Source organism: Talpa europaea (assembly GCF_964194135.1).
Source record: "Talpa europaea genome assembly, chromosome: X".
NCBI lineage: Eukaryota > Metazoa > Chordata > Mammalia > Eulipotyphla > Talpidae > Talpa > Talpa europaea.
Window position 1 is genome coordinate 43234043 of NC_140081.1, and position 576716 is coordinate 43810758.

At 38.5% G+C, this 576716-nt stretch overlaps 1 protein-coding gene across 1 annotated transcript; it reads left to right on the forward strand.

The window, feature by feature from the left end:
- Positions 1–17577: 17577 nt before the first annotated feature.
- AR (androgen receptor) lies at positions 17578–294081 on the forward strand (the record flags this gene model as incomplete). Its single annotated transcript, XM_084258481.1, has 8 exons — positions 17578–19391; positions 166897–167048; positions 250458–250574; positions 281247–281534; positions 288000–288144; positions 291944–292074; positions 293143–293300; positions 293926–294081. The coding sequence occupies exons 1-8, from the start codon at positions 17839–17841 to the stop codon at positions 294079–294081; spliced, it is 2700 nt and encodes an 899-aa protein (XP_084114607.1). The 5' UTR covers positions 17578–17838.
- Between the last annotated feature and the right edge of the window lie 282635 nt (positions 294082–576716).

The window sequence follows — 576716 nt, forward strand, 5'->3', positions numbered from 1 at the left end:
AGCAAAGGCGACGGGGTAGAATGTTGCTTAAACTCCTGACTTTTAGCTGTATCTGGCTGCTTGCCATCTGTTAAGATTCAGCTGTCAGCCTTATCTTAACCAAAATCTATTGATTCTCTTAAAATGGTCAGATTTCAGAAACTCCTCAGGCATGACTTGAGGTCCAATTTTGACTTCAGCCTTTGGCTCTGAAGCAATGGAGACCTAAATTGATTTCAGTGTCATGGGAATCTAGATAGGCTACTGAAGGCTTCTAATTGGCTAACTCTCTGTCCAGTTTGACATGCATTTATGGAATCAATTGCTTTGTGCCAGGCAGGTACAAAAAACTGATTGATGCCTACTACCTGCCCCTGAATGTGTTGAAGGCCTGTTTATAAGGCCAGATGAGTAAAAAGATGTTTTTTTTTTAATATTTATTTATTTATTTGTTTATATAAGCACTGGGTACAGTCAGAAGCACGGGAGTGTGACAGAATTCACCAGAGTCAGAGCGGAGAGCAGAGCAGGCAGACTGATGAAGTGCACTGCTGAGGGGAGCAGCAGGTGGCAGGAGAGGTCTGCGTACCATGTGGGACCCTCACCCGGCAGATGGAGATGGAACCAGCGCTGCAGAGACTGCGGGCAGCTTCGTAACCCAGCGCTCAACCACTGCGCCACCGGGGAGGCCCAAAATATGATTTTAATATAATGCAATTAATGATAGAGAAAAGATGAAAACTCAGTATCTTCTATGTGCTATGGCGGAACCCGCAACCCAAACTCAGGAGCACCAGGGAAGATTTCTTGGAGGTAGGGTTCAAATTAATTAGGGGGAAATTAGTGAAAAATAAATGTAAAAGAATGAACGGTAAGAGCAAAGGCAGAGATGTATCTGACAAAACTCTTTGCTCAGGAACTATGAAGAGTCAGGATAATTAAAATTTTAAGTACAAGTAGTGTTGGAATGGTAAGACATGAGAGCGGTGAGGGAGGTGGATGTGGAAGTAGCCTTGGATGTCACCTTAAGGAGTTTAGCTTATAATCCATAGACAGTGTGAGCCAGTTAGGAGTTTTATGTAGGATAGAGTTGTCAATTGAAAGATCACTTAGAGAGGGCCTCCCCTGGTGGCGCAGGCGGTTGAGCGCCGCTCTGTGAAGCTGTCCACAGCCTCTGCAGCGCTGGTTCGATCCTGACCGGCTGGCAATGGTTCCACATGGCAAGGCAGACCACTGCTGTCGAGCCTGCTGCTCCCCTCAGCAGAATATTTCGTCAATCTGCCTGTTCTGTTTCCCACGCTGTCTCTCGTGAATCCTCCACCCTCCTGCAAATCTGGACTGTACCCCGGTTCTCATATAAATAAATAAATAAATAAATAAATAACTTTCTCTTTGAAAAAAAAAAAAGAACGATCACTTGGAGAGCATTGAATGTATGAATTAATTAACACTGGGAAAAGTATATCAGAAATATACTTTCAGAATTCTTCACTCAATATACAAACTCTATCTCATATCTATAAAAATGGGTCTCAGTGGCATTTAGAATTGAGTTGCCTTGACTTTGCCTAGTTTAATCCAGTAGCCCATGAAAGCCCATAGAAATGTTTCCACATGTGCCTCTTTAGTTAATTTCTACAGGGTACATATTCACTTATTTTTAGTTTTCATACCCCCAAGATACCTAATGTTTGATATTCAATCATCTAAAAGATGTATGTGTTTACCTGGCTTTTGTTAAACCAAAGTCACAATGGCACAGGTAAGAAAAAAGAAAAAAAAGAATTAAGCATATTAACAGGATATTTCCTACATGTCTGGGAACAAAGGGGAAAAGCTTAACAACATTTACAAATGATAATTAATAGAATGTGTCAGTGAGCAATTTGCCATGTTTTTCATTTCATGTGAAAATAGAGCCCTTATTCGTTTCTGACTCCTTTATCACTACTTCCAAAGTTCTAGAGCCCTGCCAGTTTGTTCTTCCAAGGTTGGACAATATTGAAATGGTTGAATACAGAGGAATGAGATTCAGAGGATTCAGTTTCAGGACAGAAAGCAAAATAAATAATAATGACAATTTAAAATTATAAGATTTCCATAGTGCTTTATAATCCACTTGCATAAAAATTGATTGTTTTAATTGGTTCTTATAGTAATCATGCTATAGTGAGCCTTAAGGCCTTTGCATATGACTTTCTCTTTGTTTATACAGTACTTGCCACTATGCAAATTCTACTAATGCTTTGGATCTCAGCTTAGTGATCACTTTATCAGAGTAAATTTTTCTGACTGTCCATGTCAGGTCTTTTTGTTACACACTGGTGGCACTGGTATCTTTGTTTCTTTTATCACAATTGCACTTTTACATGAGCGGGCATTAGTATTTGATTATAACAGCTCTATAACACTAAGGGGTTGCTGAAGAACGGATTCCTGGCCAGAGATTATATCTCTTAGCCTTCCTAACATCTCATTGAGGGGAGATGTGACATAGGGCCAGCTCGTTCTAATGCAATAGGAAAAGAAGTGGTGAGTGTTATTTTTTTAGAGATTTGTTTATTTATGTATACAAGATCTAGAGTACAGGCCAGAGGTGCAGGAGTGAGAGGATTCACCAGAGGCAGAGTGGGGAACAGAACAGGTAGAGAGAATGAAATACACTGCTGAGGGGAGCAGCGGGCGAGCAAGGAGAGGTCTGCTGCACAATGTGGGTAGCTCCCTGGCGAGTTGGGGGATTGAACTTGTGCTGCAGAGTTTATGGACAACTTCACAGCACTGCACACAACCCCTTGTGCCACCAGGGAGGCCTGATGAGTGTTATTTCTGCACAACATTTTAAAAGAAGGTACAACTTTATTCCTTGATCATCCTCTTTATAGTTCTGAGTGTATAGACTTCTGAGGCCTTAGCACTTGAGTGCATATTAGAATTACCCAAGAATTTAAAAATAGCTCTGATACCTTTCCTGTGTGCCAGAACAATTAAATCTCTGCACGTGAACACCCAGGCACTAGAACTTTTTTTTTTTAATATATATATTTTTTATTTTTATATTCCCCATAAAATTGCGACCCCCTTATTTGGACCCCAATCCCTCACCTCTCCGCCCCCCGCCCCCCACCCCCCCATAGAGTGTCTCTGTTTGTTGATTTTGATTTTTACTTTCTTATAGTTATTCTTTTTCCTGGTCCCTTATTTAAGTTTTCTAGATTCCTGCTATGAGTGAGACCATCCGGTATTTTTCTTTTTCTTTCTGGCTTATTTCGCTGAGCATAATCCCTTCCAGCTCCATCCATGTTGCTGCAAATTGCATGTGTTTATCTTTTTTGAACGCTGAGTAATATTCTATGGTATATATGTACCACATATTCTTGATCCAGTCATCTATTTTTGGGCATTTGGGCTGTTTCCAAAGCTTAGCTATTGTAAATAGTGCTGCTATAAACACAAGGGTGCAGGTGCTCTTTGGAATTGATGTTTCTGTGTCCTTTGGTAAATACCTAGGAGTGGAATTGCTGGATCATATGGAAGCTCTATGTTTAGTAGTTTTAAGATCCTTAGGAGATGCTAGTGGGTTGTCAAAGTTAAGAACCACTGCCTTGGGATGGCTGCTGGATCTCTGAAACAGTGTGCGGAGAAACGACTAGGAATAAATGTATGGGGCTCTTGCTTGCAAGGAAAAAAACAAAACAAAACAAAACACAAAACCAATATTCAGTCACAGAAATTTAGGGAGTTTGTTATATCAGCTTTTTAACCCTAACTTATATATTCCTCATTGTATCTCCCAGCAACTAGAGCAGGGACTGGCACATATTAGGTGCATAATTACCATTCATTAAAAAAAGGTGTTATTTTCCTTATCTTTATAGTTGAAGATCAAGGAGATTAAATAACTTACCCAAAGTTGAACAGCTAGAAAGAAGCAGTCGGAATCTGAACCAGGGTTTTTTCTTGATTATAAAGTGGGTGTTCTTTTAAGTTCTATGACACTCCATTTTGCAGATTAGGAAACAATAAGATTTCAGAAACACAGGCTCACACTATAAGTAAATGATCTTGTCAACTCATTCATATTATGTGTTAATGACTGAAAATGCTTTATGGATGAACACTCTATAGCTTATGATATGCAGACTACTAAATCATATTTGCACATTATCTGCATTGTCTTTTTCTTACTGACAAATTGTTAAAATCTTTCAATGAGTAACTGACCATTTCTTAGCACATATTATGTAATAGGCATACCTTCAAGAAGAACACAAAAGTAAAAAAAAAAAGCCCATTATTTTTAACATTAGTAAATATTTAACATTTGCTTTGTTAAAAAAATAAACCATCAGATGTTCAAAATTTTAGATTCCCAAGCCCTTCTTTCTCCCATCTAATCCAAACAATAACTTTATGAATTCAGTTAGCATAGTATTTTATTCTCATTTTAGAGATGAGAAAACTGAGGCTCAGAGTTTAATTTATTTGCCCAAGCCCTCACAGTTTGAAAATTAAAAAGACAATATTAAAACATCTTCTGACTCACAACTTGTGCTCTGATAACTATGCTGTACCATACTGTCTCAACCACCTTGGACAAATAATGGCTATGCTCAAATGCTATAACAGTGGTTTTAGGAAACATTTTGACTTTTTCAAATTGTCATCTCCATCAGTTAGAATCACTAGTGCAAAGCCGAAGCTCCTCATCTTGGACTGATGCAACAAAGTTCACCTTAATATGTGTTCATCCATAAACTTACTAGCTGTATGACTTCAGACAGGTTGCTGTATTTCACTGAGCTTCTCTTTCCTCATCTATAAAAGTAATAAGAGTACTTTACTCATAAGATTGTTGTGAAGATTAAATGAGCTAATTTGCATAAAACAATTGGAATACTGGCTGAGCACTGAGTAACTGTTCTTGTATTAAATGAGCTAGTTCCTGTGAGGCTCTTAAAAGGATAGCTAACGTATAATAACTGTGCAAAAATATTAGCTGTTATTATAGTTCACTGCATAGACTGGTTATAATAGAATCACAATCTAATTTTTCCCAAATGAAACTTTTTCTTTTCAACCTGCTCGCGCATTCCAAAAGTGTTTGCAATACTGTATTACTTTTGTTTACATATCCTTGTTCTAGTTTGTTATCTGTGACAGGTATGATTTTAACTGCTCTGCAGACAAGTTTTCCGAACGTGCAATTGTATTTAACTAGCACATGCAATTGCATTTTGTTCAGTGTTGGTCACTAAGGAATGGTGATGTTGAAGACCAATAGGATATTTCTAATAAATTAATGTCTAAATTAATATCTGACCATTGTATTTGATCTGTTTTAGTCCCAGATTTAGGTTGATTCATGAGGGAAAACACTTAGAGTTTATATTCTTTTCCATCTTGTGAGAATGTAATCAGTTTTGGTCTGTTGGAAAATACTGTTTGCTTTTCTCTGTGGCTTGATTATAATAATGCACAATTCCAGTACACACAAGCTTGAATCATCTATCTAAATAAAGTGTAACAGATTTTCAATTGACAAATATCAAAGTATTATTTGTGATACATTTGGTGAAGTACAAGAATTCCTACTAATAACACTATTTTAAAAGGTATGAGACAATTATGCCCTTACCTTTCATTGTTTTACAGTTCAACTCAGCCAGAAATAAATTAAGTTTTGATGTCCATAGCTTGATTCATGATATTATGACTAGTTAGCTGTCCTCGGCCTGAATGGAACTTAAGATGCGGGATATTTTTACAAGGAATTTGATATTACAATTCTCTGAGAGGCAGGTAGAAGGAGGAAGTAGCAAAAGATTGTAGGATTCAAACTGTAACACGTCCTCAACACTACCCCCTTGTGGCTTCACTGTCATCCATGCACAGGAGCAGCTGTCAGGAAACCAGACACCTGAGGACTTACCCCAGTTTCAAGTAGAGCTAGTCTAGCCCTAACCAAAATTTTCAGTTGGCTGTAAATAATATGTGTCTGTGAAGACAGAGAGTCGAGGGGGACTAATCGAGGGAGACTGAAAATGTTTTTGTGAAAGAAGGAATTCCAACAAACGAGAATACTGGTCCTATATCTTTGTGCCTGAACTACATTGGGCAAATCACCTCAGGTCTCAGTGGTTCAGAGAGGGTCCTCTTGTGTGTAATAGTTAATCATGCATAGTTTGCTTAACTCTTAAAGTGCCATTAAAACTGACTGAGGTATTCTAAGCAAATATTCTTTGTGAACCACATTGTCCTATGTAAAGGTCACTGTTGTCACCACCAAAAGCTTCAGAGACACCATAGAGAAAAGGTAAAGACACCATTCCTTTGTTACTCCAGAGAAAAAGCATGAATATGAAGGCAGTTAATCAGTGGTAAACCTCTCCTTGCTTTGAACTCTATAGGGAGTCTCTGCTACGCTGAAAAGTAATAGTAATATTTAGTGCATCTTTCGCCTCAGTCTGATTTCCCAAAAACACTCTATCTTAAAGGTCCAAAGTGACATATCTTCTTTGATTAATGGTCATTTACCTTTGTCAGTTATTGTTTCCCTCCTCAGACAGCATCTTACAGAGCTGAAGAGAACATGCATTAAGATTCCCTGTATTTTGTTATCTATAAATAGGTTTTTTAGCAACAATTGTTGCCAAGGACTAGAGTACAACTGGATAGGGTTTTTTTTGCAGGGTAAGGATGGGTAGGGAGCAACTGGAGTCTTGCTGAAATGATTTCCAGCTATCGACTTTTGCTTCACATGTTTTGAAACCTTTTGAAAGTGGAGTTTAAACTTTGAATCCCAAACCTTATCCCTGGCATCTCAACTTGAGGTCAAATATCTTTAGGCATTTTGAAAAGTAAATAGCACTATACAGACAATACCAGTAATTAACTGTTGCTGGTGCTTAAGAGGCAGTATGACACACTGTTTTGGTAAAAAAAAAAAAAAGGCAGACTTCAAGTTCTAGTTCTACCTCAACTTTGTCATCTTTAAAATGGGAATAATAAAAACAATAATAGTTCCCTTGGTAATCTCTTGTAAGTATTACAAATAATATACATATTGGCACAAATATTTATGGAAAATCTTATTACACTTATTATACATTTCATTTGCATTCATTTGTTTTTTGTTTTATAACAATTGGTCAAGAAGGAAATTGTTAACAACATTTTACAAAAAGAATTGTAAAAGGAGGTCCACATTGAGAATTCAGCCAGAGGTCATGCAGAACATAAATATGAGTGGAAAACATTTGTATTCTTCATCAAATGTAACTGTAAAACCTGTTATTAAAATAATTTGTTCTACTATAGATTTACTACTCCTGCTTATCTAATGTTTTGTCTGCATGTTATACATGGACAGGGCTCCCTATCAGAGCATCAGACAGGTAATTGAGGCATGGTGGTAAAGGGTCAGCAGCTTTGTGATAGAACATCTAGGTTCATAGCATTTGTCCTGCCTCCCATCATCTGTTTGACCTTAGAAAAATTACTTACTATTTCTAAGCTTCAGCTCACCCTGTACAAAATAAAGATAATTCTTATTCACCTCGTTTATTAAAAAAAATGCATGTAATTACCAGTATCTTGTGAGCCAGTGTATCACAGTGAACTCCTAGTGAATTATCATTGTTAGCAGTCAAGTAACAGTTGTGGAAAACATCTGCCTCATAACATTTTTATAATCAGCTTGCATTTAACATTTTATACCCTATATTTTGGTTAAATGGTATGCAAGTTTCAGTGGCAGGCACATAGTAGAGGTCCCATGTATTTGTTAAACAAAGTGAAAGAATGGCAATGCACAAAGTGGGGGACACTGCATAGTGATGAAGGAAGATTTAAATAAGATGCATGTAACATGTTCGCTTGTGTTAAGTGCTTTAAAAGCAGTAAGAATAAAGTGTTAATAAATTAATTATTATTAATTCATCCAGGAGTTCTTCCTAAAGAACTCAACATTTGAGCTGTGTTATGAATGATAAGCTGAATTTGGTAATGAAAGAAAGGAGAAATAACACTTCAGTGAAAGCAAGCAGCATGACCCAAATGTAGGCAGGTCTGAGAGTGCAGGGTATTTTCAGAGGCAGCCAAGCAGTCTGATGTGGCTGAAGAGATAGGCATTTGTCAGATGAATGAGATCAGAGAGGGGGCTGCAGAGAAAGTTTAGATCCTAACTATGATAGATTTTAAAAACTAAGCTATGGAACTTGGACTTGGACCTTCAGATCAGAGTTGCATATTGGCAGGCCACAAACTAAGTTTTGCCCACAAACATGGTTTGTTTGGTCTGAAAAGTATTGACCTGCATGATGTTTTTAAACCAACTGAATTAGCTGACTTTTTTTTTTTAATCAGGAAATTATATATCATATTCTGAAGTATTGATCTTAAATATAATGGACCATCTGAAACAATGAAGTCACATTTCTGTGTGGCAAAAACCATTTCAAGTTGTGTGGTTGTTGCCCCCGTTAGGTGAGATATCTGTTCCCTAGTTGCCTATACCCTCCACTAGCGTACCCTTTTGTTTCTCTAATACCAGGTTCTCCTCACTCACTTCTGTCACTTAAGAGGAATTTGGATTTGAAACCCCTGGTATAAATGATTGAAGACTGTAGAGCAGAGGAGTGATATCAGAATTATTTGTTTAGAAAGAAACTTATGATTCTGATTTTGTTGAATATAGCTTGGAAAAGTGTTGTCAGTGGAGAGGTTAGGATTGGAACTGTGAGAAAGTATAAAATGGAATGGCACCACTAACATTGTGGGGCAGAAAGAAAATATGAATTATATAAGTAGGCTTTTATAAACCTCTAAGTGCAGGAAATAGCAAACATATACAAATAAGGAGAAGAAAGAACTCTGATGATTCCTTCATAAACCCCATTCCTCATTTCCAGCGAAACTCAGATGTGGTTACTTAAGTGGTTCTTCAGTCTCCTCAGATTGTGAGTGAATTTGCCTCAAAGACAAAGTCTTTGTTATCCTATTAATCAGAGAATCCCTGGTTCCTAGCACAGAGCCTGACACACATTAAGTACATAATAATCACTTTTTCATTGCGTAAATTGGAGGGATTCTCTATTTTGCCTGTGGAAGGAAGAGCGGTTTATTACATCCTTAAGTGAGGTGAAATCACAGGAGTTTTGCAAATGCCCAAATTACCAGTTTTGAAGTAAATTTTAATTCTGTGGAATAGACTCCATGTATTTGTTCAACAGATAGTTTTTGATCACTAATCTTCTATCATACCAGGCTGAGTCTTAAGGATTCAATGATCACCAAAACTACCATGGTCCCTGCTCTCTGGAAACAAGTTTCCAGTGTAATGAGGAGAACAGATATCAAACAACTAAATAAACAATATTAATTGAATTTGTCAGGAGAAATAATTCTAACTATTAAAATATATTAAAAGGTGGATGAGGGCCTCCCCTGGTGGCACAGACCATTGAGTGCTGCGCTGTGAAGCGGTCTGCAGCTTCTGCAGCGCTGGTTCTATCCCCGGGCACCAGCGAGGGTCCCACATGGCCTGGCAGACCTCTCCTGTCTCACCTGCTGCTCCTCTCAGCAGTGTATTTCGTCAGTCTGCCTGTTCTGTTCCCAACTCTGTCTCTGGTGAATCCTCTCACCCTCTGGGCATCTGGCTGTGCCCCAGTTTTTCTATAAATAAATAAATAAATCTCTTTTTTTAAAAAAGGTGGATGAGTGGTTGACTTGAGTGGTGACAAGCAACTCAGTTAAAAATATGCAAATACTTGAGCATAGTCTTCATTAAAATAAACATACAAAAGCAAATAAGCATATGAAAAGAGCTCCATATCATCATCTAAGAACTGCAAATTAAATGAGAAATGTGTACACATCAAATTAAAATGATAAATTTAAAGAGTAGCCAAATGAAATGCTGGTGAGTGTCTAGAGGAACTGCTAGTGGAAATGTAAAATGATACAACCAGTTTGGAAGACAGATTGTCAGTTTCTGTAAATTTAAAATTGTAAAGAACCCAAGTGCTATCAGCAAGTGAATAGATTTTAAAAAAATACAAAAAACTGCAATATATCCATGCAATGGAATACTACATAGCAATAAAAAAGAACAAAGCTGATACATGTAAGAGCTTGGATGGTCATCAAGGTTATTATACTGAGTGAAAGATGTCAGCTTGCAGAATTGAGACTAACAGAGAGGGGGAAGGAGGCCTGGGGAGCAAAGGGGAATGGGCCCAATGGAACTTGATGGAGGGTTATGGGTGCTTTAGTGGTGGATGTGGGTGGTAACATTCATCTGAGGAAGTGAGGACCTATAACTCTGAATCATATACAGTGTTGTAAAACAATGTTACTACAACAAAAATGTAATAAAATAATAATATAAATATAAAAGAAAAAAATGATATCATTGATATAATATTTTAGAAAATTATATTTAATGGGCCTCCCTAGTGGCCCAGTGGGTTGAGCGTCATGCTGTGAAGCTGTCCACAGCCTCTGTAGTGCAGGTTCGATTCCTGGCCAGCCAGGGAGAAACCCACATGGTGCAGCAGACCTCTCCTGACTCGCCCTCTGCTCCCCTCAGCAGTGTACTTTCGTCAGTCTGCCTGTTCTGTTCCCCACTCTGTCTCTGGTGAATTCTCTCACCCTACTGGGCCTCTGACCTGTACCCCAGTTCTTGTAAAAATAAATAAAATCTTTAAAAAAAAAGTTAAAAATAAAATTAAATCTAATTTATATTGCCAAAAAAAGATATTTAATTAACAGCAGGGGTTGTGGGATAAGGAGAGAAAGTTAAAAAGGTCACAAAAGAAAATTTTGGGGAGATAGATATTTTTACTATTTTGAGTGGGTGATAGTTTTGTGAGTATATGTGTATGCCCAACTTTATCAATTTGTGCAACTTTAAATATGTTTAATTTATTTTGTGTCAGTAATACCTCAATAGGACTATTTTAAAAATTCCTCATAATAGAGAACCCATAAGTAGATACACAAATATATTACCAAATGATCTTTGACAAAATATCAAAGGTAATAAAATGGGAAAAAAGATAGTCTTTTCCACCAATGGTGCTAGAAGAACTGGATAGCCACATGCAAAATATATATATATATATATATATATATATATATATAAATAAATAAATTTAGACACAGACCTCACACCTATCACAAAAAAAAGATAACAGAGGAGAAAACCTGGGAGACGACACTGGGTGTGTTCATAACATTTTAGATCCAACACCAAAAGAATGATCTGTGAAAGAAACAGTTGATAAAGAGGATTTAATTAAAATTAAATATTTCGATGCTGTGATGACAATGTCAAGAGAATTAGGAGACAAAACACAATGGTAGAAATATTTATAAAACACATCTGATAAAAGACAATTATCCAAAATATACAAATAACTCTTAAAACTACAAGAAAACACATCTTCTTGATCCAGTCATCTATTTTTGGGCATTAGGGTTTTTCCAAAGCTTAGCTATTGTAAATTGTGCTGCTATAAACATAGGGGTGCAGGTGCTCTTTGGAATTAATGTTTCTGTGTCCTTTCGGTAAATACCTAGGAGTGGAATTGCTGGATCATATGGAAGCTCTATCTTTAGTAGGTTCAGGAATCTCCACACTGCTTTCCATAGATGTGGTACATATACACCATGGAATGTTACTCAGCATTCAAAAAAGATAAACACATGCAATTTGCAGCAACATGGATGGCGCTGGAAGGGATCATGCTCAGCAAAATAAGCCAGAAAGAAAAGGAAAAATACTGGATGGTCTCGCTCATAACAGGAATCTAGAAAACCTAAATAAGGGACCAGGAAAAATAATAACTATACGAAAGAAAAAAATCAAAATCAACAAACAACTATGAACCGGAGACACACTTTGGGGGTGGGGTGGGGAAAGGAGGGGATTGGGGTCAAAATCAGGGGGTTGCAATTGTATGGGGAATATAAAAATAAAAAAAAAAAAACCTCAATATTCTCTTAAGGAAGAAAATAAAAGCCTTTCCTTCAAAAAAAAAAAATACAAGAAAACAACGCAATTCAAAAGTGGGCCAAAGACTAACAGACAACTCACCAAAGAAGATGTACAGATGACAAGTAAACATATGAAAAACTAATAGAGTAATTTTTTAAAAAAGATGTATTTATTTATTTATACAAGTGCTGGGTATAGTCAGAAGTGCCGGAGTGTGAGAGAATTCACCAGAGCCAGAGCAGCGAGCAGAACAGGCAGACAGACGGAGGACACTGCTGAGGGGAGCAGTGGGAGCAGCAGGAGAGTTCTGCACGCCATGTGGGACCCTTGCAGGCGGCTGTGGATCAGACCTGCGCTTAGCAGCCCAGCACTCAACTGCTGCACCACCTAGGAGGCCCAATAGAGTAAATCTTAAAAATCCTCATTATAGGAAAAGAAATAGTAATTATGTATGGGGGTGAATATTAACTAAACGTAATTGTGGTGTTTACTTGGGAATATATACAAATATCAAACCAGCATGTTAAACACCTGAAGGTAATTTAATGTATATGCCAATTATATGTCAATATTAAAAATTAAAACCTGGAACACTGACTTACCCATGTGCTGATAACAATGAGGACTAGTGGGACTCTCATTAATTGTTGGTGGGAATGGAAAATGGCATAGGTACTATGGAAAAACTGTTTGGTGGTTTCTTATAAAACCAAGCATAATTTTACTATACAATCCAGCAATTCTGGTCTGTGATTTTTACACAAAGGGCTTGAAAACTTATGTCCGCACAAAGACTTGCGCATGATGCTTATATCAGCTTTATTCATAATTGCCAAAACTTGGAAGAAACCAAATGTCCTTCAAGAGATGTATAAATAGGGCCTCCCCGGTGGTGCAGCGGTTGAGCGCTGGCTTGCGAAGCTGCCCGCGGCCTCTGCGGCGCCGGTTTGATCCCCAGCTGCTCCCCTGCCACCGGAGGAGGGTCCCACATGGCGCGCAGACCTCTCCTGCCGCCCGCTGCTCCCCTCAGCAGTATACTTTGGTCCTTCTGCCTGCTCTGCTCCCCGCTCTGGCTCTGGTGAATTTTCTCACCCTCCTGTGCTTCTGACTGTACCCAGTGCATGTATAAACAAAACAAACAAACAAATAAATAAATAAATAAACCACCTCTGTAATAAAAAAGAGATGTATAAATAACTTGTGGCACTTCTAGACAGTGTGATATCATTCAGTACTACAAAGAAATGAGCTATCAAGTCATGAAAAGCCATGGAGGAAACTTAAATACATTTACTGAGTAAAAGAAGCCAATCTGAAAGCTTGCCTATTGTCTGATTCCCAGTACATGGCATTTTAGAAAATTCTTTATACTTATGACAGTATAAAGATCCAGTATTGCCAGGGGGCAACAGGTGACTATGAAGAATACAGAGGATTTTTAGGGCAATGAAAATCAGTACTCTGTATGATGCCATAAAGTGAATGTATGTGATTATACATTTGTTCAAACCCACAGAATGCACAATACCAAGGGTGAACCATAATGTCTATTATGGACTTTGGGTGATTATGATATAAAGTGCAGGCTGATCAATTGTTAATACAGCATTCTGGTGGGGGATGTTGACAATGGCAGAGAGGCTATGCATGTGTGGCAGACGAGGTTATATGAAATACTTTTATTGTGAAACTGCTCTACAAATTAAATTTTAATTTTAAAGAAAGTTTTCTGGCTCGCAATACAGAACTGACTCTAAGAAAGTAACAGTGGAAAGAGGGGGTCCATTTACAATGGTCCATGTGCTAAAGGGCAATGGCTTGGAACTGTGTGGTCGCAAAGACAAAGAGAATTAAGCAAGTTTGTGATATATTTAGCAATAAAACCACCAAGAATTGAAGATTTTGCACTATTTTCCAAAGGTCAACTCGTCTCAGCTTTCCACTAACAAAATCCCCTTGAAACTGTATAGGAAGCCCATGGCAAAAACTTACCTTCAACTCATGTTCTGAACAGACACCATTGATTGCTTATTTGATTGTTAAAAAAATTGCAAAGGGCCTCCCTGGTGGTGCAAGGGGTTAATTAAGTCTCAGCACTATCATGTAATTGGCAGCCACTGTAGTATGAGTTGAATCCCCGGCCAGAGAGCTACCCACATGACACAGCAGACCTCTCCTGTCTCGCCCACTGCTCCCCTCAGCAGTGTATTTCAGTAGATCTGCCTGTTCTGCTCCCCACTCTGTCTCTGGTGAGTCCTCTCACACCCCCCAGGAGCTTTGGCCTGCACCCCAGTTCCTCCATGCATAAGTAAATAAAAATAAATCTTAAAAAAATTGCAAAGAAGGAAGAGGAGGAAGGGGGTGGGAGGGAGAAGAGAGAGGGAAAAAGAATGAGAGGGATAAGAGAAGGAGGGCAAGAAACAAGATGGTACAAGCACCTAATCCATGTAATATACCTCTACAGTATCACTTGTTCTTAAAAGCAATGAGAGGAAAATAAGATTTGAGATGGGAGATCAGAGTTCAACAGCAGTAGCCTTCCCTGACAATGATATGTTGGTATACCACCTTTAAAAATAAGAAAACTGGGGGCCTTCCTGGTGGCACAAGGAGTTAATCACCACACTATGAAAAAATCCTCAGCCTCTGCAGGATGAGTTTGATCCCAGTCCTGCCGGCCAGGGAGCAACCCACATGGTGCAGCAGACCTCTCCTGACTTGCCTGCTGCTCTCCTCAGCAGTATACTTACGTCAATCTGCCTGTTTTGTCCCCCACTCTGTCTCTGGTGAATCCTCTCACCCCCCGCATCTCTGGCCTGTACCCCAGCTCTTGTATGTATAAATAAATAAATCTTAAAAAATAAGAAAATAAAAATAAGAAAACTGAAGCTGAAGGAGAGGAAGAGGTTCACTGTTAATCCTGGTTGAGACCTGTGTTATTTCCACTCTACATACCTGCTAGCCCAGCCTACACATTTCCCTCTGAGTAACCCTAGCTAAAAGCTTTGGTGGAACTAGAGGTTGTGATGATTCAAATAAGGTTGTCTACATACTGTACCGTTGTGTTTCAATTATATATTCCTGTTTCCCCTTAAATAGGGAATTTAGAATTAGCCTTATTATAATTTGACACTCTATGAATAAGGCTGCTTCCTTACCAAAAGAAGTGAAATTCCCCACCAACCAAGGGAATGTATTTGAGATATGTCCAAGCAGAGCTGAAACCTTCAAGTCCTAGAGGATAATTTTTCACCTTGGGTAAAAAGCTTCTCAGGCCTTTGTGTTCTGGAAAGTTACATTTATAGCCCTTTCCCAAGTGTCCTTGACATTGATGAGTCTGACTAAAATAACAATGAATGAGATGGAAGACTAGCTTATGTTCTACAAATGTGGATCATAGAATAGACTATGCCACTGCTTCAATATCTTCATCTGGAAACTAGAGTTGATCATGCCCACTCTTCCCTGCCTTTAAGATTAAGTCATTTCCTTCTATCAGGGTAAGTAAATTTCCCTGGTGCTTGGCTGTGAACAAGACAAGACTCTATCAGTGCTTGTTGAAAAATTAGAAGAGGTACAGGCAAAAATCTCCACTAGCCTTTTGGGAGAGATTAACCCTGCTCAGATTCAGAGAGCTAAGGAATTTAAAAGGCAGGGGCGGGGTTAGTGGTCCCACTTCTTTATAGGTCTGTGTATCAATTTCCTCTACTCTTCAATTCCATCTTTACACGGGAACTTCCTTCAAAAAAGAGCAATTTGCATTACTGCTTGTCACAGCCACTCCTGGCTGTACATCAAAAAGAAAAACAGGCCCATGTAAATCCTAATCCTTGAACAGTGCAAACAGTGAAGTTTGCAAGCTTAAAATTTTCAAAGGCAACCTGGAAAAACAAGGGCCTGTACACAAGAAAACTTCTGCAAAACCCGGGCAAGATCAAGATCCTTGTATATATGAGAAGTATTTTTAGTGTTTGTCTACTTGTCTGGGCGATTGTGACTTTGCATGTCTTACTAGGTGAGGGACATGTAGTTGTAGGCTATTTTACACAGGAAAAAAGGGAAAGAAGAAGGTAGATACGACTTCTGGTTCCCAGGGAGAAGATTCCTACAACTGGCACCATGCCAAGAGACCCAATCTACCGCTATAGAGATATCTGAGAGGTTTCAACAAGTATAGGCTGATTTGGCCATACATTATTCCTCAGTTTGTAGGAGATCCTGCCATCACCCTGCACAAAGTCCCTCACAGCTGAAGGAGCAGATAATCCTATCGCCCCTTCCCTCTCCCTCCTTTTCCCCCATGCGACCAGTGTCTGTTTTGAATTTGGACTTCGGAACCAAATCTGGTAAGTGGTAGCGTGCAGAAGTTCTCGTAGCCTTGAACCCAAAGTAAAGCTTTGGGTTAAAAAAAAAAAAAATGGGCCCTGGCGCCTAAATCCTGGTCAAAAGGACCAGGCGATATTCAGGGATCTGGGGTCTTCAGCGCTACAGCAATCCTTTTCTGAGCTCACCCACCGGGCGACAGCACTAGTTTCTCCAAAACCACCCAGGGTTTGCGCGCGGTGAGGGGAGGAGAGAAAAGGAAAGGGGAGGGGAGAAGGGAGGGGAGGAGAGGGAGAAAGGAGGTGGGAAGGAGAGGAGGCCGGCCCAGCGGGGGCGGGATCTAACTCGCAAACTGTTGCATTTGCTCCTCACTTCCCTGCGCCCCCTCGGAGATCCCAGGGAGCCGGCGTGCTGGGAGAGCCCGTGCGTCCCGAAGCAACGTGGAGCAGAGGAGGCGACGGAGGTAAGGCGACCGAGCTAGCTGCTCCCGTGCATGACTAGAGCCTAAGGAACACATCGCGTCAACCCCAGCCAGGCTCGGGCAAGGGCCGACGCCTCTTGCGGCGCAGCAGCTCGAAGCCGCCGCCCCGGAGCTGCCCTTTCCTCTTTGGTGAAGTTTTTGAAAGCTGCCAGAGAGACTCGGAGAAAGCAAGGAAAGTGCCTGGTAGGACTGACGACTGCCTTTGTCCTTCCTCCAACCCTCTTTCCCTCTCGGGTCTCCTCTCCTGCAGCTGCCTCAGATTGCTCCTCTGTACCCGCCCACTCCCCCTCCCCCAAGTCTGCCCTGTAAGACCAGCTGGAGTTTGCAGAGAGGTAACTCCCTTTGGCTGCGGGCTGGCGAGCTAGCTGCACGTTGCAAAGCCGGCTCTGGGAAGACGTCTCTGGGGAGAAGGTCGACCTGGGAGCGGCTTCAGCACTACAGCCAAGACCTGGCCGGTTAGGCGGGGCGCGGGGCTGCCCGCAGGTTCCCCCTCTACCACCCACTGCATGCACCTCCTCAGCCAGTTTGTGGGGCAAGAGATCGCTGGGTGAAAAGGCAGGGCTTCAGTAGCCAAAAGCAAAACAAAAGCAAGCAAGCAAGCAAGCAAAGAAACAAACAAGAAAAACCAAGACAAGCAAACAACGACAACAACAAATCGACCCAAAACAAAACAAAACATCCAAAGCAAAAAGAAAATAACCCGGTTCCTATTTGCACCTGCTTCAGTGGACACTGAATTTGGAAAGCGGAGGAGTCTCCTTTTTTTTTTTTTTTCCTTCAAGGTTTGAGCTGCTTTTGAATTAACTCTTCAAGTATTCAGAAACAGACTGCTGGCTTAGCAGAGCAGATCTTGTGCAGCACGTGTTTTCCTCTGCGCGAGACTTTTAGACTGTCAGAGCGCGTTTCTGAGGTTATTCCCTCAAGTTTCCGTCTTAGAGCTTCCCGCAGGTGGGCGCTAGCTGCAGCGACTACCGCATCGCAGCCTGTTGAACTCTTTTTAGCAAGAGAGGGGACGCGAGGTAAAGGGGTTGGGTGGAAGATTCAACCAAGCTCAAGGATGGAGGTGCAGTTAGGACTGGGGAGGGTCTACCCCAGGCCGCCTTCCAAGACCTACAGGGGAGCTTTCCAGAATTTATTCCAGAGTGTGCGTGAAGTGATCCAGAACCCTGGGCCCCGGCACCCTGAGGCCTCCAGCGCAGCACCTTCCGGCGCCCGTCTGCAGCAGCGGCAGGAGACCAGTTCCCGGCAGCAGCAGCAGCAGCAGTGTGAGGATGGTTCTTCCCAAACCCAGAGCAGAGGGCCCACGGGCTACCTGGCCTTGGATGAGGAACGGCAGCCTTCACAACATCAGTCAGTTCCCGAGGGCCACCCTGAGAGCAGCCGTGTCCCTGAGCACAGAGCAACCGTGGCCGCCGGCAAGGGGCTGCAGCAGCAGCCACCAGCACCTCCGGATGAGGATGACTCAGCTGCCCCATCCACATTGTCCCTGCTGGCCCCCACTTTCCCGGCCTTAAGCAGCTGCTCTGCTGATCTCAAAGACATCCTGAGTGAGGCCGGCACCATGCAACTCCTGCAGCAGCAGCAGCAGCAGCAGCAGCAGCAGCAGCAGCAGCAGCAGCAGCAGCAGCAGCAGCAGCAGCAGGAGGCTGTGTCTGAAGGTAGCAGCAGCGGGAGAGCCAGGGAAGCCCCTGGGGCTCCCTTGTCCTCCAAGGACAGTTACCCAGGGGGCACCTCAACCATCTCAGACAGCGCCAAGGAATTGTGTAAGGCAGTGTCCGTGTCCATGGGCTTGGGTGTGGAGACATTGGAACATCTGAGTCCTGGGGAACAGCTTCGGGGAGATTGCATGTATGCCCCGCTCCTGGGAGGTCCACCTGCTGTGCGTTCCACTCCTTGTGCCCCCCTAGCTGAATGCAAAGGTTCTTTGCTGGATGATGGCCCAGGCAAGGGCACCGAAGAGACTGCTGAGTATTCCCCTTACAAGGCAGGTTATGCCAAAGGACTGGAAGGTGAGAGCCTTGGTTGCACTGGCAATAGTGAAGCAGGGTGCTCTGGAACACTTGAGCTGCCACCCACCCTGTCTCTCTACAAGTCTGGAGCACTGGAGGAGGCAGCAGCTTATCAGAGTCGCGACTACTACAACTTTCCACTAGCCCTGGCTGGGCCACCGCCCCCTGCACCACCTCCTGGACATCCTCATGCCCGCATCAAGCTAGAGAACCCCTTGGAGTATGGTAGTGCCTGGGCAGCTGCGGCAGCACAATGCCGCTATGGGGATTTAGGGAGCCTTCACACCGGAGGTGCTGCAGGGCCAGGCACAGGCTCACCCTCAGCTGCCACCTCCTCCTCCTGGCACACTCTCTTCACAGCTGAAGAAGGCCAGCTCTATGGGCCCTGTGGGAGCAGCACAGGCGAGGCAGGGTCTGTAGCCACCTTTGGTTACACTAGGCCACCTCAGGGGCTGGCAAGCCAGGAAGGAGACTTTAACTCACCTGATGTGTGGTATCCCGGTGGAATGGTGAGCAGAGTGCCCTATCCAAGTCCCAGTTGTGTCAAAAGTGAGATGGGCCCCTGGATGGAGAGCTACTCTGGACCTTATGGGGATATGCGGTAAGTTTCTCCTTCTAGCAATGTTTTTTAGTCTAGAGTCAATCTGTGCTCTGCCGTATTTATTTTCTTCCTCCTCCCCAACACTCTGCCTTGGGGAGATCTCAGTAAGGTTCAACAGAAAGGGCAGCCTTAATCTGGAGCCTTCCCTTGACTCCTGGCCTGATTCAACCTGTGCATTCCAAAACCTCACTGTGAACCAATCCCCACTGCTGCTAGCCCCGGGTGCTGGTTTGTGCCCTTCCCTTTTTCTTGATAACCCCTCACCCCAGCGTTTTAAAGTCCTAGCTTTTTCATGGTATTCCGTGTACTGCAGGGTCCAAACTTAAATCCAATTGCAGGGGCTACCTTCAGAAATAAAGCCCTTAAGCCCCACCCCTATTACTTTTTCTCCTGCCTTCCCCCAAATTGAGAACCTGGACAAGAAATGTGGGTAGTTTCTCCTCTTGGAGTCTTAAGGTTTTGCCATCCAGACTGTGGGTTGGTGTTACTAGGTTAGAGGCAAAAGACCTAGCCCAAGCCTTTCACAGCCTACCTTCTCCAAAGCCATAAAATGGAGTGCCACATTAGGCAAAGAAGGTGGTCTCTGGGTTCTGGGGGCTGCTAGCTGAAGAAGGGGTGAACTCCCCTTCTTTACAACAACTGTGGACTTGCCACACAGGTGGAAGTCAGCAGAGAGAATAGAAGAAGGCACCAGTAGAGCAAGCAAAAGACAACTTTCTTAGTAGACTCTGGGAAGGATTTGCAATCACAGGTTGACTGTTGGAAGTAGCTGTTTGAGATGGATGGTTTTCTCCCCTGAAGTATTTGTTTGTGCTGTGAATTGCAACAGTCACAGTTCCCTATTTCAACTCTGCATCAGATCTATAAAGAAAATGTTATTTTAGTGAACAATTTAACCAGACTTGAGTCTGACTTATAAAAATGTCGGAAAAAAATTAAAGGATTCCCTGCTATTCTAGTGTGCTCAGAAATCTGTTTTGGGGAAGGAAGAGTGAGGCTTTTCAATATATTTCTTCATTTTAAGGGCATACTTGCATTTTAAAACATGAGCTGTTAGCTTTAATAAATTGAGAAAGAGTGTTAGTGACCTATGACCATGATCTTGCCCAAGAGTTTTAATTAGGACTTGAGAAAAATGATAATTTCATCTTGCTTATTTAAAATTCTTCCTTACTGCAATTGTTGAGTTTCCCAGAGACCATCTTGATGATTTTCACCCAGCAAGCTATTTTATCCCAGTGAGGGAGGGCATATTAACTAGGGAATAACTCCTCAGGGTCGCTGAACACTGATGTCCCGATGAACTTGTTTCTTCTTCTGTGTTTCTGTATTTTATCTGTGACTTTTCAAAAATTTGTATTAACATTAGCATCTTTAGTGACTTAAATCCAGCAATTCGCCTTCTTTCACTGATGTTTCTGTACTTGCAGGGTTGATGGCACAGTGTTAGAAAAGAAAAAAGGGGGAAGGATTTTATAAAATGTTATTTTATTGGGGATATTGAAGGAACAGCTAATTGTAAGACTGCATTCTACTGGCTTTTTAAGGTTTGGCTTAGAGGATTTTCAAAGGGTTCATTTATATCAACAGTCATTTGCAGTTTATTTTAAGGCTTTATATATGTGTATGTATGTGTGTGTATATATATATATGTGTGTGTGTGTGTATATATATATATATATATATATATATATATATATTGCTATGTGATTAAACCTTGGGATAAAATGTCTTCATTTTATGAGAACAGATTCATTCAGTAGGGATATTTCCCTCTCTGCTCCCCCCCAACAAGGTCAATAGTGGAGCCCTCTTCTACTGTTAACTTTTCTAAGGGAGAGGGTAATATCTAAGATGTTTTTTGACCTATATGATGCTTAACCCAGTCACTGGAAGCATTCTTTAGTCTTCTGCATGCCCCCCACTTCCCTACTAACTCAGTTAACCAGGAGAAAATGAATGATTCCACGTGTTTATTAAGGGATGTGTGTTTTTGAAGGCATTATCTGAAATTTTCTGGGAGTAGCTATAGAGAACAAAAAGTTTTCTTCATTAGGTGTGCAGTAATCTAGGTGGTTTAATCCCAGATCTTAATGGAAAAGCTTCTCTAAGATGTGCTTAAATTAGTGACCTCAACCGCTGAAATTATCAGATTCAAATAAAATACACAATTATTTAATGTTTCTACTCTGTGAATGCTGTGCCAGTTAAGGGGATTCTAGGGGGGAAAATGGCATTCCTGTTTTACGGGTTGACAAAGAATTTTCATTTGTAGAATTTAGAAAATTTTTGAGTCTGTTTTTTGAAATGTATCAATTTCATGAGAATACAACCAATCTGAATTAAAAAAAAAAAAGCTATCAATTTCTTACTTTCTCTTTCTTTCCTTCACTTTGTATGGGCACAATTTGGTAAAAAGCAAAAAAAAAAAAAAAGCAAAAAAAAAAAAAAGAAATTAGCCTTTCCACCCTTTCTGTATCGCATGCATTATATGCCAACTTTGAGTTAATAAAGAAAAAAAAAAAAAAACCTCTCAACATTCTAGAGATTTCCAATAACCTGTTAGATTCTCCAGTGGTATGGGTTTTTAAAAACATCAGTTTTTGTTTTTGTATTGTTTTTGTTTTTGTTTTTTGAGGGCAGGATAAGGATACACTTTACTAACTTTTGGAATAGCTATGCTCTTATATATCTACAAGTTTCTGCCTAAAGGAGAAAGGTGAAGGTGATTTCCCTTTCTGGGTTTGAAAAGTGATTTAGACAGAATGAATAATGAAAAATAATGAAGCTTGTGTGAAGTCCTGATGAAATTTAATGGAGCTTTTATTTTTTGAGAGCTCAAAAAGACTACAACTTTGTTAATTGGCCCTGTCTCACTTGACGGAAGTAGGACCCTTTATATCGCAGCTAGTTACACAGTAATAGGACAAATATTAATTCTTGTGAGTTGAGGCCCAGGGAAGTCTGTGGAGGAATTTAGAGTTGGGGTTTAGATAAAATATCCAGATGCAAAAATAACACTTTAATTTTTCTTTTGGTAATTTGTTGTGGTCTTCATAGCTAGTTTTTTAGGAGAGCTTTGAGATTGGCAAATCCTGGTATTCTCTGTTATTTTTTTAAAGACATTTTATTAATTTTCCATTCCTCCTTCTTCCTTAGATATCAACCGGCTTTTTTATGACTATCTTGCAAGGAGCAGTTTCCCTATTTTATAAAACTAAATTGTGCTTTGGTAATAAAATAGACTGATGCTCTCTGTTAGTAGCCTTTGAGGTTTAGTGTATTGGAAAGACACATCCTCTTTCCATGATCAGGAAATAATCAGTGAGTTCTGTCTGAATACCAGTAATCAGAACTCAAAGCAAATAACCATTCTGGGTGGAACTCCATTTCAAAATATGTGTAGTATGTAGCTATGGAAGGCTCTTCTTGCTTTTCCAGAGTATTTTTCTCTCAACTTGGCCAAAGATTAGCATCAGTGTGAGATTTTTTCAAAGAAGCTTGCAGTCTTCCAATTGTAAGGTGACTTTGGAGTACTTTCTTGATAGTGCTAATTTAACCACATCCGACTTCCATTCTTTTAGCTATGAACCTTGATATAATATACTCAATTTGTTGGTGCTACTTAATTTTAATTTGTAAAATGTTTTCCCTTCCTATAGTAATTTTTTCATATGTTGCACATATATGCATTTAAAGAGAATAATTCTTGCTTCTTCTAACTCTTAAAAAATATTGTGGTTGCTCTTGGTGGGGTTTTGTGAATTGGAGTTAAAAGAGTATGGCCAATTTTATCATTATTATTACTATTATTATTCATGGTGGTAACCAAAACTACCAGTTTTATTCAGAACACAGCTGAGGCAGGCAGCAGAATGCTTACTGGGTGTGGCAGGCAAGGGTCTTATTCTGTAACCAAGCTGAAACTATAATTCTGGACAATAAAAAGCAAACAAAAAATCAGGTTTTGTGAGATTAGTCGGGGAGGGAAAAGGAAACCTCTCCCCAGTCCCTACTCCACCATTTTCTCTTTGTCTGCAGCTTCTTCAAGTGCTGCCTGTCACCGATTTTCTTTTATTCCACTCCTTTAATGCTTTTCACAATGAAATACAGATTTTTCTGACAAATTTTTAAATTGTACCTGTAGCTGACACACACACACGCACACGTAAGTATAAATTAAAATCTGGAAAGTAACAGATCAGATCAATCCCAGCACCTCTCTCTTTTGAGGCTAGATGACTTTAAGGGGTTGCAAAATGAATAGCTTTTTTTTTTTTTTTTTTTTAAACCTATCAGTTACAGCCTTATTCAGTAACTGCAGAGGGAGCTGAACTGGATGGTTTAAGGATTTGTTGATTCAGTGAAGTATTTTGCCAGCTGCTGTCTCTGTCCCTCTCTGTTCACTGACCATTTGGCAACTTTTTCTCAAAGCCTGAGATCACAGTACCCTCTCCCCTCTGAGAGCTCTGTTTCGGTCAGAATTCTGAAGCACTTTTGAAAGCAGTATTTAATCTGCCTGTGAGGGTATTTGCAAAAGGTGTCTGGGCTAATATGCTGTGGTTATGTGTAAATAAATTATTTGAAAACCAAGAAAAATATTAATTAAATTATTTACTTCAGACTTCCCCTGTCAGAATTCCATCTAGTATTAAGACACTGAATTCATAGTAAATTATCATCCTAAACACAAAGCTGACTTTTTTTCCTTTGTATGTAAAGTACTATACAGTTACTGGTTTTGGTGGACATTTGTCATACTGAAGAGAATTATGAAATTTTGGATTTATATAGCACTTTTTTCAATAAAAAGACCCAGTGTTTTCCAGTTTATTCACTAACACTCATGCAAATTTGAGTAGGTTGGAAGGGTGCTTAGTAAACATCCCTTTACTAGTTGAGGCACTAGAAGTAATTGTATTTTCTATAACATGTGTTTACCATATGAGGAAACCTCTAAGAGTAGCATTTCCAGGCTTTTTTTCCTTAAAGCTTCTTACCTGATGAATGATGTTTTAAATTGTTGTTCAGTAAGGGCTGCTTTTCCATGGCTGCTACATAGAGATGATAGACTGTGAATTATGCACAATTCCTTGCACTTCATGGGTGCCACCACCCCTTCTTTCTCACACAGATTTCTGCTGCCAACCTGCAGGCCACAGCAAGGTTGAGGGAGGTTCCTTTACATAATCTTACAGTTTTGAAGTTCTGGTTACTTTAGAATGTTGCCAATTTAGATCAGGCAGTACCTTTTGTAAATAGCTTTATTTAGACATAATTCACAATATGTATAATTTACCTATTTAAAGTATACATTCAGTAGGTTTTAGTACACTCACAGGTGAGCAACTATTGCCACAATCAATTTTAGAGCATTTAATCACTTTACAGTCAAACCTCCTCCCCAACCCCGAGCAACTATCAACCACCAATCTACTTTCGGTTTCTATGAGAATCATGCAATATGCAATCTTTTGTGACTAACTTCTTTCATGTAGAATAATATTTTCAATGTTTATGCATATTAATGTACGTTTCAGTACTTCATTTTTTTTGTAACCATATAATGGAACATTATATGGGTGTACCATTTTGTATCTATTCATTCACCAATTGATAGACATTGAAGTGCTGCTGCTTTTTAGCTATTATGAATAATACTGCTATGAACATTCATTTACCAGTTTTCTGGTAAACATATGTTTTCAATTATTTTGGGTACATAACTTGGAGTGCAATATATGGGTCAAATGGTAACTCTGTTTAACCTTTTGAGGAACTCCCAAACTGTTTTCAAAAGTAAATGCACCATTTTAGAACCACCAGCAGTGTGAAGGTCCGAATTTCTCTATATGCTGACAATTGTTATTGGTTACCCTTTTGATTATAGCTACCGAGTGGGTACGAAGTGATGTCTCAAAGTGGTTTTGATATGTATCTCTCTAATGCCTAATATTTTTAGGCATTCTTCAGTGTTCTCATTTATTGACTATCATCTGTGGAAAAATGTCTCTTCAGGTCTTTTGCTCGCTTTTTAATTTAGGTTATTTGCCTTCATAAATTGTAAGTTTTTTTTTAATATTCTGGTTATTAATCCTGTAACAAATTATGATTTGTACATATTTTATCACAGTCCAAAGTAGCCTTTTCACTTTCTTTATGCTATCCACTGAAGCACAAAAGTTTTTAATTTTGAGGAAGACAAATGACCATTATTTTTCTTTTGTGGTTTGTGATATTGGGCTATATTTAAGAAGGCTTTGCCTAATTTGAGGTTACAGCTATTTACACTTGTGTTTTCTTCAATAATTTTATAGTTTTAGCTATCAAATTTAGGTTCTTGATCAATTTAAGATATTTTTATATAATTTAAAATGTGATTAGGGATTTAACTTCACTCTTTTGCATATAGCTATCCAGTCATTACAGAATCATTAGCTGAATGTTTTCCCCATTGAATTCTTCTCATTCTGTGTAAAATCAATTGACTATAAATGTGAGAGTTTATTTATGGACTCAAGTATATTCCATCATCTATATGCCTATCCTTATACCAATACCACACTGTAATTTTAGTATATTTTGAAATGAAAAAGAGTGAGTTCTCCAACTTTGTTCTGTTTTTTTCAACATTTCCACAAAGAAACCATTTCGGATTCTGAGAGATTGCATTGAATCTATAGATCAGCTTGGGGAGTGTTGCCATCTTAACAATGTTAATCCTTCTGATCCTGACCATAGGGTGTTTTTTTTTTTCATTTTTTCAGTCTTTTTCACTTTTTCAACAACGGTATGTTGATTTAAGAGTACAAATTTTATATTTTCTATGTGTTAAATTATTGTTAAATGTTTTATATATTATGCTATTATGATTAGGATTGTTTTTTGCTGTCCTTTTTAGATTGTTCATTCCCAGTATATAGAAATATAATTTTTTTTTGTATATTGACCTTGTAGCCTATAACATTGCTTGAAAGTACCTGAGTTTTGGGCATCTCTAGGACATAAAAACTACAAATGTGTAGTTTAGGAAAAAAAAATGACCTGCCTGAAAATTTCAGAAGAACTGTCTTCTATTTACCCTAGTAAGGGTCTGATTTTGCCAGTTCCAATATATAGCTGAGGAAAATAAGAACAGCAGCCCTATGTAGCATTCAAAATATGCTTTAACTTTCAACACATCAGGTCTGTTTTAAAAAAGACTACACTTTTTAAAAAAAATTTATTTATTTATACAAGAACCAGGGTACAGGCCAGATGTGCAGGAGGGTGAGAGGTTTCACCAGAGACAGAATGGGAAACAGAACAGGCAGACTGATGAAATACACTGCTGAGGGGAACAGTGGGTGCAGCAGGAGAGGTCTGTGTGACCTCTTGGACCCTCGCTGGTGGCTGGGGATCGAACCTGTGATGCAGAGGCTGCGGGTAGCTTCACAGCCCAGCGCTCAACCGCTGCGCCAACAGGGGAGGCCCCCCTTTTTTTAAGATTTTTATTTATTTTTATACAAGCACTGGGTACAGTCAGAAGCAGGGGAGGTTGAGAGGATTCACCAGAGCCAGAGCGGGGAACAGAACAGAACAGGTGGACTGTCTAAGTACACTGCTGAGGGGAGCAGCAGACGCAGCACGAGAGGTCTGTGCTCCATGTGGGACCCTCGCCAGGCCAGCGGTCGGGGATCAAACCGGTGCTGCAGAGACTGTGGGCAGCTTCACAGCCCAGTGCTCAACCGTTGTGCCACCGGAGAGGCCCCCCACATGTTTGTTTTTTTAAAGATTTATTTATGCATACAAGAACTGGGGGTGCCAGAGGTGCGGAGTGGGAGTGAGAGGATTCAACAGAGACAAGAGTGGGGAACAGTACAGGCAGCCTGACTGAAATTCACTGCTGAGGGGAGCAGTGGGTGAGACAGGAGAGGTCTGCTGTGCCAGGTGGGTAGCTCCCTGGCAGGCTGGGTTGGGTATAGAACTCTTGCTGCAGAGGCTGTGGATAGCTTCACACTGCTGTGCTTAACCCCTTGTGCCACCAGGGAGGCCCAGGCAGGTCTTTAGAAAACATTTGGAGAGAAACATAAGTTTTACATAGTTAATAGTCCCCATTTTAGTATTTGAATTGGGTAACTAATGGCACATGGATGAGAAGTAATAATCATTTCTGTACAGAAAATTAACATGAAGCAAATGAAAACTAGGCTAAAGATATCACTAGCTGCATTTGACTTACATTTAAGTTTGTATAAACAGCTGGAGTGGTAATTTTATGTTTTAATATGTTGTCCTTTGAGTAAAGTAAATACCACCTTTAATCTGGTGTGTATTTCTACAGATGAGTAAATGGCTCATTTACTGTTACATAATTTGGACTTATTTTCAGGAATGCACTACATAACATGAGCATGGATAAAATTCACCTATAAAGGCACTGAGCTTTGGCCTCATTAACACTCTAGTTTAAGGGTCATTATCTAATCAGTTACAGCTCTTGTGTCTTCATTAATGGTAAGTGAATTTCAGGGCACCCAACAAAAGGCCTTATTGTGATCTAGCTGTCTTTAGAAATGAACCTACTAAAGTGATTTTTAAAAGAGTATCCCTCACTGAATAACTTTTCATTAAGTACCTGTTATATGCCCAGCTGTGTACTAAGCAATCAGGGTAAATATGACATGATTCAGGGAAAATACTGAAGTCACTGCCCTCCAGGAATTTACAGCTATTAACAAAACAAAGGCAAAAACAAAACAGAACAGCAATCTAATATTGCCATTATGAAGAGATGTTGGATTTTATGATACAGATATTTTTAATGTAGTGATTTAAGAAATGGATCAATGTAGGCTGAAGTAGTCAACAATATTTCCTATGGCTTCCTCTAATCCTTTGTGGATTACGTGGAATGTGACTAAACTGAAGTGCTAGGATATAGCTTCTTACGGATATTTCAAACACTAGATGTGGTACCTCTGGGAAAACAGTGAATAGTAAACTCCAGCAAGGGGTTGAAATCTATTTTTGTATTGTCAAATTTGCTTTGTCAGTTAAGTTAGTTACTATTTTCTTTCCAGTTCTTTTGGTTATACTATTCATTGCACTTATAGGGAACATGTTTTGAGGTTTTTAAGTTAGACACACCTGCAGTAAAATGAGGACATAATTAAAATTGAGAGTCATTAATGGATCTAAGTTTGGTGTGAGAGCCAATTAAGATGATCAGTGTAGTGGCCAGGTCAAAATTATTATTCTGGGGCCTCCCCGGTGGCGCAGCGGTTGAGCGCTGGGTTGCGAAGCTGCCCGCGGCCTCTGCGGCTCCGGTTCTATCCCAGGCTGCTCCCCGGCCACCGGAGGAGGGTCCCACATGGTGTGCAGACCTCTCCTGCCGCCCGCTGCTCCCCTCAGCAGTGTACTTCGGTCCTTCTGCCTGCTCTGCTCCCTGCTCTGGCTCTGGTGAATTCTCTCACCCTCCCATGCTTCTGACTGTACCCAGTGCATGTATAAACAAAAAACAAATAAATAAAATAAAAAAAGGCCTCTATAAAAAAAAAAAAAGAAGAGAGATAAGTTTCTCTCCAGCAAAAAAAAAAAAAAAACAAATTATTCTGTTTACAAACTTTACATTGATCATGGAGGGTTACTCTGAGGTTCTATTTAAGTGGAGTTGTAGGGTGTTATTTAAGAAAGGGAAGTGAGACATGCAAATAAAACAATTATTTGAGTAAGAGTCACTTTTTTTCTAAAATGAAAACTTTGCTAAATTGGTTGATGTAGCTTTCTAAAATGACCCACCCCTTAAACATGGATTCTTTTCCTCAGGTTGATTAGGGTCACTTGTGGAGGTGTAGTACCACTATATGACCACTAGGGGGGCTGCAAGTGTCCCGCTGCAGGATTTCCCTGGGAATTGTTGGCCTCCTTTAGAACTTGAGTCAGAACCACCACTTGGCACCAGACAATAAATAAGTCACTATAGCCACTATAGTACTTTATCTGGTATGTTCTTTCCCAAAGTGCAAAATACTTTTAGTAACACCATTTGACTTCTTGTTATAATTTTCTGAATGTGGAACAGGGAACTGTGGGCATAATCCAGTAGAATTTACAGTTCAGAGAGTAGTTTCATATTTCATAATTGCATTTCATACTTATTTCTATCCTATAGAAGTATCCAGGTTTTATGGTATTATTATACTATTAATTACAATACTGCTATTTCCATTGTAAATATGTTCAGAGAAGTTAGGTAACATACCTAAGTAAAATCAAACACCTTCAAAGTGGCAGATCTACTCCTGTCCTTTCTTCCTCACATGAAGTGTTCCTTTTGTATCACATAGCTCTCTCATCTCATAGATAGGAAATAGGAGATTCAAATAGGCAAAGGAACCTTAACTGATATTGATAATAGAAACTGGTAAATCTCAGGCCTCCCCGGTGGCGCAGCGGTTGAGTGCTGGGTTGAAAAGCTGCCTGCAGCCTCTGCAGCTCCAGTTCGATCCTCGGCCACTGCGCGAGGGTCCCTCATGGCATGCAGACCTCTCCTGCTGCCCGCTGCTCCCCTCAGCAGTGTACTTCGTCAGTCTGCCTGTTCTGCTCTCCGCTCTGGTGAATTCTCTCACCCTCCCGCGCCTCTGACTATACCCAGTGCTTGTATAAATAAATAAATCTTAAAAAAAAATATTAAAAAAAGAAAAATTGGCAAATCTCTTTAGGATTCTGTGTCTCTTAACCACTCACCAGACTGATGGATTGGATCATATGGGAGTTCTGGATGCAATAACCTTGTGTAAAGGCAGGCATACACATGGTGCTGGTTTTCTGATCCCATGCAGACCGGGTAAAGGAGGAATCAGAGTCCTCAGTGGTTTTTTGCAGGTCTTTTAATGGGGTTCACCAGGCATATGGCAGGCAGTGGTGCTGGCTGGGGGGGCTGGGAGGCTGGCAGGGCTGGCAGCCTCCCAGCCCCCTGCAAGTCTTCATTCTATCTGGGCTCTCTGGCATTCTCTGCTTCTGCTTCGGGCTTCTTCTCTTTTGGCTTCTCTTTTGGCTTCTGCTGCTTCTACTGGTGTCCCCATGACGCCGCCCTTAAAAAAAAAAAAAGCACAGTCTTAGCGCAGGTGTACCCACTTCAGGTGCCTGCCATCAGGCATGCATTCAGGATCACAGGGTTCCCTCATCTATCCTGATGGCGGGAGGGCAGAAAAGCCTGATTTTTTACCTTACCCTACACCTTGTCATCCTACTTTATAAACGGAATTTATTCAACAATACTTATTGAGCATTTACTATATTCCAAATTCTGTACTAGGCACCACCAATGGTACAGAAATAGCAAGTGTAAAGGGCTGGACTGGACACGGTGCAGGTTTTCTGATCCCATGCAGACCGGGTAAAGGAGTAGTAAGAGTCCTCAGTGATTTTGCAGGTTTTTATTGGGGTTCAGCGGGTACGTGGCAGGCAGGGGTGCTGGGGGGCCGAGAGGCTGTCAGCCTCCCAGCCCCCAGCAAATCCTCACTCTATCTGGGCTCTCTGGTGTTCGTTCTGCTGCTTCTCAGCTTCTCTTTCAGCTTCTTGGCTTCTACTGGCGTCCCTGTGACGCCGCCCTTAAAAAAAGCACAGTCTTAGCCCAGGTGAATCCTATCTGCATCTGCCCACACCCTACTCCAGGTGCCCACCATCAGGCATGCATTCAGGACAAGGATCCATCATCATCTATCCTGATGGCGGGAGGGCAGAAAAGCCTGACATTTTCTTTACCCTACGGTCCACCCCCTCAGGGTTTTCTGCAATATAGTCTCTATATATATATATACAATTTTCTTATCAAACAAACAATGCAGCCATGGCCCACAAAAGCAAATGCATCACTATATAACAAAAATACAACAGAACACAAATAAGTCCAGGCAGGGCCCCAACCTAGCACAAAAGACGATTATTGGTACCAGCAGATGAGCCACCAAATCTGTTGTCGAAGGCACCACTCATATGAGGGAGGGGAATCACTCACAAAAATCTACTATAACACACCAGGAGCCGTCAGGCTTCCTGGCCTTCTCTGGCTGTAGTCTCGGCTACAAGCCACACACTGCATCCACCCCCAGGATGCACTCACTCTGGGATTGGCGATTCTATTCTGTTGGGGGTAATCGCCAACCCTCAGGGTTTCTGTCTGCAGTCGCTCCAACACTCGGCTTTCTTAGCCACCAATGCGACTCGCAGGCCCCTGCACTCTGGCCAACCCACTGCACAAGCACATGCGTCGGGGATCCTAACTCTACATTCGGCTTGTGCTCCACCCCAAGCCACGTTCCCCACCCGTCCCCCAAGGACGGGTTCCTCAGTTTCTCACCCTCACTCAGGAATGAGCAGGGCATCACCCACAGGTGATTTTACGAGACTCACAGTTCTTCAGCATACTCAGGCTGCTTAACAGCCACTCAGGGCTTCTCAACTTAGCATCAGCACCAGCTTTTGCCTTCTCAGTTGGCTTTTCTCCTCCGCCTGGCTGCTGGGCATACACAGGCTGCTTTTGGCCATCTAGGCCCACTGGCCACCCCCAAAACATATCAACCTGCAAGGTCCTCCGCCTTCTGGCGGGATTGTCAGTCCAAGTTCATCAGTCCATGTCCATCAGTCGAAGTCCGTTGGCCTCTCCCTGCATCAGCATTGGCGAGCTCTGAATCATGGCCCTCTCCTCCCCGACGATTCTGCTGCCTCAGGGGTCATTGGCTGGTCCTTTCGGGTGTCATTGGCCGGTTCTCTCGGGCGTCTCCTTCACGCCAGGTCTCATCCTGTAGTTCGTGGACATTGTCCACCTTCTGTGCCGCCATGGCGCCTCCAGCGTTATCACAGGCAAACGGTCTATTCTCCTTAGTCCCTCCAGGTCTTCGGAGGGCTCCAATACCCGTCTACATGGATCCTGCCGACTTACGCCAATTGTAAAGGGCTGGAGTGGACAAGGTGCAGGTTTTCTGATCCCATGCAGACCGGGTAAAGGAGTAGTCAGAGTCCTCAGTGATTTTGCAGGTTTTTATTGGGGTTCAGCGGGTACGTGGCAGGCAGGGGTGCTGGGGGGCCGGGAGGCTGGCAGCCTCCCGGCCCCCAGCAAATCCTCACTCTATCTGGGCTCTCTGGCATTCGTTCTGCTGCTTCTCGGCTTCTTTCTCGGCTTCTTGGCTTCTACTGGCATTCCTGTGACACCGCCCTTAAAAAGCACAGTCTTAGCCCAGGTGAATCCTATCTACATCTGCCCACACCCTATTCCAGGTGCCCGCCATCAGGCATGCATTCAGGACAAGGATCCATCATCTATCCTGATGGCGGGAGGGCAGAAAAGCCTGACATTTTCTTTACCCTACAGCAAGGTAGAAAAAAGCCCCCCTTTCAATGGAGTTTAGTGAGAGGGGACATGTAGAATATATCAGGGGGTGATAAGTGTCATGAAGAATAACTAAGGAGATTGTAAGACATAGAGATTTATAGTGGGAAGGCCTATTTTATATTTTTTGGTCAGGGAAGGCCTTCTAAGATGATGTCATTTGCACAGGGACTTGAGGGAAACAAGGAAGTGAACCATAAAAATATCTGAGGGTAACCTATACTCCTAAAGTGAAACCGGAACAAGGGGTCAGACAAAAGACAAAACTTGCAGGAAAACTATGGATCTGAGGCATACAGCAGGAGAGTTGGGGGTGACAGGTGAAAACAGGGGAGGAAAGAGAACAAAGGATTATGCTGATGGTTCACAGGTGCTTTGGTGGTAGGATAACTACGGGGTCTACACCTGAGGGAAGAAATCAAGTATTGCACAAAAATGAACAAGGATGTAAGGAAATAAAAAAAAAAAGTTCTTAGAAAATGTCTGGAGTTAGAATATTCAGATACAAGCAACCACAAGTGCAAAATGTACACTTGGTCAGATGGAAGACAGCAGGGAGTCCTATGTGCCTGGTTCAAGTAAATGGGGTAGTGAAAATAGATGAGAACAGAGTTAAATGAAGGAGATCCTGAATCTTGTTAGAATTTTAGTTGTTACTCTGATATGAGAAACCATAGGAGGGTTTTGAATAGAGAAGTAGTAACATGATATGACATTTTAACAGGATCCGCAGTCTTTATAATATCTACCACACCAATATTTTATACATTTATTTATTTATTGTGTGTGTGGGAAAGAAACTGTAGGAGTGAGGGAGAAGCAGGGAGATGAGACTATTGCAGTGACTCAGAGATGGTTGTAGTAGAGAAAATGAGAAGTAGCTGGGTTCTGGATGTGTTGTGTTGGTAAAATCAACCTTTAATCACAGATTAGATACCATTGTGAGAAAAAGGGAAGACAAGACTGATAGACAAACATTTTATTTGAGCAGTTTGAAAAATGGGATTAAGAGCCTCCCTGGTGGCCTGGGGGTTGGGTCTCAGTGCTGTCACTGAGAAGGCCTGGATTCAATCCTGGGCCAGGGAGCTATGGCATGCCAGGCCTCTCCTTTCTCGTCCACTGCTCCCTTACCAGTGCATTTCAGTGGATCCACCAGATCTGCTTCCCACGCTGTCTCTGGTGAATCCTCTTAACATGCCCCCACCCCCGAACCTCTGGCCTACACCCCGATTCTTCTAAGCAAAAATATGTAAATCTTTAAAAAATGAAAAAAAATGGGATTAATCTTTACGGAGAGGGTGAAGATTATAGGTAGAACAGGCGTATGTGTGGAGTGGAGGTGTAGGAATCAAGAATTTTATCTTGGATATATAAAGTTTGAGTCATCTGATGGCTTCTTTTCAGATCTTTTTCATGAAGTACCCTCAGTTTTTCTGTTCTTCAAGATTAACAGACCTTAAAGATCACTGAGATCCTTTTTGCTCTCTTCATTTTTTTTTTTATAGAGGCCTAAAGAAGGGTAAAATCTTGTCTAGGGTGTGCATAGCCTGCCAATTTGTTGAATTGGCTTATCATTTTAATTAGTTTTTCTTGGGGGTCTTCAAAGTTCTCCATGTATGATATCATGTCACCTGTAAATAATGATTGCTTTCCCTCTTCTTTCCCGGTCTGGATTCCTTTTATATCTTTTATAGAACTTCTAATACTCTGTTGAATAGTAATGGTGAGAATGGATATCCTTGTCTTGTACCCGATCTGAGTGGAATAGCTTTCAATGTTTCACCACTGAAAATATACTATCTGTGAATCTGTCATATATGGCTTTTATTATGTTAAGATATTCTCCATTTACCCCCAATTTTTCGAGGATTTTCATGATAAATGTATGTTGAGCCTCATAGAATGTGTTTGGACGTAATCAGTCTCAGTTGTTGTTGTTGTTTTTTTTTTCCCTAAAAGAGCTGGGGTACAGGCCAGAGGTGTGGGAGGGTGAGAGGATTCACCAGAGAGAGTGAGGAGCAGAACAGGAAGACAAACTGAAGACACTGCTGAGGGAAGCAGCGGGTGAGGCAGGAGAGGTCTGCCACACCATGTGGGATTCTCCCTGGCTGGCCGGGAATTGAACCCGTGCTGCAGAGGCTGTGGACAGCTTCACAGCAAGGTGCTCAACCCACTGTGCCACCGGGGAGGCCCTCTCAGTTTTTTTAAAGAGTTTGAGCAGCACAGGTATTAGTTCATCTTGGAGAGTTTGGTAGAACTCAATTATGAAGCCATCTGATCCTGGGCTTCTATTTTTTGGAAGAGTTTTGATTACCAATTCTATTGGATTACTGTTTCAATTTGATTACTGTTTCTTTGCTTTTGATTTTTTTTTCCTCAGGTTTCCTATCTTTTCCCTATTTAGTCTAGGATGACTGTATGATTCTAAAAACTTGTCCATATCATCTGGGTTGTTGAACATGTTTGCTTATAAATGTTAGTAATAATCTCTTATTATCCTCTGAATAGAAAGTGTCTGTTGCAACTTCTCTTTCATTTTTGAACCTATTTGAGTTTACTTCCTTTTTTTCTTAGTGAGTCTTCCTATAGTTTTGTCTACTTTGATTATTTTTCCAAGGAACCAGCTTTTGGTTTCATTAATCTTTGGAACTTTTTGGTTTCTATTTCATTTATTTTTGCTCTAATTTTTATTATTTCCTTCTGTTTACCAGTTTTTGGATTTTTTTGTTCTTTTTCTAGTTCCTTGGGATGAGATACAAGATTGTTTATTGGGGCTATTTCTTGTTTCTTGGTGTGACCCTCTGTTTACTACCCTTCTGCTTATGCTGTGTCCCATATGTTTTGGAAGATTGTGTCCTTATTGTCTTTTGTCTTGAGTATGTTTTGATTTATTCTTTGATTTCCTTATTAACCCAATAATCTTCCAGTAGTGTGTTGTTCATTCTCCGTGTAATAAAGGATTTCTGAGAGATAATATTGTTCAGCTTTATCATTTCATGGACTATGTGCCTGAGACACAAACATGGATAAGAACTTAACTAAATTCAGCACACCAGTACCTTTTAGTCATAGCCTCTTCTGAGTACTAAACTGTCTGTTACTTTCTTTTTTATTTAGTTTCATTTATTTATGTATATAAGAACTGGGGTACAGGCCAGAGGTGTGGGGGATGAGATGATTCACCAGAGACAGAATGGGGAGCAGAACAGGCAGACTGACAGAAATACACCGCTGAGGGGAGCAGCAGTTGAGTCAGGAGAGATCTGCTGCACCATGTGGGTTGCTCCCTGGCCGGCCAGGGATCGAACTCCAGCAGCAGTGGTTTCATCTTAACCCTTTGCACCATCAGGGAGGCCCTGTCTGTTACTTTCTTGAAAACATTTATATTAGAAAAAATTATAGTAGTATCAATGATAATGATAACATTCCATGAAAATGTGTTTTGTGCCAAATATAATACCTTACTTGGATTAATGAATTTAATTCTTACAACTACCTTGTGAAATAGTCTCAGAGAGGTTAAGTAACTTCCTTAAAGGTCATACAGAGATTGCATGTACACCAAGGAAATACTGCTTGTAACCATGTGGTTGTAACTACTGTGTAATACCAGCAGCTTCTCAGAATAGCCAGACATTTACTTCTGTGATATCAAAAGAGTGGTGAATGCCCCTGTTATAGCAACAATTATGCAGCCCCTAATATAGTCCACTGAGCCTCACCTAAAGCTGACTACCTGTGGATTAAAGTGGAGATGAAGAGACAGAAAGACAGTGGTGGAAAGAATTTCCAGCAGGGATAAAATAACTATAGAACTTATTGAAATAAACATAGAGATACCAAGGTTGAAAATCTCAAAACCCACTACAAACTTGGGCAATTTAATACCTGCTCAATTAAGAGAAATACAAGGTATAAAAAATGAATTATTGATTTTTTTTGGAGTCAGGAACTATTTTATATGCTTTACATGGGTTAATTCATTTAATTCTGAAATAATTTTCCTGAAGTAGGTACTATTAGCATTCCCATGTTACTGGCAAGGAAGCCATCACAGAACAATTAAGCAATTTTGGGCCTCCCTGGTGGCACAAGGGCTTAAGACAATCTATGAAGTTAGCCACATCCACTGCAGCACAAGTTCAATCCCTGGCCAGGGAGCTACCCACATGGTGCAGCAGACCTCTCCTGACTCACTTGCTGCTCCCCTCAGCAGTGTACTTCAGTCAGTCTGCCTATTCTGCTCCCTACTCTGTCTCTGGTGAATCCTCTCACCCGCCCATACCTCTGACCTGTACCCCAGCTCCTGTGTTCATAAATAAATAAATCTTTAAAGAAAACACACACACATGCAAAAAAAACAAACAAACAAGCATTTCCATAGTTATAGAACAGGTATATTGAATAACCTATATTAGAATCCAGGCAGTCCATTTCCACAACTTACATTTTTTCCACTTCATATAAGGGAAAAGAATGCTTCTCATATGGAAACTCCATCCATAGTGTTTGGACCAGTTTGCATTCCCACCAGCAGTGTATGAGAGTTCCTTTTTCTCCACATCCTTGCCAACACTTGTTGTGGCTAGTTTTTTTTTTGTTGTTGTTGTTGTTGTTGTTTTGTTTTAGATTATTTATTTATATAAGCACTTGGTACAGTCAGAAGCATGGGAGGGTGAGAGAATTCACCAGAGCTAGAACGGGGAGCAGAACAGGCAGACTCACAAAGTACACTGCTGAGAGGAGCAGCAGGCACAGCAGGAGAGGTCTGTGCGCCATGTGGGACCCTCGCTGGCAGCCGGGGATCAGCGCTACAGAGGCTGTGGGCAGCTTTGCAGCCCAGCGCTCAACCGCTGTGCCACCAGGGAGGCCTGTTGCTAGTTTTTTTTTTTTTTTAAGGATTGATTTATGTATGCATACAAGACCTTGGGTGCAGGCCATAGAAGCAATGGGTGGAGGATTCACCAGAGACAGAGTGGGGAGCAGAACAGACAGTTGTACTGAAACACACTGCTGAGGGGAGCAGCGGACAAGCAGGAGAGGTCTGCTGTGCCATGTGGGTTACCTCCCTGTCGAGGAATGGACTGAACTCGTGCTGCTATGGCTGCGGATAGCTTCATAGTGCTGCATCCTAAACCCTTGTGCCATCAGGGATGCCTGTTGCTAGTTTTTTTAAGTATGTGTCATTAACATTGGTATAAGGTGATACCTCATTATGGTTTTGATTTGCATTTCCTTGATTATAAGTGATGTTGAACATTTTCCCATAAGTCTGTTGGCCATCTGCATTTCCTCTTTGGAGAAGTATCTTTTTAGATCTTCTGCCCCATTTTTTTTAATTTTTAATTTTTTTTTTACATTTTTAAACAATATTTGCCCCATTTTTGACTGGATTGTTTGCTTTTGTTGAGTCTCCTCAGCTCTTTGTAGATCTTTGTGATCAGTCCCATATCATTAGTATTGTGTGCAAAAATTTTCTCCCAATCAATGGGATTTCTCTTTGTTTTGGTTACTGTCTCTTTTGCTGTACAGAAACTCTTTAATTTGATGTAGTCCCTGCTGTTTATCTTTTCCTTCACTTTATTTGCTTTAGCTGATGTGTTGTTAAAGATGTTACAGAGATGTATGTCATGTAGTGTTTTGCTTATGTTTTCTTCTATATATTTTATGGTTTCAATTCTTATGTCTAATTCTTTAGTCCATTTTGAGCTGGCTTTTTTACATGGTGTGAGGTAGTAGTCAAGCTTCATTTTTTTTTTCCATGTAGCAGCCCAGTTTTCCCAGCACCATTTATTGAACAAACTCTCTTTGTTCCAATGCATAATCATTGCTTCTTTGTCAAAGATTAGTTGTCCATAAATCTGTGGGTTTATTTTTGGGTTTTCTATTCTATTCCTTTGGTTTGTGTATCTGTTTTTGTTCCAGTGCCATATAGTTTTAATTATTAGGCTTTGTAGTATAGTTTGAAGTCTGGGAGTGTGATACCTCTATTCACCTTATTTTTAGCCAGGAGAGTTTTGGCTATTCATGGTTCTTTGTGGCTGCATATGAATTTCAACAATATTTGTTCTATTTCTTTGAAGAATGTCATTGAAAATTTTATTGGAATAGCATTGAGTCTGTAAATTGCCTTTGGGAGGATGGCCATTTTGATAATGTTATTCTTCCAGTACATGAGCAGGGGATGTGTTTCACAACCCAAATTCCCAAAAATAGATGACTGGATCAAGAAGATGTATACACACACACACACACACACACACCATATATATATACATATACACACACACACACCATATACACACACAAAATGAAATATTACTCAGCTTCATAAAAATAATCTCATGTCATTTGCAGCAACATGGATGGAGCTGGAAGCTCAGTGAAATAAGCTAGAATGAAAAAGAAAAATATCAGATGGTTTCACTTACAGGAGGAATGTAGAGGAATCAAATAAGGGATCAAGAAGAAAAAAGTAATAATAAAAATCAAAATCAACAGACGACTATGAATCAGGGATATTCTGGAAGGGAGAAGGAGGGAATAAGATCAAAACAGGGATAGGAAGAGCATAAAGGTCTATGGTGATAGTGCATGGGTGAATTAGTGGTGGGAATTTCACAGGGAGTACACTGAGAGGAGAAAGCATATAGTACAAAAATGAAGAATGATGTAAAAAATATATAAAATTAAAAATAAATAAAATACTACAACAACAACAAAGAATGCTACTTATGTTACAACATACATACAAAAATATTGTGCCTGAGCTTTAAACATTGAGCACCGTTTATCTTTAAAATATGCTATCACCTTGGGCCTTCTTGGTGGCTCAGGAATTAAAGTCTCAGCTCTATCAAACTATCGTCAGACACTGTAGCATGTGTTCGATCCCTGGCCAGGGAGTTAACCCAAATGGCGCAGCAGACCTCTCCTGTCTTCCCTGCTGCTTCCCTCGGCAGTGTACTTCAGTAGATTGCTGTGTTCTGCTCCCCCATCTGTCTCTGGTGAATCCTCTCATTCCCTGCACCTCTGGCCTACACCCCAATTTTTTAATGTTTTTAAGAAGTGGGGTATAGGTCAGAGTTGTGGGGCCGAGAAGATCCACCAGAGAGAGTGCACCCCAATTTTTGTATGCATAAATAAATGAAAATAAATCTTATTATATATTAATATATGTATTATATGTATATTATACACACACACGCCATTATCTTTTTTTTTAAGATTTATTTATTTATGCATACAAGAACTGAGGTACAGGCCAGAGGTGCAGGGGGTGAGAGGACTCACCAGAGACATAGTGGGGAACAGAACAGGCAGACTGACTGAAATACACTGCCGAGGGAAGCAGTGGGCAAGGCAGGAGAGGTCTGTTGTGCCATATGTGTAGCTCCCCAGCCTACCGGAGATCGAACTCGTGCTGCAGAGGCTGCGAATAGCTTCATAGTGCTGTGCTTAACCCCTTGCACCACCAGGGAGGCCCCCCCCATAATCTTTTAAGGGTTCTTAGAAGGTAAGATATTTACCCAAGGTCACATGGTGAACAATTTAGCAGAACCAGAATTTGAACTTGAGATTCCACTCCTAATACCTTTCAGCATTCTGTCACTTTAGTGTCCTTCTTACACTGATATGTCTCCCTCTTTTCCTCCTTCTGTATCAGCCTCTGTGCCTCAGTTTTTTTTTTTTTTTTTAAGATTTATTTTGTTATTTATATAAGTGCTGGGGTACAGGCCAGATGCGTAGGAGGGTGAGAGGATTCACCAGAGACAGAGCGGAGAACAGAACAGGCAGACTGACAAAACACACTGCTGAGGGGAGCAGCGGGCGAGACACAAGAGGTCTGCCCCTCCATGTGGGATTCTTGCTGGCCAGCGGGAATGGAACCAACACTACAGAGGCTGCAGACAGCTTCACAGTGCAGCACTCAACCTCCTGCGCCACCAGGGAGGCCCCACTGTTTTTTTTTTTGTTTTTTTTTAATTACCTTTCTTCAACAGCAAGACAAGGAATAGAGAAAATTGTTAGAATCAATTTCCTTCCGGACATCAGACAAAGGAACAACAATGTCAATGTATGAGAATTACCCTCAATAAGAAGAGGAACTTCACAGTATAAGATGCTGCCCCTGTCTTTCTATGCCCAAAGGAGTTGTTCAGTGTCCGAAGGGAAGTCATGAATGGGGATGTCAGATATCTTTTCTTGTTACTCTCTATATGGAAGCAGGCTACTATGAAAATATGTTCTTTAATAATTTTTTTAAAGAAAATGAAATTTTGTCACTCATGTAAGTAATAACTCAGGCTTATCTTTTGAAAATTAGTAGTGAATAAATGAAACCATCTTTCCAAGTCATCATATAGGGTCACCTCTCTGGGGTATTTTTCAACCTCTAATTAGATGAAGAGGTTGCATAAACCAAGAGTTGGGGATAAATATGGCCACACTTGCCACTGTCTTTGGACACTTGCTGAACCTAGCTGAGGTACTGGATTGACTCAAAATACCAAGTTAGATTTGAAATTGAATACTCTTTTCTGAGAACATCCCTAGTCTTCTAGATTCAGAGTGCCTATCAGAGATCACCTCACAGTGTCCAGGAAAGCAACGTTGGATGTTTTGGGCATTATCATAATGAAAGATTGTGTTGTCTCTCAAAGCCTTTTTGTTCATTCTCTCTACCCAAATTCAGATCCTTTTTGCTGCTTGCCTGGATTAGTGTAGTGGTCTCACGTGTGTTCTCTAGTCCTTTTTACTGTTCTGTGATTCATATTGCATTCACCCCACTATATTACCCTTTCCAAAATTTAGCGACAGTATTAATATCCCACCTTAAACATCTATTACTCTATGTTCTCCTTGAGAATTGATTTTTTTTCCTAATTTATGCCTCTATTCTCAATGCTTAGTACAGAGCAAACCTTGCTGAACAGTTGTGTAAAGCATGTTTGAAATAGACGCTTCTCCCATGTGTTAATAGGTTAAAGTTCACATTCTTTAAGATTGGTGTTAGAGGTGCTTCATGGTTTGGCTTACTTTTCAACCTCAATTTCTGTAATCCCCTCATAAGAATCTTATCTCCAGCCAAGTGAATCTAGTCACTGGCAACTTAAAACACCCTTAACCTTTTGTTCTTTGAATTTGTTTTTTTTCTTCCTATTCCTTTGGCCTTGAAGGCTATCCTAATTTTAATACTCTCTATTCTTCTAAGCTTGTCTCAAATATAGTGACCTGCAAGTTGAAATGTCTCATATTCTAACACTTTCTGAAATGATCTCTTGACATGATATGGTTTGAAGAATGTAAGCGTCAGTTTCCTCTTTTGTAAATCATAACTAGAAATATCTAGCTCTTAAGATTTTGGGGGTAAAGGAGAGGATTAGATGACATGATGGATATTAGATACAAATCAATTCTCAGTGCTTAATAACATCTACATTCATCCCTTCTCCCCTTTTTAGTTAATATGGTACTTAGTTCCTTAAATTGTAATTGTTTGTGTTCATGACTCATATCGATATCTTTCAAAATCTTTGCTTTTTTTCTGACAATGTTTATTTTATAGATACCTTCTGTAAGATCAGAAAACATATGACTTTTAACTTGGCAGATAGTGGGTTTTCCATAAGTGTCTCTGAATTAAGTGATTCTGAGTCAATAGTATTAAGTAACTGATAAAATCAACTTATGGATCATGAGTTCCATTAGTGAAATTATAAAATTCAGAATAAAGGAAGTGATAGCCTTGCTGTGTTTAATTCTGGTCAGACCATATTTACAATGTGGTGTTCAAACTTAGTATTCAAGGAACATTTCCATTTGCAAAGTGTGGAGAAACTGAGATGTTGAGTTGGGTTTGGAAGAGAAGTAAGAAGTAGTGGCCATAAATATGGCCCCAATATATTGAACAGTCCATAAGGGAATAAAGGAATTAGATGCTTTCCTTTATTTTATTTGTGCCCCCACCCCCACACCTCATGTAAAAGTAGTTGCTAACATTTGACAGAAAATTTCAGATTTCCAATTTTGGGAATGAAGAATATGTGTTACTCAGAAACATCAATTCCAAAGAACACCTGCACCCCTATGTTTATAGCAGCACTGTTTACAATAGCTAAGCTTTGGAAACAACCCAAATGCCCAAAAATAGATGACTGGATCAAGAAGATGTGGTACATATATACCATGGAATATTACTCAGCATTCAAAAAAGATAAACACATGCAATTTGCTGCAACATGGATGGCGCTGGAAGGGATCATGCTCAGCGAAATAAGCCAAAAAGAAAAAGAAAAATACCGGATGGTCTCACTCATAGCAGGAATATAGAAAACTTAAATAAGGGACCAGGAAAATGAATAACTATAAGAAAGTGAAAATCAAAATCAACAAAAAACTATGAACCAGAGACACTTTTAGGGGGGCGGGGGTGGGAGGGGAGGGATTGGGGTCAGAATGGGGGGCTGCAATTGTATGGGGAATATAACAATAAAATTTATAAAAAAAAAAAAAGAATATGTGTTACTGGGCGGGGGGTATATTCTTGCATGGCAATGGTCAGCTAGAAGTGAGGAAGAAGAATAACATATGGCGCATGTACTTTCTAGGTAGGTTGACCAGACACCAATGCCCTGCTTTACTCACTTAAGTTACTTAGTTCACTCTTTCAGGCATCTGAATTTGCCAACTCTGTCAGATCAGGGACCTAGGCACATCTTAGCCTTGGCCTTCTGTACGCCAAAGGCTTTTTGATCCTTATATAGGAAGGACTAAAGAAAAGTACAAGATATTGTGCAATCATATTGGATCAGATTGGACCTGTCTTGCAGTTCTAGCATCAACCATTTACCAGCTGTATGGCCTTTGGGTGAGGAACTTAACTTCTCTGAATCTCAACCTTACTTCATCAACAGAATGCTGTCATCACAGTTTTTTTTTTTTTTTGGAAGACTAAATAAAGCAACTTTATAGATGCTAAAATAGTAGTTCCCTTCTTATTCATCCCTTTCTGTCCACTACACTGTCACATAAGTAGTAAATTCACCTTCATTGAAATCATTGTTGGGAACCACATATATAGTAGAGCTTTGGAGTCACAGTAGATGATTTCCACAGTGCTTCTTAACAATACCAAATCCTATGAAAGACCCCCCAACACCCCGCAAATGCCCATCTGGATGACTCAGGCATACCTCGCAGAGTTAGAGATTATTAATAACTGTAGAGTGACTTATAGCTCTTGGGAAAGAAGTTGTGATCAGGGCTAAAGTATAATGTTGAGGTTTCGTCATAAGCTTTGGGATCTTAGAGACTTTGGTTTAAGAACTGGTTCTGATAATTAACTAACTCCTTGTTCTGGGTCAGTTAATCTTTGCTAGTTTCAGTTTCCTCATTTCTAAAATGAAGATACTGATATTTCCTTCACTGAATTCTATGAGGATATGTTAGATAAGGAATGTAAAACATTTGGACCAATGCCTAGCTCCCAAAAAAGAAGTTTGATAAACTACTTATTGTTGTTACCGTTAGATCAGACAAGTCGGGAATCTAGACTCTGACTAAAGTACACGGGCTCTTTCCTGGCCACTGTTGCCTGCCTTCCCCTCCACAAATTTCCAAGTCTCCAAGATGCTTTAGCTGGAATGTAAGCATGAGGTCATTACAGATAACAGGGAGCTCATTTGCTTTGGTAATGGGGGTTATTAAATTACTTCCCTCTGTCCAGCTGAAATCCTTTAGTAGTTGATATATGTTTCAAAGTGTAACACTGAGTTGGTCTGAGAAAAGAGGGAGAATGAGAAGAACTCTCCTTTCAATCAGAGGTCATGGACTTAAACAAGGAGTAGAATGACCCAGCACAAACACTTACTTTGGTAAATTGGGGCTCCTGCTTTTAAACTAGTCACTCCACTGCACACATTAGCACCTCCCCCCCTCCACAGAATTACTAGACAGGATCTTCCTTGACTCCTTCCATGGCCTGGAGCCATCCTCCTTCCCAGCCTTGTGCTCCACACAGCTGATAAATGGCAGACAGCAGAACAAAAACAGGTTTCTTTAACATAGAAAGATAACTTCACAGCACTGCTGAATTTGCTTGGGAACCTCATGTTAACAAAGGACCTCTCTGACTTCCTCTCAATATCCCTAACAAATTAAAACATTTTTTTTTTTTTACTGCATCTTATGGCAGTTTCTTGCCTGGGTATATTTAAAGATCTGCTGAGTCATTTAAGAGCAAGCTGGCAGATTGCAAGAGGAAAGGACTATCATCCAGTCTATGGGGGAGTAAATTGTGTGGTAAAATCTATTTGACTTCCTCCCATAGGGACTGACAAGGTAATCCACTTATAGCTCTCACATTAGAGGACATGTATTAAGACATTTTACTCTATCACTTTTGTGTGTCTTCTCTGTTTATAAAAGAGTAAGGGTGAGAGGGAGCGATAACTTTTACCAGTGGGTCAGCTGTCTGCAATTGTAATGAACTGCTTTTGGTAGCTGACAGTTGCATGAAAGTGTCAGTTTGATGTGTTCATTTCTCTTTTTCCTTTTCACTTTCCCCTCTTGTGTAGTAAGCATTACCATGGGACATGACAGTTACTAGAAATTGAGATGTATTTCTTACTATGTTATTACTCAGTGTTTCTGAATTTATCAATGAGGCAGTTAGCAGTTGGTAAGTGTTCATTGTAGGTATTGATTGGGACTTCTTTAGAGCTAATTGTCCCGCTGGTTTTGACAAAGCCCTGAGGTTTTCCTTGGACCTGGTCTTCAGAGCCCTGTTCTACACTGTTCTCAAGACCTTTTCTTTTTCTTTTTCTTTTTTTTTTTTTAATGCAACTGTTCTCTGCTTTGTTTCTCTGTTGCCTCCATTCCTACTTCATCTACTTTTGCCATCTCTAGTTCCTCAGTCTGTCTCTCATGACAGGCAACACCTCTTATTCCACTTCTACCATATCATCTCCCTTCCATCAAAATCTTCTTCATAGTCCCTCACTTTGCCGAAACCATCACTGGGCAGAGGAGCTAGATTGTTTCCACAAAGTTTGCTTCTTAGATGACTTTAAAAGTTTGGCATTAGGCTATTTTACCAGTGACAATGGTGGCTTGTTTAGGCAGCCATACACATGGAACTAGAAAAAATTGGGTAGTCCAAAAGTTGCTTGAAGCTGGCAGGAGTCTTCTGCCTCCTTCCCCTTTTGCACTCAGTTTTTAAATGGTTTTTAAAAGATATAGTGGCTGACTTGTTATAGCCGGTTGATACAAGAAATGCTGCAGGATTGCAAAATGGGAATGGGACCACGGTACATATTTGCGACCAAATGATTACAAATCCTGAAAAGTATAAAGTGCTTGAAATTTCACCAAGTACTTTCAAGCACGTTATCTCTTTTTCTTCTCAAAACCAACTTGGAGATAGGCACAACATGGATCAACACTTTCATTTTACAAGTGGAGAAACTGAGGCTGGGGGCAATGACGTGTTTTTCCATGATAATTGAAATAGTAAGTGGTGGAGCCAGGATTTGGACCATGAATTTCTTATTAGAGGTCTACTTTTTTCAAGCTCACTGCACAGTATTACTATTGAATAAATTAATGAATATGTATTTGATTTGGAGACATCATTTCCAACTTTGATTTAAATATTTGCTCCATCCTTTGTAGATAATTAGTTTAATTTTCAGCAATATAAATCTGGTTATATGATAAACTGCATTAATTAACTCCCCAATTCAATCTTTTGTTCAGTGATACATTTCCTGATTGCTAACTTTGCACCAGACCCTGTGGTACAAAGAGAAAGAAGACATCATTCAAGTGTCAAAAGATCTTATAGACTGGGGACTGGCATCTCAATAGTAAAATTAAGAGTAGTTGCTTAGGAAATGCCATTATCAAAATCTCAAGTCAATCTCTTATGTACAGTATGATCCTCTCAAAAATGGGGATGCCTTTATTTTGGTACATGGATATGAAACCTTATGAGTAACTGCCTTTTAACCTAGCCCTGTCTTCCTAAGAAGAGACCAGAAACAAAATTGTGTGTGTGTGTGTGTATGAGTGTGTTTGGTGTGTGTGTGTGTGTGTGTGTGTGATGGGAGCTGGTGGATTGCTAAATAGAAAGATTTATCTTGTCCTGGTGAATTCCAAGCATATGTGTATGTGTTATATAGAACATTGGAATGATAAGAATTGTTGTATAAGAGCAGCACTTAGATTTTTTCCCAAGTAAAGGGTCAACAGAACTGGAGTGTTGTTATTTCCTTGCTTTTGAAAACCTAACACTTAAGGCCCTTTCCTAGCCTGGAAAAAAACTGATTATGATAATTACAGTTTTTTAATGGAGGCCAGTAAATATACCCTCCATTAGCCAGAACCTTTTGCCTATTCTTCTCTATCATGTTCTTAAGTAATCCTCAAAAAAGATTCTACAACTTTCATAGGTACTGTGACCCAGAGCTTTAATCCAGACTCTTAAGTGCCTTGGTTCACTGTAAAATGGAAAATCAAAGTCACAGCCAATTCAGGAAAAATGAGTTTTGGAAGTGCATATCCTGGACATCTTCTCATTTATTTTTACTTCCTTTGCTTCAAAACTTACCCACAATGTTCCATGAGGATAATGGGAAAAGTTTTCCTTTCTTTTTTTTTTTTTTTTTTTTTTTTGTTTTCAAGAGCCCAACTGTCAAGTCCCTCTGCCAATGCCACTGTATCCCTGTTTTCTGTGCAGGCATAGAGGTAGGAACTAGATGTGTGTTCTTTTTAGCCCCGAGTTCATCCAGGGTTTTCTTTCCCTTTTACTGGATCAATGTGGGAGGAGAGGTTGAATGACTACCAGGAGACCATGAATAAAGAAGACTAGGGTACATGAAAGAACAATGAATGTATGCTTAAAATACCAGAGTTTATTTCCAGATTTTGTTGGTTAATATCTGTGTAACGTTGGACAAGTTTAACAGTTCTGAGTCGGAATTTCATTATCTGTAAATTGGAACGTAAATTCTAATTTTATTGATGAAAGGATAAGTCTAAAAGTGTTTTTGTAAACTCAGAAAGGGCTTATAGATTTAAAGTGTTGCTTTGTTATCATCACAAAGTAAATTCTATGCTTCAGTAATGAAACCTTGTCCTATTTTTCCTAAAAGCCTGAACATGCATGGCTTAAAGGAGGTGGGTCTTTGCCCCTGTACCAACTGCATTACAATTGTAGTAACTATGGACTGAGGGCACTGGGTTATTTATGGATTAAGCAAGTATGAAAAGAGGGTCACACGTTTAGTGGTCAGCAGATGGAAGGAAGGGCAGATCTTCCATGCCCCCTGTTTTCCATCTCCCAAAACCCCTTTTATTTTTTCAGACTAAACAGTTGAGTCTCTTTTCAAGGCTTATTAATATGCCTGTATCTGGGCTTTTTTGCTTTTTATATAGACTAGACATCCTCCCCCCTTCCCACCGCCAATCTGTGGAGGCTGTATTCTAATATCCTAGTGATGACTGAAACCTCAAATAGTGCCAAACCGTGTGTGTGTGTGTGTGTGTGTGTGTTTTCCTACACATATATACCTATGATAAAGTCCAATTTATAAATTAGGCACAGTAAGAGATTAACAACAATAATAAAATAGAACAGCTATAATAATATACTGTAATAAAAGTTAAATCAATGTGGTATCGCTCTTAAAATATCCTATTGTATGTATTATTTCGATTTCAGTAAGTGAAACTGTGGATAAGGGGGAATACTCTAACACTCATTTGTTGACTTGGTGAAAAACAACATTCTCATTGCTATTTCCAAGGACAAATTATGATTCTCCTCTAGACATGAATTCAAAACATTAAGATGAAAGGAGGCAAGATTTATACCAAGCAATCAGAGTTGGTCACAATTTAGAGGGGACCCTGGCTATACAAAAGGGGACCATTTTGTATGAATTGGGCAGCTGAACACAAACAGGGAAGGGATTAGACCAAGCTTACAAAGCTTGTCATGGTACATTCAAATTGGAAATCCAGGGCTTCTACTCTAGGTCAATGCTAGATGCTTTTTAAGACCCATTTTATCTCAGATGTCCTGTGATTTCCATGAATTTGACCTTTTCTGCTATACATATTGGGATAACTGTGTATGGGAACAATGGGATCTGAGGTCCTAGCTCAGGCTAAAGTGGGAATACATACCTTCCTGTCCCCTTTGTTTTTTGTTTTTGTTTTTTTTTTCAGTGATCTAACAGATGGAGTTAGTGTGATTATCACATTTATTAGTTTCATGACAGTATTCTCCCTAAAATCACACTTGTGGATTCTAATTAGCAAAACAAATATTAGCATAGGGAAGGTTTATTTGTTTTTCTGCCTCCTCCCACTCTCACCCACACTGTGCATAGCAGTAGGGTACAGCTGCTCTGATTTCCCTAGTTGCACTCTTCTACTCTAGGTGCTGAGAGCAGAGAAGGATTCTTCAGATACCATCTTTCATCTTCCTGGCTATGCAAAAACCTGTGCCCAAGGTGCTGAAGCACCAGGAAAATGAATGCAGAGTACTCCTGACATTTCTTATTACTTTTATTCATGATACTGTGATTTCACAGGTGGGAGATGCTTTGGTTGGAAACTTACAACTCAGCCGTGATTGTTGTAAGGTTTGGACTGTGACCTATAGGATATAGCTACAGCATTATTAAGTGTGTTAATCAGTTTGTTTATTAATCCATCCGTTTTAGACTTCAATGGTTTGGGGAAGACTACAATGTTGGTAAAGAATTGTGCTGGGGGACTTGAGCAATTCATTATTAACATGAAAAGAGCACTTAATTCTGTAAACCAGGGCTGTTTTTATCATGTTTATTGGCTTGCCTGCAGGACTCCTAATAACAATAATCAACATAATTGGTATCCTCCAGTTTTTAGTCTTTATGAATAGGACAGATGTGTTTTTTTGCTTTGTTATCCCAGCTTGATGCTTGTATGTAACTGTGTGCCAAACTATGTATGCCTGTTATGTGAATCCATTTCTAAACATTTGTGACACAGAGACCTAGAATCTCTGTGGGTCTTGTTAGTGGGACCATGTTTCTTTTTGTTCCTATGTCTCTAAATATTTGTGATTCTTATTGGGTCACTGTGTCTCTGTCTCTTTTTATCCATTCTTCTGTCCTTGTGTCTCTATCTTCATGTAATTTCCCCCGTGGATTGGGCAAGTTTCTGTCTTTATGGCAAGTTCTCTCTCCAAACCCATGTGCCATTATATACACATGTTATCTGTGTATATAACACATATACTCATGTATCTGTGTATATAATTCTTTCTATCAATATGTGGATTTCTGTGTCCGCTTGCCTATTTACTTGTGTGACTATGCAAACCTATTTGGAGTAGACTATTTGTGTGTGTGTGTTCACCCTTCTCTGTGTATCTTCTCTATGTATCTTTTTATTTGCCCAAGGTATATGTATCTGCATGTGTGTCTTTGTGCATACATACTGACACATCTATCCACTTAGTTTATGTTTCTTTGACCATGTATCCCTGTTTTACTCTGGGATTCTTAAATTTTTTGACTTATTTATTCCTCTGTAGATATTCACTGGAATTGACCTCTTCATCATTTTTATGCATATGTCTACCTTTTAATTATGTGCATCACCTTCAGGAAGGAGAATTATCTATGCTTGTAAATCATTTTTATTGGTTGGCTGTCTCTGTAGGTATGTCTCACTGTATGTGTACCTGTCCATGTATCTTTCTGCTTCTCAAGTCTTTTCTTCTGTGCTTCTTTGTGACCATGTAGTTATTCCTGTATATCTTCTGCTATCTATTTCTGTCTTGGTGGATGTATGCCTGTGCATGTTTCCATTGTTCTCACAAGAAGCCCATCTATATTGGTTTATTGTTAAATGTCACTGTACCTGTGGTCCAGTTTAAGTCACTAATATAGAAAGGTGTCCTTTATGTCAGTTCTGTACTCTTCCCAGGGTATTGTAGTACTTTGTGAGGACAGCCATGATTTTTCTGATAACACCTTTTGGTCAGTTGTCTAGTGTCTATGCAGAATCCCAAAGAGTGCTGTTCCTTCTCAGTAATGATAGACTCTGAGAAGAAAATGGTCACTAATAGATTGCTAAACTCAGCGGAAATATTTATCTAGGTATAGGAAATCAATTTTACAGTTTGCTAAAGAAATATCTCTCTGGAATCAATAAAGTGTTTTAGTTGAGCATTTTAATTTAATCCTCCTATAAGGTTATAGAATATATATTTTTTTAAAAAAGTAAAAATTGTCAAACATGCCACATATATTGTTCACATACAACTGACATGATGATTAAAATTTGTATCTTATTTTTAATAGCAGAATCTTCTAGTTTGAATCACTAAGTGTAAAATGATGCAAATAATAAAACTGGGGGTAAAATATTTTATAATTCTGTTTTTTTTTATATTTTGTTACTTTAACTTGAATATAGATGAATCTGTGGTACTGGAATCCATCCGGAAGTTAGAGTTTTGCATGTGAGTTCCATATTCTAGCTAGCATTGATAAATTCAAACTTCAGTTTCCTCATTTATATAGTAAGCATAGTATAAGCTGTCTCTGTATTTTCCAAACAATTACATATTATAGCTTGCTGCATTTTTATAGAAAAAATAAGAAGAATAAGTTCAGGGGATGGATTTTTCATATAACAAAATTAATAAATTAAAACAATATTTTGAGATATTTTGTAACAACCCAAGCCATTGTATTTTGTTTGGGAAAGTATTGTCCAATGTCATTAATCAACGGATTTTCAATGGAAGCTGTTACCACATCAGTTATATAGGGACTGCATTTATTTTAATGATTAATTTATTTATGCATACAAGAGCTGGAGTGTAGACCAGAGATACAGGGGTTGAGAGGATTAACCAGAGACAGAGTCAGGAGCAGAACAGGCAGATTGACTGAAATATACTGCTGAGGGGGAGCAGTGGGTAAGACAGGAGAGGTCTGCTGTGCCATATGGGTCACCATCATGGCCAGAGTTCAAACTTGTGCTGCAGTAGCTATGGATTGCTCCATAGTGCTGATGCTTAATCCCTTGCACCACCAGGGAGGTCCTGGTACTGCCTTAATTAAAAAATTGTAAAGGAAAAATTCAAGCCAGAATATTAGATAAAATTTCATTACAATGAATATTATCATAAAGATACTTCTTACATCTTATAAAAGAATGGAGGTCCCAGTTGTTAGCCCATTTTTTTGCCAGAACATTACATTTTAAAATCCCAATATGTAAAATAAAAAGGAGTGTGTGCTTTTCTTTGAAACATAAATCCAAATTTATTTTTTCTGTTTACTAGATTAATAGAAGCTCTATTTCAGGATCGTTACAATAAGAAAGCCTTGAGTCTTGATGAACAAAGGTAATGAAAAGCCTATCAGGGCCTCCCTGGTGGTGCAGGGGGTTAAGACAAAACCTATGAAGCTATCTGCAGCCACTGCAGCACAAGTTCAATCCCTGGCCAGGGAGCTACCCACATGACACAGCAGACGTCTCCTGACTTGCCTGCTGCTCCCCTCAGCAGTGTATTTCAGTCAATCTACCTGTTCTGTTCCCCAGTCTGTCTCTTGTGAATCCTCTCACCACCACCCCCACTTCTGGCCTGTTCCGCAGTTCTTGTATGCATAAATAAATAAATCTTTAAATAAAAGAAAATCTATCAAATGACTTTTTTTAATATTTATGCATCAAGAACTGGGGTACAGGCCAGATGTGCAGGTAGACCAGACATACGGGGGTTGAGAATATTCACCAGAGCCAGAGTGGGGAGCAAAACAGGCAGACTGAATAAAATACACTGCTGAGGGGAACAGCGGGCGAGACAGGAGAGGTCTGCTGCACCATGTGGGTAGCTCCCTTGCCCGGGGAGCCAACTCGTGCTTCAGTGGCTGCGGATAGCTTCATAGGTTGTGTCTTTTTTTTTTTTTAACAAGGTGTTTCCATTTTTTTTTTTTTAAGATTTATTTATTTATTTATACAAGTGCTGGGTACAGTCAGAAGTGCGGGAGGGTGAGAGAATTCACCAGAGCCAGAACAGGGAACAGAACAGGCAGACTGACGAAGGAGCACACTGCTGAGGGGAGCAGCGGGCCACAGGAGAGGTCTGCACGCCATGTGGGACTGGGGCAGGGGATAGAACCGGTGGCGCTGCAGAGGCTGCAGGCAGCTTCGCAACCCAGTGCTCTGCCGCTGCTCCACCAGGGAGGCCCAGGTTGTGTCTTAACCCCTTGCACCACCAGGGAGTCCCATTGAAATGAGATCGGTTTACAGCACTATACATGATTGAGGGAATCTGTTCACACCTCCTCAAATGTATGATACAATACTGCCCCTGCCATCAAAGCAGCCACCATCCTTTACCCTGGGCCATTGGGCTCCCTTTCCCCTTAGCTTCAGTTCTATAGTCAGAATTCTAGGGTTTGTTTTGGTTTGGATTCGTCAGCAACTTTGCATTGCTTTTATGTTCCGTGTATGAGTGAAGTCAGCTGGAACTCGTCTTTTAAATTCTGATCTATATCACTTAGTATATTCCCCTCCATTTCCATCTATGTTATTGCAGATGCCAGGTATTTCATATTTCTTTTATAGCTAAGTGATAGTAAATTGTGTATATATTTACGCTTTCTTTATCGACACATCTGTTGGTGGACCCTTAAGTTGTTTACATAGCTTACATATTGTAAATAGTACTGCAGTGAACATAAAGGGTGCACATATCCCTTTGAATTTGTTTTTGTATTCTTGGTGTAGATACCTAGGAATGGAATTGCTGAATCAGATGGTAGATCTATATTTTAATGTTTTGAGAAACCTCCGTACTATTTCCATAGAGGCTAGACCAGTCTACATTCCCATCAGCAGTGTATCAGGGTTTCTTTTTCTCCACATCCTAACAAACACTTGAATCTGAACTTTTTGATATGTACCCACCTCACAGTTGTGAGGTGATATCTCATTATGGTTTTGGTTTGCATTTCCCTGATGATAAGTAGTGATGAGAGTTTTTTCATATGCCTATTGGCCATGTTTATGTCTTATTTGGAGAGAAGTGTCTATTTACCTCTTCTGCCCATTTTTGTTTGGGTTGTTTTCTTTTTGTTTATGAGTATGAGTTCTTTGAAAATTTTGGATATCAGTGCCTTGTCATATGTACAAAAATGTTCTCACATTTGGTAAGGTATTTTTTTTTTTTAATGATAGTTTCCTTCACTTTGCAGAAGCATTTTAGTCTAGTGTAGTTCCATTTGTTTATTTTTGTTTTGGTTTCCTTTGCCACAATAGTTGAGGTACTGAAGTCATCCCTGAAGCCAATGTTTTGATTTATGAACTTTATGATTTATTTTATGTTTTATTTTATGAACTTTATGATTTCTGGTCTTACATTCAAACCTTTGGTCCAGTTTATAGTTAATTTTTTTGTGTGTTTTGTGATAGTAGTCTAATTTCACTCTTATTTATGTGGCTATCCAGTTTTCCCAACACCATTTGTTGAAGAAATATTCTCTGTTTGTCATAGATTATTTGTCCATTTAAGCATTAATTTGTTTCTGAGCTCCCTATTCTGTTCTATTGATCCCTGTGTCTGTTTTTATTCCAATACTACACCATTTTGATTACTATTTCTTTGTAGTATAATTTAAGCCTGTGAGTGTATCACCTACATTCATTTTTCCTCCTCAAAATTCCTTTTGTTATCTGAGACCTTTCGTTTTTACATACAAATTTTAGTAATTGTTCTCCATTTTCTTGAACAAAGCTATTGGGATTCTGATAGGGATTGCATTAAATCTGTTTGCTGTTTTGGGTAAAATGACCATTTTAACAATGTTTACTCTAATTTATTTCTATTGTACTTGAGTACTTTCCAGGATGAACCTATCTTATTTATTACAAAGTGATGTATGTGTAAAATGCTCTGACATTTTTATCTTCACAATAGCCCTGCGAGGTGGGTAGGAATCTTATTGCATATTTTACAGAAGAAAGTGTAATTCAGTGACATAAATTAACTGTACTATGGTTCTACCATTAAAATGTGATTTTTACTTAAGCACACAAAATCATCTCCTTATAAATATTTGTTTTATTATAATGTGAAAGTCTGTTCAACAACCATGGTTTCTCAGAGATTAATCATTCTGCAAAGCAAAGGCTGAAAGGCCACTCCAGTGAAGTGTCTACACTTTTAGAGAGGTCATTAGCAGTGCTCAAGTTTGGACTTGCAAACAGTGATAACTGGAATAGTGACACTTTATGAAAGCACTTGTGAAACATTTAACCTTAGAAAATTTGGCTTTGAGTAAAAAAGGTAGAGTAAGATGGAGCAGCAACCAATTCTTCCCTGGATCAGTATTTATTTATCTAGCTCTCTCAAGTCTGGGCCAACAGTCTTTTTATTATTATTTTTTCAATAGCATTGTAATGTTTCTCCATTTGAGGACAACGGATTTGGCACAAATGGATTGGTTTTCTGAGGTGTCATATAGAGGACAGCATCAACTGACTTGTAAAGTCCCTACCAATTATTTAAATCTGTGACATTTTCTCAGGATCATCTGGTTCCAAGCCTTCATTTGTGATACTATCTTTATTTCCTTTGTGACTAACAACATAAAACTGCCAGCTGACCCACTGGGTATGTGGACTGAGGCTCCTGCCCCACCTCACCACCCTTTGACCTAGTATATTGCAGGATGTTATTAACACCCCCTCGTTGTACATAGAGAGGCATTGACATTCAGAGTGAGAAAGATACTTTCCCAGGGTCTCATAGCTACTTATTGCCAGATTAAATATCTGTTTTGAATTTGTAAATAGGTGATTTTATACCTGGCACTTCAATTTATTGTGTTTTAGAATGGATAATTAGAAGTAGCATTTAAAATATAATTGCTGTAATTAATGACTGAAGATCCAGTTAAAGTTATTGTCATCTAGGAGCAATTTGAGAAATTTTCCATAGTACTTGTCAGTAATAATTTCTTGTTTCATATTTCTCTTAAACTGTTGATCTAGGGCAGCGTTTGCTAAACTTCAGTCATTCTCAGTGAACTTCATCTTCACAATTTTTGACACTGCACCTGTACTTAGCAGTTTTGATACTGCTCTGTACTTAACAGTTTTCTTTATATTGACTTGCTTTTGCATATAATACAATTATTTTAAAAAGAAGCTTTCACATCAGTATTGTACATAGGGGACCACATCTTCTTTCTCTGTTTTCAAAATGATTGTTGAACATTTCAGAATTACACAAAATTAGAACATAGCAGAACCCATATACGTCATCTAGACTTGACGTTAATAAACATTTTGCAATTCTTGTTTTATCTAGTCCCCACTCACTTTTTTCTTTTTGCCACAGTATTTTAAACCAATCCCAGATATATTTCACCTTTAAATATTTCAGTGTGTGTCTCAAACAAGTAAGTAAATAATTTCTCTTTTTAACATAACCATAAATCATCACATGTAGAAAACACAATATCCAAATAATGCCTAATATTTAGTGTGTAAATGAAAGTTAGAGGCACATTTTTTTTTCTTCTTAGAATTAGGTAAAGACTAAAAACTTATATTTCTGATTTTCTGGTGGCATCAAACACGATTAAGCAAAGAAAGGAATCCATACTGATAAAATCAAATTAAAAAAAACTGATTTTCTTTATTTCTTTGGAGATGACTTCCCACTGGTGACATTGGGAAAAGTAAAGGAAATATTTATTTTTTGTAATGGTAAAAAAAATATGGACAGCACATATTTTATTTGTTAATTGCACTCACAGGTCCTTAAGGGATCTGAGTGTAGACAGATCTGAGAGTATGAGAATTGAAACAAGAATTAACACAGTTTTGAAGCTACATAAAGTAACCTACTGGACAGTGGATGGGAACAGGGTGGGGGTAGTGAGGAGGTATTTGCAATTTTTTTTAAAGGAGAAGTAGTGAGAAAATGAAAAACTGAGCCATACCTCCATTGAAAGGAAACCTTGAAAGAGACCCAAAAATCCTTAGAAATCCTTGACTTCTTAAAAGTGATAAGTGTTTGTTTGTTTTTTCCCTCAACAATTGTAGAGGTCAGAGAGTTCTGTTTTCTATTGCAAAATATTCAGGGGATGTAGAAATAATTGTAGGTATCTTAGCTATGACTGAGGTCAGAATGTTTGCACTGTGCCTTTAGGATCTGTTTGGTGTTACATAATATGTGGCTATACTGTATACTCCATGACTTACCAAAAATGGAATAGCATTGCAAATAATAGTGCTTTTGTTTAAAGAAAAAAATAAATGCTTATTGCCCTTAAAAGAAGGGCAAAAGGACTTTCAGAAACTCAACCTAAGTGCTTTCACTGAGATATTGAGGAGGATTGATGACAGATGGAGAAAAGGTATGAAAGAGCCGCCATCCCCTCTCTCTCTTTAAGTCAGATAGAAAATAACATGAAGATTCCTATGAGCATCTCAGAAAAGTAATTGCCAATATCTTAGCTTTCTAGTAAATTCAGTCTTCTCTCTTTTGCCCCTCATATTTAGAGTGTCTCTTTGGTGTGGGCTGTGGTACTATCCATTCTGTTTAGGTGATTTGCTTTTGTTTTCAAAAGAAATTGTTGTTTGTTTTATTTTGGTAAATATAATTTTGTCTTTCAAATAAAGCTTTACCGGCTTAAGTTTCACATGAGGAGACAAAGAAAAACACACCTTGTCAGAAAAACTTGAAAAAAAAGAGAATGGGAGAAACATTTGAAATGTCTACAAAACTGTGAATATTTATGAGTATTATACAAGAAAGATTTTTTTTTTTTTATCATCTGGTTACCAGGATGTGAAGTCTGGGAGAATTAGAATGCTCTTTTTTCACAAGGAGAAATGGTTGTGTTTCCATGTCAGTAACAGCTGCAGACCATGAAGTTTCATGGGAAGCTGGAATATGGATAATTTGGAATCTCAAGTTAGAGCAGGGTTATAATTCAGGCCCTCTTATCCCCCAATTTTCCTTTTATCCTTTGACTATTGGTACTAAGAGCAGTGAAGACAACCATGCCCATATTTTGTTCCATCATAGAATTGACAAATATAATTCACTGTTAATTAAATTCAGCCTCGACTTTCTTCACTTTATACACATACTTTGCTTTGCCTGTGGATAAGCTGCATATTGTATGACTATCTAGGCAACAGGACAGGAAATTGTGTTCATAAATTAAATACTGAGCTGGTGCTTCAGGAACTACATTTTTAAACAGTTGTTAATTCCCTCACTTTATGAAAATTCCCTTTGAAAAGAAAAAACACATAAAGATAGATAGGCTGGCGGGCAACCTCCTCACAATATTTACCTAATTTAGGATACTCTGGTTTCAGTCTCAGAGGTCATGTTTTCAGAAAAATGGCCCCCATCAGTGGAGGTTTTCAAGAGTTTGATTTTTGGAGTCCTTTCCGCAGTTCTCTCTAACACTTGACTGCATAAGCCTTATTTTCTTACCTATTTGTGTTCTCTCTAGGAAAATTTGATGGTAGATTTTAATTTGAGGCAACATACTTTGTAATAGCTTTGTTGATAAAAAATTAATATAACATAATGTTCACCTGTTTAAAGTGCACAAATTTAGTACTGTTTTTTCTTATTTCCATAGAGTTGTGCACACGTTACCAAAATCAGTTTTGTAATATTTTCATCATCGTAAAAAGTCATTTCCGTTTCTTTCTACCCCAGCAAGCCCTAGATAATTTCTATATATTTGCCTATTCTGGGCATTTTATATAAATGGAGTAATGCAATATGTAGTCATTTGCATATAGCTTATTTCACTTACCATGTTTTTGAGGATTATTTACATTGTAGAAAGTATCATTTCTATGACTGACAAGTATTCCATTGTAGGAAATGTTCCACATTTGTTTATCCATTCATCAATTAATTAATGGGCATTTGGTTTGTTCCCACATTTTTCCTGTTACAAATAACTGTTTTGATGAACATCCAGGTACAAGTTTCTGTGTGGACATACATTCTCATTTCTCTTAGGTATATACCTGGAAATTTGTTTAGCCTTCTGAAGAACTTTCAGATTTTTCCAAAGCAGGTACACCATTTTAATTCCCACCAGCAGCATATGAGAGTTTTAGTTTATTTACATCATAGATAAGACTTGGCTATTGTCCTTTTTAGTGTTGGTTTTTTTTTTTTTTTTAGAATAGCTATTCTAGCTATTCTAATGGGTGTGAAGTGGTATCTCATTGTGCTTTTGATTTCCATTTCCTTGATAGCTAATGATATTCAACATCTTTTCATGTGCTGTACTTACCGACTATATATCTTTTTTGAAGAAATGTCTTCAGATCTCTTGCCCATTTTTCATTGGGTTATAAGTCTCTTTATGTAACGAGTTATATGGTTTTAAAATAAAATTTGCATAGGTTTGTCTTTTTAAGGATGATACTTTACAGTTATATGATTTCTAGCAAGAATTTTGTTGTTCTACCCGGTGTTCCATATTTTAGCTACATTAGCTGCTTTGCTGGCTAGCAATGCCAGCAGAATCTCAATGACCTTGGCTTCCCTGCTGAGAATGCAGTTTAGGAGCAGAAATTTATCAAAAATGTATCAGAAATTTACCATTTAAACCCCACACCCGGCACACCCGGCCTTTATCTGGGACAAGGAGAATCTACATTTAAAGGTTTATACTTTTGCTGTTGTGTTTTGCTTTTTACTTTAGCTTTGGCTGGGATTGGGACCTTTCCTATTTCTGTTTTTTTTTTTTTTCCCAGATGAAGGGCACATGAAATTGTGATAGAAAAGTGAGTAAGCTTTATTCAAATCATATTCATGATGGCCTGTGTGATGGGTCAGTTGGCTAAGGAATTTCTCATTTTAAGCTCTGTGATGCTTTAAAGTACTAACACGACTTACCCAAAAGTGTATTTGTTTTATATGTGGGCACTATATACTTGTGTATGAAACAATAGAATTGAAAAATAACCTCTCCCTTTTGTTTTAGCAATTTATATAGGTGATTCAAAAATAAAATAACCTGATAACCTGGGGCCTCCCTGGTGGCGGGGGGGGGGGGGTTTGAAGGCAGTACTATTAAGCTATTGTCAGCCACTTTAGCATAAATTCAATCCCTGGTCAGCCAGGGAGCAACCCACATGGTGCAGCAGACCTCTCCTGTCTCCCCAATGTTTCCCTCAGCAGTGTATTTCAATAGATCTGCCTGTTCTGCTTCCCACTCTCTGGTGAATCCTCTCACCCCCTGCACCTCTGGTCTACACCCCAGTTCTTGTAGGCATAAATAAATAAATCTTTTAAAAAATACAAAATAACAACCCAAAGTGGGAATCCATGGAACTCCATCTAAGAAGAAAAACCTTTAAAATCTCACAAACCTGAGTTTCAAGTATTGGCTTTTCTATTTCTCAGCTGTGTGCCCTTTTGAAAATTACTTTGTTCCTTTTTTTTAAAAAAATTAATGAGGTATGTATGTACGTAAAAACCTACTCATTCAGATTGTCATGAGGATAAATTAAATTATGTACGTAAAGTGGGTGGCACATAAGTGCTCCATACGATAGCTACTATTTTTGTATTTGAGGGCAGGAACAAGTGGGTTTTTAAAAGGCAATTGCACATTAATGGCATAGTTCAATCTGGGATGGTAGCAGAGAATCTATAGACTGAGTGGGCTAGAAAAATAGAAGGACTTTGAAAATTTATTTTGTACTTTATCTAAGTGCTAGTAGCTATTGATTATTTCTCCTCCTGGATATATGTTTTTTTTTTTTGACCAGACTATTGTCCAGCAGAAATATCTTGTAATAATCTCTTCCACTTAAAGATAGTTTTGTGTCTTTAAAAGTACTAAAGTCCCTCCCTCTCTCCCTCCCTCCCTCCTCTGAAGCAGTTATGCAGTTAGTATCAATTCCGTTTTTCAGACCAGACATTGAGAACCAGAAACATTTAGTGACTTATCTAAATTTGCACAGCATTTTTTTTTTTTGTGAGTCTGTACCAGAGCATAGATCTTATTTCATAATGAAGCTTTTTTTTCTCTCAATTACTTCATATATAGTGGGGCTGTTTGTTTTACCTTCTTATTATTTTGAAAGTCTTTTCAGTGGTTTACCTTGGTCAATATTTTTTTGTTTCCATTTGTTAATATGTCTATAACATTGTCATTGAATATATTAATACTGCAGGTGGTTCTGGTGAACAGCTTTGCTTTCAGAAGGACAAGGACATTGAAATATCTAGGAAGGCCTACAGAAGATTATGTATGCTGATGGCATTTTAAAGGGTGGTAGACATTCTACAGAATTTGTTTGCAAATTGTATTACCTAAGAAGACTACTCTATGAGAGTGCTGTGTGATCAAAATACACACTTTGGATCAAGGAAGGACTAGAATCATAGGTGGAAAGTGTGGTAGATGATTGTGTGGCATTGCTTTCTTTAATGTCCAGCATGTAGTCCTTGGAATGTTATTTCAACAGACCTTGTATAATGTAGAAGATACTGTTACAGATTCCCAACACAAAGCTCATAAATCTGTCCTCTTAGGTACATGAAAGAAAATTTATGAGCTTCAACTTCTGTGTAGCTATTAAGCAAAGCATATTTAATCTGGTTAGAGCTCACACTCACTTTTGCTTACATGCTCGTGTTTCTCTGTCTCTTTTCCACCCTCCTCTCATTAAAAGTGGAAATCCATTTGTTTACTTTCAGATGCCATCCAACATGTAATTTTCAGCTGTTAGTTCAGTTCTTGCAAAACAAAATGGTAGCACCTAGGAGGTTAGTTCCTTCTGTAAATATTACCTTAGATTGTCAGTTTGCTCTTCTTTCTTCTAGTTGGGATATAACCTTGACACTAATAGTGGGTGGCATAGCCATTTTTTTTTGACCTTCTCCTGTCACCACACAGAAGTTCTCACACATATTTTCAGAACCGGCTCCTCCAACTCCACAGGAGTTCTTAATTCATCTTACCCAGATGACTCTCTTTTTCCTAATGATCTCCAAGGAAGTAAGTTTTCTCCAGGAGAAATTTAGTGCCTCATAGCCCTTGACAGAAATTTTTTTTCAGAAACAGTAACCAACATTTTTCATTTGTCTTTTATTGTATTTATAGGGGAGATTTATAACATAATAACAATGACTATACTGCACACAGTAACGGCTTTCAAGAAATAATAACTTTTGTCAAAAATATTCAGTATGTAGGTAAATGATATTTAAAAAAATATAGAAAACTTTGTATTTTGGTATTATAAACTAATCAGCTATAGTTTAAAAACAGTTACAAGTACTAATTTGGTAATCATTTTACCACATAATATTGAAATATATGAGATAGTCTTTAAAGTTTTACTGTTTTTCTGGTCAAGGACTGAAGGCTTGTTGCTATATTACTAATCTCTAAACTGAATATTCAGTATACCTTTTGCAGAATCTAAATATATCTTTGTCTGACTATGCTGATGGTTGATCTTATGACTTTAGGTTTCATCATTAAAACTTCCTTTTTTGAGGGGCATTCCCCAATCACTTTGTTTAAGGGTGGTTCTCTCATTAATTCCTGCCATAACACCCTGTTTCTTTTGAAGCACTTATTCCAATTTCCCTTTATGAATTAGTTTGTTCAGTTGCTTAATGTCCATCTTGTCCTGTAGACCGTCAACTCTATGAGGGCAGAGACCATGATATTTTCCTGACTGCTGCATACATTCCCAGAACTATCAGAGTGGTTGGTAAATAGTGTATGTTCAGTCAATATTTGTTGAGTAAAAGAATCACAAGAAAGAGTTCATATACTACTCCTCTATTGAATAAGTCTAAGCCTGGAATTCTCTACTTTATTTAGAGTATGTGAAAATCATTAATGTAATTTTAAAACTGTACCAAGATCACGCCGGCCTATTGATTTATAAACTCCAGGTCTGAATTTGATCATGTATATGTCTGAAAAGTATATACTATAAATGATTGAAGAACCACTGATTAAACAGTGTCAAATCAACTTACCTGGATGAAAGACTGCTCAAGTAATTCCATTGTTCTCACTTAAAATGGAAATGAGATTAGCTTAAATGATATTTTTGTTTTTTGGTCGATAGCAGGCACTCACAAGAGAGGTTAGTATATATGGAGAAGAGACTAAGCCTAGATTGGTGATGGTGACTGGGGTGAGAAGTTTTGAAAACTGCAGCCCCTATGAAGCTTTCCTCTTCTTACCCTGTGCAGAAACAAGTAATATAAATGATTTGTTAAAGACACAGTCCAATTTTACAAGATTTCTGGAAAGGTAAATGTGAAGGTTAGTATTCTCACCTACTGAAAAGAATGTGAAAGTACTAGTATCTAGTACCCGGTTTGCCTTGGGGTTTAGACTACTGACCTTTTGCTATATTAAGTCTAGATCTCATTTGTTTGTAAGATGCTCCCCTTAACATTGGAGTGCATTGCCTTTTTTTTAAAGATTTATTTATTTATGCATAAAGAGCTGGGGCACAGGCCAGAGATGCGGGGAAGTAAGAGGATTCATCAGAGACAGAGTGGGGGGCAGAATAGGCAGACTGACTGAGTACACTGCTAAAGGGAGCAGTGGGCGAGGCAGGAGAGGTCTGCTGCGCCATGTGGGTTGTTCCCTGGCCAGCCAGGGTTCGAACTCATGCTGCAGAAACTGCGGATTGCTTCATAGTGCAGTGATTAACCCCTTGCACCACCAGGGAGGCCCGGAAATGCATTTCTAATTTTGTAGTTTAAGTCAAGATAATATTCAGTTAAAATTTACTTTCCTTATAACATTTTAGTATCACATCTATTTTTTGAAAAGTTGCAGTGAAAAGAGTATACACACATTTACACAAATTGTGTCACTTTTCTTATTCTGACTATGTATTTTTTTTGGTTGAACAAATGAGTTACCTTTGATCTCTTCTTTTCCAAACATCTTCCTGATAGATGGACACATTAGAACTTAGTTTTGGGATATTTGCACAAAACTGAAAACACTGTTCTCAGTCAATAGGTTTCAAAATATTCTAGATAATCAAAAATAATTATATTAGTTCCTATATCTGAAAATCATGATTAGTTCAGTCTGGAATGAAGATCAGGACTCTATATGTTAAAAATTCAATCACTGATTTGATGCACAGCTTGTCTTTAAAATCCCATGGTTGAACTTGTCTACTCACACACCCACTGCAACTTTTCCCCAAGGTGACATTTAAGCTGGACCTTGAAGAATAAAGATCTGAATATGCAAAGATAAGTAGAAAGTGAAGGCCTTCCTCATGGAGGGAATTTGGAAGAAAAGCTTGCAAAAGTATGAAAGCAGTTAGAACTTAGAATTTTTCCCTAGGAGTAAAGTAGAAGCTTTATCTTTAAATTTAGCAAATATCAGTGTCCATGGATGGGTAAAGGAAAAAAAATGGTGCTCATTGTCTTTGAACTCCTTTGTGTGGAACCCTTTGAAATATGTGCTTAAGAAGAATGCCTTCACTACAAAGGTGATTTGCTTCTGAACCAGACACTGCTGTGGAATCTGTCTCCAGCTGATGACATTGAAGAAAAGAGTAAGCTGTTTATTTACTAGAAATATTTACTAGTTTTTTTTTTTATCTTGCAGATCCCTCCAAAAGAACCATATTTTGCTTTATGCTTAATTTAATTTTGATTTATTTATGTAAAAATTCCCTAATATCTCATGTTGCTCCTTTATAAGGCAGTGATTTCCAGTTTTAAGTTACAAAATTCAGGAATCAGAAAAAGAAAATGGTACTAGCTACAATAGCTCTGATATTTTTACAACCACTGTAAATCAAGAGGTTGGTTTTGAATGTTGTTTGCAGTGGTCATTCTGCTTCTCCTTTATATAGATAGAGACTTACTCAAATTCAAGTCTTTCTGTAATGTGTGGCATAATCATGGTACACATCAGATGTCGAACAACCACAGTGAAAACTGTGAAGACTCAGGTTAGTGTAAATATCCCAAAACTAAGGTCTAACGTGTCCATCTATCAGGGAGACCTTTGGAAAAGAAGAGATCAACTTTGTAGTGTCAGTGTGTAGTCAGCCTGTTGTAGTATATAATATAATTGGTCAATATCAATTAAGAATGAGGAACAGTATATTTTTCAGTAGCTGCATTCTACAACTCTGGAAGGTGACATTTAGAAATGTATATGTGACATGTACAGTCCTGTTGGGTTTTTTCTGATGTTACTTTTGTCTTAATATTTAGGGCATGATTACAGATTACTACTGATTTCTACCTATTTGTATAGCAACTGCAAGCTAATGAATCATTTGTATCCATGACTAAAGATAAATTAAATGAACAAATACATAAATATGAAAGTAATACAGATGTAAAAAGGGCTAGTTTTCTTGTCCAAGCACTTCATGAATATCTTCTGGATCAATAACTCTCTAGCATATACTACTTATTTGGGACTCTTGAAGAATACATAGTATCTATGCCCACTGCTCACCCAGGCTTCCTCCCTAATCTTAAACTCCTTTCTCCATCACTCTTCACATTCATAGATGCAGGGCGAATTGATGGATAAGGGACAATTTAAGCTAGATGCATATAAGAACTGGGGTACAGGCCAGAGGTGTGGGGGTTGAGAGGATTCATCAGAGACAGAGTGGGGAAAAGAATAGGCAGACTGACTGAAATACACTGCTGAGGGGAGCAGAGGGTGAGTCAGGAGAGGTCTGCTGTGCCATGTGGGTAGCTCCCTGGCCAGGGATCAAACTCATGTTGCAGTGGCTGCGGATAACTTCATAGGTTGAATCTTAACCCCTTGTGCCACCAGGGAGGCCCAGCTATACCCCTTTTTAAGATAGACAGTGAGCAGAAATATTTTCTAGTTCTCAACCAACTTTGAAGGGCATAAACTGATAATAACCTCACTGGTCACTTCAGCAGTGAGAAATAATCTCCTCCATGAAAAGTACAAGAATTGACAGCAAAATATTTATCTATATCATATAAAGCTGATCATATATCATATAATATAAAGCTGTATTATAAACTAGTATTTTGGCTTCCTTTACAAACTTTATTAATTACCTCAACTCTAACAATCAGTTGGCAATCCATGGTGAATAGTATTAATATTATACAAATGGCTGGCCCCATCTGGTCTGTTCACTGTCCACATAAATATATGTCCCTGAAGTAAGAAATCTGATGTTACTTAACACCAAGGATACAGTACAGTGATTAATGAGACCTGGTCATTCAAAGCTTTGAGTCTTGCCTTAGACACCTCCTCTTCCACTCTGTGACCACAGCCTACACCTGCTACGAGTCAGCAACTTCAGAAATCACAAACAATACTGGTCCTAAGTGTTTGGAGATGAAGAGAGGATGTGAATGGATCAAGGCAACCCGTGTGCAGTAATTACCCCATAATACAGGTTCCTGTACAACTCTGTTGCACCAAAAACACATGAATCACCACTTTTCTTTATTGATGACAGCAGACTCTTTATTTCTACACCAGAGCTTGTCTTCTATGAAAAACTGAGAATGCTAGTGAAGGACATCTTTAGAATCTACATACAGTCACATGAGATCTATAGATTTTCCTTTGTACTTTCTTGTAAATCCTCCTTGCCTTCACCTAACTATCCACTTCTCCCAAAGGTGCTTGCATTTTTTCAAAATTTATTTATGTATATTTTATGTCATTTTTCGTTTTTTACAATGTTTTCTTTCTTTTCTCAGGTGTAGTCCCCATCGCATTTTCCACCACCAGTTTACCTGTGCACCTTCACCATAGTCCCCTGTGCTCTTCCCTCCCTTGTTTTGAACCCGCTCTGTACCCCTCCCCTGCAGAATATCTCTGATTTATAGTTGTCTGTTTCTTTTTGTTTTGTTTTGTTATTTTTATTGTTATTATTTTTCCCTAATGCCTTATTTGGTTCCCCTATATTCCTCCTATAAGTGAAATCATCTGTTATTTTTCTTTTTCCTTCTGACTTATTTTGCTGAATATAATCACTTCTAGCTCCATCCATGTTGCTGTAAATGACATTAGTTTATCTTTTTTGATTGTTGATTAGAGGACTCTTGAGGATGAGAAAAAACTTGAGAGCCAAAAAATGAATTACTAAAGATGGAATTTTTGGAATTAGCAAGTATGTGAGGATAGATATTTGGGTGAGCAGAATCTTCCATGTTCTCTTCAAATCATGAATGAAGATAATAGTGTCTTTCACCTCCATATAAAAACATTTCATTTATTGTCAATTACTTCTCCCTCCCCTAAAACATACAAACATGCTTGCTTCAATCACACAGAAATTCTCACTATTTCCTTTCAGTCGTCAGTGGCTCTGCATGTTTTCTTTCTTCTGCTTATAACACTTTCCCCCCGCTTTTTTCACCTGGCCCCCCAAACAATCTTATTTCAATATAATTTTACTTATCTATACCAACTTTGTGTATACTTTTCTTGTATCATGCTGCCTCTTGTGTTGTCTGTTCACTTGTCTGTTACACCTCTAAGAGGGAAGAAGTTGCCTTCTTTACTTCTGGGCTTCATGCCCCTGGCACATAGTAGGCAGTCTATAAATGTTTGAAGGTTGAATGAATAAATTGTGGAAAGATCTTTTAGGCTTTCAGTTTTCCCTCAAAAAAGAGAGCCATATGAAAACTCATGGTTTTGGAGGATGAAATTCTATGGTAAATAGGTGCATGCAGAGAGCATTTATTTTTAAAGCATTATCAAATTACACAGTTCTTATTAGTTGAGTACAGTGCATGATTGGCCCCAAACATAGTAAAGCCCACTCCAGACCCAACTGTTATAGAGTTGAGTTCAGCTGTATTGGTTCTCTTTAAGAATGTGCTAAGAAAAGGGCAGTAATCTATTTTTATGCCTTGTTATATGGGTGGGGAATTCACTACTGTAAATTTCAGCTCATTTCTTGATTTCCTTGGCTTGCCTAATGAGAATATTAACACCTCAGCACTTCTCTATCATTTATAAGATCCTTCTTTACACACTATCCTATTTGATACTTAGAACAACCCTATAAAATAGGTATGTTGAGATAAGGAAATTGAAGCTCAGGTAAATGGAATTACTTGTTTAAGATAATGCAGCTAGAAGGTGGAAGAGCCAGGAGTTTAAACTAGGTCTTCTAAGCTCCCGTTCTTTTTCTCTTTCTACTGGACTGCATTGAATCATCCAGTAGTCAGTAAAATCAGGTGGGGAATGGAATGTCATGTGTGATGCTTGCCTTTAAATGTGTATATCCTTGCTGGAAGGCAGTCATGATTTATGCTGGATAAGTATTCAGTAATGTTCCTTTCATTTATTTGGCTGCTCATATACTTCCTGGGGCGGGTGGGGGGGCGGGGAAACAAGCTAGGGCAAGTGCAGACATACGACTATAAATTTTGGATGCTTTCCTTCCAAATGGGGTTGTCTGTTTCAAAAACACACTTTTTGGTAATAAGAGGTGGTTCTAGTATAGATATTATTCATTGCTGTATCTACATGGGTGGATTTTTCCAAAGAATTTATGAAAATACTTGTGATAATACGTAGTCTTGAGCACCATCACCATGTTGGGAATAATGGGAAATTCTACTAGAATGCTTTGGGATGCTAGTTGGTATAATAGGAAAAAGAATGGACGTTAAAACTAGCTTGATTTGAGTTATAGTCTCTCACAGTGTGACCCTAAGTAAATTTCTTAACTTTTCGTATATTTGAGGTAGAATTAAAAAAAAAAAAAAAAAAAACTCTTTCCTGGTTGTTGTGACAATGGAAATAAGATTCAGCACCAGGCACATAGAAATCACTTAGTATATATTACTTCTCTCCTTCCCCCACACCCCAGTCCTGCCCTCCCTATCATTAGTCTCCCATAGATATGCACTTAGAAGTCTGCCTACGCAAAGCTGAAATTTACATTTCTTGTAATGATTATCTATTTTTTCTTTCTCCCAAGACCTTCTTTATGCTGTGCCCCTTCCCAACTCTAGGGGCACCCAAAGTGGGCAGGTACAAGGTGTTCCATAAAGTATCAGAGGAAATTACTGAGTCTCCTGGCCAAAACTACCAATTTCTCTTTACATGCTCCATATGCTCTTTCCAGGTTTTAGAGCCCATGTACGTGTCATACATTGCACTGTCACTTATACTTAATTCCAACTCAAGGGTGAAAAGGCCAAGTTCAGACATGTCCAGAGAGTAGATTTCCCAAAATGGTCTTGTCCACACACAATTTGATTAAAGGGTGGTACTTTAAACTCAGATTTTATTTAAATAGACTAGAATGAGAGTGATTGGTAGTGTATTATTTCCTCAAGATATCCCATAGTACTTAAAAGGTAACATGGCAAGTATTGAGGCCAATCATGCAGGCTAGCACAGCCACTGCCACCCAACACTTCACAATTAGTCATGCCCAGCCTGAGATCATCAAGCCTGTTTTTATTGGAAGAGTAAGAGAGGGAGGGAATGCTAGCTGGCAGTCTCCCCATGTACCCTTTATGAAAGTGCCCTTGGCTCTTCAATTTCACCTGAATAACCAGCTTGAGCTAATTTTCCCCATCAAAAAGCAGAATGTGATGGTGCCAAGCTGATGTCATGGTGATGCCTCAGGATATTGACCAGATAGGCATGGCCTCACAATTGGTTTTTGTCCTCTACCTTCTTCTCCCTATACTATTATTTTTCCACTTTTTCTTTTCTTCCCCATACCCCATCCTTAATGTGCTCTAAGAAAGTGGTTAGCCAAGGAGTTGCGGACAGTGCCATTTTAAGGCAATCCCTAGTTTGTCCACATTTTACATTTCTTACCATCACACTAAACAGTGCCAAGGTGAGGGGCAGGTCACTCTTTGTGGGTTTCAGTCATGCGCTCACAATTGCAAGACACCATTCAGGCTCAGGGTGCAGTCAAAACAGGGTTTATTAATAAAGGGGAGACTAGGGAAAGGAAAGAGTTTCTAAGGCCACAAATTGGCCTGCTATCTTACCCCAGACAGTGTCCACAGTGTCCAGCAGTCCAAACAATTGGCTGTTTGTACAAGATGGCACTGTCCCTTCTATGAGAGCCTGGAGGGGATGATACACTAGTAAGTGGTGACTCGGGATCCAACTCACAATGGCATCTGGAGGTGATCACATGTGGGGCTTCTGAGGTGACACCACAGCAGCCAACTGTAGCAGTCTGAAGGCCAGGCTTGACAGCACCAGATATTCAGATACTGGACCAGACAGTAGCAGATGCAACATAACTAGGAGGTGGTGCCGGAGGATCAGAAGTGGTGGAGAGAACTCTCAGAGGTAGCCAGACACAGGTCAGCAATGTTGGTCAGCACTGGTCAGCAGTGCCAGTCGACAATGTTCAGCTGGGAGCAATGCCAGAGACGCTAGTGTTACAGCTCCTAGGGATACTGTGCATAAGCTGACAGCAAACAGCTCATTTGGAGACAACAGAAACAGGCTGATGGTGTTCTCTGCATACAATGTCAGAGGCAGGGTTGAGGCAGCAGTCAGACCTCTGCAAATGTTTATAAAGCTCCTGAAGTCTGTAGAGATCTCAGAGTACTTTTTTATTATTTTTTATTTTTTTAAACAATATTTTCTTCTCCCTGTCCCCTCAGGTTGAGTCCCCATAGAATTTCCTTCCCCAAGGCACATGTGCACCATCACCACAGTCTCCCATTCTCCTCCCTTCCTCCCTCTGATCCCTCTCCCTCCTCTTCCCCTGCAGTATGTCTCTGGTTTATAATTGTCTGTTTTTGCTTTGTTGTGTTTTGTACTGTTATTATTTTTTTTTACACTGATGTCTTATTTGGTTCCCCTATATTCCTGTTATAAGTGAAACCATCGGATATTTTTCTTTTCCCTCAGGCTTATTTCACTGAGCATAATTCCTTCTAGCTCCATCCATGTCACTGCAAATCACATGAGTTTATCTTTTTTGATTGCTGAATAATATTCCATTGCGTATAAATACCACATCTTCTTTTGGGCATCTATTTTTGGGCATCTGGGTTGTTTCCAGGTGTTACCTATTGTAAATAGTGCTGCAATAAACATTGGTGTACAGGGTCTCTTTTGAATCCATGTTATTGTGTCCTTTGGCTAGATCCCTAGTAGTGGAATTCTGGATCGTATGGTAGCTCCATTTTTAGTAGACTGAGGAACCTCCAGACAGCTTTCCATAGTGATTGGACCAGTTTGCACTCCCACCAGAGGAGTCTTGATGAATCTGTTCTGAAGCCATATAATGAATGGCTCAAGCTGGCTACTGCTCTGACTTATGTCCTCTTCAGGGTACCTGCCTTTCAAGCCTGAGTGGTCCATTTACAATCCCAGATATTTGATTGGTTTCATTCGAGCTCCAGTCAAATTAGTCAATTTATAATCCTGAATGGAATCAAAACATTGAATGGCACCAGTGAGAGCCTGAACTTGATTGGTCCAATAGGAGCTTGAACCTGGTTGGTCTGTTTACAATTCCAGTACCATATTCAAAAGTGACACCTCACTGGCTGTCCAGACTTGAATTATGCTGATGTCAGGCTGTCTCATTGGCTCATGGGCTCAGGTGAACTGCAGCTGGAGCCAGCTTCAGCAGGGCCAGACATTTGCTGCACCTGGCTTGCTTTTGTAGGGCTGGGTATGGCAGTGCAGTGGCCCCACATCAGAACTCAGACACAGATACAATGCAAGCAGCTGAAGAGCTGGCCACACTGGGAGCCTGCCAGGCTGGCCTGGCACCCTGTGGGCCTCTATCCACATGGCTCCTCGTGGGATGGAGCAGATTTCATCACTGGAGCCCCAGTCTAGCTCCCTCTGTGGTGGCACAAGGAAATTGACACCAATTATACTTTGGAGCCCACCAGTGTACCCTGGGGTCTGCCGCAGCTCAGCCCAGGTCAATGTCACTGGAGTTCAGGGTACCTGGCCCTTAAAAGCCTTTTTGTGCATGGGTCAGCCATCAAACCCAGCTTCCTGAGGCAGGCCTCAGAAAAACTAGTCTTTAGTTTTGCTAAAGTGTTCTTGAGGAGACAAGAGGATCCTGCTACAATTTCATTGTTTTTATGGCAAGCAAAGTTTTGGAAGTAAAGCTGAAATAGGATAGGGTCATCTTTCCTGTTAGTAGTATTGAACATATATATTACTGCTTGTTCATGTTTTCTTATTCCATTAAGGTTCATGAAGGCAGGGACTTTATGTCTGTTTTGCTCAACCATCTATCATTAGTTTCTGATAGTCACACATAATAAACACACACACAAAAACATGTTAACTATAAATAAATGTTTAAGATCTCCATTGCTAGTATACTATATTCTTCCTTGGTTATAATCAGCTTACCCCACAACCATTTGTATGTTACCTTGTTAATTTCCATATTCCCCAGAGCAAACATTATTAATGCAAGGACTTGCAAAAAGTATATTATTTTAAAATAAAATAAACTCCCTTCCTGTAGGTCTTATACTTGGTTTCAATTTCAGACTACATTGACTTTCGTTCTGACCACCAATAGAGTCTTTTTTTCCTATTCTATTAATTTCCCTGTCCCTTGCGAGTCCCATAGGGGAAGTTTCCCATTGATACAAAGTTTTACGGCAGACTCAACCTGAGTAGCTTTAGATTTTCCCATCTGCCTCCCAGAGATCACTGCATGCACCTTACAAAAAAAAGATAATTATCAAAGGGTTCTCAAGATAGAGGCCTAAAATTAGACATGGCAGCAGTGTCTTTGGTGTGCAGGCAGGTGTAATAAAGGCAGCTGGTTTCTCTTTTCATTTGCTTGTACAGCAAGGGGGTGGAGCTGAGCATTTGTGGGAGGAGCTGGATCCTGTAGCACTCCTGCTGTTTCCTGACTGGCTGGATGGCTAATTGATATTCCAATAGTGAAATTGCCAGCATCCTTTGAAGGTTCCTATTTCTATTTTTATTTTTTTAAGTTAGTTTTTTTTTTAATTTTTATTATTATTTATTTATACAAGCATTGGGTACAGTCAGAAGTGCAGGAGGGTGAGAGAATTCACCAGAGCCAGAGCGGGGAGCAGAGAAGGCAAAAGGACCAAAGTACACTGCTGAGGGGAGCAGCGGGCTTCAGGAGAGGTCTGCGCGCCATGTGGGACCCTCCTCCAGTGGCCGGGGAGCAGCCGGGGGTCGAACCAGCGCTGCAGAGGCTGTGGGCAGCTTCACAACCCAGCGCTCAACCGCTTTGCCACCGGGAAGGCCCAGTTTCCTATTTTTAAAAGAGAAACTTGAACCCTGAACGAACCTTTCCCCCTTCTCCAAGTTAATTCAAAAGCTATAACTTCAGAACTATCCATCTTTTTATTCTTTTCTTGTTTTGTTTCTTTCCACTTAATATGTATTTGATGACAACAAGAACTTCATAATTGCTTCCCTGCTCCTGGCCAGGTTTGGAATCAGGTGCTTGGTTTAGATCATAGAAGAATATGAGAGCTAAGACTAATTTGAGATAGGAGAGGTAAAGTTTTCATGGTAAAGCAGAAAGAAGAACTTAAAACTAGGAGTGAAAAACTTTAATGGTCCACATGCATAACAATTTTTCAGATTCTCTCATCTGAAGATCTGGGTTCCAGACCTAGATACATCATTTAATGTGATTAAGCATTTGATTTAACCTCTTTGAGTTTAATTTTCTTCATTTGTTAATTGGGAATTATTAAAATAATTTTTACCTTAAAAGGGTTGATGATAATAACTACCTCACTAGGGAGACAATTAAGCCAAATAAAGAATGGGAAAGATTTTTTGTAAATGATAAAATAGTGTTAACTGAAAAACTATTCTTATTTTTTCCTCATACTCTATTCTATCAGGTCTTTCATTTCTAGCTTTTTGTACAGCATAGATGATTTAAATGTGATTCTGGACAGAGGGATGGACTGGAATATTTTTTAAAGATTTATTTATTTATTTATACAAGCACTGGGTATAGTCAGAAGCATGGGAGAGTGAGAGAATTCACCAGAACCAGAGCAGGGAGCAGAACAGGCAGAGTGATGAAGTACACTGCTGAGGGGAGCAGCGGGTGAGGCAGGAGAGTTCTGCACGCTATGTGGGACTCTCCCGGCTGGTCATGGATGGAATCGGCGCTGCAGAGGCTGCAGGCAACTTCGCAGCGCAGCGCTCAACCCCTGTGCCACCAGGGAGGCCCTGGAAGATTTCTCAAGCTCTCTTATATTTTAGATATTTGTGAAGTATGCTTTTTCTTGCCCTTCCATATTATCCTAAGTAGAAAAATCATTTTTTAAGACAAAGTAGAAATCTAGAACTCATAACTCTTGACAATGTCTCTAAAAGTTCTGGTGTTCAACCAATATTCAAATAAATAGTAAAATAAAAATGACAGGAAATTGGGTTCTGAATCCTGTTTTGCTTGGAGTAACAATAAACTTAAAATGGTCACTGTGATCTTTGATTTTCTATTTCCACAAACATACACTTTTTTTTAATATATTTTTTTTAAAGATTATTTATTTATTTGTACAAGCACTGGGTCCAGTCAGAAGCACGGGAGGGTGAGAGAATTCACCAGAGGCAGAGCAGGGAGCAGAGCAGGCAGAAGGACCGAAGTACACTGCTGAGGGGAGCAGCGGGCGGCAGGAGAGGTCTGCGCACCATGTGGGACCCTCCTCCGGTGGCCGGGGAGCAGCCGGGGATCGAACCGGCGCTGCAGAGGCCGCGGGCAGCTTTGCAACCCAGCGCTCAACCGCTGCGCCACCAGGGAGGCCCTCCACAAACATACACTTAAATCCCAGGATTCTTCTTTCCATTTTTGCATTCTATGTTGGGAGTTTAAGCTAGCCATTTTTTATCTTCATAAGCTATTGGTCTGAAAAAAAAAAAGGTCTGAATGGGAAAGAAGTCAAAGCTTTGGCAACTAGCACGTATACTACAAAAACAGAATTTAGGGTCAGAGCTCTGGGCCTAGAAATGTTACCTGTCAGCTTGTCATAGCTGACACCAATATGTGTGGGATCAATTAGTGTAAAAAAAAAATCTTGGCTGTTTGAGTAGAAGAACATAAATAGAATAGGACTGGGATGTATGTCTCTGTAGAGCTGAGAAAGAAAGTGAAATAAAAGAAAGCAGAAGAATGTGCATGAGGTAGCAGGGTTATCACATACTAGAATTGGAGATTTTGACTTCTAAATGCATTTTTTAAAAATATTTATTTATTTATTTATACAAGTACTGGGTACAGTCAGAAGCGCAGGAGGGTGAGAGAATTCACCAGAGCCAGAGGGGAGAGCAGAACAGGCAGAGCGACGAAATTCACCGCTTAGGGTAGCAAGGGCGGCAGGAGAGTTCTGCGCACCATGTGGGACCCTCACCCGGCGGCCAGGAATCGAACCGGCACTGCAGAGGCTGCGAGCAGCTTCGCAACCCAGCGCTCAACCGCTGCGCCACCGGGGAGGCCCTAAATGCATTTTTGAATAAAGTATTTATTTTGACCCCAAGCACAGTAGACTTGATTCCCTTCACCAGTTCCCGTGGCAGATGAAAGTTTAGTCTTCAAGTTGGGCTTGACTGGGTAAGCTGTGACCCTCAATGAGCACTATACCCTCTCTGTAACCCCAGTAGGGCATAATGAACTAAGGTGATAGATTCTATATTGATAATTTGCTGATACAGAGTCCCCTGGAAATCCTACTGTTCTGTTTGGCTACAGGTTTATTAATAAGGAACTTATGGTTTGATTATTCTTTGAAATCAGCTGCTTCAGGTTTATGTGTAAGTATGATAATCTGTGTCCACCAACTGCAGCCTCCACTGGAGGTTTGAGTTGGCAGAGATCTGGGGTAAATAATAGGTAAGAATCAAAAAGGTATTTTTGATAATAAGCAAACACAATATAGGGAAATTCAGATTTATGGAAATGGTTAATTAGGGAAACATTATCCTTATTTTAATTTCCTTAAAAGATTTTGAATAAGATTCTTTTTACTAGGAAGCTCCCTGAATACATTTCAAATACAGCTTGATTTATATACCTTTGGCTATCTATAAATTGTATAAACAATACAATTCTGAAACTAATAGAGGAAATGTACTTCTCTCATACATTTGGCATTCTGAAGAAATTGTTAAATGAATTGATTAGGTGTTGTCTCATGCCGCCTGATGACTCACTGTTTTAGCAATATTCCTGGGAAAAACTTTTTTAAAAATCGACTAGATGTGATAGATAATACTGTAGGTAAATCTATTTAAATTATGCTGTATCAACTACAATTGGCTCTGTGTCTGCAGGCACTGCAACCCTGGCTTCAACCAACCACAGGTTGAAAATGTGTACTATATTGCACCTATTCTGAATATGTACATTTTTCTTGTTATCATTCCTTAAAAATATAGTATAACAACAGCTCACATACATTTACATTGTATTAGTTATAATAAGTAATCTAGAGATGATTTAAAATAGACAGGAGGATGTCTGTAGGTTATATGAAAATACCATGTCATTTTATATAGGGAATTGAGCATCTTCAGATTTTGGTATCTGTAGTAGGTAGTAAGGGTGCCTGGAACCAATCCCCAGTGGACAGCCATATTTACAGATATGACAATACCAATATTACAAATATTACAAATACCACTGTAGAGTTTTGAGCGTAACCTAAAAGAGACAATTACCTCTACAAACTATTTCATTGAGTCATTGCTGGCCATTGCATTTTGATGCCTTTTGCTAGCATAACTGTGAATAAGTGGAAAACTAAAAAAACCCTGAGGAAATGCCACTCTAGTAGTTCTATTTAAAAAAAAAATAATTAGGGCCTCCCTGGTGGCTCAAGGGGTTAAGATTCAACCTATGAAGCTATCCGCAGGCACTGCAGCACTAGTTGAATCCCCAGACAGGAAGCTACCCACTTGATACAGCAGACCTCTCCTGACCTGCCTGCTGCTCCCCTCAGCAGTGTATTTCACTCAGTCTGCCTGTTCTGTTCCCTACCATGCCTCTGGTGAACCTTTCACCACCCATACCTCTGGCCTGTACCCTAGTTCTTGTATGCATAAACAAATAAATCTTTAAAAAATTACAAAAAGTAAAAATAGAGCCAAAGAAAATTAACATAAATAACCGAAGAGTCACAATATAATTTTTACTTTGATAATGCTATGCAATCTACTTCTACTTCTGTTCATTCCCAGACAGTTTAGGAATCAAAGTTCCAGTGTTTTATCACTATGAAGACTATTGTGTTACTTCTCTCTTGATTTCTTAAAAGATATAGCATCTTAAATTCCATTAGTTTTGGGAAAATAATACTTTTTGAAGTCCAAATTGTCTTTTCTAAAATAGACCTTTTATCTTTAACTTAGTCACTGGAATCTCTATCCTTACTTGAATTTCTGACCTTTGAGTGGTGCCTTTGCCAGTGCCATAATTGGTCCCAGTAATGTTTTCTTTAAAGGATTTCTAGTAATCTGATTTTCTAAAAATAGATCCAGAGTGTTTTGTTGGATAAGCAACAGAATGTTAAACCATTTCATAAAATTGCCCAATACAGATGGATTTTTCTCCTGTTATATTTTTTTCCTTAAAATGTGAGCTAATATCTTTATTACTTGGAATATATTTCTGCAGTTCACTCTTGGATAATTTTAATTTTTAAAAGCTACATAATAGATTTAAGGCAGTAGTTTATTTCTTATTAATTTCTCAGAAAGGTGATGGTTTCTGCCTATTAATTAATGTCAGGTATCAAAAGTATTTAATCAGAAAAAACTGAGGAATGATTCTGTTGTTTTAGATATTTGTTAAGCTTTAGGAAGAGAACCATTCCTAATGTAATGGATGTATTATGGATCATTGGAGCTTTTTGCCAAAATATACATAGTAAGGAACATTTCCTTTCAATTAACAGGTCTTTATATTTTTATTTAATGAAAATGAAAAAAATATATATCTTATACAACAAACAAATGTCTTAGCAAGGCAAACATGTGTAGCTTAGCATTAACAAACCAAATCAAAGGAAAACTTTTTTTTTAAGAATTATTTATTTGTTTGTTTGTTTATTTATTTATTTATACAAGCACTGGGAACAGTCAGAAGCGTGGGAGGATGAGAGAATTCACCAGAGCCAGAGTGGAGCAGAACAGGCAGACTGATGAAGTACAATACTGAGGGGAGCAGTGGGCGTGGCAGGAGAGGTCTGCGCGCCATGTGGGACCCTCGCAGGTGGCCATGGATTGAATCGCCTGTCTGCCTGTTCTGTTCCCTGCTCTGTCTCTGGTGAATCCTCTCACCCTCCCGCACATCTGGCCTGTACCCCTGTTCTTGTATAAATAAATAAATAAATCTTTAAAAAAAGTTTTTGGAAGCACATTGTTAATGAATACTGTGCAACTGATGATACAATTTTAGTTTTATAAAGGTTTATTCATATATCAGTTTAACTCAGATGAAGATTATTTTATAACCTAAATGATCTGTTTCTTTATTTTTTTTTATTATAAGTTTCCTGTGGAATTAAAAAAAAATGTGAGAAGGACTCTGACTTCAATAGTTTGTAAAATTTCTGATTTGGTGATAGATTTCAAAGAAGTGACTGTTCCATCTAGTCATTTAAATTCAAACAGTGGAAGACTTGGTTTATTCTACTAGCTATGCATAAAATCCAGTATTATCTTATGAACTAAACTTGTTGTAGCAATCATTTCACATTATACCCATGTATCAAATCATAACTTTGAATGCCTTAAACATACTAAAAGCTATATGTCAATTTTATATCAATAAAGCTGGGGGTGGGGGGAAGCTTACTACTACCATAATGTAGCTTGGTGGTTCTCATTAAAGTCCCTTTTGCCCCACAACTTCCAAGATATTTGGCTGTACCTGGAGATACTTTGCTTATAACTGTGGTAGGAGCAGTATACCTGGCATTTAGTTAGTAGAGGTAAAACACCCTATAAAGCAGAAAACAACCCTCCGCAACAAAGAATTAACTGGTCCCAAATGTCATTGTGGAGATTAAGAAATCCTGGTATAGGGCCTCCCCGGTGGCGCAGCGGTTGAGCGCTGGGTTGCGAAGCTGCCCGCGGCCTCTGCGGCACCGGTTCGATCCCCGGCTGCTCCCCGGCCACCGGAGGAGGATCCCACATGGTGCGCAGACCTCTGCTGCCACCCGCTGCTCCCCTCAGCAGTGTACTTCAGTCCTTCTGCCTGCTCTGCTCCCCACTCTGGCTCTGGTGAATTCTCTCACCCTCCGGCGCTTCTGACTGTACCCAGTGCATGTATAAACAAAACAAACAAACAAATATAATAAATAAATAAATAAATAAATAAAAGCATGCCTCTATAAAAAAAAAATAAAAAAATAAATAAAAAAAAAAAGAAATCCTGGTATAATAGAATCTAGGACACTTGGGATCTTGTCTCAGCTCTACCTCTAACAACCAAGTCATTTAACATTTCTTTAGGCTATATTTTAACTGCAAAATGATAGATTGACTAATATAATTTTTTAGAGATTTATTGATTTATGCATACAAGAGCTGGGTTGCAGGCCAGAGGTGCCGGGGTGAGATTCACCAAAGACAGAGTGGGGAGCAGAACAGGCAGATCTACTGAAATATACTGCCGAGTGGTGCAGCGATGAGACAGGAGAGATCTGCTGTGTTATGTAGGTCACCTCCCTTGCCGGAGCTTAGTGGCTGCGGATAGCTTCATAATGCTGAGACTTAACACTTTGCATCACCAGGGAGGTCCCTGAATAGTATGATCTTTAAACAATGTTTTCCAGTTTCAAAAACTTATAAACCTATGAAGTTTCATGATGGTATCTTTCCGATAAGGGAGAAACTTTCCTTGGTGACTCCATTTTGTTTGTTTGTACAGCCTTACAAAATATGTATTCATTTACTTTGTTTTTTAAATTAATATGATGGCTTAAATGTATTTAAAAAGCTGGGTATCCCCATTGGTGCAGCAGTTGAGCGCTGGGCTGCAAAGCTGCCCACAACCTCTGCAGTGCCAGTTTGATCCCTGGCCACTGGCAAGGATCCCACATGGTACACAGAACTCTCCTGCTGCGCCCACTGCTCCCCTCAGCAGTGTATTTTGTCACTCTGACTGTTCTGTTCCCCGCTCTGGTTCTGGTGAATTCTGTCACCCTCCTGTGCTTCTGACTGTACCCAGTGCTTGTACAAATAAATAAATAAATAAATCTTTAAAAAATAAATAAATCTAAAAAAAAGTATTTAAAAATCTAATTTTACACAAAGCAGCTGAAATTAAAAGTCCCAGTTTTTAGATTATTTTGAATATCTGATTTTTAAAATGTACCTCAGCCTACATACGCAATTAAACAAAAAACACCTTTTACCCATATTGTTCTCTCTGAGGATTCCGCTGGTGTTTAGGCTGTGTGTGTTCAGTTCTTCCACACAATGCAGTAAGAAGCTAGTCAGATGGATAATTGGATTATCGCCACATGATCTTCACACACTCATTTTAAGCATACATAGATTAGTGAGCACCATGCATGACATGGCATTTCTCAAGAGAAATAGGTTGCATCATGCCTGCATATATCTTACTTGGAAAGTCATGTGTGGGGGTATTTTCTCAGGCAGATCACTTAAGTGGTCCCTAATTTGTACTGAAATGCAATGATTTGTTTAAGAGGAGTATTTGTTCTGGTTTTCCTCGGTAAACATTGTTAGGTGCACTGAAACAATCACTAGGTTTTACACTGTGATTTATAGCTACATCACACCCATTTACATAGCTAAAATGTAGTTTGCTTGGTGTGGAAACTTGCTCAAGAAGTTATTTCATTAAATTGTAGAAAGAACTTCTGGTACATCTCTTGAGCAGAGGTGTCAGCAGCATTTTGCTGCCATGGCCTAGAAAATAAATATTTTAGGCTTTGTCAGTTGTGCTGTCTCTCTCACAACTGCTCAAATTTGCTGTTGTATCACGAAAGCAGCTATAGACAAGACATAAGCAAATAGGTGTGGCTGTGTTGCAATACATTTAAAAAATGTAGCAGGCCCATCTCCACTCTTGAACATTCCCTAAGGTCCCATGACCTTAGTTATTATCTCCATCTGTCCTCCTTTTCACCCGTTAGGAGCACATTTAAGTTTAAAAAATGCATTATATACTTGTAGTAAGAGCACCATTATAACACTGGGATCTTTAGGTCATCAGAAATTACCTCCTAAACTCTTTGACCACACCTGGGCACTTATCTGATTTGTTATCTTCTAGCCCCACCTGTGGCTCCATTATAAAAGCTGATGTTGGGGCCTCCTTGGTGGCATAGGGGATAGTCTCAGCACTGTCATTGCTGGGGTTTGAGTTCAATCCTCGGCCGGGGAGCTACCCACATGGTGTAGCAGACCTCTCCTGTCTGGCCTGCTGCTCCCTTCAGCAGTGTATTTCAGTGAATACACCTGTTCTGCTCCCCACTCTGTCTCTGGTGAATCTTCTCACCCTCCCTGCATCCCGGGCCTATACCCCAGTTCTTGTGTGCTGTAATGCAACCATCCGAAACCGGGTAGGTTCATCACAGGTTCAGGCAGCCATGTTGCTGTTTCAGCTGTTTGCATGTTCTCCACTATATTCTGCCGTACTCTGCCATACTCTACACCACGCCACTCCATACCACGCCACTCCACACCACACCGTCCTCTGCCACCTTGGCCTTATATTCCCAGTCTCTTGCATGAGGTGTGCCCACCTATGCATGCCCACACCCAACTCCAGGCGCCTGCCATCAAGCATGCATTCAGGAACACAAGGATCCATCATCATTCCGAATGGCAGGAGGGCAGAGAAGCCTGACAATCATTTACCTACATGTGCATAAAATATATAAAAATAAATCTTAAAAAAAAGCTGACTTGCTGGCTTTCCAGATAGCTATTTGGTGCTGAATGTGGAACAGCTGGCTCATAGTGACTATAAGTATCTGTTCACTGTCCTGGTAAATATTTTCCAGGTGAGTGGGTGTCCCACCCTTTGTACACAGTGGTTTTTTTTTTTTTTTTTTGCTGGTCATGGCATACAAATTGTAGCTATCTCATTATTTTAGGATAAATGTATATATTCCAGCAGGACAGACTGAAAGAGGAAGAAAATTATCCAACTGCTGTTTTGTAATTGGACATGAATTCCTTTTGGATAAAAATCATCTTAATAGGCCAAACACACTTTTGATAAAAGGTGGTCTGTTGCAGAGACAGAGCACGTGGATAAAACTTCAAAGTCCTAGTTGCTTTTACTACCAACTGGGCCATAGTGTCCGCGGCCTTGGGCAAGTCAGTTCTCCTTAGGTTATACTTTTTTGAGGTGGAAATAATAACAGTAATTATCTGTGCCAGCAAGGCACAGGGCAGGTTTTCTGTGATCTGGGCAAATGGGTAAAGGAGAGTCCTGGAGCCCTTGGTGGACTTTTCAGGCTTTTAATGATCTTTCTACACTATTTTAGTGCGGCAACCAGGTGCAGGGCAGGCAGGGAGGCTTGTGGCTAGAAGACCGGGAGACCCCCTAGCCCCTGGCGAATCTTTACTCTTTCTTGGTTTTCTGCTGTTCTCTCCTGGTCTCTTCGCTGGTCTCTACTGCACTCTGCTGCATGGTCCCCTACCGCTTTGTCCTCTGCTCTCTGCACCTGTGTCACTGCCCCTATATGCTCAGCCTCCAGGCTCAGCTGTGCCCACTCACACACACCCACACCATACTCCAGGTGCTCACTATCAGGCACGCATGTAAGACCACATGTGTCAAGCATTAATCATAATGGCGGGAGAGTGGAAAAAACCTGATCACTTTCATTTACCCTACATTATCCCTCAGGCTTCTTTTGAGAGCTAAAGTCGGTGATGGTTGTGAAATTGTCCAGCACTCCCACATGTAAAGATGAGGAAAGAATTGAGATAAGTTGGTGTAGTGTAAGGAAAAAGTATCAGGCTTTTCTGCCCTCCCACCATTAGGATAGATGAGGGAACTCTGTAGTCCTGAATGCATGCCTGATGGTGGGCACCTCAAGTGGGAACACCTGGGCTGAGAGACTGAGTTTATAAGGTTGGCATCATGGGGATGTCAGCTGAAGCCAAGAATGAACAGAAGCTGAGAGAAGCAGAGAAGCAGAAAGAACACCAGAGAGTCCAGATAGAGTGAGGCTTTGCTGGGGGCTGGGAGGACTGCCAGCCTCCTGACCCCCTAGCACCCCTGCCTGCCATATGCCTGGTAAATCTAAACAAAAGACCTGCAAAAGCCACTGAGGGTTCCAGGACTCCTCCATTACCCGGTCTGCTGGATCAGAAAACCTGCTCTGTAGCCTTCCTGCCACTACAATTGGCATAAGTCGGCAGGATGATCCATGCTGTAGGGTATGGAAAAATGTCAGGCTTTTCTGCCCTCCTGCCATCAGGATAGATGATGGATTCTTGCGGTCCTGAATGCATGCCTGATGGCGGGCTCCTGGAATAGGGTGTGGGCATAGATAGATGGGATTCACCTGGGCTAGGACTGTGCTTTTAAGGGCGGCATCACGGGGATGCCAGCAGCAGCAGAAGCCAAAAGAGAAGCCGAGAGAGAAGCAAGAGAAGCAGTAGCTGAGAGAAGGCTGGAGAGCCCAGGCAGGCACCCCTGCCTGCCATGTACCTGGTAATCCCAATAAAAGACCTGCAAAAAAACCACTAAGGACTCTGACTCCTCCTTTACCCGGTCTGCTGGATTAGAAAACCTGCACTGTGGTCCATTCCTGACCTTTACACATGCAGACGGTATGGAACCCTCCGAAGACCTGGAGGGACAAAGGAGTAACAGACTGTGTTTGCCTGTGACAACACTGGAGGCATCATGGTGGCACAGGAGGTGAACAAGATCTGGGAGCTGTGGGACGAGACCTCAGGTGGAGGATGAGACACCTGAGAGGACCAGCCAACGACCCACAAGTAATCAAGAATCGTCAGGGAAGAGAGGACCACAATTTGCCAGTGCTGATGGCAGGGAAAGGCCTAATGGACTTGGACTCTTGGACTTGGACTGATGAACTTGGACTGACAATCCCGCCAGAAGGTGGAGGAACTTTGGCAGTTAAGTTTTTGGGAACCTGGAGAAAGATGCTATTGTTTGTACACCCCAGGAGATGGGGGTCTGGGGGTGGCCAGTAGGCCTTGATGGCCAAAAGCAGCCTGTGTATGCCCAGCAGCTAGGCAGAGAGAAAAGCCAACTGAGAAGGCAAAAGCTGGTACTGATGCTAAGTTTGGGAAGCCCTGAGTGGCTGTTAAGCACTAAGTAAGGTGAAGGCCAGTGAGTCTCATAAAATCACCTGTGGGTGATGCCCTGCTTGTTCTTTAGTGAGGGTGAGGAGCTGAGGAACTTGTCCTTAGGGGACTGGTGGGGAACGTGGCTTGGGTGGAACACAAGCTAAAGAGGGGACCCAAGAGAAGCCGCATGTAGAGTTTGGATCCCTGACCCATGTGCTTGTGCAGTGGGTTGGCCTGAGTGCAGGGGTCTGCGTGTTGCATTGGTGGATATGAAAGCCGAATGTTGGAGCGACCGCAGACAGAAACCCTGAGGCTTGGCGATTATCCCCAACAGTAGAATAAAATTGCCAATCCCAGAGTGAGTGCATCCTGGGGGTGGATATGGTGTGTGGCTTGTAGCCGAGAATACAGCCAGAGAAGGCCAGGAAGCCTGACGGCTCCTGGTGTGTTACAGTAGATGCTGTGAGTGGTTCCCCTCCCTTGTATGAGCAGTGCCTTCTGCAGATTTGGTGGCTCATCTGCTGGTGCCAATAATTATCTTTTGCCACTAGGTTGGTGCCCTGCCTGGAATTATTTGTGTTCTGTTGTATTTTATGTATTTTGTTCTATTGTATATATTATTTGTTTTTGTGGGCCATGGCTGCAGTGTTCTTTCTGTTGCCAAGAAAAACATATGTGACTTGTGTAGAGTGTATGGCAGAAAACCCTGAGGGGGTGGACTGTAGGGTAAGGAAAAAGTATCAGGCTTTTCTGCCCTCCCACCATTAGGATAGATGAGGGAATCCTGGGAACACCTGGGCTTAGAGACTGAGTTTATAAGGGCAGCATCACGGGGCCACCAACAGAAGCCAAGAGAAGCAGAGAGAATGCCAGAAAGCTCAGATAGAGTGAAGATTTGCTGGGGGCTGGGAGGACTGCCAGCCTCCCAGCCCTCCAGCACCCATGCCTACCATATGCCTGGTAAATCTAAATAAAAGATTTGCAAAAGCCACTGAGAACTCTGTCTCCATTACCCGGTCTGCTGGATCAGAAAACCTGCCCTGTGTCATTCCTGCCACTACATTTGGGCCTCCCTGGACGCAGCAGTTGAGCGCTGGATTTTGAAGCTGCCCTCACCCTCTGCAGCGCCGGTTCGATCCCTGGCCGCCAGTGAGGGTGGCACATAGCGCGCAGACCTCTCCTGCCACCCGCTGCTCCTCTCAGCAGTGTATGCCTGTTCTGCTCCCTGCTCTGGCCCTGGTGAATTCTCTCACCCTCCTCCACTTCTGACTGTACCCAGTGCTTGCATAAATAAATAAATCTTAAAAAAAAAGAAACATGGAGTAAATGAAGCTCTTTTTTGCCTTCCACCACTAGCCTCTGCAGCAGCCACCTGTGGCTTTGTTTTCCTCACATGTTTCATTATCCACACGTGGTATGTTATTGTAAGCAAGCACTTAGAAGTGTGAGCTCTGGTTGCCCCTGTGATTACAAACACCTAGGCCAAAGAGTGTGAGCACAAGGAATGCATTCCTATAAATACAGATACCTGGGGTAAAATCAGGGGGAGATTATAGGAGATTAGGAGAGATTGAAGAGAAGTCAGAGATAAAGGGAAAACATGGGATACTGTGGATATCATGGGGGACTAGGAGGCTTGGTTGCTGCCTGTCTGACTGCTGGTCTGTCTCTGTGCCCGGTCCCCGACTTGAGCATTAAAGTTGTTTCAGATGCACCTAAGGCTCCACGACCCTTTGCCAGCCCAAATCAACCATGAACTTGCCTGGCTTGGTACAGTTTGCCATACAGTGAGCCATTGGGGCAGCAGTATAATAAGTGCTGAAAGGCCTCCCTTAAATAAACACCTGTTTTGTTTTGCAGCACTTTGTAGCAGTTGGTTTTTATTATGATTAGAAAAGTAATCAAATTTAAGCAAAATGGCCTTGTTATTGTAGTCATACTTTAGGAAAAATAATATGAAGAAAAGAATGTTAATTAAAATAGAAAACAAGACAGCCTAAAAAATGAAAATCAATCTTTGACTTTGCTGAGTTTACCTATAATAATGGTAACAGTATCCTTGGAAAATTAAGTTCAAGTATTATTGATACAGAAGTATTTGACTTCAGCTGGAGAGATGGAGTCATAATCCTTTTCTTAACCATACCCTATTCCCTCCTGGTCCTCAATTTTTCTAATTCTTTTCAACTCAAGGCAAAGTATGTCCTCTTGTGATCTTAAGACAGAAATAATGGTATTTTATTCACTAGCCATTTTCTGAGTATGTCTGTGTAATGAACAGAATAGAACCCTGTCATAGATATTTTAGTCTAGGTCCATGTTGACCAATATGTGGCCACTAGCTTCATGTGAGGATGGAACACTTGAAATGTCACTAATTCAAAAGGAAATGTAAGGGAGGAAAGGGAGATGGAAGGAATTACCAAGAGCAAGCTACACAAATATCCCAGAAATAGGTACTTCTTAGAGAAGTGGACTATAAATAATTAAGGACTAGATTCACTACACCTGGCTCTACATCTATGCATATGTTTATATGTGTGTTGTGCCAGGAAGGCACAGTGCAGGTTTTCTATGATCTGAGCAGACAGGTGGAGGAGTCCTGCAGCACTCGGTGGTTTTTTCAGGCTTTTATTGGGATTACCAGGTACACAGCAGGCAGGGGTGCTAGGGGGCCAGGAGACTTGGTAGCTTTCAAGCCCCTAGCAAGTCTTCACTCTTTCTGGGCTGTAGCGGCAGGAAAACACAGAGCAGGTTTTCTACGATTCGAGCAGACGGGTGAAGGAAGAGTCCTGGAGCCCTCAGTGGCTTTTTCAGGCTTTTATTTAGATTTACCTGGTACACAGCAGGCAGGGGTACGGGGAGGGGGCTGGGAGGCTGACAGGCAAATTTTCACTCTTTCTGGCCTCTGTAGTGTTCTCTCATGGCCTCTGCTTCTCTCTCGCTCTTTTTCTCTCTGCTGGCATCCCCGTGACGGCACCCTTATAAGCCCAGTCTTAGACCAGGTTTATCCCACCTATGTATGCCCACACCTTACTCCAGGTGCCCGCCATTAGGCATGCATTCAGGACCTCAGGGATTCATCATCACTCCTAATGGCGGGAGGGCAGAACAGCCCGATAATTTTACTTACCGTACATGGGCTCTCCTGCATTCTCTCGTGGCTGCTGCTTCTTTGCTGGTGCTGCTCTCGTTCTATCTCTTCTGGTTGTTCTGTTCTGCTCTCCTGGCACCCCCATGATGCTGCTTGTATAAGCCCTGTCTCAGCCCAGGTGAATCCCACATACACATGTCCACACCCTAATACAGGTGTCCACCATTTGGCATGCATTTAATCAAATGGCAGGAGGGCAGAAAAGCCTGACATTCAATCATTTACCCAACAATGTGCCTAGAAAGAGCTGTGGCAGAACATATCCTTGGGTTGTTAAAAGTGGGTTCTCCTAAAGAATGAGCAAGATGGGCCTTAGTATTTACCTAAAAGACCCTGTATATTGTTTGAATTTATTTAAAGATAATTTTTGAGAAAAAATATTTTTAAATTCTAGTACTAAAAATAGAGCAGCAGGTCACTATAAATTTTAATTTTTTTGTTTGTTTATAGAGGCATGTTTTATTTATTTATTTTATTGGTTTGTTTTGTTTGTACATGCACTGGGTACAGTCAGAAGCACGGGAGGGTGAGAGAATTCACCAGAGCCAGAGAGGGGAGCAGAGCAGGCAGAAGGACCAAAGTACACTGCTGAGGGGAGCAGCGGGCGGCAGGAGAGGTCTGCGCGCCATGTGGGACCCTCCTCCGGTGGCCGGGGAGCAGCCGGGGATCGAACCGGTGCCGCAGAGGCCGCGGGCAGCTTCGCAACCCAGCGCTCAACCGCTGCACCACCGGGAAGGCCCGGTCACTATAAATTTTAAACAAAAGTGATTAGAAGGAAAACCAGTTCCAATAAAATTGGGATTTTGGGAGACATCTTTGTGTATTCTGCAGTGGTTCCCTGAAAAGATTCCTCAACAAACTGTGTTTACATCTTTCTGATACTTTTTCTAGCCGTACATATTTTTGTAAAAAAGATATTTTGTTTGTAGCTATTTAAGTTTCACATGTGAATTGTGAGTACTTTTATATTTAATTAAATGGATGATTTCAGCCAGATTATCATGAAAACACATGGGGTAAAGGGGTTATACAGCAGCTAACAATCTGTATTTTTTGTATTTTATTCATAAATTGTGCAATAAAATTCCTTATTACCTCCAAATAATCCCCTGTCTATCCAGTTGTAGTGCCAGCAAGACACAGAGCAAGTTCTCTATTGATTCAGGCAGACGGGTAAAGGAGGAGTCCTAGAGCCCTCAGTGGCTTTTTCAGGCTCTAAATTTTCTTTCTACACCTTTTGTAGTGTGGCAGCCAGGCGCAGGGCTGGCAGGGAGACCTGGGGACTGGGAGGCTGGCAGGCGTCCTAGCCCCTGGCGAATCATCACTCTTTCCGGGCTACTCTGCCACACGGCCCCTCTGCCTCCTTGCTCTGTCCTCTGTGACACCACCCTTGTATGCTTAGTCTCTTGGCTCTGGCATGCCCACTCATGCATGCCCACACCATGCTCCAGGTGCCACCATATTCCACCATTCTCAAGGCACGCATTTAAGACGGTAATTATCGAACATAGATCCTAATGGCGGAAGGGCAAATAAAACCTGATAACTTCCTTTACCCAACGCCACTACAGTTGAAAATTGATTAACCATAAAAGCTATGTGTCTTGTATGTTAGAATTTATAACTGAGAAATCCATGGTTGAAAGAAATTTTAAATGTCATTGCAGATAAGTTAAATAAATTGTCAGGCTTTTACGCCGCTGACCTCTGTTGCTATCACCTGTGGCCTTGAATGCAGGAGGCGCTTGGCAGCGTGGGCTAGGGCACAGATGCCTGATGATCAACACCATGAGTGTGGTATGGACACACCTGTGCTTAGGAGGGCAGGGGTAAAGGGGGGTGTTCATCAGGGAGGGTTACGAGAGAATGAGTGACTAGAGAGAGGCAGGACCATGAGGAGACACCAGAGAGATTTCAAAGAGAAAGAGTAAAGAATTGCTGGGGGGGTCTCCCCGGTGGCGCAGCGGTTGAGCTCTGGGTTGCGAAGCTGCCCGCAGCCTCTGCAGCCCTGGTTCGATCCCAGGCTGCTCCCCAGCCACTTGAGGAGGGTCCCGCATGGCACGCACACCTCTCCTGCCGCACTCTGCTCCCCTCAGCAGTGTGCCTCGGTCCTTCTGCCTGCTCTGCTCCCCTCTCTGGCTCTGGTGAATTCTCTCACCCACCCGTGCTTCTGACTGTACCCAGTGCTTGTATAAATAAATAAAATAAATAAATAAATAAAAATTAAAAAATAAATCTTAAAAAAAAAAATAATTGCTGGGGGCTGGGAGGCCTGGTTGCCTTACGTCAGTAACGTATTCAGTCCAACCTGTCTTCTGAAATACCCTGCCAGTAGGAAATACTGAATACAGAGTAGGCACACAGTAATGTGGTTATTGAATTATTCAGAAAGGAGACTTGTATGATCCTTACTGTATTGTAGTTTCTTTTAAATTTATTATTTTATTATTTATAGACCAGAAAAACTTTTTAAAAGTTTAAAATTTGAGTGTTACGTGACTCCATTATTGGTTTCTTTTTATCAGTTCCTATCAGTAAATATAGATTCTTGATGGGTTCACTTAATCCAGAAGAATAGTATAGGGAGATAAATAAAAGGTAGAACCATAGATGGTTTTATTTTTTAAATATTTTGTTACTTTTATTGATTAGAATTATATTCAGCATATTTTTTATTTAATAAAATTTTATGGACTTTGATTTTTCAATCCCGTACTACTGTTGGACATACAAATTCACCTTTATGTGTATATAAGCTTTACCTCACCTACCTCCAAAGTTCTAGTGACATATTCACTGTCAGGTTGATGTCCTCTACCAAAATAAGTCAGAAATAAATTAGTCATGGATGTTTTTTAGTGAATGAAAACTTATAGAAATTTCATTCCAACCACTCATTTTATATGGATGGGTAAACTGAGGTCTACAGAGCAAAAGAAACTAGTTCAAAGTCACACATCAAGTCAGTGGAGAAATAAATTAGGTCTCTTGCCTTCCATTTTAATGAGGTATTATGATGATTCACACCAGTGTCAAATAACTTTTGCAGTGTGGCTTGATAATGATATATCCTGAAAAATGTGTTAATAAATTAAGTCGGAGATTGGGTGATGATCTATGAAAAGTTTTTTGTAGACCTTTTACATGACCATAATTAACACTCCATTAGAAAGGATAATCCTTATTTCATATTTATCTTTCTGTTTTATAATAACACACTAATATCTACCCAACCTGTTTGAATACAAAAAATATTTTATATGCATTGAATACTTTACAATAACATTTAAATCTGCCCTGCCTATTTAAAACCCTTTACTACTACCTTAAATAGTTTCATTATTAACTTACTGTGGTAGGCAGAATTCTAAAATGAATTCAGTGTCCATTGTCCTCGTGTGATGCCCTTGTCTTTGACTGTGGATAGAACTTGTGTATATAATATTTCCATGATTAAGTTGTGTTATTCAGCTGTTGTATGGTTGACTTTAAGAGATATCTAATCACAAAAGCCCTTTATACTCAGAGCACTTTCTTCACCTGATAACAGAATAGAAAGAGATTTGCACCTTGAAAGGGATCTGATATACCAATATATGGAGGAGGTTACATGAGAGTAGCTTTTAGAGTGATCCCCAGCAAGAAAATGAAGATCTCAGACATAGAACTACAAAGAAATTATTTCTGTCAACAGCCAGTGAACTTAGAAGTGGATTCTTCCCCTGCATCTCCACATATGATATAAACCTGGTTGACACATTAATTTTGGCCTAATGAGACCTTAAACAAAGATCCCAGCTGACCCCACCTAGACTTCTAAGCCACAGAACTGAGATAAAAAGTGATTTTTTTGTTATTAAGTTTGTGATTTGTTATGTAGCAGGATAAAAATAATACACTTACCATGTGATCTAAGGCACACCTTTTATCAAGTCTTTTGTACCTCAGATACCTTTTGCCTGTTATAATGGAAATAGTCTATACTGTTTTGAAATTGTAGCTGTGAAATGTGGCTTTTACAGTAATATAATATGTGCCTTACTAATTTTGTTGGCATTATCAGTAATAATTCTGATTCTACAGGCTTATAAAATTATTTTCACACACAAATAAAAAGTAAAAGAATGTGATATGGCCCTAGGTAGATTTTTCCACAATGTGATCTTAGGATGCTCAAGTTTTATGTCTGCCATTCTATTATAGTAGTGAAAATATGGAGTCCTTGTATCATGTACTTATTGAGAATTCATTGTGTACCTGGACTGTAGAAAGCTCTGTAGAGGGTGGAAAGGGAAAATGAATCAGACTTAGTCTTTGCCTTCAAATAACATATAATGTAGTAGAAGAGAGATGATATGGAGTAACACTACCTACTTCAATAAAAGAAGAACTTGGTGCCTTGAGATAAATACCTTTTCATAAGACTTCATATGAGGTTACCTATTAAATGTTTCTTGAAGAATGGATAGGGTTTGAATAACAGGAGAAAGAAGGAAAGGCAAAATGGAAGAGTACAAACAAAAGCATCAATAACCTGTAAGGTCACATGGGGAAATAACAAGTAGTTCAGTATAACTGACGTGAAGGATGTACACGTTTAATAAGACATGAATTTGAAAGAATAGATTAGGACCTGATCATAGAAGGGCCTTGATTTCCAGGTAAATGAGTTTGAACATAATGTGTTTGTGAATAGAAGTGTGAACTGATCATATCTGTGACTTTAAAACAAAATGCTTGCAGTAATGTGAATAAGGTTGGTGCTGAAATGTGACAGGTGATGGGACTGACTGGATATAGGGTGATACTTTAGTAGGGAAAGAATGTCAGAGATGATAAATATATGACTAAGGAGACTGATTTTGTGAAAGGAGGATAGGGTGATTTTTGAGGGATGTCACAGAGGTAAAATGGACATAGCATGACAAGGAGATGAAGTTCAGAAGGTTTGTATGGTGCTGAGATAGGTAGAAGTCACACAGCCAGAAGTGTCAGGGTCAGTATTAAAATTAAGTCAGCCTGACAGTAACTCTATCTTATCCTAAGAGGGTGGGAAGCAGGAATGGTAATGGAAAAGAACCTTTTTGAGATGTGACTCCCATCTACCCTGTAACTGTTCTTTTATTAAAGGCTAGGAGTTGGGGTGGGATATTAGTGTGTGTATGTGTATCCCTGCACACTGCTTCTGGGAATGAAAATGGGGAGCTGATTAGACAAGACTGCTGCAATGGGGTTTGTGAGCCACCAGGACTCATTTCCACCAAGGGGAGATCTTTGATGCTTGGCCCAGTCAGTTCACTTGCATCACCATTGTCATTCTCAGAGAATGGCTTTCTCAATTCATTGCCATCTGAGAGCATAGGGTGAGTCCATTTCACAATTTGTGAAGGTTAGTTTTGGAATCCACATCTGTTTGTTCTGAGTCTGTTCTAAAAGTTTTCCAACACTCTGATTGTTACTCTGACTCCTGGAATATGTCCCTTGGGGTATATATAGCACTTAGAAGATAGGGATTTGAAAGGCTTCCTAGATAATTTGCGGTAGAATTTGTAACAAGTGATTCTAGGACCAACTGTATAGAATCCTCTGGAGTACCTGTTGAAAATGCAGATTCTGGGACCCCACTTCAGAAGTACTGAGGTTCAGGAATCAACATTTGTATCAAGCATGGGTCCTTTTACAATAATTAAGAAACTTACTTGTTTTATTTTAATTTGTTGCTTGAAATCCCCAAATAAATTAGTTGTTGTGCCAGAATAATCAAATAGTATTGAATAACTTTCTCTGAGTGATTTTTTTCTCTCAGAGATTCTAATATATATCCCCCTGCATCCACCCTATTTGATCATTACCAGGCTAGAACATTTATGTAAAGGTTGAGATAGCCCTATGATTTCCTTCCATCTTCAATTGTTGTTGAAATTTATCTCACGGCTCTCAACAACTTGAATGTGACTGTAGCAGGATCACATAAGTTAACATTAATATTAGCATATTCAATTACTGCCAAAATAAATTTTGTTCTGACATTGAAGGAAATTGAAAAAAATCCTGTGTTACTTTTATCTTCTGTGAACCTTTTATACTGGTGGTAGAATAATTTTCAATGCATGCCACCATTGTATGCCTTAGAGGAGGAGGGGGTTTGACCTGATGACAGTAACCATATAATGTTTTTTGAGCCATCTTTGCAGAGTTAACTATCCTTGCCTACTTGGAATAATATTCTTTACTTTAGTCCCTTGGTAATCAGTTTGAGAAAGGAAATTTTAGTGCCTCAATGACCAGTGTGTGAAAGGAAATTTTATGGTTGAGAAAACAATTATGACAGTACTACCTTCCTTGGGAATGAGTTTGGTAGGAATCTCAGTGCATTGAAAAGTACCAAGATCTCAGCCTCAGGCATTCCCCAATGATTCTCCAAGTGACCTGTGTTACAGAGGACACAGCTTGGAATTGGAATTGCCTGTTAGTTTTGGAATTGCCTGTTAGTTTTGAGAGGAATGAGTGTACATTTGTGGGATGACTCATCTTTTCTTGCTTGGATGCTTCCACTTTGATTGTGGACAGACTTTCTGTAGGGCCAGCTTGGCGTAAACATACACTCATTCCACCCTGGCACATTCTTTATGAGAAAGCATTTGTTGAGTGGTTTGTCATTTATTTTATAGCCACTCTCCAAGCTACTAAATGATCATCTGGATTTTTTTTTTTTGGTCTGAGAAAAGTAGTTTTTGTCCTTATCTTTATGGCTGCCAAGCAGCACAGGAGTAACTCATAGAAACCATATAATTTACTTCCATCAGTGTGTTTAGAGACTGTCAGAAACTGAACAAGAACTTTGAAATTGAGGTTCACTGACTCTTATATGCCCCAAACTGGACATGTGATACTGTGCTTTTCAGTCAACATAGTCATTAACATACATTCATTTAAGTAAGTTAATACATTAAATATGTGTCAATGCTTGCCATACACCAAGCACTGTGCTAGGCATTCTGTTAACAGAGATAAGACAAATTTCTGTCCTGTAGGCATTTGAAATGTTCAGGAAACTAAAAAATATAAGCAAATGCTACTTTAAAAAATGTCAGTAAGTGTGAATATAAAGTATTGACAATATAATTAATTCCAAATGGAAAATGATAAGGGAAGATTCTCAGAGGAGGTCAAGTTAAAGGAAGAAAGCCATTTCAGGCATTGGGGCTAGCACAAAAGCACGTTAGCTAGTACTTTGAGTTCAAGGGAATGGCAAATAGTCCAGTGTTGCTTAAGAAGAATTCAGATAGTTGGTTACAAAGGGCCTTAAATGGCATCCTGAATATTTTTAACTTTGTCATATTAACAGATGATTTTAGGAAATAATTTGCTATGTATTGAGCACTTCTTATGTATCAGACAGTATTCATGAAATGAGTATTGCTTTCCCTAACATTAGTTTTTCCTGTTGAGGCTTGGAAGTTATTAGTTTGGATGTCCTTAGAGGATTTGCATTTTATTTTATTTTTAGTAGTTTTTTTTTTTAATAGAGGCGTGTTTTATTTATTTGTTTGTTTGTTTGTTTGTTTGTTTTGTTTATACATGCCCTGGGTACAGTCAGAAGCGCAGGAGGGTGAGAGAATTCACCAGAGCCAGAGCGGGGAGCAGAGCAGGCAGAAGGACCGAAGTACACTGCAGAGGGGAACAATGGGCTATAGGAGAGGACTGTGCGCCATGTGGGACCCTCCTCCGGTGGCTGGGGAGCAGCCGGGGATCGAACTGGCGCCACAGAGGCCATGGGCAGCTTCGCAACCCAGCGCTCAACTGGTGCGCCACCGGGGAGGCCCAGGATTTGCATTTTAGAATGAGGACTCTGAGAGTTATATGCAAAGTGGTTGAACTAGAGATAATGAGGTTATTGTCTAAACTGGGCAATAGTTGGGTAGAAAAGATAGGCAATATGTTTATTGGATGGTTCTAGGGACAGTGAATACATAGAACTTGAGTGAAAGAACCCAGGCCTTCTATTGGTAGTTTGTGCATACCTTTAACATACATGAATACAAGGAGACCACGTTGAGTTTTTGAAAGAACTTGAAACTAGAACACTGAGGTACAGGCCCAGGGAATACTGCATAACTAATTGTGAATCTGTTGGAATCTTGCCTCTTTGGCCCTCAGTTTCCTTAATTATAAAATGAGAGATTGAAACTTGCTAGCTACTTCCTAGAGTTACAGGAAACAAGGGAAATAACACACATGAAAGGCAAACTGTTGTACAATCACTGGTTCTGGAGGCAACTGTTATTTAATATACTGAGTATTGTGCCTATCTTGCAGAGTTGTTAGGAACATAAAACGGAACAATGTATTTGAAAGCATTTTGTTAACTTTAAATGCAATTCAAATGTTTAGAATTAATGATAATAATAAAAGAGAGCAATTCATTGTATATCCAGATGTTCCATCTCCACTATGGTTCAAAAACTCATTGAGAATGGTGAAGATGAACCTCCATTTAATTTTCAAAGGTTGCTGTGTGAAGGTTCCTCAATCTGCTAAAAATGGAGTTTTCATAATATCCAGCAATTCCATTACTAGGGATCTACCTAAAGGACACAAAAACATTAATTCAAAAGGACACCTGCACCCCCAGTGTTTATTGAAGCACTATTTACAATAGGTAACCTATGGAAACAACCCAAATCCCCCAAAATAGATGACTGGATCAAGAAGATGCGGTATATATACACAATGGAATATTACTCAAATAAAAAAAGATAAACTCATGCCATTTGCAGCAACATGAATGGAGCTGGAAGGGATCATGCTGAGTAAAATAAGCCAGAAAAATAAATGAACATATCAGATGGTCTTACTTTTAGCAGGAATGTAGAGGATACAAATAAGGGATCAGTGGGAAAAACTAATTATAATAAAGTAAAAAGCAAAATGAACAGGCAACTATAAATCAGAGACATACTACAGGGGTGGGGGAGAAGGGAGTATCATCAAAATACAAGGTTGGGAAGAGCACAAGGGACCATGGTAATAGTTCGCGGGTGAATGGGTGGTGGGAATTTTACGGGGACAATAACCAAGATGAAAATGCACACATTGTACAAAAATGAAAAATGACATAAAAATTATATAAAATATTTAAAAAAAATAAAGGTTGGATTCCCACAGATAGCAGAATCAAATGGTGTGAAAAGATTTCATACACTGGCTTCTTCCCTGTCAAATTTTGACTCTGGAACTGACAGAATACCCATTTTATGTGAGTTGTCATCAGCTCTGTGCTCAAATCCATTTATTTTGTTAGCATACCTGCTGAAATTAAATACAGGCTCCAGATTCCACAGGAATCCAGCATCTCCTTCTGTTCAAATTGGCCAGACACACCAATCCACCAATCTAGCAGCTGTATGGCCAGCAGGACCACCAGTTTTTCACAGGTCAGCAATATCCATGAAACCTAGGCATGATCTATATATCTAGTTTCTTATTATTTATAGTCAGTGGAAATACCCCAGAAGGCAGACCCACCACAGTTTGTCGTTTCCAATAAGAATAATAGGGAAGGATGGGGCCTCCCTGGTGGCACAGGTGGTTGAGTGCCACACTGTGAAGCTGTCCACAGCCTCTGCAGCACTGGTTCTATCCCTGCCGGCATGGCGCGGCAGACCTCTCCTGTCTCACCCATTGCTCCCCTCAGCTGTGTATTTTGCCAGTCTGCCTATTCTGTTCCCTGCTCTGTCTCTGGTGAATCCTCTCACCCTCCCGTGCCTCTGGCCTGTACTCCGGTTCTTATATGAAAGTAAATAAATCTTTAAAAAACCAAAACAAAAAAAGAATGATAGGGAGGAGGGGGTCAAAACAGAGAAGGGAAGAACATAAGGGACTATGGTGATAGTTCATGGGTGAGGTGGTAGTGGAAGAATTATGGAACTACACCTGAGGGGAGAAATCAAATATTGTACAGAAATGAACAATGATGTAAGAAAAAAAAAAGAATAATAGCACATGGAAAGTTGTTGTATATGATATGCAGGCTAAAGGTGAGAAATCAGAGTAGCTCCCATTCTTTCTTTAGAAATTTAAGATAAAGTGTTCTTCAAACCCTTCTGTCCTATTGTTTATTTCATCAACAGATATATGCTGCTCCTGGCTACATAGTCATTTCCTCTTCATTCTCTTTCATTTTAATTTCAAGTGGAACCAGCTAAAAATGCCATGGGTTTTGGTATTCATAGATCAGGGTTTTTTTTTTGTTTTTTTGTTTTTTTTAGTCATAGTTGAGGATAAGACAGTGGAGAGGAGGCTAGTTTCTTGCCTCTGCTGTTGGCAAAAAAAAAAAAAATAGAATAAAGAAATGCTCAATTGACTGACTTGATGAAACAGTATTAGTGAATTAATGCATATTCAAGATTTTTATACCATAAGAGCTAAAATTCTGACCTGTATTGTAAATAGTTGCATATTCAACCTTTTTTATTGTCTATATTTATCCATATAGCTCTGTAATGCCTTCTTTAAAAAAAAAAAAAACACGGTTTTATGTCATGGCTTATTTCTTTCACATCTTATCTTTTTCTTTTTTTCCTTTTCACATACTATGTTAGAATATTTTTTCTTTAATTGCTTATAAATATGCCATAACATTGTGCTAGGATATGCAGTTGTACTTTCCAATAGAACTGTCTGTGTTGTGGAAATCAGTCATAAAGTAAATTACCATAATGTGCTAAATTATTTTTCTTTTATTAAATATCTAATTATTTGTCATTTTAAAATATTAAGGATAATTTCACAGTGACAATGTTTATTTATGTAGCTATTTGCTTTTGTTGAATTATTTCTTTAGGATCAATTTCAAAAATTGAATTATTGGGTCAAAGAATATGGACAGATTTCTTTTTGGAACTTGTAGCTTATTGCCGTAATACTTTGAAAAATGGTTATTTTTGTTTGTTTTCATCTTTTTTTGGTTTTCATTTTACTTTCTATTGTTAATTGAAGCTATATTAGGATACTCTTATCAGGTATTACCACTGTTTTGCACCTACCACCAAATAACTCATATTCCACCAATAACCATTGTAGTTCCTTCCCTGTTTGTTCTAAGAACTCCCCAAAGCTCTACTCACCTTAATGTTTCAGTTATCAAGTTATGCATTCAGTTATCAAGAGTTAGTTTTTTTTTTTTAATATTTATTTATACAAGCACTGGGCACAGTCAGAAACACAGGAGGATGAGAGAATTCCCCAGAGCCAGAGCAGGGAGCAGAACAGGCAGAAGGACCGAGGTACACTGCTGAGGGGAGCAGTGGGCCAGACAGGAGAGGTCTGTCGAGCCATGAGGGACCCTCGCCCAGCGGCCGGGGATCTAACCAGCACTACAGAGGCTGTGGGCAGCTTCCCAGACCAGCATTCAACTGCTGTGCCACTGGGGCGGCCCTATCAAGAGTTAGTTTTTAAGCTTGTCTGTATCTGACTCTTAGTTTAGTTGCTTTATATTTCACATATTAGTGACATTATCCAATAGTTACTGTCTTTCTCCTGACTTATTTCACGTAGCATTATCCTTTCAAACTCCATCCATGTTGTTGCAAGTGGCATGATTTTACCATTTCTGACTGTTGAGTAATATCCATTGTGTATATTTACCACATCTTCTTGATCCAGTCATCTTTTACAGGACACTTTGGTTGTTTCCATAGTTTAGCTACAGTAAATAGTGCTGCAATAAACATGGGAGAGCAAGTTTTCTTTTGAATTAGTGTTTTTGAATTTTTGGGTAGATGCCTAGGAGTGTAATTACTGGTTTGAATGGCAGATTCATTTTTGATGTTTTGAGACACCTCCATATTGCTTTGTGTAAGGGCTGGACCAATTTTGGATGGTTCCCTTTATTCCAAGTCCTTGCCAGAACTCATTGTTTCTGGTCTTTCTGATAGGGGCCATTCTCACAGATGTGAGGTGGTATCTCATTATGGTCTTGATTTGCATTTCTCCAATAATAAGTGATTGTGAACAATATTTCCTGTGCTTGTTGGCTGTTTTAAAGTCTGCTTTGGAAAAATGTCTGTTTAGTTCATTTGCCTTTTTTTTTTTTTTTTTAGTTTTATGAGTTCTTTGTATATCGTTGATATCAGTCCCTTGTCAGATGTACAGTATGTAAATATTTTCTCCCATTCAGTAAGGTGTCTTTGTTTTAGGTATGGTTTCCTTTGTTGTACAGAAGCTTTTTACTTTGATGTTGTCCCAGTTTTTTTATGTTCTCTTTCGTTTTCCTTGCTGTTGTGAATGAATCCCTAAAGGCATCACTAAAGCTTATCTCATGAAATGTTTTGCCTATGTTTTCTTTTATGTATTTTATGATTTCAGATTTTACATCCAAGCCTTTGACCCATTTTGAGTTGATTTTGTTGTATGGTGTGAGATCATGGTCTATTTTCATCCTTTTGTATGCTGCGTGCACTTTTCCCAACACCATTTTTTGAAGTGGTAATCCTTATTCCAGTGTATATTTTGGGCTATGTTGCCATAGATTAACTCTCCAAATATATGGGGGCTTACTTCTGAACTCTCAATTCTATTCCATTGGTCTGTTTCTGTTTTTGTTCCAGTACCATGCCATTTTAATTATTGAAAAAAATGTCATGGATATTTTTATTGGGCTTGCATTGAATTTGTATATTACTTTGGATAGGATGGATATGTTGACAATGTTGATTCTTCCAATCCATGAACAGGGAATATTTTTGTATTACCATGTGTCTTCTATTTCTTTCAACAATTTTTTAAAAAGATTTATTTATGCATTCAAGAACTGGGGTACAGGCCAGAGGTGCAGGGTGGTGAGATGATTCACCAGAGACAGAGTGGGGGAACAGAACAGGCAGACTGACAGAATTACACTGCTGAGGGGGGCAGTAGGCGAGATAGTAGAGGTCTGTTGCACCATGTGGGTAGCTTGCTGGCTGGCCCAGGGATTGAACTCATGCTGAAGAGGCTGCTGATAGCTTCATAGTGCTGTGCTTAACCCCCTGTGCCACCAGGAAGGCCCTCAATAATTTCTTACAGTTTTCTTTGTATAGATCTTTCACCTTCTTTTTAGATTTACTCTTAGGTATTTAATTATTTGTTGTAATTTTAAATAGAATCAATTTTGATTTTTGTGTCTTGAACTTATACCCTGCCACTTTAATAAGCTGAATGTTTCTTCTTCTTGCTCATTGTGTATAAAAGGCAACTGATTTTTGTTCTCTGCATTGATTTTTTTATCCTGCTACTTTGATGAACTGATTTATTGTTTCAGTAAGTTTTTCTGTGTAGTTTGGTGTTCTCTGTGTCATGTCATCTGCAAATAATGAAAGTTTTATTTCCTCTTTCCCAGTTTGGATTCCTTTTATAACTTTCTTTTTTCTATATATATATATATTTTTTTTTAATAGAGGCATGTATTTATTTATTTATTTATTTATTTTAGTTTTTGTTTGTTTATACAAGCACTGGGTACAGTCAGAAGCGCGGGAGGGTGAGAGAATTCACCAGAGCCAGAGCGGGGAGCAGAGCAGGCAGAAGGACCGAAGCACACTGCTGAGGGGAGCAGCGGGCGGCAGGAGAGGTCTGCGCGCCATGTGGGACCCTCCTTCAGTGGCCGGGGAGCAGCCGGGGATTGAACCGGCGCCACAGAGGCCGCGGGCAGCTTCGCAACCCAGCGCTCAACCGCTGCGCCACCTGGGAGGCCCTAACTTTCTTTTTTCTAATTGCTCTAGCTGGAACTTCTGATATTGTGATGAATAGCAGTGGTGAGTGTGGACACCCTTGTCTTATACCAGATCTTAGTGGAAAAACTTTCATTTTCACCATTGAGATTAATATTAGATAAAGGATTGTTGTGAATGGATTTTTAAAAGATTACTTATTAATACAAGAACCGGGGTATAGGTAGGCCAGATGTGCGGGAGGGTGAGAGGATCCACCAGAGACAGAGTGGAGAGCAGAACAGGCAAATGGACAGAAAACATTGCTAAGGGGAGAAGCAGGCGAGGCAGGAGAGGTCTGCCACACCATGTGTGTATCTTCCTGACTGGCCTGGATATAACCTGCACTGCAGAGGCTGCAGACAGCTTCATATTGCAGTGCTCAACTGCCTGTGCCGCCAGCGAGACCCCTGTTGTGAATGACTCATTATGTTAAGGTATGTTTTGTTTATTCCCATTTTTTGGAGATTTTTCATCATAAATGGATTTTCGATTTTATCGAAGGCTTTCTCAGCTTCTATTTATATAATCATATCGTTTTTATCTGTCTTTTTGTTGATGAGGTGATTGACTTTGATTTTCAGTTGTTGAGCCATTCTTGTGGTCATGATAAACTATCCTATTTATGTATTGTTGGATCCAGTTTGCTATGATTTTATTAAGGATTTTTGCATTTGTGTTCATTAGGGAAATTGGTCTGTAATTTTCTTATGTTGTCTTTTACTGGTTTTAGTATTAATGTTGGCCTCATAAAATGTATTAGGGAATATTCCTACTTTTTCAATTTTTTGGAAGTGTTTGAACAAGATAAGCATTAGTAAAACTCAGTTTTGTAGCCATCTGGTCTTGGAATCTTGTTTTTTGGGAGAATTTTGATTATTGTTCAATTTTCTTGCTTGTGATTGGTTTGTTCAGAGTTTCTACTTCTTCCCTGTTCAGTCTCAGATGATTATATATTTCTAAGAATTTGTCCATCTTTTCTAGCTTATTGAATTTGTTATGTAGATGTTCATAGTAGTCTCTAACCTCTGCATTTCTGTAGCATCTGTTGTGATTTAACCTCTTTAATTTTTGACTATTTGAGATTTCCCCCCTATTTACTTGGTAAGCCTTAGTAGAAGTTTGTCTATTTTGTTTATTTTTCAAAGAACCAACTTTTGGTTTTGTGAGTTTTTATGTTGTATTTCATTTATTCTGCTTCGAATTTTAATTCTGTTCTTCTGACTTTAGATTTGTTCTTCTCTTTCTAAATCCTCAGGTTAGAGAAAAAGTTATTTATTTGACCTCTTTCTTATTTCTGGAGTTGGGCCTGTTTTGCTGTTATTTACCTCTTAATCGTGATTTTTCTGCATCCCTTACGTTTTTGATAGTTGGGTGGTTGTTCTTATTTGTATCAATTTTTTATTTCATTTCTTCTTTGGTTTTCTCATTATCCCAGTGGTCTTTCAGTATTATGTTGTTTAGTCTCCATGTATTAAAAGATTTCCATGCTTCCTTTAAATAATTGTTTTCTAGCTTGATATATTTTTCATCTGAGTATATGGCAGGTATGGTTTCAGTCATCATGAACATGGTGACATTTGTTTTTTGTCCAATAACGTGGTCTAATCTGAAGAGATCCCCATGTTGGCTTAAGAGAAATCTGTATTCTTCTTGGATGCACAGTGCCATGTATTTGTGTGTGAGGGCCATGAGTTCTGATTCTGTACATTAGGCCATTGTATCCCTGTTTATTTTCTGTCTAGTTAATCTGTACTTTGGTGTTGAAGTCTCCTGACACCAATGTGTTTTTTTTTTTCAATGTTCATTTTCAGAGTAGATAACAGTTGGCTATTGTATTTTGGTGCTCCTTCATTTGGTGCATGTGCATTGATGAGTGTTAAGTCTTCTTGATGTATCATTCTCTTACATAATGTCCTTCCGTGTCTCTTGTTACCATTGTGAACTAGAAATCTATTTTCTCTGATACAGATATGACTGTCCTTTCCTTCTTTAGAGTCCCATTCACTTGTAGGATTGTTTTCCCGTCTTTTATTTTCAGCTTATGTTTTCTTTGGAGTTGAGGTGTATCTCCTAGAGACAGCAGAATATTGTATTCTGTTTCCTGATTCAACTAGATATTCCCTTTTCTTTTAATTGGTGAGTTCAGCCCATTAACCTTCAAAGTAGTTATTGATTTGTGATTGTCTGTTGCTGCCATTTTATCCTTAATTTTTGTGGGTTAGTCCATTCCCTTTTTCAGTTCTTTGTGTATGTCCCTCTTTTTTGTTTCCATGTGTACGTTTCACTCAAAATTTCTTGGAGGGGTGGTTTAGTGGTTGCAAACTCCTTGAATTTCACTATGTCTGAAAAAGGCCTTCATTCCTCCCTCAGATCTGAAGGAAAGTCTTGCATGATAGAGTATTCCCAGCTGGCAGTTTTTCTCTTTAAATATTTGGAACTTGGGGGCCTCCCTCATGGCACAAGGGGTTAAGATGCAGGACTGTGAAGCTATCTGCAGCCACTGTGGCACGAGTTCAATCCCTACCCAGGTAGATGACACACATGGTGCAGCAGAGTGCTCCTGACTCGCCCGCTGCTCCCCTCAGCAGTGTATTTCAGTACATCTCTGCCTGTTCTGTTCCCTACTCTGTCTCTGGTGAATCCTCTCATGTCCCCCACACCTCTAGTCTGTACCCCAGTTCTTATATGCATAAATAAATAAAATCTTTAAGACCTATTTATTTATACAAGCACTGGGCACAGTCAGAAGTGCTGGAGGGTGAGAGAATTCACCAGAGCCAGAGGGGAGAGCAGAGCAGGAAGACTGACAAAGTACACTGCTGAGGGGAGCAGCAGGTATCAGGAGAGGTCTGCGTGCCATGTGGGACCCTCGCCCCAAGGCCGGGGATAGAACTGGTGCTGCAGAGGCTGTGGGTAGCTTCGCAACCCAGCGCTCAACTGCTGTGCCACAGGGGAGACCCAATCTTTATAAAAATATTTGAAACATGCCATTCCATTCTCTTTTCACTCGTTTTGTTTCTTCAGAGAAGTCTGATGTTAGTCTTATGTTAATATTTACTATGTATATATATATATATATACACATATATATGCTGATGTCAGTCTCATGTTAACATTTTTAATATATATGCTTCTTCCTTCTTGCCAGCTTTAGTATTCTTTCTTTGTCCTGAACTCTTGGAAATGTCACTACTATATTTCTTGGTGTCAGTCTTGTCTTGGTATGCCAGGGTTCTTTTAGGTTCCTAGATATGCACATTTATTTCCTAGGTTCAGTGTGTTTTCCTCCATTATTTATTTAAATACATTTTCTATTTCTTTCTCTCTTCCCCCACTGGTATTCCCATTATTCTTATGTTGACTTTTCTCACAGAATTGTACAGTTCTCAGGATGTTTATTCATTTTATACTTCATTTCTCTCTTTCCTCTACCCCTGTTCATTGTACATCTGTATCTTCAGTTATACTGACTCATTGTTCCACTTGATCTATTCTACTTCCATGACTTTCTCCTGGATTTTTCATTGCTGTATTTCTCTTTTGAAATCCAGCACTCCATTTTTATCTTAATTAATGCCTCTTTTTGTCTTCTATTAATTGATTTAATTTCTAAGGACATTCATTTGTTTTTCTGAGTTTTGTTCTATTTCTTTGAATTTATTTATCATTGCCATTCCAAACTCTATCTGATAGGGAGAACATAGTTTCCATGTCTATGAACTGAGGTCCTGGATATTTGTTCTTTGTGTTGTACTATTCCCTTAAGGACTCATGATGCCATTTGTTGGGATTTTCCTTCAGCAATTGTTAGCTTTGGAATCCAGCTACTATCTGTGGGATTTTCTCTGGATGTGACTCCTTACCCCCACTGGTCAGGGATTTCACCTATCTGAACGAGCAGCAGGTGGTTTCTCAACAGAAGTTGTGAAGCCTCTGGACACTCTTGCTCACTCTTTAATGCAGGTTTAGAGTCTCACCAGTTTGTGCATGTGCTGGTAGGGATCAAGTGGTAGGTCACAAGGCCTGTGTAGGTCTAGGCAGGCACTGTCAGTGTGTTGAGGAAGGTCACAATAACTCTGCATGTCTGGGTTGGCAATGGCAGGGTCTTACAGGAGTTCATGAAGTCTCTGCTTGTTCTGGGGACTCATGAGGTTTCCTTAAAAAGGTTTATATCAAGTTGATATAAAATGATTTCAGCAGCATACAATTATATTTGTTTCTCTGCAATCTCAATAAAACTGATTTTAACTTTAAATTTTTGTTCTATTCTCTTTTTCATTAAAAGATAGCTTATGTTTCATTTATTTTACATCTACTTTTTTATTGATGCTGTTGTTTGCTACCTAGTTTTACTCTTTTTTTATTGCATAGAATTGTATACTTTGATTTTTTTTCATTTGTATTTTGATTTCTTACTATTTTCATTATCAGTTTCAATGACGAATTTACATGGAAAGCATAAAATTTGTCCCGCCAATATTATTTTTAAATATTTGGGTTTTGTATCTTAATGTATACTCCAAAATACTAGAAAAATTTAAATGAACACCAATAAGATGCAACCTATGAAGCTGTCTGCAGCCACTGCAGCATGAGTTCGATCCCCTGCCAGCCAGGGAGCTACCGACATGGTGCAGCAGACCTCTTATGACTTGCCCGCTGCTCCCCTTAGCATTGTTTTTCAGTCAATCTACCTATTCTGTTCCCCACTCTGTCTCTGGTGAATCCTCTCACCCCCACACTTCTGGCCTGTACCCCAGTTCTTATATGCATAAATAAATAAATATTTTAAAAAAGATTTTCTTATACCAATTTTGCATGTTAATATAAGGGCCATAAGGAGACAATGAAAATTAAATAATTTTTCAATAATGATTTTTAACCCTTTAGAAATATGTAGATTTCAACAGACCAGAAAGGAACTGGAGATTAATAATTTTGTAAGTTACCCCAGCTCCCTGATCTGTAATGAGATTTAGCAGCTTCAGGCTCTTAAATATGTTTAGACTTAACTGGTTGCTCCCTCTATCTAATGCACATTTAGAAACTCTGATGTGTGCACCCAAAAGAAAGTGTTTATATCAATCCATAGGGTGTAGTCCTTGTAGCATCCAGAATTATCTGATGTTCTGGACGAGGTATCTGAGGGACCCAAAGGGGAAGCCAGTGGAATTACAGCTTAATATCAGGAAATTTCATACACCACGCTAAATGTTGTAGATATTATCCTTTTCCTTGCCAAAAATGCAAACATTGAATTACTAAACTTTCTAATCTCTGTAAATACGATAGGCAAAATAAGTTTATCATTATTTTAAGTTACTTTAATTATAAGTTAATTTTAGCATTTTTGCACATGTTTATCGACTTTATTTCTTTTCTTTTGAACTCCCTGTTCTTGGCCTTTGCCCATTTGTTTCTCAAAGGCCTTTCTCCTAATTGGAAGAAAATCAGCAAAAAGGAACTTTTGGTACAGTGCTTAAAGTTGTCTTTATGTTCTTTATTAGATTTTAACAAATAAAATATATACATTTTCATATGTGTGATTAACTACATGATTAAAATGTACAAAGTGTATGAAATGGTGAAACTCAGTTTCTCTCTTTAGAGGTAAGCCCAGTGATTAGTTTCATGTGTATAATTCCAGATACTTCCTGTGCAAATAAAGATATATTTATATAGTTAAATACTTGCGTATTTTCCCACAGATACTATTGTACTAGTGTTTGTTCTACAAATTGATTTCTTCAGTTAATTGATAAACACTGCACATATTAACATATTTTAAAAATCTGTATTTGTGTTCTTAAAGATTTAAAGATTTTTGGTTATATGATGTGCTGTAATTTATTTTGTCATTCCCTACTACTGATATATTACCTTTCCCCCTAACTTTCTTGATACAAAAAGTACTCCTGCAATTAACTCAAGAAACAGACATACTTAAGGGGAATGACTCTGGGACCAAACTACTTTGATTCAAATATTGGTGCCACTACCTCCTTGCTTTATGACCTTGGAGACGTTACTTGAGTTCTCTGTTCCTCAGTGTCTTTCTGAGACCTTCAGATAATAATGATCTCTCTCTCATAGGACTGTTATGAAGATTTGATAAATTAACATTAAACATTAAAAATATAAATATTCAGGGATTCCCTGGTGGTGCAATGGTTAAGACACATCCTATGAAGCTATCCGTAGCCACAGCAGCATGAGTTCGATTCCCAGCCAGCCAGGGAGCAACCTACATGTTACAGCAGACCTCTCCTGACTCGCCCCGCTGCTCCCCGCAGCAGTGTGCTTTGGTACACTTTTTTCAGCCAGCCTGTTCTATTCCCCACTATGTCTCTGTTGAATCCTCTCACCCCCCCCACACACACCTCTGGCCTGTACCCCAGCTCTTGTATGCATAAATAAATAAAAATCTTAAAAAAATTAAATATATACTAAGAGCCAGACACACAGAAAAATATGTTCATATAACTTGTGAAAATATAAATTCGTTGGTGGTAAATAGTTGGATAAAAGAGAGTATATATTTTAAATGTTGTAGATATTACCACTTTCCTTGCCAAAAATGCAAACATTGGGTTACTTAAACTTTCTAATCTTTGTAAATATGATAGGCAAAATATGTTTATCATTATTTTAAGTTTCTTTAATTATAAGTGAATTTTAGCATTTTTTTAAATAGAGGCATGTTTTATTTATTTATTTGTTTGTTTGTTTGTTTTGTTTATACATGCACTGGGTACAGTCAGAAGCGCGGGAGGGTGAGAGAATTCACCAGAGCCATAGCGGGGAGCAGAGCAGGCAGAAGGACCAAAGTACACTGCTGAGGAGAGCAGCAGGCGACAGGAGAGGTCTGCGCGCCATGTGGGACCCTCCTCTGGTGGCCGGGGAGCAGCCGGGGATCGAACCGGCGCCACAGAGGCCGCGGGCAGCTTCGCAAGCCAGTGCTCAACCGCTGTGCCACTGGGGAGGCCCTGAATTTTAGCATTTTTGCACATGTTTACTGACTATTTCTTTTCTTGTGAACTGCCTTTTCTTGGCCTTTGTCCAATTGTTGTTTGACTTTTCATCTGTTTCTTATTAATTTATAGAGCTTTTTGTATATAAAGGAATTTGGCTTTTTGTCATATGTGTTACAAATAGTTTTCCCAATTTTTCTTTCAACTTTGTACATTTTTCTATTAGACTTATTTCCTTTATGGGTTTTGGGTTTGGAAGTCATGCTTCAAATATCTTCCCAGGTGGGACTGATTTAAATCATGTACTTTATTTTTTATTTATTTTTTTTTTTGCAAAAAAAGACTACATTTTGGATGTATGAGCTAGAGATGATATGAGATGGGGCATAATTCAACATAATTTGCATATTTTTAAAAACATATTCTTTGCACGGGAAAAGAAATTCAGTCCCAATGAAGGGAATGAACTCCAAAGTCTCCACAATAATCTCATGGTAAAAATGTAGAAAGGAATGCTGAACTTTTTATGTTTAATCCAGTGATCATTTAGTTCAGCTAGCTTGTTTCATAGAGTTTTCTTTTTTTTTTAAGATTTGTTTTTGTATTTATGCATACAAGAACTGGGGTATAGGCCAGAGGCGTGGGGCTTGAGAAGATTCACCAGAGACAGAGTGGGGAACAAAACAGGCAGACTGAATGAAATACACTGCTGAAGGGAGCAGTGGGCAAGACAGGAGAGGTCTGCTGTGCCATGTGGGTTGCTACCCGGCCCGCTGGGTCAAACTCTTGCTGCAGAACCTGCGGATAGCTTCATAATGCTGTACTTAACCCGCTGTGCCACCGAGGCCTGAGAGAGTTTTCTTACTTAAAAAATGCATCGTAAGCAACTCAGAGCCAGAATTATTGTATGAGAAAGCTCATAACACATTTTTAAAATAATTTATTTTATTTTATGTATTTTTACATCAATTTTTATTTTTGCACAATATATGCATTTTCATCTTGGTTATATTCCCCATACAATTCCCCCCCCCCCCTTTTGGCACTAATCTCTCCTTCCCTCCCCCATAATGTGTCTCTGGTTTGTAGTTACTTGTTGATTTTGATTTTTACTTCATAATAATTAGTCTTTTTCCTGGTCCCTTATTTAGGTTTTCTAAATTCCTGCTATGAGTGAGGACCATGTAGTATTTTTCATTATCTTTCTGGCTTATTTCACTTAGCAATATCATTTCCAGCTCCATCCATGTTGGTGCAAATTGCAGGAGTTCATCTTTTTTAGATTGCTAAGTAATATTCCATTGTGTATATGTACCACATCTTTTTTTTTAAAGATTTATTTATTTATTTATACAAGAACCCACATATAGGCCAGATGTGCAGGAGGGTGAGAGGATTCACCATAGACAGTGTGGGGAACAGAACAGGTAGGCTGACAAAATACACTGCAGAGGGGAGCAGCGGGCAAGACAGGAGAGGTTTGTCATGCCAAGTGTGACCCTCTCTAGCCGGCCGTGATCGGACTGGCTCTAAAGAGGTGGCGGACGCCTTTACAGTGCTGCACTCAACTGCCTGCGCCACCAAGGGATTTCCTGTACCACATTTTCTAGATCCAGTCATCTATTTTTGTGCATTTGGGTTGTTTCCATAGCTTAGCTATTTTAAATAGTGCTGTATAAACATAGGGCTGCAGGTGCCCTTTTGAATTAATGATTCTATGTCCTTTGGGTAAATACCTAGGAGTGGAATTGCTGGGTCATATGGAAGTGCCATCTTTAGCAGGTTGAGGAATCTCCACACACCTTTCCATAGTGGTTGGAACAGTTTGCACTCCCACCAGCAGTACAGGAGAGTTCGTTTTTCTCTGCAAACTCACCAATATTTGTTGTAGCTAGTTTTTTTTTTTTGTTGTTGTTGTTTGTTTGTTTGTTTTCTTTAAATATGTGCCATTCTCACTGGTGTAAGATGCATCTCATTGTAGTTTTGATTTACATTTCCCTGATTACAAGTGATGCTGAACATTTTTTCATATGCCTGTTGGCCATTTGCATTTCCTCTTTGGATAAGTTCCTTTTTAACCTCTTTGCCCATTTTTTGACTGGATAATTTACTTTACTTTTGTTGAATCTCTTCAGCTGTTTGTAGATTTTAATGATCATTCCTTTATCATTAGTGTTGTGTGCAAAAATTTTCTCCCAATCGGTGGGGTTTCTCTTTGTTTTGGTTACTGTCTCTTGCTATGCAGAAGCTCTTTAATTTGATGTAGTCCCACCCATTTATCTTTGCCTTTGCTATCACTGCTTTGGGTGATGTGTATTTAAAGATGTTGCTGGGTTTATGTCATGTAGTGTTTCACCTGTATCTCCTTCGATATATCATTCTATATATTTTATGGTTTCCTGTCTTATGTCTAGTTCTTTAATCTATTTTGAGTCGGTTTTTGTTCATGGTGTGAGGTTGTAGTCAAGCTTCATTCTTTTTTATGTAGTGACCCTGTTTTCCCAGCACCGTTTTTTTTTTTAAGGTGAAAGAATTTTTCTTTTTTTTTAATAAATTTTATTTTTATATTCCCCATACAATTGCAACCCCTTTATTTTTACCCCATTCCCTCCCTTACCCGCCCCCCAACCCTCATAGAGTGCCTCTGGTTCATAGATTTTTGTTGATTTTGATTTTCACTTTCTTATACTTATTCATTTTCCTGGTCCTTTATTTAAGTTTTCTAGATTCCTGCTATGAGTGAGACCATCCGGTATTTTTCTTTTTCTTTCTGGCTTATTTCACTGAGCATGATCCCTTCCAGCGCCATCCATGTTGCTGCAAATTGCATGTGTCTATCTTTTTTGAATGCTGAGTAATATTCCATGGTGTCTATGTACCACATCTTCTTGATCCATTCATCTATATTTTTGGCATTTGGTTTGTTTCCAAAGCTTAGCTATTATAAACAGTGCTGCTATAAACATAGGGGTGCAGGTGCCCAGCAGCATTTATTGAACAAGATTTCTTTGCTACATTGCATATTCTTTTCTTCTTTGTCAAATATTAGTTGACCATTAATCTGTGGGTTTATTTCTAGATTTTCTATTCAGTTGCATTCATCCATGTCTCTGTTCTTTTCCCATGCAGTTTTGATTATTAAGGCTTTGTAGTATAGTTTGAAATCTGGGAGTGTGATGCCTCTATTCCCCCCCTTTTTTTTTCTTTCAAGAGAGCTTTTGCTATTTGGGGTATTTGATGGCTCCATATGAATTTCATCAATATTTGTTTTATTTATTTAAAAATGACATTGAAATTTGTATTGGGATAACATTGAATCTGTAAATTGCTTTTGGTAGGATGGCCATTTTGGAAATGTTAATTCTTCCAATCCATGAAATGCACAACACATTTCAAAAGATTCATTAATGACTTTTTGATTAATTTTCACTTAAGGGAAATATCTGCATCTGTTATATTAACCTAAATCATGTATGTGTTCTAAGTAGGTAGTTGAACAAATATGCAAATATTCTAAACAAAAGAGTATATTTTAAAGACTTTAATTTAGTTATGAGCACAATATATAGGCTTATTTTACCAGACATTCACTTTTGGTTCAACAGAGATGAAAAGTGGAAAACATCGAATTGACTGCTAACTGCATTCTCATCTTACTTTTCCTGCCTTGGCAATGCCTAGGATTAAATCTAATTTATTTTAAATTGTTTGGGACCTTAGATATGAATACAGATCCAAATAAAGGTGTGAATGCAGAATTTTCCAGGTCATTCCAAATTCTAAAATCCCCTCATGTTTTCTCAATGACTTGTAGAGTAAGATCTAAGCTTCCTAGCTTAGCTTGTTCATCTCACATGTACATAACCTCTAGTATCAATCCATGGTCTTCCAGTCTTTTTTACCCTTATCTTTGTACATGATATTTCCCTGGTAAGTACAACTTTTTGCCATTTGGCTGCCTGAAGAAACAAATTTAAAAAGTATTATTTCTATAACTTTTCTGAAGTTTTTTGAGTCATTTCACTCTAAGACTAAGTTTTCCTATAGGCAGGAGTTACGGCGTTGCAATTCAAGGATCATGGTGGATCCTCTACTCAGGAAAACAGCCACTAGTAAAAATTTTAAGAACTAAAACAGTACCAAGTAGGTCATTGTTTATGAGTTTTCACACATGTACTGACAATTGTAAGACCACTTAGGCTCAGGGTGTAAAAGCAGCAAGGTTTATTAAAAAATTGGAAATTGAGGAAAAGGAAAGAGGTTATTTTTTCACATTTTAAAATTACAGATTTATTAGGAAAAGGAGAACGAAAAAGGGGAACTTGCATATTCAAGGGTGGGCAGGAGAGATGCTGCTTTGCAAAGGAAAAAGTCTTCTCTAAAGAAACACCTGCATAGTCACAAGTGGGCAGAAGAGCTGCCTTGTGCTAGTGCAGAAATTATACTGATATAGTGTTCAGGAAAGAGTTTCTCAGGCCAGAGTTGCCCAAATGTCTCACTCCAGATAGTGTCTTCAGTGTATAGCAGTACAAAATGAAGGCTGATCATGCAAGATGCTGCTGTCCCTTCAATGACTGCCTGGAGCTGGTGGCCCACCAGTAAGTGGTGGACCAGAATCCAACTCATAGCAGCAGCTGGAGGTGCTCACAAGTGGGGTTGCTGAAAGACACCATGACAGCTTACAGTAACACTATAAAGTCTGGGTTGGACAACTCTGGAAAACAAACCATATAGTGCCAGACTAAACAGCACCAGGATGCAGTGCCATATGTTCAGAAGAAGTGGACAGCTCTCTATGGTGACTAGACAGAGTGCTGGTTACAGATCAGCTGGGCTGTTCTACACTGGTCAGTAGTTTCAGTCACACTGGTCACCAGGAGGTGGTGCCAGAGACACCAGTATTACAGCTCTTTGTGAGCTGTGGATATAAACCAATTGAAACCAGTTCTTTTTTTAAACAGACAGTTGGCCCAGGGTGAGGGTGCTTTTTTCAGTTGATGTCAGAGGCAGGTGCAGTCCCCAGGCTTCTCTTAAGGTCTGTTGAGGTTTAGTAGTCTGTGGTCCCTACCCTGCTTATATCCACTTTAGGATTCCCACTGCACACACCTGTTGGGACCATTTTTCAATCCTAACTGCTTTATTTGTGTCACTTAAACATCAGTCATCTCACCCATTTTGGATTCCTATAATGAAATAAAAGGCTTGAATAGAGCTAGAGAGTTCTAACCTGATTGATCCATTCATAATCCTGGCACCAGATTCAAAAATAAAAATCCCAACAGCTGCCCAGACTGATCTGTACTACCTTTACAGAAGTAAGGGTAGGCTTATGGACCAGTGAGCTCTTGGGAGCCGCAGCTGGAGCTGGCCTCAGTGTGGCCAGAGGCTTTGTGAATCTGCCTCCACTCAGAGGCCAGGGTACAGTGATACAGGGGGCATGCAGCAGTGCTAGGACATGAGTCTCAGCAACTGCAGAGTGGGCTTCCACTCAGAGTCTACCATGTTGTCCCAGTGTGCCAAGGGCCTCTCTCCCTATTACTTCAGGGAGCTGTGGCATTGGAGTTGCCCCAGTGGGACCTAATGCTTCTAATGTTGGCACAGGATCAGCAGTTGCAGGTCTTGGGGGTTGCCCCCACTATTGGAGCCCCAGGGTTGGCCTGTTCTAGGGCTGGGAGACCACTGCAGACACTACTGCAAGAGCCTATGGACCAACGGGTGCTAGTAGCAGGCTGAGCCTTGTTGTTGCAGTAACAGTGTGGGCACTGCCCAAAAGCAGTGTGCTTAGGCTGTGGAGTGAGGAAATCCCTGCCACAGCTGCTTTGGGAACCCAGAACCTTCCTGTAGGTGGCATGTTGAGATGGAACAGCAACAACAAAGCCACCTTGCTAGCATGGCATGCGGGGGTCTTTGGCCCACAGTTTGTGCCATCCCGGGATAAACCTCATTGCTGCAGCCCTGGTGGGGCTGCTAACAGTGAAGTGGTATGGTGGTGAAATCTCCACCACCTACTGCTTTCAGAGTGGCGTAAGGGGTAAGGGACAGCTATAAGACAGCCATTTAAAATCTCTTTCGACAAAGTGCAACACCCATTCATGATAAAAGCCCTTGAAATTCTTGGGATACAAGGAACATACCTCAACATCATAAAGGCCATCTATGACAAGCCAACAGCCAGTATCATTCTCAATGGTGAAAAGCTGAAAGCATTTCCATTAAGATCTGGAACAAGACAAGGATTTCCACTCTCACCACTGCTTTTCAATATAATACTGTAAGTCCTATCCAGAGCAATAAGACAAGAGAAAGACATACCAGGAATCCAAATAGGAAAAGAAGAAGTCAAACTATAACTATTTGCAGATGATATGATAATATACATAGAGAACCCCAAAAACTCCATAGAAAAAATAATTAAACTCATCAATCAGTTCAGCAAAGTGGCAGGATACAAAATCAACATGCAAAAGTCAGAAGCCTTCCTATACACTAACAATAAATCTGAAGAAGAAGAAATGAAAAAAACCATCCCCTTTATTATCGAAACAAAAAAACATCAAATACTTGGGAATAAATCTAACAAAAGAGGTAAAGGAACTTTACACAGAAAACTAAAAAACACTGTTAAAAGAAATAGAAGAAGACACATAGAAATGGAAAGACATCCCCTGCTCATGGATTGGAAGAATAAACATTATTAAAATGGCCATCCTACCAAAAGCAATATAACGATTCAATGCTATTCCAATAAAAATTTCAATGTTATTCTTCAAACAAATAGAACAATTATTGATGAAATTCATATGAAATCACCAAAAACCCCAAATAGCCAAAGCTCTCCTGTAAAAAAAAGAAGGGAATGGAGGCATCACACTCCCAGATTTCAGGCTATACTACAAAGCCATAATCATCAAAACTGCATGGTATTGGAACAAGAACAGACACACAGACCAATGGAATCGAATAGAAAATCCAGAAATAAACCCACAGATTTATGGTCAACTAATCTTTGACAAAGGAGCAAAGAATATGCATTGGAGCAAAGAAAGTCTGTTCAATAAATGGTGCTGGGAAAACTGGGTCGCTACATGCAAACAAATGAAGCTTGACCACTACCTCACACCATGCACAAAAACCAACTCAAAATGGATTAAAGAACTAGACATAAAACCTGAAACCATAAAATACATAGAAGGAAATATAGGCGAAACACTACGGGATATGCACATCAAAGACATCTTTACAGACACATTACCCAAAGCAGTGATAGTGAAGGCAAAGATAAACAGCTGGGACTACATCAAATTAAAGAGCTTCTGCACAGCAAAAGAGACAATAACAAAAACAAAGCGAAACCCCACCAACTGGGAGAACATCTTTGCACACAACACTAATGATAAAGGACTGATCACAAAAATCTGCAAAGAGCTGATGAGACTCAACAACAACAAAGAAAATAATCCAGTCAAAAAATGGGCAGAAGAGCTAAAAAGAAACTTCTCTGAAAAGGAAATGCAAATGGCCAACAGGCATATGAAAAAATGTTCAACATCACTTGTAATCAGGGAAATGCAAATCAAAACTACCATGAGATACCATCTTACACCATTGAGAATGGCACATATTAAAAAAAAACTAGCAACAACAAATGTTGGTGAGGGTGTGGAGATAAAGGAAATCTTCTGCACTGTTGGTGGGAGTGCAAACTGGTCCAACCACTATGGAGAGCTGTGTGGAGATTTCTGGACCTACTAAACATAGAGCTTCCATAGGATCCAGCAATTCCACTCCTAGGTATTTACCCAAAGGACACAGAAACATCAATTCCAAAGAACACCTGCACCCCTATATTTATAGCAGCACTGTTCGTAATAGCTAAGCTTTGGAAAAAGCCCAAATGCCCAAAAATAGATGACTGGATCAAGAAGATGTGGTACATATATACCATGGAATATAATATTACTCAGCATTCAAAAATGATAAACACATGCAATTTGCAGCAACATGGATGGCGCTGGAAGGTATCATGCTCAGTGAAATAAGCCAGAAAGAAAAAGAAAAATACCGGATGGTCTCACTCATAGCAGGAATCTAGAAAACTTAAATAAGGGACCAGGAAAATGAATAACTATAAGAAAGTGAAAATCAAAATCAATAAAAATCTATGAACCAGAGACACTTTTGGGGGGGGGGTCGTGGGAGGTGAGGGATTGGGGTCAAAATGGGGGGGTTGAAATTGTATGGGGAATATAAAAATAAAATTTATTATTAAAAAATCAAATTGAAAAAATAAATCTTTAAAAAGAAGTTTAGAGAGTAAAAAAATCATGAAAAACAAAAGTTTAGTAGACATACATTCTTATCTCCAATGATTTAAGTAAATTCTCAAACACTTTCTGCCAGTTCTTAGAGCCTTATAAACTATTTCAACTTCTAAAGAAAACTAACACGCCTTGTTTATTGATTCTTGCACCACACGTGGTACGATAATCCTGCTGGGTGGCTTAAGTCATCCGCCAAACAAGGCCTCCTGAAGACGAAACGATCAAAAAAAAAATTAAATAAAATCTCTGGAAATTGTCCTAAGTGCTTATAGCAAAGAGAGATGTAATTATTCAAAAATATATATTGAATCTCAATAAGAACTGCAGACACCAGAACCTTCACAATGTGGGTGAAATATAATTCACAGAATTAGTTCAGCCAAATCATTTAATAAATGAACAAGCAGAAAAGAAAAACAAGCTCCAGAAAGGCAGGTTAGAACCCAGAGTGATTACAGAATAGTATCTAAAATACACAGTTTTTAGCGAAAAATTATGAGATCTGCAAAAAAAGAGGTAAATACGGCTGATACATAGGAAGAAAAAAGGCAGCAACATTGTTGATGAGGAAACTTAGATGTTAAACCTACAAGAGATAGTGATATATTTAAACCTATACCTTCAAGATATTTAATTAACTAAAGGAAATCATGTCTAAAATCTTAACAGAACATAAGATAACAATTTGCCACTACATACAGAGTATCAGTAAAGAAATGGAAATCTTAAAAAAATAACAAATGAAAAATCTGGAATTGAAATAAAAATTTAAATTGAGGACTCAACAGATTTGAGTTTACAGAGGGAAGAATCAGAAAATTTGAATATAGGTTATGCATTTTGAAGGACAGAAAGGAAAAAAAAAGTAATGAAGAAAAATGAAGTTACACAGAAATATATGATACCAAGTAGTGCACCAACATGTGCATAATAATGGGACCAACAGAAGTAAACAAGAAAGAGCAGAAAGAATATTGGAAAAAAAAATAATGGGAAATATCTTCTCAAATCTGATAAAACACGTTAATCTACATATCAAAGAAGGTCAGAAAAGTCCAATCAATAAAATACAGAGAGGGGCCTCCTCTGGTGGCGCACACAGTTGAACACAGTGCTGTGAAGCTGTCTGCAGTCTCTATAGTGCAGGTTTGATTCCGGCCAGCCAGTGAGAATCCCAAAGGGCGCGGCAGACTCGCCTGCTGCTCTCCTCAGCAGTGTATTTCACTCAGTCTGCCTATTCTGTTCCCCACTCTGTCTCTGGTGAATTCTCTCAGTCTCCCGCGTGTCTGACCTGTATCCCAGTTCTTGTATGTATGAATAAATAAATCTTTGGAAAAAAAAAAAGAGTACAGAGAGAGATGTCAAAATGTTGAGCTAAAAGTTATAGAGAAAATCTTAAAATCACCAAGAGGAAAATGGCAAAGAAACTACAATAATACTGGAATCTGACTTCTTGTCAGAAACAGCAGAGAATAGACGACAATGGCATATTTAAAGTGCTAAACGGGGCCTCCCCGGTGGTGCAGCGGTTGAGCTCTGGGTTGCGAAGCTGCCAGCAGCCTCTGCAGCACCAGTTCCATCCAGGGCTGCTCCTGGGCTGCTCCCCGGCTGCTCCCAAGCTGCTCCCCGGCCATTGAAGGAGGGTCCCGCATGGTGCACAGACCTCTCCTGCCTCCCGCTCCTCCCCTCAGCAGTGTACTTCGGTCTTTCTGCCTGCTCTGCTCCCCACTCTGGCTCTGGTGAATTCTCTCACCCTCCCGCGCTTCTGACTGTACCCAGTGCTTGTATAAATACATAAATAAATCTTGTATAAATAAATAAATAATTCTTTTAAAAAAACAGTGCTAAACGAAAAAAATGGTATTCCTAGATAACCAAATGTTGGGAGAATTTGTTGGTAGTTAACATACCTGAGAAGAAATTCTGAAAGAAAATGACATCAGATAATAAATTGAATCCATATGAAAAAACAAAGAGTTACAATAAAGGGAATTATGTAGATAATGATAAAATTATAATTACATATTTTTATTTTCTCTTAATGAAATTCAATTCCTAAAACAAGATCGGTAAAACTGTACTCTTGGGTCTATGACGTATACAAGAGTACTGCATTTGACAGTAAAATGCAAAACATGAGAGAGGGAATGAAGCTAAATTAAGTAAAGAAATGATAACAGAAATTAAAGGGGAAAAAGATAAATATGAAGATGAACATTCAAATCTGTATAATTTTTCTTTCCATTCTTCTTTAAAAGGTATAATTTCAAAACAATTATAAGCAGCCATTGCTTATTTAGTAATAGAAACATAGATTAATTTATAACAGCTATTGTACAAAGGGAGGGAATATATATGTAGATAAGTGAAGTTTCTGTAACCTGGGATTTAGTATAAATCTTAGGTATATTCTGTTCATTTAAGATGTGTGTTAGACATACCAAAAACACAAGCAACAACAAATGTTGGCGAGGATGCGGTGAAAAAGGAATTCTCCTACATTGCTGGTGGGAGTGCAAACTGGTCCAACCACTGTGGAAAGCTGTCTGGAGGTTCCTCAGTCTACTAAAAATGGAGCTACCATACGATCCGGCAATTCCACTACTAGGGATCTATCCAAAGTCACAATAAAAGTGATTCAAAAGAGCACCTGTACACCTATGTTTATTGCAGCACTATTTACAATAGGTGAAACCTGGAAACAACTCAAATGCCCAGAAATAGATGACTGGATCAAGAAGATGCGGTATATATACACAATGGAATATTACTCAGGAATCAAAAAAAAAGATAAACTCGTGCCATTCACAGCAACGTGGATGGAGCTAGAAATAATTATGCTCAGTGAAATAAACCAGAAGGAAAAGAAAGATAGCGGATGGTTTCACTTATAACAGGAATATAGGGAAACCAAATAAGACATTAGTGTAAAAAAAATAGTAACAGTAAAAAACACAACAAAGCAAAGACAGACAATTATAAACCAGACACATACTGCAGTGGAGGAGGAGGGAGAGGGGTGAGAGCGAGGGAGAGAGGAGCACAGGGGACTGTGGTGATGGTGCATGGGTGCCTTAGGGAAGGAATTTCTATGGGGACTCAATCTGAGGGTGTGGGGGGAAGCAAATATTGTCTAAAAATGTAAAAAAAAAAGATAAATGTTAAAATAAAAAAGACATTAAAATAACAATAAGATGTGTGTTAGAAACCCCAGGATAACCATTGAGAAACCCAAAATGCATAGTTTACAAAGGCTAAAAACATAATTAACATTGTTCATCAGAAAATATTTACTTCAAGAAAAAGATATTAAAGTAGGAACAGACTAGTAGTGAAAAATATAGGCAACAAAGATCAAGTGGAAGAGTTAACTAACTCTGCCAACAATAGCTTTAAATGGGAGTGGATTAAACAAAATAAAATGTAGATATTGTAAGCATGAATAAATAAAACAAGATTCAAGTATATGCTGTCTGGAGGAGGCTCACTTTGTAGATTCTATGTCATAAGTATGCTAAAAGTGAAAGGATGATAAAAGATATTCTGTACAAATAGCAATCCAAGGAGATGGAGTGTAGTAACTACAAATGGCATATGTGGGGGCCTCCTGCTGCTTCAGGTCTGCCTCCCAGTTCCATCCCCAACTTTGCTGAGGTCTGCTGTGATGCAGTGAAGTGAATCTCCTAGTTCTTGCTGACATCTGTGGGGTGCCTACTGCCAGTGGAGCTGATTGTAGGACCTGTCGTAGGGCGCACTGAAATCTGTAAAGGCCTACTGGTGGGTTGGCTTCTAGAATACTTGCTGGAATTCTGATGCCTTCAGAGGCGCTACATTGGTGAGTGCTTTCAGGTCCCTTCCTGGGCTTGATGAGATCTTCTGAGGGTTACTGTTCATGCTGCTTCCAATACCTTCCCTGGAGCTCACCAAGGTCTATGTCGATGTCTTTGGAGGCCTACTGTGGCAAGATGGCTTCCAGGTCCCATCATCAGTCTCAGTGAGGTTTGCCTGGGTTATCGTGTATTGCCCTTGTCAGTTTCATTGTGCTGCCTGCATGGCCTGCCTGGCCACGAGGGGTCACTTCACCTGCCTTGGTGACCCTTCTTTCTTGGCAAGTTCCACTTTTTCTGCCCCCTCCCCTCTTGTGGATGTTACTCCTAGCATCTGCTGTAAGCATATCAGAGAAGTTCATTTTCAGTGATCTAGTTATGCTTCTTGTGGAATGTTCCCTTCTCTCCATCAGATGTCAGCTCTCCCATCTCCTTCCTATGTGTGCTTGTTCCTAAGGAAAAGCAGCTACCATTTACTTGCGAGGAAATGTTGAAACTAGATTAGTTCCCTTGGCCAAGAATACATCAACATAGCTTTCGACAAGCTGTATTAATTTGTTGTCTCATTGGGCTGTTCATCCACCCACCTGTCCATCCATCTATCCATCCATCCATCCATCCATCCATCCATCCATCCATCCATCCATCCATCCATCCTTTCATTGATTCAATAAAAAAATTAACAAACAGTAATTAGAAGCCAAATTATGTGCTTGGCACTAGGAATAGAACCATTAACAAACAGAGTCACTGATACGCTCAAGCAATTAGCAAATATCCTAGTTCTATTTAACCTGGTTTTATTTAAAGGCTAGGTGTCTGATGATCCTGATCTCATTATCACAGAATCTCATCCTCTTTTAGAGACAGGAAATTACTGAATCAAGTACTCATTTGGAGAAGAAATCTTGGAATCCTAGAAAATTTTTACCAGGAGTGAGACAGCAGAATGGGATAAGAATGGAACAAATAATCAGAAGTTATCATATCTAGTCTTAGCTTTGTTGTTCACAGGCTGATTCACTTAGTATCTATGCCTCATTTTGCTTATCTGGAGGAGGGAGTTAATGAAGATTTCTACATAATACATATGTTGGGGATATTTATTTATTTGTTCGTTTATTTGTTTATTTATTTATAGGGTTTATTTATGCATACCAGAACTGGGGTACAGGCCAGAGGTGTGGGGGTGAGAGGATTCACCAGAGAGAGTGGGGAGCAGAATAGTCAGATGTATTGAAATACATTGCTGAGGGGAGCATGGGCGAATCAGGAGAGAGGTCTGCTGTGCCATGTGGGCTGCTTCCCTGCTGGGGATCGAACTCCTGCTGCAGTGGCTGCTGACACCTTCATAGGTTGTGTCTTAACCCCTTGGGCCACCAGGGAGGCCCTGTAGGGAATATTAATAAGTCACTGTGTATCCCCTAACCCTGATGTACTTCATAGTATCTGAAAGTATATTTCTGACTCTGTGTAACCTTCTTTTGTGGAACTCATTGCCAAATCGAAGCTTCTTAAAGGTAGTTTGGGAATTTGACTTATTTGTCGCTTTATTCCTGGTTCCTGATTTATAATAGGTACTAAAAACACTTTTATTAACAGAATGGATGATAATGAATGTGAAATTATTATTCAAGTAATGAGATGTTGTACATTTAACAACTGTCAAATTAAAAATCTCTAATATAATCCCCTTATTTTCTAAACATTGGGAGACAGTTTGGTGCATTAAAAAGAATGCTGCAGAGGCCTCCTTCGTGGTGCAGGTGGTTAAGATGCAACCTATGAAGTGTCTGCAGCCACTGTAGCATGAGTTCCATCCCCCGGCTGGCCAAGGAGCAACATATATTGTGCAGCAGACCTCTCCTGACTCGCGGCTGCTCCCCTCAGCAGTGTACTTCAGTCAATCTGCCTGTTCTTTTCCCCACAGTCTATAGTGAATCCTCTCACCACCACCCTCACACCTCTGGCCTGTGCCCCAGCTATTGTATGCATACATAAATAAATCTTTAAAAAAATAAAAATAAAGAGTGCTGCATTAGGGAAGTAACTTTGCTACTTTCTAGATTCCCTCTTTACATATAGATTACTTACACTCACCAAACTTCCCTTGACTCATCTGTCAGAATCACACTGTGATTATGAACATCCCATGACATCATGTCCTCGAAGTGCTCTGAAAATGTAGATGTGAAAACTGAAGGATAGGATAAAAGATGTGTCTGGTCCAAAATTGTGGAGTTAATTGCTGTCAAAATTTATTTTCTTTACTTTTCATTGAAGAAACTTTGATTTAAACACTGTATATGATTTAAGGATATAGATTCATGCTTCTTCAGATATGCATTACTATACTACTTCTACCACCAAAGCGCTTAGAATCCTCTACCACAGCCCAGTAGGCCCCCACCCCGCTTAGTTTCTAACCCCCCATTCACACATCTCATAGCCTCAATTCTACAGTCAAATATCTAGGGGGTGTTTTTATTTAGTTTTGGAAGTTCCTTTGTCTTGTTTCTCTGATTTCATTATGAGCAGTCATCAGATGTTTTTGTTTTTTTTTTGTCTCCTTAGGTTTTACTTAACTTAGCATAATCCCCTCCAGTTCCATCCATGTTATAACCAATGGCAAAATTTCATCTTTTTTAATAGCTAAGTAGTATTCCATTATGTATATATGCGAAACCTTCTTTATCCATTCATTTGCCATTGGTCACTTAGGTTGTTTCCATTACTTGACTATTGTAAATAGTACCACAGTGAACACTGAAATGCATATAACCATCTGAGTTAGGATTTTTTTTTTTATTTTCAGCAAAATACCTAGAAGTAGAATTGCTGGACTGTACAGTTATCTATTTTCATTACCTTGAGAAACTGTTTTCTATAGGAAAAACAGCCTATATTCCCAGTAGTGCACAAAGTTTCCGTTTTTCCATGTATTGCCATTGTTTCTGCTATTTTTGGTATGGACCATTCTCATGGGTGTGAGGTGGTATCTCATTTTCTTTTTTTTAAGATTTTTATTTATTTTTATTTTTATACAAGCACTGGGTATAGTCAGAAGCATGGGAGGTGAGAGAATTCACCAGAGTCAGAGCAGGGAGCAGAACAGACAGACTGACAAAATACACTGCTGAGGGGAGCAGCAGGCGTGGTAGGAGAGGTCTGTCACACCATATGGGACCCTCACCAGTGGCTGGGGATTGAACCGGCACTGCAGAGGCTGGGGGCAACTTTGCAGCCCAGCGCTCAACCATTGTGCCACTGGGGAGGCCCTCATTGTGGTTTTGATTTGCATTTCCTTGGTGATAAGTGATAGTGAACATTTTTTCATGTGCCCATTGGCCATCTGTATGTCTTTTTTGGAGAAGTATCTATTTAGCTTTTCTGACCATTTTTTTTTTGATTGGTTTATTTATTTTCCTGTTGTTGAGTTGCATGTGTGTTTTGTAAATCTTGGACTTTAGCCACTTCTCAGATATAAGATGTGTGAATATTTTCTGTCACTCCGTAGAAAGTATTTGCTTTAACAGCAGTCTCTTGTGCTATGCAGAAACTTTTCAGTTTTATGTGGTTCCATTTGCTTATTTTTGCTTTGGTTTTCAATATCATTGTAATTGGGATCTCCAAAGACATACCTGAGGTCAATGCCTCAGACTGTTTTGCCTATATTTTCTTCTATGTATTTAACCTTTCTACAGCTTACATACAAGGCTTTAGTTCCTTTTGAATTAAGTTTTGTGTATGTTGTGAGAAAGTCTAGTTTCATTCTTTTGCATGTAGCTCTATAGTTTTCCCAACATCATTTGTTGAAAAGACTTGTTTCTCCATTGTATATTATTGGCTCCTTTGTGATAGATTAACTGTCCATGTAAGTGTATTTATTTCCTGCATTCAATTCTATTTCATTGGTGTGTGTATCTTTTTACACCCAATGTCATACTGTTTTGATTATTATAGCTTTGCACTATATTTTTAAGTCTTAGAATGTGTTTTCTCCAATTTTGGGGGGAGGGGTAAAAATTGCTGGCAAAAGAAGGCATCTATTGGACCATATAATTTTCAGTAATGTTTGCTCTATTTCTTGAATTTCTTGGAAAATGCCATTGAAACATTTATAGAGATTGAACTGAATCTGTATATTGGGTTTTGTAATTTGGTCATTTGAACCATGTAAATTCTTACTATCTATGAACAGGTGTATCTTTGCATATCTTTTTTTTGTCTTCTAATTCATAAAAAATTTCCTAATTTACACACAGGCCTTTTACCAACTTTTTAAATTTTATTTATTATACAATTGTAAATAGGCTTATATTCTTGATTTCTTTCTCATTTAGTTCAATATTTGCATATTAGAACAGTGAAGATTTCTTTTAGATTTCTTTAATAAATTATTTTATTTTATATAATTCTTATATCATTTTTCATTTTTTCCACAATTATGCATTTTCATTTTGGTTATATTCCCCATACAATTCCCACCCCCTTTTTCTGACCATAATAACTCTTCTCCTCCCCCCGACCCCCACTGTAGTTTGTCTCTGGTCTATAGATGCTTGTTGATTTTTGTTTTTACTTTATTGTAATTAATCTTTTTTCCTGCTCCCTTATTTAGGTTTTCTAAATTCCTGCTATGAGTGAGACCATCCAGTATTTTTCTTTTTCTTTCTAGCTTATTTCGCTGAGCATGATACCTTCCAACTCCATCCATTTTGCTGCAAATTGCATGAGTTTATCTTTTTTTGATTGTTGAGCAATATTCCATCGTGTATACATACTACATCTTCTTGATCCAGTCATCCATTTTTGAGCATTTGGGTTATTTCCATAGCTTAGCTATTTTAAATAGTGCTGTATAAACATAGGGCTGCAGGTGCCCTTTTGAATTAATGTTTCTTTGTCCTTTGGGTAAATACCTAGGAGTGCAATTGCTGGATCATATGGAAGCTCTATATTTAGTAGGTCAAGAAATCTCCACACAGCATTCCATAGTGGTTGGACCAGTTTGTGCTCCAACCCGCAGTGCGGGAGAGTTCCTTTTTCTCCACATCCTCCCTAAAGTTTTTGTTGCTCGTTTTTTTAATATGTGTCATTCTCACTGGTGTAAGATGGTATCTCATTGTTGTTTTGATTTGCATTTCCCTGATTACAAGTGATGTTGAACATTTTTTCATATGCTTGTTGGCCATTTGCATTTCCTCTTTGGAGAAGTTTCTTTTTAGCTCTTCTGCCCATTTTTTTTAGATTAATTTATTTATACAAGCACTGGGTAAGTCAGAAGTATGGGAGGGTGAGAGAATTTACCAGAGCCAGAGTGGGGAACAGAACAGGTTGACTAACAAAATACACAGCTGAGGGGAGCAGTGGGTGTGGCAGGAGAGGTCTGAGAGCCATGTGGGACCCTCTCCTACAGCTGTAGATCGAACCGGTGCTGCAGAGGCTGTGGGCAGCTTTGCAACCCAGTGCTCAACCTCTGCGCCACCAGGGAGGTGCTCTTCTGCCAATTTTTTGACTGGATTATTTTCTTTGTTTTTGCCTAGTCTCATCAGCTCTTTGTAGATTTTTGTGATCAGTCCTTTATCATCAGTATTGTGTGCATAATTTTTCTCCCAGTCGGTGGTGTTTTTCTTTGTTTTGGTTACTATTTCTTTTGCTGTACAGAAGCTGTTAATTTTGATGTAGTCCCAGCTGTTTAACTTTGCCTTCACTATCACTGATGTGATATGATGTGTCTGCAAAGATGTTTTTGTAGTTTTTTGCCTATATTTCCTTCTATGTATTTTATGGTTTCAGGTGTTATGTCTAGTTTTTTAATCCATTTTGAGTTGGTTATTGTGCATGTTATGTGGTAGTGGCCAAGCTTCATTCTTTTGCATGTAGCAACCCAGTTTTCCCAGCACCATTTATTCAACAAACTTTCTTTGCTCCAATGCAAATTCTTTGCTAATTTGTCAAAGATTAGTTGACCATAAATCTGTGGGTTTATTTCTGGGTTTTCTATTTGGTTCCATTGGCCCATGTGTCAGTTATCGGTCCAATGACATGCAGTTTTGATTATTATGGATTGGAAGTATAGTTTTTTTTAACCTTTATTTATTAGTTGCATAATCCTAGGCAAGCTCTTTGTTTTACTTATTGGTAAATTGGTGAAAACAAAAGCAACCCCATCAGGGCTTGTAAGGAATAAATGAATGAGACAGTATTTGTAGAGAGCCTGCCATCCCAGGCATTAGACAAATGGTAGCCATTCTATTGATAGTAGTACCAAGGGGAACATCGTTTCAATTTAGAACACAGTTAGCTTTAAAATATGTAATGGTAGGTTAGTGATCATTTAAGTGACTCAGATAGGCTCCATTTTCTTGGATTTCCATGACAATGGCTTTCTAGCTGTATTTTTGTTTAAAAATCTAGACTATGGGATGGAAAATTCATAACTCTTTTCATAGCATTTCATATACTTCCATGGACTCTCTACATCCATAACTCTTCTTATTCTCTTATATACATTAACCATTCAGTAAAAGTAGCAGCATGTCCTCCAAATTCAAAGTTTTTCATAAGCCAACACAACCTTCTGTTATGTCTGTGACCACCGGAGAAGTTAGACTGATTTGCCTACCATGGTCTCTCTGAAAGGACTAGTGTAGAAAAAGCTGCGGATTTACATAGTCGCCCTTTTGTCTCCTCAGTAGAAATTTGCAGCGAACGCCCCCGAAGGTGGTAGTTCTGATGCTCCTTTCATTAACTTCGCTGCACACTTGTGGGTAGAAGACAGAATCCACAGGGTATCATTCCATCTCCATCCTTTCTCTTCTGTCTTCTGCCTCCTGTCCCTCTCCTCCTCCACCACTGTCTCACCATATCTCTACTTTTATACCTACTTTGCATTATATGATATTTTTAAAACAGGCCTGAAAACATCCCAGTATGCTAGGCAGCTGGACCTTTTTCAGGGGGCAGTAGGAATCAGGTGCTTTTCCATCTGTACTCCTTTAGTTTTTTTAAGCCTAAGTTGCTGGAACAATGATGCCTGCAAAAACGGTGATGCCATAATTAAGTGATTGAACACTTACCATGTGCCGGGAACAGTGTGCTTTTCATAAATACTCACATTTCTTATGGGACTAAATTATGTCCTCCTAAACTTCCTAAAGTTTCCAAGGTGACTGTGGCAGAAGATAGGGCATTTCCAGAAGTAATTAAATTTACATGAGTTTTACATGAGGCTATAGGGTGGGGCCTGGTATGATGACATTAGTGTCTTTATGAGAAGAGTTGTCAGAGATCTATCTTTTTTTTAATAAAAAATTTTATTTTTATATTCCCCATAAAATTGCAACCCCCCCATTCTGACCCCAATCCCTCACCTCCCGCCCCCCACCCCTCAAAAAGTGTCTCTGGTTCATAGTTTTTTGTTGATTTTGATTTTCATTTTCTTATAGTTATTCATTTTCCTGGTCCCTTATTTAAGTTTTCTAGATTCCTGCTATGAGTGAGACCATCCGGTATTTTTCTTTTTCTTTCTGGCTTATTTCACTGAGCATGATCCCTTCCAGCACCATCCATGTTGCTGCAAATTGCATGTGTTTATCTTTTTTGAATGCTGAGTAATATTCCATGGTGTATATGTACCACATCTTCTTGATCCAGTCATCTATTTTTGGGCATTTGGGCTGTTTCCAAAGCTTAGCTATTATAAACAGTGCTGCTATAAACATAGGGGTGCAGGTGTTCTTTGGAATTGATGTTTCTGTGTCCTTTGGGTAAATACCGAGGAGTGGAATTGCTGGATCATATGGAAGCTCTATGTTTAGTAGTTCCAGAAATCTCCACACAGCTCTCCATAGAGTTTGGACCATTTTGCATTCCCACCAAAAGTGCAGACGAGTTCGTTTTTCTCCACACCCTCGCCAACATTTGTGGTTGCTAGTTATTTAAATATGTGTCATTCTCACTGTTGTAAGATGGTATCTCATGGTAGTATTGATTTGCATTAACCTGATTACAAGTGATGTTGAACATTTTTTCATATGCCTGTTGGCCATTTGCATTTCCTCTTCAGAGAAGTTTCTTTTTAGCTCTTCTGCCCATTTTTTGACTGGATTATTTTCTTTGTTGTTGTTGAGTCTCATCAGCTCTTTGCAGATTTTTGTGATCAGTCCTTTATCATTAGTGTTGTGTGCAAAGATGTTCTCCCAGTTGGTGGGGTTTCTCTTTGTTTTTGTTATTGTCTCTTTTGCTGTGCAGAAGCTCTTTAATTTGATGTAGTCCCAGCTGTTTATCTTTGCCTTCACTATCACTGATTTGGGTGATGTGTCTGTAAAGATGTCTTTGATATGCATATCACGTAGTGTTTCGCCTATATTCCCTTCTATGTATTTTATGGTTTCAGGTCTTATGTCTAGTTCTTTAATCCATTTTGAGTTGTTTTTTGTGTATGGTGTGAGGTAGTGCTCAAGCTTCATTCTTTTGCATGTAGCGACCCAGTTTTCCCAGCACCATTTATTGAACAAACTTTCTTTGCTCCAATGCATAGTATTTGCTTCTTTGTCAAAGATTAGTTGACCATAAATCTGTGGCTTTATTTCTGGATTTTCTATTTGATTCCATTGGTCTGTATGTCTGTTCTTGTTCCAATACCATGCAGTTTTGATGATTATGGATTTGTAGTATAGTTTGAAGTCTGGGAGTGTGATGCCTCCAGTCCTTTCTTTTTTTTTTTTTTCAGGAGAGCTTTGGCTCTTCAGGGTTTTTTTGTGATTCCATATGAATTTCAACAATAATTGTTCTATTTCCTTGAAGAATGACATTGAAATTTTGATTGGAATAGCATTGAATCTGTATATTGTTTTTGGTTAGATGGCCATTTTAATAATGTTCATTGTTCCAATCCATGAGCAGGGGATATCTTTCCATTTCTTTGTGTCTTCTTCTATTTCTTTTAACAGTGTTGTATAGTTTTCTTTGTATAGGTCCTTTACCTGTTTTGTTAGATTTATTCCCAAATATATGATTTTTTTGTTTCGATAATAAAAGGGATAGTTTTTTTTTTTAATTTCTTCTTCTTCAGATTTATCGATTGTGTATAGGAAGGCTACTGACTTTTTTGAGTGTTGATTTTGTATCCTGCCACTTTACTGAACTGATTGATGAGTTGAATTAGTTTTTCTGTGGAGTTTTTGGGGTTCTCTATGTATATTATCATATCATCTGCAAATAGTGATAGTTTGACTTCTTCTTTTCCTATTTGGATTCCTTGGATGTCTTTCTCTTGTCTTATTGCTCTGGCTAGGCCTTCCATTATTATATTGAAAAGCAGTGGTGAGAGTGGACATCCTTGTCTTGTTCCAGATCTTAATGGAATTGCTTTCAGCTTTTCACCATTGAGAATGATACTGGCTGTTGTCTTGTCATATATGGCCTTTATGATGTTGAGATATGTTCCTTGTATACCAAGAATTTCAAGGGCTTTTATCATGAATGGGTGTTGCACTTTGTCAAAAGCTTTCTCAGCATCTATTGATATTATCATATGCTTTTTTTTATATATTTCTTTTTGTTGATGTGTTGGATAATGTTTATTGATTTTCAGATGCTGAACCATCCTTGTCTCCCTGGAATGAATCCTATTTGGTCGTGGTGAATTGTCTTATGGATACATTGTTGGATTCTGATAGCTAAAATTTTATTGAGGATTTTTGTATCAGTGTTCATTAGGGAGAAGATTGGTCTGTAGTTTTCCATTTTTGTGTTGACCTTGTTCAGTTTTGGTATTAGTGTAATGTTGGCTTCATAGAATGTATTTGTTATTGTCCCTTCCTTCTCAATTTTTTTGAAGTTTGTGAAGGATAGGCACTAATTCATCTCTGAATGTTTGGTAGAATTCATTTGTAAATCCATCAGGTCGTGGACTTTTGTTTTTGGGGAGGTTTTTGATTACCATTTCAGTTTTGCTGCTTGTAATTGGTCTGTTTAGGTGTTCTATTTCTTCTTATCTAGCTTTGGGTGATTATAGTGTTGTAGGAATTAGTCCATCTCCTCTAGATTGTTGAACTTGTTTCCATATAACTGTTCAGAGCAGTTACTGATTATTCTTTTGATTTCTGCTGTGTCCGTTGGGATTTCTCCTCTTTAATTTATGATCTTCTTTATTTGTGCTTTCTCCCTTTTTTCCTTTGTGAGCCTGGCTAGGGGTTTGTCTATTTTATTGATTTTTTTCGAAGAACCAGCTCTTTGTTTCATTGATCTTTTGGATTGTTTTTTTAGTTTCAATTTCATTTATTTCTGCTTTGGTTTTTATTATTTCTTTTCTTCTACTGGTTTTAGGTTTTTTTTGTTGTTCTTGTTCTAGATCTTTGAGCTTTGAGATTAGGTTGTTTCTTTGAATTCTTTCTTGTTTCTTGATGTGAGTTTCCATTGCTATATATTTTCTTCTTATTACTGCTTTTGCTGCATCCCATACATTTAGGATATCGGTGTCCTCCTTGTCATTCAATTCAAAGAATTTTTTAATTTCTTCTTTGATCTCCTCATTAGTCCAGTGGTCTTCCGTTAGCGTGGTTTTTAATCTCCATGAGGTAGGAAAGTTCCTTGCCTTCTTTTTATGGTTTATTTCTATTTTGATGCCTTCATGGTCAGAAAAGATGGTTGGTATGATTTCAATCTTGGTGTATCAGTTGATGTTTGTCTTGTGCCCCAGTATTTGATCTATCCTGGAGATTGATCCGTGTGCGCTTGAGAAAAATGTGTACTCCGATTTTTTGGGGTTTAGTGTTCTATAGATATCTGTTAAACCCAAATGCTCTAGGTCCTTATTTAGAGCTTTAGTTTCTTCACTTATTTTTTGTCTTGTTGATCTATCCATTGTTGATAGTGGTGTGTTGAAGTCTCCCACTACATATGTGTTTTCTCTGATGTCTGTTTTCAGAGAGGACAACAGTTGTCTGATATATTTTGGTGCTCCTTCGTTTGGTGAGTATATGTTAATGAGTTTTATTTCTTCTTGAAGTATTGTCTCCTTGATCATAATGTTGTGACCATTGGGGTCTCATTATTTTTTTGAGTTTGAAATCTGTTTTATCTGATATAAGTATAGCTGTCCCTGCTTTGCTTTTTGGTCCATTTGCTTGTAGGATTGTTTTCCATCCTTTAACTTTGAGTATATTTTTATCTTTTGTAGCTAAATGTGTTTCCTGGAGACAGCAAAAGGTTGGGTTTTGTTTCTTAATCCAGGCTGTAACTCTGTGTCTTTTTATTGAAGAGTTTAGTCCATTTACATTTAGAATTGATATTGATATGTTAGCATCTGTATTTGCCATTGTGTTTGTCTTTCCTTTGATTTTATTTATTTATTCTTTTGATAACTTTTATTTTTTGGCCTTCTTTCGTTGTTATTCGTCTCTCTGAGGTTCTGGCTTTAGGATTTCTTGTAGTATTTTTTGGAGTGGGGTTTAGTGGTAATGTAATTCCAGAGTTTCTGTTTGTCTGGGAAGGTCCTTATTCTTTCTTCATAAAGGCAGGAGAGCTTTGCGGGATAGAGTATTCTTGGTTGGCATCTGTGTTCTTGGAGTCTGTTGACTATGTCCCTCCACGCTCTCCTTGCCCGTAGTGTTTCTTCAGAGAAGTCTGATGTCAGCCGGATTGGTTTTCCTTTGAATGTTATCTGTTTCTTCCCTCTTGTCAGCTTCATTATTTTTTTCTTGTCCTGGATTCTTGTGAGCTTTACTATTATGTGTATTGCTGTATTTTTCCTTTCGTCATGGAAGTTTGGTGTTCTTCTTGCTTCTTGTATATCAATTTTCAGCTCCTTCTTCACATTTGGGAAGTTCTCTTCAATTATCTCCTGGAATATTTTCTCTGTTCCTACATCTCTCTCCTTTCCTTCTGGTATTCCTATGACTCTTATAATTCCTTTCCTCATGGAGTCAGATAGTTCCCGAAATCTTTCTTCGGTCGTTTTCCTTCGTACTTCTCTTTCCTTCAGTGTTTTGCTTCTTTTTATTTTTGTGTCTTCAAGAGTACTTATTCGTTCTTCCATTTCATCTATTCTGCTTTCATTGTTTTTCCCAGAGTTCTTTAGTTCTTCCATTAATTCTTTGATCTCCTCCGTTTCTTTTGCTTCCCCCTTTAGGGACTCAATTTCATTCTTCTGATCGTTGATTATTTTTCTCATATAATTGCTTTCCTTTATGAGTTCTGTCACTTTTTTAATCATGGCAATTTTAAATTCTCTTTCTGGAAGGCTCAGAAGTTCTTCCAAGTTACTGTCTTTGCAATCTGGGTTATGGTTTCTTTTTGTGGTGTGCTTTTTTCCTGAGGAGTTGTTAGGTTGCGTGTGGTTCTTCTACTCCCTACTGTCTGTTTTCTAATTTGTTTTATGCATTGGGACACTGTGTTGCTGGGACTGGCCTGCATCTTGGGTGAACTGCTCTGCTCCCTTCTTGCTCCTCCAGGAGCCATCTCTGGCTTCTGAGGGAGCTTTCTGCTGGTTTCAGGCAGTCTTTACTGAATAAATGTCCCTGTTCTAAAATGGCGATGCGGGATGCAGTCCCTGCTCATCTGATCTCAGGCACACTCTTCTGTGCGCCCGGTATGCCCTGGCCGTGGGTTCTCGCTCCCCCTGTGGGCTCAGACTGCTGGTCGGAAGGGGCCTGGTGTGGGCTAACTTCCCAGCTGGCCACTGGCTCCTCCGGGAGCCTTCTGCCCTTTTCAAGCATTCTTTTCTGAAGAAATTTCCCTGTTGTATGGGGTGTTAGTGACTTTTTTTTCTGGTCGCTAGGTGGCACCAGAGATCTCTCCTAGTGTCATTGGGGGGCTGTTTTTTCACCCCGTGGGACAGGGAATGGAGCTGGAATGGTAGGGTAAACCTCAACGGCTTTGGGGTGCTGTGTCTGCCTTGTGCCCCACTGTCGTGGAGAACCCACGCCCCGAATTCCGTGCCCCGGTTCTCAGTTCCAAAGCCCTCAGTTCCAGGACGCAGGCTGTAGCCCAGTTTAGTGGCCGCAGGAATGGCACCTTTTGCACCCTGTTCCCGTGCCTGGGTGCCTGGTTCCTGATTACTCAGTGAGGGACTTTCACCTCAGTGAGCGCCTCTGCACAACTCCCTGCAAGCCTAGGTTGCAGGCGTGGGGATCTGGGCAGCCGCGATCCGCGTTTGCTTTTCAAGCACGCTGCTTTTCCAGGCAAGCTTACCGGCAGTCCCGGGGCTCTGTGCAGGTCTCCAGAGTCTTTGTTGTTCTCTAATGGCGCCCCGGAGCCGTTTGCTCACCTCTGCAGCGAATCCTGCAGTGTTCTCCACAGCTCCAGGTCACAGGGTGTGGTGGCTGAAATAGTTCCTTTCCACTCACAGTCCCGCTTGATGCGTACTTTGTTCTTGTTGGTCGTTTTAGTTTGTTTTTTTTCCTCCTTTCTGTTGGTCGGAGAGTGCAGACTTTGTGGGTGGGGGAGGGTAGCAGGGTTCTGCGCTTTCCTCCCTTCTAGTCCTCTTTTATGGCAACTTTCTTCTTTGGGTAGTTTGCTGGAGTCTTCCGTTTATCTTCCCTGTTCCAGTTCTCACTGGGACCTGCCGCTTTTCCTCCCTATTAACTTTTTTTTTAATGGGAGATCTTACTCGCAGAGTCTCCTCACCGCCATGTTGCTCCGCCCCCTCCCAGAGCTGTAGTATAGTTTAAAATCTGGCAGTGTGATGTCTCCATTTCTTCTTTATTTTTTTTTTTTCCAGGAGATCTTTGGCTCTACAGTGTTTTGGGTGGTTCCATATGAATTTCATCAATTATTTATCTATGTCTTTGAAAAATGTCATTGAAATTTTTATTGGAATAACATTGAATCTGTTAATTGATTTGGGTAGGATGGCCATTTTAATAATGTTATTTATCCAATCCATGAGCAGGGGATTTCTTTCCATTTATTTGTGTCTTCTTCTATTTCTTTTAACAGTGTTTTATAGTTTTCATTGTATTATCCTTTACCGCTTTTATTTGGTTTATTCAAGTCTTTGATTTTTTTTTAATTTCTTCTGCTTTAGATTTATTGTTTGTATACTGCTGATTTTCGCATGTTGATTTGGTATCCTGCCACTTTACTAAATTGATTGATTAGTTGACTTAGTTTTTCTGTGGAGTTTTTGGGGTTCTCTATATATATTATCTTATAATCTGCAAATAGTGCTATTTCAACTTCTTCCTTCCCTATGTGGATTCCTTGTATGACTTTCTCTTGTCTTATTGCTCTGGCTGGACTTCCAGTATTATATTGTAAAGCAGTGGTGAGTGTGGACATCCTTGTCTCGTTCCAGATCTTAATGGAAATGCTTTCAGCTTTTCACCATTGAGGATGATACGGGCTATGGGCTTGTCATATATGGCCTTTATAAATCTCCTTGTATCCTGAGAATTTCAAGGGCAATTATCATAAATGTGTATTGTACTTTGTCAAAAGCTTTCTCAGCATCTATTGACATTATCATATGATTTTTATAATTCTTTTTGTTGATGTGTTGTATTACACTGATTGATTTTCGGGTGTTGAACCATCCTTGTATCCCTGGAATAAATCCTACTTGGTCGTGGTGGATTACCTTATGGATACATTGTCGGATTCTTTTTTATTTTTTTTAAAAGTATATATATTTTTTTTTATAGAGGCATGTTTTATTTATTTATTTGTTTGTTTGTTTTGTTTATACATGCACTGGGTACAGTCAGAAGCGTGGGAGGGTGAGAGAATTCACCAGAGCCAGAGCGGGGAGCAGAGCAGGCAGAAGGACCGAAGTACACTGCTGAGGGGAGCAGCGGGCGGCAGGAGAGGTCTGCGCGCCATGTGGGACCCTCCTCTGGTGGCCGGGGAGCGGCCGGGCAACGAACTGGCGCCGCAGAGGCCGCGGGCAGCTTCGCAACCCAGCGCTCAACCGCTGCGCCACCGGGGAGGCCCCATTGTCGGATTCTGATAGCAAAAATTTTATTTAGCGTTTTTGCATCCATGTTCATTAGACAGATTGGTCTATAGTTTTCTTTTTTTGTGTTGTCCTTGTTCGTTTTTGGTATTAGCGTAATGCTGGCTTCATACAATGTGTTTGGTATTATCCTTTTGTTCTCAATTTTTTGAAAGAGTTTGTGAAAGAAAGGCACTAATTTGTTTCTGAATGTTTGGTAAAACTCATTTATAAATCCATCTGTTTCTGGGCTTTTGTTTTTGGGGAGGTTTTTGATTACCATTTCTATTTTGTTGCTTGTAATTGGTCTGTTTAGGTTTTCTATTTATTCTTTATCTAGCTTTGGGTGATTGTAGAGTTGTAGGAATTTGTCCATCTCTTCTAGATTAATGAACTTGTTTGCATGTAACTGTTCATATTAGTTTCTGATTATTCTTTTGATTTCTGTTGTGTCTGTTGTGATTTCTCCTCTGTCATTTGTGATCCTATTATTTTTTAATAATAAATTTTATTTTTATATTCCCCATACAATTTCAACCCCCCCATTTTGACCCCAATCCCTCCCCTCCCGCCACCCACCCCCCAAAAGTGTCTCTGGTTCATAGATTTTTGTTGATTTTGTTTTTCACTTTCTTATAGTTATTCATTTTCCTGGTCCCTTATTTAAGTTTTCTAGATTCCTGCTATGAGTGAGACCATCTGGTATTTTTCTTTTTCTTTCTGGCTTATTTCGCTGAGCATGATCCCTTCCAGTGCCATCCATGTTGCTGCAAATTGCATGTGTTTATCTTTTTTGAATGCTGAGTAATATTCCATGGTATATATGTACCACATCTTCTTGATCCAGTCATCTATTTTTGGGCATTTGGGCTGTTTCCAAAGCTTAGCTATTGTAAACAGTGCTGCTATAAACATAGGAGTGCAGGTGTTCTTTGGAATTGATGTTTCTGTGTCCTTTGGGTGGAATTGCTGGATCATATGGAAGCTCTATGTTTAGTAGGTCCAGAAATCTCCACACAGCTCTCCATAGTAGTTGGACTCCCACCAACAGTGCAGAAGAGTTCCTTTTTCTCCACACCCTCGCCAACATTTGGTGTTGCTAGTTTTTTTTTTTTTTAATATGTGCCATTCTCACTGGTGTAAGATGGTATCTCATGGTAGTTTTGATTTGCATTAACCTGATGACAAGTGATGTTGAACATTTTTTCTTATGCCTGTTGGCCATTTGCATTTCCTCTTCAGAGAAGTTTCTTTTTAGCTCTTCTGCCCATTTTTTGACTGGATTATTTTCTTTGTTGTTGTTGAGTCTCATCAGCTCTTTGCAGATTTTTGTGATCAATCCTTTATCATTAGTGTTGTGTGCAAAAATGTTCTCCCAGTTGGTGGGGTTTCTCTTTGTTTTTGTTATTGTCTCTTTTGCTGTGTAGAAGCTCTTTATTTTGATGTAGTCCCAGCTGTTTATCTTTGCCTTCACTATCACTGCTTTGGGTGATGTTTCTGTAAAGATGTCTTTGATGTGCATATCCCGTAGGGTTTCGCCTATATTTCCTTCTATGTATTTTATGGTTTCAGTTTTTATGTCTAGTTCTTTAATCCATTTTGAGTTGGTTTTTGTGTATGGTGTGAGGTAGTAGTCAAGCTTCATTCTTTTGCATGTAGTGACCCAGTTTTCCCAGCACCATTTATTGAACAGACTTTCTTTGCTCCAATGCATAGTCTTTGCTTCTTTGTCAAAGATTAGTTGACCATAAATCTGTGGCTTTATTTCTGGATTTTCTATTCGATTGTGATCCTATTTATTTATGCTTTCTCCCGTTTTTCCTTTGTGAGCCTGTCTAGGAGTTTGTCTATTTTATTTATTTTTTCGAAGAACCAAATTTTGGTTTCATTGATCTTTTGGATTTTTTTTTTTAAGTTTCAATTTAATTTATTTCTGCTTTGATTTTTATTATTTATTTTCTTCTACTGTTTTGTTGTTTTTGTTCTTTTTCTAGTTCTTTGAGGTTTGAAATTATGTTGTTTCTTGGAGTTTTCTTCTTTCTTGATGCGAGCCTGTATTCCTCTTATTACTGCTTTTGCTGAGACACATATATTTAGAAATTGGTGTCCTCCTTGTCATTCATCTCAAAATATTTTTTAATTTCTTCTTTGTCTCCTCATAAGTCCAGTGGTCTTCCAGTAGTGTGATTTTAAGTCTCCATGAGGTAGGAAAGTTCCTTGCCTTCTTTTTATGGTTTATTTCTAGTTTGATGCCTTCATGGTCAGAAAAGATGGTTGGTATGATTTCATTCTTGGTATATCTATTGATATTTGTCTTGTGTCCCAGCATGTGATCGATCCTGGAGAATGATCCATGTGCGCTTTAGAAAAAATTTGTACTCATATTTTTTTGGGGGTTAGTGTTCTATAAATATCTGTTAAGCCCCTGAGTTCTAGATCCTTATTTAGAGCTTTAGCGTCCTTACTTGTTTTTTTTCTTGTTGATCTATCCATCATTGATAGTGTTGTGTTGAACTCTCCTATTACATATGTGTTTTCTCTGATGTCTGTTTTCCGAGATGATAATAGTTGTCTGATACATTTTGGCGTTCCTTCATTTGGTGAGTATATGTTAAATGAGTGTTATTTCTTCTTGAATTTTTGTCCCCTTGATCATAATGTAGTGACAGTCTGGGTCTCTTTTTACCTTTTTGAGTTTAAATCTGTTTTATCTGATATAAGTATAGCTGTTCCTGCCTACCTTTTTGGTCCATTTGCTTATAGGATTTTTTTCCATCCTCTTACTTTCAGTCTATTTTTATCTTTTGTAGTTAAAAGTGTTTCCTGGACACAGTAAAAGGTTGGGGTTTGTTTCTTAATCTAGCCTGCGACTCTGTGTCTTTTTATTGAAGAGTTTAGTCCATTTACATTTAGAGTTGTTAGTTACATTTAGAGTTGTTGATATGTTAGTGTCTGTATTTGCTGTTTTGTTTGTCTTTTTTCTGATTTAATTCATATTTTTAATATTTTTTTTCTTTTTTAACTTTTTTTTTTTGCCCTTGTTTTTTTATTATTCATCCCTCTATCGGTTCTGGCTTTAGGACTCCTTGTAGTATTTTTGAAATAGGGGTTTATTCTAATGAAATTACAATGTTTCTGTTTGTCTGGGAAGGTCCTTATTCTTTCTTCATAGAGGAAGGAAAGCTTTGTGGATAGAGCATTTTTGGTTGGCATTTGTTGTCTTGGCGTCTGTTGAGTATGTCCCTCCAATCTCTCCTTGCCTGCAGTGTTTCTTTGGAGAAGTCTGATATCAGCCTGATTTGTTTCCCTATGTATGTTATCTGTTTCTTCCCTCTTGTCAGCTTCATTATTTTTCCCTTGTCTTGGATTCTGGGAGCTTTACTATTATGTGTCTTGCTGTATTTTTCTTTCATCATGGAAGTTTGGTGTTTTTATTGCTTCTTGTATTTCTATTTCCACTTCCTTCACGTTTGGGAAGTTCTCTTCAATTATTTCATTGAATATTTTCTCTGTTCCTATGTCTCACTCCTCTATCCTCTCCTTCTGACATTTCTATAACTCTTATATTTCCTTTCCTCTTGGCTTCAGATAGTTCCCGAAGTCTTTCTTCATTCTTTTTTCATTCTTACTTCTCTTTCCTTTTCTGTTTTGGTTCTTTTTATTTCTGTTTCTCGAGAGTGCTTATTCATTCTCCCATTTCATCTATTCTGTTATCACTGCTTTTCACAGAGTTCTTTAGCTCTTCCATTAATCCTTTGATCTCCTGCATTTCCTTCACTTCCCTCTTTATGGGCTCAATTTCATTCTTCTGATCATTGTTTTCCTTAATGACTTCTGTCAGTTTTTTAATCACGACAATTTTAAATTCTATTTCTGGAAGGCAAAGAAGTTCTTCCAAGTCACTGTTGTTGCAATCTGGTGGGTAGTTTTCTTTTTGTTTGTGTCTTTTTCCTGAGGACTTACTTGGTTGCATATAGTTTTTCTTTTCCCTGTTGCTTGTTTCCTAATTTGTACTCTGTGTTGGGACACTGTATCCCTGATACTGGCCGGCATCTTTTTGGTGTTCTCTTTCTGGGCTGTTGGAAAGTAGTGGTTCAATCGATTCAAAAACTGTTATATCTGAATTCCTGTAGAGCAGTAGTGCTATGAATATATTAGTGGTCGCTGTCACAGAGAATCTCCTCCTTCTGTATTTGTTTAATTCCAAGGAGGGTCTTATGGTCCCACAGTCTACCCTGTGGTGGCAGGATTGCCCACTGGGCTCCAAATCGCTGGATGCCCCACTGAGCTCAGACTGGTGGCCAGAAGGGGCTGGCTTGTGGGGACTTTTCAGCTAACCTCTGGCTGTGGGTGCAGCCCTTTCCCAGCTCCACAAAGTCTAGGTGTGTTTTGAACAAGTCAAAGGTCCCTGACTGAAGATGGGGAGTTGGGAGTGCACTTCCATCTGCCTGCAGTCAGCTCAGGCACTGACTGGATCCCCCTCTGGTCTCTGGCAGCCAGATGGGGACTGGCTTGTGGGGGCTTTTCAGCTCACCTCTGGCTGTGGGTGCAGCCCTTTCCCAGCTCCATGTAGTCTAAGTGTGTTGCAGGCACACAAAAGGTCTCTGATCTAAAATGGCGAGTCAGGACGGCACTTCCGTGCACCCTCTGTTGGCCCCAGCACTGACTGGATCCCCCTCTGGGATCAGGCAGCCAGATGGGGACTGCCTTATGGGGGATTTTCAGCTATCCTCTGGCTGTGAGCACAGCCCTTTCCCAGCTCCATGCAGTCTAGGTGTGCTGTGAAAATGCCAAAGTTCCCTGACCTAAGATGGGGAGTCTGGAGGGCCCTTCTGTCTGTGCGTGGTCTCTTTAGATTGTTTTAATGGCCTGCTACTTCACTCTACTGCGTTATTGTTTCTAATAGGATTTTTCAGTAGTCTTTAAGCTTTTCTATGCATATTGTCATGCCATCTGCAAATAGTGATAAGTTAACTTCTTTCCCAATTTGGATTCCTTTTGCATGTTTTTGTTGCCTAATTGCTCTAGCTCTGACTTCCAACAGTATTGAAAAGTAATGGTAAAAGTGGACTTCCTTGCCTTGTAACTGATTTTAGAGAAATGTGTTTGTTTCTCCACTGAGTATGATGTAAGCTATAGGTTCATCATATAGAGGTATGTTCTTTCCATCCCCATTACATTTTCCTGAAGCAGTGTTAATTTTTCTCAAGTGTCGTTTCTGCATTTATTGATATGATCATATTATTTTTGTTTTTTTTTTCTCTTGTTGATGTGGTTAATTACATTGACTTATTTGTGGCTATAGAATAATACTTGCATCCCTAGAATAAATCTACTTTGGTCATGATGTAGGACCTATTTTGTGAATTGTTGAATTTAGTTTGCTAAGATTTTATTGAGGATTTTTATATCTATGTTCATCTTTCATGTGTTGTAGAGTGTAGTAGTCCTTATCTGCTTACGGTATCAGAGTAATGTTGAATTTATAAAATGTGTTTGGATGCATTATTTTCCTTAATTGTGGGAGATTGGATTATTCTGTGTCTGGACTCTTTTGTGCCTTTCACCCAGAGTATGAACAGGGAAAGTTTGAGATAAGGAACCACTCAGGACAAAAGTCCTGGTATGAGAATCTACACATGCTGAAAACAGAATGTACAGAAAACAGCAATAGATGTTATGCACAGAGTAGCAAAAACACTGAAGTTTCCCATGATTCTCTCCCTGATTTCCCAGCCGTGGCTGGGGCCAGATGGTTACACGTCCACCAAGCACTTATGCATTACCTTGCCTGTTTCTTTCTTTCTTTGATATTTCTTTTATCTTCTGTTTCATTCTAAATAAAAACAAGATTGCTCTAGGAGCAGTGTTGCACCTTGATTCACCCTCCCTAAGGAAGTTTTCTTGGTGAAGACCCTTGAGGTTTCTCATTGTTCCAACTCATTTGGATTCTGAGTAATATTTTCTTATTTCTCATTCTTTGCTACATGTTGTAATGAGATACTCATTTTGGGGAAGGAATTAGAGAAATGTTCGTATTAATTCCACTTTCAAGGTTTGGTAGAGGTCACTAGTGAAACTATCTGGTTCTGGAATTTTGTTTTATGGGAGACTTTAGATTATTGCATCAATTTTCTTGCTTGTAATAAACCTGTACAGATTTTCTATTTCTTCCCAATTTAGCCATGAAAAGCTGTATGTTTCTAAAAATGTGTCCATTTTTCAAATTTTATCCATTTTGTTGTAATAAAGGTATTTGCAGTAAGTTTTTATAATACTCTGTATATTTTTTGCAAATATTTATGTATGCACACAAGAACTGGGGTACAGGCCAGAGGTACAGGGGGTGGAGGATTCACCAGAGACAGATTGGGGAGCAGAACAGGCAGATTGACTGAAATACATTGCTGAGGAGAGCAGCGGGCAAGTCAGTAGAAGTCTGGTGTGCCATGTGGGTAACCTCCCTGGCTAAGATCTAACTCCTGTTGCAGTGTTTGCACATAGCGTCGTGTTGCTACATCTTAACCCCTTGCGTCACCAGGGAAGCCCCAATCCTCTATATTTTTAAGATGCCAGTTTAAACTTCTCCTCTTTTTGATTGCACTTGTTAAGGGTTTTCTCTCTCTCTTTCTCTCTCTCTCTCTTTTATTTTTCTTTTCGTGAGCCTTCATAGAGGTTTGCTTTTTTTTTTCCCCTTCTTTTCAGGGAATCAGCTGTTGGTTTCATTGATCTTTTGTGCTGACTTTTCCCCTGCCCTCTTTTATTATCCCTGTAATTTTATTATTTATTTTCTTCTTATGACATTTGGGTTCATTTGTTCTTCTGTTTCTAGTTCCTTAAATTGTAAAGTTAGCTTATTTATTTGAGATTTTTTTTGATTCATTATGTATGCTTGTATTTCTGCAACCCCCATTTTAGTACTGTTTTTGCTTTATCCTGTAGATTCTGCTAGCTCATGTCTTCATTTCTCTTTGTCTCCAGGTATTTTAAATTTCTCTTTTTATTTTCTCATCCCAGTAGTCATTCACTAGCATTTGGTTTAGGCTTCAGATGTTTGAGTTTTCCCTACTTTTTGGTGGTTTATTTCAATTTTGATACCATTGTAATCAAAGATACAATTTCTGTCTTCAAACATTTATTGACACTTGTGTTATGGACCAACATGTGATCTACCCTTAAGAATATTGCATATGCACTTGAAAAGAATGTGGACTCAGCCTTGGAGTAAAGGCCCCTGCAAGTGTTCATTTAGTCCATCCATTTTAATTCCTGATTATAGTCTCATGTTTCCTTGTTGGTTTTGGTTTTTCTGTCTGGTTGATCTATTCATTGATACAAGCAGGGGGTACTTAAGTCTCCTGTTACTGTTGTATTACTTTCTGTGTCTGTTTTTAGATTTGTTAATAGTAGTTACACACACACACACACACACAAGTTAAACACACACATGCACACACACACACACACATATGTGTGTGTGTGTGTATATATATATATATATATATATATTCCTTCAATTCATGCTTGTAAATTCTATAGAATAAATTGCAGAAGAAAATAGGCAGGGTTCAGGAGCAAGAGAAAGTAGTCTGTGTCTGGCTGTAACTTGCCTCTTCCTTATAATGACAAAGGATAACTGGGAAGGTACTGTGGCAGACACCATATGAACAGTTTGCAAAATGGAAGAAGGTTGTTCATCAGGTTCAACATTTTATCTATGTTTATCTAACAATGAACAGTCCACTGCTTTGATTTTGCCTAGTTCAAAATAATGCCAAGTATGACACATTTTTCCCTTATGTTTTATTCTGGATTACATTTTGCTCAACTGTTTCTTATATACATAAATAAATATTTTTAAAAATAAATATAATTTAGAAAAAGTTAAGAGTATACTAAGCAATTTTTTTTTCTTTTGAGGACAGAGGAAAAAATAATCTGAGGGATTTATGTTAGATTTGATGAAAAATCTGTGGCCAGGATGTGAGAGTAATGTAAGCAGATTAGTATCGTGACATCTTTGGTATTCTTTAAAGAGAAAGTTTCATTTATCTGATACAGCTTAACAGTGTCCTAATTTAGGTCTCAAAGATTTCTCAGGGTCCACCTTGGCTTTCAATTAAGACAGTATTTGAAGACAAGTCTATTTTGTTACTTAAGAGTAAAAGAAGAAGGAAAGTTGACTAGAAAGTGCTGAGGCTAAACATTGGAAATTTACAAATGAAGGCCATATCATGGATGGAACCAGACAGATACATGTTTTAAAAATTATAAACATATAAGCATTCTGGAAGAAGATTCTTCCATCTACCAATTCATGGCATGAATATGTCCTGTTTAGAGGATTCAAAGAATCATTTTATGGAACAGATTATACCTTCTTGGACTGAATCCTGAATTTTGAGATAATGTGTCAAACAGGACAGATAGTTGGGGCAGGTTGAATTTATTCCAGAAAAAGGAATGACAATATAAGTAGAATCACTGGAGAGTGAAACAGGGGGCTTAGACTGGAGAACTGAGACAGACTGATGCCACTTGAAGGAAAAAGTTGTGGAAGTGGTGAGATGAAGGTGTAGAAATAGGCCTTAAATTCCAAGCCAGTGCTGTGAATTGATATCTTGTAGGCCAAGTGATTTCAGTGCCTTCTCCAAAAGATCACTTGAACATTTAATAAAATAACATATCCTCAGGTATCACCTGTACCTTTATGTCCAGGTATTACCTGTATTTTTAGATTCAGAAGATTCTGGGTTAAGTAGGAGTGAGATCAGATCTCTGTATTGTGCATTAGTACCTTACATAATTCTGTTGCATCTATGAATTAGGCCACTTCTACAAAGATGGGAAGTTATTGAAAAACTCTTAAATAGAGGAGTTATAGAAACAGATGTTTTAAATAGTATTCCCCTGCAATCCACCATAATTTATGGATTGGAAAGGATCAGACAGGAAACAATTAGAACTATTATTTAATAGCTACATATATTTTGAAAGTAAAGGCTTGCATGTATGTGTGTGGGGGGTGAATCTTCAGGCAGTATAATTAACAGATATAAGTCACTGATAGTAGGTGGAATAAGTTAAAGAAGTGTGTTAGATTAAATCAAGGATAACTCTTGCTTTTCTGGGATGAGTCATTGAGAAGATTGTCAAACACTTTGAATAAGTGTACCTCAATAGTTTATCTTGGATTCAGGAATTCTTGAGTTCAAATCTTGGCAGCCATCAGTTACTATTAGTGGATCTTCAGCAGAATGGTTAAGGTTTCTGGACCTCAGTTCTTTCTTCCATAAAATGGTGATGATAGCAAATATATCCATCATTTGTTGTCAAGAATTAATAAGGATAAGGTATGCAGGGTGTAGTAAAGTAGTTGGGATATATAGTAACTGGAACAAATAAGTACTCAGTAAATATTAAGCATTATTATTGTGCTATATGTCATGATATGTATCACTTTGAGATGGGGTATGGGAATTTTATTCTCTACCAAGACCCCTCTAACCACAATCAAAAAAAAAAAATACTACGGAGCAGGGTACTTTTCCAAAGTGTCAAGTAAATATCTGGCTATGTTTTGCCTTGTGTCAGACCTCTCTTTTTGTATGTGTAAGAGAGCAGGGTAGTAAGATCTATTGCTGGTCAATATTTCAATGTGTTTTCCTCGCTCCCATACATCCTTTAGGAAAACATAAAATGTCTAATCTTGTAGAGTTATTTATTTTTTGGTCTGAACTGGGAAACTTATCAGCATTTCATTGCTACCCTTGTTGTGTCTGTTTACGTGGTGCTGTCTTTCTTCTTTGAGATTCTGAAGCCTTCACACTCTTTGGATGAACATTCCTCACATTTCTTTAATCTACTCTGTGCTTTTCTTCCCTCAAAAATCACAAAAGTGTTTTACAGATAAGGTTGAGGTATTTTTAGATAATTAATACGATTTTCATGAAAGATGATAGTGGTCGCAGCTTATCTGTTTAACTAGTAATATCTGACAGAAGTGGAGGTAGCATACTATGCTGTATGGTTCACTGGACTCAGATTTTTCTGGACTTTAGCCTCAAAGGGATTTTATGGGTAGAATGAGGAAAATGGCGAAAAGTGACCATTCATTCTAAGTGTGCCAAGTCTTTTCCCATGTGTTGTCAAATGCATTTTTATAAAGCTGCTTTGAGGCTTGTATATTATTTTCACCAATTTGTAGATAAGCAAGCTGTAGGGAGACTGTGTCTCATGGTTAGTGACAGTAGTAGTGAGATTCAGACCCAAGCCTCACTTCGCTCAAAGTCTTTGCTTTTTCCACTTGTGACAATGCAACTTACTAGAAAATGTCTTTAAATCTGAGCTTCAGGGGCCTCCCTGGTGGAGCAAGGCGTTAAACACCACACTGTGAAGCAATCCCCAGTCTCTGCAGCATGAGTTTGATCCCCAGGCTGCCAGGGAGAATGCCACATGGCACAGCAAGCCTCTCCTGTCTCGCCCGCTGCTCCACTCAGCAGTGTATTTCAGTCATTCTGCCTGTTCTGTTCCCCTCTCTCTCTTTGGTGAATCCGCTCACCCCACACCTCGGGCCTGTACCCGAGATCTTGTGTGCATGAATAAATAAATCTCTAAAAAATAAATAAATCGGAGCTTCATTTGCCTCATCTATATAATGCAATCAGTATACTTTGCTTCTTATGACAAGAAATCTCCTGAGACCACATTTAGAATAGCAGATGTTATTGCCTTCTTTGAGTTCATTTTTTTTATTTTTATTTATTTTTTTTAAATAATAAATTTTCTTTTTATATTCCCCATACAATTCCAGCCCCCCCATTCTGACCCCAATCCAACCCCTCCTGCCCCCGCACCCCTAAAAGTGTCTCTGGTTCATAGTTTTTTGTTGATTTTGATTTTCACATTCTTATAGTTATTCATTTTCCTGGTCCCTTAATTAAGTTTTCTAGATTCCTGCTATGAGTGAGACCATCCGGTATTTTTCTTTTTCTTTTTGGCTTATTTCGCTGAGCATGATCCCTTCCAGTGCCATCCGTGTTGCTGCAAATTGCATGTGTTTATCTTTTTTGAATGCTGAGTAATATTCCATGGTATATATGTACCACATCTTCTTGATCCAGTCATGTATTTTTGAGCATTTGGGTTTTTTCCAAAGCTTAGCTATTGTAAACAGTGCTGTTATAAACATAGGGGCACAGGTGTTCTTTGGAATTGATGTTTCTGTGTCCTTTGGGTAAATACCTAGGAGTGGAATTGCTGGATCCTATGGAAGCTCTATGTTTAGTAGGTCCAGAAATCTCCACACAGCTCTCCACAGTGGTTGGACCAGTTTGCACTCCCACCAACAGTGCAGAAGAGTTCCTTTTTCTCCACACCCTCGCCAACATTTGTTGTTGCTAGTTTTTTTAATATGTGCCATTCTCACTGGTGTAAGATGGTATCTCATGGTAGTTTTGATTTGCATTTCCCTGATGACAAGTGATGTTGAACATTTTTTCATATGCCTGTTGGCCATTTGCATTTCCTCTTCAGAGAAGTTTCTTTTTAGCTCTTCTGCCCATTTTTTGACTGGATTATTTTCTTTGATGTTGTTGAGTCTCATCAGCACTTTGCAGATTTCTGTGATCAGTCCTTTATCATTAGTGTTGGGTGCAAAAATGTTCTCCCAGTTGGTGGGGTTTCTCTTTGTTTTTGTTATTGTCTCTTTTGCTATGCAGAAGCTCTTTAATTTGATGTAGTCCCAGCTGTTTATCTTTGCATTCACTATCACTGCTTTGGGTGATGTGTCTGTAAAGATGTCTTTGATGTGCAAATCACATAGTGTTTCGCCTATATTTCCTTCTATATATTTTATGGTTTCAGGTCTTATGTCTAGTTCTTTAATCCATTTTGAGTTGTTTTTTCTGTATGGAGTGAGGTAGTGGTCAAGCTACATTCTTTTGCATGTAGCGACCCAGTTTTCCCAGCACCATTTATTGAACAAACGTTCTTTGCTCCAATGCATAGTCTTTGCTCCTTTGTCAAATATTAGTTGACCATAAATCTGTGGGTTTATTTCTGGATTTTCTATTCGATTCCATTGGTCTGTATGTCTGTTCTTGTTCCAATACCATGCAGTTTTGATGATTATGGCTTTCTAGTATAGTTTGAAGTCTGGGAGTGTGATGCCTCCATTCCCTTCTTTTTTTCTTCAGGAGAGCTTTGGCTATTCGGGGTTTTTTGTGATTCCATATGAATTTCATCAATAATTGTTCTATTTCTTTGAAGAATGACATTGAAATTTTGATTGGAATAGCATTGAATCTGTATATTGCTTTTGGAAGGATGGCCATTTTAATAATGTTTATTCTTCCAATCCATGAGCAGGGGATGTCTTTCCATTTCTTTGTGTCTTCTTCTATTTCTTTTAACAGTGTTTTATAGTTTTCTTTGTATAGGTCCTTTACCTCTTTTGTTAGATTTATTCCCAAATATTTGATTTTTTTTTGTTTCAATAAAAAAAAGGGATGATATTTTTGATTTCTTCTTCTTCAGATTTATTGTTTGTGTATAGGAAGGCTACTGACTTTTGCGTGTTGATTTTGTATCCTGCCACTTTACTGAACTGATTGATAAGTTGAATTAGTTTTTCTGTGTAGTTTTTGGGGTTCTCTATGTATATTATCATATCATCTGCAAATAGTGATAGTTTGACTTCTTCTTTTCCTATTTGGATTCCTTGGATGTCTTTCTCTTGTCTTATTGCTCTGGCTAGGACTTCCATTATTATATTGAAAAGCAGTGGTGAGAGTGGACATCCTTGTCTTGTTCCAGATCTTAATGGAATTGCTTTCAGCTTTTCACCATTGAGAATGATACTAGCTGTTGTCTTGTCATAGATGGCCTTTATGATGTTGAGGTATGTTCCTTGTATCCCCAGAATTTCAAGGGCTTTTATCATGAATGGGTGTTGCACTTTGTCAAAAGCTTTCTCAGCATCTATTGATATTATCATATGGTTTTTGTATTTCTTTTTGTTGATGTGTTGGATAACGTTGATTGAATTTCGGATGTTAAAACATCCTTGTGTCCCTGGAATGAATCCTACTTGGTCGTGGTGAATTATCTTATGGATACATTGTTGGATTCTGATAGCTAAAATTTTATTGAGGATTTTTGCATAAGTGTTCTTTAGGGAGATTGGCCTGTAGTTTTCCTTTTTTGTGTTGTCCTTGTTTGGTTTTGGTATTAGTGTAATGTTGGCTTCATAGAACGTGTTTGGTATTTTCCCTTCCTTCTCAATTTTTTGGAAGAGTTTGTGAAGTATAGGCACTAATTCGTCTCTGAATGTTTGGTAGAATTCATTTGTAAATCCATCAGGTCCTGGGCTTTTGTTTTTGGGGATGTTTTTGATTACCATTTCAATCTCGCTGCTTGTAATTGGTCTGTTTAGGTGTTCTATTTCTTCTTTATCTAGCTTTGGGTGATTGTAGAGTTGTAGGAATTTGTCCATCTCCTCTAGATTGTTAAACTTGTTTCCATACAACTGTTCATAGTAGTTACTGATTATTCTTTTGATTTCTGCTGTGTCCGTTGTGATTTCTCCTCTTTCATTGATGATCCAGTTTATTTGTGCTTTCTCCCTTTTTTCCTTTGTGAGCCTGGCTAGGGGTTTGTCTATTTTATTGATTTTTTCAAAGAACCAGCTCTTGGTTTCATTGATCATTTGGATTGTTTTTTTAGTTTCAATTTCATTTATTTCTGCTTTGGTTTTTATTATTTCTTTTCTTCTACTGGTTTTGGGGTTTTTTTTTGTTGTTCTTTTTCTAGGTCTTTGAGCTTCGAGATTAGGTTGTTTCTTTGAGTTCTTTCTTGTTTCTTGATGTGAGCTTCTATTGCTATATATTTTCCTCTTATTACTGCTTTTGCTGCATCCCATACATTTAGGCTATTGGTGTCCTCCTTGTCGTTCAATTCAACGGAATTTTTAATTTCTTCTTTGATCTCCTCATTAGTCCAGTGGTCTTCCAGTAGTGTGGTTTTTAATCTCCATGAGGTAGGAAAGTTCCTTGCCTTCTTTTTATGGTTTATTTCTAGTTTGATGCCTTCATGGTCAGAAAAGATGGTTGATATGATTTCAATCTTGGTGTATCTGTTGATGTTTGTCTTGTTCCCCAGTATGTAATCGATCCTGGAGAATGATCCGTGTGCGCTTGAGAAAAATGTGTACTCCTTTTTTTTTGAGGTTTAGTGTTCTATAGATGTCTGTTAAGCCCAATTGCTCTAGGTCCTTATTTAGAGCTTTGGTTTCTTTACTTATTTTTTGTCTTGTTGATCTATCCATTGTTGATAGTGGTGTGTTGAAGTCTCCCACTATGTATGTGTTTTCTCTGATGTGTGTTTTCAGAGAGGACAACAGTTGTCTGATATATTTTGGTGCTCCTTCGTTTGGTGAGTATATGTTAATGAGTGTTATTTCTTCTTGAAGTATTGTCCCCTTGATCATAATGTAGTGTCAGCCTGATTGGCTTTCCTTTGATTGTTATCTGTTTCTTCCCTCTTGCCAGCTTCATTATTTTTTCCTTGTCCTGGATTCTTGGGAGCTTTACTATTATGTGTCTTGCTGTATTTTTCCTTTCGTCGTGGAAGTTTGGTGTTCTTCTTGATTCTTGTATATCAATTTTCAGCTCCTTCTTCACATTTGGGAAGTTCTCTTCAATTATCTCTTTGAATATTTTCTCTGTTCCTACATCTCTCTCCTCTCCTTCTGGTATTCCTATAACTCTTATATTTGCTTTCCTCAAGGAGTCAGATAGTTCCCGAAGTCTTTCTTCGTTCTTTTTCCTTCGTACTTCTCTTTCCTTTTCTGTTTTGGTTCTTTTTATTTCTGTGTCTTCAAGAGTACTTATTTGTTCTTCCATTTCATCTTTTCTGCTTTCATTGCTTTTCCCAGAATTCTTTAGTTCTTCCATTAATTCTTTGATCTCCTGCATTTCTTTTACTTCCCTCTTTAGGGACTCAATTTCATTCTTCTGACCATTGTTTTCCCTCTTTAGGGACTCAATTTCATTCTTCTGATCGTTGATTATTTTTCCCTTATCATTGTTTTCCTTTATGATTTCTGTCAGTTTTTTAATCACGGCAATTTTAAATTCTCTTTCTGGAAGGCTCAGAAGTTCTTCCAAGTTACTGTCGTTGTAATCTGGGGGCTGGTTTTCTTTTTGTGGTGTGCTTTTTCCCTGGGGAGTTGCTAGGTTGCATGTGGTTCTTCTACTCCCTACTGTCTGTTTTCTAATTTGCCGTATGCGTTGGGACACTGTGTTGTTGGTACTGGCCGGCATCTTGGGTGAGCTTCTCTGCTCCCCTCTGGTTCCTCCAGGAGTCATCTGTCAGTTTCAAGCAGTCTTTACTGGAGAAAGGTTCCTGTTCTAAAATGCCGATGTGGGGACACACTCCCCTGTGCGCCTGGTCTGCCCTGGCGGTGGGTTCCTGCTCCCCCTCTGGGCTTGGACTGCAGGCCAGAGGGGGTCTGGCGTGGGAGAACTTCCCCTGCTCACCTCTGGCTCCCGAGGAAGCCTTCTGCAGGTAGTCTTTACTGAAGAAATGTCCCTGTTCTAAAATGGTGATGTGGGACACACTCCCTGCGCGTCCGGTCTCAGGCACACTCTTCTGCGTGCCTGTTCTGCCCCGGCTGTGGGTGCTCGTTCCCCCTTGGGCTCAGACTGCTGTTCGGAAGGGGCCCGGGGTGGGCTAACTCCCCAGCTGGCCACTGGCTCCTCCAGGAGCCTCTGCTGGTTTCAAGTCGCTAGGTGGCGCCAGAGATCTCTCCTAGAGCCCTTGGGGAGCTGATTTTCTACCCCGTGGGACAGGGAACAGAGCGGGAATGGAAGGGTAAACCTCAACGGCTTTGGGGTGCTGTGTCTGCGTTGTGCCCCAACGTCGTGGGGAACCCACGCCCCTCATTTCGTGCCCCAGGTCTCAGTTCCAAAGCCCTCAGTTCCAGGACACGGGCTGTAGCCCAGTTCAGTGGCGTGGGAATGGCGCCTTTTGAATCCCGCTCCTGTGCCTGGGCGCCTGGTTCCTGCTCACTCAGTGAGGGCCTCCGCGCGTCTCCCCGCAAGCCTAGGTCGCAGGCGCGGGGACCTGGGCAGCTGCGATCCGGATCCGCGTTTGCTTTTCAACCGCACTGCTTTTCTGCGTGATCCCGATCCCGATCCGCATTTGCTTTTTCAGTGCGCTGCTTTTCCGCGCAATCCCGATCCCGATCCGCGTTTGCTTTTCCAGCGTGTGACGCTTTTCCGAGCAAGCTTACCGGGCGGCCCAGGGCTGTTTGCTGGTGCTGGTCTCCTCCTGGGGGGGGGGGCTCTCTTTAATGGCGCCTGGAGCTCACCTCCGCGGCAAATCCTGCAGGATTCTCCACAGCTCCCGTTCACGGGGTGTGGTGGCTGAAATAGTTCCTTTCCACTCACAGTCCCGCTTGCTGCGTAGTTTGTTCTTGCTGGTTGTTTTAGTTTTTTGTTTTTTTTTTCCCTCCTCTCTGCTGGTCGGAGAGTGCCCACTCTGTGGGTGGGGGAGGGGAGCAGGGGTCTGTGCTTTCCTCCCTTCTGGTGCTCTTTTATGGCAACTTTCTTCTTCGGGCAGTTTGCTGGAGTCACCCGTTTATCTTCCGTGTCCCACTTCTCACTGTGACCTGCCGCTTTTCCTCCCTATTAACTTTTTTTAATGGGAGATCTTACTCACAGCATCTCCTCACCGCCATGTTGCTCCGCCCCCTTCCATCTTTGAGTTCTTAATTTGTTTTAAATGCCTCTCAAACTACCCATGATATAGTAGGGCATTCAATATTTCCTAATTTCTGTCTATCAAAATGGTAGTTGAATAGCGGTTAAGATTCATTTTTGGTGGCTGCTGTACCTTTTAATCACCATCTTTTCAAAGTATACTGGGGTATAGCTGAATGACTGATAATAGTCACTTTACAGATTTTCATTGCTGACTGTTGCCGATTCTAGGCTCTCAGACAACACAGTGTGACTAAAGGTATTGTTCTACAACAGAAGAAATATAACCAATGGGCTCTAGTCACAGGACTACTTCTGAAAACCTGCTTCTTCTGGTCAATTCTGTACCCTTCCTGAACCCAAAATGTTCTTCCAGGAGTGTAAGAGAGTTTGATTAGACAAATGGGTTTAGACTTGATTAGATATTAAAATTATATTGGAAACTTTGAAAAAAATGGATGCCCAGCTACCACCCTGTTTAAATTAAATTAGAATTGGGAGGATTAGAAAAGATATTCATATGCTAAGAAAACTCCCCAGTTGATTTTACTGTAATTGAAGCAGGGAAACACTGGAATAAATGATCTCTGAGGACTATCTAGCCATAAGAGTCAACAAGAGGCAATGCCATATAGAATAGTAGACAAAAAAAATAAGTTTTGGAGTTAGCACACATGCATTCAGATATTGACTCTGCTATTCCACTAGCTATGTAATCTTGAAAAAAAAAAAAAAAAAGGTCAATGTCCCTTTCCTCTGGCTCTTCACTGTAGAATGGCAATATACTACATACAGCACAATAATAGTTTTGGGGATTAAGCACCTTCAATAGTGCTTAGCACACAGTAAGTCATTTGTAGTTATTTTGGTATCAGTAAGTCAAATGGAAAATGTGAGGAAAATATCGGCCCAGTAAGATTTAACAGGTAAATTAAAAGTTTTCTCATTTCCTGTTTCCTTGGCATGGATTCCAGAAACAAAGAATGTGGAAACAACTCCACCCTCAGATTTGATGACACTGCACCAAGAAATCTGGCTAGTTCACTATGGTTGGCTAGACTGTGATAACTAGGGACCCATTGAAAAGATTTTGGCTCACAGAATATAGCAGATGCAGCTTGGGAAATTCACGGACATCGTTGTAATAAGGATTCATCTGTTCAGTTCCATTTCTGAAAATAATTCCAGGATAAAAGGATAGCTTTGTCATTTTGGTGCGGCACAATGATACAAACAATAGTGCTACCACCCCTCCAACTGTCTTGGCATGTTTGTCAGTGATGTAAACTATAAGAAAGTGGAAATCACCAGTAGGGCTTTAACTGCCTTATACACAGTGGCAAGTAAATTTTCTATTGAACTTTGTATATTATGTAAAACAGTCCTTCCATGTTAGGTTTAAGACTTGAGTATGCATTAGTCTTGGGAATTTCCATCTGATATATTTAAGAGTAAGTGTTTGACAAGTATATAAAACACTTAGTTTAGTATGGTTGGTGATAGTATTCAGTGCATGGTAAGCATTACTCCTTAGTCCTTCTAGGCAAAAATATAGTTTTCTTTTCCTATAATAATAGCTATCTTGGCTCCTCTTACAGCACTTCTCTTGCTATTCTTTGCATTAAATACTATTTCTCCACATGTATTAGCTCAAAATGATTTCATGAAAACTCCTTGAAGACAGCACTATATATTTTTTTATCTTTTTTTTAAAGATTTATTTGCTTATTCACACAAGAACCAGGGTACAGGCCAGATGTGCGGGAGGGTGAGAGGATTCACCAGAGATGGAGCGGGGAACATAACAGGCAGACTGACAAAGTACACTGCTGAGGGGAGCAGCGGACACAACAGGAGAGGTCTGCGGTGCCATGTGGGACCCTCACTGGCTGGCCGGGATCGAACCAGAGCTGTAGAGGCTGCGGACAGCTTCATAGCATGGCACTCAACCACCTGCGCCACCAGGGAAGGCCCTATATATATATTTTTTTATCTTTATATATCTGTAATTTGAAAGAACTGTCCTTTCATAATCTATGAATGGTATGAATTATTGAAAAAGTGAATGAATGAATGAATGAATGAATGAAGAATATGGAAGCTCCTTTTCCTCCCTTTTTGTTGCTTGGTATGCATTAGTGTGTGTGTGTGGGAGAGTGTGATTTTTGCATGAAGTAAATGTAACTTGACTTGGGAGGGAGGGCTTAAAGAATTGTAAAATAAAACTGCTATAAATCTACCATTCCATAATAAAAGGAACAAACACACTAGCAAACATTGTGGAAATCAACTTTTCCAAAACTCTGCGAAGAAAACAAATGTTTGCAAAAACCTGAAGAGAATTTTTTCAGGAAAAATGGCTGTATGTTTTCTGGCCACAATGGTAATAATTATAAATCAATAACAAGAAGTAAATTTGGGAAATTCACAAATATGTATAATTAGACAACATACCCCTAAATTGATAGTGAGTCTCAGTAGAAATGGCATAAGAGATGACAAAATATTTGAGATGCATTAAAGTGAAAATATAGCAAAAATACCTATGATATACAGATAAGCTAAAGTAGTACTTACAGGGGAATTCATACCTATAAATGCCTATTGCTATAGTCAAAATGTTTGTGTCCCCATTCCCTTAACATTCACATGTTGAAATCCTTATGCCTAATGTAATAGGTGGTGGGGCCTTCAGGAGGTACTTAGGTTATGAGGCTGACACCTTCATGATCAGATAGTGCTTTCATAAGAAAATCTGAGAGAGCTTGTTTTTCCTTCTACCAGTTACAATAAGAAGTCTGAAACACAAAAGGAATGAAGATGAATAAAGATTTGAGTGGGAGTAAATGAAAGAGAATATAAAAAAAAAATAGAATCCATGAACTCAAATGTTCTTTAAAGGATGACCAAAAGTGACAAACCATTAGAATCAGAGAAAAAGTTAGAAGACTTGCATTACAAAATTTTAAGAAAATATTAGCAGGGAACACTACAAACAAGTATACCAAAAAATTACTTAACCTAAATGACATGGAAAAATGCCCAGAAAGAAACTAACGACACTCAGTCAAGAAAAATTAGAAACAATGAAATGTCCCATAGTAGTAAAAGAGGTTTTTTTTTTTTTTTATAAATTTTATTGTTATATTCCCCATACAATTGCAGCCCCCCCATTCTGACCCCAATCTCCCACCCCCACCCCCCTAAAAGTGTCTCTGGTTCATAGTTTTTTGTTGATTTTGATTTTCACTTTCTTATAGTTATTCATTTTCCTGGTCCCTTATTTAAGTTTTCTAGATTCCTGCTATGAGTGAGACCATCCGGTATTTTTCTTTTTCTTTTTGGCTTATTTCGCTGAGCATGATCCCTTCCAGCGCCATCCATGTTGCTGCAAATTGCATGTGTTTATCTTTTTTGAATGCTGAGTAATATTCCATGGTATATATGTACCACATCTTCTTGATCCAGTCATCTATTTTTGGGCATTTGGGTTGTTTCCAAAGCTTAGCTATTGTAAACAGTGCTGCTATAAACATAGGGGTGCAGGTGTTCTTTGGAATTGATGTTTCTGTGTCCTTTGGGTAAATACCTAGGAGTGGAATTGCTGGATCATATGGAAGCTCTATGTTTAGTAGGTCCAGAAATCTCCATACAGCTTTCCACAGTGGTTGGACCAGTTTGCACTCCCACCAACAGTGCAGAAGAGTTCCTTTTTCTCCACACCCTCGCCAACATTTGTTGTTGCTAGCTTTTTTAATATGTGTCATTCTCACTGGTGTAAGATGGTATCTCATGGTAGTTTTGATTTGCATTTCCCTGATGACAAGTGATGTTGAACATTTTTTCATATGCCTGTTGGCCATTTGTATTTCCTCTTCAGAGAAGTTTCTTTTAAGCTCTTCTGCCCATTTTTTGACTGGATTATTTTCTTTGTTGTTGTTGAGTCTCATCAGCTCTTTGCAGATTTTTGTGGTCAGTCCTTTATCATTAGTGTTGGGTGCAAAAATGTTCTCCCAGTTGGTGGGGTTTCTCTTTGTTTTTGTTATTGTCTCTTTTGCTGTGCAAAAGCTCTTTAATTTGATGTAGTCCCAGCTGTTTATCTTTGCCTTCACTATCACTGCTTTGGGTGATGTGTCTGTAAAGATGTCTTTGATGTGCAAATCACGTAGTGTTTCGCCTATATTTCCTTCTATATATTTTATGGTTTCAGGTCTTATGTCTAGTTCTTTAATCCATTTTGAGTTGATTTTTGTGTATGGTGTGAGGTGGTGGTCAAGCTTCATTCTTTTGCATGTAGCGACCCAGTTTTCCCAGCACCATTTATTGAACAAACTTTCTTTGCTCCAATGCATATTCTTTGCTCCTTTGTCAAAGATTAGTTGACCATAAATCTGTGGGTTTATTTCTGGATTTTCTATTCGATTCCATTGGTCTGTATGTCTGTTCTTGTTCCAATACCATGCAGTTTTGATGATTATGGCTTTGTAGTATAGTTTGAAGTCTGGGAGTGTGATGCCTCCATTCCCTTCTTTTTTTTTCAGGAGAGCTTTGGCTATTCGGGGTTTTTTGTGATTCCATATGAATTTCATCAATAATTGTTCTATTTCTTTGAAGAATGACATTGAAATTTTGATTGGAATAGCATTGAATCTGTATATTGCTTTTGGAAGGATGGCCATTATCATAATGTTTATTCTTCCAATCCATGAGCAGGGGATGTCTCTCCATTTCTTTGTGTCTTCTTCTATTTCTTTTAACAGTGTTTTATAGTTTTCTTTGTATAGGTCCTTTACCTCTTTTGTTAGATTTATTCCCAAATATTTGATTTTTTTTTTGTTTCAATAACAAAAGGGATGGTCTTTTTGATTTCTTCTTCTTCAGATTTATTGTTTGTGTATAGGAAGGCTACTGACTTTTGCGTGTTGATTTTGTATCCTGCCACTTTACTGAACTGATTGATGAGTTGAATTAGCTTTTCTGTGGAGTTTTTGGGGTTCTCTATGTATAATATCATATCGTCTGCAAATAGTGATAGTTTGACTTCTTCTTTTCCTATTTGGATTCCTTGGATGTCTATCTCTTGTCTTATTGCCCTGGCTAGGACTTCCAGTATTATATTGAAAAGCAATGGTGAGAGTGGACATCCTTGTCTTGTTCCAGATCTTAATGGAATTGCTTTCAGCTTTTCACCATTGAGAATGATACTGGCTGTTGGCTTGTCATAGATGGCCTTTATGATGTTGAGGTATGTTCCTTGTATCCCAAGAATTTCAAGGGCTTTTATCATGAATGGGTGTTGCACTTTGTCGAAAGCTTTCTCAGCATCTATTTATATTATCATATGGTTTTTATATTTCTTTTTGTTGATGTGTTGGATAACGTTGATTGATTTTCGGATGTTAAAACATCCTTGTGCCCCTGGAATGAATCCAACTTGGTCGTGGTGAATTATCTTATGGATACATTGTTGGATTCTGATAGCTAAAATTTTATTGAGGATTTTTGCATCAGTGTTCATTAGGGAGATTGGCCTGTAGTTTTCCTTTTTTGTGTTGTCCTTGTTCGGTTTTGGTATTAGTGTAATGTTGGCTTCATAAAACGCGTTTGGTATTGTCCCTTCCTTCTCAATTTTTTGGAAGAGTTTGTGAAGGATAGGCACTAATTCGTCTCTGAATGTTTGGTCGAATTCATTTGTAAATCCATCAGGTCCTGGCCTTTTTTTTGGGGGGAGGTTTTTTATTACCATTTCAATTTCGCTAATTGTAATTGGTCTGTTTAGGTGTTCTATTTCTTCTTTATCTAGCTTTGGGTGATTGTAGAGTTGTAGGAATTTGTCCATCTCCTCTAGATTGTTAAACTTGTTTCCATATAACTGTTCATAGTAGTTACTGATTATTGTTTTGATTTCTGCTGTGTCCGTTGTGATTTCTCCTCTTTCATTGATGATCCTGTTTATTTGTGCTTTCTCCCTTTTTTCCTTTGTGAGCCTTGCTAGGGGTTTGTCTATTTTATTGATTTTTTCAAAGAAGCAGCTCTTGGTTTCATTGATCTTTTGGATTGTTTTTTTAGTTTCAATTTCATTTATTTCTGCTTTGGTTTTTATTATTTCTTTTCTTCTGCTGGTTTTGGGTTTTTTTTGTTGTTCTTTTTCTAGATCTTTGAGCTTCGAGATTAGGTTGTTTCTTTGCGTTCTTTCTTGTTTCTTGATGTGAGCTTCTATTGCTATATATTTTCCTCTTATTACTGCTTTTGCTGCATCCCATACATTTAGGATATTGGTGTCCTCCTTGTCGTTCAATTCAAAAATTTTTTTTAATTTCTTCTTTGATCTCCTCATTAGTCCAATGGTCTTCCAGTAGTGTGGTTTTTAATCTCCATGAGGTAGGAAAGTTCCTTGCCTTCTTTTTGTGGTTTATTTCTAGTTTGATGCCTTCATGGTCAGAAAAGATGGTTGGTATGATTTCAATCTTGGTGTATCTGTTGATGTTTGTCTTGTGCCCCAGTATGTGATCGATCCTGGAGAATGATCCGTGTGCGCTTGAGAAAAATGTGTACTCCGTTTTTTTGGGGTTTAGTGTTCTATAGATGTCTGTTAAGCCTAATTGCTCTAGGTCCTTATTTAGAGCTTTGGTTTCTTTACTTATTTTTTGTCTTGTTGATCTATCCATTGTTGATAGTGGTGTGTTGAAGTCTCCCACTACGTATGTGTTTTCTCTGATGTCTGTTTTCAGAGAGGACAACAGTTGTCTGATATATTTTGGTGCTCCTTCGTTTGGTGAGTATATGTTAATGAGTGTTATTTCTTCTTGAAGTATTGTCCCCTTGATCATAATGTAGTGACCATTGGGGTCTCTTTTTATCTTTTTGAGTTTGAAATCTGTTTTATCTGATATAAGTATAGCTGTTCCTGCTTTCTTTTTTGGTCCATTTGCTTGTAGGATTGTTTTCCATCCTTTAACTTTGAGCCTATTTTTATCTTTTGTAGCTAAATGTGTTTCCTGGAGACAGCAAAAGGTTGGGTTTTGTTTCTTAATCCAGGCTGCAACTCTGTGTCTTTTTATTGAAGAGTTTAGTCCATTTACATTTAGAGTTAATATTGATATGTTAACATCTGTATTTGCCATTGTGTTTGTCTTTCCTTTGATTTTATTTATTTATTCTTTTAATAACTTTTTTTTTTTGGCCTTCTTTCATTGTTATTCGTCCCTCTGAGGTTCTGGCTTTAGGACTCCTTGTAGTATTTTTTGGAGTGGGGGTTTAGTTGCAATGAAATTCCGGAGTTTCTGTTTGTCTGGGAAGGTCCATATTCTTTCTTCAAAGAGGAAGGAGAGCTTTGCGGGATAGAGTATTCTTGGTTGGCATCTGTTTTCTTGGAGTCTGTTGACTATGTCCCTCCACTCTCTCCTTGCCCGTAGTGTTTCTTTGGAGAAGTCTGATGTCAGCCTGATTGGTTTTCCTTTGAATGTTATCTGTTTCTTCCCTCTTGCCAGCTTCATTATTTTTTCCTTGTCCTGGATTCTTGGGAGCTTTACTATTATGTGTCTTGCTGTATTTTTCCTTTCGTCGTGGAAGTTTGGTGTTCTTCTTGCTTCTTGTATATCAATTTTCAGCTCCTTCTTCACATTTGGGAAGTTCTCTTCAATTATCTCTTTGAATATTTTCTCTGTTCCTACATCTCTCTCCTCTCCTTTTGGTATTCCTATAACTCTTATATTTCCTTTCCTCATGGAGTCAGATAGTTCCCGAAGTCTTTCTTCGTTCTTTTTCCTTCGTACTTCTCTTTCCTTTTCTGTTTTGGTTCTTTTTATTTCTGTGTCTTCAAGATTACTTATTCGTTCTTCCATTTCATCTATTCTGCTTTCATTGCTTTTCCCAGAATTCTTTAGTTCTTCCATTAATTCTTTGATCTCCTGCATTTCTTTTACTTCCCTCTTTAGGGACTCAATTTCTTTCTTCTGACCATTGTTTTCCCTCTCTAGGGACTCAATTGCATTCTTCTGATCGTTGATTATTTTTCCCTTATCATTGTTTTCCTTTATGACTTCTGTCAGTTTTTTAATCACGGCAATTTTAAATTCTCTTTCTGGAAGGCTCAGAAATTCTTCCAAGTTATTGTCTTTGCAATCTGGGGGCTGGCTTTCTTTTTGTGGTGTGCTTTTTCTCTGGAGAGTTGCTAGGTTGCGTGTGGTTCTTCTCCTCCCTACTGTCTGTTTTCTAATTTGCCGTATGCGTTGGGACACTGTGTTGTTGGGACTGGCCGGCATCTTGGGTGGGCTTCTCTGTTCCCCTCTGGTTCTTCCAGGAGTCATCTGTCAGTTTCAAGCAACCTTTACTGGAGAAGGGTCCCTGTTCTAAAATGCCGATTTGGGGACACACTCCCCTGTGCGCCTGGTCTGCCCCGGCGGTGGGTTCCTGCTCCCCCCTGGGCTTGGACTGCAGGCCAGAGGGGGTCTGGCGTGGGCGAACTTCCCCCGCTCACCTCTGGCTCCTGAGGAAGCCTTCTGCAGGTAGTCTTTACTGAAGAAATGTCCCTGTTCTAAAATGGTGATGTGGGACACACTCCCTGCGCGTCTGGTCTCAGGCACACTCTTTTGTGCGCCTGGTCTGCCCTGGCTGTGGGTGCTCGCTCTCCCTGTGGGCTCAGACTACTTGTTCGGAAGGGGCCCGGTGTGGGCTAACTCCCCAGCTGGCCACTAGCTCCTTCAGTAGCCTGTGCTGGGGTCAAGTCGCTAGGTGGCGCCAGAGATCTCTCCTAGAGCCCTTGGGGAGCTGATTTTCCACCCCGTGGGACAGGGAGCAGAGCGGGGATGGTAGGGTACACCTCAACGGCTTTGGGGTGCTGTGTCTGCCTTGTGCCCCACCGTCGTGGGGAACCCCCGCCCCTAATTTCGTGCCCCGGGTCTCAGTTCCAAAGCCCTCAGTTACAGGACACCGGCTGTAGCCCAGATCAGTGGCGCGGGAATGGCGCCTTTTGAATCCCGCTCCCCTGCCTGGGCGCCTTGTTCCTGCTCACTCAGGGAGGGCCTCCGCCGTCTCCCCGCAAGCCTAGGTCGCAGGCGCGGGGACCTGGGCAGCTGCGATCAGGTCCAGATCCGTGCCACTTTCCGCGCAAGCTTACCGGGCGGCCGGGGTTGTGTGCTGGTGCTGGTCTCCTCCTGGGGGGCGGGGCTCTCTTTAATGGCACCTGGAGCTCACCTCCGCGGTGGATCCTACAGGGTTCGCCTCAGCTCCCGTTCACGGGGTGTGGTGGCTGAAATAGTTCCTTTCCACTCACAGTCCCACTTGCTGTGTCCGTTTTTCTTGTTGGCCGTTTTGGTTTGTTGTTTCCCTCCTCTCTGCCGGTCGGAGAGTGCCGCCTCTGTGGGCGGGGGAGGGGAGCAGGGTTCTGCGCTTCCCTCCCTTCTGGTCCTCTTTTATGGCCACTTTCTTCTTCGGGCAGTTTGCTGGAGTCGTCCGTTTATCTTCCGTGTCCCAGTTCTCACTGGGACCTGCCGCTTTTCCTCCCTATTAACTTTTTTTAATGGGAGATCTTACTCGCAGCGTCTCCTCACCGCCATGTTGCTCCGCCCCTCTGTCAGGATCTAATAGAGGTTTTTTATGGAAATTTCTCCAAAGAAGATACATAACTGAAAAATGCTGAATACCATTAGTCATTAAAACATGCAAATCAAGACCAAAATTAATTATGATATCATACCTACTAAAATGACTGTATTTTTGGTAAAAATGGAAAATGTTGCAGCCACTTTAAAACAGACTGGAAATTTCTTAAAATGTCATTTGAACGCCACCCTGGTGGCACAAGGGGTTAAGCACTGCACTATGAAGCAATCCATAGCCTCTGCAGCAGGAGTTCGATCCCTGGCCAGGGAGCAACCTACATGGTGCAACAGATTTCTCCTGACTTGCTCGCTGCTCCCCTCAGCAGTGTACTTCAGTCAGTCTGCCTGCTCTGTTCCCCTCTCTGTCATTGGTGAATCCTCTCACCCCCCCCACACCTCTGGCCTGTACCCCAGCTCTTGTATGCATAAATAAATAAATCTTAAAAAAAGTTGTCATTTGACCTAACAATTCTATTCCAAGATACATAACCAAAAGAAATGAAAATGTGTGTCCACACAAAATACGTGTACACAAATATTTATTGCAGCATCATTCATAATGGCCAAAAAGTGGGAGCAACTCAAATACCATCGGTGAATAGATAAAGAAAATGCAGCATAGTCATGCAATGGAATATTACAGAAGAGTAACAGCAAATTGAGAAATTATGCAATGTGGATGAATCTTTAGAACATGCTAAGTGTAAGAAGCAAGTCACAAAAGATTGTATTGTGTGATTCCATTTATATTAAAGGTCCATAAAGAGCAAATCTTTAGAGACAGAAAGGGAACTCCTGTTGCCAGGGTCTGGAAGGAAGAGGAAATAGGAAGTCACTATAATGAGAATGGGGTTTCTTTTGGGGGTAATAAATATGTTCTAAAATTAGCTTATGGTAAAAATAAATAAATAAAATTAGTTTATGGCAATAGATGTGAACATGAAAAGTGGGTGAATTGGATGGTATGTTAATTAATTATCAATAAACCTGTTGAAAATAACCCAATTAAATTATAGCCAGGCTATAATATAAGTATTATATGACCTTGTTAATTTTAGAATAGTGGGAGACTATTTGGGGGGATGTGGGAAGATCTAAACCCAGATATGAATTCTGGCTTTGCTACTTTATACCTGTATGAACTCAAGACAGGTCATTTGCCTTATCTAAATCTCAGTTTGCATCTTCAAAGTGTGTGTAATAATACTGTCTTCAGAGTGATATTTAGAACTTTGTTCTCCTCCCATTGCTCCTTCTACCATTTTCTCAAGACATTAGTATAATTATGTCCAGTCACTAAGCACAGTGCCTGCAACTATGTGGACTGCTATACATCTTGTGAATTCTATATTCTACTCATTTTATACATGTAGAAAATGAAGGCAAGTTTTTATTCAAAGTCATTCTATTTGAAAATGATGGAGAAAACCAGGTCTTCTACATATACATATTTACCACTCAATGAAAAACATTATTAAAGAAAATTAGAGAGCTATGGTATCAGCTAATACTTTAAATAACAAAACATGACTGTCCTTTTTGGTGAACAGTCATCAAATTTGAAATCTAATGTTTGTAGCAGGGGAAAGAAACTACCTTTCTCATGCCATTGCTTTGCCCATTGCTCTACCAAACTCTCTTAGACCAACAAAGTAGGGATAAGAGATCTATGAGGAGAGAGTAACTTTGAACTTTCTGATTTTTATCTTAAAGATTCACATAGAGGGCCTCCCCAGTGGTGCAGCAGTTGAGTGCTGGGTTGCAAAGCTGCCTGCAGCCTCTGCACTGCTGGTTCTATCCCCGGCCACTGGGTGAGGTTTCCACATGGCGCGCAGACCTCTCCTACCACCCGCTGTTTCCCTCAGCAGTGTATTTTGTCAGTCTGCCTGTTCTGTTCCCTGCTCTGACTCTGGTGAATCCTCTCACCCTCCCGCACCTCTGACTGTACCCAGTTCTTATATAAATAAATAAATAAATAAATAAATAAATAAATAAATATTTTAAAAAAAAAAAACTAAACCCAAGGATACACTAGAAATCTGACTGCAGAATTGAGGCTACCAGAAGGGAAGACGGGGATGGTGAGTAAAAGGGGAAGGGAACCCAATGGACTGTGGTGGAGGATTATGGGTGCTTTTGGTGGTCGGTGTGATGTGTTAACATATATCTGAACAGGTGTGAAGCTATTCCACAAAATCAGACAGTGTTGTAAACCAATATTACCTCAATAAAAATGATAAAATAAAAAATAAGTTATTTCCAAAAAGATCTCTTGTTTACTCATCTATATTTATTTTGCAATCATTTATTAATACTGTCATTATCTTCATGATCTCACGTACCCATATGTATGTTTATACACTTCAAAAGTCATTCCTCTCTTTGAAGTACTTTCTCATCTATAGCAATTTACATTCTGATTTATCATTTTACAATTGATATATCATTTTACAGTTCTTTTTTTCCCTATATTTCTTTTCTACTTGACAATAAGTTGCTTAGGGGCAAGGATAATATACTGATCATCATTATATCCCCATCACCTAGCTCTGTGACTTATACATAAGGCCGTGTGCTGGAATTGAGTTGAATCAATCTATCTAATGTCAACCTTCAGTCTTATAACATGGTTAGTCATTGGTGATGAATCTACACTATGGAGTCAGACTTACTTAGGATGGAATCCTGATATTTCCACCCACTCGATGAGTAATCTTGAGTAAGTTTACTTAATTTTCTGAAGTATAAGTTTCCTCTCCTACAACATATATAATAAATAGCAGGGTCATTGGGAAGAATAAATGAGATGATGTATATGAAATGACCTGGCACATAGCATGCCTTAATACATGTTCTGATTTTATTTGAACTATTACTGTTAGTTTCAAATGTCAGAAAAGTGAGGAGAGGATGAAGACATTTGCAGAATACCCTGTCTACATCTTTTTGTCTCATGAATGAAGATGAGAACACAAATTTTACTCAAGAACATTTTCACCCACAACATTGATTTTCTTAGTCTTTGACCCATTTGTATATTGGAAGCAAGTTATTTTCCTGAGAAACTTGTCACCTTGCTAGTATTGGTTTGTGGACTCCTGTAAACTTAACAGTTAAGGCAAGAAAAGGAAAGATTGTAAGCAAAAAAGATACACCACTATAGCTAGCTCTACTAGGTTTGCTTGTTAGCAGCAATTTTTGAATATTTTCTGTTGTACTTGGGGCTTTAATGAAGGTTAATATTTGTGTCTTACAGATAAAGTTCTAGTTAGGTATAGCCTCAGTGAAAGTTTTCTTTTGCTCCTGCCCTCATGAATGATAACTAGGAGTTGAGGGAAGACTATACTTCTAAGCTTTTTTTTTTTCCCCAGATTCTGATGACTGGGCTAAGCATGATAACCAGAGCCATGGTAGAAAGTGGCAGGGAGAGAATAGAGTAACCGAAACTGCTGAATGTGTAGTGAGATAGTCTTGTTCTTGGTATCAAATAGTTATGGACTTCTCTCTGAGCTGACTTTCATTTAATATAATAATGTAAAAGCAAATTTGTTTCACAGAATAGTTTTGAAGTGCTGAAATTAACAAACACAGCAAACAGGTTACCATTTTGCTTTTCTTTTCTTTCCTTTCTTAATAAAGAAGTACTTATAAAATACTGTGGCACTCTGTCTTCTCTGCACTGGGAGCAGTTCTTTGGTACATCTCCTCATTCTCTGAAAATATATCCCTGTACCATGTTTGTCTCCATCTTCTCCTTGATCAGGAACACCTTTCAGCTTCTGAGTAGATCACTGTCTACTCTGTTGCTGAAATAAGCGGGCACTGACAGATGAGAGCTTTTGCAGCTTGGCAGCCCTTCATCTGCTGACCTCACTTATTCCTAGCCACAGTTTTCAAACCAGTGCCCTTCCAAGGGACATTGACACCACAGCCAAGTTCATTGGGACTGGAGCTGCCATAGTAGGGGTGGCTGGTTCTGGGGCTGGGATTGGGAGTGTGTTTTTTAGCCTCATCATTGGTTATGCCAGGAAACCTTCTATGAAGCACAGTTCTCCTATGACATACTGGGCTTTGCCCTCTAGGAGGCCTTGGGGCTCTTTTGCATGATGGTGTCTTTTCTCATCCCATGCACCATGTGAAGAAGCCGTCTCTGCCTCCCATTCTTTCTTGCATGTCTCCTCTGCTTTGTGCTTTTCCCTGTACCTCACAGGCAGCCTGGGGAATGTGGTTGGCTCAGTGTTTGACAGGGAAGACAAATACCATATTTTTAAGATATATATATGCATATATTTTATATCTATAGTATATATTATGTAACATATAAATGGCATCTTTCCTGTGGATGAGAGTGAATATTGTTTACCTGAGACAGATTAACTAAGGACATCACTTAAATTTTGTTTAATGCTTAGACATGGCATGTAGGTCAGAAAAAAAAAAAGTTGATCTTGGGTAGTAAGAACCATATTCCATTTGTTTAAACTTAATTTAATTAGAATGGAGAATGAGAATTGCTATTCCATTAAAGGTTTACGATTTACTTTCTAGCCTTTCTTCTTGAAATATACCTGGAAAGACTCAGGTGCAGAACTTCTTAGAGCTAGGCACTTAGACAATGTGATCTCTGAATTTCCATCCTAGACCAAAAAAACCTATGAATATTTTAATGGCCAGTTGTTGAAATGGTAGCCTGAGAAATGTCTAGCATCACTGTGAATCATTTTTTTCAACAACAGCATGGGGATTTGGCTACTTCTGCTACTACTTTATGTTTTAGAATGGTGGGGAGAATATCTTTGTGACTTATAGATACACCTAAGGAAAATGAGAGAATGGAAAAATACAGTTGAAGAAGACTAGTATGATAATACTAATCATGGTCCCTTACTTATGTATTCATTTCAGATGCTTTTTAATCCATTGGGCAGATTTATATTGCCACTTACAACAGTAGTAGCTCCTTAGATGGTTTACATTATCCTTATTTTCCAGATGATGTTGAGGCTCAGAAAACAAGAGCAAAGCACATCAAACTGCCTTGATATTTGGTCACTTTGATCATAGACCTCCCTTTGGGTAAGGTAAGATCATAGGTTTAGGTTCATTTAATTGCTCTGAATTTGTTACTTGACCACTACCTTATGATAGATACCTTAACTTCAAGTTTCTGCCTTTGCCCTTCCTTATGTAGACTTAGCATGTGAGATTGGCTGATCTCAGATAACTTTTATAATCACTTAACAGAACCCCAAAATGCTCTGTCTCTGTCCACATGACAGGAAATCTTGCAAACATCATCCCTAGAAGAATTTTGAGGAATATTTTACTTCACACTGACTCCATTAAGCAATGAATAATAGTGATTTACATATGTAGTTTACTCCTAAAAACCTCAAACTTCTACCTTCCTATTTCTGCCAACCACTGACATTTGTTGCATTGTTTCTCTTTTGTCTTTTCAGTTTGGAGACTGCCAGGGACCATGTTCTTCCTATTGACTACTACTTTCCACCTCAGAAAACCTGCCTGATTTGTGGGGATGAAGCTTCTGGCTGTCACTATGGAGCTCTCACTTGTGGAAGTTGCAAAGTCTTCTTTAAAAGAGCAGCTGAAGGTAAAGATTCAACTTCTGGTTTTCTTTCTTCTTTAATCTCCAGAGAGATACATCAGTCTTCTAAAGCCCAGAATTTTGACATATCAGGGACATGTTCACATGGAAATGCCCTCTCAAAGAACCTAAGAGCCTAAAGAAGGAAGTTTCCATGCTGGCTCGACCCATGCCTTAAGCAATATTCTTGTACAGGCAACACAGACAATGAAGGTGGTCCCAGCTGGTGCTTGGAGCTTGGCCAATCTTAGGAATGAAAGAAAAATTATTAATGATTTATAAAGATTTAATTTCCTTCTTGTTGTGTTCCACTCTGCTGCCTAGTGAGGAAAAAAAATTCCCTTATTACAGAGGTTTATAGTGGGTAAATCCCAACTAAGTCTTCAGTCTGTAATCTGTGGTAAATATAAGACTATTCATTAGTGAAGTATTCCTGGCCTCTGCCCCAAAAAGGAAGAGTTCTGGCTATTCGGCAGACCATTAGTCTATGCACCTGCTCCCTCCTGTTGCTGCTTTCTTGGGGCATCTTTGCATTAATAGCTGCTAGGTAGATGAGGACCCAAAGTGATGAAACACTTTTATACTCCTTTCCAGAGGCAAGTCCTTATGACTCATCTTTTGGATCAGAACCATAAGCTAAAATGTAGCTTATACTTTGATAAGTGTGCTCAAGAACAACTCAGGTTTCCTCAGCACCTCTCTCCTGAAGGGCTCAGCTTACATCCTGAAGCGGCACTCCCTTTTCCAGACCCCATATATATACTATTGCTTTTTTCCTTTGAAGACAGAACCATTGAATTAAGTCTCTTATTCATCCACTTCACTCCCTATACTATACTAAGAGCTTCAAGATGCTCTGCTCTGCTGGCAGACCCAGTTGCCACCCCTGCCCCCACTTTCCACTAAGTAAGTACTTCCTTTAACGAGTTTTTTCCTTTCATTTCACTGGTTTAGAGATGTTGAGTTCCAAATCAGAAACCAATCAGACTTTCTTTATGTTATATTCACAGACCCTGAGGACAGTCTTAAAGGTGTCAGGCTTTTACCGGGAATGTGATAACACCTAGAGAGGGAATGGCAGAGGCACTACAGCATTCTCAGCAACTTGCAAAAGGAAAACATGTCTGTCCTTTGATTGGTCTCTTCACTGATACCTAACTATAATTGTGATTTTTTTTCCATCATTTTGGCCAGATGGTAGGAAACCTATGAAACAGAAAACTGCTATTTCATTTTCTTCTTCTTCCCAAAGCAACAGGGAATACCCAGTATTTAGTACTACTGAAAACATGTTGAATATTCCACCTATACCACTGAATGGCTCATTGCTACTCTTATGTTTGGCTACTATGAGGTCCACAACCCCAAGTTTAGGCCTAGGAAGTTTGGAAAAAGACCCACAGAACAGTGACTTATTTTCTTAAGAGTACTAAAGGAGAATAGTTTAGGAAATTATATAAAGAACAGTTACAAGGACTTCAGATCATCCTAACTTCCCCAATGAGACACTGTGTTTTCCCCATACCTCATCATCCATTAGGTCCCACCTGTCGAACAAAGAATGAACCAGAGCATTAATTTAAAAGTACCATTGTGTCAGCAAGCCCAGGCACCATAGCAGTAGCAGCCGTATCAGATGGGACAAAGAGTCTGAGTAAACAAGCTTACAAGCAAATTCAAGAGATTATATTGTATTGGATGTTGTCTCTGGGTTTTATAAATCTCTGTCACAAAATTGTTGTTTTCAGAAACCAAGGAAAATGATCAATAGTACTGTATAAAGGAAGATTATTTGTTGTCATTACATATTCCACATGGGGACTTTCCGTAGAAGTTAGAACTGAAGGAGGAAGGTGGGTTGAAGGGGAATTTCGTGGGATTGTCTGGGAGGAGTGCTACTTTGATGTGTGTCTTTGGCTATTTGAGAACAAGGAAGAGAGGAGATCAGGAAGGTTAATCACTCATCTTATAGAACAACAAGATCTCAAATTACTCCAGATCCTAGTATCACTTAAGTTAAGGAAACTTGGTTCTGTGCTGTTTCCTTTGGGAAAAAAAAAAAAAAAAAAAACATGAGCATCAATGAACTCAAGGACCAAGTGTTCTTGACTGTTTAAAACAGGAAAAATTACCATTGAATTTCTTGCAAAGCCTCTTGGTTCCTTTGCAATATGGACCTCAAGTTCCAGTTCTGACCCATTTGAAGGACAGTGGAAGGTGGATTTCAAATAAAAGAACAAAAAATTTACTGGTGTGTTCTTTCCTCCATCTGTAAATCTTGGTGGTTGGAGTTTACTGCCATTATTATCTTTATTTACAGGTGGGGGAATGTCTTATTACCCACAGAGAACATTTATTGATTTTTTTTTCAATTTTTACAATGTGTATTTATCATCTAAATGTTGATTCTGAATCTGCCTTGTCAAAACCGAGAATTCTGCCAGTATTGGAGATACAGGTTTCTCATTGTTTGTCATTGCCAGTCAACTAAGACTGAGTATTCAGAGTGTTGATTACCACTTTATTCATGGTTTCTGAAATCTCTGGACTGGGCACAGGTACAAGATCTAAAAGCCTGGCACGTCAGACAGAAATCCACTTCTAGTTTTGGTAGATCATAAAGCATGAGATTTAAATGCTGACAGTGGTTCAGCACTCAGCACTGACAGTGGCTAAATTGTAATCTAGCGAGTTTTTCCTATTGAGGAGGAAGAAGAGAGAGCCCGGCATACTGGAAGGTTGGTGTGAGAGTGAAGCTAGTGAAGGAAGGAACTGCAGATTTTGAGATAAAAGATAATGGGGCCAAATCACTAAAATCAGTTTGATGAAAACTTTGTGAAAGTGTGTTTGTGTGTGTATGTGTGAATACAGTTGAGGGCATGATCTGTGGGTTAGAAACAGACATGAGATTGTTGGGTGGGCTAAGGAAGGACGTGACAGGAAGGCATGTTGAATACTAACGGGTCAGAAAGTCAAAGTAAGGTGATGGCCATAAGCAGGGGTAGGGACTCAAAGGGGTTTTTATTGTTAGTCTTGGATAAGAAATTTACCCCTTTAGAACTCAGTTTTCCCTGTCTGTAAAATATGGCAGTTAAACCAGATAATTTGAAAGTACCCTTATAGCTTAACACTTTTTGTAACAATTCTACAAATTACTAATGGCATTGCTACTTTTTCAGCAAACATGCACATCTTGATCTGTATACACTTATGGTTTTGCCTTCATACAAGGTGATGAATCATAGCTCCCATTCTCTTAAAAATCAGTGTTCAGCTGAGAGAATGCACTGTGGATGGCCTGGGTTAAAACTCAAGACTCTCCCTTCGGTATTGTCACCACAGCTGGATAACTTCCTTTTTTTCCCTTTTTCTCATCAGGATAATCAGGATATGAATCCATTCCCATCTCTATCTCATCATGTTTCAAAGAGGGTTAATTAATTCATCATGTGCGTTATGTACTCAAGAATTTACTATTTTCCAGACATTTTCTAGTAAAACATTGGAGATTGTACATCCATTTGTTTTGTACACATGGAGCGCTGTTTGGTACACATCATAAAATTGAAACTATAGTTTACATTCTGAACTCAAAGAATTACACCATTCTCACTGGATGTTTACAATATGTCCCAAGTTAGTATTCTTGGCAAGTTTTATATAAGTATGGCTTTGATTCTCTCTCTTGCCTCAGGTTTTTGTGAGGGAAGAAATGTAAGTGAACCCTCACTGAACTCTTTGTCCTTTAAATCCAGTCTTTCCCACCTCAGCTCATGTGGAACTGAATGTTACTTCTTGTTTGGAAACTTTCAGAGTTTTTGGTGCATATCAGTGTCCTCTTCACTCCCTGACTTTTTGAGTAACATTTCCCATGGGCAAGTTAACTATGCTAGGAGGATCTGCAAACAGTTTCAGCAGTCTTGCTCAGGTATCTTTTGCCAAGGTGTTAACCTGACTGCATGTTTCCTAGAGACATTTTCACAAAGCTCCTCTTGTCTTATTATCTGTCTCTAGTTTTCTTAACTGTCATAGCCGATATTACATCAGGTGTTGGCGAACATTTTATGTAAAAGCTCAAGTAGTAAATATTTTAGGTTTTCTTGACCACTCAACCCTGCATTTGTAGCATGAAAGCAGACCTAGAAAATACATAAATTAATGGGTGTGGCTGTGTACCATTAAAAATAAGTGGGGGTTGAAATTTGAATTTCATTTAGCTATCATATAATACTGAATACTATTTTCATTTATTTCAACCATTTAAAATCTAAAAATCATTCTTAGTTCTTGAGCCCCCCACACATACACAAACAAACAAGTGGCACAGTGGACTTGATTCATGTACTGTAATTTGTTAACACCTGCTTTACCTGGTTGCTCTTGTGCTTGCAAATCTGCATAGTAAATTTCACTCTCTCAGGTCTTCCCATAAATTAGTAAATCTCCAAATTATCTAATTTTAAACATTCTTCTGAATTGGCCTGTCAACTTGCATGCCTTGCTTGTCCACAATGCCTGATCCGATAGCATCTTATTTTTCGCTTTTTCTGTTAAACAAGAGAAAAATAAGTATACCTACAAGTCCTAGAAGAGTATATTTTTTTAAAATAAATTTTATTTTTATATTCCCCATACAATTGCAACCCCCTTATTTTGACCCCAATCACTCCCCTCCCCACCCCCAACCCCCCGTAGAGTGTCTCTGGTTCATAGTTTTTTGTTGATTTTGATTTTCACTTTCTTATAGTTATTCATTTTCCTGGTCCCTTATTTAACTTTTCTAGATTCCTGCTATGAGTGAGACCATCCGGTATTTTTCTTTTTCTTTCTGGCTTATTTCGCTGAGCATGATCCCTTCCAGCTCCTTCCATATTGCTGCAAATTGCATGTTTTTATCTTTTATGAAGGCTGAGTAATATTCCATGGTGTATATGTACCACGTCTTCTTGATCCAGTCATCTTTTTTTTGGCATTTGGGTTGTTTCCAAAGCTTAGCTATTGTAAAGAGTGCTGCTATAAACATAGGGGTGCAGGTGCTCTTTGGAATTGATGTTTCTGTGTCCTTTGGGTAAATACCTAGGAGTGGAATTGCTGGATCATATGGAAACTCTATGTTGAGTAGGTCCAGAAATCTCCACTCAGCTCTCCATAGTGGTTGGACCAGTTTGCACTCCCACAGCAGTGCAGGAGAGTTCCTTTTTCTCCACATCCTCGCCAACATTTGTTTTTCTAGTTTTTTAATATGTGCCATTCTCACTGGTGTAAGATGGTATCTCATGGTAGTTTTGGTTTGCATTTCCCTGATTACAAGTGATGTTGAAAATTTTTTCATATGCCTGTTGGACAGTACCCATAGTGGGAACTGAAAATATTTCACATATTTTGGGGACATTGTATGGTAAATATTTAGAGAACTATGGAACATATATGAATGAAATTTTAGGGAGTGCCATATATACTCCAGATGGTAAAGAGAGAGACTTTGGAAAGTATTTGGTACTAAGTGTTATGAAAAAACCCTTTGCCTCATAGAAAGTAGGGCCAGGCATCCATGTGAATCTTTTTTACAAATTTACCCATAGTTCTTTGTCTTTGCTGGCTTACTTTGGAGCAACCACATAACAAGACTAAAGTATAAAACTGAAGAATAATTTAACTTTGTAACTCATTGCAGTTGATGTCTATCTAAATATTTTGTAGTGTCTAGTTTGGGAGCCATGTCAAAAATAATTACTGCTCGTTGGTGCCCTCGTATATTTGGTAGAATTAATTTGTAAATCCATCTGGTCCTGGGCTTTTGTTTTTGGGGAGGTTTCTGATTACCATTTCAATTTTGCTGCATGTAATTGGTCTGTTTAGGTGTTCTATAGATTGGCCTGTAGTTTTCTAAAATTTGACATGCAAATTTTAGAAGCGGTTATTAACAAGAAGTTGCTATGTCCGTTGCAAGATCTTCTGAATCTATTTCCTCCTTATACCTTGCCTTGCCTATTCATAATGTTATATTTTTTAATTTTTATTTATTTATCTTTTATTATTTGTTTTAATTTTATGTGTTTTTATATCATTTTTTTTATTTTTTGCACAATGTATGCATTTTCATCTTGGTCATAGTCCTCATACAATTCACTGCGCCCCTTATTTTGATCATATTCCACCCCCCACCACCACCCCGCAGTGTGTCTCTGGTTTATAGTTGCTTGTTGATTTTGATTTTTACTTTATTATAATTAGTCTTCTTCCTGGTCCCTTATTTAGGTTTTCTAAATTCCTGCTATGACTGAGACCATCCAGTATTTTTCTTTTTTTTTTCTGGCTTATTCCTCTGAGCATGATCCTTTCTCCATCCATGTTGCTGCAAATTGCATGATTTATCTTTTTTGATTCCTGAGTAATATTCCATTGTGTATATGTACCACATCTTCTTGATGAAGTCATCTTTTCTTGGGCATTTGGGTTGTTTCTATATGTTAGCTATTGTAAATGGTACTGCTATAAACATAAGGGTACAGGTGCCCTTTTGAATTAATGATTCTGTGTCCTTTGGGTAAATACCTAGGAGTGGAATTGTTGGATCGTATGGAAGCTCTGTCTTTAGCAAGTTGAGGAATCTCCACACAGCTTTCTATAGTGGTTGGACCATTTTGCCCTCCAACCAGCAGTGCAGGAGAGTTCCTTTTTCTCCACATCCTCGTGAACATTTGTTATTCCTAGATTTTTTTCTTTTTAATATGTGCCATTCTCACTGGTGTGAGATGGTATCTCATTGTAGTTTTGAGATGCATTGCCCTGATTACAAGTGATGTCGGACATTTTTCATATACCTGTTGGCCATTTGCATTTCCTCTTTCAAGGAGTTCCTATTTAACTCTTCTGCCTATTTTTTGACTGGATTATTTACTTTGATTTTGTTGAGTCTCATCAGCTCTTTTTAGATTTTTGTGATCAGTCCTTTATCATTAGTGTTGTGTGCAAAAATTTTCTTCCAGTCGGTGGGTTTTCTCGTTGTTTTGGTTATTGTTTCTTTTGCTGTGCAGAAGCTCTTTAATTTGATGTAGTCCCAGCTGTTTATCTTTGCCTTCACTATCACTGCTTTGGGTATGTGTCTGTAAAGATGTCTTTGAGGTGCATGTCATGTAGTGTGTCGCCTATATTTTCTTCTGTGTATTTTATTGTGTCGGTCTTATGTCTAGTTCTTTTATTCATTTTGAGTTGGTTTTTCTACATGGTGTGAGGTAGTTGTCAAGCTTCATTTTTTTGCATGTACATACCCAGTTTTCCCAGCACCATTTATTGAATGAATTTCTTTGCTCCAGTGCATATCCTTTGCTCCTTTGTCAAATATTAGTTGACCATAAATCTGTGGGTTTATTTCTGGATTTTCTGTTTGATTCCATTGGTCTGTGTGTCTTTTTCCAATACCATGCTGTTTTGATGAATATGGCTTTGTAGTATAATCTGAAGTCTGGGAGTGTGATGCCTCCATTCCGTTCTTTCTTTTCAGAAGAGCTTTGGCTATTCGGGATTTTTGGTGATTACATATGAATTTCATTAACAATTGTTCTATTTCTTTGAAGAATGTCATTAAAATTTTCATTGGAATAGCATTGGATCTGTATATTGTTTTTGGTAAGATGGCCATTTTGATGATGATAATTTTTCCAATCCATGAGCAGTGGATGTCTTTCCATTTCTTTGTGTCTTCTTCTATTTCTTTTTACAGTGTTTTATAGTTTTCTTTGTTTAGGTCCTTTACCTGTTTTGTTAGATTTATACCCAAGTATTTGATTTTTTTTTTGTTTTGATAATAAAAGAATTTTTTTTTTATTTCTTCTTCTTCAGATTTCTTGTTTGTGTATAGGAAGACTACTGATTTTTGCGTGTTGATTTTGTATCCTGCCACTTTACAAAACTGATTGATTAGTTTTTTTTTTAAAGTTTATTTATTTATTTATACAAGCAGTGGGTACAGTCAGACGCACGGGAGGGTGAGAGAATTCACCACAGCCAGAGTGGGGAGCAGAGCAGGTAGAAGTACAGAAGTACACTGCTGAGGGGAGCAGTGGGTGGCAGGAGAGGTCTGCATGCCATGTAGGACCCTCCTCCGGTGGCCGGGGTGCAGCCGGGGATCGAACCGGCGCTGTGTAGCCTTCGGGCAGCTTCGCAACTCAGCACTCAACTGCTGTTCCACCAGGGAGGCCCTGACTGATTAGCTGAATTAGTTTTTCTGTGGAGTTTTTGGGGTTCTCTCTGTATATTGTCATATCATCCACAAATAGTGATAGTTTAATGTCTTCTTTTCCTATTTGGATTCTTTGTATGTCTTTTTCTTGTTTTATTGCTCAGGCTAGGAGTTCCAGTATTATATTGAGAAGCAGTGTTCATTAGGGAGATTGGCCTGTAGTTTTCTTTTTTTGTGTTGTCCTTGTTCGGTTTTGGTATTCGTGTAATGTTGGCTTCATAGAATGTGTTTGATATTATCCCTTCCTTCTCAATTTTTTGGAAGAGTTTGTGAAGTATTGGCACTAATTAATCTCTGAATATTTGGTAGAATTAATTTGTAAATCCATCTGGTCCTGGGCTTTTGTTTTTGGGGAGGTTTCTGATTACCATTTCAATTTTGCTGCATGTAATTGGTCTGTTTAGGTGTTCTATGTCTTTTTATCTAGCTTTGGGTGATTGTAGAGTTGTAGGAATTTGTCCATTTCTTCTAGATTGTTCAACTTGTTTCCACATAGCTGTTCATAACAGTCTTGGATAATACTTTTGATTTCTCCTGTGTTCGTTGTGATTTCTCCTCTTTCATTTGTAATCCTATTTGTGTTTTTTCCTGTTTTTTCTTTGTGATCCTGGATAAGGGTTTGTCTATTTTATTTATTTTTTTGAAGAACCAGCTTTTGGTTTCATTGATCTTTTGGATTTTTTTTTTTAGTTTCGATTTCATTTATTTCTGCTTTTTTTTTTTCTTTTCTGCTACTGGTTTTAGGGTTTTTTGTTGTTCTTTTTTAGTTCTTTGAGCTTTGAGATTAAGTTGTTTCTTTGTGTTCTTTCTTGTTTCTTGATGTGAGTGTCAATTGCTATATATTTTCCTCTTATTACTGCTTTTGCTGCATCCATACATTTAGGAAATCGGTGTCATCCTTGTCATTCAACTCAATGAATTATTTTAATTTCTTCTTTGATCTCCTCATTACCAGTGGTCTCCAGTAGTGTGGGTTTCAATCTCCATGAGGAAGGAGAGTTCCTTGCCTTCTTTTTATGGTTTATTTCTAGTTTGATGCCTTCATGGTCAGAGAACATGTTTGGTATAATTTTGATTTTAGTGTATCTGTTGTTGTTTGTCTTGTGTCCCAGTATGTGATCGATCCCGGAGAATGATCCATGTGCGCTTGAGAAAAATGTGTACTCAGATTTTTGGGGGCTTAGTGTTCTGTAGATATCTGTTAAGCACATGAGCTCTAGATCCTTATTTAGAGCTTTAGTGTCCTTACTTATTTTTCATCTCATTGATCTATGCATTGTTGTTAGTGGTGTGTAGTAGTCTCCTACTACATATGTGTTTTCTGTTTCTGTGATGTCTGTTTTCAAAGATGATAATAGTTGTCTGATATATTTTGGTGCTCCTTCATTTGGTGAGTATATGTTAATGTGTGCTATTTCTTCTTGAAGTATTGCCCCCTTGATCATAATGTAGTGACCGCTGGGGTCTCCTTTTACCTTTTTGAGTTTGAAAACTGTTTTATCTGATATACATATTGCTTCCTGCTTTCTTTTTGAGTCCATTTGCTTATAGGATTGTTTTTCATCCTTTAACTTTGAGTCTATTTTAATCTTTTATAGTTAAATGTGTTTCCATGAACAGCAAAAGATGGATTTTGTTTCTTTTTTTTTTTTTTTTTTTTTTTTTTTTAAATTGCTTTTTTTTTTTTTTTTTTTTATAGAGGCATGCTTTTTTATTTATTTGTTTGCTGGTTTGTTTGTTTGTTTTGTTTATACATGCACTGGGTACAGTCAGAAGCACGGGAGGGTGAGAGAATTCACCAGAGCCAGAGCGGGGAGCAGAGCAGGCAGAAGGACCGAATTACACTGCTGAGGGGAGCAGCGGGCGGCAGGAGAGGTCTGCACGCCATGTGGGACCCTCCTCCGGTGGCCGGGGAGCAGCCGGGGATCGAACCGGCGCCGCAGAGGCCGCGCGCAGTTTCGCAACCCAGCGCTCAACCGCTGCGCCACCGGGGAGGCCCGGATTTTGTTTCTTAATCCAGCCTGTGACTCTCTGTCTTTTTTTTTTTTTTTTTTTTTTTGAAGAGTTTATGTCCATCTACATTTAGAGTTAATATTGATATGTTAGTATCTGTATTTGCCATTGTGTTTGTCTTTCCTCTGGTTTTATTAATTTATTCGTTTAATAACTTTTTTGACCTTCTTTTGTTGTTATTCATCCCTCTGTTGGTTCTGGTTTTTAGTATTTTTTGGAGTGGGGGTTTATTCGAAATTAATTTCCAGAGTTTCTGTTTGTCTGGGAAGGTCCTTATTCTTTCTTCATAGAGGAAGAAAAGCTTTGCAGGATAGAGTATTCTTGGTTGGCATTTGTTGTCTTGAGGTCTGTTGACTATGTCCCTCCACTCTCTCCTTGCCCATAGTGTTTCTTCGGAGAAGTCTGATTTCAGTCTGATTGATTTTCCTTTGAATGTTATCTGTTTCTTCCCTCTTGTCAGCTTCATTATTATTTCCTTGTCTTGGATACTCAGGAGCTTTACTATTATGTGTCTTGCTGTATTTTTCCTTTTATCATGGAAGTTTGGTGGTGTTCTTGCTTCTTATATGTCTATTTTCAGCTCTTTCATGTTTGGGAAGTTCCCTTCAATGATTTCCTTGAATATTTTCTCTGTTCCTACATCTCTCTTCTCTCCTTCTGGGATTCCTATAACTCTTATATTTCCTTTCCTCATGGAGTCAGATAGTTCCCAAAGTCTTTCTTCAGTCTTTTTCCTTTGTACTTCTCTTTCCTTTTCTGTTTTGGTTCTTTTTATTTCTGTGTCTTCAAGAGTACTTATTTGTTCTTCCATTTCATCTATTCTGCTTTCATTGTTTTTCCCAGAGTTCTTTAGCATCTCCATTAATTCTTTGATCTCCTGCATTTCTTTTGTTTCCCTCTTTAGGGACTCGATTTCATTCTTCTGATTGTTGATTATTTTTCCCCTATCATTGTTTTCCTTTATGACTTCTGTCAGCTTTTTAATCATGGAAAGTTTTAATTCTCTTTCTGGAAAGCTCATAAGTTCTTGCCATCACTGTCGTTGCCATCTGGTGGGTGGTTTTCTTTTTGTGGTGTGTCTTTCTCTGAGGAGTTGCTAGGTTGCATATGGTTTTTCTTCTCCCTGCTGCCTGTCTTCTAATTTGCAGTATGCATTGGGACACTGTGCCACTGATACTGGCTGGCCTCTTTTTGGTGTGCTCTTTGTGGAGTTTTGGAAACTGGTGGTCCAAACGTGTCAAATACTGTTATGCCAGAAGTCTAGTGAGGCAGTGGTACTTTGAGTATGTTAATGGTCACTGTCACAGAATATTTCCTCCTTCTGTCTGTAATTAAAAAGGTGTGTCTTGAAGTCTCACAAAATTCCCTAGAGGTAGGGCAGCTGGATTGCACTCTGGGTTTCAAAAAGACTGGATCCACCTCTGGGCTCCAACTTCCTGCTGTGGGGACTAGGCTTGTGGGGGCCTTCAGCTCACCACTGACTGTGCAGGGAACCTTCTCCCTCTGGCTCCGCAGGGAGCCTTCTGTCAGTTTCAAGCAGTGTTTATTGAAGAAAGTTCCCTGTTCTAAAATAGTGATGCAGAGATGCACTCCCCTATGCACCCAGTCTGTCCTGGCCGTGGGTGCCTGCTCCCCCTCTGGGCTTTGATGGCTGGCCAGAAGGTGCCTGGCGTGGACGAACTTCCCAGCTCACCTCTGTCTCCACAGGAAGTCTTCTGCCGGTTTCAAGCAGTCTTTATTGAAGAAAGGTCCCTGTTCTAAAATGGCGATGTTGGTACACACTGTCCTGTGCGTCTGCTCTGCCCTTGCCTTAGCTGCTGGTTCCCCTCTGGGATCGGACTGCTGGCCAGAAGGAGCCTAAATTTTGATTATTATGGCTTTGTATTATAGTTGAAGTCTTGGAGTGTGATGCCTTCATTCCCTTCTTTTTTTTTTTTTTTTAAGGAGATCTTTGGCTATCCAGGGATTTTGGTGGCTCCATGTGAATTTCATCAATGTTTGGTCAATTTCTTTGAAGAAGGTCATTGAAATTTTTATTGGACTAGCATTGAATCTGTAAATTGCTTTTGGTAGGATGGCCATTTTGATAATGTTAATTATTCCAATCCATGTGCAGGGGATGTCTTCCATTTCTTTGTGTCTTCTATTTCTCTAACAGTTTTTATACTTTTTTTGTGTAGATCCTTTACCTTTTTGTTAGGTTTATACCCAAGTATTTGAATTTTTTTTGGCTCAATAATAAAAGGGATGGCTTTCTTGATTTCTTCTTCATATTTATTGTTTGAGTATAGGAAAGCTACTGATTTGTGTGTTTTGATTTTGTATCCTGCTACTTTATTGAACTGATTGATTAATTTTATTAGTTTTTCTTTGGTGTTTTTGGCTTTATATATATTATCATATCATCTGTGAATAGTCATAGTTTGACTTCTTCCTTTCTTATTTGGAGTCCTTATATGCCTTTCTCTTTGCTTATTGTTCTGGCTAGAACTTCCAGTATTATATTGAAAGTGGGGTGAGAGTGAACATCCTTGTCTTATTCCAGATCTTAATGGAAGTTCTTTTAACTTTTCACCATTGAGAATGATATTGGCTATGGGCTTGTCATATATGGCCTTTATGATGTTGAAGTATGTTCCTTGGATCCTGAGAATTTCAAGGGCATTTATCGTAAATAGGTTTTGTACTTTGTCAAAAGCTTTCTCAGCATCTATTGATGTTACCATATGGTTTTTATATTTCTTTTTGTTGATATATTGGATTACATTGACTGATTTTCAGATATTTAGCCATCCTTGTGTCCCTGGAATAAATCCTAATTGGTCCTGGTAAAATATCTTATGGATATTTGTTGAATTCTGTTAGCTAAAATTTTATTGAGGATTTTTGCATCTGTGTTCATTAGAGAGATTGGCCTGTAGTTTTCCTTTTTTGTGTTGTCCTTGTTCATTTTTGGTATTAGTGTAATGTTGGCTTCATCGAACATGTTTGGTATTATCCCTCCTTCTCAATTTTTTGAAAGTTTGTGGAGTATAGGTACTAATTTTTTTCTGAATGTTTGGTAGAATTCATTTGTAACAGAATTCATCTGGTCCTGGGCTTTTGTCTTTTGGGGAGGGTTTTGATTGCCATTTCAATTTCACTACTTATAATTGGTCTGTTTAGGTGTGGTATTTCTTCTTCTTCTAGCTTTGAGTGATTGTAAAGTTGTAGGAATGTGTCCATCTCTTCTAGATTATTGAATTTGCTTGCATATAACTGTTCATAGTAGTTTCTGATTATTCTTTTTATTTCTGCTACATCTGTTCTGATTTCTCCTCTTTGATTTGTGGTGCTATTTATTTGTGTTTTCTCCAGTTTTTCTTATGTGAACCTGGCTAGTCGTTTGTCTATTTTATTTATTTCAAGGAACCAACTTTTGGTTTCATTGATCTTTTGGATTTTTTTTTTAATTTCTATTTCATTTATTTCTGCTTTGATTTATATTATTTCTTTTCACCTGCTGGTTTTAGGGTTTTTATGGTTCTTTTTCTAGTTCTTTAAGATGTATGATTATGTTGTTTCTTTGAGTCCTTTCTTATTTCTTGATGTGAGACTGTATTGCTATATATTTTCCACTCTTTACTGCTTCTGTGTTTTCACATATATTTAGGAAATAGGTGTTCTCATTGTAATTCAACTCAAAATATGTTTTAATTTCTTGTTTGATCTCCTCATTTGTCCAGTGGTCTTCCAATAGTGTGGGTTCTATTCTCCATGAGGTAGGAGTATTCCTTGCCTTCTTTTTATGGTTTATTTCTAGTTTGATGCCTTCATTGTCAGAGAGGATGGTTGGTATGATTTCAATATTGGTGTATCTGTTTATGTGTCTTGTGTTACAGTATGTGATCGATCCTGGAGAATGGTCCATGTGCGCTTGAGAAAAATGTGTACTCAGATTTTTTTTTGAGTTTAGTGTTCTGTAGATGTCTGTTAAGCGCATGAGTTCTAGCTCCTTATTTAGAGCTTTAATGTCCTTACTTATTTTTTATCTCATTAATCCGCCGATTGTTTATAGTGGTTTGTTGAAGTCTCCTACTTTATATGAGTTTTCTCTGATGTCTGTTTTCAAAGATGGTGATAATTGTCTGATATATTTTGGTGCACCTTCATTTGGTGAGTATATGTTAATGAGTGTTATTTCTTCTTGAAGTATTGTCCCCTTGATCATAAGGTAGTTACCGTCTGTGTCTCTTTTTACCTATTTGAGTTTGAAATCTGTTTTATCTGATACAAGTATAGCTGTTCCTGCCTTCTGTTTTGGCGCAATTGCTTGTAAGATTGTTTTCCATCCTATTACTTTCAGTCTATTTTTATCTGCTGCAGTTAAATGTGTTTCCATGAGACAGCAAAAGATTGGGTTTTGTTTCTTAATCCGGCCTGTGACTCTGTGTCTTTTTATTGATGAGTTTATTCCATTAACATTCAGAGATAATATTGATATGTTAGCATCTGTATTCGCCATTGTGTTTATCTTTTTCTCTGGTTTCGATTATTTATTTATTTATTTATTTATTTTAAATAATAAACTTTATTTTTCTATTCCCCATAAAATTTCAACCCCCCATTCTGACCGCAATCCCTCCACTCCCGCCCCCACACCCCCCCAAAAGTGTCTCTGGTTCATAGTTTTTTATTGATTTTGATTTTCACTTTCTTATAGTTATTCATTTTCCTGTTCCCTTATTTAAGTTTTCTTGATTCCTGCTATGAGTGAGACCATCCGGTATTTTTCTTTTTCTTTTTGGCTTATTTCACTGAGCATGATCCCTTCCAGCGCCATCCATGTTGCTGCAAATTGCATGTGTATATCTTTTTTGAATGCTGAGTAATATTCCATGGTATATAAGTACCACATCTTCTTGATCCAGTCATCTACTTTTGGGCATTTGGGCTGTTTCCAAAGCTTAGCTATTGTAAATAGTGCTGCTATAAACATAGTGGTGCAGGTATTCTTTGGAATTGATGTTTCTGTGTCCTTTGTGTAAATACCTAGGAGTGGAATTGCTGGATCATATGGAAGCTCTATGTTGAGTAGGACCAGAAATCTCCACACAGCTCTCCATAGTGGTTGGACCAGTTTGCACTCCCACCAACAGTGCAGGAGAGTTCCTTTTTCTCCACACCGTCGCCAATATTTGTTTTTGCTAGTTTTTTTTAATATGTGCCATTCTCACTGGTGCAAGATGGTATCTCATGGTAGTTTTGATTTGCATTTCCCTTATGACAAATGATATTGAACATTTTTTCATATGCCTGTTGGCCATTAGCATGTCTTCTTCAGAGAAGATTCTTTTTAGCTCTTCTGCCCATTTTTTGACTGGATTATTTTTTTGTTGTTGTTGAGTCTCATCAGCTCTTTGCAGATTTTTGTGATCAGTCCTTTATCATTAGTGTTGTGTGCAAAAATGTTCTCCCAGTTGGTGGGGTTTCTCTTGGTTTTTGCTATTGTTTTTTTTTTGCTGTGCAGAAGCTCTTTAATTTGATGTAGTCCCAGCTGTTTATCTTTGCCTTCACTATCACTGCTTTGGGTGATGTGTCTGTAAAGATGTCTTTGATGTGCAAATCACGTAGTGTTTCGCCTATATTTCCTTCTATGTATTTTATGGTTTCAGGTCTTATGTCTACTTCTTTAATCCATTTTGAGTTGATTTTTTTGTATGGTTTGAGGTAGTGGTCAAGCTTCATTCTTTTGCGTGTAGCGACCCAGTTTTCCCAGCACCATTTATTGAACAAACTTTCTTTGCTCCAATGCATAGTCTTTGCTACTTTGTCAAAGATTAGTTGACCATAAATCTGTGGGTTTATTTCTGGATTTTCTATTTGATTCCATTGGTCTGTATGTCTGTTTTTGTTCCAATACCATGCAGTTTTGATGATTATGGATTTGAAGTATAGTTTGAAGTCTGGGAGTGTGATGCCTCCATTCCCTTCTTTTTTTTTTTTTTTCCAGGAGAGCTTTGGCTATTCAGGGTTTTTTGTGATTCCATATGAATTTCATCAATAATTGTTCTATTGCTTTGAAGAATGACATTCATATTTTGATTCGAATAGCAATGAATCTGTAGATTGCTTTTGGTAGGATGGCCATTTTAATAATGTTTATTCTTCCAATCCATGAGCAGGGGATGTCTTTCCATTTCATTGTGTCTTCTTCTATTTATTTTAACAGTGTTTTATAGTTTTCTTTGTATAGGTCTTTTACCTCTTTTGTTAGATTTATTCCCAAATATTTTTTTTGTTTCGATAATAAAAGGGATACTTATTTCTTCTTCTTCAGATTTATTGTTTGTGTATAGGAATGCTACTGACTTTTGCGTGTTGATTTTGTATCCTGCCACTTTACTGAACTGATTGATGAGTTGAATTAGTTTTTCTGTGGAGTTTTTGGGGTTCTCTATGTATATTATCATATCATCTGCAAATAGTGATAGTTTGACTTCTTCTTTTCCTATTTGGATGTCTTTCTCTTGTCTTATTGCTCTGGCTAGGCCTTCCATTATTATATTGAAAAGCAGTGGTGAGAGTGGACATCCTTGTCTTGTTCCAGATCTTAATGGAATTGCTTTCAGCTTTTCACCATTGAGAGTGATACTGGCTGTTGGCTTGTCATAGATGGCCTTTATGATGTTGAGGTATGTTCCTTTTATCCCAAGAATTTCAAGGGCTTTTATCATGAATGGGTGTTGCACTTTGTCAAAAGCTTTCTCAACATCTATAGATATTATCATATGATTTTTATCTTTCTTTTTGTTGATGTGTTGGATAACGTTGATTGATTTTTGGATGTTAAACCATCCTTGTGTCCTTGGAATGAATCCTACTCGGTCATGGTGAATTATCTTATGGATACATTGTTGGATTCTGATAGCTAAAATTTTATTGATGATTTTTGCATCAGTGTTCATTAGGGAGATTGGCCTGTAGTTTTCCTTTTTTGTGTTGTCTTATTCTGTTTTGGTATGAGTGTAATGTTGGCTTCATAGAACATGTTTGGTATTGCCCCTTCCTTCTCAATTTTTTGGAAGAGTTTGTGAAGGATAGGCACTAATTCATCTCTGAATGCTTGGTAGAATTCCTTTGTAAATTCATCAGGTCCTGGGCTTTTGTTTTTGGGGAGGTTTTTGATTACCATTTCAATTTTGCTGCTTGTAATTGGTCTGTTTAGGTGTTCTATTTCTTATTTATCTAGCTTTGGATGATTGTAGAGTTGTAGGAATTTTTCCATCTCCTCTAGATTGTTGAACTTGTTTCCATATAACTGTTCATAGTAGTTACTGATTATTCTTTTGATTTCTGCTGTGTCTGTTGTGATTTCTCCTCTTTCATTTATGATCCTCTATATTTGTGCTTTCTCCCTTTTTTCCTTTGTGAGCCTGGCTAGTGGCTTGTCTATTTTATTGATTTTTTCGAAGAACCAGCTCTTGGTTTCATTGATCTTTTTAATATTGCTATGTTAGCATCTGTTTTTGCCATTGTGTTTGTCTTTCCTTTGATTTTATTTATTTATTCTTTGAATAACTTTTTTTTTTTTTGGCCTTCTTTCATTGTTATTCGTCCCTCTGAGGTCTCGCTTTAGGATTCCTTGTAGTATTTTTTGGAGTGGGGGTTTAGTCGTAATGAAATTCCAGAGTTTCTGTTTGTCTGGGAAGGTCCTTATTCTTTCTTCATAGAGGAAGCAGAGCTTTGCGGGCTAGAGTATTCTTGGTTGGCATCTTTTTTGTTGGAGTCTGTTGACTTTGTCCCTCCACTCTCTCCTTGCCGGTAGTGTTTCTTCGGAGAAGTCTGATGTCAGCCTGATTGGTTTTCCTTTGAATGTTATCTGTTTCTTCCCTCTTGTCAGCTTCATTATTTTTTCCTTGTCCTGGATTCTTGGGAGCTTTACTATTATGTGTCTTGCTGTAGTTTTCCTTTTGTCGTGGAAGTTTGGTGTTCTTCTTGCTTCTTGTATATCAATTTTCAGCTCCTTCTTCACATTTGGGAAGTTCTCTTCAATTATCTCTTTAAATATTTTCTCTGTTCCTCGTCTCTCTCCTTTCCTTCTGGTATTCCTATGACTCTTATATTTCCTTTCCTCATGGAGTAAGATAGTTCCCAAAGTCTTTCTTTGTTCTTTTTCCTTCGTATTTCTCTTTCCTTTTCTGTTTTGGTTCTTTTTATTTCTGTGTCTTCTAGAGTACTTTTTTCTTCCATTTCATCTATTCTGCTTTCATTGATTTTCCCAGAGTTCTTTAGTTCCTCCATTAATTCTTTGATCTCCTGCTTTTCTTTTGCTTCCCTCTTTAAGGATTCAATTTCATTCTTCTGACCATTGTTTTCCCTCTTTAGGGACTCAATTTCCTTCTTCTGATCATTGTTTTCCTTTATGACTTCTGTCATTGTTTTAATCACGGCAATTTTAAATTCTCTTTCTGGAAGGCTCAGAAGTTCTTCCAAGTTACTGTCGTTGCAATCTGGGAGGTGGTTTTCTTTTTGTGGTGTGTTTTTTTTACTGAGGGGTTGTTAGGTTGCGTGTGGTTCTTCTACTCCCTACTGTCTGTTTTCTAATTTGTCGTATGCATTGGGACACTGTGTTGCTCGGACTGGCCAGCATCTTAGGTGAGCTTCCCCTCTCCCCTCTGGCTCCTTCAGGAGCCATCTGTCGGTTTCAAGCAGTCTTTACTGAAGAAAGGTCCCTGTTCTAAAATGCCGATGTGGGGACACACTCCCCTGTGCGCTTGCTCTGCCCCGGAGGTGGGTTCCCACTCCCCTCTGGATTTGGACTGCAGGCTAGAAGGGGCCTGGCATGGGCGAGCTTCCCCGCTCACCTGTGGCTCCTGAGGGAGCCTTCTACAGTTAATCTTTACTGAAAAAATGTCCCTGTTCTAAAATGGTGATTCGGGACGCAGTCCCTGCGCGTCCATTCTCAGGCACACTCTTCTGTGCCCCAGGTCTGCCCCGGCCGTGGGTGCCCGCTCCCCCTGTGGGCTCAGACTGCTGGTCTGAAGGGGCCTGGGGTGGGCTAACTTCCCAGCTGGCCACGGGCTCCTCCAGGAGCCTTCTGCAGGTCAAGCAGTCTTTTTAAGAAAGGTGTTAGTGACTTTTTCTGGTTGCTAGGTGGTGCCAGATATCTCTCCTAGAGCCCTTGGGGAGCTGTGTTTTTTCATCCCATGGGACAGGGAAAAGAGTGGGAATGGTAGGGAAAACCTAAACGGCTTTGGGGTGCTGTGTCTGCTTTGGTCCCCACGAACGTGGAGGACTCACGCCCCAAATTTCGTGCCCTGGGTCTCAGTTCCAATGCCCTCAGGTCCAGGACGCGGGCTGTAGCCCAGTTCAGTGGCTGCAGCAATGGCCCCTTTTGCACCCTGCTCCAGTGTCCAGGCGCCTGGTTTCTGATTACTCAGTGAGGGACTTTCACCTCTGTGAGGGCCCTAGCACGTCTCCCCGCAAGCCTGAGTCGCAGGGGCTGGTACCTGGGCAGCTGCGATCCTGATCTGTGTTTGCTTTTCAAGCATGCCAAGCATGCTGCTTTTCCGCGCTTTTCTGCGCAAGCTTACTGGCCAGCCCAGGGCTGTGTGCAGGTCTCCTGGGGTCTCTTTTGTTCTCTAATAGTGCCTGGAGCAGTTCGGTCCGCCATGGTGAATCCTGCAGGGTTCTCCGCAGCTCCCATTCACGGGGTGTGGTGGCTGAATTAGTTCCTTTCCACTCACAGTCCTGCTTGATGCGTAGTTTGTTCTTGTTGGTCGTTTTAGTTTGTTTTTTTCCTCCTCTATGCTGCTCAGAGAGTGCTGACTCTGTGGGTGGGGGAGGGTAGCAGGGTTCTGCGCTTTCCTCCCTTCTAGTCCTCTTTTATGGCAACTTTCTTCTTCGGGTAGTTTGCTGGAGTCGTCTGTTTATCTTCCGTGTCCCAGTTCTCACTGGGACCTGTCGCTTTTCCTCCCTATTAACTTTTTTTTTAATGGGAGATCTTACTCTCAGCGTCTCCTTGCCGCCATGTTGCTCTGCCCCTTTTTCGATTATTTATTTTTTAATACTTTTTTATCTTTTTTTTTTTTTTTCTTATTCACCCCTCTGTTCATTCTGCCTTTAGGACTCCTTGTAGTATTTTTTGGAGTGGTTGTTTAGTCATAATGAAATCCCTGAGTTTCTGTTTGTCTGGGAAGGTCCTTATTCTTTCTTCATAGAGGAAGGAAAGCTTTGTGGGATAGAGTATTCTTGGTTGGCATTTGTTCTCTTGGAGTTTGTTGACTATGTCCTTCTACTCTCTCCTAGCCAGTAGTGTTTCTTCTTCGGAGATGTCTGATGTCAGCCTGGTTGGTTTTCCTTTGTATGTTATTTGTTTCTTCCCTCTTGTCACCTTGTTTCCTTATCTTATTTTCTTGGGAGCTTTACTATTATGTGTCTTGTTGATTTTTCCTTTTGTTGTGGAAGTTTGGTTTTCTTCTTGCTTCTTGTATGTCTGTTTTCAGCCCCTTCTTCATGTTTGGGTAGTTCTGTTCAATTATTTCCTTGAATATTTTCTCTGTTTCTATGTCTCTCTCCTCTCCTTCCAGGATTCCTATAACTCCTATAACTCTTTCCTCATAGAGTCAGATAATCCCAGAAGTCTTTTTTTCATTTTTTTTTCCATTGTATTTCTGTTTCCTTTTCTGTTTTGGTTCTTTTTATTTCTGTGTCTTTGAGAGTACTTATTCATTCTTCCATTTTATCTTCTCTGCTTTCATTGTTTTTCCTAGAGTTCTTTAGCTGTTCCATTAATTCTTTGATCTCCTGCATTTCTTTCACTTCCCTCTTTAGGGACTCAATAGCATTGTTTTGTTCATTGATTATTTTTCACATATTGTTGATTATTTTTCCCATATGATTTTCAACTTCTTTCAGTTTTTTAATCATGACAACTTTAAATTCTCTATTGGGAAGAATCATAAATTCCTCTAAGTCACTGTTGTTGCAGTCTGGTGTTTGTCTTTTTGTGGTTTGTCTTTTCCCTGGGGATGTGCTTGGTTGCTTGTTATTTTTCTTCTCCCTGCTGCTTGTTTTCTAACTTTTCCTATGTATTGGGACACTGTGTTGCTGGTACTGGCTGGCATCCCTTTTGTGTGCTGTTTCTGAGATGTCAGAAACTGGTGTTTCAATCAAGTCCAGTGCTGTTATGCCTGAAGTCCAGTAGGGCAGTGGAACTATGGATATGTTAATGGTCACTGTCCCAGAAAATCTCCTCCTTCTGTATTTGTTTAATTCCAGAGGTGTGTCTTGAGGTCCCACTGACTGCCCTGGCAGTAGCTGGATTGCCCACTGGGCTCCGAATCACTGGTTACCCCTCTGGGCTCCAACTGGAGGACAGGCAGGGCCTGGCTTGTGAAGGCCTCCAGCTCACCTCTGGCTGTGGGGACAACCCTCTCCTAGTTCCACACAATCTAGTTGGGTTCTGGACACAGAGATCTCTTTTCTAAAATTGCAAGTCAGGAAGCTCTGGGTGGTAGATTTTTGCTGCTGGTTAAAGGGTAAAGTTAGACCCAGTTTTTCTTCAGAGTTAGAAGTGATTTCTTACATCTCTGGACTCTAGTCCTATGGCAAAGAATACACTGTCCCTCAAAATAATTGACCTCTGTGAGAAGCCATTGTTTAAAAAAAAATCTCTTCAGTTGTAATAGCTATGTATGGATTCTTCTGAGGCCTATTTTTCAAGTATTCACAGTCTACTTCATTACTGTGCAATTCTTCTCAATATTCCAAGGAGGGCCATGTGCTTCATAGTTTCCACAAGAAGGTAAGGAAGAGGAAAATTCCTTATTTTCAAAAGAGCAAACTAAGATTTAGAGCTGAGTGACTTGTTACAATGGGAATAAGGATGAGATTTCTCAGATCCTTTGCTTCCAGGCTGTACTGTGACTCTTGAGGCACCTGACTGGAATCATTACAGCCCGTGGTTATACTAGTTCCTATCTCTTAATGAGTGCCTCTCAAGAACAGACCTGGTACTAACCTAATTACTCCTGGATTTGATCAATAAACATTTTCTGAGTCTTACAACTCGTGGGGTCTTGGGTTCACATACTCAAGATTCAGAACCTGCTTCAAGGATCTTAGTGATGATAATTCTAGACATCTTTTAAAGCTCTTCAGTGGATGAGGGTCACCATATCCGTTCTTATATGAACTCCCAACAACCTGGTGCAAAAAGTGAGTCATCCTTTTGGTTTTATGTATAAACAAACTGAGTCTTTGTCAGTTAATCAACTTACAGCAAATAGTAAGTATAATAATGAATTTGGGGGCCTCCCCGGTGGTGCAATGGTTGAGTGCAGGGTTGCGAAGCTGCCCGCAGCCTCTGTAGTGCCAGTTCAATCCCTGGATGCACCCCGGCCACCGGAGGAGGGTCCCACATGGCACGCAGACCTCTCTTGCCGCCCACTGCTACCCTCAGCTTATACTTCAGTCCTTCTGCCTGCTCTGCTCCCTGCTCTGGCTCTGGTGAATTCTATCACCCTCCCGTGCTTCTGACTATACCCAGTGTTTGTATAAATAAATAAATAAATCTTTAAGAAAAAAATGAATTTGAACCCAGGTCTTTTTGTTCCAAAGGTAGCAGTCACCATGCTGCAGTACAGTTCTGTAAATTAGATAAGTGCATTTCTGTAGCCCCATGGTCACAAGCGCTTTTACTTTCTAGATAGTTGATTCAGTCACAAATTGTTTGATTAAAAGACTTAAAAGATTTGAAGTGCTTGAAATCACAGGCACTTGAAGGAAACTTCAAGGAAGGGAATGTAGAAATCTAAAAATCTGACCAAACCATTTTGTGAACAAGGCGACTGAAATCCACAGATATTAAGTGACTTTCCCAAATTCATAAAAAATTATAAAAGGCATAAAGGAGCTACTTTGTGCTCTTGCACAAAGGATATCGAGAGGGTATCTCTTGCCTCATAACCAGGCTATGAGAGAAATAACCAGGCTTTATCACCAGAGTCAGAAATATTGTTAGTTTGGAACCCCCAACGATTCTGTGAAGCAGTATAATAGTTATTTAGCATAGCCCGTGGCTCTTAGAGGTACTCAGTCCCTGTTGTCCCCTCTTCCAGTACCACTGTGTGAGAGCACATTCTGTAACTATGTCTTCCTCTCTTATAGGGGAGTGTATAATAAAGGTAGTCTGTCATGAGAAGGTTCTGTGAGATAATTGTTGGTGTGAAGATTCTGTAAGTTTTCTGTATATATACCTTCATGAATTTCAAGGAAGATTTTTCATAAATTTCATGTGATAGTCAAAGGTTCTGTAACCCACAGAAGATTACAGACTATTATTGTAATGCTTGATAAATAATTTATAGACACATAAGGGAGTATCCTGACTATCGTGATACCCAAAATTGCTGATACTTTCCCCACATGGCACCTGTTTTTTCAACAGTCAGTCTTTATTTGTTGTGTATACCAGATCTATAGCAAGCATAATAGATAATAACAGAAGCTTTATTAAGCATTCAACATGTATTAATTTATTCAGATATTTTCTCATTCAATCCTTATAATAAGCCTATGATGTAGGTGTTATTATTACTCCCAATTTGCAAATTCAGTGACTGAGGCACCAAACAGTTTAAGTGACTTGCTCAAAATTATATAATCAAACCAGGTACTGGCTGTGGAGTGAATATGACATACAGTCTACAACATAACAGATTGAGGTAAATATTGTACTAGAAGGATTCGTCTCTTTAGCAGATAGAATAAGGGAATGTGTTATTTTACCTGGAAAGTTTGAGAAGACTTTACAGAGGACATAAGGATTGATCTGGGTCTGGAGGATACTTCATAGCTTGCTAGCTACAAAAACATAGGAAGGAAATCTCCGAAAGAGGCAACATATTGACCAAAGTGAAAACTGTTTGAAAACAGAAGGCTTACTTGGGAGCATTGGAACATCCAGAGCTGGTTGAGAGGAAACCTCATTAGTTGCAGCCATTCCCGTGATAGGCTTTCAGTTGCCTTTTGTGCCTGGCCCCACCATTCTGAGCTGCACGTCACTATCCTGCTCTAATTTTTCTGCTTTCTGGAAGCAAGCTTCTCCCTATGTAGTGGGGCAGGAACACAAAATGGAGAGCTGATCCCACCATGTGACTTGAGACATAATTCATTCCCTCTTTGTACCAAAATTTGCATCTGAATAATAACATAGTTAAACTAAATGATCTTGAAGATTTTAGCAATAAATATATAACTTTGACAATAAATCTTTGACAATAAATCTCTAAAATTTTATAGATTCTCCAGAGTTGTCCATTGGCCAGTGGTTCACTTTGTATGTATCACCTTTAAGAAAGAGGCAGAACCAAGTTTGATCCTTACCTCTGAAACTTAATAGGCCTCGAAGAAGGTCATATTACTTAACTTGACTTTACTTTTCTGCGAGGATAGTAATAGCTCCCAGTGATATTGTAAGAACTGTTGTAAGAACTAGATGGTTGTAGCACAGCTCCTGGTACCCAGTAAGTTTTGTTTCCTTCTGGAATGAGGTATTGGTCATTCACACATATACAGTGAGCAGGCAGAAAGGAAAGATGGGGGATGGTATTTGTGGTAGTCTCCTGGGTAAAGAAGGCCTTGGTTTGGTGTGAGGTTCCCAGACAATCATTTAGATTATCAGAGAGTCAATGATATTTTTATAAGGATATAGAAAGGTCAATGTCTTCCTCTTTCCCTCTCAGAGCACTGTCAGAAGGATTCTTCAGATAGCCCAATAAGCACATGTTCATTGTTTCTCCTTTCTTCTAGACTTTGAACTTGGAAGTGTCAGAGATATTTGTGTATCTCTTTGTCTAACAAAATTTTGTCCAAACTCCCCAGTAAATTCTGGTCCCCAGCCACGGGCAAGGAGAAAAGCTAACAAAGGTCATAAATTATACTCCATGTTCTCCAGCCATTGGTTTCCCTTGTCCACCTAGAGGTGTGTCTTAAAGTATATTGAGGCCAGATTCAATAGAAACCTGAGCCAGCACCTGTGTAAATACATTTTTAAGGTTTCTTTTCCTTAAGCCGGATGGATATATTTTTTTTTTAATTAAGCCAGATTGTCTTTTTTCCCCCTAAACTTTTGTCTCTTACATTCTTAATGCTTTGAACCTGAACCCCTTGGGGAAATATGGTTTATTTGTAGTATTACTCTTTTTGCTTGGTTTTTGAAAGTTTAGGAGGACATTCATTTCAAAAACAGAATAATGCCTTGGTGTGGCCTGTGACTCTACTGTGCTTAAAATGAATCTCTGGTGGCATAACTGTCTTTATTTGGCTTCCCATAGATTGATTTTACATCCCTCTACCCACATCCACACTTGGATTTTTGGCCCTTTTAAATACCAACTAGCCAGAAGAGGGTGTAGAGAAAAAGAACCCCACACACACACACCATTGGTAGGAATGTAGATTAGTCCAATCCCTATGAAAAACAATATAGACATTTCTCAAAATATTAAAAGTAGATATATAATGTGGTCCAGCAATTCCACTCCTTAATATTTATCTGAGAAATGAAAAAAATGCTAATTATAAGGGATATATGCACTATTGTACTTACTGAAACACTATTTACAGGAGTGAAGTTATGCAAACAACTTAAACACTCAAAAATAGATGAGTCAATCAGGAAGATGTGGCATATATACACAATGGAATACTACTCAGCTATAAAAATAGAGAAACTCTTGCCATTTGCAACAACATAAATGAAAGTAGAGGGGATTCTGCTAAACAACATAATTCAGAAGGAGAAAGATATGTACTGGATTGTGCCACTTGTATGTGGAATATCGACTAGCAAAACAAAGTTTCAAATAAAACAAAGCCAATAACAAATCCTAGAAATCTGATTGTAGAACTAAGGCTATCAAAGCAAGAGGAGAGACAGTGGAGAGAAGAGAAAAAAGTGGGGGGTGCATAATGGACTATAGTAGAGGACTCTGGGTGTTTTGGGGGGTGGTCGATGATAACATTTGAATGTGAAGGACCTGTACCCCTTTTTAAATTTAATTTTGTGATTTTTTAATTGAACTTATTTCTTTTAGATCTTATACCTCTTAATCACAATGTTGCAAACCAGTATTCCTCAATAAAAGCAAAAACAAAAAACAGCCAACCAAGATCACCATGTTGCATAATAGTCATCTCTTACTTTTTGCTGAATCACCTTCAGATCTTGTCCAAAACAGTGTGTCTGTGTTTGTATAGGTAGTGAGGATATGTTAGTATCCTGCCAAGGGCCCATATGTAGATGGGTACCCAGTCCTTGAGGTCCCTTAGCTCTGGACAGCTTCAAAAGACAAGTGGGTTGGTGCTGCATTGGTGTTACTTATGACTTTATGTAAGCTATTTCCCACTCTCCTACAGAGCCTCTTCTGCCACTTTTGTGTCACCTCCATGACTTACCAGAAATCCCTGTGTAGTCTGTGTCACTTGAAAAGGTTTTTCTTTGTATCTTTCACAACTTGATGAGGATTAACCAGCAAACTTAAGAACAGATTATTGTTCCATAGGAGCAGAGATAGGTTTAGGGAACAAAATACAGGGATGTGCAGGTGTGTTAAATGTTTTCTAACTTACTTACTAAGCACCACGATGTTAATAAGTGCTGTCTGCTCAGAAGTCCTATTGATATGAATGTAAAAAACTTTATTTTAGTTCAATATTTGTTAATTCTGAGACCTGGGGAAAAAGGTTATTCTTCCCTGAGTCTTAGTTTTTATTTACTTTTTTATTTTTTTAATTATAAATTTTATTTTTATAATCCCCATACAATTGTGACCCCCTAAATTTGACCCCTATCATTCCCCTCCCCGCCCCCCACCCCCCATAGAGTGTTTCTGGTACATAGTTGTTTGTTGATTTTGATTTTTACTTTTTTATAGTTATTCCTTTTCCTGGTCCCTTATTTAACTTTTATAGATTCCTGCTATGCGTGAGACCATCCGGTATATTTCTTTTTCTTTCTGGCTTATTTCACTGAGCATGATCCCTTCCAGCTCCATCCATGTTGCTGCAAATTGCATGTGTTGATCTTTTTGAATGCTGAGTAATATGCCATGGTCACTATGTACCACATCTTATTGATCCAGTCATCTATTTTTGGGCATTTGGGCTGTTTCCAAAGCTTTGCTATTGTAAACAGTGCTGCTATAAACATAGGGGTGTAGGTGCTCTTTGGAATTGATGTTTCTGTGTCCTTTGGGTAAATACCTAGGAGTGGAATTGCTGGATCATATGGAAGCTCTATGTTTAGTAGGTCCAGAAATCTCCACACAGCTCTCCGTAGTGGTTGGACCAGTTTGCACTCCCACCAACAGTGCAGGAGAGGTCCTTTTTCTCCACAACCTCGCCAACATTTCTTGTTGCTAGTTTTTTTTTTTTTTTTTTAATATGTGCCATTCTCACTGGTGTAAGATGGTATCTCATGGTAGTTTTGATTTGCATTTCCCTGATTACAAGTGATGTTGAACATTTTTTCATATGCCTGTTGGCCATTTGCATTTCCTCTTCAGAGAAGTTTCTTTTTAGCTCTTCTGCCCATTTTTTGACTGGATTATTTTGTTTTTGTTTTTGTTGAGTCTCATCAGCTCTTTTCAGATTTTTGTGATCAGTCCTTTATAATTAGTGTTGTGTGCAAAAACGTTCTCCCAGTCGGTGGCATTTCTCTTTGTTTTGGTTATTGTCTCTTTTGCTGTGCAGAAGCTCTTTAATTTGATATAGTCCCAGCTGTTTATCTTTGCCTTCACTATCACTGCTTTGGGTAATATGTCTGTAAAGATGTCTTTGATGTGCATATCATGTAGTGTTGCACCTATGTATTTTATGGTTTCAGTTCTTATGTCTAGTTCTTTAATCCATTTTGAGTTGGTTTTTGTGTATGGTGTGAAGTAGTGGTCGAGCTTCATTCTTTGGCATGTAGCAACCCAGTTTTTCCAGCACCATTTATTGAAAAAGCTATCTTTGCTCCAATGCATATTCTTTCTACTTTGTCAAACATTATTTGACCATAAATCTGTGGGTTTATTTCTGGATTTTCTATTTGATTCCATTGGTCTGTGTGTCTGTTCTTGTTCCAATACCATGCACTTTTGATGATTATGGCTTTGTAGTATAGTTTGAAGTCTGGGTGTGTTATACCTCCATTCCCTTCTTTTTTTTTTTTTTTCAGGAGAGCTTTGGCTATTCGGGGTTTTTGGTGATTCAGTATGAATTTCATCAATAATTGTTCGATTTCTTTGAAGAATGGCATGGAAATTTTTATTGGAATAGCATTGAATCTGTATATTGCTATTGGTAGGATGGCCATTTTAATAATGTTTATTCTTCCAATCCATGAGCAGGGTACTTTTCCATTTCTTTGTGTCTTCTTCTATTTCTTTTAACAGTGTTTTATAGTTTTCTTTGTATAGGCCCTTTACCTCTATTTTTAGATTTATTCACAAGTATTTGATTTTTTTTTGTTTTGATAATAAAAGGGTTGTTTTTATTTTTTATTTCTTCTTCTTCAGATTTATTGTTTGTGTATAGGAAGACTACTGATTTTTGTTTGTTGATTTTTTATCCTGCCCTTTACTGAACTGACTGATTATTTGAATTAGTTTTTCTGTGGATATTTTGCGGTTCTCTTTGTATATTATCATATCATCTGAAAATAGTGATAGTTTGACTTCTTCTTTTACTATTTGGATTCCTTGGATGTCTTTCTCTTGTCTTATTGCTCTGGCTAGGACTTCCATTATTATATTGAAAAGCAGTGGTGAGAGTGGACATCCTTGTCTTCTTCCAGATCTTAATGGAAATGCTTTCAGCTTTTCACCCTTGAGAATGATACTGGCTGTTGGCTTGTCATGTATGGCCTTTATGATGTTGAGGTATGTTCCTTGTATCCCAAGAATTTCAAGGGCTTTTATCATGAACGGGTTTTGCACTTTGTTGAAAGCTTTCTCAGCATCTATTTATATTGTCATATGGTTTTTATATTTCTTTTTGTTGATGTATTGGATAACGTTGATTAATTTTTGGATGTTGAACCATCCTTGTGTCCCTGGAATGAATCCTACTTGGTCGTGGTGAATTATCTTATGGATACGTTGGTGGATTCTGATAGCTAAAATTTTATTGAGGATTTTTACATCAGTGTTCATTAGGGAGATTGGCCTGTAGTTTTCTTTTTTTTGTGATGTTCTTATTCAGTTTTGGTATTAGTGTAATGTTGGCTTCATAGAACGTGTTTGGTATTCTCCCTTCCTTCTCAATTTTTTTGAAGAGTTTGTGAAGGATAGGCACTAATTCATCTCTGAATATTTGGTAGAATTCATTTTTAAATCCATCAGGTCCTCCTGGGCTTTTGTTTTGGGGGAGGTTTTTGATTACCATTTCAATTTCACTGCTTGTAATTGATCTGTTTAGGTTTTCTATTTTTTCTTTATCTAGCTTTGGGTGATTTTAGAGTTGTAGTAATTTTTCCATCCCCTCTAGATTGTTGAACTTGTTTCTATATAATTGTTCATAGTAGTTACTGAATATTCTTTTGATTTCTGCTATGTCCCTTGTGATTTCTCCTCTTTCATTTATGGTCCTTTTTATTGGTGCTTTCTCCGTTTATTCCTTTGTGAGCCTGGCTAGGGGTTTGTCTATTTTATTGATTTTTTTTCGAAGAACCAGCTCTTGGTTTCATTGATCTTTCGATCTTTTGGACTGTTTTTTTTTTTTTTAATTTTCTATTTCATTTATTTCTGCTATGGTTTTTATTATTTCTTTTCTTCTACTGGTTTTGGGTTTTTTTTGTTGTTCTTTTTCTAGATCTTTGAGCTTTGAGATTAGGTTGTTTCTTTGAGTTCTTTCTTTTTTCTTGATGTGAGCCTCTATTGCTATATACTTTCCTCTTATTACTGCTTTTGCTGCATCCCATTCATTTAGGAAATTGGTGTCCTCCTTGTCATTCAATCCAAAGGTTTTTTTTTTTTTTATTTCTTCTTTGATCTCCTCATTAATCCAGTGATCTTACAGAAGTGTGGTTTTCAATCTCCAGGAGGTAGGAGAGTTCCTTTTCTTCTTTTTATTGTTTATTTCTTGGTCAAAAAAGATGGTTGGTATGATTTCAATCATGGTGTATCTGTTGATGTTTGTCTTGTGTCCCAGTATGTGATCAATCCTGGAGAATGATCCGTGTGCACTTGAGAAAAACATGTACTCAGATTTTTCTGGGTTTAGTGTTCTGTAGATGTCTTTTAAGCCCAAGCACTCTAGATCCTTATTTAGAGCTTTAGTGCCTTCACTTATTTTTTGTCTCATTGTTCTATCCATTGTTGATAGTGGTGTGTTGAAGTCTCCCACTTCGTATGTGTTTTCTCTGATGTCTGTTTCAGAGATGACAGTAGTTGTCTGATGTATTTTGGTGCTCCTTCATTTGGTGAGTATATGTTAAAGAGTGTTATTTCTTCTTGAAGTATTGTCCCTTTGATCATAATGTTGTGACTGTTGGGGTCTCTTTTTATCTTTTAGAGTTTGAAATTGGTTTTATCTTACATAAGTATAGCTGTTCCTGCTTTCTTTTTTGGCCCATTTGCTTGTAGAATTGTTTTCCATCCTTTAACTTTGAGTCTATTTTTATCTTTTATAGTTAAATGCGTTTCCTGGTGACAGCAAAAGGTTGGATTTTGTTTCTTTATCCAGCCTGCAACCCTGTGTCTTTTCATTTAAGAGTTTAGTCCATTTACATTTAGAATTAATATTGATATGTTAGCATCTGTATTTGCCATTGTGTTTGTCTTTCCTTTGATTTTATTTATTTATTCCTTTAATATTTTTTTTTTTGGCCTTCTTTCGTTGTTATTTGTCTCTCTGAGGTTCTGGCTTTAGGACTCCTTGTAGTATTTTTTGGAGTGGAGGTTTAGTGGTAATGAAATTCCAGAGTTTCTGTTTGTCTAGGAAAGTCCTTATTCTTTCTTCATAGAGGAAGGAGAGCTTTGCGGGATAGAGTATTCTTGGTTGGCATCTGTTTTCTTGGAGTCTGTTGACTATGTCCCTCCACTCTCTCCTTGCCCGTAGTGTTTCTTTGGAGAAGTCTGATGTCAGTCTGATTGGTTTTCCTTTGAATGTTATCTGTTTCTTCCCTCTTGTCAGCTTCATTATTTTTTTTCCTTGTCCTGGTTTCTTGGGAGCTTTTCTATTATGTGTCTTGCTGTATTTTTCCTTTCATTGTGGAAGTTTTGTGTTCTTCTTGCTTCTTGTATATCAATTTTCAGCTCCTTCTTCACATTTGGGAAATTCTGTTCATTTATTTCCTTGAATATTTTCTCTGTTCCTACATCTCTCTCCTCTCCTTTTGGGATTCCTATAACTCTTATATTTCCTTTCCTCTTGGAGTCAGATAGTTCCCGAAGACTTTCTTCTGTCTTTTTCCTTTGTACTTCTCTTTCCTTTTCTGTTTTGGTTCTTTTTTATTTCTGTGTCTTCTAGAGTACTTATTTGTTCTTCCATTTCATCTATTCTGCTTTCATTGCTTTTCCCAGATTTCTTTAGGCCTCCATTAATTCTTTGATCTCCTGCATTTCTTTTACTTCCTCTTTAGGGACTCAATGTCATTCTTCCAATCATTGATTATTTTTCCCTTATCGTTGTTTTCCTTTATGACTTCTGTCAGTTGTTTAATCACAGCAATTTTAAATTCTCTTTCTTGAAGGCTCAGAAGTTCTTCCAAGTTACTGTCATTGCAATCTGGGGGGTGATTTTCTTTTTGTGGTGTGCTGTTTTCCTGAGGAGTTGCTGGGTTGCATGTGGTTTTTCTACTCCCTACTGTCTGTTTTCTAATTTGCTGTATGCTTTGGGACACTGTGTTACTGGTACTGGCCGGCATCCTGGGCAAACTTCCCAGCTCACCTCTGGCTCTTCCAGGAGCCATCTGCAGGTTTCAAGCAGTATTTACTGAAGAACGGTCGCTGTTCTAAAAAGTTGATGTGGGTTCACACTACTCTGCATGCCCGGTCTGCCCCGTCGGTAGGTTCCCCCTCCCCCTCTGTGCTCAGACTGCAGGCCTGAAGGGTCCTGGTGTAGGCAAACTTCCCGGCTCACTTCTGGCTCTTCCATGAGCCTTCTGCCAGTTTCAAGCAGTCTTTACTGAAGAAAGGTCCCTGTTCTAAAATGGTGATGCGGAACGCTCTCCCTGTGTGCCCAGTCTCCCCCGGTGGTCGAGTCTTAGTTTTTACATCTGTAAAATGTGAATGCAGTGATGATCCCCAGAGAATTTATAAATCTTGAATGAGATAAGGCAACTAGAAATTTCCTTACATAATGCCAGACTTTGAAAATTATGTGGATCAAGCACTACTAATACTTCCTAGTGCACAAATGATAAATCAACCCTGCATCACATGATAGCACATTTCAAGGGGTCCCATGATTTCAATGTAGAAATTGAGGTGCATGCAAATAATATACCCTTGCTATTTTCATGGATAATTTGACAATTATGTCCAGACAGATTACCTGTTTCAAACATAATTCATAATATCAGCTTTGCACCTATGCACAAGTTCTTTGATACCAAAGACCTAATGGAAGTCAGGTAGAGTTATGTTGGCCAGCAGAGGGATGGACACTACAGAGCTCCCAAAACCTGACTCCCTAGTTAGAGGAAATGACACACTTAATAGGCATTTATTTGTACTCTCATAGTCTGTTGGCAAGGAAGAAACTTTGAAGGTGAATAGCTTTCACGTATTCATTTTCTTAGCAGCTATGCATTGTATAAGGCCTTTTATGTGCCCAGAGATGAGTATCAACTGGCTCTTTCCTCAAGGAACTTGCTATCTAGTAGGCAGATCCTTCATGTTCAGCTAGAGTTTTAATACTTAACAGAGTATCTAAGTGCCGCAGAAGCAATGTGATGAAACAGGACAGAGGAAAATCCACATGTGTAACTCCTACTCACTATGTCCAGGGTAATTGTGATCAAAGCTATTCCCATCAGCATGTCTGTAAGCCTTATCTGTAACAACAATGGAAAAAAATAATGATACTGATGATAATCATAGTAGCTAATATTTACTATTTTCTAGATGTTAGTTAATACACTAAGTATTTACTTAATCTTTATAATTACCCTATGAATTAGTAGATATTCTTACTATACTTATTTTACAAATGAGGAAGTTGAGGCAGAGAGAACTAAGTAAAAAAAACAGGAAGGGGAATAATTCATTCTATTTTACAAACATCCAGCATCTATTACATATATGGTCTTTGCTAGGTGCTGGGGAGAAATAAATCGTAAAACATAGTCTGTCCAGTGGAGTAACAGATCAGTCAAGATTGAGATAAGTATATTGCAGGCCTTCTGTTTGATGCTGGAAATTCCGTAATGAGTAAGACACAGTCCTTATCTCAAAGATCTCACCATTTATTGGATGATATAAATATGGAAACAAAAATTAAATACTGCTGTGATAAGTGTCATAAGAGAGAGTTAAGTGCAAAATAGGATAGCATATGCAGAAACTGATTAGTTTAAATTGTGGCTCAAAAGACAGTGCCATATAATTTTAATCCAGCTCTATCACTTGTTTTCCACTTTTCATTCTATCCCTAAGAAGGATGATCAGTATTTAACAAACATACTGAGAGTGTAGTTAAATTATTGTGTTATTCCATTCTATGCCTAAAATTTCCCCCTTCCTCGCATATACTCAGGCCACTTCCTCTGCTTGAAGTACTTTATTTTCACATCTCCACATCCTTAAGTCCTACTTTAAGACCTCACTGAAATACCTCCTCCTCCATGAAGCTCCATGCCATTGAAAGGCACCCCACCTTCTCCTGTACTCCTAAAACAGTTCATGGGTGCCTCTCTTGAGGTTCTTACCACTTCCTGCTTTATCTTACAATAGTGTACTTACCCATCTTTTCTTTCCGCTAGACTGAGCTCCGTAGTAGAAGGTTCACTTGGCTCAAACTTTTAAATGCATCACCACAGTGCCTTGTGCTATTTCCTCCCAAATTTTGATCCCTCCCTCTCACCCTCTCCTACTCTTCTATAAGCTTTTCTGGATTGTATTGTACCTAGTGGGCTTCACCTTTCAGGCTTAAGCATGTGGAATTATATCATCTATATGGATATTTACACATTTTGCTAGTGATGTATTATTTATTATTTTTAAAGATTTATTTATTTATGCATACAAGAGCTGGGATACAGGCCATAGGTGCAAGGGATGAGAGGATTCACCAGAGACAGAGTGGGATCAGAACAGGCGGATCTACTGAAATACACTGCTGAGGGAGCAACAGGCAAGTCAGGAGAGGTCTGCTGAGCCATGTGGGAAGCTCCCTGGTGGCCGGGGATTGAACTCTTGCTGTAGTAGCTGGCAGTAGCTTGATAGCACCGTGTCTTAACCCCTGCACCACCAGTGAGTCCCTATTTTTTTAGTATTTATTTATTTTCGTACATCTTTGTTAATTTTTGGATAGTATTTGATTTCTCTCATCTTGTGTACTCCATGAAGTTCTCCCACCACCATGGCACCCATGATCCATCACCACAGTGCCTTGTGCTATTCCCTTCCAAATTTTGATCCATCCCCCTCATCTTCCCCCACTCTTCTGTATGCCTCAAAAATATTGTCAGCTTGCAAGTTATGTTTTGGATTTTTTTTTTTGCTTTACTTATGCTGACACTTTTGTCTGTCTATATTCCCCATATAAGAGAAACCATCCGTTATTTATTCTTTTCTTGTTTCTTCAGACTTATTTCGCTTAGCATAATTAATTCCAGCTCCATCCATGTTACCACAAATGGCAAGAGTTTATATTTTTTTTTTATTGCTGAGTAGTATTTCATTGTGTTTATATACCACATCTTCTTGATCCATTCACATGTTTTGGGGTATTTAGATTGTTTCTATATTTTGGCTATTGTAAATAGTGCAGGGATAAACATAGGGGTGCAGGCTTCCTTTCAAATTAGTGTTTTTGTGTCTTTTGGGTAGATTCTTAGGAGTGGAATTGCTAGATCATTCGGTAGGTCCATTTTTAGTGTTTTGAGGAAATTCCACACAGCTTTTCATAGTGGCTAGACCAGTTTGCATTCCAACCAGCAGTGTAAGAGCGTTCATTTATCACCATATCTGTGCCAGCATTTGTTGTTTGTGTTTTTTTGACTATGGGCCATTCTCACCAGTGTGAGCTGGTATCTCATCTGGTTTTGATTTGCATTTCCCTGATAATAAGTGATGTTGAATGTTTTTTCATATGCCTGTTGGTCATTTACCTTTCTTCTTTAGAGTAGTGTCTATTTAGTTCATCTTCTAATTTTTTTTTGCTTGGGTTGTTTGCTTTTATTTGTTGAGATATGTAGGCTCTTTATAGATCATTGATATCAGTTTGTTATCATATGTATGATGTTTAAATATTTTCTCCCATTCAGTAGGGTGTCTCTTCATTTTGGTTGCTGTCACTTTTGCTGTACAGAAGTGTTTTAGTTTGATTTAGTCCCAGATGTGCATAGTATCCTTTGTTTTCCTTGCTTCTAGAGATGAATCCTCAAAGATGCTTCTGTATATATTTCATATATATATATATGTATATATACATATATATATATTATATATAATGGTTGAATATCAGGTCTTATATTCAAGTTTTTTAACCATTTTCCATTTGTTTTTGTTTATGTTGTGAGATAGTAGCATAGTCTCATTCTTTTGCATGTGGCAGTCCAATTTTCTCAGCATCACTTATTGAAGAGACATTCCTTATTCCAGTATGTATTCTTTGCTCCTTTCTCATAGATTAGTTGACCATATATGTGTGACTTTATTTCTGGGTTTTCAATTAGATTTCAATTGCCCGTGTGTCTGTTTTTGTCCCAAATACCATGCTGTTTGGATTTGTAGTATAGTTAGAAGTATGGGTATGTTCTTCCCCCTTATAGTTGGGAGAGAATTTGCTTTTTTATTTTTTTGTGATTTCATATGAATTTCACCAATATTTGTTCAATTTCTTTGAAGAATGTCATTGAGACTTTTTGGAGTTGCATCCAATCTGGAAATTGCTTTGGGTAAGATGGCCATTTTATTTTTTTTAAGATTTATTTATTTATACAATAACTGGGGTACAAGCCAGAGGCATGGGAGGGTGAGAGGATTCACCAGAGACAGAACAGGGAGTAAAAAAGGCTGACAGACTGAAAGCACTGCTGAGGGGAGCAACGGGTAATACAGGAGAGGTCTGCTGTGCCATGTGGGTTGCTCCCTGGCTGGCCAGGAATCAAACCAGAGCTGCAGAGGCTGTGGACAGCCCCACAGCGCTGTGCTCAACCTGCTGTGCCACTGGGGAGGCCCAAGATGGCCATTTTAATAATGTTTATTCTTTCAGTCCATGAGCAGGTACTGCCTTTCCATTTCTCTGTGTCTTCTTCTATTTCTCTTTTTTTAAAAAGATTTATTTATTTATTTATACAAGCACTGGGTACAGTCAGAAGCGCGGGAGGGTGAGAGAATTCTAAATAAACTGGTTTATTTATTAAACTGGTCTAACTATTTGATTAGGTTTTTTTTTTGTTGCTATTTTTGCAGTTCTTTATATTATCACATCATCTGCAAATAACAATATCTTTACTTCTTCATTCCCAATTTGAATTCCTTTTATATCTTTCTCTTGTCTAATTGCTGTACCTAGGACTTCCAGTATTATGTTGAAAAGCGTTGGGAAGGGTAAACGTCCTTGTCTTTTACCAGATCTCAGTGCAAATACTTTCAGTTTTTCACTATTGAGAGAATGATTTTAACTGTCAGTTTTTCATACATGGCTTTTCTTACAGTATATGTTCCTTCTACCCATGATTTTTGAGGGCCTGTATCATAAATAAATGTTGAACTTTGTCAATTTTTCCTTGCCATGTATTGATATGATCATATGTTTTTATTTTTATTTTTGTTGATGTGGTGAATTACATTAATTGATTTTCAGATAATGAACCTTCCTTGTCTCCTTGGAATAAATCCCAGATGGTCAGTGTGTATAGTGCTTTTGATGCATTGTTGGATGTGGTTTGCCAAGATATTATTCAGTATTTTAGCATATGTGCTCATTAGGGAGGTTGGTATGCAGTTTTCTTTTTGTGAGTTGTCACCATTTGGTTTTTGTATTAGTATGATGTTGACCTTGGGTCTTTCTCATTTTTTGGGGAAGAGTTTTAGCAGGATAGACATTAGTTTGTCTTTGAATGTTTGGTAAAACTTATTTGTGAAACCATTTGGTACTGGGCTTTTGTTTTTTTGGAGGGTTTTGATTACCATTTCACTTTTACTGTTTGTAATTAGTTTGTTCAAGTTTTCTATGTCTTCTTTGTCCAGTCTCAGGTGGCTATATGATTCTAAGAATGTGTTCATCTCATCTAGGTTATCAAATTGTTTTTCTGTTTTTAGTGATTTAAAAAAAAGATACATCATTTTTCATTTTTAAACATTTGCTTCCCCCCACCCCTCAGGTGTAGTACCCATAGAGTTTCCTTCACCGATGCACCCATGCACCATCTCCTCAGTCCCCTGTGCTCCTCCCTCCCTCCCGCTGATCCCTCTCCCTCCATCTACCCTGCAGTATGTCTCTGATTTATAATTGTCTGTTTTTGCTTTGTTGTGTATTATACTGTTATTATTTTTTACACTGATGTCTTATTTTGTTCCCCTATATCCCTTATTTCACTGAGCATAATTCCTTCTAACTCCATCCTCGTTGCTGCAAATGACATGAATTTATATTTTTGATTGCTGAATAATAATCCAGTGTGTATATATGCCACATCTTCTTGATCCAGTCATCTATTTTTGGGCATTTGGGTTGTTTCCAGGTTTTACCTATTGTAAATAGTGCTTAAATAAACATAGGTGTACAGGTATTCTTTTGAATCAATGTTTTTGTGTCCTTTGGGTAGATCCATAGTAGTGAAATTGATAGGTCATATACTAGCTCAATTTTTAGCAGGTTGAGAAATCTCCACACCGCTTTCCATAGAGGTTGGACCAGCTTGCACTCCCACCAGCAATGTAGGAGAGTTCCTTTTTCACCATGTCCTCACTAACATTTGATGTTGCTTGATTTTTTTTTTCTTTTTGATATGTGCCGTTCTTACTGGTATAAGGTGGTATCTCAATGTGGTTTTAATTTGCATTTCCCTGATTATAAGGGATGTTGAATATTTTTTCATATGCCTTTTGGCCATTTGCATTTTCTCTTTGGAGAAATGTCTTTTAAGTTCTGCCCATTTCTTGACTGGATAGTTTATTTTGTTTTTGTTGAGTCCTGTGAGTTCTTTGTATATCTTTGTGATCAGTCCCTTATCAGTTGAGTAGAGTGCAAAGATTATTTCCCAGTCAGTGGGTGTCTCTCTGTTTTGGTTAATCTACCTTTTGTTGTGCAGAAGCTTTTCAGTTACATGTAATCCCAGCTCTTTATGTTTTCCTTGACTTTCTTTGCTTTGGGTGATGAGTCCTTAAAGATGTTATTGCAATGAATGTCGTACAGTGTTTTACTCTATTTTCTTCTATATATTTTATGGTTTCAAGTCTTATGTCCAGTTCTTTTATCCATTTTGAGTTGATTTTTGTGCACAGTGAAAGGTAGTGGTCTAGTTTCATTTCTTTTGCACATAGTGTTCCAGTTTTCCCAGCACCATTTATTGAACAAACTGCCCATGTTCCATTGCATAGTCTTTGCTCCTTTGTCAAAGATCAGTTGTCCATATAAGTATGGTTTTATTTCTGGGCTATTTGGTTCCATTGGTCTGTGTGTCTGTTTTTGTTCCAGTACTAAACTGTTTTAATTATTATGGCTTTGTAGTATAGCTTGAATTTTAGAAGTGTGATACCTCCTTTCTCCTTTGTTTTCATCAGTAGGGCTTTGTCTATTTGTGTTTTCTTTCTGTGTTTCCATATGAATTTCATCAGAATTTGTTCTATTTCTTTGAAGAATGTCATTGAGATTTTTTAAATTTATTTTTTATTTTATTTTTTTATTTTTTATTTATTTTTTATTTTATTTATTTTATTTATTTTTATTTTTTTATAATTTTGTTAAAGATTTATTTATTTATTTATTTATGCAAGCACTGGGTACAGTCAGAAGCGCAGGAGGGTGAGAGAATTCACCAGAGCCAGAGTGGGGAGCAGAACAGGCAGAAGGACCCAAGTACACTGCTGAGGGGAGCAGCGGGCAGCAGGAGAGGTCTGCATGCCATGTGGGACCCTCCTCTGGTGGCCGGGGAGCAGCCGGGGATCGAACCAGCACTGCTGAGGCCGCGGGCAGATTCGCAAGCCAGCGCTCAACCGCTGCGCCACCGTGGAGGCCCTGTCATTGAGATTTTTATTGGAATAGCGTTGAATCTGTATATTGCTTTTGGTAGGATGGACATTTTAATGTTAATTCTTCCAATCCATGAGCATGGGATATCTTTCCATTTCTTTGAGTCTTAATCTATTTGTTTAAACAGTGTTTTATAATTTTCTTTGTATAGGTCTTTTACCTCTTTTGTTAGGTTTATTCCCAAGTATTTGATTTTTTTTGTTTCAATTATAAAAGGGATGGTTTTCTTGATTTCTTCTTCTTCAGATTGATTGTGTATAGGAAGGCTACTGATTATTGTGTGTTGATTTTGTATCCTGCTACTTTACTGAACTGGTTGATTATTTTGAGTAGTTTTTCTGTTGAGATTTTAGGGTTTTCTATGTATATTATCATATTGTCTGCAAATGCTGAATGTTTTACTGCTTCTTTCCCTATCTGGATCCTTGTATGTCTTTTTCTTGTCTAATTGCCCAGTCTAGGACCTCCAGTATTATATTGATGAGCAGTTGTAAGAGACGACATCTTTGTCTTGTTCCTGATCTTAAGGAAATGCCTTCAGCTTTTCAACATTGAGAATAATATAAGTGGGGCCTCCCTGGTGGCGCAGGCTGTTGAGCACAGAGCTGTCGACCTGTCCGCAGCCTCTGCAGTGCTGGTTTGATTTCCGGCTGGCCAGGGAGATACCCAAATGGCGAGGCAGACCTCTCCTGTTGCGCCCACTGCTACCCTCAGCAGTGTATTTCGGTAAATCTGCCTGTTCTGTTCCCCACACTGTCTCTGGTGAATCCAGTCTCCCCCCCACCCCCCGCGCCTCTGGCTTGTACTCCAGCTCTTGTATGCATAAATAAATAAACCTTAACATAATAAAAATAAAGTGATAGTTGGCATCATCTGCTGCTATTAAAAATTTAAAAAAGAGAATAATATTGGCGGTGGGGTTGTTGTATATGGCTTTTATCATTTTAAGATATGTTCCTTCTATCCTGAGAATTCCAAGGGCCTTTATCATAAATAGGTGTTGTACTTTGCTGAAAGCTTTCTTAGCATCTATTGACGTGATCATATGGTTATTATTTTCTTTTTATTGATGTATTGGATTACACTGATCAATTTTCATATGTTGAAACATCCTTGTACCCCTGGGATGAATCTCAGTTGATCATTGTTAGATTCTGCTGGCAAAGATTTTGTTGAGCATTTTTGCATCAGTGTTCATTACGGAGATTGGCCTGTAATTTTCTTTTTTTGTGCTGTCTTTGGTTTTGGTATTAGTATAATGTTGGCTTTGTAGACTGTATTTGGTAGTATTCCTTCTTTTTCAATTTTTTAAAAGATTTTGTGTAGGATAGGCAATAATTCACTGCTGAATGTTTAGTAGAATTCATTTGTGAAGCCATCTGCACCTGGGCTTTTGTTTTTGGTGAGAGCTTTGATTACTGCCTCAATTTCGCTGCTTATAATTGGTCTGTTTAGTTGTATTTCTTCTTTGTCCAGATTTGGATGATTATATTGTTCTAGGAATTTGTCCATCTCTTCTAGGTTGTTTAATTTTTTTGCATATAAGTGTTCATAGTAATCTCTGGTTATTCATTTTATTTCTACTGAGTCTGTTGTGATTTCTCTTTCATTTATAAGCCTATTTATATGTTTTCTCCCATTTTTTTTTCTTTGTGAGCCGGGCTAGAGGTTTTTCTATTTTGTTTATTTTTTCAAAGAACCAACTTTTGGTTTCATTGATCTTTTGTTTGTTTGTTTGTTTGTTTTTTTAATTTCTATTTTTTTTTATTTCTGCTTTGAATTTTATTATTTTATTTCTTCTACTGGCATTATGTTTTTTTGTTGTTGTTATTCTTTTTCAAGCTCTTTCAGATGTGTGATTAGGTTGTTTCTTTAAGTTCTTTCTTGTTTCTTGATGTGAGTTTTTTTTTTTTGCTGTATATTTTCCTCTTATTGCTGCTTTTGCTGAATCCCATACACTCTGGAAAGTGGTTTCCTCATTGTCATTCAACTCAAAGTATTTTTTAATTACTTCTTTGATCTCCTCATTAGTCCAGTGGTCATCCAGTAGTGTGGATTTCAATCTCCATGAAGTGGGAGGGTTCCTTGTTTTCTTTTCATGATTTATTTCTAGCTTGATGCCCTTATGATCAGAGAAGATAGTTGGAATGATTTTGATCTTCATGTATCTGTTGATGTTTGTCTTGCGGCCAAGTATGTGATCAATTCTGGAGATTGATCCATGTGTGCTTGAGAAAAATGTGTACTCATTGTTTTTTTTTTTTTGGGGGGGGGTGCAGTGTCATATAAACGTGTGATAAGTGCATGAGTTCTATGTCTTTATTTAGGGCTCTAGTGTCTTTATTTTTTTTTTTTTGTCTCATCGATCTGTCCATTAGTGAGAGTGGAGTGTTGAAGTCTCCCACTATATGTGTATTTTTTTAATGTTAGTTTTCAGAGCTGATAGTAGTTATTTAATATATTTTGGTGTTCCTTCATTTGCTGAGTATATGTTGATGAATGTTATATGTTCCTGATGTATTGTCCCCTTGATCATAATGTAGTATCCATCTGTGTCACTTTTTACTTTATTTTTTTTAATTTGAAGTCTATTTCATCTGATATAAGTATGGCTGTTCCTTCCTTCTTTTTTGGTCCATTTGCTGGTAGGATTGTTTTCCAACCTTTTACTTTCAGTCTGTTTTTATCTTTTGAAGTAAAATGTGTTTGCTGGAGACAGCAGAAGGATGGATTTTGTTTTCTTATCCAGCGTGCTACTCTGTGTATTTTTATTGATGAGTGTTATCCATTTACATTTAGAGATAATATTGATATGTTGGCATCTGTATTTGCCATTTTTTTTCTTTTTGTGATTTTATTCCTCACTTTGTTCTTCTTGATCATTCCTCTGTTGGTTTTGATTTTAGGACTTCTTTAGAATTTGTTTGGAGTGGGGATGTAGTTGTAATGTATTTCTCAGATCCTTTGTCTCTCTCCTCACCTTCTGGAATGCTTATAACTCTTTTTTTTTAATTTATTTTACTTTTATTTATTTATTTATTTATTTTTATTTTTATGCTCCCCATACAATTGCACCCCCCCTTATTTTGACCCCGCACCCTCCATTTTGTGTCTCTGGTTCATAGTTGTTTGTTGATTTTGATTTTTTCTTTGCTATAGTTATTCTTTTCCCTGGTCTGTTATTTAGGTTTTCTAGATTTCTGCTATGAGTGAGGCCATCTGGTATTTTTTTCTTTTTTTCTTTCTGGCTTATTTTGCTGAGCATGATCCCTTCCAGCTCCATCCATGTTGCTGCAAATTGCATGAATTTATCTTTTTTGATTGCTGAGTAATATTCCATTGTGTATATGTACCACATATTTTTGATCCAGTCATCTATTTTTGGGCATTTGAGTTGTTTCCAAAGCTTAGCTATTGTAAATAGTGCTGCTGTAAACTTAGGGATGCAGGTTATATCGCCTCTCTTCATGGAGTCTGATAATTATCTAAGGGTATTCTCATGCTTCTTCCTTTGCCCTTCTCTTTCTTTTTTTCCCTTTTGGTTCTTTCTATTTCTTTTTTTTTTTTGAAAGACTTATTTATTCATTTATACAAGCACTGGATACAGTCAGAAGTGCGGGAGGGTGAGAGAATTCATCAGAGCCAGAGCGGGGAGTAGAACAGGCAGAGTGATGGAATATACTGCTGAGGGGAGCAGCGGGCGGCAGGAGAGGTCTGTGCGCCATTTGGGACCCTTGCCGGGTGGCCGGGGATCAAACAGTTGCTGCAGAGGCTGCGGGCAGCTTCGCAGCCCAGCGATCAACTGCTGCACCACCAGGGGAGGCCCCGTTCTTTCTATTCCTGTATCTTCAAGAGTACTGATCCACTCTTCCATTTCCTCAGTCCTGTTTTCAATGCATTTTCAAGAGCTATTGGTCTTCTCCAGTAATCTTTTAGTGTCTTTCTTGCTTTTATTTCCTTTCTTAAGTTCTCATTTTCTTTCTTCAGTTCAGTGATTGTCTGTTCTCATTATACTTTTTAATCATGATGATTGTTAATTCTCTATCTGACAGGCAAAGAAGTTCTTCCACTCATTGAGCACTGGTGACTTATTTTCTTTTTGTGTTGTGTCCTTCTCCATTGGGCTTGCTTGGTTATTTGTATTTGTCCTTCTCCCTGCTGTTTGCTTTCTAATTTGTTCTATGTGTTGTGATGTTGTGGTGTTGGCGGGCATCTTTTTGGATTGCTCCTTCAGGGGTGTCGAAAACTGTTTACCAGACTGAGACCAGCACTGGTATGCCAAAACTCCACCAGGGTGTCTAAGCTGTGTCTGTGTTGTTGGGCACTGTCCCTTATAGTTCCCTCCCTCTGTATTTATTCAGTTCCAACAGGGAATCAGTTAGTTGATGATTTTGCTCTGGTCACTAGGTGGGGTTAGAGACCTGTACTTGAAGACCTGTGCTTTCCCCCTGTAGTTCTCTGAGCAACCAAGGGAGGGAGGGGAGCATTTTGACACAGGGGCTATTGCTCAAGCTGGGTGCTGTGTCTGCCTGTGTTCACCTCACCGGGAGCAGTTCCCACGACTATGTGGATCCGGTGCCCTGAATGCTGCACTCTTGTTCTCAATCTCAGGGTCTCAGATCCAAAACGACAGCTGTCACCCTGTGCAGTGCCCACTGTTAGGACTACCATGCCCCGAATCCTGTGTCTGACTCTCAGTTCCAGAATGGGGTCTTGTTCCCTGCCTTGTTTCCCTTTTTACCCCAATTTGCTTGTCCCACCCCCTCTTAGAGCCTGAGGGTGGTTTTGGAAAGCCTGGCTTCCAACTATTGGGAAGTTGGTGATTTTGTTCTGATCACAAGGTGGCACCAGAGATCTTTCCCAGTGTCCTTCCAAAGCTGTGCTTTTTCCCCATGGGTCTCCTGGGAACTGAGTGGGGGTGGCGTGGAATGGCTCAAAGGTGTGGGGTGCTGTTTCTACCTTGTGCCACGTGTCCTGGGGATCCCCACCCCAAATTTCATACCCCAGGTCTCAGTTCCTAAGGCCTCAGATACTGGATGTGAGCAGTAGCCCAGTTCAGTGTCTGCAGAAATGGTGCCTTTTGCACCCTGCTCCCGTGCCCTAACACCTGTTTTTTGATTATTCAGTGAGGGCCATTCCTCTCAGTGACAGTTCCCATGTGTCTCCTCACGAACCTAGGTTGCGGCACAGGGACCTGGGCAGCTGGGATCCATGTATGCTTTTTGTATGCAAGTGCTTTTCCACATAAGCTTACTGGCTGACCTTGGGCTATTTGCAGTTCTCTTCATGGAGTCTTATCTTCCTCTAATGGCACCCAGAGCCATTCGCTCACCTCCATGGCAATTCCCGCTTGGTTCTCCACAGTTCCCGTTCGTTCGCCTGCAGTAGTTCCTGTGGTGCCTGCAGTAGTTCCTTTCCACTCACAGTCCCACTTGATCTGTAGTTCGTTCTCATTGTTGTTGTTATTTTTTCCTTTCTGTTGTTCAGAGTGTGCTTGCTTTGTGGTTGGGGGAGGGTAGCAGGGTTCTAAGATTTCCTCTCTTTTCATCCTCTTTCATGGCAACTTTCTTCTTAGGGCAGTTTGCCAAAGTTGCCTATTTATCTTCTCTGTCCTGGTTTTGCCAGGGACCTGCTGCTTTTCCTCCCCATTATTATTTTTTTTTTTAATGGGAGGACTTATTTGCAGTGTTTCCCGGCCACCATGTTGATCTCCTCAATTACTGATTTTTTTGCATATAAGAATGATCTTTAATTATCCTCTGAATTTGTCCTGTGTCTTTTGTAATTTCTTTTTAAAAAGATTTATTTATTTATGCATACAAGAACTGGGTTTCATGTCAGTGGTGTTGGGGGTGAGGGGATTCACCAGAGACAGAGTGGGGAAAAGCAGAACCAAAAGCAGTAGGAAGAGGAAAATATATAGCAATACAGGCTCACATCAAGAAATAAGAACGAACTCAAAGAAACAACCTAATTACATATTACAAAGAACTAGAAAAAGAATTAAAAAAAAAACTAAAACCAGTAGAAGAAAGGAAATAATAAAAATCAAAGCAGAAAAAATTAAATAGAAACTAAAAAAAAATCCAAAAGATCAACAAAACCAAAAGTTGATTCTTTGAAAAAATAAATAAAATGGAGAAACCTCTAGCCAGGCTCACAAAGAAGAAATGGGAGAAAGCACAAATAAATAGCATCACAAATGAAAGAGGAGAAATCACAACAGACACAGCAGAAATAAAAAGAATAATCAGATACTACTATGAACAATTATATACAAATAAGAACAACAATCTAGAAGAGATGGACAAATTCCTACAACTTTTCAATCACCCAAAGCTAGGTAAAGATGAAACAGAACACATAAACAGACCAATTACAAGCAGTGAAATTGAAATGGTAATCAAACCCTCCCCAAAACCAAAAGCTCATGACCAGATGGATTTACAAATAAATTCTACCAAGCATTCAGAAATGAATTAGTGCCTATCCTTCATAAACTCTTTCAAAACATTGAGAAAGAAGGGATAATACCAACCGCATTCTATGAAGCCAACATTACACTAATATCAAAACCAAACAAGGGCAACACACACACACACACACAAAAAAAAAAAAAAACTACAGGCCAATCTTTCTAATGAACACTGATGCAAAAATCCTAAATAAAGGACCTCCCCTGGTGGCGCACAGTTGAGTACTGGGCTGCGAAGCTGCCTGCAGCCTCTGCAGTACCACTTAAATCCCCAGCCCCTGGTGAGGGCCCCACACGGTGCGCAGACCTCTCCTGCCGTGCCTGCTCCTCCCCTCAGCAGTGTATTTCGTCAGTCCATCTGTTCTATTTTTTTTAATAATATTTTTTTTAAGATTTATTTATTTATTTATACAAGCACTGTGTACAGTCAGAAGCACGGGAGGGTGAGAGATTTCACCAGAGCCAGAGTGGGGAGCAGAGCAGGCAGAAGGACCAAAGTACACTGCTGAGGGGAGCAGCAGGCAGCAGGAGAGGTCTGTGCGCCATGTGGGACCCTCCTCCGGTGGCAGGGGAGCAGCCGGGGATCAAACTGGCGCTGCAGAGGCTGTGGACAGCTTCACAACCTGGCTCTCAACCACTGTGCCACCTGGGAAGCCCAGTCCACCTGTTCCGTCACCAGCTGTGGCTCTGGTGAATTCTCTCACCCTCCCACACTTCTGACTATACCCAGTGCTTATATAAATAAATAAATGTATTAAAAAATCCTCAATAAAATTTTAGCTATCAGAATCCAACACTGTATCCATAAGATAATTCACAATTACCAAGTAGGATTTATTTATTTTTTGTGTGTGTTTTTAAAGATTTATTTATTTACACAGGAACCATGGTACAGGCCCAATGCGCATTAGGGTGAAAGGATTCACCAGACAGAGAGCAGGGAACAGAAAAGGCAGATGGACTGAAGACACTGCTGAGGGGAGCAGCATGCGCTACAGGAGAGTTCTGCCCCACCATGTGGGACCCTCGCCTGCCGGCCGGGTCAAACAACCACTGCAGAGGCTGATGACAGCTTCACAGCATGGCTCTCAACCGCCTGTGCTACCAGGGAGGCCCCCCAAGTAGGATTTATTCCAGGGTCACAAGGGTAGTTCAACATCCAAAAATCAATCATTGTAATCCAACACATCAACAAAAAGAAATATAAAAACCATATGATAGTATCAATAGACGCTGAAAAAGCTTTTGACAAAGTACAGCACCCATTTATGATAAATGTCCTTACAATTCTCGGTACACAGTGAACATACCTCAACATCATAAAGGCCATATATGACAAGCCCATAGCCAATATCATTCTCAATGGTGAAAAAGTTGCAAGCATTTCCATTAAGATCTGGAATAAGACAAGGCTGTCCACTCTCACCACTGCTTTTCAATATAATATTGTAAGTCCTATCCAGAATAATAAGACAAGAGAAAGACATACAAGGAATCCAAATGGGGAAGGAAGAAGTTAAACTATCACTATTTGCAGATGATATGATAACATATATAGAGAACTCCAAAAACTCCACAGAAATTCTAATCAAACTGATCAATTTACTAAAGTAGCAGGACACAAAATAAACACACACAAATCAGTAGCTTTCCTATATACAAACAATAAATCTGAAAAAGAAGAATTTAAGAAAGCCATCCCTTTTATTTTGAAACAAAAAAAAAATCAAATACTTGGGAATAAACCTAACAAAAGAGGTAAAGAAACTATATAAAGAAAACTATAAAACAATGTCAAAAGAAATAGAAGAAGACACAAAGAAATGGAAAGATATTCCCTGCTCTTGGGATGGAAGAAATATCATTATAAAAATGGCCATCCTACCAAAAGCAATTTACAGATTCAATGCTGTTGCAATAAAAATTTCAATTGCATTCTTCAAAGAAGTAGAACAAATATTGATGAAATTCATGTGGAGCCACCAATACCCCTGAATAGCTAAAGCTCTCCTCAAAAAAAATGAAGGGAATGAGGCATCACCCTCCCAGACTTCAAACTATACAACAAAGCCATAATAATCAAAACTGCATGGTATTGGAACAAAAATAGACTCATAGACCAATGGAACCAAATAGAAAATCCAGAAATAAACCCACAGATTTACAGTCAACTAATCTTTAACATAGGAGCAAAGAATCTGCAATGGAGCAAAGAAAACATGCTCAATAAATGGTGCTGGTAAAACTGGGTCACTACATACAAAAGAATGAAGATTGTCTAGGTTGCTACATGCAAAAGAATGAAAATTGACTACTATCTCACACCATGCACAAAAACCAATGCAAAATGGATTAAAGAATTAGACATAAGAACTGAAACCATAAAATACATAGAAGGAATTATAGGCAAACCTCAATAACTTCTTTAAAGACACATCACCCAAAGCAGTGATAGTGAAGGCAAAGATAAACAGCTGGGAATACATCAAATTAAAGAGTTTCTGTACAGCAAAAAAGAGTAATCAAGACAAAGACACACCCCACCAACTGGGAGAAAATTTTTGCTCACAACACTAATGATATAGGACTGAACACTAAAATCTACAAAGAGTTGAAGAGTCTCATCAAAAACTAAGTAAATAATCCCGTCAAAAATGGGCAGAAGAGCTAAAAAGAAACTTCTCCAAAGAGGAAATGCAAATGGCCAACAGGCATATGAAAGGATGTTCAACATCACTTGTAATCAGGGAAATGCAAATCAAAACTACATGAGATACCACCTTACACCAGTGAGAATGGCACATATTAAAAAAAAAAAAAACTAGCAACAACAAATGTTGGTGAGGATGTGGAGAAAAAGGAACTCTCCTGCACTGTTGGTGGGAGTGCAAATTGGTCCAACCTCTATGGAAATCTGTGTAGTGATTCCTCAACCTGCTAAAGATGAAGCTTCCATATGATCCAGCAATTCCACCACTCCTAGGTATTTACCCAAAGGACACAGAATCATTAATTCAAAATAGCACCTGCACTCCTATGTTTATACCAGCACTATTACAATAGCTAGGCTATGGAAACAACCCAAATTCCCAAAAATAAATGATGGATCAAGATGTTCTGTCTCATTTCACACATTCCTGTGTATTTTCACATGGTAATGACATAAGCTCATTGAAAAGTATAGAGAGGGGAAAAAGGACTTAGTATGACTTTATCTACTCTCAAGTCTCTATTTTGATGATGTGGATTGCAGTTTCAAAGGACTATTTTGAAAATCCATCCTATGGATGGCAATAAATAGAATGTAGCTGTCACTGGAGGCAAGAAAATGGATGATGGAACGAATTGAATGAAATGAGAAACTGGGAAGAGTTAAGAGTTCATTTTCTTTTAGAAAAGAGTCTGTGCATATATGCATTGTATATATATTGTCACTAAAAACAAACAAAAACAGGGGCCTCCCCTGTGGTGCAGTGGTTGAGCGCTGGGTCCTGCAGCCTCTGCGGCGCCTGTTGGATCCCAGGCCCCGGGCGAGCTTCCCACATGGCGCACAGACCACTCCTGCCACCTGCTGCTCCCCTCAGCAGTGTATTTCTGTCCATCTGCCTGTTCTGTTCCCTGCTCTGGCTGTGGTGAATTCTCTCACCCTCCCGTGCTTCTGACTGTATCCAGTGCTTGGATAAATAAATAAATAAACAAACAAACAAACAAACAAATAAATAAATAGATAAATAAATAAATAAATAAAACAAAGCTAGCAATTGACCTCAGGCAAATCATTGAAGCTCACTGGACTACTTCTTTTGCAAATCCATTAATGGTATTTAGTCTTTCTTCCTTGTGGGTATGTTGTGAGATGATGTTCATGAAAGGACTTACTAAAGGTAATATATCTTAAAAAATGTATGTATGAGATTACCTTTAGGATTTTGTCAAGTTCAGTTTACCTTCATTAATGACTTGGTGTGTGTTTCAATACCTCTGCATGGTTTCAAATTTGATCACTTAAACTATAATTTACAGGACATTCTGAAATTCTTTTCTGACTCTGCTCCCAGGCACTAAGAATTATTTGAAATGAAAAATCATACTATATTTTTTTGTTCTGAGATATAATGCACATACAGCAATATTTACGCCTTTAAAGTGTGCAAGTCCATGCTTTTTAGTATGCTTGAGAAGTTCTACAAACATCACCACTATTTAATCACAGAGCATTTTAATCACCTCAAAAAAGATACCCTGTAGTCATTAGCATATGCTCCCATTTTCTTCTCCTCTCAGACCCTACAACCCTCTATATGTTTTCTGTTCATGGATTTGTCAATTCTGGGCATTTTATATAAGTGACAAAATAAAATGTAAGACCTGTTCTATCTGTATAATTCATTTAATATAATGTTTTCAAGATTAATTTATGTTGTAGAAAGTATCAGTATTTCATTTTTTCTGGCTCAATAAAGTTTCATTGCAAATGTATACCATATATTTAATAAATATTAATATAATTATGCATATTCATTAATGGATTTATATATATTTGGGTTGTTTGTATTCTGCTTATTTTGAGTAATATTTCTTTGAGCATTTCTGTGCAAGTTTTTACATGGACATGTTTTCATTTTCCTGAGTATATATTCAGGGGATTTCTGGGTTATATGATAGCTTTATATTTAATTTATTTATTAACTGACAGTGTTTTTTATAATTATTGCACCATTTTACATCCCCATCAACACTGTATGAGGGTTTAAATTTTCCCATATTCTTGCTACCTTTTTATTATCTGTTACATCACCCTTACAACCGCCATCAGTCATCATTCCTGTCATAGTGGGTGTGAAATGTTATGATATTGGGTTCTTAATTAGCGTTTTGCTAAGATTGTGAATTGTACTGTTCTCATCATTTCTCTTCATGTCATATCATTGTTTGTATATAGATGGACAACGAATTTGTGTACATTAATTTTGTAGCCTGCGACTATTTTATTAATTTATTATTTTTAATTTTTTTGTGTGTGTGTGTGGAGTCTTTAGGGTTTTCTATGTGTAATATATCATCTGCATATAGTGGCAATTTTATTTATTTCTGTCATTCTACATATATTTATTTCTTTTTCTTGTCTAATTATTCTTGACCAGGGCTTCCAATATTATTTTAAATAATAGTAAGGACAGTAAGCATCTTTGCCATGTTCCTAATTTCAGAAGAAAAGATTTCTGCTTTTCTCCATTGAATATGATATTAGCTATTGGTTTCTCCTATACAGTCTTTATTACCTTTAGGCATGTCCCTTATCACCTATTTTATTGAGAGCTTTTATGATAGATGGATGATGAACTTTATTAAAATTTTTTTGCATCTACTGAGTTGACCATATGCTTTTTATAATTTATTTTTTCACTTACTGAAGTACATTGATAGATTTATGTATATTTAAATACACATGCATCCATGGAATAAATTCCACTTGGTTGTAGAATGTGATATTTTTAATATATCATTTAATTTGTTTTGATAATATTGTTGAGGATTAGTTTCATCTATGCTCATTGGAGAAATTGGAGGGTGATTTTCATTTCTCTGCTGCCTTTGCCTGGTTTTGGTATCACTGTTATGATGGCTTCATGAAAGGTGTTAAGAAATATCCCAGGGCCTTCCTGTAGGCATAGGCAGTTGAGCGCCACACTGTGAAGCTGTTTGTAGCCTCTGCAGCGCGGGTTCAATTCTGGCCAGCTGGCGAGAATCCCACATGGTGCAGCAGACCTCTCCAGAAATATTCCCTCCTTTGTGATGTTTTAGAAGATTTTGAGAAGGATACAGATCTTTTTTGAGTGTTTGATAGAATTCAACAGTGAAGCCATTTGGTCCTGGGCCTTTTATTTTGAGGAGGTTTACTGTTACTGTTTCATTACTTGTGATAGATCTGTTCAAACTGTTTCTTCTTTACTCAATCTTGGGAAATTTTATGATTCAAGGATTTTATCTATTTCCTTTAATTTATCAATTTTATTATCAATGAAATTGTTCACAGTATGTAAACATTTTCTTGTAGTTTTGTGATATACATTGTAATGTCCTTTCTTTTGACTTTTGAATATTTATAATGAAGTCTCTTCCTTTCTTCGTAATGTGTCTGTCCCAAAGTTTTGTCAATATTGTTGATTTTTTTTTTTTTAATTTTCTGTCTTGGTTTATTTTTACTCTTGATTTTTATTTTTCACCTCCTAATGATTCTGAGATTCATTTGTTCTTTCTACAGTGTCTTTAGGTGTGAGTGAGATTATTTATTTCAGTTTTTCCTTGTTCCTTGGGATTAGCTTGTATTGATATGAACTTCCTTAGTAGTGTGTTTTGCCGCATCCTGAAGATTCTGTTTTGTGGTATTTTCATTCTCTTTCCTCCTTAGATAACTGATTTCTCCATTGGTCTTATTTCTTTATTAGTTTGTTGCTTATTCTCCACATACTTATGTTCTTTTTTTTTTTAAAGATTTATTTATTTATGCATACAAGAACTGGGGTGCAAGTCAGAGGTGCAGAGGGTGAGAAGATTCAGCAGAGACGGTAGGAAACAAAACAGGCAGACTGACTGAAATACACTGCTGAGGGGAGCAGCAGGCAAGTCATGAGAGGTCTGCTGCGCCATGTGGGTCAGTTCCCTGGCTGGCTGGGAATCAAACTCATGCTGCAGAGGCTGTGGATAGCTTCACAGTGCTGTGCTTAACCCCTTGCACCACAAGGGAGGTTCTCATATTTATGTTCTTTGCTTTTTTTTTATCTCATAGACTATTTCTAAACTCATATTCTGATTAGAGAAGATCATTGGTACAATTATGATCTTCCGAGATTTAATAAGATTTATTTTGTGTCCCAATATATGATCTGTCCCTGAGAATGTTTCATGTGAGCTTGAGAAGAAAGCATATTCTGCTGCATTGGATAGATTGTTTATGTCCATCTAGTCTAACATATCATTTAAGATCAATGTTTCTTACTGAATTTCTGTCTAGAGGATATATCCATTGACTGTTATAGATGCCGTATTAAAGTTCCCTATATTTATTGTTCAAGTATCTTACTGTTACTGTGATGCTGTCAGTTTTCCCCTTTTGATCTTTCAATATTTGCTTTATATATTTTGGTGCTCTTTTGTTGGGTGCATATGTATTGGTGATTGTTGTATCTTCCTAATGGATTACCTTATCATTACATAATGTCCATCCTTTTTTGTTTGTTTCTTTTTTTTTATTATAAATGGTTTTTATTTATTTATTTTTTAAATAATAAATTTTATTTTTATATTCCCCCATACAATTGCAAACCCCCCATTCTGACCCCAATCCCTCCCCTCCCGGCCCCCACCCCCCAAAAAGTGTCTCTGGTTCATAGTTTTTTGTTGATTTTGATTTTCACTTTCTTATAGTTATTCATTTTCCTGGTCCCTTATTTAAGTTTTCTAGATTCCTGCTATGAGTGAGACCATCTGGTATTTTTCTTTTTCTTTTTGGCTTATTTTGCTGAGCATGATCCCTTCCAGCGCCATCCATGTTGCTGTAAATTGCATGTGTTTATCTTTTTTGAATGCTGAGTAATATTCCATGCTATATATGTACCACATCTTCTTGATCCATTCATCTATTCTTGGGCATTTGGGCGGTTTCCAAAACGTTGCTATTGTAAAGAGTGCTGCTATAAACATAGGGGTGCAGGTGTTCTTTGGAATAGATGTTTCTGTGTCCTTTGGGTAAAAACCTAGGAGTGGAATTGCTGGATCATATGGAAGCTCTATGTTTAGTAGTTCCAGAAATCTCCACACAGCTCTCCATAGTGGTTGGACCAGTTTGCACTCCCACCAACAATGTAGAAGAGTTCCTTTTTCTCCACAACCTCGCCAACATTTGCTGTTGCTAGTTTTTTTTTTTTTTAATATGTGCCACTCTCACTGATGTAAGAAGGTATCTCATGGTAGTTTTGATTTGCATTTCCCTGATTACAAGTGATGCTGAACATTTTTTCATATGCCTGTTGGCCATTTGCATTTCCTCTTCAGAGAAGTTTCTTTTTAGCTCTTCTGCCCATTTTTTGACTGGATTATTTTCTTTGTTGTTGCTGAGTCTCATCAGCTCTTTGCAGATTTTTGTGATCAGTCCTTTATCATTAGTGTTGTGTGCAAAAATGTTCTCCCAGTCGGCTGGGTTTCTCTTTGTTTTTGTTATTGTCTCTTTTGCTATGCAGAAGCTCTTTAATTTGATGTAGTCCCAGCTGTTTATCTTTGCCTTCACTATCACTGCTTTGGGTGATGTGTCTGTAAAGATGTCTTTGATGTGCAGATCACGTAGTGTTTTGCCTATATTTCCTTCTATGTATTTTATGGTTTCAGGTCTTATGGCTAGTTCTTTAATCCATTTTGAGTTGATTTTTGTGTATGGTGTGAGGTAGTGGTCAAGCTTCATTCTTTTGCATGTAGCAACCCAGTTTTCCCAGCACCATTATTGAACAAACTTTCTTTGCTCCAATGCATAATCTTTGCTCCTTTGTCAAAGATTCGTTGACCATATATCTGTGGGTTTATTTCTGGATTTTCTATTCGATTTCATTGGTCTGTGTGTCTGTTCTTGTTCCAATACCATGCAATTTTGATGATTATGGCCTTGTAGTATAATTTGAAGTCTGGGAGTGTGATGCCTCCATTTCCTTCTTTTTTTTTTTTCAGTAGAGCTCTGGCTATTTGGGGTTTTTTTGTGATTCCATATGAATTTCATCAATAATTGTTCTATTTCTTTGAAGAATGACATTGAAATTTTGGTTGGAATTAGCATTGAATCTGTATATTGCTTTTGGTAGGATGGCCATTTTAATAATGTTTATTCTTCCAATCCATGAGCAGGGGATGTCTTTCCATTTCTTTGTGTCTTCTTCTATTTCTTTTAACAGTGTTTTATAGTTTTCTTTGTAGAGGTCCTTTACCTCTTTTGTTAGATTTATTCCCAAATATTTGATTTTTTTTGTTCCGATAATAAAAGAGATTTTTTTTTTTTTTTGATTTCTTCTTCTTCAGATTTATTATTTGTGTATAGGAAGGCTACTGACTTTTGCGTGTTGATATGGTATCCTGCCACTTTACTGAATTGATTGATGAGTTGAATTAGTTTTTCTGTGGAGTTTTTGGGGTTCTCTATATATATTATCATATCATCTGCAAATAGTGATAGTTTGATTTCTTCTTTTCCTATTTGGATTCCTTGTATGTCTTTCTCTTGTCTTATTGCTCTGGCTAGGAATTCCAGTATTATATTGGAAAACAGTGGTGAGAGTGGACATCCTTGTCTTGTTCCAGATCTTAATGGAAATGCTTTCAACTTTTCACCACTGAGAATGATACTGGCTGTTGGCTTGTCATATATGGCCTTTATGATATTGAGGTATGTTCCTTGTATCCCAAGAATTTCAAGGGCTTTTATCATGAATGGGTGTTGCACTTTGTTGAAAGCTTTCTCAGCATCTATTGATATATCATATGATTTTTATATTTCTTTTTGTTGATGTGTTGGATAATGTTGATTGATTTTCGGATGTTAAACCATCCTTGTGTCCCTGGAATGAATCCAACTTGGTCGTGGTGAATTACCTTATGGATACATTGTTGGATTCTGATAGCTAAAATTTTATTGTGGATTTTTGCATCAGTGTTCATTAGGAAGATTGGCCTGTAGTTTTCCTTTTTTGTGTTGTCCTTATTCGGTTTTGGTATTAGTGTAATATTGGCTTCATAGAATGTGTTTTGTATTGCCCCTTCCTTCTCAATTTTTTGGAAGTTTGTGAAGGATCGGCACTAATTCGTCTCTGAATGTTTGGTAGAATTCATTTGTAAATCCATCAGGTCCTGGACTTTTGTTTTTGGGGAGGTTTTTGATTACCATTTCAATTTTGCTGCTTGTAATTGGTCTGTTTAGGTGTTCTATTTCTTCTTTATCTAGCTTTGGGTCATTGTAGAGTTGCAGAAATTTGTCCATCTCCTCTAGATTGTTGAACTTGTTTCCATATAACTGTTCATATTAGTTACTGATTATTCTTTTGATTTCTGCTGTGTCCATTGTGATTTCTCCTCTTTCATTTATGATCCTGTTTATTTGTGCTTTCTCCATTTTTTCCTTTCTGAGCCTGGCTAGGGGGTTGTCTATATTATTGATTTTTTCAAAGAACCAGCTCTTGGTTTCATTGATCTTTTGGATTGTTTTTTTAGTTTCAATTTCATTTATTTCTGCTTTGGTTTTTATAATTTCTTTTCTTCTACTGGTTTTGGGGTTTTTTGTAGTTCTTTTTCTAGATCTCTGAGCTGCAAGATTAGGTTGTTTCTCTGAGTTCTTTCTTGTTTTTTGATGTGAGCTTCTATTGCTATATATTTTCCTCTTATTACTGCTTTTGCTGCATCCCATATTTAGGATATTGTGTCCTCCTTGTCATTCAATTCAAAGAATTTTTTAATTTCTTCTTTGATCTCCTCATTAGTCCAGTGGTCTTCCAGTAGTGTGGTTTTAATCTCTATGAGGTTCGAAAGCTCCTTGCCTTCCTTTTATGGTTTATTTCTACTTTGATGCCTTCGTGGTCAGAAAAGATGGTATGATTTCAATCTTTGTGTATCTGTTGATGTTTGTCTTGTGCCCCAGTATGTGATCGATCCTCAAGAATGATCCGTGTGCAATTGAGAAAAATGTGTACTCCATTTTTTTGGGGTTTAGTGTTCTATAGATGTCTGTTAAGCCCAAATGCTCTAGGTCCTTATTAAGATCTTTAGTTTCTTTACTTATTTTTTGCCATGTTGATCTATCCATTGTGGATAGTGGTGTGTTGAAGTCTCCCACTACATATGTGTTTTCTCTGATGTCTGTTTTCAGAGAGGACAACAGTTGTCTGATATATTTTGGTGCTCCTTCGTTTGGTGAGTATATGTTAATGAGTTTTATTTCTTCTTGAAGTATTGTCCCCTTGATCATAATGAAGTGACCATTGGGGTCTCTTTTTATTTTTTTGAGTTTGAAATCTGTTTTATCTGATATAAGTATAGCTGTTCCTGCTTTCTTTTTTGGTCCATTTGCTTGTAGGATTGTTATCCCTCCTTTAACTTTGAACCTATTTTTATCTTTTGTAGCTAAATGTGTTTCCTGGAGACAGCAAAAGGATGGGTTTTGTTTCTTAATCCAGGCTGCAACTCTGTGTCTTTTTATTGAAGAGTTTAGTCCATTTACATTTAGAGTTAATATTGATATGTTAGCATCTGTATTTGCCATTGTGTTTGTCTTTCCTTTGATTTTATTTATTTATTCTTTTGATAACTTTTATTTTTTGGCCTTCTTTCTTTGTTATTCATCCCTGTGAGGTTCTGGCTTTAGGATTCCTTGTAGTATTTTTTGGAGTGGGGGTTTAGTCGTAATGAAATTCCGGATTATCTGTTTGTCTGGGAAGGTCCTTATTCTTTCTTCATAGAGGAAGGAGAGCTTTGCGAGTTAGAGTATTCTTAGTTGGCATCTATTTTCTTGGAGTCTGTTGACTATGTCCCTCCACTCTCTCCTAGCCCGTAGTGTTTCTTCAGAGAAGTCTGTTGTCAGCCTGATTGGTTTTTCCTTTGAATGTTATCTGTTTCTTCCCTCTTGTCAGCTTCACTATTTTTTCCTTGTCCTGGATTCTTGGGAGCTTCACTATTATGTGTCTTGCTGTAGTTTTCCTTTTGTCGTGGAAGTTTGGTGTTCTTTTTGCTTCTTGTATATCAATTTTCAGCTCCTTCTTCGCATTTGGGAAGTTCTCTTCAATTATCTCCTGGAATATTATTTCTGTTCCTACATCTCTCTTCTCTCTTTCTGGAATTCCTATAACTGTTATATTTCCTTTCCTCATGGAGTCAAATAGTTCCCGAAGTCTTTCTTCGTTCTTTTTCCTTCGTACTTCTCTTTCCTTTTCTATTTTGGTTCTTTTTATCTGTGTCTTCAAGAGTACTTATTCGTTCTTCCATTTCATCTATTCTGCTTTCATTGCTTTTCCCAGAGTTCTTTAGTTTCTCCATTAAATCTTTGATCTCCTGCGTTTCTTTAACTTCCGTCTTTAGGGACTCAATTTCATTCTTCTGACCATTGTTTTCCCTCTTTAGGGACTCAATTTCCTTCTTCTTATCATTGTTTTCCTTTATGACTTCTGTCACTTTTTTAATCATGGCAATTTTAAATTCTCTTTCTGGAAGGCTCAGAAGTTCTTCCAAATTACTGTCGTTGCAATCTAGGTGGTGGTTTTCTTTTTGTGGTGTGTGCTTCTTTCCTGAGGAGTTGTTAGGTTGTGTGTGGTTCTTCTACTCCCTACTGTCTGTTTCTAATTTGTCGTATGCATTGGGACACTGTGTTGCTGGGACTGGCCGGCATCTTGGGTGAGCTTCTACGCTCCCCTTTGGCATCTCCAGGAGCCATCTCTAGCTTCTGGGGTAGCTTTCTGCTGGTTTTAAGCAGTCTTTTCTGAAGAAATGTCCCTGTTCTAAAATGGTGAAGCGGGACGCAGTCCCTGTGCATCCAGTCTCAGGCACATTCTTCTGCGCGCCCGGTCTGCCCCGGACGTGGGTGCCTGCTCCCTCCGTGGGCTCAGACTGCTGCTCGGAAGGGGCCTGGCGTGGGCTAAATTCCCAGCTGGCCACTGGGTCCTCCTGAAGCCTTCTGCCCTTTTCAAGAAGTCTTTTCTTAAGAAATTTCCCTGTTCTATGGGGTGTTAGTGACATTTTTTTTCTAGTCGGTAGGTGGCGCCAGAGCTTGGGGGGCTGTTTTTTGACCCCCCCCACTTCGTGGGACAGGGAACAGAGCGAGAATGGTAGGGTAAACCTCAACGGTTTTGGGGTGCTGTGTCTGCCTTGTGCCCCACCGTCGTGGAGAACCCACACCCCGAATTTCGTGCCCTGGGTCTCAGTTCCAAAGCCCTCAGGTCCAGGACGCGGGCTGTAGCCCAGTTCAGTGGCGCGGGAATGGCGCCTTTTGCACCCCGCTCCCGTGTCTGGGCGCCTGGTTACTGCTCACTCATTGAGGGACTTTCACCTCAGTGAGGGCCTCCGCGCCTCTCGCCACAAGCCTAGGTCGCAGGCGGGGGAACCTGGGCAGCCGCATCCTGATCTGCATTTGCTTTTCAAGTGTGCCAAGCTCGCCACTTTTCTGCGCAAGCTTACTGGCTGGCCCAGGGCTGTGTGCAGATCTCCTCCAATGGTCTTTGTTGTTCTCTAATGGCTCCCAGAGCTGTTCGCTCACCACTGTGGCGGCGAATCCTGCAGGGTTCTCCACAGCTCCCATTCACGGGGTGTGGTGGCTGCAATAGTTCCTTTCCACTCACAGTCCCGCTTGATGTGTAGTTTGTTCTTATTGGTCGTTTTAGTTTGTTTTTTTCCTCCTCTCTGTGGGTCGGAGAGTGCCGACTCTGTGGGTGGGGGAGGGGAGCAGGGTTCTACGCTATCTTCCCTTCTAGTCCTCTTTTATGACGACTTTCTTCTTCGGGTAGTTTGCTGGAGTCGTCCGTTTATCTTCAGTGTCCCACCTCTCACTGGGACCTGCCGCTTTTCCTCCCTATTAACTTTTTTTAATGGGAGATCTTACTCGCAGTGTCTCCTCACCGCCACGTTGCTCCACCCACCCCATCCCCGTGTCCATCCTTTTTTATTATAATCTTTGTTTTGAAGTCTGTTGTGTCTGTTAAATGTATAGCTGTCCCAACTTTGTTTTCAGTTCCATTTACATGGAATATTTTTCCATCCATTCACATGCAGTCTGTGTGATTCCTTATGCCTAAAGTGAATCTCCTATGGGAAGCATATATTTGGGTCATGTATTTTTTTTATGCAATTAGTCACTCTTTTGATTGGAGAGTTTAGTTTGTTTGCATTTAAGGTGGTAATTGATATGCATGCATTCATTGCCATTCTCTAAGTTGTATTGTTATTTCTCTATTCCTTTCTCTGTTTTTCTCTTATTTTTTTCTTTAATGGAGTTTTTGATTGTTTTATTATCATTTGTGTTTTTATTATAGGTTTTTGCTTTTTGTTACTGACGTGTTCATACATAAAGTCTTATAAATACATACCCGTGTGTGTATACATTTAATTGATAGGTGTTTATATTTGAACACATTGCTGAAATATGGATTTTTACTCTCTCACCCCATTCCCACCATGATTTCTGTGTTTGGTGTCACAATTTACATAGTTATGTTAAATATTTCTCCTGAATGATTATTGTAACTTGAATTATTTTTTATTTAAATTTTATTTTTATATTCCCCATACAATTACAGCCCCCTTATTTTGACCCCAATCCCTCCTTTCCCCATCCCCCACCCCCCATAGAGTGTCTCTGGTTCATAGTTGTTTGTGTAACTTGAATTATTTTTTTGCTACTTTCATTTTTTAATCTTCACTTCTATTTATAGTCTGTCCACTATATTTACTATGAGTATATTTTAGGTGATATTTATTTTCCTCTTTTGAATGCCATTTTTTTATTTAGTGCATTTTCTTTTAAGTTTAGGTGAGTTCCTTAGCATTTCCTGCAGTGCTAGTTTCGTGGTGATGAACTCCTTATTTACTTGTCCAGAAATCTAATGATATTTCTTAAAATTTCAATCACGGTTTTGTGTATTGTATAGAATTCTTAGTAGAATATTTGTCTCTTTCAATACTTTGAGTATGTCATACTACTCTCTCCTGACTTGCAAAATTTATGCTGAGTAGTCCGCAGATAGCCTTATAGAATTTTCTGTGTATATGACACACTGCTTTTCTCTAGTTGCTTTTAAGATGTTCTGTTTAGCTTTATTTTTTTGCCATTTTAATATCAATATATCTTGCTGTTGATCTCTTTGGTTTCCTCTCATTTGGAACTCTCAGAATTTTTGTTTGTGGATATATCTATGCTTCCCTCACATTAGGAATTTTCAGTTATTATGTCCTCAATTTTTCTTTCCCTTTCTCTTTCTTCTTTTTCTTTATGTATCCCTTAAATGCACATATTGTTCTCTTAATGTCTGAAAAAATATTTTAGTGTATCTTCCCTTTCATTTTTTTTTTATTTTGCTGCTCTGTCAAGGTGATTTATATTGCTTTGTCTTCCAATTCACTTATATTTCATCTACCTTACCCATTCTATGATTAGACAACTCTAATGCCCAGAAATAGATGACTGGAGCAAGAAGATGTATATACACACAATGGAATATTATTCAGCAATCAAAAAAAGATAAACTCATGCCATTTGCACAACATGGATGGAGCTGGAAATGCTTAGTGAAATGAGCCAGAAAGAAAAAGGAAAATATCAGATGGTCTCACTTATGGGAGGAATGTAGAGGATCCAAATAAGGGATCAGGAAAAAAAGTTACTTTAATAAAGTAAAAATCAATATAAACAGACAAGTATAAACCAGAGACATTCTGCAGGGGGAAAGAGAAGGGAGTAGGAACAAAACAGGTGTGGGAAGAGTACAAGGGACCAATGTGATGGTTCACAGGTGAATGGGTGGAGGGAATTTCATGGGGACTATAACCGAGATGAAAATGCATACATTGTACAAAAATGAAAAATGATGTAAAATACATAAAAATAATAATTAAAAATATATATCATTATATTTTTTCATCTCTATGACTTTTGTTTTGGGGTTCCTTAATTTTTCTTTTCATCCATTCTACTCCTTAGATCAGTGACCCTATTTATAGCTATTAATTTTAATTCTTCCTCAAGAAGTTTGCTTCTCTTTGATGCATTGTTATTTTTCCAGAGCTTTGTTTGACGATTGAAGCATGTTCTTCTGTTTCAACATTTTGCTTGGTTCTTTGTTTTTACTTCTGTGTTTTAAGCAACACTACCATCTGTTCTAGTACTGAGAGTTTGTTGTTATGCAGGTGCTATCATATGGCATTCTAGAGCACCATTTCCCTGACTTTGCAAGATAATTTATCAACATGTGTCCCCTTTGTGGGCTGTTCCCAATGATCTGATGTGTTGGGACAGCTATGCAGATTTGTCTGTCAATCTTGCCAGCCAGTAGCACTTTGTGTTTGGCCTCCACCCTGGAATAGGTGTACTTAATGGGTGGTGCTGTGGTCAGGCGTTGGCACGTGGCTACCTGAAGCAGGATATGAGATGTGTGTGTGGACTTCCTTCCATGGTGGTATTTATTGAGCCAGTAAATGTGTGCTATGCCAACACCAACCAAGAAGGCCAGTTAGCTGCCTTTAGATAGTTTGGTAGGCTGTAGGAGGTAAGCTGGGGTTGCTGAGCTGCAGGACAATAGTACCTTCTATGAGGTGCTATTATTATCTGGGGCTTTGTGGACATTCCTCCTACAGAAAGGAGGACCTTGTAGGTACAAATGGTCTTGCAAATATGACTAGAGTCACTCAAGGTCAGGCCTTGCTACAGGTGCTTCTGGGTCCTCATTGCACAGGGTATTATTATTTTTTTTTTACTGTTGATTTGCATGTATTCTTTATGACTTCTAGGTATAAGTCTCTACTATGTATGATTGGAAACATTTCTTCATTCTGTAAGTTGCCTTTTTAATTTTTGATGGTATCGATTAGGGAACAAAATCTTTGTTCTTTATGAAGTCCAATTGATTTGTATTTTGATGTCATACTTAACAATCCATTTCCTAACCCCAAACCACAAAAGTTTACACCTGTGACTTTTGCTAATAATTTTCTGATTTTAGCTGTTAAATTTGGTTGTGATCCATTTTGAGTTGATTTTTGTATATAATATGAAGTAGTAGTCAAACTTCATTCTTTGCGTGCAGATATCCTGCAATCCTAAGAACCACTGTTGAAAAGCATATTCTTTATCCACAGAGTTGTCTTAGTATCCTCGCTGATAAACTATTAATTGTAATATATTTGGACTCACGGTTCTATTTCACTAAACTGTATGTCTGTCCTTATACAGCTAACAATCTTGACTACTATACATTTGTAATAAGGTTATAAATTGCTGGAAGTGTGAGTTCTCCAAGTGTGTTCTTGATTTTCAAAATAATTTTTGCTTTTCTAGAATGTGTGCCTTTGAATTTTTGGTCACCTTAATTTCAGGAAATGTGACAGCTCAGTTTTGACAGAGATCAAATTGTCTATATACAGCAGTGTAGGAAGAATTGACATCTTAACAATATTGTCATCAAATTCATCACCAACAGGCATATGAAAAAATGTTCAACATCACTTGTAATCAGGGAAATGCAAATCAAAACTACCATGAGATACCATCTTACACCAGTGAGAATGGCACATATTAAAAAAACTAGCAACAACAAATGTTGGTGAGGATGTGGAGAAAAAGGAACTCTCCTGCGCTGTTGGTGGGAGTGCAAATTGGTCCAACCACTATGGAGAGCTGTGTGGAGATTTCTTGACCTACTAAACATAGAGCTTCCATATGATCCAGCAATTCCACTCCTAGGTATTTACACAAAGGATACAGAAACATCAATTCCAAAGAGCACCTGCACCCCTATGTTTATAGCAGCACTGTTTACAATAGCTAAGCTTTGGAAACAACCCAAATGACCAAAAATAGATGGCTGGATCAAGAAGATGTGGTACATAGACACCATGGCATATTACTCAGCATTCAAAAAAGATAAACACATGCAATTTGCAGCAACATGGAAGGAGCTGGAAGGGATCATCCTCAGTGAAATAAGCCAGAAAGAAAAAGAAAAATACCGGATGGTTTCACTCATAGCAGGAATCTAGAAAATTTAAATAAAGGACCAGGAAAATGAATAACTATAAGAAAGTAAATATCAAAATCAGCAAACAACTATGAACCAGAGACACTCTATGAGGGGTGGGGGGCAGGGAGGGGAGGGATTGGGGTCAAAATCAGGGGGTTGCAATTGTATGAGGAACATAAAAATAAAATTTATTTTAAAAATGTTCCTTATTTCAATGCTTTTTAATTTCTTTAAATTCTGAATTTTAGTTTTCACTTTACAAGTCTTTTGAGGTTCTCTTGTTAAATATATTCAAAATATTTTCTAATCTTCTAAGTGGAATTATTTCCTTATTTTTCATTTTGGACTAATGTTCAGTCTATAAAATATAATTAATATTTATATATTGATCCAGTATACTTTTTCCATGATAAATTATAGTTTTATTATTTTATTTATGGTACACTATTATTTTACATCCTTGGTTGTTCTTTCACAGTATAGGTTTTCTCTCCTCAGGTGTTGTCCCCACAGTTTTCCCACCGGCAAAGCACACACAGTCCTCCACCATAGTCTACTGTGCTCTCTTCCTGCTGTTTTCTCCACTTCTCCTCTGCCTCCCCCTTTCCTCCTGGATGCTTTAGATCTTTGGTCATCTTTCAGTTCCATCCATGCTGCCACAAATGTCATGAGTTTATATTTTTTGATTGCTAAGTGGTATTAAATTTTGTGAATATATATATGTGTATGTGTACATATTTATGCTTTAGAGGTGGGAAAACTATAGTTATATCCCCATATATATATATATATATATATATATATATTTTCCTGTAGTTTTTATATATATATATATATATATATTCCCGTACTTTTTCCTCCTCTAAGGCATAAATAATAAACAATAACAAATGAATTTATCATGTAAAAAAGTATACTGAATCAATATAAAAATATTAATTACACACACGAACATATTTTCTTGACCCAATCATCAGTTCTGGGGCTTGTATAGGTCTCCATATCTTGGTTATTGTAAATAGTGCTGCTATAAAATAGGGGTACAGGCTTCCTTTTCAATTAGTGTTTTTGTGTTCTTCAGGTAGATAGCTAGGAGCGGGTCATATGTAGTTCCATTTTTAGTCTTTAGAGGATTCTCCACACTGATTACCCTAGGGGTTGGACCACTCAACATTACCACTAACATTATAAAAGGTCACCTTTTACTCCACATCCTCACTAGCACTTGTTTATTGTATTGTTTTTATTTGGGTCAGTCACACAGGTGTGAGGTGGTAATTAATTGTGTTTTTGAATTGCATTCCCCATACAGTAAATGATGATGAACATTTTTTTTTTCATATACCTATTAGTGAACTGTATATCTTCTTTGGAGAAATGCCCACTTAGCTCCCCTGCACATTGTTTGATTGGATTATTTGTTTTCTTTTAGTTGAGTTATATTACCTCTTTAGATCTTTGATATCAGTCCCTTCTGAGATGTATTGTGTGGAAATATTTACTCCCATTCAGGAGAATTTCACTTTGTTGTGGTCACTGTCTCTTCTGCTATACACCCCTTTTCCGTTTAGTGTACTACCAGTTGTTTATATTCTTTTATTGTTTTCCTTGCTGCTGGGGGCATTTCCCAAAAGCCAAATCTGAAGCCTATGTCATGTAATTCTTACATGCACCTCTTACACATTTTGCTAGTTTCATTCTTTTACGGTGGCAGTCCAATTTTCCCAGCACTATTTATCGAAAAGTCTTTTTTGATGAGTGTATATACTTTGTTCCTTTGTTATTGATTAGTTGTCCATAATGCATGGTTTTGTTTCAGTTCCCTCAATTCTATTCTATTCATCTCTTTGTCTGGTTTTGTTACAGTACATGCTATTTTAACTATCATGACTTTATAGTATAGTTTGAAGACCACAAATGTGATACCTCTATTTTTCACCTTTTTAGTAAAAAGATCTTTGACTACTTAGGTTTTTTTCTGGCTCCATATGAATTTCAGTAATCTCTTTTTTAAAAAAAAGATTTATTTTTATTTATTTATACAAGCACAGGGTACAGTCAGAAGCACGGGAGGGTGAGAGAATTCACCAGAGCCAGAGCAGGGAGCAGAGCAGGCAGAAGGATCGAAGTACACTGCCGAGGGGAGCAGCAGGTGGCAGGAGAGGTCTGCGCGCCATGTGAGACCCTCCTCCTGGGGCTGGGGAGCAGCCGGGGATTGAACCAGCGTTGCAGAGGCTGCGGGCAGCTTTGCAACCCAGCGCTCAACTGCTGCGCCACCGGGGAGGCCCAATTTCAGTAATCTTTGTTCCATTTGTTTGAGAAATGTCTTTGGGATTTTTATTGGGATTGCATTGAATCTGTAAATTGCTTTGGTTATGTTGCCCATTTTAACAATGTTGATTATTCCCGTGTATGAACAGGAAACATCTTTCTATATCTTTGTTGTTCTTCTATTTGTTTTAAATGTTTTATAGTTTTCCTTGTATATGTCCTTCACCTCCTTTGTCAAGTTTGTTTCCATGTATTAATTTATTTTGGTGATCCTTGGGTTTCTTAATTTCTTCTTTTTCTATTTCATTATTTCATATAGGAATACAACTGATTTTTGTTTGTTAATTTTCTATCCTGACCTTTCGTTGAACTGACTTATTGTTTTAATTAGTTTTTCCATGGAGCTTTGGGGTTCTTTATGTAGATCATCATATCATCTACAAATAATGAAAGGTTTGCTTATTCTTTACCAATTTGAATTTCTTTTATTGCTTTCTCTTGCATGATTGCTCTAACAAGGACATATAAAACTATCTTGAATATTAGTGGTGGGAGTGGACATCCAGATGTCTTGTGCCAGATCTTAGTGGGAAAGTTTTTAACTGGTGTAAGTGATACTACCTGTGGGTTTGTCATACATGTATTTTATTATGTTACAGTTCATTACATCTGTCCCCAATTTTTCAAGGCTTTTCATCATTAATGGATGCTGAATCTTATTTAATGTTTTCTTGGCATCCATTAATATGGCCATGTGTGATTTTTTTCTTTCCTTTTTGTTGTTGTGGTGAATTACATTGATTTTTGAATGTTGAGCCAATCTTTTTTAAAGATTTATTTATTTATGCATACAAGAACTGGAATACAAGCCTGAGGTGTGAAGACACCTGAGGTGTGAAGACAGAGTAGAGAACAGCAGAGGCAGATTGACTGAAATACACTGCTGAGGGGAGCAGCCAGCAAGTCAGGAGAGGTCTGCTGCGCCAGGGTAGCTCCCTGGCCAGGGATCAAACTCATACAGCAGTGTCTGCGGCTCGCTTCATGGGTTGCATCGTTTTGTTTTGTTTTGTTTTGTTTTTTAAAGATATAGTTATTTATTCATACAAGAACTGGGGTACAGGCCAGAGCTATGGGGGTGAGTGGACTCACCAGAGACAGAGTGGGGTGCAGAACAGGCAGACTGAGTAAAATACACTGCTGAGAGTAGCAGCAGGCGAGCCAGGAGAGGTCTGATGCACCATGTGGGTTGCTTCCTGGCCAGGGCTTGAACTCATGCTGCAGTGGCTGCGGACTGACCCATAGGTTGTGCCTTAACCCCTTGCACCACCAGGGAGGCCCCAAGGTTGCATCTTAACCTGTTGCACCACCATGGAGGCCCCAGAACCATTCTTGTATTTCTGGTGAAAATCTCACATGGTCATGTCTATAATCTTTTCAGTGCTTTGGTGGATTTGATTTGCTAAGATTTTATTGAGGATTTTTTTGTCTGTGTTCATTAGGGAGATTGGTGTATAGTTTTCATTTTTTGTGTTGTCTTTATTTGGTTTTGGTATTAGGGTAATGTTGACTTCATAAAATGTTGTTGGAAGAATTCCTTCCCTTCTTTCACAATTTCATGAAAGATTTTTAGCGGGCTAGGTATTAGTTCACCTTTGAAGGTTTGGTAGAACTCATTTATGAATCAATCTAGTCCTGGAATTTTTCTACGTTTTGGTGGGGAGGGGAGAGTTCAGTCCCCTTCCTTGTGATTGTGTGATTTGTTTCTTGAGGTTTTCTATTTCTTTCTATTCAGTATTGTATGATTGTATAATTCTATGAATCTGTCCATTTCATCTGGCTGGTTGATTGTGTTTGTATATAAATGTTCATAGTAATCTGTTATCCTCTGAATTTTTGTAATGTCTATTGTAACTTCTCTTTTTTTATCCTATTTGAGTTTTCCCATCTTGTCCTTGGTGAGTTTAGCTATAAATTTGTCTATTTTGTTTATTGTTTGAAATAAACATATTTTGGTTTCAATGATCCTTTTAAAGAACTTTCTTATTTGTATTTCATTTATTTTTGCTGTAGTTTTTATTATTTCCTTTCTCCTACTGGCTTTGGATTTTTTGGTTTTTCTTTCTCTAATTCCTTAAGATGAGAGGCAAGGTTGTTTATTTGGTCTCTTTCTAGTTTCTAATTGTGGGCCAGTATTACTATTACTTCTTTCTTAGAACTGCTTTTTCTCTGTCTCATCCATTCTCAAAGGTTGGGTCCTCATTGTCATTTGTCTTGATTTATTTTTTGGTTTCCTCATTAACCCAGTGATTGTTCCGTAGTATATTATTAGGTGGAGAGTATAGAATTTCCTTGTTTTCCTTTTTTTTTTCCCAATTTGTATCTTAGTACCATTATGGTCAAGGAAGATCCCTGGTATGTTTTCAATCTTAATGAATTGTCACAAGACAACAATCAACAAATTCATCAAGATTGAAAACATACCAGGGATCTTCCTTGACCATAATGGTACTTATCTGGTATAAGTATGGATGTCCTTGCATTCTTTGGGGTGCTATTTGCTTGCAAGAATTTTTTCCATCCTTTTACTTTCAATCTGTGTTTACCTTTGAATCTTAAATGCATTTCCTAGAGGCAACAGAAGGTTGGATTCTGTTCCTTAACCCAATGAGATATTCTCTGTCTTTTTACTGGAATGATTTCAGTCCATTGACTGTTTTGATCATTACTGATATGTAAATTTCTGTTGCTACCATTTTATTCCTTGTTTGGTGGTTTTATTTAATTCCTTATTCAGTCCCTTTGTGTTCATCCCCTCTTTGGTTTCATTCTTAAAGCTCCTTTTAATATTTCTTGCCGGGTTGGTTAGTGAATGCAAACTCCCTACAATTTTCTTTGTCTGAGAAAGTCCTTATTTTTCTCTCATAAAAAAGGAATATTTTACAGGGTAAAATATTCTTGCTGGCATTTTTTGTCTTGGAGTATTTTGAATATGTCATTCAATTCTCTTCTTGCACATAGTGTTTTGTTTTGTTTTTTCTTTTTCCCAGAGAAGTCCAACATTAGCCTAATCGGTGTCCCTTTACATGTTGCCTGTGTTTTCCTCTTCATCAGCTTCATCATTTTTCCTTTGTTTGGATTATTGGAAGCTTTAATACTATGTGTCTTGTTGTAGGTCTCCTTTTATTCTGGCACGTTGGCATTCTTTTTTGTTGCTTGTATTGTATTTTCAGTTCCTTCTTTAAGTTTGGGAAATTTCCTTTCATTATGTCTTTATTTTTTTCAATTCCCTTCTCTCTCTTCTTCTGGGATTTCTATGATTCTTATATTCCCTTCCTTCATGGTGTCAGACTCTTGTCAAAGTATTTCTGCCTTATTTTTCCTTCATATCACTCTCTATCTTTCCTCATTTTCAAGATTACTGATTTGTTCTTCCATTTGGTTTACTTTACTTTCATGCCCTTCTCTCAATTATTTTTAACTCTTCCATTAATCTTTTCACATCCTGAAATCCTTTTATTTTCTTTTTAAAAGTTTCAGTTGTCATCTTCTGTTTGTTGATTGTGTTTCTCATGGCATTTATTTCTATTTCTGAATTTTCCTTATATCTCTGACCAGTTTTTTTTTTTTAGTTTTCTTTATATTGTTCCATTTCTTTCATTTTCTTAATCATGACAATTTTTAATTGATAGGTAACAAAGCTTTTCTATGTCTTTGTGGTTTTGTTCTTTATTTTGTTTTTGTTCTGTGGTATATTGTTCCCCTAAGAAATTGATTAGCAATTTACATTCATGCTTTTCATTCTCCACGTTGTGTCGTTTGGATTTGCTCTACTGTAGTTAGGATTTTGTTGTTATGTAGTCATTCTCTCCCACTTTTGTAGGCATTTACCTGGCTTTGGGCACAGCTTCTATGTCATTGCAGGCTCTGGGGTGGTGCTGGGTCCCTCCCTGGAAGGATGTGCAGACCTTGTTCTGGTGTCCTAAATGGTTTAGACAGCGCTGGGTTGAGTGGTCTAGTTACTGAAACCTTGCTACCCTTTGGAGTATTGGCTCTGCACTTGTTTCTGGTGACAGGAGGACTAAGTAGAGTATATTTTTTATAAAGAGGGCAGTTGGGTGTCACTGCTATCAGGCAGGTGCCTTGAGGTCTGAACTGGGGCCTGCACTGGTTCCCAAGGTGCTGGTGGTTTGTCCCAAATTCAGGGGTGCTCCTGGATGGTGCCTGGTGGCCCTGATGTAGCTTGAGACCCTACATTGTCCAGACTGTTGAGCATCTGCTCCTGGGATGCGAGTGGTTCTGGACATGACTGGGGGGGTTAGTGTACTTTCTGGGGGTGACTGGGGGTCAGTGGTGAAAAGCAAGGCTCTGTGTTTCCCATACTGTAGTGTGCATCTTCTCTGAAGGCACTGATCTCTCAGCACTGGAATGATTGCACTTATCAAGGGTGGATGGGGGCCAGTGATGAAGGGTGAGGTCTTTGGCACCCTGGACTAGGACATGTGTCTCCTCCTGAGGCACTGGTCACTTAATACTGGAATAGACACACTTCCCAAGGGGGGCTGGAGGCCTCTGGTGAAACATGAGTTCTTGTGTGGCCCAAACTGGTGAATTTATTTATTCACTCAATTTGTTTTGCATATTTTAAAAGATGTTTTGATTAAAAGATAATGTCATCTACAAATATAGTTTTATATATTTCTTTTCAATCTGTATGTTTTTATTTCTTTTGATTGTCTAATTGATTTGGATAGCACTTCCAGTACAATGTTGAGTAGAAATGGTGATAGCAGACATCCTTGTCTAATTCCTAATATTAGGGAGAAATCTTAGTAGGTATTTAATACTTTTTCATTGAGTAGTTTAATGACTTTATAACTATTTATTTATCCAGTATTGCCTGGTAAATGGAATGTTCCACCTAAGTGAACTTTCACAAGAAATAGATCTGCAGAAAGTTTAGATTTTAATATTTTTATGTATCTCTTAATGGAATAAGAAAATAGTTTACATATCCTCTAGAGCACAGCAGGATAAGTGTAAAGTAACATTTTTGTTGATAACTTAAAACCTATGAAAAAGTAATAAGAATAAGTGTTAGAATACATTGTTGTAGCAATGACTTCATCTCTTACTTGACTGTATGAACTTTGGTAATTCTGTTAACCATTCTGAGCTTCAGTTTCATCATTTATAAAATGGTGATAATAACTGCTATTAATAGCTCATAGGTTATTGTGAGGATCAAAGAAAATAATGCATGGGATACTATGTGTAAATTATAAATGTACCAAAAATTGCAAGTTAGTGATATAAATGTTTATGATTTAGGAAGATTCTGAATATATATTAACTGATTCCTACCAGTGGGTGTTTAGGGAACAGACAAGGGAAACATTCAACATGAGGATAGCTAAGCCTGAATCATACTGGTGTTGCCAACATTAGTTGAAGATAATTTTGCATTCTTGATATTCAAGAGAGGTCTCTTTTTACTTGAAATTCGAAAGTTGTTGTAGTCTGGATTATTAAGAATTGTTGCTGTCTTGCTTGTTTTGGATCCAAGGAAACTTGCGTTTTCCAGGAAAATCTCTGGTACCCTTGGTGCTGAAAATGTACTCCAGAATGCATAGACCCTCAGTTATATATAGAATATATATAGATCCTTAGGAAAATGAAAAAAAAAAAAAAGAACAGATGAAGTTAGACCTGCTTGTTGACTAATGTCCCTCAATTTGACCAGGATACTTTTTATCCCATTAAGGAAAACCTAGCATGTACCTTTGAGTTACTTTCCAAAACACAAATAGAAAAGAGTAATTTATTTACTTTTCCTGGATCCGACATTATAGAAGAATGTTAAAATTAATAAGACTTATCATTTTTTCAATGATTGTTGTTTCTGTCCATAATTCAATTGATTTTAATATTTTTGGTTACAATTCTTTTGGGGAACTCAAGTATATGACAGAAAAATATATTATATTTATTGCAAAGTGATGGTATGGGTGGGTCTTTGTCGAAGGAAGTAGTCTTCCTATGTCCTTATTTTCCAGTGATTGGAAGATAAAATCTAAGAGTGCTTCAACTAAACACTCAGCATCCCAGCAGTTCTCTGTATTGATCCACTAGTCTCCAGATTTTCCTGGTTACCCCTAACTGGTCTTTCAGATATTAATCTCCAAAATGTAGGCCAAAGCAGTGGTTGGGGGGATGGAACAGTCAATCTGCTTAGCTATCTGAAAGAGGATGTAAAAAGAAAGAAAATCTTTTTAGTAAAAAATATAAATCTATGAAGTCAATGTGTTTGGCCAAGACTGACATTCATTTTTTAGTGATGATCAACTCATCAATTTAACAGCCTGTTTTAGCCATCAAACTTGGACTTTTCCAAACTCCATGCTTTTTCAAATGTATCTTTTTTTTTTTTGAATGTTCTACCTATGGTTTGTTCACTTAGTAAAATTCTGTGTTTCCCCATTAAATATATAGAAGGGAATTTTGGTAAAACACTACATGGCATATACCTCAGTAACATCTTTAAAGACACATCACCCAAAGCAGTGATAGTGAAGGAAAAGATAAACAGATGGGACTGCATCAAATTAAAGAGCTTCTGTACAGCAAAAGAGACAGTAACCAAAACAAAGAGACACCACACTAATGATAAAGGACTAATCACAAAAATCAACAAAGAACTGATGAGACTCAACAAAAACAAAGTAAATAACAGTAGAAAAATGGGCAGAAGAGCTAAAAAGAAACTTCTCCAAAGAGGAAATGCAAATGGCCAACAGTCATATGAAAAAATGTTCAACATCACGTGTAATCATGGAAATGCAAATTAAAAGTACAATGAGATACCAGTGAGCATAGCACATATTAAAAAAAACAAGCAACAACAAATGTTGGTGAGGATGTGGTGAAAAAGGAACTCTCCTGCACTGCTGGTGAGAGTGCAAACTGGTACAACCACTTTGGAGAGATGTGTGGAGGATCATCAATCTGCTAAAAACGGAGCTTCCATATGATCCAGCAATTCCACTCCTTGGTATTTAACCAAATGACACAAAAACATTAATTCAAAAGGGCACCTGCACTCCTATTTTTATTGCAGCACTATTTACAATAAGTAAGCTATGAAAACAACCCCAATGTCCAAAAATAGATGACTGGATCAAGAAGATGTGGTGCATATACACAATGGAATATTACTCAGCAATCAAAAAGATAAATTCATGCAATTTGCAGCAACATGAATGGCGCTGGAAGGGATCATGCTTAGTGAAATAAGCCAGAAAGGAAAAGAAAAATACCAGATGGTCTCACTCATAGCAAGAATTTAGAAAACCTAAATAAGGGACCAGGAAAAAGACTAATTATAATAAAGTAAAAATCAAAATCAACAAGCAACTATAAATGAGAGACATGCTGCAGGGGGACAGAAGGGAGTAGGATCAAAACAAGGGTTGTGGGAATTGTGTGGGGACTATAATCAAGATGAAAATGCATACATTGTACAAAAATGAAAAAAAATGATGTAAATATATAAAATTAAAAAATGGGAAAAATTCTGTGTTTCTATTGAGATCATGCCATCTGTAAAATACAACGATGCAAGATCTCCTATCTCTAATTTCATTTTATGAATTTAACAACATTTGCAAGCTCTTAGTATTTCACTTAATGCACAGATTATTATCATCTTATAATTTTGTTTTTTGATGACTTGATAAAACAATTATTATCTTCCCTCCCCCAATTCTCTGTAGATCTACTAGATTGTTTAAAAAAACTCACTCATTTTCTCTTTTCTTTTTCTATTTCGCTTTCAACATTTAGTAAATGTTTATGAGGGCTAGATGGATATTGAAGTAGTTGTTTTACATACATTATTTCATTTGATAGTCCCAGCCGACCTATCAATTATTATCTCTATTTTACAACAGACTAAGTTTAGGTCCAGAGAAGTCATATAACTTGCATCAAGTTCCAGCTAGTAAGAGACAGAGTAAGAATTTGAATACATTGTGTGGAACTGTAACACCTCATTTCCACCACCCCCCCTATACTGCACTGGCACTTTTTAAATATTTTTTCTTACTCCTCTATACTGTCTAATGTCCATCTTTTGGCACCTTTGGTGGGCTTTCCTAGAATCAGAAAGGAATTTTCACTTCTTACTGCTCTGGATCCATCAGTGTGTGACTCTTCTAAAGGGGAGTCACCCAAAATAGCCCTTGAAAGACACTTGCAGAATGTGAATATGATATAATTGGGATATAGGCTCATATTTCTCCTCCACCAATCAGGAATGTTTCCATCTTCAATGGAGATTGCAATGACACCATAAGCAATATTGAGCTCAGTGGGGCAGCATTCGAAAGTGTTTGGTAATAGCTTCTCTACCTTTTTTTTTTTTTTTTTTGAAGCTGTTTTATATCTCAATAGATCCTTAGTGCGAGGCACAGATTTTAGGAGTATTTTCCTATATATCTTCTTTTTCTTCCTTTATTCATTATTTTTCTTCACACATCATCTTTTTTTTTCTCCTCATATCCTCCCCTCCCTCCATCACCACCATCTTTCATCTTGTCAAGAAGCATCTGAGTGTTTCAGTGAGGTTTGCATTAAATGTCTCTCCCAAAAGGTTTGCACTATAATCATCTTGATAAATAGTTTTGAATTTTCAGGAAATCAAATCAGAACAGCACCTAGTAGGAGAGCACAATGCATGTGTGTGTGAATTCCAGCTTGCATTTCACTTTTTAAATTGGATCTCAGTGACTATTTTTAGATGATTTGAGAAATTAAAGCTCTTTATTGTTGAACACTTGAAAGGTAACAGTAAGTCCAATCTTTGAATGTTGCACAATAAATGTGTCAGCAGTCACTCAGCCTTGATCAGCTCTTCTCAGGTTCCAGGTGATTCCAGGAGAATACACACCACTTAAGTAACTCTTGTTTACTAAGAACTCACATTTATCATGTCATGCCTCATATATATTACCTTGAATTCCCATGGCTCCACAAAAATAGATGATATGCCCTCCATTTTACAAAGGAGGGAACATTCAGATATGTTCTGTTATTTGCTCAAGGTTATCCTTTAAGCTACAATTAGTAAGTTATGATGCTGTGATTCACAGTCCCTCAGACTCTTAAATCCATGTTCCTGCTATCACATCATACTTCTTTGTTTTTTAGTAAAAAGCTAAGAACACATAATAAAAGCTTCACAGACTTGTCTGGTGGTCTCTTAATCTCTAGGCTGTATATTAATTTGTTCAGAAATTATTGAATTTGCTTCATCATGCTCCCCCATCATTTTATATATGAAGAAACTGAGGCTCAAAGGAAAACAATGACTTGCCTAATACCTCATGATAAACCATTAGAATCAAACCATTACTCCTTGCTGCATTCCAGAATATTTTATACACTTTTGAATTATTACTGTTTTGTGTGTATTTATTTTATCTCATACTAGACAGCTAACTCCTAGAAGGAAGAAGCTATGAGTTTTCATTATCCACTACAGAATTCTAGAAGAAGTTTTAAGTTTCTTATCCCAACATCAGGCAGATTAGAATAATTACACACACACACACACACACACAGAGACATACACATGACACTTATAACACTGAGATTGATTCTGAAACTCTCAGTAGATTTACTGTATATATATATAATATATATGATACATCATATATATTATTATATAGTATATTAATTATATTATATATTATATATATTTATATATATACACAGTATAAAGGAAACATCCTTCCAAGTTAAAATAAATATATTGATTGCACAGCATTCCCTTGCATGAATATGGAATAACTTATTTAAGCATCCCTGTAATTTTCAACATTTATAATTTCCCAATGCACCATGTTTAAACAATGCTACATTGAATTTTTTTTATGCTTATGTAATGATTCTGAACTTTTCAAAAAGTGGAACTACTAGTTAATGTTTGTTTATATTCAACTTTTTAGATACAAAACTGCTCCCTAAAATGTTTTTCTTCTCTTCCACTGATTGATCTATACTAGAGTTAATGGTAAACTGTTGTAATATTATGACATAATACTTTAAATGCTGATAGGGAAAGTCTTAAGATACAAAAGTAACTTAACAATATCACACTTTTAGGCCTCCCTGGTGGCCCAGCGGTTGAGCACTGAGCTGCGAAGCTGCCCGCAGCCTCCGCAGCACCAGTTCTATCCCTGGGCACTGGCAAGGGTCCCACATGGCACACAGACCTCTCCTGCCATGCCTGCTGCTCCCCTCAGCAGTGTATTTTGTAGTCTTCCTGTTCTGTTCCCCACTCTGGCTCTGGTGAATTCTCTCACCCTCCCGTGTTTCTGACTATAGCCATTGTTTGTATAAATAAACAAATAAATAAATAAATAAATAAATCTTTAAAAAAAAAAGAAACTTAAAAACAAACATTATCACACTTTTTATTCTTTCAGATAAACTGAGTTTTTGGTATTTTTCAATTTTTTTTTCATAACTTTAATTTTGGGGTTACAATTTTGTTCCTCTATATGTACACACGTTTCCCTCACTCTCCACAAAACCACTCATGCCAATGTCCCTCTGCTTCCATCCTCCATCTTCTCCTTCTGGTAATCATGAAATTCTTTGGCTGTTTCCAAGATTTATTCCATATATATTTGTACTTTGTTTGTTTGTTTTTTAATTTGTATTCCACAGATGATTGAAACCATCTGAAATCATTCATTTTCTGACTTATTTATCTTAACATAATCAACATGAGGTCACCCATTTTGTCCAAAAAAAATCACTATTTCATTTTTTAGTAACTGAGTAGTATTCCATTGAGATGAATACCACAATTATTTATCCGTTTGTCTATTGAAGGGCACTAAAGAGACTTTTTGGTCAAGATGTTTTCTAGGTTGCTTTAAACTAAAAGATTTCAGGGCCTCCCAGGTGGCGCAGCGGTTGACCACTGGGTTGCGAAGCTGCCTGCAGCCTCTGCTGCGCCAGTTCGATCACCGGCTGCTCCCCGGCCACTGGAGGAGGGTCCTGCATGGCACACAGACCTCTCCTGCTGCCTGCTGCTCCCTCAGCAGTGTACTTCGGTCCTTCTGCCTGGTCTGCTCCCCGCTCTGGCTCTGGTGAATTCTCTCACTCTCCCGTGCTTCTGACTGTACTCAGTGCTTGTATAAATAAATAAATCTTAAAAAAAATTTAAAAGATGAAAAAATAAACTAAAAGATTTAATTGGAAGAAAACTGACATCCTTGTAATCCTCCACCTTCCCATTGAGAAACACTGTCATTTTTCCATTTAATTCAGGTCTTCTCTTTCATATCCCAATAAAGTTTGAATTTTGTTCATATAGGTCCCCTCTGTTTAAAAAGAGTGAGGATTTCTACATTTTTCAGTCTTTTCTATAGTTTCATAATGTAATTCCACAGAGGGTGTGTTATATCCCTCACTTGTGTCTGTGTCACATAGGATTTCTCAGAATGAACAAATTGTAAGATGTCCAATCAGATATTAGCCTCAACTCATTACTATTGATATATGATAGCACCAAAGAGACTGACATCGAAAAATAGAAATGGGGAGTCTCTGGAGAAATAGATGATGGATATCTCACACTTACTTCCAATTAGAGCTTAGGGCCATACTTAAGGTTTATGCAGGAATGATAAAGCCATGAAAAAAATGAGGATGACTAATAGTCAAGGATTTCAGTGCCAATTAGCATGCAGAGCACTGCATGCCAATCCATCATGTGACTGTTCACAGCAGTCAAAATTGGGGGGCTGTTCTAATAAGTGTGGTAACAAACATTTAAATATGTGATCTGTTTGCAGTTCTAAAGTTGCCAGAATTTTCAAAATGACATATTTTCTGAGATTTTTATTAGAGGTTGTTGAAATAATTTTGTCATTGGTTACCAATAGTGTTTGTGAACTAGGTGTAAAGTTTGTAGACTCTGAGAAGGGGAAGGAGTTTTTGTTCTCTGTGTTAATTATTCTGTTACTTTGGCTACAGCATGGGAACAAAGGGCCTTCTAGGACAAGCTTGAGAATATCCAGAACCCACTTACATACTTCCTTCAACTATATACTGAGAAGGCGTCCACAGGGCCATACACTTACTAGATTAATGAACAAAGATACCTACCACACTCTAAATGCTGTGTCTTGAAATTACAGTCATCCATACCAGGTCTGCTTTGGATATAGTCAGATTTTGTGTTGGATCTACCACCAACTTCGTTTTTAATTTGGGCATATCATTTCAATACTTTTGTCCATTTTCATCACTGATGAGTGACACATCAGTTTGAGGCATTTTATTAGGGACCTTTAAATTAAAGTTTCCAGGAAGGAAGGACCATATGACAGAGTTCAGAAATGTAGTGGACTGAAATTCAAGAAAAGGTAGGGAGCTACAGAGGGACTCAAGCCTTATGTGGAGAAATGGGTGTGATCAGATAATGTTTAAAACTCTTTCCAGTATGTGAGATTCATAGGATCAGGGACAGTATTTTGAAACAAACCAATGGTGTGATACTCATCAGGTTAATTTTGTTAACCTAATTTTCTTTTTTTTTTTTAAGATTTATTTATTTATACAAGAGCTGGGGTACAGACCAAAGGAATGGGAGGGTGAGAGAGTTCACCAGTGTCAGAGCAGGGAGCAGAACAGGCAGACGGAACAGTGAGCGCGACAGGAGAGGTCTGCCACGCCATGTGGGACAGACAGCTTCACAGCATTTCGTTGAACCCGTTGCGCCACCCAGGAAGCCCAACCTAATTGTCTTAAGCGATATAATGGTGTATATAAGATAGCTATTTAGCTTTATAAGCTAATCAAATGAGAAGGACTTTTTTATTTAAATATTTTATTTTATATAATTCTTGCATCGTTTTTCATCTTTGCACAATGTATGAGAGGGACTTTTAATTGTGTTACTTTATTTTTATTATGTTTTAAATCATTATTACTTTGTTATTATATATAATTTCCATGTTTTTATACACAAATGAATATAATAAATATTATATTTTCTTTTAATTTGTTGTTGTTGTTAAGAACGCTAATAACTTCAACCATATTGGAGAAGTCTTACATCTTTCTTACAAATCAGCGATTGTACATTAGTTCTATCATTTGGGAAAGTAGAAAATTTAGGTGAGAGAAGTGGATTTGAGATAAACGTAAGAGGTTGTTTGTTCCATCTCCTCTCTCTCTTCCTAATCCAAATTGTACAGATAAGAATTATAGTATTGGGCCTCCCCGGTGGCACAGTGGTTGAGCTCTGGGTTGCAAAGCTGCCCGCCACCTCTGCAGCGCTGGTTTGATCCCTGGCCACCTGTTGAGGGTCCCACATGGTGCGCAGACCTCTTCTGCCGCCCACTGCTCCCCTCAGCAGTGTACTTCGTTACTCTGCCTGTTCTATTCTCCGCTCTGGCTCTGGTGAATTCTCTCACCCTCCCACGCCTCTGACTGTACCCAGTGTTTGTATAAATAAAATAAATAAATCTTTAAAAAAAGAAAAAAAAAAGAATTACAGGCTTCTTTTCAGGAGATTCCTTCTGTATGTCTTTGGAAACCTGAAATGCTTTTTATTACTACTATGTTGCATTTATAACTATTTCACTTCAGGGCCTCCCTGGAGGCGCAGCGGTTGAGTGCTGGGCTGCAAAGCTACCCATAGCCTCTGCAGTGCGGGTTCGATATCTGATCACTGGCGAGGGTCCCACATGGCGTGCAGACCTCTCTTGCTGCGCCCACTGCTCCCCTCAGCAGTGTACTTTGTCAGTCTGCCTATTCTGCCCCCCGCTCTGGCTCTGGTGGATTCCCTCACCCTCCCGTACTTCTGACTGTACCCAGTGCTTGTATAAATAAATAAATAAATAAATCTTTAAAAAAAAAACAAACTATTTTACTTCAAAGAAACACATTTCATATGCATGCATTTGTATATTGTAGTATGTTGTATGATCTGTGTAGTCACACATATACACATATCTACAAAGATACAAAGATAATTCAGGAACCCAGTGTGTGTATATACTCCCACACCTGTGCATTCACAAATACATGAATACTCATATTGTATAAGCTATTGCTTATGCATATGTTGTGTATTACTAGCAATGGCTACCGTTTTAGCATTGTAGAAAGGGTCTGGATTTTTTGAAGGCCTTTAGAAAACAAAGAGACCAAGTAGCTCCAAATATGAGTCAATGTTAGAGTAAGTTACTATCTTAAAATGATAGAGTAACAGAGGGACAAGAAACCTTAATTTTGGTTGTTTGATACTTATCAATAATATTCATTCCTTTTATATGTAAGACTTTGAAAATACATTGTTGCATAAAATCCAGATATTCTTCAAGTCTCCTATAGCTGAAAAAAATTTTAATGATTTCCTGGGGCATACAGTGAATTAGTGCTAGGACTGAACAAGGATTAAATCTTGTGACTTGGGACTCCCCTGGTGGTGCAGCGGTTGAGCATTGGATTGCAAAGCTGCCAAAGCCTCTGCAGCGCCGGTTCCATCTCCAGCCACAGGGGAGGGTCCCACATGGCACGCAGCCCTCTCCTGCTGCGCCTGCTGCTCCCCTCAGCAGTGTATTTTGTCTGTCTGTCTGTTCTGCTCCTTGTTCTGGCTCTGGTGAATTATCTCACCCTCCCATGCTTCTAACTGTACCCAGTGCTTGAATAAATAAATAGATAGATAGATAGATAGATAGATAGATAGATAGATAGATAGATAGATAAATAAATCTTTGAAGAATTAAAATAAAATCTTGTCACTTCTCACCCAGTACCTCTTTGTTATCTGGGACTTGAATATTTTTGTTCAGCAGAGATTGTCCTCTGTATCCCTAACACCTATTACAGTAATTAGTGCAAAACTGATGCTCAGTACATGCTAAATTAACATGCAGTTACATTAGTTGTACAAAAGACTTTGCACTTATTCTTTGGTAAATTAAAAAGTATATATTTGCTTTAGTCAGCTTGTTTTAGGCCAGAAGACATTCTGAGACAAGATATGAACTATAGGTAGGACAATGATCTATGTTGCAAATTGAAAATACAATGTCACACTTTTTCGTCTGTAACTTTTCTCATTCATAGAGTGACCTTCTTTTAGATGGGAATGTACAATTCCTCTGGGATCCCTATTCCATTGGCCATGCAACCATTCCTCAGAAAACTGGTGTCCAGGAGCAAATATTTTCTTTTGGAAGATGAGATTCCTCAGAGAAATCAAGTACTACTAAGCATGAGCTAAATTCACTAAGCAAGACAAACTGGATTTGAGTATTCCAGAAGCACCAATACTGTAGGGTTATCCCAGTTAGAACACCTGTTATACTGGGAATAAACCCACTGGAAGGTCTGCCTTTTAGGAGATGATGCCCAAAGGCTGAATCTCACCATCACACTATTTTTTTCCTGTGCAATATTATAGGCTTCAATTTGCAACATAAAGAAAGCTGATAGTAAATTTTGTGTTCTGTTTATACAAATAAAATCATGTGGTATGGTAGAAAGAATACTGGCCTATAAGCCTTAGTTTCCTTTGCAAATCTGTAAATGAAAATGATGATAATAACTAGTTCAAAGCATTGCCGAGGATGTTCATTTAAATAGCATATGTAAAACCCCAAAATTGTGTGTGGTTCATTGTACGTGCCTACTAATGGAAATTTCTTCCCTTCAGGTTCCTCCCTGACCATTTCTGGAGTACTTTGGCAAGGGGGAGAATGGGATGGACAAAGGGAGGGAAAAGCTTTGTTTATCTGGTTACTACTAAATCTCTTACATAAAATAACCTACTGTAGTAGATATGTTAAATGTATGTGGTTGTTTTCCTGTTAGCAGTTGCCCTACAATTTTTATTTATTTTCCCTACCACAAACATTTCTCCTCTGCCAAAAAGGACTCCCTAAAGCCCTAGTCCTGTCTGTAAACTAAAGCCCAACTATAAACATGACAAGAGGCACCAGGGACTGGAAGAAAGAAAGGAGATATAGAAGAGGAGATATATAAGCTGAGACTGGGGCAGGTCTGTGAACATGAGAAGTTCATTCTGCATGTTTCAGAGCAGCAGGATATGTATCTCTGTCTATTTCTACTGATGACTATGTGTTCTTTAGGATCGCTCTGTGCCATTTGTAAATTCAGTCATTCAATGTTGATTGAGGGCCTACTATATGCCAGGCCAGTGTTAGGAACAAGGAACAAGAGAACAAAGTATTGAGTAAAATATGTTTTTGAGTGGATCCTGGTGTCTTTAAGCAGTGACCCTGAAGATCTCTGACTGTGAATGCATGTAATTGTGTGTGTGTCTATGTGTGTGTTTCTGTGTATATGTGACAAATACAGTTTTGCATACCACTAATCTGCTTTCTTCTGCTGACTTCAGAGGACTTCTTTTCACCTATTGTGATTTATTTCACAAAGAATGGTGAAACTATCTTTTATTTTTTCATAACCTGCAGGATTGTAGGTATGATCACTAGAAATTAAAAAAAAAAGAAATTCCACAGAGTTCTAGTTTTACCCAAGTTGTATCCGTATTGGTAATATGAAGCATAAACATCTTATTAGTGCCTGTATGATCTTATGAATGATTGCAGGAGTCAGGAGGAGGAAACATTGCTAGAGCACAAGTCTGCTGCACTTTGCTAAAGGAGTGACAATTTCCAACACTAAGCATTTTTTCATGGGAATTCGTTAGTAAAGTTAGAGCATCTTATTTAAAAAATAGACAACATGGAGGGATGTCTAAACAGTCCCTCCACCTCACTGAAAACCTTCCCCAATCAAGAGTTTTCAGAAGACGCTGGGCAGCATCATCCTCCGTCCAGAGCCCAGCATTGCAAATCCTATCAAACCATCTATTTTCCACATTCCCTGAACAAAGCTTCCTGGACTTCTCTCTTCCTTATCTTGTCTTCCAACTCCCCAGGGGAAAAAAAAAAACAGTGAGTAGTTCTAATAAATGAGGTATAAGTAGAACATGACTTGTTCATCCCTATGAAAAACATCTCTGAGGAAGTATGTGTATTTCAGTCTGCTTGTATTTTATATATACATGAATTAAACCAATCTACTGTTTCGGGTCATTTTCGACTTATTTCTCTCATCTATCATGATGTAACTTCATGCCCTTTATGCCTATAAATACTCAAGGAAAGAGACTGAAAACACATTAACCGAGCTGTCTACTCTTGTATTTGTTCTCTCAGGAAAACAGAAGTACTTGTGTGCCAGCAGAAATGACTGTACTATTGACAAATTCCGAAGGAAGAATTGTCCATCTTGTCGCCTACGGAAATGCTATGAAGCAGGGATGACTCTGGGAGGTATGATGCTTTCCCTCCTTTTTGTACAACTCCTTGTCCCTCCCTAATTGTCTTTTTTAATCAGAGTTCCCTCTTTAGAGTTCATGAAGGCCAGCCATCCGGTAGGCTTACCATTTTATGCCTAATATGGTGCTCAGCCAGCTGTACCTTTCTTTATCATTAACCATGCTATATCCTGATCTGGGGCTCAGTATAGGAGCACAAGGTATGAAGCAGATATCAAGACCTATCAGAGAGTGAATGAATGTCAACTCCTTGGTTCTGCAAGGGACAATTATTCTGACCTTATATTGTTAAGTGGTGTCTAGGATGCGAGAACCAAGGAGTCAATAACAATCACAGGTGCAAGATGACCCAGGCACAGTCTGGCCCTCAATAACTAGGAATATCCCTCATTTAAATGTTGCACATGTTGTAAAGCTGGCCACCTGGAATGAGAAGCTGCTTCTCTTTGGAGCCTATGATTATGCTGCCAGGTGTGATTTCCTATCACACATCTCCCAGGGATGAGCAGCCATTTAATTATTTCCTTTTCTTTGCAAATCTATTGATCATTTCCAAAAACATTTTTTTTTTCTGTAGCACAATTACTTGACATATGGAAGATACAGCTTTTCAAGGGTGATTGTCCCAATCATAAGTTTCTCTGTTCCCTACTCTGTATCAACCTTGAGCTCTTTCATCATTATATAAAAACTTGACTGACACATACATTCCCACTCCAATTTCTTCCTTTCTTCATGTTTACAACTGTTCAGTGCCAGGGTCCTTCCTGTTGCCTGCCAATTCCAAAAAGATTCACCTTCATGAGAAAGAAAGCTCATTAATCTACTTTGATTTGAAAATGGAACTTGAAAAAAAGAGGCAAGCCTATTTCTGAATGTTTGAAACTGTAACCTCATATCTGATTGCTCATTATCATCCTGGAAAACTCAAGAATCTAGAATCCTGTTCTGTCTGCTCCCCATACCCAGGCTAATTTAGAACACTTATCCATCTCTGGCTTTCTGTGAGGTGTTCAATATAGTGTCATCTATGTGCATATTTACAGAAAATAAGTTGTTTTATAACCATGTGTGGGTTTTATATGGATAACTGTACTCTCCCCTTCTAAAGAATAGTAAAGTCTTTAAACAGATCCAGTACCACAAATGAATTGAACTAGGCTTACTTTAAGACAGTTTCAACAGATAACTCTCAAGTAGTATCTAGTACTACCAGAAATCACAGAAAGATGCTCTGTGAGTGGTTTTCCAGGTTGCCACATCAAATGAGACTCAACTTGTTCTTGTTTGCTTGACTTACCCTAAGGGAATTATACAATTGTTGTCTATAGTAAGGAGAAGAAAAGAAGCAGCAATGGAGTGGGGGAATACAGGAAGAAAAAGAAAAAAAACAAGAAAGATGAAAAATGATTGACAAAGAAGGTATTTTCTCCATATGAATGTTGTGACCCCATGGTTGGGTTCTGATTCACTCAGCTTTCACTTAATTACCCATCTCTGAATTATGTATAAGAAGTGGAGGCCCCTAGGTAAAGAACCCTTAGATTTCCCATATGCTGATATGAATTGTTCATTGCAGGCAAAGTTTAATTGTAACATAAGTTCCCATAACCTTTGAGTCCAAACCTTAAAATTAGATTCATGTCTCAACCAATATTTTCCATTATAAAGCACTCTGTGACATGATTACAGTGAGTTTCCTTTGAAAACAGGTCTACTTATAACAGGTAATTTCTCTATTCCATATCATAGGCACAAATTTATACATCAAATTCTTAAGGATAGTGATATAGTAAGTTTTCAAATGAATTATTGGATAGTGCTGAAATCTGAACAGGTTTCATCAATACAACAGAAAGTAGCTTAGAAATGCTATGGCTGGCATTAATTTCAGTTTCATCTCCATAATATTTACTGAGTATCTACTGTGTACATGGGACCATGGTAGGAAATACAGTTTCAGGATGTCAAATTTCAAGAAATGTCCACAATGTATAAGGATTCCTGAAGAAAGGCCTAGCTCCATTATTTACTACCTTCTGCCAAACCTCAATTTATGCAGTTGTAATTTAGAGAAACTACTCTCAGAGAACTATATTGGTGATCAAATGACATGATACATATGCACATGTGTAGTAAGTGACAAATGGCAGGACTTGTGACAGTAGTGTCAGTAATAACTTAGCTAGTAAGACTGTTCATACTGCTTCCCAATTGCCTTTTATCCTGAATTATGACATGCTGTATAATAGCTCTAAAAGGCAGAGCATCAACAGAAGTCAGTCTTGGTTACCTCATACCAAAAGTACTACCAAGATCCTATTTGGAAACCAAGTCTAGCAATTAAAGGAAACATATATTATGTTCAAGCATCATGTCAGTAAAAACCTAAGTGTTTAGGGCCTCCCCTGGTGGCGCAGAGGGTGAGCACTGGGCTGCAAGGCTGCCCGCAGCCTCTGCAGTGCCGGTTCGATTCCTGGCTGCCGGTGAGGTTCCCACATGGCGCGCAGACCTCTCCTGCTGCCCGCTGCTCCCCTCAGCAGTGCACTTTGGTCCTTCTGCCTGCTCTGCTCCCTGCTCTGGCTCTGGTGAATTCTCTTACCCTCCCGCGCTTCTGACTGTACCCAGTGCTTGTATAAATAAATAAATAAATCTTTAAAAAAAAAAAAAAAAAAAAAACCTAAGTATTTATATTCTTAGACTCCATTGTTTGAAAAAAAAAAAACCTTTAAATTTTGCTCAACATATGTTCAGATGCTGCGAACTGTTCCCAAATTTATTAATTTGCATATTCAGTGCATACTATACCTCTACTCAGCCAATGAATAAAAGAAGGAATCAATGCAGAGTCCCCCTACTGAACACTCAAACAACAGATTTCATAAGATTTGGGTTTTGGCTTAAACATTTGATCACCTTGAAGGAATATTAATTTAAATTTCCTTTATTTGTCCCATTGCTGATTGATTAATTGTATATTCCAAAATGGCAACTAGGAATGTGTTCTTGGCATGTCCCTTCTCCCATCAGTGTTCCCATTATAAATCTGTGATAATGCGGGGCCTCCCTGGTGGTTCAGGAGGTTGTCTCAGCACTATGAAGCTATTTGCAGTCACTGCAGCACAAGTCTGATCCCTGAACACCGGCCAGGGAGCTAGCCACATGGCACAGCAGACCTCTCCTGTCTCCCCCTCTGCTACCCTCAGTAGTGTATTTCAGTAGATCTGCCTGTTCTGCCCCACACTCTTTCTCTGCTGAATCCTTCCACACCCCCCTGTGCCTATGGTCTGTACCCCTGTTGTTGTATGTATAAATTAATTAATCTTAAAAAAAAATAAAACTGTGATAGTGGGCTCCGGCAAAGACTGTTTTGTCATTAATATATTGTGATTCTATGACTAAAAGAGCAGAGAAAATGCTAAAGTTATTGACATTTTTTTTGGATTGCCATCCCCTACTCCCAGAAATATAGTCTAGACTTGAGTGATTTGAATCACATATTAAAATTTTTAATTATTTTTATCTATTTTTTATTTTTACTTTTTAATTAAAAACATTGTAACATTTTCTTTTTTTTGTCTTTTTATTATAAATTTTATTTTTATATTCCCCATACAATTGTGACCCCCTTATTTTGACCCCAATCCCGCCCCTCCCCGCCCCCCACCCCTCATAGAGTGTCTCTGGTTCATAGTTGTTTGTTGATTTTGATTTTTACTTTCTTATAGTTATTCTTTTTCCTGGTCCCTTATTTAAGTTTTCTAGATTCCTGCTATGAGTGAGACCATCCGGTATTTTTCTTTTTCTTTTTCTTTCTGGCTTATTTCGTTGAGCATGATCCCTCCAGCGCCATCCATGTTGCTGCAAATTGCATGTGTTTATCTTTTTTGAATGCTGAGTAATATACCATGGTGTCTATGTACCACATCTTCTTGATCCAGTCATCTATTTTTGGGCATTTGGGTTGTTTCCAAAGCTTAGCTATTGTAAAGAGTGCTGCTATAAACATAGGGGTGCAGGTGCTCTTTGGAATTGATGTTTCTGTGTCCTTTGGGTAAATACTTAGGAGTAGAATTGCTGGATCATATGGAAGCTCTATGTTGAGTAGGTCCAGAAATCTCCACACAGCTCTCCGTAGTGGTTGGACCAGTTTGCACTCCCATCAACAGTGCAGGAGAGTTCCTTTTTCTCCACATCCTCACCAACATTTGTTGTTGCTAGTTTTTTTTTTTTTTTTTAATATGTGCCATTCTCACTGGTGTAAGATGGTATCTCATGGTAGTTTTGATTTGCATTTCCCTGATTACAAGTGATGTTGAACATTTTTTTCATATGCCTGTTGGCCATTTGCATTTCCTCTTCAGAGAAGTTTCTTTTTAGCTCTTCTGCCCATTTTTTGACTGGATTATTTTCTTTGTTTGTGTTGAGTCTCATCAACTCTTTGTAGATTTTTGTGATCAGTCCTTTATCATTAGTGTTGTGTGCAAAAATGTTCTCCCAGTCGGTGGGGTTTTTCTTTGTTTTTGTTATTGTCTCTTTTGCTGTGCAGAAGCTCTTTAATTTGATGTAGTCCCAGCTGTTTATCTTTGCCTTCATTATCACTGCTTTGGGTGATGTATCTGTAAAGATGTCTTCGAGGTGAACATCATGTAGTTATTCACCTATATTTCATTCTATGTATTTTATGGTTTCAGGTCTTATGTCTAGTTCTTTAATACATTTTGAGTTGGTTTTTGTGTATGGTGTGAGGTAGTTGTCAAGCTTCATTCTTTTGCATTCAGCAACCCAGTTTTCCCAGCACCATTTATTGAACAAATTTTCTTTGCTCCAATGCATATTGGTATATAACACCACATATGATTTAGAGGCATATACAGTACTTCATATTAATTGTGAATATCTTAGGCCACACATAAGTAAGGTATATTATGTTCCTGAAAGTAGACTGAAAGCTCTTTGAGGGAGTGAAGGGCAAAATGACTGTCTTTGTATATTAGAGAAGCTGGCACTCTGCAGCATATGGCTACTTGGTGAGGCTTAAATATACTGAATCTAACTTTGTCTTTCGTATTCCCTCAACTGTTTAGTGATGGGTTATTCTAAACTCAGAGATACTTTCCCTTGCTGCTTCTAGGTCTATCTAGCTGCTTGTTGCTTCTTTTCTTAGAAGCCAATGTTTCTGAAAGGATCTTGGAAATGGGCATTCTTGAATTAGTTCCCTTAAAGACTACCTTCAGGCTTTTATCTGCTGATACAGGATAAGCATAGGCCTTTCCTTGTACATGGTACATTTCTGGATGCTCTTGAAAAACCACATATTGCTAATTTTTTCCTGACAATTTAAAAGAAATCCCTCACCTACTTTGCATTTAAGGAAATACTTATAATTGCCCAGAGGGAAACATTCTTTCTAAATTTGCTGTATCTTTTTTTCAAAGTCCATAATTACAATAAATGCACAGTCATCTCTCACTTTTCTCTGTACTTCCCCAAAATGTAGTTCAGTTTCCAAGCTAGAATGAGAAAAAAAGGAATTGTCCTTCCTTCTTCACATCTTCTCCACTCATTCTTCTGTCTCACTTCCCTCTTTTCCCTCCCAAAATGTTGTAATTTTTTTTGCAGCTTGAAACTCTTGAGTTCTCAACTTTAAATAAATATCATCGACACCTGGATACTCCCTCTTCCCCTGGAATATGGAAGATGTTAGCTTTTGCAAGATTTTAAGGTAGAATTCAAACCCCAGAAGGTGAGAAGGAACATGGGGCCCCAGAATAAGGGCACATAATTTTCTTCACAGGTTACTGTAACATATTTGACAAGTATATTTACAATTGTGAGACTGAACTTCACATTTTAGACTTAACACTTAGAACAACAGATCTGCAGGTTTTATCAACTCCTTCGATTCTTTGGTTGGGAGGATGATTCTGGAACTCTAGACATTGTCTAATGGATGCTGTGGACACTGAATTTCCTTGTGACTTCCAGTGTTGAAGACAGCATTAATGCTACTTTTTTTCATTATTCTACATTCACAATAGAAGCCCAGTATTGCTACTTCTGGAACATATGTCCTGGATGTAATAAAGTGATTCAAGAATATGCTAAAATACTATTCATGGCATATCCTCAGAAAACAAGTTTTGTAGCATTTATTTATTCATCTTTCCATATATCCATCCTTTCTAGTTAGTCTTTTCACCTTTCATCCATTCACTCACCTATTTATCTGTTTTGCAAATATTTATTTATTGGCTTTTGGGGATAGCAGAGATGAATAAGGTATAATTTCTGCCCTCAATAAGTAAAACAAGGGTAGATCTGATCCCACAATTTCCACCTGTTTCTAAGCAGGTGTCTCTTTTTTGTCCTTCTCCTTTTCCTAATAACCTTTCCTTTTAAAATGTTTTAAAAAAAGTTGAAGGCAGTGGTAATGAATAAATGTAGAGACATAAAAATTGCTTTGGGGGGACTTGGGGAATAGCGAGAATTTGAATATGGCCATATTTGGGGGAATAGAGAAGGCAAGCTGAAATCACATTGAAAATGAACTTATTTATTATGCAAAACAAGGTTTGAACCTCAGGTAGTTGACAATCTATGACATGGAATAAGCATACTGAGATACTGTATTTATTTGCATAATTTTAAGGAGAATTAGTAATAATAGCTTGAATCTTGTATCAGGAAGGATTTAAATTTTAGAAAGAGATAATAAGGCAAGTTGAAGAGGGGGAAACTTCTAGCATCAGATTTTTCTAAAAACCTAGGATTGCTGACTCAGTTCCTGGGTTTAATGGTATCTGTTTGGGTTGATTCCTGGAAATACTGATCATATACATGAATCCTTCCTTTATATAAGCCTGTTGCCTTGGGCTGGGTCACTGTTCCTTGGTGTTGGTTCTGAGAAAACTAGTTCTATAACATGGTCCAGGCCAAAGCAGAGTTCTTGCCAAGTTATGTGTCATTTAATAGCTATAGGTGCATATTCTTGACCCCACAAGCATGCAAGACAAATTAATTCTGAGAAATATAATTATTACAGCATCATGCAGAGTGATTATTAAATATTTTGAATATCTAGACATCTCTAAAATTTAACAGTTCTTTTGTGCACCAACTGATCAGTATTCCAACATCTACTGATAAAGTCATAATGGTGCTATCACATAACCATTATCATTGTTAAAGCAGGAAACCTGACAATGACAGATTTGGAGAATTCAGCTCCCTCTTCCCAACCAAAGATTGAATCACTTCTACCTCCTGTTCAGCAGACAGCAGAGTATCATAAAGAATAAATAATGTAGAGCTCAGTTATTGAGACATTCTTCCCTCTCCTTTGACTCTGTAGATTAGAACTGTGATAATCTTCATGTTGGAGATGTAAGTGATAAATCTCATTTCTGAGAAGTGTTACTCCCCACACACTATTTTCATATACCCGAGTGCTCCTACAGCTCTCATAACTGTGACATGCACAGAGGAGCAGAATTGCCCTTTAAGTTTGACATCAATATGACCATGTGGCTCAACTCTTATAATTTCCCTTTTTTGATACAAATTTTCTATTTCTACACCTTGTGGTGTAGTTGAAATAGCGTAATGGACTCAAGTGCATAAAGACCTTGTTTCTAGCCCTGGCTCTGCCACATAGTTTTTGATGATCTGGCCAAATCATTAGGTCTTTGTAAGACCACCTACCTTATGAGTATAATAAAATCTTCCATACAAAATTGTCATTGGGCCTCCGCTGGTGGCACAGCGGTTGAGCTCTGGGCTGCGAAGCTGCCCGCAGCATCTACAACACTGGTTCCATCCCTGGCCACCAGCGAGGGTCCCACATGGTGCGACAGACCTCTCCTGCTGCACCCATTGCTCCCCTCAGCAGTGTGTTTCTTCATCAGTCTGCTTGTTCTGTTCCCCGCTCTGGCTCTGGTGAATTCTCTCATGCTGCTGCGCTTCTGACTATACCCAGTGCTTGTATAAATAAATAAATAAATCTTTAAAAAAAGAAGCTGTTAAAAAATTGTCATTGATAAATAGTAGGTATATAAAAATAGCACTGTCCCAACTTTTGTGTTTGTTTTTTTTTTGTTGGTTTGTTTTTGTTTTTGTTTTTGTTTTTTTTTTCGCTTGTGAGTTGGTCTTACTGCTTTCAGGTACCACTGGGGGATGTTTTTAATTTTTGCTATTGCAGTGTGGCTTTAGGTACTGGTACCTTGGTTCTCTAGTGTCTGAGTCACCTTTGAATCAACCCTGGAAATCTGTTCTCTCCGTTACATAGATTGCCATCCTCCAGTTGGTTAAAAACCTATACTTCTCTCTTAGTTCTCAAGTGAACTTGTATAAGGAGAGAACAGAAAAATGTATCTCTTAATTCCTCCAGACCACATTATCTAGAAGAGCACATGTATGATTTATCCTGTCTCTCTGAATGTTAGAGATAAGTCATTTTTTTCTTACCATCAAAATTGATAATACCTTATATCTGGTACTTGAATGAGTATCTCACTTGTGAAATTTCCACCTAAAGTCCTTGAGTTTTTAAAGTCTAAAAGCAGCAGAGTTTGTATACTTTTGCCATGAGTGCTCCATAATCCCTCAGTTACTCTTGAGAGAGTACAATGATTACATAGACAACATTTTTCTAATGGAATAGACTGAAAGATAAGAGTACACACAGCACAATAGGGTATATATACAAAAGCAAGTGTTTTTCAAATATGATAATTCAAGAAAAATATAATTTCAACTGATGACTACTTCTTTGAAAACATTTACTTCTGATTTAAGAAGAGTAAAATCTGCTTTTATAAATTTTATTTTTTTTAAAGATTTATTTATTCATTTATACAAGAACCGTGGTACAGGCCAGATGCACAGGAGAGTGAGAGGATTCACCAGAGACAGAGAGGGAACAGAACAGGCAGACTGACGAAATACACTGCTGAGGGGAGCAGCGGGCAAGACAGGAGTGGTCTGCTGTGACATGTGGGACCCTCGCAGGCCGGCCGGGATCAAACTGGCACTGTGGAGGCTGTGGGCAGCTTCACAGCGTGGCGCTCAACCACCTGCGCCACCAGGTGAGGCCCTTTTATAAATTTTAGGAAATATTCCTTAAGATCATGAAAATGACTAAGAAATTTTCATACTGTACTGAACTCATACATAGACAACTGACCTGAGCAAGATTCTTCCTTCTATGTTTTGCTATATCCCCTGGTATCCTGTTTATAAGAAGTAGAACTGTAGGGAGGGTTATAGACAGCCACCCAGAAACCAGTAGAGCTTTCAGTTGTCTACTAGTGTTAATAATTCCACGACGAACAGATATCTAAAACGTAAACTGGAAATGTCATCTCACCCTGGATCATCTCTTTTGGAATCAGGTTTCATTCTCCTCAGTCAGGTTAATCCTTTGCTAGACATTTTAGAGCTCTTAAACTAGGCATGAAAATGCTTTTTTCCCCCCTCATCGGACCAATGGTTCTGTGGCTTAAATGAAAAAATATCATTGAGGGATATTTCAGCCTTCTAGCAATCAGTGATTAAAAATTGTAAGCACCAGTCCTGAAAAAATTACCTGCAGAAAACTTGCACTGACATTTGAATCTCAGAAAAAAATCAGGATCTTGATTAAGACAAAAGGTCACTGGCCTCGGCTTGCACAGTGTGTTATATCATGCTGGCGACAGTGAAACTGTAAAAGACTGAGGACTTTCCCCAGGATGGAAAAAATTAGGTATGGAAGCTTTGATTAGTGAGCTATTAGGCACACAGACATTAATTTTGAATCACTCTCATCTCCAGGCTGAATAATAATGCTTGTAATATTATGGGATTGTTTGCCTGCTATAAGGCATTCAGAAAGGAGAATAGGGAGCTTTTGTTGGGCTCTGAGTGGCTGTAATGAGACTATTAAATTCCACTTCCCTTCTCACCTCCATATCCTCCCTTCCCTGCTCAATTCTTGCCCATTGTGTGCAGAAAAGCACACACAAACGTATATCTAAACTCTTTAGTGTATTTGTCAATAAAGCAGAAGGAAAAATTGGGAACAAAAACATCTCCAAATAAAGAATGTTCAATTTCCCTATCTTACCTCTGCTTAGAGGAAGGTAGGGAAAAAGAAAAGGAAAGCCCTACTCCAAAATGGCAGCCACCCCCACTTCCCAATTTTGTATGCTACTACGTATGTAATAGGACTGACTCAGGTATCTAATTATGGGGCTTACTAAGTGCAAGCCCTTCATTTAAGTTGCATCATACAACAGTGTATTTCATATTCAAAAAATTCTGGGTTGCCAGTTGCAAGCATCTCAAAACTATGAGACAATAAATAAGGGCTGGCCTTCATCATTCAGAATGAAGGCTCTGGGTGACACAAGGGGTTAAGGTGCAACCCATGAAGATGTCTACAGTCTCTGCAGCATGAGTTCAATCCCCAGCCAGACAGGGAGCCACCCACATGGCACAGCAGACCTCTCCTGTCTTGCCTGCTGCTCCCCTCAGCAGCGTACTTTGGTCAATCTTCCTGTTCTGTTCCCCACTCTGTCTCTCGTGAATACTCTCACCCCCTACATCTCTGGTCTGTACCCCAGCTCTTGTATGCATAAAATAAATAAATCTTTAAAAAATGAGGATTCTGGAGGGTTCTCTAGTGGATATCCCAGAAACACCTGAAGTCTGAAACTTAGGGGTTGAAGCCCTTACTCCTCAGCACAGACTCTGACTTTGGGCAGGGAGGCCACTCTCATGATTGATCACTATCCACATTGGTACAAGTGGTGTTTCCCTACCTCACGAGAATGTCGTGAGGACCAACTCTAAAAGTAGTAGCAGTTACCATTTCTGTAGTAATGTGTATCTTGGTTATTGTTTCCTGTAATATGGCTTAGGATTAGCAGAGTGTTTTCTGATTATTCTTGATCATATGTGATAATAGCCAGGAACTGACTTAGGCTGATATAATGAAACTTTGATTTGGTTGCTTGCATTCCATGATGTGTTGAATGAAAGAAGCTTTGCTAATGGGACTAACTTAAGGTGCTACTTTGAGTTAGAAACCACTCTGTCTGTATAAGGTTCCTGTGGCTGTTTTCATTCAGTTATTAAGCAACTCATGAGTTCCCCCTTACTCCATCCTGCTGGACCACTGCCAAAGACCTATGCTAACCACAGGCCTCATCACTCAGTTGAAGGTGATATCTGATCCACAAAAGTCCATTAAACAAAGACCAGACTTCTGTTACTCCTGGAGGAGCAGCCCCAAGAAGCCAACCAGCTCCTCTCTTCAAACATACTAGGAGATTGGTGCCAGACAGATGTTTTTTTTTCTCTCTTCCCAAAGTCAAGGTGTCTCTATTTTCAGGAGTGCACATACTTTTGAACATTTCATAAAAATAGAGGAAGGAAAAATCTAAGAAAAAATCTCTACTCTTGTTTCTTATTGAAGTTAAGATAATGGAGGAAAGTGGATCAGACGTTCTAGCCTTAGTGCCCCCATGTTCTCCCACTTCTCTGTTACATCATAAGCTTACTTTTCCATCAGATGTAAGACCTCCCAAACCAGCCTCAAACTTTGCATTGATATAAGAGAAGTATTTAGTGTTTTTAATATTTTGCTGTGCTTTGTCTCTGCTCCAGAGACTCTATATTGAAATCAGTTTCTTTCTAGGGGATGTAGAATTTCTGATGCCAGGGTAAGACAGATGTGAGAGTCAGAAGCACTATTCCTATCTCGCCAGGGTCCTTCATTTTCCATTTTCTTCCTTCTTCAGTACACACACACACACACACACACACACACACACACACACGCGCACACAAACATTCTGGAGAAAAGGCCAAAGAAGAATTTCGGTAGTGAGGGGAGTTACGCCTTCCTTGGGGCAGAATTTTAATCTCCAGACCAACAAGAGTTTCTCTAATGTGGATTTAAAGGCTAATGTGGTTTATTTTTTAAACTGTTTTCTATTTGTTTGGATGTTGCATTTTTCTGCCAGTGAGTTTTCCTTTAATAAAGCCATTAATACACCAGTGGCATTTTCTTATTTACAACAGACTGACAGAATTAATGCTGTTAACATTGGGCCTTTTTCCTTTTTTTCTTTTTTCCTTTCTTTTTCTTTTTTTTTTTTTTTTCCCTCTCGTTTGCTTTCCAGGTCAGGCTGACCTGTTCAGCTTGGACTGTCCACATTTGTTTTTAATGTTAGTTTAAATGTAATTGTAAAAGCATGTATGCTCTAAATTCATGTAGTTACTTTTTCCAGTGGAAAAGCCTGGTATGAGAAAGCAGTTCCAGGCTCTGCAATTTCACATGATCAGGTTTTGGTAATGACTTTGTGCCCCTCACCCAGGATGGCATCTGAACGGTGAACCCCTTTCTTTTGGCTCAATAGTCAGAGAGAGAAAACTTGGAAATAGTTTCTGCCAGATCTTGTGCTTTGGCAAAGATGTGCATTATTGCATATCATTCTATTATTAATTATGTTTACTCATCCATGAACTAAAAACCATTAGACTAAATAGTCCAACATAAACCTTGAAAGATAAAATTTAACATTCTTTTTTCTGGCTATTCCTCTGACTCAGAGTTGGGGCTTGGAGTATGGCAGTGTGGAAGAAAGGACCAAGGAGCCTTTTTGCCTGAGAGAATTTGGCCTATACTAATTATTGCACATTTACACTTGAGTGTACTCCCCACTACTCTCTATTCCATGCCTGACGGACACTGGCTTTGTTCCATCTCTTGTCTCTGCCCTAATTATTCTCCACTCATCCCCAACAGATCCTTCTCACTAATCTTCTCATTAGTTTGCTACTCAGATTATTGAGATGGAAAGCATAGCACCTTAGAAGTCAGGATACCTGGTTCTAGTGACTGTTCTTCTACCATCTAACTGTGTGACCTTGGGTTTGACTTAGCTCTGGCCTTAGTCTACTCATCTTTAAAACAGGGATTGGTTTGGGTGGGAGAGGAAAGTATAAACAAGATCTGGGACCTTCTAACATTTTCTTCGCAGTGGACCCTTTCCTTCAAACAAAATCCGATGTGCAGTCCCAAATGAAGATACAGAGCAAAACACTGCTGCTTTATTGAAAGAAGTTGGGTTGATTGGAGCCACATACTCAGACCCACTTTACCTCCTCTCACGGGTGTTTAATGAAACTTGTAGAACGCTTAGGTATCTACAACTGTACTATATTGATGTCTGGGTATCCCTCCACTTCTGATCCTATCCCCTAGTTGATTTCAATCTGTGTGGAAAGTATATTTCATCAGTTAGTTTTTCAGGAAATTGAAATGTTTGAGATAAAGGGAATAAAATGGAACATTGTAGGAACTGGCTATTAGCCAGACTAGGAGGCATCATTTGTTAACCTACAAAATTTACTCTGTACTGAGCACGTTGCATGCATACTTTTAGAGAAAATTGAACTCTCTAAGGTAGATCTTTCAGATTATTTATTTGTTTATTTACTTATTAACACTTAACACTTTCAACATTCTTTCTCAGGTAAAGTCCCCGTAGAATTTTCACTACCAGTTCACCCATGCACCACCACCATAGTCCCTTGTGCTCTTCCTACCCTCCCCTTGGTCCCTTACCTTCCCCTTCCCCTACAGAATGTCTCTGATTTGTACTTGTCTGTTTATAGTTGTTTGGTTTTGTTGTGTTTTTTTTTCTTATTTTTAATCATTACTATTTTCCCCACTTGGTCCCTCATTTGGTTCCCCTATATTCCTCCTATAAGTGAAACCATCCGGTATTTTTTCTTTTTCCTTCTGACTTATTTCACTGAGCATAATATCCCTTCTCGCTCCATCCATGTTTCTACAAATAGCTTTATTTTATATTTTGATTGCTGCATAGTATTCCATTGTATATATAATCTTCTTGATCTCTCATCTGTTATTAGGCATCATGTTGTTTCTATGTTTTGCCTATTATAAGTAATGCTGCAATAAGCATAAGGGTGCAAGTATCCTTTTAAATTTATGTTTTTGTGTCCTTTGGGTAGAACCCAAGGGGTGGAATTGCCAGGTCATATGATAGCTCCATTTTTATTAGCTTGAGGAACCTTCACACAGCTTTCCATAGTGGGTGGACCAGTTTGCACACCCACCAGCAGTGCAGGAGAGTTCCTTTTTCTCTACACCCTTGCCAACATTTGTTGTTGCTAGTTTTTTTGATATGTGCCATTCTCACTGGTGTAAGATGGTATCTCATTGTGGTTTTGATTTGCATTTCCCTGATTACAAGTGATGTTGAACATTTTTCATATGCCTGTTGGCCCATTTCCTCTTTGGAGAAGTTTCTTTTTTTTTATTAAATAATAAATTTTATTTTTATATTCCCCCATACAACTGCACATGCCCCATTCTGACCCCAATCCCTCCCCTCCCGGCCCCCACCCCCCAAAAAGTGTCTCTGGTTCATAGTTTTTTGTTGATTTTGATTTTCACTTTCTTATAGTTATTCATTTTCCTGGTCCCTTATTTAAGTTTTCTAGATTCCTGCTATGAGTGAGACCATCCGGTATTTTTCTTTTTCTTTCTGGTTTATTTCGCTGAGCATGATCCCTTCCAGCTCCATCCATGTTGCTGCAAATTGCATGTGCTTATCTTTTTTGAATGCTGAGTAATATTCCATGGTATATATGTACCACATCTTCTTGATCCAGTTATCTATTTTTGGGCATTTGGGCTGTTTCCAAAGCTTAGCTATTGTAAATAGTGCTGCTATAAACATAGGGGTGCAGGTGTTCTTTGGAATTGATGTTTCTGTGTCCTTTGGGTAAATACCTAGGAGTGGAATTGCTGGATCATATGGAAGCTCTATGTTTAGTAGGTCCAGAAATTGGAGAAGTTTCTTTTTAGCATTTCTGCCCATTTTTTGACTGGATTATTTCCTTTATTTTATGTTGAGTCATGTGAGTTCCTTGTGTATCTTTGTGATCAGTCTCTTATCAGTTGTATGGAGTGCAAAAATTTTCTCCCAATTGGTAGAGTGTCTCTTTGTTTTAGTTGATGTTTCTTTTGCTGTGCAGAAGCTTTTTAGCAATTTGATGTAATCCTAGCTGCTTATTTTTCCTTCACACTCTTTGTTTTGGGGGATGAGTCTTTAAAGATGCTGCTGAGAAGCATGTCATGTAGTATTTTACTATATTTTCCTCTATATATTTGGTGGTTTCAGGTCTTATGTTCAGTTGTTTTTATGCATTTTGAGTTGATTTTTTTATATGGTGTGAGGCTTTAGGATTCTGAAGCCTGTCCCTTTGGCCCTCAGTTTTTGACTTGATACCAGTTGCCCAAGATGGAAGGACCATACTTGTTATAGATACTCCACCCTAAGCAGATTTTCAGGATAATTTTTAGCTATAGACCCATAATTGAAAAACACCATAGTCTACCTATTAATATACATTTTTACAGGATTCAGAGCACTCTCACTGAGGTCATCTTGTTTTCTCCTAGCAATAGTCCTAATGTAGTAATCTGGTCATATTGTAACCATTATACTAAAGAGAAAACTGAAGTTTAGGAGAAATAAAGGTATTCATTCAAAGTCACACATCCCATAATAACCAATTATAATTGTGAAAACCATTTTAGAACTTCAACATCATCATTGCATTTTTGTCTTCTTCAATTCATTATTTTTTTCACCATACTTTAGTCTTGTATAATCTTTCTGGTTGTATAGAATCTTCTCTCTACTCTCAGACATCAACACAGTGTCTGTATATTCCTTTTTAACGCCCTTATGAATTAGGTTGCCATTATCCTAAGTTTATAGATGAGGGAATTGAGGTACAGAGATTTTAAGTCTTGCCTCAAATCATACAACTAAAAGCAGTAGAGTCAGGTTTATCATTGAGACAGAGTGAATCCAGACTGTTTGCTTTTGATTGCTGCCCTTTATACATATAAGAGGAAGCTAACAGCAAAAGAAGGAAAGGGATCTTCCTGAAGTCACACAGGAAACTCCCCTAGGTCCTAATTCCATGTCCCCCTGATTTACTAATTCAAAAATTATATGCACAGTGAGATTCTTTGATTCTAATTCTAGTGGATAGAAAAATGGCTGACAAGGTTTAAGTCAGAGGCCACAAATTGCCAAAATCCACCTGCAGAATTGCTTCCCCAGCACAGTCTTTGCTTAGAAAATGTACATAGAATACACCTATGCAGGGCATCAATTACAATCACTGCCCCAGCTCATCCTACTTATGGTCACTAGGCTGTTTTCTCAGTATATGTCTGCTTGACTAGTGAAAATAATTGAGTTCATGATCCTTACGTTTAAGTGTTATATAAGTACATGCACAACACAAATACTCATAGATTCATATGCCTATAGTTCACCCAGGAATTTGCAGCACTGTACATGACTTGCCTTTATGTTTGCTTAGCACTTGGAATTACACTAAAGATCTGAATTCGTCTTATAAGCATGCAGAAGAAACTCTGTTGCTTGATTTCATTTCATAATGTGTTATTCATCCCATCCATTCTGCACTGTATCTGGTTCTTTATTATTTCTGCTTTTCCTTCTTCCCCTTGCCCAAGTTAGGTCACCAGCAGCCATTTACTCCCTACTCTCTAGGAATGGTTAGATAATTAGACAGTCAGTTTGGGGACTTACTAACAGCTTTTTTCTGTTGCAAATTAAGGACTGCAGTATTGAACAGAAAAGATGGTGCTATGGTAAATTTCAACCTTTGGACATCATCTCCTGAAAAGCAGGCCTTATGTCCATTCCAGTGGGTTTATTTCCAGTGTAATGGGTGTTCTAACCGGGGCACCCCTATAGTAATGGTGCTGCTGCAAATCCTTAAGTTTAGTTTGTATTGCTTAGTGCAGTAAGGTTGCACTAGTAGTACTTGAATTCGTTGAGGAATCTCATCTTCCAAAAGAAAATACTAGCTCCTGGACACCAGTTTGTCAAGGAATGGCTGTATGACCAATAGAATAAGGATCCCAGAGGAATTCTACACTCCCGTCTGAAAGACGATCACTCTATGAATGAGAGAGGTTACAGACGAAAAAGTGTGACATTGCATTTTCAATTTGGAACATAGATCAATGCCCTACCTATAGCTAATATCTTGTCTCAGAATGTCTTCTGGCCTAAAACAAGCTAACTAAAGCAAAGAGTAAGTGCAAAGCCTTGTGTACAGCCAGTATAACTGCATGTTAATTTAGCATGTACTGAGCATCAGTTTTGCACTAACCACTGTACTAGGTATTGGGGATACAGAGGAAAATCTCTGCTGAACAAAAATGTTCAAGTCCCAGATAACAGAGAGGTACTGGGCGAGAAGTCACAAGATTTTAATCCTTGTTCAGTCCTAGCACTAATTCACTGCTTGCCCTTGGACCAGTCCTTTTTCTTCAGGGGGTTTATCTATACCATGAGGGAAATGAGTCTTCTAGAAGCTAAATAATGGTTACAAGGTTATTAAGCTAGTAATTACCAGAGCTGCAATTTGAAGCCAAGATTATTTGACTTCAAAGCTTCGCCATGCTTCTATAAGAAGATCTATTTTTTTTTCTATTACTGCATAACAAATTATTGTAAATTTAGCAGCTTCAAGCAATGCTCATTTATTAGCTTACAGTTCTATAACTCAGAAGTCTGACACAGCATGACTAGGTTCTCAGCTCAGTCTCTCACAGGATGAAACCAAGGTGGTAATGAAGCTATATCCTAATCTGGAACATAGGGCCCTTTTCCAAGTTCATATGACTGGCAAGATTCAGTTCCTTGCAGTTTAGGATTATGATTCCTATGTTCTTCCTGGCTGTCATCCAGAAGCTGTACTAAGGACCTAGAAGCTGCCCTCTTTCCTGCCATGTAAACTACTGGTATTCAAAGTCAGTAACAGAAAATCTAATGTTTAATCACCCTGACTGCACAAGTGTCTTACCAGAAAGTGCCCTATTCTTTTTAAGGCCTCATCTGATTAGGTGAGGTCCCTCAACCTCAAAGGCATCCACGCTTAAAAATTCATCTGCATTGTGACCTTAATGACATCTGCTTAGTCCTTTCACAATAGCACTTAGATTCATGTTTGACTAAATAACTGGGGAAAAACACTATAGTTAGGTATTCGGTGTGTGTGTGTGTGTGTGTGTGTGTGTGTATTGGGGGGAGTCCACCTTAGAAGTCTACCAATAACAGAAAGTGGTTATTTTATGTTCCAAATTTTATGCTGAAATTTGGAAAGAAAAACATCTGTAAGGCTTTGCAAGCTGACCACCCCCACCTTTCCCCTGCTCATAGATGAAAAGGCCTCTGTCTTGAGATATCAAGGAAGGAGACTGGAACAATGCCTAAAGGTCACAGAGAAACTACAGATAATCACATCTAGTCCTTCTGAGAGGTACACCATTGAACCTGATGTGAAAAATATTTCTCTGGTGCTCTACAGACAGCCTACTAGGTGTTTGGTGACACAGGCTGAAAAGTGAGTTTTCTATCAGATAATAGCAAGAGAATTCACACATTATGTCAGGTGTTCTGGCCTCCTAAATAGTAGGTATGCAGGGACAGGGAAATATCTTGTCAATGACCCTTTCTTGTCACTGCTCTGAGCTAAAACTGAAAGCAACTTGTTAATCCGTTAACTGTTAGAGCAGTTTATCTTTACTGTCTTTTATTCTCCTGGTTTCCCCACTCAATTTAAACAAACCAACAAGTGTCTCCCATAAGATGGGGGCTGGTAGGCCTGTATCTCATCTGGAAGAGTTAGATCTGACTCTGGGGCTCAGGTGCAGTCAGCAGGAGGGGCATGGGGGCGGCCTTCGTGGAAGAAAATAAGGCCTTGGGCATCGAGTAACAGCTGAGACTAGCAAGCCTCATTGTACAGCACCCAAGTCATCTAGCAACATGTTGGCCTCTGCTGCAAAGAGAGAACAGAGGATCCTATGGCAGAATGAATGGAATCTGATTTCAATTACGTTTTGTACAGTCACCCTCTTTAGGCAGAGAGGCCAGAACACCTGGTGCAGCTGGGACCACTGTGGCCACAGAAGCAACATATTACCTAGTTCATGGAGGCAAGTGGTAATGTGACTTCTCTTCCTCAAGCTGATGCCATATAAGTCCCAGAGGAGGAGGATGTGAAAATACCGGCCAAGATCTCATTAGCACTATGCAGAGAAGAGGGATTATTTCATCTTGATGGATTCTCGCCACCGTCTCTGCACATATTGATCTTGCTTGTAATGAGTTTGCTTAGGTCCAGGAGTCATCACCATACTGAGATCTGAGTCATTGGCAGGAGAGTCGAAGTGACAAGGCGTACCTCACTGATTGCACCAGTAACAATTGCTTTGTGTGTCCCTCCACCTTTTGAAAAAGCCCATAGATTCATCTGTATAAAATTCATTTGGATTTTTTTATTCATTTTTCAATAGCATGAATAGGGCATATCAAAAGGGACAGCTGCCCCAGAGAACAGTTTAGATTTGCAGGACTATTCCATAGAGCTTTCTGAAATGATGGAAATGTTCTGTATATGTGTTGTCCAATGTAGTAGTGACTAGCCACTAGCATGACTTTTGAGCACTTGAAATGTAACTAATGAGACAAAGAAATTGCATTTTCATTTTTTCTTTGATTTTAATTAATTCAAATTTAAGTAGCCATATGTGACTTATAGCAACTGTGCTGGCAATGCAAATCTATAAATAATGCTAGGAGACAGGCATTCTGATATAGTAAAAATGAGTTAGTCAGAAAAGCCCCTGTGGCACAGGGAATTCTGAATTAGAAAGAAGAGCCCTAGTTCTAGTTTCAACTCTGTCATTAGGGTAACCTCACCTATCTGGTCTCATCCTCCCCACCATTGACTTGAAAGGTTAGATTGGTGTGAGAAGTCATAAGCACTGGATTCAACCTTTGAATACAGATGAGTTTCAGGCAAACTTGTAAATATTGTATGAATGCCTTCTAGGTGTGTGTGTGTGTGTGTGTGTGTGTGTGTGTGTGTCCCACACATGTGCATGAACTGAAGTGAATGGCTTCTTGCCTTCCTGCTCTTGCCCGTCGCACATGTGTGGCAAGGGCAGGAAGGCAGGAAGCCATTCACTTCAGTTCAGCAGAGTTCCCACCATTCTCTTTCTCACTCATACACAAATACACAAACACGCATTTCACTGCATTACCTGAGTATGTCCTGAAGATACAGTGAATCTATAACCTTCTGGGTGAGATTATTTCTTAGGATCCTTTCAGTTTTATTATGTTGTAAATCTTTTGGCCATGGTGGTACCCAAAACCTGCTTCTATACTATTCTTATAGTTGGTTGCTTTTTCCCATCTGAGGTTAATGCTAAATACTGGAGTTGGAAGTCAAGAGTAAGAATGAAAGGCTTGGAAGATATAATCCCAGCCCCACTCCTCAACTCTGCTGTTAGGCGAGAGGTAGAGTTCGGGCTTTTAGGTTCCTTATGGTATTAAATGTTGTAATGTATTCATGAGTAAGGCATGTAAAATGCCCTGGAAAATACTTCCCCTTATTTTTCTTAGTTATCTCAGGTATAAGATTGATTATGTCTCTGTCTTCTACCAGGCTAGAAAGGGGTGGGGGGAGGTACATGGTTTGGCTACTGCTCAAAACCAGAAAGTACCAGTGATGGGGAAGTAGAGATCTACCTCTAGAACCTACCAGGGAAGAATATCCAGGAGATTCTGACAGCCTGTGAAGTTGTCTAGAAGAACTCATGTCAGCAGTGGTTTCATAAGACAAGATACTGCCTCTGGCTCTGGGAAAAGATGGTGGTTGCACAGCTCATACCTTCCAACTACTGCCTTTGGTGGGAGTTGACTGTGGGTGGGAATATTTCCTTATTACGGACTTGTCCAAGTCCTGTAGAAATTACTGTTGGATAAAGTCATGTTGCACTCAGAGTTGATTTTCCAAGTTTCAGCCTAGAAATGCTCCTCTTTGCACCACCAACTCTGTCATTTCCTCCCCATTTTACACTAGTTGTTTTTCCAGGCATGATCCATTCTTGTCTTGATTTACTGAGTTGCATTATGAATGAAGTTTGCATTGGATTTATTTCTCTGCTTAGAACTAACATTTGGTTCTAGAAAAGCACCTTATATTGCAGAAGCCAGAAACAGATGAGCAACAGTTCTTGTTGTATATATTCATTTTAATTGAGCAATCTGATTCTCAGTTTTGTATTTCTATTTGTTGTTGTTCTTATTATTTTAAAAGGATTAGACATAAAGTGATTTATGGTCTTCTCCAATTAAACTGTCTATAATAGACCTCAGGGTTGTGACCTTTTCAATTATTTGTATTTCTGCCAATATGAATGTTGGGGAAATAGCACAAAATTAACATCAAGATACTAACTTCTAAATTGTGTGTGGGGTCCTCCCCTGGTGGCCTAGCGGTTGAGCGCTGGGCTGCGAAGCTGCCCACAGCCTCTGCAGCGCAGGTTAGATCTCTGGCCGCTGGTGTGGGTCCCACATGGTGCGCAGACCTCTCCTGCTGCCCGCTCCTCCCCTCAGCAGTGTATTTCATCAGTCTGCCTTTTCTGCTCCCCGCTCTGGCTCTGGTGAATTCTCTCACCCTCCCTCTCACGCTTCTGACTGTACCCAGTGCTTGTATACATGAATAAATAAAATCTAAAAAATAAATAAAGGAGGGGCGGAGCAACATGGCGGCGAGGAGACGCTGCGAGTAAGATCTCCCATTAAAAAAAGTTAATAGGGAGGAAAAGCGGCAGGTCCCAGTGAGAACTGGGACACGGAAGATAAACGGACGACTCCAGCAAACTGCCCGAAGAAGAAAGTTGCCATAAAAGAGGACGAGAAGGGAGGGAAGCGCAGAACCCTGCTCCCCTCCCCCGCCCACAGAGGCGGCACTCTCCGACCGGCAGAGACGAGGGAAACAACAAACCAAAACGCCCAACAAGAAAAACGGATGCAGCAAGCGGGACTGTGAGTGGAAAGGAACTATTTCAGCCACCACACCCCGTGAACGGGAGCTGAGGCGAACCCTGCAGGATCCACCGCGGAGGTGAGCTCCACGCGCCATTAAAGAGAGCCCCGCCCACCAGGAGGAGACCAGCACCAGCACACAGCCCTGGCCGCCCGAAAGCTTGCGCGAAAGCGGCGCTCGGATTGCAGCTGCCCAGGCCCCTGCGCCTGTGACCTAGGCTTGCGGGGAGACGGCGGAGGCCCTCCCTGAGTGAGCAGGAACAAGGTGCCCAGGCAGGGGAGCGGGATTCAAAAGGCGCCATTCCCGCGCCACTGATCTGGGCTACAGCCCGCGTCCTGGAACTGAGGGCTTTGGAACTGAGACCCGGGGCACGAAATTAGGGGCGTGGGTTCCCCACGATGGTGGGGCACAAGGCAGACACAGCACCCCAAAGCCGTTGAGGTGTACCCTACCATCCCCGCTCTGCTCCCTGTCCCACGGGGTGGAAAATCAGCTCCCCAAGGGCTCTAGGAGAGATCTCTGGTGCCACCTAGCGACTTGACCCCAGCACAGGCTACTGAAGGAGCTAGTGGCCAGCTGGGGAGTTAGCCCACACCGGGCCCCTTCTGAACAAGTAGTCTGAGCCCACAGGGAGAGCGAGCACCCACAGCCGGGGCAGACCAGGCGCGCAGAAGAGTGTGCCTGAGACCAGAAGCGCAGGGAGTGTGTCCCACATCACCATTTTAGAACAGGGACATTTCTTCAGTAAAGACTACCTGCAGAAGGCTTCCTCAGGAGCCAGAGGTGAGTGGGGGAAGTTCGCCCACGCCAGACACCCTCTGGCCTGCAGTCCAAGCCCAGAGGGGAGCAGGAACCCACCGCCGGGGCAGACCAGGCGCACAGGGGAGTGTGTCCCCACATCGGCATTTTGGAACAGGGACCTTTCTCCAGTAAAGGCTGCTTGAAACTGACAGATGACTCCTGGAAGAACCAGAGGGGAACAGAGAAGCCCACCCAAGATGCCGGCAAGTCCCAACAACACAGTGTCCCAACGCATACGGCAAATTAGAAAACAGACAGTAGGGAGGAGAAGAACCACACGCAACCTAGCAACTCTCCAGAGAAAAAGCACACCACAAAAAGAAAGCCAGCCCCCAGATTGCAACGACAATAACTTGGAAGAATTTCTGAGCCTTCCAGAAAGAGAATTTAAAATTGCCGTGATTAAAAAACTGACAGAAGTCATAAAGGAAAACAATGATAAGGGAAAAATAATCAACGATCAGAAGAATGCAATTGAGTCCCTAGAGAGGGAAAACAATGGTCAGAAGAAAGAAATTGAGTCCCTAAAGAGGGAAGTAAAAGAAATGCAGGAGATCAAAGAATTAATGGAAGAACTAAAGAATTCTGGGAAAAGCAATGAAAGCAGAATAGATGAAATGGAAGAACGAATAAGTAATCTTGAAGACACAGAAATAAAAAGAACCAAAACAGAAAAGGAAAGAGAAGTACGAAGGAAAAAGAACGAAGAAAGACTTCGGGAACTATCTGACTCCATGAGGAAAGGAAATATAAGAGTTATAGGAATACCAGAAGGAGAGGAGAGAGATGTAGGAACAGAGAAAATATTCAAAGAGATAATTGAAGAGAACTTCCCAAATGTGAAGAAGGAGCTGAAAATTGATATACAAGAAGCAAGAAGAACACCAAACTTCCACGACGAAAGGAAAAATACAGCAAGACACATAATAGTAAAGCTCCCAAGAATCCAGGACAAGGAAAAAATAATGAAGCTGGCAAGAGGGAAGAAACAGATAACATTCAAAGGAAAACCAATCAGGCTGACATCAGACTTCTCCGAAGAAACACTACGGGCAAGGAGAGAGTGGAGGGACATAGTCAACAGACTCCAAGAAAACAGATGCCAACCAAGAATACTCTATCCCGCAAAGCTCTCCTTCCTCTTTGAAGAAAGAATATGGACCTTCCCAGACAAACAGAAACTCCGGAATTTCATTGCAACTAAACCCCCACTCCAAAAAATACTACAAGGAGTCCTAAAGCCAGAACCTCAGAGCGACGAATAACAATGAAAGAAGGCCAAAAAAAAAAAAAAGTTATTAAAAGAATAAATAAATAAAATCAAAGGAAAGACAAACACAATGGCAAATACAGATGTTAACATATCAATATTAACTCTAAATGTAAATGGACTAAACTCTTCAATAAAAAGACACAGAGTTGCAGCCTGGATTAAGAAACAAAACCCAACCTATTGCTGTCTCCAGGAAACACATTTAGCTACAAAAGATAAAAATAGGCTCAAAGTTAAAGGATGGAAAACAATCCTACAAGCAAATGGACCAAAAAAGAAAGCAGGAACAGCTATACTTATATCAGATAAAACAGATTTCAAACTCAAAAAGATAAAAAGAGACCCCAATGGTCACTACATTATGATCAAGGGGACAATACTTCAAGAAGAAATAACACTCATTAACATATACTCACCAAACGAAGGAGCACCAAAATATATCAGACAACTGTTGTCCTCTCTGAAAACAGACATCAGAGAAAACACATACGTAGTGGGAGACTTCAACACACCACTATCAACAATGGATAGATCAACAAGACAAAAAATAAGTAAAGAAACCAAAGCTCTAAATAAAGACCTAGAGCAATTGGGCTTAACAGACATCTATAGAACACTAAACCCCAAAAAAATGGAGTACACATTTTTCTCAAGCGCACACGGATCATTCTCCGGGATCGATCACATACTGGGGCACAAGACAAACATCAACAGATACACCAAGATTGAAATCATATCAACCGTCTTTTCTCACCATGAAGGCATCAAACTAGAAATAAACCATAAAAAGAAGGCAAGGAACTTTCCTACCTCATGGAGATTAAAAACCACACTACTGGAAGACCATTGGACTAATGAGGAGATCAAAGAAGAAATTAAAAAATTTTTTGAATTGAACGACAAGGAGGACACCAATATCCTAAATGTATGGGATGCAGCAAAAGCAGTAATAAGAGGAAAATATATAGCAATAGAAGCTCACATCAAGAAACAAGAAAGAACGCAAAGAAACAACCTAATCTCGAAGCTCAAAGATCTAGAAAAAGAACAACAAAAAAACCCCAAAACCAGTAGAAGAAAAGAAATAATAAAAACCAAAGCAGAAATAAATGAAATTGAAACTAAAAAAACAATCCAAAAGATCAATGAAACCAAGAGCTGGTTCTTTGAAAAAATCAATAAAATAGACAAACCCCTAGCCAGGCTCACAAAGGAAAAAAGGGAGAAAGCACAAATAAACAGGATCATCAATGAAAGAGGAGAAATCACAACGGACACAGCAGAAATCAAAAGAATAATCAGTAACTACTATGAACAGTTATATGGAAACAAGTTTAATAATCTAGAGGAGATGGACAAATTCCTACAACTCTACAATCACCCAAAGCTAGATAAAGAAGAAATAGAACACCTAAACAGACCAATTACAATTAGCGAAATTGAAATGGTAATCAAAAACCTCCCCAAAAACAAAAGCCCAGGACCTGATGGATTTACAAATGATTTCTACCAAACATTCAGAGACGAATTAGTGCCTATCCTTCACAAACTCTTCCAAAAAATTGAGAAGGAAGGGACAATACCAAACACGTTCTATGAGGCCAACATTACACTAATACCAAAACCGAACAAGGACAACACAAAAAAGGAAAACTACAGGCCAATCTCCCTAATGAACACTGATGCAAAAATCCTCAATAAAATTTTAGCTATCAGAATCCAACAATGTATCCATAAGATAATTCACCACGACCAAGTTGGATTCATTCCAGGGGCACAAGGATGGTTTAACATCCGAAAATCAATCAACGTTATCCAACACATCAACAAAAAGAAATATAAAAACCATATGATAATATCAATAGATGCTGAGAAAGCTTTCGACAAAGTGCAACACCCATTCATGATAAAAGCCCTTGAAATTCTTGGGATACAAGGAACATACCTCAACATCATAAAGGCCATCTATGACAAGCCAACAGCCAGTATCATTCTCAATGGTGAAAAGCTGAAAGCAATTCCATTAAGATCTGGAACAAGACAAGGATGTCCACTCTCACCATTGCTTTTCAATATAATACTGGAAGTCCTAGCCAGGGCAATAAGACAAGAGAAAGACATCCAAGGAATCCAAATAGGAAAAGAAGAAGTCAAACTATCACTATTTGCAGACGATATGATATTATACATAGAGAACCCCAAAAACTCCACAGAAAAGCTAATTCAACTCATCAATCATTTCAGTAAAGTGGCAGGATACAAAATCAACACGCAAAAGTCAGTAGCCTTCCTATACACAAAAAATAAATCTGAAGAAGAAGAAATCAAAAAGACCATCCCTTTTGTTATTGAAACAAAAAAAATCAAATATTTGGGAATAAATCTAACAAAAGAGGTAAAGGACCTATACAAAGAAAACTATAAAACACTGTTAAAAGAAATAGAAGAAGACACAAAGAAATGGAGAGACATCCCCTGCTCATGGATTGGAAGAATAAACATTATTAAAATGGCCATCCTTCCAAAAGCAATATACAGATTCAATGCTATTCCAATCAAAATTTCAATGTAATTCTTCAAAGAAATAGAACAATTATTGATGAAATTCATATGGAATCACAAAAAACCCCGAATAGCCAAAGCTCTCCTGAAAAAAAAAGAAGGGAATGGAGGCATCAGACTCCCAGACTTCAAACTATACTGCAAAGCCATAATCATCAAAACCGCATGGTATTGGAACAAGAACAGACATACAGACCAATGGAATCGAATAGAAAATCCAGAAATAAACCCACAGGTTTATGGTCAACTAATCTTTGACAAAGGAGCAAAGACTATGCATTGGAGCAAAGAAAGTTTGTTCAATAAATGGTGCTGGGAAAACTGGGTCGCTACATGCAAAAGAATGAAGCTTGACCACCACCTCACACCATACACAAAAATCAACTCAAAATGGATTAAAGAACTAGACATAAGACCTGAAACCATAAAATATATAGAAGGAAATATAGGCGAAACACTACGTGATTTGCACATCAAAGACATCTTTACAGACACATCACCCAAAGCAGTGATAGTGAAGGCAAAGATAAACAGCTGGGACTACATCAAATTAAAGAGCTTTTGCACAGCAAAAGAGACAATAACAAAAACAAAGAGAAACCCCACCAACTGGGAGAACATTTTTGCACCCAACACTAATGATAAAGGACTGATCACAAAAATCTGCAAAGAGCTGATGAATCTCAACAACAACAAAGAAAATAATCCAGTCAAAAAATGGGCAGAAGAGCTTAAAAGAAACTTCTCTGAAGAGGAAATGCAAATGGCCAACAGGCATATGAAAAAATGTTCAACATCACTTGTCATCAGGGAAATGCAAATCAAAACTACCATGAGATACCATCTTACACCAGTGAGAATGGCACATATTAAAAAAACTAGCAACAACAAATGTTGGCGAGGGTGTGGAGAAAAAGGAACTCTTCTGCACTGTTGGTGGGAGTGCAAACTGGTCCAACCACTGTGGAAAGCTGTGTGGAGATTTCTGGACCTACTAAACATAGAGCTTCCATATGACCCAGCAATTCCACTCCTAGGTATTTACCCAAAGGACACAGAAACATCCATTCCAAAGAACACCTGCACCCCTATGTTTATAGCAGCACTGTTTACAATAGCTAAGCTTTGGAAACAGCCCAAATGCCCAAAATTAGATGACTGGATCAAGAAGATGTGGTACATATACACCATGGAATATTACTCAGCATTCAAAAAAGATAAACACATGCAATTTGCTGCAACATGGATGGCGCTGGAAGGGATCATGCTCAGCGAAATAAGCCAAAAAGAAAAAGAAAAATACCGGATGGTCTCACTCATAGCAGGAATCTAGAAAACTTAAATAAGGGACCAGGAAAATGAATAACTATAAGAAAGTGAAAATCAAAATCAACAAAAAACTATGAACCAGAGACACTTTTAGGGGGGCGGGGGCGGGAGGGGAGGGATTGGGGTCAGAATGGGGGGCTGCAATTGTATGGGGAATATAACAATAAAATTTATAAAAAAAAAAAAAAAAAGAAAACAACAAAGGACTCACACCAAGAAAAAAAAAAAATAAAAAAAATAAAAAAAAATAATAAATAAATAAATAAATAAATAAATAAATAAAGTGTGTATGTAAACATGGGGAAAAGATGGTTCTTAAGGTTTGAGTTTTGGATTATTGCTGATTTAAATAATGTTGAGAAAATGTTGTTTCTATCCTATTCAATGACTACCACCTAACATGGTTCCCATTTGGTAGACAGATTTTAGAGGCAGGATTTGTTATTACTTTGATGCTGTTGGATATTTCAGACTTTTTCCTATCTACACTCTCTTTTGATAATAAATCAATTTGTGTGTTACAGTTCACATATGGGTATAATGTCTGACAATATTTGAGGCTATTATAGTGGTCAATGGGAAATACTGAAACATCAGAAAAGTCCCGCTTGTTGAGCCCAAAAGTAGTGGGATGATAGAATTTAGTATCCTGAAGATGGAAAGGGATATTCAAGTCCATTTTATTAACCTCATTGCCATCAGATGCTTGAAATCCTAGCTATTGTGCATCTAATCTGTTTCATCATCTCCAGTGACATGAGTGCCTGAAAACCTTTCCATCTTCAGAGTTTTAACAACCAAAATGTGTGTGTTTATGTGTGTTTGTGTGTGTGTGTGTTTGTATGTTTTGAGAGAGAAATAAATCCAAATTGATGTACTTTTATAATTTCTGGTATCCCTAGGAACATAAGCAATAAATGTAGCCCTTCTTCAACAGGTGTGCATTTCAAGCATTTTACCCTAACAGTCACTTAGACATGCCAGGTAGACATAAATACATAATTTACTTGATTTAAAGCATTTTGTATTTGCCTATCACCTGTAATTAAGATAAAACATAAATTTCATAATATATCATACATACTCCTTTAAAATCAGGCCCCAGTTCTTTTCCTCCTTGGCTGCCTGAAGATCTGTTTCCATCATAAATTACACAGTAACTACATAGACCGGGAAGTTCATGAGCAATGGACTGTTTCAGTGGAAACAAATGGTCACTGATGTCCTTCACCCTGGGAAGACAATAGGACCTAATAGAGAAATTTGGACGGAACTAGCTAAAATGTACAAAACCTCATCAGATGTCATCTTTGCATTTGGATTCAAAATCCATTTTTTACATGGCAAAACACCTGCCTTTGGCATAATTTATGACTCCTTAGCTTATACAAAGAAAAATGAACCCAAACATAGACTTGTAAGATATGGCCTGCATGAGAAGAAAAAGACGTCAAGAAAACAGCAAAAGAAACACAAGAACAGAATGAAGAAAATCAGGGGGACTACAAAGGCCAATGTTGGTACTGGGAAAAGTGAGCTTAAGTTTGGACAACAGAAAGAGTAAATATTCTGCAGTGACTTTATCTGTATCTGTGGTGACTATGCAGATTTGTCATGAGAGGATTTATTAAATCTTATATGTTTCTGGCTGTTTGAAAATAAATAAATAGATAGATAGATAGATAGATAGATAGATAGATAGATAGATAGATAGATAGATGATAAATGCAATAAAATCTAGTTCACATCTTTGTTTCCAGCTTCATAAATAACCACTTTCCTCACCCATGAATTTGTGAACTGTTGTTCACATTGGTCTCAAACTTTTCTCCCAAACACTCTTCATTGCCATTTTGTATGCACTTTCAATCACTTTCTCTGTTCAAGGTCTAGATTAAATGCCATCATAGGGCCTTCCTGGTGGTGCAAGGGGTTAAGCACTGCACTATGAAGCAATCAGCAGCCTCTGTAGCATGAGTTTGATTCACAGCCGGCCAGGGAGAAACACACATGGTGAGGCAGACCTCTCCTGTCTTGCCCGCTGCTCACCTCAGCAGTGTATTTCAGTCAATCTGCCTGTTCTGTTCCCCACTCTGTTGTGGATCCTCTCACCCCCCGCATCTCTGGCCTGTACCCCAGCTCTTGTATGCATAAATAAATAAATCTTTAAAAAATGCCATCATAAAGCATTTCCTGACTCTGCCTATGCACAGAGATTGTCGTCTTCTATTGTTTACATCTCCGTTGTAGCATTACAAGTTTGACATTGTTCATGGACATTTATTTCTCTTTTACCAGACTGGTAAGTGACTTGGGGCCTTTCTGCACCCAATAGCAAAGGCCTAATAAAGTATGTCTGTTAAATGAATGAGTAAATGAATATATGAATCATTAATACATTATTAATGCATTAACAAATAAATTGAAGGTTCATCATATGAACACTGAATATTACATTTATGCAGAGCCCTATAAAGTTATATGTGGTCTGTCTAGCAAAGAGATTGGGAAAAGTCAAGATATGAAAGTTTGAGTTTAGTTTGGATTTGGAATGATAATTGAACCAGTGTATGAACTGAGTACTTTTCTTTAGGAAGTTTAGAGTCTGTCACAAGAGAGAATGGGCATCTTTATTTTCTTAGTTCAAGGAGCATTTCTAACAGAGTCACTGTACTGTGTGATTTTGGCTACTGATAATAAATCCAAGTTTTCCATCCTTCCCAACAGCCCGGAAACTGAAGAAACTTGGTAATTTGAAACTACAGGAGGAAGGGGAGTCTTCCAGTGCCACTAGCCCCACTGAGGAGCCAACTCAGAAGCTGACAGTGTCACACATTGAAGGCTATGAATGTCAACCAATCTTTCTGAATGTCCTGGAAGCCATTGAGCCAGGTGTGGTATGTGCAGGACATGACAACAACCAGCCCGACTCCTTCGCAGCCTTGCTCTCTAGCCTCAACGAACTGGGCGAAAGACAGCTTGTACATGTGGTGAAGTGGGCCAAGGCCTTGCCTGGTAAGGAAAAGGGTTGTGAGGGCATGGGGTAAATAAAATCACATTTTGTGAATTTGCCTACAGATGAGGTACCATAAATGATCTTTTCCTGTTCATTAACTCATTGCAGACCTCACCATAACCCTATGGGGGAGAGATTGGTATGCTCTCTTTTTAAATACATGGGAACTGAGACTCAGAAATCAAGGAAAAGAGCTAGAAGAATTATAGAGCATCTTGTATACTTCACATTGGAATATAGCAATCATATGTTCATGTTCAACCCACAGGCACATAGCCACATCCTTATATGTCTTAAGATACTTTATTCTAAATGTGCATGCATAAACCCACCCTAACAATAATGATCTTGAATCTCACTGATTTTCTGAATTCAATATCATCTTTAAGAACCATACTATAAAAACTCTTATGGTATGGTAGAAAGAACATGAGGTTGGGAGTCAGAACACTTAGTTTCTAGTGGTAGCCTTGCTGATAATTCCTTTCCTGGGTCTCAGTTTCTCCTCCTGTATAATGTATGAAATGATTTGCACTAAATTAATGGTTTTCAAATTTTGCTTCAAGGAACTCTTAGTGTTCTTTAAATTACTTTAAAAATCAAAGTGGGAGGAAATATTAGGTCATAGTGAAAGAAATACAGTGTGTTTGTCTAACTTGTGCTTAGCCATCTCCAGTGATAGGGCCCTCAATTAATTCCTATGCCATCTGTTGTTTGAGCAAATCTAATTAATATTAATGGGAACTATGGTTGTGGGAGAATTATAGGGACTACACCTGAGGGGAGAAATCAAATACTGTACAAAATTAACAATGATGTAAGAAAATGAATACAAATAAATAAAATTAAATGTTAAAGGTTAAAGAAACCTCAGAGATCCTCTACTGAAGGATTCATAAATGTTCCTTTAACAGACAAACTCCATTTCTCAGAAATATCATATATATACATAAGTGGATTTGAATGATTTAAAACCAGTGCCTCTCCCTCACTGCCCCAGAGAAGTCTCAGATCACTCTTGTGGAACCGTAGGACTCTAGGAAATACAGTTTGGAAACTACCGAAGCATACGTTTTTGTTTTTTTTTTTTAATTTATTATTTATTATTATATTTAATTTTATATATTTTGCATCATTTTTCATTTTTGCACAATGTATGCATTTTCAACTTGGTTATAGTCCCCATACAATTCCCACCCATCCTAGTTTTGATCCTACTACCTCCTCCCCCGCTGTAGTGTGTCTTTGGTTTATAGTTGCTTAATTTTGATTTTACTTTATTATAATTAGTCTTTTTCCTGATCCCTTATTTAGGTCTTCTAAATTCCTGCTAGGTATTTACCCAAAGGACACAGAAACATTAATTCAAAAGGGCATTTACACCCCTATGTTTATATCAGCACTATTTACAATAGCTAAGCTATGGAAACAACACAAATGTCCAAAAATAGATGACTGGATCAAGAAGATGTGGTACACATACACAGTGAAATATTACTCAGCAATCAAAAAAAGATAAACTCATGCAGTTTGTAGCAACATGGATGGAGTTCAAAGCATAAGTCCTTTATGGGTTTGTCTGGTCTTGAAATTCTGTGATTCAAAGTTTCTTTTGTAACATCAACAGCCAAACCTCTTCTTAAGAATCCAGAGTAGGGCCATCCTGGTGGTGCAAGGGTTTAAGAGGCAACCTATGAACCTCTCCACAGCCACTGCAGCACGAGTTCAATCCCCAGCCTGGGAGCTGACCCACCTTGCATAGCAGACCTCTCCTGTCTCACACGCTGCTCCCCTCAGCAGTGTATTTCAGTCATTCCATCTGTTCTGTTCCCCACTCTGTCTCTGGTAAATCCTCTCTCCCCCACGCCTCTGTCCTGTATCCCAGTTCTTGCATGTATAAATAAATAAATCTTTTTAAAAAGAAGTCAGAGTAATAATAACTACCATCGGAATGGAAACTTGTGGTGAACATAGTAGTTCCTTATGTATTACTTGATTTGATTCTCATAAGAATCCTTGAAAGTAGGGAATTTTTTTCTATATTTTCTAGATAATGGCCCTGAAGCTCTGAGAAGTGATGTGTTTGGCTTGTATTTACACAACCACAAAGGGACATATTTAGAACTTGAGCACAGATCCTCTCCTGATTCCAAATCTCCTACTCATCGCATTTACCCATAGTTTGTTTAGTACCCCCTGTACTTCTGTAGCCCTGGGCTTTACAGTGAGAGGTCAAGGCATTATCCAGTGTCATTTGGGTCACAGTGTAGACTTGCTGCCTTTGAAGACAATGCATGCTGTCTTTTGACTTCCTCTGTTATCTTTCTAGGTCACAAGGCCTAGTTGAGTCACTAAACCTTCCCTAACAACCCCCCTGCTTGGGAAGCTGAGATTTACTAGATATTAACATTATTGGAAAGAAGACCAAAGAACGCTAGTTGTGTATACACTGCACCAAAACATAAAATTCACACAAACAGGAAAAAAGAAGGGAAACTTTTTTTAATTATTACCACTTATTCACCCATCTGGATATCTTGATGTTATATGTGTAACAGATTTAGTTTTATCTTTCTAAACAGTTATCAATCACTTAACTTGTGACATTTTATAGGATATAGAAAAAAAATATATATATAGTTCCAATTAAACCTCTTGTGAATCATAGGGATGTATCTACATTTCAAAGGACAAGGCTCAGAGAGGTTAATTTGCTTATTTTTTCATCTGGTTATTTAATGACCTCCTTCCCCCTGATTTCTAGTTTGGTGTTCAACATAGTGAGAAATATGATGACAGAATTTGTATGAATGGAGGGAGTGGGCCACAGGCTTTCCTCAACCCAAACTTCAGGATGTATTCCCCTTTCCTATGTATTATATTAGCACAAGTTGGAAAGTAAGTATCAGCTCACCACCAAGCTCATCCATAGAGATGATTTCTGGGGCATTTAAAATAATAGCTTCAAAAAGAATTACCACAATCATACTTTCCATATTATCAATAATCACATATTACTTCAAATTACTTGTTTATTCAACAGATTGAGTTCCTCCTTATTAAGACACTGTGCTAGGAACTTATTCAGATTAATTTGTTGTTTTTTGTTACATGTAAATTTCCTAGTATACTGACTGGTACATAAATTTAGGATCATATTAATTGAGAGAGGGTGAATAGATTGTGCATACACAGTATATTTATAATCACATATATCTGTTTGGAATCTTAGCTATGTGCACTAGTTGTGTAAGCTTGAGAAAATGATATGTTTACATGTACTTCTGTTTCCTCATATGCAGAGTTGGTAGAATAGTCACTACCTTGCAAATTGCTATCCATACAGAGATTATGTGTAAAAACCACCTAATACAGTAGCTGAAACATAGTGGATGCCTTTAAATGGTGTGTTATTATTGTGAGGTTTGAGTGCTAAGTTACTGCTTTCAGTGAAATTGATTTAAGTTGCCACCAGTCTTCCCTAGATGTCTCAAGTACAAGTCATTGTCTTTTAAGACCTTGACTGTCAGGTGCACTAGAGAAGCAATGATTTCCTAATGACATTGTCTGGGCATGTTCTCCCAAACTAGACATGAGACTACAGATTTCAACTGTAGATTGCTAAGAAATTATGCCAATTGGTTTCTAATGAGATAACAGTCTCAAAGAAACTGCCTCTGCTCCCTAACCTACTTGGTGTGTTTCAAAACCTGAGAATGACTCCTCTGCAGTTCCCCAGAATAGCTTAACACAATGCCAAATAGGTGTTGGGTGAGTGTGTACTGAAGGAAATCTGTTGGAGTTATTGTTTTTTCAACTCATCACTTGATAGTAATGCTATCTGAGCAGGCTACTTCAAAGATGGGCACTAGAGAACATAATTAGATATTGTAATCAGATTAGACTTCAAGAAAAATTAACCTACCATGTTGCTGATGTGTACATAGTAATTAGACTTGAATTTTAAGCAGCTCTCACTAAGGACCATTTTTTACCATTATAGTCAAACTAAGCTTTCCCTTTTTCCTCCTCTTTGTTGGTTTTCTGGAATCTAAGGGTGGCAGGAGAAAGCATCAGCATCGCCAGCTTCTTTGGTACTTTTATAGTTTGACACTTATTTCCCCTATGTACCCTCTTATCCACACACTCAACAGACTAACCATTGCCTCCTAACCCAGATGTTCAAAGTCTGTCCTCCCAGGTCCTTTCCCCAAGACATCTTGGATGTTCTATTTTAGGATCTTGCTTTTGGCCTCCTACAGGGAAGAATCAGTCCCAGGCATTCTGTGCTCCAGAAGCAATTCAGGGAGGAAATTATCTGTGATCTGAGGTGATGGCTAATGTGGTAGCACATCATTGTGGTGAAGATGGGTGGCACAGGCTTGGGAAATAAGATTGCAGCAAGAGGTGTTGTTATAAGAACCCTAGAATTCCTAATGTCTGAGAGGCTTGGAAAAGGAAAGGAAAATGGATGTGTGTGTGTGGGGGGGGGGGGCAGGGACCAACCAAGCAGAAAATATGTCTAGGTAGAACAATCTGGTGGCCTTGGGAGATCTTTATTTTTTAATTATATTTTTATTGTGCTAATATTGATTTGCCACACTGTTTATGATTTAAGGGTGTAGGTTCAAATCTCTTCAGATGTATGTTACCAATACCACACCAACCTTCATAATTCTTGAGCTGTGGCCTTCAAACAATAGAGTGGAAAAATCAATGGAGAAGGAATTAAAAACATCAGGGTTCCAGTCTTAGTCAACCACATGACTATATGTATATGATTTTTGACTATATGTATATGATTTTTGAGAAGCCAGTTAACTTCTCTGAACCCCGTGTTCCTTGCTAGTAAAACAAACATCCCATTGAATACCATCCAGCTTTATTGTGAGGATTATATGAAGTCATTTATAGTAAAGTCAGAAAAATATGTAAATTAGGAAATATTCCTAATAAGGTATAGCAAGAGATAATTTCAGTTTATTCTGGATCTGTTGGGGTAAGGAGAAATGAGGTACTGGTAGGGGATGAGCTCTGAGGTGATACCTCAAGCATCCAAATGTTTGGAAACCAACAAGAGAACATAGCCCTGTCTATTCTGCATGTAATATATTGTGTTGTGTTGTATTGGCAAGATCTGTGATCCTCTGTTCTAAGCCTAAAGGTTTGGAGATCGGAGGTTTTCTAATCCCTGTTTTATGAAATGAAAAATTATCAAGGGAAGGGTCCTAAGGCCATTTAATTGTTTCTTAGAAGCTACTCAGATATCTCAATTGTGCTATGTACTAGGGAGGGAGAATGAGTAAGAAGAGATAGTCCCTGTCTTCAAGAAGCTCCAAGTCTTGTGAGGGAGACAGATGTATACATAGACAAATTCCAATACTATGTAATGAATGATTGAGCGAGGTTACACATGATTCAGTGAGAAAAAATAATTACTTCAACGAAGACCTGACTGATGAGTAAGTATTTATCAGATGGAAAACCTCGGGCAGGAGAAATGCATTCTAGACAAAGGCAACTGCCTGTGCAGTGGTAACAGATATATAGTGGTGAAAGAAAGGATGGTGCATTCAGCAAACTTACATTTTTCAGAATAGTTCAAACCTCAATTATGAGAAGACAAGTAGCAACAAATTAGTCTAAAGAGAACATAAAGGGCCTGTTTGTATATAATGATAGTAGGACAGGAATGGTAGTAGAGCAGGAAACTAGCAAAGGTAGGGTACATGTTGAACAGAGAAGAGTAGAGAGGAAGTGGGAAGCATGAAGAGGGTTAGAGAAAGGATACAGCCTGAAAGTGGTGTGGAAAAGGCAGTGGCTGGTGAAAGGCAATTCTAGTATATATATATATATTCTAATGTGTAGTAATAACATTCCCCCCAGGGTTGTTAGTTGTTAGAAGTGACAAATAAGATTATAGCTAGAAAAAGCCTTTTTGAAGTGAAAAGTGCTGTTCATGTCAGATGAATTATTATTCAACTGCTTATGCCGAAAAAAACAGAGATCAAGAGCATGGACTTTGGAGTCAGACTGCTTGGCTTTGGAACTTGGTCTTGCTGATTTCTAGCCTTATACTCTTAGATAATATATTCCCTTTTAATGATTTATAGCATAGAGATAATAATGGTACCCACTTTATTGTATTGTGAGGATTAAATGAGTTAATCTAAGTTAAGTGCTTAGAAGAGTTCATTCGTACAAAACAGTCAGTGTTAGATTATTATTCTCTTCCAATTTGCAGTGCCCATTTGACTCCATCATTGGAGCAGCTCAGTGAAGCAAAGAGGACAAGGAATCTATCCCCTCATATAGTTTGTTCTTTCCCCTGCTCCCCAGCATTGATGGTTCCTAAGGCTCCTCGGGAGCAATCCTATTACCAAAGATTCTCAGTCTAGCAGAGGCCCAGATTTAGCTCAGCCCAACAATGCCCAATCTGACTACTGCTTCCTACTCACCTCCAGGCTTCCGCAACTTGCACGTGGACGACCAGATGGCAGTCATTCAGTACTCCTGGATGGGGCTTATGGTGTTTGCCATGGGCTGGCGGTCCTTCACCAATGTCAACTCCAGGATGCTCTACTTCGCCCCTGACCTGGTTTTTAATGAGTAAGTGCTCATGGGCCCAGAGCTCACATAAACACAACCTCCTGGCCATGTTGGTTGGTAATGGTAGTAACAGTGGGAGTTAATCCATTTGACCTGTCAGGAAGGCAGTAGAGGCCTCAACAAGTCTGCTGTATCTGAGGTGGCTATGCTCTGCTGATGAAAGGTCAACCAGTGGGAGGCAAGGGAGTTAGTACCGAAGCCATCCCTTTCCCACCCAAGGCCCAGCCCTGATACTTTAGCTATCTAACTTGCTTTGTAACGTATCTTAGAATCCCATGTAAGTTTCCTCCCCTCTACACTGCGCAACATAGAGATGGTAGTACGTTGGCTAAAGTTCCTTTGATCAATTTTCTACCACTGAGGCCACTTACTGGTCACCATTTATGCCAGACTATCCTAGACACTTTCTGAAACCTGTCTTTTTGAGTCCTCCTGATAGTTTGATTTCCTCCACTTTATTAATATTTTTTTTTAATGGATAGGGAAAATTGGGTTTAACAAAATAAAGTGACTCATCCAAGGTCACACAGCTACTGCATGTTGGCAATAATTCTAAGTATGTCTGTTTAACTCCCAGTTCTTATACTGCCTCATAGTGGTAAGTGATGGGGAAGAATAACTCCACAACTCTCTGGCCATGTCTCCTCGACCCAACTACTTCCTCTCTCTTAAAAGCAGGTATAATTATGCTTTCTCTACCACCAGCTCTTCATATTTCATACTTCATGAATAAGCAAGTTTTGGAATTACACTTTATTAAGTAAATCTCAGTTCTGTTGTTCTCTACCACCAGCTCTTCATATTTCATACTTCATGAATAAGCAAGTTTTGGAATTATACTTTATTAAGTAAATCTCAGTTCTGGTGTTTCCCTACATCATTTCTTTGGGCCAGATTCTTAATTTTCCAGACCTTTAGGTTCCTCAACTGTTAATTAATTAGTATTTTTTAATTGTTTATGAAAACTAAAATGGGAGCTAACTGATGTGAAATGCCAGGCTGACAAAGGCGAGAAATTATAAAATGAGTACCTTTCTGATACCATCTTTTCTTAATAGGGATAATCTTCACTAGGTCCACAGTTTGAGGTCCCTTGATGGTACTGTGAATGGAGCTGGCTGAAAAAAAAATCTTCCCATGTACCTTTAGTTAGTCTCACTACAGAGAATCCATTTGGTTACCAAAGGAATTGCTCTTTTCTCCTCACTTGTCCTCCAACACTGAAGAGCCTTAAAATCTGGGCCAGTGATTCCTTTCAGGACAGTAGTGCCATGTGGGAAGAATGAGTGTCCCAACTGCCTTCTTCCAAATTCACCCTGGTAGCAAGAAGCTAACAACAATCTTTGGATATTGGCACAACCTGCCTTGTGATTTCCAGATCTCCAAAGTGTTACCTATGATGCCATCTTCTAGGGCAGGCCTTGAAAAGCTCTCTTCCTATTTACTTCCCACTACCCTTCAATGATTGAATCAACTCCCTGAACACATACAGCACCCTCCCCACTCAAAGCCCTGAGACCTTGGAGCCTTTTTCTAGTTGATAATTATTTTCTAAATCCTCACTTCTTTCTCTGCCTCTATGTAAGTATGTGTTACCCCACTAAGTATTCTGACCTAACCTATGTATCTCATTGCAAGGAACCACAGGACTCCCCAAAGGGTAAGGGTCATATACCCATGATGTCCAGGGTTCCTAAAATAATGGGTACCCCCTTTTCTGCTTATATAAGAAACTACTGTGTTGGAGCTCTTAGGTTCCCTGGAAACAGCTAAACCAATGTTTCCCAACAGATGCTGTTAATACTTTGGGAGGAATATTTTTTCACTGTTTAAGATGTTTCTGAATATTGGAATATATTTGTCATCCCTGACACCTGCCAATAAATATCAACCAGGATCCCAGTAACTATTACTGTCCAAACTGTACACACATTTTTAATACTCATGAGGGATGCAATACCTTTCCATTTGAAAATCAATTATTGCTGCAGTTAGTCTCCTCAGCTACTAATGGGAAGACTTGAGGCCCAGGCCCAAAGAGAGAAGCAGGGACTCTGGGCCAGCTCATTTGCTAAACTCTGACACCAAAAGCCATCATCAGCCCTATCTTTTTCCCTCCCTTCTTTGTGGAGAGCATATGTTGTGAGGGAAATGGACTTGAATCCTAGCTGTGTGACCTTGGTAAATTATTGAGCTTCCCTGAACCTCACACTCCTCATCTGTTAAATGATGAACAGTATCACGGTGACACCTTCCTACATGCTATTTATTGAGTACCTACTATGTGCCAGGCAATGTTACTCGTGTTTTCCAATTTTCTTCGTCCCTCTCTTTTATTCCCACCTACGTCTTCTGTCTTATTGAATCCCATCCCTGCCCTTTGTTTTCTACCTTCCATTCTCTCCTTTCTCGTCCTTTGCATTTTGTCCTTTCTCTCTACTTGTTATGTTCCTTTCCTTTCTCTGTTCCTTTCCCCCACTTTCTTTGTCTCCAGGACCTATAGCAGTATTATAGAAATCCTGCATGCCAGGGCCATGAATTCTGTGCTGTTATCAATGAAGGCTTGGAAAAACAATAGGCTAGGCCCCAGCAGATCTTATTTAAAAATTCCCTAGGATGAAAGAACTTGGAACAGCACTGTTCTGGTCAATTGGCTTGTGATAATATATAAACACTTCCTATTTCTTGTTGAGTTACAGTTTGAATTGATTATATGTTCACTATCTTCCACCTTCCCCCTTTTCCCAGGCCAGCTAATAACTCACTGATGTAGGGTACTGAGCTTCTACTTAGTCAGTACAAAGCATGCTCAGATTGTGGACAGGGATATTGCCCTGGGACCAAAGGGTCAAACCACAGCCTTCAGGCCCAATCTGGAGGTATTTTCCTCACCACTTAAGTAGATATCAAATTTCCTTTCCTTTCTCCACAAGAAATAAAATCAATTTCTGTCTATTCCTTTATCTCTCTCTCTCTCTCTCTCTCTCTCTCTCTCTCTCTCTCTCTCTCTCCCCCCCCCCCCACCCAGCAAGAAGATGCTGTATTTTCTTTTAGAGTCTTGCCATGATCAGTCATGGAACAAAGGTTTTTCCTAACCCCAACCCCGCCCCGAGAAATTGACTAAGCCTCGACCACCTCACTATATAATTTATAGGTGATAAGGTGATGATCTGTCCACAAGTCAGTATAATAAAGACTCATATGTGTTTACAACTCCCAAACTGTGGTAAGGAACATCTAGTATATGAGGGAGTAAGCTTCCCTTCAGCAAGAGATATTTAGATTGAACATTTAGAAATAATTCTGGACTGATTTGGTAAGCACAGACAATCTCCTTCACTGAGAATGGTTTTAATAAATTGTTAAATTTCTATTGTGGAAAATGGTTTTCAAACAAAGAGACAGGAATTGACAGGATGACCACCTGTGGAGATTTGGGATCCTGGTATTCTTAAGAGTTGATGTCTAAGGCCTAAATCCTAGAAATCTCCCAAACTGGGATGCCTGGAAGGCAGATACTGGCTCTGGCTCTGGCTAAGCTTTCCTGTCCCTCTCTCAGGAAACAAGGGGCATAGGGACCTGGAAATTCCATGTGGTAATCTATATCTTAGCCAGAGAGGGACGATGAGTAGTTATCAGAATGTCAGAATTTTGAGAAATATAGTACATCTTTGTTACTTATCACTGAAGCGCCAACAAAAGAAACAGCAAATTATTTTCAGAGAATCTGGGGAATGGAGGGCAAGTGGAGATATAATAAGTTTTTTGTATCTCTCCTTCCTTTGTGTGTCTGTCCCAGGTACCGCATGCACAAGTCCCGGATGTATAGCCAGTGTGTCCGAATGAGGCACCTCTCTCAAGAATTTGGATGGCTCCAGATCACTCCCCAGGAATTCCTGTGCATGAAGGCACTGCTGCTCTTCAGCATTAGTAAGTGCCTGGATGGGCAGGGGATCCCCTTGAGGGCCAAAGGGCTCAGAGGTGAATTGCTTTCTTCCTTTAAAGAGTTAATGAAGGCCAAGCCAACTCCAGGACACTATCTTTCTTCTTTCACTCTCCCTTATCACTCTCCCTTAGCATCCCTTTTCCTATCAGGGATATATTTTATGCCTAGAGACCAATTTCTTTGCTAGAAATCATCCTCCATTAGATCCTCACCCCCAGCCTGTCTTTGGAACGAGGAGTTTTTGCCTAGTTTTAGCAGGTCTCTGAATTTTTCCATAACTTCTATCATAGAAGCAGACAAGAAGGCCTCCCTGGTAGTGCCAGGAGTTAAGCACCACACTATGAAGCAATCCACAGCCTCTGCAGCACGAGTTTGATCCCCAGCTGGTCAGGGAGCAACTCAGCAGTGTATTTCAGTCAATCTGCCTGTTCCATTCCCCACACTGTCTCTGGTGAATCCTCTCACCCCCCCCCCCACATCTCTGGCTTGTACTCTAGTTCTTGTATGCATAAATGATTAAATCTTTAAAAAAAATAGAAACAGACAAGAATCAACTTATAATTTCCTATAGGACTAGAGGATTGCCTCCTGGAAAGAATTTACTCTTCTGACAACAGGAAGGATCTATGCAAGCAAATCAGACAAGGTTTATTTGGCAGCTAAGGAAGCTTTCTTTAATGGCTATTCTAAACAGTGTGCTGCCTTAGCCTCTGTGAAGGAAGAAGGCAAATTTTGATACTCAAAGGTTAAATTGTGTAAGTCAGAGTTACTAAAAAATGTATAGATGAAAAGACAAGATAAAGGAAATGCTAGGAATATTTTATTTACTTGATACCCTTCAGAGTGAGTCCATCTAGTTTCCACTAAGACCTTCTTGGCACTAAAGCTTCCTTAGCTGCCCAGACTCAAACTTCAACTGACAGGAAGCCAAGTACATGGTTCCCTCCCTGTGGGCGTGGGGGTCAAGTCTGTGGTCAGAAAACTTGGTGCTTTGTCTAATACTCCCTCGTGGGCATGCTTCCCCTCCCCATTCTGTCTTCATCCCACATCAGTTCCAGTGGATGGGCTGAAAAATCAAAAATTCTTTGATGAACTTCGAATGAACTACATCAAGGAACTTGATCGTATCATTGCATGCAAGAGAAAAAATCCCACATCCTGCTCAAGGCGCTTCTACCAGCTCACCAAGCTCCTGGATTCTGTGCAGCCTGTAAGCAAATGATGGAGGGTGCTTTGTCAGGGAAAGAAGCTTGATAAAGCCAAGTGATAATATGTTCTTCAAGGGTCTGGCACCACCTGTTAGGAGGTACTTTCATCCCCCTCTAACTTTGAGTGTGGTCCAGGAAGAAAATGCAGTGGAGAAGAAAGGAACACAGGTCACAATGTCCCAGCTGGATGTTGTGAAAGAGGTGGAGGAGTTGAGAACAGAGCAGTTGGGACTCAGAGAAGTGGCTTAGTGCAGATAAGTTGTCTAGGCAGACAAAACAGTCCTGGATGTTTTTTTTTTCCCCCTCTTCCTTGAGTCATGTGCATATGAGTTTGTGGTGTGTGGGGTGTGTGTGTGTGTGTGTGTGTGTGTGTGATTTATTCACCAGGGAAGAGGAACACCCTGTTCTGACACAGAGAGTTTGCAGTGGTATAAGAGATCTCTTGGGAGCCCTCAGTGACTCCCTAGAAATCATTTCGTGCACATGGGCACACATGCACACAACACACATACACTCATATGGAAGGGGAAAGAAAACAGAGGTGGTGGGGCAGGGAAGGGGGGAGAGCCTGATAGAAGCCAATTCTTGCCAATCCTGTTTACTCCATCTGTTATTGTCTCTTTACAGATTGCAAGGGAGCTGCATCAGTTCACTTTTGACCTGCTAATTAAGTCCCACATGGTGAGCGTGGACTTTCCAGAAATGATGGCAGAGATCATTTCTGTGCAAGTGCCCAAGATCCTTTCTGGGAAAGTCAAGCCCATCTATTTCCACACCCAGTGAAGCTTTGGAAGCCCCTATTTCCCTACCCCACCCTCCCCCCCCTTTCAAATATATGCCTGTTATAACTCTGCTCTACTTCTCTGCAGTGCCTTGAGAAATTTCCTCTATTGATGTCCAATTTGTCATGAAGTTGTTCCTGAGTTCTCTGCTGGGCTTTTTTCTCTTTTCCTACTTTCCCCCTCCTCCTGTGTGACCCTCCAATGGCACCTTCAAACTCTGCTCCCTGCCACAACTCTTACTGTGCTCTGAATGTTGGTGTACTTCTTTAAATCTGTGATGATCCGCATGTGGCCCAGTGTCAACTTGTGCTTGTTTATAGCACTGTGCTGTGTGCCAGCCACACAAACGTTTACTCACCTAATGCCACGGGAAGTTTAGAGAGCTGAGACTATCTGGGAAAACAACAACAAAAAACCTTGCTAAGGATTTTTCCTCTTAAAAATATATAAAAACAAACAGAAATCCTCAAAGAGGGCCATGAATAGAATAAGGTGAAAACTGTAGGCCTATAGGGAGTCAGACTGTTTTTTTTTTTTTGCAAACCCTCCCTCCCTGGGAGACTATTTTCTTCCAATGGCTATTGCCATTAGAGGGCAGGGTGACCCCAGAGCTGAGTTGAGGGAGAGGGTGGGGGAGGTTAGATTTAAGAGAGGACAAAGAGGGCAAATGGATCACCAGTACCTGCCCACAGCTTTGGCCCCTGAGGGCTAAACTGTTCATCTACAGTGCAATTCATTGTACTGAAAATGTGCTTCTTGTTTGAAAACTTGTCTGTATGTGAATGCTCTCCCCCTCCCTTTTCTCTCACACCCTCCGCCTCCACCCAAAAATTGACTTTCAATAGTTTTTCTAAGAGCTTTGAACTGAATGTTCTCTTTAGCCAAAACTTGGCCACTTCCACTGACGAGTCAGACCAGTGAGAAGGAGAGAAGATATCTGACCCTTTGGAAAACCCCATCTGGATCCAGGTCTGATTTCTCATTTGTAGGCCAGGGAGGAGCTTGAGGCAAGAATCAGAAGGGAAAGGAACTGGTGGCTTGGCTGTTTTCCTGATTAGGACATTGAAGATTTCATCTATAGCTATCCCCACATTTAAAAGACCTAAATGTTTTCTGCCTGACTACATGCAGCTGCAAGCTACAATGCTACCTTCAGTGTCCTTTGGACTTGAACTTCCTGGACTGCATTTCAGCTATGGAGGTGAAGCTTGTTTACATCTTTGGGTATGTCCATAGACTCTACTAAGAGCCCCCCCTCCCCACACCGAAGGTCAGCAAGACATTACTGACATTTATCTCTAGATGCCAGGACATTGAAGACTTCTTGCAGATCATGTCATCAACCATTAGATCTCTAGAACCTTTAGACAAACTGAAAAGAAGGCCTCAACAGGATTGGACAAGCTGGACAATTTTGCCCTTGTCCTCCAGAGATAATACCTTTTCGCCAAGTAGAGAAATTTCCACTTCCTTTTTCAGAGCAGCTAAAAGAGTTACACAGATCAAGGTTGAAGAGAAAACTCAATTACTAGTGTGGGAAGAATGAAGGCATTAAAACCAGAAATACTGTAAATGTTTCGCTTGCCACCCAGCATATCAACCTGAAGAAGTCATAAGGAGAAGAGAGAAGAAACCAAGGGGGAGACACTGATGGCTAAAGTCATGTCTCCAAAAGCAAATTTTAAAACCAGATGGGCATCCTCTGATGTGTTTACTAATCATCCTCTTCTGCTGCTGATTCTGGGCTCTGACCATACTTATTTAGATTCCCCAACTTTGTTGCTGCCTCTCAGTCAGAGGGATACTGAAACATTGAGACTCCAAAACCATGGCCTCCTATAGAAAGGCTCCAATGGGCTGCCACCCATGAACTCAGGGTGTGTTCTTGGGCACACCTCTGTTCTGTTGATTTTGTTTCCCAATCCTGAATACAGAGGAAAATTCACCAACTTTGTCATCTTGACCTCCATCTCCATACTTAACTCTTAACTTCATCTGCTAAACTCAAGAAATTAAGGGCCAGCCACCAAAGCTGCCTGTTTCAGTTGGTTCACTCTACTCATTGAGAAGATAATTTTGAGTAATGTCATATGGTCGACATGAATTTCCTCCTATGATTTCTGTGTTGATATTAATAGCCAGAAGAACTTGCAAAACAGCTTCTCTAAATAACAAGGAACAGGTGAATCCAAGATGGGTATTAACCAATCCAAGACTGCTGGAGATAACTAAAACTGACTGGTTCTCTTTCTAGGGTAGGCTGGACAATTTTTGGTTTTCTTTGATATGAATCATTTGACTTATGTAAGCTCACAGAATCACTTTTAGATGTTTAAACAGAAAAAAAATCAGTCACTTTTCATTGAAACTATAATAGGTTAAATTTTAATAGTTCCTTTGCATCTGTTTTGAAATGTTTTTCAGCATTTATGGTATGTGGATTCGATTATATCATTCTAATACCTCTACTTGTAAATACTAAAGGCTCTTCTTTACATTTTTCAGACTACCAAATTTTTCAACTTTATGGATTACCCAATCGTGACTCTTGTCTTTATGAATATGTTTTTCATTTGTGAAAGCTAAAATTCAGTGAAATAGCAGTGTAATTAAAAGCAGCAACAACTGCATTACTCCGAATTTCCAAATGGCAAGACTAGGGGAAAATGCCCTGAATAATGCGTCAGGCCTATTGTTTTCACACTGGGTTTTCAGTGAGCAAAAAGATTTTAGCTTGACATTGTTCTCTCAGAGATAAAAGGAAGTTTTTTTTTTGTTTTTTTTTTGACCATTGTTGTTCCAGTCAGTGTAATTGACAGAAGTCTCATTTTGCATGCACTGTGCTCTACAAAGAGACTTGATATGGATGGTACACTGTGCTCACCTGTGAAGGATCAGCTACCGACCAATTCACCTGGTGAGCTGGAAGATGAGGATCACTCACCAGACAAGTTGCAAGGACTATCTCCAGAGGGGTTTGCAGTGTTTCATGGCTTGGTGAGTGAGGAAGAGAGAAAGAAGCACCAGGAAAAGGACCCATATGTGCTGGGCAGCACATAGCTGCCAGGGTCACAAACTCTGTGGTCAAAGAAAAGAGTCATGTGGCCATTTCAGCTCTTGTTCATTGGGCAACTCTCCCGGCCTGACCTCTGAGCTGAAATGAGTGATGGGTTATTTGTTTCATAGTTTTTCTATGCCACAGACAGTATCATTGTTTTTGGAGAGTTGTTAATATTTTTAATAAGAAAGGGGTTTTTGGAGGAGTTCTGCCATATATCTTAAAAAAAGAAAATCAGTAATACATATATTTTTCTGTATTTTCACCAGCACTAAAAAAAGGGGAAAAAAGTTTTTCTCTGTCCTTTGGGTAGTTGCTGATTTGATTGTCCAAGTTGAGAAATGCTAGAGTTTCTCTTTGTCCAACCTCTACTTCTAAATGCATATATGCGTATATAGTAAGAAGTATTCTATTTGTACTTTAAGAGAAAATAGACCTACCACCCACATGATACGGATACTACACAAGTGACCTAACTTACATGTTCAAGTAGCTTTTAAGTGTTTGTTTCTTTAGGCACAGCACAGACGTGGCCTTGCCCTATTTTTGCCCCTGACCCTCAGCAGGGCATATAAAACCCAAGTCACTCCCTCTACCCCTTCCTATCCCTCTGCAAGGGCTTCACTTTCTGAGACTCTCCCACATAGCCCAGTAACTACTATTGCATGGTCCCTGCATGACCCTGAGAAAAGAAGAGGCTGACTAATTACCCTGTGCCACTTGCCCAGGTGAGAGGGCAGTGGGCTATGGGAGTGGTCTTAATGTTTGACCCATGTAGAAAGTCATGGGAACAAGGAATACTAAAGCACAGGATCAAATCCTAATCTTAAAGTCAAAAGAAGTAATTTAGCATGTGCAATTTCTTGTAAAAGGAAGTTTCTACCCCTGCTGCCTTTTATAGGCAGGTTTGTTCTCACCACTAATCTCTTTGAACATCTTTGAAAGCAGTTAAAAAAAAAGACAAAGAGATGAAAGCATCATATTATGTAACCAAAGATTACACTCTATCTGCTAAGATACCAAAATTTTTAAGGGCAGGGAGGGAGGGAGCATTAGTGCCTCTTCAGTAAGCTAGCCAAAGACAGACTAAAGGACTGCTGGTGACTGACTCCTAAGAATTCTGTGCCCACCCCCAACCACAATATACTTGTTTAGGAGAGTGGAAGATAATTTTGGAAAAAAATGGGATTATGGGTTCCTTCACAAAATGATTTTATAGGCAAAATTAGCTTTCTTTTTCTCTTTTAGTTGCTCAAAAAATTCTTAAAGCTCCTTCAATGCATGGTTTGAAATGGAGCTGTCTTGGTCACTGTGTTTGCTAATGCCCATGTTGGCTTATCTGAAGGTAATAATTGAGCCCTTGCTGAGGAGAGCATTTAAAGGATAAGATTTTGCACTAGAGGGACAACAGACAGTAATTCTCATTTCTGACCACTTTGGACAGCCCAACAAGTTCTCTGTGGTTGAAGTTAGACAATTGAAATATATTATAAATGAGCATTTGTATCCATGTTTTAAAATTGAATTATATATATATATATAATTGAATTATATATATAAAATGTGTCCTGATAGCTTTACCTTTTGCTGCACCTTTATATTTGGTTCCAGATAATAGTTCATAACTGTGTACTTGTACTATGAAAAAGGCTGCAGTTACATATGGAAGCTCTCTCAGAGTAGAAAAGATCCCTGGGTTGCTCAGATAACTAAGACATCTCTGCCCCTATTGGGTCCTAACCCAGAGGCCTTAGGATCAGAGGGGGGAAATGTAGGGTATGTGATGTATTGCACTTTACTAGGCCAAGGCAGATGAATGTGTGAAGAGTGGTGAAGATGATTGGAACTGCCTGGGATTTACCCTAAGGAAGATCTTCACTTGGGCTCAATGGGCCACTTAGATGATTAGCCAGTGACCCCCCTAAAGGAACCTGAACAGTTGGAAAAAGGAAGGGCATTCTTTGTTCTTCACTATTTTTTGTAAAAGAAAGGCAGTTTCATGCATTTGGGAACCTGGAGCAAAATGCTCCATCTTTCACACAATTCACTTACCTGCGATTGAGGTGCTCTTGCTACTGTTGTCTGTGTGCTCTAATTCTGGTTTTAGATATGTTCTATAAAGACTATGACAATAAAAATATGGTTTTATTTGTTAAAAAATTTTAAATGCACTAGATGTTGTATTTCTAGATCCATCTCTGCCCACAGGTAGGGGTATTTTTCTTCAAGTAAGAGATTGACACTGGGGTCTGTTGCCCAGAGCCTCCCAAACCTCAACCATTTCTAGGTGAAGGCAGAAATCTACATTAGCCACTCCTCTTCAGATACTTCAGATGAAGTAACAAACCAATTGAAATGTCCCTCCCCAAAAAAGTGGTAAGTTTTTAAATTTAGCAGCTAGACAAGTAAATGGAAAACATAGCCTTTGACTCTGTATTGATTTGTCTCCATTTGATTTGGCAAGAAGTCAATAATATGTATTGATTGATTTCCAACCACAATTCAGTATAGCACGGGTACTGATTCCCTTCATTTTCCCACTTATTTCAGCCTTTTATGGAATTAGATGAAAAACTATGGACAGAGAGGCCCTTGTGGCCTAAAATAGTTCCCACATATGCTACTTAGCAAGGTTATCATGCAGATTCCATTGGCTATTGAAGACTGGAACACACATACCCCAAAGGAAAGATAATTCTGAAATGTTGCTGCTTCTCTGGTGGTGCCCTCCCTGGCTTTTGCTTCCCATTTTGGGACTCTGTTCCCTGCAAAGCAGACAGGCCAGGGCTGCAGTCTCTTCCAACCTTAGCCCCTGGTGCTAATTGTCCTGCAGTGAAATGCCTGTGGGGTTGTCCTATCCCACAAGCCACTCAGGTGCTGAAGAGTAGCCACCATTATATGACCCAAACTAAGCAAGAATATACTCAGTGACACCTTTCTCCTTTCCCCTAGACTGGAACATTGATTCGGGAGTGCTTTGCATATGACATTCTTATTCTGTCCTTGAGATTAATTTGGCAGCAAGAGGGAGCAGACAATGTAACCAGATGTAAGAATTAATTTTGCAGGTTGAAGAAAAACTAGAGAAATAGACAAAAAAGAATGCTTCATATAAATATTTTTTAAAACAAACATTGCTTTTGCTTGAAAATTCTTTTGGTGGGGCTTCTGTTCTCACAGGGGTACTTGGCCTCCACTGAGCAGCAGGACCAGCCTCAAGCTCTAATGTTCTGTTATCTTTTGTAATCTTGGAATCTTTTGTTGTTCTAAATACAATTAAAAATTGCAGAAACTTGTTTGTTGGAATACATATGTGTCTCTTGGTTTGTCTGTCGCATTTTCAAAAATGTCATATAAAATAGTAGCTTGCCAGCTAAAACTTGGCTACAACCCCTGTTTGTGGCTGCAGGCTCAAGTTTTCATTAACAACAAGGCCCAAGAAAAGCTGCTAATGTCTTCTTATCATCATTGCTAATTTGTTAAAACAATCTAAAATGTCAAATGAATGTCATCAGAGTTATTTTAAATTTTGTTAAAGATTCATTTATGTATGCATAGAAGAACTGGGGTAAAGGCCAGAAGTGGGGGAAGGGAGGAGAGGATTCACCAGAGACAGAATGAGGAGCAGAACAAGCAGACTGACTGAAATACACTGCTGAGGGGAGCAGTGGGCAAGACAGTGGAGGTCTGCTGTGCCATGTGGGTAGCTCCCTAGCCGGTCAGGGATTGAACTCATGTTGCAGTGGCTGTGGATAGCTTCATAGCCCTGAGACCCAACCCCTTGTGCCACCAGGGAGGCCCCCGAATTCTTTTAATTAGATTTTTTGGGCCTTGTGGAAATTTATGCTCCTTTTTTCATATATTTGTCATGTAAATATATACATTTCAAATATATTTCATACAAATTTCACATTTTTAATAATCTTTGCACAGGTGTTGTATATTGGCTCTGTTGTAGCTTTGGCATAGGTCTATCTGGAACCATCAAAATATCAAAGGGTTTGGGCTAGAAAGCACAGATGGATACCCATTACATACTCTAATCAAAAAACACTGAGCTTGTCAATCAGGGGAGTCACAAAATACTCAGCTATTCACCTACATCCTCATATATCCTAAAACGGGACTTCACTTCCCAGTCCTTGCCAAATTTCAGTAAGTAATTGGTACATTCACATCTTGATTTTTAGGGACCATATTGTACTTGACCAGGTAAGATTCATGCCAGCTATTTTTTTTTCAAAAGTTCAAACAAGGCTTATCCTGTCTACTATCAGTGTGAATGCTTATGAGATCTCAAATTTAAATTCTGGGCTTGAGGTAAAAGCTATCAGTGAGATGGGACAGATATTTCAAGGAGTGATACAAATGAGAAAGGGAATTCTCTATGCCTTAGTGTCCACACCTGGAATAGGGGTTTTCAAAGTTCCTCTTTACTGGGTTACATTGGAGAAAAAGTGAGACTGTATGGCCCATCTGGGGACATATTAATCTGGTTTTGCTCTCTATTAAAGTGCCAGGACACCTTGCGAGGAATTCCACATTGAACCGTGTTTGCCATTGATCACTATAGTGGTCAGATGTGACCTCAGAGTGAATGGATTTCTCAATTTTTTCCAAGAACAGTGCTTGGAGGGCAGAAGGAAACAATTATTGGGATCTAAGTAAGATAGAATATGTATACTTTTAGGCTATGTGTATTAATTGAAGCCTGCCTGCAGAAGAGCCCCTTTGATCACTGTCACTGAGCTTCACTCCTCTTAATACCTAACAGATCATGATCTACTTGGTTTCATTTACCACTCAGCTCACATCTAAAGTGACTATGATTGGCACCCACTATATATTTTCCAAGGAGAAGCAAAGCACAGAGGTTGGGCACACAGAATACCTAGTGAGTGGAAAAGAGCCTGGAGACAAGAGTCTTATATATGACTTGCTCAAATATTCTCATATATTAAAATTAGTGTGTCAGGAGATATGAAATGGGACTAGATGAAATGGAAAGCCCCTTCTGAAGTGTATTCTATGATTATCACAAACTACAGCAATACCTTTGTCAGTTATGGCATAAGGGAGATAAGAAAGAACATTTTATTATACCTAGAACACAATTTTAGAACTAGAATCTCCCATTTTGTACTCAACAAACATTTGCCAAACCTATGGCAGGGTAGGGATGGGGGCAGAGGTGTATCAGGATCAGAAGAACAATGAGTCCCGTATAATAGACTGTCACTCTTTGATGGTTGAGGAAAGGGCTCAGAAGAAATTTGTTTACCAGTTAGATGATCTCATAAATAACAAAGATAAATCTGAGTTAAACCGCAGCCCACATTTTTAGTGAGTTTATAGTCTGTTAAATACCTCAATACAGGCCAGTCTAGAACTTCAACCTATCACATTCACCCCAGCCCTCCCATACCCAGCACTCTGACAAGATTGGACTGACCTTTGATTTATAATTGCTCCCTTTTAGAACTAGACAGATCTTAGCACCTAAGCCAAACTTCTCATCTTCACATGAGGTAGTCAAATAAAAAATAAACTCGTTGAATATTATTGTTATGCTAGGGACTAACACTTGGCTTAGCGTACCACTCCTTCATGTGCCTGTAGGCAGCATGCCAAGGTGGTACGGGGCACTTGAGAATTTTTACCATTCCCTTACACATTGATTCAGAGCCCTAGTGTGAAGTTTTCACTTCCTGTATGTGGTCCCCATATATACAGCCCAGGGATCTCTATTCCAACCGCAGCACCTACTTCACCTACCACCCAATCCCAGAAGTTTTCTTCATACCACTGCAGGGTAGGGTGAGAGGAGAAAAAATACTGGGGGACGCTGGAGTAGGGACTAAAGAAGTAATGAGAAAAATCTAAAGGACACACTGAAGTATGAAAACAGTTTTCTGAGTTAATAGGTAGGTGCAGGTGACTCAAATACTCAGACTTCTGTCCCCATATTTTCAGGTCACCCAATGTCCTCCTCTGTCAACTTTCCCAGAGTACTTCAAGCAAGGAGCATATGACTTGGGGCACTTTATCCAGCTGCCAACCAGCGAAATTGTGCCAAGAAAGCTGACTTAAATCAGACCATGTGGACAATTCTCCCCCCAATACCCATTGGCACATGAAACCTCACACCATAAAACAGGTCAGCAGAGCAGGCAGATGCTGAGAGAAGTATATTGCCTGATATTTGGGCAATGGCTTGTCTGCAAAGGAAGCAGCTCCTTGTACACTGGTGTTTGTACACAGTGCTGAATGGATAACTTCTGGTTTTGACTAACATAGGAGAATCCCGCCACCTCAAGAGGCCAGAGGGACCTTAAACATGAGTATAATATCCAATCATACCATCTTTCATTTATTTTTTTTCATTTAATTAACAACTATTTGTGCAACCACTATGTACCCTATATTGGAGCAAGATAGACATAGTCTTGTCCTTGTAGAACTCCCAGTCTTTGTCTGTGGGCAAAGGTTCTGTTAGAGTGCAGGTGTAGGATGCCTAGTGTAGTCTAGGTAAAGCCAAGGAAGGCATCTAAAGAAATCTAAACTGACTGAAGTTGAATGAAGATAGTACTGAGGTGGAGAAAACGGCATTCTTCCTTCATGGAAGATATTGAAGTCTTTTACAAATAGTTTAGTTTATCCTTAAGGAAAAGTTTAAAGGTTGTGTCTATGAGAGATGAGGGAAGAGAAGGCTGCAAGAGCAAAAACAGTGAGGGCATTTAAAGCATTAGTGTCAAAGTGAAACTTTGATCTTAATCTCAAGATTAAAGGGTAGCCATAGAAATCTTTGCCAGCACTTCATTTCCCAGAACCCAGAACACAAGATCTCATCTGAACCTCAGCATTGTGAAGAAGCAGGCATGCTAAGAACCAAACCCATTTTTCAGATATGGAAAAAGGCCCAGATGGTGAGGCGATTGACCTAAAAGCTGCTCCTGCATAATCAATTGCCTCATGTCTAAACCAGAAGACCAAATCTCTTGATTTTTTTTTTTTTTTTTGGTTTCAGCTTCCTCACTGTAGAACAGTTTTTCAAGGACCTCAGGACCTGGTGCACTTCTTAGAACTTTTTCAAGGATCTCCATTGTCATAACATGTACTGCCTAATGTGCCACCTGTACCCGCCATGCCTTTCAGAGGTGGCACTCCCTAGCACAGGGTTCCAAGATGGTAGATAGAAAATCCCAGAGAGGAGAATTGGCATCATTTTAAGGGGAAGTGCAGGTTATAGGTAATCAGCTAAATTGCTATTCTATGATTGTGGGGTCTCATTCTTTCATCCAACCAAGAAGTCAGGAAAAATATTAGAGGAAAAAAAAAGAAAATATTCTACTTTTCTAGAGTAAGTGACATTTGACTTCAGGCTTTGAACAATGAGATGCCATTGCACAGGACGAAAGGTAAGTGAGTAGACAACCACAGCAGAAGAAACAGCATGGGTAGATGTCCAAGAGGCAAGAAAGAATATAGTTTCTTCTTTGGGACAAAACAAATAGGATCTAATGGAACGTAAGAACTGGAGATGAGTTTGGGCTAAGTCTTAATATGAAAGGCCTTCTGTGTCCTGCTAAGAAGTGGAATGTCTTCAGTAGGCCAGGCATTCTCAGTTGTTACATGTGAAAAATAGTGGCCACATGTGTCATACTGCAAGGAAGCTTAAATGATTACATGCAGTTCCTGATACAAAGCTATCATTTAGTCCTTTTTTGCCTCACTTAAAAAAGCAAGTGAACCAGTAAAAGAAAATTTTAGTGTATTTTTTTAATTTTATTTTTTTATTTATTTTTTGCATCATAGTTCATTTTTAAACAATATTTTGCTCCCCTCCCCAGGTGTATTCTCCATAGAATTTCCTTCACCAATGCACCCCTGCACCATCACTACGGTCCCCTGTGCTTCTCCCTCCCTCCCTCTTATCCCTCTCCTGCCTCCTCCCCTGCAGGATGTCTCTGATTTATAATTGTCTGTTTTTGTTTTGTTGAGTTTTGTATTATTATTATCTTTTTTACACTGATGTTTTATTTGGTTCCCCTTTATTCCTCCTACGAGTGAAACCATCCAATATTTTTCTTTTTCCTACTGGCTTATTTCACTGAGCATAATTCCTTCTAGCTCTATTCATATTGCTGTGAATGGCATGAGTTTATCTTTTTAGATTGCTGAATAATATTCCATTGTGTATATATACCACATCTTTCTGATGCAGTCATCTATTTTTGGGCATTTGGGTTGTTTCCAGGTTTTACCTATTGTAAATAGTGCTGCAATAAACATATGGGTACAGGTGGTCTTTTGAATCAGTGCTTTTGTCTCATTTGTGTAGATTCCTAGGAGTGGAATTCCTGGGTCATATGGTAGCTCCATTTTTAGTAGACTGAGGAAACTCCCCACATCTATCCAAACTGGTTGGACCAGTTTGCACTCCCACCAGCAATGTAGGACAATTCCTTTTTCTCACCAACATTTGTTGTTGCTAGTTTTTTTGTTGTTGTTGTTGTTTTTTTTTGTTGTTGTTCTTTTATATGTGCCATTCTTACTGGTGTAAGGTGGTATCTCAATGTGGTTTTCATTTGCATTTCCCTGATGATAAGGGATGTTGAACATTTTTTCATATGCTTGTTGGCCATTTGCATTTCCTCTTGCGGAAGTGTCTTTTAAGTTTTTCTGCCCATTTCTTGGCTGGATTGTTTATTTTTTTTGTTGAGTCATGTGAGTTCTTTGTATATCTTTATGATCAGACCCTTATTAGTTTTACAGAGTGCAATTTTTTTTTCCCCAATCAGTGGGGTGTCTCTTTGTTTCGGTTAATGTCTCTTTTGCTGTGCAGGACCTTTTCAGTTTGATGTAATCCCAGGTGTTTATCTTTTCCTTGACCTTCTTTGCTTTGGGTGGTGAGTCTTTAAAGATGTTACTGAGATGTACATATTCTAGTGTTTTACCTATATTTTCTTCTATATATTATATGGTTTTAAGTCTTATGTCTAGTTATTTTATCCATTTTTAGTTGATTTTTGTGCTTGGGGAGAGGTAGTGGTCTAGTTTCATTCTTTTGCATGTGGTGGTCCAGTTATCCCAGCATCATTTATTGAACAAACTGTCCATGTTCCATTGCATATTTTTGCTCCTTTGTCAAAGATTAGTTGTCCATATAAGTGTGTTTTTATTTCTGGGCTCTCTATTCAGTTTCATTGGTCTGTGTGTCTGTTTTTGTTCCAATACCATACTGTTTCAATTATTATGATTTTTTAGTATAGTTTGAAGTTTTGGAAGTGTGATAACACCATTGTCCTTTGTTTTTAATAGTAGGGCTTTGACAATTCACAGTTTTTTTGTGGTTCTATAAGAATTTCATCAGTATTTGTTCTATTTCTTTGAAGAATGTCATTGAGATTTTTATTGCAATAGCACTGAATATGTAAATAGCTTTTGGTAGGATGACCATTTGAATAATGTTAATTCTTCCTATCCATGAGCAGGGGATGTCTTTCTATTTCTTTGTGTCTTCTTCTATTTCTTTTAACAGTGTTTCATAATTTTCTTTGTATAGTTCCTTTACCTCTTTTGTTAGGTTTATTCCTAAGTATTTGATTTTTTTTTGTTTCAATTATAAAATGGATGGTTCTCTGAAATTTTTCTTCTTCAGGTTGAATGTTTGAGTATAGGAAGGCCACTGATTTATGTGTGTTGATTTTCTTTCCTGCTACTGTACTAACCTGATTATTTTGAGTAGTTTTTTGGTGAAGATTTTAGGGTTCTTTATATATATTATCATATTGTCTGCAAATAGTGATACTTTTACTTTTTCTTTCCCTATTTGGATTCCTTGTATGTCTTTGTCTTGTCTTATTGCTCTGGCTAGTATTATATTGAAGAGCAGTGATGAGAGAGGACATCCTTGTCTTGTTCCTGATCTTAAATAAAAAGGCTTTTTGCCATTGAGAATAATGTTGGCTGTGGGTTTACCATATATAGGCTTTTATTTATTTTTTTTTGTTTAATTTTTTTTAATAATAAATTTTATTGTTATATTCCCCATACAATTGCAGCCCCCCCATTCTGATCCCAATCCCTCCCCTCCCGCCCCCGCCCCCCTAAAAGTGTCTCTGGTTCATAGTTTTTTGTTGATTTTGATTTTCACTTTCTTATAGTTATTCATTTTCCTGGTCCCTTATTTAAGTTTTCTAGATTCCTGCTATGAGTGAGACCATCCGGTATTTTTCTTTTTCTTTTTGGCTTATTTCGCTGAGCATGATCCCTTCCAGCGCCATCCATGTTGCTGCAAATTGCATGTGTTTATCTTTTTTGAATGCTGAGTAATATTCCATGGTATATATGTACCACATCTTCTTGATCCAGTCATCTATTTTTGGGCATTTGGGCTGTTTCCAAAGCTTAGCTATTGTAAACAGTGCTGCTATAAACATAGGGGTGCAGGTGTTCTTTGGAATTGATGTTTCTGTGTCCTTTGGGTAAATACCTAGGAGTGGAATTGCTGGATCATATGGAAGCTCTATGTTTAGTAGGTCCAGAAATCTCCACACAGCTTTCCACAGTGGTTGGACAGTTTGCACTCCCACCAACAGTGTAGAAGAGTTCCTTTTTCTCCATACCCTCGCCAGCATTTGTTGTTGCTAGTTTTTTTAATATGTGCCATTCTCACTGGTGTAAGATGGTATCTCATGGTAGTTTTGATTTGCATTTCCCTGATGACAAGTGATGTTGAGCATTTTTTCATATGCCTGTTGGCCATTTGCATTTCCTCTTCAGAGAAGTTTCTTTTTAGCTCTTCTGCCCATTTTTTGACTGGATTATTTTCTTTGTTGTTGTTGAGTCTCATCAGCTCTTTGCAGATTTTTGTGATCAGTCCTTTATCATTAGTGTTGGGTGCAAAAATGTTCTCCCAGTTGGTGGGATTTCTCTTTGTTTTTGTTATTGTCTCTTTTGCTGTGCAGAAGCTCTTTAATTTGATGTAGTCCCAGCTGTTTATCTTTGCCTTCACTATCACTGCTTTGGGTGATGTGTTTGTAAAGATGTCTTTGATGTGCAAATCACGTAGTGTTTCGCCTATATTTCCTTCTATATATTTTATGGTTTCAGGTCTTATGTCTAGTTCTTTAATCCATTTTGAGTTGATTTTTGTGTATGGTGTGAGGTAGTGGTCAAGCTTCATTCTTTTGCATGTAGTGACCGGTTTTCCCAGCACCATTTATTGAACAAACTTTCTTTGCTCCAATGCATAGTCTTTGCTCCTTTGTCAAAGATTAGTTGACCATAAATCTGTGGGTTTATTTCTAGATTTTCTATTCGATTCCATTGGTCTGTATGTCTGTTCTTGTTCCAATACCATACAGTTTTGATGATTATGGCTTTGTAGTATAGTTTGAAGTCTGGGAGTGTAATGCCTCCATTCCCTTCTTTTTTTTTCAGGAGAGATTTGGCTATTCGGGGTTTTTTGTGATTCCATATGAATTTCATCAATAATTGTTCTATTTCTTTGAAGAATGACATTGAAATTTTGATTGGAATCGCATTGAATCTGTATATTGCTTTTGGAAGGATGGCCATTTTAATAATGTTTATTCTTCCAATCCACGAGCAGGGGATGTCTCTCCATTTCTTTGTGTCTTCTTCTATTTCTTTTAACAGTGTTTCATAATTTTCTTTGTATAGTTCCTTTACCTCTTTTGTTAGGTTTATTCCTAAGTATTTGATTTTTTTTTGTTTCAATTATAAAATGGATGGTTCTCTGAAATTTTTCTTCTTCAGGTTGAATGTTTGAGTATAGGAAGGCCACTGATTTATGTGTGTTGATTTTCTTTCCTGCTACTGTACTAACCTGATTATTTTGAGTAGTTTTTTGGTGAAGATTTTAGGGTTCTTTATATATATTATCATATTGTCTGCAAATAGTGATACTTTTACTTTTTCTTTCCCTATTTGGATTCCTTGTATGTCTTTGTCTTGTCTTATTGCTCTGGCTAGTATTATATTGAAGAGCAGTGATGAGAGAGGACATCCTTGTCTTGTTCCTGATCTTAAATAAAAAGGCTTTTTGCCATTGAGAATAATGTTGGCTGTGGGTTTACCATATATAGGCTTTTATTTATTTTTTTTTGTTTAATTTTTTTTAATAATAAATTTTATTGTTATATTCCCCATACAATTGCAGCCCCCCCATTCTGATCCCAATCCCTCCCCTCCCGCCCCCGCCCCCCTAAAAGTGTCTCTGGTTCATAGTTTTTTGTTGATTTTGATTTTCACTTTCTTATAGTTATTCATTTTCCTGGTCCCTTATTTAAGTTTTCTAGATTCCTGCTATGAGTGAGACCATCCGGTATTTTTCTTTTTCTTTTTGGCTTATTTCGCTGAGCATGATCCCTTCCAGCGCCATCCATGTTGCTGCAAATTGCATGTGTTTATCTTTTTTGAATGCTGAGTAATATTCCATGGTATATATGTACCACATCTTCTTGATCCAGTCATCTATTTTTGGGCATTTGGGCTGTTTCCAAAGCTTAGCTATTGTAAACAGTGCTGCTATAAACATAGGGGTGCAGGTGTTCTTTGGAATTGATGTTTCTGTGTCCTTTGGGTAAATACCTAGGAGTGGAATTGCTGGATCATATGGAAGCTCTATGTTTAGTAGGTCCAGAAATCTCCACACAGCTTTCCACAGTGGTTGGACAGTTTGCACTCCCACCAACAGTGTAGAAGAGTTCCTTTTTCTCCATACCCTCGCCAGCATTTGTTGTTGCTAGTTGTTTTAATATGTGCCATTCTCACTGGTGTAAGATGGTATCTCATGGTAGTTTTGATTTGCATTTCCCTGATGACAAGTGATGTTGAGCATTTTTTCATATGCCTGTTGGCCATTTGCATTTCCTCTTCAGAGAAGTTTCTTTTTAGCTCTTCTGCCCATTTTTTGACTGGATTATTTTCTTTGTTGTTGTTGAGTCTCATCAGCTCTTTGCAGATTTTTGTGATCAGTCCTTTATCATTAGTGTTGGGTGCAAAAATGTTCTCCCAGTTGGTGGGATTTCTCTTTGTTTTTGTTATTGTCTCTTTTGCTGTGCAGAAGCTCTTTAATTTGATGTAGTCCCAGCTGTTTATCTTTGCCTTCACTATCACTGCTTTGGGTGATGTGTTTGTAAAGATGTCTTTGATGTGCAAATCACGTAGTGTTTCGCCTATATTTCCTTCTATATATTTTATGGTTTCAGGTCTTATGTCTAGTTCTTTAATCCATTTTGAGTTGATTTTTGTGTATGGTGTGAGGTAGTGGTCAAGCTTCATTCTTTTGCATGTAGTGACCGGTTTTCCCAGCACCATTTATTGAACAAACTTTCTTTGCTCCAATGCATAGTCTTTGCTCCTTTGTCAAAGATTAGTTGACCATAAATCTGTGGGTTTATTTCTAGATTTTCTATTCGATTCCATTGGTCTGTATGTCTGTTCTTGTTCCAATACCATACAGTTTTGATGATTATGGCTTTGTAGTATAGTTTGAAGTCTGGGAGTGTAATGCCTCCATTCCCTTCTTTTTTTTTCAGGAGAGATTTGGCTATTCGGGGTTTTTTGTGATTCCATATGAATTTCATCAATAATTGTTCTATTTCTTTGAAGAATGACATTGAAATTTTGATTGGAATCGCATTGAATCTGTATATTGCTTTTGGAAGGATGGCCATTTTAATAATGTTTATTCTTCCAATCCACGAGCAGGGGATGTCTCTCCATTTCTTTGTGTCTTCTTCTATTTCTTTTAACAGTGTTCTATAGTTTTCTTTGTATAGGTCCTTTACCTCTTTTGTTAGATTTATTCCCAAATATTTGATTTTTTTTGTTTCAATAACAAAAGGGATGGTTTTTTTGATTTCTTCTTCTTCAGATTTATTGTTTGTGTATAGGAAGGCTACTGACTTTTGCGTGTTGATTTTGTATCCTGCCACTTTACTGAACTGATTGATGAGTTGAATTAGCTTTTCTGTGGAGTTTTTGGGGTTCTCTATGTATAATATCATATCGTCTGCAAATAGTGATAGTTTGACTTCTTCTTTTCCTATTTGGATTCCTTGGATGTCTTTCTCTTGTCTTATTGCCCTGGCTAGGACTTCCAGTATTATATTGAAAAGCAGTGGTGAGAGTGGACATCCTTGTCTTGTTCCAGATCTTAATGGAATCTAAATAAGGACCTAGAGCAATTGGGCTTAACAGACATCTATAGAACACTAAACCCCAAAAAAACGGAGTACACATTTTTCTCAAGCGCACACGGATCATTCTCCAGGATCGATCACATACTGGGGCACAAGACAAACATCAACAGATACACCAAGATTGAAATCATATCAACCATCTTTTCTGACCATGAAGGCATCAAACTAGAAATAAACCATAAAAAGAAGGCAAGGAACTTTCCTACCTCATGGAGATTAAAAACCACACTACTGGAAGACCACTGGACTAATGAGGAGATCAAAGAGGAAATTAAAAAAATTTTTTGAATTGAACGACAAGGAGGACTCCAATATCCTTAATGTATGGGATGCAGCAAAAGCAGTAATAAGAGGAAAATATATAGCAATAGAAGCTCACATCAAGAAACAAGAAAGAACTCAAAGAAACAACCTAATCTCGAAGCTCAAAGATCTAGAAAAAGAACAACAAAAAAACCCCAAAACCAGTAGAAGAAAAGAAATAATAAAAACCAAAGCAGAAATAAATGAAATTGAAACTAAAAAAACAATCCAAAAGATCAATGAAACCAAGAGCTGGTTCTTTGAAAAAATCAATAAAATAGACAAACCCCTAGCCAGGCTCACAAAGGAAAAAAGGGAGAAAGCACAAATAAACAGGCTCATCAATGAAAGAGGAGAAATCACAACGGACACAGCAGAAATCAAAAGAATAATCAGTAACTACTATGAACAGTTATATGGAAACAAGTTTAACAATCTAGAGGAGATGGACAAATTCCTACAACTCTACAATCACCCAAAGCTAGATAAAGAAGAAATAGAACACCTAAACAGACCAATTACAATTAGCGAAATTGAAATGGTAATCAAAAACCTCCCCAAAAACAAAAGCCCAGGACCTGATGGATTTACAAATGAATTCTACCAAACATTCAGAGACGAATTAGTGCCTATCCTTCACAAACTCTTCCAAAAAATTGAGAAGGAAGAGACAATACCAAACACGTTCTATGAAGCCAACATTACTCTAATACCAAAACCGAACAAGGACAACACAAAAAAGGAAAACTACAGGCCAATCTCCCTAATGAACACTGATGCAAAAATCCTCAATAAAATTTTAGCCATCAGAATCCAACAATGTATCCATAAGATAATTCACCACGACCAAGTAGGATTCATTCCAGGGGCACAAGGATGGTTTAACATCCGAAAATCAATCAACGTTATCCAACACATCAACAAAAAGAAATATAAAAACCATATGATAATATCAATAGATGCTGAGAAAGCTTTCGACAAAGTGCAACACCCATTCATGATAAAAGCCCTTGAAATTCTTGGGATACAAGGAACATACCTCAACATCATAAAGGCCATCTATGACAAGCCAACAGCCAGTATCATTCTCAATGGTGAAAAGCATATATAGGCTTTTATCATGTTGAGGTATGTTCCTTCTATCCCAAGAATTTCAAGGGCCTTCATCACAAATGGATGTTGGATTTGTTGAATGTTTTCTCAGCATCTATTGATATATTTGTATGGTTTTTATTTTTCTTTTTGTTGATGTGTTGAATTACACTAATTGATTTTCATATATTGAACCATCCTTGTGCCCTTGGAATAAATCATACTTGATCGTAGTGTATTAATCCTTTGATGCATTGTTGGATTCTATTGGCAAGGATTTTGTTGAGGATTTTTACATCTGTGTTCATTAGGGAGATTGGCCTGTAATTTTCATTTTTTGTGTTGTCTTTACCTGGTTTAGGTATTAGTGTAATGTAGGCTTCATAGAATGTATTTGGTAGTATTCCTTTTTTTTTGCAATTTTTTGAAAGAGTTTCTGTAGGGTAGGCACACATTCATTGTGGAATGTTAGGTAAAATTCATTTGTGATGCCGTCTGGGCTAGGCTTTTGTTTTGGGGGAGTGTTTTGATTACTGCTTCAATTTTGCTGCTTGTAATTGTTATGTTTAGGTGGTTTCTCCTCTTTCATTTACAATCTTATTTATGTGTGTTATCTCTTGTTTTGTTTTGTTTTTTTTTTTTATCATGTTCAGTGAACAAAGTCAGAAAGAAAAAGAAAAATAATGGATTGTCTCACTCATAGCTGGAATTTAGAAAACCTAAGTAAGGGACCAGGAAAAAGACTAATTATAATAAAGTGAAAATCAAAATCAACAAACAACAAACACCTATAATCCAGAGACAAACTATGGGGGGCAGGGGTGGAGAAGGGAGTAGAATCAAAACAAGGGGGGTGGGAATTTTATGTGGACTATAACCAAGGTGCAAATACATGCATTGTGCAAAAATGAAAAAATGATGTGAAAATATATAAAATAAAATGAGATTAGGTTTTTTCTTCGAGTTCTTTCTTGTTTCTTGATGTGAGCTTGTATTGCTATATTTTCCCTTATTTCTGCTTTTGCTGCATCCCATACATTCTGGAAAGTGGTGTCCTCCTTGTCATTCAACTCAAAGTATTTTTTAACTTCTTTTATCTCCTCATTAGTGATGGTCTTCCAGTAGTATGGATTTTAGTCTCCATGAAGTGTGGGGTGGGGGCTACTTATTTTCTTTTCATGAATTATTTCTAGTTTGATGCCTTTGTGATCAGGGAAGATAGTTGGAATGATTTTGATCTTCATATATCTGTTGGTGTTTGTCTTGTGGCCCAGTATGTGATTAATTCTAGAGAATGATCCATGCACACTTGAGAAAAATGTGTACTTGGCTTTTTTTGGGTGCGGCGTCCTATAGATGTCTGTTAAGTCCATGAAGTCTAGGTCTTTATTTAGGACTGTAGTGTCTTTATTTATTTTTTGTCTTGTTGATCTGTCCATTTGTGAGAGTGGGGTGCTGAAGTCTCCCACTGTATATGTATTTTCTTTAATGTCTGTTTTCAGAGCTGATAATAATTGCCTAATATATTTTGTTGCTCCTTCACTGATGAGTATATGTTGATGAGTTTTATATCTTTCTGATGTATTGTCCCCTTGATCATCATGTAGTGCCCATCTATGTCTCTTTTTACCTTTTTTTTAATTAAAGATAGATTTATTTAATTATACAAGCACTGGGTACAGTCAGAAGTGTGGGAGGGTGAGAGAATTCACCAGAGCCAGAGCAGAGAGCAGAACAGGTAGACTGGTGAAGTACACTGCTGAGGGGAGGACCAGGTGGCAGAGGATCAAACCAGTGCTGCAGAGGCTGCGGGCAGCTTTGCAACCCAGCACTCAACTGCTGGGCCACCAGGGAGGTCTTATTTTTACCTTTTTTAGTCTGAAGTCTATTTCATCTAATATAAATGTAGCTGCCCCTGCCTTCTTTTTGAGTTCATTTGCTTGTAGGTATGTTTTCCAACCCTTTACTTTCAGTCTATGTTTATCTTTTGTAGTTAAATGTGTTTGCTGGAGACAGCGAAGGTTGGATTTTGTTTTTTTAATCCAGCCTGCCACTCTGTCTTTTTATTGATGAGTTTAGTCCATTTACATTTAGAATTAATATTGATATGTTGGCATCTGTAATTGCCATTTTGTTTGTCTTTTTTGTGATTTTATTCCTTGCTTCATTCATTCTCATTCATTCCTCTGTTGGTTTTGGCTTTAGGACATCTTGTAGAATTTTTTTTTTTTTTTTGGAGTAGGGATTTAGTTGTAATGAATTTCTGGAGTCTCTCTTTCTCTGAGAAGGTCTTTATTTTTTCTTTTTTTTTTATAGAGGCATGCTTATTTATTTACTTATTTGTTTGTTTGTTTTGTTTATACATGCACTGGGTACAGTCAGAAGTGCGGGAGGGTGAGAGAATTCACCAGAGTCAGAGCGGGGAGCAGAGCAGGCAGAAGGACCGAAGTACACTGCTGAGGGGAGCAGTGGGCAGCAGGAGAGGTCTGCGCGCCATGTGGGACCCTCCTCCAGTGGCCAGGGAGCAGCCGGGGATCGAACCGGCGCTGCATAGGCCGCGGGCAGCTTCGCAACCCAGCGCTCAAACGCTGCACCACTGGGGAGGCCCTCCATTGTCTTCTTGCCTATAGTGTTTTTGGTATTTTTTTTTTTAGAGCTCTGAAGTTAACCTGATTGGTGTTCCCTTGTAAGTTATCTGTTTCTTCAGCCTTGCCAGTTTCATTATTTTTAAGGCAAAATTTTAAACCTGTTTTAGTACATTTTTAAAGAAAATGTTCTACTAACTTCAACATTCAAGATAGTATCAACAAATTACTTGCCATACCTCACAACTGATTTCAGAACATCAGAAGAGATAACTAAAGATTTTTGTACAAAGATGTGACATTATTAGTTTGGGGAGTTGAAAAGTATGATAAAACATATTGTAGAAGAATATAATAGAGGGTGACACAGAAACCTACTCAAGGGAATTATAATACTAACAACAACAATAACAAAATGAATTGAGCACCTGCTATGTGCCAGGAAATGGAAAAGATAAGCTGTTTATACTGTCTTAGATAATCCTCACATCAACCCTATGAGTTCAGCATTGTTATTTCCATTAAATAGATAAAGAAACTGAGGCTTTGAAACAACTTTGTCTCTGGCTCAACGTCAAAGTCCCTTTTATTTTCTTTAATTATTATTATGTGTGTGTGTGTGGGACCCTCGCTGGTGGCCGGGGATCGAACTGGCGCTGCAGAGGCTGTGGGCAGCCTCACAACTCAGCGCTCAGCTGCTGCGCCACCAGGGGAGGCCCTAATTTTTATTTTTAAATTATCAAAGTAGTATGTCTATATTCTTCTCTCTCTCTCTCTCTCTCTCTCTCTCTCTCTCTCTCTCTCTGTCTCTCCTTACACTGTTGTTAAGTTTTGGACAGTTTTTGATGTCTGCCCTCAGGTTTAGTCCCTGTAGTTTTCCCACCACCATATTACCCTTGACCCATCACCATAGGTCCTTGTGCTTGTCCCTCCTCTGTTTTGACCCCTCTCCCTCCCTTTCCCCTGCTGTGTGCCTCAGATGTATCATCAGATTGCAAGCTTTGTCTTTCCTATGGCCCTTTGTTTTGTTTCTCTATATTCAAAGTCCCTTTTAAATAATAAAGCCTAGGGGACTCCCTGGTGGCACAAGGGGTTAAGACACAACCTACCAGGCTATCCACAGCCACTGCAACACAAATTTTTTCCCCAGCCAGGGAGCTACCCACATGGTGCTGCAGACCTCTCCTGACTAGCCCGCTGCTCCCCTCAGCAGTGTATTTCAGTCAAACTGCCTGTTCTGTTTCCCACTCTGTCTCTGCTGAATCCTCTCATCTGCCATACCTCTGTCCTGTACCCCAGTTCTTGTATGCATAAATAAATAAATAAATAAATAAACCCTGAACACAAGTCGGTAATTTCCACAGAGCAACCACCTTCTGCCAAAACTTCAGGTTAAGTCCCGTTCTGTGAAAAAAAGTGATCTTCAGCCCTACTCTTTCTCAATTATCTTGGCATGTCTCTTGCTCTTCTTTCCTGTCTCTGGTTAGAGTTACATAGAATACAGCAGTTCACTGGGTGTCTAGAGAGCCTGTGAACATATTTTACTATGAAGGCAAACAAGAGGAAAGAATGTTGGATCAGGAATCAAGGCAGCAGCTTCTGCAGGTAAAATTTAGCACGCCCCTTTCCCTTTCTGGGTCACTTTCTACAACAATGCAGAGCAAGCTTCTTCCAACTCTACTGCCTTCATCTAGCTTCTTCCAACTCTAACATGCTTTCCTTGGATTATTGTGATATTTTTGCTTAAAATCAGGATTTTTGTCAATCTGGGAATTAGCAGGCTCATGTAATGCCAATGCTTGTAATATTAACCTACATTTTAGAGAAGGCTAAAAATAAAGGTTGGTGTACTTGCAAATGCCCAGCCATCAGCATACTTAATCAACACAACCAGTATTGCTTTGCTTGTGCCCGCATGTCATCATGTCTTCCATTCATATACATCTGTCATTCTTGGTGGGAGTATATTTATACTAATGCTCCTTGAGTTGCTATGCCCCAGTTTTTTATTTTATATTGGCCAAACATCCCGTCATACCTATCTACTATCCAGAGTAAATGAATTTTGCATAATTGAAACTGTTTGAGGATTCTCTGAGGTGGGGCAGTATGGACTTTATTAATAGTGCAGGTCAGGAACTAGACTATAGGTAATTCCACTACATAAGGACCAGCCTCCCCTTGAAAATATAGAGCAATGCATTTTACTAGGGCACACGTGGTATCTTTCATGTGAAATCCCCTCTTACATTTCTGCCTAGGCAAATCCTTTCTACCCTTAAGACTCAGCTCAAAGGCAACTCCAGGAAGCTTTCCCTGATTTCGTCAACTGGTAATCAGTTCTATCTCTAAACTTTGAATCATGGTCCTTTAAGACCAAACCACTAGTTGGGCTTGGAGTTAGTTATAATAGCAACCCACTGCAATTTAAGTAGTACTCGATAACTTATAGAACTTTGATATCCACTATCTCATTGCAGATTCACAGGAACACATTTTTCTTTTCTTTTGTTTTTTAAAGAAAGCAAAGCATGGATTATTATTATCCCAGTTAAATATGTAACAGGAAGAAAGCATTGTTTTAAAGTTTGACTAGAAACTTCTATTTCTAGCAATAGGTCTTACAAGATACCCAAAAAGTCCCTTCAAATGAAAACAATTAAAATGTAAATAAATAAATAAATGAAATGTAGATGAACTATAAAAATGATCTTTTTAAATTAATTGATGAGCTGGCATGACAGTAACAATTCAACAATCAAAACAGGATTAGGATCTCTAGAAATAAATGAATGTCAAGTCAAACTTCGCTCTGAGGATTTTACCAACCCATGGGCTACTAAAGTTCTACACTGATGACTGTAAGAGGTGAAGGTAAAAGTAGATAAAAACTGGGGGTTGCCCAAGATGTGGAATCTTACAGAATACTTCCACATAAGGCTTATTCAATGTCAGGATGAAGAGGAATTAAATTTGTCTCACAGAAGGATATGGCAAGAAAATCTGCCTCACTTGATCTTGGCACTAGATGGAGGAAAAAAATAAACCTCTCCTGAGAATTTATAACCATAAATGGTCTTTGTATAGCTTTGTCATCCTAAATCAAAATACTTATAAGGGCTGAAAAACTAAGACTTGAATTTCCAGATCAGCAGTTTCTATAAATTATCGGCAAAGGCAATCCTTTAAGGAAAAACAAACAAAAAAAAATCATTAAATTCACAAAAATTCCTATATATAAAGATCCAAAGAAAATGAGAAAATCTAAAAAACATACAAAAAAAGGACAGCCTGAATACAAACCCAAAGGAAATACAAACATCAGAATCAAACCTGTGGCCTCCCTGGTGGCACAGGGGTTAAAGTCTCAGCACTATCAAGCTATCTCCAGCCACTGAGTTCGATCCCAGGCCAGAGAACTAACCCACATGGTGTAGCAGTCCTCTCCTGTCTGCCCTCTGCTTCCCTCAGTGGTATATTTCAGTAGATCCGCCTGTTCTGCTCCCCATTCTGACTCTGGTGAATCCTCTTACCCCATGTAACTCTGGCCTACACCCCGGTTCTTGTATGCATAAATAAATAAAAATAAATCTTTAAAAAAATCAAACCCACCAACTACAGAATGTTGAGTCATCAAACATAGAATATAAAGCTAACTTTATTTAAGGTGGTTAAAATGATTTATGAAATGACTGAAATATAAGGAAAAAACAAGGTACTGTAAAGAACAACCAAACATATCTGAAAAAGAATGAAATAGAATCTCTAGAACTAAAAATTAGAATAGAATTAAAAATAAATTGAGGATGTTAATTCTTCCAATCCATGAGCAGGGAATGTATTTCCATGTGTGTTTTCATTTATTTCTTTTAACAATGTTTTGTAATTTCCTTTGTATAGGTCTTTCATGATGCAGCAGTTTCACTTCAGCTATCTACCCAAAGGTCACAAACAATTTAACTCGAAAGGAACCCTGCATTCCTATGTTTATTATAGCACTATTTACAATAGCTAAGATATGGAAATAACCTAAATCCCCTAAAGCAGATGACTGGATCAAGAAGATGTCATATATATACCCAATGGGATACTATTTAGCAATTAAAAAAAGATAATTTCATGCCATTCACAGCAACATGGATGGCAGTGGAAGGGATTATGCTCAATGAAATAAGTCAGAAGGAAAATAAAAATATTGGATGTTTTCACTTATAGGAGGAACATAGGGAAAACAAACAAGGGATCAGGAAAAAAAAACTAGCAGGCAAACTATAAATCAGAGATATTCAGTAGTGGAAGGGGTGAGAAAGGGACCAACACATGGGAAGGACGTGCTCAAGAGACTATGGTGACTGTTCACGGGTGTCTCAGTGGTGATAATTTTATGGGGATTACACCTGAGAGAGAATGAACAACAATGTAAAAAGTATATAAATAAAAAATTAAATAATACATGGATTAAACAACAAAATGTACACAACACGAGAGAGATTTGGAAAATGGTAGATGCAAATAAATCACCCATCATGTAACACAGGCAGACTATAAAGTGGAAAATATTAGAATTTAAGAGGTACAAAGGTAGAATATATATGTATATATATATACATATATATATAATAACTAAACTTCCAGAACTGCCATAAATTAGAAAAAAGCAATATTTAAAGATATAGTGATCAAGGTTTTTTCAACATGTTGAATAACATTCATATTTAAGACATCCAATACTGAAAAAACCCAAGCTATACAAATAATAGAAATCTACACTAGACACGTAGTGATCATAAAACACTAGAGACAAAGAAAAAGCAGTCAGTGAGGAGAGGAAAATGAAAACAAAACAGGTAATTTACAAAAAGGTAGCCTTTACATTTAAGATTAACTTACCAGAAGAACTATTTTTCAAATTAAGATAAAGGTATTTTTGGCCTCCCTGGTGGCACAAGTGGTTTTGAGAAACAACCTATGAAGCTATCTGCAGCCACTGCAGCACGAGTTTGATGCCGGGACAGGGAGATACCCACATGGTGCAGCAGACCTCTCCTGACATGTCCACTGCTCCCCTTCTTTGCTTGGTTTCGGTATTAGTTAATACTGGCCTCATAAATTGTATTTGAAAAAATTGCATTTTTCTTGATTTTTTTTTTTTTAAGAGTCTGAGCAGGACAGATATTATCTCATCTTTGAAGATTTGCTAGAACTCACTTGTGAAGCCATCTGGTCCTGGAGTTATTTTATGGGAGTATTTTGATTACTGTTTCAAATTCCTTACTTGTGATTGATTTGTTCAGGCTTTCTATTTCTTCCCTATGCAATCTCATATGATTGTATAATTCTAAGAATCTGTCCATCTCATCTAGGATGTTGCGTTTGTTTGCATTTAAATGTTTATAGTAATCTCCTACTATACTCTGAATTTCGGCAGTGTCTCCTCTTTCATTTTTTAAAAGATTTATTTATTTATTTGTTTGTTTGTTTGTTTGTTTATTTATTTATTTATTTATTTATACAAGAACCAGGGTACAGGCCAGATGTGCGGGAGGATGAGAGGATTCGCCAGAGACAGAACAGGGAACAGAACAGGCAGACGATGGAAATACACTGCTGAGGGGAGCTGCAGGGGAGGCAGGAGAGCTCTGCCGTGCCATGTGGGACTCTTGCCTGCTGGCCGGCTGGATCTAACCGGCGCTGCAGAGGCTGTGGACAACTTCACAACGCTGTGCTCAACCACCTGCGCCACCTGGGAAGGCCCTCCTCTTTCATTTTTGATCCTCATTATTTGAGTTTTCTCCCTCTTTTTTTTTTTTTAAGAGAGCCTCGCTAAAGCTATGTCTATTTTATTTTTACAAAGAACCATCTTTTGGTTTAATGGTTCTTTTGCATTTATTTTTTTATTTCTATGTCATTTATTTCTGCTTTAATTTTTATTATCTCCTTCCTTCTATTGATTTTTGTATTTTTTTGAGCTTCTTTTTCTAGTTCCTTTAGATGAGAGAGAAGGTTGTTTATTTAGGGTATTTCTCACATATTAATGTAGGCCTGTACTACTATATATGTCCTTTTTAGAGCTGCTTTTGCTGTGTCCCATCCATTCTGAAATGTTGTGTCCTCATTATTCTTTGTATTGAGGTATTTCTTGATTTCTTCACTAAACCAGCTGTCATTCGGTAGTATATTATTCTGTCTCTATGCATTAAAGTATTCATTTATTTATTGCAGTTGATTTGTAGTTTGTAGTTCAGTACTTTTATAAGAGAATGTACTTGGCATGATTTCAATCTTCTTGAATTCAGTTATGTTAGTTTTGTAACCCAGTTTGTGGTAAATTCTGGAGAATGACCTATGTGCACTTGAGGGAAATATATATTAAGATTTTTTTAAGGTGTAGTGCCCTTTAAATGTCTAATAAACCCATGCAGTCTAACTCTTTGCTTAGGTTATTTATTTGTTTGTTTGTTTGTTTGTTTGTTTGTTTGTTTTCTACTTTTTCAATCTGTCTATTGGTGAGAGTGGGGTGTTGAAGTCTCCAACCACACATGTATTTTCTCCAATATTTCATTTTAGATTTCATAGTTGCCTGATGTATGTTGGTGCTCCTTTGTTTGTTGAGTATATATTGATGAGCTTTATGTTTTTCCATTATATTATGCCCATCCTTGTGTTTTGTTACTTATTTTAGCTGAAGTCTATTTGAACTAATTATGGCTGTACTGTCTTCCTCTACATTTGGAAGGTTTTTGCTTGCAGGTTTTCTATCCTTTTACTTTCAGGATACATTTATCTTTGAAACTTAGCTGTATTTCCTAGAGGCTGCAGAAGTTTGGATTCTGTTTCCTAATATCTAGTTAGATATTCTGTTTTTTTTTTTTTATTGGTGAGTTCAGTTCATTGAAGGTTGGAATGATTATTGCTACCATCCTTTTTCTGGTTTCTTGGTTTTATTTAATTCCTTATTCAGTTCTTTACATTCCTTCTTTTCTTTGGTTTAAATCCTAAAGCTCCATTTTCATTTACTATGCCTTTTGTGGAGAGGAGGGAAGGTTTAGTGATGCAAACTACTTATGATGTTCTTTACCGGAAAACGTCCTTATTTCTCTCTGTCATACAGGAAGGAGAGCTCTTCAGGATGATGCATTCCTGGCTGATATTATTTGTCTTGGTGTATTTTGAACATGTCACTCCATTTTCTTGTCCATAGTGTTTTTCAGAGAAATCTAATGTTAGCAGTGTTCCTTTGTAAGTTATCTGTTTCTCCCCTTTCATAAGCTTCATTTTTTTTCTTTTTCTTGCACTATTAGAAGCTTTAATATGTGTCTTGCTTTAGGTCTCCTTTCATTTAGCTTGGTGTTCATTTAGCTTGGTTTTTACTTACAGTATTCTATGTTCAGATGCTTCTTCAAATATGGGAAGTTTTCTTCCATTATTTTTTTCAAGTAGTTTTTCAGTTCCTTTCTCTCTTTTTCTTTTGGGATTCCTACAATTCTTTTGTCAATGTGTTTCTTCCTTCTTTTTCATTGTATCTCTCTTTTGAAATTTTGCCTCTTACACTTTTGCATCTTCAAGATTATCGATTTGTTTTTTTATTTGGATTATTCTACTTCCATGAATTTCTCCTGAATATTGGTCTCCTGCATTGATCTTTTTACATCATACAACTTTGTTATTTTCTTGTTTCAAGTTTAAATTTCAATCTTATATTCGTGTATTTTGTTATTTATTACATCATTTGCTGTTCTGAGTTTTCTCATGTATCTCTGATTTTTTATTTGCATTTTCTTTGAATTGTTCCAATTCTTTGATTTTCTTTTTTTTAATTTAAATTTTATTTTTATATTCCCCATACAATTACAACCCCCTTATTTTGACCCCAAGCTCTCCTTTCCCCGGCCCCACTCCCCATAGAGTGCCTCTGGTTCATAGTTGTTTGTTGATTTTGATATTTTTCTTTCTAATAGTTATTCTTTTTCCTGGTCCCTTATTTAAGTTTTCTAGATTCCTACTATGAGTGAAACCATCCGGTATTTTCCTTTTTATTTCTGGCTTATTTTGCTGAGCATGATCCCTTCCAGTGCCATCCATGTTGCTGCAAATTGCATGTGTTTATCTTTTTTGAAGGCTGAGTAATATTCCATGGTGTATATGTACAACATCTTCTTGATCCAGTCATCTATTTTTGGGCATTTGGGTTGTTTCCAAAGCTTAGCTATTGTAAACAGTGCTGCTATAAACATGGGGGTGCAGGTGCTCTTTGGAATTGATGTTTCTGCGTCCTTTGGGTAAATACCTAGGAGTGGAATTGCTGGATCATAAGGAAGCTCTGTTCAGTAGGTCCAGAAATCTCCGCGCAGCTCTCCATAGTGGTTGGACCACTTTGCCCTCCCACCAACAGTGCAGGAGAGTTCCTTTTTCTCCACAACCTCGACAATATTTCTTGTTGCATGCATTTTCATCTAGGTTATATTCCCTGTAAAATTTCCTCCACCCATTCACCCAGGAACTATCACTATGGTCCATTGTGCTCTTCCCAGCCCTGTTTTGATCCTACTCCCTTCTCCCCCGCCCCCCGCCCCTTAGTATTTCTCTGGTTTATAGTTGTTTATTGATGTTTTTATTTTTGCTTTATTATAATTTGCTTTTTTCCCCCCGATCCCATATTTGCATTGTCTACATTCCTGCTATAAGTGAGACCATCCTGTATTTTTCTTTTTCTTTCTGGCTTATTTCACTGAGCATGATCCCTTCCAGCTCCACCCATGTTACTGCAAATGGCATGAGTTTGATTTATCTTTCTCCCCATTGCTTTCTTTGGATTTGCTCTGCTGCATTTGGGGCTTTTCTACTACATTTGAGGTTTCTCTACTGCAGTTCTGGTTGTTTACTTAATAATGGGCACAGAAACTGGGGTCTTGTTTGATCTGAGATAGTGCTAGAGCCTCCCAACAATAATTTCTGGGTCTGGTTCCAGTGTACAGGAGGGCTGAGATTATGATGAGTCCATACGTAGAGATGGTAGGCCTCACTCTGCCCACTAGTGGTGGCTCTGATCCTGTTTATGGTGGCCATGATGGCAGAAGGTTGCTTAAGATCCCTGATATATAGAGAGGCCCTGCATGGCCCAGCCTGGGGCACATGTCTGCTCCTGAGGTGCTGGTAACTTATCACTGAGTGGGGTGCACTTTTTGAGAGATGCTAGGAGCTTTGGAAAAGGAAAAGCCCATTTGCTGCCCAAACTGTGCCATGTGTCTGTTCCCAAGTCATGGTATCTGATCACTGTGGAGCACATATCCCATTTACAGCTGAGGCAAGCAGTGAATGGCAAGCTCCTGCACAACCTGGAATGGGGCATGCATCTTCTCCCGTGGTGCTGGTATGTGGACCCAGAGTCAGGGGTGCTTACTGTAGGGTTGATGAAGATCCCTGTTATAGAGTGAGACCCCTCACAACACAGATTAGGTTTGTATTTTGTCCCAAGGTGCTGGTGGTTGAACACTCAGTGGTGTGCACTTCCCAGGTACTGTTGGGGGCCAGTGTTGAAGTCTCTAGGAATACCTTCAACAAAGAAGGTGAAAGACATGTACAACAAAAATATAAGACTTTACTAAAATAAACAACCTTGTATTCCTTGTTCATGGATTGAAAAAACTAACATGGATAAAATGACCATCTTATCCAAAAAAATATACAGATTTAATGCAATTCCTATCAAAGTTTCAATGGCATTCTTTAAGGAAATAGAGAAAGCATTATTCCCATTTGTATCGAACCTCAAGAGTCCCTAAATATTCTAAGAAATCCTGACCAAAATAAAAAAAGGAAGTCTCTCATTCCCAGACTCCTAACTACACTACAAGCCATAGTAAAACGAAAACTGTGATATTTGAATACAATGAGATTCATAGTCCTTGGAATAGAATTTAGACCATAGTAATAAACCTAAACTTATTTTAGACAGTCAATTTATGAAAAACTACTACAAATAGAATAACTAGACAGGCACATGCAAAAACTGAAATTTGAATGCTGTCACACAACATAAACAAAAATTAACTCAAAACTGATTAAAAAAGGTGGTAAAATCTACAACCATAAAATACGTAGAACAAAACAAAACAAAACACTGGCTGACTTTGATTACACAGATGTCATTGGGTACTCAAATAAATGGCAAGGGAAACAAAAACAAAAATATTCAAATGAGAATAAATCAAACTATTAAGCTTCTGCACAACAAAAGAACTTACTGTTAAAATAAAAAAATATCCTTCTGAATAGGAGAAATTATTTGCACAACATTCATCTAATAATATCTTATATCTACAAGAAGTGTATACAGCTCAACACAAAGTAAAGCAAATAACCCACTTTAAAATAAACAGATGTAAATAAATACTTTTCAAATAAGTCAACAGATAACCAAGAAAAACATGAATAAATATTCATGATCACTTATTTCAGGGAAATGCAAGTCAAAGCCACATGAGATAACACTTCACAGTCATGAGAATAGCCCATATCCAAACATCAGGAACAACAAATTTTGGCAAGGTTATGGATTAAAAAGAACCCTTGTACTTGCACATTGTAAGTGGAAATTTAGACTTATTGAGCCCAAATGGAAAACAGTATAACAATTTCCCAAAATATTAAAAGCAGATCTATGATATTGTCCAGGAAATCCATTCCTCAGTATTGAACTGGGGCATATAGAAACACTAATTGTAAGGTACATATGCAGCACTATGTTTTTGCAGCACCATTTACTAAAATAACCAAGTTATGGAAACAACCTAATAGTCAATGGGAAATAAATAGATAATGTTGTGATATATATATATATATATATATGCAATGGAATACAGATGTTGCCATTTGAAACAACATGGATGGAAACAGAGGGCACTATGATAAACTATTTCCAAAGGAGAAAGAGAAATACCATATAATTTCATTATATGTGGAATATAAAGAAACAAAACAAAGAGCAGGTAAAACTAATTCAAAATAAACCCTACAGATCAAAATTAAAAAGTTCAAAATAAACTCTGAATAATCTATGAAGGGGAGGGATAGAGTTATGGGGTCCAATGGGCTATGTTGGAGGATTATATATCCTTGATGGTGGAGGTGGCACGTTGGCACACATATTTTGCTTCTTTTCTGTAGATTAGTTGTCCATAAATGTGTGTTTTTATTTTCTGGCCTCTCATTTCTATTTCATTGTCCTATGCGTCTGTTTTCAGTCCAGTACCATGCCGTTTTAATTATTATGACTTTGTAGTATAATTTGAAGTCTGGAAGTGTGACATTGTCATTCTTCCCCTTTTTCATAAGGACAGCTCTGCCAAGTAGTGGTGTTTTTTGTGGTTCCATAAGAATTTCAGTTATATTTGTTCCATTTCTTCAAATTATGACATTTTAATCTTTATTGCAATTGTAATGAATTTGTAAATTGCTTTGGGTAGGATGGTCATTTTGACAATGTTGGTCCGTCCATGCCATAAGCAGGATATCGCTTTCCATTTCTTTGTGTATTCTTCTATTTCTTTTAACAATGTTTTATACTTTTTCTTGAATAGGTATTTTACCTCCTTTGTCAGGTTTATTACCAGGTACTTAATTTTTGTTGGTGTGATTGTAAATAGGATGGTTTACATATTTTTTTCTTGTTGTTCATTGTTTGTGTATAAGAAGGCAACTTATATTTTTGGTTTTGATTTTCTATCCTGCCACTTTGCTGAATTGATTTATTGTTGTAGTTTTTCTATAAAGTTTTGTGGTTCTTTATGTATATCATCTACAAGTAATGGTAGTTTTACTTCTTTTTTTCCCTATTTGGATTCCTTTTATTGCTTCCTCTTACTTAAAATTTAAAAAATTCAGATTACATGATTTACACAAAAAAAAATACTATCACTCACCCTATGTGGACTTGCCTGAAGACTCACCCATCACAAGTGGGGAGGCATTTTAGAAGACAAAGTACTTCTTGCAACAATGCATCAGGATTTTTTTGGAATGACTATTTAAAAAATACACATACACACACATATATTTGTGTATATAATATATATATATACACATATATACACATATAATCAAAGTCCTCATCACATTATAGAATTTGGGGGATTCTTGCTCACAATGACTCATCACTTTCACCATTCCAGTTTTTACATCCTGAGTTGAGCACCAAATCAAAACAAAACTTTAAAAAAAAACAACCAAAATAGATTGATGCCAAATTTATCTTTTGTTTTCTGTGAAAGTTAGATTTTCTCAAGAAAGGGTATAACACAATTAAACAAAGGGTATAACACTAAAATTAAACAACAGTCGAACTAGAGTAATCATACTCCTCCAGACTAATCATAGTCCTCCTTGCTGATCCGCATCTGCTAGAAGGTGAACTGTGAGGCCAGGATGGAGCCACTAATCTAAAGGAATACTTACATCCAGATAGAGCAATGGGCTTGATCTTCATCATACTGTGAACTAAGGTTGTGATCTCTTTCTGAATCCTGTCAGCAAAACAAGGGTACATTGTGGTTCTACCCAACAGCATTGTGTTAACATGGAGGTCCTTAAGGATGTTGACATCACACCTCATGATCATGTTGAAGGCAGTTTCATAGATACCACAGTACTCCACACCCAGGAAGGAAGGATTGAAGAGAGCCTCAAGGTAAAAGAACCACTCATTGGTGATGGTGATGACCAGACTATTGGTCAGCTCATAGCTCTTCTCTAAGAAGAAGCTAGAGCCCCAGTGGCCATATCTTACTCTAAGTCCTGTACAACATAACATAACTTCTCTTTCATTTCATGTATGATTTTCCATTCAGTTGTGATGGTGAGCTGTAGCCATGCTCCATGAATATTTTCATAAAGTAGTATGTTGTAGGTGAGCAGATCTCACCTCACTCGCCCGCTGCTCCCCTCAGCAGTGTATTGTGTCAGTCTGCCTCTTCTGTTCCCCACTCTGTCTCTGGTGAATCCCCTCATCCTCCAATGCATCTGGCCTGTACCCCAGTTCTTGTATAAATAAATAAATAAATCTTTTAAAAAAATTGAAAAGACAGCCTCCCCGGTGGTAAGGTGGTTCAGGGCTGGGCTGCAAAGCTGCCCACAGCCTCTGCAGCACTGGTTCGATCCCCGGCCGCTGGCGAGGGTCCCACATGGTGTGCAGACCTCTCCTGCCGTGCCCACTGCTCCCCTCAGCAGTGTACTTCGTCAGTCTGCCTGTTCTGCTCTCTACTCTGGTTCTGGTGAATTCTGTCACCCTCCCGTGCTTCTGACTGCACCCAGTGCTTATATAAATAAATAAATCTTAAAAAATAAATAAAAAGAAAATTTACGTTTGATTTTTTGGCAAAATATTTTATAGGTATGTTTTATTATAAAGCACAAATATCTGATTGTCTTCTTTCTGTGTTAACAATGATTGATGATCAGTCTACATTCACAAATTCATTAGGGAATTAAAAAGAGTAATATGCTACTTCTATCATTCTTAATTTACTAGCTGAGATACTTCAATGAAGAGAATTTTTTATTTACATTTTGACTACTCAGTAGGATACTTTATGTAATTAAATAATCTTCTAAAATTTAGATAATAAATAAAATGATTATTTCCCAAATACTGAATTTATTGGGGCATGATCTGGTAAAAAAAAAAAATCTCTTGGTTTTTCAACAGAAGATTATTTTACAGTTGTTCAAAACCACACTAAAGCAATGAATGACTGCAAGCTGATAGTGAAACTATTCTTCACCTTCCAAATTGTATATTCTTCTAATATGCTATATTTATCTACAAGGACTTGTTCGCTACTTGACCAACTCTCTATCCTTTGTAACTTGACTTACTCTGTATACTTCATAATTTAGTGCCTAGAACAGAAATTATCCTAATCAATTAATGTACTCATTCAATAGATATTTGTTTAGCACCAATAGATATCTGTTGAGCACTCTGGCAATACAAATGTCATTAGTAATTCCTGTAAAGACAATTTAACTGGAGAAATGGTGTGCCTAGAGTGTGTTAAAGACTATGCTTTGTGTCTACAAACAAATTGTTCCACTGAGTGTACTAGATAATCAATGTGTATGATTGCTTCATGCCCTTTGGCCAAGATAATATATAGTATTTGTTTAATAAGTAATGGATGCTATATTTTGAATTAAAAACATGTAAGTAATAAAGTCAGTGAATATTATACAACTCCTAAAGTTGTATAATTAGAGGTTATCTGAAAAATTGAAATGGCATCCCCTTTGATTACACAATCTCTCATTTGATATGCTGGGTATCTAGTCCAGTGAGAACATTCATTTATTTACCATACATTTAATAAGTCCTCATCAAAAGCAGTCATTTGTTAGGTTTTGTGATGACTATTGAATATACAGATGTTATGAAATATAGCTTTGAGAAATTCATAATCTTAGTAAATAGAAAGCTGCAGTACACTGTTGTGACAGAGAAACACAAAGTACTAAACAAAGGCAACTGGAGGGAGAAAATCACCAAGGTCAAAGCATGAGGATCCAAATGATCTACTACCCTGGTTCTTTCTGATTTGAAGACCATAAACAGTTAATTTGATTATTATCAGATATTAAGCAACAAAGAAATGTCTGGAGCTTACATGCTCTCATTATTGCAGATGCACATTATCCATACTGCTAAAGGGAAGGCTAGTAGTTTATAATCCAATAACCAAAAGACTTTCACCTCTATTAAGGCTCACCTTAATATAAATCCTCCTTAAAGAGCTGGTGCTAGTTTTGACTGAGAAGAGAGATAGGACTGGGATATTTTGAGTGTCAATATGACACACATTACAAATTTCAGTGTCTCAAGTTTTTGTTTATACCTGCCTCATTGGTGTTTGGAACTAAGACCAAATATTCTGCAACTTGCCCCCCCACATAAGAAAGTATGGCATTTCTATATGGGGGATTAAGAAGAATGGTGACTGCTTCAAATCCCACTCAGAAATGTAACTGGTAGTGGGATTTTAGGGAGAGGGAAGGGGGAAGAGTTGGTAGAACAACTTTAACCAAAAAGGGGTTTTTAGGAGTAGTTTATGAAGCCGTCAAGAGCATAGGAAGCCAGGGCCTCCCCGGTGGCACAGCGGTTGAGCGCTGGGTTGCAAAGCTGCCCGCAGCCTCTGCAGCCCTGGTTCGATCCCCGGCTGCTCCCCGGCCACCGGAGGAGTGTCCCACATGGCGCGAGGAGGGTCCCACATGGCGCGCAGACCTCTCCTGCAGCCCACTGTTCCCCTCAGCAGTGTACTTCGGTCCTTCTGCCTGCTCTGCTCCCCACTCTAGCTCTGGTGAATTCTTTCACCCTCCAGCAATTCTGACTGTACCCAGTGATTGTATAAATTAAATAAATAAATATATATATATATATAAAAAAAAAAGAGCATAGGAAGCCCTCTCATACAAAACCTAGTTTCCTGCTTAGACTAGCATTAGAGAAAAGGGAGTTATGGGTTGATGAGAAATTTTGCTACCAACTGATTATATTATAAGATGGAAAGGAATCTTATCAACCTAAGTTTCGTTTATGATTCACTTTCCATCCAATCTTCTCCAGGTCTTAGGGTAAGATGTCAAAATGACAACTAAATTTGATTGCAAGTATTTATTTTCTTTACCCTTCTTTCTCTTTTTTCTCATTCTAACCTTATCTATGTCTTTCATAAATATCTGTCCTTTCCCCTCTGACTTGCTATTTCTGCCTTTCTATTCCCCTTGTTTCTTTCATCTTTTTTCATTATTACTATCCTTATTTTCTTTCTCTATCTCTTGATTTGTTTATGTCTCTCGATACTCTTTTTCTTTCTCATTTATATTGCCCTATCCTTTCTCCTAGTTCAGGTTCTTTCATTCTCTCTTCAATCTTATGTCTCCACTCTCTTTATCTTCCCCTAATCTTCAGCTGTGAATTTTAAAAGCCCTATCTTCTAAGTTCTGGTCAATTTCTGTTATGTTTCTGTGCAAAAACTTCAATGAATGCAGTTAGCTTTGAGCTGCATTAAGGTTAATATTTAACTCAAATAGATTCCAAACTTTGTCTCAATTATTCCAGTTCAATAAATATTTATAGAGCAACCACATGCATTACACATTATGCTTGAGTTCATTATAATGAATAATGAATCATTGACTCTTCACAACAATGTTGATATGTTCCAATTTTACAGACAAAGAAACTGAAATGAGTGATGAGGTTAAGAATAAAAGAGACATGATAAAAATTACATACTGAGAAGAATCAAAATTAAGATTTATGTCTGGTTCCAAAGCCCATGATAATTATCACTCTACCTGACTGGGAATTATAAATACCTTAAGAGCTGAGACTAAGACTAAAGTGAAGAATGGGTATAAAGATAGTATAAGCCCCAGCCTCCCTCTTGCCCAATTTTCCAACCCAAATTTTCCTCACTCTTGACCTCATCACTAGACCTTTTCCTGCTCCAGCTTCTACTACAGTCTTGATCAAGACAGAGAGAATCTTAGAATGTTTATATCTTCCTGTTAATGCATCCTGTAAACAAATTATTACACTCCTCAAACCTGGACCTAGCATTGGGTTTTTATATTGTGACTACCACTTCCCTTAGTCTCCTTTGTTGTTAATTGAATCTCACACCCAATGGATGAGAAATAAGAAACGGACACCGATGCAACCCTCAAGTTTCAGTTTTCTCTACCTTCATTTCAAACTTCTCCAATGCATAAGTTTGCCTTTCTGTCTGATCATCCTACTTCCTGAAGCTTCAGTCTGGGACACTGACCACATTCTCAAAGCTACCTCCCACTTCAGTTTTCTCCTCTGAGGGTAGGTTCCAGTCCTATACCTCCCACTTTCCCATCTGTTACCCACAGTTACATCTGGTCTGAGCACAGTGTGTGAAATAGCCTGCAATTATTCCCTGCTTTGTCCTGCCCTGAAAAGGCTACCTGTATCTTCTGGGTTCTATCATTGCAGTCAAGATAGTCTTCCCCTGGGCTATTTTCTCCCTTCCAGACCCACATAACCAAGGTCCTATGGAACCCTGGAATTCTTGTTAATGAGTCATAAAGAAATCAGAGTTTAACATCAAATGAAGGTCTTAGTCTGGTATCCTCCACCATCACATTATCTTGCTTCTATAGCCAGAATTCAAAATGGAATTAATTAGTAGTACACGTTTTTCAGGTACAGCATAACCTTTCCATGGGGAACTATGACTGACAGATTCTAATTTATAAGTTTTATTCTAGTGCATAGACAAACACTTCTGTGCTTAGACTGTATCTTTTGAAGGTTATAGCATTTATATTCCAAAGCACTTAATTTTATTGAAAATGGGAGAAAAATGTCATACAAATATTTCATTTCAAAGCATAATTCCAACACACACTTCCTACTTCAGTAATTGTCACCCACCTACTTGCACCATAAGCTGAGAATCAGCCACAGTAGAGCCCAGCTCCATGAGATGTCTGCTTTTAGTGTCCCAGGGAAACAGAAGTGGACTGTCCCTGCCCTTATGAATTTTGCAGAATAGCATATTACCTGTGTACTGATAGATTATGAAGAACCCTTTGGACTGCAAGTTTAGTATTTTAGTTTATTTGAAGTAAATACAATATCGCCCTTATAAATATAATAGAGTCATTGAACTTTATTCCTAACCTAGAATCCCCCAGTGGGCTGACTAGAAGTATTTCCCTGACAATTCTAGCCCAGATGGAGTAAAAGAAGAAAGAAAAATTATCAAACAGATGGGCACATAAAATTTGGTACCAAGTGAGTTGAGGGGAGAAAACTGAAAAGCCGAAGAGGGTCATCTGACAGAGAGCTCTAGTAAAAAAAGGCTGAAAAATTGAACATGGGAGAAAGGGCTATGGTAGTTAACTCTGGAATGAAATGAGAAAAGAATGGAAAATAGAGTAGGACAGGTATCTGGAAAAGACATGAGTTGGGAGAAACAATGGGCATGAGGTATGAATAGGATAGAATATACAAATTAGATGTAAAAGAGTTGCCTGAGGGGCAGTTGTAACCAGAACTCTGGTGGTGCATCCAAACCTACAAGAAAGAACCGTGTTTCTTTGAAGATGAAAGGGGAATTATGAGCCTATAAATTAGATTAGAAATAGGAAGAATGAAAAAGAAGCATTGCTTTAAAGTTATTATAGACAGAAACTTGGTTTGTGCTTTATATCAGAGTGGGTACATTTGTGTCTCTACAAGGAGAAAGTTTCTCCTCAGTGCAAGAGACCCTGGCTTCACCCACCAAAATTCTGGGCAAAATGAAGTTTATGAACAAGGATATAGGGAGTCAACTGATGAAGAGGAAAGATGTATGCCTGCCTTTCTTACTTTTTAATTCCACATGGAAAATCCTCTTTGGGTACTACTTTACAAGTATTCATCACAGTCAAACCTGAATCTCAGTGAGGAATCCAACACATGATGGGTCCCATCACCAGAAACTGTGATGAGTTATTTTATCTCAATGATCCTCATTTTCCCTTTTCTATTTTTATTTTTTAAGATTTATTTATTTATTTTATACAAGAACCGAGGTACAGGCCAGATGCATGGGAGGGTGAGAGGATTCACCAGAGACAGAGCGGGGAACAGAACAGGCAGACTGCCGAAATACACTGTTGAAGGGAGCAGTGGGCACAACAGGAGAGGTCTGCTGTACCAAGTGGGACCCTCGTCTGATGGCCAGGATCAAACTGGCACTGCAGAGGCTGCGGACAGCTTCATAGCATGGTGCTCAACCACCTGTGCCACCAGGGGAGGCCCCATTCCCTTTTAAAAAAAATATTTTATTTATTTATGTACACAAGAACTGATGTAGGCCAAATGTGCAGGGGATGAGAAGATTCACTAGAGACAGAGTGGGGAACAGAACAGGCAGATCTACAGAAATGCACTGCTAAGGGGAGCAGCTGGTGAGGCAGGAGTGGTCTGCTGGCCCATGTGGATAGCTCCCTGGCCGGGGATGGAACTCATGCTTCAGTGGCTCCTGGTAGCTTCAGAGTGTTGAGACTTAGCCCCTTGTACCATCAGGGAGGCCATCCCTTCCTTCAATAAGTGTTAAATAAATTTAATTCAACTCCAACTCTTCCGCTGTCCACTAAAGGGCATATGCAGTTAATCCTAAGATTATAGCACCACTTTACTTTGTTGCCTTGTGTTTCAGGGTGGTCTAGGTTTTGAGTCACTGGTTCCTAAATTAGACACGTGAAATAAGGGTCTAGTGACCCCTGCCAGGCTGCAGATAAGATGGATATCAGGATTGGGGAAAATTACCAGAGTTAAAGATATTTTGGAGTGGAGGTGTAAAGGAGATAGCAACAGCTGTAAGAATGCACAGTGTAACTTATATGTCATCCATTATAATCTTCCCATCCTCCCCACCTCCTACACTGAAATAGAAATTGTCTTTATAGAATTAGTTGTCACTGTTTTTCTTAGTGTTTTCTAGCAGAAACACCCTGATTGTTTTGGCCTAGACAGAATAAATGCTACCTCGAAGGAGAACAACCTCAATCATACACTAATGGATACCAGCATTGAAGTCTAAAGGTATATATCCTGTATCCCTGTCTTCCTTGTACAAAGCTAGTTGTGGTTTCTAATAGATAGGCCAAAAGCATGGATTCCTTTATGCCATTTGGCAGTGGCCTAGACCAAATTAGCACCTTGGAAGGATAATTAACCACCCAAGCCTTTAGAGCTCATCCCTAGAGGTGCTCTGAGAGCCCATAGCCTATGCCTAGTCCATTCTCTAGCCCTGTAGTTTTATTAGCTTCATTTTTATGTGCTTTTTAACTCCTTGAATGTAGCCAAAATCAACCTCAAATAACATCAAAGAACATAAGGTCATAATTCCACCAAACCCTAGTGCTCAGTCCCCCAACTCTCTTAGAAGGGGGATATGCAAAATGCACCAACATTCTCTCTGCCTGTCCATTCAGGGCAGGGAATACTGCTGCTGGTTTGTGAACTATTCTCAGACACTGCTGCCTTAAACTCACTGTGAAAGACATTACAGGTCACCATAACCCAAGGAGCAGAAGGAGGGAAAGGGAAGAAGAAAGAAAGCCCAGCCAGCAAACAAACCTCAGATCCTTGCCTCTCTAAGGCCAATAGTGTTGGAACTTATGGTCTTAGTCATTGTCTGCTAGAAGGAGAGGAAGCTAGAGAAACCAACCCTCTGCTTCTCTGCCTCTCTGCATTCTTGTCTTTATTTTCTTCCCTTTTCCTTTCTTATTCCTTCCAGGGTCAGCTACGAACAAGGATTCCTGCAGGCCTCCCAGATGGGTTGCAAATCCCAGTTATCCCGAGGGATTCACCAGTCCCTTCACTTGAGCTATTAAGTAGCTTAGCCAAGAGCCACAGACAGGTCTGGGAAGTTTCCCAGCAGTACAAGCTTGGCATTGGGCCTGAAACCAGATGCAGGATCCAAGCTGCCTGAACTGAAAGAATTCCCCAGTCTAGAGACATTAGGAAAATCATTTTGGATTTAACTGACCATTGTTGCTGGGAGGTAGGAGCAGGAATCTAGGATTGACTGAACAGAGCATTGGTCTTTAACTTAAGAGCCATGGGTTGTAATCCTAAATATGAGTCCTTGAAAAGTCCTTTAACTCTCCTAGTCTCAGAATTTCCCAGAAACATTATAACTATCCATGTACATATTCTCCTAAATAAGAGCTATTCTATTTTTTAAAAAAGATATTGTAATGTCATTTTGCTTGTTAACACACTGATGAAGAGATCTTAGGGAAGCAAAGTAAAGTAAGACCATGTGTCAAAAGGAAGGTAATTTGAGAATTTTTGGTATGTATCTGCTCCCTTAGCAAATAAGGGTTTAGGCCCTGATGCTCTGCCTCTAAAACCCCTGTTAAAATTTAATTAAATCTCTGGTGTCCCATATGTAAAATAGTCAAAAAGTTTCCAGATGCTCTACTATTCTAACAGTCTAATTATCTAGCTTCTGAGTTTTCTTTCCCATCCTTCTTTTTTATTTATTTAAAATTATTTTATATATTTTACATCATTTTTCATTTTTGTACAATGTATGCATTTTCATCTTGGTTATAGTCCCCATAAAATTTTCACCATTCACCCATGAACTATTACCATGGTCCCTTGTGCTCTTCCCACCCTTATAATAATTAAAAGTTTAATATTTTCTTCTGCAGACAATTATGAATCTATATTTTATAGAACTTTTATTGCTATATATGTACCTACTTATATATCTACTTAATTACATACCTACCTACTTATCTACTTACACCCCTATGTATCTGTGTTATGCATAGCAGTTGGGATGAGTTCCTTATGCTGATGGAAACTAAGATCAATTATCTAGATGGCATTCATTTTCTGATTGAAATCACCTTTATGAGGGATATTTTTCTCATAAAATGTGCTCATAATGTAAGGTAAAGTGTTCACTTTGCTTATTGTTAATGGGAATTATAAATAATCACTCTAGACCTTGAATGAGAATTATTATTGATATGAATTAGATAAATCCATTTTATTATAGTTTGTGAAAAATAATACCTGATTCAGAAAGTAAAATAGATAATATCAGATCCAATTAAAGGCATTGTTTCCCTTGTAGACAAATTAAGTATAGATACTTATCTAGAAGAAATGGACCAGTTCATAAAATCATATGTTCTCCCAAGCTGAACCAAGAAGAAATAAAAAATGGAGACATAAAAATTTCAAGCAAGAATATTGAAAGCAAAATCAAAAGTCTACACCTGAAAAAAATAAAAAAAAAAACAAGACCAGATGATATCACTATGAGTTATACCAAACCTACAAAGACAAATTAATGCCTATATTTCTCAAACTTTTCCCAAATAATTGAAAATAAATTTGGCCAATTATATTTTATGAAAGCAAAATTACCCTGACACCAAAATCAGACAAAATATAAGAAATAAAGAAAATACAGTATTATATGCCTGATGAGAATAGAAGCAAAAATTCTCAACAAAATCTTAGTAAATTGAAAGCAACCATAGACTAATGGATCATATGTTAAGGCCAAGTTTTATTTATGCCAAGAAAGCAAAGGTGGTTCAATATATGAACATCAATGAATAGTACGCACTGCATCAACAATCAGAAAGATAAAATTTACGTTCATGCCAAGAGACACAGATGAAGCATTTGACAATGTTAACCATTCTTTTGTGATAAAAAAGTAACTGCCAATCATTTGGTATTTATCTTTTTCCTTCTGAACTCTAACCAGATGATTTTTTCTCATGTGGAATATAGAGAATAAAAAAAAAAAGAAATAGACAAAGCAAACCTTATAATTTTCACTGAAAAATTGAGTCTATTAGAAGGGGAGGTTTATTGGTGGAGATAAAAAGAGGAAGGGGGTTCTAATAGACTATGTTGGAGTATTATGGGTGCTTTGTTGGGGATTATATTTGGTCACATTCATCTTAAGAAATTTGAACTTATATTCCCCAAATCATATAAATACTGTAAACTGATGTTCTCCCAATTAAAAAAAAATACAATAAAATAAATGAACAAAAGATGTTATCAAAATAGTAAATTATATTAGAAGAAGGCTTGGTAGCATAGAAAGGAAAGAACATTGTACTTGTTAAAAAATAGCAATGCATATAAAGGGATATCTTATGTTTCATGATTTTTTAATCAATATTTGATAAGTAAAACAAAAATTATAAAATCTGATATTCTGTCCAATGTATGTAAAAATACTTAGCAAATTATATTTCATAAGTAAGTACCTAAAAATATAATGTTTCTGTACTGACATAAAATAATAAAGTGTCAATACCAGCAAGGCATAGTAAGTTATGGAGTTATATGTAATACCTAGATCAATCACTGAGAAAATAATGCAAAGAGAGATATTCAAATACACTACAGATAAATCAATATGGAAGCTTTAACCATATGAAAATTTTTCAGAAGAATATAAGAAAAGAAAATAAAGGAACAATAAACAGATTAATCAAATAAGGCAAAAAATGACAGAAGAACATATCAATAGATACCTGAATTATAAATGGCTCAAATATAATTCAAATACAGAGTCACAGAGTAAGGAAAATTGAGCTGGTCCCAATAAATTGCCTTCTATGAGAATCTTACATTAAATAAAATGAATGCAGGTGGAGCAAGATGGCAGTAATTTGCCAGGCTCACCTCTTCATATATTCACAACTTCATATATTCACATGTCGATGTGAAAGTCAACAATTCCTGAACAACAACAACATAAAAGACAAGTATAGTACATACTGGGAGCAATGGTCAAGTGGAAAGGGGAACCAGCAAGCAGCAGAGCAGGACCCAGCTAGTAGCACAAATGCAATGAGCCCATTTGGATCCTGTAAACAGTGGAGTGAGTCCAAGCAAGCAGAACAGATATGGTATTTCCCAGCAAGCTCTGACAAGCAGTGGAGCATGCCCTGTCAAGGAACGGTAGACACAGCAGCCTCTACCAGGCCCCAAAAGTTGTAGAACAAGCTCTGGCAAGTGCGAAAACACTTTAGGCCCTAGAAGTGGTAATGGCAGGGCCTGTCCCCTACTAGCCATGTATCATGGAACAGCATGTCATAAGGACACTGTGGAGAGACAGTGCATGACTAAGAGTGGAACTTGGAACATCCCTTAGACAGTGGAGAACAGCTCAAAGTTCAACAAGTTAGACACTGAGAAGACCCATACTTCATTGAACCGAAGGTGGGTGGAGAGAGGAGTCAAGGAGCTGTGGACTGGAGTAGGGGGCATTGGTGGCAGGGCTGTCAGTTAAGCCTAGGAATCTGGGGAGGGGAAAGTAAAGTTTGTGTGGAGGCACACACACTTGAAAACCAAGGTGAGGACCAGGGGTTCTTCTACACAGGTAGGGACCCCAGTAAATATAAAACTGAGCAGGTATTCTATTTGCATTTCCCCTGCTATATTAGGTAAGCACCCCTGGGACTTGTGCTTACCTAATATAGCACACCAAGAGCACTTAGACTTGCAAGTCTTTGATCCTGAACACCAGAGAAGAGGGATATAGGTGGTTTCATATACATGAGCTAGTCAATGTCTGGACCCTTCCAGGCCCCTCCCTCCCTTACCCTGTTGACTCAGCAAGGGCAAAACATATTTGAAGACATGCAGGAGCTAGCAAAGACCAAAAAATGAAATATGAAAAAATGAAATATGAAAAAACTGACAAATCAAAGAGAGGAAATAAGAAAATGTTCCAAACAGAAGCCATAGAGATAAAGAATGCAATAGTTAAAATTAAAAATACAGTAAATAACAGGTCTCACCAGAAGGCTCAGTGAGGTTGAAGAACAAATCAGTGAGATGGAATATGGGTAGTAGAAATATCAAAAAATCACAGCAAAAAAAAAAATTAAGAATTGTGAAGACATTAGAGACCTATAGGTCAGCCTCATGTGGAACAACATTTACATCATAATGAGTTCAAAAGAAGAAGAGGGTGCAACAGAAATCCTATATAAAGAAATAATAGCTGAGCTCTTCTTCAAACTAGGGAAGGAAACTTACATCCACATCCATGTAGTCAAAGAGTGTCATGAAAAAATAAACCCAGACTTATGCCAAACATATTAAAATTAAAATGGGAAAAAATAAACATGAAGAAAGTACCCTAAAAGCAGCTCGAGAGAAGTGGAATGTCACATATAAAGAGATCCAAATGAAGCTATAAGCATATATATTTTTTAAAGATTTATTTATTTTATTTATACAAACACTGGGTACAGTCAGAAGCACAGGATAGTGAGAGAATTCACCAGAGACAGAGCAGGGAACAGAACAGGAAGACTGACGAAATACACTGCTGAGGGGAGCAGCAGGTGCGGCAAGAGAGGTCTGCCACACCATGTGGGACCCTCGCTGGCGGTTGGGGATTGAACTAGCACTGCAAAGGCCGCGGGCAGCTTCGCAGCCCAGCGTTCAACCACTGCACCACCAGGGGAGGCCCATATCAGCTGATTTTTTTCAGTAGAATGCTTACAAGTCAGAAGAAATCATGAGATGATTAAAGCTCTGAGTGAAAAACTTCAAACCAAGAATCCATTGCTCATCACAGGCCTCTGGTGCCCACCAGCTTGAGCTGCAGAACCGAGTTGATCTGGGGCACAGGTCTGCGACTAAGGTAAACTGTGCACACCGGGAAGGCACAGTCCCTGTGCCATCGGGGGAAGTCAGGGACCCCCACAACCAACCCTGGACTGGAGAGAGGGAGGGTCCTGTAATGGGTTCAGTAGGGAAGTGCATGCTGAGCAAAGCCTCTGCAAGCCTCCAGTGCCCACAGGCCTGAGCTGTGGAACTGAATTGAACTGGGATACAGTATTTGCCATCAAAGTGAACGGCAGTCACCACACCAGGAAAGCACAACAATTGTGCTATTGTTGGAAGACAAGAGCCCCATGATCTCCTTTGGAACCAAGAGAGTGATGACTCCACAAATGAAGTCAGGGACCCCAAGATACCTTTATGGAACTGAGAAAATGTGGAGGGAGGGGATCTTCAGAGACAGCAAACATCAACATACTGAAAATATCACTACCTTTGTGAAGTTTTGGCTTAACAGTGCTAAACTCGATCTTGCTACCACTTTCCAACAACCCAGAAGGAGCACACCAAAGAGATGCCCACCAATACCAGTAGCACAGTGTCCCAACACATAGGAAAATTAGAAAACAAACATGAGGGAGAAGAAATAATGCAAGCAACCAAGCAGGCCCTTGGGGGTAAGGGCACACAACAGAAATAAAACTAACCACCAGAACCCAACAAAAATGACCAGGAAGAACTTCTCAGCCTGCCAGATACAGAATTTAAAATCACCATGATTAATAAAATAAAAGAAGTCAAAAAGGAAAAAAAATGAGAAAAATAATCAATGATCAGAAGAATGAAATTGAGTCTCTAAGGAGGGAAGTTAAAGAAACACAGGAGATTGAAAGATTAATGGAGGAGCTAAAGAACTCTGGGAAAAGAAAAAAAAAACAGAATAGATGAAATGGAAGAATGAATAAGTTCTCTCAAAGATACAGAAATAAAAAGAATCAAAACAGAAAATGAAAGAGAAGTACAAAGGAAAAATAATGAAGAAACACTTGGAGAACAATCTGACTCCATGATCAAAGGAAATATAAGAATAATAGGAATCTTAGAAGGAGAAGAAAGAGACATAGGGACATATAAAATATTCAAAGAGATAATTGAAGAGAACTTCCCAAGCATGAAGGAGATGAAAATAGACAACAGCAAGCAAAAAGAATACCAAATTTCCATGATGAAAGTAAAACAGGCAAGACACATAATAGTAAAGCTCCCAATAATCCAAGACAAAGAAAAAATAATTAAGCTGACAAAAGTGAAGAAACAGAAAACATGGAAAGGAAAATCAATCAGGCTGACATCAGACTTCTCCAAAGAAACACTTTGGTCAAGAAGAGAATGGAGTGACATATTAACAAATTCCAAGACAACAAATGCCAAGAACACATTATCCTGCAAAGTTCCCCTTCCTCTATTAAGAAAGAATAAGGACCTTCTCAGACAAACAGAAACCCCAGACATTCATAACCACTAAATCCTCACTCCAAAAAATACTACAAGAAGTCCAAAAATCAAAGCCAATGGAAGTATGAATAAGATGAATGAAACAATGGGTCTCCCTGGTGCTGCAGGCAGTTGAGCACAACACTGTGAAGCTGTCTGCAGACTCAGCAGCACCGGTTCCATCCCCACCAGCCGACGAGAGTCCCACATGGTGGGGCAGACCTCTCCTGTATCATCTGCTGCTCCCCTCATCAGTGTATTTCATCAGTCTGCCTGTTCTGTCCAATCTATCTCTGGTGAATTCACCACTCTGTCTCTGGTGAATCCTCTCACCCTCCCACACATCTGGTCTGTACCCCAGCTCTTGTATAAGTAAAACAATAATAATAATCTTTAAAAAAAAAGAAGAATGAAACAAGACAAGGGATAAAATCACAATAAGACAAACAAAATGACAAATACAAATACAGGCACCAACATACCAATATTAACTCTAAATATAAATTAACTAAATTCATCAATAAAAAGACATTCACAGGATGGATTAAGAACAAGAACTCGACTTTTTGTTGTCTTCAGTAAACATATTTAGCTACAAAAGATAAAAAAAAAAGAAAGACTGAAAGTAAAAGGGTGGAAAAAAATCCTACAAGCAAATGGACCAAAAAGAAAGCAGGAACAGCTATACTTATATCAGATAAAATAGACTTCAAACTAAAATAGGTAAAAAGAGAAATGGACGGTCACTACATTATGATTAAGGGAACAATACATCAAGAAGACATAATACTCATCAACATATGCTCACCATATGAAAGAGCCCAAAATATATCAGAGAAGTATTATCATCTCTGCAAACAGATATTAGAGAAAATACATATGTAGTAGGAGACTTCAACACACCACTCTTCAATAAAAATCAAAACAGTAATAAATGAAATAGAAGTTAAGGAAACAATCCAGAAGATCAATGAAACCAAAAGTTGGTTCTTCAAAAAAATAAAAAAATAGGGCCTCCTTAGTGGCACGAGGGGTTTTAATGCAACCTATGAAGCTATTCGCAGCCACTGCAACATGAGTTCAATCCCTGGCCAGTGAGCTAACCACATGGCACAGCAGACCTCTCCTGACTCGCCTACTGCTCCCCTCAGCAGTGTATTTCAGTAGATCTGCATGTTCTGCTCCCCAATCTGTCTCTGCTGAAACCATTCTTATCCCCCCACACCTATGGTCTGCACCCCAGTTCTTGTATGCATAAATAAATAACTCTTAAAAAATAAACAAAATAGACAAACATCTAGCCAGGCTCACAAAGAAAAAGTGGGAGAAAGTACAAATAAATAGGATCATAAATGAAAGAGGAGACATCATATCAGACATAGCAGAAATCAAAAGAATAATCAGAGACTTTCTATGAACAGTTACATGCAAATAAATTCAACAATCTAGAAGAGAAGGACAAATTCCTACAACTTTACATTGTCCAAAGCTAGATGAAGAAGAAATAGAACATATAAACAGACCAATTACAAGCATTAAAATTGAGACAGTAATCAAAATCCTCCCCAAAAACAAAACCCAGGTCTACATGGATTTACAAATGAATTCTAGCAAACATTTGGAAACAAACTAATACATATCCTACACAAATTTTAACAAAAAAGAAAAAATGAAAAGGAAGGGATAATACCAAACACATTATATGAAGCCAACATTACATCAATACCAAAACTGAATAAGAACATCACACATAAAAAAAAAAAACAGGTGAATCTTTCTAATGAATACTGATGCAAAAATGCTCAATAAAATCCTAGACAAAAAAAATTCAACAATGCATCAATATGATAATACACCATGATCAAGTATGATTTATTCCAGTGATGCAAGGATGTTTAAACATCTGAAAATCAATAAATGTAACACAAAACATCAACAGAAAGAAAAATAAAAACCATATGATAATATCAATTGATGCTGAGAAAGCGTTTGGTAAAGTTCAACATCCATTTATGATAAGGGACCTCAAAATTCACGGCATTGATGGAACATAATGTAACATAATAAAGGCCATATATGACAAGCCTATAGCCATTATCCTCAATGGTGAAAAGCTGAAAGCCTTTCCCTTATGATCTGTAACAATACAAGGATGACCACTCTCACCATTACTTTTCAATATAATATTGAAAATCCTAGCCAGAGCAATAGACAAGAGAAAGACATACAAGAAATCCAAATAGGGAAAGAAGAAGTAAAACCATCACTATTTGCAGATGATATGATAACATACATAGAGAACCCAAAAACTCCACAGAAAAACTAATCAATATAATGAACCAGTTTAGTAAAGTCGCAGGATACATAACCAACACGCAAAAATCAGTATCCTTCCTATATGAAAACAATCTAAAGAAAAAGAAATAAAGAAAAAATATATCTTTATAATTGAAACAAAAAAATCAAATGCATGGGAATAAACCTAATAAAAGAAGTGAAGGATATATGCAAAGAAAATTATAAAACATTGTTTAAAGAAATAAAAGAAGACCCAGAGGAATGGAGAGACATCCCCTGCTCATCGATTGGAAGAATTATCATTATCAAAATGGCCATCCTACCAAGGACAATTTACAGATTCAATGCTATTCCAATAAAAATTTCAATGACATTCTTCAAAGAAATAGAATAAATATTGATGAAATTATATGGAGCCACAAAAAACCCCAAATAGCTAGAGCTCTCCTGACTAAAAAGGAATGGAAAAGAAGTATCACACTCCCAGACTTCAAACTATACTACAAAGCCATAATAATTAAAACTGGGTAGTACTGGAACAAGAAGAGACATACAACCACTGGAAACAAATGGAAAACCCAGGAATAAACCCACATGTTTACAGAAAACTAATCTTTGACAAAGGAGCAAAGAATATACAATGGCAAAAAGAAAGTCAGTTGAAATGGTGATGGGAAACTGGGCTGCTACATGCAAGAAAATGAAGTTTTACTACTACCTAACATAATGCACGAAAAACAACTCTATATGGATCAACAAATGAGACATAAGACCCGAAACCATGAAATATATAGAAGAATAAATTGTCAAAACACTACATGACATGCACCTCAATAACATCTTTAAAGACACATCACCCAAGCAAAGATAGTGAAGGAAAAGATAAACAGATACTAAATGAAATTAAAGACCTTCTGTACAGCAAAAGGGACTTTAACCAAAGCAAATAGAAACTCCACTGATTGGGAGAAAAGTTTCGCAAACAATATAATGATGAGGGACTGATTACAAAGTTCTACAAACTTCTGACCTAACTCAATAAAAACAAAGTAAACAACCCAGAAAAAAAAATGGGCGGAAGAACTAAAAAGACACTTCTCGGGGAGGAAATGCAAATGGCCAAGAAGCATATGAAAAATGTTCAACAGAGAGGGCGGAGCAACATGGTGGCTAGGAGACGCTGTGAGTAAGATCTCCCATTAAAAAAAAGTTAATAGGGAGGAAAAGCGGCAGGTCCCAGTGAGAACTGGGACACAGAAGATAAACGGGTGACTCCAGCACACTACCCAAAAAAGAAAGTGGCCATAAAAGAGGACTAGAAGGGAGGAAAGCGCAGGACCCTGCTCCCCTCCCCCGCCCACAGAGTCGGCACTCTCTGGCCAGCAGAGAGGAGGAAAAAAACAAACTAAAACGACCAACAAGAACAAACTATGCAGCAAGCGGGACTGTGAGTGGAAAGGAACTATTGCAGCCACCACACCCCGTGAACGGGAGCTGCGGAGAACCCTGCAGGATTTGCGCAGAGGTGAGCTCCAGGCGCCATTAAACAGAGACCCCGCCCCCCCAGGAGGAGGCCAGGACCAGCACACAGCCCCGGGCCACCCGGTAAGCTTGTGTGGAAAAGCAGTGCACTGGAAAAGCAAACGCGAATGGGATTGCGCGGAAAATTGGCGGGCTGGAAAAGGAAACGCGGATCGGGATCGGGATCGCGCGGAAAAGCAGCACGGTTGAAAAGCAAACGCGGATTGGGATCGCGGCTGCCCAGGTCCCCGCGCATGCGACCTAGGATTGCAGGGAGATGCGCGCGAAGACCCTCACTGAGGTGAAAGTCCCTCACTGAGTATCCAGGAACCAGGCACCCAGGCATGGGAGCAGGGTGCAAAAGACGCCATTCTGTGGACACTGAACTTGGCTACAGCCCGCGTTCTGGACCTAAGGGATTTGGAACTGAGATCTGGGGCAAAAAATTCGGGGTGTGGGTTCTCCACGACGGTGGGGCACAAGGCAGACACAGCACCCCAAAGCCGTTGAGGTTTACCCTACCATTCCCGCTCTGTTTCCTGTCCCACGGGGTGAAAAAAAAAAAAAAAAAACAGCTCCCCCAAGGCTCTAGGAGAGATCTCTGGCGCCACCTAACGACTTGAAACCAGCAGAGGCTCCTGGAGGAGCCAGTTGCCAGCTGGGAAGTTAGCCCACGCCGGGCCCCTGCCGAGCAGTAGTCTGAGCCCACAGGGGGAGCGAGTACCCGAAGCCGGGGCAGACCAGGTACACAGAAGAGTGTGCCTGAGACTGGACATGCAGGGAGTGTGTCCCGCATCGCCATTTTAGAACAGGGACATTTCTTCAGTAAAGACTGCCTGCAGAAGGCTCCCTCAAGAGCCAGAGGTGAGCCGGGGAAGTTCGCCCACACCAGAACACCTCTGGCCTGCAGCCCAAGCCCAGAGGGGGAGAGGGAACCCACCACCGGGGCAGACCAGGAGCACAGGGGAGTGTGTCCCCACATCGGCATTTTATAACAGGGAACTTTCTTCAGTAAAGACTGCTTGAAACTGAAAGATGGCTCCCGGAGGAGCCAGAGGGGAGCAGAGAAACTCACCCAAGATGCTGGCCAGTCCCAGCAACACAGTGTCCCAACGCATATAGCAAATTAGAAAACAGACAGTAGGGAGTAGAAGAACCATATGCAACATAGCAACTCCTCAGGGAAGAAGCACACCACAAAAAGAAAACCAGCCCCCAGATTGCAACGACAGTAACTTGGAAGAACTTCTGAGCCTTCCAGAAAGAGAATTTAAAATTGCCATGATTAAAAAAATAACAGAACTCATAAAGGAAAACAATGATAAGGGAAAAATAATCAACGATCAGAAGAATGAAACTGAGTCCCTAAAGAGGGAAGTAAAAGAAATGCAGGAGATCAAAGAATTAATGGAAGAACTAAAGAATTCTGGGAAAAGAAATGAAAGCAGAATAGATGAAATGGAAGAATGAATAAGTTCCCTTGAAGACACAGAAATAAAAAGAACCAAAACAGAAAAGGAAAGAGAAGTACGAAGAAAAAAGAACGAAGAAAGTCTTCGGGAACTATCAGACACCATGAGGAAAGGAAATATAAGAGTCATAGGAATACCAGAAGGAGAGGAGAGAGACGTAGGAACAGAGAAAATATTCAAGGAAATAAATGAATAGAACTTCCCAAATGTGAAGGAAGAGCTGAAAATTGATATACAAGAAGCAAGAAGAACACCAAACTTCCATGACGAAAGGAAAAATACAGCAAGACACATAATAGTGAAGCTCCCAAGAATCCAGGACAAGGAAAAAATAATGAAGCTGACAAGACGGAAGAAACAAATAACATTTAAAGGAAAACCAATCAGGCTGACATCAGACTTCTCTGAAGAAACACTATGGGCAAGGAGAGAGTGGAGGGACATAGTCAACAGACTCCAAGAAAACAGATGCCAACCAAGAATACTCTATCCCGCAAAGCTTTCCTTCCTCTATGAAGAAAGAATAAGGACCATCCCAGACAAACAGAAACTATGGAACTTCATTACCAATAAACCCCCACTCCAAAAAATACTACAAGGAATCCTAAAGCCAGAACCTCAGCGGGACAAATAACAACGAAAGATGGCAATGAAAAAACAGATATTAAAAGAATACATAAAATCAAAGGAAAGACAAACACAATGGCAAATACAGATGCTAACATATCAATATTAACCCTAAATGTAAATGGACTAAACTCTTCAATAAAAAGACACAGAGTTGCAGCCTGGATTAAGAAACAAAACCCAACCTTTTGCTGTCTCCAGGAAACACATTTAGCTACAAAAGATAAAAATAGACTCAAAGTGAAAGGATGGAAAACAATCCTACAAGCAAATGGACCAAAAAAGAAAGCAGGAACAGCTATATTTATATCAGATAAAACAGATTTCAACCTCAAAAAAATAAAAAGGGATCACAAAGGTCACTACATTATGATCAAAGGGACAATACTTCAAGAAGAAATAACACTCATTAACATATACTCACCAAACGAAGGAGCACCAAAATATATCAGGCAGCTGTTGTCATCTCTGAAAATAGACATCAGAGAAAACACATATGTAGTGGAAGACTTCAACACACCACTATCAACAATGGATAGATCAACAAGACAAAAAATAAGTAAAGAAACTAAAGCTCTAAATAAGGACCTAGAGCATTTGGGCTTAACAGACATCTATAGAACACTAAACCCCCAAAAAATGGAGTACACATTTTTCTCAAGTGCACATGGATCATTCTCCAGGATCGATCACATACTGGAGCACAAGACAAACATCAACAGATACACCAAGATTGAAATCATACCAACCATCTTTTCTGACCATGAAGGCATCAAGCTAGAAATAAACCATAAAAAGAAGGCAAGGAACTTTCCTACCTCATGGAGACTAAAAACCACACTACTGGAAGACCACTGGACTAATGAGGAGATCAAAGAGGAAATTAAAAAAATTCTTTGAATTGAATGACAAGGAGGACACCAATATCCAAAATGTATGGGATGCAGCAAAAACAGTAATAAGAGGAAAATATATAGCAATAGAAGCTCACATCAAGAAACAAGAAAGAACTCAAAGAAACAACCTAATCTCGAAGCTCAAAGATCTAGAAAAAGAACAACAAAAAAAACCCAAAACCAGTAGAAGAAAATAAATAATAAAAACCAAAGCAAAATAAATGAAATTGAAACTAAAAAAACAATCCAAAAGATTAATGAAACCAAGAACTGGTTCTTCGAAAAAATCAATAAAATAGACAAACCCCTAGGCAGGCTCACAAAGGAAAAAAGGGAGAAAGCACAAATAAACAGGATCAGAAATGAAAGAGGAGAAATCACAACGGACAAAGCAGAAATAAAAAGAATAATCAGTAACTACTATGAAGAGTTGTATGGAAACAAGTTCAACAATCTAGAGGAGATGGACAAATTCCTACAACTCTACAATCACCCAAAGCTAGATAAATTAGAAACAGAACACCTAAACAGACCAATTACAAGCAGCGAAATTGAAATGATAACCAAAAACCTCCCCAAAAACAAAAGCCCAGGACCTGATGGATTTACAAACAAATTCTACCAAACATTCAGAGATGAATTGGTGCCTGTCCTTCACAAACTCTTCCAAAAAATTGAGAAGGAAGAGACAATACCAAACACGTTCTATGAAGCTAACATTACACTAATACCAAAACCGAACAAGGACAACACAAAAATGGAAAACTACAGGTCAATCTCCCTAATGAACACTGATGCAAAAATCCTCAACAAAATTTTAGCTATCAGAATCCAACAATGTATCCATAAGATAATTCACCACGACCAAGTAGGATTTATTCCAGGGACACAAGGATGGTTTAACATCTGAAAATCAATCCACATTATCCAACACATCAACAAAAAAGAAATATAAAAAGCATATGATAATATCAATAGATGCTGAGAAAGCTTTTGACAAAGTGCAACACACATTCATGATAAAAGCCCTTGAAATTCTTGGGATACAAGGAACATACCTCAACATCATAAAGGCCATCTATGAGAAGCCAACAGCCAGTATCATTCTCAATGGTGAAAAGCTGAAAGCAATTCCATTAAGATCTGGAACAAGACAAGGATGCCCACTCTCACCACTGCTTTTCAATATAATACTGGAAGTCCTAGCCAGAGCAATAAGACAAGAGAAAGACATCCAAGGAATCCAAATAGGAAAAGAAGAAGTCAAACTATCACTATTTGCAGATGATATGATAACATACATAGAGAACCCCAAAAACTCCACAGAAACACTAATTCAACTCATCAATCAGTTCAGTAAAGTGGCAGGATACAAAATCAACACACAAAAGTCAGTAGCCTTCCTATACACAAACAATAAATCTGAAGAGGAGGAAATCAATAAAAACATCCCTTTAATTATTGAAACAAAAAAAAATCAAATATTTGGGAATAAATCTAACAAAAGAGGTAAAGGACCTCTACAAAGAAAACTATAAAACACTGTTAAAAGAAATAGAAGAAGACACAAAGAAATGGAAAGACATCCCCTGCTCATGGATTGGAAGAATAAACATTATTAAAATGGCCATCCTACCAAAAGCAATATATAGATTCAATGCTATTCCAATAAAAATTTAAATGTCATTCTTCAAAGAAAAAGTACAATTATTGATGAAATTCATATGGAATCACAAAAAATTCTGAATTGCCAAAGATCTCCTGAAAAAGATAGAAGGGAATGGAGGCATCACACTCCCAGACTTCAAACTATACTACAAAGCCATAATCATCAAAACTGCATGGTATTGGAACAAGAACAGACATACAGACCAATGGAATCAAATAGAAAATCCATAAATAAACCCACAGATTTATGGTCAACTAATCTTTGACAAAGGAGCAAAGACTATGCATTGGAGCAAAGAAAGTTTGTTCAATAAATGGTGCTGGGAAAACTGGGTTGCTACATGCAAAAGAATGAAGCTTGACCACTACCTCACACCATACACAAAAATCAACTCAAAATGGATTAAAGAACTAGCCATAAGACCTGAAACCATAAAATATATAGAAGGAAATATAGGCGAAACACTACGTGATTTGCACATCAAAGACATCTTTACAGATAATCACCCAAAGCAGTGATAGTGAAGGCAAAGATAAACAGCTGGGGCTACATCAAATTAAAGAGCTTCTGCACAGCAAAAGAGACAAAAACCTAAACAAAGAGAAACCCCACTGACTGGGAGAACATTTTTGCACCCAACAATAATGATAAAGGACTGATCACAAAAATCTGCAAAGAGCTGATGAGACTCAACAACAACAAAGAAAATTACCCAGTCAAAAAATGGGCTGAAGAGCTAAAAAGAAACTTGTCTGAAGAGGAAATGCAAATGGCCAACAGGCATATGAAAAAATGTTCAACATCACTTGTAATCAGAGAAATGCAAATCAAAACTACCATGAGATACCACCTTACACCAGTGAGAATGGCACATATAAAAAAAACTAGCAACAACAAATGTTGGCGAGGTTGTGGAGAAAAAGGAACTCTCCTGCACTGTTGGTGGGAGTGCAAACTGGTCCAACCACTATGGAGAGCTGCGTGGAGATTTCTGGACCTACTAAACATAGAGCTTCCATATGATCCAGCAATTCCACTCCTAGGTATTTACCCAAAGGACACAGAGACATCAATTCCAAAGAGCACCTGCACACCTATATTTATAGCAGCACTGTTTACAATAGCTAAGCTTTGGAAACAACGCAAATGCCCAAAAATAGATGACTGGATCAAGAAGATGTGGTACATATATATCATGGAATATTACTCAGCATTCAAAAAAGATAAACACATGCAATTTGCAGCAACATGGATGGCACTGGAAGGGATCATGCTCAGTGAAATAAGCCAAAAAAAAAGAAAAATACCGGATGATCTCACTCATAGCAGTAATCTAGAAAACTTAAATAAGGGACCAGGGAAATGAATAACTATTAGAAAGTGAAAATTAAAATCAACAAAAAAATATGAACCAGAGACACTTTTTGGGGGATGGGGGGCAGGAGGGGAGGGATTGGGGTCAGAATGGGCGGGTTGCAATTGTATTGGGAATATAAAAATAAAATTTATTATAAAAAATATAAAAAAGAAAAGAAAAATGTTCAACATCACTGGTAATCAGGGATATGCAATTATTTAAAACAACAATCAGATAACATCTTACACCAGTTTGAATGGCACATATGAAAAAAACCTAGCAACAACAAATGTTGGTAAGGATCTGGAGAAAAAAAAAACTCTCCTACAATGCTTGTGGGAGTGCAAACTGGTCCAACACTATGGAAAGCTGTGTGGAGGTTCCTCAAACTACTAAAAATGGAGCTTCCATATGATCCAGTGATTGCACTGCTAGTTATCTACACAAAAGACACAATAACCTTAATTCAGAAAGACACCTGCACACCTATGTTTATTGCATCACTATTTACAATAGGTTAGCTATGGAAACAACCCAAATGCCCCAAAACGAATGACTGGATAAAGAAGATGTGGTATATATGCACAATGGAATATTACTCCACAATCAAAAAAGAAAAACTCATTCCATTCCCAGTAAAATGAAAGGAACTGGAAGGGATCATGCTCAGTGAAATAAGCCAGAAAGAAAAAGAAAAATACCACATGGTTTCACTTATAGCAGAAATGTAAAGTATCCAAATATGAGATGGGGAAAAGAAAGGTTATTACAATAAAGTGAAAATCAAAATTAACAATCAACTATAAACCAGAGGCATTCTGTGGGGGTGGGGGGAAGGCATGAATTGGTGGTGGCAATTTCACAGGGACTATAACCAAGATAATAATGCATATATTAAAAAAATATGAAGAACCATGTAGAAAAATATAAAATAATATAAATAATATAAAATAAATAATCCATTAGCGTTAAAGAAATTTTTGGACCAACAACAAATGAAGGATTCATTTCCTCCAAACTAATCTCAAGAAATAATATAGGGTCTATTGTATAATTTTTTCTATTTATTTATTTATTTACACAAGAACCCGGGGTACAGGCCAGATTTGTGGGCGGGTGAAAGGATTCACCAGAGTCAGAGCGGGGAACAGAACAGGAAGAATGACTGAAATACACTGCTTAGGGGAGCAGCGGGCGAGGCAGGAGAGGTCTGCCACACCATGTGGGGCCCTCTCCTGCTAGCCGGGATGGAACTAGAGCTGCAGAGGCTGCGGACAGCTTAACAGTGCTGCGTTCAACAACCTGCGCCACCAGGGGAGGCCCTATTATGTAATTTTAAAAGAAAACTCACTTAGGGGGCTCTGGGTGGCACAGGTGGCTGAGTGCACCTCTGTGACGCTGTCTGCAGCCTCTGCAGTGATGGTTCAATCCCAGCTGCCGCGGAGCAACCCACATGGCAGGGCAGACCTATCCTGACTCGCCCGCTACTCCGCTCAGCAGTGTATTTTGGTTATTCTGCCTGTTCTGTTCCCTGCTCTGTCTCTGGTGAATCCTCTCACCGTCCCGTGCATCTGGCCTGTACCCAGGTTCTTGTATAAATACAATAAATCTTTAAAAAAAAAATAAATAAATAAATAAAAGAAACCTCAGCATCAATAAGTCATCAAAAAGAGTTAGTGTGGTGGGGAGGAGAGTAAAAACAGGGTCCAGTGGAATGAACCCAGTATTAACATTTTCTTTACTTAATATACTCTAAATCATAACACTATATATAAACCACATGATAACCTTACCAAAAAAAAGTACACAGAGTTAAAAAAGATAAGAATGGAATGCAAACACTATACAAAATGTAGATTTTAAAAAATGCAAAAGAACAGAGAAGAATAAATCTGAGACAATCATCAAAAACATCCATATAATATAAAAACACAATATATCCATATTTGTATCTACATATCATTAATATTCCTAAATGTCAATGGTTTGAGTTAATCATTTAGAAGCTATAAATTGGCTAGCTGGATAAGAAAACAAAATCCAATCTTTTGCTCTGTTTTTTTTTTCCGTTTTCATTATTTTTTTTCTTTATATATTCTTCATTTTTGAACAATATATACATTCTAATTTCAGGTGTAGTTCCCATAAAATTCCCACCAGCAATTCACCCATGAACCATCACCATAGTCCCTTGTGCTCTTCCTTCTCTTGTTTTAATCCTTCCACCTCCCCCACCCTTGCAGAATGTCTCTGATTTATAGTTGACTGCTCATTTATTTTTTTCTTATTCCTTTATTTGGTTCCCCTATATTACTCCTATAAGTGAAACCATCCACTTCTTCTTGATCCAGTCATCTATTTTTGGACATTTGGGTTGTTTCCTATCTTACCTATTTTAAATACTGTTGCCATAAACATATTATGCAGATATCCTTTTGAAGTAATGCATTTGTGTCCTTGGGTGGATTCCTAGGAGTGGTACTGCTGGGCCATATGCTAGCTCTGTTTGTAGTAGTTTGAGGAACCTCCACAGAGCTTTCCATAGTGGTTTGAACAGGTTTGCAAGGAGTTCCTTTTTCTCCACATCGTCACCAACACTTGTTGTTTCATTTTTTTTTTTAATATGTGCCGTTCCCACTGGTGTAAGGTAGTATATCATTGCGGTTTTGATTTACATTTCCCTGATTATAAGTGATGTTGAACATTTTTATTCATATACCTGTTGGTCATTTGCATTTCCTCTTGGAGAAGTATCTTTTAAGCTCCTCTGCCCATTTTTTTTTTTTTTGTGTACCTGGATTTATTTTATTTTCTTTTTTTCTTTTTTTTTTAAATAATAAATTTTATTTTTATATTCCCCCACACAATTGCAAACGCCCCATTCTGACCCCAATCCTTCCCCTCCCGCCCCCCACCCCCCAAAAAGTGTCTCTGGTTCATAGTTTTCTGTTGATTTTGATTTTCACTTTCTTATATTCATTTTCCTGGTCCCTAAGTTCTCTAGATTCCTGCTATGAGTGAGACCATCCGGTATTTTTCTTTTTCTTTTTGGCTTATTTCACTGAGCATGATCCCTTCCAGTGCCATCCATGTTGCTGCAAATTGCATGTGTTTATCTTTTTTGAATGCTGAGTAATATTCCATGGTATATATGTACCATATCTTCTTGATCCAGTCATCTATTTTTGGGCATTTGGGTTGTTTCCAAAGCTTAGCTATTGTAAACAGTGCTGCTATAAACATAGGGGTGCAGGTGCTCTTTGGAATTGATGTTTCTGTGTCCTTTGGGTAAATACCTAGGAGTGGAATTGCTGGATCATATGGAAGCTCTATGTTTAGTAGGTCCAGAAATCTCCACACAGCTCTCCATAGTGGTTGGACCAGTTTGCACTCCCACCAACAGTGCAGAAGAGTTCCTTTTACTCCACACCCTCGCCAACATTTGTTGTTGCTAGTTTTTTTAATATGTGCCATTCTCACTGGTGTGAGATGGTATCTCATGGTAGTTTTGATTTGCATTTCCCTGATTACAAGTGATGTTGAACATTTTTTCATATGTCTGTTGGCCATTTGCATTTCCTCTTCAGAGAAGTTTCTTTTTAGCTCTTCTGCCCATTTTTTGACTGGATTATTTTCTTTGTTGTTGTTGAGTCTCATCAGCTCTTTGCAGATTTTTGTGATCAGTCCTTTATCATTAGTGTTGGGTGCAAAAATGTTCTCCCAGTAGGTGGGGTTTCTCTTTGTTTTTGTTATTGTCTCTTTTGCTGTCTCTGCCCATTTTTGAGTGGATTGTTTACTTTGGTTTTGTTGAGTCATGCACCCTCCTTGTAGATCTTTGCGATCAGTCCATTATTAGTTGTATAATGTGCAAAAATTTTCTCTGAATCAGTAGGGTGTCTCTTTGTTTTGGTTAATATCTGTTTTCTTGTACAGAAGCTTTTAAGTTTGATGCAATCTCACCTTCATTTTTTCTTCACTTTCTTTGCTTCGGGGTATGTGTCATTTAGAATGCCACTGAAATGAATGTCAGTAGTGTTTTGGCTATATTTTTTCTATATATTTTATGGTTTCAGTTCTTATGTTCAATTTTTATCAATTTTGAGTTGGTTTTTGTGCATGGTGTGAGGTGGTAGTCTAGCCTCATTCTATTATTGCTTGTAACAGTCCAGTTTTCCCAGCACCATTTATTGAAAAACGTGCCTTTGTTCCATTGCATATTCTTTACTCCTTCATCAAAGATTAGTTGTCCATAAACCTGTGGGTTTATTTCTGTGTTTTCTATTAAATTCCATTGTTCTGTGTCTCTGTTTTTCGTCCATTACCATGCTGTTTTAGTTGTTATGTCTTTTTGTGTCAAGTTTGAAGTCTGGGAGTGTGTTAATTCCATTCTCCTTCTTTTTAGTCAGTAGATCTTTGTCTATTGAAGTATTTTTGTGGTTCCATATGAATTTCATCAATACTTGTTCTATATCTTTGTAGAATAATGTTGAATTTTTTGAAATATTGTTTAATCTGTAAATAGGTTTTGGTAAGATGACCATTTTAGTAATGTTAATTCTTCCAATCCATGAGGAGGAGATGTCTTTCAAATTCCTTCTGTCTTCTATTTCTTTTAACAAGTTTTTATAATTTTCATTATATAGGTCCTTCACCAATTTTGTTAGGTTTATTACCATGTATTTGATTTTTTTGGCTTCAATTATAAAAGGAATTTTTAAAATTTGTTCTTCTTTAGATTATTTGCATATAGGAAGGCTTCTGATTTTTGTTTATTTTGTGTTATGCTATTTTACCAAACTAGTTGGTTATTTTGATTAGTTTTTCTTTGAAGTTTTTGGGGTTCTCTATGTATATATCATCATATCATCTGCAAATTGTGATACTTATACATCTTCTTGCCCTACTTGTATTCCTTGTATGTCTTTTATGTGTCTTAAAGCTCTGGCTGGGACTTCCAGTACTATACTGAAAAGCAGTGGTGAGAGTGGACACCCTTGTTTTCTTCCTGATCATAACAGGAAGGGTTTCATATTTTCACCATTGAGAATTATATGGGTTTGTTGTATATCACTTTGGATATGTTAAGTTATGTTCCTTCTCTCCTGAGACTTTCAAGGGACTTCATCATAAATGGATGTTCAGCTTTGTCAAGTGCTTTCTCAGCATTTGTTGTTATGGTCATATGATATGTCCCTGGAAAAAATCCCACTTGATCATGGTGGGTTATCTTTTTGATGCTTTCTTGGATTCTATTGAGGATTTTTGAATTAGTGTTCATTAGAAAGATTGACCTGTAGTTTTCATTTTTTACTGATTTATTTATTATTTTTTAATTATATATATTTTACATCATTTTTCATTTTTGCACAATGTATGCATTTTCATCTTGGTTATAGTCCCAATACAATGCCAACACTCCCCTTGTTTTGATCCTACTCCCTCCTCCCCCAACCCTGTAGTGTATCTCTGGTTTAGAGTGCTTGTTTATTTTGATTTTTACTTTTTTATAATTAGTCTTTTTCCTGGTCACTTATTTAGGTTTCCTAAATTCCTGCTATGAGTGAGATCATCTGGTATTTTTCTTTTTCTTTATGACTTATTTTGCTGAGATTGATCCTTTCCACTCCATCCATGTTGCTGCAAATTACATGAGTTTATCTTTATTGATTGCTGAGTAATATTCTATTGTGCATATGTACCACATCGTCTTGATCCAGTCATCTATTTTGGGGCATTTTGGTTGTTTCCATAGCTTAGCTATTGTAAATAGTGCTGCTATAAACATAGGGCTGCAGGTGCCCTTTTGAATTAATGTTTCTGTGCCCTTGGGTAAATACCTAGGAGTGGAATAGCTGGGTCATAAGGAAGCTCCATCTTTAGCAGGTTGAGAAATCTCCACAAAGCTTTCCATAGTGGTTGGAGCAATTTGCACTTCCACCAGCAGTGCAGGAGAGTTCCTTTTTCTCCATATCCTTGCCAACATTTGTTGTTGTTAGTTTTTATTTTTTTAATATGTGCCATTCTCACTGGTGTAAATAGGTATCTCATTGTAGTTCTGATTTGCATTTCCCTGATTACAAGTGATGGTGCACATTTTTTCATATGCCTGTTGGCCACTTGCATATCCTCTTTGGAGAAGTTTCTTTTTAGCTCTTTTGCCCATTTTTTGAATGGATTGTTTACATTTATTTTTTTGTTGAGTCTCATCAGCTCTTTGTAGATTATTGTGATCTGTCCTTTATCATGACTGTTGTGTGCAAAAATTTTCTCCCAGATGTTGGGGTGTCTCTTTGTTTGGTTACTGTCTCTTTTTCTTTACAGAAGCTCATTAATGTGATATAGTCCCAGCAATTTATCTTTGCCTTCACTATAATTCTTTGGGTGATGTGTCTTTAAAGATGTTACTGAGGTGTATGTTATGTAGTGTTTCACCTGTATTTCCTTATATATATTTTATTGTGTCAGGTCCTATGTCTAGCTATTTAATCCATATTGAGTTTTTTTTTTTTTTTTTTTGGTGCATGGTGTGAGGTAGTAGTCAAGCTTCATTCTTTTGCATGGAGCGACCCAGTTTTCCCAGCACCATTTGTTGAACAAACTTTCTTTGCTCCTTTGTCAAAGATTAGTTGGCCATAAATGTGTGGGTTTATTTCTGGATTTTCTATTTGGTTCCAATGGTCTGTGTGTCTGTTCTTGTTCTAATACCATGGAGTTTTGATTAATATAGCTTTGCAGTATAGTTTGAAATCTGAGACTGTGATACCTCCATTCCCTTCTTTTTTTCAGGAGAGCTTTGGCTATTTCGGGTATTTGGTGGCATCATATGAATTTCATCAATATTTGTTCTATTTCTTTGGAGAATATCACTGAAATTTTTATTGGAATAGCATTGAATCTGTAAATTGCTTTTTGCAGGATGGCCTCTTTGATAATGTTAATTCTTCCAAACCATTAGCAGGGGATGTCTTTCCATTTCTTTGTGTAATTTTCTATTACTTTTAACTGTGTTTTATAGTTTTCTTTGTATAGGTCCTTTACCTCTTTTGTTAGGTTGATTCCCAAGTATTTTTTTTTTGTTTCAATAATAAAAGGGATGGTTTTCTTGATTTATTCTTCTTCATATTTATTGTTTGTGTATAGGAAGGCTACTGATATGTGTGTGTTGATTTTGTATCCTGCTACTTTACTAAAGTGATTGATTAGTTTGATTAGCTTTTCTGTGAAGTTTTGGGCTTCTCTATGTATATAATCATGTCATCTGTGAAGAGTGATATTTTAACTTCTTCCTTCCCTATTTGGATTCCTTGTATGTCTTTCTCTTATCTTAGTGCTCCAGCTAGGAATTCCAGTATTATATTGAAAAGCAGTGGTGAGAGTGGAAATCCTTGTCTTGTTCCAGATCTTAATGGAAATGCTTTTGAATAATCACCTTTGAGAATGATGTTGGCTATGGGCTTGTCATATATGGCCTTTATGATGTTGAGGCATGTTCCTTGTATCCCAAGAATTTTAAGGACCCTTATTATAAATGGGTGCTGTACTTTCTTGAAAACTTTCCCAGCATCTATTGATATTATCATATGGTTTATATTTTTCTTTTTGTTGATGTGTTGGATTACATTGATTGATTTTTGGATGTTAAACCATCCTTGTGTCACTGCAATAAAACTTACTTGGTCTTGGAGAATTATCTTATGGACACATTGGTGAATTCTGTTAGGTAAAATTTTCTTGAGGATCTTGTGTTTCATTGGAGAGATTGGCCTGTAGTTTTCTTTTCTGTCTTGTCTTTGTTCGGTTTTGGAATTAGTGCAATATTGGCTTCATAGAACCTGCTTGGTATTGTCCCTTCCTTCTCAATTTTTTAAAAGATTTTATGAAGGATAGGCACTAATTTGTTTCTGAATGTTTGGTAGAATTCATTTGTACATCTATCTGGTCCTGGGCTTTTATTTTGGGGGAGGGTTTGGATTACAATTTCAATTCCACAGTTTGTAATTGGTCTGTTTAGGTGTTCTATTTCTTCCTTATCTAGCTTTGGTTGATTGTAGAGTTGTAGGAATTTGTCCATCTCTTCTAGATTGTTGAACTTGTTTGCATATAACTCTTCATAGTAGTTTCTGATTATTCTTTTGATTTCTGCTGTGTCTATTTTGATTTCTGCTCTTTCATTTGTGATCCTATTAATTTGTACTTTCTCCTGTTTTTCCTTTGTGAGCCTGGCTATGGGTTTGTCTATTTTATTTATTTTTTTGAAGAACCAACTTTTGGTTTCATTGATCTTTTGGATTTTTTTTTTTTAGTTTCTATTTCATTTATTTCTGCTTTGATTTTTATTATTTACTTTCTTCTACTGGCTTTAGGATTTTTTGTTTTTGTTTTTCTAGTTCTTTGACATGTGAGATTAGGTTTTTTCTTTCAATTCTTTCTTGTTTCTTGATGTGAACCTGTATTGCTATTTATTTTCCTCTTATTACTGTTTTGATGCTCCCCATACATTTAGGAAATTGGTGCCCTCCTTGTCATTAAACTCAAAGTATTTTCTTTTAAATGTATTCTTTGATCTCCTCATTAGTCCAGTGGCCTTCCTGTAGGAGGGTTACTTGATTTCTCTTCATGGATTTTTTTCTTGTTCATTGCCTTTATGATCAGAGAACATGGTTGGTGTGATTTCAATTTTGGTGTATCTGTTTATGTTTCTCTTGTGTCCCAATATGTGATCTATCCTGGAGAATATTCTTGTGTGCTTCAGAAAAATGTGTACTCAGATTTTTTGGGGTTTATTTTTCTATAGATGTCTGTTAAGCCCATGAGGCCTAGATCTTTATTTAGGGCTTTAGTTTCCTTACTTATTTTTTGTCTCATTGATCTATCCATTGTTGATAGTGGTTGATAGTGCTGAAGTCTCTTACTACATATATATTTTCTCTGATGTCCTTTTTCTGAGATGTAAAGAGTTGTCTGATATATTTTGGTGCTCCTTCATTTCATGAGTATATGTTAATGAGTGTTATGTTTTCTTGAAGTATTGTCAAATTGATCATAATGTAGTGACCATCTGGGTTTCTTTTTACCTTTTTGAGCTTGAAATCCATTTTTTCTAATATAAATATAGCTGTGCCTGCCTTCTTTTTTGGTCCATTTACTTGTAGGATTGTTTTCCATCCTTTTACTTTCAGTCTGTTTGTATTGTTTGTAGTTAACTGTGTTTCCTGGAGACATTAAAAGTTTGGGTTTTGTATCTTTTTTTTAAGATTTATTTATTTATTTACACAAGAACTGGGACACAGGCCAGATGCATAGGAGGGTGACAGGATTCACCAGAGACAGAGCAGGGAACAGAACAGGCAGACAGACTGAAATAAACTGCTGAGGGGAGCAGCGGGCGAGACAGGAGAGGTCTGCTTCACCATGTGTGATTCTTGCCAGCCGGCCGGGATCGAACCAGCTCTGCAGAGGCTGTGTACAGCTTCACAGTATGGTGCTCAACTACCTGCGCCCCTTGGGGAGGCCCTGGGTTTTGTTTCTTAATGCAGCCTGCGACTCTGTGTCTTTTTATTTACTTTTTAAAAGATTTATTTATTTATGCATACAAGAGCTAGGTTCAGGCCAGGGGTATGGTGTGTGTGAGGATTCACCAGAGACCGAGTGGGGAACAGAACAGGCAGAGAGACTGAAGTACACTGCTGAGGGGAGCAGCAAGTCAGTAGCGGTCTACTGTGCCATGTGGGTTGCTCCCTGGCTGGCCAGGGGATCTAACAAATGCTGCAGTGGCTGTGTATCAAATCATATGATGCGTCTTAACTCCTTGCACCACCAGGGTGGCCCTCTGTGTCTTTTTATAGAAGAGTTTAGTCCGTTAACATTTAGAATTAATATTGATGTGTTAGTGTCCGTATTTGCCATTTTGTTTGTCTTTTCTCTGGTTTTATTTATTTATTTTTTTTCAATTTTTTCCTCTTGCTTTGTTCTTATTCATCCCTCTGTTGATTCTGGCTTTAGGACTCCTTGTAGTATTTTTTTGGAGTGGGGATTTAGTCGTAATGAAATTCTGGAGTTTCTGTTCATCTGGGAAGGTCCTAAGTCTTTTTTTCATAGTGAATGGAAAACTTTGCGGGATACAGTATGCTTGGTTGGCACTTGTTGTCTTGGAGTTTTTTGACTATGTCCCTCCACTCCTCCTTGCATGAAGTGTTTCTTCAGTGCAATCTGATGTCAGCCTGATTGTTTTTCCTTTGTATGTTATCTGTTTCTTCCCTCTTGTCAATTCATTAAATTTTCCTTGTCTTGGATACTTGGGAGGTGTACTATTTTGTGTCTTGCTGTATTTTTCCTTTTGTCATGGAAATTGGAGTTCTTCTTGTATATCTATTTTCAGTTCCTTGTTCATGTTTTGGAAGTTCTCTTCAAATATTTCCTTGAATATTTTCTCTGTTCCTATGTCTCTCTCCTCTCCCTCTGAGATCCCTTTAACTCTTATATGTCCTTTCATTGTGGAATCAGATAGGTCCCTAAGTCTTTATTCTTTTTCCTTTGTACTTTAATTATCTGTTTTGGTTCTTTTTATTTCTGTATCTTTGGGAGTACTTCTTTATTCTTCCATTTCATCTATTCTATTTTTATTGCTTTTCCCAGAATTCTTTAGCTCCTCCATTTATCTGTTGATCTCCTGAATTTCTTTCACTTTCCTCTTTAGGGACTCAATTTCATTCTTCTGGTCATTGATTAGATTTCCCATATCATTTTCAACTTCTTTCAGTATTTTAATCATGGAGACTTTGAATTCTCTATTTGGAAGACACATAAGTTCATCTAAGTCACTGTTGTTGCAGTCTGGTGTTTGTCTTTTTATAGTGTGTCTTTACCCTGGGGACATGCTTGGTTGCATGTAATTTTTCTTCTCTCTGCTGCTTGTTTTCTAATTTGTCCATGTGTTGGGACACTGTGTCACCTGATACTGGCTGCCTTATATTTGGTGTACTCTTTCTGGGATAGCAGGAAATGGTGGTCAAATAGAGTCTAATGATATTATGCCAGAAGGATTTAAAATGAATTCTACCAAATATTCAGAAACAAACTAATGCCTGTCCTTCATAAACTCTTTCAAAAAAATGAGAAGAAAGGATATACCAAACATGTTCTATGAAGCTAACATTACACTAATACCAAATCCAAACAGACAACACACAAAAAAGAAAACAACAGGCTTTTCTTGTCATTTTATTTTTATAAATAAATTTTATTTTTATATTCCCCATACAATTGCAACCCCCTCATATTGACCCCAATCCCTCCCCTCCCCACCCCCCACAACCCATAGAGTGTCTCTGGTTCATAGTTGTTTGTTGACTTTGATTTTCACTTTCTTATAGTTATTCATTTCCCTGGTCCCTTATTTAAGTTTTATAGATTCCTGCTATGAGCAAGACCATCCAGTATTTTTCTTTTTCTTTCTGGCTTATTTCGCTGAGCATAATCCCTTCCAGTGTCATCCATGTTGCTGCAAATTGCATGTGTTTATCTTTTTTGAATGCTGAGTAATATCCCACGGTGTATATGTACCACATCTTCTTGATCCAGCCATCTATTTTTGGGCATTTGGGTTGTCTCCAAAGCTTAGCTATTGTAAACAGTGCAGCTATAAACATAGGGGTGCAGGTGCTCTTTGGAATTGATGTTTCTGTGTCCTTTGGGTAAATACCTAGGAGTGGAATTGCTGGATCAAATGGAAGCTCTATGTTTAGTAGGTCAAGAAATCTCCACACAGCTCTCCATAGTGGTTGGACCAGTTTGCACTCCCACCAAGAGTGCAAGAGAGTTCCTTTTTCTCCACATCCTCGCCAACATTTGTTGTTGCTAGTTTTTTTTAATATGTGCCATTCTCACCGGTGTAAGATAGTATCTCATTGTAGTTTTGATTTGCATTTCCCTGATTACAAGTGATGTTGAACATTTTTTCATATGCCTGTTGGCCATTTGCATTTCCGCTTCAGAGAAGTTTCTTTTTAGCTCTTCTGCCCATTTTTTTGACAGGATTATTTTCTTTGTTGTGAAAAAAAAAAAACACAAGGAGATACTACCTCACACCTATGAGAATGGCGCATATATATAAAAAAAAAAAACACAAAACAAAACACCAGCAACAAGTGCTGATGAGGCTGTGGAGAAAAGGGGGCCCTATTCCCCTGTTGGTGGGATTGTACACTTGTCCTGCCCCTATGGAAAGAAGTGTGGAGATTCCTCAAAAGGCTAAAAATTGATCTATCATATGATTCAGCAATTCTACTCCTAGGTATTTATCCAAAGAGCACAAAAACACTAATTCAAAAGGAAACCTACAGTCCTATGTTTATAGCATAACTCTTTAAAATAGCCAAGATATGGAAACAACCTAAATGCCCCAGAACAAATGAGTGAATCAAGAAGATGTGGCACATATTATACAATGGAATACTACTCAGCAATAAAAAAGATGAATTCATGCCATTTGTGGCAACATTTATGGAGCTGGAGAGAATTATGAAAAGTGAAATAAGTGAGAAGGAGAAAGATAAATCCCAGACGGTGTCACTTACATGTGGAATACAGAGAAACCAAATGAAGGATCACACTAAGAAAACTCTAAGACTGACCCTTGAAAGAATACCTTAGATCTGAGACATTCAGGAGAGGAGAGGAGGGCTGGGAAAGAGGGAGAATGGAGAACAAGGGGAGACGAAGAGTGTGGTGGAGAACTGTGAGCACTTAGATGGAAAACTGTGGTGACCACACTGGACAGGAGAAATCCTATACTGTGACAAAATAAACAAAGATTTATTAAAAAAAAGAAAACAAAAGGAAACAAAACAACAGGCCATTCTCTCTGATGAACACTAAAGCAAAAAACCTCAATAAAATTTTAGCTAACAGAATCCAAAAATGTATCCATAAGATAATTCAACCTGAACAAGTAGGATTTATTTCAGGGACACAAGGATGTTTCAACATATGAAAATCAATCAGTGTAATCCAACACACCAAAAAAATATAAAAACCATATGATATTATCAATAGATGCTGAGAAAGTATTCAAGAAAGTACAACACCCATTTATAATAAAAGCCCTTGAAATTCTTGGGATACAAGGAACATACCTCAACATCGTAAAGGCCATATATGACAAGCTCATAGACAATATCATTCTCAATGGGAAAAGTTAAAAGCATTTCTATTAAGATCTGGAGCTAGACAAGGATGTCCACTCTTACCACTGCTTTTCAATATAATACTGGAATTCCTAGCCAGAGCACTAAGACAAGAGTAAGACATACAAGGAATCCAAATAGGGAAGGTAGAAGTTAATCTATCACTATTCGCAGATGATATGATAATATATATAGAGAACCCCCAAAACTCCACAGAAAAACTAATCAAACTAATCAATCAGTTTAGTAACGTAACAGTATACAAAGTCAATATTCAAAAATCAGTAGCCTTCCTACACACACACACAAAAAGAAATTTGAAGAAGAAGAAATCAAGAAAAAAATCCCTTTTATTAATGAAACAAAAAAAGACAATAAAATAATTGGGAGTAAACCTAACAAAAGAGGAAAGAACCTATACAAAGAAAACTACAAAATACTGTTTAAAGAAATAAAATAAGACACAAAGAAATGGAAATATATACCCTGCTCATAGTTTGGAAGAATTAACATTATCAAAAAGGTCATCCTGCCAAAAGCAATTTACAGATCCAATAAAACTTTAATTGATATCTTCAAAGAAACTGAACAAATATTGATGAAATTCATATGGTACCACCAAATACCCCAAATAGCCAAAGGTCATCAGAAAAAAAGAAGGGAATGGAGGTATCACACTCCCACATTTCAAACTATGCTACAAAGCCATAATAATCAACACTGCATGGTATTGGATCCAGAACAGACACACGGACCGCTGGAACCAAATACAAAATTCAGAAATAAACCCACAGATTTATGGTCAACTAATCTTTGACAAAGGACCAAAGAATATGCAATGGAGAAAAGAAAGTTTGTTCAATAAATGGTGCTGGGAAAATTGTGTCACTACTACCAAATAATGAAGTTTGACTACTACCTCACACCATGTACCAAAAAAAAAAAAACAAAAACAAAAACAAAAAAACCCCAAAAAACTCAATATGTATTAAAGTACTAGACATAAGACCTGAAACCATAAAATATATAGGAAATATAGGCAAAACCCTACATGACATATACCTCAGTAACATCTTTAAAAACATGTCACCCAAAGAATGATAGTGAAGGCAAAGTTAAACAGCTGGGACTACATCAAATTAAAGAACTTCTGTACAGCAAAAGAGACAGTAACCAAAACAAATAGACACCCACCAACTGGGAGAAAATTTTTGCACACAACACTAATTATAAAGGACTGATCACAAAAATCGACAAAGAGCTGATGAGACTCAATAAAAACAAAGTAACTAATCCAGTCAAAAAATGGGCAGAAGAGGTAAAAAGAAACTTCTCCAAAGAAGAAATGCAAATGGCCAAAAGGCATATGAAAAAATGTTCACCATCACTTGCAATCAGGAAATGCAAATTAAAACTACAATGAGATACAATCTCACACCTGTGAGATTGGCACATATTAAAAAAACTAGTAACAACAAATTTTGGCAAGGATGTGGAGAAAAAGGACTTCTCCTGCATTGCTAGTGGGAGTGCAAACTGGTCCAACCACAGTGGAGAGCTGTGTGGAGATTCCAAAACCTGCTAAAGATGGAGCTTCCTTATGACCCAGCAATTCTACTCCTATGTATTACTCAAGGACACAGAAACATTAATTTAAAAGGACACCTGCACCCCTATGTTTATTGCAGCACTATTTACAATAAGTAAGCTATGGAAACCACCCAAATGCCCAAAAATAGATGACTGGATCAAGAAGATGTGGTGCATATACACAATGGAATATTACTCAACAATCTAAAAACATAAACTCATGACATTTGCTGCAACATGGATGGAGCTGGAAGGGATCATGCTCAGTGAAGTAAACCAGAAAGTAAAAGAGAACTGCCACATGGTCTCACTTATAGCAGGAATTTAGAAAACATAACTAAGGGACCAGGAGAATGACTAATTTTAATAAGGAAAAAATCAAAATCAACAAGCAACTGCAAACCAGAGACACACTACAGCTTTAGGGAAGGAGGGAGTAGGATCAAAACAAGGGGGGGTGGGAATTTTATGGGAACTATAACAAAGATGAAAATACATACATTTTGCAAAAATGAAAAATAATGTAAAAGTATATAAAATTAAAATAATAATAATAAATAAATGAAATAAAATAAAAATAAATAAAATGGCAAGACAGGAGGGCACTTCCCTGCACCAACAGTCTCAGTTTTCCTTTTTTGCATCGTCTTTTTTCGTTTTTGGTATTAGTGTATCATTGACTTCATAAAACTTATTTGGTAGTATACCTTCCTTCTCAATTTTTTGAAAGAGTTTGTGTAGGATATGCACTTTTTCATCTGACCTTTTGGTAGAATTCATTTGTGAAGCCCTCTGGTTCTGGGTTTTTGTTTTTGGGCATGGTTTTGATTACCATTTCAATCACTGCTTGTAATTGGTCTGGATAGGTGTTCTATTTCTTCTTTATCTAGTTTTGGTTGTTTGTAAAGTTATAGGATTTTTTCCATCTCTTCTAGATTGTTGAATTTGTTTGCATATAACTGTTTATAGTAGTCTCTGATTATTCTTTCAATTTCTGGTGTGTGTGCTGTCTGTCTCCTCTTTCTTTTTTTTTTTGTATCTTTTTGGAGGCATATATTTATTTATTTATTTGTTTGTTTATTTATTTGTTTGTTTGTTTATACAAGCACTGGAAACAGTCAGAAGCGTGGGAGGGTGAGAGAATTCACCAGAGCCAGAGTGGGGAGCAGAGCAGGCAGAAGGACCAAAGTACACTACTGAGGGGATCAGTGGGTGGCAGGAGAGTTTTGCGCACCATGTGGGACCCTCCTCCAGTGGCCAGGTAGCAGCCAGGGATCAAACTGGCACCACAGAGGCCACAGGGAGCTTCGCAACACAGCGCTCAACCGCTGTGCCACAGGGGAGGCCCTGTCTCCTCTTTCATTTGTGATCCTATTTATTTGTGCTTTCTCCCATTTTTTTTTTCTTTGTGAGCCTGGCTAGAGGTTTGAATATTTTATTTATTTTTTCAAAGAACCAACTTTTGGTTTCATTGATCTTTTGGATTGTTTTTAAGTTTTTCTTTCTGCTTTGATTTATGATTCCTTTCTTACACTGGCCAAAAAATAAAAAAAAAAAATATTACAAGTAGCCCTAAAGCAAAAACTAACAGAGAAATGAATAGGAAGAATAGAATAAGCTAAGGTATAGATTCACAAAAAAGGCAAACAAAATGGCAAATGTGGATGCCAGTGTGTTAATATTAGCTCTAAATATAAATGGACTAAATTCATCCATAAAAAGAGATAGTAGCAGGCTGGATTACAAAACACAACCCAACCTTTTGTTGTCTACAGGAAAAAAAAACACATTTAACTACAAACAATAAACATAGATTGGAAGTAAAATTTGGAAAACAGGGACTCCCTGGTGGTGCAAGGTGTTAAGTCTCAGTACTGTGAAGTGATTGGCAGACACTGCAGCACGAGTTTGATCCCCAGTCAGGGAGCTAATGCACATCGTGTAGCAGACCTCTATGTCTTGCTTTCTTGCCCATTATGCCCCTCTTCTGTGTATTTTAGTAAACCCACTGTTCTACTTTCACACTGTCTCTGGCATATCCTCTCATCCCCTGCACCTCTGGCCTATACCCCAGCTCTTGTATGCATAAATAAATTATTTTAAAAAATCAGAAAACAATCCTATAAGCAAATGGACTAAAATGAAGCCTGAAACAGCTATACTTATGTCAGATAAAATAGACTTCAAACTAAAAAAAAAAGTATAAAGAGACATAGATGGTCACTACATTATGATTAAAGGGACAATACATCAGGAAGGCATAAAAATCCTCAACACATACTCAACACATGAAGGATCACCAAAATATATCAGACAAACATCATCTCAGAAAACACACATTAGTATAGGAGACTTCAAAACATCACTCTCACAAATGGAAAGATCAATGAGAAAGAAAATAAACAGGGACACTATGTCTCTATATAAGGACCTGGACCTCATGGGCTTAACATTCACCTATAGGACACCTCACCAAAAAAAAAAAAAATCTGAGTACACATTTTTCTCAAGTGAACATAGATCAGTCTCCAGGATTGATCATATATTGGGACACAAGACAAATATCAACAGATATGTTACAATCAAAATCATACCAACTGTCGTCTCTGACCATAAAGACAATGAATGAGAAATAATCCATGAAGAGAAATCAAGTAACCCTCTTACCTCATGAAGATCAAAACTCACACTATTGGAAAACCACTGGATTAACAAGGGCATCAAAAAAGAAATAAAATACCTTGAGACAAACAGCAATGAGGACATAACTCTCCAGAACGTATGGGACACAACAAAAGCAGAAATAAGCAGAAAGTTTTTAGTCATACAGGCTCACATCAAGAAACAAGACAGAACTCAAAGAAACAATCTAATCCACCACCTCAAAGAACTGGAAAAAGAGTGACAATCTTCTTTGTACAGGGGAACAATCTGAACTCTGAAGACAAATGTGGACTCAAAGATCCCCACAAGTAAATGATACCTTAGAAAAAGAAATGGAGAACACTACTTATATCAAATACAATAATAGACTTCCAGTTAAAAAATGTAATAAGAGATAGTGATTCGCATTATATAATGATAAAAGGATGAGCCCATCAAAAATACATAACATTCAGGAAAATATGTGCTCAAAAAGGAGACCAAAATATATAATATAGCTACAAAAATACCTAAATAGAGACACCATAAGGAACACAATAGCAGTAAGGGTCTTCAATATGCCACTTATATCAATAGCCACATCAAACAAACAGAAAATTATCAAGAAAAAAATAACCCTAAAGAGAAATTAGACCATGCAGATTTAATTATGTTTACAAAGCAAGCCCCCTCCCAAAGCTGGTACGTATTTGTCTCAAAATCACATGCAAAATTCTCAAGGATAGGCCATATGTTTGGCCACAGAACAAGTGTCAATATTTTCATGAAGATTGAAATAATTTCAAGTAACTTCTTGGATTACGAGGGTGATAAACTACAAATCAACCATGCAAAGGAAAAAGGAAATTTCAAGTATATGGAAATAAAATCAAGTGCTAATGAATGACCATTGGTACAATGAAGAAGTCAAAGTGTATATTAAGTATGTGGATACAAATGAACAATGAACATTAACACACAAACTATCACAAATTATGGGATGCAGCAAAGGCAGTGATAAGAGTAAACATTATAGTGATATATGGCCACATCAACAACCAAGAAAGAACTAAGATAAATAATCTAACCTCACACATTAATGATCTAGAAAACCAAAACCAAATGAAAAGAAAAGTCACTAGATGACAGAAAATAATAAAAGATAGCACATAAATAAATAAAATTAAAAATAGAAAGACTGTCTTAAAGATCAATAAAAATAAAATTTGATTCTTTGAAAAGATAAATAAAATAGAGAAACCTCTAGCTAGAATCACTTTTGTCTTTTAAATTTTTCATGTATTTTTAAAATTATATATATATATATATATTACATCATTCTTGTACAATATATGCTTTCTCCTCTCAGGTGTAGTCCCTATGGCATATGAAAAAAATGTTCAATATCTATCTCTTGCAATCAGGGATGCAAATCAAAACCACAATGAGATACTACCTTATACCAATGAGAGTGGCTACTGATAGCTTCATAGCTTCATCGTGCTGAGACTCAACCACCGTGCCACCAGGGAGGTCCCATATAAACAAGCAACAGGGGGGCCTCCCCGGTGGCGCAGCGGTTGAGCGCTGGGTTGCGAAGCTGCCCGCAGCCTCTGCAGCACCAGTTCGATCCCCGGCTGCTCCCCGGCCACCGGAGGAGGGTCCCACATGGCGGCAGACCTCTCCTGCCGCCCGCTGCTCCCCTCAGCAGTGTACTTTGGTCCTTCTGCCTGCTCTGCTCCCCGCTCTGGCTCTGGTGAATTCTCTCACCCTCCTGCGCTTCTGAATGTACCCAGTGCATGTATAAACAAAACAAACAAACAAACAAATAAATAAATAAAATAAAACATGCCTCTACTAAAAAAAAATTTTAAAAAAATTAAAAAAAAAGCAACAGGGGCCTCCCTGGTGGCACAGTGGTTGAGTCTCATCACAATGAAGCTATGAAGCTATAAGTAACCACTGCAACATGAGTTCAATCTCCGGACAGGGAGCTAACAAACATGGCACAGCACACCTCTCTTCTCTTGCCTTGCTGCTCCCCTAAGCAGTGCATTTCAGTAGATCTGTCTGTTCTGCTGCCCTCTCTGTGAATCCTCTGGCTTACACACTATTTATTGTATGCATAAATTAAAAAAAAATAAATCTTAAAAAAGAAAACTAGCGGGAAAACTGGGTTGCTACATGCAAAACAATGAAGCTTGACTACTACCTCACATCATGCACAAAAACCAACTCAAAATTAAAGAACTAGGCATAAAACCTGAAACCATAAAATATATAGAAGGAAATATAGGTGAAACACTACACAACATGCACCTCAGAGAGTACTTTACAGACGCATCACCCAAAGCACTGATAGTGAAGGCAAAGATAAACAGCTGGGACTACATCAAATTAAAAAGCTTCTGCACAGCAAAAGAGACAATAACCAAAACAAAGAGAAACCCCACCGACTGGGAGAAAATTTTGGCATACATCATTAATGATAAAGGACTGATCACAAAAATCTACAAAGAGCTGATGAGACTCAACAAAAACAAAGAAAATAGTCCAGTCAAAAAAATGGGCAGAAGAGCTAAAAAGAAACTTCTCCAGGCAGGAAATACAAATGACCACCAGACATATGAAAAAATATTCAACGTCACTTGCAATCAGGGAAATGCAAATCAAAACTACAATGAGATACCATCTTACACCAGTGAGAATGGCACACATTCAAAAAAACTAGCAACAACAAATGTTGGCAAGGTTGTGGAGAGAAAGGAACTCTCCTGCATTACTGGTGGGAGTGCAAACTGGTCCAACCACTATGGAAAGCAGTGTGGAGATTCCTCAACCTTCTAAAGATAGAGCTTCCATATGATCCAGCAATTCCACTCCTAGGTATTTACCCAAAGGACACAGAAACATTAATTCCAAAGAGCACCTGCACCCCTATGTTTATCGCAGCACAATTTACAATAGCTAAGCTTTGGAAACAACCCAAATGACCCAAAATAGATGACTGGATCAAGAAGATGTGGTACATATACACAATGGAATATTACTCAGCATTCAAAAAAGATAAATACATGCAATTTGCAGCAACATGGATGGAGATGGAAGAGACCATGCTCTGCAAAATAAGCCAGAAAGAAAAAGAAAAATACCAGATGGTCTCACTCATTACAGGAATCTAGAAAACCTTAATAAGGGACTAGGAAAAAGAATAACTATAAGAAAGAAAAAAAATCAAAATCAACAAACAACTATGAACCAGAGTTACACTTTGGGGGGGAGGGGAAAGGAGGGACTGGGCAAAATCAGGGGGTTGCAATTGTATGGGGAATATAAAAATTAAAAAAAGAAATTAAAAAAAAGAAAAAAAAGAAACTAAAACTAGCAACAACAAATGTTGGTGAGGATGTGGAGAAAAAGGAACTGCATGACACAGCTGGTGGGAATGCAAACTGGTCCAGCCACTACAGAGAGCTATGTGGAGGTCCCTCAAATTACTAAAAATGGAGCTGCCATAAGATCCAGCAATTCCACTCCTTGGAACCTACCCATAGTCTCACTTTTTATTTTATTTTTTAATTTTATTTTTATATTCCCCATAAAATAGCAACCACCTAATTTTGTCCCCAATCCCTTATTTCCTCGTCCCCTGCACCCCCATAGTGTGTCTCTGGTTCATAGTTGTTTGTTGATTTTGATTTTTTCTTTCTTATATTTATTCTGTCTCCTTGTCCCTTATTTAGGTTTTCTAGATTCCTGCTATGAGTGAAACCATCCAGTATTTCTGTTTTTCTTTCTCACTTATTTTGCTGAGCATGATCACAAATAAATAGGATCACAAATGAAGGAGGAGAAATCAAAACAGACACAGCAGAAATCAAAAGAATAATCAGAAATTTCTATGAACACTTATATGCAAACAAATTCAACAATCTAGAAGAGATGGATAAATTCCTACAACTCTACTATCACCCAAATCTAGATGAAGAAGAACTACAACACCTAGATAGACCAATTAAAAGCAGCAACATTTAAATGGTAAACAAAAACCTCCCCCAAAACAAAAGCAAAGTATATGATGGATTTACAAATGAATTTTTCCTTTCATTCAAAAACGAATTAGTACCTATCCTTCACAAATTCTTACAAAACATTGAGAAAGAAGGGATAATACCAAACACGTTCTGTGAAGCCAACATTACACTAATACCAAAACCGAACAAGGACAACACAAAAAAGGAAAACTACAGGCCAATCTCTCTAATGAACTGATGCAAAAACCCTAAATAAAATTTTAGCTATGAGAATCCAACGATGTACCCATAAGATAATTCACCATGGCCAAGTAGGATTTATCCCAGGGACACAAGGATGGTTCAGCATCTGAAAATCAGTCAATGTTATCCAACACATCAACAAAAAGAAATATAAAAACCACATGATGATATCAATAGATGCTGAGAAAGCTTTTGACATAGTACAACACCCAATCATGAAAAAAGTCCTTGAAATTCTTGGGATACTAGGAACATACCTCAACATCAAAAAGGCCATATATGACAAGCTCATAGCCAGTATAATTCTCAATGGCAAAAAGCTGAAAGCATTTCCATTGATATATGGAACAAGACAATGATGTCCACTCTCACCTCTGCTTTTCAGTGTAATACTGGAAGTCCTAGTCAGAGCAATTAGACAAGAGAAAGACATACAAGTAATCCAAATAGGAAAAGAAGAATTTAAATAAACACTATTCACAGATGATATGATAATATACATAGAGAACCCCAAAAACTCCACAGAAAAACTAATTCAACTAATCAATCAGGTAAGTAAAGTGGCAGGATACAAAATCAACATGCAAAAATCAGTAGATTTCCTATACACAAACAGTAAATCTGATAAAGAAGAAATAAAAAAATCCCTTTTATTATTGAAACAAAAAAATCAAATACTTGGGAATAAATCTAACAAAAGGGGTAAAGGACCTATACAAAGACCACTATAAAAAATATCAAAAGAGGGCCCCCCCCGGTGGCGCAGCAGTTGAGCCCTGCATTGCTGGTTAGATCCCAGCTACTCGCCGGCCACCGGAGGAGGGTCCCACATGGCGCGCAGACCTCTCCTGCCGCCCGCTGCTCCTCTCAGCAGTGTACTTCGGTCCTTCTGCTTGCTCTGCTCCCTGCTCTGGCTCTGGAGAATTCTCTCACCCTCCCGTGCTTCTGACTGTACCCAGTGCTTGTATAAATAATAAATAAATAAATCTTAAAAAATAAAAACTGTCAAAAGAAATAGAATAAGACACAAAGAAATGGAAAGACATCCCCTGCTCATGGATTGGAAGAATTAACATTATTAAAATGTCCATCATACTAAAAGCAATATACAGATTCAGTGCTATCCCAATAAAAAATTTCAATGACATTCTTCAAAGAAATAGAACAATTATTGATGAAATTCATATTTAATCACCAAAAACCCCAAATAGCCAAAGTTCTCCTGAAAAACAAACAAACAAAAAATCAGGGAATGGAGGCATCACACTCCCAGACTTCAAACTATACTACAAAGCCATAATCATCAAAACTCCTTGGTATCGGAACAAGAATAGACACACTGACCAATGGAACCGGATAGAAAATCCAGAAATAAACCCACAGATTTATGGTCAACTAATCTTTGACAAGGGAGCAAAGAATATGCACTGGAGCAAAGAAACTTTGTTCAATAAATGGTGCTGGGAAAACTGGGTCACTACATGCAAAAGAATGAAGTTTGACTATTACCTCACACCATGCACAAAAAACTAACTCAAAATGGATTAAAGAACTAGACATAAGGTCTGAAACCATAAAATACATAGAAGGAAATATAGGTGAAACACTACATGATGTTCACCCCAAAGACATCTTTGCACACACATCACCCAAAGCAGTGATAGTTAAGGACAAAGATAAACAACTATAAACCAGAGACACACTAAGGGGGGGGCGGTGGGAGAGTGGTGGGGAGAGGAAGGACTAGGGTCAAAATAAGGGGGGTGCAATAGTATGGGGAATATAACCAAAATTAAAATACATACACTATGCAAAAATGAAAAATGATGTAAGAATTATATAAAATAAAATATTAAAAAAAATAAAAACTCATAAAACCCTGATATGTGTATTGTGTCATAAAAGTGCTGGGTTATTAGCACTTGACTTATGAAGATCTGAAGGAACTATTTTTCAATAATCTGAAGAATAACACAAGGCTCTGCCCTGCTCCAATGACTCATAGACCCTGAATTTCTAAAGGGTAGAAGTCCAAGTCTCCAAACATTGAGTCCCCAGATTCCCACTGGGAAATGGGTCAGAGACATTCCAGGTGCCACACCATCCTTTGAGATTCAGTTACCTTCTCTGCTGAACAGTGGGATCCTGAGCCAGTGGAGGGGGGAATAATACAAATCAGAATGAGAAAAAAAATCTATAGAACCCAACTTCAAAAACATGGAAATATGTTCTTTCTATCAGGTACAGAGTTTAAAATTGCCACAATAAAAATATTCAAAGAGATGGACAAAAAACAAATGAACATTCTTAGAAACAAAAATAAATAAAATCAGAATTTGAATCTCTAAATAAGAAAAAAAATAAAGAAGAGTAAGGATACAATGAGAGAGATATGAAAAAAATCATGAGAAAGTTATATAAGTGGAATAAAACAAATGGAATAATATATCAGTACATTTGAAGATATGAATGAAAAAAATCTATGTAGAAAGGATAAAGAAAAACAAAATAAAAAAAAGAAACACTCTGAGATGAATCTGACTCCATAAGGAAAGGCAACATGAGAATAATGGAATATCAGAGGAGGACAAGCAAGAAAACGGAACTGGAAAAAAATTGAAGGAAATAATAGAGGAAAACTTCCAAAACCTAGGAAGGAACTAAATTGAAAAATCCAGGAATCTAAACAAACCCCAAGAATACCTAAAAAAATGAGACCTAAACCAACTCATATAGTAGTGAAACTTCCAAAAGTCCAAGACAAAGAAAGAATATTGAAACTGGCAAGGGGGAAGAAGAACATAACCTACACAGGTACCCCAATCTGGCTAACCATGGACTTCACTGAAGAAACACTACTGGCAAGGAGAGAATGACATATTCCAAATTTTAAAAGATGAAAACTGCCAACTGGTTTCTGGCACACTAGCCCCAACCCCAGAGATCATTGTGGGTACAGCACAATTTTTACCCAGCCCACAGGCAGTGTAACACCAAACCCAACCCTGGAGATCTCTAAAGTGTACAGCATGTTCCACCTAACCTGTGGTGGTTGGAGTTACAGATTGCCCCCATCCCACTGTGGGCATGCAGAATGGCCCAACCAGACTGTGGTCTTCAGAGTGACAGTGAATCACCCTGGGAAGCTATTGTCTGCAAGCAGGTAACCCAGCCCAGTCTCTGGCTCTCAGTAATAATTTTCCACTTTAGAAGCCATATACCTTTCCTCCTCTAGTGGTCATTGATGTGTGGGAGCCCTATATTCATCCCACAAAATTCTCTGCTGAAGAGTCAAAATAATCTTGACCAAAAAAACAAAAGCAAAAACAGAATTAGCACATTACCCAATTTAAATTATACAACGAATTGTAGTAATCAACACAATATGGTATTGGAATAAAAACAGAAACACTATCCAGTGGAGAAGAATTGGGAGCCTAGAATTAAATACATATCCATATGATAAGTAATTTATAAAAGGAGCCAAGAGTGCACAATGGAGAAAGGAAATTTTTATTAGGAAATGGTATTTGGAAAATAGGACAGTAACATGCAAATGAGAGAGAGAAAGAGGGAGAGAGAGAACAAGAGAGAGAGAGGAAGGAAGGAAGGAAGGAAGGAAGGAAGGAAGGAAGGAAGGAAGGAAGGAAGGAAGGAAGGAAGGAAGGAAGGAAGGAAGGAAGGAAGGAAGGAAGGAAGGAAGAGAAAGAAGGAATATTGTCACTATTTCACACCATAAACAAAAAATTAACTCTAAAAGAACTAAATAATTGAATGTAAGGCATGAAACCATATACTATAATCAAGAAAACACAGGCAAATTGTTCCACAACAAGAGATTTATTTATGTCATTGGGGACAACAGGACAACTCCAAAAGCAAAGCAAATAAAACAAAAAATAAACAAACCAGACTACATAAAAGTTTTTACACAGCAAACAATGCTATTGTTTAAATGAACCAACAGCCTAGTGAATGACAAAATATTTGTATATCATATGTCCAACAAGGGCTAACATCCAAGTTCCACAAAGAACATGTACAAGTCAGTGACAATAAAACTGTCAAACTGAAAAATGAGCAGAAGATTAACATAAATAATTCTCCAAAGAAGACATACAGATGACCAGCAGACAAATGAAAAAATGTTCATCATCACTTATCAGCGAAATGCACATTGAGACCACAGTGAGATACCATAGCACATCTGTTAAGAATGGACTATGTAAAAAGACCAGTAACAAAAAGTGCTGGAGAAGGTGTATAGAATAATGGAATGTTGAGTGGTTCAACCCTTATGGAAAAGTATACATAGTCTTTTAAAATATTAAAAATAGATCTACCTTGTGACCCAGGATTCCTATTCCTTGGTACCTACACTATCTATTCAAAACCACCAATTCAGGGACTCCCTGGTGGCGCAGCAGTTGAGCACTGGGCTGCAAAGCTGCTCCTGGCCCCTGCAGCTCCCCGGCCACCCACGAGGGTCCCACCTGGCACGCAGACCTCTCCTGCTGGGCCCGCTACTCCCCTCAGCAGTGTATTTCGTCAGTCTGCCTGTTCTGTGCCCTGCTCTGGTCTGGTGAATTCTCTCATCCTCCCACGCTTCTGACTGTACCAGTGCTTGTATTAATTAATTAATTAATTAATTAATCTTTTAAAAAACACTAATTCAAAGGGATATATGCACTTTTATTTTCATTTCAGCTCTACGTACAATAGCCAAGTTATGGAGACAATTGAAATGGCCAACAATACATCAGTGAATTAAAAAGATATTGTATGTTGGGCCTCCCCTGGTGGCACAGGCGGTTGAGCTATGCTGTGAAGCTGTCTGCAGCCTATGCAGCACCGGTTCAATCCTGGCTGGCCTGCAAGGGTCCCACATGGCACAGCAGACCTCTCCTGTCTCGCCCACTACTCATCTCAGCAGTGTATTTCATTCAGTCTGCCTGTTCTGTTCCCCACTTTGTCTCTGGTAAATCCTCTCATGCTCCAGCACATCTGGCCTGTGCCCCATTTTGTATATATAAATAAATCTTTAAAAAAAAAGATATTGTATACACAATGGAATACTACTTAACAATAAAAAAGAAGGGGCATATCTGGTGGTACATGGCTTGAAGTCTCAGTGCTTTCAAGCTATTGCCAGCCACTGTGGCATGAGTTCAATTCCCAGCCAGGTAACTAATCCACATGGCTCAGCAGACCATTCCCGTCTCACCCACTGTTCCCCTCAGCAGTGTATTTTAGTAGATCTGCCTGTTCTGCTCCCTGCTCTTTCTCTGGTGAAGTCTCTCACCTCTTGCACTTCTTACCTGCACCCCAGTTCTTGTATGCATAAATAAATGAAAAAAAATAACAAGATGAAATCATGAATGTTGATGCCAAATAGAGTGAACTGGAGGGGTTATACTAAGCATTATATGTCAGAAGGAATAGGAGAAATACTGATGACGTCTCTCATATGTGGAATACAGAGAAACCAAAGAACAGAAAAAATAACCTTCAAGTCTTACTATATAATTAAGCCTACAAAAGGGCAAGTAGGGAAGGTGGCCAATTAAATATGGTGAGGATTTGGGGTGTTTTGGTGGTGGGTCTGTTGCAAAATATCAGAAGTGGTGTGACCCTATACCTCCACATCATATAAAGTTGTGTAAACCATTGTCACCTTGATAAAAAAAAAATCTAATACATAAAAATTTAAGAAAACAGCAGTACAGTACCACCTTCAGGAATAAATAGTGAAAACTCCTAAGTTACTATTACAGATGTTAAAATGTAAAAATATGGGGAGATTTTAATTACCAAAATGGGCAGATGTAAAAATAGCATGGCATCATGAGACTTTGAAAAAATATGATATCACAATGTGAGAACAATGAATCAGAATTTAAACATAAATTTATGGAAGATTATATTTCCCTATCAGATACATAATTAAGAACTTCTCTATTAAACTGAAAAAAATAGAACATATATGACAAAGGCAAGTCAAAATAATGCAAGACAACTCAGGAAAGTATGATAAAGAAATACAAGAGGGCCTCCCTGGTAGTACAAGGGGTTAAGAAACAGTGCTATGAAGCTCTCTGCAGCCACTTCAGCATGAGTTTGATCCACAACTAGGGAGGTATCCCACATGGCACAGCAGACTTCCCGTCTTGCCCGCTGTTCCCCTCAGCAGTATATTTCAGTGGATCTGCCCATTCTGCTTCCCACTCTGTCTCTGGTGAATCCTCTCAACCCCTGCATCTCTGATCTGCACCCCAGATCTTATATACATAAATAAGTAAATATTTTTAAAAAGGAAATATAAGAGAACTCAGAAAAAGTTAATTGAAGAAATACAACAAAATTCAGAAAAACAAATGAGCTTGGAAATAAAATCATTGAATACAAGGTAGGGATTGAAACTTAAAATAATAAAGTAATACTTTTGAGGAATGTATACATATCAATAAATACAATCAAGATTTCTAAAGAAAACAATTAAGTAAACTAGACCAGGGCCTCCCCCATGGCACAGTGGTTGAGTGCTGCGCTGTGAAGCTGTCCCCAGCATCTACAGTGCCAGTTTGATTCCCCTCTGGCAAGGGAGAAACCCACATGGGGGGTAGACCTCTCCTGCCTCGCCCGCTTCTCCCCTCAACAGTGTCTTCGGTCAGTCTACCTGTTCTGCTCCCTGCTCTGTCTCTGATGAATCCTCTCACCCTCTGGTGCCTCTGGCCTGTACACCAGTTCTTATACAAATGCATAAATAAATCTTTAAAAGAAAAAAAGACAACTAGACCAAATAGAGGTTTGAGTCAGTAATCACAAAGATTTCAATGCACTGAGGACCCAGTTAGAATAAGAGGGAACACTGAGATGCCATAAAAGAAGACACAATTTGAGAGAGAAAAAAACATAAGAAAAATGCCTATCCCAGAAAAGGAAGAGAGATAGAAACAGATAATTTATTCAAGAAAGTAACAGAGGAAAAATCTCCAATCCAGGGTAAGGAATTATATAGAGAATTCTATGAAATGAAAAGAACACCTGATTAACAAAGTGCAATGAGACCTAAACCAAGTACATTGTGTTTAAACTATCAAGAGTTCAAACAAAGAAGGCATGTGGAAGGCATTAGGGTGGGGAAAGTGGGTAGCTTATATAGCTACACCCATCAGGCTTACATCAAACTTTTTAGCAGAGTTCTACAGGCCAGGAGAGAATACAACATTATCAAAAGGCTCAAAGATAAAAACTTCAAGGCAAAAATAGTATATCTTGCAAGATTCTGTCTCAGATGTGAGGGAGAAATAAAGGCCTTTCTAGACAAACAAAAGCTGAGGGACCTAGCCAACACTAGATTTCCTCTACAAATGTTGAAAGGGGTACTTCCATCTAAATCAAAGTGAAGAAAATTCACAAAAATATTAAATTAGGGAAAAAATGGATGGAACCAAAAAAATAAAGAAAAATGGCAGTAGCAAATACACATATATCAACACTAAATGTAAATGAACTGAACTCACCAATCAAAAGGACAGAATGACTGGTTGAACTGTAACCAAAATCCAACTTTCTGCTCTCTCTTAAAATGTGCCAGGGCCTCCCCAGTGGTGCAGCAGTTGAGTGCTGGGTTGCAAATCCTGGCTGCTCCCTGGCCACTGGAGGAGGGTCCCGCATGGTGCGCAGACCTCTCCTGCCACCCGCTGCTCCCCTCAGCAGTGTGCTTCGGTCCTTCTACCTGCTCTGCTCCCCACTCTGGCTCTGGTGAATTATCTCACCCTCTCGTGCTTCTGACTGTACCCAGTGCTTGTATAAATAAATAAATAAATAAATGAATGAATAAATAAGTGCCAAATGAGAGGAATGGGCATTATATAGTGATTGAGGGACCAAGACATAAGTATATATGCACCAAAATAAAAAGGCCCAAAATATCAATATATAGACAACTATTAACAAACATTGGCAACAAAGCAATGGTAGTAGGGGATTTTTGGACTCCGCTTATGAAATCCACAGATCAGTCAGACAGAAAATCAACAAAGGGAAAATAGCCTAAAAAAGGGATTGGACCAGATGTACCTACTATACATTTAAAAGGCACTGCACCTTCCAAAAGTGGAATAAATATTTTCTGTACCTGGAACATTCTTCAACATAAACCACATGCTGCATCACAAAACAAGTTTCAATATATTTAGAAGACTGAAATAATATCAAATATATTATCTGATCACAATGGTATCAAGCCAGAAATCAACCACAAAACAAAAGATGGGAAAACCTCTAATATGCTAACAATGAACAACATACTACTAAAAGAATATTGTGTTAATGATGAATTCAAAGCAAAAATTAAAAAAAAATACCTGCAAACAAACATAAATGAAGACAAGAACTACCAAAGCCTGTGGGAGGCATCAAAAGCAATCCTTAGAGAAAGTACATAGAAATGCAGGCATTTATGAAAAAAAAATCAGAACTCTCAAATAATCACACCTTACAACTTTAGGTAGAAAAAGAACCAATAAAATGTAAGCCAGTGGAAGAAAAAATAAAAATTACAGTGAAAAAATGAAATAGAATTCAAGAAGACACTCCACATAATCAATGAAACTAAAAGATGGGTCTTTGAAAAGAGACACAAAATAGAAAAACCTCCAGTTAGACTCATTAAGAAATATGGGAGAAAAATTGAATAATAGAATCATAAATGAAAGAGGAGACAATATAATAGACTTCTCAGAAATACAGATCATAAGAGACTACTATTAACATCTTTATGCCAACAAATTAGAAAATCTGGAAGACAAAGACATATATTTAGAAGCATAGAGCCTTCTGGGATTGTATCAAGAAAAAATAGGCAACCTATATAGAGCTATTACAAGTAAGGAAATTGGAACATTATTTAAAAGTCTGCCCCAAAACTAAAGCCCAGGGCTAGATGATTTCAATACTGAAGTCAACCAAACTTTCAGAGTGGAAATAATTACCTATCTTTCTCAAACTCTTCCAGAAAATTGAGGAAGAGCAGTTGCTCCTAAGCATGCTTTATGAGACCAGAATTACTCTGATTACAAAAACAGTCAAGGACATCAGACACACACACACACACACACACACAAAAGAAAACTATAGACCAATATCCTTGATGAACACAGATGAAAAACCCTCAATCAAAATTTTATCAAAATGAATTGAACAATAAATTAAAAGGATCACATATCATGCATAAGTGGGATTTCTTCCAGGGCAGAGGATGATTCAACATATGTAAATCATTCCATGTAATCCTCCTTATCCACAAAAGAAAATATTAAAACATGTGATCATATCAATAAGTGCAGAGAAGGCATTTGATAAAATTCAGTATCCACTTATGATAAAATAAAGAGTAAAATGGGACTCACCGGTGGCACAGCGGTTGAGCGCTGGGTTGCGAAGCTGCCCGCAGCCTCTGCAGCACTGGTTCAATCCCCGGCTGCTCACCGGCCACTGGAGGAGGGTCCCACGTGGCGCACAGACCTCTCCTGCCACCCGCTGCTCCCCTCGGTAATGTGCTTCGTTCCTTCTGTCTGCTCTGCTCCCTGCTTTGGCTCTGGTGAATGCTCTCACCCTCCCACACTTCTGACTGTACCCAGTGCTTGTATAAATAAATAAATAAAATAAATAAATAAATCTTAAAAAATATAAATAAAGAGTAAAATGATCCCAGAAATAATATACCTAAATATAGACCATATATGACAAACCCACAGCAAACACTATACTCAAAGGTGGAAAACTGAAAAAAAAAATTCTAAGAGCAGGTAAAGAGAGGAGGCACTATAAATCAACATAATATTGTATATCCTAGCTAGAACAATTAGACAAGAAGCTACAAAAGGAATCAAAATTGGAAAAGAAGTAATATTATTACTATCGGCAGTCGACCAATATGCATAGAAACCCTAAAAATTATCAGACATAATAAATGGGTAAAGTAACAGGCAATATAAAATGTCTGTTGAATTCGTATATACAAGCAACAAACTAAAAGAGAAAGAAATCAAGATTGCATTTATAATAGCCTCAGAAGTTCTTAAATCCACAGGGATAAACCTATCAATGGAGATAAAAGACATGTAAAAAAATAAATGTAAGATGCTGGGCCCTCCCTGGTTAAGTGTTGTCCCTATGAAGCTTTCCACAGCCACTATAGCATGAGTTTGATCCCTGGCCAGGGAGCTAACACATATGGTGCAGCAGACCTCTCCTGTCTTGCCTGCTGCTCCCCTCAACAACTGGCCTGTACTCTAGTTCTTGTATGCATAAATACATAAATCTTTAAAAATATATAATATTCTGTTGAAGAGATAGAATAGACATAACTGTATGGAGAGATACTCCCTTGTTCATGGTTTGGAAGAACTGACATTGCTAAAATGTTCCTCTTACCCAAAACAATACATTGATTCATTTCAATCCCTATCAATGTTTCAATGGAATTCTTCAAAGTTATAAAACAAATACTATTTAAATATATATGGAATCACTAAAATCCCCAAATAGTCAGCATAATTTTAACAACAACAAAAAAAAGAGGAATGGAGATATCACATCCAAAATCCCAAACTACACTGCAAGGCTATCATAATCAAAGCACTATGATACAAATACAAAATACACACAGACACAAACACCAATAGAATGAAGTTGAGAGCCTATGTAAAATCCTGCACTATGTGGATAGTTAATGTATGACAAAGGAGCCAAGGGTATATATACACGGTAGAAAGGAAATTTCTACAACAAATGATGTTAGGAAAACTGGATAGCCACATGTGAAAAAAAAAAAAGACAAGAAAATGAGACAGGCTGTTATCCCATGCCATACACAAAATTTAACTCAAAATGTATTAAGGACCTGTATGCATGACCTCAAACCATAAAATACATAGAAGAAATGACAGGCAAAACACTCCACAAAATTGGCTTTAGGATCTGAACTCCAATGGCAAGGAAAAGAAAATAAAAATAAACAAGTGGGATTATATCAAACTAAACATCTTTTGCACAGTGAAAGAAAATGTGAGCAAAATAAAATGAAATCCTAATGAATGGGAGAAAATATTTGCATACCATACATTCTACAAGGGGCTAATATCCATGATCTATGAAGGAATAAAATAACTCAACAACTAAAAAAGCAAATAACCTATTCAGAAAATGGACAAAGGTAACAAACCTGCACACAAAAAACGTTCACTGTTATTTGTCATCAGGTAAATGCAAATTAAAACCACATTGAGCTACCACCTCATATCCATGAGAACGACACATATAAAAAATCAACACAGATGAAAAATGTGTTAGCAAGTATGTGGATAAAATGAACTCTCATATACTCTTGGCAGGAATGTAGACTTCTCCAGTCCCTATGGAGTTTCCCCAAAATATTAAAAATAGCAATTTTTAATTGCTCCAGGAATTAATTGCTCCAGCAATTCTACTATTTGGTATTTATCAAAAGTATGCAAAAACACTTATTGGAAGGGATATATGCACTCCTATGTTAATTACAGCACACTATACAATAACAAAGGAATGGAAATAATCTAAGTGTTCAATGACAGATAAGTAGATTAAAATGTGGTATATACACACGATTGAATACTACTCAGCTAGGAAAAGAGAGGAAATCTTGCCATTTGCACCAAATGAATGGAACTGGAGTCCAATGTGATATGTGAAGTACATCCAAAATAGAAGTACAACTACCAGATGATTTCACTCATATGTTTAATATAAAGAAAAAAAAATACATGAAACTATGCCAAAATGAACCTTAGAAATATAACTGCATAATTGAGGCTACTTGAGGGATTATAGCTAGGTAACAACCAGCATTGGAGGATCCCTGATGGTAGAGAATATGTGAAGAGATATGAACCTATTTCCTTAAATTATATACACATTTGTAAAACAATATTTCCTCAATCAAAAAAAAAAGTTCCAGAAAAAAATAATGGCTAAAAATAAGAAAGTTTTCATATTTTTCTCAGATGAGATATAATATTGAAGTAAAAATGAAAATAAAAAGATGTAAAGCAAGTCAAAACAGAGAAACTAAGCAAAAAGAATAATTGCCTCATGAGAATACTCAGGAAATGTGAATAAAAATCCACAATGAAGTGGGCACCCATGGCCGCGGCAGACCAGGCGCACTAAAGAGTGTGCCAGTCTATGAATTGCCATTTTAGAATAGGGACCTTTCTTCAATAAAGACTGCTTGAACCTTGCAGAAGGCTCCCGAAGGAGTCAGAGTTGAGCTGAGATGTTCGCCCACACCAGGCCCCTTCTGGCCAGCAGTCCAACCCCAGAGGGGGAGTGGGCACCCAGGGACTGGGCAGACATGGTGTGCAGAAGAGTGTGCCTGTATCCAAATCACCATTTTAGAATAGGGAACTTACTTCAGTAAAGACTGCTTAAAACCGGCAGAAGGCTCCTGGAGGAGTCAGAGGTGAGCTGGGAAGGTCGCCCATGCCAGGCCACTTCTGGCCAAAAGTCCGAACCCAGAGGGGGAGTGGGCACCCAAGACTGGGCAGAACGGGCACGCAGAAGAGTGTGCCTGACTCCAAAGTGCCATTTTATAACAGGGACATTTCTTCAATAAAGACTTCTTGAAACTGGCAGAAGGCTCCCTGTGGAGCCAGAGGGAGAAGGTTCACTGCACAGTCAGAGGTGAGTTGAAAGACCCACAAACCCAGTCCCACCTGGCAGGAAGTTGAGGCCCAGAGGAGGATGCAGAGATTTGGAACCCAGAGTGCAATCCAGCTGCCTCGCCTCCACGGAAGTCTGTGGGACTTCAAGACGCACCTTTGTAACTAAACACAGAAGGAGGAGAGATTCTATAACAGTGATCATTAACATGCTCAAAGTACCACTGCCTCACTAGACTTATGGCATAACAGTTTTTGACTTGTTTAGATTGCCAGTTTATGAAACTCCTAAAAGAACACACCAAAAAGATGCCAACCAGTACCAGCAGCACAGTGTCCCAACACATAAGGCAAATTAGAAGACAGGTAGCAAGGAAAAGAACAATTACAAGCAAAGTAGCAATGCCTCAGAAAAAAGACACACCAAAAAAAAAAAAAATAAATGAATACCACCCACCGGCTTGCGACTGTAGTGACTTCGAAGAAGTTCTGAGCCTTCCAGAAAAAGAATTTAAAATAGCCGTGATGAAAAAACTGATGGAAGTCATTAAGGAAAACAATGCACAGAAGAATGAAAATGAGTCCCTAAAGAGGGGAATGAAGGAAATGCAGGAGATCAAAGGATTAACAGAAGAGCTCAAGAATGCTGGAGAAAGCTGTGATAACAGAATAGAGGAAATGGAAGAACGAATAAGCACTCTCGAAGACACAGAAATATAAAGAAACAAAACAGAAAAGGAAAGAGAAGTACAAATGAAAAAGACTGAAGAAAGACTTCGGGAACTATCTGACTCCAGGAGGAAAGGAAATGGAATAGTTATAGGAATCCCAGATGGAGAGGAGAGAGACCTAGGAACAGAGAAAATATTCAAGGAAATAAATGAATAGAACTTTCCAAACGTGAAGAAAGAACTGAAAATAAGCATACAAGAAGCAAGAAGAACACCAAACTTCCATGATGAAAGGAAAAATACAGCAAGACACATAATAGTAAAGCTCCCAAGAATCCAAGACAAGGAAAAAAAATAATGAAGCTGACAAGAGAGAAGACACAGATCACATACAAAGGAAAACCAATCAGACTGACATCACACTTCTCCGAAGAAACACTTCAGTCAAGGAGAGTGGAGGGACATAGTCAACAGACATCAAGATAAAAGATGCCAATCAAGAATACTCTATCCTGCAAAGCTTTCCTTCCACTATGAAGAAAGAATAAAGACCTTCCCAGACAAACAGAAACTCTGGAATTTCATTATGATTAAAACCCCACTCCAAAAAATACTACAAGTAGTCCTAAAGCCAGAACCTCAGAGGGACGAATAACAATGACAGAAGGCAAAAAAAAAAGTTATTAAAAGAATAATTAAATAAAATCAAAGGAAAGACAAACACAATGGCAAATAGAGATGCTAATATATCAATATTAACTCTAAATGTAAATGGACTAAACTCTTCAATAAACAGACACAGAGTTGCAGGCTGGATTAAGAATCAAAATCCAACCTTTTGTTGTCTCCAGGAAACACATTTAGCTACAAAAGATAAAAATAGACTCAAAGTTAAAGGATGGAAAACAATCCTACAAGCAAAAGGACCGAAAAAGAAAGCAGGGACATCCATACTTTATCAGAAAAAACAGATTTCAAACACAAAAATGGAAAACGAGACCCCAATGGTCACTACATTATGATCAAGGGGCCAAAACTTCAAGAAGAAATAACACTCATTAACATATACTCACCAAATGAAGGAGCACCAAAATATATCAGAAAACTATTTTCATCTTTGAAAACAGACATCAGAGAAAACACATACGTAGTATGAGACTTCAACACACCACTATCACCAATGGATACATCAACAAGACAAAAAATAAGTAAAGTAAAGACACTAAAGTTCTAAATAAGGATCTAGAGCGCATGGGCTTAATAAACATCTATAGAACACTAAAACACCCAAAAAAACAGAGCACACATTTTTCTCAAATGCACATTGATCATTCTCCAGGATCGATCACATACTGGGACACAAGACAAACATCAACAGATATACCAAGATTGAAAACATACCAACCATCTTTTTTGACCATGAAGGCATCAAACTAGAAATAAACCATAAAAAGAAGGCAAGGAACTCTCCTACCTTGTGGAAATTGAAACCCACACTACTGGAAGACCACAGGACTAATGAGGAGATCAAAGAAGAAATTTAAAAAAATTATTTGAATTGAATGACAAGGAGGACACCAATTTCCTAAATGTATGGGATGCAGCAAAAGCAGTAATAAGAGGACAATATATAGCAATAGAGGCTCACATCAAGAAACAAGAAAGAACTCAAAGAAACAACCTAATCTCCAAGCTCAAAGAACTAGAAAAAAACAACAAAAGCCCCCCCAAAAACCAGTAGAAGAAAAGAAATAATAAAAACCAAAGCAGAAATAAATGAAATTGAAACTAAAAAAATAATCCAAAAGATCAATGAAACCAAGAGATGGGTCTTCTAAAAAATAAATAAAATAGACAAACCCATAGCCAGGCTCAAAAAGGAAAAAAGGAAGAAGCACAATAAACAGGATCATAAACAAAAGAGGAAAAATAACAATGGACACAGCAGAACTCAAAAGAATAATCAGTAACTAGTATGAACAGTTATATGGAAACAAGTTCAACAATCTAGAGGAGATGGGCAAATTGCTACAACTCTACAATCACCCAAAGCTAGATAAAAAAAAAAAATAGAACACCTAAACAGACCAATTACAAGCAGCGAAAATGAAATGGTAATCAAAAAACTTCCCCAAAACAAAGGCCCTGGACATGATGGATTTACAAATGAATTCTACCAAACTTTCAGAAATGAATTAGTGCCTATCCTTCACAATCTCTTCCAAAAAATTGAGAAGGAAGGGATGATACCAAACACATTCCATGAAGTCAACATTACACTCATTCAAAACCGAACAAGGACAACACAAAAAGAAAACTACAGGCCAATCTCACTAATGAACACTGATGCAAAAATCCTCAATAAGGGCCTCCCCGGTGGTGCAGCGGTTGAGCGCTGGGTTGCGAAGCTGCCCGCAGCCTCTGCGGCGCCGGTTCGATCCCCGGCTGCTCCCCGGCCACCGGAGGAGGGTCCCACATGGTGCGCAGACCTCTCCTGCCGCCCACTGCTCCCCTCAGCAGTGTACTTTGGTCCTTCTGCCTGCTCTGCTCCCCGCTTTGGCTCTGGTGAATTCTCTCACCCTCCCGTGCTTCTGACTGTACCCAGTGCATGTATAAACAAACAAACAAACAAACAAATAAATAAAACATGCCAAAAAAAAAAAATCCTCAATAAAATTTTAGCTATCAGAATCCAACAATGTTTCCATAAGATAATTCACCACGACCAAGTAGGATTCATTCCAGGGACACAAGGATTGTTCAACATCTGAAAATCAATCAACGTTATCCAACACATCAACAAAAAGAAATATAAAAAAACATATGACAATATCAATAGATGTCGAGAAAGCTTTTGACAAAGTGCAACGCCCATTCATGATAACAGCCCTTGAAATTCTTGGGATACAAGGAACATATCTCAACATCATAAAGGCCATATATGACAAGCCAACAGCCAGTATCATTCTCAATGGTGAAAAGCTGAAAGCATTTCCATTAAGATATGGAATGAGACAAGGATGTCCACTGTCACCACTGCTTTTCAATATAATACTGGAAATCCTAGCCACAGCAATAAGCAAGAGGAAGAAATACAAGGAATCGAAATAGGAAAAGAAGAAGTCACACTATCACTATTTGCAGATGATATGATAATATACATAGAGAACCCCAAACAATCTACAGAAAAACTAATTCAACTCATCAATCAATTCAGTAAAGTGGCAGGATACAAAATCAACACGCAAAAGTCAGTAGCCTTCCTATACACAAACAATAAATCTGAAGAAGATGAAATAAAAAAAAACCCTTTTATTATCAAAACAAAAAAAATCAAATACCTGGTAATAAATCTAAAAAAAGAGGTAAAGGACCTATACAAAGAAAACTATAAAACACTGTTAAAAGAAATAGAAGAAGACACAAAGAAATGGAAAGACATCCCCTCCTCATGGATAGGAAGAATAAACATTATAAAAATGGCCATCCTACCAAAAGCAATATACAGATTCAATGCTATTCCAATCAAAATTTCAATGTCATTCTTCAAAGAAATAGAACAATTATTGGTGAAATTCATATGGAATGACCAAAAACCCTGAATAGCCAAAGCTCTTCTGAAAAAAAAAAAAAAAAAAAAAGAAGGGACTGGAGGGATCACACTCCCCGACTTCAAATTATACTACAAAGCCATAATCATCAAAACTGCATGGTATTAGACCAAGAACAGACACACAGACCAATGGAATCGAATAGAAAATCCAGAAATAAACCCACAGATTTATGGTCAACTAATCTTTGACAAAGGAGCAAAGAATATACACTGGAGAAAGGAATGTGTGTTCAACAAATGGTGCTGGTAAAACTGGGTTGCTACATGCAAAAGAATGAAGATTGAGTACTACCTAACACCATGCACAAAAACCAACTCAAAATGGATTAAACAACTAGACATAAGACCTGAAACCATAAAATACATAGAAGGAAATATAGGTGAATCACTGCATGATATTCACCTCTAAGTCATCTTTACAGACACATCACCCAAAGCAGTGATAGTGAAGGCAAAGATAAATAGCTGGGACTACATCAAATTAAAGAGCTTCTGCACAGCAAAAGAGACAATAACCAAAACAAAGAGAAACCCCACAGACTGTGAAAACATTTTTGAACCCAACACTAATGATAAAGGACTGATCACAAAAATCTACAAAGAACTTCTGCACAGCAAAAGAGACAATAACCATAACAAAGAGAAACCCCACTGACTGAGAAAACATTTTTGCACCCAACACTAATGATAAAGGACTGATCACAAAAGTCTACAAAGAGCTTATGATACTCAACAAACACAAAGAAAATAATCCAGTCAAAAAATGGGCAGAAGAGCTAAAAAGAAACTTCTCTGAAGAGGAAATGCAAATGGCCAACAGGCATATGGAAAAATGTTCAACATCACTTGTCATCAGGGAAATGCAAATCAAAACTACAATGAGATACCATCTTACACCAGTGAGAATGGCACACATTCAAAAAAACTAGCAACAACAAATGTTGGCGAGGGAGTGGAGAAAAAGGAACTCTTCTGCACTGTTGGTGGGAGTGCAAACTGGTCCAACCACAAAGGAGAGCTGTGTGGAGATTTCTGGACCTACCAAACATAGAGCTTCCATATGATCCAGCAATTCCACTCCTAGGTATTTACCCAAAGGACACAGAAACATCAGTTCCAAAGAGCACCTGCACCCCTATGTTTATAGCAGCACTATTTACAAGAGATAAGCTTTGGAAATAACCCAAATGCCCAAAAATAGATGACTGGATCAAGAAGATGTGGTACATATACATATACACCATGGAACATTACTCAGCCTTCAAAAAAGATAAACACATGCAATTTGCAGCAACATGGATGGCACTGGAAGGGATCATGCTCAGTGAAATAAGCCAGAAAGAAAAAGGAAAATACCAGATGGTCTCACTCATAGCAGGAATGTAGAAAACTTAAATAAGGGTCCAGAAAAAAGAATAACTATAAGAAAGAAAATACCAAAATCAGCAAACAACTATGAACCAGAGACACTCTATGGGGGTTGGGGGGCGGGGAAAGGAGGGTATGATGTCAAAATTAGGGGGTTGTAATTGTGTGGGGAATATAAAAATAAAATTTAAATTAAAAAAATCCCACAGTAACACTTTTGAAGAAAGGCAGAAAACTACAAATATCCATATATTAGAAATAAAATTACTTTTCTCACAGAATATGCTGACATTAAAAAGATATCTAGCTTATAATAAACACCTTTGTGACAAAAAATTGAAAAATTAGGTTAATTGAACACATTAATTAAAAGAAAACATTTTATTTTTTTTCTATCAAGAGATATTTATTCACGACATAATAGACCTATTAGTAGTTTTTACTGCAGTGCTTTCAATTTTCAGTACTTTGAAAATATTATTATTGAGCTAATATTGGTTTGCATCATTGTTTCCATAAGAGAGTTGTAGGATCCCCTTTAGATATTGTTGCCATGATTCACTCATCACCATAGTCCATCATCAAAGACCCTTGTGTTCCCTCCCTTCTTTGTTCACCTCCCTCCTTTTTTCCCTCCCCCTGTACCTCTCCCTAAGGTTGTCCCCATTCCAAAGTCAGGTTTCAATGATTAGTTTTTCAGTTTACCTTATTAGACATTTTGTTTTGTTTTTCTATATTCCGTATAGAAATGTCACCATCAGTTATGTATCTTTTTTTATTCTGACTGATTCTGCTCAGTATAATCCCTTACAGTTCCATCCATTACCACAAATGGCAAGAGTTAATATTTTTGATGGGCCGACTATTCCTTTGTGTGTGTGTGTGCGTGTGTGTATCTCACATCTTCTTCATCCATTCATCTGTTTTTGGACATTAGGCTGTTTCCATATCCTGACTATTATAAAATGTTCTTCAATGAACAAGGGAGTGCACTTTTCCTTTCAAATTGGTGTTTTTGTGTTCTTTGTGTAGATACCACGAAGCAGGAAATGCTGGGTCATAAGGCAGATTCATTTATAGTCTTTTGAGATACCTTCATGCTGTTTTCCACAGGTATTTGAACAGTCTACATTCCCACCAACAATGTAGTAGGGTTAATTTTTTCTACAAATCCTCACTAGCATTTATTGATTCTGGTCATTTTATATGGGCCATTCTCACAGGTGTAAGAAGATACCTATTTTGGGATAAACTTGCATTTCTATAATGATAAATGATGATGAACCTTTGTTCATATGCCCATTGGCCGTTTGTATGTCTTCTTTGGATAGTGCTCATTTATCATTTAGGTTATTTGTTTTATTTTTGTGGAGGTGTATGAATTATGTCCAAATCTTTAATATTGGGCCCTTTTCACATGTACGGTGTACAAATATTTTCCCATTCAGTGGGGTGTCTTTGTGTTTATGTTAGAATTTATTTTGCTGCACAGAAACTTTTTAGTTTTAAGTAGTCCCATTTGTTATGTTCTATTTTTTCATTGCCACTAGACATGAATCCACAAATAGGTTGCTGAAGCATATATCATGGAGTGTTTTGTCTATGCTTTCGCCTATGTTGTTTAATGTTTCAAGTCTATTAACCATTCTGAACTGTTTATTGGGTATGGTGTGAGATAATGATTCAGTGTCATTCTTTTGCATGTGACTATCCAGCTTTCCCAGCACCCGTTTATTGAAGAGGCTTTCCTTGCCCAAGTGTATATTCTTGGCTTCTTTGTTGTATATTAACTGTACATATGGGAGTGGCTTTATATCTGGTCTCCAGTTTATTACATTGGTCTGTGTGTCTATTTTTGTTCCAGTTCCAAGCTGTTGTAATTATTACAACTATATAGTATAGTTTTAGAATACAAAGTGTGATATGGCCATTCTTCCTCTTTTTATGAGAATTTCATTGGATTTCACTGTCTTTTGTGGTTCCCCATGAATTTCAATAATGTTTGTTCTACTTCTTTGAAGAGTGTCATTGGAATTATTTTTTTTTATTAAAGATTTATTTATTTATTTATTTATACAAGCACTGGGTACAGTCAGAAGTGCGGAAGGGTGAGAGAATTCACCAGAGCCAGAGCGGGCAGCAGAGCAGGCAGAAGGACCGAAGTACACTGCTGAGGGGAGCAGCGGGTGGCAGGAGAGGTCTGCGCGCCATGCGGGACCCTCCTCAGGTGGCCGGGGAGCAGCCAGGGATTGAACCAGCGCTGCAGAATCTGCGAGCAGCTTCACAACCCAGTGCTCAACTGCTGTGCCACCGTGGAGGCCCAATCATTGGAATTTTGATAGGGATTGTTTTGAATCTGTATGTTGCTTTGAATAGGATTGACGTTTTAACAAGGTCAATTCTGGGACCTCCCTGGTGGCCTAGTGCTATCACACTATCACCACAATGCCTGAGTTCAATCTCCAGCCAGGGACCTAACTCACATATGACACAGAACACCTCTCCTTTCTCACCCACTGCTCCCCTTAGCACTGTATTTCAGTAGGTGAACCTGTTCTGCTCCCTATCCTATCTCTGGTTAATTCTCCCATTCCCCTGCATCTTGGGCCTACACCCCAGTTCTTCTATAAATAAACAAATATATAAATAAAATGTCAATTTTTCCAATCTGTAAGGTATATATTTCCATTTCTTATGTCTTCCTTTATTTCTCTTAACAGTGCCCTATGGTTTTCTTTATACTTTAACTTTATGCTTTAACTCATTTGTTGGTTTTACCCATAGGTATTTAATTTTTTGAGGTGTAATCGTGATTGGAATTTTAAAAAAATAATTTCTCTTCTATATCATTATTTGCATGAACAAAACATATCAATTTTTATATGTTGATTTTATAACTTGCCAATTTGATGAACTGATTTATTTCAATTAATATTGCAGTGGAGACTTTAGGGTTCTCTATGTATAAAATTGCTGCAAATAATGATAGCTTTACTTCATCTCACCTTATACCAAATCTTAGTGGCAAAATTTTCAGTTTTTCAACATTGAGAATGATGTTAGTTGTGGATTCATCATATAAAACCTTTGTTATGTTAAGATATGTTCCTTTCATTGTGCTTTTTGAGGGTGAGAAAACAAATTTTGAATTATAAAATTTTGTTCCCCCTAAATTGAATCATATCACTATATAGTCTGCATTAACAAATAACCTGAATGCCCAGATGTCTTCAACTCTAAATACCAACAACCATGTATAAAAAAGCAATGAAGATAGATTATAATAATAGGAGACAGTCTCTAAATTTTTTGTTTAGAAAGTTTATCTTCCCACCAACATGCCACAACATTGACAGGCAGGAAGAATAATTGCTGGTCAAATACCCTCAACAGTGACACACAATTTTCAGATTAGTTATTAATAACAATCCACACATGTCTCTAAAGTATAATGCATTACAAAAAAAGTTAAACTTACTGTAATAACACAAAGTGGATTTATTTTGCCACTGAATCCCAATTTTTATTGTTCTGGATTTCCAGTCAGTGCCAGGGTTCTCTGAACCCCACAAGTAATCCCAATGCAAATTTTATAGTTATATAAAACTCTTGGAGCTTTATAGTTTTGTGATTTACATGTCAGTGTAAGGCCTGTATCTGCAGTGATTATTTTTTTAAGCACGTGATGTCCAGTTATTCCAGCACCATTTTCTGAAAAGACTATCTTTGTTCCATTGGATTTCCTTTGCACCTTTGTTAATATTTGATTATATTTATGTGAATTTATGCCTTGGCTTTCTATTCTGTTCTGTTGATTTCTCCACACTTTCACCAATGCCACTCTGTCTTGATTACTGTAGCTTATCTTAAAATCTGGGCTTCTCTGGTGGCACAAGGGGTTAAGACACAACCTATGAAGTTGTCTGCAGCCTCTGCAGCAAGAGTTAAATCTCCTTCAAGCCAGGGAGCAACCAATATGTCACAGCAGACCTCTCCTGACTTCCCCGCCGCTCCCCTCAGCAGTGTACTTCAATCTGCCTGTTCTGTTTCCCACTCTGTCTCTGTTGAATCCTCTCACCCCCCCACCTCTGGCCTGTACCCTGGCTCTTGTATGAATAAATAAATACTATTTGAAAAAAAAAACAGATAATGTCAGTTCAGTCTTCTAACATTGTTGTCCTTTAATATTGTATTGTCTATAGTGGGTCTTTCACCTCTCCATATAAACTTTTGAATAAATTTATGAATATCCATAAAACAACTTGCAAGGATTTTGATTGAGATTGTATAAAATTTATAGATAACATTGTGAAGAACTGATATCTTGAGAATATGGAGTCTTGTTTATGAACATCCATGAACATATATCTCTCCATTGAATTCTTTTTGATACTGCTCATCAGAGTATTGTACTTTTCCTCATATGGATCATGCACATACACTGTTAAATTTATACCTCAATATTTCATTTTTGTCAGTGCATTTATTGAGATGTTAATGATCTATTTTTAATTTCAGTTTCCACATGTTCATTGCTAGTATATTGAAAGTGATTGACCTTTGTATATTATTAACTTCGTACCTTATAACCCTGCAGTAATTGATTCCTTGTCATATGATTTTTTTTTTCTGGCACTTCCTTCAGATTTTCTAAATAGGCAAGCATTCATATGCAAACATAGTTTTATTTATTTCTTCTCAATTTATATATATATATATATTTCATTTACTTTTTCTGTCTTTTTGCATAACTAGGACTTCTTAACAGTGTAGGAAGATGGGGAAAAGAAAAATTTTTAACAACTTAATAGAGAAATATTCCAATTGCATGTGATTGTACTAATTCTTGACAAAATACTGTCACAAAGATGTATTTGCTTTGTTTATATGTATGTGTGTTTATTAAATTTACCTCGAATATGTTAGATAAATGAGCAAATATTATACCTGGTAAAAGATACTAAATAAATATTGCACTTAAAAGATATTTTAACATGTGAATAAATTACACCTAAGTTTTCATGCATTCAAGTCTTCATTTTAATTAAATTATTTGTCAATTGGTTATTACAATGTCATTGTGCTCCTTAGTTTCATTTCTGTGTTTACTTTGTGAGAATATATTTTCCATGATCATATAAAACAATGTGCTGTGTCTGTTGTAATTTCTCCTTTTTCATTTATGATCATATATATATACATATATGTATATTTACATCATTGTTTATTTTTGTGCAATGTACGCATGTATGTGTTCTCCTTTTAGGTGTATTACCCATAAAATTCCCATCACTACTTGTGATCCATTACCATAGTTCCTCGTGCTCTTCTCTTCCTTGTTTTGATCCCACTACCTCCCCTTCCCTTGCAAAATGTCTCTGATTTATAGCTGCCTGCTAATTATTATTATTATTATTATTGTTATTATTATTATTGTTGTTGTTGTTGTTGTTACTTTATTTCCAGATCCCTTATTTGGTCTCCCTATATTCCTCGTGTAAGTGAAACCATCCAATATTTTTCCTTTTCTTTCTGGCATATTTTACTGTGCATGATCTCTTCTAGCTTCACCCATATTGCTGCAAATGGCATGAGTTTATATTTTTGGATTGCTGAACAGTATCCATTGTGTATATATAACACAAATTCTTGTTGGTCTTTTTTTTTAGTTTTCTCTCTCTCTTTTTTTTTTTCTTTGTGAGCCTGGCTAGACATTTTTCTGTTTTGTTTAGTTTTGCAAAGAACCAGCTTTTGCTTTCATTGATCTTTTGGATTGTCTTTTTTATTTCCATTTCATTTATTTCTGCTTGTATTTTTATCGTTTCCTTTCTTCTACTGGCTTTTGGGTATCTCATTTTTTGTACTTTCCTCTTATTACTGCTTTTCCTGTGTCCCATACATTCTGGAAATTTAGGTCCTCCTTTTAATTTTTCTCAATGTACTTCTTATTTTTTTAATTTTATTTATTAATTGATCCAGTGGTCTTTTGGTAGCATGCATTTTAGACTCCATGTAAAGTGGGGATTCCTTGTTTTCTTTTTATAATTTATTTCTAGTTTTCTGCCTTTATGGTCAGAGAAGATAGTTATTATGATTTTGAGCTTCATGTATTTGTTGATGTTTGTCTTGCAGCCCAATATGTGGTCTATCCTGGAGAATGTTCCCTGTGCATTTGAGAAAAATGTCTATTAAATTTTTGGGGAGGATGCAGTATCCTATAGATGTCTGTTAGGATTATGTGTTCTAGGTTTTTGTGTAGGGTTATTGTGTGTTTGTTTATTTATTTTCTTGCTGATCTGTCCATTAGTGAGAATGGTTGTTCAACACTAGAGATGAAATGGACAAATTCTTACCACATACATATTTTCTCCAATGTTTGTTTTCAGGTATGAAAATAATTGTCGAATGTATTTTTGTGCTCCCTCTTTTGGTGACTATAAATTGATGAGTGTTATGTTTTCTTGTTGCATTGTTCCCTTAAATCATTTTAGAGTGCCTATCCCTATGTCTTACTACCTTTCTTAACCGGAAGTTATTTTACTTAAGATAAGGATGGCTGCTGCCCCCTTCCTTTTGGAGTCATTTGCTTTCTAGCTCTTTTCTTTTAAGCTATGTTTATTTTTGGCACTTAGGTATGTTCCCCAAATACAGTAGAAGGTTGGGTTCTATTTTCTCTTTTAAAAAATATTTATTTATTTATTTATACAAGCACTGGATAGTCAGAAGCATTGGAGGGTGAGAGAATTCACCAGAGCCAGAGCAGGGAACAGAACAGGCAGACTGATGAAATACACTGCTGAAGGGAGCAGCGGGCATGGCAGGAGAGTTCTGTAGCATCACGTGGGGCCCTCCCAGGGGGCCAGGAATTGAACTGGTGCTGCAGAGGCTGGGGGCAGCTTTGCAGCCCAGAGCTCAACCACTGCACCACCAGGGAAGGCCAGTGTTCTGTTTACTTATCCAGCATGCGACTCTGTCTTTAATTAATAAATAAAATAAAAAAAATAAGAAGTACATTGAGAAAAATGAAAAGGAGGAGTTTAGCTCATTAACACATAGGGTGATTATTGATACATGGGAGTCTATAGTTGCAACTTTGTTCATCATTCTGTGGTTCTACTTATTAACTTGTTCATTTCTTCCTGTTCATTCTTCTCTTGGTTTAGATTTTAAGGCTTCTTGAAATATTTCTTATTGTCAGTGTTTATTAGTAACAGATTTGTAAAGATTTGGTTTGTCCAAGATGGTCCTAATTTTTCCCTTATAAAGGAAGGAGAGCTTTGCAAGATGAAGTATTCTTGGTTGGAATTTTTTGTCTTGGAGTTTTTTGAATGTTACTCTATTTTCTTCTTGCTTGTATTATTTTTCAGAGAAGTCTTATGTCAGCCTAATCAGTTTTCCTTTATTCTTTACTCGTTTATTTCCCCTCATCAACTTCATTATTTTTTTCTTTGTCTTGGACTCTTGGAAGCTTTACTATTATGTGTCTTGCTGTGGTTTTCCTTTCATTATGGTAATTGTATGTTCTTCTTGATTCCTGTATGTACATTTTCATTTCCTTCTTCACATTTGGGAAGTTCTCTAATTATTTCCTTGAATAGTTTTTCAGTTCCTTTGTCTCTCTCTTCACTTTCTGGGACTCCTATTACTCTTATATTTACACTTCTCATGATTTTGGATAATTATTAAAGTGTTTATTCATTCTTTTTTTTCCTTTGAACGTCTCTCTTTTTTTCTTTTTTGGTTATTTTTATATCATATTTTTGAGAACACTGATTCGTTCTTCCATTCCATCTATTTTATTTTCATGGCTTTTCTCAGAATTATTTAGCTTATCTTTTAACATCTTGTAGTTCCTTTATTTTCTTATTTAAAGATTTAATCTCATTCAATTTATTCATTATATTTATCATATAATTTTCTTCCTTTTCTGCATCTTCATTTTTTTTTTTAAGTATGGAGTTTCTGAATTCTTTATATGTCAGGCAGAGAAATCCTTCCATGTCAGTGTTGTTGGGTTCTGGGGACTGATTTTCTTTCTGTGGTGTGTTATTTCCATTAGGGCTTGCTCAACCATTTATGTTTTTCTTTCTCCCCATTGTTTGCCTTAAGGTTTGTTTTAGCTGTAGAGCCACTGTACCACTGGCAAAAGCAATCATGACTTCTGGGTGTTCCTATGGAGGCATCGGGGCCATTGGGGTTAGGGGACAAGTATTCCCACTGCTTCAACTTGGGTGCATGCCTGCTTATTGGATATCTATGACTCTTTTGTATCTCCCTGGTGTGCTCCCCACCACTCACAGGGTCAGGCTGGGTTTGAGCTGGCATAGTACTGACAGCGTTTGTGAGAATTCTGTTGATGTGGGTGGTCAATGGCTGCTTGCCCTGGAGGTCAAGGGATCTCCATCCTCATACTATATGTTGACTAATCCTCACAGCAACTTAGTGAGACATGTAGAATATTTGTAATTTATAGATAAGGTTTTTAGGATCTTAAATAGTTTGACTCTGTCAAATAATTAATAAAAAGTTGAAACTAAAATTAAATAAATACAATGAAATCACTAAATTGAAAGTAAAAGTGCAATGGTGCAATCTCCATAGAAAGACGATGTTCCCTGATCTCTCTCTCATCCAAAGAAGGGTAGAACTGAATAGCAGGGAGAAGCAAAAAAGTATGGAAGGAGAAGACTTGGATTATTCACATGGAGCAGAGAGACATGTGAAGAAGCTGAGCTTGCTTCTTGGCCTTGAACTTATACCAGACAATATATGGTTGTACCGAAGAGGGGGCGGAGCAACATGGCGGCGAGGAGACGCTGCGAGTAAGATCTCCCATTAAAAAAAGTTAATAGGGAGGAAAAGTGGCAGGTCCCAGTGAGAACTGGGACACGGAAGATAAACAGACGACTCCAGCAAACTGCCCGAAGAAGAAAGTTGCCATAAAAGAGGACCAGAAGGGAGGGAAGCGCAGAACCCTGCTCCCCTCCCCCGCCCACAAAGTCTGCACTCTCCGACCTGCAGAGAGGAGGGAAACAACAAACCAAAACGGCCAACAAGAAAAACGGACGCAGCAAGTGGGACTGTGAATGGAAAGGAACTATTTCAGCCACCACACCCCGTGAACTGGAGCTGTGGAGAACCCTGCAGGATCCGCCGTGGAGGTGAGCTCCAGGCGCCATTAAAGAGAGCCCCGCCCCCCAGGAGGAGACCAGCACCAGCACACAGCCCCGGCCGCCCGGTAAGCTTGCGCAGAAAGCGGCGCTGATCCAGATCGGATCGCAGCTGCCCAGGTCCCCGCGCCTGCGACCTAGGCTTGCGGGGAGACCGTGGAGGCCCTCCCTGAGTGAGCAGGAACAAGGCGCCCAGGCAGGGAAGCGGGATTCAAAAGGCGCCATTCCCGCGCCACTGATCTGGGCTACAGCCCGCGTCCTGTAACTGAAGGCTTTGGAACTGAGACCCGGGGCACGAAATTAGGGGCGTGGGTTCCCCACGACGGTGGGGCACAAGGCAGACACAGCACCCCAAAGCCGTTGAGGTGTACCCTACCATCCCCGCTCTGCTCCCTGTCCCACGGGGTGGAAAATCAGCTCCCCAAGGGCTCTAGGAGAGATCTCTGGCGCCACCTAGCGACTTGAAGCCAGCAGAGGCTCCTGAAGGAGCTAGTGGCCAGCTGGGGAGTTAGCCCACACTGGGCCCCTTCCGAACAAGTAGTCTGAGCCCACAGGGAGAGCGAGCACCCACAGCCGGGGCAGACCAGGTGCGCAGAAGAGTGTGCCTGAGACCAGACGCGCAGGGAGTGTGTCCCACATCACCATTTTAGAACAGGGACATTTCTTCAGTAAAGACTACCTGCAGAAGGCTTCCTCAGGAGCCAGAGGTGAGCGGGAGAAGTTCGCCCATGCCAGACCCCCTCTGGCCTGCAGTCCAAGCCCAGAGGGGGATCAGGAACCCACCGCCAGGGCAGACCAGGCGCACAGGGGAGTGTGTCCCCACATCGGCATTTTAGAACAGGGACCTTTCTCCAGTAAAGACTGCTTGAAACTGACAGATGACTCCTGGAGGAACCAGAGGGGAGCAGAGAAGCCCACCCAAGATGCCGGCCAGTCCCAACAACACAGTGTCCCAACGCATACGGCAAATTAGAAAACAGACAGTAGGGAGGAGAAGAACCACACGCAACCTAGCAACTCTCCAGAGAAAAAGCACACCACAAAAAGAAAGCCAGCCCCCAGATTGCAACGACAATAACTTGGAAGAATTTCTGAGCCTTCCAGAAAGAGAATTTAAAATTGCCGTGATTAAAAAACTGACAGAAGTCATAAAGGAAAACAATGATAAGGGAAAAATAATCAACGATCAGAAGAATGCAATTGAGTCCCTAGAGAGGGAAAACAATGGTCAGAAGAAAGAAATTGAGTCCCTAAAGAGGGAAGTAAAAGAAATGCAGGAGATCAAAGAATTAATGGAAGAACTAAAGAATTCTGGGAAAAGCAATGAAAGCAGAAGAGATGAAATGGAAGAACGAATAAGTAATCTTGAAGACACAGAAATAAAAAGAACCAAAACAGAAAAGGAAAGAGAAGTACGAAGGAAAAAGAACGAGGAAAGACTTCGGGAACTATCTGACTCCATGAGGAAAGGAAATATAAGAGTTATAGGAATACCAGAAGGAGAGGAGAGAGATGTAGGAACAGAGAAAATATTCAAAGAGATAATTGAAGAGAACTTCCCAAATGTGAAGAAGGAGCTGAAAATTGATATACAAGAAGCAAGAAGAACACCAAACTTCCACGACGAAAGGAAAAATACAGCAAGACACATAATAGTAAAGCTCCCAAGAATCCAGGACAAGGAAAAAATAATGAAGCTGGCAAGAGGGAAGAAACAGATAACATTCAAAGGAAAACCAATCAGGCTGACATCAGACTTCTCCGAAGAAACACTACGGGCAAGGAGAGAGTGGAGGGACATAGTCAACAGACTCCAAGAAAACAGATGCCAACCAAGAATACTCTATCCCGCAAAGCTTTCCTTCCTCTTTGAAGAAAGAATATGGACCTTCCCAGACAAACAGAAACTCCGGAATTTCATTGCAACTAAACCCCCACTCCAAAAAATACTACAAGGAGTCCTAAAGCCAGAACCTCAGAGGGACGAATAACAATGAAAGAAGGCCAAAAAAAAAAGTTATTAAAAGAATAAATAAATAAAATCAAAGGAAAGACAAACACAATGGCAAATACAGATGTTAACATATCAATATTAACTCTAAATGTAAATGGACTAAACTCTTCAATAAAAAGACACAGAGTTGCAGCCTGGATTAAGAAACAAAACCCAACCTTTTTCTGTCTCCAGGAAACACATTTAGCTACAAAAGATAAAAATAGGCTCAAAGTTAAAGGATGGAAAACAATCCTACAAGCAAATGGACCAAAAAAGAAAGCAGGAACAGCTATACTTATATCAGATAAAACAGATTTCAAACTCAAAAAGATAAAAAGAGACCCCAATGGTCACTACATTATGATCAAGGGGACAATACTTCAAGAAGAAATAACACTCATTAACATATACTCACCAAACGAAGGAGCACCAAATTATATCAGACAACTGTTGTCCTTTTAGGGGGGCGGGGGCGGGAGCGGAGGGATTGGGGTCAGAATGGGGGGGCTGAAATTGTATGGGGAATATAACAATAAAATTTATAAAAAAAAATACATGCAAAACCACCCCCCCAAAAAAATATATGGTTGTACCATGCCATACAGACATGGTTTGGGAAACATGGAAGAAGATACTTGGAAAGAGACTGAGGTGAGAAACCTGGAGGAGACTGACAATGGCAACCGTTATCTTGATTTGAATTTTGATTTTGATTCTTTCCTTCCAGACTTCCCTGACCCCTTTGGTTCCTGTCCTATGGTTCCTTGCCAGCAGACCCATGGCAAACTTTTGGTCTTAGATGGTTCTATTCTGGGCTAACTTGTTTGGCTGGGTGCTTACTCATTAGGGGATAGCTAACTCTGGGTGCTTCATTTTGGAAACTATATTATTTCTCTTCTCTTTTCTCTCTATTGCACAGTATTTCTATTGAAGTTATTATCGATCGGCCATCTTACACCTTAGTATGTTTTTCACTTTATGTGGCAGATGGCAGAACCTGTGTAGAGCATGCAGGTTTTGGGAAAAAGTCTAAGTAACACAATCAACTAATTGTTTAATATATATGTATATGTTTGACAAAGAATAGCATCTATAAAATATTCTCAACGCTCAATAGTAAACAAGTAGAACAATTAGAAATTGGGCAAAAGTCTTGAGGTGGCATTTCACAGCATTCGATGTACAACCCACTGCACCGCCAGGGGGGCCCAATGGAAGTGGATATTCAGTTGGCAAATAAGCATATGAAAAGGTGTTCATCATAATAAGACATTTGGGAAATGCAAGCTAAACCACAACGAAACTTCACTGCACATCTGTCAGAACTGTTAAATTAAAATATTGACCATGATAATGCTCATGAGGATATAACAAAATGGATAACCTGAGCATATCTGGTGAAACAAGAAATAGTATAATTACCCTGATAAATTGTTTAGAGGTGGCTTTAAAAATTAAGTACTGGGCCTCCCTGGTGGCACAGCAGTTTGAGTGCAGGGCTGTGAAGTTGTCTGCAGCCTCTGCACGTGGGTTGGATTCCAGGCAAGCCAGGGAGATAGCCACATGGCACGGCAGACCTCTCCTCTCTGGCTCCCTGCTCCACTCAACAGTGTTTTTGCCCATCTGCCTGTTCTTCTCTCTGCTCTGCCTCTGCTGAATTCTCTCACCCTCATGTGCCTCTGTCCTATACCCCAGTTCTTGTATAAATAAAATAAATCTTAAAAAAATAAAGTTAAAGAAATTAAGTACTAAATTAAAAGCTCACCACAGTGAGATACAAAACTGCCCATCAAATAAATTTATAGGATCTATATCATTGATTCTACTTTTGTGGCTTTTTTCCAGAATTTTTCAGTTTCTTCATTGATTTTTTAACATTCTTCCATTCCTTTATTTTCTTATTTAAATATTCAATCCTATGGGCCTCCCTGGTGGCACAAGGGGTTAAGCACCATACTATGAAGCAATTCACAGCCTCTGCAGCATGAGTTCGATCCCCGGCTGGCCAGGGAGCAATCCACATGGCGTGGCAGACCTCTCCTGTCACGCTCGCTGCTCCCCTCAGCAGTGTATTTCAGTCAGTGTGCCTGTTCTGCTCCCCACTCTGTCTCTGGTGAATCCTCTCACCCCCCACATCTCTGGCCTGTACCCCAGCTCTTATATGCATAAATAAATAGATCTTTAAAGAAAAGAAAAAAATATTAAAAAAATAATGATTCAATCCCATTCTTCTGTTCATTGATTATGTTTTTCATAGCATTCTGTTCCTGTTCTGCTTTTTAGTTTTTTTTTTTTAATTAAGATGATTCTGATTTCTTTACTTGCCAGGCAGAGAAATTCTTCTATATCACAGTGTTGGGTTCTGCAAGCTTATTTTCTTTCTGGGGTGTATTTTTCCCAGTAGGGCTTACTTCATCACTTGTATTTTTCTTTTTCCCAATTGTTTTCATGTTTGTTCTTTGCATAGGGCCATGTGGCCACTGGTTCCCTCTGGCATGACTTCTGTGTGGTTCTACCAGGGCACGTGTGGATTTGCCTGGAGCTTGGTCTGCAATGCGTGGTAGGTGAAGTCAGTGGTGGATGCTCCTGTTGCTCTCTCCTCAACTCCCATCTACTGGAAATCTTTTGACGGCCACTGGATGGATCTGCATGCTGCCTAGACTGCTGTGGCAGCTTGGTGGATTTGGAAGAAGAGTATCCTGTGTCACCCATCAATCAGACCCAGAGCTCTCACCTTGGCATGGATGGATCTGCACACTCTCTGGGCTGCTGTGGCATTTGGGAAGGGGTGGGGATCCTGTGGCACATTCAACCAGACCACTTGGGGATATCCTAAAGGCCCTGATGTGGGACCAAACTCTGCGAGGCTCTGGCTCTGGCCCTGTCCACTGGTGGGTATATCAGACTGAGTGGAATGTACTTCCATGTATAGCTGGGGACAGCGGGAAGTCCCTAATACAGGCCACAACAACCATAAGTTTCTAGTTGTGTCCTGATCTGCTTGGACTGGTTGAGTGGTATGGCTGGTGCTTGGTCTTTCAAGATTGCTGTTCAGTACTCAACAGGCATTGGTGGCTGGTGTTTTGACACTGTATGCTAGGTGGTACCAGTGGGCTGAGTGGGATGTGCCTCCAGCATGGGTTTACTGCTGAGTGGTATCTCAGAGAAAAGAAAATAAAAAGATAAAGTTGTGACCACTCCTATGGAGCTGGTGGCTGGTGCTGAGGTCTGGTTTGCGCACCTGTGGGTATCTAGTGTTCCAAATTTAATAAGGTGGTATTCTGGGGGGTTCCAGGCTGAGACCCAGTCTGGGCTGTAATTGTTGCCTTGCTTGGTAGACTAAGTTTCCCTGTTTGGTAGGGTGCCTGTGGAGAATGGACTCCTTTGTTTCCCCCTTTTTGTGAGTCCTGGAGAATTTGTGAGACCTGGTTCTTGTGAGTCCTGGAGAATTGCTAGTATCACATAGTTGGTTCAAAGAGTCTGGATTTATTTAATTAATTAAAATTTAAAAAAAGTCTGGGTTTTGCTAAAAGGTTGTTATCAGTCCTTTTTGAAATTGTTTTTAGGAGAGAGGTTGATCCCAGCCTCTCTATTCTGCCATGTTGTTCGTTATGGAAAAATTATTTTAAAACATACATTATAGGGCCTCCCTGGTGGTGCAGGTGGTTGAGTGCAGTGCTGCGAAGCTGTCCGCAGCCTCTGCAGTGCCTGTTTGATACCCGCTGGCCTCGGAGCAACCCACATGGAGAGCATACCTCTCCTGTCTCACCTGCTGCTCTCCTCAGCAATGTATTTATTCAGTCTGCCTGTTCTGTTCCCCACTCTGTCTCTGGTGAGTCCTCTCACCCTCTTGCACATCTCACCTGTACCCCAGCTCTTGTATAAATAAAAAAATAAAATATTATATATATATACACTCACATTATATCATCTCATTCTATTATTTAAAATTCGCCAATAGGAGAGTCCTTCACATGGCTTTCCGTAGTGGTTGGACACATTTGCATTCCCACCAGCAATATAAGAGGGTTCCTTTTTCACTACATCCTCAAATTACTAAAAATGGATCTACCATATGACCCAGCAATTCTTCTCTTAGGACTCTACCCATGTACACAAAAATATTAATTCAAAATGATACTTGTACTCCTATGTTCACTGCAGTACTATTTACAATAGCTAAAATATGGAAACAATCTAAATGCTCAGAAACAGATGACTGGATCAGGAAGATGTAGAATACTACTCAGCAATCAGAAAAGATAAACTTATGCCATTTGCAGCAACATGGATGGAGCTGGAAGGGATTATGCTCAGTGCAATAAGCCAGAAGGAAAAAGAAAAATATCTGATATCTTCACTTATACCAGCAACATAGGGAAATCATACTAGAAATCAAGGGAAAAAACAAAACAAAACTGGCAATCAAACTATAAATTGGAGACATTTATCAGGGGAGGGGCAGTGAAAGGGATCAAAATGGGAGGAAAGAACACAAAAGTCTATGGTGATGGTTCAGGGGTGTCTTGGTTGTGATAATTTTATGGGGACAAAACCTGAGAGGAGAAATCAAATATTGGATAAAAATTAAAAAAATGATGTAAAATATATAAATTAAAACAAAACAAAAAGGAAAATCCCCCAATAGCTTTCTTTGTTCATAAGATAAAATTCATACTCCTCATGGAGACCTAACGGGGCTTCTACCCTAATCACTATCTTCCTCGTGTTCTGTGCTCCTGACATTGGGTTATTTTTTTCACATCTTCCCATCATAGGATGTTTGCACAAGTTTCCATCAGCTTGCAACATTTTGGCATACTCCCCTGCCATCCTTCACTTGCAAATTCAATTAAAACTTCTCAGACTACATCAAACCCTCTAAATGATATACTTTTGAAGGAAATGGGCATAGGTACTCAGTTAGGAACAGGGTGTCCCAGTCCCCTAAGTCCATTTATCTGCCTGATTGAGAAGCACTCAGTTGGAACCATGAGGGTGCTCATTCTTCACCTCTACCCCCAATCCCTAGGCCCATTTATCAGTCTGGAAAGTTCAGAACACCAACACAATAACCTAATGCTAAAGCAACAGGCCAAGGCTAGTTTTAGGAAAGTAACCCAGGTAATGTGGGCAAACTCAATGAACATATGAAGCCAAGGAGAACCCTGCAAAGTCAGCAGACCTGGGTAGCCTAAGAGAACCCCTGGGCCCAGCCAATACGCAAGAGACACAAATCAGAGACAACCAACAAACAAACCCAATTGCACACTAGACACATATGAGCACCTACCTCCTGCCATCTCAGAGGCCACCCACCCAGGACCCCTCTGCTTGGAGACCTTTCCTGTCCTCTTGTCACCTCATTTGTCTACCTATTTGGGACCCATCTTTACTCAGAGAGCTTTCTTGTTTCTCTTCCTACCTACCTATCAATAAATCTCTTGCTTTTCTGTAACTTTGGTCTCAACATTGAATTATTTCCTCGCTGAAGACAAGAATCAAGAAAGAGTCCACTTGGGGTCCTCAGACTCCAGACTTGCTCTCCAAAACCCCAATTCACTTTCTTGGCTCCCTCTATTTCCTCTATCAACATTCTCATAATTTGTGATAATTTGAGCACGCTCGTATCCTCCTTAACCCTTTGGCTTCCAGACCATGAAGTACAGGAGTACAAGAACTCTCTGTCTTGTTACTAAGAGTGCCTAGAACAGTGTTTAGCATACTGGACACACTTGATATATATTTTTGGAATAAATGAAATACAATTCCATTATGTCATTCTGTGTTACTTTTGGAGGAAAAGTGGCATGTTGGAAAGGTTCTTCAGAATCAAATTGATAAATCTTTGTCAAATCTTTACTCCATCATTAACTTGTTATTCACTAAAGGCAGGGTTATTTAATTCTTAGATCCTTAATTTCAACATCTTCCGAGTAAGACTAATACTTATCTCATAGGATTGTCACAAAGTTGAAAGGAAATAATTTATGTTACAATGTCTACAATAATGCTGAAACATAGAAAACGTGCAATAAACTTTTCCTGTATAAATTACCTTTTCATATAATTCAGGGTAATCTTTGTCTTTCCCAAATGATTCATTTTATTTCTCAAATATATAAATTATATATATGACCCTATTTGCTTTTTTTCCTCTAGTATTTAAGTAGCTCACACACTAAACTTCTCATATAAACATTATAAGAGCCTCAATTACAATAGATAACATCTAAAGATTCAGGGCTGTCATATATGGTTCTTTCTAAAGTGTTCTTCAACAGAGACATGAGCATATACAGAATGAATCCCTATAGAATGCATTTAACTTTCAACCACAGGCTTTTATCTAAATGGGGCAGAGTGTTGTCTACTTAGTATGCTCTGATAGGTCTAAACATGGTTGTAAACAAACATAATTTTTCATTCAAATGCTTATCTATATTATTTTTTCAGCTGATGTTATCATTTTTTTTATTTATTTTTATTTTAAATATTTCTTACATCATTTTTCATTTTTGTACAATGTATGCATTTCATCTTGGTTATATTCCCCATAAAATTGCACCCCCCTTGTTTTGAACCCAATCCCTCCTCTCCCTGTGCCACCCCCCCCCCCGTAGAGAGTGACTGGTTTATAGTTTCATATTGATAATTGATTTTTTCTTTCTTTATTTCCATATTAGAGTTATTCTTTTACCTGGTCCCTTATTTAAGTTTTCTAAATTCCTGCTATGAGTAAGACCATCTGGAATTTTTCTTTTTCTTTCTGGCTTATTTTGCTGGGCATGATCCCTTCCAGCTCCATCCATGTTGCTGCAAATGACATGAGTTTATCTATTTTGATTGCTGAGTAACATTCCATTGTGTATATATACCATGACTTCTTGATCAAGTCATCTATTTGGGGGCATTTGGGCTGTTTCCAAAGCTTAGCTATTGTAAATTGTGCTGCTATAAATATAGGGGTGCAGGTGCCCTTTTGAATTAATGTTTCTGTGTCCTTTGGGTAAATACCTAGGAGTGGAATTGCTGGATCATATGGAAGCCCTACCTTTAATAGGTTGAAGAATCTCCAAAGAGCTTTCCATACTGGTTGGACCAGTTTGCACTCCCACCAACAGTGCAGGAGAGTTCCTTTTTCTCCACAACCTCACCAACATTTGTTGTTGCTAGATGTTTTAATATTTGCCATTCTCACTGGTGAAAGATGGTATCTCATTGTAGTTTTCATTTGCATTTCCCTGATTACAAGTGATGTTGAACATTTTTTCATATGCCTGTTGGCCATTTGCATTTCCTCTTTGGAGAAGTTTCTTTTTAGCTCTTCTGCCCATTTTTTGACTGGATTATTTTCTTTGTTTTTGTTGAGTCTCATCAGCTCTTTGTAGATTTTTGTGATCAGTCCTTTATCATTAATGATGTATGCCAAAATTTTCTCCCAGTCGGTGGGGTTTCTCTTTGTTTTGGTTATTGTCTCTTTTGCTCTGCAGAAGCTATTTAATTTGATGTAGTCCAGCTGTTTATCTTTGCCTTCACTATCACTGCTTTGGGTGATGTGTCTATAAATATGTCTTTGAGGTACATGTCATATATTGTTTCACCTATATTTCCTTCTATATATTTCATGGTTTCAGGTCTTATGTCTAGTTCTTTAATCCATTTTGTGTTGGTTTTTTCTGCATGGTGTGAGGTAGTAGTCAAGTTTCATTCTTTTGCATGTAGTGACCCAGTTTTCCCAGCACTGTTTATTGAACAAACTTTTATTGCTCCAGTGCCTATTCTTTGCTCCTTTGTCAAGGATTAGTTGACCAAAAATATTTGGATTTTCTATTTGATTCCATTGATCTGTGTGTCTCTTCTTGTTCCAATACCATGTGGTTTTGATTATTTTGGCTTTGTAGTATAGTTTGAAATCTGGGTGTGTGATACCTCCATTCCCTTCTTTTTTATTTTTTTCAGGAGGGTTTTGGCTATATGGGGTTTTTGGTGGCTCCATATGATATTCATCAATATTTGTTATATTTCCTTGATGAATGACATTGATATTTTTATTGGAATAGCATTGAATCTGTAGATAGCTTTTGGTAGGATGGTCATTTTGATAATATTAAGTTTTCCAATACAAGAGCAGGGGATATCTTTCCATTTATTTGTGTCTTCTTCTATTTCTTTTAACAGTGTTTTATAGTTTTCATTGTATAGATCCTTTACCTCTTTTGTTAGGTTGATTCCCAAGTATTTGACTGTGTTTGTTTCAATTATAAAAGAAATGGTTTTCTTGATTTCTTCTTTTTCAGATTTATTGTTTGTGTATAGGAAGGCTACTAATTTTTTTGCAGGCTGATTTTGTATCCGGCCACTTTACCAAACTTATTGATTAGTTTTATTAGCTTTTCTGTGCAGTTTTTGGGGTTTTCTATGTATATTATCATATCATTTGCGATTAATGATAGTTTGGATTCCTTGTATGTCTTTCTCTTTTCTTATTCTTCTGGCTAGGTCTTCCAGTATTATATTGAAAAGCAGTGGTGAGAGTGGACATCCTTATCTTGTTACATATCTTAATGGAAATGCTTTGAACTTTTCACCATTGAGAATGATATTGGCTGTGGGCTTGTCATTTATGGCCTTTATGATGTTGAGGTATGTTCCTTGTATCCCTAGAATTTCAATGGCCTTTCTCATAATTGGGTGCTGTATTTTGTTGAAAGCTTTCTCAGTATCTATTGATATTATCGTATGGTTTTTATATTTATTTTTGTTGATGTGTTGGATTACATTGATTGATTTTCAGATGTTGAAACACCCTTGTGTCCATGCAATATATCCTACTTGGTCGTGGTGTATTATCTTATGTATACATTGTTGGATTCTTCTTTTTTTTTATTTATACAAGTGCTGGTGTATAGGCCAGATGTGCGGGAGGGTGAGAGGATTCACCAGAGAAAGAGCAGGGAACAGAACAGGCAGACTGACTAAAACACACTACTGAGGGGAGCAGCGGGTGAGACAGGAGAGGTCTGCCTTGCCATGAGGGATTCACTCAACTGCCTGCGCCAGCAGGGAGGCCCTATATTATTGCATTCTGATAGCTAAAATTTTATTAAGGATCATTACATTAGTGTTCATTAGAGATATTGGCCTGTAGTTTTCTTTTTTTGTGTTGTCCTTTTTAGGTTTTGGTATTAGTGTAATGTTGGCTTCATATAAGATGTTTGGTATTATCCCTTCCTTCTCAATTTTTTTTTTATTTTTTTTTCTTTTTATTTTTTTTTCTTTTTTTTTTTATAATAAATTTTATTGTTATATTCCCCATACAATTGCAGCCCCCCCATTCTGACCCCAATCCCTCCCCTCCCGCCCCCGCCCCCCTAAAAGTGTCTCTGGTTCATAGTTTTTTGTTGATTTTGATTTTCACTTTCTTATAGTTATTCATTTTCCTGGTCCCTTATTTAAGTTTTCTAGATTCCTGCTATGAGTGAGACCATCCGGTATTTTTCTTTTTCTTTTTGGCTTATTTCGCTGAGCATGATCCCTTCCAGCGCCATCCATGTTGCTGCAAATTGCATGTGTTTATCTTTTTTGAATGCTGAGTAATATTCCATGGTATATATGTACCACATCTTCTTGATCCAGTCATCTATTTTTGGGCATTTGGGTTGTTTCCAAAGCTTAGCTATTGTAAACAGTGCTGCTATAAACATAGGGGTGCAGGTGTTCTTTGGAATTGATGTTTCTGTGTCCTTTGGGTAAATACCTAGGAGTGGAATTGCTGGATCATATGGAAGCTTTATGTTTAGTAGGTCCAGAAATCTCCATACAGCTTTCCACAGTGGTTGGACCAGTTTGCACTCCCACCAACAGTGCAGAAGAGTTCCTTTTTCTCCACACCCTCGCCAGCATTTGTTGTTGCTAGTTTTTTTAATATGTGCCATTCTCACTGGTGTAAGATGGTATCTCATGGTAGTTTTGATTTGCATTTCCCTGATGGCAAGTGATGTTGAACATTTTTTCATATGCCTGTTGGCCATTTGCATTTCCTCTTCAGACAAGTTTCTTTTTAGCTCTTCTGCCCATTTTTTGACTGGATTATTTTCTTTGTTGTTGTTGAGTCTCATCAGCTCTTTGCAGATTTTTGTGATCAGTCCTTTATCATTAGTGTTGGGTGCAAAAATGTTCTCCCAGTAGGTGGGGTTTCTCTTTGTTTTTGTTATTGTCTCTTTTGCTGTGCAGAAGCTCTTTAATTTGATGTAGTCCCAGCTGTTTATCTTTGCCTTCACTATCACTGCTTTGGGTGATGTGTTTGTAAAGATGTCTTTGATGTGCAAATCATGTAGTGTTTCACCTATATTTCCTTCTATATATTTTATGGTTTCAGGTCTTATGTCTAAACTATCACTATTTGCAGACGATATGATATTATAGATAGAGAACCCCAAAAACTCCACAGAAAAGCTAATTCAACTCATCAATCAGTTCAGTAAAGTGGCAGGATACAAAATCAACACGCAAAAGTCAGTAGCCTTCCTATACACAAACAATAAATCTGAAGAAGAAGAAATAAAAAAAAAAACATCCCTTTTGTTATTGAAACAAAAAAAATCAAATATTTGGGAATAAATCTAACAAAAGAGGTAAAGGACCTATACATAGAAAACTATAAAACACTGTTAAAAGAAATAGAAGAAGACACAAAGAAATGGAGAGACATCCCCTGCTCGTGGATTGGAAGAATAAACATTATTAAAATGGCCATCCTTCCAAAAGCAATATACAGATTCAATGCTATTCCAATCAAAATTTCAATGTCATTCTTCAAAGAAATAGAACAATTATTGATGAAATTCATATGGAATCACAAAAAACCCCGAATAGCCAAAGCTCTCCTGAAAAAAAAAAGAAGGGAATGGAGGCATTACACTCCCAGACTTCAAACTATACTACAAAGCCATAATCATCAAAACTGCATGGTATTGGAACAAGAACAGACATACAGATCAATGGAATTGAATAGAAAATCCAGAAATAAACCCACAGATTTATGGTCAACTAATCTTTGACAAAGGAGCAAAGACTATGCATTGGAGCAAAGAGAGTTTGTTCAATAAATGGTGCTGGGAAAACTGGGTCGCTACATGCAAAAGAATGAAGCTTGACCACTACCTCACACCATACACAAAAATCAACCTTCTCAATTTTTTAAAAGAGTTTGTGAAGGATAGGCACTAATTCATTTCTGAATGTTTGGTAGAATTCATTGGTAAATCCATCTGGTCCTGGCCTTTTTTGGGGGGAAGGGTTTTGATTACCATTTCAATTTCACTGCTTGTAATTGGTCTGTTTAGGTGTGCTAGGTCTTCTTATCTAGCTTTGGGTGATTATAGAGTTGTAGTTATTTTCTATCTCTTCTCGATTTTTGAGCTTGTTTGCATATAATTGTTCATAGTAGTTCTGATTATTCTTTTGATTTCTGCTGTGTCTGTTGTGATTTCTCCTCTTTCATGTGCGATCCTATTTATTTGTGCTTTCTCCCATTTTTCCTTTGTGAGCCTGGCTAGGGGTTTGTTTATTTTATTTATTTTTTCAAAGAACCAACTTTTGGCTTCGTTGATCTTTTGGATCGTTTTTTTTAGTTTCAACTTAATTTATTTCTGCTTGACTTTTATTATTTCTTTTCTTCTACTGAATTTGGGGTTTTATTGTTGTGTTTTTTCTAGTTCTTTTGAGCTTTGAAATTAGGTTTTTCTTTGAGTTCTTTCTTGTTTCTTCATGTGAGCCTCTATTGCTGTATATTTTCCTTTTATTACTGTTTTTGCTGCATCCCATACATTTAGGAAATTGGTGTCCTCTTTGTCGTTTAACTCAAAGGATATTTTTAATTTCTTCTTTGATCTCCTCATTAGTCCAGTAGTCTTCCAGTAGTGTGGATTTCAATCTCCATGATGTAGGATAATTCCTTGCCTTCTTTTCATGGTTTATTTCTAGTTTGATGTCTTCATGGTCAGATAAGATGGTTGGTATGCTTTTAATCTTGGCCTACCTATTGATATTTGTCTTGGGTCCCAGTATGCTGATGCAGTATCAAAGTTTTGTAGTGAAAATTATATCATTTAGTGGTTTTTTGCACAGGCACAGGATAAGGAAATTGTAGAATTTTTACTGTATTGTTATCATTCCAGACCATGTAATATATCTCCCCATCACTTAACCCAAACCCTAAATTCTACTATTGGTATTTCATACCTCTGGGAGGGACCAAGTGAGCCACCTAAGTAAGGTTTACTAGTAGATCTCTAGCACAAACTGATAGACAGCCAGTTGAGATTAGATGGTAATGGTAACAGCATGTAGGATAAGACTGGTTGCTAATAGTTTACACATGAAAGAGAGAGGAATATTTCTATATGCACGTTATGATCAGCACTCTCCTGAGTCTTCTGTGGGCCCCATGTTCTTTAAAACCAATACTCAAGGGTGATAGAAATACAGTTGACTCTCACCTTGATGTAAAATATCATATATTCTTAGGCAAGTTACTGACACCGTGGGGCTCAAGTACTGAAAAGATGTACAAAAGAATATATAGATAACAAATTTTGACATATTAGGTAGGAAGATTTAACTCCTTCTCTCCTTTACAATTCTCCTTCCTCACTTCCCTCCCTCACTCATTTCTAGCCTGTTCCCTCCTATCCTTAGTTTTCTCATGGCTTCTTTATGTTGCTGCTCCCTGCCAAACCACCAAGCGATCGATGTCTTTGTGCCATCAGAATGTGTTTCCAGTCCATGCACCCAAACCTTGATCTTTTTAAGAGCTTGGTTCAAGAATGTTTATGGTTAGCAGGTATCAATTGAGTATTCCTCATTTGCATGAGGTACAGGGCAAGTTAGTGTATACTCTGTCCTTGTTAAAGTGGGAGCTCTATAAGTTTTGATATTCAATTTTTGTTAAGTTAAAAAAATCTTAAATGGACCCCACCACCTACCTCAGTGCCGAAAAGTGTGGTTTGTGTAACTTATGCATTAGCATCACATGAGACACCTATTAAATATTCTGTTCCAGAACCTAACTTATACCACTTAATCATAATCATGGGAGTATGGTAGTCAGGAATCTGAATGTTCAACAAATCTCCTTGAAAAACAAGCTACTCCAGATTGCTCACACCCATTGTCAGTTTTATTTGCATCTCAGAACCTGCACCATATTGTTTCTAATCCCTAAATCTTATCCTTCCTTTCCATGTTTCCATAGTTTACTCAAACCTGTTGACCTCCTTTACTCTGTCCTTCAACTTTCCCCAGCTGAGTAGTAGTCTTGTGATATAGATAAGCTACTTAACTTCTCTAAGACTGAAAAGCTTGACAAAAGATAGGTATTCCTTACATTTAAACCCCCTTCTACTCTATCCTTCCTTCTTTCATGCTGCTTTCCATTCATGACACTTGATTTTTAAATTCCTCCTTCTCATTTGTTGTGATCTCCAATACACTGATTCTGCACTTTTATTGTACATGTGTACACACACGTAAATACCAATAATGAAAGAAAAATGATAGAAAAAAAATCAACATATCTCAGAACTATTTGAGTACTTACGATGTGGCACATGCTCTGAGAGGCACTAAATTTTCACAGGTGAACATGACATATGCAAACTATTCATCCCATACCAACAGTGCTATGGAAAATGAGAGAGGGGGGTTATGGATTCTGAACTGCAGGTAGCAATGTAGGAAATTCAGGAAGTCAGTAAGGAAGTGCAGGTCAAAGTTGTAGGGAACAAAGCAATGTGGGAAAAAGTGGAGATCATATATTAAGGGGCAAATAGAAAATATCAGGAACAAATGGATAATGGCAGGGAAGGTAGTTTAAAATTACATTGTGAGGTGACTGTGTGTACTCCAAATGGAGATGGCAAGTGCATAGTTGTATAACAACTTTTTGGAATTAAGGAGTGAAGTTAGGATGGAAGAGCTGGACGAAGGACAAATCAATATCCATATAGTTAAAGTTAGTGAGCAGAGAAGGTCTAGTTCCTAGAGGCCTATCTTTCAGAACTCTGACTATCTCAGAGAAGGTTATTGAATATTTCTTTCAAGAGGAGATTTTACTGCCTCATCATTGTTCTCTTAGCCTATACAGTGTGAATTAGAAAAAGCATCCTCTTTGGATGGGCATATTACACAAAAACATCCCATCTGGTGGCTGCAGCACTAGAAGCAGCCATTTGACAAGCAGGAGAATTCTGCATTACAGTCTCTGTTGCCCTCTCAGCAGAACAACTTTGTTGTGTAAAACATTAATAGTGCATCCAGACAATGTATTAATAGACTTGAGTACCATTCACCAACAGGGTGGGTGTCAGGGTAGAATGTGATTAGGTATAATTCTGGCCTTCCCTGAGGGACAGCAACAACTGAGACTGTCATACAAGCAGCAGGGCTTCAAGTCATTTGGCTTGGCCAGAAGGAAAATGAAGGATTTCTCCAGAATCTCATGGCTCTTATGCATAAGTCACATGATGTGACATCTGAGGTACTTCACTAAGGAGAAGATTTCCTGAGGCAACTGTAAAAAAACAATTGACTAAAAATTATTGAATTTGATATATTGTTCTAAAAATCACCTATCAGAATAACACCAATTGGTTTGCTGCTCCTCTATGAAAATGCTAGTACCCGGTGGTGCAGCGGTTGAGCGCTGGGTTGCGAAGCTGCCCGCAGCCTTTGCAGTGCCGGTTCAATCCCCGGCTGCTCCCCGGCCACCGGAGGAGGGTCCCACATGGCGCGCTAGACCTCTCCTGCCGCCCGCTGCTCCCCTCAGCAGTGTACTTCGGTCCTTCTGCCTGCTCTGCTCCCCGCTCTGGCTCTGGTGAATTCTCTCATCCTCCCGCGCTTCTGACTGCAACCAGTGCTTGTATAAATAAATAAATAAATCTTTAAAAAAAGAAAAAAAAGAAAAGAAAATGCTAGTACCAAACCTCCAGCTTGTTTTTCTGTCTCCTGCAACAATTGTGACTGGGAAGACTTCATAGCTGCCCCCAGATCCCAACTATGAGGAGTCAGATTACCTAGGTCCAGGCCTTACAATCTTTCTATATGGTCAGGGTCATAATTACTCAGCAACCTGCTATGTGGTCAGGCCCGTAATCGCTCAAAGATTCTTCTGGAATGGAGGTACAAGGGAGGGTGACCCAGGTACAAGGGCAGGTGGCGTCTTTAGGGTATCAAGACAGTAGCCAAATAGGAGAAAAAGAAATACCAAACATAAATAAGACTTGCTTGGGATTGACACTGAAGCCTTAGATCAAGTCAGCCTAGGAATACTGAACAAGTCAAAGGACTCTAGCTGTTTCTGGAGAAGGGAAGCAGAGGCTGGAATCTAAGTAGGGTTCAATAAGAAAAGTCCTGACAGCTTCTTTGTCTATAGCAGCTCTCATCAGTACATAAGCTACCATTTCTCTGTCCAAGCCAGAAAACTAGATTGGAGAACAGCTCTGCATGTAGGCTGCATTCCTCTTCTCTGCCCTTGTCTTAGCTAGGATGTGCATGTAACTAGACACTGGCTCTGTTGACAGGAGCTGTCAGCAGCAAAATAGGTTGCTGATGATAAAGCATGTGAAACAGACGAGGGCTGATCTTTATGTGCATGATCTGCCAGGAGGATGATTAAATCTTGTCCATCAGCACATGTGCTATATACCCCAAATGTTGATGAGTACTGAGTGCCAACTCTGGCCTATGCAGCTTGCTATGCTTATGGAAATAAGCCCAGTGTTGCCACAATTCCTGTTGGCAAGAAGAAGTCTTAGACTACATGAGCTTCAGGTTCTAACTCTTGCACTGTCTGTCACACATTTGAAATATGACCTTCAGCAAGTCACTTATTGCTTTGTATTTCAATTTCCCCAACTACAGCATGACAGATATGGACTCTTCTATAGTTTTTTCTAGTTCTATTACTTTGTCATTTCTCAGAGACTCTTACCTAGTCTACCCTCCTTCTAGTGTCAGGATTTTCCCTATTTTTTCTCCATCTTACTCTTCATTCATCTGCTCATTCTCTGGAGGAACTTCTGGTCATAATTTGTGACATTATCTATCTCTGGGAAAATATCTATATTTTAAGAATAGTCTTCAGGAGATAAACCTTAAACCAATATTTTTCAAATTAGTCAACACAAACTAGTAAATTGTGAAATCAATTTAGTGGGTAACTAAAACAAAGTATTAAGTATCACAGTGATTGCAGATACAAATGGTAAGTGTTTAGTGACATTTGTTTTTATATTTTGATGAACAATATGAAATTTCCAGTTTTAACTATTTTCACATATACAACTTTAATTTATATGTAGATGAAAAATATATGAAAAACATACATGTGGAAATATTTACAGTTTTATACTATATACTGAATTCCTTACTTTGGGTTAAACTAGAAAAAAAAAATAATGTTTGAAAGCTACTGCCTTAATCAGAGGATATGACCAGAGATGAGCTATATAGCCAGATCACAGGGGAAAATGACTTTGGGCAGATGTCTTGGGATTCAGCACTTCTCAAATAAGGGCAACAGAATTCTATACTATCTGTATAATTTTCTGATTCTGTTTATAGACTAGTTCTGGTGCATTTTAAGTACTGTTTTCCACACAAAGACAATGGAGTGTTTCTGTAGAACCATAACTAGGAGGGGAAAGAACAACTAGATTGTCTGGAATTGGTGACCTGGAACCACCATCTTTGGTCTTCAGTGTTTGCTGGACCACTAGACCCCAACTCACCTTGGTGTGACCCAAGTAGGAATACAGTAGATCGGGCTCTGTAACATATATTGTATGTGCCTTGTTCTCAGTGCATTGATACCTATTTTTTGTTTTGACAAGAGAAAAGGAATTTATAGTTTCAGGAGAGGAAAAAGTGCCAACTCTTGTCCCAGGAGTTTAGGCAATAAAATTGTAATCAGCTACTCTTAGTGTTGGGAAATACAAGGGGAATGGTTAGAAGACAAAGTGAGGAATGTTCTAACATACATATAAGTCCATCCTGAGAGGACTGAATAGAACTGGATGGCTAGTTATACTTCTTAAGACTCTCAAGATATGATTCACTGGAAGTCATTTCACTTTCATGGCCTCCCCATGTGTAGAGAACATTGACCACTATTAGAAGGACAGAGCTTTTTTGGCAACGAAGCTCTTACACTCACTATTTTCCAATATGGATCCCTTGAAGAAAATAAAACTAACCACATCCCATAGGTATGATTTGTAATGGTATCCCAGTAAAAGAGAATAATCAGTAAGCTCTCACATCTGCTCGACAATGACCTTACTTATTTTTCATTACAGGAAAGAAGGACAAACAAGTCTACCCTAAGAATCATTGGATATTCTTGCAAGGGAATCTTTTTAAAGAATTTTTTGTATTTTATTTTATTTTTATTGAAGAAACATTGCATTATAACATTATATATTTCAAGTATATGTCATTAAAAATCAACATCTGTTTATACTATATTAAATTCACTGTTAAAAGTTCAGTTTTATCCTTCATGATACAATTGACCCTTTTTACTCACATTTTTTTAAAAAGATTTATTTATTTATACAAGCACTGGGTACAGTCAGTAGTGCGGGAGGTTGAGAGAATTCACCAGAGCCAGAGCAGGGAGCAGAACAGGCAGAAGGACCGAAATACACTGCTGAGGGGAGCAGCGGGCGTGGCAAGAGAGGTCTGTGTGCCATGTGGGACCCTCGCTGGTGGCCAGGGATGGAACCAGCACTGCAGAGGTTGCAGGCAGCCTCACAACCCAGCGCTCAACCTCTGCGCCACCAGGGAGGTCCCTTTACTCAATTCTTAATGTCTGCACATTACTTGCTTCCATGTTTCCATCTTTCTGTCCTGGTCCAATCTTCATTACTTGCCTCCATAGTTCCATCTTTCTGTCCTGGACTACCCTGTGTTTAAATTCTTCAAGATCCACCTAACTGCTACCTATTATGGTAAAATTTTCTTCCTCCACCCTGGATTGACATCACTGTTCCGCTTAGTACTGTAATACTTTCTCTGCCCCAGTATGACTATCCTAACTTTCTGACTCATACATTAACTGCATGTGTCTATGTCCTAGCCATGAGAGTTCAACTACTTACTTAATGATCTTGAGAACATTCTGCAACATCTCTATACCTCAATTTCTCCATCTGGAAAATTGGCATAAAAATAATATATACCTCGGGCCTCCCCGGTGGCGCAGCGGTTGAACGCTGTGTTGCGAAGCTGCCCGTGGCCTCTGCTGTGCTGGTTCGATCCCTGGCTGCTCCCCGGCCACCGGAGGAGGGTCTCACATGGCGCGAAGGCCTCTCCTGCCGCCCGCTGCTCCCCTCAGCAGTGTACTTCAGTCCTTCTGCCTTCTCTGCTCCCCGCTCTGGCTCTGGGGAAATCTCTCACCCTCCCGAGCTTCTGACTGTACCCAGTGCTTGTATAAATAAATAAATTAATTAAAAAAAGAAAATTAGAAAATTCTTTAAAAAATAATAATATATACACCTCATAATCTTGCTGTATGGACAAAAAAAACATATTTAAATATTTTGCAGAATTCTGGTTTCAGATTCAATAGCACTTCCACACTAACAATAAAGAGAAAGACTGATCAAACAAAATACCAAGTAATTTTCTGGAACCCATCAGAGAACTGATGTAATATCAAAATCTGGAGAAACTGGTGAAACCACGGAATCACAGCACAGATCTTGAGCAGTTATCATTAGAGCAAAAAAAAAATTGTGAGAACATTTATGTTGTAATTTGGATAAACTGTCAGAGGTTGAGTTTGGATTTGTGTGCAATGTGGCCTGAGTTTAGTGAGATATCCTAATGTTATGTAATTTATTTCCAGGAATTCCATAATTTACACACAGTGAAGAGTAAATCAAGCTCGCCTCCTTTGTCTCTGGCAGGGTACAGGAGAAGCAATCACTTTTAAGTAAACCTAGAACATTTTCCATAATAAAGGTCAACTCTCCAGGAGAAAAGAGTTTAGGAGAGTCTTATTCTAACAACAAGGGAGGGTATTTTCTCAACTCCAGTCCTTTAAAAACTTTCGATTTCTCACTGGTGTAAGACTGTATCGCATTGTTGATTTGATTTACATTTCCCTGATTACAAGTGATGTTGAACATTTTTCTATATGCCTGTTGGGCCATTTGAATTTCCTCTTTTTTTAAAGATTTATTTATTTATATATACACAGCAGAACTCAAAAGAATAATCAGTAACTACTATGAACAGTTATATGGAAACAAGTTCAACAATCTAGAGGAGATGGACAAATTCCTACAACTCTACAATCACCCAAAGCTAGATAAAGAAGAAATAGAACACCTAAACAGACCAATTACAAGCAGCAAAATTGAAATGGTAATCAAAAACCTCCCCAAAAACAAAAGCCCAGGACCTGATGGATTTACAAATGAATTCTACCAAACATTCAGAGACGAATTAGTGCCTATCCTTCACAAACTCTTCCAAAAAATTGAGAAGGAAGGGACAATACCAAACACGTTCTATGAAGCCAAAATTAGACTAATACCAAAACCGAATAAGGACAACAAAAAAAGGAAAACTACAGGCCAATCTCCCTAATGAACACTGATGCAAAACTCCTCAATAAAATTTTAGCTATCAGAATCCAACAATGTATCCATGAGATAATTCACCACGACCAAGTAGGATTCATTCCAGGGACACAAGGATGGTTTAACATCCGAAAATCAATCAACGTTATCCAACACATCAACAAAAAGAAATATAAAAACCATATGATAATATCAATCGATGCTTCAAAAGCTTTCGACAAAGTGCAACACCCATTCATGATAAAAGCCCTTGAAATTCTTGGGATACAAGGAACATACCTCAACATCATAAAGGGAATCTATGAGAAGCCAACAGCCAGTATCATTCTCAATGGTGAAAAGCTGAAAGCAATTCCATTAAGATCTGGAACAAGACAAGGATGTCCACTCTCACTACTGCTTTTCAATGTAATACTGGAAGACCTAGTCAGAGCAATAAGACAAGAGAAAGACATACAAGGAATCCAAATAGGAAAAGAAGAAGTCAAACTATCACTATTTGCAGATGATATGATAATATACATAGAGAACCCCAAAAACTCCACAGAAAAACTAATTCAACTCATCAATCAATTCAGTAAAGTGGCGGGATACAAAATCAACACGCAAAAGTCAGTAGCCTTCCTATACACAAACAATAAATCTGAAGAAGAAGAAATAAAAAAAAAAACAAATCCCTTTTATTATCGAAACACAAAAAATCAAATATTTGGGAATTAATCTAACAAAAGAGGTAAAGGACCTATACAAAGAAATCTATAAAACACTGTTAAAAGAAATAGAAGAAGACACAAAGAAATGGAAAGACATCCCCTGCTCATGGATTGGAAGAATAAACATTATTAAAATGGCCATCCTACCAAAAGCAATATACAGATTCAATGCTATTCCAATCAAAATTTCAATGAAATTCTTCAAAGAAATAGAACAATTATTGATGAAATTCATATGGAATCAAAAAAAAAAAAACCCGAATAGCCAAAGCTCTACTGAAAATAAAAAAGAAGGAAATGGAGGCATCACACTCCCAGACTTCAAACTATACTACAAAGCCATAATCATCAAAACTGCATGGTATTGGAACAAGAACAGATATACAGACCAATGGAATCGAATAGAAAATCCAGAAATAAACCCACAGATTTATGGTCAACTAATCTTTGACAAAGGAGCAACGACTATGCAATGGAGCAAAGAAAGTTTGTTCAATAAATGGTGCTGGGAAAACTGGGTTGCTACATGCAAAAGAATGAAGCTTGACCACTACCTCACACCATACACAAAAATCAACTCAAAATGGATTAAAGAACTAGACATAAGACCTGAAACTATAAAATACATAGAAGGAAATATAGGCGAAATACTACGTGATATGCATATCCAAGACATCTTTACAGACACATCACCCAAAGCAGTAATAGTGAAGGCAAAGATAAACAGCTGGGACTACATCAAATTAAAGAGCTTCTGCACAGCAAAAGAGACAATAACAAAAACAAAGAGAAACCCCACTGACTGGGAGAACATTTTTGCACACAGCACTAATGATAAAGGACTGATCACAAAAATCTGCAAAGAGCTGATGAGACTCAACAACAACAAAGAAAATAATCCAGTCAAAAAATGGGCAGAAGAGCTAAAAAGAAACTTCTCTGAAGAGGAAATGCAAATGGCCAACAGACATATGAAAAAATGTTCAACATCACTTGCCATCAGGGAAATGCAAATCAAAACTACCATGAGATACCATCTTACACCAGTGAGAATGGCACATATTAATAAAACTAGCAATAGCAAATGTTGGCGAGGTTGTGGAGAAAAAGGAACTCTTCTACACTGTTGGTGGGAGTGCAAACTGGTCCAACCACTATGGAGAGCTGTGTGGAGATATCTGGACCTACTAAACATAGAGCTTCCATATGATCCACCAATTCCACTCCTAGGTATTTACCCAAAGGACACAGAAACATCAATTCCAAAGAACATCTGCACCCCTATGTTTATAGCAGCACTATTTACAATAGCTAAGCTTTGGAAACAGCCCAAATGCCCAAAAGTAGATGACTGGATCAAGAAGATGTGGTACATAGTCACCATGGCATATTACTCAGCATTCAAAAAGATCAACACATGCAATTTGCAGCAACATGGATGGAGCTGGAAGGGATCATGCTCAGCGAAATAAGCCAGAAAGAAAAAGAAAAATACCGGACGGTCTCGCTCATAGCAGGAATCTAGAAAACTTAAATAAGGGGCCAGGAAAATGAATAACTATAAGAAAGTGAAAATCAAAATCAACAAGAAACTATGAACCAGAGACACTTTTTGGGGGGTGGGTTGTAGGAGGGGAGGGATTGGGGTCAGAATGGGGGGTTTGCTATTGTATGGGGGAATATAAAAATAAAATTTATTATTTAAAAAAAATAAAATATATGAAAATAGTAAAAAAAAATGTAGAATACAAATAAAAAATAAATCTTGAAAGAAGTTGAGGGGCAATGAATCTGGGTGAGCAGATTCCTCATTTATAGAGGAACAAGGGTAAGAATTATACAGTCTTTTCATAAGAAACTTTGAAGAAAGAAGATAATGGAGTCAAATAAAGTGTTAAGAGAAAAAAAATCAATGCCCTTAGAATTCTATATACAGCAAAATTCTCAAAAGTAAAAGAAAAATTCTTTCTCAAGAACTGAAGGAAATCACTGCCAGTAAGCCTACCCTGCTAGAAATTTTGAAATAAGCATATGGAAGTTCCCCCTTCTTTTGAATTTTATGGAAGGTTTTGAGTTGTATAGGTATTAATTCTTTGAAAGTTTATCAGAATTCACTAGTAAAGTCATTTGGTGCTGGGATTTTATACTTGGGAAGACTTTTGATTACTGTGTCAAATTCCTTACTCATGATGGTCTGTTCAGGTTATCTATTTCTTCCTGACATGGTCATGGAATGTTGTCTAGTTCTTCTAGCCTGTACAAATTGTGCCATATAATTGTTCATAATACTCTCTTATGATCCTTTGTGCTCCTCTAGTATTTGTTGTAGCTGCCTCTTTCAATTTTGCTTTTCTTTATTTGTGTTTTCTATCTCTTTGTGAGTCTGGCCAAAAGTTTTTCTATTTTGTTAATCTTTTTAAAGAACAAACTATTGGTTTCACTTATCTCTTGGATTGATTTATTTTTTTGCAAAATTTAGTAATTTCTGCTCTAATTAAAGAGACTCTTATATCATGACCAAGTAGGATTTAATTCAGAAATATAAGGATGGTTTAACATCAGCAAATCAATAATTGTGATACATCATATCAACAAAAGAAAGGAAAAAATTCATATGATCATTTCAATAGATGAAGAAAAAGCATTTGGTACAATTCAACATTTTTATGATAAAAATACTCAACAAAATAGATATAGAAAGAACATAACTCAAAATAATAACAGCCATATTGTATGTCAATATTACATCATGCTGAAGGGAAAAAACATTGAAGGATTTTACTCTAAGTTCAGGAAAAAGAGAAGCATGTCCACTCTCCCCACTACTCTTAAATGTAGAGTTGGAAATCTTAGGAAGAATACTTAGATAAGAAAAGATATAAAATGGATCTCAAATAGAAAAATGAATAAATAAAACTGCCATTATATGCAGTTGGTATGATAATATACTTAGAAAATCCTAAAGACTCCATTAAAAAGCTATTAGAAGTTGAATATATACAGTAAAGTGGCAGGTTACAAAATCAATATTGAAAAGCCTTCTCCAATCATTCTACAAATAATTCAGTAACATAAAAAGAAATTAGAAATACAATCCCATTTGCAATTACATCAAAAATATTTTAAACTATTAAATAAATATATCCAAGGAAGTGAAATACCTGTATACCAAAAACTATAAGACATTGTTGACAGAAATGAAAAATGCAAAAGATGGAAAATTATTCTGTGCCCATGAAATGGTAAGATTCACAATGCTAAAATGACTATATTACCCAAAGCAATACACAGATTCAAGGAAAACCCTATCAACACCCTAGATGCTATTCCTCACAGAAAAAAAAAAAAACATGAAATTTGTTTACAACTACAAAAGACATAAATAGCAAAAATACTCCTGAGCTAAAAAAATAACAAAGCGGGAGCAAAGAAAGTTTGTTCAATAAACGGTGCTGGGAAAACTGGGTCGCTACATGCAAAAGAATGAAGCTTGACCACTACCTCACACCATATACAAAAATCAACTCAAAATGGATTAAAGAACTAGACATAAGTCCTGAAACCATAAAATACACAGAAGGAAATATAGGCAAAACACTACGTGATATTCACATCAAAGATATCTTTACAGACACATCACCCAAAGCAGTGATAGTGAAGGCAAAGATAAACAGCTGGGACTACATCAAATTAAAGAGCTTCTGCACAGCAAAAGAGACTATAACAAAAACAAAGAGAAACCCCACCAACTGGAGAACATTTTTGCACACAACACTAATGATAAAGGACTGATCACAAAAGTCTACAAAGAGCTGATGAGACTCAAACAACAACAAAGAAAATAATCCAGTCAAAAAATGGGCAGAAGAGCTAAAAAGAAACTTCTCTGAAGAGGAAATGCAAATGGCCAACAGGCATAGGAAAAATGTTCAATATCACTTGTCATCAGGGAAATGCAAATCAAAACTACAATGAGATACCATCTTAAACCAGTGAGAATGGCACATATTAAAAAATCTAGCAAGAACAAATGTTGGCGAGGGTGTGGAGAAAAAGGAACTCTCCTGCACTGCTGGTGGGAGTGCAAACTGGTCCAACCACTATGGAGAGCTGTGTGGAGATTTCTGGACCTACTCAACATAGAGCTTCCATATGATCCAGCAATTCCACTCCTAGGGATTTACCCAAAGGACACAGAAACATCAATTCCAAAGAGCACCTGCACACCTATGTTTATAGCAGCACTGTTTACAATATCTAAGCTTTGGAAACAGCCTAAATGCCCAAAAATAGATGACTGGATTAAGAAGATGTGGTACATATACACCATGGAATATTACTCAGCCTTCAAAAAAGATAAACACATGCAATTTGCGGCAACATGGATGGTGCTGGAAGGGATCATGCTCAGCGAAATAAGCCAGAAAGAAAAAGAAAAATACCGGATGGTCTCACTCATAGCAGGAATCTAGAAAACTTAAATAAGGGACCAGGAAAATGAATAACTATAAGAAAGTGAAAATCAAAATCAACAAAAAACTATGAACCAGAGAGACTTTTGGGGGGTTTGGGGGCAGAAGTGGAGGGATTGGGGTCAAAATGGGGGGTTGCGATTGTATGGGGGAATATGAAAATAAAATTTATTATTTAAAAAAATAACAAAGTGGAAATATCATGTTCCTTAACTTCAAATTCTTCTACAAATTTATAGTAATTAAAGCAGCTTGGTACGAAAGTTGAAACAAACATAGAGAACTATGGCACAGAATTGTGAATCTAGATATAAAACCATACATATATGGACAAATGATTCATGATTAAGGATCCAAGAATTTACAATGCAGCAAGGAAAATCTTTGCAACAAGCAGTATTGGGAAAACCAGATAGCCATATGCAAAAGAATGGAAGTAGACCACTATCTCACACCATACACAAATACATAGAAGAAAACATTAGCCATATGATCTTTGAATTGCAATATATAAAAATGGTCAATCGAAGAGGTAAACTATTCAGGAGAAAAATGTGGAAGTAGACTAAACCAAATGTAAGAATTAATAAGTAATCTCAAAGATGAAAAAAAAAGAAGAAGAAAGACACAGAAACAGAGAGAAAGGGAAAATAATGAAGAAACACTTCGAGAATAGTCTGACATCCATTAGGACAGAAAATAGAAGAATCACAGGAATCCCTTTCAAAGAAGAAAAGAGAGATATGGGAATTGAAAGAATATTCAAAGAACCAATAAAAGAAAACATCCAAAACTTGAAGAAGGAATTGAAAATAGAAATACAAGAAACAAAAGAACACCATGCTACCTAAATAAAAGGAAAATGACAGCAAGACACACAATAGTAACTCCCAACAGTCCAAAACAAAGAAAGAATAATGCAGTTGATAAGGGGGAGGAAAGAGATAACTTACAAAGGAACACTGATTAGGTTGACATCAGATTTTCCTTAACACTAAGGCCAAGAGGAGAATGAAATGACCTATTCAAAATAATCCAAGGAAAAAGTGCCAGCCAATAATACTTTACCCTGCAAAGCTCTCCTTCCTGAATGGAGTGAGATAAGGACCTTCTCAAAAAAAAAAAAAATTCTTAGGGAGTTGTACCCACTAAACCTCTCACCCCAGGAAATAATAAAGGGAGCTTTAGGACTGAATACAAAGAGTGGAATAACAAAAGGAACTGAATAGGGTATAAAATACAACCACAAAACTAGGAAAAAAATGGTAGTAAGGGACTTTTAACATATCAATAATGACACAAAACTACAATAGACTAAATTCACCAACAAAAAGTAGTATCTAGTTGGATTAGAAAACAGAAACCAACCTTCTGCTGCATCCAGGAAACAAACATACATTCTGAGGATAAGCATAGACTGAAAATAAAGGGATAAAAAAACAATCATAAGGGGCCTCCTTCGTGGTGCAAAGGGTTAAGTACCTCAATATGAAGCAATCTGAAGCCTCTGCAGCACAAATTCGATCCCTGGCTGGCCAGAGAGAAACCCACATGGTGAAGCAGACCTCTCCTGTCTCGCCTGCTGCTCCCCTCAGCAGTGTGTTTCAGTTAGTCAGCCTGTTCTGTTCCCCACTCTTTCTAGTGAATCCTCTCACCCCCTGCATCTCTGGTCTGTACCCCAGCTCTTGTATGCATAAATAAATCAATCTTAAAAAAAATCATGAAAGCAAATGGCACCCAAAGGAAGGAAGCCATGTATGACAAAACGACAGCTGGTATCATCCTCAATGGTGAAAACCTGAAAGCCTTTCACTAAGGTCCAGTATAAGACAAGAATATCCACTCTCACCATTACTATTTAATATAGTACCAGAAGTCCTAACTAGAGCAATTAAGCAAAAGAAAGCTATAAAGTAACACAATTGGGAAAGAAGAAGTAAATCCATCAAAATTTGAAGATTTTATGGTAATATACATAGAATACCACAAAGACTATAAAGTCATAATAATTAAAACAGCACAATATTGGGGAGAAAAACAGACAAACAGAATAATGGAATAGAACTAAGAGCCCAGAAGTAAAATCACATATATATAGTCAACTAATCTATGACAAAGGATCAAAGACTATGCACTAGATCAATGAAAGCATTTTCAGTAAATTGTGCTGAGAACACTCGACTACCATATGTAAAAGAAGGAAATTAGACTATTATCTCACAACATATACAAAAATCAACTCAAAATGGATAAAAGATTCAGATATAAGACTTGAAACTATAAAATACATAGAAGAAAACATAGGCAAAACTTTCCATGAAGTAAACTTCAGAAACATCTTTATGAACTCATCTCCAACATCAAGGAAATCAAAAGATAAAGTATATAACTGGGACTACATCAAACTAAAAACCTTCTTTACAGGAATGGGGGAAATATTTGCACACCATATATCTGACAAAGAATTGATAACAAAGATCTACAAAGAGCTTATAAATTCAGCCAAAAGAAAACAAACAACATAATGAAAAAATGGGCAGAAGAGCTAAATAGGCACTTCTCCAATGAAGACATCCATATGGCAAACAGATATGTGAAACAAATGTGCATCATCAGTTATTCTCAGGGAAATGCAAATCAAAACCACAATGAAATGCCACCTCAATCTTTGATAATGGCCCTTTAAACACCCCCCCCCACACACACACAAATATTGGTTTCTAAATTCCTGCTATGAGGTTGACCTACACTTCTTTCTTTTGGGGCTGGGTCAGTCTACATTCCCATCAACAATGAAAAAGGGTTATTTTGCTCAACACCCTCACCAATACTTGTGTATGTATGTGTGTGTGTGTGTGTGTGTGTGTGTGTTTTATGGGCCATTCTCAAAGATTGAGGTGGCATTTCATTGTGGTTTTGATTTTCATTTCCCTGAGAATAACTGATGATGCACATTTGTTTCACCAGGAAAAAGACTAATTATAATAAAGTAAAAATCAAAATCAACAAGCAACTATAAACCAGAGAGACAATATGTGGGGGGGAGGGAGTAGGATCAAAACAAGGGGGGCGGGAATTGTATGGGGACTATAACCAAGATGAAAATGCACACATTGTGCAAAAATGAAAAATGATGTAAGAATATATAAAATAAAATAAAATTGCATGAGGAAAAAAAGAAGAAATAATTCTAAAAATGGATCTATTGTATGACCTAGCAATTACACTCCTAGGTATCTAGCCAAAGAACAGAAAAACACTAGTTAGAAAGGAAACCTGTACTTCTATGTTTATAGTAGCACTACTTAAAATAACCAAGATATGAAAACAACTTAAATGCTGCAGAACTTATGAGTGGATCAAGAAGATTGATAATATAGGGCCTCCCTTGGTGGTGCAGCAGTTGAGCGCTGGGCTGCAAGGCTGCCCACAGCCTCTGCAGTGCTGGTTCATTCCCTGGCCGCCGGCTAGGGTCCCACAAAAAAAAAAAAGAAATTGATAATATAATATATATAATATATATGATATTATATATACACAATAGAATATATACAATAGAATACTACTCAGTGATCAAGAAATGATGAACTCATGCCATTTGTAGAAACATGGATGTAACTTGAAGGGAGTATAGTGTATGAAGTGAGCCAGAAGGAGAAAGATAAATACCAGATTTGTGGAATATAGGGAAACCAAACAAAGAATCAAAGATAAACTTTGCTATTGACCTTTGAACACAGACCATAGATCCATGGGGTTCAGGAGTAGAGGGTGAGGGGAAAAGAAGAGGGGGGGAAATAGGGGATAAAGAGAGTGCAATGGACTATGGTATAGTATTACATGTGCTTTGGTGATGGAAGGATTTCAGTGACCATACCTGTGGGGAGAAATTCTATGCTGTCAAAAAAATCAACAGGATGTAAAAAAACAGTACTTCATTAAAAAAAATTAAATCTTTGCACCATAAAACCAATTAGTGACTACCAAAAGGAAATGGGTAGAGAAAAGAGGACAATGGTATTATGAAGGACAGAATTGGACTTTTAGCAATCACCTTAATTTATTATATCCATACACATGTTGATTCTCAATGATGAACAACTGAAACTTATATAATGTGATAATGCAATAAAAATAATTTTAAAAATGAAGCCTACCATTGATGAAATCATGGGAGATTGAGCATTATTGTATTCTGCTGGGAAGAGTGTAAATTGCTACATTCTATTTGGAAAGGAGTCTTTACTCATCAATTTCATTCCCAGGAACTTAAGAGAAGAAGATGAGCAAACTGTTATACCAAAATCTTCAGGATGACAAGACTAAGTCTGTTTTACTCATCATATTTCTCTACGGCCTATTATGATGAGTTCTTGTTAAACAATCAGTCAATATTTACAAAACTAAAGGTAAGAAACATGTATCTTTTAGTCCTTGAATTCATTGTTAATGATTATTTTTTGAATGAATTACATCCTTACCAAATTTTTGACAGTATAGTATTTCTCCCCTCAGATATGATCACCATAGCTCTCTTACCACCAAAGCAACTATAATCCTTGGTGGGTCCATTGTGTTCTATTTTATGTGCAAGAATATTTATTATGATGAGCATGAAATTGAAAAATTAGAAACAACCTAATTATCCTCTCAAGAGAGTTCCATGTGGAATACTATGTAGTTATCAGAATGGTGCTTTAGATCTATATTTTTTTTTTTACAAAAACATAGGTTGTATTTACACACACATATTCATATATGTGAATATGTATATATTCCGTGTATATATGTATGAGTGACTTTATATTATGTGTGTCAATTCCGTGTGTGTGTATTATATATATATATATATATATATATATATATATACATATGAGTGAATGTATAGTATGTGTATATAAGAGTTTGAGGAAATTTTCAACAAAGTGTCAAATCATGCTTATGTCTAAATGGTGGTCTTTTAAGAAATTTGAACTTTCCTTTATAATTTTTATAATGTGCATGTATTCTCTTAAAATAAGATATTAACCCACAACTAATATCATACATGTGGTGCAAAATTGAAAGTTTTTCCTATAAGGTCAAGAAAAAGACAAGGGTACACACTCTCATCATGGAAGTATTCAGTGGAGAAATTAGGCAAAATAGAAATAACAGGCATGTAATTGAGAAAGGAAGAAGTAAAATTTTCACCATTTGAAAATGAGTATTTTTATACAGAAAATCCCAAAGATTCAACTATAAAGTGTTAAAATTAATCAATCAATTCCAGTAAAGTTGAAGAACAGTCCAACTACAGACATCAGTGCATTACTATACATTAATAATAAAACACATTACAAGGAAATAAACTATTCCATTTACAATAGCATAAAAACAATAAAATATATAGGATTAATAGGGAAGTAGTAAATCTGTGTAACAAACACTAAAAGACTTCGTTGAAAGAAACTGAGGAAGACACAAACAAATGGAACATATAACCTTTGTACATAGATCAAAAGATTTAGTATTGGTAAAATATCCATTTTATCCACAGCCATCTATAGATTCAATGTAATCCCCATTAACATAATTATGACATTCATAAAAAATAATCATTTTTATGGAGTCACAAAAGACCCTGAACAGTCAAGGCAATCTTGAAGAAAATAATAAAGCCCTCTTCAATAAAGACCACTTGAAACCGGCTGAAGGCACCCGGAGGAGCCAGAGGTGAGCTGGGAAGTTCGCCCAGACAGGCCCCTTCTGGCCAGCAGTCTGAGGCCAGAGGGAGAGCAGGCACCCATGGCCAGGGCCGACCAGGTGCGCAGAAGAGTGTGCCTGTCTCCAAATTGCCATTTTAGAATAGGACCTTTCTTCAATAAAGACTGCTTGAAACCAGTAGAAGGCTCCTGGAGGAGCCAGAGGTGAGCTGGGAAGTTCCCACAGGCCAGGCCCCTTCGGTCCAGCAGTCCGAACCCAGAGGGGGAGCGGGCACACAGGGCCAGGGCAGACTGGGCATGCTGAAGAGTGTGCCTGTACCTGAATCGCCATTTTAGAATAGGGACCTTTCTTCAGTAAAGACTGCTTAAAACTGGCAGAAGGCTCCTGGAGGAGTCAGAGGTGAGCTGGGAAGTTCGCCCAAGCCAGGCCCCTTCTGACCAGCAGTCCAAGCCCAGAGGGGAGCAGGCACCCAGGGCAGGGGCAGAACAGGCGCTGGGAAAAATGTGCCTGTCTCCCAATCACCATTTTAGAATAGGGACTGTTCTTCAATAAAGACTGCTTGAAACCAGCAGAAGGCTCCCGGAGGAGCCAGAGGTGAGCTGGGAAGTTTGCCCACGCCAGGCCCCTTCGGGCCAGCAGTCCAAGCCCAGAGGGGGAGCAGGCACCCAAAGCCAGGGCAGACTGGGCACGCAGGGGTGTGCATACCCGCATCACCTTTTTAGAACAGGGACCTTTCTTCAATAAAGACAGCTTGAAACTGGCAGAAGGCTCCCAGAGGAGCCAGAGGTGAGCTGGTGGGAAGTTTGCCCACGCCAGGCCCCTTCTGGCCAGCAGTCCAACCCCAGAGGGTGAGTGGGCACCCAAGGCCAGAGCAGAACAGGTGTGCGAAAGAATGTGCCTGTATCCGAATCACCATTTTAGAATAGGGAACTTTCTTCAGTAAAGACTACTTGAAACTGGCAGAAGTCTCCCTGAGGAGTCAGAGGTGAGCTGGTAAGTTCACCCAAACCAGGCCCCTTCTGACCAGCAGTCTGAGCCCAGAGGGGGAGCAGGCACCAACAGCCAGGGCAGACCAAGCACACAGAAGAGTGTGCCTGTCTCCAAAGTGCCATTTTTTAACAGGGACCTTTCTTCAATAAAGACTCCTTGAATCTGGCAGAAGGCTCCCCGCAGAGCCAGAGGGAGAAGGTTCCCTGCACAGTCAGAGGTGAGCTGAAAGCCCCCACAAGCCCAGTCCCACCTGGAAGGAAATTGGAGCCCAGAGGAGGATGCAGAGATTTGGATCCCAGAGTGCAATCCAGCTGCCCCAATTCCAGGGAAGTCTGTGGGACTTCAAGACACACCTTTGTAACTAACCACAGAAAGAGGAGAGATTCTGTAACAGTGACCATTAATATACTCAAAGTGTCACTGCCTCACTAGACTTCTGGCATAACAGTTTTTGTCCCATTTGGACTGCCAGTTTCTGAAACTCCTGAAAGAACACACCAAAAAGATGCCATCCAGTACAAGCGGCACAGTGTCCTAACACATAAGGCAAATTGGAAGACAGACAGCAGGGAAAAGAAAAACTACAAGCAAAGTTGCAATGCCTCAGAAAAAACACACACCAAAAAATAAAAACAAAAAACAAACAAACAAAAAAAAACTTGCAACTACAGTGACTTGGAAGAACTTGAGAGCCTTCAGAAAGAGAATTTAAAATTGCCATGAAGAAAAAAAAAAATTATGGAAGTCATTAAGGAAAACAACAGTCAAAAGAATGAAATTGAGTCCATAAGAGGGGAATGAAGGAAATGCAGGAGATCAAAGGATTAACAGAAGAGTTCAAGAATACTGGGAAAGGAGTGATAACAGAACAGAGGAAATGGAAGAACGAATAAGCACTCCTGAAGACACAGAAATAAAAAGAACGAAAACAGAAAAGGAAAGAGAAGTACGAATGAAAAAGACTGAAGAAAGACTTCGGGAAATATCTGACTCCATGAGGAAAGGAAATGGAAGAGTTAAAGGAATCCCAGATGGAGAGGAGAGAGACCTAGGAACAGAGAAAATATTCAAGGAAATAATTGAAGAGAACTTCCCAAATGTGAAGAAGGAGATGAAAATTGATATACAAAAGCAAGAAGAACACCAAACTTCCACGATGAAAGGAAAAACACAGCAAGACACATAATAGTAAAGCTCCCAAGAATCCAGGACAAGGAAAAAATAATGAAGCTGGCAAGAGAGAAGAAAAAGATAACATACAAAGGAAAACCAATCAGACTGACATCATAATTCTCCAAAGAAACACCACGGACAAGGAGAGAGTGGAGGGACATAGTCAACACACTTCAAGACAACAAAGGGCAACCAAGAATACTCTATCCTGCAAAGCTTTCCTTCTACTATGAAGAAAGAATAAGGACCTTCCCAGACAAACAGAAACTCTGGAATTGCATTATGACTAAAACCCCTCTCCAAAGAATACTACAAGGAATCCTAAAGCCAGAACCTCAGAGGGACGAATAACAGTGACAGAAGGCCAAAAAAAGTTATTAAAAGAATAAACAAATAAAATCAAAGGAAAGACAAACACAATGGCAAATACAGATGCTAACATATAAATATTAACTCTAAATGTAAATGGACTAAACTCTTCAATAAAAAGACACAGAGTCGCAGCCTGGAGTAAGAAACAAAACCCAACCTTTTGCTGTCTCCAGGAAACACATTTAGCTACAAAAGATAAAAATAGACTCAAAGTTAAAGGATGGAAAACAATCCTACAAACAAATGGACAAAAAAGGAAAGCAGAAAAAGCTATACTTATATAAGATAAAACAGATTTCAAACTCAAAACAGTAAAAAGAGACCCCAACAGTCACTACATTATGATCAAGCAGACAATACTTCAAGAAGAAATAATGCTCATTAACATATACTCACCAAACGAAGGAGCACCAAAATATATCAGAAAACTATTGTCATCTTTGAAAACAGATATCAGAGAAAAAACATTATTAGTAGGAGACTTCAACACACCACTATCAACAATGGATAGATCAACAAGACAAAAAATAAGTGAAGAAACTAAAGCTCTAAATAAGGACCTAGAGCATTTGGGCTTAATAGTCATCTATAGAACACTAAACCCAAAATAATCTGAGCATACATTTTTCTCAAGTGCACATGGATCATTCTCCATGATCGATCACATACTGGGGCACAAGACAAACATCAACAGATACACCAAGATTGAAGTCATACCAACCATCTTTTCTGACCATGAAGGCATCAAACTAGAATTAAACCATAAAAAGAAGGCAAGGAACTCTCCTATCTCATGGAGATTGAAACCCACACTACTGGAAGACAACTTGACTAATGAGGAGATCAAAGAAGAAATAAAAAAAATTCTTTGAGGTGAGGGGCGGAACAACATGGCGGCGAGGAGACGCTATGAGTAAGATCTCCCATTAAAAAAAGTAAATAGGGAGGAAAAGCAGCAGGTCCCAGTGAGAACTGGGACAGGGAAGATAAACGGACGACTCCAGCAAACTACCTGAAGAAGAAAGTTGCCATAAAAGAGTGTTGTAGAACAACCCCGATACAAAACGGGGTGCCTGACTGTGGGTCATCACCCGCGCGCTTAAAAGGACTTATCAATGCTCTGCTGCAGGCACATGTGAAAGGTTAATAAAAAAGGTTTATTTACAAGGGAAGGGGAAATGAGGAAATGTACAGCTCTGGGAGAAAAGTGGGAGACAAAGTTTTAAATGAGTCCTACCCAATCTGCTGATCAGGAATCCCAAAATGGCGCTCTCAGAGTTGGCCACCAGCCAGGAGCCATGAAGCCAGGAGGCTAGCGATTGCGAGCCAGAGTGCCCCCAAGGCCCACGTGTTTGGTTTTTATACCCAACCTGGCTGCCCAACTCGCCCTCAGGTCCCAGCCACTCTCCCTTGGTGGTGATGGGATTTGTCTTTCCCAATGTCTTGATGGCTTTAGTCTGGGGTGGGGGTGGGGTCCTCAAAGCCTGTATGGGATTAACTCAGGACATCATTTCGCCCTAACAATTGGACCAGAAGGGAGGAAAGCACAGAACCCTGCTCCCCTCCCCCACCCACAGAGTCAGCACTCTCGACCAGCAGAGAGGAGGAAAAAAACAAACTAAAACGACCAACAAGAACAAACTACGCAGCAAGCGGGACTGTGAGTGGAAAGGAACTATTGCAGCCACCACACCCCGTGAACGGGAGCTGTGAAGAGCCCTGCAGGATTCGCCGCGGTGGTGAGCGAACGGATCCGGGCGCCATTAGAGAAGAACAAAGAGACTCTGGAGACGCTCACACAGCCCCGGGCCAGCCTCTAAGCTTGCGCGGAAAAGCGGCGCACTTGGCATGCTTGAAAAGCAAACGCGGATCCGGATCGTGGCTGCCCAGGTCCCTGCACCTGCGACCGAGGCTTGCGGGGAGACACGCGGAGGCCCTCACTGGGGTGAAAGTCCCTCACTGAGTAAGCAGGAACCAGGCACCCAGGCACAGGAGCGGGGTGCAAAAGGCGCCATTCCCACGCCACTGAACGGGGCTACAGCCCACGTCCTGGACCTGAGGGCTTTGGAACTGAGACCCGGGGCACGAAATTCGGTGCGTGGGTTCTCCACAACGATGGGGCACAAGGCAGACACAGCCGCCCAAAGCCGTTGAGGTTTACCCTACCATTCCCGCTTTGTTCCCTGTCCCACGGGGTGGGGGGAGGCGAAAAACAGCCCCCCCAATAACAGTAGGAGAGATCTCTGTCACCACCTAGCGACCAGGAAAAAAAAGTCACTAACACCCCATAGAACAGGGAAATTTCTTAAGACTGCTTGAAAAGGACAGAAGACTCCTGGAGGAGACAGTGGCCAGCTGGGATGTTAGCCCACGCCAGTCCCGTTCCGTCCAGCAGTCTGAGCCCACAGAGGGAACAGGCAACTACGGCCGGGGCAGAACGGGCGCTCAGAAGAGTGTGCCTGAGACCGGAAGCGCAGGGACTGAGTCTCTCGTCACCATTTTAGAACAGGGACATTTCTTCAGTAAAGACTGCCTGAAACCAGCAGAAAGCTCCCTCAGAAGCCAGAGATGGCTCCTGGAGGAGCCAGAGGGGAACGGAGAAGTTCACCCAAGATGCCGGCCAGTCCAAGCAACACAGTGTCCCAATGCATACGACAAATTAGAAAACAGACAGTAGGGAGTAGAAGAACCACACGCAACCTAACAACTCCTCAGGAAAAAAGCACACCACAAAAAGAAAACCAGCCTTCAGATTACAACGACAGTAACTTGGAAGAACTTCTGAGACTTCCAGAAGGAGAATTTAAAATTGCTGTGATTAAAAAACTGACAGAAGTCATAAAGGAAAACAATGATATGAGAAAATTAATCAACGAACAGAAGAATGAAATTGAGTCCGTAAAGAGGGAAGCAAAATAAACACAGGAGATCAAAGAATTAATGGAGGAACTGAAGAACTCTAGGAAAAGCAATGAAAGCAGAATAGATGAAATGGAAGAACGAATAAGCACTCTTGAAGACACAGAAATAAAAAGAACCAAAACAGAAAAGGAAAGAGAAATACAAAGGAAAAAGAACGAAGAAAGACATCGGGAACTATCTGAAACCATGAGGAAAGGAAATATAAGAGTTATAGGAATTCCAGAAGTAGAGGAGAGAGATGTAGGAACAGAGAAAATATTCCAGGAGATAACTGAAGAGAACTTCCCAAATGTGAAGAAGGAGCTGAAAATTGATATACAAGAAGCAAGAAGAACACCAAACTTCCACGATGAAAGGAAAAATACAGCAAGACACATAATAGTAAAGCTCCCAAGAATCCAGGACAAGGAAAAAATAATGAAGCTGGCAAGAGGGAAGAAACAGATAACATTCAAAGGAAAACCAATCAGGCTGACATCGGACTTCTCTGAAGAAACACTACGGGCAAGGAGAGAGTGGAGAGAAATAGTCAACAGACTCCAAGAAAACAGATGCCAACCAAGAGTACTCTATCCCGCAAAGCTCTCCTTCCTCTATGAAGAAAGAATAAGGACCATCCCAGACAAACAGAAACTCTGGAATTTCATTATGACTAAAACCCAATCCAAAAAATACTACAAGGAATCCTAAAGCCAGAACCTCAGAGGGACGAATAACAATGAAAGAAGGCCAAAAAAAAAGTTATTAAAAGAATAAATAAATAAAATCAAAGGAAAGACAACCACAATGGCAAATACAGATGCTAACATATCAATATTAACTCTAAATGTAAATGGACTAAACTCTGCAATAAAATGACACAGAGTTGCAGCCTGGATTAAGAAACAAAACCCAAACTTTTGCTGTCTTCAGGAAACACATTTAGCTACAAAAGATAAAAATAGGCTAAAAGTTAAAGGATGGAAAGCAATCCTACAAGCAAATGGACCAAAAAAGAAAGCAGGAACAGCTATACTTATATCAGATAAAATAGACTTCAAACTCAAAAAAATAAAAAGAGACCCCAATGGTCATTACATTATGATCAAGGGGACAATACTTCAAGAAGAAATAACACACATTAACATATACTCACCAAACGAAGGAGCACCAAAATATATCAGACAACTGCTGTCCTCTCTGAAAACAGACATCAGAGAAAACACATACGTAGTGGGAGACTACAACACACCACTATCAACAATGCATAGATCAACAAGACAAAAAATAAGTAAAGAAACTAAAGCTCTAATTAAGGACCTAGAACTGATCACAAAAATCTGCAAAGAGCTGATGAGACTCAACAACAACAAAGAAAATAATCCAGTCAAAAAATGGGCAGAAGAGCTAAAAAGAAACTTCTCTGAAGAGGAAATGCAAATGGCCAACAGGCATATGAAAAAATGTTCAACATCACTTGTCACCAGGGAAATGCAAATCAAAACTACCAGGAGATACCATCTTACACCAGTGAGAATGGCACATATTAAAAAAACTAGCAACAACAAATGTTGGCGAGGGTGTAGAGAAAAAGGAACTCTTCTGCACTGTTGGTAGGAGTGCAAACTGGTCCAACCACTGTGGAGAGCTGTGTGGAGATTTCTGGACCTACTAAACATAGAGCTTCCATATGATCCAGCAATTCCACTCCTAGGTATTTACCCAAAGGACACAGAAACATCAAATACAAAGAACACCTGCACCCCTATGTTTATAGCAGCACTGTTTACAATAGCTAAGCTTTGGAAACAAACCAAATGCCCAAAAATAGATGACTGGATCAAGAAGATGTGGTACATATATACCATGGAATATTATTCCCCATTCAAAAAAGATAAACACATGCAATTTGCAGCAACGTGGATGGCGCTGGAAGGGATCATGCTCAGCGAAATAAGCCAGAAAGAAAAAGAAAAATACCAGATGGTCTCACTCATAGCAGGAATCTAGAAAACTTAAATAAGGGACCAGAAAAATGAATACCTATAAGAAAGTGAAAATCAAAATCAACAAAAAACTATGAACCAGAGACACTTTTAGGGGGGCGGGGGCGAGAGGGGAGGGATTGGGGTCAGAATGGGGGGGGCTGCAATTGTATGGGGAATATAAAAATAAAATTTATTATTAAAAAAATAAAATAAAATGCATTGCACTGTAAAAAAAAAAGAAAATAAATAAATAAATAAGGACCTAGAGCATTTGGGCTTAACAGACACCTATAGAACACTAAACCCCCAAAAAACGGAGTACACATTTTTCTCAAGTGCACATGGATCATTCTCTAGGATCGATCACATACAGGAGCACAAGACAAACATCAACAGATACACCAAGATTGAAATCATACCAACAATCTTTTCTGACCATGAAGGCATCAATCTAGAAATAAACCATAAAAGGAAGGCAAGGAACTTTAATACCTCATGGAGATTAAAAACCACACTACTGGAAGACCACTGGACTCATGAGGAGATCAAAGAATAAATTAAAAAATAATTTGAATTGATTGACAAGGAGGACACCAATATCCTAAATGTATGGGATGCAGCAAAAGCAGTAATAAGAGGAATATATATAGCAATAGAAGCTCACATCAAGAAACAAGAAAGAACTCAAAGAAACAACCTAATCTCGAAGCTCAAGGTCTAGAAAAAGAACAACAAAAAAGCCCCAAAACCAGTAGAAGAAAAGAAATAATAAAAACCAAAGCATAAATAAATGAAATTGAAACTAAAAATAAAATCCAAAAGATCAATGAAACCAAGAGCTGGTTCTTTGAAAAAATCAATAAAATAGACAAACCCCTAGCCAGGCTCGCAAAGGAAAAAAGGGAGAAAGCACAAATAAACAGGATCACAAATGAAAGAGGAGAAATCACAACGGACACAGAAGAAATCAAAAGAAAAATCAGTAACGACTATGAACAGTTATATGGAAACAAGTTCAACAATCTAGAGGAGATGGACAAATTCCTACAACTCTACAATCACACAAAGCTCGATAAAGAAGAAATAGAACACCTAAACAGACCAATTACAATTAGCAAAATTGAAATGGTAATCAAAAACCTCCCCAAAAACAAAAGCCCAGGACCTGATGGATTTACAAATGAATTCTACCAAACATTCAGAGACGAATTAGTGCCTATCCTTCACAAACTCTTTCGAAAAATTGAGAAGGAAGGGTCAATACCAAACATGTTCTATGAAGCCAACATTACACTAATACCAAAACCGAACACGGACAACACAAAAAAGGAAAACTACAGGCCAATCTCCCTAATAAACACTGATGCAAAAATCCTCAATAAAATTTTAGCTATCAGAATCCAACAATGTATCCATAAGATAATTCACCACGACCAAGTAGGATTCACTCCAGGAACACAAGGATGGTTTAACATCCGAAAATCAATCAACGTTATCTACCACATCAACAAAAAGAAATATGAAAAACATATGATAATATCAATAGATGCTGAGAAAGCTTTTGACAAAGTGCAACACCCATTCATGATAAAAGCCCTTGAAATTCTTGGGATACAAGGAACATACCTCAACATCATAAAGGCCATCTATGACAAGCCAACAGCCAGTATCATCATCAATGGTGAAAAGCTGAAAGCAATTCCATTAAGATCTGGAACAAAACACGGATATCCACTCTCAACAGTGCTTTTCAATATAATACTGGAAGTCCTAGCCAGAGCAATAAGACAAGAGAAAGACATCCAAGGAATCCAAATAGGAAAAGAAGAAGTCAAACTATCACTATTTGCAGATGATATGATAACATACATAGAGAACCCCAAAAACTCCACAGAAAAACTAAATCAACTCATCAATCAGTTCAGTAAAGTGGCAGGATAAAAAAATCATCACGCAAAATCAGTAGCCTTCCTATACACAAAAAATAAATCTGAAGAGGAAGAAATCAAAAAAAACGTCACTTTTATTATTGAAACAAAAAAATCAAATATTTGGGAATAAATCTAACAAAAGAGGTAAAGGACCTATACAAAGAAAACTATAAAACACTGTTCAAATAAATAGAAGACACAAAGAAATGGAAAGACATCCCCTGCTCATGGATTGGAAGAATAAACATTATTAAAATGGTCATCCTACAAAAAAGCAATATACAGATTCAATGTTATTCCAATCAAAATTTCAATGTCATTCTTCAAAGAAATAGAACAATTATTGATGAAATTCATATGGAATCACCAAAAACCCCGAATAGCCAAAACTCTCCTGAAAAAAAAGAAGGGAATGGAGGCATCACACTCCCAGACTTCAAACTATACTACAAAGCCATAATCATCAAAACTGCATGTTATTGAAACAAGAACAGACATACAGACCAATGGAATCAAATAGAAAATCCAGAAATAAACCCACAGATTTATGGTCAACTAATCTTTGACAAAGGAGCAAAGACTATGCATTGGAGCAAAGAAAGTTTGTTCAATAAATGGTGCTGGGAAAACTTGGTTGCTACATGCAAAAGAATGAAGCTTGACCACTACCTCACACCATACACAAAAATCAACTCAAAATGGATTAAAGAACTAGACATAAGACCTGAAACCATAAAATATATAGAAGGAAATATAGGCGAAACACTACGTGATTTGCACATCAAAGACATCTTTACAGACACATCACCCAAAGCAGTGATAGTGAAGGCAAAGATAAACAGCTGGGACTACATCAAATTAAAGAGCTTCTGCACAGCAAAAGAGACAATAACAAAAACAAAGAGAAACCCCACCAACTGGGAGAACATTTTTGCACACAACACTAATGATAAAGGACTGATCACAACAATCTGAAAAGAGCTGATGAGACTCAACAACAACAAAGAAAATAATCCAGTCAAAAATGGACAGAAGAGCTAAAAAGAAACTTCTCTGAAGAGGAAATGCAAATAGCCAACAGGCATATGAAAAAATGTTCAACATCACTTGTAATCAGGGAAATGCAGATCAAAACTACCATGAGATACCATCTTACACCAGTGAGAATGGCACATATTAAAAAAACTAGCAACAACAAATGTTGGCGAGGGTGTGGAGAAAAAGGAACTCTTCTGCACTGTTGGTGGGAGTGCAAACTGGTCCAACCACTATGGAGAGCTATGTGGAGATTTCTGGACCTACTAAACATAGAGCTTCCATATGATCCAGCAATTCCACTCCTAGGTATCTACCCAAAGGACACAGAAATATCCATTCCAAAGAACACCTGCACCCCTATGTTTATAGCAGCACTGTTTACAATAGCTAAGCTTTGGAAACAACGCAAATGCCCAAAAATAGATGACTGGATCAAGAAGATGTGGTACATATACACCATGGAATATTGCTCAGCATTCAAAAAAGATAAGCACATGCAATTTGCAGCAACATGGATGGCGCTGGAAGGGATCATGCTCAGCGAAATAAGCCAGAAAGAAAAAGAAAAATACCAGATGGTCTCACTCATAGCAGGAATCTAGAAAACTTAAATAAGGGACCAGGAAAATGAATAAATATAAGAAAGTGAAAATCAGAATCATCAAAATACTATAAAATAGAGACACTTTTGGGGGCGTGGGGTCGGGAGGGGAGGGATTGGGATCAGAAAGGGGAGTTGTAATTGTATGGGGAATATAAAAATAAAATTTATTATTTAAAAAAAATTCTTTGAATGGAATGACAAGGAGGACACCAATTTCCTAAATGTATGGGATGCAGCAAAAGCAGTAATAAGAGGAAAATATGTAGCAATAGAGGCTCACATCAAGAAACAAGAAAGAACTCAAAGCAACAACCTAATCTCGAAGCTCAAAGAACTTGAAAAAGAACAACAAAAAAACCCTAAAACCTGTAGAAGAAAATAAATAATAAAAAACAAAGCAGAAATAAATGAAATCTAAACTGAAATAAACAATTAAAAAGATCAATGAAACCAAGAGCCAGTTCTTCGAAAAAATAAATAAAATTTAGATTTTTTAAAATGATTTATTATTCATTTATTTTTACAAGAACTGGGTACATTCAGAAGCCCAGGAGGGTGAGAGAATTCACCAGATTCAGAGCGGGGAGCAGAGCAGGCAGAAGGACCTAAGTACACTGCTAAGGGGAGCAGCAGGCGGCAGGAGAGTTCTGCGCGCCATGTGGGACCATCCTCTGGTGGCTGGGGAGCAGCCAGGTATCAAACCGGCGCTGCAGAGGCTGTGGGCAGCAACACAACCCAGAGCTCAACTGGTGCACCACTGGGAAATCACCCAAAAAATAAATAAAACAGGGCCTCCCCGGTGGCACAGCGGTTGAGCGCTGGGTTGCGAAGCTACCTGCGTCCTCTGCAGCGCCGGTTCGATCCCCGGCTGCTCCCCGGCCACCGGAGGAGGGTCCCACATGGTGTGCAGACCTCTCCTGCCACCCGCTGCTCCCCTCAGCAGTGTACTTCGGTCCTTCTGCCTGTTCTGCATCCTGCTCTGGCTCTGGTGAATTCTCTCACCCTCCCACGCTTCTGACTGTACCCAGTGCATGTATAAACCAAACAAACAAACAAATAATAAATAAATAAATAAGACATGCCTCTAGAAAATTAAAAAAAAATAAAAATAAAAATAAATAAATAAATAAATAAAACAGACAAACCCCTAGCCAGGCTCACAAGGGAAAAAAGGGAAGAAGCAAAAATAAAAGGATCACAAGTGAAAGAGGAGAAATCCCAACAGACACAGCAGAAATCAAAAGAATAATCGGAAACTACTATGAACAGTTATATGGAAATGAGTCCAACAATCTAGAGGATATGGACAAATTCCTACAACTCTACAATCACCCAAAGCTAGATAAAGAAGAAATAGAACACCTAAACAGGCCAATAACAAGGAGCAAAATTGAAATGGTAATGAAAAACCTTCCCAAAAACAAAAGCCCAGGACCTGATGGATTTACAAATGTATTCTACCAAACATTCAGAAATGAATTAATGCCTATCCTTCACAAACTCTTCCAAAAAATTGAGAAGGAAGGGATAATACCAAACACGTTCTATGAAGCCAACATTACACTCATACCAAAACTGAACAAGGACAACACAAAAAAAGAAAACTACAGGCCAATCTTGCTAATGAACACTGATGCAAAAATCCTCAAATACCATGAGATACCATCTTATACCAGTGAGAATGACACATATTAAAAAAAAAAAAAAACTAGCAACAACACATGTTGGCGAGGTTGTGGAGAAATTGGAACTCTCCTGCACTGTTGGTGGGAGTGCAAACTGGTCCAACCACTAAGGACAGCTGTGTGGAGATTTCTGGACCTACTAAACATAGAGCTTCCATATGATCCAGCAATTCCACTCCTAGGTATTTGCCCAAAAGACACAGAAACATCAATTCCAAAGAGCACCTGCACCCTTATGTTTATAGCAGCACTATTTACAAAAGCTAAGCTTTGGAAACAGCCTAAATGCCCAAAAATAGATGACTGGATCAAGAAGATGTGGTACATATACACCATGGAATATTACTCGGCATTCAAAAAAGGAAAACACATGCAATTTGCAGCAACATGGATGGAGCTGGAAGGGATCATGCTCAGCGAAATAAGCCAGAAAGAAAAAGAAAAATACCGGATGGTCTTACTCATAGCAGGAATCTAGAAAACTTAAATAAGGGATCAGGAAAAAGAATAATTATAAGAAAGAAAATATCAAAAACAACAAACAACTATGAACCAGAGACACTCTATAGGGGGGTAGGGGAGGGGAAAGGAGGGCTTGGGGTCAAAATAAGGGGTTTGTAATTGTATGGGGAATATAAAAACAAAATTTGAATAAAAAATAATAAATTTAAAAAAGAAAATATATGGATAACAAATAAACATTTCAAAAGATGTTTAAAAAAAAAAAAAGAAAAGAAAATAATAAAGCCAGGGCCTCCCTTGTGGCACAAGGGGTTAAGCACCGTACTCTGAAGCAATCCACAGCCTCTGCAGCAGGAGTTTGATCTCAGGCCAACCAGGGAGGTAACCCACATGGCACAGCAGACCTCTCTTGTCTTGCACGCTGCTCACCTCAGCAGTGTATTTCAGTCAGTCTGCCTGTTCTGTTCCCCATTCTCCCACCCCCACACCTCTGGTTTGTACCCTGGCTCCTGTGTGTACCAATTAATAAAACTTTAAAAATAAATTAACAGTTCTCCCTTTCAATCTTTCAAAAGACAATGCCACTTTATCAAGCACAAGATACTTAATTTTCGCACACATCATTAATACCAACCTCAGTCTTTTAAAACTTTAACTTTAATCTCACAGTCAAAAAATGGGTAGAAGAGCTGAAAAGAATGTTCTCCAAAGAGGAAATACAGGGGCCTCCCTGTTGGCACAAGGGATTAAGACACAACCTATGAAGCAATCTGCAGCCTCTGCAGCATGAGTTCGATCCCAGGCTAGCCAAGGAGCAGCCCACATGGCAAAGCAGACCTCTCCTGTCTCACCCACTGCTCCCCTCAGCAGTGTATTTCAGTCAATCTGCCTGTTCTGTCCCCCACTCTGTCTCTGGTGAATCCTCTCACCCTCCTCCATCAGCCTCATCTCTGGCCTGTGCCCCAGCTCATGTGTGCATAAATGAATGAATATTTAATTAAAAAATAAAATAAAAAAGCCAGTGATCTCACACCTCCTGAATTCAAACTATATTACAAGTCTATAGTAACACTGTGGTACTGCCACAAAAATAGGTGCCATAGCCCAATGGAACATAAAGCCCAGAATTAAACAGTTTATGGGGTCAAATAATACTTGAACAGGTAGCTAAAAACAACCAATGGAGAAAAGATAGGCTAGAGAGAGTTTGTCATTGGGGTTGGTTTCTCAATTTACATCGTGCTTGTGCTGACTTATGAAAATATTCCCATACCACAGGTCTTCAGAACTGCCTTTAGGGGTACCTCAAGAAGTGCATCCCTCCTCTTGAAAGTGTGTATAAGGGGCAGGATACAGCAACGAACTACAAAACCTGTTCACATAGAGAAGTGACTACAACTAAAATTTGAATGCTGAAGGGCAGAGTGCTGTATATTTCAAGGCAGAGTTCAGTTCCAAAAATATGTCAACAGGCTGAAATTGATGGTTGAACCTGACCATATGATTGACAGTTACAAATGGAGAGTCCTGCACTTGAGTGCAAAAAACCAACTTACTATACATAGGATGGAAGAGACTGCCCTGTACATAGTTTACATAACAGTGACTTGAGATTTTTCCTAATACATATCACCACTGAGAGGGTAAAACCAAAAAAAAAAAAAATTTTGGAACTTATATTGCATGAATATAAGTATAGTATCCATATCAAGGGAAGTAGAAATCTCTCTTCACTCTGTCATGGCTATACTATTACTGAAGGACTGTATCCTGTTTGGAGTACCATACATTAAGAGGTCATATGTGTGAAATGTCCAAAAGGAAGTAGTTGGGGAGGGAATTGAAAATGTAAGTCATAACTTCTCATACAGTAGAATAGATGACTTAAGGGGAGGGGTTTCTGCTTTTATGTTTTTAAGAAACTGTCATGATGAGAGAGAGCAGTTGGGGTCAGGAGGTCCCAGAATCTAGAGTAATATCCACAGGTGGAAGCTACAAGAAGACAGGTTGCAGCTTAACACACAAAATAGCTTTCTAACTCAGTGGGTTATGAATGGAACAAGTTATATGGAGAAGTGCACTATCTGTCATGGAGATGTTCAGAAGTCTAGATAAGTGTTTCTTCAGGGATTTCCAGAGGGTAAGCATATATCAGCTGAGAATAATACATAAGTTAAGAAGTCTAGATGGTGCGTTAGCCTTCCCCAAGTTATGTGTTTCTACATTTCTTTTTTTGTTTTGTTAAGATTTATTTATTTATTTTATAAAAGAACCAGGGTATAGGCCAGATGTGTGGGAGGGTGAGAGGATTCACCAGAGACAGAGTGGGGAACAGAACAGGCAGATTGACGAAATACACTGCTGAGGGGAGCAGCGGGCACGACAGGAGAGGTCAGCTGCACCATGTGGGACCCTCACTGGCCGGCCAGGATCGAACCTGCGCTGCAGAGGCTGTGGACAGCTTCACAGTGCAGCGCTCAACTGCCTGCACCACTAGAGGAGGCCCGTGTTTCTACTTTTCTGAGTTCTGTGCACCTTGTAAGTCCCCCTGTATAGGTCAAGGCTTGGATATTGGAGGTCGACCAGAGTTCTGAGAAACATGCCACTTCCTAATCAATCATTGGTAAAGAAAATCAAATTCACATGTTTAGTTTTGACTAGTGGTTCCCAAACAGGATAGATTTCACACACATACTCCAGGCAACATTTGACAATGTCTGCAGACATTTTTGCTATCACAATATGTGGAAGTGTTTCTACTAGTGCCTGGTGGGCAGAGGCCCGGTATTCAACGAAACATCCTATAATGCACAGGACAAGCCCACCACAACAGGCTTGAGTCTCTTGCCCTAAATGATCTGTCCTAAAATGACATTAGTGTTGGAAGTTGAGAAATCTTGGCTTAGACTTATCAAAAATCACAATATACTTACCCTTATCCATTGTCTAGAGAAGGACTTAGGCTCCTCTAGGATTTTTATGCATGATAATATAATATAAAAATCCACCAAGGGGCCTCCCTGGTGGCGCAAGGGGCTAAGCATCCCACTATGAAGCAATCCACAGCCTCTGCAGCATGAGTTCCATCCCAGGCCAGGGAGCAACCCACATGGTGCAGCAGACCTCTCCTGCTTCGCCTGCTGTTCCCCTCAGTAGTGTATTTCAGTCAGTCTTCCTGTTCTGTTCCCCACTCTGTCTCTGGTGAATCCTCTCACAACCCACATTTCTGACCTGTACCCAGCTCTTGTATACATAAATATATAAATCTTTAAAAATATATATATAAAAATACACCAAGGTTAAAATTCTGTTTTTTTTTGTTTTGTTTTGTTTTTTACTGATTAAAACTATAAAAGGGCTCCTATTGCTTTCAGGGTAAAGCCAAAAATTTTTAATGTGACCTGAGAGAATCTATATGTCCTGCCTCTACTAGTTTTATCACATGACTCTCTCTCTCCTTATTCTCTGTAGTCCAGCCATACTGGCATTTTGTTTTAGTTTCTCAGATGTGCTATAGTCTTTTCCATTTCCTCTACTTGCTTCATCCTTCAGATCCAGCTACAGTAGTTTGATAACACTAATTATTCACCCTTCCCTCTATTCATACTCATTGGCATGTAATGTTGTAGTTCCCTTCCAATCTTACTCTAGGCCTGGCTATGTGATTAACTTCAGCCATTGGTAGGTTAACATAAGTGACAGTGTACCAATTCTGAAATTAGGCATTAAGAAATATTACATGTTATCTTCTCCCTGTAGCCAATTCAGAACAAGAACATAGTAGGTCAGTAGAACCCCAGATGACCTGTAGACTCTGGACTGAGAAATAAATACTTATTATTACATGACCCTGTAATCTATGATTATTATGAATATTAGTGTGGCAGAAACTGACTGATAAATATCTCAATCCAATATTACCCAGATTCTGTTTAGTGTACTCCCTAAAATACCTTTTCTAACTTCTCTACTGACTCTGTTTTTACCTTAAAAAATATTCTAATTGGATTCCTTGTTTCTAGATCCCCCCTCTTCTAGTCATTCCATTACACTGATTCCATAGGTATCACCCAAAACAAACAAACCAAAAATAATAGTTTATTCCATAATTAAAATTCATCCAGTGCCTTTGAGATAAGATCCAAACATTGTAGCCTGGCATTGCTGCCTTCCTTTCTATGCCACTTTTACCTTTAAAGTTTTTTCTGCCCTTTCCTACCCAGCATCCTCATCAGAGAAGGCTCAAGCATACTCTATACTTTCAATACTCTAGACCTTCACTCTCCCCTCTGATTCAGGTAAAATCCTTCCCTCTCTCATTTGGGTAAAATCCTTTTAAGATGTCACTAAAATATGAGCTCTTTGTGCAGCTTTCCACAATTCCGTTTACTTCCCCGTGGGTGAAGGATATTATAGTCATCTTTTGCAGTTCCATGAGGAGCTGTTTAACTCATATATTTAACCTTGGATTATAATTAATTCCTCAACCAGTCACCAGCCCCACTCCTTGTGAGCTCTCTTGTGTTATATTTTTCAGCCTCCTTCCTCACACTCATTCCCTCCCCACATCTAACACAGAACATTATAAAAGGACTCAGTAATGTGTATTGCAAATAAACAGTTCTTGAAATTTAAGTCTCTTTTAAAAAATTCTTATTTTTATATAAATGTATTAAATTGTAACAAGACTAGCATTGCTTGTATTTCCCAGGAATGACAGAAATCCCTGGTGGAGGGAGCAATTTCTAAAATGAGAAATTCTCCAGAATAGAATAAAAATATATTTCAACATGAGGGAACAAAAATATATTGTTAATTTGATATAAGAAAATGAATATGGTCCAACAATGACTATTTTTCCTAGAATATTTAACAATATTGTCTCTACCCAAGAAACTTTCATAAATGTTATTGTTTTTATTTTATTTTTGTACCTATGCTTTATTAAATAAAATAATTCTCTTGAAATGGCAAGTTATATGTTAAATATAAATTAAGTCAACTTTATAAGAACTTTACTTCAAATAACTTTTGAAAATGCAAGTATTTATTTTTTAAAGATTTATTTATTTATACATAAACCAGGGTACAGATAAGACGTGTGGGAGGGTGAGAGGATTCACCAGAGACAGAGTGGGGGACAGAACAGGCAGACTGACAATATACACTGCTGAGGGGAGCAGCAGGCAAGACAGGACAGGTCTGCCGTGCCATGTGGGACCCTTGCCGGCCAGCAGGGATTAAACACGCGCTGCAGAGGCTGCGGACAGCTTCACAGCATGGCGCTCAAACTGCCTGTGCCACCAGGGGAGGCTCGCAAGTATTTATTTTTAATGGTGGAATGATTCCTGTTTCCATATAAGAAATCTGAAAATCTAGCTGTTCCTAAGCAGTTAGAGAGGTGGGATATACCTTTAAAGCAAGCATTTAACTGCATAGCCTGTATTTAAATTATTATGATCAGAAATCTTCAGGCACAAAAATTGGAAGGGAAACTAAAAACAAAGAAGGAAATACATCCACTGACAATTTGGTTGAGGTAGAGTTAGGGACAGTGAAAATTTTAAGTCTTAATGATAGATCTGTAGCTGTTATATTGGGGACATTCATATCACCCAAATTATACTCCCTTCCCTGCATTCACTTTTCCAGCCATATTTTACCTTCAATAAAAAAGTTATTGGGGCCCTCCCTACTGGCACAGGCAGTTGTGCGCCACACTGTGAAGCTGTCTGCAGCTTCTGCAGCACGTGTTCAATCCCAGCTGGCTAGCGAGAATCCCACATGGCGCAGCAGACCTCTCCTGTCTCACCCGCTGCTCCCCTCAGCAGTGTATTTCTTCAGTCTGCCTGCTCTGTTCCCTGCTCTGTCTCTGGTGAATCTTCTCACCCTCCTGCACATCCGGTCTGTACCCTGGTTCTTGTACAAAAATAAATAAATCTTAAAAAAAATCAGACATAAAAAAAAAAGTTATTTGGGGAGGATAAAGAAATGATGAGACCCAGGCAGGGCAAGTGTGCAGTACATTATGATGGAGGACAATGTGTCATTTGGTGGTAGGAGTGCTATGGTGACCACACCTGAGGGGAGTAGTCCTGTACATAGAATAATTAAAAAGTCTATAAAACTATGTTACTTTATTAAAAATAAATTATTAAGATACCAAAATGACTTCATAGGCAAGTAATTTCACCTAAGAGGAATCTGGGATTCCAGAGAGAAAATTTTTGAAAGGTTTTACAGTGATTTTTTTAAAGAAATAAATGACAATTTTATAAATTAAAAAAATAAGCATTAGGAGTAACAAGTTCCCCATTTGATGATGATATAACACCAAGGAGGGCAAAGAACTGCACTAGTATGTAGCCTAAATCTCCTTTCCTATATATTTACCTGAGGTAAGGCAATAAACATTTTGTTATAGATGGGGCTAGGGCAAGGATGCAGCACAGATTTGTACAGGATGCACATTATGAATCTAAGTGGTGCCATCTGAGAGGAAAGGGGTGAAGTGGGGGAGGGTAAGGGATTGAGATAGTGACTCTGAAATGCAGGACATAGGAAAGAGAGGACTAAGGAAGCCAAGCGAGAGGAGATGGAGATAGGAATGATTTTTCAATAAAACCCTCAGCTGGAAGGTTTAACATTATTGCCATGTACCTCGAGTCTATAAATCTTTATTTTGAAACAATCTTAGGACAAGAAAACAATGATCCAGAATAGGACTTCCTTAGAGAGAGTAAGCATACACTTTGTAGGTAGTCTGTATATGTGTCCCTGGTGCCAAATATACTCAGTCTTAGCTTCCATTCCCGACTTTGTTTCAAGGAGTTTTCTAATACCTCTTGTTCTATCTTGATTCCTTACCTCACTAATGACTCCTTGAGTGATCTTGGGTTGAATCTTTCCTTTCTCGGGGCCGTTGAGCCCAATGTATAGCTTGGCATGTAACAAATAGGATGCTTTATGATAGTTTAGCTCCAGGACACTGTGTACTTATGATTCCATATAGTAAGGTGTATTTTTGAGTGTGACTGTGTGTATGCATATGCATTTGTGCATGTCTCTGCACCTTCAACTTCAGTTAATTTTTTACACCAGAATATTTCATAAAGATGATCTCTTAAGGCCCTTCTATTTTTAAATGTCATAATCCTACTATTCTACAGCTGAGATGACCACAAGCCAGAGTCTAGTATTCTATCTGTATTTGCCTCTTTATTATCCTTCTACCAATTTTCTCTGTGGTCAAGGATGTTTCCCCTCTTGCAACTCCCAGAAACACAAAAATTACCAGGCCTTGGCCCACAGTTGGGGGACTGAGTCCCCATCTGGCCACACCAAAGTATTATATGTATATAAAATGCCAGCAACTTGGAGCTATCACCCACTGCTAAGAGTTTTTTTTTTTTTTTTTCCACTTTTGAGACAGTAAACTATTCTCCAAATAAGCTCCACTCAGGTTTATAAAAAATGTGACTTAAGTGAGAAAATTATCACCCTCACAGGCTGGGAAAATCACTCCACTATCATCAGGGAAACAATGCCTTCATTAACCAGGATTTCTCCCAGATGCTTCAAAGCAAGGATGTCACCCAAGGGGTCGCACTCAGAGAAATACAAAGGCCCTAGGACTGGAATGAGCTCACAATGGCCCCACACCTCCTGGGAGATATAGATATTTAGGGTTCAATAGGCCCCCAAGGATATTATTCTAGAAATCTGCTTGCCATCATGTTGAACAGACTCTCTTCTAAGCCAGTTAGATGTGATCTGTCTTATTTATAAAGTCGTTGACTATCTAATTTCACTATATATGCCATAATTTACAGATCTTCAAGGATTCTTAATCAGATCTGTGTTGTTAAAGAGATAAGGGAGTCTGAAGACTAGAGAAAAATAAAAAGACCAAAGTCACGTGGTGAATCAATGGTAAAGCCAGAGTTTTCCCAACCTTTTATTTATTTATTTTAAGATTTATTTATTTATACAAGCACTGGGTGCAGTCAGAAGCACGGGAAGGTGAGAGAATTCACCAGAGTGGGGAACAGGACAGGCAGACTGATGAAATACACCGCTGAGGGGAGCAGCAGGCACGGCAGGAGAGGTCTGTCGCACCATGTGGTACCCTCGCTGGCTGCCGGGGATTGAACTGGCACTGCAGAGGTTGCGGGCAGCTTTGCAGCCCAGCGCTCAATCGCTGCGCCACCAGGGGAGGCCCTTTCCCAACCTTTTAGAAGAGCAACCATAACGTAGTTTTATTTTTCAAAGTTTTCCCAACTCATTCTTTGTCTTTTATCACCTAAAAGTCATCTTAACTCATTTTTGTGTTTTGTGTGTGCCCAATATTTGAATGCAAGGAGAACTATCAAGGAGAGAGGACCTATCACTTTCTGCTGTCTGGTTCAAAGGACTTACGAACCACACCTGATTCTGCTTGGGAACTTGGCTAGCCTGTTATGAGCCTTTGGTAATTTTATGACTACACCGGCTGAGTTCTCAGCCACTTTATCCATAATCAAGGACTGCTGTTCCATCCTTTCTATAGACCTAAGCTGCTGTAGTTACTGAAAGCTCCATCTCTCCCAAAGAAATACGTCAAAGATCTTGCTCCTTGAACAAATGGAATGGAATGGGTCATCCCTGGAGATTTTGGTGATTTGACTCTTCTGCACCAACTCCTATCTTCCTCAGCACCCACCATCACCAACGGTCCTCTCTGCTTACAGCTAAGCCAATGGATTCTAGCACCATACAAAGTCACAAATAAAACAGGAAAATTAGAGATATATTTTAAGACATATTTTCAGATATATTTTAAGACAAAGAGGAGTGCAGTGCCAGCAAGGCACAAAGCGGGATCTCTATGATCCAGGAAGATGAATAAAGTCCTGGAGCCCTCTGAGGCTTTTTCAGGCTTTTATTGAGCTTTTTACAACACTTGTAGTGCGGCAACCAGGTACATGGCAGGCAAGCGGGGGCGGGAGGGGTTGCTGGGAGGCTGGCAGTCGTCCCAGCCCCTGGCAAATATTCACTCCTTCTGGGCTCTCTGGCTTCTCTTGTGGTCTCTGATTCTCTTCTTCTCCTTTGCTGCTCTGTTGGTTCTGCTCATTCTGCTGCTATCGTTCTCTCAGCCCAGGTACACTCACACATGTCCACACCCTACTCCAGGTATCCAACATGAGACATGCATGCAAGTCCACAGGTGGACTTCCTAATTAATGCTAATGGCGGGAGTGTGGAAAAGCATGATAATTTTTCACTTACCCTACAGGAGCTTATACAGCTATCACTAGGGAATCTAAGAGATTCCCATTGCTGCCTTCCTTGTTCATTCATCAGATATACATTTATTTATTCACTCATTCATTCTTAAATATCCACAAAACATCCACTGTAGGGCAGGGCCTTGTGAGATTCTGGGAAAAGTGGGAGCAGATGTGACAATGTTATACAATGATAAATGTCAGATTGGCATTATAGTGTTGAGTAAAAATATGTGAATCCCTAATTTCACTGAGACTCAAGTAATACTTTGCAAAAGAGATAATGTTTGAGTGATTTTGGAAAGAAATGGAAGCTTGCCAACAGAAAATGTAGAAAAGGGTATTTCAAGGAGAGAAACTACCATGTCAAAAATCCATTGCTGAATTATAATAGCTAACAGTGAGAACCTACTGTGCCAGATATTTTATGCATTAACTCATTTAATACTAACAACCCTACAAAGTAGATATTATTCTGTTATCATTCCTTCTTTTTTTTGTAGTTAATATATTTTGTGTATGAAATGAGAGCCACTTACAGTTATGGTGCAAAGAAGCAGAAAATGTGTGTAGCAGTGTAGCGGCGGGATGGGACAGAGCAGGATCTCTATGATCAAGCAGATGGGTGAAGGAGGAGTCTAGGAAACTTCGGTAGATTTTGCAGGCTTTTATTGGGATTTTACTTGGTACACAGCAGGCAGGGGTGCCAGGGGCCCGGGAGGCTGGCAGGCCTCCCAGCCCCCAGCAAGTCTTCTCTCTCTCTGGGCTCTCCAATGTTCTCTCGTTGCCTCTGCTTCTCTTCTGATTCTCTTCCGGTCTCTCACTCTGCTGTTCTGCTGTATTCCTGTGACACCGCCCTTATAAGCCCAGTCTCAGCCCAGGAGTACCCACTTATGTATGCTCACACCCTACTCCAGGTGCCTGCCATCAGGCAGGCTTTCAGTACCACAGGAATCCATCATCAATCCTAATGGTGGGAGGGAAGAAGAGTCTGATTCTTACCCTACAAGCAGATACAGCTTATCCTTACCCAGTATCCATTTCCTTTCCTTCTTATCTAAAAGAACTCTAATTTCATTTGAGACAGAAATGAGCCAGCTAAAAAATGCTACATCTCTCAGCCTCCCTTGGCTTAGAGGGGTGGACAGATGATTAACTCTTACCAATGAGATATAAGCAGAAGTCACTGGATGGAGATTTGAGGAAAGTGTTTTATTAAAGGGGTAAGCAAGGTGAACACATAGCTTTTATCTTTTCCTGTGTTTCCTCTTGTAATGTAGACATGATACCTGGGGCTGCAGGATCTATTTATCTTGTAGATAGACTCTTATATCTAATAATATATCTAATAATGATATCACAGTGTAGGGTAAGGTAAAAAATCAGGCTTTTCTGCCCTCCCGCCATCAGGATAGGTGAGGGAACCCTGTGATCCTGAATGCATGCCTGATGGCGGGCACCTGAAGTGGGTGCACCTGTGCTAAGACTGTGCTTTTAAGGGTGGTGTCACAGGGACACCAGTAGCAGCCAAAAGAGAAGCCGAGAGAAGGCCGGAGAAGGCCCAGATAGTGAAGACTTGCTGGGGGCTGGGAGGACTGCCAGCCTCCTGGCCCCCCAGCACCCCTGCCTGCCATGTACCTGCTGAACCCCAGTAAAAGACCTGCAAAAAACCACTGAGGACTCTGACTCCTCCTTTACCCAGTCTGCATGGGATCAGAAAACCTGCACTGTGTCCGGTTCTGCCCTCTACACACAGGTAAGAATTGTGGAAGATATAGACACAGGGGCTTGAATACCCAGTAGGTCCTGGATGGATTCATGATTTGTTACTGTGCAAGAAAAAGAAATCCCTAACTTGTTTAAACCTCTGTGTTTGGTTGCTTGCCTGTTTGCTTTTATGACCAAATGCAATCCCAAAGTGGTATATTCTGCAAACATTTTTGAGCTGGAATATGAGAGTGGTGGGGCAGTGGAGTGCACTGAGGAAGAGAAGATCCTGAGGGGTGAGCTGTGAGCATTGCTCTTTCCTTCCAGCAGGCCTTCATTCTCAGGTTGCTCTTTGTCCTGGCAATTTTTCCATTTTGATTAAGTCAAGAAGGTTGTCCCTTACAAGGTGTGGCAGTGAAAACCAGATCCCCTATGGGAAAACAAAACCCAGCAGATAAAATATGCACATCTCCTACATTTCTCTCATTCAGAATTCTTCTGTGGCAAAATCTAGGAAGTTCCCTGTCCATTTCTTTAATATGCAAATATAATGATTTAGTGACTATAGTCAAGACAAAGTGATAGAATTGTGCTTTTACAGTCTCAGTCTTGGTACAATGCTATGTGTAGGGTAAGGTAAAAAAATCAGGCTTTTCTGCCCTCCCGTCATCAGGATAGATGAGGGAACCCTGTGATCCTGAATGCATGCCTGATGGTGGGCACCTGAAGTGGGTACACCTGCACTAAGACTGTGCTTTTTAAGGGTGGTGTCACGGGGACGCCAGAGCCAGCAGCAGAAGCCGAAGTAGAAGCCGAAAGAGAAGAAGCCCGAAGCAGAGAACGCCAGAGAGCCCAGATAGAATGAAGATTTGCTGGGGGCTGGGAGGACTGCCAGCCTCCCAGCCCCCCAGCACCCCTGCCTTCCATATACCCGCTGAACCCCAATAAAAGACCTGCAAAAAAACACTGAGGACTCTGACTCCTCCTTTACCCGGTCTGCATGGGATCAGAAAACCTGCACTGTGTCCATTCCTGCCCTTATAATATGTTTACCTTAATTTTTCATACAAACTTGAAACAATATTCATATTGAATAAACACCCTCACAAGTAACTCATGTATAATGAATGCATACAAAGCAAAACAAAAGTAGACTATAAATTGAAAAATACTGTCATAATTCATATTTAAATTAAGCATGTTTGCTCACAAAACCGTAAGAGGTTTTGTAGGGTAAAGAAAATGTCAGGCTTTTCTGCCCTCCCACCATCAGGATAGATGATGGATCCTTGAGGTCCTGAATGCACGTCTGATGGCCGGCACCTGGAATAGGGTGTGGGCATAGATAGATGGGATTCACCTGGGCTGAGACTGGGTCTTTAAGGGCGGCGTCATGAGGACGCCAGCAGAAGCCAAAGCAGAAGCTGAGAGAGAAGCAAGAGAAGCAAAAGCTGAGAGAAGGCTGGAGAGCCCAGAGTCAAGACCTACTGGGGGCTGGGAGGCCTGCCAGCCTCCCGGCCCTGCAGCACCCCTGCCTGCCATATGCCTGGTGAACCCCAATAAAAGACCTGCAAAAAACCACTGAGGACTCTGACTCCTCCTTTACCCAGTCTGCATGGGATCAGAAAACCTGCATCATGTCTATTCCTGCCTTTACAGGTTTATAGTAGACTATGGATTATTTAGGATTTATTGCTTTCTGACAACTATTTATTCACTGGCATATTTATTCAAAACAAAAATTTAAAGTTAGTAACTGTATGTAGGTTAAGGTAAAAAATCAGTCTTTTCTGCCCTCCCGCCATCAGGATAGATGAAGGATCCTTGCGGTCCTGAATGTATGCCTGATGGCGGACACCTGGAGTAGGGTGTGGGTGTATGTAGATGGGATTCACCTGAGCTAAGACTGGGTTTTTAAGGGTGGCGTCACGGGAATGCCAGCAGAAGCTGAGAGTAGAACCCGAACGAGAAGCCGAGAGAGAAGCAGAACCATGAGAAGAACAGAGAGAATGTGAGACAAGGCTGCAGAGCCCAGAGTGAAGACTTGCTGGGGGCTGGGAGACCTGCCAGTCTCCCGGGCCCCCAGCATCCCTGCCTGCTGTATCCCTGGTAAATCCCAAAAAAAGCCTAAAAACCCGCCGAGGTCTCCAGGACTCTCTCCTCCTTTATCCTGTCTGCATGGGATCATTGAAAAACTGCTCAGTGCCCTGTTCCTGCCCCTACACTGAAGAATATCACAATAAATTGTTTACATTTTCAGACCTTACAGAGAAGATTTATTTCATTTTTTATAGTTGTTTGTGAACATATTGTAAAATTTTCTTGGTACCCTACCATTCTTGTATAGTAGGCAAGAGAACAAAGCTATTTTCATACATTTGGAGTTTATGGAAAAACCCAAAAGCTGTTGCCAGTGGGTAAATGCAGTCTTTTTAACCTCCAGTAATGGTCAAGGAACTAGTTAAAGATTTAAACAATGGGTACACAGTTTTTGTATCTCCACAATGTATTCTTTAGAAAGGAAGAAATTAAATCCCAGCATTATCTTCTATGCATAGATAGCATATTTAGTTCAAGAAAATTTAGAACCAGATGTGCCCTGTCAAAAATAATTACATTTTAAAGTCAATGACTCACTCTTCCTACCTATATAAACTAAATTCAAAAATTTATTTTATGGAATAGCTCTCAGGAAGTAAAATCTGTTGGACTGTTTCCCAGGTTAAAATTCTCACTTTGTTATCTAATAAAATTTTTGTATAACTATCATTGAAACTTCATACAAATAGGAAAAAACAGTTCAAGATTAATAATAATACAGTTAAACAAAATGAATGGAATCACAAAGACTCTCTCAGAACTAGAGAAACTGCAAAAGCTAACTTAAATACCTGACACTATAGAAACCAGAGTAAAGGTAGAAGTTACAGCCTCACAGTTTTCAGCTTCTTGGACTTCGACAAACTGGTTCACATGCTTGTTTCTGAAAATAAAGCTAAAGAATATATAAGAAAAGGCTTTTTTCTTGAGACCATTTTTCTTTTGAGGTGTGAGTTCTGTTAGTTTTCCATCTTTTGATTTCCCATTTAAGAGTGTTTTCAAAATCTTGTGTGTCATTGTAGGGGGAGGAATGCACAGTGCAGGTTTTCTATGATCACATGCAAACCAGATAAAGGAGAGAGTCCTGGAGCCCTCAGTGGCTTTTGCTGTCTTTTATTGGGATTTATGAGGTACATGGCAGCCAGGGGTGCTAAGGGGCCGGGATGCTGGCAGGCCTCCCAGCACCCAGCAAGCCCTCACTCTATCTGGGCTCTCTGGCATTCTCTGGTGGCCTTGTTCTCATGGTGATTCTGCTTCTGCTTCCGCTTCTCTGCTTCTCTTCTCTCAGCTTCTGCTGGAGTCCCCGTTACACCTCCCCTAAAAGCCCATTCTCAGCCCAGGTGAATCCCATCTACATCTGCCCACACCCTATTCCAGGTGCCCAACATCAGGCATGCATTCCGGACCACAGGGTTCCATCATCTATCCTAGTGGTGGGAGGGCAGAAAAGCCTGATACTTTTTACCTTATCCTGCAGCCATACTTTGTTTATTATGAGTTGTATGCTGTCTTATGATAAATTGTTAACGATTTCTAACTCAATATGAGTAGACTTACAGGTTGAGGTATTTTCTTTATGTTCTAGTCCATATGAAGGAAATCTTGGATACCAAAATCACAAATTTGGTGTGCACAGGTTATAATTCTGACTCAAAGACTTGCTGAAAACTGTTAATGTGTATTATGCTTTTCTTTCTCTTGTATTTTATGCTGGGAATGAACTTTTGTCTTTTGGGATATGCTGTGAGTGCTGGATAAATTGCTACTGAATTGGAAATTTCAAGGATCGCATGTGGCACCTATGGCAAACTTGGAGGACTTTCTAGAGAAAAATTAAATCTGTAATAAAGAAACAAAATGTAGAGAGTTGTCAGGGCTAGCCTTTTGGGATTTTCCTTTTTTTTTTTTTTTTGAAAAGATGGAAACACAAAGTCAGATATAGAAAATCATGTCTTAAAAAAATGGGTCATTAATATCACAAATGTCCTTAAGGTTACCAGGAACACTCTTGAGGGTTTAAACCTCAGGTTGAAAGAAGAAAATTTTTGAAAGTGTTGGTTAAGATGAAGGGACAGCACAATCTCTATCTAACCCCTTCTTATCCTCTATTTCATATACATTAATGCCATGTATTCTTTTTTTAAAGATTTATTTATTTATTTATTTATTTATTTATTTATTTATACAAGCATTGGGTATATTCAGAAGCATGGGAGGGTGAGAGAATTCACCAGAGCCAGAGCTGGGAACGGACAGACAAACTGACAAAATACACTGCTGAGGGGAGCAGCGGCTATGGCAGGAGAGGTCTGTCGCACCGTTTGGGACCCTGGCTGGTGGCCAGGGATCGAACTGGTGCTGCAGAGGCTGTGGGCAGCTTTGCAACCCAGTGTTCAACCGCTGCACCACTGGGGAGACCCTATTCCATGTATTCTTCATAAATAAAATCATAGGGTTAGATAAGTTTTCTTTTGCTTTTGTCTTTCATAGAATTGGACTTAGTCTTAATATTGCTGAACAGAGACTTTACTCCATCAAAGGTCTATTGCCAACCCTCAGGGGAATCATCAGAGATATTTCTTTGGTTATCTTTGGAATTTTTCTAGTCTTTGTGCCCTAGAGGGTTTAATCTTAGTTAAACAGGATACTTATTCTAGCATATAAAAATCTTAATTTCCATCTTATACTGAAAATCTATTTGAGATATAAGAATCATAGATAAAAATGTAGCTGAATGAGCAGAACAACCTAATATTATATATACAAAAACTTAAGGTTGAAGAATTATATTATCTTTGTTTTATAAATGGAATCTTTACAGGAACAAAGCTGTGGCTTGAAAAACTATTCAAAGTCCTTCCATCCCAAAGTTCCTTTTGTAATTTAGAAAAAAAACATGGCATTAAAAAACATGAGTTTATCTCTGTGATACAAATTTCTTCCCCCATCTTCCTTAGACCCAAGGAGATTTTCTTTAAATTGCATTTAAAAAAAAATTCTTACATCATTGTTCATTTTTGTGCAATATTTGATTTCCTCCTTCACACACATGAACCATCACCATGTTCCCTTGTGCTCTTCCCTCCCCTATTTTGACCCCTCTGGCTCCCCCTTCTCATCTGGAAGAGTTACTAATGAGAAACAATTATTTAGAAATTAAGTCAATGAAAGTTGTTAGTGTCTTCACAAACACTGGAAAAAATAACTTATTTTTTTCAAAAATAGTACACATGGCTGAAAAACAAAAGATCTCTGTCTGAATGTTTGTGGGTATCTTCCATTTTTTGCATCTTATTTTTACCTTTGGGTGGTAATATTATAATTTAATCTAAATAATTGGTGTATAAATTGCACTTATATCCATTCTAAACTCAGCAATATATTGTAAACTAGCCCAAAATGTTTTCCAAGAGATCATTATGTAGGATCATTTTTGCTTAATGAGAGTTAGTTCAAAATCTATTGCTTTAATTTGAATTACACATATCTCCAGAGTTATAATACTGGATATGATAATTTTTTTACCTATGTTTATTAATCAGAACTAGCTCATTGTACCCAACAAGGGAAAGGAACAGTCATTGTCTCATGAGGTTTTGTGGCCAATACAGAGTTGTTTGTGTTAACCCAAGTGAAAAATGTTTGCCTGAAGATAACCTTGCTTGAGAGGTAAAGATTTGAGCAAATAAGATAGGAATCTCTAACTAAAGTTTTATTGGTCTTACCAGTTCTTGGTAACTTAAAACTTTAGAGAAACTAGGTGGAAAAAAAACAAATTATTTCATGCAAAATGATCTTACCAGTTTAATTCCAAATTTATTTAGTGTTAATATGGGTAACTCTATCTTGAATCTGTTCCTTTTTCCATTACTTAAATGTATTTTCCCAAGAATATTGGAAATGTTAAGGTTTTACTAAGCTCACTAATGGAAATTCATTAAATATCTAGATCATTCTGACTGAAATTAAATTTACCTTTGGCTCATTATTGCAAATGAACTAAGGACTTAATGTCTCTGAGTAAAATATGTCTTGTGTCATCTAAAAATCTAAAATACATGTTCAAAAATTATAAATTAGTTGTATTTCTTTCAATATAAATTGATAGTGCTGTAACAGATTATGCAATTGCTTGCAATATAGAAATTGGGAGATTATAGTTTTAAGCATTAAGAGCTCCGGCTAATCAATGAAGTTAAAACTAAGGAAAATAGTAAGGAAAACAAATCTGTAAAGAAGTAGTGTGACTCTGTGTGTGTGTGTGTGTGTGTGTGTGTGTTGTTAAAAAAAAAAGGAAGCCATAATGAATATAGATATATTGGTGAAGATCTAAGAAAGATTTAGTCTTGAGATGAAACCTGTTGTTTCTTAGAATGGGATAATAGAAAAAATGGGAAAGTAAAAGCAATATACTGTAGGCTTCTGAGAGAAATACTTTAGAAAATAACTTCATCTAGACAACATGGATAAGATTAAATTACTTGTTATAAGATTTTATTTTTAGTTAAACTTTATTTTTTTAAGATTTCTATTTATTATTACGGGCAGATCAACATGGTGGCGAGGAAACACTGTGAGTAAGACGTCCCATAAAAACAAAAGTTAATAGGGAGGAAAAGTGGCAGGTCCCTGTGAGAACTGGGTCAAGGAAGATAAACAGGTGACTCTGGCAAACTGCCCAAAGAAGAAAGTTTCCATAAACGAGTACTAGATGGGAGGAAAGCTCAGAACCCTGCTAGAAGGGAGGAAAGCTCAGAACCCTGCTACCAACCCCCACCCACAAAGTCAGCACTCTCCAACCAACAGAAAGGAAGGAAAAAAAAAAAAAAACCTAAAACAACCAACAAGAAAAAACTACACATCAAGCGGGACTGTGAGTGGAAAGGAACTATTTCAGACACTGCACCCTATGAACTGGAACTGTGGAGAACCTGCAGGAATCACCACAGAGGTGATCAAACGGCTGCAGGCGCCATTAGAGAAAAACAAAGACTCCCAGGAGACCTACAAATAGCCCAAGGCCAGCCAGTGAGCTTGTGTGAAAAAGCAACACTCTTGAAAAGCATATGTGGATCGTGGCTGCCCAGGTCCCTGTGTGGGACCTAGGCTTGCAGGGAGACACGTGGGAGCCCTCATTGAGGTGAATGTCCCTCACTGAGTAATCAGAAACCAGGCACCCAGACACAGAGGGGGATGCAAAACGCGCCATTTCTGCGGACACTGAACTGGGCTACAGCCTGTGTCCTGGACATGAAGGCTGTGGAACTGAGACTGTTGGGGGTAAAAGGATGTCCTAAAGCTATTTCATTACAGGCTTTGTGGACTCCACCCACACCCCAGGCCAAAGCCAAAGACACTGGGAACTCCAAATCCCATCACCACCAAAGGGAAGGTGGCTGGGACCTGAGGGTTAAGCAGCCAGGTTGGTATAAAGCCAGAAATGTGGGCTTTGGAGGGGTTCCCCCCTTTTGGCTCTCCACCAGCTCGCAGCATCCGGCCAGCTCTGAGAGTGCTTTTTCGGTTTCCAGGTCGGCGGATCGGGTAGGACGCATTAAAGACTTTATTTCCCTATTTTCTCCCTGAGTTGTACATTTTCCTTATTTCCTTTTCCCTTGTAAATAAACCTTTTATTAACCTTTTGTGTATGCCTGTAGTGGAGTATTAATAAGTCCCTTTTAAGCATGCGGGTGAGGACCCGCAGCCAGGCAACCCGTTCAATATCAGGGCTGCCCTATAACAAGACATTGGGCATGAAATTCGGGGCGTGGGATCCCCACAGCAGTGGGGCACAGAGCAGATACAGCACCCCCACACCGTTGAGGCTCTCCACGCCACTCCCACTCTGTTCCCCCTGACCCACGGGGTAAAAAAACAACTCCCAAAGGACCCTAGGAAAGATCTCTGGTGCCACATAGTGACCAGAAAAAAATCACCAACACCTAATAGTTGGAAACCAGGGATCCCAAAAACACCCTCAGTTGCTGAGAGAGGGTGGGCCATGCAAATGGTGGTAAGGGGGGAAATAAGGCGTGGAGCAAGACCCCATCCTTGAACTCAGAGCTAGGCACAGGATCTGGAGCATGGGACGCACCATAACAGTGGGCACTACACAGGGTAACAGCCAGCGTTTTGGATATGACAGCCCTGGAACTGAGACCTAGAGTGCAGACTTCAAGGCGTGGCATCCATACAGCTGCGGGCACAACACTGGGTGCACACGGGGCAGACACAGCACCTGGCTTAAATAAGAGGCCCTGTGTAGAGGTTCTCCCCTCCGCTACTCAGAGAACCACTGGGAAAAAGCACAGGTCAGCAAGTATGGGTCTCTGGCGCCACCTTGTGACCAGAACTAAATCACCATCTAGCTGATTCCCTGTTGGAAATGAGTAAATACAGAGGGAGGGAACTGTAAGGGACAGAGACCAGCAATGCAGCATCAACACCCTGGTGGAGTTTTGGCTTACCATTGCTGGTCTAAGTCTGGTAAACAATTTTCAACACACCTAAAGGAGCACTCCAAAGAGATGCCCGCCAACACCAGTGGCACAACGTCCCAACACATAGAACTCATTAGAAAGCAAAGAGCAGGGAGAAGAAAACGTATAAATAACAATGCAAGCCAGAAGGAGGACACACCACAAAAAGAAATACAGTCACCAGAGCTCAACAAAGACATGGAAGAACTTCTCGGTCTATGAGATAGAGAATTAATAATCATACTGATTAAAAAACAGAAAGAAAACAAAAAGGAAAAAAATGATTTGAGACAAATAATCACTGAAATAAAGAATGAAATTGAGATATTAAGAAAGGAAAGAAAAAAAACACAGGAGAAAAAAAAGATTACTAGAGGAGATAAAGAACTCTGGGAAAAGCAATGAAAACAGGATCGATGAAATGGAAGAATGGATCAGTACTATTGAAGATACAGAAATAAAAAGAGTCGAAAGAGAAAAGGAGAGAGAAGTGCAAATGAAGCAGTATGAGGGGACTCTTAGACAATTATCAGACTCCATGAAGAGAGGAAATGTAAGAGTTATAGGCATTCTAGGAGGTGAGGAGTGAGACAAGGTAACAGAGAAATTATTCAAGGAGATAATTAAAGAAAACTTTCTGAGCATGAAAAATGAGATTAATATACACATACAAGAAGCAAGAAGAATCCCCAATTAACATAATGAAAAGAAAACTACAGCAATACACCTAACAGTAAAGCTTGCAAGAGTCCAAGACAAGGAAAAAATAATGAAAATGACAAGGGGGAAGAAACAGATAACCTAAAAGGGGAAACCAATCAGGTTAACTTCTGACTTCTCTGAAGAAACATGGACAAGAAGAGAATGGAGTAACATATTCAGCAAACTTCAACACAGCAAATGCCAACAAAGAATACTTTACCCTGCAAAGTTCTCCTTCCTCTACGAAGAAAAAACATGGACCTTCTCAGACAAACAGAAACTCCAGAAATTCATTACAACTAAACCCCCACTCCAAAAAATTCTACAAGAAGTCCTAAAGTCCTAAAGCCAAAACCAACAGAGGAATGAACAGGAAGAACAGAATAAAGCAAGGAATAAAATCACACACACACACACACACAAAAAAAAAAAAAAAAAAAAACCAAAATGGCAAACACAGATGACAATATATCAATATTAACTCTAAATGTAAATGGATTAAACTCATCAATAAAAAGACACAGAGTAGCAGGCTGGATTAAAAAAAAAAAAGAAACACATTTAACCACAAAAGATAAATACAGACTGAAAGTAAAAGGGTGGAAAACAATCCTACAAGCAAATGGACCAAAAAAGAAGGCAAGAACAGCCATACTTATATCAGATGATATAGACTTCAAATTAAAAAAAGTAAAAAGAGACATAGATGGACACAACTTTATGATCAAAGGGACAATACATCAGGAAGATATAAAACTCATCAACATATACTCACCAAATGAAGGGGCACCAAAATATATTAGACAATTATTATCAGCTCTGAAAACAGATATTAAAGAAAATACATATATAGTGGGAGACTTCAACACCCCACTATCACCAATGGACAGATCAACAAAACAAAAATAATAAACAAAGACACTAGAGCACTAAATAAAGACATAGAACTCATGGACTTAACAGACATCTATAGGACACTGCGCCCAAAAAATCCAAGTACGTATTTTTCTCAAGTGCGCATGAATCATTCTCCAGAATCGAACACATAGTGGGCCACAAGACAAACATCAACAGATACATTAAAATCAAAACCATTCCAACTATCTTCTCAGATCAAAAAGGCATCAAGCTAGAAATAAATCATGAAAAGAAAACAAGGAACCCTCCCACTTCATGGAGATTGAAATCCACACTACTGGAAGACCACTGGACTAATGAGGAGATCAAAGAAGGAATTAAAAAATACTTTGAGTTGAATGAGAAGGAGGACACCACTCTCCAGAATGTATGGAATGCAGCAAAAACAGTAATAAGAGGAAAATATATAGCAATACAGGCTCACATCAATAAACAAGAAAGAACTCAAAGAAACAACCTAATCTCACCTCTCAAAGAACTAGAAAAAGAACAACAAAAAAACCCTAAAGCCAGTAAAAGAATGGAAATAATAAAAATCAAAGCAGAAATAAATGAATTAGAAATTAAAAAAAAAACAATCCAAAAGATCAATGAAACCAAAAGTTGGTTCTTTGAAAAAATAAACAAAATAGACAAACCTCTTCCATGGCTCACGAAGAAAAAAATGGGAGGAAACACAAATAAATAGGATTATAAATGAAAGAGGAGTAATCACAACAGATTCAGTAGAAATCAAAGAATAATCGGAGAGTACTATGGCCACTTATATGCAAACAAATTTAACAACCTAGAAGAGATGGACACATTCCTAGAACGATATAATCATCCAAAGCTGGACAAAGAAGAAATAGAACAACTAAACAGGCCAATTACAAGCAGCAAAATTGAAGCAGTAATCAAAGCACTCCCCAATTCAAAAGCCCAGGCCCAGACAGCTTCACAAATGAATTCCACCAAACATTCAGAGATGAATTAGTACCTTTTCCTTCACAAACTCTTCCAAAAAAATTGAGAAGGAAGGGATAATACCAAACACATTCTATGAAGCCAACATTACACTAATACCAAAACCCAACAAAGACAGCACAAAAAAGGAAATTACAGGCCAATCTCCCTAATGAACACTGATGCAAAAATCCTCAACAAAATCCTTGCCAACAGAATCCAACAATGCATCCATAAGATAATTCACCACGGCCAAGTAGAATTTATTCCAGGGACATAAGAATGGTTCAACATCCGAAAATCAATCAACGTTATCCAACACATCAACAAAAGATATATAAAAACATGTGACAAAATCCACAGATGCTGAGAAAGTATTTGACAAAATACAACACCCATTTATGGTAAAGGCCCTTGAAATTCTTGGGATACAAGGAACATACCTCAACATCATAGAGGCCATATATGACAAGCCCACAGCCAATATCATTCTCAATGGTGAAAATCTTAAAGCATTCCCATTAAGATCTGGAATAAGACAAGGGTGTCCACTCTCACCACTGCTTTTCAACATAATAGTGAAAGTCCTAGCCAGAGCAATAAGACAAGAGAAAGACATACAAGGAATCCAAATAGGCAAGGAAGAAGTCAAACTATCAATATTTGCGGACAATATGATAATATACATAGAGAACCCCAAAAACTCCACAGAAAAAGGAATACAAGTCATCAATCAGTTTAGTAAAGTGCAGGATACAAAATGCACAAAAATCAGTAGCCTTCCTATACACAAACAATAAATCTGAAGAAGAAATCAAGGAAACCGCTCCTTTTATTGTTGAAACAAACAACAAAAAATCAAATACCTGGGAATAAACCTAACAAAAGAAGTAAAGGACCAGTACAAAGAAAACTACAAATATCATGGGGCGTGCAGGGTAGTGCATCTCCACATTGACATTTTAGAACAAGGAACTTTCTTCAATAAAGACTGCTTGAAACTAGCAGAAGACTCCCGGCTGAACCAGAGGTGAGCGGGAAGTTCACCTACACCAGGCCCCTTCTGGGCAGCAGTCAGAGCCCAGAGGGGGAGCAGCACCCAAGGCCAGGGCAGACCCGGTGCACAGGGGAGTGGGTCCTCGCATCGCAATTTTAGGACAGGGGCCTTTCTTCAATAAAGACTGCTTGAAACTGGCAGAAGGCTCCCAGTGGAGCCAGAGGTGAGCTGGGAAGGTTGCCCATGCCAGGCCCTTCTGCCCAGCAGTTCTAGCCTAGAGGGGGAGCGGGCACCCATGTCCCGGGCAGGCTGGGCATGCAGGGGAGTGAGTCTCCGCATTACCATTTAAGAACAGGGACCTTTCTTCAATAAAGACTTCCTGAAACTGGCAGAAGGCTCCCTGCAAAGCCAGAGGGAGAAGGTTCCCTGGGGAGTCAGAGGTGAGGTGAAGGCCCCCACAAGCCTGGTCCCGCCTGGCAGAAAGTTGGCACCCAGAGGGGGATCCAGTTTTTTTGGAACCCAGAGTGCAATCCAACTGCCCCAACTCCAGGGAAGTTTGTGGGACTTCAAAACACTCCTTTGTAATTATTTTTTTTTTCTATCATACATTTTTTTGCTCCATGATCATTGCTATGACTGTTACCTTGTAGTCTTCTTTAGGCATATTCCATGATTCTGCTGAATTGAGACTTTTTTGCTCTAACATTTTGATATGTTCTTCGGTCATTTTATATTTAACTTTTGTGAACAGAAATAGGTGTAGACTTTCAGTGTTGCCCTTGCATCTCTTTTTTTTTTATATAATAAATTTTATTTTTATATTCCCCATACAATGCGACCCCATTATTTTGACACTAATCCCTCCCCTCTTGCCCCCAACCCCCCATAGAGTGACTCTGGTTCATAGTTTTTTGTTGATTTTGATTTTCACTTTCTTATAGTTATTCATTTTCCTGGTCCCTTATTTAAGTTTTCTAGATTCCTGCTATGAGTGAGACCATCCGGTATTTTTCTTTTTCTTTTGGCTTATTTCCCTGAGCATGATCCCTTCCAGCACCATCCATGTTGCTGCAAATTGCATGTGTTTATCTTTTTTGAATGCTGAGTAATATTCCATGGTATATATGTACCACATCTTCTTGATCCAGTCATCTATTTTTGGGCATTTGGGTTGTTTCCAAAGCTTAGCTACTGTAAACAGTGCTACTATAAACATAGGGGTGCAGGTGTTCTTTGGAATTGATGTTTCTGTGTCCTTTGGGTAAATACATAGGAGTGGAATTGCTGGATCATATGGAAGATCTATGTTTAGTAGGTCCAGAAATCTCCACACAGCTCTCCACAGTGGTTGGACCAGTTTGCACTCCCACCAACAGTGCAGAAGAGTTCCTTTTTCTCCACACCCTCGCCAACATTTGTTGTTGCTAGTTTTTTTAACATGTGCCATTCTCACTGGTGTAAGATGGTATCTCATGGTAGTTTTGATTTGCATTTCCCTGATCACAAGTGATGTTGAACATTTTTTCATATGCCTGTTGGCCATTTGCATTTCCTCTTCAGAGAAGTTTCTTTTTAGCTCTTCTGCCCATTTTTTGACTGGATTATTTTCTTTGTTGTTGTTGAGTCTCATCATCTCTTTGCAGATTTTTGTGATCAGTCCTTTATCATTAGTGTTGGGTGCAAAAATGTTCTCCCAGTTGGTGGGGTTTCTCTTTGTTTTTGTTATTGTCTCTTTTGCGGTGCAGAAGCTCTTTAATTTGATGTAGTCCCAGCTGTTTATCTTTGCCTTCACTATCACTGATTGGGTGATGTGTCTGTAAAGATGTCTTTGATGTGCAAATCACGTAGTGTTTCACCTATATTTCCTTCTATGTATTTTATGGTTTCAGGTCTTATGTCTAGTTCTTTAATCCATTTTGAGTTGATTTTTGTGTATGGTGTGAGGTAGTGGTCAAGCTTCATTCTTTTGCATGTAGCGACCCAGTTTTCCCAGCACCAATTATTGAACAAACTCTCTTTGCTCCAATGCATAGTCTTTGCTCCTTTGTCAAAGGTTAGTTGGCCATAAATCTATGGGTTTATTTCTGGATTTTCTATTTGATTCCATTGGTCTGTATGTCTGTTCTTGTTCCAATACCATGCAGTTTTGATGATTATGGCTTTGTAGTATAATTTGTAGTCTGGGAGTGTGATACCTCAATTCCCTTCCTTTTTTTTTTCAGGAGAGACTTAGCTATTCGGGGTTTTTGGTGATTCCATATGAATTTCATCAATAATTGTTCTACTTCTTTGAAGAATGACATTGAAATATTGATTGGAATAGCATGGAATCTATATATTGCTTTTGGTAGGATGGCCATTTCAATAATGTTTATTCTTTCAATCCATCAGCAGGGGATGTCTTTCCATTTCTTTATGTATTTTCTATTTAACAGTGTTTTATAGTTTTCTTTGTATAGGTCCTTTACCTTTTTTGTTAGATTTATTCCCAAATATTTGATTTTTTTTGTTTCGATAATAAAAGGGATGTTTTTTATTTTAATTTCTTCTTCTTCAGATTCATTGTTTGTGTATAGGAAGGCTACTGACTTTTGCGTGTTGATTTTGTATCCTGCCACTTTACTGAACTGATTGATGAGTTGAATTAGTTTTTATGTGGAGTTTTTGGGGTTCTCTATGTATATTATCATATCATCTGCAAATAGTGATAGTTTGACTTCTTCTTTTCCTATTTGGATTCCTTGTATGTCTTTCTCTTGTCTATTGCTCTGGCTAGGAATTCCAGTATTGTATTGAAAAGCAGTGGTGAGAGTGGACATCCTTGTCTTGTTCCAGATCTTAATGGAATTGCTTTCAGCTTTTCACCATTGAGAATGATACTGGCTGTAGGCTGGTCAAATATGTCCTTTATGATGTTGAGGTATGTTCCTCGTATCCCAATAATTTCAAGGGCTTTTATCATGAATGTGTGTTGCACTTTGTCAAAATATTTCTCAGCATCTATTGATATTATCATATGGTTTTTATATTTATTTTTGTTGATGTGTTGGATAACGTTGTTTGATTTTCGGATGTTGAACCATCCTTGTGTCCTGGAATGAATCCTACTTGGTCATGGTGAATTATCTTATGGATACATTGTTGGATTCTGATAGCTAAAATTTTATTGAGGTTTTTTGCATCAGTGTTCATTAGGAAGACTGGCCTGTAGTTTTCCTTTTTTGCGTTGTCCTTGTTCAGTTTTGGTAAGTGTGTAATGTTGGCTTCGTAGAACGTGTTTGGTTTTGTCCCTTCCTTCTCAATTTTTTGGAAGAGTTTGTGTAGGATAGGCAGTAATTTGTCTCTGAATGATGGATAGAATTCATTTGTAAATCCATCAGGTCCTGGGCTTTTGTTTTTGGGGAGGTTTTTGATTACCATTTCAATTTTTCTGGTTATAATTGGTCTTTTTAGGTGTTCTATTGCTTCTTTATCTAGCTTTGGGTGATTGTAGAGTTGTAGGAATTTGTCCATCTCCTCTAGATTGTTGAACTTGTTTCCATATATCTGTTCATAGTAGTTACTGATTATTATTTTGATTTCTGCTGTGTCCGTTGGGATTCTCCTCTTTCATTGATGATCCTGTTTATTTTTGCTTTCTCCAATTTTTCTTTTGTGAGCCTGGCTAGGGGTTTGTCTATTTCATTGATTTTTTAGAAGAACCAGCTCTTGGTTTCATTGATCTTTTGGATTGTTTATTTAGTTTCAATTTCATTTATTTCTGCTTTGGTTTTTATTATTTCTTTTCTTCTACTGGTTTTGGGGTTTCTTTGTTGTTCTTTTTCTAGATCTTAGAGCTTTGAGATTAGGTTGTTTCTTTGAGTTCTTTCTTGTTTCTTGATGTGAGCTTCTATTGCTATATATTTTCCTCTTATTACTGCTTTTGCTGCATCCCATACATTTAGGATATTGGTTTCCTCCTTGTCATTCAATTCAAATAATTTTTTAATTTCTTCTTTGATCTCCTCATTAGTCCAGTGGTCTTCCAGTAGTGTGGTTTTTAATCTCCATGAGGTAGGAGAGTTCCTTGCCTTCTTTTTATGGTTTATTTCTAGCTTGATGCCGTCATGGTCAGAAAAGATGCTTGGTATGATTTCAATCTTGGTGTATCTGTTGATGTTTGTCTTGTGCCCCAGTATGTGATCGATCCTGGGGAATGATCCCTGTGCTCTTGAGAAAAATGTGTACTCTTTTTTAGGGGGGTTTAGTGTTCTATAGATGTCTGTTAAGTGCAAAGGCTGTAGGTCCTTATTTAGAGCTTTAGTTTCTTTAATCATTTTTTGTCTTGTTGATCTATCCATTGTTGATAGTGGTGTGTTGAAGTCTCCCACTACGTATGTGTTTTCTCTGATGTCTGTTTTCAGAGATTACAACAGTTGTCTGGTATATTTTGGTGCTCCTTCATTTGGTGAGCATATGTTAATGAGTGTTATTTCTTCTTGAATTATTGTCCCCTTGATCATAATGTAGTGACCATTGGAGTCTCTTTTTATCTTTTTGAGTTTGAAGTCTGTTTTATCTGATATAAGTATAGCTGTTACTACTTTCTTTTTTGGTCCATATGCTTGTAGGATTGTTTTCCATCCTTTCACTTTGAGTCTATTTTTATCTTTTGTAGCTAAATGTGTTTCCTGGAGACAGCAAAAGGTTGGGTTTTGTTTCTTCTTTTTTTTTAAAGAATTTTTTTATAGAGTTATGTTTTTATTTATTTGTTTGTTTGTTTGTTTGTTTTTGTTTATACACGCACTGGGTACAGTCAGAAGCACGGGAGGGTGAGAGAATTCACCAGAGCCAGAGCAGGGAGCAGAGCAGGCAGAAGGACCAAAGTACACTGCTGAGGGGAGCAGCGGGTGGCAGAAGAGGTCTGTGCGCCATGTGGGACCCTCCTCCGGTGGCCGGTGAGCAGCCGGGGATCTAACCGGTGCTGCAGAGGCCGCGGGCAGCTTCACAACCCAGCGCTCAACCGCTGCGCTTCCTGGGAGGCCCTAGGTTGTTTCTTAATCCAGGCTGCAACTCCTTGTCTTTTTATTGAAGAGTTTAGTCCATTTACATTTAGAGTTAATATTCATATGTTAACATCTGTATTTGCCATTGTGTTTGTCTTTCCTGTGATTTTATTTATTTATTCTTTTAGTAACTTTATTTTTGGCCTACTTTTGTTGTTATTCGTCCCTCTGAGGTTCTGGCTTTAAGATACCTTGTAGTATTTTTTGGAGTGGGGGTTTAGTCATAATGAAATTCCAGAGTTTCTTTTGTCTGGGAAGGTCCTTTTTCTTTCTTCATAGGGAAAGGAGAGCTTTGCGGGATAGAGTATTTTTGGTTGGCATCTGTTTTCTTGGAGTCTGTTGACTATGACCCTCTACATTCTCCTTGCCCATAGTGTTTCTTCGGAGAAGTCTGATGTCAGTCTGCTTGGTTTTCCTTTGAATGTTATCTGTTTCTTCCCTCTTGTCAGCTTCATTATTTTTTCCTTGTCCTGGATTCTTGGGAGCTTTACTATTATGTGTCTTGCTGTATTTTTCCTTTTGTCGTGGAAGTTTGGTGTTCTTCTTGCTTCTTGTATATCAATTTTCAGCTCCTTCTTCACATTGGGAAGTTCTCTTCAATTATCTCTTTGAATATTTTCTCTGTTCCTATGTCTCTCTCCTCTCCTTCTGGTAGTCCTATAACTCTTCTATTTCCTTTCTTCATGGATTCAGATAGTTCCCAAAGTCTTTCTTCAGTCTTTTTCCTTTGTACTTCTCTTTCCTTTTCTGTTTTGGTTCCTTTTATTTCTGTGTCTTCAAGAGTGCTTATTCATTCTTCCATTTCATCTATTCTGCTTTCATTGCTTTTCCCGATTTCTTTAGTTCTTCCATTAATTCTTTGATCTCCTGCATTTCTTTTGCTTCCCCATTTAGGGACTCAATTTCATTCTTCAGATCGTTGATTATTTTTCTCATATCATTGTTTTCTTTTGTGAATTCTTTCACTTTTTTCATCATGGCAATTTTAAATTCTCTTTCTGGAAGGCTCAGAAGTTCTTCCAAGTTACTGTCGTTGCAATCTGGGGGGTGGTTTTCTTTTTGTAGTGTGCTTTTTTCCTGAGTAGTTGTTAGGTTGCCTGTGGTTCTTCTACTCCCTACTGTCTGTTTTCTAATTTGTCGTATGCATTGGGACCCTGTGTTGCTGGGTCTGGCCGGCATCTTGGGTGAACTTCTCCGCTCCCCTCTGGCTCCTCTGGGAGCCATCTGTCGGTTTCAAGCAGTCTTTACTGAAGAAAGTTCCCTGTTATAAAATGCCGATGTGGGGACACACTCCCCTGTGTGCCTGGTCTGTCCCGGTGGTGGGTTCCCGCTCCCCCTCTGGGCTTGGACTGCAGGCCAGAAGGGGCCTGGCATGGGCGAACTTCACTGCTAACCTCTGGATCCTGAGGGAGCTTTCTGCTGGTTTCAGGCAGTCTTTACTGAAGAAATGTCCCTGTTCTAAAATGGCAATGCGGGATGCAGTCCCTGCGCATCCGATCTCGGGCACACTCTTCTGCACGCCCGTTCTGCCCCGGCCGTGGGTGCCCGCTCCCCCTGTGGGCTCAGACTGCTTGTCAGAAGGGGCCTGGTGTGGGCTAACTTCCCAGCTGGCCACTGCCTCCTCCGGGAGCCTTCTGCCGTTTTCAAGCAGTCTTTTCTGAAGAAAGTTCCCTGTTGTATGGGGTGTTGGTGATTTTTTTCTGGTCACTAGGTGGCGCCAGAGATCTCTCCTAGCGTCCTTGGGGAGCTGTTTTTTTCACCCCGTGGGACAGGGAACAGAGTGGGAATGGTAGGGTAAACCTCAACTGCTTTGGGGTGCTGTGTCTGCCTTGTGCCCCACCGTCATGGAGAACCCACACCCCAAATTTCGTGCCCCGGGTCTCAGTTCCAAAGCCCTCAGATCTAGAACGCGGGCTGTAGCCCAGTTCAATGACCGTAGAAATGGAGCCTTTTGCACCCCGCTTCTGTGCCTGGGCGCCTGGTTCCTGATTACTCAGTGAGGGACTTTCACCTCAGTGAGGGATCCCGCGCGTCTCCCCGCAAGCCTAGGTCTCAGGTTGCTTTTCAAGTATGCCGCTTTTCCCCGCAAGCTTACTGGCTGGCCCGGGGCTGTGTGCAGGTCTCCGGGGGTTTCTGTTTTTCTCTAATGGTGCCTGTAGCCATTCGCTCACCTCTGCAGGGTTCTCCACAGCTCCAGTTCACGGGGTGTGGTGGCTGAAATAGTTCCTTTCTACTCCCAGTCCCGCTTGATGTGTAGTTTGTTCTTGTTGGTCGTTTTAGTTTGTTTATTTCCTCCTTTCTGTTGGTCAGAGAATGCCTCTTTTTGGGTGGGGAGTGTAGCAGGGCTCTGCGCTTTCCTCCCTTCTAGTCCTCTTTTATGGCAACTTTCTTCTTTGGTTAGTTTGCTGGAGTCATCCATTTATCTTCCATGTCCCAGTTCTCACTGAGACCTGCCGCTTTTCCTCCCTATTAACTTTTTTATAATGGGAGATCTTACTTGCAGCGTCTCCTCGCCGCCATGTTGATCTGCCTCTCTCCACACCTTTGTAATTAAACACAGAAGGAGGACATATTCTGTGACAGCGACCATTAACATACTCAAAGTACCACTGTCTCACTAGACTTCTGACATAACAGTATTTGACTCATTTGGACTGCCAGTTTCCGAAACACAACAATGAGCACACCAAGAAGATGCTGGACAGTACCAGCGGCACAGTGTCCCAATGCATACAGCAAATTAGAAAACAGGCAGCAGGGAGAAGAAAAACTACATGAAACCTAGCAACTCCTTAGGAGAAAGAAACAACACGAAAAAAAGAAAAAAACACTCACCAGTTTGCAACAACAGTTACTTGGAAGATCTTCTGAGCCTTCCATAAAGAGAATTTAAAATAGCAGTGATTAAAAAAATTACAAAAGTCATAAAGGAAAACAATGATAAGGGGAAAATAATCAACGATCAGAAAACTGAAATTGAGTTCCTAAAGAGGGAAGTAAAAGAAATGGAGGATATCAAAGAATTAATGGAGACACTAAAGAACTCTGGGAAAAGCAATGAAAGCAGAATAGATGAAATGGAAGAACAAATAAGTACTCTTGAAGACACAGAAATAAAAAGAACCAAAACAGAAAAGGAAACAAAAGTACAAAGGAAAAAGACCAAAGAAAGACTTCGGGAACTATCTGACTCCATGAGGAAAGGAAATAGAAGAGTTATAGGAATCCCAGAAGGAGAGGAGAGAGACATAGGAACAGAAAAAATATTCAAGGAAATAATTGAAGATATTCAAGGAAAAAATATTCAAGGAAATAATTCCCAAATATGAAAAGGAACTGAAAATAGACATACAAGAAGCAACAGGAACACCAAACTTCCATGACGAAAGGAAAAATACAGCAAGACACATAATAGTAAAGCTCCCAAGAATCCAAGACAAGGAAAAAATAATGAAGCTGACAAGAGGGAAGAAACAGGTAACATTCAAAGGAAAACCAATCAGATTGACATCAGAATAATCTGAAGAAACACTACGGGCAAGGAGAGAGTGCAGTGACATAGTCCACAGACTCCAAGACAACAAAGGCCAAACAAGAAAACTCTATCCCACAAAGCTTTCCATCCTCTATGAAGAAAGAATAAGGACCTTGCCAGACAAACAGAAACTCTGGAATTTCATTACGACTAAACCCCCACTCCAAAATATACTACAAGGAGTCCTAAAGTTGGAACCAACAGAGGGATGAATAACAACAAAAGAACGCCAAAAAAAGTTATTAAAAAAATAAATAAATAAAACCAGAGGAAAGACAACCACAATTTCAAATACAGATGCTAACATATCAATATAAACTCTAAATGTACATGGACTAAAATCTTCAATAATAAGACACAGAGTCGCAGGCTGGATTAAGAAAAAAAACCCAACTTTTTCTGTCTTAAGAAACACATTTAACTACAAAAGATAAAAATAGACTCAAAGTTAAAGGATAGAAAACAATGCTACAAGCAAATGGACCAAAAAAAAAAAAAGCAGGAACAGCTATACTTATATCAGATAAAATAGATTTAAAACTAAAATGTTAAAAAGAGACCCCAATGGCACTACAGTATGAACAAGGGGACGATACTTCAAGAAGAAATAACACTCATTACCATGTACTCAGCCAATGAAGGAGCACCAAAATATATCAGACAACTATTATCATCTTTGAAAACAGACATCAGAGAAAACACATATGTAGTAGGAGACTTCAACACACCACTATCAACAATGGATAGATCAGCAAGACAAAAAGTAGGTAAAGACACTAAAGCTCTAAATAAGGGTCTTGAGCGCTTGGGCTTAACAGACATCTATAGAACACTAAACCCCAAAAAATCCGAGCACACGTTTTTCTCAAGCACACATGGCTCATTCTCCAGGATTGATCACATACTGTGACACAAGACAAACATCAACAGATACACCAAGATCGAAATCATACCAACCATCTTCTTTGACCATGAAGGCGTCAAACTAGAAATAAACCATAAAAAAGAAGGCAAGGAACTCTCCTCCCTCATGGAGATTGAAACCCACACTACTGGAAGACCACTGGACTAATGAGGAGAACAAAGAAGAAATTAAAAAAATCTTTGTGTTGAATGACAAGGAGGACACCAATTCCCTAAATGTATGGGATGCAGCAAAAGCAGTAATAAGAGGAAAATTATAGCAATTGAGGTTCACACAAAGAAATAAGAAAGAACTCAAAGAAACAACCTAATCTCAAAACTCAAAGAACTAGAAAAAGAACAACAAAAAAAAAATGCTAAAAAGAGTAGAAGAAAAGATATAATAAAAATCAAAGCAGAAATAAATGAAATCGAAACTAAAAACAAAAAAAAAAACAAAAAAAAACAAAAAAAAAAAAAACAGACCAAAAGATCAACGAAAACAAAATCTGCTTCTTTGAAAAAATAAATACAATGGACAAATCCCTTGCCAGGCTCACAAAGAAAAAATGGGAGAAAGCACAAATAAACAGGATCACAAATGATGGAGGAGAAATCACAACAGACACAGCAGAAATCAAAAGAATAATCAGAAACTACTAAACAGTTATATAGAAACAAGTTCAACAATCTTGAAGAGATGACAAATTACTACAACTCTACAATCCCCCAGAGCTAGACAAAAAAGTAATAGAACATCTAAACAGACCAATTACATGCAGCGAAATTGAAATGTTAATCAAAAACCTCCTCAAAAACAAAAGCCCAGGACCTGATGGATTTACAAATGAATTCTATCAAACATTCAGAGAAGATTTAGTGCCTATCCTTCACAAACTCTTCCAAAAAATTGAGAAGGAAGTGATAACACTAAACATATTCTATGAAGCCAAAAATACACTCATACCAAAACCGAACAAGGACAACACAAAAAAGGAAAACTACAGGCCAATCTTGCTAATGAACACTGATGCAAAAAACCTCAATAAAATTTTAGCTATCAGAATCCACCAATGTATCCATAAGATAATTCACCACGACCAAGTAGGATTCATTCCAGGGACACAAGGATGGTTCATCATCCGAAAATCAATCAACGTCATCCAACACATCAACAAAAAGAAATATAAAAAAAATATGACAAAAGACATACATACAAGGAATCCAAATAGGAAAAGAAGAATTTAAGCAATCATTATTTGCAGGTGATATGATAATATACATAGAGAACTCAAAAACTCCACAGAAAAACTAATTCAACTAATCAATCAGTTTAGTAAAGTGGCAGGATACAAATCAACATGCAAAAATCGGTACCTTTCCTATACACAAACAATAAATCTGAAAAAGGAATTAAAAAAAATCCCTTTTATTATCAAAACAAAAAAAAATAAAATACTTGAGAATGAATCTAACAAAAGAGGTAATGGACCTCTACAAAGAAAACTATAAAACACTGTTAAAAGAAATAGAAGATGACACAAAGAAATGGAAAGACATCCCCTGCTCATGGATTGGAAGAATTAGCATTATCAAAATGGCCTTCCTAACAAAAGCAATCTAAACATTTAATGCTATTCCAATTAAAATTTCATGTCATTCTTAAAAGAAAAAGACACAATATTGATGAAATTCATATGGATCCACCAAAAACTCTGAATAACCAAAACCCTCCTGAAAAAAAAAAAGAAGGGAATGGAGGCATCACTCTCCCTGATTTCAAGCTATACTACAAAGCCATAATAATACAAACCACATGGTATTGGCACCAGAACAGACACATGGATCAATGGAACCAAATAGAAAACCCAGTAATAAACACAGAGATTTATGGTCAACTAATCTTTGACAAAGTAACAAAGAATATGCACTGGAGCAAAGAAAGTTTGTTCAATAAATGGTGCTGGGAAAATTGGATTGCTACATGCAAAAGAATGAAAATTGACTACTACCTCACACCATGCACAAAAACGAGCTCAAATGGATTTAAGAGCTAGACATAAGACCTGAAACCACAAAATATATAGAAGGAAATATAGGTGAAACACTTCATGACATGCACCTCAAAGACATCTTTACAGACACATCACCCAAAGTAGTGATAGTGAAGGCAAAGATAAACAGCTGGGACTACATCAAATTAAAGAGCTTCTGCACAGCAAGAGAGACAATAACAAAAACAAAGAGAAACCCCAACGACTGGGAGAAGATTTTTGCACACAACACTAATGATAATGGACTGATCACAAATATCTACAAAGAACTGACAAGACTTAGCAAAAACAAAGAAAATAATCCAGTCAAAAATTGGGCAGAAGAGCTAAAAAGAAACTTCTCCAAAGAGGAAATACAAATGGCCAACAGGCATATGAAAAAATGTTCAACATCACTTGAAATCAGGGAAATGCAAATCAAAACTACAATAAGATACCATCTCACACCAGTCAGAATGGCACATATTAAAAAAAAAAAAACAGCAACAACAAATGTTGGCGAAGATGTGAAGAAAAAGGAACTCTCCTGCACTGCTGGTGGAAGTGCAAACTGGTCCAACCACTATGGAAAGTTGTGTGGAGATTCCTCAACCTACAGAAGATAGAGCTTCCATATGATCCAGCAATTCCAATTGCATATACACCATGGAATATTACTCAGCATTCAAAAAAGATAAACACATGCAATTTGCAGCAACATGAATGGAGCTGGAAGGATTCATGCTCAGCGAAATAAGCCAGAAAGAAAAAGAAAAATACCAGATGGTCTCACTCATAGCAGGAATCTAGAAAACTTAAATAAGGGACCAGGAAAATGAATAACTATAAGAAAGTGAAAATCAAAATCAACAAAAAACTATGAACCAGAGACACTCTATGGGGGATAAGGGGTGGGAGAGGAGGGATTGGGGTCAAAAAAAGGGGGTTGCAATTGTATGGGGAATATAGAAATAAAATTTATTATAAAAAATAAATAAAATGTTGAAGTAAAAAAAAAAACAACTTGAGAGAAATGGGATAAAAAAAAAACCAAGAAAATAAATGAATGCACCAAAAAATAAAATCAAGAAACAGAAGATAGAAATTCAAATTCTAAATAAGAAAAAAATATTTAGAGTCAGTTTATAAAAAGAGAAATAGAGAAGATGAAAGTTTCAGGAGATAGTTATGGAAGTAGAATGGATCAAGTGGAAGAATGAATCAGTGTACTTGAAGATGTGAATGAAAAAAGAATCTGGATAGAAAAAGGAAAAGTGGGGCCTCCCCTGGTGGCGCAGCGGTTGAGCTCTGGGCTGCGAAGCTGCCTGCAGTCTCTGCAGCACCGGTTTGATCCCTGGATGCTGGTGAGGATCCCACTTGGCACGCAGACCTTTCCTGCCACGCCCGCTGCCCCCCTCAGCAGTGTATTTCATCAGTCTACCTGTTCTGTTCCCTGCTCTGGCTCTTGCGAATTCTCTCACACTTCCTCCCTTCTGACTGTACCCAGTGCTTGTATAAATAAATAAATAAATCTTTAAAAAAAAAGAAAAAGGAAAAGAGAAATTATTTTAAAATGAAGAAACAAAATATTCTGACTCCATGAAGTAAGGCAACATTAGAGAGGAAAGAGAGAGAAAAGATCAGAAAACATATTTAAAGAAATAATAGAAGGCCTCCCGGGTGGTGCAGAAGGTTGAGCGCAGCACTGAGAAGCTGTCCGCAGCTTCTGCAGTTCAGGTTTGATTCCTGGCCAGCCAGGGAGATTCCCACATGGCACAGCAGACCAATCCTGCCTCACTCGCTGCTCCCCTCAGCAGTGTATTTCGGTCCATCTGCCTTTTCTGCTCCCTGTTCTGTCTCTGGTGATTCCTCTCACCCTCCTGCGCCTCTGGCCTGAACCCCAGCTCTTCTGTAAAAATAAATAAATCCTAAAAAAAAAGACATATTAGAGAAAAATCTACCAATCCTAAAGGAGGAAGTAAGCATACAAATCATGAAGCTAAAAGAAGCCCGAATTACCTAAACAAAATGAGGTCCACAACAAGACATGCAGTGATGAAACTTCCAAGGGTATAAGACAAAAAATATTGAAGCTAGCAAGAGGATAATAAAGGTACCACAATCAGGCTAACATCAGATTTCTCTGAAGAAACATAATAATCAGGGAAAAAATGCAATGATGTTTTCCAAATATTTGAAGATATAAACTGCCAGCCAATAGTACTTTATTCTCTTAGGCCCTACCCCAGATACAAGGAATCAATAGACTTTCGCTCACAAAGAGAGAGAGGAATTTACAGTCTCTACATACCTCTCCCAAGAATTATTGAATGGAGTTCATGCACCTAAATTGAAGAAAGAAACATGCACAAAGAGCTGATAAGGAAATAGATGAAACCATAAAAATGAAGGACACAATGTCAAGAATGGTTTTTCAATAATCTTTCTAAATACAAATCACTTGAAATTATGGATTAAAAGACAGTGAGTATATGGTTGGATTAAGAAACGGCTCTGTTGTCTCCAGGAAGTGCACCTGAGCTACAAAGATAAATATAGGCTCAGGATAAAGTGCTGTTAAACAATCTTACAACAAATGGGATCCAAAAGAATGTAGTGACAGCCTTATTCATGTTATCAAAAATGGTATTAAGGGACAAAGACTGAGCCTCTCCGGTGGTGCAGCAGGTTTAGTGCAGAACTGTGAATCTACCTGCAGCCTCTGCAGCGCCAGTTGAATCCCGGCCGGCGAGGGTCCCACATGGCGTGCAGACCTCTCCTGCCGCCTGCTGCTCCCCTCAGCAGTGTATTTCGTCAGTCTGCCTGTTCTGTTCCCCGCTCTGGCTCTGGTGAATTCTCTCACCATCCTGCGCTTCTGACTATACCCAGTGCTTGTATAAATAAATAAATAAATCTTAAAAAAAAGAGAGAGAGACAAAGACAGACATTATTTAATGATTAAGGGAACAATACACCAGAAAGACATATCACTCATCAATGTATACTCACCAAATAGAGAAGTATCAAATATCAGTTAATTACTACTAACTCTGAAAATAGGCATTGGAATAAACATATTTGTGGTAGGGTACTTCAACACACCACTCTCACAAATCAACTATCAGAAAATACCAAAACCAAAGAAAGGCAGCACCAAAAAAGGAAGGAAGGAAGGAAGGAAGGGAGGGAGGGAGGGAGGAAGGGAAGAAAACTACAGGCTAATGTACCTAAGGGACATACAAGCAAAAATCCCAAAAGAATCTTAACAAACTCAAAACAACAATGCATTAAAAGACTTATACACCATAGTTACATGGGATTTATACCAGGGACACAGGTTAAGTTCAATATCTGAAGATGAATAATAATTCACATTATCAAAAAAAGAATGATAAAAACCATACAATCATATCAATAGATGCTGAGAAAGCATTTGATAATATTCAGCATTCATTTATGATGAAAGCTCTCAAAAAACTTGGGATAAATGGAATTCATCTAAACATCATAAAAGCCAAAAAAAAAAACACAAACCCACAGCTAACATCATACTTCATGGTGAAAAACTAAGATGTTCCAGTAAAATCTGGTATAAGACAAGGTTGTCCACTTATACCACTATTATTCAACATAGTATTAGAAGTACTACTGGGGCCTCCCTGGTGGTTTAAGGGGTTAAGCATTGCACTATGAAGCAATCCACAGCCAGTTAGCAACCTACATGATGCAGCAGACCTCTCCTTCCTCACCCACTGCTCCCCTCAGCAGTGCGTTTCAGTTAGTCTGTCTGTTCTGTTCTTATCCCCACTCCATCTCTGGTGAATCTTCTCACCCCCCAAATCTCTTGTATGCATAAATAAATAAATCTTTAAAAAATAGAAGTACTATCTAGAATAATTAGGAAAGAAAAAGCAAAAAAAGGAATTTAAAATGGGAAAAAAATAAGTGAAACTCATTATTTGCTCATGCCATGATAATATACACAGAGAACCCTAAAAATTCTATTGAATATCTAGCCAAAACATTAAATCACTTCAGTAAAGTTGTTATAGAGCAACCCCGATATTAAACGGGTTCCTGGCTGTGGGTCCTCACCCGCGCACTTTAAAGGGACTTATGAATACTCTACTACAGACACACACAAAAGGGTTAATAAAAGGTTTATTTACAAGAGAAAAGGAAATAAGGAAAATGTACAACTCAGGGAGAAAATAGGGAAATAAAGTCCTTAATGCGTCCTACCCAATCCGATGACCTGGAAACCCAAAGTCACTCTCAGAGCTGGCCGGACGCTGCGAGCTGGTGGAGAGCCAAAATGGGGGATCCACAAAGCCCACGTGTCTGCCTTTTGTATCCACATGGCTGCTTAACCCCACCCTCAGGTCCCAGCCACCTTCCCTTTGGTGGTGATGGGATTTGGAGTTCCCAGTGTCTTTGGCTTTGACCTGGGGTGGGGGTGGAGTCCACAAAGCCTATATGGAATTTGCTTTGGGACATCCTTTTCCCCCTAACAATTCGACTATTTGTAAAATCAATCCACAAAAATTAGTTGCCTTCCTACATATAAATGAGTTAGAAGTGGAAGAAATTAAGAAAATTATCCCATTTACAGTAACACCAAAATAAAATTTGTACTCTATACAACTGAAAAGGGACAGATTTCAAAGATCTACAAAGAGCTCACATGACTCAACAAAAACAAAGAAAATAATTCAGTAAAAAAATGGACAGAAGAAAACAAAGGTGAGTGGCAGATCCACTAAATTGTTCTCCAGCCTGCACATGGCTGTTGGAGACACATGACCACTGCACACCCACACATACCATCAGGAACTGTGAGTGGGGGCAGAGAAAGTGTCCAGCAAACAAAGGTGAGAAGAGTTTACAGGAAAGCACCCTCTGGCATATACACAGATGTTGAAAGCCAGCACCCCACATGGAACAGTAAGTAAAGCCAAGGAAGGCAGAGGAAAGGCCCAGCACCCACGGGGAGCAACAACCACTTAGGAAGGTACCTTTTGGCCCACACATAGCATTAGAATCTGCATGAACTTTTATGCACCTGCACTGACCCTGCTTGGCATTGTATGTTAAGACACACATGTAGGGGAAGAGAACAGAAACATGCAAAGATTTGGTGACCTCCAGGGCTAGTGTACAACAGTCTATCCATGGCAACACATTCCTTGAGAAGACTGGCATGATAGTACTAGACTCGGCCAGGTCATCACTTCCCAACAGCCCAGTAGGAGTACACCAAAGAGATACCTACCAGCACTAGTGGCACAATGGCCCTGCACATAGAAAAATTTTGAAAACAAACAGCAATGAGAAGGAAAAATACAAATAACCAAGCAAGCGTTTTGGGGAATAACACATCACAAAAGAAAAGCAGGCCCCAGAATTCAACAACACTGCCATGGAAGAATTTTTCTGCCTGGTAAATAGAAAATTCATAATCACCATGATTAAAAAATCATAAAGAAGATAAGGAAAATGAATAAAATGAGAAATATAATTGACAAAATGAAAATTGAAAATATGTATTTAAAGAAGTAAATGGGGGGCTTCCCCGGTGGCGCAGCGGTTGAGTGCTGGGTTGCGAAGCTGCCCGCGGCCTCTGCCGCGCCGGTTCGATCCCCGGCTGCTCCCCGGCCACCAGAGGAGGGTCCCACATGGCGCGCAGACCTCTCCTGCCGCCCGCTGCTCCCCTCAGCAGTGTACTTCGGTCCTTCTGCCTGCTCTGCTCCCCGCTCTGGCTCTGGTGAATTCTCTCACCCTCCCGTGCTTCTGACTGTACCCAGTGCATGTATAAACAAGCAAACAAACAAACAAACAAACAAATAAATAAAACATGCCTCTATTTAAAAAAAAATTAAAAAAAAATTAAAGAAGTAAATGGGACTGTGGATACCAGGCACCAGGAAAGTGCACCCCCAAGCTCCATTGTTGCAAGCTAGGGAGTAGTGGGTCAGGGACCCCAGAAAACCTCTGTGGAACTGAGGAAGGGCAATTCCAGAGACAGAGGAGAGCTGAAAAGCACACACAATTCATGTCCTGTGCCCTTCTGTGATTGGAATACTCTGGGAGATGGGAATACTCTGACGAGGTGGACTGTGGGTGCCAGCAAAGTGCACCTGAGGTGTCGTTGTTGCAAGACAGAGAGTTGCAGGACAGGAGACTCAAGACCCCCTACTGGAACTTAATAAATATAGAAGGAAGGGTTTTTCAGGGACAACACCCACCAACATATACAGAGTTCTACTGCCCTAGTGGAGTTTTGTCTTAATGGTGCTGGACTTGATATGGCCACCATTTTCCTACATCCCAGAAAATATACCCCTAAGAGATGCCTACTAGTACCAATGGAAAGTGTCCCAACATATAGAACAAAATAGGAAACAAGCAGCAGGGAAAAGGAAAAATACAAATAACCAAGTAATCCTTTAGAGGAATAGCACTATGCAAAAAGTAAATCAGCCACCATAACTCAATAACGATGACATGGAAGAATGCTTCTGCCTGCCAGGTAGAAGAATTTATAGTCATCATGACTAAAAACATTGAAAAAGACAAAAAGGAAAAGAATGATATGAGAAAAATAATTAATGAACTGAAGAATGAAAATGAGTCCCTAAAGAATGAAATGAAAGAAATGCAGAGATTAAAGGACTAATGGAAGAGATAAGTAACTCAGGGATTAGCAATGAAAACAGAATTGATGAAATGGAAGAACGAATCAGTACGCACAAAGATACAGAAATACAAAGAACCAAGAAAGAAAGTGAAGAGAAATACACAAGGAAAAGAATCAGAAACACTTTGAAAGCTATCTGATATCATAAGGAAAGAAAGGCTAAGAGTTATAGGAATCCCAAAACGTCAGTAGAGAGACCAAAGGAACAGAAAAACTATTCAGGGAGATCATTGAAGAGAACTACCCAAACATGACAAATGAGATGAAAATAGACATACAATAAGTAAGAAGAACACCAAACTAACACAGTGAAAACAAAATGACAGCTAGACACATAATAGTAAAACTTTCAAGAATCCAAGACAAGGAAAAAATAATTAAGCTGACAAGGGGGAAGAAACACATAACCTTACAAAGGAAAAACAACCAGGCTGACATCACACTTCTCCAAAGACACACTATAGGCAAGAAAAGAATGGAGTGACATATTCAACAAATTACAAGACAACAAATCCCAACCAAGAATACTATACCTTGAAAAGCCCTCCTTCCTCTATGAAGAAAAAATAAGGACCTTTTCAGACAAACAGAATCCACAGAAATTCATTATGGTTAAAGTCCCACTTGAAGAAAATACTACAAAAAGTCCTAAAGCCAAAACCAACATAGGAATGAATAAGAGAAGCAGACTAAGACAAGGAATACAAATCACAAATACAAATGCCAACAAATCATTATTTACTCTAAATGTAAATGGACTAAACTCATTAATAAAAATACAGAGACTAGCAGGCTGGATTACAAAAAAGAATCCAAACTTCTAGTGCCTTCAGGAAACACATTTAACTACAAAAGATAAACATAGGCTGAAAGTAAAAGGATGGAAAACAATCCTAAAGCAAATGGACCCAAAATGAAGGCAGGGACATCTATGCTCATATCAGAAAAAACAGACTTCAAATGAAAAAAAATAAAAATAGACATAGATGGTCACAAAATTATGATTAAGGGGACAACATATCAGGAAGACATACCACTCATCAACATATACTCACCAAATGAAGGAGCACCAAAATATGTAACACGATTATTATCATCTCTGAAAACAGACATTAGAGAAAATACATACCTCGGAGGAAATTTCAAAACAGCACTCATACCAATGGATAGATCAATGAGACAAAAAAAACCAAAACAAAACAATAAACAAACAAGGACACTAGATCACTAAATAAAGACCTAGAACTCATGGACTTTACAGACATGTATAGAACACTTGACCCACAAAAATCTGAGCACACATTTTTCTCAAATGCACATGTATCATTCTCCAGGATTGATCACATACTGGGACACAAAGACAAACATCAACAGATAGACAAATAATAAAATCATACCAATGATCTTCTCTGAGCATAAAGGCAACAAACTAGAAATAAACCATGAAAAGAAAAGAATGAACTCTCCTACCTCATGGAGATTGAAATCCACACTGACGGAAGATCACTGTATCAATGAGATCAAAGGAGAAATAAAAAAATACCTAGAGATGAATGATAATAAGGACGCAACTCTATAGAAATTATGAAACACAGCACAAGCAGTTAAAAGAGGACAATATATAGAAATATGGGCTCACACCAAGAAACGGGAAAGATCTCAAAGGAACAACTTAATTTCCCATCATGAAGAACTGGAAAAAGAAAAATAGAAAAGCTCAAAAGTCAATAGTAGAAAGGAAATAATAAAAATCAAAGCAGAAATAAATGAAATAGACGTTAAGAAAAAAATCCAAAGAACAATGAAACCAAAAGTTTGTTCTTTGAAAAAATAAGTAAAATAAACAAATCCCTAGCCAGGCTTATTGGAAACAAAGAAACAAACAAACAAACAAAAAACCACAAAACAAAACTGAGAGAAAACACAAATAAATAGGATCATAAATGAAAGAGGAGAAATTACAGTCAACATGGCAGAAATCTAAAGAATAATCAGAGGGTCTCCTCAGTGGTGCAGTGGTTGTGCACTGGGTTGTGAAGCTGCCCACAACCTCTACAGCACTGGTTCGATCCCCGGCTGCTAGGCGAGGGTCCTACATGGTGCACAGACCTCTCCTGCCGCCCACTGCTCCCTTCAGCAGTGTACTTTGGTCCTTCTACCAGTTCTGCTCCCTGCTCTGGCTCTGGTGAATTCTCTCGCTCTCCCTCACTTCTGACTGTACCCAGTGCTTGTATAAATAAATTAATTAATTAAAAAAAAAGCTTTCAGTCTAAAAAAAAAAAGAGAGAAAAAAGAGAATAATCAGAGATTACTATGAACAATTATATGGAAACAAATTCAAAAACCTAAAAGAAATGGACAAATTCCTACAACTGTACAATCATCCAAAGCAAGATAAAGAGGAATTAGAACATCTAAACAGACCAATTACAAGCAGTGGAATTGAAACAGTAATCAAAATCCTCCCCAAAATTGAAAGTCAAGGGCCAGATGGCTTTACAAATGAATTCTACCAAATGTAAAGAAATCAAGTAATATATATCCTACACAAACTTTTTCAAAAAATTGAAATGGAAGGGATATTAACAAGCACTTTTTTTTTTAAAGATTTATTTATGTATTTATACAAGCACTGGGTACAGTCAGAAGTGCAGGAGGGTGAGAGAATTCACCAGAGCCAGAGCTGGGAACAGAACAGGCAGACTGATGAAATATACTGCTGAGGGGAACAGCAGGCACAACAGGAGAGGTCTGTGCACTATGTGGGACCCTCGCCGGTGGCCGGGGCTCAAACTGGTGCTGCAGAGGCTGCGGGCAGCTTCTCAGCCCAATACTCAACATCTGTGCCACCACAGAGGCCCTACCAAACACGTTTGATGAAGCCAACATTACACTAATTTCAAAACCAAACAGGGGGAGCAGGAACCCACCACCGAGGCAGACCTGGTTCACAGGGACTGCGTCTCACATCGCCATTTTAGAACAGGGACATTTCTCCAGTAAAGACTGCCGGAAACCAGCAGAAGGCTCCTGGAGGAGCCAGAGGTGAGCTGGGAAGTTCGCCCAAGCCAGGCCCCTTCTGGTCTGCAGTCCAAGCCCAGAGGGGGAGCGGGAACCCACCACTTGGGCAGACCAGGTGCACAGGGAGTGCATCCCTCATCGGCATTTTAGAACAGGGACCTTTCTTCAGTAATGACTGCTTGAAACCAACAGATGGCTCCCAGAGGAGCCAGAGGGGAGTGGAGAAGTTCACCAAAGATGCTGGCCAGTCCCAGCAACACAGTGTTCCAATGCATATGGCAAATTAGAAAACAGACAGTAGGGAGTAGAAGAACCACAAACAACCTAGAAACTCCTCAGGAAAAAAGCACACCACAAAAATAAAACCACCCCCAGATTGCAACGACAGTAACTTGGAAGAACATCTGAGCCTTCCAGAAAGAGAATATAAAATTGCCATGATTAAAAAACTGATCGAAGTCATAAAGGAAAAAAATAATAAGGGAAAAAATAATCAATGATCAGAAAACTGAAATTGAGTCCTTAAAGAGGGAAGTACATATACACCATGGAATATTACTCAGCATTCAAAAAGGCAAACATATGCAATTTGCAGCTGGATGGAGCTGGAAGGGATCATGCTCAGTGAAATAAGCCAGAAAGAAAAAGAAAAATACCGGATGCCTCACTCATAGCAGGAATCTAGAAAACTTAAATAAGGGACCAGGAAAATGAATAACTATAAGAAAGTGAAAATCAAAATCAACAAATAACTATGAACCAGAGACACTGTATAGGGGCTGGGGTGCGGGGAGGGGTGGAATTGGGGTCAAAATACGGGGGTTGCAATTGTATAGGGAATATAAAAATAAAATGTATTTAAAAAAAAAAAAACAAAGACAACATTAAAAAGTAAGCAACAGGCCAATCTCTCTAATTTACACTGATGCAAATATTCTCAATACAATACTAGCCAACAGATTCCAACAATGCATTGCAAAGATAATTCACCATGACCAAGTAGGATTTATTCCAGGGACACACAAATGTTTCAACAGCTAAAAATCAATTAATGTAATCCAACACATCAACAAGAAATAAAAATAAAAATAAAAATATAAAACATATGATCATATCTGTAAATGCTGAGAAAGCATTAAACAAAGTTCAACATCCTTATCATAAAGGCCATATATGACAAGCCCATAGCCTATATCATTCTCAATGGTGAAAGCTGAAAGCCTTTCCCTTAAGATCTAGAACATGACAAGGATGTCCACTCTCACCACTGCTTTTCAATATAATAATGGAAGTCCTAGCAAGAGCAATAAAACAAGAGGAAGACATACAAGGAATATGAATAGGTAAAGAAAAAAGAAAACTATCACTCTTTACTGATGACATGATAATATACATGAAGAACCCCAATAACCTCACAGAAAAACAAATCAAATTAATTAGGTTAGTAAAATACCAGGATACAAAACACACAAAAATCAGTAGAGCTCCCATATGCCAACAATCTGAAAAAGAAGAAATAGAAATAAATCCCTTTTATAATTGAAACAAAATATATCAAATACTTGGGAATAAACCTAAAGAAAGAGGTGAAGGACCTATGCAAAGAAAACTTAAAGCAATATTAAAGGAAATAGAAGAAGACAGAAAGAAATGGAAATGCATCCCTTGTTCATGGATTGGAAGAATTAACTTTATCAAAATAGTCAACCCACCAAAAGTAATTTACGGATTCAATGCTATTCCAATAAAAATTTCAATGATATTCTTCAAAGAAGTAGAACAAATATTGATAAAATTCATATGAAACCACAAAAAAACCTCAAATAGCCAAAAGTATCCTAACAAAACAGTAGGGGAATGGAGGAATTACATTCCCAGACTTCAAACTATACTACAAAGACTTAATAATTAAAAAATGCATGGTACTGGAAAAAAACAGACACACAAACCAATTGAATTGAATAGAAAACACAGAAATAAACCTACAGATTTATGAACAACTCATCATTGACAAAGGAGTAAAAAATATGCAATGGAAAAAAGATTGTTCAATAAATCGTGCTGGGAAAACTGGATTGCTATGTGCAAAAGAATGAAGCTAGACTACTACCTCACACCATGCACAGATACCAACTCAAAATGGATCAAATAATTGGACATAAGACCTGAAACCATAAAATATATATAAGAAAATATAGGCAAAACACTACATGACATACATCTGAGTAACATCTTTGAAGACACATCATCAAAAGCAAAGATAGTGAAGAAAAAGATGAACAGCTGGGGCTACATCAAATGATTCTGTGCAGCAAAAGAGATATTAACCAAAAACAATGAGACACCCAACTGATTTGGAGAAAAGTTTTGCACTCCTTACAGCTTATAAGGGACTGATCACAAAGATCTACACAGAACTCACAGGACTCAACAAAAACAAATTAAAAAATCCTGTGAAAAAATGGGCAGAAGAACTTAAAGTACATTACTCCAGAGAGAAAATGCAAATGGACAACAGGCATTTGAAAAAAATGTTTAACATCCCTTAAAATGAAGGAAATGCAAATTAAAACAAGACTGAGATACCACGTTACACCAGTGAGAATGGCATATATTAAAAAACTAACAACTACAAATATTGGTGAGGATGTGTTGAAAAAGGAACTGTCCTGCACTGCTGGTGGGAGTTCAAACTGGTCCAACCACTATGGAAAGCTGTATGGAGCTCCCTCAGTCTACTAAAATTGGAGCTACCATATACCCAGCAATTTCACTCCTAGGAATCTACCCAAAAGATGCACAAACATCAATTTAAAAGGATATCTGCACCACTATGTTTATTACAGCACTATTTACAATAACTAAGCCATGGACACAACTAAATGCCCAAAAATTGATGAATGGATCAAGACGTGGTATATAGAGACAATGGAATACTATTCAACAATCAAAAAAAAAAGAGATAAACTAATGCCATTCACATGGATGGAACTTGAAGGAATTATGATTAGTGAAAGATATCAGAAGGAAAAAAGAACAATACCAGATGTTTACAATTATAGGAGGAATATAGGTGATCAAAGAAAAATAATAAGAAAAAAAACAACAAAACAAAAATAAACAGACAACTATAATCACAGACATTCTACAGGGTTGGGGGAGGGAATGGGATGAAATTGAGGGTGGGAATAGCTCAAGAGACTATGGTGATGGTGCATGGGTGAATTGGTGGTGAAAATTCTATGGTGACTGCACCTGAGAAAAGAAAGAAAAAATTACAATAATAAAAAGTAAATTAATTATTTAAAAAATGGGAATAAAGGAAATGCACAATTTTGAAAGATTCATGAAGGGGTTATAAATTCTGGGTAAAGTAACAAAAAAGAATAGATGAATTGGAAGAACTAATCAGAACTGGCAAGATACAGATATAATAAGAACTCAAAAAGAAAAAGCAACGTGATAGACAAAGGGAAAAGACAAAAGGCACATACTGAGAAATATCTGACATCATGAGGAAAAGGAATACAAGGGTCATAGCAATCCCAGAACGTTTAGAGGGAGACAAAGAAAGCAAGAACAGAAGGGGGGCAGATCAACATGGCAGTGAGGAAATGCTGCGAGTAAGATCTCCCATTAAAAAAAGTTAATAGGGAGGAAAAGCGGCAGGTCCCAGTGAGAAATGGGACACGGAAGATAAACAGACGTCTCCAGCAAACTATCCGAAGAAGAAAGTTGCCATAAAAGTGGATTAGAAGGCAGGAAATCTCAGAACCCTACTTCCCTCCCCCACCCACAAAGTCGGCACTCTCCTACCAACAGGAAGGAGGAAAAAACAAAACAAAACAAAAAAACCTAAAACAACCAACAGGAACAAACTACGCATCAAGCAGGACTGTGAGTGGAAAGGAACTATTTCAGCCACCAGACCCCGTGAACTGTAGGTGTGGAGAACCCTGCAGGATTTGCCGCGGAGGTGAGCAAAAAGATCCAGGCGCCATTAGAGAAAAACAGAATCCCTGAGACCTACACACAGCCCCAGGCCAGCCGTGAAGCTTGCGCAGAAAAGCGGTGCTCTTGAAAAGCAAATGCTGAATGCGGCTGCCCAGGTTCTGCGCCTGCAACCTAGGCTTGTGGGGAGACACGCGGGGGCCCTCACTGAGGTGAATGTCACTCACTGAGTAATCAGAAACCAGGCGCCCGGGCATGGGAGCGGGGTGCAAAAGGCGCCATTTCTGCTGACACTGAACTGGGCTACAGCCTGCGTTCTGGACCTGAGGGCTTTGGAACTGAAACCCGGGGCACGAAAATCGGGGTGTGAGTTCCCCACGACGGTGGTGAACAAGGTAGACACAGCACCCCAAAGCCGTTGAGGCCTTTCCCACCAATACCACTCTGTTCCCGTCCCATGGGGTGAAAAAAACAGCTCCCCAAGGACACTAGGAGAGATCACTGGTGCTACCTAGCGGCCAGAAAAAAAAAAATCACCAACACCCCATAGAACAGGGACCTTTCTTCAGAAAAGACTGCTTGAAAACGGCAGAAGGCTCCCGGAGGAGCCAGAGGTGAGCTGGAAAAGTTCGCCCATGCCAGGCCCCTTCTGACCAGCAATCCAAGCCCAAATGGGGAGCGGGCTCCCAAGCCGGGGCAGACCAGGCATGCAGAAGAGTGTGCACCAGACCAGGCAGCAGGGAGTGCGTCCCGCATCGCCATTTTAGAACAGGGACATTTCTCCAGTAAAGACTGCCTGAAACCAGCAGAAGGCTCCCAAAGGAACAAGAGGTGAGTGAGAGTTTGCCCACGACAAGCCCCATCTGGCCTGCAATCCAAGCCCAGAGGGGGAGCAGAAAAACACCATGGGGCAGACCAGGAAAGAAAAGAGTGCGTCCCGCATCACCAATTTTGAACAGGGACATTTCTTCAGTAAAAACTGCTTGAAACCGACAGATGACTCCCAGAGGAGCCAGAGGGGAGTGGAGAAGTTCACCCAAGATGCAGGCCAGTCCCAGCAACACAGTGTCCCAATGCATATGGCAAATTAAAAAACAGTAGGGAGTAGAAGAACCACACGCAACCTAGCAACTCCTCAGGAAAAAAAACACACCACAAAAAGAAAACCACGCCCCAGATTGCAACGACAGTAACTTGGAAGAAATTCTGAGCCTTCCAGAAAGATAATTTAAAATTGCCATGATTGAAAAAATGACAGAAGTCATAAAGGAAAACAATGATAAGGAAAAAATAATCAACGATCAGAAGAATGACATTGAGTCCCTAAAGAGAGAAATGCAGGAGATCAAAGAATGCAGGAGATGTAAAAGAAATTCAGGAGATCAAGATGTAAAATAAATGCAGGAGATCAAAGAATTAGTGGAGGCACTAAAGAACTCTGAGAAAAGCAATGAAAGCAGAATAGATGAAATGGAAGAACGAATAAGCACTCTTGAAGACACAGAAATAAAAAGAACCAAAACAGAAAAGGAAAGAGAAGTAAGAAGAAAAAAGACTGAAGAAAGACTTTGGGAACTATCTGCCTCCATGAGGAAAGGAATTATAAGAGTTATAGGAATCCCAGAAGGAGAGGAGAGAGATGTTGGAACAGAGAAAATATTCAGGAGATAATTGAAGAGAACTTCACAAACGTGAAGAAGGAGCTGAAAATTGATATACAAGAAGCAAGAAGAACACCAAAATTCCAGGACAAAAGGAAAAATACAGCCAGACACATAATAGTAAAGCTCCCGAGAATTCAAGACAAGGAAAAAATAATGAAGCTGACAAGAGGGAAGAAACATATAGCATTCAAAGGAAAACCAATCAGGCTGACATCAGACTTCTCCGAAGAAACACTACGGGCAAGGAGAGAGTGGAGGGACATAGTCAACAGACTCTAAGAAAACAGATGCCAACAAAGAAAACTCCATCCTGCAAAACTCTCCTTCCTCTATGAAGAAAGAATAAGGACCTTCCCAGACAAACAGAAATTTTGGAATTTCATTATGACTAAACCCCCACTCCAAAAAATACTACAAGTAGTCCTACACCCAGAACCTCAGAGGGACGAATAACAACAAAAGAAGGCCAAAAAAAAGTTATTAAAAGAATAAATAAAATCAAAGGAAAGATAAACACAATGGCAAATACAGATGCTAACATATCAATATTAACTCTAAATGTAAATGGACAAAAGTCTTCAATAAAAAGACACAGAGTCACAGCCTGGATTAAGAAACAAAACCCAACCTTTTGCTGTCTCCAGGAAACACGTTTAGCTACAAAAGATAAAAATAGGCTCAAAGTTATAGGATGGAAAACAATCCTACAAGCAAATGGACCAAAAAAGAAAGCAGGAACAGCTATACTTATATCAGATAAAAAGCTTTCAAACTCAAAAAGGTAAAAAGAGACCCCAATGGTCACTACATTATGATCAAGGGGACAATACTTCAAGAAGAAATAACACTCATTAACATATATTCACCAAACGAAGGAGCACCAAAATATATCAGACAACTATTGTCATCTCTGAAAACAGACATCCGAGAAAACACACACGTAATGGGAGACTTCAACACAACACTATCAACAATGTATAGATCAACGAGACAAAAAATAAGTAAAGACACTAAAGCTCTAAATAAGGACCTAGAGTGCTTGGGCTTAACAGACATCTATAGAACACTAAACCCCCAAAAACCAAGTACACACTTTTCTCAAGCACACACGGATCATTCTCCAGGACTGATCACATACTGGGACACAAGACAAACATCAACAGATACACCAAGTTTGAAATTATACCAACCATCTTTTCTGACCATGAAGGCATCAAAGTAGAAATAACCCATAAAAAGAAGGCAAGGAACACTCCTACCTCTTAGAGATTGAAAACCACACTACTGGAAGACCACTGGACTCATGAGGAGATCAAAGAAGAAATTAAAAAATTCTTTGAAATGAATAACAATGAGGACACCATTTTCCTAAATGTATGGGATGCAGCAAAAGCAGTAATAACAGGAAAATATATAGCAATAGATGCTCACATCAAGAAAAAAGAAAGAACTCAAAGAAAAACCTAATCACGAAGCTCAAAGATCAAGAAATAGAACAAGAAAAAAAAAAACAAAACCAGTAGAAGAAAAGAAATAATAAAAAAAAAAAAACAGAAATAAATGAAATTGAAACTAAATAAACAATCCAAAAGATCAATGAAACCAATAGCTGGTTCTTCGAAAAAATCAATAAAATAGACAAACACCTAGCCAGGCTCACAAAGGAAAAAAAAAAGGAGAAAGCACAAATAAACAGGATCATAAACGAAAGAGGAGAAATCACAATCAACACATCAGAGATCATAAGAATAGTCAGTAACTACTATGTACACTTATATGGAAACAAGTTCAACAATCCAGTGGAGATTGACAAATACCTACCACTCTACAATCACCCAAAGCTAGATAAGCAAAAGTAGAAAACCTAAACAGACCAATTACAAGCAGCAAAATTGAAATGGGAATCAAAAACCTCCCAAAAACAAAAGCCCAGGACCTGATGGATTTACAAATGAATTCTACCAAACATTCAGAGATGAATTAGTGCCTATCATTCAAAAACTCTTCCAAAAAATTGAGAAGGAAGGGACAATACCAAACACGTTCAATGAAGCCAATATTATACTATTACCAAAACTGAACAAGGACAACATAAAAAAAGGAAAACTACAGGCCAATCTTCCTAATGAACACTGATTCAAAAATCCTCAATAAAATTTTATCTATCAGAATCCAACAATGTATCCATAAGATAATTTACCACGACCATTAGAATTCATGCCAGGGACACAAGGATGGTAAAACATCCGAAAATCAATCAACATTATACAACACATCAACAAAAAGAAATATAAAAACTATATGATAATATCAATTGATGCTGGGAAAGCTTTTGACAAAGTGCAACACCCATTCATGATAAAAGCCCTTGAAATTCTTGGGATACAAGGAACATACCTCAACATCATAAAGGCCATATAACAAGCCAACAGCCAGTATCATTCTGAATGGTGAAAAGTTGAAAGCATTTCCATTAAGATCTGGAATAAGACAAGGATGTCCACTCTCACCACTGCTTTTCAATATAATAATGGATGTCCTAGCCAGAGAAATAAGACAAGAGAAAGAGATACAAGGAATCCAAATAGGAAAAGATGAAGTCAAACTATCACTATTTGCAGATGATATGATAATATACATAGAGAACCCCAAAAACTCCACAGAAAAACTAATTCAACTCATCAATCAGTTCAGTAAAGTGGCAGGATACAAAATCAACACACGAAAGTCAGTATCCTTCCTATACACAAACAATAAATCTGAAGAAGTAGAAATCAAAAATAAATCCCTTTCATTATCGAGAAAAAAATCAAATAAATGGGAATAAATCTAACAAAAGAGGTAAAGGACCTATACAAAAAAAAAAAAACTATAAAAACTGTTAAAAGAAATAGAAGAAGACACAAAGAAATGGAAAGACATCCCCTGCTCATGGATTGGAAGAATAAACATTATTAAATTGGCCATCCTACCTAAAGCAATATACAGATTTAATGCTATTCCAATAAAAATTTCAATGTACATCTTCAAAGAAATAGAACAATTATTGATGAAATTCATATGGAATCACCAAAGTCCCCGAATAGCCAAAGCTCTCCTGAAAAAAAAAAAAAAAGAAGGGAATGGAGGCATCACACTCCTAGACTCCAAACTATACTACAAAGCCATAATCATCAAAACTGCATGGTATTGGACCCAGAACAGACACACAGACCAATGGAATGTAATAGAAAATCCAGAAATAAACCCACAGATTTATGGTCAACTAATCTTTGACAAAGGAGCAAAGACTATGCATTGGAGCTAAGAAAGTTTGTTCAATAAATGGTGCTGAGAAAACTGGGTCGCTACATGCAAAATAATGAAGCATGACCACTACCTCACACCATACACAAATATCAACTCAAAATGGATTAAAGAACTAGACATAATACCTAAAACCATAAAATACATAGAAGGAAATATAGGCGAAACACTACGTGATATGCACATCAAAGACATCTTTACAGACACATCACCCAAAGCAGTGATAGTGAAGGCAAAGATAAACAGCTGGGACTACATCAAATTAAAGAGCTTCTGCACAGCAAAAGAGACAATAACAAAAAGAGAAACCACACCGACTGGGAGAACATTTTTGCACACAACACTAATGATAAAGGACTGATCACAAAAATCTGCAAAGAGCTGATGAGACTCAGCACAGACAAAGAAAATAATCCAGTCAAAAAATGGGCAGAAGAGCTAAAAAGAAACTTCTCTGAAGAGGAAATGCAAATGGTCATCAGGCATATGAAAAAATGTTCAACCTCACTTGTAATCAGGGAAATGCAAATCAAAACTACCATGAGATACCATCTTACACCAGTGAGAATGGCACATATTAAAAAAAAAATACTGGCAACAACATATGTTGGGGAGGATGTGGAGAAAAATGAACTCTCCTGCACTGTTGATGGGAGTGCAAACTGGTCCAACCACTATGGAGAGCTGTGTGGAGATTTCTTGACCTACTCAACATAGAGCTCCCATATGATCCAGCAATTCCACTCCTAGGTATTTACCCAAAAGACACAGAAACATCAAATCCAAAGAGCACCTGCACCCCTATGTTTATAGCAGCACTGTTTACAATAGCTAAGCTTTGGAAACAACCCAAATGCCCAAAAATAGATGACTGGATCAAGAAGATGTGGTACATATACACCATGGAATATTACTCAGCGTTCAAAAAAGATAAATACATGCAATTTGCAGCAACATGGATGGCGCTGGAAGGGATCATGCTCAGCGAAATAAGCCAGAAAGAAAAAGAAAAATTCTGGATGGTTTCACTCATAGCAGGAATCTAGAAAACTTAAATAAGGGACCAGCAAAAAGAATAACTATAGAAAGAAAATATCAAAATCAACAAACAACTATGAACCAGAGACACTCTATAGGGGGTTGTGGTGGGGAGGGGTGGGATTGGGGTCAAAATAAGAGGATTTCAATTGTATGCGGAATATAAAAATATAATTTATTTATAGAAATAAAATAAAATAAAATAAAATTCTATCAACAATCCTTATATATATATATATAAATTAATTTAAATTTAAAAAAAAGATGAAAATATAGGCAAAACCCAAATGACATATATCTCAGTTACATCTTTAAAGACACATCACCTAAAGCAAAGAAAGTAACTACATCAAAAAAAAAAAATAAGAAAGCAAGAACATATTCAGGGAAAAAAATTGAAGGGAACTTCCAAAACGGGAAGAAGAAAATGGAAGTAGAAATACAGGAAGCTAGAAGAACACCAAATTATCACAACAAAAGGAGAACTTTAGCAAGATACAGAATAATGAAGCTTCGGAAAGTCGAAGATAAAGAAAAAATAATGAAGCTGACAAGTGGGAAGGACAGATAACATATAAAGAAAAACTAATTAGGCTGACATCACACTTCTCTGAAGAAACACTATGATCAAAAGAATGTAGAAACATATTTAAAAAATACAAAACAAAAATGCCAACCAAGAATACTTTTTAGAAAAGATTTATTTATTTATGCAAACAAGAACTGGGGTACAGGCCAGAGGTGTAGTGGGTGAGAGGTTCACAAGAGACACAGTGGGGAACGGAACAGGCAGACTGAAATACACTGTGGAGGGGCGCTGCGGGTGAGACATAAGAGGTCTGCTGCACCATGTGGGTTATCTCCCTGGCTGACTGGGGATCCAACTCATGCTCTAGAATCTGCGGATAGCTTCACAGTGCTGTGTTTAGCCCTTTGTGCCACCAGGGAGGCCCCAATCAAGAATACTTTATCCTGAAAAACTCTCCTTCCTAAATGAAGGAAAAATAAGGACCGTCTCAAAAAAAGTCTTCAGAAATTTGTCGCTACTCAACCCCCACTACAAGAAATTTTACAAGAAACTTAAGGCTTACAATCTAAGCTAACAAAAGAATGAACTGAAAGGCCTTCCTGGTGGCAAAGGGGGTTGAGTGCTGCACTGTGAAGCTGTCCACAGCTTCTGTAGTATGAGTTCTATCCCCAGCCAGGGAGCTACCCTCATGGTGCAGCAGACCTCTCCTGACTTTCCCGTTGCTCCGCTCAGCAGCGTACTCAGACGATCTGCCTGTTCTGTTCCCCGCTCTGTCTCTGGTGAATCCTCTCTCCTCCCACAACTCTGGCCTGTACCCCAGTTCTTGTAACAATATATAAATCTTAAAAAAATAAAGAATGAACTGAAGAATTGAACAGAAATGAATGAATAGAATAGAAACTAATGAATGAATAGAAACTAAAAAAAGCCAAACAAAATGGCAATTACATATTCTCATGTATCAATAATCACCCCAAATGTAAATGGACTAAATTCATCAGTTAAAAGAGACAGGGTAGCCCATTGGATATGAAAACAGAATCTAGCCTTCTGGTGTCTCCAGGATACACACCTAGAAGTCAAAGATAAACGTAAATGTAAAATAAAGATCTGAAAAACAATTCTACAAGCAAATTACCCCCCAAAGAAAGCAGGAGCAGGGCCTTCCCTGGTGGCACAGCGGTTGAGCACTGGGCTGCAAAGCTGCCCGCAGCCTCTGCAGCGCCAGTTCGATTCCCGGCGACCAGCAAAGGTCCCACATGATGCAACAGACCTCTCCTGCTGCGTCTGCTGCTCCTCTCAGCAGTGTATTTCGTCAGTCGGTCTGTTCTGTTCTCTGCTCTGGCTCTGGGGAATTCTGTCACCTTCCCATGCTTCTGACTGTAACCAGTGCTTGTATAAATATATAAATAAATCTTTTAAAAAAAGAAAGAATGCAGGAGCAGACATAATTTCATCAGATAAAATAGACTTCAAACTGAAAAAGGTGACAAGAGACAATGGTGGTGACTGCATAATGATCAAGAGGACAGTGCACCAAGAATTTATAACACAAATCAATATCTATGCACCCAACAAAGTAACACCAAAACATATTAGACAATTACTTTCAAATCTGAAAAAAGATATTGGAGAAAATACTTATGTGTTAGGAGACTGCAACACCCAACTCTCACCAATGGTCAGATCAGCAAGACAAAGAATAAATAGACACAATAACCCTAAACAAAGACCTAGAACACATGGGCCAAATAGACATGTATGGGACACTGAAACCAAAAACACTAAATACACATTCTTTTCAAATAGACATGGATAATTACCCAGGATAGACCATGTAATGGGACACAAGACAGACATTAATACACAATGACTAAAATCATGTGAATCATCTTCTCTGATAACAAAGTCATTGAATAAGATATCAACTAAGAAAATAAAGCAAACAGTCCTCCCCTTCACATGCAGAATGAATAACATGCTACTGAAAGACCAGTGGAAGAAATAAAATGAAAGAAATGAGGAAATTAAAATTACTATTTTTTAAAGATTTATTTATTTATTCATACAAGCACTGGGTACAGAGAGAAGTGCGGAAGGGTGAGAGAATTCACCAGAGCCAGAGTGGGGAACAGAACAGGCAGAGTGACAAAATACACTGCTGTGGGAGCAGCGGGCACGGCAGGAAAGGTCTGTGGCGCCATGTGTGACCCTCGCCAGTGGCTGGGTATAGAACCGGTACTGCAGAGGCTGTGGGCAGCTTCACAGCCCAGCGCTCAACTGCTGCGCCACCAGGGGAGGCCCAGAAATGAGGAAATTAAAGAAGAAATGAAATGAGGAAAAAAGAAGAAATTTAGAAATGCATTGAGACAATTGACAGAGAGGACACAACATTCCAAAATATATGGGACAAAGCATAAGCAATAATAAGAGGAAATCATATAGCAATGCAAGCCCGCATCAAAAAACAAGAAAAAATCCACCCAAAAAACCCAACCTATTCTCCCATCTGAGACAAGTAGAAAAGAACAACAAAAGAATCACAAAACCATTAGAAAAGTGGAGATAATAAAAATTCAAGTGCAAGTAAGTGAAATATAAATAAAAAATACGATCCAAAAGATTAATGAAACCAAAAGCTAGTTCTTTGAATAAAATGAACAAAATAGACTATCCTCTAGCTAGGCTCACAAAGAAAAAGAGGGAAGTAACTCAAATAAATATAATCACAAATGAAAGAGCAAAAATTCCAACAGACACAGCAGAAATCCAGAGGATAATCAGACATTATTACAAACAGTTATATCCAAACTAGTTCAACAACCTAGATGAGATGGACAAATTCTTAGAACTATATAATCATTTAAAACTGAATAAAGAAGAGATAGACAAACTAAACAATAAAATTACAAGTAATGAAATCAAAATCCTCCCCCAAAACAAAAGCCCAGATCCAGTGGTTTCAAACATGAGTTCTAACACTTTCAAAGATGAAGTGGTGCTTAGCCTACTAAAACTCTTCCAAAATATTGAGAAAAAAGGAACAGCGGGCCTCCATGGTGCTGCAGGGGTTAAATTCTCAGCTCCATCAAGCTATTGCCAAACACTGTGGCATCAGTTCAATCCCCAGGCAGGGACCTAACCCACACTGTTAAGCAGATTTCTCCTGCTTTACCTGCTGTTATCGTCAGCAGTGTATTTCAGTAGATCTCTCTATCCTGCTCCCCATTCTGTCTCTGGTGAATCGTCTCACCCTCTACACTTCTGGCCTGCATCCCAGTTCTTCTATGCATAAATAAATAAAAATAAATCTTAAAAAAGGAAATACTACCAAGTGCGTTTTACAAAGCCAATATTACATTAATACCAAAACCAAACAATCAGCACAAAAAAAAAAAGAAAATTACAGAACCATCTCCATAGTGCAAACAGATACAAAAATACTAAACAAAATCCTTGCAAGCCAAATCCAACAATGTATCAAAAGGATAATACATCATGACAAAGCTACAGTGAATATTTATCTTAATGGTGAGACACTAAGCGAGCTAATTATGGCCTACAACAGTGGTATTGCACATTTTTGTGAGCAAAACTGAAACATTTGCTTTTTTCTCCCCCTGATACCCTAAAATGTAAAAGATTTTAGTATGCATTTCTCATGGCAATGTGTTTATTTACATAAATTTGATAAGACTAATTTTTCTCTATCTAGATCAGAAACATGGTCATATTATTGAGGCATTGAACTGAATGCCGTAAATGAGGCAAGACTGCTTTCAGGAATTCACAAATCTCATATCCATCAAAGAAGAGTCAACCTAAATGCCTTGCTTTCAAGATACCAGGTCTATCAGAGTAAGAGTAAAGAAAGCCACCTTCGGAAGACCAGGAAACCCCAGGACATTTTAGGGACTTTGAGACGAGTGTAACTTCCCCAAAGACACAGGTATTGCAGGCAAAAGTCTGATGGTGAAAACTTAGCAAGGTCCTAAGCCCCGAGAGACCATGAAGCATTGAATCTAAGATTCCCGATGAAAAGAAAAGCAAACTATTAAAGTATATGGTTATAGTGTGTTCTCATAGTGCTTATGCAATGAAATTAGCCATGTTTTTATTTGCTAAAAAAATTCATTGTAATGTAATTATTTGGTGAAATGGATTTGAGTGCAGGTGTAGAAAGAAATGTTTCAGTAACACCTTTTTATATGGACTTCAGATTACATTCCTCCTAATAAATTTTAAAGATTTTTATTTTCCTGTGACCTGGACTGGAACTGAATTTTTCTAAGATGTTACTGACTTTCCAAATGATCATTTCCAGTTATTACTTCAAACATTTTGGCTTAGATTGATTGAAAAATTAAAAGTCTTTTTCTGAAACCATGTGATCTTGAAATATGTAATATTCATTAACTTTAGAGAGGTCAGCAAGATGTTGTGCCTAAAAGTGATTGTGCCTAACAATTGTTATTTTCCTAAATATTTGAAGACATCCAACTGCAAATGGGAAAACACTGCCTACCCTCACACAATCTGAAGATACTTCGACCCTGACATCTACAAATCTCAACTGGCTGCCCTCAGAAATCCTGACTGGTCTTGCATTTGCTACAATGTTTAACAACTATTTCTTTATTTCGTTAGAAATGCTTCCTATTATGATGGCCAGAAATTGGACACAGCTGTTTAATTGGGCTCTAAACTAACACAGGAACAGTAGGTGAAAATCACTATAACTGACTGGGGAATTGACTTAAAAACACCAAACAAAAAATTTCCATATATATGCAAAAACCCCAGCTGAGTAACAAGGGGTTAAAGCTTCAGATCATAAGTAGGCATGATATGACAAAGTTCTTTAGGTGAAATATCAGTAAAGGAAGCAAGAGGTACCCAATATTGGACAGAAGACGCAACAGTGGCAAAAAAAAAAAAAAAGTAACAAAGGTTGATTATGACTGAAGGGTGTCTGTGAACATATTGTAAAATTCTCAGTGGACCCTGGTGGACTAGTCTACAAGAAAGCAAACCCAGGGCCTCCCTGGTGTTGCTGGGATTAATAGGTAAGCACTATCAAGCTATCACCTGTCACTGTGGCATGAGTCGTTTCCCTTGCCAAGGAGCTAACCGACATGACAGAGCAAACCTCTCCTGTCTTGTAGGCTGCTTTCCTCAGCAGTGTATTTCAGTAGATCCATCTGTTCTGCTCCCCATGCTGTCTCTGGTCAATCTTCTCACTCTCTGCACCTCTGGCCTACACCCTAGTTCTATTATGTATAAATATAATTTTAAAAATTCTTTTAAAAAAGGAAAGCAGACCCACCCACAGAAGCGGCACTCTCCAACCAGCAGAGAGGAGGGAAAAAAACAAAATAAAATGACCAACAAGAACGAACTACGTATCAGGCGGGACTGGGAATGGAAAGGAACTATTTCAGCCACCACACCCGTTGAACTGGAGCTGTGGAGAACCCTGCAGGATTCGCCACGGCAGTGAGCGAACGGCTCTGGGCGCCATTAGAGAACAAAGAGACTCTGGAGGAGACCTGCACACAGCCCCGGGCCGGCCGGTAAGCTTGCGCAGAAAAGCGGCTCGCTTGGCGCACTTGAAAAGCAAACACGGATCTGGATCACGGCTGCCCAGGTCCCCCGCGCCTGCAACCTAGGCTTGCGGGGAGACGCGCGGAGGCCCTCACTAAGGTGAAAGTCACTCACTGAGTAAGCAGGAACCACGCGCCCAGGCACGGGAGTGGGGTGCAAAAGGCGCCATTCCCGTGCCACTGAACTGGGCTACAGCCTGCGTCCTGGACCTGAGGGCTTTGGAACTGAGACCCGGGGCATGAAATTCGGGACGTGGGTTCTCCACGACAGTGGGGCACAAGGCAGACACAGCACCCCAAAGCTGTTGAGGTTTACCCTACCATTCTCGCTCTGTTCCCTGTCCCACGGGGTGGGGGGGGCGTCGAAAAGCAGCCCCCCAAGGACAATAGGAGAGATCTCTGGCGCCACCTAGTGACCAGAAAAAAAGTCACTAACACCCCATAGAACAGGGAAATTTCTTAAGAAAAGACTTCTTGAAAAGGGCAGAAGGCTTCTGGACAACCCAGTGGCCAGCTGGGCAGTTAGCCCACGCCAGGCCCCTTCCAACCAACAGTCTGAGCCCACAGAGGGAGCAGGCACCCACGTCTGGGGCAGACCGGGCGCGCAGAAGTGTGTGCCTGAGACCGGATGCACAGGGACTGCGTCCCGCTTCGCCATTTTAGATCAGGGACATTTCTTCAGTAAAGACTACCTAAAACCAGCAGAAAGCTCCCCCAGAAGCCAGAGATGGCTCCTGGAGTAGCCAGAGGGGAGCGGAGAAGTTCACCCAAGATGCCGGCCAGTCCCAGCAACACAGTGTCCCAATGCATACGACAAATTAGAAAACAGACAGTAGAGAGTAGAAGAACCACACACAACCTAACAACTCCTCAGGAAAGAAGTACACCACAAAAAGAAAACCAACCCCAGATTGCAACGACAGTAACTTGGAAGAACTTCTGAGACTTCCAAAAAGAGAATTTAAAATTGCCATGATTAAAAAAGTGACAGAAGGCATAAAGGAAAATAATGATCAGAAGAAGGAAATTGAGTCCCTAAAGAGGGAAAACAATGGTAAGAAGAAAGAAATTGAGTCCCTAAAGAGTGAAGAAAAGAAATGCAGGAGATCAAAGAATCAATGGAGGAATTAAATAGCTCTGGGAAAAGCAATGAAAGGAGAACTGATGAAATGGAAGAACGAATAAGTATTCTTGAAGACACAGAAATAAAAAGAACCAAAACAGAAAAGGAAAGAGAAGTACGAAGGAAAAAGAACGAAGAAAGACTTCGGGAACTATCTGACTCCATGAGGAAAGGAAAAATAAGAGTTACAGGAATTCCAGAAGGAGAGGAGAGAGATGTAGGAACAGAGAAAATATTCCAGGAGAAAATTAAAGAGAACTTCCCAAATGTGAAGAAGGAGCTGAAAATTGATATAAAAGAAGCAAGAAGAACACGAAACTTCCACGACGAAAGGAAAAATACAGCAAGACACATACTAGTAAAGCTCCCAAGAATCCAGGACAAGGAAAAAAAATGAAGGAGACAAGAGGGAAGAAACAGATAACATTCGAAGGAAAACCAATCAGGCTGATTTCAGACTTCTCTGAAGAAACACTACAGGCAAGGAGAGAGTGGAGGGACATAGTCAACAGACACCAAGAAAACAGGTGCCAACCAAGAATAGTCTATCCCGCAAAGCTCCCCTTCCTCTGTGAAGAAAGAATAAGGACCTTCCCAGACACACAGAAACTCTGGAATTTCATTACGACTAAACCCCCACTCCAAAAAATACTACAAGGAATCCTAAAGTCAGAGCCTCAGAGGGACGAATAACAACGAAAGAAGACCAAAAAAAAGTTATTAAAAGAATAAATAAATAAAATCAAAGGAAAGACAAACACAATGGCAAAAACAGATGCTAACATATCAATATTAACTCTAAATGTAAATGGACTAAACTCTTCAATAAAAAGACACAGAGTTGCAGCCTGGATTAAGAAACAAAACCCAACTTTTGGCTGTCTCCAGGAAACACATTTAGCTACAAAAGATAAAAATAGGCTCAAAGTTAAAGGATGGAAAGCAATCCTACAAGCGAATGGACCAAAAAAGAAAGCAGGAACAGCTATACTTATATCAGATAAAACAGACTTCAAACTCAAAAAAATAAAAAGAGACCCAACGGTCACTACATTATGATTAAGAGGACAATACTTCAAGAAGAAATAACACTCATTAACATATACTCACCAAACGAAGGAGCACCATAATATATCAGACAACTGTTGTCCTCTCTGAAAACAGACATCAGAGAAAACACATACGTAGTGGGAGACTTCAACACACCACTATCAACAATGGATAGATCAACAAGACAAAAAATGAGTAAAGAAACTAAAGCTCTAAATAAGGACCTAGAGCATTTGGGCTTAACAGACATCTATAGAACACTAAACCCCAAAAAAACGGAGTACACATTTTTCTCAAGCACATATGGATCATTCTCCAGGATCGATCACATACTGGGGCACAAGACAAACATCAAAAGATACACCAAGGTTGAAATCATACCAAACATCTTTTCTGACCATGAAGGCATCAAACTAGAAATAAACCATAAAAAGAAGGCAAGGAACTATCCTACCTCATGGAGATTAAAAACCACACTACTGGAAGACCACAGGACTAACGAGGAGATCAAAGAAGAAATTAAAAAATTCTTTGAATTGAATGACAAGAAGGAAAACAATATCCTAAATGAATGGGATGCAGCAAAAACAGTAATAAGAGGAAAATATATAGCAATAGAAGCTCCCATCAAGAAACAAGAAAGAACTCAAAGAAACAACCTAATCTCGAAGCTCAAGATCTAGAAAAAGAACAACAACAACAAAAAAACCCAAAACCAGTAGAAGAAAAGAAATAATAAAAACCAAAGCAGAAATAAATGAAATTGAAACTAAATAAACAATCCAAAAGATCAATGAAACCAAGAACTGGTTCTTCCAAAAAATCAATGAAATAGACAAACCCCTAGCCAGGCTCACAAAGGAAAAAAGCGAGAAAGCACAAATAAATAGGATCATAAATGAAAGAGTAGAAATCACAACGGACACAGCGGAAATCAAAAGAATAATCAGTAACTACTATGAACAGTTATATGGAAACAAGTTCAACAATCTAGAGGAGATGGACAAATTCCTACAACTCTACAATCACCCAAAGCTAGATAAAGAAAAATAGAACCCATAAACAGACCAATTACAAGCAGCAAAATTGAAATGGTAATCAAAAACCTCCCCAAAAACAAAAGCCCAGGACCTGATGGATTTACAATGAATTCTACCAAACATTCAGAGACGAATTAGTGCCTATCCTTCACAAACTCTTCCAAAAAATTGAGAAGGAAGGGACAATACCAAACATGTTCTATGAAGCCAACATTACACTAATACTAAAACTGAGTAAACACAACACAAAAAAGGAAAACTACAGGCCAATCTCCCTAATGAACACTGATGCAAAAATCCTCAATATAACTTTACCTATCAGAATCCAACAATGTATCCATAAGATAATTCACCACGACCAAGTGGGATTCATTCCAGTTACAGAAGGATGGTTTAACATCCAAAAATCAATCAACGTTATCCAACACATCAACAAAAAGAAATATAAAAACCATATGATAATATCAATAGATGCTGAGAAAACTTTCGACAAAGTGCAACACCCATTCATGATAAAAGCCCTTGAAATTCTTGGGATACATGGAACATACCTCAACATCATAAAGGCCATCTATGAGAATACAACAGCCAGTATCATTCTCAATGGTGAAAAGCTGAAAGCAATTCCATTAAGATCTGGAACAAGACAAGGATGTCAACTCTCACCACTGCTTTTCAATATAATACTGGATGTCCTAGCCAGAGCAATAAGAAAAGAGAAAGACATACAAGGAATCCAAATAGGAAAAGAAGAAGTCAAACTATCACTATTTGCAGATGATATGATAATATACATAGAGAACCCCAAAAACTCCACAGAAAAAATAATTCAACTTATCAATCAATTCAGTAAAGTGGCAGGATACAAAATCAACATGCAAAAGTCAGTAGCCTTCCTATACACAAACATTAAATCTGAAGAAGAGGAAATCCAAAAAAAAAATCCCTTTTATTATTGAAACAAAAAAAAATCAAGTATTTGGGAATAAATGTAAAAAAAGAGGTAAAGGACCTATACAAAGAAAACTATAAAACACTGTTAAAAGAAATAGAAGAAGACACAAAGAAATGGAAAGACATCCCCTGCTCATGGATTGGAAGAATAAACATTATTAAAATGGCCATCCTACCAAAAGCAATATACAGATTCAATGCTATTCCAATCAAAATTTCAATGTCATTCTTCAAAGAAATAGAACAATTATTGATGAAATTCATATGGAATTACCAAAATCCCCGAATAGCTAAAACTCTACTGAAAAAAAAAAAAGAAGGGAATGGAGGCATCACACTCCCAGACTTCAAACTACACTACAAAGCCATAATCATCAAAACTGCATGGAACTGGAACAAGAACAGACATACAGACCAATGGAATCAAATAGAAAATCCAGAAATAAACCCACAGATTTATGGTCAACTAATCTTTGACAAAGGAGCAAAGACTATGCATTGGAGCAAAGAAAGTTTGTTCAATAAATGGTGCTGGGAAAACTGGGTTGCTACATGAAAAAGAATGAAGCTTGACCACTACCTCACACCATACACAAAAATCAACTCAAAATGGATTAAAGAACTAGACATAAGACCTGAAACCATAAAATACATAGAAGGAAATAGAGGCGAAACACTACGTGATTTGCATATCAAAGACATCTTTAGAGACACATCACCCAAAGCAGTGATAGTGAAGGCAAAGATAAATAGCTGGGACTACATCAAATTAAAGAGCTTCTGTACAGCAAAAGAGACAATAACAAAAACAAAGAGAAACCCCACTCACTGGGAGAACATTTTTGCACACAACACTAATGATAAAGGACTGATCACAAAAATCTGCAAAGAGCTGATGACACTCAGCAACAACAAAGAAAATAATCCAGTCAAAAAATGGGCAGAAGAGCTAAAAAGAAACTTCTCTGAGAGGAAATGCAAATGGCCAACAGACATATGAAAAAATATTCAACCTCACTTGTAATCACGGAAATGCAAATCAAAACTACCATGAGATATCATCTTACACCAGTGAGAATGACACATATTAAAAAAAAAAAAAAAAACTAGCAACAGCAAATGTTGGCGAGGTTGTAGAGAAAAATGAACTCTTCTTCACTGTTGGTGGGAGTGCAAACTGGTCCCACCACTTTGGAGAGCTGTGTGGAGATTTCTGGACCTACTAAACATAGAGCTTCCATATGATCCAGCAATTCCACTCCTAGGTATTTACCCAAAGGACACAGAAACATCAATTCCAAAGAGCACCTGCACCCCTATGTTTATAGCAGCACTATTTACAATAGCTAAGCTTTGGAAACAACCCAAATGTCCCAAAATTGATGACTGGATCAAGAAGATGTGGTACATTTACACAATGGAATATTACTCAGCATTCAAAAAATATAAACACATGCAATTTGCAGCAACATGGATGGCACTGGAAGGGATCATGCTCAGCGAAATAAGCCGAAAAGAAAAAGAAAAATACCGGATGGTCTCACTCATAGCAGGAATCTAGAAAACTTAAATAAGGGACCAGGAAAATGAATAACTATAAGAAAGTGAAAATCAAAATCAGTTAAAAAACTATGAACCAGAGACACTTTTTTGTGGGTGGGGAGCGGGAGGGCAGGGATTGGGGTCAGAATGGGGGGTTTGCAATTGTATGGGGGGATATAAAAATAAAATTTATTATTTAAAAAAATATTGAAAAAAAATAAAAAAGGAAAGCAAATATATAGACTTGAACTCAGAAACAGCTATGCAAAATCTGTTGCCTACAGGCAAAGTCAGTTTTATCACCCTACTGATGGCCAGAAAGCCAGGAAAAAAAAATAGCTTCAGGTGCCCAGATTTGTATCTCAACAGCACATCATTTAGAATGGAAGAGATTAAAACCTTATTGCCTTCTTCTAGCATCAGCATATATTTATATTAGGACAAGTTAGAACTAGAAACACTTCTTATCAAGGATAATTGTATTTTAATGTCAATGACACCATTTCTACTTATATAAACAAAATTTAAATTTGTGTTTACAAGAATAGCTATCACAGAGTTTATCTTTCACAGTGATTTCAAGATTTGAATACTCACTTTGATTATCTAATAAAGATTTTTTTAACTATGAGACTTTATTTCCAGTTAGTCTGTTAAAAAAGCTTTTAAGTTAAAACATGCCACTATGCCACATATTAAAAAAAAGAAGCTAGCTGTTTTATTTAAAGAATTGAACATTTTATTTAAAAATAATTTTCAAGTATATGTTATCACACCAAAAATTATTAATGTAGAATGATATTAATTGGAGTGCAGTTTTGAAAACTCTCCATCTTAACCAATAAGGAAAATTTAAGAAAATAATAATCATTTCCATTTTCCATCTTAAGTATTTCTTCCAGCAATTGAATTTAAAAGCCAAACATGGTGTCCTACCCTCCCACCACCCACCAGCCATATGGAATGGAAAACCCTGCCTGGGTTGCAACCACAAACACCTGTCAGGAATACCTGGAACCTTGACCATTGACAGCAAACATCAGGTAACTTCATTCACAACCAAAGTGGCCTGGCCACGAGGCTATACATCCATACACCAGTAAAAGTGCCCAGAAGTAATGTCTGCCAGTACAAGTGGCATGACTGTCTAATGCACAGAACAAACCCTAAAACAAACAATGGGAAGAAAGAAAAACACAAATAGTCTAGCAAGTCCTCCTGGAAACAATAAACCACAGAAAGAAAGTCAGCTTCTAGACCCAATGGCATTGACATAGAATTGCTCTGCCTGACAGATAAATAATTCAGAATTGCCATAATGAAAACACTCAAAGACTTAAGAGAAAACACAAGGGAAAAAATGATGTGGGGAATATAATCATTGAACAGAAGAATGAGATTGAAACTTTGAAGAAGGAATTAAAACAAAACACAAGATATTAAAATATCAATAGTGGGCCTCCCTAGTGGCCCAGGTGGTTAAGCCCAGTGCTGTGAAGCTGTCTGCAGCCACTGCAGTGCTGGTTCCATCCCTGCTGGCCTTGGAGCAACCCACATGATGAGCAGACCTCTCCTGTCTCGCCTGCTGCTCCCCTTAGCAGTGTGTTTCAGTCTGCCTGCTCTGTTCCCCACTCTGTGTCTGGTGAATCCTCTCACCCTCCCACACATCTTGGCTGTACTCCATCTCTTGTATAAATAAATAAAAAAAAATCTTTAAAAAAATAAAAGATCAATAGAGGAGCTAAAACATTCTGAGGAAAAAAAAAAACATGAAAATAAAATAGATGAAATGGAAGAACAACTCAGTAGTCTTTAAGATACAGATATAAAAAGAGCTAAAAAGGAAAATGAAAGAGAATAACTAATATTTGCTCTCCATACAACAGATAAGGGACTAATAGGTACAAAGTTTTTGTTGGGTTACACAACAAAAACAAAGTAAACAACACAGTCAAAAAATGGCAGAAGTACTAAAAAGACACTTTTTCCAAATAGGAAATGCAAATGTCCAACAGGAATATACAAAAAATGCTCAACATCACTTACGGTCAGGGAAATGCAAATCAATACCACAATGAAATACCACCTTATACCAGTGAGAATGGCCCATATTAAAAAAAAAAAAATCTGGCAACAACAACTGCTGGTGAGGATCTGGAGAAATGGGAACACTACACTGTGGCGTATTGCAAATTGGTCCAGTCACTATGGAAAGTTGTGTGGAAGTTGCTCAAATTACTAAAGATGTATCTATCATATGTTCCAACAATTCCAATCCTAGGAATCTACCCAAAGTACACAAAAACACTGATTTGAAAGGAAACCTTCATGTTTGTGTTTACTGTAGCACTATTCTCAATAGCTAGAATATGGAAACAACCTAAATACCCCAAAATAGTTGAATGTGTCAATAAGATATGGTATATATACATAATGGAATGCTATTCATCAGTCAGAAAAGATAAACTCATGCCATGTGCAGGCATGTGGATGGAGCTGGAAAGGATTACGCTCAGTGAAATAAGTCAGAAGGAAAAAGAAATATATTAGATGGTTTCACTTTTAGGAGGAATATAAGGAAACTGAATAAAGAGTCAAGGGAAAGAAAAGGGAAATATAGCCAGCAAACTATAGATCTGAGGCCTACAGCAGGGGAGGGGGAGAGGGAGAGGTCAAAATAAGGAACGGAAAATCATAATGTACCATAGTGAAGTTTCATAGGTGATGTGGTAGAGGGAGTTTTATGAGGCTTACATTTGAGGGGAGAAATAAAATAACATACAATAATTGAACAGCAATTCAAAAAAAGTATTTTTTTTTAAAAGATTGGGCCCCCTCTGGTGGCATTGGAGGTTGAGCGCAATGCTGCGAAGCTGTCTGCAGCATATGCAGGGCTGGTTTGATCCCAGCCAGCAGGAGAGGGTCCCACATGGCATGACAGAACTCTCCTGTCTAGCCCGCTGCTTCCCTCAGCAGTATATTTCGTTGGCCTTCCTGTTCTGTTCCCCGCTCTCTCTCTGGTGAATCCTCTCACCCTCCCGTGAATCTGGCCTGTACCCCGGTTCTTATACAATTAAATAAAATAAATCTTTTAAAAATATATTTTTTATGGATACATAAATTTATGCAAGAGCTGGGGAGTAGGACAGATGTGTGGGGAGTGAGAGGATTCACCAGAGACAGAGTAAGATGCAGAACAGGCAGAGTGAATGAAATACGCTGCTGAGAGGAGCAGAGGGCAGACAGGAGAGGTCTACTGAGCCATGTGGGTCAGCTTCCTGGCTGGGTTCGAACTTATGCTGCAGTGGCTGCTGATAACTTCATAGTGCTGAGACTTAACCACTGTGCCACCAGTGAGGTCCCAAAAAAGTTAAAATTTGTAATAAAAAAAGAAAATAATTATTCCTAAAATTCACCAAAGAAGTCCTCTTTCCACCATAGTCATACCAGTGAGGTTCCTTGTTAAAGAATCCATTAAAAGGATCTTGACCTAAGCTATGGCTTAATTTATATGGCATCAGTTTTCTGAAACTGAAGTGATTCATATCAGTCAGTGCAAGCAATAGGACTGGAAAATTATATTCTAATAGTTTATTAAATAACGGTAATTAAAAATGGAAATGAAAAAGTCATTCACTACTATATACCTATAAATTCAATTAAACTTTAAGCATTATTAAAAAAAATTGTAAATATTGTTCTTTTGAGAAAAAATAATTTTTTTAAAGATTTATTTTTTATTTATACAAGAGCCAGGGTACAGTCCAGATGAGCGGGAGGGTGAGAGGATTCACCAGAGAAAGAGCAGGGAACAGAATAGTCAGACTGACAAAATACTCTGCTCAGGGGAGCAGCAGGTGAGGGTGGGGGGGAAGTCAGCTTGCCACATGGGTTGCTCCGAGGCTGGCGGGGATCGAACCAGCACTGCAGAGGCTGTGAACAGCTTCACAGCGCTGTGCGCATTGGCCTCCGCCACCAGGGAGTCCCAAGAAAAATCATTTCTTAGTGTTGGTAATATTTTCTCATGTTATTTAGTATTGCACTTCATGTATTTCTGCTCCAATCTTAATTACTTCCTCTGTTCTAAATTTGTACTAAGTTTATTCTGTTTTTCTATTTTTTTTAAGGATTAAAGGCAGGTTGTTAGAGATCTGTTTTCTTCATGTTTGTATTTATAGCTATAAACTTTCTAGAACTGTTTTTTTTTTTAAGATTTGTTTATGAACCAGAGACACTTTTAGGGGGGCGGGGGTGGGAGGGGAGGGATTGGGGTCAGAATGGGGGGGCTGCAATTGTATGGGGAATATAACAATAAAATTTATAAAAAAAAATAAAAAAAAAAGATTTGTTTATTTATTTATACAAGCACTGGGTACAGTCAGAAGTGCGGGAGGGTGAGAGAATTCACCAGAGCCAGAGCGGGGAACAGAACAGGCAGACTGACAAAATACACTGCTGAGGGGAGCAGCAGGACGGCAGGAGAGATCTGTGTGCCATGCGGGACATTTGCCAGTGGCCGGGGATTGAACCGATGCTGCAGAGGCTGTGGGCTGCTTTGCAGCCCAGCACTCAACTGCTGCGCCACCAGGGAAGGCCCTCTTAGAACTGTTTTTGCTACATCCTCTAAATGTTAACTATTGCCATCTTCATTTCTTAAACACACATTTAAATTTCCCCTAAAATTTATTTTTAGACCTATTTGAATGTTCAAAGATTTTTTTTATATGGCCTAACATATCTAGTCTAGAAAATGTTCATATGCACTTGAAAGGAATATGTATTTTGCTGTTGTCAGATAGAATATTTTCTACATATCTGTTAGATTCATTTACAACATAAAAGACATTTATGACAAACCCACATCTAATATCATTCTCAATGGTGAAAAACTGAAATCCGTCCCACTGTGATTTAGTGCAATGCAAGGATGACCACTCACATTACTGTTATTCGAACATAGCACTAGTAGACCTAGCTAGAAAATAGGCAAGAGAAATATATAAACACAACCCAAAATTGGAAAAAAAGAAGTAAATCTATTGTAATTTTCATGTTATATGAGAACCCTAAAGAGTACACTGAAAAACTATTGAAAACAATAAACCAGTTAAACATAGTTGTAGGTTATAAAATCAATACACAAATATCAGTACATCCTATACTCAAGCAATAATATAGAAGAGGAAGAAATTAAGAAAAAGACCCCTCGCCAACATTTGTTGCTGCTTGTTATTTTGATATGTGCCGTTCTTACTGGTGTAAGGTGGTATCTCAGTGTGGTTTTAATTTGCATTTCCCTGATTATAAGGGATGTTGAACATTTTTTCATTTGCCTGTTGGCCATTTGCATTTTCTCTTTGAGAAATGTCTTTTGAGTTCTTTTGCCCATTTCTTGACTGGATTTTTTTTTTTTTTGAGCCCTGTGAGTTCTTTGTGTATCATTGTGATCAGTCCCTTATCAGTTGAATAGAGTGCAAAGATTTTTTTTTCCCAATCAGTGGGATGACTCTCTGTTTTGGTTAATGTCTCTTTTGCTGTACAGAAGATTTTCAATTTGATGTAATCCCAGGTGTTTATGTAATCCCAGGCCTTCACTATCACTGCTTTGGGTGATGAGTCTTTAAAGATGTTTCTGAGATGTATGTCTTGTAGTGTTTTACCTATACTCTTTTCTATGTATTTTATGATTTCAGGTCCTATCTCCAGTTATTTTTTCTATTTTGAGTTGATTTTTGTGCATGGTGAGAGGTAGTGGTCTAGGATACAGTGAAAAAGGAACACTCCTATATTTCTGGTGGGAGTGCAAACTGGTCCAACCACTGTAGAAAGCTGTCTGGAGATTCCTCAGTCTACTAAAAATGGAGCTACCATATGATCCAGCAATTCCACTACTAGCAATCTACCCAAAGGACACAAAAACAGTGATTCAAAAGAGCATCTGTACACCTATGTTTATTGCAGTACTATTGATACTAGGTAAAACCTGGAAACAACCCAAATGCCCAAAAATAGAAGACTGGATCAAGAAGATGTTGTATATATACACAGTGGAATATTATTCAGCAATCAAAAAAGATAAATTCATGCCATTTGCAGCAACATGGACAGAGCTAGAAGGAATTATGCTCAGTGAAATAAGCCAGAAGGAAAAAGAAAAAAATATCAGATGGTTTCACTTATAACAGGGATATAGGGGAACCAAGTAAGACATCATTGTAAAAAAAATAATGATATCAGCACAAAACACAACAAAGCAAAAAAAGAAAATTACAAACCAGAGACATACTACAAGGGAGGAGGTGGGAGAAGGATTAGAGAGAGGGAGGGAGGAGCACAGGGGACTGCAGTGATGGTGCATGGGTGCCTTGGGGAAGGAAATTCTATGGGGACTCAATCTGAGGGGGTGGAGGGAAGCAAATATTGTCTAAAAAAATTAAAAAATGATAAAAGTTAAAATTAAATAAATAAATGAATGAATAAAAAGTGACTATGCTAAAAAAAAAAGAGAAAAGAAAAGGACCTCATTTACAATCATTCCAAAACAATTAAATACATAGTAGTAAACATAAAAAAGGAGGTAAAGGATCTATACTTAGGAAACTATGGTATTGTTAAAACAAATAGAAGAACAAACAATTGGAATTATATTCCCTGTTTACGAATTGGACAAATCAACCAAGGCAAAATGGCCATCATACTTAAAGCAATATATAGAGTGAAAGTAATCCCACTAAAAATTTAAATGGCATTCTTCAAAGAAATGGAACAAGCATTATAGAAATTCATGTAGAACCACAAAAGATCAGAATAGCCAAATCTATCACATAAAAAATAAGGAAATGGTAGCATTATATTTCTAAACTTCAAACAAATTTATAACACCATAATGACTAAAACTGCATGGTTATGGGACTAAAACAGACCAATGAAATTGAATTGAGAGCCCCAAAATAAGCACACATATGAACAGTTAATCTAAAATAAGGGATCTAAGACTATACAGTAGAACACGGAATGTGTCTTCAGTGAATAGTGTTGTGAAAACTGAACAACCACATGCAAAACAATGAAACTAGATATCTATCTCAGATGATACACAAAAATTCAGTCTGTCACAAAGGTTTATGTGAAACATTTTAGGTAAAATGACAGTCTGGCACATAAGAGATATTGTGAGCTATTCTTCTCTAAATCTGAGAAAAGTGCAGTGGAAGACAAAGCTATTTTGGCCCATTTTTTAAGTACCCATATTGAAGCTCCCCAGGAATTTACAAAATTCTGGAAAATTCCTAAGCACAAAATATAACAAAATCTCACCTCATCAACATTTTGTCCACTGGCACTAAACAGTTCCTGAAATTTGATCACTCAGTTCATTTCTTTGAGCTAAGGCAATTTCTATATATTTAAATACCAACATGTTACCTTGGAGTGGTTAACAGGTTAGTGTCTTAAAGCCTTTGCATTTAAGCACAACAAAATATTCGAGCCCTTGGGTGTACCCTAAAAGTACAGTGGAGTGGACACTTACAGAATGATAAACGCGGGGTTTAGTAAAGTACAAATCTGGTGGTGATGGTGGTGGGGTGAGTGTCCAGAGTAATTGTATGAAGAGAGGTACTCTGAATTAGATTAAATGTTGGGCCAAGGGAACTCACAAATAAGACATAAACCCACACAAACTTTACTCTTTTACTTTGGGATGGACCTGCTTAGTCCTCATTATCTTGTCTTCACATCAAACATGGGATACAGAGCCCACCAAGAAGTTTGTCAGACTCTTGATGTCTTACCTTTTTTTCAAAGTCGCTGGCAAACATGGCGGCAAGGAAACACTGTGAGTAAGATCTCCCATCAAAGTCACTGGCAAAGCTGTGCCTCTTATTATTATTGCCATGGTTTGAATTTCTTTATGGATGGAAAAGAAGATTATAATAAAAGGAACTTCAATTTCTAACTCAGGGATTCACTTGTTGACAACATGGGAGAATTTTTTACAGTTATTGCAAAATTTAAATTTACAAGCCTACCAAATGAGGATAAGAATATTCATTTATCTCACAGAATTGTTGTGTAGATGAAATCAGATAATTGAAGGAGGATGTTTTGAAAATGGTAGCCTGATCTCTTGTAAAAAATGTAATAAATTATGTTTAGTGTTTATTCATGAAGTATTCATTCTATAACATTTATTGAAAGTTTAATATTTTTTGGGCTCTGCTTCAGTATAGGAGCTATTGTTCTGAAAAAAAATAGGCAATCTGTCTTTTCTTAACATTTCAAATTTTGTAAGAGCTAGAAACAGCAAGGAATTATCAAGTAGTAATAAGTAAATGCCATTATAGAAGTAAACAGGATAAAACTATTGGGGGTGCCCGGGTGTATCAGTTTGAAGTTGGTCAGGAAAAGGAAAGCTACTCTAAGAATTTTTAGCAAGCAGGGTTATAATACAGGATTTGTGGGCATACACAACTATTATATGAACTGGGGAAGAAATAGTTATTTTACTTTCAAGTATCAAAATGAGTGGTTTCCAGGGGCTATTAGGGAAATTGCTGAAGTTCTCCTGAATCTTGGGGAAGTTCCATATATAATAGTCTTGGTTATTGAGTAGATCTTATGAGCACCTGAGGAAGCTTTTGTAAATATCACATCCACCTACATGTCTCACTGGCAACAGCCACCACAGAATAATGCAATCCATTCTTTCATATCTCATGTAAATGCACCTGTTGGCAAACTTTAACCTGAAACCATATGAGGAAGATGATACTGAGAAAGTAGTTCAGAATTTGGTGATGCTGAGATGACAGAGAAAATACATTATACTGAGAAATATTTCATAGCTTATGACGAAAGCTGTTTTCTGACTGAATCTTCACAATGGTTGTAAAATACATATCATAAAAAAGGCACTGAACTTAGAAAGAAAGGACCTGAAATTCAGCTTACACTATGCTAGCTACATTTGGGCCTTGGTTTGGAGTTGTAGCAGAAAAAAAAACGAAGCGTCTTTCCCTAATAATTTCATGAAGTTGTTCCTTTTTGAAGTTAATCTTGGGTGGAGTATCTTTTTATAATTTACACAAAGGTACTGCACATCCTAACAATCTCTCTACTCTCTTATAAGGTGACACTTGAGATATGGCATATGACCTGAGCTATACCAGGACAAGTACACCTCATTCAGCTCCTTAATATAAAATATAGATTAATGTATTAGCTTTCCCCAGTATTGGTTATGTGACTGGCTGATTAACAGAAGATTTTTCTGTCTGACTGAATAACAAGCTCACTGATTGGCTGGCCAGCTAGTAAACCAACTAAATTTCTGTTTGACTGGTTTACCAACTGACAGAACTAGAGTTCTAGCAAAATAACAAAAGTGAAGATGCCTGGCTCACTTCTTCCAAATATTTACAAACAAATTATATAGACAGAGAGACAATGATCCTTGGACAATGACCACATGATCATTATATACAGAGACACTTCAATTCAGATCTAATAAGAAAAACTAAAATTTAATTGTGTTTGGAGAACTACTAGGGCAGCACAACAAAAGAGATGGAGTGGTGGCTGATATATGCTGTTGATCAAGGCTCACACCTACATTGGAGACTTTAGAACCCAGAGACTGCATGGGAGGTGCATTCAATGTGTGTAATGGACAGTCTACCTCTGGAAAGTTGTTAGAGTAGGGGGACAGAAATCCATGACAACATGTAGGAGTAGTACATTCACACCTGCAAAAGCAAATACCATATTGCTGGCATTCAGAGATATAAAGAGAAAAACCCCATTCTCTTAAACATGGTAACTTGAGGATAGCAGAAATTTAGTAACTGTTAGTATGGGGTTTACATAAGGCGGTGACTATTGGCAGAAATTTTGGGCACCCAGATGTGAATAACAAGACCAGACTGATAGGGAAGGCTACATTGACTCATATATGCCTCTATACAAAGAGGCTCTTCTATGCAGCTTGAGGCAGAGTTACACAAAATACCTGGCTCACCCTGACCCAGGACCAAAGGGAGATAGCAACTATATAGAATGAATACAGTCAATAACCAGAGTTAATGCACCTTGGTTTTGATAACAAGAACAACCGCTTCAGGGAAAGACTATTTGAAAAGGGAGAGGAGCAATATTCAGTCACAACTCTTTCTCAAACATAACCCCTCCCATTGCTACAACTGTTGAGAGAAGATTCAGAAATGTCTGCATAAGAGGCAGTCTGTTGTGGAATGCAAATTTAAACCTTGACAAAACACACTTCTCATTCACCTGTAAGCAGAACTGGGGAAGTAGCCCATCTGCAATGTAAACCAGCACTCTGAAGAATTCATTCTGCTCCTGCCTGAAGCCACAGAGGTAAACAAAGTTGTAGAATCCATATACCAGCTGAGAGCTTTATTTTAACCCAAGACTATGTAAGGCACTTTGAGGAATTGGTCCAAGGGATAGTTTCATTCCATACATCCTACACACAATTTAGGAAGCTTTAACTCTGGCGTTTGCTAGCAACAACTTTCTGCTACTCTGCTGTTCCAGTTCCTATCTCTTAACTACTATTGGCACTACAGATCTAGAGAGATGAAGAGGAACTGCTCTATGAAGCAACAGACACACAAGGATCCTGGATAAACAACCTAGGGTTATATCCTGAAACCTGTAAACATAATACAAGAACAAATCACCAAGACAAGGAAAGAAAGCTCTTTATTTCAACAAGGTAACAATCATAACAATGTTTGTCAAAATAATAAAAACAATGGGAGAACAAAACCAAGAAAAAAAAAACAAAGATAGAGAAAATATGAGAATGTTTCAACCAGAATTAATGGGCATAGAATATCATAACTGAAACAAAAATAAGACAAGTTTGACTGAATAATAGACAACCAGAAGTAGCTGATAGAATCAATGAGCTTGAATGCACAGTGGTGGAAAGCACATACATACACCAACAAAGGGGAAAAATATTCAAAAACAATGAAAGAATGCAAGATCTTTAGGACAACCTAAAGAAAAACAACATCCAGTAATCCCAGGAAGAGAGATAGAGATAAAATATTGATTTAGGGCCTCCCTGGCGCTGCAAGGGGTTGAGACACATCCTATGAAGCTGTTCAAAGCCACTGCAACTCAGTTTGTTCCCCAGCCAGGGAGCAACCCACATGGTGCAGCAGACCTCTCCTGACTTGCCTTCTGAGTCCCTCAGCAGTATATTTTAGTCAGTCTGCCTGTTCTTCTCCCCACTCTGTCTGTGGTGAATTCTCTCACCCCCACACCTCTGGCTTGTACCCCAGTCCTTGTATGCATAAATAAATCTTTTAAAATTATTTAAAGAAATAATAGCTGAATCTCCCTAGTCAAAGAAAGGTACCCTATGTCCTGATCCAAGAGGGCCAAATAGGCTAACCAAATTAATTTTAATATACAAGCCCCAAGACATATAATAATCAAACTACTAAAGAATTGTGTAAGGGGAGTTTATTAAAATCAAACATATATAGAAGAGTTACATACAAAGGAACACCTATGAGATTATCTGCCAGCTGTTTAGTGGAAATCTTGCAAACAGCAAGAAAACAGCAGGGAATATTTGAAACCTTCAAATGCAAGGACTTCCAATCTATAATACGTTATCCATCCAGACTATCATTTAAAATTGAAGAGGAAACAAGCTTCATAGAAAAACAAAAATTCAGGACCTCCCCTCTCCCAGCTCCCCCCACCGGTGGTGCAGGGATTAAAGTTTCAGCACTATCAAGCTATTGCCAAACATTGCAGCATGGGTTTGATCCCCAGCCAGGGAGCTAACTCATGTGGTACAGCAGATATCTCCTGTCTAGCCCACTGCTCCCCTCAGCAATGTATTTCTGTAGATCTGCCTGCACTGCTCCCCACTTTGACTCTGGTCAATTCTCTCACCCCTTGCACTTCTGGCATAAACCCAGTTCTTATAAGCATAAATAAATAAATCTTAAAAAAAAAAAACTTCAAAGAACACATCAGTACCAAGCAGACCTTGAAAGAAATACTAAATGGATTAGCACAAAATAACAGCAACAACAAAAACCTCCATCTAATACCAAAATTAAGCAATGTGTTGGAGGAGGGGAACAAAAATGTGAACAATTAGAAAGAGTTTGAAATCAAGCCATTCAATAGGTCACAAGTACATATCATAAACAAATCTCAGTATAATCTTGAAACAAAAATTGGTAAAAGTAACACATAATACGAAGTAATTGAAACACAAAACACAAAGCAGCTATCAAGAAATAAAAGATCAAAGACAAATTATAAGTACACAGCAAAAAAAATTAAAAGAGCATAAATATGTTTCAATAATCATCTTAAATATAAATTGTTTGAATTCATCTATTAAAACTTTTGGAGAATAGGGGAAGAAAAAGTAAAACTATCACTATTTGCAGATTATATAATAATATTCAGAGGACCCAAAAACTCCACAGAAAACCAAATTAAAATTAAATACCAGTTTGGTAAATTAGCAGGATACAAAACTAACACGTGGGCCTCCCTGGTGGCACAGCGGTTGAGCAATGGGCTGCGAAGCTGTCCGCAGCCTCTGCAGCACTGGTTCGATCCTGAGCCACCAGTGAAGTTCCCACATGGTGCACACACCTCCTGCCGCACCCACTGTTCCCCTCAGCAGTATATTTCATCAGTCTGCCTGTTCTGTTCCCTGCTCTGGCTCTGCTGAATTTTCTCACCCTCCCATGCTTCTGACTGTACCCAGTGCTTCTATAAATAAATAAACAAATCTTTGAAAAACAAAACAAAACTAACATGCAAAAACCAGTAGCCTTGCTTTATGCAATAAATCTGAAAAAGAAATTAAGAAAACCATCCCATATACAATTGAAACATAAAAAATAAAATACCTCGGAATAAACCTAACCAAGGAGGTGCATGACCTATACGAAGAAAATTACAAAATATTCTTCAAAGAAATAGAAGATACAAAGAATTGGAAAGACATCCCCTGCTCATGGAATGGAATAATTAATATTATCAAAATGGCCATCCTACCAAATCCAATTTACAGATCATAACAAGGGGGGGTGAAAATTGTATGAGGACTATAACCAAGATGAAAATGCATACATTGTGCAAAAATGAAAAATGATGTAAAATATATAAAATGAAAAAATGAAAAAAAATCATTAACATTCTTCAAGGAAATAGAACAAATATTGATGAAATTCATATGGAGCCACAAATGATATAAAACAGCCAAAGCTGTCCTGACTACAAAGAAGGAGAATGGCGGTCTCACACTTCCAGACTTCAAACTATATTTCAAAGTTGTGATAATCAAAACATCATTATACTGGAGTAAAAGTACACAGGCCAATCGAATCGAATAGAAAACCCAGAAATAACACCATACGTATAAGGATAATTAATTTTTGACAAAGACACAAAGAATATGCAATGGAAAAAAGACAGTCTGTGAAATAAATGGTAGTGGAAAAACTGAACCGCCACTTGCAACAGAATGAAACTAGACTACTAGTTCATTATGCACAAAAGCTGACTCAAATATATAAAATAATTGAACATAAGTCCTGAAACCATAAAATATATAGGAAAAATATAGGCAAAACATTACATGACATACATCTCAGTAATATTTTTAAAGACTCATTCCCCAAATCCAAGAAAGTGAAGGAAAAGATAAACACCTGGGATTACATCAAATTCAAAGGCTTCTGTACAGAAAAAAGAGACATTAGCCAAAACAAAGAAAAACCATACTGATTAGGAGGAAATTCTGCACTCCATACAACTGAAAAGGGACAAATCACAAAGATCTACAAAGAGATCACATGACTCAACAAAAACAATGTAAGAAATCCCATTCAAAAAATCCCGTTCAGAAGAGCTAAAGGGACACTTCTCCAAAAATGAAATACAAATGGCCAACAGGTATATGAAAAAATGTTCAACATCACTTATAATCAGGGAAATGAAAATTAAAACCACAATAAGATACCACCTTATGCCAGTGAGAATGGCATATATATATATATATATATATATATATATATATATATATATATATATACACAACATGAAACAACAAAGGTGGTGAGGATGTGGATGAAAACAAACTATTCTACACTTTTGGTGGGAATGCAAACTTGCCCAACCTCTATGGAAAGCTGTGTGGAGGTACCATGAGACTCAGCAATCCCACTCCAAGGAATCTACCCAAAGGACACAAAAACATTAACTCAAAAGAATACCTGCACCCCTATTTTTATGGCAGCACTATTTACAATAGGTAAGATATGGAAACAACACAAATGCCCCAAAATATCAAGAAGTGATATATATAAACAATGGAATACTATTCAGCAATCAAAAAAAAAGATCAAATCATGCCATTTGCAGCAACATGCATGGAGCTGGAAGGGATTATGCTCAGTGAAATAAGTCAGAAAGAAAAAACAAAAGTATTGATTGTTTCACTTGTAGGAGGAATATAGGAAACAAAACAAGGGGTCAGGAAAAAATAAATAAACAAAATTAACAGGCAACTATAAATCAGAGACATTCTGCTGGTGAGGGTGAGGGAGAGGAATCCAAGTAAGGGAGGGAAGACCACAAGGGACAATGCTGATGGTGCATGTGTGACTTGGTATTGGGAATTTTATGGGAACTACACCTGAGAGGAGAAAGCATACATTGCACAAAAATTAACAATGATGTAAAATATATATATATAAATTAATTAATTAAAATTTCTAAGCAGAAAAAAAGAAAAGACATAGAAAATTAAATAAATAAATAAATAAATAAACTAGCTAATGTTTGACCCCCAGAGACAAGGTTCTTAACCACTACTATAGAGGATGCCTTTGTCCTTACTTTTTTTTTTTTTCTTTCAATGAACGGTCTAGTTCTTTATACTTCTTATTTCTGGCAGTAGCCTAAGATGATTTAAGAAGTAATTTCATTTTCATATTGGCTACTTTCTCCACATCATGTTAATATTATCACCCATCAGATCCACAAACACTTTCTATTGCAAGCACGTTAAATGTCATGCATTTAAATAACATATTTAAATAATGTATTAAAATTTATGTGATGTAATTAATGTATATGATGTAATTAAATAATACATTAAATATATTTATTTTTTTGCATTTTTTTAAGATTCATTTTTATTTATTTATAAAGCACTGGGTACAGTCAGAAGCGCGGGAGGGTGAGAGAATTCACCAGAGCCAGAGCTGGGAGCAGAGCAGGCAGAAGGACCGAAGCACACTGCTGAGGGGAGCAGCGGGTGGCAGGAGAGGTCTGCACGCCATGTGGGACCCTCCTCCGGAGGCCAGGGAGCAGCTGGGGATCAAACCAGCGCTGCAGAGGCTGCGGGCAGCTTCTCAACCCAGTGTGCAATCGCTGCGCCACCGGGGAGGCCCACATTAAATATATTTAAATAAAAAAAGACAAACTCATGCTATTCCCAGCAACATGGATGGAGCTAGAAGGGATTTTGCAAAGTAAAATATGCCAGAAGAAAAAAAGAAAAAATATCAGATGTTTTCACTTACAGGAGGAGTATGGGGGAACAAACTAAGGTATCAGGAAAAAATAATAATAAGTAAAAAACAAAATTAACAGGCCACTATAAATCAGAGATATTCTGCAGGGGAGGAATAGTGTGAGGGATCAAAATGGGAGGTAAGAGCACAAGGAACTATGGCAATGATGTGCAGATGTATAGGTGGTGGAAATTCTGCAGAGCTACACCTGAAAGGAGAAAGCAAACATTGTACCAAAATGAACAAAGGGGACTCCCTGGTGGTGTAAGGGTTTAAGCATCACACTATGAAGCAATCCGAAGCCTCTGCAGCATGAATTCAATCCCTGGCCAGACAGGAAGCAACCCACATGGCGCAGCAGACCACTCCTGTCTTGCCCTCTGCTCCCCTCAGCAGTGTATTTCACTCAGTGTGCCTGTTCTGTTCCCCACTCTGTCTCTGGTGAATCCTCTCACCCCCCCCCCCACATCTCTGGCCTGTACCCCAGCTCTTGTATGCATAAATAAATAAATATTTTTTAAAAAGAACAATGATGTAAAATATATATTAATTAAGTAATTTTAAAAATGATAGATTCTTCTATGGACATTTACCAAATGTGGCATAAAATATTTAGAAATTTATATTTAAATAGATTTGAAAAATACAGTATATCCGGAAATAACAGTTTGGAACTTTCACTAATATGATAAAATAAGAACTTTTGGAGTTAAATAGGCAATTATGTAAGAAAATATATAAATTAATTTTAACAAATAAATTTTTGAAGTGTCTGAGTGGCCCACAAAATCCAACCTTTTGTTGTTTACAGGAAATCTATGTTACTGCTAATGACAGTTTCAAAATAATTATAATAAAAAGACTGTAACTTAAAATTATTTCAGATAAATTACACTTTTGTTTTAAAAAATTTAAAAAGGGAAAATGGACTTTGTATAATTATTAAAGGCCTAATAATTATGTAGTAATAACACTTATGCACCAAATGCTGGAACAGTAAGATATATAAAACAATTGCAAATGTAATTAAAAGTATTGGCAACAATGCAGTAATAGGGGAATTTAACACTCCACTGACAACTATGGACATATAAACAAGACAGAGAATAAATAAGGACACAATAGCCTTTAATGATGAGCTAGATCAGATGGACTTAATGGGCATCTGCAGAACATTATACCCCAAAAAGCATATCTATCTATCTATCTATCTATCTATCTATCTATCTATCTATCTATCTATTCTTTATGCATGTGGGACATTCTCAGGAATAGGCCATACTTGGGGACATAAGCCAATTGACAGGGACATAAGTGAATTGTCAATAAATTTATGAACATCAAAATCACATCAAAGTTTTGTTCTGATGTTCTGATTATAATGTTGTAAGACTAGAATCAACTGCAAAAAAACTGGAAAATCCTCAAACACAAGGAGATTAAAGAAACTGCTGATTCAAAAACACTGAATCGAAAAGGAAATTAAAGCTGAAACTAATATCTGAAAATTAATGAAAATGGGAGTACAGGGCCTCCCTGGTGGCGCAAGGGGTTAAGACACAACCTATGAAGCTACCTGCAGCCATTGCAGCACAAGTTCGATCCCCAGCCAGGGAACTACCCACATGGTGCAGCAGACATTTCCTGACTTGCCTGCTGCTCCCCACAGCAGTGTATTACAGTCAATATGGCTATTCAATTCCCCACTCTGTCTCTGGTGAATCCTCTCACCCCCGTAACCTCTGGCCTGTATCCCAGTTCTTGCATGCATAAATAATAGATCTTTAAAAAAAAAGTAAATGGGAGTACACACTATCTGAATTTGTGGGATGCAGTAAAGGTGTTATTAAACAGGAAATCATTTACAATAAAGGTCTCCATTAAAATACAAGAATAATCCTAAATAAATATTTTAAAATTATATCTAAAGCAAATTAAAAATGTTAGTAGGAAAGGAAAAAACTAAAAAAGAAATTAGAAAGACTATACAACAAACCAATGAAACTAAGAGTTGATTGTTTGAGAAGATAAAATTGATGGACACTTTTCTAGGCTAAAAAAAATAGAAGAGAGAACTTTCATAGATATATTGAAAAAGAAGAGAAATTACTCTAGATAGCATAGAAATACAAAGGATTATAGAGTATCACTGTGAAGAATTATATGCTAACAAATTTGATAATCTTTTTTTTTTTCAAATTTGATAATCTTAAAGAAATGGTTTCTTTAAACAAAGAAGTTTACCAAGAATGAACACAAAGACAAAGAAAATTTAAAAAGACCAATCTCAATTATGGAAATAGAAAGTTATCTCAAAAATTTTCCCCAAAACAAAAGCTCAATTCCAGATGGGTTTCATGTGAAATATATCTAAACTTTAAAGAAGAGCATCCCATTCTACTCAAATTATTTGCAAAATTCCAAGAAGAGGACATACTCCTAACACATTCAATGATGCCAAAATGACCAATACATAAACCAATAAGGACATCTCAATAAAGAAATCTAGAGACCAATATCTGAGGAATACAGTTTCAAAAATTTTCAACAAAATACTAGCAAAGCAAATTCAATGATACATGACAAGTATCTTGCAGCCTGAGCAAGTGGAACTTATTCTAGGGTTGCAAGGATGTTTTAACATATGCAATTCAATGAATGTAATACCTCACATCAGCAAAAAAGAGGGGAGGATGGAATCATAGACGTAGAGAAAAAAGAGGGGAGGATGGAATCATAGACATAGAGAAAACTTGACAAAGTACAGCACTTGTTTATGATTAAAAACTCATAACAAGATGGGAATAGAAGGAATCGACCTCAACTTAATGAAGACCATGTATCACAAACTTGCAGTCAATATTATACTTAATGTTGAAAAACTGAAAGTATTTATTATTAGAAGTCTTATCTTGAACATTATCACAATAAGAAAAAAAAACGAATCTAGTTTGGAAGAGAACAAGTGAAACTATTACTATTTACAGATGATATGATATGTATACAAAGGTGATTTGTTGTAATCTAACTGAATAATTGAATCATTTATTGTTATATTGGACACGTTTTCATCCTCTCTGTCTGATTATCTCTATAGAAGGCTGTGATTCATTACTATTTTACATTTAAATGTGTCTGGTAGCCTAATCTTATGGACTGCCTTTTGATAGACTGATTCATTGTCATTTAGTCCTTGTGACTGTCTCACTGCCAGGTTGGTTGTCATACTAGATGACATACTATACAGCTCTTTCCAACTGAGGGCTCTTCAAGAGTGACATTAGTCCACTTTCATAGAAATGGATGATTAGCTAGCTTTGTTTTGTCGTACAGAATTTTCAACCAGGTGATCATGTGCAGACAAAGGTGCAGAAACAAGAATGATAAAACAATTCAAAATGCTAGCTATGCAGATCAAAGAGAACTGCAAGTTGGTAATAATCAGGAGAGGGCACTTGACAAAGACATTAAAAGCTTTCTTCTTATAACTCCAGAAGGATAATGACTGTAGATAAAATCAACTCATTAATAATGGAAAGTGAAATTAATTTTAGCTCTAAACTGGTTGAGATACAAAGCTCATCACTCTGTTTAATCATTAATAAGGAAAAAACATGATATTTGGATCATAAAGAAAGAGTAAAACATCAAGAAAAGCCATAAAGTTCCCAGAGCCATAAAATTCCCAGAGCCCATGGATTCGCTCCACGTACTTAAGCACAAAGAAGCTTGGAAATAAGAATGTCTTAAGGGCTATAATTGTTTTCTAGTAAAAAGAAAGGAAGGAAATTATTCTCTTTTTGTTCTCTGAAAAACCTAGATTTTTGAGCAGGTGAAGTCTCTTTTTCTCTCAATGTCCTTGGATTTTCTACTAAGAAATACCAACTCACACTTTGCATATTGTGATTCACATATTATTCACTGTGCACTAGACATCAATTTTGATGACTGTTCCACCTTCAATTTATTCTATATCACTTTTTATCAGAACTTCAGACCCTGCTAAAGGAACACGTGTGTGGCCCTAGCTGTTAAACTAGGGGTGAAAACTTATTTAGTAAGCAGAAGACAGAAGGCAGATAAGAGGGTTTTGAAACTGGTTGTGCTTGAAATGTAATATCATGGAATGATTAATCATGGAGTAGCTGAGTTCTATTCATTTTGAATATTACTGAAGTGAGAAAATATAACTTCCAGTTGTGGAAATCTCTGAATGAGATTTCATTCTATAGTTCCCAATTTTTTTAAATACTGATAATTTCCTTTTTCTGTGATCCTGAGTACATGTCCTTAAAATAAATCCACCAGACTGAAGAAACTCATAAGTATCTTGTAATAAAAGAACTATATAAAGTCTACATACAGAAACTCTTAATCTCCTCCTTCTCTACCCATTTAGATTTCCTTATAACATAATATTTCTTTTACCAAAATATTCCCTCTTGTCCAATCCTTCCATATACCCAGGAACTCCTAAGAAAAATTTCATATACACTACCATTTTCTTAGACGTGTAATGCTGTTACTCAAGTGTCAAACTCTTGGATTTCTAGCACATATTAATATTGGAACAGAATATGCACATTCCTTTCCAAATTATTTTTCCATAGTTCTGAGAGGTGGGCATGGTAAGTATTGTTATCCCTTCCTTTGATGTAAAGTAACAGAAACTAGAGAAATAAGTGATTGGTCTAAAATTATATTGTGATTTATTTCACATAACATAATCCCCTCTAGTTCTATCCATGTTTTTCCCAATTGCAAGGTTTCATCTTTTTATAGCTGAGTAGTATCCCATCATGTGTACACACCACATCTTCTTAATCCATTAATCTGTCTTGAGGTACTTATGTTCTTTCCATAACTTGGTTGTTGCAAGTAGTGCTGCAATGAATATGGGAGTTCATATGTCACTTTGAATCATTTTTTGCATTCTTTAGATAAATATCAAGGAGTGAAAGTAAGTCAAATGGAGAAAGACAAATATCAGATGACTTCACTCATATGTGGCATAAAGAGAAACAAATAAAAGGAACTGACAAGTAAACCAAAACAAACCACAAAAATATGACTAAAGAATTGAGGTTACCAGAAGGGGAAGGTAGGAATGGGAGCAAAAGGGGGTATGGACCCAATGGCCTACAGTAAAGGAGTAGGGTGCCTAGGTGGTGGGTATAGTGTGACCATATACAACTGAATACATATGAATTTATCCCCCTAAACATATACAGCACTGTAAATCAATGTTACCTCAATAATAATTTAAAGAGAATTAAGAAAAATGCCATTTCCTTAATGTATCTAAAATAAATAAATAAAGTAATACAGTAGATAAGCTAGGACTTATTTTCCTGACTTCTAGTCACAGGTATTTTTCCTCTAGTTTTTTATGGTGTAAGGAGTTATTCTTTACTTTTTTCTCCCAATTATGTTTGTTGAGGTAAAGTCGGTGTACATCATTGTATCTATCTTAAGGGTTATCGGTTCAAACCTTTACAAATGTACATTTTCATATCATAACCATCACCAAAGCTCCAATAATCTTCCAGCATACTTCATTAGGCATCCTACTTGTACCATACCACCCTCACTTCTGGTTTCCTCAGGTTCGTAGTCAGATTACAGAATCATACTTTATATGAGATTTTTTTTTTTTTTGATAAACTAAAATTATATTTTTTTTCATTTATTTTTTTTTATTTTATTTTTATTTTTTTTATAAATTTTATTGTTATATTCTCCATACAATTGCAGCCCCCCATTCTGACCCCAATCCCTCCCCTCCCGCCCCCGCCCCCCTAAAAGTGTCTCTGGTTCATAGTTTTTTGTTGATTTTGATTTTCACTTTCTTATAGTTATTCATTTTCCTGGTCCCTTATTTAAGTTTTCTAGATTCCTGCTATGAGTGAGACCATCCGGTATTTTTCTTTTTCTTTTTGGCTTATTTCGCTGAGCATGATCCCTTCCAGCGCCATCCATGTTGCAGCAAATTGCATGTGTTTATCTTTTTTGAATGCTGAGTAATATTCCATGGTATATATGTACCACATCTTCTTGATCCAGTCATCTATTTTTGGGCATTTGGGCTGTTTCCAAAGCTTAGCTATTGTAAACAGTGCTGCTATAAACATAGGGGTGCAGGTGCTCTTTGGAATTGATGTTTCTGTGTCCTTTGGGTAAATACCTAGGAGTGGAATTGCTGGGTCATATGGAAGCTCTATGTTTAGTAGGTCCAGAAATCTCCACACAGCTTTCCACAGTGGTTGGACCAGTTTGCACTCCCACCAACAGTGCAGAAGAGTTCCTTTTTCTCCACACCCTCGCCAACATTTGTTATTGCTAGTTTTTTTAATATGTGCCATTCTCACTGGTGTAAGATGGTATCTCATGGTAGTTTTGATTTGCATTTCCCTGATGACAAGTGATGTTGAACATTTTTTCATATGCCTGTTGGCCATTTGCATTTCCTCTTCAGAGAAGTTTCTTTTAAGCTCTTCTGCCCATTTTTTGACTGGATTATTTTCTTTGTTGTTGTTGAGACTCATCAGCTCTTTGCAGATTTTTGTGATCAGTCCTTTATCATTAGTGTTGGGTGCAAAAATGTTCTCCCAGTTGGTGGGGTTTCTCTTTGTTTTTGTTATTGTCTCTTTTGCTGTGCAAAAGCTCTTTAATTTGATATAGTCCCAGCTGTTTATCTTTGCCTTCACTATCACTGCTTTGGGTGATGTGTCTGTAAAGATGTCTTTGATGTGCAAATCACGTAGTGTTTCGCCTATATTTCCTTCTATATATTTTATGGTTTCAGGTCTTATGTCTAGTTCTTTAATCCATTTTGAGTTGATTTTTGTGTATGGTGTGAGGTGGTGGTCAAGCTTCATTCTTTTGCATGTAGCGACCCAGTTTTCCCAGCACCATTTATTGAACAAACTTTCTTTGCTCCAATGCATAGTCTTTGCTCCTTTGTCAAAGATTAGTTGACCATAAACCTGTGGGTTTATTTCTGGATTTTCTATTCGATTCCATTGGTCTGTATGTCTGTTCTTGTTCCAATACCATGCGGTTTTGATGATTATGGCTTTGTAGTATAGTTTGAAGTCTGGGAGTCTGATGCCTCCATTCCCTTCTTTTTTTTTCAGGAGAGCTTTGGCTATTCGGGGTTTTTTGTGATTCCATATGAATTTCATCAATAATTGTTCTATTTCTTTGAAGAATGACATTGAAATTTTGATTGGAATAGCATTGAATCTGTATATTGCTTTTGGAAGGATGGCCATTTTAATAATGTTTATTCTTCCAATCCATGAGCAGGGGATGTCTCTCCATTTCTTTGTGTCTTCTTCTATTTCTTTTAACAGTGTTTTATAGTTTTCTTTGTATAGGTCCTTTTCCTCTTTTGTTAGATTTATTCCCAAATATTTGATTTTTTTTGTTTCAATAACAAAAGGGATGGTCTTTTTGATTTCTTCTTCTTCAGATTTATTGTTTGTGTATAGGAAGGCTACTGACTTTTGCGTGTTGATTTTGTATCCTGCCACTTTACTGAACTGATTGATGAGTTGAATTAGCTTTTCTGTGGAGTTTTTGGGGTTCTCTATGTATAATATCATATCGTCTGCAAATAGTGATAGTTTGACTTCTTCTTTTCCTATTTGGATTCCTTGGATGTCTTTCTCTTGTCTTATTGCCCTGGCTAGGACTTCCAGTATTATATTGAAAAGCAATGGTGAGAGTGGACATCCTTGTCTTGTTCCAGATCTTAATGGAATTGCTTTCAGCTTTTCACCATTGAGAATGATACTGGCTGTTGGCTTGTCATAGATGGCCTTTATGATGTTGAGGTATGTTCCTTGTATCCCAAGAATTTCAAGGGCTTTTATCATGAATGGGTGTTGCACTTTGTCGAAAGCTTTCTCAGCATCTATTGATATTATCATATGGTTTTTATATTTCTTTTTGTTGATGTGTTGGATAACATTGATTGATTTTCGGATGTTAAACCATCCTTGTGCCCCTGGAATGAATCCAACTTGGTCGTGGTGAATTATCTTATGGATACATTGTTGGATTCTGATAGCTAAAATTTTATTGAGGATTTTTGCATCAGTGTTCATTAGGGAGATTGGCCTGTAGTTTTCCTTTTTTGTGTTGTCCTTGTTCGGTTTTGGTATTAGTGTAATGTTGGCTTCATAGAACGTGTTTGGTATTGTCCCTTCCTTCTCAATTTTTTGGAAGAGTTTGTGAAGGATAGGCACTAATTCGTCTCTGAATGTTTGGTAGAATTCATTTGTAAATCCATCAGGTCCTGGGCTTTTGTTTTTGGGGAGGTTTTTGATTACCATTTCAATTTCGCTAATTGTAATTGGTCTGTTTAGGTGTTCTATTTCTTCTTTATCTAGCTTTGGGTGATGGTAGAGTTGTAGGAATTTGTCCATCTCCTCTAGATTGTTAAACTTGTTTCCATATAACTGTTCATAGTAGTTACTGATTATTCTTTTGATTTCTGCTGTGTCCGTTGTGATTTCTCCTCTTTCATTGATGATCCTGTTTATTTGTGCTTTCTCCCTTTTTTCCTTTGTGAGCCTGGCTAGGGGTTTGTCTATTTTATTGATTTTTTCAAAGAACCAGCTCTTGGTTTCATTGATCTTTTGGATTGTTTTTTTAGTTTCAATTTCATTTATTTCTGCTTTGGTTTTTATTATTTCTTTTCTTCTACTGGTTTTGGGGTTTTTTTGTTGTTCTTTTTCTAGATCTTTGAGCTTCGAGATTAGGTTGTTTCTTTGCGTTCTTTCTTGTTTCTTGATGTGAGCTTCTATTGCTATATATTTTCCTCTTATTACTGCTTTTGCTGCATCCCATACATTTAGGATATTGGTGTCCTCCTTGTCGTTCAATTCAAAAAATTTTTTAATTTCTTCTTTGATCTCCTCATTAGTCCAATGGTCTTCCAGTAGTGTGGTTTTTAATCTCCATGAGGTAGGAAAGTTCCTTGCCTTCTTTTTATGGTTTATTTCTAGTTTGATGCCTTCATGGTCAGAAAAGATGGTTGATATGATTTCAATCTTGGTGTATCTGTTGATGTTTGTCTTGTGCCCCAGTATGTGTTCGATCCTGGAGAATGATCCGTGTGCGCTTGAGAAAAATGTGTACTCCATTTTTTTGGGGTTTAGTGTTCTATAGATGTCTGTTAAGCCCAATTGCTCTAGGTCTTTATTTAGAGCTTTGGTTTCTTTACTTATTTTTTGTCTTGTTGATCTATCCATTGTTGATAGTGGTGTGTTGAAGTCTCCCACTACGTATGTGTTTTCTCTGATGTCTGTTTTCAGAGAGGACAACAGTTGTCTGATATATTTTGGTGCTCCTTCGTTTGGTGAGTATATGTTAATGAGTGTTATTTCTTCTTGAAGTATTGTCCCCTTGATCATAATGTAGTGACCATTGGGGTCTCTTTTTATCTTTTTGAGTTTGAAATCTGTTTTATCTGATATAAGTATAGCTGTTCCTGCTTTCTTTTTTGGTCCATTTGCTTGTAGGATTGTTTTCCATCCTTTAACTTTGAGCCTATTTTTATCTTTTGTAGCTAAATGTGTTTCCTGGAGACAGCAAAAGGTTGGGTTTTGTTTCTTAATCCAGGCTGCAACTCTGTGTCTTTTTATTGAAGAGTTTAGTCCATTTACATTTAGAGTTAATATTGATATGTTAGCATCTGTATTTGCCATTGTGTTTGTCTTTCCTTTGATTTTATTTATTCTTTTAATAACTTTTTTTTTTTTGGCCTTCTTTCATTGTTATTCGTCCCTCTGAGGTTCTGGCTTTAGGACTACTTGTAGTATTTTTTGGAGTGGGGGTTTAGTTGCAATGAAATTCCGGAGTTTCTGTTTGTCTGGGAAGGTCCATATTCTTTCTTCAAAGAGGAAGGAGAGCTTTGCGGGATAGAGTATTCTTGGTTGGCATCTGTTTTCTTGGAGTCTGTTGACTATGTCCCTCCACTCTCTCCTTGCCCGTAGTGTTTCTTCGGAGAAGTCTGATGTCAGCCTGATTGGTTTTCCTTTGAATGTTATCTGTTTCTTCCCTCTTGCCAGCTTCATTATTTTTTCCTTGTCCTGGATTCTTGGGAGCTTTACTATTATGTGTCTTGCTGTATTTTTCCTTTCGTCGTGGAAGTTTGGTGTTCTTCTTGCTTCTTGTATATCAATTTTCAGCTCCTTCTTCACATTTGGGAAGTTCTCTTCAATTATCTCTTTGAATATTTTCTCTGTTCCTACATCTCTCTCCTCTCCTTCTGGTATTCCTATAACTCTTATATTTCCTTTCCTCATGGAGTCAGATAGTTCCCGAAGTCTTTCTTCGTTCTTTTTCCTTCGTACTTCTCTTTCCTTTTCTGTTTTGGTTCTTTTTATTTCTGTGTCTTCAAGATTACTTATTCGTTCTTCCATTTCATCTATTCTGCTTTCATTGCTTTTCCCAGAATTCTTTAGTTCTTCCATTAATTCTTTGATCTCCTGCATTTCTTTTACTTCCCTCTTTAGGGACTCAATTTCTTTCTTCTGACCATTGTTTTCCCTCTCTAGGGACTCAATTGCATTCTTCTGATCGTTGATTATTTTTCCCTTATCATTGTTTTCCTTTATGACTTCTGTCAGTTTTTTAATCACGGCAATTTTAAATTCTCTTTCTGGAAGGCTCAGAAATTCTTCCAAGTTATTGTCGTTGCAATCTGGGGGCTGGCTTTCTTTTTGTGGTGTGCTTTTTCTCTGGAGAGTTGCTAGGTTGCGTGTGGTTCTTCTCCTCCCTACTGTCTGTTTTCTAATTTGCCGTATGCGTTGGGACACTGTGTTGTTGGGACTGGCCGGCATCTTGGGTGGGCTTCTCTGTTCCCCTCTGGTTCTTCCAGGAGTCATCTGTCAGTTTCAAGCAGCCTTTACTGGAGAAAGGTCCCTGTTCTAAAATGCCGATGTGGGGACACACTCCCCTGTGCGCCTGGTCTGCCCCGGCGGTGGGTTCCTGCTCCCCTCTGGGCTTGGACTGCAGGCCAGAGGGGGTCTGGCGTGGGCGAACTTCCCCCGCTCACCTCTGGCTCCTGAGGAAGCCTTCTGCAGGTAGTCTTTACTGAAGAAATGTCCCTGTTCTAAAATGGTGATGTGGGACACACTCCCTGCGCTTCTGGTCTCAGGCACACTCTTCTGCGCGCCTGGTCTGCCCCGGCTGTGGGTGCTCGCTCTCCCTGTGGGCTCAGACTACTTGTTCAGAAGGGGCCCGGTGTGGGCTAACTCCCCAGCTGGCCACTAGCTCCTTCAGTAGCCTGTGCTGGGGTCAAGTCGCTAGGTGGCACCAGAGATCTCTCCTAGAGCCCTTGGGGAGCTGATTTTCCACCCCGTGGGACAGGGAGCAGAGCGGGGATGGTAGGGTACACCTCAACGGCTTTGGGGTGCTGTGTCTGCCTTGTGCCCCACCGTCGTGGGGAACCCACGCCCCTAATTTCGTGCCCCGGGTCTCAGTTCCAAAGCCCTCAGTTCCAGGACGCGGGCTTTAGCCCAGATCAGTGGCGCGGGAATGGCGCCTTTTGAATCCCGCTCCCCTGCCTGGGCGCCTTGTTCCTGCTCACTCAGGGAGGGCCTCCGCCGCCCGGGTCTCAGTTCCAAAGCCCTCAGTTCCAGGATGCGGGCTGTAGCCCAGATCAGTGGCGCGGGAATGGCGCCTTTTGAATCCCGCTCCCCTGCCTGGGCACCTTTTCCTGCTCACTCAGGGAGGGCCTCTGCCGTCTCCCCGCAAGCCTAGGTCGCAGGCGCAGGGCCCTGGGCAGCTGCAATCCGAGCGCCGCTTTCGCGCAAGCTTACCGGGCGGCCGGGGCTGTGTGCTGGTGCTGGTCTCCTCCTGGGGGGCGGGGCTCTCTTTAATGGCGCCTGGAGCTCACCTCCGCGGCGGATCCTGCAGGGTTCGCCTCAGCTCCCGTTCACGGGGTGTGGTGGCTGAAATAGTTCCTTTCCACTCACAGTCCCGCTTGCTGCATCCGTTTTTCTTGTTGGGCGTTTTGGTTTGTTGTTTCCCTCGTCTCTGCCGGTCGTGCCGCCTCTGTGGGCGGGGGAGGGGAGCAGGGTTCTGCGCTTCCCTCCCTTCTCGCCCTCTTTTATGGCAACTTTCTTCTTCGGGCAGTTTGCTGGAGTCGACCGTTTATCTTCCGTGTCCCAGTTCTCACTGGGACCTGCCGCTTTTCCTCCCTATTAACTTTTTTTAATGGGAGATCTTACTCGCAGTGTCTCCTCGCCGCCATGTTGCTCCGCCCCTCTCTATATGAGATTTTTTTAAGTGAGATGCTATCTATGTCAGAGGATATCTAAAAAAAATGGTGACAAGGAAAAAATAAACAATTTAAATTCTTTATATACTTTTGTTTCTAGGAAGATGGAGTAGACTTCATTTTCCTTATTCTGCCCATCAAATATAGCTAAAACCCCAGGACATTATGTATAAGTGAAGACACAAGTTTCTGAAATATACAGAGAAGAAGGCAGACAGTCAAGGAACATTGAGAATTGGATAATAAATGATGATGAGTTTCTTAGGTTGCTTGTTACTCGTTATCTGATATGTATTGCTAAGGAAGCTAGTAACCCAGAACCACAAAGGACAAACACCAAAAGAAAAAAAAAAAAAAAAAGGTTACAAGAGTCAACTCTTTGTAGCAAAACACCAGGAAAGGAATAGCCTAGCATGACAGCAAATTTTTGACAAATACTTTCCTCCATTCAGACAACACAGAAAAAAAAATTGGAGCAATAATGATCTATGTGAGGACCTCCCCCGGTGTCGCAGCGGTTGAGCGCTGGGTTGCGAAGCTGCCCGCAGCCTCTGCAGCACCGGTTCAATCCCTGCTGCCTGGGGGAGGGTCCCACAAGGCACACAGACCTCTTCTGCCGCCCGCTGCTCCCCTCAGCAGTCTGCCTGTTCTGCTCTCCGCTCTGGCACTGGTGAATTCTCTCACCCTCCCGCACTTCTGACTGTACCCAGTGCTTGTATAAATAAATAAATAAATCTTAAAAAAAAAGTATCCACTCTTAAAAAAAATATCATCTATGTGTATCAGTAAGGATTCTCCAGAAAGCAGAACCAATAGAACATATGCATATATTTAGAGGTGTTTTTTTTTTAAAATCATATTAAGGAATTGGCACACATGATTATAGGGAAAGTAAGTTCCAAATTTGATGGAAAGGACAGACTGGATATTCTGGCAAAAGCTGATGTTGCAGTCTTGACACTAAATACATTCCACAGACAGAATTCATTCTTTCTCATGTTTCTTCATTTTTTCTTAAGCTTTCAGGTATTTGGATAAGGTCTATCCACATAATGCAGAGTAAAATACTTTACTCAAATTATACTTATATAAATATTAATCACATTTAAAATTACACTTATGGTCACATCTATGCTGGTGTTTGACCAAACAACTGGGTAAGACAGCCTAGTCAAATAAGTATGTGACACCATATACATTTCTTAAATCATTCTTAATTTCCAAATAAATACACTAGCAGGAACTCCACACACAACATGGTGGAATAGGTCTTCATAAACCTCTCCCATATGTAAAGCAACAAAAAAACCAACTGTTGTCCAAAGGAAGTATCATCAACTTACCTCTGGTATTGGGAGAGTGCTACGTAGACATTTTCATCTGAGGTGAATGGTTGGTACCTCAATGTGGTGGTGGAACAAGGAGAATAAAAGGTAGTCAGCTGAAGAATCAGGGGAGCACACAGACTTTATTCAAGAATCTACTCAGTGAGGCTGAAGTGTAGAACTACATGTACATGGGGGCTGGAAACTGGTTCACACAGGGATAATTCGTCAACATTGCAAGTGGCAGAGTCCCATGTTTTCTGTTTCGTCAGTAAACCACAGAGAGGCCTGGCATGGAAGCAGAGACCTGGAAATTGAGCTCTATGCAGTTATCAGTGCTTAGTCAGAATATGAGTGGAGAAGAGGCAATATAGGACTCTCTCTGGGTATATACTAACTCCTACAAGGACTGAGACAGTTTTAAGACTCCTACTTTATCTACCTACCCAACCACCACATAGATAAATAAAGAAGATAAAAAAAATAAAACTTCAGTGCTTCAACCAGAAATATTATATAAGGGAAAAACACATGCCTGGGGCCTCCCCGGTGGCGCAGCGGTTGAGCGCTGGGTTGCGAAGCTGCCCGCAGCCTCTGTGGCACCGGTTCGATCCCCGGCTGCTCCCCGGCCACTGGAGGAGGGTCCCACATGGCGCGCAGACCTCTCCTGCCGCCCGCTGCTCCCCTCAGCAGTGTACTTCGGTCCTTCTGCCTGCTCTGCTCCCCGCTCTGGCTCTGGTGAATTCTCTCACCCTCCCGCGCTTCTGACTGTACCCAGTGCATGTATAAACAAAACAAACAAACAAACCAGCAAACAAATAAATAAAGCATGCCTCTATAAAAAAAACAAAAAACAAAAAAAAAAAAAAAACACATGCCTAGCAAACTAGGAGCCTGAGAAAACAAGATGACAAAGCTGAAAGAAGAATAAAGTGCAGATATTTATATAAATGACACAGAATTTAAGGACCTAACCAAAATTTTAGAATGATAAGATAAAGAAACTCAATAAACTCCTAGAATCTCAATAAAATACAGAAAGGACGATTCATAGATCCAAAAGGAGAGAGTGTTTTTAAAGAAATTTAAGAAATGAAAACATGGAAAGCATAGTAAGTTTCTTAATCTTGTTAAAGAAAGAATCTATGAAAGAGAAGATAAAAATGTGCCAATGAACCAAGAAAAAGAAAGGTTTGGGAAAAATGACAAAACTAAGCAAAATATCAAAACACATTAGAATAAGAAACATTTGGATAATGGCTATTGCAGAAGTTGAAAAGAGAGAGAAGGGAGCAGAGACCCTATTCAAAGAAATAATAGTTGTGTACTTCTCAAACTAAAGGAAGGAATCTAAAGACACATCCAATAAGTGCTTTCTAAGGATAGAATACTCAAATTTCTAAATGCAAATATATCAACACCAAGGCACAACGTTGTTTACTTAAGAATCGATGATAAGGAAAAATATATTGACTTCTAAAAAAAAAAAAGCTGTATCACACAAAAGCACCTCTCAAATATGATGGAGAAATAAAGGTTTTCCCAGAAAAACTAAAGCAAGAGGATTTTATTATCACCAGACCTGATTTAAAAGTCTAAACATTCTTCTATATCAAAAGAAAAAGACAAAATAACACAAAACCTTGAACAAACAAAAAGCCACAGAGAATCAGAAATATAACAATAATAATATGGGACATCAGCAAAACATTAAAGAGGGAATGAAAAGGACAGGATTTGTATCATTAAATGACACAAGTTGATATCTGCAAAAATATTTTATATATTGAAAGTTTCATAAATCATCTCATTCTTATATCTTTTTATTTATTTATTTATTTATTTATTTATTTATTTATTTATTTATTTATTTATTTTTGTGGGACCCTCGCCCATGGCCAGGGAACTAAGCGGCGCTGCAGAGGCTGCGGGCAGCCTCACAGCCCAGCGCTCAACTGCTGCACCACCAGAGGAGGCCGAACTATCTCATTATTTTAATAGCTTAGTAGTATTCCACTGACCACATATACCATAATTACTTTATGCAGTCATCTATCAATGGGTACTTATGTTTATTCTATGTATTGGCTCTCATGAATAATGCTGCTATAAACGAAGACATGCATATTTTTGGATTAGTGCTTTCATATTTTTTTGCTAAATACCTCAAAACGCTATTTATGGATAATACAGCATTTCCTTTTTTTAGTTTTCTTTCCATTTTTTTTAGTTTTTTAAGGAATCTCTACATCATTTTCCGTAGAGACCGAAATAGTTTAGATTCCCTAATACACTGTATCAGTGTTTCCTTTTTCTCCACACTCTAACCATTTGTTTTTCTTCCAGACATTTTAATGTAGATAATTTTCACAAGTTTGCAGAGCTGGTTCTTCGAAAAAATAAATAAAATAGATAAACCCCTTGCCAGGCTCACAAGGGCAAAAAGGGAGAAAGCACAAATAAATAGGATAATAAGTGAAAGAGGAGAAATCACAACGGACACAGCAGAAATCAAAAGAATTATTAATAACTACTATGAACAGTTATATGGAAACAAGTTTAACAATCTAGAGGAGATGGACAAATTCCTACAACTCTACAATCACCCAAAGCTAGATAAAGAAGAAATAGAACACCTGTAACAATTTATTAAATAAATGCATACTTACAAAAAAAAAAGATAGGGGCCTCCCTGGTGATGCAAAGGATTAAGTCTCAACACTATCAAGCTATTGGCAGCCACTGCAGCAGGAGTTTAATCCCGGCCTGGGAGCTAACCCACATGGTGCAGCAGACCTCTCCTATCTTGTCCGCTGCTCCCCTCAGCAGTGTATTTCAGTAGACCTGCCTACTCTGCTCCCCACTTTGTCTCTGGTGAATCATCTCACCCTCTGCACCCTTGGCCTGTACCCCAGTTCTTCCATGAAAAAATAAATAAAACCTTTAAAAATATATAACTGTCATAATATTTACACACCCAGGCAGCAGCACTTCTGCCCACCTGTGACTATGCAGATGTGTCTTTTTGCCAACCTTCTCCTTTGCAGAGCAGTAGGGGAAGCTATCCTTTCAAGACTGCCCACCTATGAGTATGCAGGCCTCTCTTTTGACAAACTTGCCTCCTTCAGGGGCCTCTCTTTCTGCCTGCTTGTGTCTGTGCAAGTGTCCTTTCCTCTTCTCTCCCTTTTTATAATTAACCTGCCCTTTTGGAGAGATATATTATATATATATATATATATAATAGATAATAGATAGATATAAATATAAATATAGATATAGATATAGAGAGAAATTTACAAACCCCTCAGCAGTGCACCCAAATTATTAACAGACCCAAAGCAAGAAAAACAACAAAAAAATAGTAGGGTATCTCAATGTACCACTTACATCAATAGATAGATCATCCACATAGTAAACAAACAAAATAATGACCTTAAATGATGTAATTAAACAGATGTAATAAATAGATCTATATAGAAATTTCCATTCCCAAAGAAATTAACAGAATCTTCCAAGTATACGTGGTACATTCCCAAGGAGAGATCATATGTTGGGACACAAACCAAGCCTCCACCAATACATGAATATTAAAATCACATCAAGCATCTTTTCTGACCACAATGGTTTTAAGCTAGAGAACAACAACATAAATATTTGGAGGATAAACATAATGTTTCTAAATAACTCCTGAGTCAATGAAAAAATCAAATGAGAAAAAACTCTAGAGACCAACATTATAAAAAGATGAAATACCATATAGTGGATTGTGGTGGAGGACTCTCAGTGTTTTGGTGGTGAGAGTGCAATGGTGACTACACCTGATGTTGGAAATCCTATACTGTCAAAATACTAACAAGGATGTAAACCAATGTACTTCACCTTTTTAAAAAGTGACACTAGATCCTATTGAATGCAGCAAAGATGATATTAGGGGCCCACATCATAAATGAGAAAAGTCTGAAGTAAACTAACTTTATATCTGAGGGAACTATGAAAGGAATAACAGATGAAATAAAAAGTCAGTAGGAGGAAATAAATAAAGGGAAATCACAACATACTGGGTATAATATATAAAATCATATTTATTCAATGGAAGATCTAAACAACCTGTCCCATTGATCTAAACAACCGGTCCCAGGACTTTCTCACAGTGTTTGGGGAAGGAGCAGGAGGAAGTGAATAGGAATGTGGCTGGGTAAGTAGATTCCCCAGTCAGCAGAGTGTGCTGGGGTAGTCTGGGGTTATGCCATCCAAACCACCTGGATGCTATAAAATTCCCTGGAGAAACTGCTGACATGTGAGTGTGCAAGACTCATCATGGAGCAATGGGAACTCTGCAGGTGCAGACCCAGGAAAATGGGAACTCCACGGTCCATGTGGGCACCAAAAATTCCCTCCTTTCTCCCGTCCAGAAGATATCAAAGAAAAGGAGCATGAGCCAGGCTGGGCTCTATATAAAGCCCAATAGCAGAGAGGACTTGTGAGATATGATTCACTTGGGAAAGTAAACATGGTGTGCAGATATCGCAGCCTTACAGAAGCAACAGCAGAGGCAGGGGAAGGGATGTGCAGACATTGTTGGTGCCCATGGCAATAAGTTGGCACTCTTTTATTTTTAAGATTTATTTATTTATTTATGCAAGCACTGGGTACTGTCAGAAGCACAGGAGGGTGAGAGAATTCACCAGAGCCAGAGCAGGGAATAGAACAGGCAGACTGACGGAAGTACACAGCTGAGGGGAGCAGAGGGCATGGCAGGAGAGGTCTGTGCACCATGTAGGACTCTCGCCAGTGGCTGGGGATAGAACAGGCACTGCAGAGGTTGCGGGTAGCTTTGCAGCCCAATGCTCAACCTCTGCGCCACCAGAGCAGGCCCTAAGTTGGCACTCTTATACATGCCACACATTGGCACAACACTATCTCCTTGCCAAATTAGTCACAGAGGGTGAGCCTGGAAATTCAGACATAGCTTCTCCTACCTGAACACTCAAGTTTAATAGGTCACAACACATGGCTAAAAGGAGCATCTGGGAGGTGGAGTGAGATGTTAAGACAACCTAAGCAGAGACTAGAACTTGCTTGAAATTAAAGAAGAGGTAGAGAGGATCAAATTCACTACCCCCTAGACGGTTGTCTCACAGAGTGGCAGCATTGGAAGCGGCACAGGATGGGGGAAAGACACATCAAGTCCAAGTAGAGAGAGAAAGATCAACCGGGGCTTACACTTCTGGAGATGCAGTGCCTATTTCCTGGGCCAGTCTCACATTTACTGAGTATCAGGTTTAGGGAAGATGGACAAGCACATGGGGGAATGTGTGGAAGAATGTGCATGGTGGGGATGTGTATTGGGGATGCATAACAGTTTGGCATAAGCTAGGGGAGGAGTGTATAGGGACTGTTGCCTGTGGGCTTCATTGTTGCTGCTAATCAAAACATCCTATCTCTAGTTCCTGTTTGCACTTAACTTTCTGTCAAGATGGTCTAGCTGGTTATGCTAATCTGGCCATATTGTCTGGCTGCTGTTTTCAGCAGATACTGGTTTTCCACTATGTCCCTCAAACCAAGACATTGTCTTGGTGAGAGGCCTGACTGTTTTAGCTTGACCAGCAGGAACTCTTGGTGCCAAGACAATATCTGGAGAACATGGGGTGCTGGGGAATCCACATGCAGGCAATCAATGTTATTCAAAACATAAATTTTAAAAAAAGTAAAAATTAAGTGATCATACAAATAGACACTCTAAAACCACTTGGCAAGAATCAGCACCCATTTATGACAAAACCCTAAAAAAATTGTTAATAAAAGCAATACACCAAAACATAACAAAGTCTATATTTTAAAAATCCACAGGAAACTCAGTGGTGAAAAATGTAAAGTGTTTCCTGTAAAATCAGGACCAAGACAAGGATGTCCACTTTCACCACCAGTGTTCAACAGATATTTGGAAGTCCTAGCCAGAACAATTAAGTAATAAAATTACATAAATATAATATATATTGGAAAAGAAGTGAAAATTTCACTATATGTGGATGGTATGACAACATACATAAAAAATGCTTAAGACTGGGGCCTCCCCTGGTGGTGCAGGCAGTTGAGTGCAGCACTGTGAAGCTGTCTGCAACCTCTGCAGTGCCAGTTCAATCCCGGCCTGCTGGGGAGTGTCCCACATGTTGTGGCACACCTATCCTGTGGTGCCCGCTGCTCCCCTCAGCAGTATATTTCGTCAGTCTGCCTGTTCTGTTCCCCACTCTGTCTCTGGTGAATCCTCTAACCCTCCTGTACATCTGGCCTGTACCCTGGTTCTTGTATAAATAAAAAAATAAATATTTAAAAAAATATTTATAAAAAAAATGCTGAAGACTGAACCAAAACCTACTAGAAATAATAAATACAGTTGAATGACAGGATTTAAAATCAATACATAAATATATATTGTATTTCTTTTTTTAATTAAGACTATATTTTTAGAGCAATATAAGGTTCACAGCAAAATGGGAAAATGCACCAATTCTCATTTACCTGTTCGTCCTACATGGAGTATAGCTTCTGGGTTACCAACCTCTTCTACCAGAATGATACTTTTGTTTTAATTGATGCACACACATGCATATACATGGGGCACATGCATGCATATACATTTATATATTTTAGAAAACATAAGTTTACGTAGATAGTGCTTATTCCCATTAATTCCCATAGGTTTTATCCTAGTCTTCCATTGTCTCATAGAGTTTATTCCTTTCCCCTAATGAGAACTTAATTTCTAACAACAGTATCACCCATAACTGTTTTTCTCACTTCTATATAATACAACTCAAATACTACAGAACTGCTTCACCCATTCAACTGCAATGAACTGTAGTTTGTTTTTAAAAACATTTTTTACAAAGAAAAATGATGTTTCTATAAAAATAAGTCACAATTCAAATGAATAAACTTGAAAAAGATGTATTGTATTAAAGATTATTTGGAGGAACATAAAAAAATCATATAAATTTTATATCATTTAATTATCATTTTAATATTATTACATTGCTGTTCATTTTTGTATAATATTTCATTTCTCCCCACAGATGTAGTCCCCATAAATTTCCCACCACCACATCACCTGTGAAGCTTCAACATAGACCCTAGTGGTCTTCTCTCCCCTGTTTTGACACCTCTTTCTCTTCTTGTCCTGCTATAGGCCTCAGATCTATAGTTTGCCTACAAGTCTTGTCTGTTTTTTTTTTTTTTTGAACATTTGTTTGGTTTCTTTATATTGCTCTTATAAGTGAAACCATCTGATATTTTTCTTTTTCCTTCTGACTTATTTCACTGGGCATAAAAATTTGGAGATCTATCCATATTCCTGCAAATGGCATGAGTTTATCTTTTTTTGATTGTTGAATAGTATTCCATTTTGTGTATATATAAATACCTTCTTGATTAATTTATCTGCTTTGGAACACGTAGGTTGTTTCCAATATCTTGGCTATTGTAAATAGTGCTAAAATAAACATAGAAGTGCAGGTTTCCTTTTGATTTAGTGTTTTTGTGTCCTTTGGGTAGGTTCCTAAGCGTGGAAACACTGGATCATATGGCATATCCATTTTTAGAAATTTGAGGGCCCTCTACACAGCTTTCCATAATGGCTGGACCGGTTTGCATTCCCACCAACTGTAAGAGGATTCCTTTTATTTTTCTTCAGATCCTCACTAACATTTGTTATTGCCAGTTTTTTGTTTGTTTGTTTGTTTGTTTGTTTTCTTTTCACGTGGGACATTCTCACTGGTGTCAGGTGGTATCTTATTGTGGTTTTGATTTTCATTTTCCTTATTACAAGTGATGTTGAACATTTTTCATCTGCCTTTGGCCATTTGCATTTCCTCTTTGGAGATGTGTCCTTTTAGCTCTTCTGCCCATTTTTTGACGGGGTTGTTTGCTTTGTTTTTTATTGACTTGTGTAAGCTCTTTGTAGGTCATTGATTTCAGTTCTCTATCTGTTGTAGGATTTACAAATGTCTTCTCCCATTCTAAAGGGTGTCTCTTAATGCTGGTTACTCTCTCTTTTGCTACACAGAAGCTTTTTAGTTTGATGTAGTCTCAGTTGTTTATATTCTCCGTTATTTTCCTTGCTTCTTGACATTCATCCTCAAATATGTTTCTGAGGTTTATGTAATGAAGAGTTTTGTCTGTTTTCTTCTATATATTTCATTGTTTCAGTTCTACATCCAAGTCTTCCATCAATTTTGAGTTGATTTTTTTATACGGCGTGAGATAGTAGTTTAGTTTCATTCTTTTGCATGTGGCAGTCAAGTTTTCATAGCACAATTTATTGAAGAGACTATCCTTGTTCCAGTGTGTATTCTTTGCTCCTTTGTCATAGATTACTGGACCATATATGTGTGGCATTATTTCTGGGTTTTCAATTTGATTCTATTGGTGTGTGTGTGTGTGTGTGTGTGTATGTGTGTGAGTTCTAGTACCATGCTGTTCTATTTATTATTGATTTGTAGTATAGTTTGAAATCTGGAAGTGTAATACCTCCATCCTTCCTCTTTTTGTCAGGATTGCTTTGGCTACCCAGGGCCTTTTTTTTTTTTTTTATAGAGGCATGTTTTATTTATTTGTTTGTTTGTTTGTTTTGTTTATACATGCACTGGGTACAGTCAGAAGCACGGGAGGGTGAGAGAATTCACCAGAGCCAGAGCAGGGAGCAGAGCAGGCAGAAGGACCGAAGTACACTGCTGAGGGGAGCAGCGGGCGGCAGGAGAGGTCTGCGCACCATGTGGGACCCTCCTCCTGTGGCAGGGGAGCAGCCGGGGATAGAACCGGCGCCGCAGAGGCCGCGGGCAGCTTCGCAACCCAGCGCTCAACCGCTGCGCCACCTGGGAGGCCCCTTTTTTTTTTTTTTTTTTTTTTTTGATATTATGACCAATCCATGTGTAGGGAATATCTTTCCATTTCTTTGTGTCTTCGATTTAACAATTTTTTTATAGTTTTTCTTGAACAGGTCCTTCACCTCCTTTGTTAGGTTAATTCCCAGGACTTAGTTTTTATTGGTGTGATTGGAAATACAATGGTTTTCTTGATATCTTCTTCTTTTTTTTTAAAGATTTATTTTCATTTATTTATTTTATTTATTTATACAAGCACTGGGTACAGTCAGAAGCACGGGAGGGTGAGAGAATTCACCAGAGCCAGAGCAGGGAACAGAACAGGCAGAAGGACAGACGTATACTGCTGATGGGAGCAGCGGGTGGCAAGAGAGGTCTGAGCGCCATGTGGGACCCTCCTCTGGTGGCCGGGGAGCAGCCAGGGATCGAACCGGCACTGCAGAGGTTGAGGGCAGCTTTGCAACCCAGCGCTCAGCCGCTGCACCACCGGGAAGGCCCAATATCTTCTTCTTTAGACTGTTTGCATATAAGAAAGCAACTGACTTTTTTGTGTTAATTTTTTAAACTGCTACATTATTAAGCTGGTTTATTGTTTTAATGAATTTTCTGTGATTATTTTGAGTCATCTTTATATATTATCATATCATCTGCAAATAGTGATAGTTTTATTTCTTCTTTCTGTATTTTTATTCCTTTTATGTCTTTCTCTTGCCTAAAGCTATATCTGAGACATTCCATATTATATTGAAAAACAGTGGTGAGAGTGCTTGTCTTGTTCCAGATCTTAAAAGATATGCTTTCAGTTTTTCATCATTAAGAATGATATTAGGGCCTCCCCTAGAGGCGCAGTGGTTGAGTGCTGGGCTGGAAGCTGCCCGCAGCCTCTGCAGCACAGGTTCAATTCCCGGACACCAGGCGAGAGTCCCACATGGTGCACAGACCTCTCCTGCCCCCCTCTGTTGCCCTCAGCGGTGTACTTCATCAGTCTACCTGTTCTGCTCTCCCCTCTGGCTCTGGTGAATTCTCTCACCCTCCCATACTTCTGACTGTATCCAGTGATTGTATGCATAAATAAATATATCTTTAAAGAAAAAAAAAGAATGAGATTAGCTGGGGCCTCCTTGGTTGCGCAAGCACTGAGTGCAGTGCTGTGAAGCTGTCCGCAGCCTCAGCAGCAACAATTTGATCCCCGCCAGCTGGCGAGGGTCCCACATGTCATGGCAGACCTCTCCTGTAGTGCCTGCTGCTCCCCTCAGCAGTGTATTTCATCAGTCTGCATGTTCTACTCCCCGCTCTGTCTCTCATGAATCCTCTCACCCTCCCACACATCTGGTCTGTACCCCAGTTCTTGCATAAATAAATAAATGAGAATGATATTAGCTGTGGCTTTGTCATAGATGGTTTTCATTACATAAATGTATGTTCCTTCCATACCAAGAATTTCAAGGGCCTTAATTATAAATATATGTTCAACTTTGTCAAATACTTTCTCAGTATCTATTGATATGATCATATGATTTTACTTTTCTTTTTTTAAAGATTTATTTATTTATGCATACAAAAGATGGGGTACAGGCCAAAGGACTCACCAGAGACATAGTGGTGGAACAGAACAGGCAGAGTGACTGAAATACACTGCTGAGGGGAGCAGCAGGTGAGACAAGATAGGTCAGCTGCACCCTGTAGGTTGCTCCACGGCTGGCCGGGGATTGAATAAGTATTGCAGAGGCTGTGGATTGCTTCATAATGTGGTGCTTAACCCCTTGTGGCACCAGGGAGTCCATGATATTACATTTCTTTCTGTTTATGTGTTGAATTACATTGATTTTCAGATGTTGAACAATCCTTTTATTCCTATTTTTGATTCTTAATGCAAAGAGAGAGATTTTTTTAAAAAGGCCCATTTACAATTGCAGCAAAAAGGATAAGATACTTGGGTATAAACTTAACAAAGGCGATAAAGGCCTGTTCTCTAAAAACTAAAAGACACTTATAAAGTAGATTCAAATAAATGTGAAAATACCCTACAGTCATGAATTGGAATAATAAACATTGCTAAAATGGAAATGCAGATTTAGTGAAACTCCTATCTAATTCTCACTGACTTTTTTTTTAAGGAAATAAGGAAAAAGCTTTAAAATTTGTATGGAGCCATATAAGATCAAATTTGGCCATAGCAATCCTGAAAGAGAAGAGGAGAACTGGAGACATCATGCTCTCTGACTTCAAATTACACTTCAAAGTGAGTATAATAAAAACAGAATTATATGGAACAAAACCAGAAATACAGGCCAATGGAATAAAATTAAGAACCCATTTTTGGAATAGGGATATTTGCCTTTGCACCCTGCACCACTGAAACTGCTTGGAACTGGGGAAGCATTGTCCCCACAGCCAGGGGTGAGCTGAAAAGGTCCCACAAGCCAGGCCCCATCTGGCAGCCAGTCGGAGCCCAGAGGGGGTTCCAGCTACCACTGGAACAGAAGTGGGCAAGGGGAAGCGCCCTTCATACAGTCCATTTTAGAATAAGAATCTTTGCCACCAGAACTCACCGAGACTGTGTGGAATTGGGAAAGGGCTGACCCCACAAGCAGAAGTGAGCTGAAGGGCACACAAGCCAGGCCCAGTCTGGTCACCAGTCAGAGCCCATAGGGGGATCCAGCATTTTGGAACCCAGAAGGTAATCCAACCACCCCACCTCCAGGGCTGTCTGTGAGACCTCAAAACACACCTTTGGAATTAAACAAATACAGAAGGAGGAGATTTTCTGTGACAGCAACGATTAACATATTCATAGTCCCACTCTCCTACTGGACTTCTAGCATAACAGTATTTGACTCAATTGGACCACCAGTTTCTGACATTCCAGGAAAAGCACACCAAAAAGATGCTGGTCAGTACCAGCAACACAGTGTCCCAACACATAGGAAAAATTAGAAAACAAGCAGCAGGTAGTAGAAAAACTACAAACAACCTAGCAAGTCCTCAGGGAAAAGAAACACCACAAAAAGAAAATCACCTACCAGATTCCAACAACAATGACTTGGAAGAACTTCTGAGCCATCAAGAAAGAGAATTCAAAATTGTCATGATTAAAAAACTGACAGAAGTCATAAAGGAAAGCAATGATAAGGGAAAATAATCAAAGATCAGAAGAATGAAATTGAGTCCGTAAAGAGGGAAGTGAAAGAAATGCAGGAGATCAAAGGGTTAATGGAGGAGGTAAAGAAATCTGGTTAAAGCAGTAAAAGCAGAATAGATGAAATGGATGAACAAATAAGTACTCTCGAAAACAAAGAAATAAAAAGAACCAAAACCAAAAAGGAAAGAGAAGTACGAAAGAAAAAGAATGAAGAAAGACTTAGGGAACTATCTGACTCCTTGAGGAAAGGAAATATAAGAGTTAGAGGAATCCCAGAAGCAGAGGAGAGAGACATAGGAACAGAGAAAATATTCAAGGAAATAATTGAAGAGAACTTCCCAAACACGAAGAAGGAGCTCAAAATAGACATACAAGAAGCAAGAATAACACCAAAATTCCATGATGAAAGGAGAAATTTAGCAAGATACCTAATAAAAAAGCTCCCAAGAATCCAAGACAAGGAAAAAAATAATGAATATGACAAGAGGGAAGAAACAGACAATATACATAGGAAAACCTATCAGGCTGACATTACACTTCTCCAAAGAAACACTATGGGCAAGGAGCTAGTGAAAGGACATAGTCAATAGACTCCAAGACAACAAATGCCAACTAAGAATACTCTATACCACAAAGCTTTTTGTCCTCTATGAAGAAAGTACAAGGACCTTCCCAGACAAACAGAAACTCTTGAATTTCATTACAAAAAAACCCCACTCCAAAAAATACTACAAGGAGTTCTAAAGCCAGAACCATAAGAGGGAGAAAAAGAATGAAACAAGAAAAACATAAAAATATAAAAAATAAAAAATAATAAATAGAACCAGAGAAAAGGCAAACGAAATGGCAAATATAGATGTTAACATAAATATTAACTCTAAATGTAAATGGACTAAACTCTTCAATAAAAAGACACAGAGTCGCAGGCTGGATTAAGAAACAAAACCCAACCTTTGGCTACCTCCAGGATACTCATTTAACTACAAAAGATAAAACAATCCTACAAGCAAATGAGCCAAAAAAGAAGGCAGAAATAGCTATACATATATCAGATAAAACAGATTTCAAACTCAAAAAGGTAAAAAGAAACCCACACGGTCACTATATTATGAGCAAGGGGACAATAGTTCAAGAAGAATTAATACTCATTAACATATACTCACCCAATGAAGGAGCACCAAAATATATCAGACAACTATTATGATCTCTGAAAACAGACATCAGAGAAAACACATATGTAGTAGGAGAATTCAACACACCACTACCAACAATGAATAGATCATTGAGACAAAAAATAAGTAAGGACATTAAAGCTCTAAATAATGATCTAGGCTTCATGGGGTTAACAGATTTCTATAGAACACTAAACCCCAAAAAATCTGAGTACACATTTTTCTCAGGCCCAAATGGACCAATCCCCAAGATCAAACACATACTAGGACACAAGAAAAACATCAACAGATACACCAAGACTGAAATCATACCAACCATTTTCTCTGACCATGAAGGCATCAAACTAGAAATAAATCATCTAAAGAAGGCAAGGAACTCTCCTACCTCATGGAGATTGAAACCCACACTATGGGGAGAACACTTGATTAATGAGGAGAACAAAGAATAAATTAAAAAACTACTTTGAGTTGAATGAAAAGGAGGACACCTATTTCCTAAATGTATGGGATGCAGAAAAAGCAATAATAAAAGGAAATATATATACAACACAGGCTCACATCAAAAAAACAGAAAGAACTCAAAGAAACAACATAATCTCAAATCTCACATCAAAAAAACAGAAAGAACTCAAAGAAACAACCTAATCTCAAATCTCATAGAACTAGGAAAAAAAAAAAAAAAACTAAAACCAGTAGAAGAAAGGAAATAATAAAAGTCAAGCAGAAATAAATGAAATAGAAACTAAAAAAATATTAAAAATCCAAAAGATCAACAAAACCCAAATGTGTTTTTTTTTTAAATAAATAAAATAGACAACCCATAGCCAGGCTCACAAGGAAAAATGGTTGAAAGCAAAAATAAATAACATCACAGATGAAAGAGGGGAAATCGCAACAGACACAGCAGAAATCAAAAGAATAAGCAGAAACTAATATGAAGTTATATGCAAACAAGCTCAACAATCTAGAAGAGATGAACAAATTCTTGTAACTACAATTACCCAAATCTAGATAAAGAAGAAACAGAACACCTAAACAGATCAATTACAAGCAGTGAAACTGAAATAGCAATCAAAACCATCCCCAAAAACAAAAGTCCAGGACCAGATGGATTTACCAATGAATTCTACCAAACATTCACAAATGAATTAATGCCTATCCTTCATAAACTCTTTCAAAAAATTGAGAAGGAAGGCATATACTAAACACGTTCTATAAGTCAACATTACATTAATACCAAAACCAAAAAAGGACAACACAAAAAAAGAAAACTACAGGCCAATCTCTCTAATGAACAATGATGCAAAAATCCTCAATAAAATTTTAGCTATCAGAATCCAATAATGTATCCATAAGATAATTCACCATGAACAAGTAGGATTTATTGCAGGGACACAAGGATGGCTCAACATCTGAACATCAATCAATGTAATCCAACACATCAACAAAAAGATATATAAAAACCATATAATATCAATAGATGCTGAGAAAGCTTTCAACAAAGTACAACACCATTTATGCAAAGGCCCTTGAAATTCTCGTGATACAAGGAACATACCCCCACATCAAAGGTCATATATGACAAGCCTACAGCCAATATCACTCTCAATGGTAAAATGTTGAAAGCAATTCCATTAATGTCTGGAATAAGACAAGGATGTCCACTCACACCACTGTTTTTCAATACAATACTGGAAGTCCTAGTCAGAGCAATAAGACAAGAGAAAGACATATGTGGAATCCAAATTGGGAAGGAATAAGTCAAACTATCACTATTTGCAGATTATATGGTAATATAGATAGAGAACCACAAAAACTCCACAGAAAAACTGATAAAACTAATCAATTGTTTAGTAAAGTTACATGATACAAAATCAACACACAAAAATCAATAGTCTTGCTATATACAAACAATAAATCTGAAGAAGAAGAAATCAATAAAGAATCCCTTTTATTATTGAACAAAAAATCAAATACTTGGGAATAAACCTAACAAAACAGGTAAAGGACCTGTACAAAGAAAAATATAAAACACTGTTAAAAGAGATAGAAGAAGACACAAAGAAATGGAAAGACATCCCTTGCCTATGAATTGGAAGAATTAACATTATCAATATGGCCATCCTACTGAAAAAAATTTACAGATTCAATGCTAGCCCAATAAAAATTTCAATGGCATTCTTAAAAAAAAAAAAAAGAGTTGAAATCCATATTGAGCTACCAAAATCCCCGAATAGACAAAGCTCTCCTGAAAAAAAAAGGGGGGGGGGAATGGAGGCATCACAATCCCAAATTTCAAACTATAATACAAAGTCATACTAATCAAAACTGCATAGTATGAGAACAAGAACAGACACAAGGATCTATGGAATCAAATTGAAAATCCAGAAATAAAACGACAGATTTACAGTCAACTAATCTTTGACAAAGGAGCAAAGAATATGCATTGGAACAAAGAAAGTTTGCTCAATAAATGATGCTGCGAAAACTGGGTCACTACATGCAAAAGAACGAAGCTTGACTACTACCTCACACCATGCACAAAAACCAACTCAAATGGATTAAAGGACTAGACATAAGACATGAAATCCTAAAATATATAAAAGAAAATGTAGGTGAAACACTACATGACATATACTTCAGTAACATTTTTAAAGACTCATCACCCAAATCAGTGATAGCAAAGATTAACAGCTGGGACTACATCAAATTAAAGATCTTCTGTACAGCAAAAGAGACAGTAACCAAAAGAGACACCCCACCCACTGGGAGAAATTTTTTGCACACAACACTAATGATAAAGGACTGATCACAAAAATCTACAAAGAGCTGATGATTCTCAACAAAACAAAGTAAATAATCCAGTCAAAAAATGGGCAGAAGAGCTAAAAAGTAACTTCTCCAAAGAGGAAATGCAAATGGCCAACAGGAATATGAAAAAATGTTCAGCATCACTTGTAATCATGGAAATGCAAATCAAACTACAATGAGATACCATCTTACACTAGTGAGTATGGCACGTATTAAAAAAAAAAAACTAGCAACAGCTAATGTTGGCGAGGATGTGGAGAAAAAGGAACTCCCCTGCACTGCTGGTGGGAGTGCAAATTGGTCCAACTACTATGGAAAACTGTGTGGAGATTCCTCAAACTGCTAAATATGGAGGTTCCATATGATCCAGCAGTTCTACTCCTAGGTATTTACCCAAAGGACACAGAATCATTAATTCAAAAGGGTACCTGTGCCCCTATGTTTATAGCAGCACTATTTACAATAGCTGAGATAAGGAAACAACCCAAATGCCCTAAAATAGAAGACTGGATGAAGAAGATGTGGTGCATATACACAATGGAATATTACTCAGAAATCAAAAAAGATAAACTCATGCCATTTGCAGCAACATGGATGGAGCTGGAAGGGATCATGCTCAGCAAAATGAGCCAGAAAGAAAAAGAAAATACCAGATGGTCTCACTCACAGCAGGAATTTAGAAAACCTAAATAAGGGACTGGGAAAAAGACTAATTATAGTAAATAAAGTAAAAATCAAAATCAACAAGCAACTATAAACCAGAGATACACTACAGGGGTGTGGGGGGGTAGGACGGATTATGATCAAAATAAAGGGGGCGGGAATTGTATGGGGACTATAACCAAGATGAAAATGCATACACTGTGCAAAAATGAAAAATTATGTAAAATATATAAAATAAGAAATAAATAAAATTAAGTTAAGAACCCAGAAAGAGCGGTCTCCCTGGTGGCGCAGGCTGTTGAGCGCAGCATTGTGAAGCTGTCCGCAGCCTGTGCAGCTCATGTTTGAGCACAGCCCACTGGTGAGATAACCACATGGCATGGCAGACCTCTCCTGTCTTGCCAGCTCCTCCCCTCAGCAGCGTATTTCGGTCAGTCTGCCTGTACCGTTCCCCACTCTGTCTCTGGTGAGTCCTCTCACCCTCCCACACATCTGGCCTGTACCCAGGTTCTTGTATACATGAATAAATAAATCTTAAAATAAAAAGTACCCAGAAAGAAACTAACACATATTCGGTTAGTTAATATTACAAGTGTACCAACACCGCAAATTCAAAAAGGAAAGTCTTATGAATGAATGTTGTTGCAAATCCTGGACAGCCACATATAAAAGCAAACAAACAAACACACACACACAAAACCCACATTAAACTCAAACATTATTTAATTACATATTCAAAAATTAATTAAAAATCAAAGAGGGCCTCCCTTGGTGGCGCCGGCTGTTGAGTGCAGCGTCGTGAAGCTGTCCGCAGCCTCTGTAGCGTGGGTTCAATCCAGACAGGCAGGTGAGAATCCCACATGGTGCGGCACACCTCTACTGTCTCACCCGTTGCTCCCCTCAGCAGTGTATTTCAGTCAGTTTGCCTATTCTGTCCTTCACTCTGTCTCTGGTGGATTCCCTCACCCTCCTACGCATCTGGCCTGTACTTATATGCATGTTCTTATATGCATGAATAAATAAACCTTTTAAAAAATCAGTTAAAGACCAGAAGTCATAATATACATAAAAGGAAACATAGGCAATACACTCCTGGGCATCAACTTCAGAGATGTATTTATGGAGTTAACTCTAGGGCAGGGCAAGGGTTATAATAACAAATATAAATATACAAGATTATATCACACTAAGAAAGCTTTTATATATTAGAAACAACCACAAAACAAAAGGCAATTTACTCAGTGGAAAGGATATTTCTGCATCACACATCTGACAAGGAGTTAATTTCCAAAATATATAACAAGCTAATACAACTCAACAAAAACAAACAAACAAACAAAAAACAATCAAAAAGTGGGGAAAAAAACCCTAAATAGACATAAAGTTTACATACACCTGAGGTTAAAAAAAAAGAAAAAAATTAAAAGAGAAGGTGTATTTGTCCTTGATAAGTGAAAGAAAAATACTTCTGGTTGACTTTAATAGCAAGTATGGATAAAAGTGCATTGGCTTGTAATTACCTATATGTTTGGCAACAGTTGATGTGTTAATTTGGTCAAGCAATAAATCTGCATCTGGTACAATGCTGCTATTGAAGGCAACACATAACAAATTTTATGGCAATACACTTTAATTCTCCAAGATCCATTTTCTACACAGTACAAATTCATGAGTTAAATGTGGACTGAGTGTGAAACCTGAACTTCCACCCATTAGACTGCAATGAGAAACCCCCAATCTCCACTGTAGTGGTATCAGAAAATATCAGGTAGGAAGATTAAACATTTAACCAGTTGGCCAGTAACTTATTTCCCACTCAAGATATGTTAGTGATGACAATTCAGGAACCTAAACTTCCCTACAACTTCACAGTAGTAAGGTGCCCCTCCTCCTTTTGACTGCATTAATGTCAGAGTTGAACTGGCAAAGGTCAGAACTTTCACCACCACTAAGTTATAGTCTTTCTCTACCAATGTGTCAGAAGAAAGAGAATATACTACATCATCCTTATACGGAATGCCACCTTCTGCCAACAAATGCTGCATAAGGAACCTGAACTTCTACCTCCACTGAGAAGAATAAGGTTCATGTTTATTCTTTGTGCTGAAGACGTGTTAAAAAAACACTTGCAACAGAATCTATATAAGTTTTTAATAACATTTAGTGTCTGGTAACATTATTGGAAATGTCCATGTTTCAATAATGAAAAAAAATTCTCACCACAGGAAAATTCCAAGCAAAACAAACAGAGTCAATCAATAGTTGGTATATATATATATATATATATATATATATATATATATATATAGAGAGAGAGAGAGAGAGAGAGAGAGAGAGAGAGAGAGAGAGAGAGGGAGAGAGAGAGGGAGAGAGAGAGGGAGAGAGAGAGAGAGGGAGAGAGGTAATAGAATTATCTGACAAATACTTTAAAGAAGCCGTGATTTTAAAACGTTTCAACAGTGCCTCCCTTGCGGCACAAGGGGTTAAGATGTGACCTGTGATCTATCTGCAGCCTCTGTAGCACAAGTTCAATCCCCACCCAGGAAGCTGCCCACATGGTGCAACAGCCCTCTCCTTTCTCGCCTGCTGCTCCCATCAACAGTGTATTTCAGTCAATCTACCTATTCTGTTCTCTAATCTGTGTCTGGCTAGGCCTTTCATCCCCACACCTCTGGCCTATACCCCAGGTCTTATATTCATAAACAAATAAATCTTAAAAAATTAAAATGTTTCAACATGTAAAATATGTGGGAAAAAAATTAGAAAGCCTCAACAACAATGGAAGGGATGAAAATAAAGGAAAAAAAACTGAAAAGAACAAGAAACAAAGAAATAAAAGGGAAAATTAGGAATATATTTTATATATGTATGTGTATATATATATGTGCATATATATATCTATATATACCTGAAATATATTGAAATATATTGCTTTGTAGTATTGTAAAGATGGCAGAGTAAGAGAGAGTAGTATGTCCCCTAGCAGAGATAAGCAATTAGCCAACTACCCACTAATTAAATGGTTTTGGGAAAGCTCTGGGGTCTAATTAAGAAAATTCATAACAAGAAAGAAAAAAATTCTTAGAATAACTGCACAAAGTAGTGAGAACACCTGTATTTTACATATATCATCTCATCCTCCAGGATGGCACTAATCAATAACAAGGGGGAACTTCCTGGGTTGAAAGAGGTGGGAAAGGAATGAGGGGGTCAGTAAAGACCTTCCCCAACTTTGGGGGGCACAGCACTAAGCAGAGACCAGTTAAGAATCAAAAAAGATAAACTCATGCCATTTACAGCAATTTGGATGGAGATGGAAGGGATTATGCTCAGTTAAATCAGCCAGAAAGAAAAAAGAAAAATATTGGATGGTTTCACTTATGGAAGAATTTAGAGGATCCAAAGAAGGAATCAGGGAAAAAAAGTTACTACAATAAAGCAAAATTCAAAATCTACAAGCAGCTATAAACCAGACACATTCTGCAGGAGAGGGGAAGAGAGAGGGATCAAAACAGGGGTGGGAAGAGCACAAGGGACTATGGTGATGGTACATGGGTGAATGATGGTGGGAATTTCACAGGGACTATAACCAAGATGAAGACACATACATTGTACAAAAATAAAAAAAAAATCATGTAAAAATATACAAAATAAAATAAAAATTAAAAAAATAAAACAGAAAAAAAATGATGTTGAGGTACAGTTAGGAACAAGAACAAGAGGATAGATTAGCAGGCACAAAGTGAGAATGACCAGGTTTCTAATAGCCTACTTTTGCCACCGAACAAACTAGCACATCACAACGACTGCAGGTACACTGAAGATTTTGCCAATGTGGTTTTTATTCCATAGGGTTTTTTTTGCATATATTTAAAAAATAAATATTAATCTACCATTGTTTTACATCCTTGCTATTGTTTTGACATTATAGGATTTTCTCCCTCAGGTTTAGTTACCTTAGCACTTCTACCACTGAAGCTACCATAGTCTTGCACCATAGCTTGTTGTGTTCTCCTTCCCCCCCCTCCCCTCCCCATCCTCAGTCTTACCCTTCTGCCTCTGTCTCCTGAACTGATAGCTGCAGTTCTATGATCAGCTTTAAAGGGTTGGTTTTATAGTTTGCATTTGCCTGACCCTTTGTTTGTTTTTCTATATTCTGCATATAAGTGACACCATTCACTATCTTTCTCCTTCTGACTTATTTTGTTTAGCATAATCGCTTCCAGCTCCATTCATATTGTTGCAAATGGCATGGGTGTGTCTTTTTTGATTGTTGAGTAATGTTCCATTGTTTGTATATACCACACCTTCTTGATCCACTCATCTGTTTTAGACACTTAGTTTTCATATATAGGCTATTAAAAATAGATGACAGATGTGTGAGGCACTCTTGCTTTGTCTCTCCCCACTACTATGCAACAGAGCCCAGATTAGAAACTAACAAACAGCACCAGCCTCTTCAGTACATATTTGCATGATGCTTGCCAAGTTCCCTGAAACTTGACACCACCACCTACCATCACTTCAATGTGTGGGCTCACGACTAAGCCCTACAGTTGTATACCTCCATGCTGCTAGCCCAACTTCCATCTTATGGCACGGGACAATATGCTGACAATCAGGACTACCACAAATGCTAGTGTGCCCACAGTTGATTCCAAACCCTGATATTGGCCTTGGCCATTGTGTGTTTGGAGCTGACTCCTCCCACTACACAGACACATGCATCTGGCACCAATAGCCTTGTATTTACACTGCAATCTGGCCAACACTGCTAGCTGTCTTGGCTTCTAGTGTAGAACCTGGAGGTATTGAGGTCTCCCAGATCTTTTGCAGTCAATGCAGCATCCTTGCAGGACTCACCAAAGATGACAGAGTTGTCAATGTTATGCAACCAATGAAATAATAGGCTTTTTGAGCAGAGAGCTACAATATGCTTGGTAACCTGCACCAATAGGCCTGGAGTCATGGTATGGTTCAGTATGCCACTATACATAGGTAAATTTCTTTGCTTACCCAGGTCATGTCAGTCTAGAAGATGTGAGAACTTCCTCCAATAAAGACATCTACATGAGACTGCAAAGATCAAAGATGAATCAGGGAAATATGAAATCACACAAAGAATGCAATAAACATTTAGCAACTGTTTCAAAAGAAATGAAGGTATCTGCATTTTCTGACAAATAATTCAAGATAGTGTCATAAAGATCCTCAGAGAACTATAAGAAAATAAAACATTTTCCTATAAAACAAATGTAAAATAATTTAATGAATTTAGGAAAACAATACAAGAACAAAATCTGAAGTTCAGCAAAGAGATTAAAAGCAAAAAAGAACCAAACAAAAATTTTGGAGCTGAAGAAATTATTATTGAATTGAAGAACTCAAAAGAGAACATCAATATCAGACTGGATCAAGCAGAAAAGAAAAATTACTGAAATCAAATACAGATAATTTGAAACTATTCAGACCAAGTAGCAAAAAGAAAAGTGATTTTTTAAAAAGATTTATTTATTTTTTTTAATACAAGAACCCGGGTATAGGCCAGATGCGCGGGAGGGTGGGAGGATTCACCAGAGACAGAGCGGGGAACAGAACAGGCAGACTGACGAAGAAATACACTGCTGAGGGGAGCAGCGGGCGCAACAGAAGTGGTCTGCAGTGCCATGTGGGACCCTAGCTGGCGGCCGGGTATCAAATCTGTGCTGCAGAGGCTGCAGACAGCTTCACACTGCAGCACTCAACTGCCTGCGCCACCAGGGGAGGCCCAAGAAAAGTGAATTTTAAGAAAGAAAAAGTCCTAGGAAACATATGAGGCATTATTAAGAAAAACAACCTATATGTTATTGAAATTCCAGGAGATGATAGAGAACACATAGCAGAAAACCCTATTAAAAAAAAAAATGTCTGTGAGCTTCCCAAATCAGAGAAAAGAATTGGAAATCAAAGTTCATGAGATTTTGGAGACTCATGAGTCCCCAAATAAATTAAACACAAAGATATCTTCTCCAATATACATTTGTAGTAAAACTATAAGACCATCAAAGGAAACAAAGATTATCTTAAAATCAACAACAAAAAAATTATGCTTGTCACTTACAAAAGAATTCCCCAAATGTTTTGAGCAAATTTCTTAGCAGTAATCTTGCATGCCAGGAGAGAGTTAAATAAATGTTATTGATCAAGAATACTTCAGCAAGTTTTTCGTCATAAATGAATTAAAAATAGACTTCAAGAAAAACAAAAGTTAGGAGAGTTCATCACCACTAAATAAACCTTATAAGAAATTCTTTGAGTTGAAATGAAAGGATGTTAATAAGATGAAAATTTACAAAAGAGTAAAATACACTTGCAAGGTAAGTATAGAATATTTCAATATTGTAATATTGATACAGCGCAGCAAGGGGCACTAAAACTGGCCAAGGACACTGCCCAAATACTTTAATGGTCACCATATGGGTTCCTGAACCTCAACAACAATTGCAAGACTACTCAGGCTCAAGAACAATAATGGGATTTATGTAACTAACCAGGGAAAAAGAAAGAGTTACTGAGGCCAAAAATGGCCATTTACCTCACCCAAAGCAGTGCCCAGTGTTTTAAAATCTTAAACACAAACACTCCCAAGATGGCATCTTCCTGCTTTTGCTGACCTGGAGCACTTGGTGGCCAGATTATAGGCTGGGATCCAACAAAGAGAGCAAAAGACACAACAGGAGATGCTCCCGGAACTGCCGAGATGCCCCAGTGCAGCATCAGACAAGCGACACTCAAAACAGTGGCTGCAGGAGCCCAACCACCAGACAAATGGCAACACCACGCAGCTCAGCAAGGGCCACTGGTCCGGTTCTTCACCTCCCCTGCCAGGCTGTAACAGCAGCAAAAACAGAAACAGTTTCAGTCACTTGGCTACTTGTAAAGCCTCCAAACTTTTCCTCTCTGAAGTTGGCTGCTGGACATCTCTCCATGTTCTTCAGAGGCCCACAACAGCCTTCTGGAAGATCAATATGGTGGGAGCTGAAATCGTTAACCCAGGAATCCCTGATGATCCAAAAACCCTAAAATCCCTAGCACTGAATTGTGAACACTGAGTCGTGAACACTAAGTCCTAGGGGCTTCTTCTGAAATCCTTCATATTTCTTTTTGTCTCCACCCCCACAAATACTTTGTTTGCATTTTCCCTAGGGCTATCCATTCTCACCAGTACCCCCCTCCAGGGGGCACCACCTGTAACAGTCCTTGGCTTCAGCCACTGGTTACAATATGGTGGGGTGTTAAACACTTAATTCCTGTATAAAGATTAAAAACAGAGAGCCCCCCTATTGGTGCACAGGGTTAAGTCTCAGCACTATCAAGCTATTGGCATCCACTGTAGCAAGATTTTGAACCCAGACCAGGGAGCTGACACACATTGCACAGCATACCTATCCTGTCTCGTCCACTGTTCACCTCAGCAATGTATTTCAGTAGATCTGCCTGTTCTGTTCCCCACACTGTCTCTGGTGAATCCTCTCACCCTCCCCCCTTACCTCTGGCCTACACGTCCAGCTACTGTATGCATAAATAAAATAAATCTCGAAAAAAAAGAATAAAAACAGAAATATTAAAAGTATCTGTAACTTCAATTCTTTGTCAATCAATAAACAATACAAAAATAATAAATTATGACCGGGCCTCCCCTGGTGGCAGAGTGGTTGAATGCTGGGCTGCAAAGCTGCCTGCAGCCTCTGCAGTGCCGGTTTGATCCCCGGCCACTGGAAAGGGTCCACATGGCGTGCAGACCTCTCCTGCCACACCCGCTGCTCCCCTCAGCAGCATGTTTCATAGTTCTGCCTGTTCTGTTCCCCGCTCTGGCTCTGGTGAATTCTCTCACCCTCCCGTGCTTCTGACTTTACCCAGTGCTTGTATAAATAAATAAATAAATCTTTAAAAAAATAAATAAATCGTGGCATCAAGAACATAAAATTGGGAGGGGGAGTAAAAAGTTAGAGTTTTGAATTGTGCTTAAAGTTAAGTTGGTTTCAGTACGAAATAGGCTATTACATCTATAAGATGTTTTTTTAAAATGTCACAGTATCCACAAAGCAAAAACTTACAGTGCCCATCAAGGGATAAATGGATAAAGAAATATGGTAGGGGCCTCCCTGATGGTGCAAGGGGTTAAGACACAACCTGTGAGGCTGTCCACAGCCACTGCAGCATAAGTTTGAGCCCAGGGAGCTACCCCCATTGCACAGCAGCCTTCTCCTGGCTCACCCGCTGCTTCCCTCAGCAGTATATTTCACTCAATCTGCCTGTTCTGTGCCCCACTCTGTCTTTGGTGAGTCCTCTCACCCACCACACCTCTGGCCTGTACCCCAGTTCTTGTATGCATAAATAAATCTTTAGACACACTACGGGGCAAGGGGGAGAGGAGGGATTAGAGCCAAAATAAGGGGGGTGGAAATTGTGTGGGGAATATAACCAAAATGAAAATGCATACATTGTGCAAAAATGAAAAATGATGTAAAAATTATATAAAATAAAATATAATAAAAATTAAAGAAAAAACAAAGAAAAGAAGGGGCCTCCCTGGTGGCGCAAGGGGTTAAGCACCACACTATGAAGCAATCTGCAGCCTCTACAGTGCAAGTTCAATCCCCGGCTAGCCAGCGAGCAACCCACATGGTGAAACAGACCTCTCCTGTCTTTCCCGCTGCTCCCCTCAGCAGTGTATTTCACTCAGTCTGCCTGTTCTGTTCCCTGCTCTGTCTCTGGTGAATCCTCTAACCTCCCCCGCATCTCTGGCTTGTACCCAGCTCTTGTATGCATAAATAAATAAATCTTTAAAAAAAAAGAAAAAGAAATATGGTATTCACACAAAATGAAATACTACTCAGGTATAAAAAAAAAGAAATTTTGAGTTTGTGACAACATGAATGGACATACATAATAAGTGAAAATCAGGGAAGTCTGATACCATATGATTTTACTCATACATGGAAGATACAGAAACAAAACAAATGAACAAATAAACAAGCAAACAAAAAGAAAACCTCTTAGAATATAAGAACAAAATGGTAGCTACCATATGTAAAGGTGAAGGAGGGTGGGTTTATTAGGTAATAGAGATCAATTCTGTATTTGTGGTTGGAGACTTATGATGAACATAATATAGTATACAGAGATGTTAAATTATAATGCAGTACACCTGAAAAAGTATATAATATTTTAAACTAATGTTACTTCACAAAAATTAAAAAAATAGAAAACATATATATTCCCATTCTTTCATGTAATTAGAAGTAGGTAGGCTTGTGACAGAATTCAGATCAATGAGATATAAGTAGACTTCTCTTAATCAGGTTCTATAAAGGCTCAAGTCACAATGATGCATCTTATCTCTTTCACTCTCTGCCTTTCTTATTATCTAGTAAATATGATACATGAAATAGAATAGCCATGGTGTTGTCTTGAGAAGATGTTGTTAACAATAGCCAAATCATATATTGCCATTGTGAAAAAGATATTTACCTCATTTACCTCCAAACTCAGGGTCAATTTCAGCTTTTACTTCCTCACTAAGCACCACTATACACTAAAAGTTGTCAGTACAGGCTGAGTGGAAGACCAAATAAAGCTTAGAATTCTCAGGGCATCAAGTAATCATCTGTGTCTAGACATCTCATGATGTTAGAAGAAAAATAAAATCTCTAATAAAATTGGGGTGTTCTATTATTCATGGGTGAATATAATGCTTAACTTATGGAATTATGGATAGACCTCTTGGTGGGGGAGCTTTTGTGTGGAAGGCCAGGCAGTGGAGTTGCTATTCTGCCTCTTGGTGGGGAGGGGCATTTAGTGTTACCAGAAAAATGAGAAACATGCATTACTTTCTAAGCTCTTGGTAAGAATAAATTTTCCTAGAGAATGTGATTGCTTGTTTGAAAATTGAAGAGAGAAGTTGTTAGACCTTATTGTGGAAAAAAATGTATACATTCTTTATATTTCAGGAGGTTACTTCCCTCTAGAATACCTAGCAAGTAAAAGAAAGTATTCCAGGAATACATAATAGGTATTTAAGTTTAGGCAGATTGACTGAGAGTTTGCATAAGGCAGCAAATTTGTATTTCCTTTATCTTATCAGTCATCCTGGCTCTGAACTTGACAGATACAAACCAGAAAATACTTAGTAGTTTTAGTTTTCTTATCCTCTTCAATCTGCACTTCCTCCATGTTCTCCTAACATCTACCTCCTAGATAGAAGCCCAAGTTCCTGGGACTAACTTTGCCATGGACTCCTGAGAATGTATTCAGTATTGAAGAATCTTAAAGCCTGTTCCAAAGGGAGTGGAACAAATAAGGGTAAGGGTGAGGGTTGGGCTTGATCTAAAATTCAATAAAGCCAAGCACATCCAAACCATTTATCCAAAGGAGTGCAAGTCAGTCAACAAAGATACAGACCACATACTGTCATTTACAATATCCCATTGCCCCATACTGTTATGATATAAAATTCATACTGCATATTCTTACATAATCCATACTCTTTTTTTTAAGATTTATTGATTTATTTATACAAGCACTGGGTACAGTCAGAAGTGCAGGAGGGTGAGAGAATTCACCAGAGCCAGCGCAGGGAACAGAACAGGTAGACTAATGAAATACACTGCTGAGGGGAGTAGCAGGCACGGCAGGAGAGGTCTGTCACACCATGTGGGACCCTCACCGGCAGCCGGGGATCCAATCAGCACTGGAGAGGCTGCGGGCAGCTTTGCAGCCCAGTGCTCAACCACTGCACCACCAGAGGAGGCCCTGTAATCCATATTCTGATGATATATTTTCCCTCACTGAACCCAAATAGAGCCCTATAATCTATCCCAATATGGTGTACCAAGAAGCCACATTTTTTTTTTTAGTTTGCTAGTACATGACACATTATCTATGTGTCATTCTGGGATGAGTTAGAAAGGGAGAATCTGGACATGAGTCAGTGAGGTAGACAATGAGGATCAAGACAAAAACAGCATTAAAAAACGGAGTGCAGAAATGTAGGCATCAGAAATCAGCTCTGCCAGAGATGAGAAATACAAAAGGTTTGTGGCAGGTAGCTGAGACTTAAGCTGGAGCAAGGCAGAAACTGTTAAGGTTACTGGTCTGTAAGGAAAATGATTTAAAACAGGCTATTTTTTGCCTTCTAAAATGTTGTTTTCCACCATTCAGACATCTAGCAAACAACAGATGGACACTGCAATTGCAACAATATATTGGATGTGTGGCTATGACCATTCAATGGTGTAAAGGCTGGCTAGGCAGGGGAGTTGCTGTTCTGCCTGTCTCAGTGTTGGGCTCTTTCATGCTCTGTCCGCCTGCCTGTTTATATGATCCCCTGTCTAGGCATTAAAGGACTGCAAAATCCACTGAAGCCTCCAATTTTCTTTTCATCCACAAGAAATGAAAATGAAACTACCCAGCCTGGGATGGTTGCACAACATGGTCCAAAGTAAATAGGAACCCCTCAGCAGTGCTTTCCTCACAGGGACCTTCTGGAAACAAGGTCTTTGGGGAATACAAAGCTGAAGGTCAAATCACAGAACTGTGATATTGGGGCAATGGAGAAAGGAAAGAAAATAAGAGGAAGGAATTAATGGTTACTAACTTGTGTATGACCCAGTTTCTAGGTGTTTAAGCATAAAATTCCTGCTTCTAGTCTACCTTCAGTGGACTCTGGTCTATGGCATAATTTTCTCTTAATTCCTCGAAACCTTTCTGAACTGGTTCCTGCACTCATGGGCCCTTGACATAAGCTGTTTTATATGCTTTGTTCTTTCACTATTCTCAGAGCCTATTGATATGGATATTGCATTCTGTTTTCAAGCTCTGAGGCTTATTCTGCAAAACAATCTGTTCAACTGTTCTTTAGAAGGATGTCTCCCCAAACGGACTTCAGTTGTCAAGACTAACCTTGGGAAAAACCATCTTTACGAGACTACAATTTTTTTTGAGGCCTACAAAATACACCAAAGTTTTCATAGAAACTTGTCAAAAGAAGCTTCTTACAGCCAAAGCAGTATTCTTTGTTATACCCTGAAATATCTTTCACAAAATGAGTAGCCCAACTTTATAAAATTGGGTTCATGTATCTTTGCATTATTTTTTTACTTCTTCAGTGTGAGCATTCTATTGTCCTGGAACAATTGTTGCCTTCTTGCCTAAATTGGATTATTTTTGTTGTCCATCAAAATTTATAAAGTTGCCCTCACTGTTTTCTCAGGAAGCATTTGATCTTGGTTTAACAAATTCTTCTTAAGCTCTACTAGCTCCAAATTCCAGAGCTGGGTATGTAGATTAAGTTCTCTGTCACAGTAATAACACATGTGTAAATAGAGCAATAAAGCTTTTAAAGCATGTATGTGCAAAATTTATTTTAATCATTTCATGTGAAATAAATATATCAGAGATTATTATTCTCATTTTTTAAAAGGAAAAAAAATTGTATTACAGTGAGGGTTATGACTTGTGAAAGACCACATTGTATAACTAAGTGATTCTCAGTCTAATTTTCTTTCGGCATTGCTGCAGGCCTCTTGATTAGGGTATCTTACCCCCACAGTGGGATCAGCCTTCTCCTGACTTCTCTCTTTTCCCCAGAACCAAGGGGCTAGCATCCTTAAAGCTCATCTGGCCTCCAGTGGATAAGACTTTCAGTGATTGGTGACAGGCCCCACTCTCTGGTCCATTCCATTAAGAGTGTTCTGTCTGAATCCCTAGAGACATGCAAAGTTCTGTGGTATGTGATTTTGCAGTTGAAATCTGCTTTGCATTTACAGTTTGAAGACTGTAAATCCCAAAGCATTGGTTTGGGACTCAAGCGACATGAGAATGCTTACATGTGCCTACAGTCAAAGAAAACGGCAACATTTTGAGTGCCAGATTTCTGAACAAGAAGACAGGGAAGATGTATTTAAAACAGGAATTAAAGAGATGAAAGCATGTGGGAAAGTGGTTCATTGAGACCCAATTTATTCTAGTATACATGTGAGAGAAAACTGAGGCTCAGAAGAAGAAGGTATCTATATGAAGTTCTACTATATATATATATATATATATAATTTATTTTTAATTAAAATTTTATTTTATAAAATTCTTACATCATTTTTTTTCATTTTTGCACAATGTATGCATTTTCATTTTGGTTATATTCCCCAAACAATTGCACCCCCCCTTATTTTAACCCTAGTCCATCCTCTCCCCTTTCCTTCCCCCCTGCGTAGTGTGTCTGTGGTTTATAGTTGCTTGTTGATTTTGATTTTCACTTTTTATTAATTAGGTTTTTTTCCTGGTCTCTTGTTTAGGTTTTATAAATTCCTGCTATGAGTGAGACCATCAGATATTTTTCTTTTTCTTTCTGACTCATTTCACTGAGCATTATCCCTTCTAGCTCAATCCATGTTGCTGCAAACTGCATGTGTTTATCTTTTTTGATTGCTGAGTAATATTCCATTGTGTGTATGAACCACATCTTCTTGATCCAGTCATCTATTTTTGGGCATTTGTGTTGCTTCCATAACTTAGCTATTGTAAATAGTGCTGCTAGAAACATATGGATGCTGGTGCCCTTTGGAATTAATGTTTCTGTGTCATTTGGGTAAATACCTAGGAGTGGAATTGCTGGATCATATGGAAGTTCTATCTTTAGTAGATATTAAGAAATCTATCAAGAAATCTCCACACAGCTCTCCATAGAGGTTGGACCAGTTTTCACTCCCACAAGCAATGTATGAGAGTTCCTTTTTCTCCACAACCTCTCCAACATTTGTTGTTGCTAGTTTTTTTTTTTTTTTTTTAATATGTGCCATTCTCACTGGTGTAAGATGGTATCTCATTGTAGTTTTGATTTGCATTTCCCTGATTACAAGTGATGTTGAACATTTTTTCATATGTCTTTTGGCCATTTGCATTTCCTCTTTGGAGAAGTTTCTTTTTAGTACCAATGAAACCAAATAGAAAATCCAGAAATAAACCCACAGATTTATGGTCAACTAATCTTTGACAAAGGAGCAAAGAATATGCAATGAAGCAAAGGAAGTTTGTTCAATAAATGGTGCTGGGAAAAATGGGTCGCTACATGTAAAAGAATGAAGATTGACTACTACCTCACACCATGCACAAAAAAAAAAAAAACAATTCAAAATGGATGAAAAAGCTAGACATAAAACCTGAAACCATAAAATACATAAAGAAAATATAGGTGAAACACTATATGACATGCACCTCAAAGACATCTTTACAGACACATCACCCAAAGCAGTGATAGTGAAGGCAAAGATAAACAGCTGGGACTACATCAAATTAAAGAGCTTCTGCACCGCAAAAGAGACAATAACAAAAACAAAGAGAAACCCCACCAACTGGGAGAACATTTTTGCACACAACATTAATGATAAAGGACTGATCACAAAAATCTACAAAGAGCTGATGAGACTCAACAAAAACAAAGAAAATAATCCAGTCAAAAAATGGGCAGAAGAACTACTATATATATTTGACAGCGGTGGGGCTTGAACTCAGATTGTGTGCTTCCATAGCCGGTGTTCTCCATTGTACAACATTGGCATGTATGTACCCATGAAGGAAAGTTTCCTATTCTGGTTCACTGCCTTCCTTTCCTTGAGTCAAGGCCTAGGGTGTTCAAGTTTCAAGTTCCCAGAAAAAAACTTGGTGAGCAGGAAGAAAGGAGCAGAACAAAATGACTTTGTACTATTTTTTAAAAGATTTATTTATTTATTTATACAAGCACTGGGTACAGTCAGAGGCACAGGAGGGTGAGAGAATTCACCAGATCCAGAGCAGAGAGTAGAACAGGCAGAGTGACTAATTACACTGCTGAGGGGAGCAGCAGGCAGCAGGAGAGGTCTGCGCGCCATGTGGGGCCCTCGCCCGGTGGCCAGGAATCGAACCAGCACTGCAGAGACTGCGGGCAGCTTTGCAACCCAGCACTCAAATGCTGCACTACTGGGGAGGCCCAGAACAAAATGACTTGGTTTGCCCTGCATACATGACCAATGAGAGAAGATGAGGCCTTCCACTTCCAACTTGCTCAGGCAAGAAGCAGTTTCTGCTGGTTTTCAATTCAGCTTACATTGTATCACTTTTTAAATTTATTTTTAATTATTTTATATATTTTACATCAGTTTTCATTTTTTTTTAAGTTTTGTTTATTTCTACAAGAACTGTGGTACAGGCCAGAACCGGGAGGGTGATAGGATTCACCAGACAGAGCAGGGAACAGAACAGGCAGACTGACGAAGAATTACACTGCTGAGGGGAGCAGTAGGCATGACAGGAGAGGTCTGTTGTGCCATGTGGGACCCTCGCTGGCTGGCTGGGATTGAACCGGTGCTGCAGAGGCTGTGGACAGCTCCACAGCGCTGCACTCAACCACTTCTGCCAGCAGGGGAGGCCCTGTTTTTCATTTTTGTATCACTTTTAAATCATTTAATATCCCATAACAAGTCACTGATAATGTCCCAGACTCAGACATCCAAATGATGTAATTCCCAATAACCTGACTTTGTAAGTGAAATGAAGAAACTAGTCTTGGCAATTTCATTCCTTGAGGCCTATGTGGGAGAATCTACCAACTGCTTGCAGCTAAATGTCTGAAGGAGGATGTTCTGAGGACCATGAATAAGCCTCCCACTTTTGAACTTTGCATAGTCACTGAAGTCTCTGTTACTTCTGAGAAGAAGGAGATGCTGTCCATTCTTCCAGTGCAAGGCTGTGAAGATCAGAACTAATTTTCATTTGATTTTGCAATGGAACATAAATGTCTAACTTGTTCCTTGGAATTGATGAATACCAGGTGGCAGCTGTCTTTTCCTGACTAGGTTTAGACTCAGTTGTTTAGTTAAATGTGATGAAAAGAGACTGTGGACTAGAAGACAAGAAGTAAAGATTCTAACCTTAGACAAGTCTCTTCTTTCTCAGCTTTCCTTTCGTATTAGAACACTAAGAGGTAGGTGAACTAGTATCTAGAGGGCATTTCTATTTATGACAAACTCTTTTGGGCCTCCATTGTCCACTTACACAGATTAGGACTTCTTGAATAACTTTAATTTAAAAATTGTACAAGCATTACAAGTTCATGGGGCAATAATAAAAAAATATAAACAACAAAATGCAAAAAAAAATCATTTTTAAACCTCCCAGATATAACTGCTGCTAAAATTGAGAGTTATCTACACTTCTGAATATTTTCTAGACACTTTAAATTTATATTTATATATTCTGTTACAGTTTTTATTTTACAAATAATATCATGATATAAAGACTATTTTGTAAGTCACTTTTCCACTTTCCAATGCATAGTGAATAATGTACAGAGGTGTAGACTTAAGACACCACCTGTTTCTCCATACAAGTTCATGCTAGAGAGGAATTTTTCAACACTTTTATTTATTTATTTATTTTTGGTGGGACCCTCGCCAGTGGCCGGGGATCGAACCAGTGCTGCAGAGGCTGCGGGCAGCCTCTCAACCCAGTGCTCAACAGCTGCACCACCAGGGGAGGCCCTCAACACTTTCTTTTCACAATCTGCTAGCTCACTGTTTGTTCCTTCCCATGAAAGTAGTTATTAATTTGGAAAAATTTGGTGACAATACATATTTTGGGCAAGTTAACAACACTTTAATGAGTTTAAAAGAAGTATTCCAAAAAAATAAAAAATAAAAAAAAAATAAAAGAAGTACTCCTCTTTTTTTTTTTTTTTTTCATTTCTTATACCGAGGCACTTTTGACATTGCTCCATACTCCATCATTAAAATGTAAGGATAATATGGAGTAACCCAGAATCTGTTTTAAGCTTTTCTCTTAGTCCTTTATTTCTATACAAGTGATGCAATTTTCTAGAATGTATGCATACAAATGAGTTAAAAATGTCCAGAGGTGGGAAAGATTGACAGATTGCATTAATGTCAGTATCTTTGTTTTAATATGTTTTATATAGCTTTGCAAAAATGTTACTATGGAGGAACCTAGACAAATTGCATAAGGGATCTGTCTGTACTATTTCTTAAAACTGTGTAAATTTACAATGATGTCTGAAATTTTAATTAATAAGTAATCCTAGGAAAATGTCTGGCTCAACAACTGCAATCTATTTGAAATGTTAATTTCAAACAAAATACCAAGACAAGAATACAAAAAAAAACAGTTATCTGAGGGCTCTGAAAAGTTAACAATAGTAATTAGATTTATAAGGGAATCAAAACCTGAAGAATTACTCAGCTGAGAATGAGTTTATTGGGGTTTATCCTCCTTCTTAGTTTCTTAGACTTGACCTAAGTACAGCCTGAGACTAGAATTGTACAGCAGGCATGGTCATTAAAAACCCTGTTAGAAATCCTAACTTGATGGTAAAAAAAACAAAAGGCAAGACAGATTAGGCATTAAGATTAAGAAATGCCACTCCTTATATTCATTCATTTTTTCTCCTTTTCATACCATACCCTGCCTCTAGAGAGATCACAGCCATGGAGCTGCACTATAGTAGCAGTGGTAGAATTAGCAATAGCACAAGGGACAATTTATTTTTCTTTTTTTAAAAATTCATTTACTTATTTATTTATACAAGAACCAGGGTACAGTCAGAAGTGCGGGAGTGTGAGAGAACTCAACAGAGTCAGAGCAGGGAGCATAACAGGCAGAAGGACCGTGGTACACTGCTGAGGGGAGCAGCAGGCACAGAAGGAGAGGTCTGTGCAGCATATGGGACCATCTCTGGCAGCCTTGGATCGAACCACTGCAGAGACTGCTGGCAGCCTCGTAGCCCAGCGCTCAACCGCTGTGCCACCAGGGAGGCCCATATCTTATTTTTAAACATCTTTTTCTTTCTACCTTTCTCTGAGGTTGGCTTAAATTGTTTATAACTACATGGCACCACAAGTGGCTAAAACTTTGAAAAAAAAGTCCATCTAT